General features: G+C 47.5%; 5 protein-coding genes and 1 long non-coding RNA gene across 14 annotated transcripts; 3 read left to right on the forward strand and 3 right to left on the reverse strand.

Annotated features, from left to right (window-relative positions):
- The first annotated feature begins 17,108 nt into the window (after positions 1-17,108).
- Positions 17,109-102,148, forward strand: Notum (palmitoleoyl-protein carboxylesterase notum). Of its 4 annotated transcripts, none has more exons than XM_070538361.1 (14): positions 17,109-17,244; positions 30,657-30,916; positions 51,195-51,247; positions 54,505-54,600; positions 58,867-58,927; positions 59,406-59,464; positions 63,764-63,866; positions 67,523-67,711; positions 72,960-73,060; positions 81,633-81,771; positions 82,436-82,483; positions 83,477-83,623; positions 96,889-97,043; positions 97,608-102,148. In XM_070538361.1, the coding sequence occupies exons 2-14, from the start codon at positions 30,672-30,674 to the stop codon at positions 97,919-97,921; spliced, it is 1,710 nt and encodes a 569-aa protein (XP_070394462.1). In that variant the 5' UTR covers positions 17,109-17,244; positions 30,657-30,671; the 3' UTR covers positions 97,922-102,148. The 4 variants fall into 4 exon arrangements, with proteins under 4 accessions (XP_070394462.1, XP_070394463.1, XP_070394465.1 ...); XM_070538362.1 differs by lacking the exon at positions 17,109-17,244 and adding an exon at positions 30,288-30,335; XM_070538363.1 differs by lacking the exons at positions 17,109-17,244; positions 30,657-30,916 and adding exons at positions 35,713-35,762; positions 39,017-39,099.
- Positions 71,502-72,621, reverse strand: LOC139059874 (uncharacterized). Its single transcript, XM_070538365.1, has one exon. It carries the CDS (start codon positions 72,535-72,537, stop codon positions 71,539-71,541), a length of 999 nt encoding a protein of 332 aa, XP_070394466.1. The 5' UTR covers positions 72,538-72,621; the 3' UTR covers positions 71,502-71,538.
- Positions 102,149-137,226: 35,078 nt separating the features above from the next.
- On the reverse strand, positions 137,227-225,834 carry LOC135900480 (uncharacterized). 4 transcript variants are annotated; one of them, XM_065429964.1, is made up of 13 exons: positions 225,706-225,834; positions 225,207-225,264; positions 222,304-222,395; positions 216,763-216,867; positions 215,022-215,069; positions 213,199-213,252; positions 172,563-172,620; positions 171,327-171,418; positions 167,745-167,774; positions 160,392-160,496; positions 156,627-156,674; positions 141,739-141,792; positions 137,227-137,871 (listed from the first exon to the last, which is right to left on the reverse strand). In XM_065429964.1, exons 1-13 carry the CDS (start codon positions 225,751-225,753, stop codon positions 137,389-137,391), a joined length of 1,275 nt encoding a protein of 424 aa, XP_065286036.1. In that variant the 5' UTR covers positions 225,754-225,834; the 3' UTR covers positions 137,227-137,388. The 4 variants fall into 4 exon arrangements, with proteins under 4 accessions (XP_065286036.1, XP_070394469.1, XP_065286037.1 ...); XM_065429967.2 differs by having other exon boundaries at positions 137,599-137,804; XM_070538368.1 differs by lacking the exon at positions 213,199-213,252.
- Positions 180,922-235,088, forward strand: LOC135900482 (uncharacterized). The gene is made up of 3 exons (XR_010563876.1): positions 180,922-181,311; positions 185,978-186,098; positions 234,956-235,088. It is a non-coding gene; the product is annotated as an uncharacterized lncRNA (long non-coding RNA).
- Positions 235,089-236,353: 1,265 nt separating this feature from the next.
- Positions 236,354-379,577, reverse strand: LOC135900479 (fatty-acid amide hydrolase 2-A-like). 3 transcript variants are annotated; one of them, XM_070538366.1, is made up of 8 exons: positions 378,837-379,577; positions 377,182-377,480; positions 343,362-343,596; positions 328,576-328,785; positions 312,200-312,480; positions 258,974-259,060; positions 238,894-238,992; positions 236,354-237,115 (listed from the first exon to the last, which is right to left on the reverse strand). In XM_070538366.1, exons 2-8 carry the CDS (start codon positions 377,443-377,445, stop codon positions 236,477-236,479), a joined length of 1,815 nt encoding a protein of 604 aa, XP_070394467.1. In that variant the 5' UTR covers positions 377,446-377,480; positions 378,837-379,577; the 3' UTR covers positions 236,354-236,476. The 3 variants fall into 3 exon arrangements, with proteins under 3 accessions (XP_070394467.1, XP_070394468.1, XP_065286035.1); XM_070538367.1 differs by lacking the exon at positions 378,837-379,577 and adding an exon at positions 378,187-378,204; XM_065429963.1 differs by lacking the exon at positions 258,974-259,060 and having other exon boundaries at positions 378,837-379,575.
- Positions 260,574-312,315, forward strand: LOC135900481 (BEN domain-containing protein 5-like). Its single transcript, XM_065429968.2, has 10 exons — positions 260,574-260,867; positions 272,919-273,022; positions 274,641-274,914; positions 294,461-294,498; positions 306,363-306,452; positions 306,556-306,612; positions 307,543-307,590; positions 310,004-310,223; positions 310,307-310,412; positions 312,174-312,315. Exons 1-10 carry the CDS (start codon positions 260,660-260,662, stop codon positions 312,244-312,246), a joined length of 1,218 nt encoding a protein of 405 aa, XP_065286040.1. The 5' UTR covers positions 260,574-260,659; the 3' UTR covers positions 312,247-312,315.
- Positions 379,578-473,994: the final 94,417 nt, after the last annotated feature.

A 473,994-nucleotide genomic window follows, 5' to 3' on the forward strand; every position in this document is an offset into this window, starting at 1 on the left:
TCGACGAGTCCCGCCTGGCAGTATCTTTGATTCAAGCTGTCACACGCAAAGAACTGCGAATGCAGGCATCCTACTAATCTGTGCTGTAACTACCCCTACCGTCAGCAATTACTTTCGACCTCCCCGCCCAGAATCGACCTATCTTGTATACCGCTACCCAAACCAATGACGCTCACATGACGGCAAGCCAATATGCTTTAACTGCAATGGGATAAATCATATTTGCCGCCACTGTTGCTATGGTCGGCTTCCATCTCCTCGTCCCACGTACACTTACCGCCAGGAAGAGAGCCGGTCCTCGCACTTTCACGCCCGCAATAACCCGTCGCACTAGAATGTTGCTGCTCTGCTCACCCACCACGACCACCGCTCGCCGCCCGCACAGAACCGATGTTCTCGCTCAACGATGGCCCGCTGCTCGCCGTTACTGCATTGGCCAACCGACCCCAAAATCCTTGGTAGACCCTGGCCACCCGTCAAAATCATTTAGAGGTACAAGTGGACGGCGGGCCTTTTTCGGCGCTCATAGACCCGGGGTGCAAATATCGGTCATGTGTGCTCGCCTTTCTGGTCGTCCCCGCAAGGCCCTGACGCCCGCGGCATCGCCTGTCGTTCTTGTTGCCGACTGCGGTACACCATGCGTCGTTAGCAATTGTACTGCGCATGTGAGCTTCGCTAGCCACCAGACCTCAGTTCTATTTGCCGTTCTGCACCAGTGGCCGCACGAAGTCATCCTCAGCCATGACTTCCTGAGTACCCGTTCTGCCCTCATACACTGCTCTTCTGGCTTTCTACAGTTGGAACTCCCTTCTCTGCCCGATCTGACCACCGAGTCACCACTACGTTCATGTGTCGCCGAGCTTGTTCGCCTACCACGAAGTATGCCACACTGAACTCAGATCTAGCGGTTTTTGACGACGACTACGTGATCTCTCCTTCCCTACACGCTCTTTTGACAAGGCATGGAGCCCTCCTGCACGCTGTTGCGACTGCGTTTGCGAAGAGGGCATGTATCCCTATTCTTAATTTTGGGCACACACCGCAATTTCTTCCCGAAGATATCACGCTGGGCAGCATGGCGCCTTTGATACGTACGACCTCATAGCCTTTACTATTCATGTCCCGCAGACTTCTGGAAACCCTGATACGAGCGCTTCATGTGAAACCCGTTTTAACGCAATGATTTCCCCAGAAATTTCGGCTACTCACTCTGATGACCTACGTCGCTTGCTAGCCGCTTACGGCGACGTTTTCGAATTTGCTTCGCCCCATCTGAGCAAGACCAAAGTCGCAACTCATCGCACTGACACTGGGAATGCCAGTCCCATCCACAGGCGTCTTTACCGAGTGTCTGCGACTGAACGCCACTAAATCGAAACAGACGTCGAGAAAATGCTTACCAAGGGCATCATCGAACCATCTAGAGTCCTTGGGCGTCCACTGTGGGGCTTGTCAGAAAAAAGGGCACCACATCCTGGTTCTGCGTCGACTATCGAAATCTAAACAACAATACTAAAGAGGACGTGCACCCTTTGCCGCGAATTGACGACGCCCTCGATTCTTTGCGTGGCGCACAGTACTGTTATTCTATAGAACTCCGGTCCGGCTACTGGCAAATAGCCATTGACGAATAGGACCCGATGGGCACTACCAGTTCGAAGTTGTGCCATTTGGCTTGTGCAATACCACAGCAACATTGGAACGAATGATGGACTTCCTCCTTCGCGGTTTCAAGTGGTCCACTTCACTGAACTATCTCAATGACGTCGTCATTTTTTCCCCTACATTCTCCAGTCATCTACATAGATTCTCGGCTATTCTGCGTGTCCTTCGCAACGCAGGTCTTCAACTTAACTCTGCCAAATGCCGCTTCAACCGCCGAGAGATCACTGTACTTGGTCACCTTGTAGATGCTACAAGTACAAGGTCTGACCCTGCCAAAGTAAGCGCCGTTACCAACTTTGAGACGCCTAGTTGAACGAAGGACATCCTTTTCTTTCTTAGTCCCTGTTCTTATTTTCTATGGTTTCTGAAAGAGTTTGCAGAAGTAGCACCATCCATAACCTGCCTTCCTAAGAAAGACGTAACTTTTTCCTGGCGTCTTGAACGAGTGGCCGCCTTCTCAGAGCTGATCGGGCCTCACCACCAGCGTTGGCTCAAGTCGACGAATTTACGGCTACAAAAATACGTACCGACGCGAGTGGCCTCGGCATCGGCGCAGTTCTAGCGCAATGCCAGCATAGTCAAGACTGCGTTATTGCTTATGCCAGTCGTCTTCTTTCCTCTACTGAACGAAACTGTTCGATCACACAGAGTGGGTATCTCACTCTTGTTTGGACCATCGTCGAAATTCGCCCTTACCACTACGGCCAACCCTTCACCGTCATTACTAGCCACCATGCTCTCTGCTGGTGCTGTCCTCTCTCAATGATCCCATTGGTCGCCTTGGTCGCTGGCCACTGCGACATCAAGAATATTCATACACCATCGTTAACAAATCTGGCCGCTTGCACCGACCTGTCGCTTGTCATCCCGGTTCACCTCCGTTACACTGTCCTGGCACAGCTGGATGACGCACCAACGGCGGGCCATCTCGGCGTGTCACGTACATACGACCGTGCACGTCGCCATTTTTGTTGGCCTTGGATGTCCCGCTCAGTGCGCCGTTACGTGGGCTCGTGCGACCTTTGCCAGCACGGGAAAATGTCGGCACTGCCATCTGCAGGCCAGCTTCAGCCTATGGACGTTCCGTACGAGCCATTTCACAGCGTCGGCCTCGATTTACTTGGTCCGTTTTCTTTATCTGCCACCGGCAACAAGTGGGTCACCGTTGCGACTGATTATGCGAGGCGATTTGCTATTACGCGTTCACTTCCCACTAGCTGTGCCACCGACGTTGCAGATTTCTTGCTGCATAACGTCATACTCCTACATAGGCTCCTCGACAACTGCTAACTGACCGGGACACACAGTTCCTTTCAGTGGTGTTGGATGACATTATCAAATTCTGCGCAACGCAACATAAATTGACTATGGCCTACCATCCACAGACGAATGGCTTAACAGAACGCCTGAACTGAACACTACCGACATGTTCGCCTTAAATGTGTCTGACGACCACCAGGAATGGGATGCTGCATCACCCTTTGTGACATATGCGTACAACAATTCCAAGCATGAGACCGCTGGTCATTCGCCGTTTTTTCTCTTATACGGTCGCAATCGTACATTACCCATGGACACCCTCGCGCCTTCTTCTAGGTGCCAACCCACTGAATATGCTCGAGAGACTATAGGCCTGGCCAACCATGGACGTCATGTTGTTCGCAGTCAATTTTCTGAGTCCCAAATCCACCAGCAGTCTCGCTACAACAGCCACCACAGGACCACCAGCTTTGTCCATGAATCACTCGTGCTCCTGTGGTCATCAGCATGACCTTTGCACTATCCTAAATGCTGCTTTTCCAGTACAGCGGTCCATATCGCGCGTGCCGCCAAGCGACTGATGTCACTTATGAAATCGCTCCACTGATACCTTCGTCACCATCGGCTCTATCCCGCACGGACATTGTCCACGTTGTCGGTATCAAGCCCTATCATGCCCCGGACACTCCTTGCTACCTTGTGTGCTTGTTCTTTCATGTAGCTTTGTTCACCTGCACCGAGTCGGTGCTTTCGGCGCAGGAGGGTAGTGTCATGAGCCAATTGTCCTGCGGAGGTAGATAAAGATGCTCAAGTATAGAGTGGACAAGAGGGAGGACGAAGTGAGGTCTATCGTCGTGCATCTTTGTTGTTGCCGCCCCATTTTTAGTCTCCTTGTACATAGTGCAAGTAAACGCCATTTCCTGTGGATCGCCTCGTAACAATATTATTCTGAACTGAATTCGTTCTTTAATATCTTTTGCTGCGTACGAATGAAATTCCTACGTCGAAAAACACTTAAACCGGCCTTGCCGCCAGCGTCTATCTACCTTTGCGGGCCCTGCATGCTTCACTTTTAAGTAAGTGTTGCGGCTGCTTTCTTCCGCTCCAACTCACGAATACTCAAATGTTCCTAAGGCCTTAGTTTTGTACGTTTCGAAGAGAGTCAATAAGAAAATTTCAGATTGCGAAAGCTGCAGCGGGAAGGACAGTTCGCCGATGTATGCACCGGAATTGCATCGTCGGTATACCGTATTATCATATAGCGTATCGTCGATGTTATGTATCATGACGATGCAATGATCATTAAACTACGGCTTATAAGAAACTTGGCACATTTCCTGGCGTTTTTACCTTGACACATTTTTCATACACATTCTTTAGAATACATATCAAGACATTTTATGCTCTGTCAGAGTTAGCGCACACAAGCACACGTCAAATCTTTGTTTTCAATTTGATTACTGAACATGACTATAGTGTTGTACATTTGATTCCATGGACAACAAATATTTCGGAGTGACTAGCTCCCTTAGAAGCGCCGCAGGGACATAAGCCAACATATTCATAGGCAAACGAAAATCTATCTGACCTGATATGTGGTCTATGTCTGTGCTGTTTGTTATAAACAAGTAAGGCAGGCTTTCAAATTTGTGGTTAATCCGTGTAGGTATTGCTATGACATATCTACAATGAAATGACTAGAGAACGAGTTGCAACTCACACGCACATCTGGTATTTGGCAAAAGATTTAGCTCGAATCACTAGCTACACGATATAAGTCATTAAAACACGCGAAACGGCGCAGTATGTAGAAGAAAAAAAAAGGCAAATGTTTGCATTTTGATCTAGTGTGTGGGACATCATGACGATACCATAATATTTGCAATGCACACTTAAAACTTCATAGTCTGATGTTATAAGTGAAAACTGCAAGGATCCTGCTGGATCATACATTCGTGACTATAACTGCAACACGCGCCCAACGCGACGTAGAGATGTATTTGAAGAGAAAGTTTGGTAACCGAGAATACCAAGTACGTCATCATCATATTTGTATCAGGTTTCTGATATCATTATCACGTGAAAGTTAAAAGGAAACCAATTAAAAGAACAGTCAGCACATCATACTGACAGGTGTACTTGTTTATCGTCCTGTAATGAGCGATTTTCACCGGCTAAAAATATTAAACTTCATCGCTCGGTGAAGCACGCGCCTGCATGTATGTATCGGAAGTCTCGCGAAAGGTACCGACAATCCTATCCGTTGTCTGTTGTCAGCGACCCTAGTGTAATCTGACTGCATGCGCTACGCCATTTGTGCAGCACTTTCTCGAGGGCACGCGGCTACGAGCGGTTACGCTCGAGCCTCCGTCCAGTTATGTGCAAAAGCAGACGCGCTCGACCCGCAGATCAAATTTTCGTCGATTGCTCGCCTCTGTCGTGGCGCTTTCAGTGTCAATTGTTTTTGTGCGCACATGCTCACCCACTAAAGAGTTAGTGTCCTGATTCACAGTTTTACCACTGTGTTTTTCACCGTCACTACAACGTGACAATATTCTTGCCTCGTAGACTGAGCATTGCAATGTAAAAATCACCGCCCATGCACTCCGCACAGATGATTAACCAGCGAAACTGAAACGTACGGCCCTGATGTTTATCATTGGGTTAACCCCGACAATAGCAGTGCTATTGGAGGAATTAGAGGGCTGTAAATGGGATATAATAGGGCTCAGTGGAGCTAGGAGGACAAAAGAAGAATATACAGTCCTAAAAAGCAGGCACGTTCTGTGCTACCGGGGCTTAGCGGAGAGAGGAGAACTAGGAGTCGGATTCCTGATTAATAAGGATATGGCTGGTAAGATACACGGACTCTATAGCATTAACGAGAGGGCATCAGGTCTTGCTGTGAAACTTTATAAGAGGTACAAATGGAAGGTCGTACAGCTCTACGCCCCTACATCCAGCCATGATGACCATGAAGTCGAAAGCTTCTATGCAGACGTGGGATCGGCGATGGGTAAAATCAAAACAAAATACCAATTACTGATGGGCGACCTCAATGTCAGGGTAGTCAAGAAGCTGGCTGGAGACAATTCAGTGGGGGAATATGGCATAGGCTCTAGTAATAGCAGGAGAGAGTTATTACTAAAGTTTCCAGAACAGAATAATGTGCGGATAATGAAAACCTCCTTCCGCAAGCAGGATAGCCGAAAGTGAACGTGGAGGAGCCCGAATGGCGAGACTAGATATGAAATAGACTTTATACTCTGCGCTTACCCTGACATCATACAAGATATGGACGTGCTCGGCAAGGTACGCTGCAGTGACCACAGGATTGTAGGAACTCGAATTAGACTAGACTTATGGCTAGACTTAATTAGCCTAGAATCAATGAGTTAGCGGTGAAAGGGAAAAAAGAGGTATTCCGGATCAAGCTACAGAACAGGTATTCGGCTTTAACTCAGGAAGAGGACCTCAAAGTTGAAACAATGAACGACAATCTTATGGGCATCATTAAGGAGTGTGCAATAGAAGTCGGTGCTAACTCCGTTAGACAGGGTACTAGGACGCTATCGCAGGAGACGAAAAATCTGATCAAGAAACACCAATGTATGAAAGCATCTAATGCTACAGCTATAATGGAACTGTCAGAACTTTCCAAATTGAAATTAAAAATTAAATCATGGGGTTTAACGTGCCAAGACTACTTTCTGATTATGAGGCACGCCGTAGTGGAGGACTCCGGCAATTTCAACCACCAAGGTTTTTTAACGTGCACCTAAATCTAAGTACACGGGTGTTTTCGCATTTCGCCCCCATCGAAATGCGGCCACCGCGCACGGGATTCAATACCGCTACCTCATGCTCCGCAGCCCAACACCATGGCCACTGAGCAACTTCGGCGGGTAAACTTTCCAAGTTAATCAACAAGCGTAAGACAGCTTACATAAGGAAGTATAATACGGAATAGAATTTACCATGCTCTCAGTAACGGAGGAAGCCTAAAAGCAGTGAAGAAGAAACTAGGAATAGGCAAGGTTCAGATGTCTGCGTTAAGAGACAAAGCTGACAATATTATTGCTAATATGGATGAGGTAGTTCAAGTGGCTGAGGAGTTCTATAGAGATTTATACAGTACCAGTGGCACCCACGACGATATTGGAAGAGAGGGTAGTCTAGAGGAACTTGAAATCCCACAAATAACACCGCAAGAAGTAAAGAAAGCCTTGGGAGCTATGCAAAGGGGGAAGGCTGCTGGGGAGGATCAGGTAACAGCAGATTTGTTGAAGGATGGTGGGCAGACTGTTCTAGAAAAACTGGCCACCCTGTATACGCAATGCCTCATGACCTCGTGGGTACCTGAATCTTGGCAGAACGCTAACATAAACTTAATCGATAAGAAAGGGGACGCCAAAGACTTTAAAAATTAAAGACCGATCAGCTTACTGTCCATTGCCTACAAAGTATATACTAAGGTAATCGCAAATATAATCAGCAGCACCTTAGACTTCTGTCCAACAAAGGACAAGGCAGGATTCCGTAAGGGCTACTCAACGATAGATCATATTCACACTATCAATCAGGTGATAGAGAAATGTGTGGAATATAACCAACCCTTGTTACAGCTTTAATTGATTACAAGAAAGCGTTTGATTAAGTCGAAACCTCAGCAGTCACATACGAATTACGGAATCAGGGTGTGGACAAGCAGTATGTAAAAATACCGAAAGATGTCTGTAGCAGCTCCACAGCCACCGTATTCCTCCATAAAGAAAGAAACAAAATCCCAATGAAGGAAGGTGCCTGGCAGGGAGATACTATCTCTTCAATGCTATTCACAGCGTGTTTACAGGAGGTATTCAGAGACCTGGATTGGGAAGAAATGGAGATAAGAGTTTATGGAGAATACCTTAGTAACTTGCGATAAGCGGATGTTATTGCTTTGCTTAGTAACTCAGGGGACCAATTGCAATGCACGCTCACTGACCTGGAGAGGCACAACAGAAAGGTGGGTCTAAAAATTAATCTGCAGAAAACTAAAGTAATGTTAACAGTCTCGGAAGAGAACAGCAGTTTACGATAGGTAGCGAAGCACTGGAATTAGTAAGGGAATACATCTACTTAGGGTAGGCAGTGACCGCAGATACGGATCATGATACTGAAATAATTAGAAGAATAAGAATGGGCTGGGGTGCGTTTGGCAGGCATTCTCAGATCATGAACAGCAGGTTGCCATTATCCCTCAAGAGAAAAGTGCATAACAAGTATGTCTTACCATAACTCACGTACGGGGCAGAAACCTGTAGGCTTAAGAAAAGTATTCGACTTAATTTGAGGACGACGCAACGAGCTCCGGAAAGAATAATGATGGGTGCAACGATAACGGAAAAGAGCAGATTGGGTGAGGGAACAAACACGAGTTCGTGACATGTTAGTTGAAATCAGGAAAAAGAAATGGCCATGGGCAGCACATGTTGTGAGGAGGGAAGATAATCGATGGTCATTAAGGGTCAAGGACTGGACTGCAAGGGAAGGGAAGCTTAGCAGGGGGAGGCAGAAAGTTAGGTGGGTGGATTAGAATAAAAAGTTTGCAGGGACAAGATGGCCACAATTAGTACATGACCGGGGTAGTTGGAGAAGTATGGGAGAGGCCATTGCCCTGCGGTGGGCGTAAGCAGGCTGATGATGACGAATCCCGACGGTTCATGAAACGACGGCTTAGTAGGCTGCCGGATCGCAGGTACGCAGTTGCTGCTTGCGCTCGACTGCACGAACCTGTTCTTGTGCCCGGGCTGCAGCATCGGCACATCATAGACGAGCTCTTTCACAGTTACGTTCGCGCCTTTGCTGATTGAATGCTGCCCGCTCCTCTGGAGTAGGTATGACGCCTGGCCTGGCCCATTCGGAGCTAGAGATAACTGCTGCGCGCGCGCTCTGCTTCGACGGAGACAACGACGTCACTTCTGGCGCGGCGAGTCGCGCGGCCCTCTTTGTCTTTTTCTTCATGCATGCACATGGGGTTTCACCGGAGGAGTATGCGGCACTCGGCTTCGACGGAGAGCAACGACGTCAGTACTGGCGCGGCCAGTCGCGCACCCCTCCTTCTCACTTTTTCCAAGCATGCGCATGGGGTTTAACGCAGTATTAGGCGCTCGGCTTCGATGAAGAACAACGACGTCACTACTGGCGCGGCCAGTCGCGCGCCCCTCTTTCTCTCTTTTTTTCTCATGCATGCGCATGGCGTTATGCCGGAGGAATATTCGGCGCTCGGCTTCGACGGAGAGCAACGACGTTACTACTGGCGTGCCCAGTCGCGCACCCCTCTTTCTTTCTTTTTCTCTCATGCATGCGCATGGGGTTGCACCGGAGTATAAGGCGCTCGGCTTCGACGGAGAGCAACGACATCACTACTGGCGCGGCCAGTCGCGCGCCCCTCTTTCTCTCTTTTATGCGAAGCATATTAACGTAGGTTTCGGGCCTTCGCGCGACGCCCGGTGGTGGCCACCATTGACCCTGAAGTGAGGTCACATGACATGACGTCACGCGATGACGTCACACAGGCTGCAGATGGGGCCTCATATCGCGCCGTCGGTCGCCTCCCGGCGGTGGCCACCATTGACCTTCAAGTGACCTTCAAGTAGGTCACGTGACATGACGTCACGTGATGACGTCACACCGGCTGCAGATGGGGCCTCATATCGCGCCGTCGGACGTCGCCCGGCAGAGGCCTCCACGCTTCGGTTCGCGCCGTCGCGCGCGACGCGGCGGCGGCGCCACCATCGCTGCATCACGTGATATGTGACGTCGCGCCAGGGATGAAGCGGCGCGCGCCCGCCGTCGCGTCAGTCTCTGTGCCCGCAACCACGCCAGTGTCTTTGCGCCGGGCGTGTATGCGTTCAAGATGCCTCCAAATGCTAAGAATACGCTAAGGTTAAGCCCAGTGGATGCTTCGCATCCACTGGGCTTAACCTTGATAAGCTTCCAACTTTTTTTCTTATGCATGCGCATGGGGTTGTGCCGGAGGAGTATTCGGCGCTCGACTTCGACGGCGAGCAACGACGTCACTACTGGCGCGGCCAGTCGCGCGCCCCTCTTTGTCTCTTTTATGCGGAGCATATAAACGTAGGTTTCAGGTCTTCGCGCGACGCCCGGCGGTGGCCACCATTGACCCTGAAATGTGGTCACGTGACATGATGTCACGTGATGACGTCACACAGGCTGCAGATGGGGCCTCATATCGCGCCGTCGGTCGCCTCCCGGCGGTGGCCACCATTGACCTTCAAGTGATCTTCAAGTAGGTCACGTGACATGACGTCACGTGATGACGTCACACCGGCTGCAGATGGGGCCTCATATCGCGCCGTCGGACGTCGCCCGGCAGAGGCCTCCACGCTTCGGTACGCGCCGTCGCGCGCGACGCGGCGGCGGCGCCACCATCGCTGCATCACGTGATATGTGACGTCGCGCCAGGGATGAAGCGGCGCGCGCCCGCCGTCGCGTCAGTCTCTGTGCCCGCAACCGCGCCAGCGTCATTGCGCCGGGCGTGTATGCGGTCAAGATGCCTCCAAACGCTAAGGATACGCTAAGGTTAAGCCCAGTGGATGCTTCGCACCCACTGGGCTTAACCTTGAGAAGCCTCCAATTTTTTTTCTTATGCATACGCATGGGTTTGTGCCGCAGGAGTATTCGGCGCTCGACTTCGACGGAGAGCAATGACGTCACTACTGGCGCGGCCAGTCGCGCGCCCCTGTTTCTCTCTTTTTTTCTCATGCATGCGCATGGGGTTGTGCCGGAGGAGTATTCGGCGCTCGGCTTCGACGGAGAGCAATGACGTCACTACTGGCACGGCCAGTCGCGCGCCCCTCGTTCTCGCTTTTTTTCTCATGCATGCGCATGGGTTTGTGCCGCAGGAGTGTTCGGCGCTCGACTTCGACGGAGATCAACGACGTCACTTCTGGCGCGGCCAGTCGCGCAGCCCTCTTTCTCTCTTTTTTCTAGTGCATGCGCATGGGTTTGTGCCGCAGGAGTTTTCGGCGCTCGACTTCGACGGAGAGCAACGACGTCACTTCTGGCGCGGCGAGTCGCGCGGCCCTCTTTCTCTCTTTTTTCTAGTGCATGCGCATGGGTTTGTGCCGCAGGAGATTTCGGCGCTCGACTTCGACGGAGAGCAACGACGTCACTTCTGGCGCGGCCAGTCGCGCAGCCCTCTTTCTCTCTTTTTTCTAGTGCATGCGCATGGGTTTGTGCCGCAGGAGTTTTCGGCGCTCGACTTCGACGGAGAGCAACGACGTCACTTCTGGCCCGGCCAGTCGCGCAGCCCTCTTTCTCTCTTTTTTCTAGTGCATGCGCATGGGTTTGTGCCGCAGGAGTTTTCGGCGCTCGACTTCGACGGAGATCAACGACATCACTTCTGGCGCGGCCAGTCGCGCAGCCCTCTTTCTCTCTTTTTCTAGTGCATGCGCATGGGTTTGTGCCGCAGGAGTTTTCGGCGCTCGACTTCGACGGAGAGCAACGACGTCACTTCTGGCGCGGCGAGTCGCGCGGCCCTCTTTCTCTCTTTTTTCTAGTGCATGCGCATGGGTTTGTGCCGCAGGAGTTTTCGGCGCTCGACTTCGACGGAGATCAACGACGTCACTTCTGGCGCGGCCAGTCGCGCAGCCCTCTTTCTCTCTTTTTCTAGTGCATGCGCATGGGTTTGTGCCGCAGGAGTGTTCGGCGCTCGACTTCGACGGAGATCAACGACGTCACTTCTGGCGCGGCCAGTCGCGCAGCCCTCTTTCTCTCTTTTTTCTAGTGCATGCGCATGGGTTTGTGCCGCAGGAGTGTTCGGCGCTCGACTTCGACGGAGATCAACGACGTCACTTCTGGCGCGGCCAGTCGCGCAGCCCTCTTTCTCTCTTTTTTCTAGTGCATGCGCATGGGTTTGTGCCGCAGGAGTTTTCGGCGCTCGACTTCGACGGAGAGCAACGACGTCACTTCTGGCGTGGCCAGTCGCGCAGCCCTCTTTCTCTCTTTTTTCTAGTGCATGCGCATGGGTTTGTGCCGCAGGAGTTTTCGGCGCTCGACTTCGACGGAGAGCAACGACGTCACTTCTGGCGCGGCCAGTCGCGCAGCCCTCTTTTTCTCTTTTTTCTAGTGCATGCGCATGGGTTTGTGCCGCAGGAGTGTTCGGCGCTCGACTTCGACGGAGATCAACGACGTCACTTCTGGCGTGGCCAGTCGCGCAGCCCTCTTTTTCTCTTTTTTCTAGTGCATGCGCATGGGTTTGTGCCGCAGGAGTTTTCGGCGCTCGACTTCGACGGAGAGCAACGACGTCACTTCTGGCGCGGCCAGTCGCGCAGCCCTCTTTTTCTCTTTTTTCTAGTGCATGCGCATGGGTTTGTGCCGCAGGAGTGTTCGGCGCTCGACTTCGACGGAGAGCAACGACGTCACTTCTGGCGTGGCCAGTCGCGCAGCCCTCTTTTTCTCTTTTTTCTAGTGCATGCGCATGGGTTTGTGCCGCAGGAGTTTTCGGCGCTCGACTTCGACGGAGAGCAACGACGTCACTTCTGGCGTGGCCAGTCGCGCAGCCCTCTTTCTCTCTTTTTTCTAGTGCATGCGCATGGGTTTGTGCCGCAGGAGTTTTCGGCGCTCGACTTCGACGGAGATCAACGACGTCACTTCTGGCGCGGCCAGTCGCGCAGCCCTCTTTCTCTCTTTTTTCTAGTGCATGCGCATGGGTTTGTGCCGCAGGAGTTTTCGGCGCTCGACTTCGACGGAGATCAACGACGTCACTTCTGGCGCGGCCAGTCGCGCAGCCCTCTTTCTCTCTTTTTTCTAGTGCATGCGCATGGGTTTGTGCCGCAGGAGTGTTCGGCGCTCGACTTCGACGGAGATCAACGACGTCACTTCTGGCGCGGCCAGTCGCGCGGCCCTCTTTCTCTCTTTTTTCTAGTGCATGCGCATGGGTTTGTGCCGCAGGAGTCTTCGGCGCTCGACTTCGACGGAGATCAACGACGTCACTTCTGGCGCGGCCAGTCGCGCAGCCCTCTTTCTCTCTTTTTTCTAGTGCATGCGCATGGGTTTGTGCCGCAGGAGTTTTCGGCGCTCGACTTCGACGGAGAGCAACGACGTCACTTCTGGCGTGGCCAGTCGCGCAGCCCTCTTTCTCTCTTTTTCTAGTGCATGCGCATGGGTTTGTGCCGCAGGAGTTTTCGGCGCTCGACTTCGACGGAGATCAACGACGTCACTTCTGGCGCGGCCAGTCGCGCAGCCCTCTTTCTCTCTTTTTTCTAGTGCATGCGCATGGGTTTGTGCCGCAGGAGTTTTCGGCGCTCGACTTCGACGGAGAGCAACGACGTCACTTCTGGCGCGGCGAGTCGCGCGGCCCTCTTTGTCTTTTTCTTCATGCGTGCACATGGGGTTGCACCGGAGGAGTATGCGGCACTCGGCTTCGACGGAGAGCAACGACGTCAGTACTGGCGCGGCCAGTCGCGCACCCCTCCTTCTCTCTTTTTCCATGCATGCGCATGGGGTTGCACGCAGTATTAGGCGCTCCGCTTCGATGAAGAGCAACGACGTCACTACTGGTGCGGCCAGTCGTGCGCCCCTCTTTCTCTCCTTTATTTCTCATGCATGTGCATGGGGTTGCACCGGAGTATTCGGCGTTAGGCTTCGACAGAGAACGACGTCAGTACTGGCGCGGCCAGTCTTGCGCCCCTCTCTCTCTTTTTTCAAGCATGCGCATGGGGTTGCACCGGAGTATTCGGCGCTCGGCTTCGACGGAGAGCAACGACGTCACTACTGGTGCGGCCAGTCGTGCGCCCCTCTTTCTCTCCTTTATTTCTCATGCATGCGCATGGGGTTGCACCGGAGTATTCGGCGTTAGGCTTCGACAGAGAACGACGTCAGTACTGGCGCGGCCAGTCTTGCGCCCCTCTCTCTCTTTTTTCAAGCATGCGCATGGGGATGCACCGGAGTATAAGGCGCTCGGCTTCGACGGAGAGCAACGACGTCACTACTGGCGCGGCCAGTCGCGCGCCCCTCTTTCTCTCTTTTTTTTCTCATGCATGCGCATGGGGTTGTGCCGGAGGAGTATTCGGCGTACAGGGGACAGAGCGATGGACGGATGCACGAATCGGCTAGCCATATAAGCTTCGCTGTAAATTATGAGATAGTCTCCGTGGCCTGTTATTTCAGTTCTGTCTGGCATAGTAAGGACAAGGGAAAAACAACGAGAGCGAGGCGCTGGCAAGGGCACGATTAGTAAGCCGACGTTTGGTCGATAATTTTTTTCCAAGTCCGATTCACATCGGGATGATGGAATGTTCCCGTCTGACGAGCGAGAACTTTGCCACATTTCACCCAAGTGAAGCGCTATACTACTGTTCTCCTTCTTTGTTATAGTCATTCCGAGAGCTTTTTCGGTCTCGGAAGCAGGTGCTCATTAACAAAAGCAGGCTACTTTTTGATATAACCAATGTCAGACTTAGTAAACCCTTTGATGATGAAATTGTATCCATTTCAAGGATATCATCTGGCTTAGCGTGGCTGTTACAAACGACTACAACGCTTGGGAGAGATTCAGCACTCCGCTCAGGAAGCCACTGGAAAACATATATTTCGTATTTGTTTATGGACTCACCAATTGCACCTGCCCGCTGTGGTTGCTTAGTGGCTTTGGCGTAGAACTGCTAAGCCCGAGGTCTCGGGATTAGAACTCGGCCGTGCCGGCCACATTTCGATGGGAGCGAAATACAGAAACGCTCGTGTACCGTGCATTGGGTGTACTTTAAAGAACCTCAGGGGGTCTAAATGAATCCGGAGTCCCCCACTACTGTGTGCCTCATAGTCACATCGTTGGTTTGGCATGTAATACCCAAGAATGCAAAAAAAAATGCACCACCCACCCTACCACGTGTCCCTTCAAGGCTTTTGTTTTTCTTCTGCATAATTTCCTTGTGGTCAATGTTCTGACTTCTAGAGTACTTGAACTGTAACAGTCAGTGCATTTTCATCAACATTTTCATGAACGGCTCAAGTTCCTGCAGAAGCATTTCCTGTGTTGCTCTGAGTTTGGCGCTTTCCTTCGTGACTTCATTGCAGTCATTTTTCACAAATTCAAACATTTTCTTCATGAGGTCCATGCTGTTTTTCATTGAATTGCTATACGGAGATCGCACTTCAAAACAACCATTTCACCACTCATCATCAGAGCTGGTTTGGGAACACTTAGCAGCAGGTAAAATTGGCAGCAGAGGCAGCAGGATACGATTGAAACAGTGGACTAGGAATCCGGAAAGTTCAAACCTGAACAGAGAAGATGAATCTTTTAGCATCTGTCTTGCACGCGGCCCTGGCTGCCAAACGACCGCCGCAGAGGCCTGACGTTCTTTTATGTTTTTTTTTAGTTGATCGAGGTCGTGGTAAGATGAATTTGCTTAAATTATATGATAAGACTACGCCTGTTCCCTATTGTAATTTGGTTTGAAGGACAAAATGAACTAGAACTACGGGGCATGTGAGGCTGAATGTTCACCACCGCGCCTTTTGCGCGAGAACCAAGCACAGAACAAGAAGCTTACGCTCAATCCCAGTAGCCAAAAAAGTCAGTGCCCACATGCAACAACATTTTTAGCTTTTCCGTGTTCCTGTGTTCAGACGTTAGTACTTTATTCGCAGGAAAGGTGACACCTGCATCAGTGACACCGACATTTTGCTTAGAAGAATTAAATTCGATGCGATGCATAATTCTCTTTTGTTGCATTTGGTGGATTCTTGTCTCCACTGTGCGCATGAATGACAACCTCGAAGAATTTAATTTGACGCGCTGGTTCCGATCGACAATAGTTGTCAGTGAGAACCTGTCCTGTGTCCTTTCTCATTCATCCCAAATTTTCAGGAAAGTTCCCCTTCCGCGATGGCTTAGCCGCTGTGGGGCTGCGCTATAAGCACGAGGTCATGTACCCCTTTTCTGTATCCCATTATTTGAGGTGTTTGGTAAAGTATTTGTTCGTACCAACAAGCCCGGCTAGCCACTATTCTGAAGTTCATCAAATCCCGGCGGCAGCGGCCCCACTTTGATGGGGCAAGAAACATCCGTGTCCTGAGCATTTGGAGCACGTTAAAGACCCCCGTTGGTCAAAATTAATCCGGAATGCCCCACTACGGTGTGCTTCATGGTCGGCACGTAAAACGTGAGAATGTAATTGAAAATTTGAGGAAGTGCTGCGAAAACTGAGGGTACGTCGAAATTACCCGTCTTTATTTGTGTCCACCGCGACCCGCATTGCCCCCCCCCCCCTCTTTCTTTTTTGGCCTGCCAAAACCTTTTCTTTGATAGTAGTGGCCGTTCCGCTTATTGCGGAAGCATAGTTTAGTACTACAAGTTAACTGCACCTCCATTTTTAGCGACCTTTTAAAGGGCATTGAAGGGAAAAATCATCTGACCCATCCTCCTTACATTAGGTAATTACTCATTCAGAGTCCTCAAAAGAGCCCTCTTACCGTGAGAAGACGCTTGCCAAGCGAGAACTGACGGGAGAACGGCAAGAGGTGGCGACACCGCCATGAAATATTCGCACGAGCCCACCGTGATGTCTGTGAGTTTGACTGTAACTTTTCTGGCCTAGTTCGCTTATTGGTTATCGTAAGGGATGGACTACACTGTATTCCAAAGCCTAGAAAGACTGAATTCAGCAAGTGTCAAGAACTTTTTTTTATTGAGACACAGAGCTCCAAATGCGAAATGGAAAAGAACACTGAAATCAGTGACGTCACACTGAACAACTGGTGCTGCTATTCGGGCGCAAAATTCAGGAAAACGAAAGATTTGCGTTCGCTTCTTCTAATAATAAACCTATTCTTGTGAGATAACAAAGCATAGTTCGGAAGGAATCCTTTGTCGCACTAGATTGATTCACTCTTTCTTCTTGTGTCAGTTTAGAGGGAGGGGTGCTTACCGCGACTTCGGACACCTTACACGTGTACGAAGTTCCAAGCATAACTTCTATCGCTGTTATCAAACGCTGTGACCGCGTCGGCGTAAAAGAGAGCGTGCTCCGGTTTAACCTGCGGATGGCGACGCCGGTAGGGCGCGCTAGCTGCCTGGGCGGCGCGGCGGCGGCGGCGTCGCGTAGCCGGCTTAGCTCGCTCGGGACACGAACGAACCGGCATTCGTTGGAGCGCCGCTGTCAGGGCGCTCGGGAGAGAGGTGGACGCCGTCGTGTTGCGTGTGCCGAGAAGTGGTTGCCGCTTCCAAGGCGGATTCGCGCCCGTCCCAGCTGGAAGCGTTCGACACCGGGCGTCCATCGGATCGCGCGTCGAACTCTCGCCGCACAGGTGAGCGCCTCGGCGGTGCGCTTTCGCGCGCTGATGTTAAGCGTCATCGGCGTGAACTGCTTCCCGCTCTACTTTGCAAGGCTCTGAAGCGATGTACTGCGGGTGGTAGCATAGCCATCGTACAGTGCCGTGAAACGAGTGAAGTAAGCTAAATGAAGGTAAGGAGTGACTACTGGCACAGCGAAACGGGCAAGAAAAAAGTAACATCAGCAACAAGGCCGACAATGAAAACTGAATACATTATTATTATTGTTATTATTATTCACTTTCCCTGGTGGCAAACTGCAAACACACTCGTGCGCTTAGATTTAGGTGACTTTATTAAAGCCTACGTGGTCAAAATTAATCCCAAGGCCGCTCCATTACAACGTCCCTCCTAACCAACTCTTCATTTGCGGGAAGCTAAATTACATAATAAAATTTAATAATGATATTATTCCATAATTGCGTAAAAGAAATATACAGTGTGACCTGTCACAACAAAAGCTAGAGCCACTGCATGCCTTTATTGGTTGTCACGAGAAGTCCAGTGCACTTGTCCAGTGTAAGTTAATATACTCGCGAGAGAAGTTTCATATAATCTAAAAAATGGCAAACACTTCGTCGAAGTTATAATTCCGCATAGTCTTTTTTTAACGTTATCTCTCTTGAAAAATAGTTGAAGAAGTGTGTCATGACGAAGTGCTTCACCGTCAATAAAAGAAATGGGCCGTTCTCTTGATGTGATGTTTTCTGCTCTGCTGGAATTCGTGTTCTGCTCGACCCTGCCTCAACTACCGCGCACAACGTCCCACAAGCATAATTCCTATCTGGGGTGTGACATTTTTCCGTAAGGGACGTTGAATTTCCGTTCGCGCATTTGGACCCTTCTTTTGGCCGGCTTCCAACGCACTGACAGTTTCAGAGATCTCAACTCCACTCACAAATGGCGCCCAGCATAAAACGGCTAGAAGAAAAGTTACAATAACTTTCATGTTTAAGTTACGCTCTAAGTACCCGAAATAATAGTCGTTAGACATGCAAGTTCAGTTTATTCTTCGCAGAGGAGCGTTTAACACGATGTTATTTGGTGGCCATTGGTTGTTCGAACGAGTCTTTTGGGGCGTTCATTACCTCCAGTCATTCGGGAGGTTGGTTCATTGCCTCCAATCTAAGTAGTAATGAGCAGCTCACAGAGGCCCCTTCTATAACTAGAGATGAAGTTAGAAGGGCACTGCAAGACATGAAACGGGGAAAAGCGGCAGGAGAAGATGGAATAACAGTCGAGTTAAACCAGGGATGGAGGAGACAATGCTTGAAAAACTGGCGGCTCTTTATACGACCTGTCTGACGACTTCAAGGGTAGCAGAGAACTGGAAGAATGCAAACATCATACTAATCCACAAAAAGAATTGAAAATTTATAGGCTCATTAGCTTACTTCCAGTATTACATAAAATATTCACCAAGATAATTTCCGATAGAATAAAGGCAACACTGGACTTCAATCAACCAAGGCAACTGGCTGGCTTCAGGAAGGGATACTCTACAATGGATCACATCCATGTCATCAATCACGTAATCGAGAAATCCGCACAGTACAATGAGCCTCTCTATATGGCTTCCATAGATTACGAAAAGGCATTTGATTCAGTAGAGATACCAGCAGTCATGAGGCATTACGTAATCAAGGAGTACAGGAGGCCTACGTAACTATCTTGGAAAATATCTACAGGGATTCTACAGCCACCTTAATCCTCCACGAGAAAAGTAGGAAGATACCTATAAAGAAAGGGGTCAGACAAGGAGATATAATCTATCGAACGGTATTCACTGCGTGCTTGGAAGAAGTATTCAGACTATTAAACTGGGAATGCTTAGGAGTAAGGATCAACGGCAAGTATCTCAGCAACCTTCGGTTTGCATGTGACATTGACCTGTTCAGCAACACTGGAGACGAGTTACACCGAATGATTAACGACCTTAACAGAGAATGTGTAAGAGTGGGGTTTAAGATTAATATGCAAAAGACAAAGATAATGATCAATAGCCAGCAAGGGAACAAGAGTTTAGGATCGTTAGTTAGCTTCTAGAGTCGGTGAAGGAGTACGTTTACCTAGGTCAATTACTCACAGGCGACCCTGATCATGAGAAGGAAATTTACAGAAGAATAAAAATGGGTTGAAGCGCATACAGCAGACATTATCAGATCCTGACTGGACGCTTGCCATTATCGTTGAAGTGTACACTCAGTACATTTTACCGGTGCTTAGGTATGGGGTAGAAACTTGGAGGCTGACAAAGGCAGAAAACAAGTTAAGGACTGCGCAAAGAGACATGGAACGAATAATGTTAGGGGTAACGTTAAAAAAAAGGATGAGAGCGGTGTGGATCATAGATCAAACGGGTATAGCGGATATTCTAATTGATATTAAGAGAAAAAAAATGGTGCTGGGCAGATCATGTAATGCGTAGGTTAAATACCCGCGGACCATTACGGTTACAGAATGGGTGCCAAGAGAAGAAAAGTGGAGTCGAGGATGGCAGAAGAGTAGGTTGGGCGATAAAATTGCGAAATTTGCGGGTGTTAGTTGGAGTCGGTTGGCGCAGGACAGGGGTAAATGGCGATCGCACGGAGAAGCCTTCGTCATGCAGTGGACATGAAAAAGGCTGATGATGATGATTTGATAGCCGTTTCCGGAACGTTTTTTTATAGTCGCAAGAGCACAGTAGGCTACAAGAGGACCAGAACGAGTGCGGTTTGGGTTTAACGAGACTGCCGACAGCCCTTATCCCGGTTCATCGAAGACTAAACAAGTGCAACGTTGCAGGGGACCATGAAAAGCCGAGCGGTACATGGCCAAAGCTTAGGTGTTTCCTTTGCCTTCGGCAGCAAGTGATCTCGCGTAGCTAACCAATCCATCTAAATAACCATCAGCTGTGCTCGCGCTTGCACCAACCTCTGCGTAAAATCCTGCTTAATAATTGGCGGATTATATGTATGTCACAAAGTTAGCTTAGTTTCTTGCAACCGAGTAATACATAACGATATCTGTATCTTCAACCCTTCCGTTAGCGTTAGCCTTGTAATCAGTTGAATTAAGTAGCTTTTGTGTACCGTGGACCGCGACCAGCCACCGCGTGAAGCCATGCACCTACGCGAGCGCGAGCTCTGTCGCTGCTGTGACTGCTACGGGCCGTAGTAGTGGTTTAATGACGCTTATTGCGGTGAGCCAAATGTGCGTACTCATTAAGCTCTACCGAGGCGCCCTCTTATGTCAGGGAACTCGGCCACGTGTGGGCCTGACCGAAAAGCAGGAAAGGCTGGTGGACCGTAATGCGATGAAATGAGCTGAAGCGACTACTCTAGACACGGCTTGAAGCTATACATTAAAGTTCAGCAGTAGGATCGGCTCAACATCACGCGGTTTAGTTTGAACGCACCATTCAATTACATTTATTTTGACCAAGAGACGTCTATGTCCTAGATCGGGAAACTCCACATAGTGTGCGCTTCAGAATTGTGGTCGGTGTTACATCGCGGATTATAAAGTGCAGCTATTGGGTACTTGGGCCTCGTCCGTGCGAGGAAAGTTCTCGAGGGACCCGACCTTTTCTTACTTTTTAACCCGACGTAACCCGTCCTTATCGACATGATATCCAGAAATTTCAAGTGGATTCTGTGTAAATCCATGACATCTCACGGTCCAGATGACGTCTCACGGTCCGGAACAGCAAATATCTGCAAATGTTCGCTATTCGCTTTGCTCTCTATTTAGCCACATACACAACCAGTACTTGAACACGACTCATATATGACAATTGTGGAGTGCAGCCAACATCAAAGAACAAAACAACTATGGAAGTGAAACTCAAATATCATATCCGTTCTTCCACATATCTGATGAAAGTCGGACACGCATATCTGAAAATTAAGCGAAAAAAAAACCTAGTAAGTTCGCCTACCGTCGTAAATACGACTGGCCCCATACTTACTATACAGTGGAAGTATTTTTTTTATTCTGAAATATAACTTTTATAAGAAGTGCCACGTCGTTAATTGTCTACTGTCAATGCTACCATACCATGTGCCATATTCGGCGCCAGCTACAGATAAGGTTTGTGTCATGATATAATGCGTGAACACGTGACGGCTTGAAGATAGCGAGGTGAATGCTAGCCCTATCTCGACAGATTAGCCTAGCCATATATTTGACGCGCTACTACAGGTGTAGCAAATAAGAGATGAAAAAGCGTGAGAGAAAGACACACGCATCTACAAACACACACGGCAAATGCAATAACATGCGAATTGGTGGTAGTTTGCCCTCTATTTCAAGGCTTGTATCCTTGAGTAAAAGTGTGCAGTTCATAGAAAGGAATTGAGGGGCTCCAGCGAAGGCGAACCATGAGTGATGAGATTAGGCAATTTTGTTTTCAGGCAGGGTTCGGCTTATGCGGCACAGCATGAATTAGACGTCTATACTAAAGCGGTCCGTCCTACGGTGAGCACCATTCGGTCGGTGAGGACAATCGAGGCAGACCTCTCGATGACATGTCAAGCTAAAGCAAATTAAATTTCACAATGCATGTTGCGATAAGCCGAAAAACTTTATCATAGCAATAAGTTGAAGTCAACCAGCAGAGGCGCTATAGTTTCGCTTTCGCGAAAGTGTTTTTTATGTATGTTTTATTGACCATTTGGGTTCGTTACACATGCATTTCAGAGCTGCAGAAGCGTAGTTTAAACAATTGATGCGTCATAGAAGACGATGGTAGAAAGTGCGGAGAAAAGAAGCGCCGCACAAGAGAGGGCGGTGAGCTGCACAGGAGCGGAACGCAGCTATGACCTCACTCGCGCATGAGACCTCAATACGCGCGCGTCAAGTAGACGGCAACTCACGCTGCTCCCCCCACGTGCGTTCATTAATATTATTTGTGATAACTTGCCAGCGCTGGTACGGGAGCCGCGTTTTGTTGTGCGCGTGTTGTAGAGCGCATCGGTCGTCTGTCGGCCGTCCACTAGGTTAAGTAAGCAGACGACACGCAGTGCTCTGAAAATTGAAGTTTTGTACTTGGATGCTTTTTGCATATGTATAGCGCCCCGAGTTCGTGCTTGGATCAGCAAAAAATGTCCGTGAGAGCGACACTGAGCTCTCGGTATTCTACTCATTAATCAGACCGCTCAGACCACGGCAGTTGGTGCAGCAGCGAAGCAACTTCGCTGTCTAGTAAAGAGAACATAGCTAAGCGTCCATAGTCTGCAGAAATACAATCTATACGCTCCCAACAACGGCATATTTCGGTATGTCTTCGCTGACGGTTGATTACCCGCTGCGGTACGTGTCTCACTAGCTATGCGTTGAGCTGCTGAACACCAGGTCGTGGGTTAGATTACCGAATGCGGCAGTCGCATATCGATCCGGGTCAAATGGGGAAGCGCTCGTTTACTTATAGATATTAGTGCATCTTAAAAAACTCGACATGGGTCAAAGTTAACCCGCTGCTTTCCACTACGTCATGTCTCATAATCGCACTGTGCATCTTGCGGACGTTAAAATCTCCGATTCAGTTTTTAACAATTAAAGTTGAGGATGATATGCTCGATGAGGGTTAATGAGATTCTATCAATGCAAGTTGACGCCGCTGCGCCGTGCGCTAGGCCTGCTTGACACAAGCCGTTATCCGTCCCTTAACGGCACTTTCCCGTCAGGAGGAGAGAGCGCTTCCTTGCCGGTTTGCCCTCAAAAACGGGACCCCGGCTAAGCTCACCGAGGCCCTTAAATTAGCCGGTGTTCGGTTTTTGAGGAGTAATCGGCGAAAAGGCACGCGCTCCTAGCGGATGCAAGTGCCGTAACGGTGACGGGATGGATAACGCCTGCGTGAGGCATACCTTGGGCACGTTCATAACGGAAGAAGGGTGTACAGCGGATAGAGGGATGGCCGTAGAAAGAAGAGTGACTGTCGTGATAATAAACAAGGTGCTGAGAATAAATCCCGAAGAGATTCCTCACGAAGACTTCCTCGGATATGAGAACATGTTTTTTTTTTTTATGCTGCATGGGTTGTGCTTCATTATTGGCCGTGTGGCACATGCATTGTTTGTCATCAGGCGGGCAGGCCTCGTCAGGCAGTTAGCCTTCAGCCTACTCCATGTAGCGGCGACGTGTGCTGTATTCGATGAGTCTTGTAGAGGTGAAATTCAATATCTTCAGTAATTTGAAAGCGCAGGTAGTGAATGTTTCTTCATAAGGGATATCCGAGAGGCATTCAATGAAATGCCACGGAAGCGCATGTCACCTCCGGATGTTTTGATTCTCAGTTTAAAGGGAACCTAGAGGGAAAAGGAAGTTTAGCTGAATCACTAAATAAGGCTTGCGCAATCTCGGAATGCCACACTCAGCGGGTGAGGAATCCTGGTAACCCAGAAAAGACCGGCCGCCTTCAACTTCGAGCACCAGCCCGGCGTGACGTCATGAATTTTGCCGGCGTCCCCTCGTGCCTATTTAAATTTTTTAGCGGTAAATATTGGCGATATTATAAACTGAAAGAGCCAAATACACAATTTAGTAAGTTTCGATAAACTTTAGTCAGGCACAATGACCTGAACAAGAGAACATACTTTGAAATCTGTGACGTGACAGTGTAGTATCAGCACTGAAGTTTCTTCGCAAAATTCGAAACATCAATCAGCTTTGTTAATCGTTTTATCTTCTACCAGTAAAGCTATCACGCGGAAAAGTATGTACGCATCATTTTGAAGCAGTATTTTATCCGTTTAAACTGACTCCCTATTTACTTGTAGTACTCTTTTAAGGGTTGTCATCGATGATGTATTTCCGCCTTTGCCTCCTGTGGCCTTCATCCATGACATTTTCTCTTTTCTCATTATATACCAGCTGCCTTTTCTATGGAATCCACTTGGCAATCTTAACCATCCTGAACGATATCTAGCGCAACTATTATGGAACACAGTATTCCTTGTCACTCCGCGATTTCGTGTTAGTTAGTCGAGCAAGTCTAATCTGCGAATGCTTCGCAAGATGCGTTTTTGCATTTCAAACTCCCTCGCCAATTTAGCCCCGTTCCTGTGCATTCAGCTTGCGCGACACTGATTTAGCCTTCATTTTGGAAACTTGGCATTCAGTTGGTGATGATATGCTTCGTACATAACCTCCAACCGAAAATATCCTTCTCGGTCTGCCGGCCTGTCTGAAGTGTGCCGATGACTTCCCTTCCGGATGAGGCCTTCTACTAATGCTCACATTCAGGTTTTTCTTCTTTTTTTTTGAGGTCCTTGCACATCGAACTGTTGTGATTAGGCCATGTGCAGTTGCTCGTAAAACGAAACAATATTAGCACGAGTGGTCGGCATCCGGGGCGACAATAACGCAACTCATATTAGCGTAGCTCACAAACACGCCGCACTAGTAGACGGCTATTGCCACTGTTCAATCCAGAGGTTTCTGGCCACACAGCTTTATGAGTTTACATGATTCCCACGGAATCACGCCAGTCGTTAAAAGAACGAGCCCTTGCCAGTCGTAACTGTCCGACTACAAGAACCCGAGAGCGACGGACGGCTCGACACCTCTATGGCTGGCTTGTCGAAAACCTGCAGCGTCACGTGTTTCCCTAGCAACGCTATGTTGTTGCAAAAGTATGTTTGGTGATTATTGGGAGCCCATTCTACCAAAACCTGTATGCATAAGCGTTTGGCTTTATTAGAATCACCTGTGTTTTTGCCACTGTTCTCTGCGCTGCTGATGATTCGGTGGTCATCAAGAACACTTCGTATTAATGCGAAGACGGAGGAGCACCATACAACTGCTACGCAACACAAGCAGGCGTGTCGTAATATAACTAGTCCTCAATATAACAATAACAGCGAAAATACACCGAACTGACCATAGAAGCTGTCGTAAAATTACATGATGCCGTATGATTTTAAATGGCCGAATAGAATGGCTGAACATAACTTAAATGACAATAACGCGAAACGAAAGTAAACGACATTGCTGAAGCCACATCTCTTATCGTCAAGTATGTTCAAACCACCCATCGGATCGCCTTATGCAGCAAGCGCGCTTTTCTGTACGACACCCGTGCATCCGCCTTGCCTGCTTTCCTCCCCTCTGAGATGCGTCACGGAAAAGTAAACGGGATGTGCAACCTTTCGTTACTTTACGGTCTGCCCACGGTGTCCACCTAACGGAACTTTCTGCAGAACGCGAGGGCCACCCACGGCCGTGCAAGCACTGATTTGTAATTGTGCTCACGCCGTGGAGACGGGCGTCGCACTTACGCTTTCTTCCTGCGGCGTGCGAGCACCTGCCAGCAATGATATATGACGCAAAATCGGCCAAGTAACTTGTGTCACCGCCTCAACCAAACGAAAAATTCTTCTCTGCCTATGGTAGCGGTGGTCGCTCGCGTCTTTGCGATTCACATGCGTCTATTTTTTACGCTCGCCACTGTGGTCGGGCTAGCTAGGCTGAGAACTCCCTTGATCGATTTAGTCCACACGACACAGAAAACTGCTGAATGCTAGGCGGTGGAGAAATTTGACCGTGCACGACAGCTAAAATTACGCATAATAAGCATGGCAGCGCAATGCACAGATTTATTACCCTGAAGGTTACAATCTGCACGTTGCTAGGCGTGTGAGGCGAGGAAGATAAAGTGGACAAGGCATTCTGTTAGGACTAAAAAAACTTATACGATATAGGAGCACAGACACTAGACGTATGGAAAGCTCAGTCAAACACGAGGGGTTCTAAAATAAAGCTAGTCAGTCTCTCAAGTTCGCAGGCTAAGACCGAAGACTTACCTTGTTGGCGGTGCCTTTCGCGGTACCACTGTGTCCTGTGAGGCTATGGCCACCGTGGGAGGAACGAACGGCAGAACGGGAAGGAAGGGTAGGTGACACCGGACTTGGCAGAAGGCAGCCAACTCCAATGGAAGGTAGCAGCAATTTGGAACGGCCGAACGCAACAACCTCGAGAGCAAGGCGGCAGCAAGCTCGCACTGCTCCGACGTCGCGCTTCTGGCGACGATTCGAAGCTCTCTCCGTCCTGTAGACGGGCCCTCGTTCTTGCAAACCTCATGCGTAGGTGCGAGTTCTGCTGTCCGCGTGGTAACGCACACCCGTTCCAGCGGTGTTCGAACTATGTCGCCTGACAGGTGTGCACTCGCGCTGCCACCGAGGGATTCTTTAATTTGATTGCCATTCTTTGACTACTTCACGTGTTTTGAGCCTATCTATCCCGTGTGTCTATCGAGCGTCTTACTTCTGGACTCTAGACCATTTTCCGTAAGGAAGATCCTTAGGCCCTGGCCGTTCACGTCGATGGCACAGAAGGCCGCGAAAGCGCTCTTGAAATGCCTCAAGTCGACAGGTCTTGGGAACCGTGTGTAGACTCGGTCCGAACCTTCCACTGTGCGCGAAACCGTGCTCTCTCTCTCCTCTCTCTCTGTTCATCCCCATACCCCCTTCCCCCAGTGCATTGTAGCAAACCGGATGCGCGTCTGGTTAACCTCCCTGCCTTTCCTGTCTTCCATTTCTCTCTCTCTCTTACTTAGTGACCCAAGTTGCATAACACCTGGGCCACTTGGTATGTGCTCATGATCGTGATGCCGTCATGGTCGTTCCATTGCTGTCGTTTCAGCTTTGTCACCTGACTTTCATGATGCCGTTGTCGACAAGTCTTCTACGCCGACCCAGCGGGCCAAGTTGTCTAATAGCCTGGGGCACTAGATATATGTCCGTGGTGGAGAAGCCTTGGTGGTCGTCGCGATATTATAATTCTAGCTTTGCCAGTTGCCTCTCTTCATGGCGTCTTCGTCACTCCATTGTCGTCAGGCCATCGTCGTCAAAGGTTGCCTGATAAGATTGTCGTTACGAGTCGTCATACACTCGTCGTCATCCGAGTGTCCTCAAACCGTTGCCATGACGTCGTCGTCACACTGTTCGTTTACCTTTGTCATCCCTTCAGTATCATCATCCCATCGTCACCCAGTCGTCGTCATCATACTGCATTCGTCGTTCTATCGACGTCATTCCTTCTTCGTCATTATGTCGTAATCATGCTGTGGTCTTTCAATGATGATTATGCAACCGTTGTCGTGCCATCGTAGTCATGATAGCGGCTCTCTGAAGACGGCGCGTCTTCAGAGAGTCGTCTGTGACGGCTCTCTAATGTAACCGTCTAGTGACGGTTATATTTTTACGCCCTGTTTCAAAGCTTACAAATTTTCTTGCTACTGGGCTGTGCGCCAAAGATGAATCGAATAAAACTTTGTGGAGTACCGATGTTTGTAACGCGCAAGCGTACCGCCGTTTTCCTACAAACGCTCGTACAAACGCGCGCACAAAAGCACGGTTGGCGAACACTGCTTATCAGTGACACACGTTGTCAAGTTGCAAAACTCAAAAGCACACGTGTTACATACTAATCTGAACACATGTAACCTTAATGCCGCCGTACGATTCCCGGTACGTCAAGGCCGCGCGCAAAATCTACCCGCAGACAAAAGAACTAAATGCGACACTCTGACATTTCGTTCCTTGATGATGGCTCGCAGAAACCACCCACAGATCACACACAACCACGCACTGACCACTGCGACAAAAACGTGCTGGGCGCCATTCGCAATATCCGGCCCGTATAATAAGGATGTTTATTGTCAACCCCTTATAAACAGGGCGGTGGCAAATCGTCACCTAACCTGCTTGATTCAGTCAGGTAACACATCTACATCTATTGCCACTTAGCGTTTTACCTATCTGATCTCGATCTTGACTTTCGTGTTGAAAACCTCTATCATTATATCGTACCTTTACCTCCGCTTGCAATGACTCCGGTTTCTATGAATTTCTTCTCTGCTTTTCTTCCACCAATTGTCTGATTGTCTCTTATGTAGCTCGACTGCTGACTGTAGTTGATTCTTCCATCATTTTTTAATCTCAATGCTTCCGGAAGGCGGACACTCCCTACTAGTCTCGCTGGATGAATATCTTGGCATTGCATCACAATGTGCCGATAGTCATTTCCGGGCTTCGTCTCCAGCACACACGTGCCTCACTTGTGGCGCATATTTGCTCCGGTATGTTTTTGTTCTCGGGCCTCAAATAGCAGGGCACTGCCGTATCTTGCCGCCTCTGAAAATCTCCATTCTCTTTTATGTTTCCATCGTTTGCATCCAGTTTATCGTCTCCCTTTCTGTCCCTTTCTATTTATGACTCCTGGTTTTCCGGTTACACTTTCAGTCACCCTGTACTTCGTCGCCAACTTTCTTGTCCTCTTTCTCTATTCCGTGCCCACGTATTCGAGGCAAATTTGTTCGCGCATTTTAGCCGGCCACTTCGTTTCATGCATCTCCCTTGGTCTTTTTTGAAAAGTCAGCTCTCTTTGCGCTTATGTTGATTTCAGCGCAGCGTCTCCTTCCGGCCGGGTATTCTGATTGGCTGCCGCAAGGCGGCTAGCTTTTCCAGCACTAAAGTTGCATCCACACTAGCGGCAACAAGCCACGCGGATGGCCGCAGGCGGCGCGAAAGCGGCAACATTTCCCTCCCGCGGTGCGAATGATTCTCGGAGGATCGCAGCTGTCGCACCAATGAGGAGCGGCTGTGTTACACGCGCGGGCGAATGCCGCGAGAAACTACCACCCTCCCTCTCTATCTCTAACCACGCAGCAGTGATTCCATGCAACCTAGAATCTACCATGTGCTTGCCACAGCGGTAGAGCCGCCCACAAGTGTGGTCATGCCAGTCTCGGATCGGGTTTTGCCATGAGCGGCTTTCCGCACGCGTTTGACAGCGAAGCTGCTAGCCTCCAGTTGGTCGGGATTTTTCTTGAGCGCGTGCTCATCCAGTAACAGTACCGCCACCCTGCTGCCGCGGCCACGCAGCTAGATCTTAAGGGGCAGCTGAAAAACGGCTTTGTCTTTGAGTTTCCGCGTAGCAGAAGTACGTTTCCTTGTATATTCGAATTACAATGCGAAGCTACGATGTCTGCAGCTTGTGTGTAAGCCGCACTTAATGAATTAACTGACACAATTTGCTTTCAAGAATTTACTTAATTCAATGAGGCACTTGAAGAAGACGAAAGGGACATTTTCACGGAAAGTCTGCCGGAGAAGGCTGGCGGAGTGACGTCACGCTACCTCATAGTTTCCTTCCTGAACCAGTCAATACAGTCGGTGTTATATTATGGTTTTCGTTAAGACTTTTGTAAAACACACATGCGACAAACACATGCGACAACCCCGCTGAAATGGCACCACTGGTTAAACACAGGCGCAAAGGCGCGTTCACATTTGGAAGCGTTATATCGCGCACGTAGGATAAATTCCATCGGCGACAAAATGTGCGCGTGCCTACTGAAGGTGTCGTTCCGCTCGGCTATATGTCCGTCGCCGCCTGCCAACTGTATCGAGAATAGTGCTCGCCTGAGCTCGTTTGTTGAACGCAGCAAGAAAGATTTCCAGCTAAAGATTACTGTTGTGGCCAGCGAGGGATACAACACGCAGCCTAGACTGTCAGCTCAACGCACTCAGCGTTTAGTATTCATTTGGAAACTTTTCGTAGCACAAGACAACCAATGCATTGCCTTTCTGTGTTTGTGACGCCGAGAATCTGTTTCTCACATTGATAGACCGGTTTTCCGCAGATAACTTTTTTTCTTTTTCTGTCCGTAGCTTTACCAATAGTTTGCACAGAGCTTAAAGACAGATTAAGAGAGTATATGCAGTAGTCGCAACAATATCGCGACGATCGTCTATCGGTACACTGTGATGATTGTGGCTGGGAGCCACTGTTTAAACGATGCTGTGTCTTGTACAGAAATGGGGACAAAGATGCGCAGGAAATCATGGGAGCGATCTTTATCGCAAAAGTCGCGGTATATCGGCGCCCATCTGTAGACCCAAAATGGCGCATCTGGTCTGCTTATCTGTACGTGCGGTGATATGCTGTGTCCGCTTCCTTGGGTTCCTATTTGTTGTTGAATCGGGCATAAATGCGCCGCTTTTCTAAACAAAACTGTGTTGAAAGCATTGCACCGTCCTACCACGGTGCATTAACTTCCGGTCCACAGCCCTTCCGTTTTCTGGTAATCCCGCATTTTGACTTGCTTTTGACGAGGAAGACTTTTTATTTATTTATTTATTTATTTATTTATTTATTTATTTATTTATTTATTAGTCCCCCCCCCTTACTGCCCCTCCGGTTTGACCAAAGTTGGTTTGGGACCGATCGGTGCGACGAAGGCTTATTTCTGTCGCGTGACGTAGATTTTCTGGTTTCTGATCTTGTCGCCGGCAGGAAATCTTTCTGTGTTAACAGAGTAGCGATAAGTAAGGTTGGAGATGAGTCCTACAGCTCACAGACCTTGCTCTTTTCCAAGAAACTCACCTCGTTATTCACATCGCAGGATTTCTCCGCCGAAATGAACGTGTGCCTGCGCCCGTCCCTGCTTTTGCTGCTGCTGGTCTGGTTGAGCGTGACGGGCCATGGGACGGCGCGGCCTCCATGGCCTTCCGGCTCAGGAAGCGGCAACGCCGACCGGTCTCAACGGCCCCATGGTCGGAACCAGCCCTGCCACGATGGACATGGACGCGAACAACGTGCCAGACTGCGCCGGGTCCTACTCGCTAATGGAACGGCCGTCTGCAATGACGGGTCGCCTGCAGGGTGAGTTATAAGGTTCCGATTTGAAGGCAGAGCAGTCGGTGTACTGAGCAAACAAAGTACACTTTTCGTATTATTTCCTTACAGCGAATCCCCGATCAGTAGTGGCGACTTTTCAATGTGGTTTATTGTATACCATTGATGGCCTTAGCCAAGAGAGAGAGAGAGAGATAAATGAGATGCAGAAGGCGGAGAGGTTAGCCGGAAGCGAAATATCGAGCTTGCTACCCTGTCTGGGGAAGGGGTAATAGGAGACATAAAGATAAAGAAGGAAACACAAGGAGAGACAGACAAAACATCACACACATGTTGACATGAAAGAACGCGGGAGTGGCACAGTTGTTGAACTAGATAGCTTGACCAGGGGAACTTGACTAGCGCCTTCATCGCCTGCTGTTGTGACGACCACATGCATCAGCCAGCTCTCCAAGATTGCAGTAGCACTTCATTTGGGCCTAGTTGGTACATAATTCTGAAGCAAACGTAACAGCGCAAACACCTAAGACGAGCCACAAAAAGAAAGACATGACACACCCTGGCGCTGACTGACAACTTCCTTGTTTCTTTTCGTCGTCGATGCATATATGTACCTAGGCCACACAACCGCGCAGGCGCAGAGTATACATTACTGACATCTGCCAACTTATCGTATACGCAAACGTAGGAAATCAATTTCTGATGGGTGCAGGGACAAAGATGTGTCACTAATGTAATTATTTCCTTGTCTTTTTATGTGATAGGCCTCTAAGGCAAGCCGCGTATGTTCATTCTTGCTTTTTCCAAGAATTATCGTCCGATCAAGTCGCGCCTCACAATTGCTGCAAGAGTTCATATGCGCGACCAGGTGCGCTCCTTTATCTACACTTTTGTTTACTTTTTAGCAATGTTCCCTGAGTCGCTCATTGACGCAATGCCCTGTCTGGCCAACGTATGTCTTACCACATGAGAGTAGAATGCCATAAACCACGCCGACAGCGCACGACACGTATGAGGCATCATGCCGAATTTGGCATCCTCCTCTGCTTTCTCCGCAGGTGCGGGAACATAGCTTTGAAAGCTTGTTTGGCGCAGAAATTGACAAAGGAACACCATGCCTGCAAGCAACTTTCTTGAGTTGATGGGTCACCTCATGTATATAAGGGACCACCGCAGGCCTTCGCGTTTCACGTTCGGCGGCCGGCCTTTTTGTGGTTTTACTTCTCTGGATCAGAGCTTCAACCACGGCAGTCAAAAGCGACATAGCGAACCCAGCTGCCAAAAGTCGCCTGATCTAATTGTCAAACTTTCTTGCATCTTGTGCACACACGCTCTTTTAAGTGCCAATTCTATACATGACGACGCAATACCTCTTTTCACAATCTTTCATTTCATTTCATTTCATTTCATTTCATTTATTCATTTATTTAAGACACTCCTTACAGAAATGCCTTGGGGGACGCGACAAAAGGCACTGAACGTGCCTGACTGGGCCTCGCCACCCTTGGCAGCAGCAGTCACACAAGAACAATAATAACAAAATTATTCACTACAATACGATCAATTTGGAACACGGTAGAACTTAAACATCAATAAGTGTTCCTCATCAATAACATAAATCAGTAACATAATAACATAAATACACATACACATCAATAACATAAATACACATATAATTAGATACATTGTATAGGTGTGTCGCAACTATCGTCCTAGTACAGAAAATATATCGGACTTTAACAATAAAAAGCCAAGACACAGAGTAAGAGGAAACCAACTGGGATCAGACCTGCAGGATTTTTAGTCTGTGTTAAGGAAAAAATTTTTGAGCATTTTTCTGAAAATGTGCACTGAGGTAGCTGTAACGAGCGCTTCAGCAATTTCCGGATATTCGTTGAGAAGGTCTGGTATCGTAAAGCTTAGTTTTTGATCGCCATATTTTGTACGAGAACGTGGCCTGGGTATTAAATTCTTTCGTAGGCTGTACGGACCAGGTTTCACTTGATATTTGGTTTGAATAGGTGTTGTTTGGTGCTGATGCAATATTTCCAGGGCCAAGTTGTATTTATACAATTTATGAATAGGCAGTATTTTATAAGATTTAAAAAAGGGTGTAGTGTCTTCAGAAAGTTCTAAATTTCCGATTGCACGCACCGCTCGCTTTTGCAAACAAAAAAGACTGTCTAGGTTGGTCTTAGTCGTTGTTGACCATACTAAGAAACAGTAACATAACCGGGAATGAAATAGCGCGTAGTATATCTGCCTTTTCACCGCAGATGGGATATAATATCTCACTTTATTTAGGATTCCAACAGCTCGCCCTAGCTCACTTCGGAGCTTGTCAACGTGAGGCGTCCATGAGAGGTTTTCTTGAAATGTCACCCCCAAAAATCTAACTGACAAAGATTGTTCGATGGTAACGTTTTGAAATTTTAAATCCAAGTTTATAGTCGGGTGGTGTCCTCGCGGCCGGAAGAGTAAGTATTTCGTTTTGCTGATGTTTAATTGAAGTCTGTTAGATTGAAGCCACAAATCCAGACCTGTTAGCCATTCGTTAGCTCGATGAAATACCTCTCTTTCATGAGCACCTGAAGAAGTGCGCAGAAGTGCAAGTGCGCAGAAGTGCGAGTGCGCAGACCTGAAGAACAACAGTTCTTTTTTCGAGCGGAAAGTTTTAAAAGTTTTTAGATATGTTGATGATTTTTTGGTATTTTTATCGCTTGACTCGTCCTACCAGGATACGATCAATAAGGTTTTAGAGGATTTTAAGGTGCATGGACAAGATCTTACGTTTACCCACGAGGCTCCACAAAACAATGTACTGCAGTTCTTGGAACTGAAGCGTGAATTCTGTGAACGCCATGTGTGTTGGGCCTATCAACCCCGTGCGAAAAAGGAACTGTTGTCCTTCAGGTCTGCGCACTCGAAGATTGTGAAAAGAGGTATTGCGTCGTCAAGTATAGAATTGGCACTTAAGAGATCGTGTGTGCACAAGATGCAAGAAAGTTTGACAATTAGATCAGGCGACTTTTGGCAGCTGGGTTCCCTATGTCGCTTTTGACTGCCGTGGTTGAAGCTCTGATCCAGAGAAGTGAAACCACAAAAAGGCCGGCCGTCGAACGTGAAACGCGAAGGCCTGCGGTGGTCCCTTATATACATGAGGTGACCCATCAACTTAAGAAAGTTGCTTGCAGGCATGGTGTTCCTTTGGCAATTCCTGCGCCAAACTAGCTTTCAAAGCTATGTTCCCGCACCTGCGGAGAGAGCAGAGGAGGATGCCAAATTTGGCATGGTGCCTCATATGTGTCGTGCGCTGTCGGCGTGGTTTATGGCATTCCACTCTCATGTGGTAAGACATACGTTGGCCAGACAGGGCGTTGCGTCAATGAGCGACTCAGGGAACATGCACAAAAAGTAAACAAAAGTGTAGATAAAGGAGCGCACCTGGTTGCGCATATAAACTCTTGCAGCAATTGTGAGGCGCGACTTGATCGGACAATAATTCTTCGAAAAAGCAAGAATGAACATGCGCGGCTTGCCTTAGGGGCCTATCACATAAAATGACAAGGAAATAATTGCATTAGTGACACATCTTTGTCCCTGCACCCATCAGAAATTGATTTCCTACGTTTGCGTATACGATAAGTTGGCAGATGTCAGTAATGTATTCTCTGCGCCTGCGCGGTTGTGCGGCCTAGGTATATATATGCATCGACGACAAAAAGAAAAAAATGAAGTTGTTAGTCAGTGCCAGTGTGTGTCGTGTCTTTCTTTTTGTGGCTCGTCTTAGGTGTTAGCGCTGTTACGTTTACTTCTCCAAGATTGTCTGCTCTTAAAGCGGCAGGTCATTGCGGCGTGCCAAAGCCGTCATGAGCGACTGCTTTTGTTGAGCTGTAGCGAGTACAATAACAGAGAACATGTTCGGTGCTTTGCTCATTGCCGCAACTGCCAGAGGCAGCACTGTCAGCCATGCAGATGCGGTGAGATAATGCATTCTTGATAGATACTCGAAGCTGCCGTCGGCACAGATGGGTCCAGGTGGTGCAGACGAGTGTGCTCCTGAAGGATAGAATCACGTTGACAGTCTATAAGCTGCACAGCGACTGCGACGTCGTGAATAATCGTAAACAGCCGGCCTACACAAAGCTTAAACAAAGCCGAAAATACTGTATACGAGAGAAGAAAATCTCCGTCGGGAATCTGTCTTATATCTCACCCTCACAGCCTGTGTTCAAATAGTAACTGCCAAATCATGCAAGCCTCCAGCGTTAATTCTGAGTTTAGGCAGGTAATGTCATGGGTCATGTTGGAAAGCAGATTCCCCACAGGCGTATACTGGCGAATGGGCGTCATCGAGAATAGCCGACTGGGTCGGGTGTGGCAAGCTCTTGGCGAAGAGGCCATGCGCGTCGCGCTGTGCATCGGCTCGCACATGCTGCTGAATGCTCGGCGAAACCGCTGACTACTGCGTGCCGTTGACCGAGACCCTTTTTCGCCCTGCAAGTCACGCACCTGATGCAGTTGGTGCTCCTCGAAGAAGAGGTGCAGAGGCACTGCTGCAGCGTGATCTTCCCTTCCGCGACATGCGCGAACCTGCTCGATTTCTATGATGACGTATTCCTGCGTGCTTGGCACTGTGTGTATCAAGATGGAACCGTCCGGACTGAGCACAAACGGCCGACTTAACACAATATGGCCGCGCAGTTGGTTCTGCTTGTGTGTGTGGCGTTTTATGCTTCACCACCGGGAATCGCTCCCACAGGATGGGGTGGACAGTATATAGTGACAAGTGTGGCTGGCTTGACCGCATGGGATATCGCAAGTTATGTCGCTTTTCCATATGCCAACTGTTATTCCCGTTCAGCGTTCACTGGTGAGTGTCTCTGCATGTGTACAAATTAAGACATCATGCATGGCGCTGCGGGGTAGGTGACCGAGGCACTGAGAGACGCGTTCGGCGCAGCCAATGACAGAAATGTTGTTATTCAACGCGCCTTTTTCCTGTAGCTTGCACCACTGTAAGCATACTACAGGTGAATGCACTCTAACAAAAGGGTGGAGGTTTTCCACGTGGGATTAATGTTTGAGAAAATCCTGGTCAGGTATCGCTGTCAAGTTATTTAAGACTAGAGTATGCCTCTGGCAAGCTTGCTTTGTCAAGCAACATGCAGACAAGTGGAAAAGTTCGGAGCTGGTGTAAACTTCATGGGAGTAATTAGACTAGTATTTTCGTGGGTGACTGGTGGGCTACGAAACTGATGTCTGTGAATAGGTAACAATGTCCTAATGTCGGTTAACGGAGCTAACATGTACCGACGGGGCCACACCGTCATGCACAGAACCTGTAGAATTCGATCCCCGTGCAATATTCAGCGGTAGTGCGCTTGCAGTCGGCGTACCTTCGGCGAATGCAAAGGTGTCGCGTCCGAAGTGCCTAGCTCGCCGGAACCATATTCGCAGTCGGCAATAACCTCCTATATAATGCCTAGTGCCGGTGGAGATCTCGACAGCCATGGCATAAATAAGTGTGAAATTGACTCTGCTCCTGCTGTAATGTGAAACCCCAAATTAAGCGTGACACGCGGACAGTATTGCTACACGTGTGTGGTATTGGATTGTTCGAACGAAGCGCGTGAGCGCCATCACTCGAGAAAAGAGCAGGAAGAACGAACTGGGCTCCCGCTGTGAATCTAACTGGTCAGCGCTGCAACCGCTGTTGTAAATATAACCAGTAAATAGTTGCTCTTCTTACTGACTCGTCCTTTACGTAACACTGTGGTGGAGGTGCGTCAACGAAAACGCGCTCACAGACGCTTTCGCTGTAGCCCTCTTTGTACTGTAGAAGCCGCCCACCTGTGAAGCGGGGCGACATTTTGTGCGCAGTCATGGGAATGTGAAAGGTAGAAAACTCGATATGACACATGGTTGCCTTCAGGACAACCGGAAAGAAAAAGGCAGGCTTGTCGCAAATGTAAATGCTTCGTGTGCACATATCAGCGTATGCCGTGAATTCCTTGAACTTTCTGAAGCTTTGCTGCCACATATTTCTGACATGGCGCTGCAGTTCGAGAACAAAGAACGCGTGTTGGTGAACGTTTTTGACTCAATTCTCTTAAGAAAGTTTCACACCCTAATGCGTCCGAATGAGATACAGACAGGGATCATTTGATGAGCATAACTGAAGAACATCTGCAATTTACGTTAGACAATACTTTTTTGCGATGTTTATAGCATGCAGCCTTGACATAATCAAGCCAGACGAAAGCGGAACCTATGGCCCTGTCCAGTTTCGTCATTATGTGCAGCCAAGTTTCTTGTAGACCAACCGTGACAAATTTTCGTTTGACTTTGACGTTCACGGTAAATCGCTTTTGTCTTTCTTTTTCGAAGTCACTCAGACTACATTTTAAAGACCCTGATAAGACTACCAGCTATTCGCTTTAAGCGTGCTATCGGGTCACTTGCCGTGGTGAAGCGCCCGCTATAGATGGTTGAAATTCTTGCTAAATGCGATGGTTTACCGAACCTAATGTTTATTCAATCCGTTTTGCTTAAGGTAAATCTTTTTACCGCTGAGAACTTGTAACATTCTGTCCAGGCCGCAAGTGCATTTACGCTGACTGTTACACAAGAGCGCCATATATGCGCATTTTTTATTCGCTTCCTGTACACCATAAATGAAGCACACGCTCTCTCCCACCATGGCACCCTGCATGATCGACTCAGAGATTGTGCGGAATCAAGTTTATGCAGTATGTCGCAATGACTGACTCATGGCAATACTGGAGTCCCTGCACACTGTTCTTTAACCAATTGCGTGTGGTTAACGCCATGTGATATAGCACTAACTGTACCAACTTAAGTTGACTTTAAAATGAATTTCTAGCACCTGATCAGTAGTGCTGACGTATACCCGCATACACGCCGTGGTTTATCAGTGGCTATGGCGTTGGGCTGCTGAGTGCGAGGTCGCTGGATCGAATCCCGGCCACGGCGGCCGCATTTCGATTAAGGCGAAACGCGAAAACATCCGTGCACTTATATTTAGGTGGTCGTTAAAGAACCCCAGGCGGTCGAAATTTCCGCAGTCCTCCACTACGGCGTGCCTCATAATCTGAAACTGGTTTTGGCACGTAAAACCCCATAACTTAATTTTCAATACCCGCAAGCTTCGACAAGTGGTGATAACTTCTGCCGCTTCTGAAGCTACACGAAAGGACGTAGGTTTCGCATGTCGAGGAAAAAAAAAAATACAAGGACCATCCGCTGACATGCGTATATTACGTTGCTGCAAAAAATCGCATTCATCAGGCATTTGTTAGTGAACAGGAGAAGGCGCGAACTTCCGATAGCTTCCCGAACGTCGGCAGGTTTCGCCTTGTCTATTTACCACAGAGGCGCGAGGACCCCGTCTGCCCAGCCACCTTTCGTCCTTTTGTTACTAATAATGGAATTGAGGACTTCATCCTGGCTTTGGCCAAATTTACTAATAATTAAGTCGGGAAGTTAATCCTGGCTATAGTAATCAGCGTGTTTCAGTGGCAAGTTACTGAATGGGAAAAACAAACTTACATTCTACTATACTGGCTCTCATTTTCGCTCAGGCACTCCACTGGTTGATAATCACTTTGTAGTCCTCCAATGTTGTCATCGCCTATCGTATCGCTTGCCTTACAAAACACCACCGTAATTAGCTGTCAAATGCAAAAGTTATTTTTCCAGCATCGACAAGTGCAAGCGAAAGAGAAAAGGAGCAGGCAGGTGTCATAACTATTGACTTGTGACCCACCGTGGTTGCTTAGCGGGTTTGGTGTTGCGCTGCTAAGCACGCGGTCGCGGGCTAAAATCCCGGGCCCCGCGACCGCATTTCGATTTAGGCGAAATGCAAAAACACCCGTGTACTTAGATTTAGGTGCGCGGTAAAGAACCCCCTGCAGGTGGTCAAAATCAATCCAGAGTCCGCCACTACGGTGTGCCCCACAATCATATCGCAGTTGTGGCATGTTAAGCCCCATAATTTAGTTTTAATTTTAATCCTTGACTTGTGTAGCACAATGAACCAGCCACTCGTTCGGTGTGCTTCATTCAACTTGTGCATTCGCCTTTCTTTCGCTGGCTTTGGTGCAGTGTGTATCAGCTGTAGCGGTGCCTCTCTCGGCCTTCCTCCTCCGTATGCAACAGCGGTCTAGGCCGCGAGGAATGTTATCCAGGTGAGCATGTAAGTTTCGGGGAGCAGTTGGCTCCCAAGAATCAGACGGGCCTGAGGTCATCTTTCGAGGAAAAAAACGTATTGCCCTCTACGCCTCGATCACGTGGCCAGCGCCATCTACCGCGCGCGACGCTCGCCTTTTGGGTGCCGACCCACCCTCCGTGTTTACGGGGCGCACTCTGACGCTCCTTTAATAGCGGCGGCGTTCAAAGTGGCGGCCCGCTCGAGGGAAAGTAAACATGCGCCAAGGGGACACCGGCGGCATGATGCGACACAGGAGGAGCGCAACGCCATCCGAGTTGCTTTGGGCGGTCGGGCCGAACCAGAGAGGGGGGAGGAAGGAGGGACATGTCGTGTGACTGCGACTAGCGCCGCCCCCTCTTTCTCTATGGGTCTCTCGCCCTCTCGCGAAACTGCCAATTAGGCTGCGGTACGTGCGTGCCCTTTGTGCGGTTACCGGGTGCCGCAGTCAAAACAGGCTACGAGTGGCGGCGCGCAGTTCCCAGCGACGAAGCACGCGAGCGATAACAGAGAAGTGGAACAACGCCATTGCCTTTATCTGACTCGCTCGCAGCGCCAACTCATTTACGTTATTTGCTTAGCGCGTAATGGTGGGGAAGTTCTTTGACCTTCGTGCGTTCGTAGAGCGTAGCTTAGGACCGGCAGAAAGCGTTAAATTGGCAGCCCTTTCTGATGCGCTTTTGCGTAGTGCCCCTTCAACTGGTTCACGATGGTTCAACTGCTTGGAGAAGCCTGTGCTCCATCTTCGGGGTTGCGCACACTTTAAATGTCGGAAAATTGCATCGCCAGCTGTGCTTCGAACTTCTTTTCTTTTTTTTTAAATTGTTTCGGCTGCAAAATTTCGGTTTCGCGTGCTCGGAAGTTGTCAGGCCACATGGGTCTATCCATAGAAACGTTCATTCGAGGCATACTTTTCCTGTTAGGTATCTTGCGGCAGCTGATTTTAAAGGACACTTCGATATCATAGCGGGACAGAATAGGGATCTCGGTTTCTTTAGAAGGTATCACTCCGAGCTCATCTGTTTTTGTTCACAGCTCCTTGAGCATTAAGATTAACTTCAGGCCAGAACCTTTGTACGCAAATGTGTTTCCTGGCTTGGCAGGATGTACGAAAGAATATGCTTGCGAACCATCGGTCGACATTACTGTAATATGCTGAGTCTTACAAATCTATGGTTTCGACAAGTTGGACATAAGTTAAAACAACTGCGAAACAGAGCTATCTTCTTTCATATGCTCAAGCGTCATCAATTGCGACATTGGGACAAAGCTACTGAGACAAGGACGGAACTCGCTCAGTTTCCTAATATGACTTATCAATAGGACAAAAACTCCAAAGCTGTTCAGCCACCACGTCTAGCCAACGTATTACGCCTTTCAGTGGCCTACCGTTGCATCTAGAAGAGTGTTTGTGAAAATATGTGCCATGAAGCACGGAAAGTCATTGGGAAGTTGAAGGAGCCTGGGGCTATAGGACTTTTATTAGAGGCGCCGTGGGAGAGCATTTTACGTAGGTACCTCTCGGGAAGCGTTTGCTACGAGCAACATATGTCAATTTTTGCGTTCCCCTGGACTACACCCCAAATAAGAAACAGCATTGATGACACTCCGATTTTTGGACACCCAATGTTTTAAATTAAACGTGACACTGGCATCCTCCTGCTAGATTCATGCTCGCCTCTCTTTTCCATTCGTTTTTCTTGTTTGTAGAGTTAACTGTATAAAAATCAGCCATACTGTTAGCATTACAACAAGAACTTCTATGTGTATTTTTCCCTGGAGTGATGCATCGTAGATTGACGCCTCATTGCCCTATGACACGCAGTTGTGCCAAAGTAAGGGTGTTATATAAATAACTAAAAAGATCGAAAAACGTGAGAGGGTCAAGGAGCATCAAAGCGTTCGAGTGCAGCTTGCACGGTGCAAACTGTATATAACGTCTGGGCAAAGATTCACACTGGCATTGTACTCCGGAATGTTTGACGAAAGCAGCAGCCAGCAAATCCTAAATCTGGAGGCCACATCCTAAAGGCCAAAGTTGCGTTTCGAGTACCGGCCGTTCTCACCAACTACGAGCATGGTGCATCTCGCTCAGAGCTGTTGCAAACGAGTCCGCTGAAACGCGGCTTGAAGTGACGACGAAATTCATCGTTCGAATACGGCACAAAGCGATGCCGGGGCAGTAGACGCGCCATATACGTGCTCTAAATGATGTCGGAATTTAGGGAGATGTACTTGGCCGCGAACGTTCGAGCGTGTCCATTTTCGTCCTTTCTCTAGATACGATGCTACGTTGAAGCATGGCGTTAACTCGAGATGCCCCAAGCGCGTGGCGTTCTTGGAGGAGGCGCGTGAAGCGCTCTCGGCTGCTCATACGCGCCCGCGCTGCGGGCGTCTTCGCCGAGACGGCACCCACGGCACACGCGGCCAGAGCGGGCGAGCCGCGTAGCGGGACCTCGCGTGGCTGCCGAGGAAAGGCGGCCGGCCCGGGGAGCGGCGCGCTGGCGTCGCCGGGGTGTGCGGAGCACCCAAGGCCGGTGGCGGCGGCGCACTTCAAAGGCGGCGGCGCCGATCAAAGGGAGCCGCCGCTCGCGCTTCAAAGGGGACCGCCGGCGACCGCGTGCACTCATCTCTTTGCTCGGCCGCCCGACGAGACAATGGGCCTAATGGAGTGGCCGCCGCTGCTGCCTGCAGCCGCACCTGCCGCGAACACCCCCCTCCCTCCCCCTCGCGACTGAGGAAGGAGCGGGAGGCTCGTACTCCTCACAATCCTCGAGACTTCGATATGGGTGGGAGGGGCGCTGAGGGGTGCCGAAGACGAGAGTGGCCCTTGGGTCTCCCACCACCCTAGGTGGCGCGGCAGGGATTCCTTCGCGCGTCGCACTGAAAACCACGCTGCCCGAGCCACTGCCTCACTGCAAGGGGAGTGCGTACACACACACACACACACACACACACACACACACACACACACACACACACACACACACACACACACACACACACACACACACACACACACACGCGCGCGCGCGCGCGCACACACGCACACACACACACTGGCCTTGCATTCACACATTACGAATTAGAGGCGAGAAGGAGAGAGACGCTTGCGGCAAGTCCGTTCGCGAAGACTAGTCTTTGGTGCGCCGGTTTGTCCCGCGGTCAAATGCGTTTACCAGCGGGCAGGTAGGCTGGGCGTTATACGCAGTGAACACTGCAGCCTCGCTTTCACGGCGTGCGTTTGAATGACAGGACAGTGGCGCTGGCTCGAAAGCTGTTGCGGTATGAGTGGTCTTTTAGGTTCAGGAACGTTCCCTGCTCATGCAGGTTCAGAATGTTGAGCTCTGTGCATGGACTCGTGCACACTCGTGATCAGCTTAGACATTTTGGTTTTGCAGCCTAATTTTGACACAAACTATTCGCCATCTTGGAGAGCGCTTACCACATTGCCGCTCCAATGCCTCTTCTTCAAGGCAGGGTTCTGCCGTAAGATAAACGCCAAGTACGCACTCTAAGCGTGTTTCTGTAACATTTAGTATCGTGTAGCTTGAAATGAGTACCTGCTAAAGTATTCTCGGAACATCACCACCTTCTCATTTCCGTAGACACACGTAAGGCGGTGCCTTTCCTGCAATATTCGCGTTTTTAACGCAGTCCCGTTCCCTTCTTTTCACATTTTTTTCTTTAGTAGCATTAATCCACCCCCCTCCCCATTTGGTATTTTGATCTCTTCTTATTTTACTTGCCAAAAATTTTTTCTACAGACAGACAGACAAAGCAGATTTTTTTCTTTGCAGTCCCAGATTCTCTGCCATATATCGTCAGAGAAAACAGACAAAAGACACGGAATCATTTTTCTCTATCATTGATTTCTTTCAACGTCATTGTCTGCGTTTCCCCACTGCCGAAGCGTGCGATGAAAGGGACATCACGCGGAATGGGAGAAGGAGGTGTGGGGGAGGGGGCAGCGCGGCACCTTTATGCATTGTCTGTGTGGCACTCATTTCCACAGCGTGTCACTTTACCACTTGGCGTCATCTTTACGTTTCCTTTTGTCGCAACATCTACACAAACGCGCCCGCGCAAGCAGGCTTGCCCTGATACATTCAAAGGGTACACTGACGTTCTCCAATTCAGTTCCTATACTTCGTGCAACTCTCGCACGTGCTCTCGTTAAACGCGTTGAGCTTCGGCATTGCGGGACGACTGTACTGCCAAGCCATCCCTGTCCTTTGGACGCTTACAGTTGCAGGACAGTGTTCGGGTGCCATCCCTTCTAGTGCACCCTCACTGCACGAGATCTGCTCTGCTTTCATGCTCAGTTTGGCGAAAGTGCCGCCAGTGTATTCATTAGTGTCAGTTTGTTCAATGGAGTTCTAACAAACATTTTTAGCCTCTGGAGCGTGTGCTCCTCAGTTGTTCGGTATGGACAGGTGTATCTCTGACCGAGCATTAATGGAAGGAATCGCAGATAACGTACTTCAGTGCGGGTTTAAAGAGCGCGTGCGCGTTTTAAAGGACGCACGGGCGAACCGTTTCGAACCGCAGCACCTCGAGAGACTGACATCGACGTGATGCGTTGTGTGACTTTTAGGCTCATGCTCCTAAGGAACTTTTGGCGAAGTCCACAGAAGTCACCAATCGGAATGCTTATGTGGAGCACGATGGAAAAAAAAAGGCTACTCTTCGGCCGCAATGCCCGGCTGCTAATTTCGGAATCCATGATCTCTCGCGAATGCCGTCAGAAAGCGATTAGCTAGGGTTTGCGTCTTCAACGGACCACCATGACGGGGCGTCGGCGGGGAGTACAACTGCTTTCCCTGAAATCAAGGGAACGTCGCCGTAGCCACTGTAGCTTTTAATTCGTGTTCCCGTGTGGGGACTTCATATCGTACGCAACGGCGGGCCCAAGAACCGGGAGATGCACTCGCACCTGGTCGCCTGATTTTACAGTGGCTCTTTAGCTGCAAAAACTCAATGTAGTACTAAGGTGCATGGAATATGAAGGCTTCAGGGCATACAGCGTTTCGGAGATAGGCCCGTTCAACTTAAGCGTAGCGAATTCGCGACGCTTCACGAAATAACAAGGAAACCTAGTTACATATGGCTTTGTCGCTGCCAGCAGCACCGTCTCTTTCTATCTCGCTGGACTGCAGTGCACCAGTGTGGATGTGGTTGGCTGTATGCATGAAAGAATGCTTAGCTCCTTCAACCTTCGGCTGACAAATAAGACTCTCTGTTGTAAAACAAATGCTTTATTTTTCCCCCTCTTCACCATTGCCGCTATACTATACTATCCGCAATATAGCGGCGAATCCGATTCCCAGCAGACCACCAGTCTGACATCGCGAAGATGACGAAGACACTCACAATTCAGGCAGTGTCTATAAACAAAGTATAGGTTGTTTATACCATGTCCGTCGCTATCAGATGGTTTCAGCATTTTGCAGCTGAGCTAGTACAGTCATTCGCATCCTTATATATTTTTGTCTCTTGATGAGCGGCTTTGAGGCCACGTGACTATAGGTGGCTATCATCGCTGTCCTACGCACAGCTAGCTACGTCTTTCGACGCTCGTTTTGAGTCAAAGCTGAAACTGATGACGATTAGCAATGATATCACGAAAATTAACCGCCAAGTTGCAAATTTTCGGTCTCCTTCCGTGAGAGTACTGATCAAAGCAAAAAAAGACGAAAGAAGAAGAGAAACAAAATGCCTTTGCTTATAGAACATTAACAATGCGCTGATTAATTTTCAATGAGCTCAAAGTATGTGTTGAAATCGCCGATCCTTCAACGGCGACATCTTGTCGGCAAACAGAAGTAGCAACGTGTATCGACCGGTTCCAGAAGGTAGCACAATTGCACAATTGGGCAATGTCAAGATCTGTAACTAACCAGGTGCATGCCCATAAATTGCTTCAGCTAATTTTAATTGCAAATGGCTGGGTAAAAACTTTGCCCCACGCGTCGCTTTACCGTGCTCATCATCTTTTATGGGAGATTGATATGTAGCTCGACGAGTCTTGGAAATCTCGCTAATTTGTCTTAATCGGCCGCTGGCTGTCAAGCCACACGATTTCTTAACAGTGATGTTGAACCGAAGCTTCATGCGGGCTCTCTCTATTTCTGGTCCAGATATTCCTGTTGGAATCGTAATGCTTTGCAGCGAATAATTGGCAATCGGGAGAAACAGTGAAACTAACCTACATTGCGTTCTAGACAGATGTCTGCACCCCTGTACGACTGCGCGCTGTAGTCGAATGCATTTCACTAGCCAGCACTAGCTAGCACTAGCCATGGCTAGTGCTGTTTCATTTTTTTTTTGACAAATTTCAATTTTATCTGCCAACTGCGCGCGTCAAACGCGTCTAATTGGCTGAGAACATCACTGTGAACAGGCGCATCTTAAAGTAATGAAAGACAATAGTACTACTGCTTTCACATTCCACTATTCAAGCACAATGCATCGTTCTGACGGGGCTCAGTAGCTCAGCTGTACAGCATACTACTCGGCTTGCGGACGTCACGATGGGAAGGGAAAACACTCGGAAAGTGTCTGTGGGTCGTGCTCTTTTTCGCTTCTTTATCTTGTGCTGAAAGAAATGTTCATAGTGGTATGTTCTAAAAGCTGACCCTCTGGGACAGAACCCCATGCTTCTTGTATATTGCATCTGAGAACCCAGCCAACTCTCTTATACTTCGCCGGATACACATACACGGGATAATACACCAGATGGTGTAGTATCGTCTGTTGCTGAGTTTTCGATGAGTGAAGTTTTTGTAATCACTCGCTTGTCCGAATGCGGTTCGGTGACCGTGGAAAGCCCGCACGCTTCTGTGCAATAGTGTTTCGGACCAGCTGTAAAACCGTGCGCACACTAGCAACAAGATGCGCAGCATCCTTCATCAACACTGCAACGTGGCGGCACGCGAGTGCTACACTCCAGACAGTCCAAGTTTGATTGCGCTAGAAAACTCCAGTGCACTGCCGTCCATGCCAAGAGCCCATCGATTCTTGCCCCTGGCTCTTGCTTGGAGCTTTTGCCAACGCAAGCGCAAGCGAGTAGCGTGCGCAGCGTCCGGCATGTCACGTGCTGAGATCTCCCTCCGCGTATTCGGTGACGAGTAAAGATGCAAAAAGTAAAGCAGGCGCCTCGAGTGGTGAATGAAGAGCAAAAACTCGGTGGAATGCGGTGAGCCTTACGCGATCTCCTCCCATAGCTACTGCCGTTTTCGTGCGGCTCCTCAGTGCTGGCTTTCTTCACGGGCAGTAAATCACCCTAAATCGGCAATGATCTGACTCTGCGGGGCGCGGAAGGACGTGCTTCTTTTTTATTCTCTTTTTTTCCTCGCCCTCCTTGCCCACACCAACTTTGCCACCCCTCCACCGCGCAGCATATCCCGTTTCTGCCCACCTTCAACGAGCATTCCCCTTCCCCCGCCATCTCTCAAAACTGCTCCACAAGTAAGCGGGGATGTTGCGGGTGGGAGAGGGCGAAGGCGGTGAGCTGCTTCGAAGCCGCGCTGCGCTCGTGCCGTGCCTGGGCGGCACTTTTGCGAGCTGACGCGATGCGGCAGCGAGAGCGGAAGGGCGCGCGATTCCGATCTGGCGCTGCTTGGCCATCGGAGACGAGAACTGGGCGAACGCGGCAAAGCTTGAGAGAGGGCGGCGGACGGACAGTGCGCCCTGTTTGCGCGGCGGCTCGTTTGACTCAGGGCGCCGGCCGAAGGCCATAGATCTTGCGAGTCGCCTTAACGACAGGCCTCGCTACATCCAGGAATGCGAATCCCTTCTTGCGATGCCCCCCCCCCCTCCCCCTCTGTTCCTCCCCACCCCTCCGCCATCTTCACCTACCCGCCTCTTTCGGTCTGCCACGATGTGCGGCCTGCAACTCTTGTGTAATGCGTGTATGGCACAACAAGTGAATACATAAACAAGTAAAACAGAATGAGATGGACTGTTAGGGATGCTCTTCTTGCCGCTTCGGCAAATCAGGGGTCCTGCAGCTGGCGGCTTTTCTTATGCGCGTGGCTTTTAACGCGATAGCGTTAAGGAGCTCGTGTCGCAGAAAAGCCGGTGTCGTCGGCGTCGGCGGCGTTGACCGTGAGCGATAAATCACGGCAGGCGCTTCATAAATAAAAAGCAACTTCCAAGATTCGCCCGGTGGGAATCGAACCCAGGTCTCCGGAGTGTGAGACGGAGACGCTACCACTCAGCCACGAGTTCGATGCTTCCAAGCGGTGCAAACGCGCCTCTAGTGAATGCGGTGTTGCCTTCGAAACGAGCCGTGGAAAGTTATACTGCGGTGTATATCGGTAATTATGAACATGTAACGTACAGAAGTCACAATTACACGAGTTGCGAAGTGCGTTTCCGCTGCATTTCTTCTGCGCTTTCCGCACACGGAGAGCCATCTTGCGGCAAACACAGAAGACCCCCTCCTCTCAATGTACGGCGCTGCCCCGACAGGAGGCGCGCCGCGCGCGCATTGGGACCGCTGCCAGGCGCGTCGCGGGACTCCCTCTCCCCTGACGACGCTTCGCCGTGCTGCCGGTTTAGATTACTATCTATCTCTCTGCCCGTGCCGATCACGACGTTTGGCGGCTGGCGGCTGACGGCTGGCGTAGATCGTTTCCCCTCCGAGACACCGAGTTCTTTGGTTCGTTTCTTTCGCTCAGGCGCACGTTTCGTTGCCGCGGCGAACGCTGCGTTGCTCGACGCTCACCGCGTGATAGGTGGGCGCTAAGTCCGATGCGGGGCGCATCGTAAGTGATCGCTGTGCCGTAGCGCATTGTCTTATACCCCTTGGCGGGTCGACGGGAACGCTGTCGCGTCCCACTCTTGAAGGCGAAGCTTAAGCGTCCTCCAATTTTTTTTCTGCGGCTGTCTTCGAAGATCCTAATCCGTCACGATGGTATATACTGACCAGTGCGTCATGATCGCGCATATGTCAGGCTCTGCGGACTCGTGAAGCTCTGCACTGTGCCCCGTTCGCGAACCGCGCACGTGCGGGCAAGTGCTACATGTTGCCGCACCATCGAATGACTGCGCGCTATATAATGCCGTAGTGCAGCTTAGGGCGCCGAAAATTGTAACTTTATTTTAGTCCAGAGAAACAAGGGTCCGAGGGCACAAGCCCCCAGGCTAAGTCGGTGGTTCCGCCCACGTAGGCACCGGTAGGCCAAACAAAGGCTTTCCCGATGTCGTGAGCTCTCCGGACGGCCAGGAGTTGATCTTGGAGGACTTCGCTGGATTTGCGCTGACTCCAGTCCTCCTCACTGTTGAGATCCGAAGCCCTTTGGTTGGGGCACAGCCAGAACATAAGATCAGAGACACGGAGTGTGTCCACAACTTTTACATTCCGCGGGAAAATCCTGGTCAGTTTTGTTAAGCACAAAAGGTGTGGGATAAGATTTAGTTTGAATCATTCTTAATGTGACTGCCTGAGATCGGTTGAGCTTCTGATGGGGGGGGGGGGGGGGGAGGGGAGGAAAAAACCTCCTGCCGTCCCTATAGTGTAAGGTGATCTCGTGAAAAGTAGTAAGTGGCTCTTTGTAGGAGCCGCAGTCATCCTGGAGCAGTTCCTGATCTGATGCGCGGCTTGTGAGATCTCGCACAGAAGAGTGAGCTTGCTCGTTAGGATTGCAGCCATTGAGGCTGACCGAGTGGCCCTGATGAGCCGGAAACCAGACTAGGTGTGAGCTATCCAGTTGGTCGTAATTATGAGTATTAATACTGTTTATAAGTAACTTGTGTGCTTCCACTGAGACGAAGCCGGCTGAGTAATTCCTAATAGCTGTACGGGAATCGGAGAAAATCGTGGAGCCTCTCCTCGTTGTAATTGCAAGTGCTATGCTTGCTTCTTCGGCGGCATGAATGGAGCTCGTTCTTAGTGACGCCGCGCTTATTAATTTACCGCTCTCATCGACCACGGCAATAGCGTAGCGGTTTCCCGATCCATAATTAGTTGCATCGACAAAAAGAGCTGAGCTGTGTTGTTGGTGCAGTTTACCAAGAATGCATTTGGCCCTGGCGTCCCTTCTGCCCTTGTTGTGGACAAGATGAATATTTCTAGGTATGGGGTCTACAACTAATTGTGTCTCCACCTCCTTGGACATTTTGAACTTAGAGACGTCTCCTCCTCGAGGCAGTATTCCGACTTCATCTAGAATTTTACACCCTGGCTTAGTGTTGGAGAGTCTTGCAATTTGTGACATCGAATGTGCCTCAATGAGCTCATCTATAGTGTTATGAAGTCCTAACTTGTTGAGGAGTTCGGTACTCGTTCCGTGCGGGAGTCCCAGAGCCCTTTTGAGTCCGGAGCGTATAAGTGCGCTTAGCTTAGCCTTCTCTCCTTTCCCCCAGTTCAGGTATGATGCAGTGTACGTCACATGACTGATAAAAAATGGCTGTGGCTTAGGTAAGGTTAAGCCCAGGATGCGAAGCATACTAGCCTTTATTTTAGTTGTTGAACCACTGTTTAGCCTGGTGAACTGCTGTTGCTTGGCTATATTTGGTTCGGCTAGACGAAGAAACAACTCATGCATTACTTCTTCGCCTTCAAGAGTGGAACGCGACAGCGTTCCCGTCGACCCGCCAAGGGGTGTAAGACAATGGGCTACAGGGCAGCGACTACGCGCCCCGCATTGGACGCGGTGAGCGTCGAGCAAAGCAGCGTTCGGCGCGGCAACGAAATGTGCGCCTGAGCAAGAGACGCACGCCTTAGAAACAGCGCGTTTCTAAGGCAACACCGCATTCACTAGAGGCGCTTTTGTACCGCTTTGAAGCGTTGTACTCGTGGCTCAGTGGTAGCGTCTCCGTCCCACACTCCGGAGACCCTGGTTCGATTCCCACCCAGCCCGTCTTGCAAGAGTTGAGCCAAAGCCACTTCTCCTCTGTCGTGACGTCACGGTGTCACGTGATTTCATGGTCACCGCCGCGCCTGAGGAGCTGGGTTGAGCCCTCGTAATATGCTTCGCATAAAAATGCATGATATGCTCTGATGAAATTGTCCTCCTTGAGGCCTGCATATCGATTTGGGACCCTGCCTAGGAGCTTTAAAGTACTGTTGGCCTGACCTGTGAGACGGTTCAGGACCGTAGCGTTACAGCTCCTTGCGTCAATGAGAAGACCCAGAATTTTAATTTTCTTTACTCTGGGTATGACCCGTCCTGTGCTGTCTGTGATTTTAATTGGCAGAGTTTCTAAAGGCGCAAGGTTTCTAACACCTTGTCTTCCCTGTCTAAAGGGCAGCAGCTCGGATTTACTAGGTGATAGCCTGAGTCCGGTGCCCTTAAGGAAGGATTCTGTGGTGTCTACCGCTGCCTGTAGTGTCTGCTCTAGTGCTGCGAGTGACCCCCTTGGGACCCACACTGTGAAACGGCTGTGAGAATTTTTTCTTCCGCATATATAACAATTTGCTAAAGTTTCGCACTTGCACGGGTTGCTCGAAATTCGTGTTCTTTTGGTGCAATGAGCGTGCAAGCTCTCTAGCAAGACAAAATATTGAGATCACATGACCACTGAACGATGCTACAATTGTGTTCTGCCAGCGCGCGTGCTCAACGCGAGTGGGCCAGCCTTTGAAACTGCTGACTTTGCTTCCACGTTGACCTCGCCTCTGCAGTAAAACCGCATAGATAACTAATGACGTGTTTTCATTTTATTTCGATAGACTTCTGTCGAAATAAAGTGCTCGAAAAGTAATGTGACAGCCCGCCGGAACACCTTCGCAACAACGTTGCCTTCCTAGCTCAATAACTTGTCAAATTGCAGACGGACGCAGCTGGAACAGATCTCCTGTAGATGATGTGCTAAAGGCTTTTCTTTTTCTTTTTGGTGGACAAGCAGCAAAGTGATAATACAGCTATCAAAAAACTTCCTAGTAGTCTACGGGCGCCACTACCGTGGAATCTCAGAATCGAGAGCGCTACTGTTCCGACATGGTGCCTTGTAAAATTAGTTCCACGTTCGTCCTAAGTCGATTTTTTATATCTATAAATCTATGTATATAATGACGGTTTGATGCGCCTTGCTCACTCATATTCACTTGACCGCTTTCTTTCGCAGGTACTACATCCGGAAAAGGCCTGGAAATCGGCGTTGGATTCTCTTCCTCGAAGGTATTTTGAAAAGCTTGCTTTCTTTAACATTCGCATGGCATTGTGATCTACGCTTGTTACAGCAAGCTGAAACTGGGGATATCATGTCCTTTAATTATTTTCAGCATGCGGGCCATTACGGCTCACTTATAGTCACTGATCTTTTAACGAGAATAATCTTTTGCCTCGTACCAAATACTTTGCCTTTGGCCAGTACGTACTGTTGTGACAGGGGGTCTGAAGATGTCGAATCTAGTTTCATCGTGGAGGAGTATAAGTGAACGTGGGGATGGTCCCGATATCCAGCACGTTTTACGAACAAGTTTACATTTACAAATTTACCAGAAAATGCAATGTAGTGCAGAAAAAAATGGCTGTGGCTTAGGTAAGGTTAAGCCCAGGATGCGAAGCATACTAGCCTTTATTTTAGTTGTTGAACCACTTTTTAGCCTGGTGAACTGCTGTTGCTTGGCTATATTTGGTTCGGATAGACGAAGAAACAACTCATGCGTTACTCTGCTTCGCCTTCAAGAGTGGAATGCGACAGCGTTCCCGTCGACCCGCCAAGGGGTGTAAAACAATGAGCTACGGCGCAGCGACTACGCGCCCCGCATTGGACGCGGTGAGCGTCGAGCAACGCAGCGTTCGGCGCGGCAACGAAATGTGCGCCTGAGCAAGCGACGCACGCCTGAGCCTTAGAAACAGCTCGTTTCTAAGGCAACACCGCATTCACTAGAGGCGCTTTTGTACCGCTTTGAAACATCGTACTCGTGGCTCAGTGGTAGCGTCTCCGTCTCACACTCCGGAGACCCTGGTTCGATTCCCACCCAGCCCATCTTGCAAGAGTTGAGCCAAAGCCACTTCTCCTCTGTCGTGACGTCACGGTGTCACGTGGTATTGAAGGCGACACCGCCGCCCCTGAGGAGCTGGGTTGAGCTCTCGTAATATGCTTCGCATAAAAGTTTATGAAGAAGTTGTAGCAGCCGATCACTCCAGGTGTCCGTCGCTTTTTTTATGCCCTCGTGGTCATTGATCAGTCATTTCCACCAATCCGGCGTCAGGAGACTGATGACATCAGGCCCCACCAACCCGGAGGTCTGTTGCCCTTTCCCTCCCAAGGGCGCCTTTTCGGAAACGCACGCACATCACGAGGCACAAACGGGGAAAGTGGGATCGTACACTGACTCCGCTTGTCCGCTGACTCCGCTCGTGCACTGACGCCGTCGCCGCAGTGGACATGCCAATTTGGACGGCTGACAAGTGATCGCCGTATTCTTGCACTATTTGCCAAAGCCTCTCCTGACCGAGGTGCTCCCGTTCTGGCTATAAATAATCCGTTTTGAGAACCATTTTGACGAGGCCGTCGGCCCGTTCCCCACAATCACGCTAGCCGTGACCGGAGGTCGTCGCGGGGTGAACGGCCGATCACAACAGTACTGATACAGCAGTGTTGGTAGGGGCCTTCTGTGGCCGTGCAACAAGAACCCATGTTCGAATGAGAAATCAGGACGGCGCTGTCGAATCGCTTGACGGAAGCTTTTTAGCACGTCCCTGCGAGTTTTGGTTTATGTCCTTCAGCTGCCAAAAGCCTACAGTATAACAAAAATTCTACCAACATTTTCTTTGTTTATGATGGCGTTAGGTTCAATTGTTTGGAGGGAGGAGAACCAAGAAACCACCATTCAACTGTATATCACTTCGTTTAAAGTCATACGTAGTACCAAGCTTCGTCTTCATCAGAGATGCTTACTATAAATGTCGGAATACTTTTGGCACTTTCCAAAAGTTCAGCAGCAATTGTTTGTCTGGTTTATTTTTGTTCGTATGCCAGTGGGCGAGGGACGACTTTTGTATTCAGCTTTCGTTTCCCTAAATCGTTGCTTGAGATCTAGTGAGACTGTGAACTTTCAGATCTTCTGATATACGCACAGTAGCGCAGTGATTTTCGGGCAATAGCGGCCCTAAGTTCCACATTTGCAGTGGTATGTCAAGTTAGAAGCCGGCCAACTGCAGGATCGTCTTGTACCGAATCTCTGCCCTACCAAATCTTTTTTTGTCGTTCACATGCACAACTTCTAGATAGTGTTCAGTCACCATAAACCTCCAGAGCCATGTTCGATGTCTCACTAAAAGTTTTCCTACAGATTACGGCAGAACTTTTATTCTCTGCACGGGGTCTGTGTTTATGACGTCGCTCGTGTTGTCCAATGAAATGCGCCGACAGACCTAATAGTGGTTTGCTAAACAAGCCCTGTGATTTTACATAGTGACCCTTCCAAGGAAATGAGTCATTCGAAAGCATACGAAGCAATAGAACACCACCAATTCTTTCAGTTTAAATATCTTAGAAAAGGAATTAACAGTCGTCGGTCTCGGAACGTTTCTGACAAAATTTATACCTGCTCCACGAGATCAGCAGTGTCTAGCTATTGAGAGGGCGGTGATGGTGATACCCGCCGGCAACTATCGCGTCTACCGCTTCCCGCAGATCGTGGGATTTGTGTGGATATATATATATATATATATATATATATATATATATATATATATATATATATATATATATATATATATATATATATATATATATATATATATATATATATATATATATATATATATATATATATATATATATTTCATGTAATCTCTTGTCATGTCGCCGTATCATTGAATGCATTACAACTGCAAACTCCGTCCTTTCTTCTGGCACAGGCGCCGCACATTCACATTCAACTGCACAGAAGTGCTAAATGCTTCATAAATATATCTTGCATTTCAACGACGAGGGCCGTTATAACTTGTAAGTGCGCCTGTGCTTAATGTGTCATATGAGCTATCGCAAGTTCTAGGCAAATACCAAATCTTGGATACACGGTCCATACCGCGTTTGCTAGCGAAATGCTCAGCGTCATCCCCATGGGTCTATATTGTTTATTTGCCCGTCTTCTTTATTTGGTCCTGCCCCTGTGCCTAATTGGTCGATTGTGATCGTAAGCACGAGGTCGCCGCTTCGAGTGCCGGCCGTGGAGGCACCATTTTAACGAGGGTTGAATGCGAAACCGTTCGTGTTCCGTTGTTCTTGTGCTCAATTAAGAACATCACGGGGTCGAAATGAATGAACAACACTCTACTCTAGCGCCTCCATAGGTCAGGTATTTCTCTCAGACTTTAAACGGGAATGATTTAATTACTGACAAATTCATGTTAAAGAACAATCTAATATTGTTATTTTAGTCCATGGACACTTAGAGCGTCTTGGTTCAATGTTCGTGCAGGGGGCTGGCACTGCTACGACGATAAAAGCTGCGCGGGCCGCTGGATGCGCACCCGCCAACTCATGTCATCTCTACAGTGGCCAGATAGCCGCCAGGGTAAGCCGCAGTTCTTGACATCATGCGGAAATATGTTTGTTTTTTTTGCATTAGCTTCTAACCTAGTTCCTGCCTAGTTTTGAGAAGGAAGCAACCATTGGCGTCCACACGAATCTCATTAATCGAGGAACATGTCAATAAACTAGGCGCTCCGTGCTACGACCACATCCTGGATTCGTACTAATTAATTTAGGTCAGTATTGCGCTACAGCTATACCAGTTAAAGTATGGAAGATCCCGGCCACGGCTGCCGCATTTCGATGGGAGTGAAATGCGAAAACAACCGTGTACTTATGTCTAGGCGCACGTTAACGAACTCCGGGCGGTCCAAATTTCCGGAGTCCCCCACTACGGCATGCCCCATAATCAGATCCTGGTTATGGTGCGTAAAACTCTATAAGATAAAGTATGAAAGCGTCCAACTCAAGAGATCAGATAGAATTCGCTTGACTTTCAAAAGTGATCAACACGAATAAAGTGAGGGATATTAGAAATTATAACATGGGAAACATTGAGGAAGCCGTAAAAAAATGGACGCAGCATGACATCAGTGATATGAAAACTTGGCGTCCGCGCGATGGCTTAGCGGCTTTGGTGTTGCGCTGCCAAGCATGAGGTCGCGGGATCGAATCCCGGCCGCGGTGACCGCGTTTAGATCGGGGCGAGATGGAAGAAAGCCCGTGTCCTGTGCATTCGGGTTACGGTAAATATGATCGAAATGAATCTGGAGTCCCAGACTACGGCGTGCCTCATGATGAAATCGTGGTTATAGCACGCAGAACCCTAGAATTCAATTCAAGAAAACTTGGCACAGCACAAGGCAAGATATATGCACTGGAAGATAAGCAGGGTAATGTCATCAGCAATTTGGATGACATGGTAAAAGCAGCAGAATAATTCTATACTGACCTGTAAGCAGCAGGGAAAGATGGAATAGCGGTCGATTTAATCAAAGGTAGCGGAGGTATGCAGGAAAAAATTGCAGCCCTTTATACACGTTGCCTGATGACTTCAAGTGTACGACAGAGCTCGAAAAATGCCAAAATTATACTGATTCATCAAAAGAAAGACGTTAAAAAAATGATGAAATATAGGCCCATTAGCTTGCTTTCAGTATTGTGTGAAATATTCACCAATATAATTTCCAATAGAATCAGGGTGACACTTGACGTCAATCAACCAAGAGAACACGTTGGCTTCAGGAAGGGATGCTCTAAAATGAATTACATCCACGTTTTGAATCAGATTGTCGAGAAATCTGTGGAGTACAATCAACCTTCGTAAATGGCTTTTATAGATTATGAATTGGCATTTGATTTAGTTGAGATGCCAGCAGTCATAGAGGCATCAAAGAATCAAGGAGTACATGAGGCATTCGTGAATATCTTGGGGAATAGTATCTACGAAGATTCAACTGATATATTGGCTCCCCATAAGAATAGTAGAAAGTTTCCTATCAAGAAAGGGGACAGACAAGGAGACATAATCTCTCCAATGTTTTTCGCTGCATGCTTGGAAGAAATATTCAAGCTATTAGACTGGGAAGGTTTAGGACGAGGATCGACGGCTAATATCTCAGCAACCTTTGATTTGCTGATGAGATTAGCCTGTTCAGTAACGGTGGAGACGAATTCAAAAGATTAAGGACCTTAACCGAGAAAGTGTGAGTTGGGGTTAAAGATAAGGCACAATCGTCTGGCAAGCGAACAGGATCAGGATTCAAGATCGCCAGTCTGACTCTAGAGTTTGTACAGGAGTATGTGTATATAGGTCGTTTACTCACCGCGGACCCTGATCCATACGAAGCAAACATGCAGAAGAATAAAAATGAGTTGTAATGCATAAGGCCATCATTATCAAATCTTGACTGGTAGCTTACCACTGGCATTGAAAAGAAAAGTGTACAACCGTTGAATTATACCAGTTCTAACATATGGGGCAGAAACCATGAGGTTAACAATGGAGTTCGAGAACAAGTTAAGGGCCGTGCTAAGAGCCATGGGACGAAAATCGTTAGGCGTTGTGTTGAAAGACAAGAAGCGCATGCGGTGGATCAGAGAGCACACGAGGATAGTCAATATTCTAGTTCACATTAAGAGAAAAAATTGGAGCGGGGCAGGCCATGCAGTGCGTAGGGTGGATAACCGTTAGACCATTAGAGGTACAGAATGGGTGCCAAGAGAAGGGACGCGCAGTCTAGGACGGCAAAAAGCAAGGTGAGGTGATGAAATTGGGAAATTTGCATGCTCAAGTCGGAATCAACTAGCGCAAGATATGGGTAATTTGACATGGGAGGGAGATGTATTCGTCCTGCAGTGCACATAAATATAGGCTTAGGGTCACGACGATGATCCCAGTTAAAGAGAAGAGAAGGAACGTGCTTTTGTTGTTTAAACAGAGCTCAATGTTGATCTTGTCTTGGGTCGGAATTGTTACTGCGAGTCTTTGGCAACTACCTCCAAAGTACTAAAAACATGACAGCTGCAGGCATTAAGAGGTGAAATTATTGAACGTCAAAGCACCCAGAGAACCTACTAAAAATAAATAATAATATGATCAGCAATAATCATTATTGAAACGTGTACAGCTTACAAGCATCTCTAGCAGTAGTTGTCGATGTGTAATCGGTTACGTGCTTCTTATCCCTATAACGCAGAAACGCTTCTTATGTTAAGTAAATGATGGTGAGGGACACGTAAACGTTGGGCCGCCCATGGCTAGCTGTTAGAACGACTTCGGGACAAGAAAAAGAAACATTGACTAGTGAGACAGTACGAGAACACATCGTGACTATTGGATCACGGTTCTGCTTTCCGATTATCATTGGCGGTCCACTTGATGATAATTGTGTCTGAAACTTTCCTCGGGAGTAATGTTAACAGATCAAACTAGAAGCTATAACCATCAGTGTGACTGGCCACGATGCTCTAGGATTGGATGCGTGAGGTTATGTACGTGCCAAGGGGCTTTGTTGTCTAGTGGTTGAACTCTCGGATACCTAGGCAATGTCGTTGTCATTTGCCTTTTTTTTGTTATCGTGTAAAGCACTACCCTGAAACCGGAGTCGTTCGAATAGCACCGCTCAGTAGAACAATTGGCAAATAGAAGAAACCCAGCGGGAAACACATAAACAAGACGGAGAAGACGACGGAACAGGCACTAGAACAGTGCCCTTCCGTAACAGCAACCTTCTAAATTATGCGCGTGGTTACGAGAGTACAGCCGCTGCTCTACTCTTGATTTTGGAGCCTGGTCAAGAAGTGGCGTTGGCAATACATTTGACAGGAAGACAGAGTAAATTGACGGCAGAAGAACAGATTCCTTCGGTTTAAGCAACTCTAGTGATACCCTCATTTATCAGAACCACGGCCGCTGGATGAGGAAAAAGAAATTTGCTACCTTCCGCTTCAGACGAGCTGCAAAAGGGGTGAGCGCGACCATGGCCTCCGAGATTGTTGCGCACTCGCATCTTTGGCCCCGGCCGTCTTATGCAGTGCGCTCCCCAGCAAAAAACGCACTGCGGTGCGTGCCCTGTCACCCCTGGATGGCGCTGAGAGCTGAGGGCTTCGACGCATGCCGTGACGGCTGTAGAAAGTAGACCACAACTCGCCGTTTTCAGTAAACGCGGCAGACCATATTTTCTTTTTTTTTTAACCAGTGGCCATGATGAGGACAAAAGAAAAGTATGTCGTCCCAGGCACCGCGGACGTTTTGATGCCAATTGCGACGTTATAACTGATAAGGCAAGCTACTGTTTAACAACAGAAGCTTGCGTATCAGCTCAATAAATAGATCTACCTAGATCTTTAAGTAAACATTCTGTAAAATTCGACGTTCTTACATATTTGAGGGTAGAAAGGGGCCAGAGAACGGTGCTGAGAACTTCAATCTTTTCCAGCCGTCGAAGACTCGCTGTCGTTCTCACTAGACCACCTGCTGAAGCCCACAATCTTGGTTGCGTCTAAGCTTTGAAACAATAAATAACGCTACATCAGTGCAACAGAAATAGGCAGCGTCCTCAATATGGTTTGTTCTCCCGAATAGCGTTGGTAAACGAGCCGTAGCGCTTTCTCAAAATGATAAGGATGAGGCGTTTTAAAACAATGGAACTTGACATATTTGCCACAAAAATCCGTGCCCTCCGACCGGAAAGCGAGGTGAGTGAACATTACTTCCAGGCCCATTGAACGTTACGCACGAACGACTTGCTATGAAAAGAAAATTGCAACTATTAAATTATACGTTATCCTCGTTCTTATCTTTCAGTTGGTGGTATACTGTCAGCAAACAGAGAAGAAAACCAATACTGGTGGAATGCAAACCACGTGTGAGTTCTTATTTATGCTTACTTTGTGTCAATGACAGCTGCATTGTTCTGTGGAATTTTTACACATTGTATGTGCCGTGAATAAAGTCAGGAAGCGAAAGCAAGCATGAATGATATAGTAGTCCCAGCTCAGTTTCTCGTGTGATGCTTTACAGTTGAAGCGATAAATGAGGGTTTTTATGACAGAAGCACGACTCTGTTATCAATTAATCTGAGTGTGATTCAGAGTACTTTGTATATTTATTTCTTCTGTGCTAATTAGCAATAACCAATTAGCAAACTACTTGCTTACAATATTCTTCGGAGTTATCCAAGGTCATTAAAGAAAATATGCAGCAGGCCATATCCCTCTATAGTGTGCCACTTTAAAATTTCAATTCGGCAATAGAATGCAAAACAGTGTAGATGTGGGACACTGTACATATTCCTTGCGCTGAACCAGAAAGTGGGTATAAACATTTGCTTATTATTTTGACAGGTTGGTGCCTTACTGTTCCAGCGATGCATGGAGCGGCGCGACAAATGGAAAAACTGAGAGTAAGTTCTCTACTCCAGTGCCTGTGCTGGCATGGTTAGGGTTGAATACATTCGCATGCTGGTGCATTCTAGTATTTCATGGGTCCTACAACGTTAACGCTATTCCAATTTTTTTCTATCCCAATTCTGCAATCAGCTTTCCACAATTGGTCAAAAAAATTTTAAGACACCCCGCACTTCGCCTGTCTGTCACTCGACGTCACGAAAACCGCGATAGCCCTCCATCTGATATGACATGAACACAGTGATTGAGCATTATTAGACCGAACAAAAGACAAATAATTGTTTCTGACTTCCGAAATCCTTCTTGCGCCTTTTCGTCGTTTGCCCTCTGTTAGCGGGCAAAAGATTTCGGGCTACGCCCACTTCGACTGCCTGTCACGCCACGTCACAAAACCACGAAAACTAATCGCGTCAAAGTGACGTGTAGACATTAAAGATGCATCAATATGCCGAACAAAATTGCACTTTTTCTGAATAGCTGTATAACTGCCATGTTCCGAAAGGATAGAGGATGGCTGCCCGTTGATCGCTCAGCCGCTAGCTACTCGGAGCTGCCTGAGAGAATGGACTTATTTGCGTTTATTAAACATGTTTACGAGGCAGTACAACGTTATCGAGCCCTTTCAGCACGTATGCGACATTGCTCGGCGAACTTTTTTTCCTGAGAATTCCTTTCAGCGAAATTATTAACCTTCTGTGGCACGCCGCCGTGATTTTCGACCGGCCACAGCAAGTTAAGTAAGGGGAAGCGGACCAATCGCAGACGCCGGCACCACCCTATTCGTCCGGTTATCTGTCTTCACTGCGCTAGGGCTCGGCCCCATCGAAGCCCTTTCCACTTGAGCGAGGTCTTTGCCTCTGGTCAGCCAATTAGATAAGAAAACCTGATTATTTAGGCAATGTTGTTCGCTTTGAGAACACACAAAAGTGACCTCCTATAAACCATGAGAGTGTTTGATTGGGGGATTTCAAACAGCGCTGCGGATTACCACCCTATGTTTACGTCGGTGGTTACGTAACTTTGGCGTCAGGGCATTGGAATAAAAACATATTGGAATAGTTTTACGTCATAGGGCCCGTGACAGTAAAACAAACCACGTAAATCGCTTTTCTGTAAAGATAATCTGCTGTTGCCGCAGTGGCATTTTAAATACGAGTACGTTTCTAGCAGAAATAGGTAGGAGCCGGCTGCATGGCCTAGATGTAGAGCGTCCGCCCCGGCTGCGGAAAGTGTGGTTCCAGATTGAACCGCCGCCGGACCCTCACTCGTTCAAACGGGCACAGGCGTCCCATGGCCTCGCATTCGTCTTTCTTTTGGGGAGATACGCTTAGAAAAGGGGCTTGCGCCCTAAAGTCTCGCCAAAACCTTCGGGAGCACAAAGCAGGATTGGGCCGCTGCCTTGGCGGCAATTTTCGATATGGCTTCCCCAATGGCAATTATTGAAGCAGGGACACGTTAGGGTTGGCGATAAACGCACCTTTCCAAGCGTTCAGTAATGGCCGAGCACTAAAACGGAAGCACGCTTGCACCTATCTTACCAGTATGTACCTGGTAGCAGCACGTGACTCCCACAGTCGTAGCGGATGCTTTTCAACAGGGCCGTCTGTGGTTGGAGAAAAGGCGCCCAGAGATCACGTCTCTCACATTAAATCTCTAGTGGGCCCCCTTTCGACATGTGTACCGCGATAAGAAGCCGAGCATCACACCAGAAGACATCTCTACCCATAAAAAAGAACTGATGAGTTTCCTGCGGCACCCGGATTAGAACTGAGTACCTTCCGCAAACGAGGCGGATACTCTACCGCTAGGCCTTGTTGAAGAGCATCCGTCGAGGCTGTACTACTATACTATTATACTACTACTATTATACTACTATACTAGGGTACTATACCGGTAAAATAATTACTAGAGCGCTGCCGGCCTGGCGCTCGGTCTTTGTGGAACCTCAACGCTTGGAAAGGGATGTTTGTCCTCAATACGAAGGCCTCCTCACTTCAATTGCGGCATTTCGGGCACCACACGGAAAACTGCCTCCATGGTTCAAACATCCTTTTGCTCTGCTCACGAGGGTTTCTGCGGTAACTTAGGACACGGACTACCTTCTCTAGCGCATCACGCCTGAAGGTAGCAGAAGGTGAGGCCTGCGTACGGCTTGTGCTCATTTGAACCATTGGGCACTCGGTGACGTGCCCCTACTCTGCACCTCGCTTACCCATCGTAGGTTTGTTGCTGCAGTGATTCGGGAACGTGATAGGCAACTCCCATAGCACATTTTGCCCCGCGAAACAATGCGTATGCGCTCTCAAAGTGTAAAACATGACTTGCTTAAGTTGCGTAACGCGTGCGTGCTTTGCATATATTCTGGTGTCTTGGATGGTCAGTGTTTTCCTTGATTACAAACATAAAATAAATACCTAAATATTCCCATCTATCCAAAATGACGTGCTTTCTTGCGTGGCAATTGCTAAAAATTTATTAAAATTATTTACTTACCATCAAGTGAACAGCATAAGTTGCCATTTATGCTTCGTTGTTTTACACTGGGTTCCTACACCTGTTCCTACTCGAAATCATGCGATGAAATCAACGTACGAGCAAAGTAGGGGTCACATTGGCTGTTTTTTTTTAAATTAAAGTAATCGGCTTTAGGTTAGAGCTGTGGTGGCAAAATGAATTTTCGTGCTACGAATGAATCGAATCGCTGCAATATGTTACAAGTAAACTACTATGGTAGCTTCGGTTGTCTACTAGTACTTAAACGCCTTAGTATCAATGATCTATTGATGTTTTAAATACCTTGCCTGAAAAGCTGCGAGTTCAGGTATTCTGTGTATGCTCTGCATTCCTGCACCAGCACTCACGCGTACATAAAAAGGACCTGATATTGTCGATGATCGATATTGAACATGTTAAAGCTTACTTCACTTCTTTTTCATTCTTAATCCCGCGAAACTTCTCTCTGCTCTTATTAAATAGCCTATGTGTAATCAGTGAACACATCTTCAAACGTTTTGAGAAACTATGCCTAGCGAGTGTCATTTTTTGTATACTACCTGTATCAGTAATATTTTGAAGGCTGTGTTCTCAGAAACGCGTGACGGGTGCATGGCGTGCATCTCAGTAGGCCGAGTGTCAGCACTTCAAAAAAGGCAAACGAAACGAACCTAGAAAAATTGCTCGTGCGATGATTCAACGATGATTTCATTTATTCTGCACCATAAATCGACCCAGGATATCTATGATAATTGCCTTTTCTTGGGTTTTTAATGGTTTTCGTGTACCTGGGCCACGTAACATGCGAGCCATGTTCAGAGGTGCCACCAGCTTATTAATGTGTCTGCTTTTTTTGCATAGGGTTGGGAACGCTCCAACTAAGGTGATTCGGCGTATGTTTTTCAAGGTAGGATAAGCATTCTGTTTTGAATCCCTTTGCAGCTCTCACGATGCCGTACGGCAACCAGTTTTGTTTCGTTGTGTCATCATGCATATGAACAGTATGTTGCGGCGCTACGTAAAGATATGTTGTCGCCGTAGTTTACATACCTAGCTCACTCAAATGCTGCATAATGCAATTCGGGCTACTCAACAGGTGAAAAAGAGTGCCACTACGGCTATTACTGCAATTTCTGCATTCTGTAAGGTTATTCTGGTATTTGCCTCGGGTCATATGCCACTACATGCCCTACATTGCTATTACGTTGGTTTTGAAGGTCAGTGTACATGTGTTTCAAGCACGAAGTGCTACGCGGAATAGAATGCTATAGCAATCTGGAGGGCTTCTTACGGACAGTAGGTCACTAAAGCACCGCTACGTGTTATCGTCGCTACAACTTTGCGGCTGTCATAGAGAATCTGATGCTTTTGTTGAAAATTCTGAAATGACAGGCACCACCGTAAATCGCCTATTTTTTCCCATGTATTCGAATCAAAATGTCAATGTTTGATGGTGTGTAGAAAACGCTCGAAAATTATTCGTGCTTTACGTGCATCAAAGCACGAGCTATATATTAGGTTAGGTGTTCTAGAGATAGCACTACAATCTGTCATCGTAGAATGTTTTAAATGTCGTACTACTTCACATCATACGGTGTTGGTCAAGGCTGTTGATGAGGCAACAGTATTAGTCTAAATGACAGTAGTTTTTCACAAAAATGAAGTAATAGCGGACATTTTCAGGACTTGATAATTGTTTATACGAGCTTTTTGTGTACTTGACAAGGAGCTGAATGAGTGCTTTGGCAAATAACCAGCATTCAAATTGTCCATTTAATAATTACTTTGCCTTTTAATTACAGCCGGCTATGCCTTTATGGGGTCTCTCATTCTGCAGTCTGTCGTCCGCGAATTGCTTGGACGAGGACTTTATGAAGGCAAATTGCTGCTGCTCGCCGGAAGCAGGTAGGGATAGCAGCACATATATACGCCAAACGGAGGTGCTCCTCTCAATACTATTTCACAACATAACTTTTGATTTACTTGTACCATAATCCAATGATATTGTACCTACTTATGTCAATCACTTTCATAAGTTGATGAATCCACAATGACAGCATGTATGCTAAATTTTTGGACCTTATCAAGTGCTGCAAGCATTGACTAATTGTAACACAGTGGTGATTTGAGCGCGTCGGAACGGTCCAGTCAGGATGACAACCAGAGCTCTACACAAGACAACAGACAAAAAGCAAGCAGGCAACGAGGACACTGCGTCATTGTTACCATTTTGGTTTTTTGTCCCTTGTTTCGCATAGCACGCTGCATGCTCACCATTAGGAGCAATTCTAGATACTTCAAACGATGCAAGGCAAAACTAGCCGCATGAACTGTGGAATCCTGCATCCGTAAAGCACCGTTCCATTCTTGCACTGCTGTTACGTGTCAGTTTCATGACGAGTTTAGCTGTTTCTCTCGCAAGTCAAAGCAGCTGCCCTGATAAGCAGCTGCTTGACTTGCGCTACGTAAAGATATGTAGCGAAGTTGAACGATTGCGTGACTTTGTGTCACCTTTGTGACACAAAGTCACACAATCGTTCAACTTCGCATTCTCCGCAGTGCTCTCATGCAGTAGCTTTGTGGGAGGCGACGCGAAAAGCTAGCCGTCGCTGCCACGGTTTATTTAAGTCGGCCAACCATGGCGCCGCGGGATTCCAGGAGCGACCGACACCATGGCCGCTCAGGTCGATCGCACTAGCTTGTTCTATTGTCACGCTACGTGCACGCGAGCTCTCTTCTTTTCCGGCTTTGGAAGTGGTAGTCACGACGCTACAGGGCCTCTCTTCTATTGGGAAGTGCGATTGAAATAAAGACCAATGGTAAAGTCCAGGTAAAGTGTGCAGATGGTGTCATTGTTGGTAGTGTCGAGTTTGCGTAGTCCGGGAGAGATGTACCAGGCAGCACCGGCAGCATATGTTCTGAGCGAGGTGCAGCCACAGTGATACCGTAGTGCGAAATCGTGACCTGCCGCAGGTTCTCATCGATGCTCGAGCCTGTAGAAGTCAGATCTCTAAAGGTAGACGATCTGGCGACTCGGGACTTGCGTAGAGAGAGCGAAAGGATGAATAAAGGGAAAATCAGACATTCACCCGTTCGTAGCAATTGCTACAAAGGAAACCCATACGGGTTCCTCGAAAGAAAAGCCTCACAGTTGAAGAAAAATTCGTCCTGGTCATCCGGGTTCAAGTCCCGGACCAGGACGAATTTTTCTTCAACTATGAGGCTTTTCTTTCGAAGAACCAGTATGGGTTTCCTTTGTAGCAATTGCTACGAACGGGTGAATGTGTGATTTTCCCTTTATCCATTACTTCTCTCCACCTTGCGGGTTTCCGCAGAACTACTACGTCAGAGAGCGAAAGGGTTCGGCACTCACGATGTAGACTTAAAAGTGATTCTCGAGCTGAGGAAACCAGATGGTACAACTGCTCCTGCAAAATTTCTGTAGGCCATGCATCCGCGGAAGGTGTATGCACAGAAGATCAGAAAGCTCGCCTGCTGCCGCTTGCGGTGAAATCCCGAATGCCAATAGCATCAGGGTTGCGGTGGTCGCTGAAGGCATCATAAAGGTTGTGCTTGTGTTATCGCCATGCCTGCGAGGGTGAAATTTGCGCCTAGTCGAGCCGGTGGCAGAGCTTCTGAATGGGTGATGAGTGACGTGCTCCTGAAGGGAAAGCGGTCAGCTTGTGGAAACCTCGAAGGAAGGTGAGCGACGGGTCGTAGAGTAGCTGAGAGCAGTCGCGCTTGGCCCAGTGATCTCCTTAGAAAGAGTCGTCGCGCAGCTACCTTTCAGCTCGGGAGGAGGCTTAGGGACCGAATAGAGGTTTGATGCTGGGTCCGGCGCATGCTGATAATCGGCAAGGGTGGACGCAGGCGATGTGGGCAGACAAGACGCGGAACGACGCGGCAGTTCAAATGGCGAGGGCTGTTATGAGTGAGCGCTCGGGGTAACGTAGTGAGGAAGGACGACTGCCCACAAGTCCGCGTAGACGTTGGGGCCGGGAGGTGACAGCCGGAGCCTGAAACCTTGTTGAGAAGGAAATAGCAGTCCGCCTGGATGAACCAGATGTCCGGCATGTCACTGTAGAATTCCCGGACACCTTAAAATCGCGGCACGTCTGCCAGACCGCGTGAGGCTATAGTCACTACTCGCCTTGGTAGATTCGGTGCGGTGCGCTGACGCCGGAATGGCTGGGGTCGGTCGTACGCAGTCACCAAATTGCGGGAGGTGGCGCGAATAGGTAGCCGCCGTAGGCACCGTTTATTTAGGCCGGCCTGCCATGGCGGCGGGTTCTTGGGAGCGGCCGACGCCGTGGCCGCCCAGGACGAGCGCGCTAGTGTGTTCTATTCTCGCGCTATCTGCACGCGAGCCCTCTTCTTCTTCGCCGGCTTTGGAGGCGATAGTGGCGCAGCTAAACATTCAATATGTATGGACCTTCTTACAAATCCCTTGAGCAGAGAAATGATATACTATTTCCCAGCTCCCCTCTGTTCGCACTTTTCTGGGGAGTAATTAACAAGATAATAAAGTTAACAGGCAAAATAGAAAACCTTATATGAACGTGTATGAGCATTTTAAGGCACCAATTCGTCCACACCGGTGGTATTCTTGTAGAAAAAAATCACCTCTCTGTTTCAATCCAAACAAAATCTTCTCCTGCTCACATACCACTGATGGCCTAAACTCAATCTGCCTTGATGGGTATTCTGAATAAACATTCTATGCCACATAAACATCTGTAAATCCACAGGTAAACAGGTAGTAGAACAAGTAGTACAGCGTCAATATGATCTGGGGCAGAAGTTATCAGTAAAATTAAAACTGCTGGGTTTTCTCGATACATATTTAGTGCTTCCTTATAGTATTAGCTTAGCAAAACTTGATTGGCATGTGGTAAATTGCTAAATGGCGCTTGCTGGTTTTTATAGCGTGACTATTGTCTTCGGCCGACAAGATAATAGCTGTCTTACTATTCATTCAGCCATCGGATTTTGTTAAAATTGTTAAACTCGCAATGTTAAAATTGTGTTCTCAGTTTGAGTAGTTGGCTTCTCATAATAATTCACAATTCATTACGTACCAACCGGCTGGCTCTTTCCTGTCTGTTTTCTCACGTACATTGCTTAAATAAGTACATACATTAAGATGCTGTCCGCTGCACGTTTTTCTTAAATAAATGAAAGCGACATTGTGAGAGGTAAACGAGCTAGCTTTAGTTTTCACCCAACTATGTACTCTACCGTGTACATGCTTTTGTTGCTCGTTTAATTGCTATTTTAAGCAGCCGATTAGGTGATGGGATTTACGATTTCACTTAGTGCCTGTGCAGTGTTTTCTAAAGCGCATGTTTCTTTGAGTGAGCGATGTAACAGAACCGAGGAACCCGACATGTTCTCTTCCTGTGATTGAACACTGGACAAGCTATAAGCTCTGTAATGAAACTTGGATGATCTAGTGTTCACTTTCTCATCTGCTTCCACTGAAAACTGGTAGAGGAAACCGGCTTCGTATGTCTTGCGCAACACCACGCACGTGAATCCACCATTTTCGTTTGCCTCTGCAGTGCTGGCGGCGCAGGCGTTCTGCTGAACGTGGACAGGATCGCCGATCTGCTGGCGTCCCTCGGCTCAAAAGTCAAGGTCCGCGGTGTCGTAGACTCGGGATGGTTTCTCGATAACGATCCCTTCGAAGCAAGGGAATGCCTGGAACCTTACTCATGCGCACCTGTGGAAACTATCAAGCGTGGCATCAGGTGAGCACCCATGGCAGCGTCAAATTCCACTAGACTGCACTTTCCTCAGGCAGCTTGTATCTCTATTTAACAAGACGTAAATTTTCAGGAACAGTTTATGCCTTTGACTCTGTACAGTATTTACACGATGCGTGGGCGTCATTTAATGTAAAAGCAGGTGTGTGTTGCTTCGGCATGTTGCATAAGTCGATCCCGAAAAACAAAGTGCTATTCACTTGCAAATAATCGCTAGGTCGTAGGTTGAATTCTCGGCACAGCGACCTCACTTTCCCGCGGTGCAATGTAAAATCAAGAAATTACACAACGTGCCTTAAAGGGAATTTCAAGGTGTTGTCGTATCGGCGCCGCCGCTATCAGTGGGTGATCGACGAAAGACAGGAGACGACTGTAGTCCAAAACGCCAGCAAGGGGAAAGAGCCCCGTCTTTATTTCCACAGCCGTTTAAGTAGAACCAGCGTGACGTCAGTGACACGTGGTTCCATACATGCGTCAGGCGCAATTACTCGGCGCGCCCTGCGGGAGCGTGCTTTCAGCCGCATAGAAATACATTCCAGCACATCCCCCCTTTTGCAAAATGAAAGTGGTTTTCGTGCATGACATTTAGCACACCCGCACATGAACAAAGCAAGAACCCTCAGTGGTAATCTACCACGAACAAAACCTTATTCATCAATCCCGTATCGAACTGGTCGCTTAACCACTCTACCAGACTTGGTCACAGTCACTGAAGCAGAAGGTACTAAAGTTGAAGTCACAGCCACCGATGCTAAAGGTAACGAATGTGTTAAGGTATCGGGTGACTCCCTGTTCGTAAAAACCAATTCGGATGAATCACTTTCGTTTGGAAACTCGTAGCTGCCTTCTGCCTTCTTCTGTTCTGGCAAGTGGTTGAGCATTCGTCGGTTACGCCGCGGCCTACTCCCATCCTGGGTACGTATTATGTAGGACCGCGGTGTAGCGGCTGTGGCTAGCACCGTTGCTGTAGTCTTCATGTCCGTTACTCAAACGGAATCACCAGCTTTTAGTTTGTTCAATTCTCGGGTTCTGTGGCGCCTGTTGTAGTGCCGTGCTTGTAGCTTCTTGTTGGCACTGTCTTTGGCCACAAGATTACGCAGCGGTGGCTGCACTGGACCACGCAGCTGCGGCGCCATTGGAACTCTTGTCCTAAGACGCCGGCCCATGAGGATTTCAGCCGGACTAGGGCCAAGAATGCCTGGGGTTGCCCTGTAGGCAAGCAGAGCCAGGTACGGGTCCTTAGATTTAAGGATCAGGCGCTTAACTGTTTGAACCATACGTTCAATTTCCCCATTAGCCTGAGGGTACCTTGGGCTAGTAGTGACGTGACCAATGCCATAATCGTATGCAAACTTATCAAACTCTGTACAAGAAAATTGTGGTCCATTGTCTGTCACTACGGTCTCCGGGACGCCATGGCGTGCAAAAATGCTTTTTAGCCTATCACCACCCTAGCTTTTGTTGAGTGAAGGAGGGCTACTTCCGGATACCATGACAGGTAGTCGACCACGACAAGATAATGACAGTTGTTAATAAAGCAAAAGTCGACTCCAACTCGTTCCCACGCGAAACTTGGCGTTGGGGTTGAAATCAATGGCTCCGAGTTCTGGTTGACAAAGAGCGCACAAGTAACACATTCTTTCACTTGCCGCACAAGTTGTTCGCCGATGCCTGGCCACCAGACCAATTCCTTTGCCAAAGCTCTAGTTCTCGCGATTTCCTGATGTCCATCATGTAGTTTTTTTAGTACTTCCTTTCTTAGGCACTGAGGTACCACCAGTCTGGCCCCTTTTAGCAGCATGCCATTGCATTCGGCAATTAGTGCTCTTTCCTGCCAGTACGGAACGAAGTAGCAAGGAAGCTTTGGTTTTTTCGGCCAGCCTTCGCGACACAACTTAAGCAAGGCTTGACAAACGACGTCAGTCTTTTGCACATCGCGTATTCTGTTAACAAAATCGTCACCCATTTGAAGCCCTTGCACACGTTTTGACGAAAGACACTTCCGAGACGGTCAGTTCACCGGCTAGTTTATCTGCTTTCGTAGGTGCTCTTGAAAGAGCGTCCGCCGTTATCAAGCTTTTACCGGGAACGTACACAATGTTAAAGTGATACCGCATCAGCCGCATTCTGTAGCGCTCAACCATTGGCGGCAACACATCAATAGGCATTTTACCAAGCAACGAAACGAGAGGTTTGTGGTCCGTTTCAAGGATCACCTCAATACCTCTTATGTATTCGTCGAATCTTTCGGCAGCCCATGTTAACGCTAGTGCCTCCTTTTCCACTTGCGCATAGCACTGCTCAGTTTTGGTCAGTGACCTTGAAGCAAACGCTATCGGCCGGCGCTCGCCATTGCGTTGTTTCTGGAAAAGGGCGGCACCGAGACCGTAAGACGAGGCGTCCGCCGAAAGAATCGTGGGAAGGCGTGGATCGTACATAGCCATGCACTTTGCTGAGCAGATAAGAGATTTCAAGCTTTCAAAAGCAGTGTTCTGAGCAGGGCCCCATGCCCAGTCGGTCTCTTTCTGCAAAAGCTCCCGTAGCGGGGCAGTGGTTTGCGCCAAGTTCGGCAAAAAACGGCCTAGGTGGTTGGCCATGCCCAGAACACTGCGTAATTGCGATATATCAGAGGGTGCTTTCAGCTCTTTAATGGCTCTGAGTATGGCCGGATCCGGCTGTACGCCTTCCTCGCTGAGTAAGTGGCCCAGAAAGCTTATGCTTCGAACACCGAACACACACTTTGCTTTGTTTAAGGTAACGTCAGACTGGGCCAGCTTAGCTAAGACATTCGATAGTCTAGAGTCATGTTGCGCTTTGCTGTCGCCAAAAATGAGAACATCGTCCATCAGGTTGACGACGCCAGGAAGGCCTGCCAGGATTCTTTGAAAATACTCTGGAGCTGATGTAATCCCAAATGGCAACCTAGTGAAACAGTACCGCCCAAACGGTGTAATGAACGTGGTCAGCACTTCTGAGGCCTTGCTGAGTCGCACCTGATGGAAGCCGGAATTCGCGTCTAATTTGGGAAACCATTTTGCACCGGCAAAAGAGCCCAGTGCTTGGTCGACAGTAGGCAATGTGTATCTTTCTCTTAAGAGAAACTTGTTCAATTGCGTAAGGTCTACGCAGATCCTTACATCTCCCGAGTGCTTTTGTACAGGTACAATGCCGGCACACCACTCTGTTGGCTCTTCGACTTTACGAATGACCAGTGGCGTAGCTAGGTCGTCTGGCACACGGGGCCCATAGGTGTTCTGTCACCCCCCTCCTCGGGTGTAGCTGGCGGAAACAGGGGTGTCTTCAGACGCATATGACACTCCCCCCCCCTCACTGGCCCCTTGCACCCGGGGCCCACGGCCCCCCGGCCCCCCCTGTTGCTGCGCCCCTGCGAATGACGCCCATTTGTTCCATCTTCTCGAGTTCTCGTTTCACAGGTTCCTGAAGCGGTATAGGAATCCTGCGCGGTGCGCTTATTGCAAGTGGAACAGCATTTGGTTTAAGCCTTATTGTATACTCCCCCGACATAGTGCCCAAGTTGTTGAAAACCTGAGGGCACATAACTTCGTAGTTGGGTTCCTTGTGAGCCACAGAGTCAATGAACTTGATGACTCCCAACGCTTCGAGAGCCGGCAAACCCAGCAGTACATGGCGCAAAGGACTGACCACATAACACGTTTGGCGCGAAGTTTGGCCCCTCCAAAATATATCCGCCTGAAACTTGCCCAGAACATTTAAGCGGTCACCGCTAGCACCAGTCAAGACCTCGTCCGCCTTTTCCAAGCTCGTGGGAAGTCCCGGAAATGATGCTGGAATTACGGACACTTCTGCGCCTGAGTCGACCTTTGCAAAAACAGGCACGGAGTTAAGTAATACCTGAATGTAACGCGCTTTGGCGCGAGGCGCCTCGACCGCGCCCAAAAACCCTCCCCACTGTCCTTTTGTACAGACGACACTTGTACGTTTCGCTGGTAGCCTGGAGAAGTCCCTTTGAGGCACACCTTGCCGAAATGTCCCTTTAAGCCGCAGTTGAAGCACCTCTGGCCTCTCGCTGGGCAGGCTGTCCTTGGGTGCGAGTTGCCTCCGCAGAAGACGCACGGCCCCTCGGAACGAGCTGATGTCGGCCGGGTTTCCTTGCTGCGTTGCGGTTTCCTGCGGTAACCCACTGCGTCGACATTGACGTCCTCACATGGCTTGCACGGTGTGTATTCGTGGACTTCGTTGCAGTTTCGAAGTTCTTCTTGCTGCTGCTGAACGGTCTCTTTAAGGCGGGCCCTCTCCAGAGCTGTTGCGAGAGACAGCTTGGGATCCATTTGGAGCGACTCGGAAAGTTTTTCATCCCGCAGGCTCACGACGAACCGGTCCCTGATGAGGCGCTGCTTGAATTCTCCGAAGTCGCATTTGTCCGCCAAGACGTGTAGAGCAGTCATAAACTGGTCAATTGACTCGCCAGGCATCTGGTGCCGCTTGTGAAAGCAAGCGCTCTCGTAGACAACGTTGCTCTCCTTGATGAAGTAATCGTCGAACTTCTTTTTGACCAGCTCAAATTTCTTCGAATCTTCTGCAGAAAGAGTGAAGGTGGCGGAGATGTCCCTTGCTTGTCGACCCATGGTATAAAGCAGAGTGCGTACTTGTGCCTCTTCCGGGCGCTCATTCAGGCCCGACGCATAGCGATAGTCGTCGAAGTGCAGTATCCACGCCGGCCACTCTGAGGTAGTGTCGAAGTCCAGCGGTGGCGGCTGCTGAAGACCCGGCGGCGATGCAGTGGCCATTGCAGCCTTCCTTTCCGACGACGTCTCGACGCTCTTTTCCATTGCTTTTAAAAGTGGGTGGATCGCATAACTTCTGACACAATGTCGTATCGGCACCGCCGCTATCAGTGGGTGATCGACGAAAGACAGGAGATGACTGTAGTCCAAAACGCCAGCAAGGGGAGAGAGCCCCGTCTTGATTTCCACAGCCGTTTAAGTAGAACCAGCGTGACGTGAGTGACACGTGGTTCCATACATGCGTCAGGCGCAATGACTCGGCGCGCCCTGCGGGAGCGTGCTTTCAGCCGCATAGAAATACATTCCAGCACAGGTGTCTCGTGTTCTCAGAAGTAATTAGTGGCCCGCACTTACATTTTCTCTCATACCATACAATGATGATTAGGGGCCTCAAACCTCGTCATTCTGTGACTCAAGCGAATCGTGCCGCCAATGATCATATTATCTTTTTCTTTTCTCTTTTTCAGGTTGTGGAACGGCCAAGTTCCAGACCGCTGTAAGCCACTATACTCTGATTATGAACAATGGAGATGCTATTTTGGCTACAGGATATACCCTACTTTGAAAGGTTGGTATTTTTGTCTCCCAAGACGCTGATAACTTGCTGTTATATTGAACTTCGGAGGAACATGTGCGAAAATATTTACAACAAATTCGCCAAATATCTCATTACGCAAGCACATAGGTCCAACCTTGCATTTCAGGGTAAAACAATAAGCATCAACACGCAAGACTGCAGCACCCTACCTCATGACTACAGTTCTATTATTTATAGTATTATTATTCCCTATAAAGCAAAGTTACGTAAGAGACCGCTATCTTATGCTGAAGTGTTTAGCAGCCAGACACCAGAACACTATCCCGTGCTTAACACTCCAAGGTTATTACATTATTAAGGTACAGTTGTGACCAATTGTTTTGTCATATATTTCAACGCCATGAAAACAGCGTTTGATTGAAATATGGTGCAGTCAATCAAACATTAGCTTTCCTTTAGACTTGTGCATTCCTGATTGGTGCAGTCTATGTAACGTTTATAGAAAAAAACAGGTCGTACAAATTATTTTAGGTCTGTGAAAAGTTTTTTAATGTTGCCGACAGTAAGTTTAAGGCCATAAATTCAGAAGCTGTCTGTAAGGACTTTTTAGAATTCACAGGGAAGCATTCCTAGCCCATTGACACGCTGGCAAAATTTCATAGAAAACAGGAAACGGAACTACCTTTCGCTTGACGATGATTGTGGCGTTCTTGTTGGTTTTCCGCACTAATACTTGCAGAGTATTTTGGTTTCGCCAACGTAAATTTCGAAGAAGCTTGAAATCACCATCTCTGTACTAAATTTTTCGGCAGGCGTACCAGTATACTACAGATAAATATATTACGTTTGTGCGTGTCGCTAGTTGCCACGCCCCATATGGGTAGTTTTGGTTTGTTAAATTAAAGCACCAGCGAAAATTGTATGAGTTGCAACTGTATTGCGAATAGTATGCCAAGACTGTTCTCACATATGTGAACAGGACGAACGCAAAGCCATGTTGTCGGCTGCGCTGAAATAAACACAATTATGACGCGGAGGCTTTCGAGTTGGCTTCTCTGCTTAGCAATTGTGCTTTGAGTGGCAGTGCTACGTGGATAGCTGTGCGAGTGGTGTACAGACAATAGTTGCGAGAGCCGCATACAGGAAAACTAGTATATTTCCGGCTACATGCGCGTGATGCTCAGCGTCGACAGATATTCAGGACTTTGTTGCCATTTTAGTTCCGCTGCTGGAGAGCTATGGGGTAACAGAATTCGTTGCTAGGTTAGTTAGGGCCCTATAACGTAAAACTATTCCAACATGTTTTTATTGCAATCTTCTGACGTCAAATTTGCGTAACTGCGGGCGCAAGCATCGGGCGGTCACCTGCAGGGTTGTCAAGACCAATCAAACGTTCCCCTCGTTCATAAGAGGTCACTTTTGTTTGCTTGAAAAACGAATAGCATTGCCTAAACTGAGGGCCTTGTCGTATCTAATTGGCTGACAAGAGGCGAGGAGAACGCTCAAGTGGAGAGGGATTCACTGGGGCAGACCCAGTGCACTGAAAATCGATAACCGGATGAAGACAGGGGTGCCGGCGTCCGCGATTGGTCTGCTTTCCCTCACTCAGCTTGCGGTGGCTAGTCGAAAATCGTGGCGGCATGCAACGGATGCTTAAAAATGACGCTAAAAAGAATCCTCAGCAATGAAGAGTTGGCAGAACGAGGTCGTAAACGTGCCGAAAGTGCTCTAAAACGTTATTCAGCCATCCAGAAACATTTATTATAAACAAATAAACCCATGCTCTACGGCAGGCGCAAGTAGCCACTGTCTGGCGATCGGCGGAAGCTATATTTTATTCCTTTCGGAACGGGGCAGCCTGCGGCTATTCAGAAGAGAATTCAGTTTTGTTCGGCATATTACTGCATCTTTAACGTTGACACGTCACTTTGATGCGGTGAATCTTTGCGCTTTTGTAATGTCGCGTGACAAGCAGGTGAAGTGGGTGCAGCCCAAAATCTTTTGACCAATAGCCGACAGATAATGGAGAAAAGGCGTTGAATCAGAAATAAGTATTTTTATTTTGTTAGGTCAAGTCATGCATAATCAGTGTCGACACGTCATATCAGATGGAGAGCTATCGCGGTTTTCGTGACGTCGCGTGACAGACAGGTGAAGTGGGGGGGGGGGGGGGGTCGAAAAATGTGTTTGACCAATCGTGTAGGGCTCATTGCAGTATTGGAATAGAAAAGTTTGTTATAGCTTCACGTTATAGCGCCTTCGCTTCATGCTAACAAATGAATACTGGAAAGCGCAGTTTCAAAACGTGACAAGAGAACACATCGACGCATGCGACCTTTTTTTTATTTTAGCTGCGAGTAGCGTTTGTGCCGTGCGTCAATGTTGTCTCTTGTCCCGTCTTGAAACTACGCTTACAAATATTCATTTATTAGCTATCTGTTTGTCCGCCTATTTCATTATTCTTGCTGGTGATTAGACAGTTCTAGGTTTTGCGCACCCAGAATTAAGGAATGTGGACCGCCAGGCGCACGATGAACGCAAAACAGTAGTAGGGGCGATCTCCACCGCTGGAAAAGCTGGCGCCGCCGTCGGCGTGACGTGGCCTGAGGGATCACGTGGACACAGCGGCCACGTTGGCTGCTTCGGAAGCGCCGAAGCAAGCTGAAAACGAAAGTTTAAACACCCACCTGCGCTGCGGTTCTGATTAAGCAGTGAGGACTTCCCGCCTTGGGTCTCTCCTTGACAACATTTGAAAGCACTATAATAGGTAGTGGCCGCCTTTGGAGGCGTGCAACTTGGCAGGCTACTGCTCGGTGCTGCAGTGGCGGACATACGCAACGGAGCCGTAGGATGAGAAGCTGCGGGAAGCTAGGCTCGCGAAACTTAGAACCGGCAGGCAGCCATTGGCTACAACTCGAGTGTGCAGCAAGCACAGGCGCGAGGGAGATTTCTAATACGGCGTCGGGGCTGCGATGTTCAGAGAGCAGCAGAAAGCGCGCACTGAGACGCTGGGTCCACGCGCGCTGCCCGGCTAATGTCATTAAGTTTTGGCCTATGAACTCATTGATGCTAGATAGCAGCAAATTCACAGTAACGGAAAGGGAACCATAAAAAGCACATAAAAAGAGGCAGGACATATGATCACGCTTGTGTAGCACCAACGAAATGTACTGGAATAAATACATGAAGCAGCGGGTAATTGCTCGCTAAGAAGACCGATAAACACACAGTGCGAGGCAACTTGAGAAATAATGGTATTTAAACGACCAAGACCTTAGAAAAAACAAGAAGATTCAATCATGGTAGGGGACAGCTCAATTGCAAGTCGTCCTGGTAGGTGTCGAAGTCCGTAGTTATAACGAAATTATTTTTGAACAGCTCTGATAGTTTCCGCGCAACACTGGTTGCTTGTGTGCTGTGAAATGCTCATACACTGCTGCCTAAAGCTCGGGGCACGATGCGAAAACGCGCCCACATCGAGAGGGAAACATTGTGCGCGTACATGGATGCAGGCGCGCAGTCGGTCACCGTGAAGACGTGTGATCGCTGCGTTGTGGCATCATTCTGTTATACTCCATTTAGTTATACAGACAGCCCACTATGAGAACATAATTATATCACATAGTTTGCCCACAGCGTTTGCCTACCTTTCGAGCAAGAAGCCGGTTCGGGAAACTCCATCGCGGCGACCGCGCGCAGGGGCATTCACTGAACGCATTCGCTAAAGACGTAGCGTCTGTAAACCATTCTGTGCTTTCGGTGTGCCAAAGATTATTATTTCGACAGTAAAAAACTTCCCTCGTTTTGAGAGTACTTACAGATATGTACAGGAGGGCTGCCACGTGGTGTTTTTATTGAGCGCCGTAAGCAAAACCTATGAGATGCTCGCTGCGTGATCCCTCACATTACGCAAGGGAGGCGCTTCCGACAGATGGCGACTCCGTAAGTCCTCGCCCCCAATACCAAGTGAGGCGAATTGAGCACAAAAAATCTCAAGCAGGGCGTGAAGGTTTGGGTACGCAAAGAAGCGTGTGCGCGTTATTTCTTAAGCTCCCTTTATGTTAGTCTGGTCACACCATTCTGCTTTCCGACTGGCAAGCCCGGCGACTAGTGGTTGTGTTCTTCCGCAGCTCGCACTAGGCGTACGGCGGAAAGCGACGCAAAACATTAAGCGCGGCAGTGGATTTTCTGGGTTACAGCACTTCGACATTCAATTAGGGCTATGCAACAACGTGTTCGAATTGCTTGAAAAGTGTGACAAAAACGCTCACATCTGGCAAATATAGCCAAATTTTCATAGACTTGTTTTAACTATAGGGGCAGGGCACCGCGTTTCGACGCCTGCTAGGCGAGGACATAAAACAGACCGATATGTGCAGTGTCACGATAATCGTGAAGGGCGAAAGCTTCCAGTAAAATCCATCGACCGACTCCATCGCGGCGACCGCGCGCAGGGGCGTTCACTGAACGTATTCGCTAAAGACGTAGCGTCTGTAAACCATTCTGTGCTTTCGGTGTGCCAAAGATTATTATTTCGACAGTAAAAAACTTCCCTCGTTAACCCTTAATTAACCTTAGTCGTACTGATCCCTAAGTGCATTCAATGGCAGTGATTGATAAAATGGTGACACGAAGCATATTCTGACTGGAGAGAGCGGGGCGAAAAATGGCCGTGAATGCCCCTAAAGGAACAATCCAAGCGTCCCTAACCGTGTTAATGGCTAGCTGCTCTCCGACTTATACAGACCAACACATTTCCAAACCTACACAGATACAGTAAAATGTTCCCACATACATATCGCGGCATCTGCCCCTGGTGCGGCGACACACGCCCTACACTCTTTCACATCTCGTGGGGGTGCGAGGGCAAACCTCAACACTTAAAGACGCCTAGCACGTCATTTGAGCGGTGGGAGGTACAGCTGACCAGCGATACCCTGGCGGGACAAGAAGCTCTCGTCCAGCAAGTACGTCGAGCAGCCATGACCAGTGGAGTCCTGGAATGAGGACACCACCCACTCGACCTCAAGAGCAACCACCTCGGTGGTCCGAATAAATGTTTTTCTCTCTCTCTCTCTCCAGTAAAATAGCAGCTCGAAGAGTCGACAAGTCCAATTAATTCTTAATTAACATTAGTCGTACTGATCCCTAAGTGCATTCAATGGCAGGGATTGATAAAATGGTGACACGAAGCATATTCTGTGTGGAGAGAGCGGGGCGAAAAATGGCCGTGAATGCCGCTAAAGGAGCAATCCAAGCGTCCCTAACCGTGTTAATGGCTAGCCGTTCGTGAGGGTCTTGGACGCCGAAGCATGATAGGCGCAATCTACTTTTATAAGATATCAGGCAGATGAACAATTGGATCCAAATTCGAAACTTTCCTCGCAATTTGTGAAGCGGTTTCTTAGCAAGTTATGTTCTGCGTCATATTACCTGAAGTAGGAGTTGAAACGTTTTATATGCCTCTACAATTCTGTAGTTGCGTTGGAGAGATCACGTGCTGTTTAGCACGAAAAACAAATGTGCGACGATTACGACACTACCTAATGCGATATTTGAGAGCAGCTGTATACGTGTTTTCGTTTCGCGATATATTGAAGCAAAGAATTCGAGACCGAAGTCACCGCACCGACTTTACAGTGGGCTAGTGCCGTTAGCGCCTTGGAAGAGGGAGGGGCAGCATGGGAACGCTGACATGATGAGCAGCATCACAGCCAGCTGCGGGAGGCGATGGCGGTGAACGCACGAGCAGTGGCGCGAGTGCGCTCGCGTGGTTAAGCAGAGGGATGGCGACGCTCCACGCACAAACAGCCGCCTAAGAACTCCGCTCTAAAATAAACATTTAGGAGGTGAAACTGCATTCTGCAGCATCGCCACAGCTTCACTGTAGCAGTCGCCTACCATACAGGCATTTAGTATAAGTGCATTGAATTCTAGGCAAGTGCAAGAGCTGCAAGTGCAACTTGAAAGCTGCGGTCTATTACGCTCTACCTTAGGGATCAGTGAAAGCAATGCCGAAACTTTTAGTACGACTAATTGCAGAACAATGCACCAAAACAGGTTTTCCTACCTGCGCGTTAAAAGAAAAACTGTTTGATACATAACTATCTTGCTCTGCTGATCTACGAAACACATCCACACCTAATGTTTCTTTATGTGTAACGATAACTTTATTATTTATGATGTTCTATTTGAGTGATGGTTTTGAATGCACACGCAAGATGTGATTTGGAGCAAGCTGCGCACCGATGCCGTGGGGTTGTCGTAAAAACGAAATCTAAGGAAGGGTTATTGTCCATAAAAGAATGCAGTTCATTCTATGAATGCCAGTGCAACGCAAAGATACAAGAAAGTGCACAGGAAGAGCGCTGTCACGCGAAATATATGTGTTAATTATTTGCTACATGTGCACCAGAATAAAAAAATGGAGGACGCTTAAGCTTCGCCTTCAAGAGTGGAACGCGACAGCGTTCCCGTCGACCCGCAAAGGTGTGTAAGACAATGGGCTACGGCGCAGCGATCACTTACGAGGCGCCCCGCATCGGACGCGGTGAGCGTCGAGCAACGCAGCGTTCGGCGCGGCAACGATACGTGCGCCTGAGCAAGCGGAACGAACCTAAGAACTCGGTGTCTCGGAGGGGGAAACGATGCAGGCCAGGCAAACGTCGTGATCGGCACGGGCAGAGAGATAGACAGATAGTGATCTAAAGAAAGGAGGACGCTTGATTCTGCAACCCGTGAGGGAGCAAGGCGAAGCGTCATCAGGGGAGAGGGCGTCCGGGCCGCGACGCGCCTCGCACCGGTCCCCGCATAGCCCCAATGCGCTCGTGGCGAGCCACCTGTCGGGGCAGCGCCGCACATTAAGAGGAGGGGGTCTTCTGTGTTTGCCGCAAGATGGCTCTGCGTGTGTGGAAAGAGCAGATGAAATGCAGCGGAAACGCACTTCGCCACTCGTGTAACAGCGACTTCTGTAAGTTACATGTTCATAATTACCGATATACACCGCAGTATAACTTTCTACGGCTCGTTTCTAAGGCAACACCGCATTCACTAGAGGCACTTTTGTACCGCTTTGAAGCATCGAACTCGTGGCTGAGTCAATGAATAAAAAAAAAAACTCGTGGCTGAGTGGTACCGTCTCCGTCTCACACTCCGGAGACCCTGGTTCGATTCCCACCCAGCCCATCTTGCAAGTTGTTTTTTATTCATGAAGTGCCTGCCGGGATTTATCGCTCATGGTCAACGCCGCCGACAGCGACGCCGACGACACCGGCTTTTCTGCGACACGAGCTCCTTAACGCTGTCGCGTTAAAAGGTAATCGAGGACACCCAAGCACTTATGAGTTCTGAATGCGAAAGCATTAACGCCTACTTGAACTCCACTGAGTGGTCCTTCGAGTTTTTCTGTGGGGTATGTTATCGAGTTTCGCAGATCCGCTGACGTCTCACTGCATCGCATCGACGCATCTGCACTTTGCATTTCTGTGCTAACTGTTCAATACACGTTCCTCGGGGCTCATCACCGCCACTCGCCGCCGACTCCGCTCGATGTTTTCGAGCCAAGAGGCGCTGGCGTTCGTAGTCACACTTCACTGCATATCGAAGATGTTCTGCGTCGCGTTGCCCTAGCTGTACCGTCGAGGTGCGCAGGTGACGTGACGTCGCGGCGATGCCCTCTCCCTTCAAACTCCTGGTGTGCTAGGGCGGCAGCAGGTGCTCCGATTCTCCTGCTCTGCTCCGTGGAAGCGCGCTCATGGCACGACGCTCCAGCCAAAGGGAATTTTTAAGTGCCGTTTCGCTGCTGCAGACGATGTCGACTTTTTCGCTCAGGGAGTCATTTGATGCTTTCGCATCAAAACGAATGCTGATCTCACGTATTGTGCGAATCAAGGCTAAGCGAGGCATTTTTCAGGTACCCGATTCTCGAGTATGACTGAAGCTTTGCAAAATACCACCGAATGATGCAACGCGTCTGCTTAAGAAATCAAGACGTTACAGGCATAGCCAGCGCTACAAGGTACAATGGCAAGGGGATCACACGATGGCAAGACTCCGTTATCGCACAGCGCAAATGTAACGTTACAGCCTATTTCGATAACCTTTTGGCTTATCCCGAATTTTGTGCACTTAGCAAACTGCCTGGATTTTAAAGGTGGTGCACTGTCACTGGTGCCATGGATGCCTTTGGTGCCTAAAAGGTACGCTGGTTTGATTGCAACCTCGGACATGTAATGTTTTTGTTGAAAAAGCCACAAACGAGGCGAGGCAGGAACCTACCTACCTACTGCTAAAAGGCAAAAAATGTCAAGGAATGGTAAACAAATGGACTTAAATAAAAAAAAGAACGAACTTGGTCAGGAAGTATTGGTGGGTGAGTCGGTTGGCAATTATCATTGCAAAGGCAGCGAGCTGACTTGCTGAGAGAGTGACGAACACTAAATCACAAACACAGCGCTTGTGTTCCTGCGATTTACTGTTCGTCTATGTCTGTTAAAAACTTAGAACCTGTGGCGAGCCTACCTTAGTACAAACCTTACTTTTACAGAACTTTGACCAAAAGCCAGAAATGACACGTTTCTCTTTTCTCGTATTCCTTTTGCAGCACCAACATTTGTATTTCAGTGGGTGTTTGACGAAGCACAGATGGCTGTCAACAATGTCGCTGCCCCTTCAAGCAAAGCCCACTGGGACTACATTCATGCCTTGGGCAGCAAGCTTCGTAGCACTCTCATGAATGTGACGTAAGCTCAACTTTATTACATTCCACATAGCAACACCATGCTCTGAAACAATATACTGAGTGCTCAGCTGTAAGGCACCGAGCTTTAAAAAAACATGGGTGATTCTACATCAATAAGACCAAGTGCAGGTTGATCAGGGCCTTGTAGAGGAACCGCGAATAATTATTATTCCCTGGAATATAATTATTTATTGAGAACAAGTTATCTAAGTTTTTAATAGTTACGACAGGGAAAATTGTAGTTGACACGAATGTAGCATGAAGCTAGAAATGAAACTCATATGGGTTTCTCAGAAAGACTGTTGCTCTAATGGCCAAAATGTCAATTGCGTGGTGACAGAAATTCATAACATGCGTTAAAACGACGTGTTTCCAGCAACGTACACATCGCGTGTTTACTTTTTCCGGCAAACAGAAAGCCCACGAATAGCAGCGCACAGAATAGAAACGCCGTTAAACATTCTTAAGGGAAAGCATTGCTTGAAAATTCATTAAATAATAATGCTTAACACAGATGGCGTTTGAGAGTCATTCATTCTATATCTAGTAACAAACCGTAACTTACGATGTCTGTTCATTTGACTCGTATCTCAATGAACAATCATAGTTACCTACCACATTTTTCAACTGCTCATGAAAATGCAGCGATCCTACTCTCTTTTCAGGGCTTTATTCGCACCGTCTTGTATTTCACACGAGATTCTCACTAAAAGGTAAGTTTATTCCCCTCGTGAGGGTGCATTTGGTTCCGAAAACATACAGACACAACTTTAGCAGAACGCAAGCTAAATTTCTTTGAAAGCACCTGTTCATTACCCTCGCCCTCGTCACATTCTTCGCGTATTTCCCGAACACCAATGTTCACTTCTTTGCAACTGGAAATTAAAACGCAGCGCTGAGTTTATGCTGAAGGACCCATTTGAGGCCTTTAAAAGGAATTATCGTGTTTTACGTGCCAAAACCGCGATATAATTATGTGGCACGCCTTAGTGGGGACTCCGGAAATTTGGACCACCCTGGGTTCTTTAACGTGCACCTAAACCTAAGTACAACGGGTGTTTTCGCGTTTCGCCACCATCTAAATGCGAAAACACCCGTATACTTAGATTTAGTTGCACGTTTAAAGGCCATGATGGAATGGATGTAGGTGAACTGTATTGAAGTTGAAGTTGAAATTTGTTTGCATCATCACAATGCGGGAATGTTGGCGTGGTTATTGCAAAACTGTAAATGAAGAAGCAGTCACAAGCACAGCCTGCACAGATGTGGCTGTATGATCAGGGCGTCGGTGATGATGTGTCACTAGAAACTGCGAGCTGCGTAGAGCTACGAGGTTGTTGGAACGCACCGCCAAACGCCGGCGTAGGTAGAGCCGGCGCAGAATGAAGGATCACGTGACGGATATAACGCAGACTAAAGGCGCACCAAGCTCCGGCATAGCGAAGCATAGGAAAAGGCCCATGAATAGCGAGGGAATAGCAGCCGGCATATTGGAGCGTTTGCAAAGTAGGCTAGATTTCGGAAAGTTTCAAAACGGACCCCTAGTCTCACGAAAGCCCTTAACCCCGAGAAGTCGCTTATAAAGTTTCGCTATCTTAAATATATGAGTTGCTTAGATTGACACACATCAGCCAAGGATCTCTTTTTTATGACGATTCGCTCGTTGCCCATTTGACCATCGCATTTTCATTTGTTTTTTTTTTCAGAAACTGGCAGGCGATTGAAATCTGCGGAATATCTCTGCCCCAGGCCCTGCGCTGCTGGGAACTACAGAAACATGAACACAACCACCATGAGCACCACTCGAATCACAACCTTTATGACCAGCTCCCGGCTAGGGAGAATGAGACGAGGTAAGAGAGTGCCCTGTGTGTATGATCGCGCGGTTCAATATCTTGTAGTTCACAACGGCATATACGGCGAATCCAAAATTAGTTCTAACTTTAAGTTCAGTATCTCAAGGAATTATTCACCCTGCAAACACAACACCCTAGCTGGTAACCTTTTATTCCACCACCAATCATGTAAACTCTAATAAGGTTCATATACCATGTTCCCCATGTAACTTGTGACCGAATATAAAAATCTGCAAATGCCACTTAGCTGGACAGAACCAAGTTAACGTTGTCTGCGGTCGCTTGGATCTAGTCAGATTATTCTTGTGTTACGCCTAATTATATAATTAGATATCTTGAATTAACATCTCAAATATTCAGAGCAAAAGTGTCGCGCAGCACTTTATTGTGTTTCGCGGGCTTTCCTTCAGGCTTGGAAAAAACGTTTATGTAGCGCTTGCTGAGAAACAGAAAGTTCGAACGGGAATTTTTCATGTTGGCCTGCCATTTTCTCATTGACACTTGCTATGAATATACTAGGCACATACGAAAAGGGAGGGGCGTTTGGTCATAAAAAAAAAACATATTCGTTAGTAAGAGTATTGATGGTTTTAGCTTCACACCAACCTACTTCACCTTTCTACATAATTGCCGTTAAACTCTAAGGAATTTTCGTAACGCTGCACTAGCTTTATTAATCCCTCTGCACAGAAGTTCGCTACCTGGAATTCGAGCCAGTTGACAACGGCTGTCTTGAGTTCCTTGTCACCTTCAAACTGTTGTCCACCAAACCACTGGTTCAGCTGCAAAAATAGGAAATATTCGCTATGTGCAAGTTCAGGACTCTAGGGCGGGTTATCAAGAAGTCTTGTGCCAAAATTTTCAATATTCACTCCTGGTTCAGGTAGTGGTGTGAGGACACGCGTTGTCATGAAGGAGGCCTGTTCCGCACGAAAGTTTCCCGCTCCGTCGATTTTTCATCGCGCGTCTCAGTTTGATGTGCGTTTTGCAGTATACGTCTGCTTTAATTGTTCTGACACATTCCATGAAACCAACCAAAAGAACGACCTTTCCGTCCAAGAAAATGGTAGCCATCATTTACCGACAAGAGTAAGAAAAGTGTTCGACTTTTTATGTTTATGGCGAAGATTGATGGGACTACTGTATTGACTGTTACTTTGTTTATCATCATCATCATCTTATGATGATGATGATGACAACACGTATGCAGCTGCGCTCAAATTTCGCGCTAGGGAGTATCGTAATCGTCGGTGAATTTCTCAGAGCGCCGCTCTTAGGCGCCCGTTCCTGCGGCTAGCGCTGGCGTAACCCAGTGAAAGAGCACAACAGCGAAGGATCAAGGAGCAACGCAGAGCACAGCGGGGAATGAAAAACGGCGATAGCGAAGAGGGCGCGAGGAGGGGGGGGGTGTAAAGCGGGAGAACAAAAGCGTCATCATCATCATCAGCCTGGTTACGCCCACTGCAGGGCAAAGGCCTCTCCCATACTTCTCCAACAACCCCGGTCATGTACTAATTGTGGCCATGCCGTGCCTGCAAACTTCTTAATCTCATCCGCTCACCTAACTTTCTGCCGCCCCCTGCTACGCCTCCCTTCCCTTAGAATCCAGTCCGTAACCCTTAGTGACCATCGGTTATCTTCCCTCCTCATTACATGTCCTGCCCATGCATATTTCTTTTTTCTTGATTTCAACTAAGATGTCATTAAGTCGCGTTTGTTCCCTCACCCAATCTGCTTATTTCTTATCCCTTAACGTTACACCCATCATTCTTCTTTCCATAGCACCTTGCGTCGTCCTCAATTTAAGTAGAACCCTTTTCGTAAGCCTCCAGGATTCTGCCCCATGGGTGAGTACTGGTAAGACACAGCTGCTACACACTTTTCGCTTGAGGGATAATGGCAACCTGCTGTTAATGATCTGAGAATGCCTGCCAAACGCACCCCAGCCCATTCTTATTCTTCTGATTATTTCAGTCTCATCACCCAGATCCGCGGTCACTACCAGCCCTAAGTAGATGTATTACCTTACCACTTCCAGTGCCTCGCTACCTATTGTAACTTGCTCTTCTCTTCCGAGACTGTTAAACATTACTTTAGTTTCTGCAGATTAATTTTTATGCCCACTCTTCTTCTTTGTCTCTCCAGGTCAGTGAGCATGCATTGCAATTGGTACCCTGAGTTACTTACTAAGCAAGGCAATATCATCAGTGAATCGCATGTCATAAGGTATTCTCCCTTAACTTTAATCCCCAATTCTTCCCAATTCAGGTCTCTGAATACCTCCTGTAAACACGCCGTGAATAGCATAGGAGAGATCGCATCTCCCTGCCTGACGCCTTTCTTTACTGGGGATTTTGTTGCTTTCATTATGGAGGACTATGGCGGCTGTGGAGCCGCTATAGATATCTTTCAGTATTTTTACATACGGTTCGTCTACACCCTGATTCCGTAATGCCTCCATGACTGCTGAGGTTTCGACAGAATCAAGCGCTTTCTCGTAGTCAATGAAAGCTATATATAAGGGTTGGTTATATTCTGCACATTTCTCTATCACCTGATTGATAGTGTGAATATTGTCTATTGTTGAGTGGCCTTCACGGAATCCTGCCTGGTCCTTTGCTTGACAGAAGTCTAAGGTGTTCCTGATTCTATTTGCGATTACCTTAGTAAATAGTGTGTAGGCAACTGACAGTAAGCAGATCGGTCTATAATTTTTCAAGTCTTTGGCGTCCTCTTTCTCATGGATTAGGATTACGTTAGCGTTTTTCCAAGATTCCGGTACGCTCGAGGTCATGAGGCATTGCGTATACAGGGTGGCCTGCTTCTCCAGAAGAATCTGCCCACCATCCTTCAACAAATCTGCTGTTACCTGATCCTCCCCAGCTGCCTTCCCCCTTTGCATAGCTTCCAAGGCTTTCTTTACTTCTACCGGCGTTACCTGTGGAATTTAGAATTCCTCTAGATTATTTTCTCTTCCATGATCGTCGTGGGTGCCGCTGGTACTGTATAAATCTCTATAGAACTCCTCAGCCACTTGAACTATCTCATTCATATTAGTATTGGTATTGCCGGCTTCGTCTCTTAAAGCATACATCTCATTCTTCCCAATTCCTAGTTTCTTCTTCACTGCTTTTAGGCTTCCTCCATTCCTGAGAGAATGTTCAATTCTATCGATAATATACTTCCATATGTCAGCTGTCTTACGTATGTTGATTATCTTCGAAAGTTCTGCCAGTTCTATTCTAGCTGAAGGGTTAGAGGCTTTCATACATTGGCGTTTGTTGATCAGATCTTTCGTCTCCTGCGATAGCTTACTGGTATCCTGTCTAAGGGAGTTACCACCGACTTCTATTGCACACTCAATGATGCCCACAAGATTGTCGTTCATTGCTTCAACTCTAAGGTCCACCTCCTGAGTGAAAGCCGAATACCTGTTCTTTAGCTTGATCTGGAATTCGTCTATTTTCCCTCTTACTGCTAACTCATTGATCGGCGCCTTAGGTACCAGTTTCTTCCGTTCCCTCCTCAGGTCTAGGCTAATTCGAGTTCTTACCATCCTATGGTCACTGCAGCGCACCTTACTGGGCACGTCCACATCTTGTATGATGGCAGGGTTAGCACAGAGTATGAAGTCTATTTCATTTCTAGTCTCGCCGATCGGGATCCTCCACGTCCACTTTCGGCTATCCCGCTTGCGGAAGAAGGTATTCATTATCCTCATATTATTCTGTTCCGCAAACTCTACTAATAACTCTCCCCTGCTATTCCTAGTGCCTATGGCATATTCCCCCACTGCTTTGTCTCCAGCTTGCTTCTTGCCTACCTTGGCATTAAAGTCGCCCATTAGTATAGTGTATTTGGTTTTCACTCTACCCATCGCCGATTCCCCGTCTTCATAGAAGCTTTCGACTTCCAGGTCATCATGACTGGATGTAGGGGCGTAGACCTGTACAATCTTCATTTTGTACCTCTTATTAAGTTTCACAACAAGACCTGCCACCCTCTCGTTAATGCTATAGAATTCCTGTATGTTACCAGCTATATTCTTATTAATCAGGAATCCAACTCCTAGTTCTCTTCTCTCCGCTAAGCCCCGGTAGCACAGGACATGCCCGCTTTTTAACACTGTATGTGCTTCTTTTGGCCTCCTAACTTCACTGAGCCCTGTTATATCCCATTTACTGCCCTCTAATTCCTCCAATAGCACTGCTAGACTCGCCTCACTAGGTAACGTTCCAGTGTTAAACGTTGCCAGGTTCATATTCCAATGGCGGCCTGTGCGGAGCCAGTGATTCTTAGCACCCTCTGCAGCGTCACAGATCTGACCGCCGCCGTGGTCACTTGCTTCGCGGCTGCTGGGGACTGAGGGCCGGGGTTTGATTGTTGTATTCATATGGGAGGTTGTGGCCAAGTACTGCACCAGGGTGGCCAATCCTGCTCTGGTGAGCGAGTGCGTTACTGGTTCTGGTGACTGGGATCAGGCCATACTCCAGGCCTGTTTATGCAATGTTATCAACACGCGGATTATTTTTTTTAATCCGGTGGAAAATTGCGCGCCACCGGGATTCGAACCACGGACTTCTTGCACGCCAGGCGGGTGTTCTACCTCTACACTGCCGCTGCAGCTTTGTTAAGCGTTGGTGTAAGTCTCGTCACCCGTAGCAATGTAGTAACACAAGTCATGGCCGTCTTGTCGATAGCGGTGCAAGAACTATCATTCACATGACGTTCTTTGGTCTTTGTGTTGGTGAGTAAGCATTTTCGTTGCCCAATGTGCACAAAATTTGCGATATGCGAGCTTTTCTGTTAGTGTATATTGTGGGGCGACTGAAAGGAAGAAATTCATTAGCCATAGCACTAATCGTCAGTCGTTGATCAAACACGAGTTCTTTCGTTTCACGTGTTGAACGATTTCCTTGGTCTGGATACTGGGCTCACGACTCTGCTCTTCAGCATGCACATTTGTGCGGCCATTTCTGAGGTGTCGACACCACTGTCTAAGGTGCATTACCTATGCACAACACTCGATGAATTTGGGCAGCTGACGATCCCTCTGCGCACAAAAAATGGAATCACAGCACACACTGCGCAACTTACGGGATCAAAGATTTTCGCAGGCATTGTTTTCTGCTTTCGCCGACAAACAGATGACTACTCAATTAAAAAAATAACTTCAGTGCCTTCGGAAGCAAACAGATGGCGCTGCATGTGTACGACTTTGTTCTGATCCGCGAATACAATATATGCAAACGGCCCCCCGGGTGTTTCGAATACGCCTTGTAATATTTAAGAAGTTGAATAATTAATGATAATTAATAATATAACTACGTGAGAGAGAAAAAAAATATTCTGACTTGCCCCAGGCGACGGCAAACATCATTATATTGGGTATGTACAGCAATGTGATACTCGCATATTTTTTTTGTATTTTCGGAGCAAGTTACATAGAACATATGGCATTTGCACAAGGAGGTTACCACTCCCAGCTTCTTTTTGAAAGTCTACCTTATCTCATACCTCTGTTGCGTGATCCGCGTCAGCATAAAAAGAAATAATAAAAGCAAGCTCGTTAGCATTAGTACAGTTTTCACATTCCCATTGCAAAGGGCGGTTCGTTAAATGTTAGTACAAGTTTTTACACCGCCACTGGCATGTGGTTTCGTTTTGCTTGTTGAGAACGATTACTCTAAAAGGTGCACATATCTAGTGTGAAATTGAAAATGCGTAGACGTCTAATTACCGAAATGCTGCTAATGAACTTTTGAACGAATTACATCACTGCTCATATTGCTCCTTGCGATTTGTAGTCATTCTGTTCGCAAGTAATATAAGGAATTCAATGAAGCGCCAGTTTCGATGTTTGCGTTCCCGAAGTGCGCGATCAAGTGCATTGGTGTTGGATATACTTTTGAACTTGAATGAATGAACGGCGGTTTCCTTAAAAACTGTGCGGCCTAAAGAGTAAACATCATTTCTTTGTCATTTAGTGTATGATTTATTTTATTTATTTACATAATATTGCCAGCTGCCTTTTGGCAGCCAAAGCAGGGACGGGTCGCAAAACATTGAAGCAAGGCAAAATAAAGAACGAAGCAACTGACAATGCGTGTGAAAAAGAAACACGCAATTTATATATATATATATATATATATATATATATATATATATATATATATATATATATATATATATATATATATATATATATATATATGTTATGAACCGTTTAATCCAGCCGCGCTCCACCTACGACGAAGCAGACCAAGCTGTGCGGCTCATGATGATAATTGCAGAAGAGGAATTTGTGCAAGGGATGATAATCTGTAGTTACAAAGAAGTGTCAGGCAGGGGTCGCGCTCCCAATATACATACATATATATATATATATATATATATATATATATATATATATATATATGTATATGTATAAACGAGAAGAAAGGGGGTTAACCGAGGCACCCGATATTTATTAGTCATATAATGAGAAGCCAACAAACACTGACACCAAGTACAACATAGGGGAAATTGCGTGTGCTTAATAAATGAAATAAAGTAATGATAAATTAATGGAAATTAAAGTGGATGAAAAAACAACTTCCCGCAGGTGGGAACCGAACCCACAACCTTCGCATGTCGCGTGCGATGCTCTACCAATTGAGCTACCGCGGCGGCGTTTCCCCATCCACTTTCTTGGGTATTTATGTGTACTAGTAGAACCCTGGGAGTGTTAGCCAGCGCCCCCACTCACAGACCTTGGCGGCGGACGTGGAACGTCTTTTTTGCCGCAGGCGTCACGAGAACGTGATCTTTACGGGTGAAGGCAACTGGTCAATAAACCCACATATGCTACCTGAAGGCATCAATGTTGCCGGATTTGAGACCCTCGTTATGTAATAAACGAGAAGAAAGGGGGTTAACCGAGGGACCCGATATTTATTAGTCATATAATGAGAAGCCAACAAACACTGACACCAAGTACAACATAGGGGAAATTGCGTGTGCTTAATAAATGAAATAAAGTAATGATAAATTAATCGAAATTAAAGTGGATGAAAAAACAACTTGCCGCAGGTGGGAACCGAACTCACAACCTTCGCATGTCGCGTGCGATGCTCTACCAATTGAGCTACCGCGGCGGCGTTTCCCCATCCACTTTCTTGGGTATTTATGTGTACTAGTAGAGCCCTGGGAGTGTTAGCCAGCGCCCCCACTCACAGACCTTGGCGGCGGACGTGGAACCTCTTTTTTGCCGCAGGCGTCACGAGAACGTGATCTTTACGGGTGAAGGCAACTGGTCAATAAACCCACATATGCTACCTGAAGGCATCAATGTAGCCGGATTCGAGACCCTCGTTATGTAATAAACGAGAAGAAAGGGGGTTAAACGAGGGACCCGATATTTATTAGTCATATAATGAGAAGCCAACAAACACTGACACCAAGTACAACATAGGGGAAATTGCGTGTGCTTAATAAATGAAATAAAGTAATGATAAATTAATGGAAATTAAAGTGGATGAAAAAACAACTTGCCGCAGGTGGGAACCGAACCCACAACCTTCGCATGTCGCGTGCGATGCTCTACCAATTGAGCTACCGCGGCGGCGTTTCCCCATCCACTTTCTTGGGTATTTATGTGTACTAGTAGAACCCTGGGAGTGTTAGCCAGCGCTCCCACTCACAGACCTTGGCGGCGGACGTGGAACGTCTTTTTTGCCGCAGGCGTCACGAGAACGTGATCTTTACGGGTGAAGGCAACTGGTCAATAAACCCACATATGCTACCTGAAGGCATCAATGTTGCCGGATTCGAGACCCTCGTTATGTAATAAACGAGAAGGAAGGGGATTAACCGAGGGACCCGATATTTATTAGTCATATAATGAGAAGCCAACAAACACTGACACCAAGTACAACATAGGGGAAATTGCGTGTGCCTAATAAATGAAATAAAGTAATGATAAATTAATGGAAATTAAAGTGGATGAAAAAACAACTTGCCGCAGGTGGGAACCGAACCCACAACCTTCGCATGTCGCGTGCGATGCTCTACCAATTGAGCTACCGCGGCGGCGTTTCCCCATCCACTTTCTTGGGTATTTATGTGTACTAGTAGAACCCTGGGAGTGTTAGCCAGCGCCCCCACTCACAGACCTTGGCGGCGGACGTGGAACGTCTTTTTTGCCGCAGGCGTCACGAGAACGTGATCTTTACGGGTGAAGGCAACTGGTCAATAAACCCACATATGCTACCTGAAGGCATCAATGTTGCCGGATTCGAGACCCTCGTTATGTAATAAACGATAAGGAAGGGGATTAACCGAGGGACCCGATATTTATTAGTCATATAATGAGAAGCCAACAAACACTGACACCAAGTACAACATAGGGGAAATTGCGTGTGCCTAATAAATGAAATAAAGTAATGATAAATAATGGAAATTAAAGTGGATGAAAAAACAACTTGCCGCAGGTGGGAACCGAACCCACAACCTTCGCATGTCGCGTGCGATGCTCTACCAATTGAGCTACCGCGGCGGCGTTTCCCCATCCACTTTCTTGGGTATTTATGTGTACTAGTAGAACCCTGGGAGTGTTCCCACATCCCAGTCGGTTCCCACCTGCGGCAAGTTGTTTTTTCATCCACTTTAATTTCCATTAATTTATCATTACTTTATTTCATTTATTAAGCACACGCAATTTCGCCTATGTTGTACTTGGTGTCAGTGTTTGTTGGCTTCTCATTATATGACTAATAAATATCGGGTCCCTCGGTTAACCCCCTTTCTTCTCGTTTATTACATAACGAGGGTCTCGAATCCGGCAACATTGATGCCTTCAGGTAGCATATGTGGGTTTATTGACCAGTTGCCTTCACCCGTAAAGATCACGTTCTCGTGACGCCTGCGGCAAAAAAGAGGTTCCACGTCCGCCGCCAAGGTCTGTGAGTGGGGGCGCTGGCTAACACTCCCAGGGTTCTACTAGTACACATAAATACCCAAGAAAGTGGATGGGGAAACGCCGCCGCGGTAGCTCAATTGGTAGAGCATCGCACGCGACATGCGAAGGTTGTGGGTTCGGTTCCCACCTTCGGAAAGTTGTTTTTTCATCCACTTTAATTTCCATTAATTTATCATTACTTTATTTCATTTATTAAGCACACGCAATTTCCCCTATGTTGTACTTGGTGTCATTGTTTGTTGGCTTCTCATTATATATATATATATATATATATATATATATATATATATATATATATATATATATATATATATATATATATATATATATATATATATATATAAGCTGTACTACGTCACATATACAATGAACCCTTCACCCTGGAAGAAATCAGGACCGCCCTTGAAAACTTGACTGGCACATCGGCCCCAGGTCCGGACGGTGTTAGTAACAAGGCCCTTCATAACTTGGACGAAGACTCCGTCCGGTTCCTAGCGGATCAAATCAATCAGGTCGGGCTTCCGGCAGGGTCCCACCGGAATGGAAGAACGCCACCACGGTTCTCATTCCAAAGCCCAACAAACCCTCGGGCGTCGAGAACCTCAGACCCATATCACTCACGTCGTGCGTGGGTAAGGCGGCGGAACACGCCATTCAGAACAGAATCTCCAGATTCCTTGAAACCAAGGGACTGTTACCACACACTCATCGGATTTAGACCCGTTCTATCAACTCAAGACACCATGATTTTATACAAGCACCAAATCATTGATGACCCCATTAGAAACGCCAAGGCCATTCTTGGTTGGATCTCGAGAAAGCGTTCGATAACCTCTCTCACGAATACATTGTGGACACCATTTCCCAACTCAACCTTGGAGCTATATTTCACACGTACGTCAAGTCATTCTTGGATAACAGGACGGCCACGCTCCGATTTGCCGACCTCTCCTTGGAGCCACTCTCACTGGAGAGCAGGGGCACTCCCCAAGGCTCGATCATCTCCCCTATGCTTTTCAACCTTGCCATGGCGGGACTTGCTAAGAAAGTAGGGCAGATCCACGGGCTCGAGCATACCATATACGCAGATGACATCACCATGTGGGTGTCCAAAGAAACCCCGGGCATGGTGCAGGACATCTTGCAAGAAGCAGTGAACGCCATAGAAGAATTTCTAATTGCCACAGGACACAGATGCTCGCCTACCAAGTCGGAGCTGCTCGTACGCAGACCCATGCAGAAGGGCCGCAGGCCATACTCGTCAGACTTCGATTATAATCAAGAAATTACCGTACGAACCACTTCGGGACACGCCATACCGTGCGTTGACAAATTCAGAGTCCTGGGTATGATCGTAGAGACTAAAGACGTCAATGCCTCTACGGTTCAGAAGCTCATCACCAAAACCAACAACGCTATTGGGCTCATCAGAAGAATTGCCAATAGACACAGGGGCCTCAAGGAACATAATCTCATCAAACTCATACACGCGTTCGTCACCCGTCACTTCGCATACGTTGCGGCAATGCTCAATTGGACACGATCTGACAGAGACAGACTGAATGCCCAAATCAGAAAGGTCACCAAGCAAGCCATCGGCATTCCAACCAGCACCAGCAACGAGAAGCTGGGGCACCTGGGCATGCATAACACCCTGGAAGAAATTGCCGAAGCCCAGCAGCGCGCCCAGCTTGCTAGACTTTCGACGACGCCTCCGGGGCGCACGATCCTAGAGAAGCTAGGCTTTGCACAAGGAGACATAGAAAAAGACTTTGCGGACCTCCCACGGGACATCCGCACCAAGATCATGGTCCGCCCTATACCCAGAAACGTACACCCCGAAAACAACAGGGGCAGACGACAAGCGAGAGGACAATTCCTTCTTAACCAAGCCTTGGCGAACCGTGAACGCTCAGCTTTTGTGGACGCGGCGGCACACGCGGGAAACAAAGCTTTCGCAGTGGCGGTTGTGGACGGCCGCGGATCCACAAGATATGCAGCCACGGTAATTGCAAGGAAGCCTGAACAGGCCGAACAGGTTACGATCGCTGTTGCGATCACCGACGACAATCTTTCCCATATCTACAGCGACTACATAGCCGCTATCAGAGGTTTCCAAAATGGCACGGTCTGCGCACAGGCTCTCAGAATTGTTTCGAAGAAAGAGATTAAGAACCACTTCATATACTGGTTCCCGGCACACTTAGGACGAAAGATCGGCGACGTCCCCAACCTTAACGAGGCGGTACACGAGGCTGCGAGCGCGCTTACAGACCGCGCGGCTTCACCCAACCACTCGGAGAATAAGGACGCGCCCACTACATACAATGAAATCACTAAACACTACTACCTACTGAAGTACTATAGCGCCAAACAGACGACACGGGAAGAAGAGACACAGACGAGCTCGTCTGTGTCTCTTCTTCCCGTGTCGTCTGTTTGGCGCTATAGTACTTCAGTAATGCACCAACTAGCCCAACAAAACGTTTTACTACTACCTACAACGCAGACAGTATAGCACGCCACATCGCACGCTCACTCGAGCTCAAGGGGTTACACTGAGAATGCTACAGACACACACCCCACTCAAAACAGATTACACCATTACATGCCTGAGCTCTACAAGTCTCATTGCACCAATTGCAATACATCCCTTAACGTATATCATTTACTCTGGCCGTGCTCGCAAGCTCACGTAAACTACGAACAGGACAAGCGCAAGTTTGAAGAAGCAATCCGGAGCGAAGAACTCGCTCCCCAACTCTGGGCCGTCCAGCAGGTCCACGACGCCATCAGGAAACTCAACCTCCCGGTTCCGTCGTGGGAGACGCCCACTCCATGAGAGCCCAAAGCTGTCGTGGCCTGCAGGACCTGAATAAAGTTGATTTCCTTCCTTCCTTCCAAAGAAAAATTTGCTTCAAGGAATTGACGGTCACTTTAGCATACGCAAAATAGGTTGAAGATGAAAGCCTGCGCGCTCAGGAGATATTCATGAAATTATTCTCCATTCTCATTCAAATGCGTTGTTACTTCTCATTACTTGTTTTTTCTCACCAGAGGTCGTAGGTTTGAGTGCCTTAACTTACGCTACCGTTGATTAAATTCGCCCTAATTAACACCAAGGGTCATGGGTTCGACTCCCACCAAATGTATTGGGTTCGAGTGCCTTAATTCACTCTATAATAATTAAATGTGCCTTAATTAACTTCACTTTAATGCGAAAAGTCGTGGGTTCGACTTCCTCATAAGCTCGGGGGTTCGACTCCCGCTAAAGGTCATGGGTTCCAGTGCCTGAATTAACTATTTCTTAATTACGTCTGCATTTTTTAAATTGTTTTGCATGATGAATGGCATTGGAGCCAGCTGTGACCTCGAGCAGTGGCACGAGCGCGGGTTTGTGTGAGGTAAAGTTGCGTGACTTTCTGTACCGCACGCCACGTTTTCCACACCATCGGGGGTCTGTGCTACTTAAGGCTTTTGCCTTAAAGTACATCGCTAAGGTAACGTTCACACTGTTGCGCTCAAGTTCTTTTGGCTGCTCACAAATAGGACATTCATATGTTATCACTATCTTTGTGAAGCATTCCGGATGCACGTTCTGGTTAAAGTTCATCTCGTATCCTTAACAGCTATCCAGGAATAATTGAAATGGTACGTGAGGCGGCAAGTGTCTAAAGAACGTTGCATAACGCCGGTTTCCTAAAGTCAGCTTTCCCGTTATAGACAATTGCTACGTGGTCAAACATACGCAATGTATTTTCTTGAAGCATACCAATCGTGGAAATGGGCTACTGTCACGGGACACAGTATGTATTCCTTAATAATATTGCGCGCACTCGCCAACTCCGGTCACAGTACCAGCACCGAGATACTTAATAACTGTACTGGAAGCAATTGAAGGCTGTTTCTGACATAGCTTTCGCGATTTAACCCCTTGTATTATGCGACCTTAGCATTAATAATGTTTTGTTTACCAACCCGTAGTTCATGCGGTTTAAGTTCTCTGGAATGTTGAAATACTTCTACAATAATAGCTACGTGTCCTCTCTGTATCCCGTCCAACTGATTTGGTCATAGACAAGTCCAAACAATCTTTTGCTCCACCACCTTACATTGCGGATGCTTCACCGCGTTACAATCTTGTATGACGGCGAAATCTACTATAGGAACCCAGCGTAATGAGATTTTTTAGACCCTTGTCCGTGCCGTGAGTCCTTACTACGCTCACTAAAACAGAGTATTTCCGCCTACATTGTCAATAATTTACCTGTGCTTATATCGGACGTGCATTCCTTCGTTACAGCTTTCTACACAGAAAACTTGGAGACGTATCTGCGACAATAATGACGAACGGCCATGCACAAAAAACTAAAGCACGACGTCGGAACATGAAGAGAAGACGAAAGAACTGCAGGCACAACAGAAAGGGCCTGAAGAAAGCAAGGAAAGGAGAATATTGTAAGTGAACAACGTATTCATTCTCTCTACTGAGTCAATCTTCCGGTAGTTCCTCGCTGGTTATTTCGCTTTCTTTGTCTTAAAACACCATCATTCACCTATATATCCCATCTTATTCTTCGTTTCAGAGCACCCACAACGAATTCATCAATCAGTCAACCAGTTCTTTACATTTAACTATGCAGGACGACCAAGGAACATTACGAAAGAAAAGAAAACGTGTGCGAGTGCTCGCGTTTACTTGTTTTCTTTATGTGAATATAAAATGGATACTCGCACCACCATCGCACTTCCACTGGTGCTCTTTGCATTGCCGCAGCTGTAGGTCCCAAACAACTTTCCCGCCGAGGTTAATTGCCTAGTTTTATTCATTCGCACACTCAGCAAACATTGCAAGAAGTAAAATGCTATCAGGCAGGACTATCTTTCGGTTTACAAGAAAACATGAGCGCCCGCTGTCTACGTATGCCATCCTGCTAGAAAAAATAACGCATGCTTCCACCCGTCGGAATCTGTAGCCCGCTCCAGCGCCACTTTGCTTAATGGCGTCTTCGTCTTTTGCAGCAGCCACGTCAGGACCTCTGAGGCCCGAGGAGCCAAGGCGTCGGTCTCGCGAGCGACCCGGCAGCCGGCACGCTCAGCACCGTTGGCGGCTGCACGAAGACCTCTGTCAACACTGGCTCATGGACAGCTGCGCTTGGCCACAGTGCAACCGCCGCTGCCCGCGCATGCTGGACCCGATGACCGGCCGTGAGCTACGGTTCTCCGACCTTTTGCGCTCGTTCGGCCTCGACGTGGCCGCAGTCGCCGCCGCGCTGGGGCTCGACCAGGCGGCTCTGGCAGCCATGGAGCCGGACGCCCTGCTGCACGCCGACTGATCGCGCGGGCCAATGGGAAGGGTCTGCGCTCTAGGAGCGTAGCTAGTGCTGCGCTCTTCCAAGAACACCGAAACGGCGCGCGCGATGAGAGCCATTTCGCAATCCGCTGACTGACGACTTGCTCTGGAGCATGCGCTGCGACACAGGTTTGCCAGTCGCTGTTCGCACGCTTCGTTGTGCAAGAATTGTGTGCCAACAGATTGGCACCGCCACTGCTCACGTGGCGTGCGTAGCCTTAAGGCCCTTCGTTTGGCATCGTTAAATCCACAGCGGAGAGCGGAGTCATCAGAATATGCTGTGCTGTATTGTCATATGCTGTGTTGGGCACTGAGATTGGCGCCAGCAGCGGCGACATGTTGATCTGTCAGCGCATGGTCGGAACAACCGATCTTGGCCAACCGGCATCCGGTAAACAGCGCAGCCTCTCTTGCGCTATGAACGACGGCAACAGAAGCTGGGGTGAGGGCTGGTCATTTACGATATGGCGGATTATTTCCCAGCTTCCGGTGTTAACTGTTACAGCGGTGCTAGATCGTCAAGAGGCCTTCCAGTTTGACCGTCGTTTGGAGTTTTGCTATTGGATTTGGTGCTGCGTCTCTTGTTTGATGGATTGGCGTGGGAGAAATGTGATGGTGCGTCTTTATACAAGCAATATCGGGCTCCTCGCGGTTTCTTAGCTGCGTCAAGAGAGTTCAGTGGCTGACGAGCGCCAAGTGAATTTAATTGACAGACGGACATGCTTTCAGGTTGGAAAGACGCAACAGGTATGGCGCCAACGGGCAGCCGACTTCCGCATACTTCTATGCACTGTCTTCCCCTCACCAATGTCAGAGTTGTGTGACAAGAGCTGCCATGTGTTGACAGATTTCATGACTAGGATGAAAGGTGATGCGCTTACATAGCGTAGTCAAGGGGCTTGTACGAAACTTGTAACTATAATTCTGTATGTATTTCTAACTGATTTAGACAACGTGAAAAACGACAAGCAAGAATCGAAGGATAGGTAAGCACTTAGCAATTGGGCATGTGTGGCGTCTTTATAAAATTTTTTCGTGGTCTTGTATTTATAACATGTCGTATGAGCACTGGCCTGCCCAAGTTGTCATTTTCGTATCCCAATGTCCAAGACTCCTGATCCATGTTCTCGTGGTACGTCTTTCAGATAAGTTTCGATACCACTGCGCTTGAGCATGGTGGACTCTAATGTCTGCATTAATGCTTGAGATCTTTCGCAAGGGTTTTTGGTGGTGACGAACATTCTTGTTCTCGCCTTCCACTACTCGGCAGGTAACAGCAGCAGTTTTCGTCAAAGCTGTCGGAACTTCATTTGCACATCTCATAGGTGGGGTCACAAAAGGTTGTGGTAAGACCGGTTATGTAAACCTCCGATGATGGTTCTAGACATCTCGTGTAAAAAAAAAAAGGCAACTAAGGCTGAATGTTTGCTCACTTGCGTTGCACCCATTAAGTAAACATGGGAGACCACGCTCTTATTATGGTGCCCTATTATTGAATGTCCCACATTCGAAGCTTCATATCCAATAATCCAATTAGTTTTGGCACTGACATACCAGTTTAAATTGCTCTTTCTGGCTTTTGCATTACTTTTTATTTATCCAGTGGGATCTGCTTGACGCATGGTAGCCAGCACTTCTACTGTCCGCTATTTGCTATCTTCCTGATCAATGCCAGAATTTATGCTGCCAACTTGTCCAAGGCCGTATTTCACAAAGTTATGATTGCCGACGCTGCACTGATGCTTTGAGTCACAGAGTGAACGTGGTCAATTAATGTTAAAAAAAAACAGCCTGCCTATAAAGTGCACCGCGAAGGCAAACTGCCGTTTTATGTGGCGAACTTCAAGGCGTTGTACTTGAAACCCTCGTCTTTTTTCGTTTTCGCTTAGGTGTAGTAAATTGTGAAGATGAAGCAACGCCAACCACGTTATGTACTTCCTGTTCAGGGTTGTCTTGACAGTGCTTGCAGCACGTGAAGGACAGTATGTCGATTCGTGGAGTGGTCGCTCGCTTCTATGATGCATGCCTGCGTATTCTAATGAAGTGAACGACTGCATTCGTACTGCCGCAAGTCTGACCATCAGGGCATTCGAAGAGGACAGTCCGCCATTCTAAAGGAAAATCCTCACCGCCAAAAGGTATGCACTTCGGCCGTTTCATCTATGTCAGCTGGCACTGCTACGCTTCTGCAAGCTCAACGTTGGAAGAAACCGAATCCGCGTATTGGGACACTGTTTCAGCTAGAACGCAGGCGTGCTACATGAAGGACGGCAGGAATCCATTCCGTCATTTATTTCTTTACGATTTCCTTACTATACGTGCGGAAAAGCCATAAATAAGTGTAAATGTTGACGCCTACGCTGACCGCATGGGTCTCGTTACACAGTAGCAATGCCTTTTCCAGCTGTTGTTTTTCCTGAACGCAAAGCTGGCGAAAGCTACTACCGTAGGTCGCGCTACCTATTTTTTTTTTTTGAAGTGGGCAATGCGCCATTTTCTCGCGACTTCGTTAAGTTGTAAACCTACGATGTTTATTAACATGTTTTTGCAAAGCCTTCGAGAACATTTTTACGCGACATTTTTCGGGAAGTTGGTGCGAAATTCGTTCATGAAAGGTCGTTAACATTCGTTCCATAGTATGCATGCCAGTCTCTGGCGTTTTATGAAGCACTCAGAAATGCATTTTATGTGCACGACACTTCAAAGATGCTCAAAGTAAAAGCGTCTGCTCTAAATCATGTCTGCGAAGCAACGGTATGTTTGTTTTGTATGTTATTCTAGTCGCTTCTTGAAAAATTTTCATATTTTTTTTATTTACAGTACACTGTTCGGCGTTAATTTCATTTTTCATCGCGCTCTGGCGTATACCTCTTTGTGGTATATTGTAGCCGATGACTCTAGGAAGCAGACTAAGGCTTCCAAATGGACTTCCTATGCTTTGGATGGCCCCTACAGTACTAAGTTCTGAAAAAAAAAGAGGGCACTGTTATGGACGCTCACTGACTTAATTCAATATTTCTGCAGTTCATTACCAGTGGAGTGTCATGAAACTTGTTTTTTTTTATGTTTTTCGCGTGGATATACTTTCTGATGCAAGAAATTATAATAAGCCCTCGCGCGAAGGTCGAGATGCAAACAAAAGTGTGATGAGTTTTTTTTTATTCGGAAGTAGATATTGTTTTGTTTGCTTTTCTTTTTTTCGCCTTTTACAATGGTCATACGGGTTCCATCGAGAGGGCAACTGAACGGTTCAAGGGCTACCCAATGCAGTGCTGCCAACAACTAAATTGTAGCCTCCGGTCGCGCTGCGTTTTTGTAACCTTCCATGAAACCTAGCAGCGAGTTATACACGTACATGCAAACAACCAGTCGCGCTTTCAGTAAATTTGGCCTCCATTTTGCCAGCGAATTCACTAACAGAACATGCTGCTTGACGTATAGCACACAACAAACATGGTGATCACTTTTTTGTTCGAAAAATTTGTCTGTCTACCCCAGCGATTGCGTTATATGCTGACGTTGTCTGATGTAATGTTGTTAAATGGTTATTTCTCTTGAAGCATGTAATTTCTTCCAACTGAAAGCATCGAAAATGCTCAAATAGTGCAATGGCCTTGTTGCGGTTTTCACCAGCACATCAAACAATATAATGTGAAGTGGAGCTGTCGCGAGATTTTTATTGCAGATAGGGTAAATTACTGCAAGAGGAGTGAAGTGATAACAATCTGACCATTCATTCAAGCGTGGCCGACTCAGCAAGGTCTCAGGGGCTGAACACGCAAGAACTTGAAATTCATTATGCCGTAGTTTCTTAGCGGCGGCACTTCCATTGTCCTGTTTCATTTATTGCAGCTCGAATGAAAACACAGGATGCAATACGCGTATATTTATCACGTCGACGCGCCCCTCTTGTAAAATTCGCTGCCGTTCAGAATGGAAATGGCGCCAGCCATAATTTATGCATGTAAAACATGGCAGCATGTAAACTATGTGCACCATTTACATATATGGCTGCCAGTTCATTTTCTTTTTTGTTGTCTGCATTGTCTTGTGCTGTGTTTTAGAATGTATGGAACAAAACGGGTATAAAGAACAGCTGTATGCATTTTATGCCCTTTTTACACCTTTACAACTCAGGGTTGCATTGTGGTCGTGTATAACTGCCTTGTAGATAAATTTGTACTAATAAAATAGCAGTATTGTAGATAAAGTGCACTGTTTCAAAGTATGTTGTCTTGTCATTATTATGGCTTAGCAAAGCAATCATTGAAATTTCAGATGCACACATTACAAGTTTTATCTCCGGGTTGCAATAGCCAAGCCCCTTTTATAATGTCATTCCAATTTAGCATTCTGACTTATCACTCACATATCATCGCCTAAAACTTGCGACGGACATCCCCTCTAAAGAAATGTAGCTTTTAGACATTTATACATACAATTATTTGTTACATAGTACCATCATGTTCATGACCCCATTATCAAAGATTTCTTCCCATCTTCCACAAAAAAATTGTCGCTCTTCGACCATGTCTAGCCTTTGCATCATAAAAAGTACCTATATGGTGATAATAATTCTGCGTGCCATGAAATATAGAGAATGGCTTCTTTTCCGATCAACAGTTTTTTTATAATATGCGAAGGGTAATTGAAGCCTACGAGCGTCCGATAAAATTTTCCGCCCTACGCATTTTCCGGCGCTTTACCACGATTTCATTCGATGTCCTGTTGAAGTGGCAAGTGGCACCTTTTTGTCAGGCCGTGAAACTAGGGGCCCTATATTTGGTAGATTGTTTCGCGGATACTATCACTTTCGCATGATTTTACGTGACTCAGCACCGCACACTCTAGCGTCCGGGGGCAACAGCGTTCCTTGCACAGCGCCAAGAACGCTTTGCCTGGCATTGTGCACACTTTCTGATTTCGCACGATACACACCGACCGGAGCTGTTAGTTTTGCTTGGGAAGCGTTTAAGTGCGACGGTTCCGGAAAATGCCCGGCTTTCCGAAATAAAATCCGAAACCATGCAATGCAAAAGGAGTTCCTACGAAATGGTATGCCTGTGCTGGACTTCTGTTTCGTGATATACGCGATAAAGAGTGGTATTTCTTATGGAGCCACCAGTTAGGTCCTGCTTTCTGCAATGCATGTAAACGGTGCGTGCAACCTTGTACTACATGAGCACAGTGGGACTTGAGTTGTGCATATCGCTCCGAGGCGGAAACGAAGCGTTAACCTATGTGAGTTACGCAGAGCGTATACCGTGTTTTGCGAAGCGAAAATGCTCAAACGCTGCTACAGCAACACCCAAAGAAGGCGCAAGCGACCTGTAATTGAATATCGAGCATTGAAAAAAAAAAGATATTCGTTATAACCATTTCAACGCCAAAGCGTTAAGGGCCCCGTGTCGCAGAAAATCCGGCGTCGGCGTCCATGCATCGGCCGTCGTTTTTGCAAAAATCATGTCGAACTACGTATACTCAACCACGCAGGCTCTCTAGGTAGCGCAAGAAAGTTACTGAACTAATTGAATTTCTCGCAGTAAAATACCCCAGGAAAATCGTAAAGTACAACTTACCCACAACCTACAGTCATGATAGTGTCGGATTGTAATTTGAATATACGAGAAAGCCTCATTCTTTCGCACGGAAACTCGAAACACAAACCCATTTTCCAGCATTTATGCCATTCATAGAGCCGCCGTGGCCTCTGAGATATGCGCCCGCTGGCGCGCGCAAATCTCAAAGGTAATAAGCGGCGCGCACGGTTCTTTGCAACACCTCAAGATGGCGCACACCACCTCCGCATCGCGGCCCACGCAAGAGGCCGCGTTTCTACCAGGAAGCTCGCCTTCGTTCGCCACCAGCGTTTCCCGGTAAACATTACAAGTACATAAGCTGGGCGGGCAGGCGTGGTCGCCTGGGCCGCTGTATCGGGAAAGCCACCTGCGACGGGCACAGAGTCCGAGCGCCTCTGTGTTTTCGCGTCATAGTGCGCGTTGATGCGACCGGCAGCATGAAAATCAATTCGCATTGCTGCTGCTGCTGCTGCCGCATTTCCTCACTGCAGCGTTTTGGCAGCGAGTTCTCGCGGTCATCAAGTGGGACATATTCATGTTTGCTTGTGTGCGCGTGACACCATGCTTCTTAATTTAGTTATTGTGTCTGTGTTTACAAGTTTATGCGGCCGATACAACTACTATCCTGCTATCCAAAAAGTGAGTGGTTAACACGTTTCGTGTTGGACAGATTTCGCCTGCGATGCCGCACCGATCCGGCCACACCGACCAGCCAGTGGCGTACGTGCATGGATTTACATTATCAAAGAATGTGTCGGCAGTGGCGAGTATGCCGGTCAGCGTATATGATAATGACCACAAAGCTATTGTGACCGTCGTTACCAAGTGGCAATGAGCGATGCAATAAAGCATTTACAACAAGTTTTCTTACCACGATGTCTATCGCCTATCGCAAGGCGATAGACATCTAGACAGATAGATAGACAGATAGCGATATCCACCTATCGCAGGGCAAAATGGCCCTGAATTTTTTCTCGGTTAATTTTTTCCTTGACACTTCTCATATAATTATAATGTTTCAGAAGTTGAATAATTAATTAAGCCCTGTTATGTAATTAGGCGCAAAGTCAAAAAAAATAATCTGAGTATCTCCAAGCGACGGCAAACAACATTACCCTGCTTTTGCGCAGCTACATGGCATTTGCATATTTTCAATGCTTGGCTCAGCTTAAGTTACGTGAGACACCCTATATACGTCACCCTTTTTGGGCGCAAATGAAAGCTGATCGTTTTATTTCGTTTTCATATCGTGCACCATCAAGATCCCTTGCCTGCCTCACCGTTGGCGGCAATCCTCACGACTCCAGCTTTCTGAGACGACTTCTGCGCGACCCAAAGCCTTCGTATCGCCTTGAGTGCTTTGTCTTCAGGTGAAACGACGATTTTTTTTTTATACTGCAAACCATAATTTTAGCGCGATAGCCTTCAGGGCTCCAAGGTGCAGAAAGTTCGGTTTCATCGTAGGCGTTAGCGGCGTTCTCTAAGAGAAAAGCAATCTCGCACCACGCATCCCGGACCACGCAGGCGCTCCGCGTGGCACATAAGGGCTTTCTGGGCTAATTGAATCTCCCAAGGTAAAATGCGTCAGAAAATTCGTTAAATACGACTTCCGTATACCCTACAGACATAATAGCATCGGGATGTAATTTGAATATACGAGAAAACATAATTCTGTTCTACCGACGCAGATGCAGATGCGCAGAGGAGATGCAACGGTGGCGTAGAGGTAGAACACCCGCCCCGCGTGCATGAGGTCCGTGGTTCGAATCCCGGTGCCGGCAATTTTCCACCGGATAAAAGAAAAATCCGCTTGTTGATCAAATTGCATAAACAGGCCTGGAGTGTGGCCTGATCCCGGTGACCAGAACCGGTAACGCACTCCATCACCAGAGCAGGATTGGCCACCTTGGTGCAGCACTTGGCCAGAACCTCCTACATGAATACAACTGTTAAACCCCGGCCCTCAGTCCCCAGCAGCTGAGAAGCAACTGACCACGGTGGCGGTCAGACCATCGACGCAGCAGAGGGTGCTAAGCATCCCTGGCTCCGGACAGGCCGCCATTGGAATATGAACCTCGCAACGTTTAACGTTAGAACGCTATCTAGTGAGGCGAGTCTAGCAGTGTTATTGGAGGAATTAGAGGGTAGTAAATGGGATATAATAGGGCTCAGTGAAGTTAGGAGGCCAAAAGAAGCATATACAGTGCTAAAAAGTGGGCACGTCCTATGCTACCGAGGCTTAGCGGAGAGACGAGAACTAGATGTCGGATTCCTGATTAATAAGAATATAGCTGGTAGCATACAGCAATTTTATAGCATTAACGAGAGGGTGGCAGGTCTTGTTGCGAAACTTAATAAGAGCCACAAAAATTGGAGGACGCTTAAGCTTCGCCTTCAAGAGTGGGACGCGACAGCGTTCCCGTCGACCCGCCAAGGGGTATAAGACAATGCGCTACGGCACAGCAATCACTTACGATGCGCCCCGCATCGGACTTAGCGCCCACCTATCACGCGGTGAGCGTCGAGCAACGCAGCGTTCGGCGCGGCAACGAAACGTGCGCCTGAGCGAACGAAACGAACCAAAGAACTCGGTGTCTCGGAGGGGAAACGATCTACGCCAGCCAAACGTCGTGATCGGCACGGGCAGAGAGATAGATAGTAATCTAAACCGGGAGCACGGCGAAGCGTCGTCAGGGGAGAGGGAGTCCCGCGACGCGCCTGGCAGCGGTCCCAATGCGCGCGCGGCGCGCCTCCTGTCGGGGCAGCGCCGTACATTGAGAGGAGGGGGTCTTCTGTGTTTGCCGCAAGATGGCTTTGCGTGTGCGGAAAGCGCAGAAGAAATGCAGCGGAAACGCACTTCGCAACTCGTGTAATTGTGACTTCTGTACGTTACATGTTCATAATTACCGATATACACCGCAGTATAACTTTCCATGGCTTGTTTCGAAGGCAACACCGCATTCACTAGAGGCGCGTTTGCACCGCTTGAAAGCATCGAACTCGTGGCTGAGTGGTAGCGTCTCCGTCTCACACTCCGGAGACCCGGGTTCGATTCCCACCGGGCCAATCTTGGAAGTTGCTTTTTATTTATGAAGCGCCTGCCGTGATTTATCGCTCACGGTCAACGCCGCCGACGCCGACACCCGACACCGACGCCGACGACACCGGCTTTTCTGCGACACGAGCTCCTTAACGCTATCGCGTTAAAATCAAGATTGTACAGGTCTACGCCCCTACATCCAGTCATGATGACCAGGAAGTCGAAAGCTTCTATGAAGACGTGGAATCGGCTATGGGTAGAGTGAAAATAAAATACACTATTGGCGACTACTTTGGCGACTTTAATTCTAAGGTAGGCAAGAAGCAGGCTGGAGACAAGGCAGTGGGGGAATATGGCATAGGCACTACGAATAGCAGGGGAGAGTTATTAGCAGAGTTTGTGGAACAGAATAATATGCGGATAATGAATACCTTCTTCCGCAAGCGGGATAGCCGAAAGTGGACGTGGTGGAGCCCGAACGGCGAGACTAGAAACGAAATAGACCTCATACTATGTGCTAACCCTGGCATCATACAAGATGTGGTCGTGCTCGGCAAGGTGCGCTGCAGTGACCACAGGATGGTAAGAACTCGAATTAGCCTAGACTTGAGGAGCGAGCGGAAGAAACTGGTACATAAGGAGCCGATCAATGAGTTAGCAGTAAGTGGAAAAATAGAGGAAATCCAGATCAAGCTACAGAACAGGTATTCGGCTTCAACTCAGGAAGAGGACCTTATTGTTGAAGCAATGAACGATAATCTTGTGGGCATCATTAAGTAGTGTGCAATGGAAGTCGGTGGTAACTACGTTAGGCAGGATACCAGTAAACTGTCGCAGGAGACGAATGATCTGATCAAGAAACGCCACTGTATGAAAGCCTCTAACCCTACAGCTAGAATAGAACTGGCAGAACTTTCGAAGTTCATCAACAAGCGTAAGACAGCTGACATCAGGAAGTATAATATGGATAGAATTGAACATGCTCTCAGGAACGGAGGAAGCCTAAAAACAGTGACGAAGAAACTAGGAATTGGCAAGAATCAGATGTAGCCGGCAATATCAATACTAATATGGATGAGATAGTTCAAGTTGCTGAAGAGTTCTATAGAGATTTATACAGTACCGGTGGCACCCACAACGATAATGGAACAGAAAATAGTCTAGAGGAATTCGAAATCCCACAGGTAACGTCGCAAGAAGTAAAGAAAGCATTGGGAGATATGCAAAGGGCGAAGGCAGCTGGGAGGATCAGGTAACAGCAGATTTCTTGAAGGATGGTGGACAGATTGTTCTTGAGACACTAGCCACCCTGTATACGCAATGCCTCATGACCTCGAGCGTACCGGAATCTTGGAAGAACGCTAACATAATCCTAATCCATAAGAAAGAGACGCCAAAGACTTGAAAAATTATAGACCGATCAGCTTATTGTGAGTTGCCTACAAACTATTTACTAAGGTAATCGCAAATAGAATCAGGAACACCTCAGACTTCTGTCAAGCAATGGATTAGGCAGGATTCCGTAAAGGCTACTCAACAATATACCATACTCACACTATCAATCAGGTGATAGAGAAATGCGTGCAATATAACCAACCCTTATATATAGCTTTCATTGATTACGAAAAAGCGTTTGATTAAGTCGAAACCTCAGCAGTCATGCAGGCATTATGGAACCAGGCTGTAGACGAGCCGTATGTAAAAATACTGAAAGATATATACAGCGGCTCCACAGCCACCTTAGTCCTCCATAAAGAAAGCAACAAAATCCCTATAATGAAAGGCGTCAGGCAGGGAGATACGATCTCTCCAATGCTATTCAGAGCGTGTTTACAGGAGGTGTTCAGAGACCTGGATTGGGAAGAATTGGGGATAAAAGGTTATGGAGAATACCTTAGTAACTTGCGATTCGCTGATGATATTGCCTTGCTTAGTAACTCAGGGGACCAATTGCAATGTATGCTCACTGACCTGGAGAGGGAAAGCAGAAGAGTGGGTCTAAAAATTAATCTGCAGAACACTAAAGTAATGTTTAACAGTCTTGGAACAGAACAGCAATTGACAGTAGGTAGCGAGGCACTGGAAGTGGTAAGGGAATACATCTACTTAGGGCAGGTAGTGACGACGGATCCGGATCATTAGACGGAAATAACCAGAAAAATAAGAATGGGCTGGGGTGCGTTTGGCAGGCATTCTCAGATCATGAACAGCAGGTTGCCATTATCCCTGAAGAGAAAAGTGTATAATAGCTGTGTCTTCAGTACCCACCTACGGGGCAGGAACCTGGAGGCTTACGAAAAGGGTTCTATTCAAATTCCCCTCCCCCTCCCCTCTATAATGCTTGTATGCCTTGAGGGTACAATAAATAAATAAATAAATAAATAAATAAATAAGCAGAAGAGGAAGAGTGGGCTGGGGTGCCTTTAGAAGGCATTCTCAAATCATGAACAGCAGGTCACCATTATCCCTCAAGAGAAAAGTTTCTAACAGCTGTGTCTTACCAGTACTAACGTACGGGGCAGAAACCTGGAGGGTAACGAAAAGGGTTCTACTTAAATTGAGGACGACGCAATGAGCTATGGAAAGAAGAATGATAGGTGTAACGTTAAGGGATAAGAAAAGAGCAGATTGGGTGAGGGAGCAAACGCGAGTTAATGACATCTTAGTTGAAATCAAGAAAAAGAAATGGGCGTGGGCCGGACATGTAATGAGGAGGCAAGATAACCGATGGTCATTAAGGGTTACGGATGGATTCCAAAGGAAGAGAAGCGTAGCAGGGGGCGGCAGAAAGTTAGGTGGGCGGATGAGATTAAGAAGTTTGCAGGGACGACATGGCCACAATTAGCACAAGACCAGGGTTGTTGTAGAAGTATGGGAGAGGCCTTTGCCCTGTAGTGGGCGTAACTAGGCTGATGATGATGATGATAATTCTGTTGCGTGGAAACTCTAATAAAAACCCCATTTTCCAGCTGCCGTTAGAAGTTTGGCGCAGCTGTGCACAGCCTCCGGGATTGGCCCATGCAAGAGACCGCACTTCGAGAGAGAGAGAGACAGAGAAAGGCAAAGGAAACACAGGGAGGTTAACCAGAGATTATCTCTGGTTGGCTACCCTATACTGGGGAAGGGGCGAGGGGATGCGATAGGTGAGAGAGAGAACGACTAGAAGAAAACTATACACACACGCACGTACACACAAACTGTTTCTGTGGGCACTGTCACGCAGCCCGCAGAGGCGTTCCTAGTGTTATGCAGTGTCACCGTACAATCCTGCGTCACACAGTGAAGTCACAATCTGTCAGAAAGTCTAGCGTCTTTTAAATACCGCAGCAACGCCTTCATAGCCGATCGCGCCGATGTTCGCGTAGGCCAGTTTCCAAGGATCTTGTTTTCTGTCATTCGGCGCTTGTCCAGTTTGTCTAGGGTGGCTGAGAGGAGTGCTCTTTGCGGGTTGAAACGAGAGCACTCACAAAGAAGGTGCGCGATTGTTTCATGCACCCTGGGAAGTCACAAAGTGGGCTGTTGGAAATTCCACTATGAAATGAGTATGCATTTGAAAATGCCACTCCAAGCCATGGACGAACTAGAAGGGCGCAGTCGCGTCGTGGAAGCTCGGGCGGAAAACGGAGTTGTAAATTAGGGTCCACGGTATGAAGGTGTGCACTTGTGAAATCGGATGAATTCCACTGAGTTAATGTCAGGTGGTGTACAAGTACGGCAAGCTTTTTCGCTGCGTCGGCTCTCGAAAGAGGAATGGCAACTCAGTTGACGCGGTCATGGGCAGATCGGGCAGCTGCGTCGTCTCGATTATTGCCATGTATGCCACAGTGACTAGGCAACCACTGATATATGATATCGTGTCCTTCGTCAACTATGTGACGGTGTACTTCTCTGATCTCTGCGACGAGCTGTTCATGTGATCCATGGCGCAGTGCTGAGAGTACACTCTATAGGGCTGCCTTGGAATCACAGAAGACTGACCATGCATGAGGTGGGTCCTCCAGCATGAAATGAACAGCTGCACTTAAGGCTACCAGTTCAGCAGCTGCCGTTGATGATACATGTGACACTTTTAGCTGTATTTTGACGGATCTTGTTGGTATCACCACAGCAGCAGCTGCACTGGTAGATGTGACTGAGCCATCGATTTAAACGTGTACGCGGCCACTGTGCACCTCATGTAAATGTTCTAATGTGGCCTGCTTCAGAGCAAACGATGGCATGTTAGACTTCTTCGTAATTCCTGGGATGGTGAGGCGTATTTCAGGTCTGTGCAGGCACCACAAAAGTGGGGATGGTCTTGCTCCAGGCATGTAGTTCGATGGCAATGACGTACGATTGGCAACAATTATACGACTGATAGTCGCGTGTGGCTTTTCTGTGACTAAAGCGGCAAGATGGGGAGAAGGTAGTCGGGCAACGTGGTGAATATGCGCTCTGAGAGCGTCGGTTACCAAGTACGTTGATATTGGATGATCTCGAGCTATGACTATCGTTGCCGCTTTGGACGCACACCTCGGAAGACCGAGACTCGTCCTTAGGGCTTGAGCTTGTAGTCCCTGGAGTACACGCAGGTTCATTTTGCAGGTGTTACCAAGCACAGCGAGGCTGTATCTTGCGAAACCGAGGAACAAGGCGTTATAAAGCTGCAGCATTGACCGCACCGATGTGCCCCATGACTTTCCGCCGAGAAATTTGAGAAGATGTATTATTGTCATCGACCTCTTCTTTGGGTATGAAACGTGCAGGCTCCATGATATGTCGCGGTCGATAATTACCCCTAAAAAGCGGTGTTTCCGTGTATTTGCAACTGCTTGTCCGTTGACACTTACAGAGTAACGCTTCATTGCCTTCCGAGTGAAAGTAACCTGGCAGCATTTCTCTAAGACAGCTGTAAGTTCTGTTTTCGCAAGTACAGCTGCCTTTTGTGGCCGTGCTCGTACATGCAGTCGTGTTACAGCAGACGGCCAAATGCAGAAAGTCGTCGGCATAAATTGATACTTGAACTGTGTTGGGCAAGCATCTGACTAGGCCAACGAGCACTAGGTTGAATAGCGTCGGGCTCAACACTCCGCCTTGCGGTACTCCACGGAACGCTTGGTGTTGAATCGTGGCGCAATCCTCGGTCATCATGAAGAAATGCCTGTCGGTCAAATAACTGCAAAGCCACTGAAAAGTGCTGCCACCGATTCCAGCTTCAATCAGAGGCTTTATAATGGCATAATGTGCTATATTATCCTAGGCACCTTTTATGTCAAAGAATAATGCCACAGTGAGTCGTTTCAGACGTTTTTGATGTTGAACAATCGTGACCAAATCGATGAAATTATCTATGGATGAGCGCCCACGCCGGAAGCCAGCCATAGCATCTGGGTGCATGTTGTAATTTTCCAGGTACCATTCCATGTGAGTCAAAATCATTCTTTCCATGATTTTTCCTATGCAACAGGCCAGAGCGATGGGGCGGTACGATAACAAATCTGACGGTGATTTACCAGGTTTGAGAAGTGGAACCAAGCGGCTGCATTTCCATTCACGTGGAACCAAAGCGTTGCGCCAAGACTGGTTGTAAAGGTTTAGCAGAATGAGCCGTGCTTTCCGCCCAAGATTGGCGAGCGCCGCATAGGTAACGCCGACCGGCCCAGGTGACGAAGAGCGCCTACAAGTCACCAGTGCCGCTTCAAGCTCTTACACAGAAAGCATTACATCCATGCGGGAACCCGTGGCACAGGAGTGGCACATGGTGTAAGTGCGCGTTGGAGCTCCAAGCTGGTAAGTATTGAGCAAAATTCTTCAGCAATGTCTATTTCGCTGCGACCTTGGCGCAAAGCGAGGGATTTGAAGCGAATACGCTGTTGCGGTGTTACGCGAAGTCCACGCACAGTTCTCCATATCTGAGATAATCGCTGACGTGGATGCAACGACTCACAGAGCCGTTTCCATCTTTGAGATTGTAGTGCATCAATGCAGTGTTGAATCTTCTTTTGCATCCGCCTTGCCTCTCTGAGATCATGGATGGATTTCGTTCTCCTGTATCTTTTTTTCAGCCCGCCGGCGAATTGCTCGTAGTCGTTGCAGTTCGGCTTCAATTTCTTCGTATTTCGGGAAAGGCTGAAAAGCACGCATAGCATCTTGCATGGCTTCTTGAATTTCGAGTTCCAGACATGAATGGTTCCCTTGCTGACATACATCCTCCATATGTGACCGAAACGCCGACCAGTCAATTCTCCGGAGTGTCGTGGAAGGGCATTTAGATAGTCCCTTGATCTTCCGGTACGTCGGAATATGGTCGCTTCCATGTGATTCGATGTCTGGAAACCATTGCACGTTTCTTTCAAGACGCCGAGAAACCAGGGTCAAGTCTAGGCAGCTGCTGTGTGTCATCATCATCATCATCAGCCTAGTTACGCCCACTGCAGGGCAAAGGCCTCTCCCATACTTCTCCAACTACCCCGATCATGTACTAATTGTGGCCATGTTGTCCCTGCAAACGTCTTAATGTCATCCGCCCACCTAACTTTCTGCCGCCCCCTGCTACGCTTCCCTTCCCTTGGAATCCAGTCCGTAACCCTTAATGACCATCGGTTATCTTCCCTCCTCATTACATGTCCGGCCCATGCCCATTTCTTTTTCTTGATTTCAACTAAGATGTCATTTACCCGCGTTTGTTGCCTCACCCAATCTGCTCTTTTCTTATCCCTTAACGTTACACCGATCATTCTTCTTTCCATAGCTCGTTGCGTCGTCCTCAATTTCAGCAGAACCCTTTTCGTAAGCCTCCAGGTTTCTGCCCCATATGTGAGTACTCGTAACACACAGCTGTTATACACTTTCCTTTTGAGGGATAGTGGCAACCTGCTGTTCATGATTTGAGAATGCCTGCCAAACGCACCCCAGCCCATTCTTATTCTTCTGGTTATTTCAGTCTCATGATCCGGATCCCTGGTCACTACCTGCCCTAAGTAGATGTATTCCCTTACCACTTCCAGTGCCTCGCTACCTATCCTAAACTGCTGTTCTCTTCCGAGACTGTTAAACATTACTTTAGTTTTCTGCAGATTAATTTTCAGACCCACCCTTCTGCTTTACCTCTCCAGGTCAGTGAGCATGCATTGCAATTGGTCTCCTGTTGGCGTAATATATGCCCGTGTAAATGAGGTCTTGCTGTGTGGCAAAGGATGCTAGTCTCCTTCCCCTGGAGCGCATCTTCAAGCTCCCCCAAAGCGGATGGTGAGCATTAAAATCTCTGGTAAGAATCGTAGGACCGGGTGTCGCTGATAGCTCGTCATGCAGTCGTTTAGAGTCGAAGCCAGTTGAAGGAGCAGTGTAAACAGCGACAAGTGTGAACGTAAGCTTATTCGTTTTCACAATTAAACAAAGGTACTGGTTGTCGTCGTGAGGCGGGACTGGGTGCAATACGCATGCCAGATCACATCTAATGTATACAATTACCTTGCTCACATCACCACAAGTAGAAGACATGAATGCTTCATAGCCAGAAGTGTGTATAGCATTCTGCACTATCGGTTCGCAAATTACGAGGATGGGAAATCGGTTTTCGAAGACATAGTGTCTAAAATAAGAAATTCTTGATTTGAGACCACGGGCATTCCACTCAATAGAGATGCTCTCTTGACTTTCTTGTGGAAGGGAAGCGAGGGGCGGGCCATGGTGCTATGCGAAGCTTTCAAGTACTGGAGCCAGCGCGCCCAGCACTTGCAGTGCGCTACGAGCAGCCGGAGTGTCCATGTTTGCCAGTAGTAGACGCATGACATTCGTGAGGGATTTTAGCATAGCAATCACTTCTGAATCCTTGTCTCGCATTTGGTCAACTGAAGTGACATTTGACGTTAAGTGACGAGTCATGTGCTGTGACTCTGGCGCGTGGCATGTCTTTGGCAGTGCTGGCCACACCTCACTTGATGAAGCAGGAATAGCAGGGCCGCTTTTATCATTGACATTCGTGCTCTTACTGGAGACAGATGAAACAGGAGGCGGCGTTGGCGGCCAAGGCTTTTCCCTTGAACCGAAAGAGGATTTCGTAGACTTTCGTTTCCGGGAGTGTTGTCCCCTTGTCGCTGCAGAAGCATCTCTGTGTGATGATCCGTCTCTAGCCATTTCTCACAAGATTTTCTGCTCTTTCTTTAGGCGTGGACAGTCTTTTGAGGATTTGGGCACTTGAGCTCTGTTGCTCAGCAAGTGTCAGTGTCGTGTTGTTCGGAAAATCATGGGCATGTCGCTGTATTTCGGCAGACAGCAATCACATGTCCAATTATTTGACACCTTCTGCACTGAAGTGGCTTGGGTATACGAAAGGTCGTACCACATGCCTAAAGTGGCCGACCTTTACATGTGATGTTAGGCAGCCACCTTTAAACACAAGCCTTACACAGGTTGACTTGCCAAGGCGCCGAGCTTGTAGTATGGCAACACCATCTGTAGCAGGTTTGATTAAAATTGGCAGGTCGCTGTCGCTAATCGATGTGTCAATATAATTAACGACACCAGCAGTGGTTTCGTCGTCCTGCGGAATGAGGTAGTGGACATTGATGTTGCCCAGGAGCTTTACTGCCATCAAAGCATTGATTGCGCTATGGTTGTGGACATCAATAGCCAGGACGTTCTTTCAAGTAATAATTCTCATATCTTTGATTTCTCCTGGGACAAGAGCCTCCAAAGAAACGGAAATCACTGGTCTATTAAGGCGGTTGAGGTCGTCGGCAGGTGTGTCCGGCACAAAACGAATTTTGAGCACCGATGGCCTTCGCTGTGGCATGACGGTAGACTTACTTGACGAAGACCGTCCGCTGATGTTTCTTCGCTTGGCCTTGCGATGTACCACTCTTTCGAAGCCTTCGTCATCTGAGGCGTCATCGCTTGAGCAGGAGTACAGCACAGTGTCCTCGCTGTGAGCTTGACTGGGAGGGCAATTTCTCTTCCTCGGGCGGGTACCTGCCGAAGCAGTGACGTCGTGTCGGCATTTTGCCGACTTGACTTCCATTGCCGTGGCAATGGGAGCGGCGTCTCCCAGTAAAACACGGGGAAAAGGCGAAAATACTGTAGCACGAAGGAACAGTTGTCTCTACAAGAATCACTTCGTCTTCTCAGAAAGCTCGCCTTCGTGAACAGCCTTCGCCGCCAGTGTTTCCCGGTAAACAGTACGGTTGCATAAGCTGCAGTTGCCGGGAGACGTGAGAAGCAGTCACGGATCTTTCAGTGCTATCGCTTTCCAGTCTTAAAGGCGAAGCTTAAGCGTCCTCCAGATTTTTGAGTAAAGAAATGACTTCAGCTTGCGGTGCCATTCACGGCGTCACAGCACGCCGTGCCGACAAAAGGTAAAGCGAAGCAAGGCTGACGACCCAGATTTAGGTTTACTACGCATTTCAAAGCGAGGAACTAACGTGTTTGTTAACCGGACACGCTCACGTAAGCACGTTCGAATGAACATTACTGTTCGGTAATTCAAAACTCTGTAATAGCCACATGATAAACTTTGTAATAGCTACAGGCACGTAGCCAGGGGGGGGGAGGCCCGGGCCCCTCGGAATTAAGCGATATACTCCCCCCCCCCCTGCCCCCACTCCGCCCATGCCACCACTCCTGACACACATTCCTAAAGCGCCGCCAAATCAATCTACTCGGCGGTCAACAATTTGCTGCCTTTTACAGCGAAAGCAGTATATGGCTAACTTCCGTAGTTTTTACGGCGTCCGTCACTAGAAAAATCATAATGTGGGCCAATCCTGGTGATAGTGCAGAAAAGGTCCAAGCTCAATGGCGCATACTTCCGTGGGCTCGGGAACATATAACGCGCCCTTCGTGATCTTCGGGATGGGCCCACGTATGGGGAGTGGTTAACACATGCTTCACCTCCGGCGTGGGTGGGCCCGGTATCGCACTACCTTCGGTATCGACCCACTTATGGGGAGTGCGTAAAGCCTGCTTCACCTCCATCGGGGGGTCGACCCGGCGTTGCAATATATCTTCGCGATTGGCCCACGTATGGGGAGTGCTTAACACCTGCTTCAGCTTTGCCGCGGGTCGGAAGGGCATTGCAGTACCGTCAGGATCAACCCACGTATGAAGAGTGCTTAACGCCTGCTTCACCTCCACCGCAGGTCGGGCCGATATTGCACTATCTTCGAGATCGGCCGGAATACTTAATGGCTGCTTTGCCACCGGTCGACCCGGCATTTCACTACCGTCGGGATTGGCCCACGTATGGGGAGTGCTTAACGCCTCCCTCACCTTTGCCACGGGTCGGCCCGGTGTTGCGCTATCTTCAGGCCTACCCGCGGCGGAAGTGAAACATTTTGCTTTTCGTTTGAGAGCTTTGACTGTCATCAGTTTTCGCTGCCATGCATTCTATCTTCACTGAGTGGAATGGTTGTCAATCCTCTCACTCGTTTTGGTTGGCGGTGTTTATCGACATCTCCTGTGTTGTGAAGACCAGTTTTCTCTTCGATTCGGTGCCCGCGCGATTAACTTAAGATGAGTTCAGTTGTCACCATCTATACAGGTTGAGGCATCTCGCCTTTATGCCTCTCTCACTTTCTGTGACCATCTATTGCAGTAGGCACGGCGTAGTTTATTGCTTTAGTTATATTATTTTATTTATAATGCCCAACACAATTTTTATGTCACCACATATTGAGCAATCACCCGCATCGCTGTTCCTTCGTTAGTTCAACCTTCTTTGTTTATATTGATCCAGGGGCAGGAAAGGGGTTCGGTTCGTAATCAGCTGGTCTGCATGCTCTCGGAACGATTTGTGGCCGTAGAAAACGCTAGTTGTGTTAAAATGTTTCTTTTGCTTCATTATTTCATCGAGTGACGGCTCGCCGCTACACTGGCAGATCCCTGGAACCATATAGCCGCGGTATCGGTTAGATAAGGTGGAAAATAAGCTAATGCGAAACTACGTCCATCATAAGACCCTGCAATAACCGTTAAATCCATAAGAAATATGACTGTCACCCGTTACCTCGCCTGGCTTTTCCCTAATTGTACAGCACTTTTCGTGCAATATTGGCAACTGGAAACAAAATTCGCAAGGAGCTGAGAAATTAAACGATCTACTAAAGGAGAGAGCCAAGGCAAACGCCAAAGAGGAAGGAAAAGCGACACGTAACAAATTTAACAGTTGTTTGTTAAAAATATTTATGGACACACATTTTTTTATTTAAAAAGGAAGTAGAGAAAATGCCGCCGGAAGTGGAGAATAATTCCTTTGAATGACGCTTCTACAGTTATCTGTCGAGCTTCCTGACGTAGCCACTTCTATGCTGTGCTAATCTGGGTGTTTTTCTAACCTTCCGCGGTGAGCGGAGTACGTCTAGAACCACTGCGGCCTGTGCTCTAAGCGGTTGTGAACGGGACTGCTGACCATGCATCGTTACGCAACCTCCCAAGTAACAAGAGTCGGTTTTGGCACCTAAATTGGTAGAATAGTAAAGGAGGGATCCAAAAGAACCTGCGATTTGATGTGTTTTTTTTTGTTTGCCAAGTAAAGGAGAGGTGTATTTCACAGGCGCAGCTGTGAGATATGATATATATGGATGCGAAAACACTCGTGAACTTAGAATTATGTGCACGTCGATAAAACCTCAGTGGTCAGCAACTAAAGCATACTTCCCCCCTACGACGTGCCTCATAATCAGATCCTAAGTTTTCCACCTAAAACCTCAGTAATTACATTTACAAAAGGCCACAAAAGCGCTGCTGCGATATTTGAAAGCGACCGGATTGAGTGAGCGCCTGTGATTTGGACTGAGTGACCGACTGATATCTCCAGTGGACTTTCTCTTCTTTTATCTTTCCGTCCCCCTTTTCCTTTCCCCAGTGTAGGGTAGCCAACCGGGCTCAGTCCTGGTTAACCTCCCTGCCTTTCTTTTATCATTTTCTCTCTCTCTCACCTCAGTAATTAATTTCGTTTTAAATAAAGTGTTTAAGGAACGCCTTAGTATTACGATCAGTCTTTAAAGGGGCATTATAGAAAACAATAAATTATTTTATACCGATAAGGCATGCTTTGAAAGTTTCTTTTTTGTTCATTTCGTGGGGCGAGGTTATTTTTTATAGGAAAGAAATAAACGCTGCTCTTCTGTTTCTTGAATTTCGCGCTGAAACCGCAGCAGTACGTCAGCGTGACCCCACATGCATCAATGTATTTTCATGTACTTTTGTGGCTGCGGACACAGTGACAGTACTCGAGGCTTGCTAACATTGGCTACTGGATCATCTTGAACACCGTGCGCATCACGTTTACCGATAAAAAAGTGTAATATGCCTGAACAGACACCATCAAGATGTGCAAGGCCATGGCGAGTTGGTTCGGGAACTTTAAGGCGGCACCCGTGTTTTGTTCGGGCGTATTTTATAGCTTAGAAGGCCTTCCGCTCATGGTAAGGATTACCTTTCTGGTAATGTTCACAGAAGAATAGAGTCTACGACCATGATGCAAGCATTCTGGCATGCAGAAGGCCACATAAGCCCTACCTACTACACTTTTGTGAATGCGACTGAACTGTTAGAACGCTTGAGACCGCTTAAGCTTGCGTGCCGATCTCGGAGGTCGCGCCAATGAGCCGCATGTTCCGAGCCGTGTGTCCCTTTCTGCGAGCGGTAAGGTTATCGTTTCTATAGCGATAGCATTCTTCGAGCACTTTGAACACTTTCCAGTGGCTAACTATGTATCTAACCTTTTTCCCGCTTACCTCAGTCACTTCGTAGTCCGTGGTCGAATGGGTAGCGCATCCGGTTGCTAGGCTGAGGGAACAAGGTTCGAAATCAACCGTCGGCCGACGGGGTGACTGAATATCTGGCAATTACATACGAGCCGCTCTTCAAGGAACATCTTGCCCTCCAACATAGGTCACTGTAAATGCGAGACTGGGTGGGTGCTGCTGTTCACTGAAACTCCTTGACGCCAACTTGTGTAGCTAGGCATGTTCCAGAGAGAGTGTGCCACTCTACAATGAGAAAAAAGGCTCCCTTGAATGTCTCTTATGGTAAGCTGAATCGAACCGATGTCACAAGTGTTTCTCAAGGGCAGCAGCACGACGCCCCTTTAGCAGGTTGCGCCACAAATGCACTGCATATTTGTCGCCCTTCAATCAACGCAAGGCAGGTCCAGGCGCAGCGGTGGCGTAGAGGTAGAACACCCGCCTCGCGTGCAAGAGGTCCGTGGTTCGAATCCCGGTGCCGGCAATTTTCCACCGGATAAAAAAAATATATATCCGCGTGTTGATAAAATTGCACAAACAGGCCTGTAGTGTGGCCTGATCCCGGTGACCAGAACCGGTAACGCACTCCCTCACCAGAGCAGGATTGGCCACCCTGGTGCAGTACTTGGCCACAACCTCCTATTTGAACACAACAATCAAACCCCGGCCCTCAGTCCCCAGCAGCTGCGCAGCAACTGACCACGGCGGCGGTCAGACCTGCGACGCAGCAGAGGCTGCTAAGAATCACTGGCTCCGGACAGGCCGCCATTGGAATATGAACCTGGCAACGTTTAACGCTAGAACTTTATCTAGTGAAGCGAATCTAGCAGTGCTATTGGAGGAATTAGAGGGCAGCAAATGGGATATAATAGGGCTCAGTGAAGTTAGGAGGCCAAAAGAAGCATATACAGCGCTAAAAAGCGGGCACGTCCTCTGTTACCAGGGCTTAGCGGAGAGAAGAGAACTAGGAGTCGGATTCCTGATTAATAGGAATATAGCTGGTAACATACAGGAATTCTATAGCATTAACGAGAGGGTGGCAGGTCTTGTTGTGAAACTTAATAAGAGGTACAAAATGAAGATTGTACAGGTCTACGCCCCTACATCCAGTCATGATGACCAGGAAGTCGAAAGCTTCTATGAAGACGTGGAATCGGCGATGGGGAGAGTGAAAACCAAATACACTATACTAATGGGCGACTTTAATGCCAAGGTAGGCAAGAAGCAGGCTGGAGACAAAGCAGTGGGGGAATATGGCATAGGCACTAGGAATAGCAGGGGAGAGTTATTAGTAGAGTTTGCGGAACAGAATAATGTGAGGATAATGAATACCTTCTTCCGCAACAAGCAGGATAGCCGAAAGTGGACGTGGAGGAGCCCGAACGGCGAGACCAGAAATGAAATAGACTTCATACTCTGTGCTAACCCTGGCATCATACAAGATGTGGCTGTGCTCGGCAAGGTGCGCTGCAGTGACCACAGGATGCTAAAAACTCGAATTAGCCTAGACCTGAGAAAGGAACGGAAGAAACTGGTACAGAAGAAGCCGATCAATGAGTTAGCGGTAAGAGGGAAAATAGAGGAATTCCAGATCAAGCTACAGAACAGGTACTCGGCTTTAACTCAGGAAGAGGACCTTAGTGTTGAAGCAATGAACGACACTCTTGTGGGCATCATTAAGGAGTGTGCAATGGAAGTCGGTGGCAACTCCGTTAGGCAGGATACCAGTAAACTATCACAGGAAACGAAAGATCTGATAAAGAAATGCCAATGTATGAAAGCCTCTAACCCTACAGCTAGAATAGTACTGGCAGAACTTTCGAAGTTAAATCAACAAGCGTAAGACAGCTGACATCAGGAAGTATAATATGGATAGAATTGAACATGCTCTCAGGAACGGAGGAAGCCTAAAAACAGTGACGAAGAAACTAGGAATTGGCAAGAATGAGATGTATGCGTTAAGAGACAAAGCCGGCAATATCATAACTAATATGGATGAGATAGTTCAAGTGGCTGAGGAGTTCTATAGAGATTTATACAGTACCAGTGGCACCAACGACGATAATGGAAGAGAAAATAGTCTAGAGGAATTCCAAATCCCAAAGGTAACGCCGGAAGAAGTAAAGAAAGCCTTAGGAGATATGCAAAGGGGGAAGGCAGCTGGGGAGGATCAGGTAACAGCAGATTTGTTGAAGGATGGTGGGCAGATTGTTCTAGAGAAACTGGCCACCCTGTATACGCAATGCCTCATGACCTCAAGCGTACCGGAATCTTGGAAGAACGCTAACATAATCCTAATCCATAATAAAGGGGACGCCAAAGATTTGAAAAATTATAGACCGATCAGCTTACTGTCCGTTGCCTACAAACTATTCACTAAGGTAATCGCAAATAGAATCAGGAACACCTTAGACTTCTGTCAAGCAAAGGACCAGGCAGGATTCCGTAAAGGCTACTCAACAATAGATCATATTCACACTATCAATCAGGTGATAGAGAAATGTGCGGAATATAACCAACCCTTATATATAGCTTTCATTGATTACGAGAAAGCGTTTGATTCTGTCGAAACCTCAGCAGTCATGGAGGCATTACGGAATCAGGGTGTAGACGAGCCGTATGTAAAAATACTGAAAGATATCTATAGCGGCTCCACAGCCACCGTAGTCCTCCATAAGGAAAGCAACAAAATCCCAATAAGGAAAGGCGTTAGACAGGGAGATACGATCTCTCCAATGCTATTCACGGCGTGTTTACAGGAGGTATTCAGAGACCTGGATTGGGAAGAATTGGGGATAAAAGTTAATGGAGAATACCTTAGTAACTTGCGATTCGCTGATGATATTGCCTTGCTTAGTAACTCAGGGGACCAATTGCAATGCATGCTCACTGACCTGGAGAGGCAAAGCAGAAGAGTGGGTTTAAAAATTAATCTGCAGAAAACTAAAGTAATGTTTAACTGTCTCGGAAGAGAACAGCACTTCACGATAGGTAGCGAGGCACTGGCAGTGGTAAGGGAATACATTTACCTATGACAGGTAGTGACTGCGGATCCGGATCATGAGATTGAAATAAGCAGAAGAAGAAGAGTGGGCTGGGGTGCCTTTAGAAGGCATTCTCAGATCATGAACAGCAGGTCACCATTATCCCTCAAGAGAAAAGTTTCTAACAGCTGTGTCTTACCAGTACTAACGTACGGGGCAGAAACCTGGAGGGTAACGAAAAGGGTTCTACTTAAATTGAGGACGACGCAATGAGCTATGGATAGAAGAGTGATAGGTGTAACGTTAAGGAATAAGAAAAGAGCAGATTGGGTGAGGAAACAAACGCGAGTTAATGACATCTTAGTTGAAATGAAGAAAGAGAAATGGGCATGGGCAGGAGATGTAATGAGGAGGGAAGGTAACCGATGGTCATTAAGGGTTACGGACTGGATTCCAAGGGAAGGGAAGCGTAGCATGGGGCGGCAGAAAGTTAGGTGGGCGGATGAGATTAAGAAGTTTGCAGGGATGGCATGGCCACAATTAGCACATGACCGGGGTTGTTGGAGAAGTATGGGAGAGGCCTTTGCCCTGCAGTGGGCGTAACCAGGCTGATGATGATGATGAATCAACGTCCTTCCCGCCAACGCTTTAGCGAGCTGCGCCATGAATGCACAGCGCATGGGCCGCTTTTAAATGAAGCAATGCCAACTTGGGTCGCTTATTATGTGTCACTGAGTGCGCCGCATGCGAACAAACAATTCTCAAAGTTCGCAGCATGGAGGAAGGAAAGAAATTCACCGAGCACTGCGGTACTCCCTAATGCGAATCTTGAGCACAGCTGTTTAAGTGCTTTGGATTCGCGATATATCGTGGCAAAGAATTAGATTCGGAACGATAAGTTTCTCTCGTCAGCGACGCTGAGCCTCTGCGGCAGACGAAGCGCTTTCACTGGTTGCGCCGCTCATTGCGCCAAAAGAATTCGTTTGTATTATGATTTATGTTGACACGTGGTGTTGACGGTGAAGAGCGACAGTGTCGAAACTGTGAGTCACAAATTTAACTTCACTGGAGCGACTTGTGGCCAGCAAGACAAGTAACACTCAAGCGCAACGATACCGGTGAGCAGAGTCAACGGTAATCTAAAATCTGGTCTGCGGGTCGAACGCCTTGGCTTTTATACGAGTACATGACTCGTCGAAGGTTCCGGTCTATGTGCTCGTGCCCGCGGGGCTTCGAGGATGTACTGCGCAACTCGCGTCGCGTGTACAATCGGCAAGGTAAATATACGTGGTAGCGAAGCTTCCATAGGAGCGCATACGTTCAAAACATGGCGGTCCATCGGCGGTTCATGGGGCTTAGCGCCATCTGTATGTGGTGGGAACCGTTCCGGAGGAAGACAAAATAATGTGACGCCAGGTCCGTTAAAAGCAGAAGTGACGTCATTTTGTTTTCGAAGGCGCGAAATTTGTTTTGTTGTCCTTCATTTGGAGCTATATGTTCAAATGCCCCGCCATTCGACTTGATGCGCGTTTCGAGCTTTCAGCGTGGAAAGCGTTGCAGGAAAAGGCCAGCCGTACGGTTGTCGAAATCGCATCCCTGCACAGAACATACTTTCTTTGGAGGCCGACGAAAACTGTAGGTGTAGAGTGCTGATCCTTTTGTCGGATGCCAAGCCCGTCGGCCAGCGCAGTCGCACAAAAACAACTACACCATTATCTGGCGGTCGTAACTCACTACTTTTGACTGAACAGATTAAGAAGCGATGAAGCTAGCCGCGTCACCAAATTCAGACAAACTTCGACAAGCAAGAAAGCACATACTGTGAGGGGGGCGTATTTCAACAGGTGAACTTTACGAGTGCGCCTTTCTGCCCATTTCAAGACGTGCATTGCATTGCGAGTGATAGTGGCGTCAACGCCCCCTGTAGCGATGGGCGCTGAAAAGAAATGCATTTATTAATAATCTTAAATTAAACTTGCATTTTCTTAACTCGTCACGAATACGTAAAATTGACTAGGAATTTTATTTTCCTTGACTGAATCTGTGTCTCGTTTGAATTAAAAAACGAGTTTTTCTTTCCCATTGTTTCTTCCCTCCAAACATAGTCGCGCTTCAATCACTGCTCCCATAACCCCCCCATGCTGATGTCGGTGACAATATGTACTGAACCGCTTTTCGCCCGAAGCTTCGCGACCTATTTGAGTCGACCTTGCAATCGGGTTACAAAAAGCTTCGTTGACAACAGCCAAAGGCTAGAACTAGATTGATAACATTGAAGAAACTTCTGATACATGCAGGCACGTCGTGCGTCGAGGGAGAACATATATAACGTTTAGCATTTGTTAGCCGGTGAAAAGCAGTGACCGAACCAAGACAAAGAATGAAGCAGACGACGCGCGGTACTCTGACGCCATCTCGGAGCGATTTCGCTTGATGCGCCTTTCGCGGCACTACCATAGGCACTACTTTTGCTTCTCACGCTTTCCTGCTCGCCCTCTCTTCCCTATCGCGCTCTTTCGTTCCCCCCTGCACTCCGCGTTCGTTGTCATCATCCGTTGTGTTCTTTCGCTCGGTTACGCGCGCCAACGCCGACGCTCGCCACAGAAACAACTGCCCAAACTATTCACAATTACGATACTCGCTTATGCGCAGTTTTAAGCGCAACTCTACACGCGTTTTCGTTTCGCGATATTTTGAGGCAGTGAATTTGAGATAAACGTGTAGCAGAGTCGGTGATCGTCCAAAATCTGATAAGCGGGTCAAGCGCGTCGGCTTTTATACATGACTCGTCGAAGGTTCTAGTGTGATCGCTGGTCTCGCGTGGCTTCCAGAAAGCACTGCATAATTCGCGTCCCGCATACAATCAGACGATAAAACAACCGTAAACAATGACAATCGAAACAAGCGAGAGCGAGACTAAACCAAGCAAACCAAACAAGCGCCAGAGAAAGCTGACGCGAGCAGACGATAGTACGAAAGGAGCGGTCCGGCTGAGATCTCTTATGAGTACGCATCAAGCGGTTGGTCGGGTCCACCTGATGCCAGTTTCCATCGCTCACGTCACTGAAGAGGCCGCTCTCATTGGTCTCTGCCGTTCGCGGCTCGCGTATTTCATGTACAGCTCCGCATTCGCCTTTTCATCAATGGCTGTATTCGTTCGCACGGTTACGCCGACAACGCCGACGCTCGCCGCAGGAACGGGCGCCTAAGGGATGCCCTTCAAAACTGAGGAGAGACCCTACCCAGTCCGCATGCTACGGGAAAAGTGTGGAGGAAGTCACGTGGTATTTTTCGCCAACGTAATGTTCTCCCGAGTCGATGGACGAACGTCAGAGAACTCCTCCGGCCGGTATTCTATCGGGGTAATATCCGAGTTCCTGCAAGATGGATCTTCCTGTCTTAGTTGTAGTGAGGCGAGATACCTGTGCGCACACCTGGGCTTCTGCAATCTCTTCCAGAGTATTGTGAATGACAAGCTGCATTAAGCACTCTGTGAAATGTATACGGGTAACCCGAGAACCCGCCTAGAATCTTCTTAAGCTGTGCATTCAATTTATCCCGCTCTGCCCGTTTGCAAAGATGCATGGCTGCCGCGTTTGTAAAGTAGCACAGAACGATGCATTAGTCTAATGAGGTTATGCTCCTTGAGTCCATGATGCCATGATGCTGATGTATCATGGCATCATGTCCATGATGCCATGATACCCTCCGAACCAAGCGAACGACACTTTCAGTTTTAGCGATTAGCTTACCTATAGTCTTGCCATTTGTAATCCCTGACTCTACGATCATGCCCAAGACCTTGGTTGAATCGACCTTAGGTATGCGGCAACCATTTCTAGTATATAGGTTGATGTCTCTGTCTTCTAACGATGTCCACCACTTGGGCCTTGGACTACGTTTTTTGGTACTATACAGTAGGAGTTCCGACTTCAAAGGGGCGCATCTGAGACCGGTTGGCTCGAGATAAGTTTCTATAGCGTCTATGGCTTCCTGTAAGGCTCCCTCAACCTGACCATCATTGCCTCCTGTGCGCCATATAGCAATATCATCAGCATACATGGTGTGTTTGACGCCTTCGATCTCGAGAAGCTCTCTGCTGAGGCCGACCATTATTATATTTAATAAAGAGGTGTAATTGACCGCCTCCTGTGCCGTGCACCTCTCGCCAAGTTCCAGCAGTTGTGATTCGAGATTGGCCATCCGGAGGGTAGCCTTCCCATCCGCAAGATGCGATCTGACGTAGTTGTAATCACCCTGATGGAGCCGAGATCTCGAGGCTAGGATATGCGAATGTAGAACGTTATCATAGGCCTTCTCAAGATGAAGTCCCGAAACAGCCCGAGTGTCGCTAGAGTCGTTGGCTATGATTTGGTTCTTTATCAATTTCACCAGTATCCTGTGTGGATAGACCCGCTCTGAATCCTATCATACTATGGGGGTAAATGCCGTTATTCTCTAAGAACCGGGGCAGTCGATTGAGGACAGCATGCTTCGCTACCTTACCCACACAGGACGTAGGCGAGATGGGCCTCAAGTTGGGGTCAACGCTAGGTGTTTTTCCAGGTTTGGGGATGAGTACTGCGGGAGTACTGCCATGAGTACCGGGAGAGTCGATTGAGGACCGCATGATCCGCTACCTTACCCACACAAGATGTAGTCGAGATGGGCCTTAAGTTGGGGTCAACGCTAGGTGTTTTTACAGGTTTGGGGATGAGTACTGCGATAGCAGTCTTCCAAGGCAATGGGACGGTTCCATTCCTCCAAATTTCATTAATTCCCTCTGTGAGGTATGCGCTTGATTAATCATCCCGGTTTCACAACGTCTTGTTGGAGATGCCATCCGGCCCTGTTGCGGATCTACCGCAACAGGGCCGCAATTTGCGCATGTAGAGCCCTACGAATGCGCAAATTTATTTTCACAAAAGCCGCGGGGACCTGCCTCGTGGCAAAATATGCGGAGTAACTTTCAATGCTACAGCCCAAAACTCAGGCGCCATGACTTTCGCAACAGTATCGCGATGGTACAACACGTTTGGATTCATTAATGGAATCGCTACGGTGCGAATGTGCGCACATTCTGGCGTGGTCGCAACTTGTTGCACGCCGGAGGCAAGAAATTGAAATAAGAGAGCAGTATATGCCCGACAAAATGGCGGAGTAAAGTCTGCTTTCGGTGTCACAGAGGCTTCCCAAACAGTGACATCAGGGCCACTCGTAAGTTTTTTTCGTTTCTTCATTGTTCTCATGCACCAGCATTGCACGTTTATCATCCCAGAGTGCACGCGCGGAGTTATCGGCAGCGCCACTAGAGCGCGCAGCATTTCCGGAAAGAACTGCGAGAGCGGACCCAGTTGCCCCGTGACGCGTTTCTCAGCGTTTGCACGCACCGGTGCGCTATGCATTTCTGAGACAACGCGAGGCTTCGCGGCGGCGCTGATAGATGGCGCCAAGTCTATTTAGATAAGTGCAAAAGAGGAATGCTGCTGCAGTACACGCCTCATACAAAACTTGTTTCGACGGTGGCGATACGTTGTGTCGCTATATTGATTCAGTGCTAAAAGTATTATCGTCGGCAGTAATCGTAAGATGGGTTCTGTCGATTTTTAAAGCGAAAGCTTTACTAACCTCGTCGAGCCGAGTTTCGCCGTCGTCATGAATTGGACCTTAATTTGACCCCAGCTGCGCCGCAGCCTTGGCAATGCATCAAGTGACTCACCGCGCCGAGCTTCGCCACCGGCTTGGCGCATGCGCTTTCTGCATCTGGGTCGCCGCCTGGCCACGTGACTTGACTGGCGCCTAGCTAAAGGCCCAACCACACGCAGCACGGGATACGCGTCTCGCTACGCGTCCGCGTAAGCGTACGCGTCTGCGAGCGCGTACGCGGGTGACGAAGGGAAGGGCGACCAGCCACACGATACGCGCACACGTGCGCGTCTCACTGCGCGCAGCACAGGGCTGACAGACCAGCTTCGGCGGAAACGTTTGTGTTTGGGTTTTAGAAAAGTTGATCTTCTATTTCGTTATGACTAACCTTTCTATTTAATTTATCGATGTTAGAGCTACTACATTGCTTTTAAGTTGAGAAAGCTACATCAATGATCAACATCACCACTGCCCATCCGCACGCGCGATAGCGCATAATAGCGTCTGCTCGCCCGCGACTGCAGTTGACAATCTGCGCGCTAGCCCGCACGACGTTGCTGTCGAGATTTTTCTTATGCGCCTGCTTCGCCAGCTTCAGGTTTCTCTGCCCACGGTGTACGACGTGAGACTGAAGCTTTTGCTTCTTGCACGGAAGCTTTTGCTGCTGCTGCTTTTGCAAAGGCGTCGGGAGCGCAGAAAGCGTCTGCAGCGACGTTGGTGGGTCCGGCCCGTCTTTCAAGGGCGTAAAGAAGAAGGACTTTACTACACGGCTGTGAGCAACCGCTTTCCTTTCGATTATCTACAGCGGTAGAACAAGGAGCCAACGTTAGGACACGGGGTCTTGTCTTCCTCAGGACAGCAGTTACTTTCCTTACCAGTGTTTTTGAATGCGCGCAAAGAAAACACAAGTGAAAAGGTTAAAGTAGGTATGCGGAGATCACACACACAGCGCGCGAACGCCACTATTTCGGGAATGGCACCGCGTCATCGGTACAAGGTTCGTCCAGGTTGACAGCACAGATGGAAGCGATAACATAACGTACGCGAACAGAGGGAACGACAAGAGCATGGCGTATCTCGGAGAGCGCGAAAGCATGGGCGAAGGTCGGGCTGATTAGCCGCCAGATGCACGCAGATCGTGTATTAGATACGCGGTGACGATACTTTATGCCGCTTCGACATTTCTCTAACCCTTGTAGGCGCATGCAGTAGCACATACCTTCACTAGTTCTTCAGCTTCATAGGGGGAGCACTTGATTCTATTTAACAGACAGTCTATTAATAAAAGTATTTTCCAGACGTATTTATACGTCTTTATAAAAAAGACGTATAAGACGTATTTATAAAAGTATTTTCCAGACAACTAAGGTGTAGCCAGTGCTGGAATCCTAATTTGGAGATCCCTTCATTAACAATAGACCATACTGTATGTAGAGAGCTTGTAATATAGCACCCTCCTTTCTTGCCCAAAATTTGTAAGGATTAAGTTTTGTAATAAATTTTCTGCTATTCGATATTTTATTCGATATCCACCCTCTTTTTTTTCTTCATTTGAATGGATATTCAGTTCTACAGCTACTATTCGGTATTTGCACACCCCTACAAAAATGTTAAGGACTGCTAGTAAGGTTTGTGCCATTTGTATAGCGCATGAATTCAAGAGCACCTTTTGAAACAATATACCTGTTGGTTAAATATTAAACTTGTGGATGAGATATGATTTCTTATATTTCCTGCCTCTTGGAAGTGTGACTGTAGAATATGAAGTGAAAATTGAATATGAATATTATTGAATTGGTTAAATATTAAACTTGTGGATGAGATATGATTTCTTATATTTCCTGCCTCTTGGAAGTGTGACTGTGAATATGAAGTAGTTAAATTGTGGCCTGGCAGGTTAAAGTGCTATGCCACTGCTTTCGGAAGTTTCTTGGCATGGGCCGCACAATTTTTGTTTAATCTAAGCTTCACTGGTTGTCCTGTTTGCTGCCGACACACTGTTTCTATTCGAGCATGTAAACAATGCAGGGGGTGAAGTTAATCATGGCTAGTGGCTATCCATGTGTGTCAGTTGAAAGTGTACAGCTCCTCATAGTTGCGCGTGTATGTGGGTAGGGCACGGGCCTTCTGTCAGGTAATAATGCACCTTTTTTTACAGTTGCAACGACTGCGTCAGGGTGACCATGGATTTTTCTGTAAGTTTTTCCGCATGACGCCACTGCTCTTCGACAAGCTCTTGACCTTTGTAGCAGAGCACCTCACACGGCAGTACCACATTCGAGAACCCCTGGAGCCTGGAGAACGACTTGCTATAGCATTGAGGTTTATAAAGGCTAGTTGCCCCTGCAAAAATAATATGCGATTGAAGGAATACAGAATGTGCGGCCTAAAGCGTAAACATCATTACTTCGTCATTTAATGTATGATTTATTTGATTTATTTACATAATATTGCCAGCTGCCTTTTGGCAGCCAAAGCAGGTACGGGTCGCACAACATTGAAGCAAGACAAAATAAAGAACGAAGCAACTGACAATTCGTGTGAGAAAGAAACACTTAAAATGTATGTATATATATATATATATATATATATATATATATATCACCGTGATTAAAAGTGCGCACTTAGTGCATCACCACTGTAGCAGTTATGAGCTAACTGAATTGTAAAACTTTAACCATCAAATGGCATCCCACAATAGCTACCTCAGTGCTTTTGACCTTGCACAACTTGTAAAACATGCAGGTGGAAGTTAACCTGCACAAATTAAATTTGATCGCATGTCACTCAAAGAGTTCCCCCATAACCATGAAAATCATTGTCAAGAAAAGTCATGTCATCATAATGTGCAAAGAATTGAGAAATTCGTACTAATTTCTTTCCAATTTGCATTCCAGCTACTTGGCATCCGGGCAAGACATAAAAGATGTTGCCCTGGCTTACCGTGTGGTGATTGAGCCGGCTAGACTCTGCATTCATGTGGCCTGTCGGGCAATCTGGGCAAGGTTGAAAGACCACTACATGAAGGTAATGTCATACAGCTATGAGGGACATTGCTGGCACACATGTTAGGGTACTGCTGTGCATCTCAACTTGGCGCTTATTTCATCAGTCTTCTACTTTGTTCCGATGACAACATAAAAAATGTAATCTTAACTCTTAATTATGCATATTACATGCACAAATTTTTAGAAGTACGTGAATATCAACTTTGTTGGATGCGAATCGAATTTTGATTAGGCAATTGGAGACTCATACATTTACAACAGCAATGTTTGTTTTGATATTACTAGGGGCCATACTCCTACTGACTAGTGAAAAAAAGACGGCTACCACGGTTAATTAGGATCAATTTCAAAAACGATTGTCGTTAAAAAAACTGCACAAACAACCTAAAAATTTTAAGGCCTGGTTGGAAACAAGATTTCTAAGAATGAATGGCTGCGGTATTACTGGCTTTAAATAAGCGCCGAATAAATTGTTGCCTAAAAAATATCGGAAGTTGTGGAAAAAAGAAGCTGCTGGAGGGCCTGTGTGCTGTAGACATGTGTAATAGGGCCCTTTCCAAAGAACATTGCTTATTGTAGTGTAAAAGATAGAACTGATGCATAACTATGCTGCCAAAAAAGACTAAATGACAGTCTACAAGCAAAAATCACAGGTTGTCACGTAGGCTTCAGCTGCAAAACTGAAAACAAAGCCTGCATTAACCAATTTGTTTCTGCATTGCTTCGAAAACTGTTGTTTCCAATTTTGAGAATTTGCGACACAACACTTTGTTTAGCAGACAAAGAACCGTAACGAAACTGTAACAGTTCATTTTTGCGAAAGTTTATTGAGTTTCGATACTTCAAAATACACACCGAATAGTTAATTTTCAAATACGAATAGCTACTGGGTAATTTCTATCATATCTGAAACTTCGAATGTTCTCCAGCCTCTACAAATTACTCATTATCTAGAGGCAGCCAGTCTTGACACTCCAATGATAGCAATTACTTCATTGTGAATTATACTGCTCTACTTTTTACAAACTTGGAGTTGCGAAAGGAGAAAAATTACACACATTGCACAATTGCACAATCACAACTGAGCCTGCTTGTGCTCGACTTCCAGGAACAACAGGCACCATTGCGCCTTTCACTTTCATTGGGGATGAGGCACTCCAGCTGCGCACCGATTTTATGCGCCCGTTACCGGCAAAGCATCTCAATGATGCACAAAGAGTGTTCAACTATCGGCTGAGCCGAGCACGGTATGATAAAACTGAGATGGTAAAGGATTTGCAGTCAGCGTTGTTCAATTCTAAAATGAAACATAAATGGATAAAAAAATATATGTGGAGTTCACCATGAATTAGCCACTTCCATCTGTGAACATTGGTACTGAAAACCTATACAAAGTACACATCTCCTATTACAATTGCTCAAGTCCTTATTGAACTGTGTGTCACGAGTTTGCACGATCAGATCATTTCACTATTAAGTGTCTTGTATAAAATGCAGTGGGTCCACAAATACAGCTGTGTATCCAGAAAATTACACATGGAAGCTGGTGTTGTCTCGGTACACAGCTGTAATGGACAGTGGCCGTATCCCCATAAGATAAATCCTTAATGAATAATTCATGGCTCATTAATAGCTGGTGCTCAGTGTGACGGCTTGTAGAATAACCATTCATTGTTAGTTTACCTTTCACACTTCATATCGATGACTTTTCTCGAATGCTTGGGAACAGGGAAAAAGAAAAAAATTGGAGATGACTACACAGGAACCAGCATTCGCGTTGTCTTATCTTTTTTTATCCTATCCCAAGGTATTATGCTGTCCCAAAGCATGCACCAGCAAGAGCTTCCAACCCTTCTGCACTTTTCTTGTTTAAAGGAAGGCATTGCATTGCATCACTCTAAACAAAAATCAATGATTTTCCTTTTTTTTTCAGGAGGTGCGTGGAAAATGCCTTCGGGATCACGGCAGCCCGGTGGCGCATACTTCTCCGAACCATCCCTTTGAAGCCTGAGAATGTTGACTTCGTCATCAAAGCAGCATGCATCCTGCACAACTTCCTGACCATCCTGAATGCTGATGTGCATCATTTCACAGACAGGGAGGACAGTTTTGGGGATGTTGGGCCTGGGCACTGGAGTCATGGCATGCAAGGGATGGCTCAGAGCAGAGCTACTTTCCACTTCGTACGACACGTGCCAGAAACTTTGAAACTAAGGCTGCAGATGCCAGGAATCTTCTAATGGCATACTTCTACAGCAGTGCTGGTGAGGTCCCCTAGCAGTGGCACCAACCTGGTGTGTCAAAGGAAGCAGCCGTGAAGCAGCTTCATGACCTACGGCTACTTCCGCTTCAGTGATGTAAGTCATGCAAGCAGCAATGGCGAGCATATATTCGTTTACTTCTTTCACTACTATACAATCAGCAGCATTCATACTTTTCCTATACGTATTGTTACTATGTGTTTTAATGCCGAAACATTGCTTCAGTATTTGGTGGAAAACAATAATTTATTTAGCTTATGAAAGACTAACATTCAAACAGGCAAATATAAACAATAAATGCACAATTACAATGTAAAATGGGATAAACTGTAGGAACAAAATTCAAACAAAAACATCAATTGCAGCATATGTCAAAATTGTACATTAACAAACTGGTACATGATATTATTTAAGTACTCCCACACCCACTTTCAGCATTGTAAACAGACTAGCGATGGTGTGTAAGTCGCATGTTTAAGATTGTGTCTTCAAAGTATTAAACTGCTGCACAGCACAACAGCAGCAGATATTTCTAACATTTTATTTAAGCTTAAAAAGTTTTACAGCCCGCATGCTGTTCACGGCTTCTCTCAGGTAGCCCTGCTTCCTGCCAGAGAAGGGTTATACATACAAACGCTTCATATGTGCACTGCCATCAATGTCACTGATTACCGTAAACAACTTTGTCGAAACATCCAGTGCAGAACATAGAAAACCAACTCTGGAAGTGAGTCATGTAACAAAAAAAAGAAAAAAAAGGATGCAGGGCTTGTGGATGCTAGTAGTGGCAGAATGGGAGGCAGTCTATGTTGGCAGTGAGCCTCGCTTGGCAGTGGAAAAACATTTCACTTTGTGCTATCTCCTTTAACAATAAAAGAAATTGAAAAAATGCTTGCGGTGTTAGAATTTCCTCGAGAGAACGCTTCACAACTTGACAGCCAAATAGCTGTCAAATCTGAAGTTTGATTTGGCGGCGCTTTAGGAATGTGTGTGAGAAGCGGTGGCGTTGGCGGGTACGTGGGGGAGGGTGTGTGCCGAATAATTTGAGGGGGGGGGAGGGATGTCAGGCCCCCCCGGGCTCCCCCATGTTTACGTGCCTCAACTAATAAGAAAAGCTTGGAAGTGGCACGTAACAGTTGCCTGAGTGTCTGTTTCGGTCTTCCGAAAGGGTTGTGTTCTGCAGGGACAGCAGTTGAGGTTCACTGCCTAATTCTTGACGTGCTTCGAATTTAGAACACCACTCTCATGTGCATAAGGCACGTGGTTCAATGTAAGAATGATTGTGTGACACCAAATCGCAATATAATTCAGGATTGAGGTAAGCTGCTGGCGAAATTGGTATTACTCTTCAGAAACAAGCACCACAAATCACGCCACTACCTTTCCCGCCGTGTATGCTGCCTGCTCTGCACATTCGAAAATACACCCCTGGAATAGAGTCGAAGAAGAACATGCCTCAAGGAGCTGTACCACACACGGTACTGGCCTACGTGAGGGTGAATTACTCCTCTACGACGCACATATTTACTGACCGCTCTTCTAGACAGCATAGCTCTTCGTGTAGTATTTTTGTTCCTTCCGAAGGCCAGACATTCTCATGGTGTTTAGACAGAGTAACGTAATCAACATTGTCTGAGCTGTATGCGATGAAACAGGCATTAAAATGCGCCCCACGGTAGCTTCGATAACGATGCACAATCTTCACAAGATCGAAAGCAGTATTTGAAAACTTTTGCATGAAAAACACTAAATGAAGCAATTACATTTTGGTTGAGGACATAGCGTACCGACACCCCTTGGCTTCTAACGGTGGTCATGTGGCAGCATTTCAGTGACTAAAGATGCAGCCCGCTAAGGTCATCACATAAAATTTATAAAAGTGGTTTTTATCAAAAGTAAGGCTTCATATTTCGCGAAACGATGTTTACTTAATGAATAGCATAAAAGGTGGTCTTAAAATTCAGACAATTACAAGTTTTTCTTCAACATATGTCTATAACCCCAATCAAGGCTACCACGTTGTCTACCCCGGCATCTGGAGACCCTCTACCACCGGCTTCGACTAAACAGTGCATACACGAACAGTCTTTTTTTTTCGCAATGGCCAGACTACAAGTCTATTGCATTTGGAAAGATGGAAAGCGCTTCGTAGACGATCACAAAGAAGAGGACAGACAGGCGCATCCAATCTTTCCAAATACAATGAACCAACTTGCCCAACAACGCATTCTGCTAATCTACAAGTCCATGTTGTGACAACTGCGCCACCGATATGAAATTAACAAGTAAAAGCTCGACGAAGGCCCCTTGACGTCGGCACGGATGCTGAGTCCCTGACCTTGCCCATCAAAACGGCGCGAAGCCCTGCACTTATTGTTTTCATATATTGAGTCAATTCGTTTGCTCTCTAAGCTATGATCCATGCACGTCGTCCAATCAAGGCTGTGAGCTTACATTAACCATTGAATTTTACCAAGATTATCTACCTTCATGCCTCTGAAACTTATTATACTGCCGATAACAATCAAAAGACCGGCATTTTATTTTTGTTTTTTCCTTACTACTCCTGCGCACCTCCGTCTAAGGCCTTTATACTCATTCGTCCCATTTTCTACAGAGTAGCATGTAGACGAAAATATGCTGGCTCAACACTCTGCTTTTTGAACAAAGAGCTTTCTCTCTCTTTCTTTGTCCGTCTTGGGCCACTGAGTATGGTCCATCTGGTATGTGCCACCTGGTACGGGCTATTTGGTATGAGCTGCTCTCAAGTGAAACTCTTTGATATAAATTTGCGTCGCTGGATATAGGCCACTTGGTATGTATGCACCGCTCGTCAATGAACCTCTTTGACGCCAACTGGTTTTACAGGGTACGCGTTACTGATTACGTGCCATTCTTCAGGGAACCCCTTCCCAACCTCTTGGACCACTGTGTATGCGTTACTGATTATGTGTCGTTCTTAAATGAACTTCTTTCGCTCTAATTTGGGTCGCATTGAACTAGAACCCGTGCAATTTATCGCTGCGTGTGGGTGAAGAACTCGCACCCATCATGCTTTCTAGCACTTTGTATAATGTGCCATTGACTATGTGCCACCGGCAATGATACATAATCAGTGCACCATTTACACCAATTAAACACTCACCATCGGACAGATTGCTAGCCACATTAACTTCACAAATTATCTTCAAAGGACGGATGCACCCTAATTCCTGTTGCAGTAACTGAAGACATTTTGCTTATCGTCTGGTCTAAGGCGTCGGCAGCGATGCAATCGACGACATGCAGTCCCTCTTGCTTTAGGCTGCTTCGACGAAAACACCCACGTAAAAAGAAAAAAAACATTTCACGTGCTGTTGGACGAAACGTCACAAGATGTAGCTACAAATGTTCTCACTGCCGCACACATTTACAGTGACCCGACATTTCCCTAAATAATTTACAAGGTAATGCTCTGAAAAGTTGTGTCTCAAAACTACTTTTGAGAAGATTCATGTGTCTCCTGTGAAGCGTCACCCTGTCGGTATAATCAATTCAGAGATAAAGTCAGCAGAGTATTTTTTTTTTGACGAGAGAAATGGGGAAAGAACGTTACGTATCCCTAGCATCGAGGTTATTAGGTTTCGGCAAAAAAAGTTCAATATCCCCCACTGTTCACCGACTAAACCGCATTTCTGGCGCACCGAAACTTTTTGTTAAAGTAGTGGGGGAGGTGGAATTCCACAAGGAGTTCATATCGCAAGTGCATTCACGTACATCTACTGCAATGTCCACTCCGAACATATTAACAGTTCTTCGCTGTAATATTGGTTGGTCATTAATGTTAGGCACTAATTTAAGTTAAAATCTGGTGTTTTAGGTCCCAGTTGCACAGAGGGCTACGATAGAGGCCGCGAGTGGAGCACTCCGTAATAGTTTTGACTCCATGGGATTCTTTAACGCGCGCTGCATAAGCACGCTAAACCAAGGTTCTAGCCTTCCCACGCTGTTAATTGTAATGAATGAGGGACGAATCGCAAAAATTGTTCGCCGTAACAGTTGCGTTTTGGGAAATCGACAGAATATATTTTATTGCTTCTAATTGTGTGGAGGAAGAAAAAAGCTAATCGCTGTAATGAAGTTCAGTTGCCATCGCATTCGCTTGGCGACGGTGCAGTCATTCCTAGATTCTAATGGCGCGATCACTGCGCGGCCGCGAACGATCCTATTTTTAACGTAACGAACCGCGCCGTGGCTTACTGGGTCCGGGAACTGCCCCGTCCTGCGGACGGAGTGCGGGAAACACCGCTTCCGGGACCTGGAAGGAGTGATGCGACTGGCTGCGGGTACTTCCGAATAAGGTCTCTTTGGACGACGCCTTGAGCGGTTTTTCTTCCGACGGCCCCTTCTTCCCTTCGGTCGGAAGTTGTGCCACCTCTGCGCCTTTCTTCAGCGCCGCCGAAGTCCCGGACAAAGGTGCACGCGAACCGGAGAGCTGGATGACCTCCTTATGAGGGGTCAACGACCTCCCACCGGTACCGGGGTCCACCGCCGTAGCCGACGATTGCCTGATTATGATGACGACGGGCTCCTGGCCTCCCGCTGTGCCTCCTCCGGGAGAGTTGACGAACATGGCCCCCTGCATGTCTGTGGGCACGATACCGGTTCGTTTGCACTCCCTGTAGAAGGTGTAGATGCCATACAGCACGTATGACTGCGTAGACAGCGAAAGAGAGGCGGGCAAAATTGTACTGTGAGCGTTTTGTATTTGCTCGCTGCCATAAATGCAGTAAGACTTTCACAGAAAAACAAAGACAACAGGAAATCAATAGCACCTACATTGACATCGGTAGACGAAAATACAGGGTGGAAAACTAAAGGCGTTATTAACGCCTTTTGAGAACCTGTTTTCTTGCATAAACCTATATCAAGAGTATTTGGCGCTTTCAAACAGATAAACCACAGTGAAAAATGCACTACCAGCACAGTCCCTGTAGAGGACAACTACAGCCTTCGAATTGCAACAGAAGAGAGCTGTGGCAGATTATCCTACCCTAATTTAAGCACTCTTATCATAGGCTGTGCTTCCCTTATGCATAATATATTTTGAGGTTTGTCCACTACAACCTGACGACGCCCTTATTAACAGGTTGCGGCGTTGTTATGGGAGATCACATGTTCGCCAAGCTTTAAGCGAATTATCTACACAGCTCCTCACCCAGTGCATGTAATGAACTGAAATTTATTCGTTAGCTAAGGCGTCAGCTACGCAGAAAGGACAACCAAAAGAAGGTTGCCTTCTATCACCTGAAGCCTTTCAAACCCGAACGTGCTCCTTTCGCCGAGCGACGCCGACTGCGTAAGCCTAACAAAATGTTTAGTAACTCGCAAAGGTCGAGTCCTGACTCCTCCTGGTGACACGCAGCCAGCTTTAGTTGTTTCTGATTGGCTGAGAAGAGTCCTAAAATTTTCTGCCCTGATCGGTGTTGGTGAGACAGCGACGATCATCCCACGTCGTTGAGAGCCAACATATATTAAATGCTCGGAGGAGCGCTGAAATAATGCTTTCGACTAGTTTGTACTTGTGTTAAATGAAGGTCCTAGATATTTATACGCTGGAGAAAGAATACTGACAAGCCTCAGAGAACCCTAAAATATTTAACACAATGGCTTTCGTACAGCAAGCTTTGGCTTCGCTTCTCGTGAGGAGACTATGTCATGCGTGACGTCATGATGCAGAAGGTGGCCACGTGGGAGCTGGACATCGTGACGTGAACACACTCGCTGTGGCTCGTTCGATGGTCTACTATCCTGCTACATTGGATATTTCAATGAGTAGAAGCATAGTAAACGACCAAGTGAGCCGAAGTGAGTGTGATAACACTTCGACTCCGACGTGGCAAACGTTTACTTTAGGACGTCGTGACACAGCTACATGCCGGGAAACGAAAATGAAACAGCGTCGCTGAAGAGCTATAACATTGATTTATTTAATGCTTTTTCATGCCTGCCATTATTCCGGGAGTCCGACTTCGCGGACCTTTATTACACGCAAGAAATGGAGACGAAAATACTGCCTTACAAGAAATTTATATTTGTTGCTATTTTCATTTCTTTATTGTAGAGCTGGCAGCCAACCCAGTAATCACGATAAGGTTCTCGATTTCTTCAAGGTGCTACAAATAGTCAATTGAATTACCTTTCGACGAGCACAGTTAAAAGCACGTTGAGCTGCGCGTGGCTTCAGACGCGAAATAGGAGGCTATTCACGTCAGAAAAACGTGATGTGGCTAGCTCCTCACACACACACACACACACACACACACACACACACACACACACACACACACACACACACACACACACACACACACACACACACACACACACACACGCACACGCACACGCACACACACACACACACACACACGCACACACACACACACACACACACACAAGCACGCACGCACGCACACGCACACACGCACGCACGCACGCACACGCACACACGCACGCACACACACACAGTGGAGATAACGTGCCCCCCTATACGTTTCCAAGAGAAAGGCCAGTTTGGCAGCTTTCGGTATTGTATGGCCTTCAATCACCGCACGGAGTCTGACTGCAGCGCTGCGCAGTTGTTTGTGATGCCACGTAAGCACCACCTCCGCCTTCGGAGTCATGAATTTTCTCCTTTCTTCAAGTGCGAAGCCCCGCAGCACTTGACGCGCATTTTGGAGTGGTCGCACAACCAAGGGGCTGTAATTTATTACATGCTGCGCATTCAGGCAGCTGAGACTTCGCACCGCAATTGTGTGGTTAGGGAAGGCGTAGTCCTGAGACCTTCAGTTATCCTTCGCGCGGCGGCCACTGCGATGAATGAACTGGGCTAGTTCATTGATTGTAAGGCGAGTACAGTATCTAATAAATGTTTCCTGCATTATTTGTTGGCACTCTGCATTCACGTAGCGCTATAAGTGCTTTTATTCCAAGCGGGTTGGAATCTCAAATGCACTCACTCGCAATTTCCCCAAGGGCCATATTGCCGAATAGCGTTGTTTCCTTTGCGAGGCAGTTTTCAGAAAACGTTGTCATTTTGTGCACTGTATCGACTGCAGCAGTACAACTACCTCGTTGAAGAGAAGGATGAGCTGTGTTAGCAAACTGAGCGAACCCGACATTCACCGAAAAAGAGGAACAGTAAGCCCCTACGAGAAAAATTTTACATCGAAAACCTAAGCCGATGAGAGTTCATACGAAAAAGTTGGAGGACGCGTCAGCTTCGCCTCATAAGAGTGGAACGTGGTAGCATTCAACGATCCCTGACTGCTTCTCACGATTCCCGGTAACTGCATATTATGCAATCGTTATGTTTACCAGGAAACGCTGGTGGCGAACGCTATGCACGAAGGAGAACTTTCTGTTAAAACGCGGCCTCTTGCGTGGGCCGATACTGGGGGTAGCGCACAGCCGCGCCAAGAAGATTACCTCATTTTCAGGTTTCAGTTACGGTTTCGTAGTGTTAATATTTCAGTCTGAGAAGATTTAATGTAAAAGGCACGCGCTGTCGGTGTTTTGTTTCGTGACATTGGTTTGTGAGCTGTCATGCTCAAAATTCTAAGGAAAAACTTTGTCAAGAATGTAAGACAAGGTGTGGGTAACTTGAATGGCAGAATGATGCGGCAGTATAACCCGCATATACCGCATGTCATATAGCAAGGCGTGGTATATACATATACCCATATATGTATGGGAGTTTTCGCTAACAGGGATTCCGGCACCGGACGCCGACACCGGATTTTCAGCGCCGCCGTGGTTGCTCAGTGGCTATGGTGTTGGGCTGCTGAGCACGAGGTCGCGAGATCGAATCCCGGTCATGGCGGCCGCATTTCGATGGGGGCGAAATGCGAAAACACCCGTGTGCTTAGATTTAGGTGCACGTTAAAGAACCCCAGGTGGTCAAAATTTCCGGAGTCCTCCACTACGGCGTGCCTCATAATCAGAAAGTGGTTTTGGCACGTAAAACCCCAAATATTATTATTATTATTTTCAGCGACACCAGGCCCTTCAGGCTGTCGCGGTGAAGGTATATGCACTAACAAAAAAATGTTTGATAATAAAAGCCGAAAGAAGTGTGCCAAAATTTGCCAAATAAGAACCGTAGATTCTGAACAACATCTTGTGCGTGCTATGACAGTCGCTCTAGTAGAAAACTCCGGATTACTTTCTACTGACTATGTTTTATACCTAAATATACCTAAATATCTAAATACCTAAACATATACCTAAATAGCTAAATATCAGTGCAAAAAAAATGCATTTCACCAAATATAAATGCGGTTTCCGCAGCCTTAAAAATAAAGACCGCAACAATGCACCTGGACAGCCGAACATTGCAGGACTTTAATCGCCGCGGTGGCTGAGGCTTACTTGTAATCTGCTTTGTGCGTATATCAGAGCTAGCTCACCCACATATCGTCAGTAATCGCATGAAAAGTTTTGTACCAAATCCAGGCGGATTCGCGCTTACGGTTAAGGTATCTGGGTCTTCTGCGTATTTGAGAACTTCAAGAATTCTTACCTTTATTATCGCAATCACTGTGTGCATAATGACGCCATTGATAAGCGTCGATGTCTGAAAGAAAGAACAAAATAGCAATTTTAGGTAGAATCGAAGCAACCTTGAAGATGACTAGCCAACTGCAGTTGAAACAATACACTAGTGTTCTCGATGCGCGATGCAAGCTCAGGATAAGAGTCGCATGTAGAACACCCTTCAGGCGTCATGTATAGCGTGTTAACTAGGGGAAAACCGACTGGTAAATAAACCCATGCATACCACCTGAGAGCATCCCACCTGCAGGAGTCGAGACCATCCCTGTGTAATGAACGAGAACAAGGGGAAGGGTGGTACGCAGTATATTTGTTCGAAATATATACGAGGCCAACCGAGAAATAAACCAGAGAATGTATGGCTTTGAATTACTTGCTGATTTTTTTTTGAATTGCAGCATTACAATGTCGCAATAGTATCAAGGAGATCCGCGTTGTATGAAATACATTGCTACGGCCATCTATGCGGAGTAGTGCGTCCGCAGCTTCTCAGCGCAGATTGCACACAACACCCACGAATACAAAACAGAAGTCCACGGGAAGATGAAGGTTTGGAGTTATTACCAGTGGTAGAACAAGCAATTGTCGCTGGATCCAACATCCCGATAAGGAGACTTGTCTTCAGCGGGACAGCGACTGCTTATCTGAGCAGCGTTTATAGCTCCGTTTCCATGAGCTCGATGCGAGCGGGTCGAGTGAGCAGACACGTTGACCTTGCCAGGCACATCCATCTTGCCAAGCAGGTTCGGCCAGTCAACTAGTGCTTTGCAGATGGGCTTACTGAACTCGGTTTGACGATTGTTCGGCCTGTTCACATGTAAGTGACGACCGGATTTAACTCTGGCCAGCCGACTAGACCCACAGTTCTGTTGATCTAAACTTAGCACATTCTTACAGGGATTTTCGGATTGTAGAAAATTATATTTCCAATATATATACAAAAGGAATCTGAGTAGTTAAGATGGCTGACCACCAACAACCCCCAGCAGCCAGCATCTCGCGATCTTGTTCTTCCTCTCTTCGTTCACCCGTCTGTAAGAAGACCCCCGGGTGCTGAAGCGCCGTCTCTGCGCATGGTACGCGAAGAATTGCGAGCGAAGTATGGCTTCAGCCGCGAAACGTGGACGATGTCAGCAGGCGTCGGACTTGCGGATGCATTAAACTGTAGTGGCGAAATCTCGTTATTTACGTCGTTAACTTGACGTAGGGCTTCTTAAGGCCCTGAGTAGCGAGAGAGAAGCTTCTGGGAGAGGCCCACCAAACGACATTGCGACCAAAGGAACACCCGAGCACTTGGCGTGAACTTAACATCGCGATGGCACCGGTCATAACGCTATTTTTGTATATGATGGGAGGCTAACAAATGAGTTCGGGCGACTTGACGTGCCACGTGAGCACAATCGATGACTCCACGAGCGTACTCAGTTGGAACACGTGGCACAGAAAGGAGGATGGTATCAAACGGCCAAGTGGGGTCGCGACCATACAAAATATATAAGGGTGAATATCCTGTGGTGTCATGTCGGGATGAGTTATACGCGAACGTCACGTAGGCCTTGTTAGATATGGCGCTGTTTCCTGACGCTACTTCGAGTTCCCCAAACCACTTCGAAACGCAGCACAGCTAATTGAGGAATGCAGAAGCAGGAAAGCACATTCCAGAGGAGCGGCCGAGCAAACAAGTTTAAGGCAACAAGCTCACGTGCCAACAAGTTCGTGCGCCGCCGGGATTAGCAGGTGGGCCTCCGACAATGGAGCATGAGTAGCCCTCCCCTTCTCCTCGTTAGAAGTGCATTGCCAGTCTGCGAGGCAAGACCACAGAGAGCCGCCAGGTGTGACACCGCGACACGGGCGCCTACCATTGGCTGAAAGTGGCGTCATCGGAGCGAACTCTCCCATTGGTCAAACATGACGTGACTTACAGTGCTAGAAGGGTTTATAAGAAGCCTTCCAGAGAGACCTGAGCATTCTGGGACATGCCCTGATTCCCTGATTCACCTCTCTCGAACTTCTTGCCGCGGGCCGCAGCGTCCGAGTTGCTGCCGGCCCGTAATGACTGTACGAATGTTACTTGTCGCTCACCTCTCTGTATATGATGTAAATTAAATCCTCCCAAGTTTGGGTTTTCATCCCGAAGTCCCGTCCCCTACAACCCCTACATCTGGTGGCAGCGGTGGGATCGCCTCCGAATGCATCAGCTGGTGGCAGCGCTACGGATAAACCTTCGTCGAGAGAGATCCTAAGGAACCGGGAAGAGCGAAGAAGAGAGAGCCTTCGTCGAAAGAGGTCCGAAGAAACTGGGAGTAGCGAAGAAGCAGCGAGCCTTCGACCCAGGGAGTCCGGAGGAACCGGAACAGCGGACGAACGAACCGGATGGCAGGGTGCTGCAACCGTAAGTGAGCGCGTGGTTTTTTTCCTTATGATTCGCCAGACTCAAAGGTTGTGTGTTCAATTTTGATAGTTCTGGGAATCGGGAGTTTGTTGCATTGTGTGTTTGCACAAATTAATTAAGGAAAACAGTTCTAACCACCTGTCGGGGCAGCTGCCATGGATCTTAGAAGGTTGACGAGGTTAGACTTGTTGTTGGTGTGCGACGATTTGGGAGTTGAGGCGGACGAACGGATGAAAACGCCAGCTATCATAAAGGCGATTCAAAATAGTGGCAATGATGAGAAAAGCATTGAGCTTGCTTGGGAAGTGATACAGGAGCCACGGGAGCGTGTGCGTCGTGTACGTTTGCGAGAGCGTCGTGAACATAGGAGTGAGCGTCAGCGTGAAGAACGCGAGAATGAACGGAAGCAGGAGCTTCAAGAATTTGCTCTTAGGTGTGAGCTTCACGACCGTGAGAATCAACGTAAGCTTGAGCGTGAGCAAAAGTATGAGAGAGAGAAGGCAGCACTGATCAAAGAGATAAAGTATTGTGATCAGTTATTGGCACAGAGACAACGGCTGTCTGAGAATTCTGTAGGAAGTACAGAGCAAGTGTCTAGCGGTTTTTCGTCAGAAGCCGACGAAAAGAGTAGTGCCTGTGAGATTGACTGCCGATTAATAAGTGAAGGGAAAAGGCTAGCTGCTAACGATGCCTTAGTGGCAACAGAGGCCGTTAAAGGCCGTAGTGAGAGCGACGAGGTGCTGTGCCAACAGATGACTGTGGAGACAGCTAGGCCAGCTGCGAACAAATTGGCACAGTTACCGAGCGTGTGCGTCGCTGGTAATGTTAGCGAGGTTGCTAGCGAAGAAAAGGGTACTGCTGACCCGACAGACGCGAGCACCCATGTAGAGCCAGATGTGCTTGCAGAAGTGAAGTGCGAACTGAGCGATGCAGTTGAGAGTAGTTCTCGGGATGGCGAGCTCCGTAGTCCACGAGAGAACAACTGCATTGTTCAGGGATCGGTGCGGCTCTCCGCCAGTCTAGGTAGCCTAGAGAGGGATGATTCAGTTATTAATCATTCAGACTGTGCGCGTGAGACAGCGATCGATACCGACGGGCTGTGTGCCGATGCACAGCGTGAGCTGGGCAATGTAGCAGAGGGCAGTTCGCAAGAGTGCGAGTTGTCTTACTCGAATAAAGCCTGCTGCATTGTGCCAGAGTCGGTTGAGCTGTCCGCCAGTCGAGGCAGAGCGAGTGTTGATTTAAGTGAGAATCACTCAGACTGTGCGGGTAAGAGACCGATCCGGGCCGACGAAATGTGTACCGGCCAGCACGAGGCACGAGAAGGCGACATGAAAGCGAGTGCAAAGAGAAAGCGCCTTAAAAAGAAGCGCGGTAAAGACCGAAAGTCGGTAATTAATGTAGCGCCGCCAAAGATGGCAAGAAACCCAAAAGGGCGGGGCGCGAGGAAGAAAGTGCGGTCGTCTAGGACGATGTTGACGCATCCAGAACGTTCGAGCCACCGATCAAAGGGGGACCGCGAAAAATGTTCTGCACGGACGCGGACAAAGGGCACGAGGCAGTTAAGCTCCTCGTCGTTCCGTAGTTCTTTTCACAGCTCAGCGTGCAGTTCGAAGAAACGCAAGGTGGCAGGACGAGACCAGGTGGGGAGTAGCGACGCGGTCAATCGAGTTTGTGTTGAAAGCGGGGCGCGAGGACGCAAATTGGCAGGAGACCGTGACGTCTTGGGGGAGCTGATAGTTAGTCAGCCCTTTTGTTGTCTCTCGGCAGCCAGAGTAGCTTTCAAGCCGCGACCACCGCGAGGACGGCTCAGAGTATGAGTCAGACATAAGCGTTTGAAAAGGGAGGCCCAGACAGCTTCAGTAGAAGTAAAACGTGTTATTTTGTTTTATTTTTGAGCATCGGAAAGTTTTCGCGATTTGAGACTAGGATTTCTTTCAAGGTGTAAGGTTTGAGCTTTGCTTATGTTTTGGTTTGAGAAAGCTCCGAGATTTGAAAGATGCCTTTTAAGTAAACATGTAGTTTCGCGAGATGCTCATTAATAAGTAAATAGGCTTTCTTTTTTTTGTGTGTGTGAGTAACCTGAAGTTCAAGGTTATCGTCGAAAGGCCTATGGTAAAGCGCGTGTTTTATTTAACCTTCTTTTTTTTTAAGTGTTGAATTTTCTAAGGTTAAGCGCGTAGATTTTCAGTGAGTGCATGATTTGCACGGAGAAGCGTTCTTAGTTCCATTAGCGCGTGTCCTGTGTGGACGGAAGGAAGCAGACTTTATGACTGGGTTGCTAGTGTGTGTGGAGGGCAGCCGTATTCTGACTTCTCTGATAAGTACGCGTGGAACGAGTTATTAAAAGACGCATTATTTTAAGAGTTCTGCGGAGTGTGTAAGTCCCGCGAGTTTAATTGTTCGTTTAAGTCATGTGTCCTAGAGGGACTAAAGGAAGAAACATGAGTAAGCATAATGAAGAGTTTGCCTACGACAAAAGTATGCGTTCTGGATAGTGACCACAAGGCTAGCGCGCTTGTGATTACGCACTTGTGAGGTTGACCAGATTGTTCAGTGGCACCAGTACGTGCGATAAGTACGCCACTGCGATAGATTGGAAACATGCTGTTCGTGTAGTTAGGCCACTTAAGTTATGTTCGGCTGTTTTCATTTGTTGTTTGCATCGTCAACGACCCTTTTGTTTTGCAACAACAATAGTACTCTGGTCTTGTCGGCATTCGAGGAGAAATGGATAGCTGTTTGGAAGGGTGGTTGGAGCTGCTTTGGTCAAAATTGGGGGAAATAAAAGATAAGAGTTCATTTTGACTCAGTAATAGCCTGGCGAGTCAGGGGTGAAGAGCCTGCGCTTACACGTGGGGCAGCGCTGTGTTGTTTTGTTTGTTTGACGTCTGTTCTCCAGGGCCAAGGATCCCGAAGTTCGTCAAACGAGGCTCGACCCCAGTACCCTGCAGCTTCTATCAGCGTTCCTCATGGCCAGCGAATTGAGTTCACCGGTCATTCAGAACTACCGGGGCGAGGACGAGCTGTTAGATATGGCGCCGTTTCCTGAGGCTACTTCGAGTTCCCCAAACCACTTCGAAACGCAGCACAGCTAATTGAGGAATGCAGAAGCAGGAAAGCACATTCCAGAGGAGCGGCCGAGCAAACAAGTTTAAGGCAACAAGTTCACGTGCCAACAAGTTCGTGCGCCGCCGGGATTAGCAGGTGGGCCTCCGACAATGGAGCATGAGTAGCCCTCCCCTTCTCCTCGTTAGAAGTGCATTGCCAGTCTGCGAGGCAAGACCACAGAGAGCCGCCAGGTGTGACACCGCGACACGGGCGCCTACCATTGGCTGAAAGTGGCGTCATCGGAGCGAACTCTCCCATTGGTCAAACATGACGTGACTTACAGTGCTCGAAGGGTTTATAAGAAGCCTTCCAGAGAGACCTGAGCATTCTGGGACATGCCCTGATTCCCTGATTCACCTCTCTCGAACTTCTTGCCGCGGGCCGCAGCGTCCGAGTTGCTGCCGGCCCGTAATGACTGTACGAATGTTACTTGTCGCTCACCTCTCTGTATATGATGTAAATTAAATCCTCCCAAGTTTGGGTTTTCATCCCGAAGTCCCGTCCCCTACAACCCCTACAGCCTGCGTGGCGTCTCAGTCGCGCTGACCGTTGGAGACTCACATCGCCAGCATCTCTGTGAGTGTTAGGTTGAGACGTTCCGTAGACCGTTCCTTGGTGGGTGGTAGGCGGTGGACTGCTTGTGCTCAGTGGCAAAAGAGCGGAGGAGGTCGTCGACAACACGAAACAAGAATGAACGGCCGTGGTCTGTAAGTAACCAGCGAGGTGCACGGTGGTGGAGAATGACATCATGGAGGAGAAAATCGGTGACGTCTGTTGCGTAACTAGTCGGCAACGCCTTTGTTATCACATAGCGTGTCGCGTAATCAGTTGCCACGGCGATCCACTTATTCCCTCTAGTCGTCGTCGGAAAAGGGCCGAGCAGGTGAAAGCCTACGGGAAAGAACGGTTCAGAGGGAACTTCAATTGGATGGAGTCGTCCGACAGGTGGCAGGGGAGGTTCCTTCCGGCGCAAACACAATTCGCAAGTTGCGACATAGCGACGCACGGAGCGGTAAAGACCCGGCCAGAAGAACCGGCGTCATACGCTGGCGTATGTACGCTAAACGCCGAGGTGTCCCGCCGTCGGTGCGTCGTGAAGTTGTTCGAGCGACGGATCGCAGATGACGAGGAAGGACAAGGAGCAACTCGGGGCCGTCAGGGTTGATGATGCGGTGGTAGAGGATGCCGTCGTGCAGAACGAACTTGCGGCACGTGGCGTCAGTGCTGCCATATAGCACTCCAGCGATAATAAACGGTAAGGATTGGTCGCGTTGTTGTTCAGCGCGCATGTCGGTCATGTCAGTAAAAGCGATCACGCAGGTCGCCGGATCATGCGCAGCAGGATCAGGGGGATCCACGGGGTGACGAGGGAGGCAGTCAGCGTCCTTGTGCAGACGTCCAGACTTATAGTTGACAACAAACGAAACTTCCTGGAACCGCAAAGCCCAGCGACCAAGTCGTCCTGTCGGATCCCGGAGGGAAGACAGCCAGCAGAGTGCGTGGAGGTCGGTAATGACCGAAAACGTGCGGCCGTACAAATATGGCCGGAACTTGGCGACAACCCAAACTAAGCCAAGCACTCCCGCTCGGTGATGGGGTAATTTCTCTCGGCGGGTGACAACAGGTGGCTGGCGCAAGCTATCACGCACTCGGTACCATTCTGTTGTTGGGCGAGAACAGCGCCGATGCCATGGCCGCTTGCGTCAGTGTGAACTTCGGTCGGTGCAGATGGATCAAAGTGGGCAAGTATGTGAGGGGTGGTCAGAAATTCGATGAGAGCGGCGAACGCGTAAGCCTGCTCTGGACCCCATGTCAATGGCGTGTTCTTCTTTAGATGATCTTTCAAGGGCCCAGCAACGTTGGTGAAGTTTTTGACGAAACGGCGAAAGTAAAAACACAGGTCGACGAAGCAGTGCACGTCAGATGGAGAACATGGCACACAGAAACTGCGTACGGCGCGAACTTTTTCCCGATCTGGTTGGACCCCGGATGCGTCAACCAGGTGTCACACGGTAATCTGACTGCGCCCGAATTGACACTTCTTGTTGTTCACTTGGAGGCCGGATTTTAGGAAGACCGCAATAGTGGCAGCGAGCCGGATAAAGTGGCTGCCGAACGTGGGAGAAAAAACAATAAGGTCGTCAGGGTAACAGAGACAGATGGTCCATTTGTAGGCTCGCAGAAGAGAGTACATCATACGTTCAAATATCGCAGGAGCATTGCATAGGCCAAAGGACATGAATTTGAACTGATATAAGCCATCCGGCGTGATGAAGGCCGTCTTCTCGTGGTCCATTTCATCAGCTGCAATCTCCCAGTGGCCGCATCGAAGATCGATGGACGAGAACTATTTAGCTCCGTGCAAGCAGTCCAAGGCGTCATCGATGCGTGGGTAGACGTCTTCTCGCGCGACCTTGTTTAGGCGGTGATAATCAACGGAGAAACGCGAGGTACTATCTTTATTTTTCACAAGGACGAAACGCGAAGCCCAGGGACTGGCTAATGGCTCGATGACCCCTTTGCGGAGCATTTTGTCCACTTCTTATTGGATGACTCGACGTTCAGCATGCGATACACAATGGTGACGCCGACGAATATGATTCGTCTCTCCAGTGTTTATACAGGGCTGAACAACAGATGCTTGGCCTAAAGGCCTGTCACCAACATTAAGATGTCACTGTACGATTCAAGCAGGAGACGTATGCTCATGGCTTGTGCAGAGTTGAGGTCAGGTGTAATCATTTTCGCGAAGTCGTCTGTTAAGAAACCAGAGCTGCCAGTTGCCATTGGTGCTAATAAGCCACTCTCGGCATTCAGATTCTCATTCTCAAATTCGCAACCACTAGAAACGCTGGCCAAGATTATGCCGGCCGGAAGCATTTGAGGGCAGAGGCTGAATTTAAGAAGTGGTAGAACGACGTCGTTATTAGTAAGCGTGACCAACGTATGCGGAACAGCAACGTTCCGCTTCAAAAGCACGTCGATGATGTGGTGAAGCAGATATTCACCGTCAGGAACCTGTGGCTGGGCGGTCAAAGTGACGTAAGTTTCGGGAGACAGACGCACATCTTAAAGCGAGCATAAGCGCAGTGGGGTGGTACTCAGAACATCGGTGAGTTGAGGCAGTTCCAACTGAAGAACGCCGGTCGCGCAGTCGACGAGAGCAGAATGAGTGGATAAAAAGTCCAATCCAAGGATAACGTCGTGAGGGCAGTTGTCAATCACAGCAAAGAGAACAGAAGTAGGGCGGCCGGCTATAATTAAACGCGCAGTGGACATTCCAAGAACAACCAGCACGCCGCCGTCAGCCCTACGAAACACTCGGACAGCTGCTGGGGCGGGGATCTTCTTTAAACGTCTACGTAGGCTAGGACTCAGCACAGAAACGTGGGCTCCAGTGTCGACGAGTGCTTGGCTAGGTACGCTGTCTATTTTGACGTCAATTACACTTCACTTTGTGGGCACAGACAGAGGATTTGCTGCAGTAGTCGGCAATGCTGCACCACCTCCGAGGGCTGCACTTCCTTGTTTTCCGAAAGAGTGCGGCCTAACGCCGCAGGGGATGACAGGCGACGTGGCTGCGGTGAACGGGAAGATGGGCGACTTTGCGGTGAACGAGACGGGTGTCCGCGCGGCGATGGTAAGCGGCTGTGCCATGTGTTCCGAGCAGAGCTGGCGGCGCTGTTAGACTCGGTGGTGAGCGAAACATTGCGGGTATTCCCGTCAAAACGGCTCATGCTGGTCGGCGTGCGAGGTGGTGAGGGCCACGAGTTGCGACAGTATCTGGCGACATGACCAATGCGGCGACAGGTGAAACATATCGGCTGGTCGTCCGCAGTTCTCCACTCAGTCGGGTTGCGATATCGTAGAGAGAAGCGTCGGGGCGAAGCGAAAATAGTAGAAAGGGGTTCGTTAGCTCTGGGATTGGCGACAGCGCACACAGACTGTAAAAGAATGTTTGCAAGTTCCTGACGAACGATGGCTTGTACGCGGGGAACTGAAAATGTGGTAGCATCAGGGCTACGCGAACAGAAAGCTGCGCGCGCCATCGCATCCAGTTCACGTCTAACGATTAGCACCACGTCCTCTGATGGCGACGCATGCTGCAGTGCGGGTTGATCTTCACACATCGACGTTGCGGCAGTATTGAGGAGTCTGGCGAATGGGTGCAAGGCACTTCGGCTTTTGACCTGCTCGAATTGTAGGCTCTCTGTAATGACTGCATCAACTGTATCGCAGCTTTTGCACATGAGCAGATTAAACGCGTCGCCATCAATGTCCTTAAGCACGTGCCAGACCTTCTCAGCTTCTGTCATGTCGTGATCGGCTTTACGGCAAAGTGCCAGCACGTCCTGGATGTGCGAGACATAGGACTCCTTGGGGGACTGGGCACGGCATGCCAGTTCCTGCTTTGCGGCAATCTTACGGCGGGCTGGTTTGCCAATGAAGCTCTGTCAATTTCTCTTTGCATTGGTCCCAGCTGGTTAGCTCCTCTTCGTGGTTTTCGTACCACACCTTTGCCGTGCCTCTAAGGTAGGACAACAGGTTAGCTAGCATAAGCGTAGGGTCCCACCTGTTGATTGCACTCACGCGTTCGCACATGGCCACCCACTCTTTAACGTCGGCGCCATCGGTCCCGCAGAAAGTTCCAGGATCCTTGTGTTGCACAAAGACAAACGAAGGTGACAGCAACGTAGCATGCGACGGGGACGTAGGAGGCGGCAACGACAGTGATCACGAGTGCTCACCGTCATTCATAGTGCGGACGGTGATGTGACGTCCACTGCGGAGCTCTGTTCGCAGCCGTGGTACCCCGCACCTCTCAACGATATGTTATGGGGATGTTGGTAGCATAGAAGATTATGTTTACGCTGTATATATATACAAAATTAATGTGATTATTTAACATGGTTGACCATCAACAACCCGCTGCAGCCAGTGTGTTGCGATCTTCTTCCTTTCTTCGTTCATCCTTCCGTAACAATATGTACGCTTGCACTTTTCACTTCAAGTGGGGCACGAAGAGGAAAATAATCTGGTGTGCTGCATAGGTTCCAGGAAGTTGGAGATTAAAAACAAAAATGGTTTGAGTGAAGCAGCTTCGCTTTACCAGGCTCTCCAATGTATAGGCAATGTTGATGTGATACATACGTTATAAGGCGGTCAGTAAAAGAAAAGTTCAGTCACTTTAGCACACGCTAAAGAGGACGAAGGCCTGCCCGCTCACGAGACATTACTTACATTACTTGGCATAGTCATTCCAATGACTTGTTACTTCGTATTACTTTTCTCCCACAAAAGCTCGTGGGTGCTAGTGCCTTAATTAACTTCGCCCTAATTAACACCAAAGGTTGAGCGCCTGGCCCACAATGGTCTTGGGTTAGAGTGTCGCAATGAACCCTATTTTATTCCACCGTACCTTTATTACTTCCTAATAATTAACACAAAAGATAGTGGGTTCGACTCTCGTCCTACACAATCTCCATTGGAATCCAACTTAGAAATATGGCCGGTTTGCCCATATCTCCATGCTGGGTCGTGGGATCGAGTGCCCTAATCAACTTCGCCCTAACACCAAATGTGTGTGTTTGACAGCCACGAGAAGTCGGGCGTCCAACTCCCACCAAAGGTCGTGGGTTCGAATGCCTTAATTAACGACATCTTAATTGACAGTATCCTAGTTACCTGTACCTTGATTGACATTGCCTTAATTAACACCACGGGTCGTGCTGACGCTCCTTTTTCGCCTCGCCTTCACACTTTCTAATAAAGAATTTGATGGTGTAAGTCGCCCTAATTAAAACCAAAGGCTCGAGTGCCACCAAAACCAAGAGTTTGACTCCCACCAAGAGTCATGGGTCCTAATTAAGTTAGCCTTAATTAACACCAAAGATACCGGGTTCGACTCCCACCGAAGGTGAACGGTTCGGGTTCCTGTGAATTATGGTGCCATAACACGGATGGCGCAACGCCTGATCTTGGAGACTTCGTCCCATGAGCCACCTTTTTAAATTATACCTTTAGTGCTGTAGTTTCTAAAATATGTGTGAGGGGGTTCTGTGGACGCTACTGAGGAAGTCAATCATCGCCATCCGGATTACCTTTAAGCTTTATCTGTAATAGCGCGCATGTGTTTCTAGTATGACGCAACAGTAAGATGGATTGGCGTAGTTGGTAATCTTATATATGGCACTAGATTTACCAGACGAAATGTAGGAAACAGAACGAGGTAACAGCCAACGACGACAAGCGCTTGTCCTCGTTCGTTGTCACGTTGTCCTGTGTCACGCTTTCGCTCTGTAACGCTAGTACCATGTTTAGGTCTCGAGTTGTCTCTCTGCTTGTTGCCCTCGCTGGCTTGGCTGTTTACGACAGCCCTTGCGATCACTGTGCCTTTGTCGCTGTAGAATCATGTAGTCACGTCTTGGTGATTGTGTCAACAATGAAGGGAACTATTTTCTGGGTATGTACAGATGAACTACACCATGCTTTTGAGGGAGAAGGCGTTTGTGACCTCTCTCCTACTGCCAGTGAGAGGTCAAGAACGTAGCGGCAAGTGCGCCCCGACTGGAACAAGCAATCAGATGCCGCCGAATCATCGCATCCCATTCCCAGCGTCCACATTGAAGGAAGTCACTGCCCTAAAATTGCGCAGCATGCTAAACCTCAAACGCTACGGTTGCTACCTTCCGCACAATATCCCCATTTTTTGGCAGTACTGGCAGAACCACTCCCTTCTGTTGAAACATAAGAGCCAAGAATACGAAAATACAATACTACAGCCTGCTGCCCTAGAGGGGTAGATGCCATGCTAGAGCTCATGTAGACATTTGTGCACCCAGACTGACTCCCTTCTGTATATCACAATGTCTTCTTACACCATTGACCGGGATGGAGGCGCTGAACCCAAAAGCGTTGTTTCTTTCTCCCCGCCTACTTTTTGTCACTAAATATCCACGCCTTTCCCTTGGCGTTGCTTAGCCGCTTCACATGGGGAGCGCATCGCGCTATCCGCATTGTGTCACACGTTGTCGACGCTTCCCTCCCTGCAATTCAGGCTGGGGGACTCTATCTTGAAAACGTATACAATTATTGCGCAGGAAGACGTAAAGCAATAGCCAAACACTTCTGAAAAATATGCTGATCCCAGGCACTGTGGAGAGTCGATGTAAGCGAAGCTTTGTATGCTGTTTGTTCTGATTGACGATAATTAGCGCTGAAGTTGGCAGCGAATGTGTATTTTCTTCAGCGTTTAGTCCAATAGGAAAGTGGTAAGCTGATGTTATACGTTACGTTGAGTGCACTACTGCTGCTTGTGTAGTCAACAGAACAAAAAGAAGGACGTGTTTGGTTGAGGCGTTGTAGTGCATGATTGTTCACAATCTCTGGGGGTTGCCATTATCATTGCCTCACATGGCACATCGCATCGTGGGAAAAGTGTTAAACTTTAATTGAATAATTGGGCTTTACGCAATTCAATTATTATAAAATTGCATGTATACATTGTACAGTACATTCGCGGTCTGCACCATCTTTCGCTGCGTAGCGAAGACACTCTCGTTCCGCGCGACTCTTCTTTCGGGCCTTGGTATCCTCGATGCTGAGGGCACGGCCATTTTCAAGCGAAGCTCGTATTAGGTCACAAAAGGCGTTGTCATTTATGACCCAATAATCCAACACCGTTACCTGTGAGTTACTTAATCGGGACGAAGGTCAGGTGCATGCAGGAAAAGCTTCGCTCACACCTATTTTCCAGCAGGGGAAGTGTTCATTTTTGTTTCTAGAGCGCCTTACGTGCTCCGTCTGCATACGTGACCAGCATGTTGTTGAGGAGCCAGCTCCAAGCGCTCTTTTCAGGATATAGACGATTGTAATGTTTATATTATCACAGCGCAGCACGCGACCTCCGCAGCCTAGCACTTGCATTCTTGTCGCATAGGAAAGAAAGCACAGCACGTGCCATATGCACAAACTACGCATCCCAGCCCGCGGCGGCGCCGGCCGGGATGCGCGGAGGCGAGCGCCATCTTGTAGTGTTGCAAGAAACCCAGTGGCACGCGGGGCAAGACAAGCACAGCGGCCGGAATGTCGGAAGAAGAGGCATAGAAAGCTTCGCCTTAAAATTATTCGCTTTGCAATGCAGAGGAAGCGCTTTATTTGGTGAACGACATCCCTGAAGGCGAATATTTGCTACAATGAGGATGTTCAGGTAAGGCTTCCTATTTCATTGTCTAATTTCCCAGGTAAAACAGCCGTTAACCAACGCATGTGCAGCGTTATTACGAATAGCTATAACATGCAAGAAGATTCATCATACGTGCGTTATTTCAAATGGTGCGAGTCCCGGCGCGGAAGACCACTGCTACCCAGCCCTACCCAAGCCGCAACGTGACGTGAGGGCAGCGATTGAAGAGAGCGCTCCTCCCACGTCGCTTATTGACGGTAGCATCTACACACCGCCCCGAAGCTCTCGCGCGATAACGCGTGCGTCTCAAGGGGCCTTAGAGTTGTCGTTTGGCGACGAATGCACGCCGCCACTTCGAGCTTGCGCGTAAGTAGGTGCTCTTTGCATCGGCGGGTTCCAATTGGCTGTGACCTTTCAATTCCAACCACCAGCCACCGTCAACATAGGAAATTGGTGGGGAAGAAAGCCAAAGAAAGATATTACTATTAAGAGACAACGTGACAGATGAGACATGTGTCCCCAGCCTACATGGCACGGCAGCGGCTTTCATCTTTGACGCTAGCACGACGACAGAACGATGGGTGGTGGCTGGCTGGTGAATAGTGCTGGACAAACCATCTCCGGAACTTCGCGGGCGTAGTCCTTCCTTTAACTACCTTTTGTAGCGTGTTATTTCTAAAAAAAAAAAAGAAAGACTTTACACCGGTTGGGGCTTATATCGTACACAAAATCGCGTATTCTGCGTTGCTATTCAATCTTTTTCTTAACACTCCTCACTCGCTGCTTTCTTGTCGAGAACGCCATGCCACGCTCATACGCGTATGCTGTACGTCACCTACAATTAAAGGAAGTGCACTGTAAAAGAAAGAAAAATACAGGCCGTACAGAAGATTATTCTTGTTGGGGGACAAAATGAACCCCCAAGAGCGGAAATGTTACTTTCAGTGCAGTGAACAGGGCATATCTTGCTGCGAACTACTACACTGTATTGCTCAATCTAGACAGCACAACTAAATCATGCTCGAAGGGAACCATCTGCAACCAGTCTTCGCAGGTGTTTTCGTTCTTATGTATAAGTATTTTCGTACTGTCTCGCCGCGCCCATTTGACAAGGGTGTGTGTGAGTGCGTGATTGCGTGTGTGCGTTAGTCTCTAGACATGTACTTACGCGATAAGAATCTTCATCGGTACCCGGGTCGAGCTTTTCAATGCGTTCCTGATGAGGTCAGAAATAGTGAGCACGTATAAACGTCGAAGCATTTGTATATTTATCGCGCTTGACATGCGCATAAATTGCGCACATACAGATTGAGGTGCCCGGATGTGCAACGGTACTACGCTGCGTGTCGCGACCTTCATACCACTCCTCGCGTTGCCAAATTGCAAATGCTTTCGATGCCACGAGAACTAACGTCGGTCACTGTGTTAGCCCGATTTACCAGCATATTTCAAGAGGGAGTCAAAGGAACAAAAGATCGTGTAAGGAATGGGACGAGCGTACTAACGATCGCCTAGTTAAAGAAAGGTAAATCGGTAGAAATTAACCGAAGCCGAGCCGCTGGCACTCCCATTGCTTTCTTTTAAAAGGACGCTATAACTCACTAAAGCATGGTTTGATTACTACGTCTTATGGCTGCGTTATTTTATCGAAAGGTATGTTAACTATTAATTCTGCTTATTAGCATAAAGTATTTCACTCTAGATTTATCACCGTCGCATTCATTTTCCTCGGTATGTGTTTTGGGTACTTCTGTGAACGTATTTAGTACGCGTTTCTTGGTAGCATCCATCTCACACTGTCGATGAACTTGTGGATTACCCCAGGGAGAATGCTGTACTAGTAAGAAAACATCACAGGGCATTTTCGCTATAGGGAGGATGGAAACCGCGTGCAGCGAACTGTAATGTCGAGTTCTGCGTCGTTCTCCGGTAAAAATTCTCAAGAATGGTGGCGTTATTACGAAGGTAAATATACATTTATTAGCCCTCCCCTACCTAAGTAGCATATCACATCTGTGCCCCAGGCCTGGTTACAATTTTCTTTTTCTAGAGCGGCTCATAAGCAATAAAGCTTTTGAGCATGAAATGCTTTTAGCTCCTTTTGTCGGCGACCTTGAAGAGGCTCTTTCAAGCGACTGCTTTGCCGGTTTCCATTTCATGCTTGCATCTACTTTCGATTACGAGAACGCCAGCAATATTTTTTTTTTTTGCGAATATTAACTGCACGCACGGCTACTTCTTGGCGAGAAAAGATTTATGTTGAAATCCGCTCTTCCTGTAAGGTGATGTGAATACGCATCTAAAACGGCGATTCAAAAAGTGCGGTTCACAAAAAGCTCTTATAGGATTTTTCGCAAGAGAATCTTAGCTAATCTTGATGCCAGCCAATGGCAAAGCGCACTTACGAATAAAAAGCTTTGTGAAATCAGCCTCAGAATCGAAGACATTTACAGCAAATGCGGCGTTCCTTCTTTAGGTGACGTAACCGAAAAATGTGCGAATAGCACGAGCATTTAGTTCCGCTCTTTTACCCCTGTCACACGGACGCGGCTAAAATCCTTTTTAACTCCCTTCAACCAAGGACGTCCTTATGTTGAGGGACATGCGCGCCTTGTCACATGGCAGTCCTTTAGCAAAGGAAGTGTAAGGAAGTTCCTAGCGAAAGGAGATGGAAGATCTCCCTTGCAGATTGAAGGGAGTACTCTTGTTCCCACCGTGCTTGAATTTCGAGTCAGGAAATCGCCCTCATTTTTATTATATTTCACTTTTAACAGCAATTATAACTGTTTTTATTGCATATAATACAGTATTTGAGCACTGACAAAGATATTTGTGTTGAGCAGCTACATCCGACTCTCGAGCCGGGCGTTCTCGGAGTTTTGTCTTTAAGATAGATGACATTCTTAAAATGCAATGCATAAATAATTGTATTTTGTAAGAAAAGACAAGTAACAAAAACTTTTTAGCATTATATAACGTGTTTCTTTCATGACTGCGTACGAGGTGAGCAGCGCCTAATGGGCCCCCAGCAGGAGCTTTCAAAAGCTCGCTTATAGGCCGTGTGACACGGAGCTAACTCCATTGAGGTGAAACTCCCTTGCGGTCCTTTAAGGGAAGGAAGTTTGAAGGAGATCCGAGTGGCCCGTGTGACACGGGTGTTAGCCGGCCTAGCAATTTTCGATACGTTTTCACATAGGAGGTGGCGATCGATGCAAATATATCATGTCACTAGTAGCACGCCGGCCTGTCAGCTTCGTAACATACATGCTAAATAAAAAGCCACGATTTCAAAATTTAGCTCAACATTGAAGTATGGTGAAATCAATCAGGCGCCTTGACTTCTGCGCCCCTGAGAGTTATATTTATGTCCCTGGAGGGACGTAAACTTCAATAGTCAACCACCGGGGCAAGCAATTAATCCAAAGTGAATGTCAAAATAAAGTGTGATTGGGAAGGCCTCGTCAACATAAACATAAGAACTCGCAAAAAATTGTCAAAACTTGGTTGAACTCGCAGTTCGCCAGACAAAAAGAAAATTGCGGCAGAACCCATCATACGATGACTGACGACGGTAATGCGTTAGTATTCAATTAACGTAGCAACACAACGTATTGTCATCGCCGAAACTAGTTGTGAGGCGTGTACTGCGGCGGGACTCTTCTTGCTGGCTTCCCTAAGAACCCTCGGCGTCGCCATCTAGCGCCGTCACCGCGAAGCCTGGGCGCGAAATCCGAAATGCATGGCGCGCCGATGCGCGTGAACGCTGAGAAGCGCGTCATGCTGCAACCAGGCTCCTCTCTCGCGCTTCTTTCTGGACGCGATAAGTCATCTATTGACACGGCTGAGAAGCCGCTCTGCTAGTGGCTCTGTTGGTGGCACTCCGTGACAAGAATCGTGGCGCACCGATGACCACGAACACTGAGAACTGTTCGCTCGCCTACCGCACACTCAGTGGCGCACACTCAGCGACCCGAGTTGACGAGGGATTCGTTGAGAAGTGACTCATACCGAGCGCATTTGTTGGCAAGCCTGCGAATGCATTGGGTTCCTGTCCTTGATGAACCCTTGTGACCTAGGTTAATTTCTGCTCAGCATTAGATAAACTTAAGGGACCTTTTTTCTTTCATCATCGTAGAGCGGCGCATATCCCTGAGGTACAGTTGCGCAAGTTGTCATCAAACACGTTCACTGAAGAGCGGCACACACTTATTGTCACATACCCATAGCCACCAAAGTTGGCATCAAATTGCTTCATTTCAAAACAGTACAGACCGATTGGCACATACCCAGTACTCCTATAGGCGGCGTCAAAGAGTTTGTTATAACAGCTGTGCTTATCAAGTCCCGAGTCCCATCTCGACTTGATGAAGGTTCGTCTAAGAGCGGTGCGCATGCACAGATTCAGTGGCCCAACTAGGGTCCGATGGCTCCTTTCGAACCCGGTTACCTCAGCTGAGTCAGCTCAGCTGCCCGATGCGCTACCCATGCCACCAATAACTAGCCGGTGGCCTAGCTAGGCGGGAAGACGGCTAAATACAAATAAACGTACAACCATGTATGGATAGATACAAAGATCGCCCCCGGAAAGTGCGTCAAGTACCCAAAGAATGCGAACGCATTAACAAACCGCGACATATACAGGGCAGTCCACGGCAATGTGTTTCTCTCACTTTGCTGACACTCCAGCGACAAGTGCGGCTGGAGTAGGTTAAATGCGTCCAACAGAGCTGTAGAAAATTTTTACCAACCACCAGTGGCCTGTGCAGGACGATTTCAACCTTACCGAAATGAACGATTGACAATTACTATGTATTTCACGCGTTGTTTCTAATAGTGGACGGCATTGTACGTCATATCTCTTTTTAAATTAAGCTGCTTGTTCTAGGTACATAGGTAAAGTGGCACACAATGGGAGTTGACTGAAGTGACTTACGTATCTCGACGAGAACTCGGATGCAGCTATGTGTCCCACGTAGCAGAACAGGGTCGACACTACGTTCCACATAAGGAAGCCGCTCATTGTTTCAAGCATGTCCGCCTGCGCAGACGGGATGATAAGATTACGTCGCCGTCATTGGTACCATTTCTTCTTAATGAAGTGCCTAATACAAGCAATAGAAGCGGGTAGTGTGCGAAGCATGTGAACTTTTATTCGGGATAAAAGAAAAAACTATAGGGTTTTACGCGCCCAAACCGCTTTCTGATTATGAGGCACTCTGTAGTGGAGGACTCCGGCAATTTCGACCACCTGGGGAACTTTTATTCGGGATACAAAAAAAATTATAGGGTTTTACGCGCCCAAACCGCTTTCTGATTATGAGGCACTCTGTAGTGGAGGACTCCGGAAATTTCGACCACCTGGGGTTCTTTAACGTGCACCTGAATCTAAGTACACGGGTGTTTTCGCATTTCGCCTCCAAATGCAGGATAATAGGAGCTCAGCGGTGGAATTTTTATTACAAAATGTATTTATAGTGCTATTATAGTGCTATTTATAGTCACGGCCTTGAATTTCAACTAGAGACAGGAGTTTCGGGAACACCTCCCAGCAGACAATATATATCTGCGTCGTTCGAGGCACACGCTTATAGTGGTACTGATTTATTTTCAACTATTAATTTCATTGCGCTAGATGAAGGTCGTAGGAGTATAAATTCTAGAAAACATAGTGCCAAACCTGGGAGCACCAAAAATAATCTAATATAAACGCTTTTCTGCAGCAAATTTCAGTACAGTTTTCCAGAAGAATACCGTTTCATTACCTCACGGCACAGTTGGGATTACGTGGAAGCAGGACATTGCGACGTTTTGACCTTAGTTTGGTCGCCTCATATGACGAAAAACTACTTTTTGCAAGCCTGTTGGTTCATACTGAATTCGGTAGCGTACTGCGTGAATTTGATAACTTTTCTTTCTATTCTGTAGAAACGGTTACTCCCCTTACTCAATGTCCTTCAATGAACCTGCAACATGTAAGATATGCTAATTAACTAACTAAGTAACTAACTAACTATAGAATAAGTAACTAGCTATAAAATAAATAAGTAACTATACCCTGAAAAATAAATAACTATAAAATAAATAAATAAATAAATTATCACCGCCTAAGCACTCCGTACAGAGGGTTAATCAGCGAAGCTTAACCACGCAGCCCCAGTGTTTATCGCTGGGTTAATTCTGACGGTTCATTAAACGACGGCTTGGCAGGCTGCCGGATCCTCGGTACGCAGTTGCTGTTTGCGCTCCGCTGCACGAGCCTGTTCCTGTGCCCAGGCTGCACCATCGGCACGGTATAGACGAGCTAGTTCCCGGTTCTGCTCGCGGCGTTGCTGATCGAAAGCTGCCTGCTGCTCAGCAGTACGTATGACGCGTGAACCACCCATTTCGGAGCCACAGAGAAGCTGCTGCTACGCGCGCTCGGCTGCGATGGAGAGTAACGACGTCACTACTGGCGCAGCCAATCGCGCGCCTCTGTTCATCGTTTCTTTCTTTCTCGCATGCGCATGGGGTTGTTCTAGAGGACTCTTCGGCGTACAGGCACCGGACGGACAAATCGGCTAGCTAAATACAGCTTCGCTGTAATAAGATGTGCTCCGCAAGTCGTGGGAAAGAAAGAAGACATGAGAGAAAAGTCTTTCCTTGCGCGTCTCCTGTTCGCTGTATATTTCGCGCAGTACGATGCAGAATTTATGTGATGCTACTCCTTGTGAGGGCCGATGCAGCAGCATAGTGGACAACCGACCAAACCGGTGCTAGTGTAGAAACGTCGCAGTGTCCTGCATTCACGTGAGCACATACGGTATCGTGACGTCGCGAGAGAGTGTTCTATTGGGAACCTAAACGAAAATTGGCTGCAGAAAGTCTATTATATCAACGTGGTCACGGCGTTCTTATGCTTGTTGTCGCGTGGTTAGTGCCGCGGGGCACGGGCGCGCAGGGACGGACCGACAGGTACCGACACTTGCTTAGACAAAAAGGGAATGACCCTCCTTTATTGGGCCCGAACATATATAGACACACACATGTCACAGGGGGCGCCACACTCTGGTGGCCGCCCAACAAACAGGGCTGAACTGTGGCGACCTCTACATCTCCCCCCTTGAAGCATTGAAGGTTAGATCGGAGGGACTCGGGAAGCCAAACGCGTCAAACGTTTCACAAGTTCAAACGGCGCGGCGGAACAACAGGCCGGCCGTAACGTGTTCGTGTTACACCGTCAACGCGGTTCCTGGCTGCAGGGGACTGTTGCACAGGCTGTCTGCAGGGGACCGTTGATTCCACGATGTTGGCAGGCTGAGCTTCCTGACAGCGAACTTGCTGCAGTGGTGGTGGTTCCTCTCCGGAGGCAGTAGCCCGAAAGGCACTAGGTGACGCCGGTTGCGCTGTAGGGTGCCATCTCGCTCCGTTTCGACCCCGTAGCTTCTTGGTCTTTACCCCGGACTGAGGACCGTAGCCTGCACTTGATCAGGTCGCACCCAGACACGCTGACCTGTTTTGAGTGGCGGTAAGTCTCGAGCTCCATAATGCCTGTTGTAGTTGTCGGTCTGCTTCTGCTTGTAAGCCATATTCTTGGCGACGACGTATTTCGTTGGTGGCCAGTTGGGACGTAGCTGGGAGTCTTGCTTTGGGACTCTGGTTCTGAGTTGACGTCCCATGAGCAGCTGGGCTGGAATAAAGCCGTTGGCTCCTGTATTATCCCGATAGCTGAGCAGAGCCAGATGAGGATCCTTTGACTAGCGAAACAGTTCCTTGATTGTACGCACCATCCTCTCTACCTCTCCGTTCGATTGAACATAGTGTGGACTGCTGGTCCTGTGGTTAAAGCCATATGACGCTGCAAACGCCGCGAACTCTTGCGACGAGAACGGTGGCCGTTGTCTTACCTGACTTCTTGCGGGATTCCATTGCGGGCAAAAATGGATTTGAGAGCGTCGATAACTGCCTGAGCTGTCGTGCACCTCAGGGTCACCACCTCAAGAAACCTTTAGTATTAGTCCACTACCAGGCTGAACGTCTGGCCGTTCAGGTGGAACAAGTCCATTCCAAGGAATTTCCAGGGATGTCCAGGTAGGGCCGTGGAGAGCAGGGGCTCGGCAAAGTTCACGCGGGTGGAAGCGCACTGTTCACAGTTGGCAACGAGAGAGGCGATGTCTGTCGAGATACCGGTCCACCAAACTGACTCCCGAGCTAGGACTTTGGTCCTGTTGGTGCCCTGATGACCTTCGTGCAACAGCGTCAAGACCACTGGTCGAAGGTACGGTGGGATGACTATCCGGGCGCCTTTCAGCAGAACACCGTCGCAGAACACCGTCACAGAGAGCTCGCCTGCCACCGAGGCGTACTTTGAGAGGTGAAATGGTATCTTGGTCTTTTGTGGCCAACCATGGTGGCAGTAGGAGGCGAGGGCCTTGCACTCGCCATCAGACTCTTGTGTATGTCGCACGTCATTAGGGCTGAGTGGCAGGACTGCCGACGTGCAGCCGGCTACCTGTGCTGCAAAATGTTCGGTAGTGTCTAGAGGAGTGGGTGGTTTGTAGGTGAAGCGCGACAACGCATCGGCTGTAGCTAGCAGCTTTCCTGGCACGTGCAGCATACGAAACTGGTATCGCATGGTCTTCAGCCGTAGTCTCTGAATACGAGGCGGCAACATGTCCAGTTCCATGTCGCCCAGAAGTGAAACGAGTGGCAGTTGGTCACTCTCGACGTCGAAGGGGATGCCACGGACGAACTCGTCGAACCTTTGGATAGCCCAAGTCGTTGTCAATGATTCTTTTTCACTCTGGCTGTAACGCTGCTAGGTCTCGGTCATTGACCTCGAAGCGAACGCGACTGGGCGGCGCTCTCCTGAGGGTTGCGTCTGTAGCAAAACTGTGACGAGTCCGAATGAGCTTGCGTCTGCAGACACCGTAGTGGCGTACGACGGGTGGTACTTGGCCATGCACCTGTCTGACGTCAAGAGTTCCTTGATTTTCTCGAATGCTGCCTTTTGCTCGTGCTGCCACACCCAACTCGCAAACTTGTTCAGCAAGGCTCTGATGGGCGCCGTGACGTCCAAGATGTGTGGCAAGAATCTCGCAAGATGATTCACCATTCCGAGCAGTCTTCTAACGCCGGCGACGTCCGTCGGAGCTTCCATGGCTTTTACTGCTTCGACCTAGCCCGGATCAGGCCTGATGCCCTGTGCTGGGACGCAACTCCGAGGAAGGAGACCTCGGGTACCCCAAAGTGACACTTGTCCTGGTTCAATGTGATACCTGCTTTTTCAAGGCGAGATAGCCCCTGGCTCAGTGTGGCGTCATGTTCCTGGCGAGTGCGTCCAAAAACCAAAATATTGTCTATCATATTGGCGACCCCATCTTGGCCCTTCAGGATTCTTGCCATCTGCTTTTGGAAGTACTCTGGTGCGGAGGTGATGCCAAAGGGGAGCCGGCAGAAGCAGTAGCGGCCACTTCGACCTAGCCCGGATCAGGCCTGATGCCCTGTGCTGGGACGCAACTCCGAGGAAGGAGACCTCGGGTACCCCAAAGTGACACTTGTCCTGGTTCAATGTGATACCTGCTTGTGCAAGGCGAGATAGCCCCTGGCTCAGTGTGGCGTCATGTTCCTGGCGAGTGCGTCCAAAAACCAAAATATCGTCTATCATAGTGGCGACCCCAACTTGGCCCTTCAGGATTCTTGCCATCTGCTTTTGGAAGTACTCTAATAATAATATTTGGGGTTTTACGTGCCAAAACCACTTTCTGATTATGAGGCACGCCGTAGTGGAGGACTCCGGAAATTTTGACCACCTGGGGTTCTTTAACGTGCACCTAAATCTAAGCACACGGGTGTTTTCGCATTTCGCCCCCATCGAAATGCGGCCGCCGTGGCCGGGATTCGATCCCGCGACCTCGTGCTCAGCAGCCCAACACCATAGCCACTGAGCAACCACGGCGGGTTGGAAGTACTCTGGTGCGGAGGTGATGCCAAAGGGGAGCCGGCAGAAGCAGTAGCGGCCATATGGGGTGATGAATGTCGTAAGCTGTTGGGAGACGTTAGAGAGCTTCACCTGGTGGAAGCTTGCGGTCGCGTCCAGCTTCAAAAAACTGTTGCATCGCTGAGGAGGCCAAGGACTTGCTCGACTGTTGGTAGAATATGGACCTTGTTCAGTTGTGTCAAGTTGACGCAGAGGCGGTAGGAACCATCGCCTTTCCTGACGACGACGAGACCCGAGCATCATGGTGTTGGCTTGTCGACCCTACGGATCACGCCTCACGATCATTTGTCCATCACGATCATTTGTCCAGCTCGCGGCGGACGATTTCGAGCAGCGGGATGGGGATCCTGCGAGGTACGCTTAGCGAGAAAGGTATGGCATCAGGTTTCAACCGGATGTTGTATTCGTTCTTGAGGGTGCCCAATCCATAGAAGAGTTCGGCGTGCAGCGTCGCTTTTGAAGTCTTGAGTCGATCAAGAAATCGAACTACTTGGAGGCCTTGGAGCGCTGCCAGTCCCACAAGAGGCACAGTGGGGGACTGGATCACGTAGAGGCGCTGACAGCTTGTTTTCCCTTGCCACCGATGTCGTTCCAGATACGAGCCCAGCACGCGCAGTGGCTGTCCTCCTAGGCCAGTGAGCAGAGTGTCCACTTGGTCGAGTTTGCCGGGCAACGTAGGAAAGTCGCTGGGAACGGCAGATACTTCGGCTCCGGAGTCAACCTTGAACTGCGTTGTGTAGTCGTGAACGGTGACGTCGACGATCTTTGCCGCGGCGGGCGTTGCAACGGCGTGCAGGTGAACGGAGCTGAGCTTGTTCTGCTTGAACTTCCGCGAGCGCCATATTACGGCAAAGTGGCCTTCCTTTTTGCAGAAGTTGCAGGCGGAGCGTCGGACCGGGCACTCTGAACGTCGATGAAGCGCGCGCCTGCAGAATTCACATGTGGATGACTCGCTTGAGCGCTCTGCTTGCGGCTGCGGCGAACGAGGCTTAGCGCATGAGCGACGAAGAGAGGGGAACTTGTTAGCTTTTGTGGCGTCGAAATTGAGCTCGCGGGAGTTCTCGGTGCGGTTCTGGGGCAACGCCTTTTCCCGGTCGGCGTCTTCGGATTGACGGGCTTGTGTCCAAGCGTCCTGGAGTGTCAACTTCGCGTTCCGGCACAGCTGGTCCGAGAGACGGGAGTCGCGGAGGCCGACGGCGAACCGGTCGCGTACGAGCGTTTCCTCGACAGCAGCAGGCGGATAGTTACAGCGCTTAACCATCCTGCTACAGCGCTTAGCCATCCTGCGCAGTTCTGCGTAGTACGTGTCGACGCTTTCGTCGAGTAGCTGAACACGTCTGTGGAACCATGACGACTCGTAAAGCTCGTTTGCCGGGTGCACAAAGTGCTCAGTGAAGCGGGTGGCAACGGCTTGGTATGAAGCGAGTGACTGGGCGTCGAGCGAGAAGGCCTCGAGAAGCGGGCGGGCCTCGGGGCCCATGCAGTACAGTAGCGAGCGTACCTGCATGTCTGCCGACGCTTGCGTCAGTCCTGAAACCGCTGTGTAGTCTTCGTAGCGGCTGAGCCATGTCACCCACGTTGGCGGGTTCGCGAAGTCGAACGGTGCCGGCGGCTGGAAGTTGACGCCGTACAATTTCGGCGGCTCGCCGGTCTCGAGGAACATCTTGGTGCCTTCCTATGAGGTGAGGGCTAAGGTAAGGGGGCGTTCTCCGGGCACTTCTGACCCCATGTCGCGTGGTTAGTGCCGCGGGGCACGCGCACGCAGGGACGGAGCGACACGTACCGACACTTGCTTACACGAAAAGGGAATGACTCTCCTTTATTGGGCCCGAACATATATAGAAACACACACAGTTCACAAGGGGCGCCACACTCTGGCGGCTGCCTAACAAACAGGGCTGAACTGTGGCGACTTCTACACTTGTCACTGTTTTTTTCTAACATTTAGAGGTCTATAACATTCATTGAACGCAAAAATAAACACCTCGGAAATATGTCACTAACAGTTTAAACTATTTCGCGTCGGAAGACTAGCCATGAGGAATCTGCACCCCAAAATAATTTGTTCTTTCCAAGTGCGCTTGAGAGTGGGAATCTTTCTTTCCTTATCGTACCACTAAGCTCTGAATGAAGCTTCCACAGGCGGTCAGCTTAAGCTGTGCTGAAAACGAGTACCAGCCGGTCTCCTTAGAAGAGGAACCGAGGATAGGCTGAAAGCCATTAAAAGGTCAGAAAGAAAAAGTGCTATAACACAGCACCCGTAAAACCTTTGCCTCGTGATAAGCTTATCACGCGCTTGCATGCACTTACGGTGGGTATCACTTTGCTCTCAGGTATGGCCTGCGTACAGCGAGGGAAGAGAAATGATATACACATACATATGCATTTGATCAAGACGACTGAATGAGATACACTGCGCTGTCTAAAACTGTATATATACAGCAGTACGCGTGGGGCAATTACAACAATTGCAAAATAGAAATAAACAACACAGTATTAAGAAATTGCTTCATAGCGTTGTACAGTGTATTCCACTTAAATTGAGGACTACTTTAAATATATGCAAAGCTACGTAGCTCGACAGAACCAAGGTCATTTGTTTCTCGTGTCTTGGAGATAGTCAGATTATTTTTTACGTTGCGCCTAATTAGAATTTTTGTCTGAATTAACCAACTTCTTAATTGTTATAATCAGACGAAAAGGATAAGTAATAAAATTGTAGAGAAGCATGAGAAACTCCCATACAGCTTTCTGTCGTTCAATACGTGCTGCAAAAGAGTTTTTCGCAGTGGGAAAGAAGCCGGTGTCTCGAGCGGCCACTCGCGCTGCAACTTTGCGCCTATTCGCTGGCTTCTTTGACGCTCGGAAAAGCACTTTTATCTAGCACGTGTCAAGGAACAGAAAGTTGTATCGGGGTTTCTTTAATGTTGCTCTACAATTTGATCTTTGAGACTTTTAATCTACTCTCAGCAATTCAGAAGTTGAATCATTAATTAAAGCTAAGTATCTAATTAGGTGGAATGCGAAACATAATCTTGGTATCTCCACGCGACGGCAAACAACACTACCTTGATTCGGTCCAGCTGCGCTGTATTTGCATATTTATAAAGTTTGGCTCAAGTTACGTGAAACACCCTGTACACGGGTGAGCTTTAAATACCAGCGGGTATTATGTGGGCAACGTCAGAAAATTGTGAGGTTAATTTCTGGTAACCGAAATTCTCAATGCAACTGCTCGAAAGAAATAGCCGGGGGCTGAATTATTTGGCATAGGTTCAATAGCTTGCTCAATTCCTTCCTGCGTAATCACAATGTCATTCATGACCGCGTTAATAGTACCAGCATTACCACCTGGAGGAATCGATGTTTCGTTAGTAAACACGCAGCTAAAAAATAAGTTCTATTCGGTGGCAACCGCAGATGTCTGAAGATATTCGCCGTCTTTTGCTACCCTTATGAGACAAAATGAAGGAGCCTTAGGTTTTATTACTCTCCGAAACTTTTAAATATTCATTCTCCGTAAGGTTGATAGACCATGATTAAAAAATTTATCTTCTTTGGCTCTCTCAAATTCTATTTGACACAGTTTTGACGGCGCGCGGTAGTTATTCAAATCACCTTCAGATGCTGATTGTTCTGCCTTAGTTTAAAGACGCTTCTTCTTGCCAATGCATCGTTTAACGTTGGAAGTGAACCACATACTGTTTGATGACGTCTTGATAGTGATCTTTGGTATGTGTCTTTGATTTAGTTCGGTCAGTTTAGCGCTTAGTAGACTCTAGTTGTCATTCGTGCTGCTGTCTTGCAGCAATTCCATGAGCTGGTTACACAACGTCATCGTCATCATCAGCCTGTTTTATGCCCACTGCAGGACGAAAGCCCCTCCCTGCGATCTCTAATTATCCCTATCCTGTGCGAACCGATTCCAACTAGCGCCCGCGAACTTCCTAATTTCACCGCTCCACCTATTCTTCTGCGCTCCTCGACTGCGTTTCCCTTCTCTTAGTACACATTCTGTAACCCTAATGGTCCAACGGTTACCTAACTGGCGCATTACATGATAAGAGAGAAAGAGTGATGGTGATATGTTATGACATCGTAAAAAAAAAATTACATCTCAGCTGTAGCAGATGTTGAATCAATCATCGTTACTGTCGGAGGCCGCCTGTCCACAGTTGGTTGCATATCGTCTTCGTTGCTGTGTACGACATTCGAGGTACCGCATTTCTTAATTCGCCTTGCGTACTGCTACTACGTATACTACTGTACTACGCTACTACACTACTTTAGCGTAACATTGCACTGCAATGAATAACATTGCACTCGTGCTACGCATATAGTACGACTATAGAGCACTTCAAATTTAGAACTACACGAAAAGAGAGAAATAGTTGAGCAATATTGTGTAACTTTAGATAATATTAAATACCACCGACGTCGTGGCGTGGCCATTGAAGTGTATTTAAACATACTATAAACTCATCCAAACATGAAGTCATCACTGATATCGAATGTTGATCCTTTCGTAATTCAGTAGCTAGGCAAACATTTTCGTGAAGTGTACACGCAACACTGCCTGTCTTACATGCTTGTAATTATTCTCCCACGTTTCTACCAACTATTAATATAGATGGCACGAGAAGTATTATTGAATCACTTAAACCATCAGCTCTCCAGGTTGCAACCTAATTATTAAATTCTTAAAAAGTACAGCTTCCCATTCTTCTCTCTACTATGATGTTTAAACAGTCACTTCATGGACTTTCATTACAACCTGATTGGAAGGACGGCAACGTGATTCAACATCATCAATCGTGTCACAAACATTATCTTGATTACCGGCCAATATCACTTGCGAGCCTGCCATTCGCACCTCGCTAAATTATAACCGCAAACATCAAACGAGTGAGCTCCACCTACCGCATCAGTTGCAACTGTATTTAGAACGCCCTGCATTCTTTAACGCCTTAACTAACATTGTATTGTCACGTGGTAGCGACAGTGAAGAACGACAGTGTTTAAAACGGTGAGTTCCAAATTTAACTCTCTAATGGGCGAACCTATGCCCACAAGACAGGTTACACTCAAAGCACAAGGACAGCGGCGAGCATGGTCGGCGATCATCGAAATCTGATCTGCTGGGCAAACGCGTCGGCTTTTATTCATGAATCATCGAATGTTACAGAATAATCGTTGGTGCCCGCGTGTATTGCACAGAGTACTACAGTTCCGTTCGCGCATGAAGTCAAATTACAAGAAGCGCTGGTAACAACAACCAACAGATAAAACTGCCGATAATATTGGAGAAGCGACCGATACACGCATCCTCCGTCTAGCAATAACGTCTAACATTTGTTAGTCGCTAAAAAGCAGTGACTGAAGAAAGATAAATTAGGCGTGTCAACATAGCACGGAAGTAATCGTTGTTCTATATTTATTATTGTACTTGTGGACCACCGTTCACTGATGAATATTTGTGTTTTCGGTACATTTGCGAACTTCATTGTACTATTAAATATATTTTTCTCTCGCACCTAATATTATGTTAGCAGGAACTACAAGATGTCTTTAGAAATTATATAGCATTAACACTCCCCTCTATTATGTCATTTGATATATCCCAAGGATGATTGAATTTAATTAGCGAATTATATATTTATATAAATAATTATTCAGCATGAAAGCATCGTGAACAGAAAGAAAAGGCATTGTGTAAATCGTCATGCCATTCTCAATGAAGGTAACTGATACCTCATTGCCCAACTTATTCACAATTACAGTGCTTATTCGCAGAGGAATTATACTATCTTCAAAGAAGGTCTAAATATTAGGTTTTCTTTTAACACTACAGTCGACAAAATACGCAGTATTTCAGTGATGGCCCAAACGTACGTCGTTTTCCAGAGCGCCGATCATCGCAAAGTCGGAGATCAGGTTCAGCGAAGTCTCGACGCCGAAGGCGACGTCGTAGTAGGCACCTTTGTCTGCGCGCGAGACAGCTTCGTTGTCACACTCGCACCTCTGCGTTGCAAAGGCTTGCGCAGCACAAAGTCCGAGGACAATAAAGGGGAGACAGCATATTTCAAATGCGCAAAGGGGAAAGGAGTCAAGGCTAAACCTCATGAGCGCCATTTTGTGCGCGACAGCGACGAGCGACGGCTTCGAGCGACAGATCGGGCCGTTGCAGATCGCTCGGTGTTGTCGCGCGATCGCTCGGTTCTGCAAATCTAGAATTCGTCGCTCGTCGCCCGGAAGTGCTATGAGCGACTAGCCAATAGCGCGAAGCCGGAACTGGATGTACATAACTCAAGTACTTCCGATTGTCGCACGGAACATGTAAACGATTGAATTTTTATACGTGCAAGGATAAGAACCTACTGCATGACTTTCTGAAATATTTTATGCTGCTTTTTACAGTAAAACACATCAACTTAAGTTATTAAAGCACGCGTCACGCTACTTTCGGCGCCTATATTGCTGCCCTCATACTGGCAACACTGGGGAGACGTCGATAGAAGTCATCGCTCGCATGGGGTACAACTTGTAGTGCGACGAGTGAACGCGCAGCCATCTCCATCGCGTCGCTTGTCGCTGTCACGTGCAAAATCGCTTGCACGCGACATGGGGTTTATACTTCAAGCGCCAGGGGAGATCACTTTAGAAAGCTCGGGGTGGCATGTCGCATGCATACATTTGTTGGCTGCGGTAAATGCATTGTGAGACCGGAACCGTGAAGTGACTTTTTTTATCGTTTTGCTTTAGATCTATCAACTGTATATGAATCCATTAGCAAAGACATGCCCTTCGCTAAAGGCCATATCTCTTGAGGCCTGAAGATAAATTAAATGAGGTGTTGGCCTACTAAGTGTAGTCTGTACGGCGTCATATGTCTAACAGATATGATAACGTAGACCTTCTCTCGAAGCGTTACTACTCATCGCAAAAAAAAAACATCTCGCAAACCAGCGTCCTGCCGTGCTACATGCTACATAAGACTTGCGATATAGTTAACCGCTCTTTTCTCGCACAATGGTTCGTTAAGTAAGTTTAAATCATCTTAGTTGATTTTATATTGCTAAGCGTTTCTATTCTGCCTGGACGTAACCGCTGTCAAGCAGGTGAACTTACTGTGTATTCTGCGGTAACTGCCGAAGACGTAGACGAAAACGCAGATCGTGTTGACTACCTGGAGAGAGAAAGTCACGTGTTAAATTTTCATTTCAGTAAGCATGCATCTGTCTCATGCTTCGGGCTGAATCTGTTAGTGGTACGATGTCCGGCAAGCAGATGGCACCACGTAACTTCACGTTGGTTTCACTCGTTTTCTCCTTTTGGCTTGTGTGCACAAAAAAAAGTAATACTGGCGCCTTGACGGCTGTGTCCTTTTTCGCATGGTTGCGCGACAATCTGGTTGTGGCCTGCAACTGTGACCGGCTTGTGCCATCTGCACACACGCACACCAACAGAACCAATGAGTGTTTATACAAAAGCATCATAGCCATAGGCGTAATGCGGACAGCCGTCTTCCATGTACGTGCTGCTCGGAGAAGAGCAATGATTTTGCCTGCTTAGTCAGCATCATCATAACTCTCAACCCATTATCACCACTGCAGAAGAGCTGGTTTGTTTAGGCATTGAACAATACTGGTGCAGAGTTGAGCTAACTGATCACCTGTACAGAGACCCGGTGTAGTGCTCGATGGAAATAGCAGACTGAGCTTCAAACAGAGTCACGCGGAGGGTTATTGATACTTAAATCTCTGTATCTTTCGATGATTGTCCGCCTACCGAATGGTAAAAAGAGATGCAAACGAAGCGCATACTGCAGTCGCTTAAGTGTAACAAGATTCTGAGAAGCTTTCTGAAAGACGTTTTCCTTTTCGAGTTACCACCACTTTTTCCATACGGGTCATATCTGTTCCTAGCCGTTTTAGTAGGCCGGTCCCGAAGATATCGCAGTCTACAAATGTGAGTCAATCCCGAATATAGGGCAGTTTGAGGTCCGACGCCCTTCCTACTGTCACGTGAGGGGTGACGCAAAAGACAGCCGTGCGCAGTGACTTGCCCCTTCAGCACGGGGAAGAGCCCTACATCGTTCTCGCCTTCAGGGAAATGTCAGTACATCGGCAGAGTTGCAGAGAGAGAAAGAGAGATCGGCACCCACTCGCCACACGACTTCGCACTTCCATGCCGTGCCCCAACAAATTGCCGAGCGAAGCGGACTTTGAAGAGCGCAAGGAGAAATGTAAAACGGGAAGGAGGGTTTTGGACGTCGCTGTGCATGGATAAAAAAAGTTGGAATGCCGTTGAGACTCTAGCTTACGTCTATCAAACGCTGTCGTTATAGCGCGGCTCTAGCTTTAAGAAAATACCCGGTTCACACAGCCGATTGTCACCGTCAATTTGGCCAGGAAGACGTTGTATTTCACCAACACCGTATAGACATCTAATCGCCTCGCAAATGTATTTTTTTTCTCTTTCGTTAGCAACGCACGAAACATTCATGCACGCGTACAGACTTACGCAGCAAAAGAATAAGATAGTGACGACCCCATCTTTGGACCACGCCATCTGCAGTCGTGCTGGACGGGACGCAGAGGGCTCGCTTGCGAGTTAGCAGGCAGCGGCAGCTTCTTCTTTCTTCCTAATGCATCGTGTGGATAAAGATGACGGCGGTGATGATCATAGCCGCGAAAGTAAGTATGTCTTCTAGACACGACTCTTCAGGCCCTATTGCTGACTTGATCGTGCTCAAAATGCACAATAAGTGCCGTTTCGAGGTGTGCTTGCGACATGAGACGTATGAGTCCATGACTTCTCTGTTTCAGACAGAATAATCCGGAAGTATACGCGTCTTGCGTACCGACGTCAGCAATGCTAAAGAGCACTGTGAAAAAAAAGAGATATTTATTTCCAACTCAAAGACGAACGCATTTCTTTTTACCATGACAGCTGCTAAGTGGTTGAAAATGGGTTTGTTTTTTCCCCGTCTCTCCATCCGTCATCACCATTGATGTTATTGTGTCGTCGTCCTCCCGTCTCTCCTGATGAGCTAATGACGACGAGGACGAAGACGACGACGACGACGACGACGATGATGATGATGATGATGATGATGATGATGATGATGATGGTGGTGGTGGTGGTGGTGGTGGTGGTGGTGGTGGTGGTGGTGGTGGTGGTGGTGGTGGTGGTGGTGGGGCATACCCACTCGAGTGAACTGGCCAAGAGTAAAGCATATTTCAGAGATATGGTAATGGAATGAATATAAACGATGTAATTTTGATGAATAAATTCAAGTGAGTAAAATATCAGACGATTCATTAAACAGTCATTCTAACGAGTAGAGAAAAAACAAGATAGTATTGTGACCAGTGGCGTAGCCATAAATTTTGCTCGGGGGGGGGGGGGGGGGCTACGCCACTGGCCCAATATATATATATATATATATATATATATATATATATATATATATATATATATATATATATATATATATATATATATATATATATATCTGCACGTTGCAGCTCAGCCTCCTCCTCAAGAGGAAGCTTTAGCTCGGGTGCTCCTATTTAAGTACATATAGAAGGCGAATTCGTTTTTCCCTGCAACCACTTCACCACCAAATTTGAGGAGGTTTGTTGCATTTAAAAGAAAAAGTTTAATTCTAGTGACTACTGGCTTCGAATTTTTCATTTAGGTGGTCAATTATTTATTAAAAATTGGCCAAAATTGAAAATTTTCAGAAAACGAAACTATCAAGTTTAAAACTCCGTGACTCAACAATGAAAAATGATATCACAATTCTGTGAATTGCACCTAATAGTACATCTACAGCGGACAAAATAGAAATGTTGCACATGAATCTCAAAAAAATTTAGTATTGTGAAAATACGGCTTTTGCAGAACCCTTGTACACAACGTAACCAATTCACGTAAGATACCAAGTGCCAGTACACTCTATGCTACAACTGTGCAGGGTCCTCTTTATTGGATTCCTGCGGTACAGCCTACCTGTCATGTCCAACACCTGCAGAACTAACCTGAACATAATCCAAAGCATCCAAGCCCAAGCACTCAAGATATGTCTCGGTCTACCACGGAGTGCGTCAACGACTGAAGTTATTGCAGTCGCTCAAGATTTCTCTATTAGAACGCACATTAGCATTGAAACAATGCGTGTGAACATAAGACACTTCGCCCGGACCCCTACCCACCACCTAGCAAGTCTCCCAGTAGATAGGCCCAACACGACATTCAGTGCGACTGTCTTGGCGCACCGTGCCTCTTTCAGGTCAGGTTACACACCTGCGGCAAGGCCTTCTATTCCTCCATGGTGTATGCGCCGTATTCAAGTGAACCTTACAGTCCCAGGACTTCAGAAAAAGTCGGACTTGCCATCATCAGCGCTCAAGCAACTAACTTTACTTCTCTTCTACGAGAAATGCAGCGACTGCACACACGTCTACACTGATGGATCAACTACATCAACCAGTTCCGGCGGCGCTGTAGTTATACCAGCAATGAGAATAACCAAGCGGTTCAGGACTTCCCATGTCACTACGTCTACAGCTGCAGAGCTCGCGGCTCTCCGCGACGCGCTTCAAGTGATAAATGCTGAAAGTCCTAGAAAATGGGCAGTCTTCTGCGATTCAAGGCCGGCCTTGCAATGTGTGCATTCGTTTCTCCGACATGGAACTCACGATCAGCTCACGTGCGAAATCGCGGAACTTGTCCATCACTTGAGAGAAAAAGGCCATGATATCTCTTTTCAGTGGATACCAGGTCATTGCGGTATCTTTGGTAATGATGCCGCCGATAAGGCAGCTCGGACGTCAAACCAAGAAGACCGCTGCGTCCCCATACCTCTCTCAAGGACCGACGCCGCGAGACAACTTGGCATTCTGGCAAGCACTATCCCCTTAGCAGAGTGGAATACAGTACATACAAGGCGCACAAGACTGCACCGACTAAACCTATCACTTCAACTCAGACCTCCAGCCGGTGTGCACCGCCGTGAAGTGTCTCTTCTGTGTCGGTTATGGCTTGGAGTGGCCTTCAGGAATGCCTACTCAGCACTAATTGGAATGGCTGATAGTCCTGCATGTGATGTTTGCGCATGCGAGGAGAACATTGACCACATATTATGCCATTGTCCTCAATTTCAAGCACAAAGACAGTATTTGTCCGACACATTGAGGAAACTAGACGATCGTCCTCTGAGTGAACAGACAATATTAGAGCACCGTCCCGACCGATCATCGGCTCAGAGGGCAGTGAAGGCACTTTTGTGTTTTCTCAGAAGTTCTGGTTTGCTCGAGTGACTTTAACTGAAGTGCTGTCCGTACACGTACCTACACCTTCTCTCTCCCTTCTTTCTCTTCCCCTTCTCCCTTCCCCCAGTGTAGGGTAGCCAACCAGACTATTGACTGGTTAACATCCCTGCCTTCCTGTATTCTTCTCTCTCCCTCTCTCTCTCTCTCTCTCTGACACAGCAAACTTGTCCGCTTTGACTGTTATAATAAATGCCGTTTACAGAGCCACAATATCTGTTCTTCATGCATAGCTATTAGTTTGTAAACGTCGTGCTTCTATTTTTTCAAACTTTCGAATTTTCCAAAATATTTAAAACAATATTCAGGCCCTAAATCGAAGTTCTGTTTCCAACAGACACTAGGATTTAAACTTTCTCTCTCAGATGCAACCAATTTCAAAAGTGATTAGCAGGATTATCTCAGAAAAGCGTTTCTGGGTTTTACAAGTATTTGAATAGGCCGCGTCGGATTGGGCCCGAGCTAAAGCTTCCTCTTAAACAATTTATCGAGGGATAAAATACATGAATAATAACTGCATTGTCATTGCCAAAGATGCTGCAAACGAATTCTTGAAAGCTACGCACTGTAAATACAAGTAAAATATGCATTTTTCTATAAAATATTACACTCGTATGTGCCAAAAATTGTGCCCAACATAACTGACGTCAATGCTTCCATGGTTTTTGTCCATTTATTAAGTAAAGAAAATATCACACGAACTTTAGAACTATATCAGTTCGAAACCAGGAAAGCAGTGCATGCCGCTGATATGAAAAATTAAAAGGCAATGAACTGAACAAGTTGAGGACAAATATGTTAATGAAACTTTGTCATTCAACAACCGTGCTTACATTCTTGTATATATGCAATGGCCAGTGAAAAATCTCAATGACGCTGTCGTTTGTTCCAATGTATTACGCAGGAGTAGCTGTCCCTTGTCGTGTGTCGTGAGTAATTGCACCGAAGTTACAGTCGCGACAGAGAGCACGTACAAAAAGCAGGAGTTCTGCAAGATATATGAGGGCAAGTCAAATGAATGAGCCAACAACGGGGTACTTTATTTAAAAGTAGTCTTAATGAGAATTTAGACATTTGTCCTATTGACTAACGAGTTGCGTGATTCCCGTCTTATAAAACTCCTTGGGTTGCTGCTTCAAAAAGTCTGTATCTGGTTCCCTTGAGCTGTTTTTTCGGTTGCCCCAAAATGTAGAAGTCGCAAGGTGACAGGTCTGAGCTGTATGGCGGATTTTGCAGCGTTTTCCACTTGAACTTTGCCAGTTTTGTATTAACCACATAAGCGACGTGGGCACAGGCATTGTCGTGGAAGAAGATGACCCCATTCGTCAATTTTCCACGTTGTTCGTTCTTGATTGCGACACGCTGCCGTTCTGGCGTTTCACAATATCGGAAACAATTGATAGCCTCTCAAGATTTAGCAAATTCTATCAGTAATGGCCCCTGTCGATCAAAAAAAAAGTCAACAACACCTTTCCAGCGGAAATGATGGCCTTTACGTTCTTTGGGCGTGGTAAATTCGAATGTTTCTACTATAAGCTTTGCCGTCGTGTTTCAGGCTCGTAGTAGTGGCACCAAGGTTCGTCCCGATCACAGTTGCAAACAAGAAGTCGTCATGCTCATTGTGATACCCGATCAGATGAGTCAAGGCAGCGCGAAACTGCTCCGTCTTCTCGCGATAGATAAAAATCTTGGGGATCCATTGCGCACCAAAGAGCCGATAACCGAGAAGCTCATCAATTTTGGCGTGAACCAAACCGTGACTGATGTTCAGACGGTCTGCCAGTTCATCGATGCTTATCCTCCGTTCTTGTTTCAGCAGCTCATGAACCTTTGAAATTGTGTGGGGGGTGATTGCACGATGGTTTTGGCCCGGTCTTGGAATGTCTTTGAAACGTCCTTTGAACCGTTTGCTCCAACGCTTCACAGTGGTCAATGAAATGCAGTGTTCAACGTACACGGCAGTCATATGGTGATTAATTTCTGTTTTGGAAACACCTTCAGCTGTCAAAAACTTCGCGGCACCGAGCTATTCAACTTTTGAAGTGTCCATTATGTGACGCAACCATATTAAACCCAGTGTATGAGAGCATTAAAGGACATTTATCTTCACACCTGCGTGTCACTTTTGTAAATGAGACATACCGTTCTCCTACGCGCATGCCTCGCAGATAATGAACCGAACCATTACTGCGCGTTTAGGGTAGGCTCACTTTCATTTGACTCGCCCTCGTACATTAGAAATGCAAAGATACAATGGTATATGCAAATGCGAAAATACGGCTTGATAAAGGACAAAAAAGTGTCACTGGAAACAAAGTTCACTGCATGTATACACAAAACCTCGCAACAAGATATTTAAGTATACGTATAAGTCTCCAATGAGTCTATGTATGTAAGAAGAAGTAACTGTATATAATGCGTCAAACAAGGCAAACAAACATGTTGCACAATCATAGATTCACAGAATCCTACATTCCGCCCCCATTCCATCCACTCCCCCCGATGTATTGCGCGCGACGGAAGGCGGCGCGCTTACTCCCCGCTTTTCTCCTTTGCGCACACAAGACTGAGCCATCATCGTCGGCTCACCCATTCCACCTCCCCTCCTACGCTTTCACTCGCACATACAGCATGCAGCGCGTGGTCACGATGTTATCACCCTTGGACTTTATACCAAACATGAAGGCGATGGCAGGAATGCGCCTGGAGTGTCCATATAATTGCTTTCACAATAATATAATAAGCGTATCCGGCAACTGAAGCGTCCCGTCGCCCATTACTTTCCGCAAAAGAAGTATCAAAATCGAACTTTCACCATGCGACAATTCGCTGCGCCGCAACAGTGTATTTTTCTTTTCTGTGAGGCGGAGGCACCGAAATGAAAAAAAAAACACATAGGAAAGTATGTTGGCCAGAATCTAATGCCTACTTCGGGCACCTAATGGGGCTACGGAAGGAATACCGAAGAAAACATGAGACGCTTGGTCCACTGAGAACCATACGCATACTGCTCAGTATCCTACACGGGCGAAACAAGACTTTCCGGAAAGGTTCCGCTCAAGGAATGCGGTGCAATCCTTCGAGTCCCCACAGTGATGGCGGCGAGCGACCATTGTTTTTTTTTCTCGTCTGCTAGCCAGAAAGCGTCCAAAACTCTGTCCGGTGAAAATCCACTCGGCCGGAGCAAACCGAACGCGCACCGAAGTGCACCGCATGGTGGTCGGGGCCATGCGAGAAAAACGTATGGGCTCTGGCTGGCTCTGGCAGCCCAAGGGTAGGGTAGCGAGAAGAAAAAAAAAGCATCGAAGAGGCTCAATGTGTCCTCGCGAATAAAAGTCAAAGTAGAAAAAATAAATAAGAACGTTGTTACTTTGGCTGGCTTTAGTGTTTTGACATGGATGTTCTGACGTAGGTTAAAAAAATGGTAATATTTTTTTTTATGTGACATGACAGCACAAGTGAACCACCCCAACGCTTCGTCTCATTGGACCTCGCTGCCTGCTTTGTCAACTCGTCTGCTAGTGTGTTGATTTGGCTTGTCTCGTTGTATGTTCCGGTGTAAGACATTAGAAAAGTCAAAGACTTTGGCGTCAAATCTTTATAACAACATTAAACCCACAAATTTCCGCAATTGAAAATCTAAAGCACACCTTTGGAAATGTCAATGCACCTTTCACATCAAGAGCTTATGAGATTTATACCCATAAAGTTTCGCAGTTGATATCCATGCACTCCATAGATTCCGTGGCCTCAGTGAGATGCCGCGGCGAGCCCGCTCACCATCAAAGCGCCCCTGAAACTTTGTGCTCGGGTGGGACTGCTTGGCGTTATGTGACTCCCGGTGTATGGGCGTTGCCATGAAATCCAGCCCGAGATTGCAATCTTCGCGGTTAAATGTGTTTTCGAGCGTCAAAAAGACATTCTAGACAAAATCCAGAGTGATTTCCGGCGCCGGGGGTCGCTTTGGTTGGCGGTGCATGGACAGCACGTAAACATTTCGGGGGGGGGGGGGGGCTGAAGCCCCATAAGCCCCCCCCCCTGGCTACGCTCCTGATTGTGACGTATTAGTGACGGGGAAAAACACAGCAGCAAAGCTGTCAACAGCTTAACTAACTTTTTATTTGGCGAATCTGTGCCGAGTTGGGCACAGAGTGGGCACGGACAGAGCGCCTGTGGCATCATGGCTCGTTTTCGCTTCGTGCGGCTTTTCTTCTTCCTGCAGGCTGCGGCCTGTCTCGCTACTTACCGATGCTGTCACGTATCACCCATCTATAAATGCCACACACGCAAAAACCTTGGAATCACCCCTTGCCGGAAAATAGCGACTGTGGGAATGAGTCACGCCAACCTGTGACTTTCAATGATTGCCTTCGAGACATATCGCTCCCATGGACCAGGACAGTCGCGTCGACAAAGCAAGCAGTCCCTGCGCAATTCTTAAACAGCACGGGAACCTCACCTCGCTTCAGCGGACACGAAAAGAGCACCTGTGTGGCATCATGGCTCATTTTCGCTTCGTGCGGCTTTTCTACTTCGTGCAGGTTAGTAAAACATGTTTCCTGTTTCCTAAGCGTTATAGCAACAGGTATATTTTGTTATTCCCCTGCCCCCACGCACTGTGTAGCGCATATGATGAATATGTTCATGTATTTTGCAAACCGCTGTGTTGTGGGGATGTCGAAAGCAACCCGGGTCCTGTTTTGTGGCAAAATGAAGTGCTAACGATGTTAAAGGAACTAAAGGCTCAGACGAGCAGGTTGTCCCATGGTCAAGCTGAAATTGCGGCCAATGTCGCAACAGCACAGAAATCGTTTGAAGAATATTTTTTTTTCGGTGAACGCGCCTATATTCAAAGTTGAAGCCCAATGTGAAGAAATTGGCGATATGAACAAAAGGCTCACTCTTGAACAAGAGGCAGTGAAAGGCATAGAACACAAAGGCGATGTTATCAGCTCACGCCTTGACGACATCGAAGACAGAGCTCGTCGTGATAACCTCATTTTTCGTGGTGTTCCGGACAGCAAGGAATCATGGGCACAAACTGAGAAAAAAATTGATGCAGCATATCGACCCGAATCTAACCGACGATAAAATTGAACGTGCGCACCCATTCTGCACCTACCAAGAAAATAGGTGCCGACCCGTTATACTCAAATTTAGTCGTTTTAACTCCCTGCAACAAGCCCTTTCCCAGCAGTCAAAGTTTAAATGTAGTAATGGTACCGTTACCGCAGATTTTTCACTATCGACAAGACATGCCCGGAACAAACTATTCGAATTTGCTAATTCATTGCCCGAGTCGCCAGCCTTCGCGGTTCGGCATGACAAGTTGTATGTAGGTAACACCTGTTGCATGTATGGCAGCCCAAGTCATAACACGCAGATGAAGCAAAGGCTTAAGAAGAAACCTCCCGCTTCAAATGATAGTATAGATCAAGATAAGCCGTCTGATAGTAGCAATCGGCCCGCTACTAGCACTCGCAGCCGCAAATATGATCCGCCTTCTGCTCATTCCAAACATTCTCACAAGTAACAATCAGCAGGGGGTAGGGGTAATCAAGTTTCTGTAGTTTTCAACCTTCCTGTTCTTTTTTTCTAACGTAAGGCGCGTTATGAAACACCGGAATCGGCTAAACTCTGTTGTTTTCTCGATGAATACAAATGTAATCATGATGACCGAGACATGGCTCAACTCAAGTGTGGAAAGCACAGAACTTTTTCAGACTGATAGCACTTACGGCGCGTATCGCTGCGATAGATAAGGTAGGCATGGTGGTGGCATGTTGACAGCCGTATCTCAAACAATTCCCTCCTTTCAAGTAAAAGTAGCGTCCGTTCTGCAAACGGTATTGGTAGCAATAGCAAGTAAGCACGCAATGATTATTCTAGGCGTATGCTATCGCCCTCCAAACTATGCGTCGTCATTCGTCGATGAATTGCATGACCTTCTCGGCCCTGCCGTAACCCGGTGCCCTTAATCATTTACATTATTTTTGGCGATTTGAACGTTCCTAGCATTAGCTGGCAGACTGGTGTACCTTTGCTCCACCCCTTTTCAACACAATCTCAACATTTCTTGGATTTGTGTGATTGTTTTACCTTCACGCAGGTTGTAGCCAAACCTACCAGAATAACTAATGAATCAGCTATTAGACTCGGTTTTGACAACCCAGCATGGCCTCATATCGCCAATTACCTATCTTCCTGGTCCGGCATTTGTTGCTACGTTTCGATATTAATATGTCATTTTCGCCTGGAACTAAGGAAGACAAATATATCCGGCACTATAGCGAGGCAGATTTTGTCGCTATTAACCAAGAAATGACTCGGTACTTTCTTTTTGTTCTAATTTTGATTCTTTTTGTTCTAATTTTGATTAGCCTACCGTAAAAGAAAACTGGTATTTTATTTTCAGAAACGCAGTCTCTGATCTCACTTATGAGGATGTGCCCCTTCGGCGTGTACGGAACAACAACAACAACAAAAAACGCCATGATATATTGCGAATCTGAAACGTTTGTGTGACAAGAAAAAAAAAGGGCCTTTTCTGCATGGACAAGTTGCAAAACACTTCAGATCGCTGGGAAGCGTAACACAATACAGAAGCAGAGTACACGGAAGCTGTATATACTGCTAAGAATCTTGTTCATAACCGCACATTACCTGAGCTTTCATCGAGGAACCCAAAGCAATTCTGGAACGTAATCAATCCTAACGAAAGTACCGAACTTTCAATCAACCATGAGTCTGGTGATCCCATAGCTGCATCTGAATGTGCACTTTTATTTAGCAATATTTTTCCCGCCAATTTCTCGGGAAACAGCGCCGTGCCTGTTGACACAGTCGGGTGTCGTGAATGTTATGCAATGTTTCCTACAATTTTTGAATCTGCTGGCATTGTGAATTTAATAAATTCCTTAAAAACGTCCTCGCCATGTGGTACTGCAAACATTAACCCGAAGTTTCTGAAACCGACATGCCCATATTCTTCTCTCTTTCTGCACAAGATCTTTCAGCAATCTCTTGATCAAAGAATCCTGCCGCTCGATTCGACAATCTGTAAGCTGATTCGAGTACTTAAGTCTGGCAATAAACGCTGCGCTCTCAGCTACCTGCCCATTTCATTAACAAGCATTCCATGTAAACTTATGGAACAAATATTTTACTCGCATGTAGCTAAATTTTTAGAATCTAATTCATTCTTTGCATCGGCCCAACATGGTTTTAGGCGTACATTTTCCTGTGAAACCCAGTTAGTTCTGTTCACTCAACACTTGCATGCTATACTAGACGAACTTCAAGATAGACGGTTTTTTTTTTACATTGCGAAGGCCTTTGAAAAAGTTAATCACACCTTACTGATGTTTGAAGTCTCCTCATTCAATGTCTACTCTAACACACTGTTTTAGCTCGAATGCTTCATGACAAACCGCCTCCAGTACGTCACACTTAATGGTCATAACTCACCTGAAATAAATGTAGCATCGGGAGTACCACAGGGTTCAGTTTTAGGGCCCAATTTTGTTTATAATATATACTACCGATTTGCCTACCGGCGTTTCTTCTTCGGTGCATTTGTATGCCGGTGACTGTGCACTTTACAAGGAAATGGCTAACGATGACGATAAAAATATCTTGCAGACAGACTTAAATAACATTGCAAGTTGGTGCGATAACTGGCTCATGAATTCAAATCCCAACAAGTTCTAACTAATGACTGTCTCTCGGCAGTACGAAAGCTCCTCAACGTACAAACTAGGCGGCATCGAACTCGACCATGTATCATCATACCGGTACTTCGGTGTTACTATTGCGTACAATATAACCGGGAATACTCATATTAATATAAGCAGTAACAGTACTAACCGCAGATTAGGATACTTACGAGGTAACTTCAATAAAGCCCCATCTCCCCTCAAAATGCTTCTCTACAACACTCATGTGCGGTCGAAGTTAAAATACGCCGCTGCGATCTGAAACCCTCATCATGCAAATTTAATTAGTTATCTAGAATTCAGAATAACGCCGCATTATTCATTCTTTCTAATTACCATCGTAAAACAAGTATAGCAGCAATGAAACACGCTCTATGAGTGAGTGCCATTTCTGTCACTGCGGCGTAAGTATTTCCGCCTTTGCCTCTTTCATGAGGTCTTCCATCATTCATCACTACGTACCGAGCTTATCACGCCACCCACTTAATGCTCATCACAGATTGACCATAAACACAAAGTTAAATGCATTTTTGCAACACAAACACATTTTATTTTTCCTCCATACCGCACACATTAAACTATTCGGACCACCTACCTGACGACAATGTTTCCATTTCTGATTATTCTTTTTTCATTCTTTATTTGCGTACCTACTTTGTGATAGCCCGGCTTAACCATATCGTGTATCTCTCCTCCCCACTCTTTTATTTTTCTTTATACATATGTCGCGATGCTTGCAATTTCGCTTTTTCACGGTTTCCTCTTTCTTTCTCCTGTTCTTTTTTCCCTTTCCCAAATTTACCTTACGCTAGTTTGGCACTAGTATTGTATAACATGCTGTATTTATTTCTCTTCAATTCAGTTATATTTGTTTTAGTGCCATTCTGTTATATTTAATTTCACTTTTACAATTTGTCGCTAATACTGTATAAAGCTGCACTTTTCATTCTGTTTTGTTTATACGTTGTCACCCACTCCCCTCTGCAATGCCTCGGCTATTCAGGGTATCGAAAATAAATAAATAAATAAAAGCAACTACACTCCAAGCACAACGAACCGCGGCTGACACAGCCGCCGATCGTCGCAATCTGATCAGCGGGTCAAGCGCTTCGGCTTTTATACGTCACTGGTCAAAGGTTCCAAGATGGAGAAAGAATTCAACAAGAGCGGACACTCCCATAGAGCCCAGCGGTCGAACTGACAGCTGTGCACCAAGCGACCGACGTTAACACCTGAACCTCCAGGTTTCGGTTTTGGGCGCGCGCATTTTGAACGGTAGCTGGAAGGTGTTACGCCGGCAGCGCTGGTCGCCGCGGCATTCTTTTTTTTCCTTCTAATGCTCACCCGCGCCCCGTCTTGGTGCGAAATTGCTTTATTATATATAAGTGCGAACGGTCTTCACAAGCCCCCATTGCTTATGCGCAACGTGCAATTTCATAAGGAAGACGCAAGACACCTTGTGATATGAGGAAATGTTTATATTTTACCCTAGATACAAATGCTCGTTCCGGACTTTTTGTGCATTCATCCAACATCGCATCCATCGTTGCGGCACCAGGCGAGCAGCAGTAGTTCCCGTACGAAGCTCCACCGGACGATGTCAGCGGAAAAAGGTAAATTACAAGCATGTGTCATTTTGGTAATAGCACCTTATAGGGATAATGTGTATAGAGGCGAAAGTGCGAAAGTGGTGAATCGGCGGTATTACGAACAAGAACAATTCGCTTTCACATATATGGCGTAGAGCATAAGCGACTCATCCCGAACAATGGCGTACATATCGCGAAAACATCCGATTTCCAAGCATACCCCCATTCCGGGGCCTTACTTAGTCCTGCGCTTTAAGAACACAAATAAACGGGCTACTGCGCCTTTCCAAAGGAACTTGGCTTCAACTGACGCGATAGTACGCTACGTATACACAGAGGCGGCCACAACACAGGCTCTCAAACAGACCATGCTAGACGCCCGCAGAATTCCCTCTACTCGGACTCACGACAAATGGTTGGGTGCTAAGCCCGTTTTCAGTCGCTGAGAAAGCAGAATTTTCGAACTAGGTTCCCGGTGTTTGAGCTCATTGGCGTTATCTTTTGCGCGTTCTGCCGGCGCAATCAACACACTCCCGTGTTTTCACTCTTAATTCCCAATCACTCATCGCGTTTTCGACAAGCTCGAGTACCGAAAGAATGTGTATGTTGTCACGGGGCCATAAAATGCGTCACAAACTTGTCCTACTACGATTCAGTAAACGCAAAACTAACTTTGTCACCACGGCCGAGCTGCCTTTCGCTGCGCCACGACAGGCTCGGCGAGTGCGCCTCAAAGTCATCCCAAGATGTAACAAAAGTAATTACAATCATGTTGGGGGTCAGATAAAGCGTCATAAAGTCGTCCCAGTACACGCGAAAAAAGAAATATGCTTCACACGGCCGAGCTGCTTTTCCCTAAATGCGTCACAACACCACGCGCGGCGAGTGCGCCCAAAAACTACCGAAATTAGGTACAGACATGTGGGACCCATAGAAAACGTGGCAAACATCTCCCATTACGATTCACTAACTCAAATTAACTGCTGCAGGACCACTGAGCTGTTTTTCGCTAACTGTGTCACAAGTCTGGGTTCCGTGCCGTAACCCTAATTGCTCGAAATGCATTGCAGACTGTCAGTTTCTCACCTTGCCATAGTTCAGTAGTGCAGTGGTGCCGTGTCGGAGTGCAGAAGGTACGCAAGAATATGCCGGGAACCCCCGCCTCCCCCCCCCCCAAAGAAAGCCAGACTAAATCCAAAAAAGAAAACCGTCAGACGGGTACCCAAACAGGACAACGCTTACATGCGCAGCCGGCCTCGCTCGCTTCAGCGGCGTGTCCGACGGATGACGCATGCACTGGCGCGTCATTGGCCTGTCGCTAGGTAACGCAAGAAAAGTAAGTCGCAAAGTATTACTTGATTTATGCGCAGATATCTTTAGTTTTTCCTGGAAATATTAAAAAAATAAAACAATGTCTGTAAGCTTCATTTCAAATTATCTTCTTTTTTTTTCATGCTCGCGGCAGCAAACGGTCAACATTAATACTAGCGTGAGGTATTTCCTGTTGCCAGTTTTCGCCGAGTGTCCCCTCTTGTTCAAATCCTTTTTCTGTGGTTTCCGCATGGTTTCAAGGAACTACAGCGCAATTCGACAATTCGTATCGCGCGTGCGATCGGCCAATAGACGGTTCGCCGTGGACATCCACAACCAGTAGAATGAACGATAACATTCGAGTTCCAAATCAAGCAGGTGCGTCTTGCGCTGTGCGATAACGTTTATATCAGCCGGTGAACAGCGGTCACCGGAGAAAGGCAAACAAGCACACGTATCAATATCTACATATATTTATAAATCAGACAGTGAGCTTGATCGTTACCAAAGGGGGCAGAATAAGAAAACTGTCTACAACCACCGGCACAATTCCAGCGTTTCTTTTTTTTTCATTTTAAGCATTCGCATATTTCGTAACTGGAATATTTTGTTATTGTTCACTTCATACTCATGTCATTTACGTTTTAATTGACAATTTTTAGATACCAATTTCCTTTCACTTCATTTTTCTCAATATTGTAGCTTTTTTTCTTATACCACCGAGCCTCCCGATTCATGGTCAATGCTCCGGAGTGGGTTTGCGTCACTTCACTAAAGAACAGCCAACCGGCAAATGTCGCCAGCGCTGCAGACAACATAATAACCAGCGTACCTGTTTAACATCTCGCCACCTCACAAGTCTCTCTCATAGGTCAACTTTTCGCAACGTACTACATTGACCAAGAAGCAGCTTACCATGATGAAATATTCGAAAACGTGATTCACCTGGAGTTGTCAAAACTAAACATCTTCAAGTACCAAGAAAATGCACTTTTCTGTGTTCAGTAAGCTAGCCCGCTGTGGAAAGTTCCACAGAAAATTAGGCTGTTCGTTTTTGTGCCACTGGTGCCCTCCACCGTTCACGGCCGGCTGGTCCCGTTGATAACGCAGACGGCATGTCCCTGCCGGGCGAAATGCGGGAAAAGGGAATTTTAGTGGAAAAGGGCTCCGCTACAAGACTGCGGCCCAGACACGCCACCTGCCTACTCCTGCGGGCGATCGCTATTTTTAATAAGTCTAAATGGTCCACGTCTCACTGCATGCCACCTTCAGTGCGTTGCTCGTTGTTCAGCTATAGAAAACCCGCCTGGTATTCACGAGGAGGAGGGTCTCTCGCGGACCTTTCCATGGGTATACAAGCCTAGTCAGCAGATCCAGTGATCTAGGGTATGCAACGCGGTGCCACGCAACAGCCTAAATACATAGGCGGACACCTTCCGTCACGTACTACCACTGCACAAAAAGTCGACTCACCGTACGAGGAACACCATATGTTGATCCTTAACGAAAACGGCTAGCAATGTTCTATATACATCGACCGCGGCAAACGCAGCAGGGGACATTTATTCACCCCCGCGTACGCATGAATACCACATGACTGCAGGCAAGACGTTAACAGCAGCAGTTATTCCCGACGCTGTACCTCTTTGGGCCTAGTTGATGTTTGCCTATATTGAAGAAACTTCGGCTAAGGGAGAATTAAGGTTCGGGCCAGGCATTCAGGGCAGGATAGAATGCATCTCCAGTGAATGAGCACTCGCCTGCTTCCTATGCCCGTGCCCCTTAACTCTACCATATCTCCCCATATATTTGCCAAGTTTCATGAGCAAAAGCGTCCCGCGACTCAGCCTGGCAGATTTCTAGCCGCACATCCAGCATCATAGTTTCGCACGCCCATGCATATTATATCTTCATTGCGATCCAAGGACCTGTACGGGGCCCGAGACGTTATGTTGTTTATTATTTTTTTTATTCTTGGCGTGTGCATCTTTATTTATTTATTTTCACCATAGTGTACCAAGAGTCACCCAAGTGAAAGAACAGAAACCTGTAAACGCCTCTTTGTTCCTTTATTTCAAAGCAAAATTCGAAGACGCCACTCACGGTGTTATTGTCAGCTCGCTGAGGCGGTCCTCCTTGGTGACCGATATCTCGTGATGTCAACAGCTAAGTGTACCATGTATGCTGCGTGCGGATTGAGGACAAGTCGAATAAAGCGCACCGCCCAGAACGCACTGCGATAGCCATTAATTTTGTCCTCCTAGGCGACCAACTAAATTTTACGCAGCTGATTGTCAGCCTCATTAGTCATGAGAGTGACCACGAAACACAGCTCAGCGTTCAGTGCTCGTCTAAAGATATGCATACATCCGGGCGCATGCAGAATATTTCCGCAAGTGCGTGTGCGGCTCTACAGACTGCGGCGACTCCCACTCCGTCGTGCCTGAGGTGTCGAGATTGCCTCGAAGTATTGTAAACCAAATGGCATTTTATATCCCATTTAAAGTCCAGCTGCATTGAAATTTCACTTAGGCTAAGTCGTTTAAATATGAGTGGCGCTTATGCTTTTGTCTGATTTTTTTTATCACAGCCCACAAGTACGTATCACCTAACGACACGGCGCGTGCACACCGTAGTTAGCAGATATGACGCAAGCTCCAGAGGTGTTAATGTTTTGAGCTAGCTAATTCTCAGTTTCTTTAATTCAGCCTTATTTCAGGGAGCTAGTGGCCTTCTTGCCAGTTTCAGCGTCCATAACGTGTTTTTTCTAACTTATCCTAAAGCACGCCCTGTGCTTTAAGCACAATATTTTGCACTTACATTGTTCTCGTCTACGCAGTCTGTAACTAGGCCACTTTTGCTGCCTCTAATTTTGATGCCACTGCTCTTTAATGAAATGGAAAATATTTTAAGCGGTAAGGCACAATAACGCTTCTTTTTATCGTCTATAAGACAGCGATCTCTCTTTGAACTCCATTCAGTCTTGTAGAGAAAGGAAAGCGTAGCACTAATTTGTCATTTCTGCACGTTGCTTCCCTTCGCCCTATTGCCCCTTTCCTGCTCAAAAGATCTCAGTTTTATTTCATTTCTCAGCCACAATTGCAGAGGCCTCTATAAGCAGGATTAGATCATTATATATTGCTTGCTTTCGGGGACCTGTCAGAACTGTGGACTTTAGGTGTATTCCATGCTAGAAGGCACGAAAGATTTATTTTACCTAACACAGACTTGCGCTTGCTTGTAGATATGTCATCGAAAGAATAAAATATTGCTTTAAAAGCAAAGATTTCACAAATGAGCAGCACATCGCTCCTTTTAGGAAGCAAAAATAGAAAATCTGGTATGTTAGCACACCACTGAACAACAGAAACCGAAATTAATTTTTGAGTTTTCTGTTTCTGCCCTGTGGTGGGAGACTGTGGAACTAACTCTTATAGGGCTTTAAAAAATATCACGGAGAACGGTATTAAACCGATGCCAGAATGACGCGGGACTATATGTGCGCGAGATTTACCAACCCGCCCATGGCTCCGACAATTCATAATTGATACGCCTGGGTTTATCAAGATTCCACATGAATCTGCACGACTTGTTTTCAAAATCTTTCTTTCTTTTTTTTTCGGGGGGGGGGGGGTGAAGCGGAGAACAGCACTACTCCATGCGTGCAATATCGAAGTAGGCATCAATCGAAAGCCGAGTCTCTGGGCTTCATAAACTGGAGCGCCTACTTTGTCAGCCATTCTAATTTCATCGCAGTGACCAGTTTTCTCTAAAAAATTCAGTGTAAATTATCGTTTTCTGTAGCCTTCCATTGATGAATCTTCAACTGCTCTAGAAACAAAATTCTAGGTTTCCAAAGCATATTCACTGAATTTGACTCGTATGCCTTGCCTTGTAGAACATATCTGTCACCTGCCTTCTTGAATTTTCGACCTGTACTTTTAATGATTCGCGAAAGAAACCTGCTTGTTTCATTGAAAACGCCTACCTTTGTGCCACGGCCGCTTGGGCCGCTAGTTGGCACGTGTTTAGGAAAGCTGGATCTGATACAAAATTGTAATCGCTTGAATTAAGTTTGCTTTTAATCACATTGGCGTAGCGATGGCGCAGTCATTTCACGCTCCTGTAATGCGCGGTCACAGCGCCGCCGCATACGACTCTAGCTAGCGCCGCCACGCCATAACTTGCTGGGACCCGCAGCTGCCCGTCCTTGCGGACGGATTGCGGGGAACACCACTTCCGGAAGTTCCAACGAGTGCTGCGACTGACGATTGGAGGCTCCGAATGCGCTTCCTTCGGACGACCAATCCCACAGTTTTTCTTCGGCCGGCTCGCGCTTCCCTTCGGCCGGATGGTGTGGCGCCTCCTCCTTCGACGCCGTCGAAGTCCCGGGCAAAGTCGTGTGCGCTTCGGCGACATGGACGACCTCCCCGACCGCGGTCAACGACCTCCCGGCGGTACCGGGGTCCACCGACGTTGCCGACAACTGCCCGATTACGATGATGACGGGCTCCTGGCCTTCGGCTCTTCCTACACCGTCTGTGTTCAGGAACGTGGCCCGATCCACGACCGTGGGCATGGCGCGGGCTTGCTTGCACTCCACGTAGAAGGTGTAGATGCCGTACAGCACGCACGCCTATGTAGACAGCACAAGAGGCAAGGGCAACGAGATGCTGTTATCGTTTCATATGGGTGCGCGCTGTGATGTATGAAGTGAGAATGAGTTTTGAAGGACCGGAAAATAAGAGGAGCGGATGGCAACCAATATAGTTCGGTGTCGGCAGATACAGAGAGAGAGAGAGCATGCTAAAGGCGTTGTTAACCTATTGAGAACCTGTGTTCTTATAGTAAGCTGTATAACATATAGCACTAGAGCCAATGGCTGTTTAATTAACACATATAAGCATGGAACTAAAGAATGGCCAGGCTTAGCTTGGTTAAGCCAAGAATGCGTTGCATATTGCGCGAGTTGGGGCCCAGCTTTTCCTCCGGCTGTCGTGACGTCACGTCACGTGGTTGCGCTAAAGGTCAATGGTGGCTGCCCGGCCGCGCCCAAGGGCTGAACTGAGTGATTGCAATATGCAACGCATAAAAATAGAAGCAACCTAATAACAAACATAGCAAACTTAAAAGAGAATAGACCAACATATGAGACGCGCTGCAATGAACAATGGCTCATTGTGATAGGAGTTTGGACTGTTTGAATGTCGCGGCCGAATGCGCGTGATTGCTGTGCGGCGGCGACGGACGAAGAAGAAGAGAGAGAGAAGGACCGGTGTCTGGGCGGAGACGGCAGCCATGCGATCTGCCTGAGCTGCCTGGGCTGGCCTTCCGTACGAGCCGAGCAGTCATCTACCCAAGGCCGGTGTTCCTGGGTGTGCTGGCAGAACAGGCCGGGCTGTCCTTGGTCTTCAACCGGCCTGCTCCACTGCTGGGCGAGCATCCGACAGCGGCATGTTCCGGTGCAGCTAAGCCTCCCGAACGGTCTACCCTGTGGCGGGCCGACGTCCCGACCCTGCTGTCGCGCGAGTGGCTCGTCGTGTGCCGGGCGCCCGCCCCGGCCTCCAGCACCTGCGCCGCTCGCCGCTCGAGATTCATCTCTGCGCCTCTTCGTGCCGTGAGTGTGTGAGACCGACGCGCTATCGGACGCCTTCCAACATTGACGCTGAGCGCGACGATACTTACGCGACAGACATTTATGAAAGGAACTCTGTGTGTTATCGTGTACGTTATCCTAGTCCCGTCCCCGTGTCATTAAAGCCTCTCTGTGTTCATTGTGCCATCCCTGTGTGCTTGAGGCCTGGGCCCACATCCTCCTATCACAAATTTTGGCGATCTTGCCAGGATATTCAAACGCACAGGAGGAGCGATGGAGATCGAGAGGTTGTACGCCATAGGGAAAGAGCTAGAAATGACAGGAGCGGAGTTAAAGCGTTGGATTGATACAGAAATCGTGAGGGAACGCGACCAGCGCGCCCAACATCGGGAAGACGCGAAAGCGCAGGCGCTAGAGGTCGAAGCGCAGGCAGAACAAGAGCGTCTACGACTAGAAGCGGAAGAACGAGTGCTAAAGCTCAAGATCGAGCTCCAGGAAAATACTGGCGTACAAAGCGCACAGAGAGACAGCACTACGGAACAGTCGGTTACCAGGGCGGCTCCTGAGCTATTCAGTCCTCATAAGTTGATCCCGCCCTTTAACGAAGCCCGGGATGATTTAGACGCTTACTTGCAACGTTTTGAGCGAGTGGCAACAAGTCAGGAATGGCCCCGCGCAAAATGGGCGCTCTCCCTCAGCCTCTGCCTGACAGGAGAAGCGTTGACGGTCATAGGACGGCTTGATTCTAATGCAGCCCTAGACTACGACCAGCTGAAGGCTACTCTCCTTCAGCGCTTTCGGTGCACTGCTGAGGGATACCGAGAAAAGTTTCGAAACGCAAGGCCCGAAGACAATGAGACTGGCCTACAATATGCAGGTAGAATATCGGGCTACTTTGACCACTGGCTTGAAATGTCCCATATTGAGAGGACCTTCGACTCCCTCAGGGACACCATGATTGCTGAACAGTTCTTGAGAAGATGTTCTGCGTCACTGCGAGTGTTCCTGAAAGAAAGGAACTGTAAGACCCTCGCTATGTTGTCAAAGAATGCCGATTGTTTTATAGAGGCACAAAACCTGACCAATCTAGGTAGAGAAAAGTTATCCAAGGAGGTCGTGTTAGACTCTGCTCGCAAGACTGAACCTCCAACAGCGATGCCACGTGCAACTAATCGGTGCTTCCTTTGTGATAAAGCGGGACATCGAGCTTCGGAGTGCTGGTCCCGGACTAAAGAGAACGCTACTGGTCGCGGATGGTCCGGCAGAAAGGGACAAGGAGATGAAACCTCAAGAAGGAAAAATCAAGGACAAGCTTCGTGTATTCTGGCTCCATCGCAAGCCAAAAAGCCGACAGAAGAGAGTGGCGGATACGTAGTGCTTCAAGGTGGCGAAACGGTCCCAATAGTCAACATGACGTTAATGCGACAAGGTCCCAGATATGACAGTGGAAATCTGCCAGTGAGAAGAGGCTTTCTCGAATCACAACCGGTGTCTGTCTTACGAGACACTGGCTGCAATACCGTGGTCGTGCGACTCTCTTTGGTACCTGAGGACAAAATGACAGGAACAAAAAGTCCAGTGTTCTTGCTAGACCGTACAATCCACTACTTACCGGAAGCCATAGTATACTTAGACAGTCCGTTCTTTACCGGCGTCGCACGAGTTAAATGTATGCAAGATCCCCTGTATGATGTGGTACTGGGAAACATTGAAGGTGCCCGTGCACCTGATGACCCGACCAATTCATGGTCTCCGCTGAAACATAACAGCGACAACATGAGTTACCCAGCCAACAGGATGTCATCCACCGCTCAAGCAGAGCTACCAGACGTAGAGGGCCAAACGTTGTCCACAGCTAAAAACGCAGCCGCATCCTCGAAACATAAAGAAGACTCTGAATTTGGTACCGAGCTCGTTGCTGTGACAAAGGAAACGAAGATACGGTCCCTGCCTACTCTGCCTGTCCCGCAACCCGCAGTCGTTGGAATAGAGCAAGAGAAATTAAAAGCTTTACAGAGGGACGATGGGTCTCTGAGGAGATGTTTCGAAAAGGTCGGCAAGAGGATGACCGCGGATGGCCGCGTAAGCGAATATTACTTAAAGGATGGCATTTTATACAGGAAGCATACAGTGCCAGGTGGAAAAGTACTAGATCAGCTAGTGGTGCCAAAAGACCTCAGGGAGATGGTCATGAAGTTGGCTCATGAAGGGATCCTCGCCGGTCACCAGGGTATGACGAGAACGGTGGACCGAATTGTTGCTGAATTTTACTGGCCAGGGGTCCAGTCGGAGACGAAACGGTTTGTTAAGTCGTGCGACGTCTGTCAACGAACGGTGCCGCGCCATTTAGTCGGACGCGCTCCACTGGGTACGATGCCTGTAATTGAGACTCCCTTTGCTCGCGTAGGCATCCATATTATTGGTCCTTTATCCCCAACTTCAGATAAAGGCAACCGTTACATCCTCACTATGGTTGACTTCGCCACCAGATACCCTGACGCTGTCGCCCTGCCGTCTACCGAGTCGAGAACTGTTGCGGAAGGACTCGTCGAAATGTTTTCCCGAGTGGGCTTACCGCGGGAGATTGTCAGCGACCGCGGATCCTATTTCATGTCAGCTGTGATGAAGGAGTTCAGTCGTCTCTTGTCAATTAAGCAATTGCCTACCACGCCGTACCACCCCATGGCAAATGGATTAGTGGAACGATTTAACGGCACGCTAAAGCGCGCGCTCGGACGGATGTGCCAAGAGCGACCTAAATGTTGGGACCGCTATCTCGGCCCGCTACTCTTCGCGTACCGAGAAGTGCCACAGAGCAGCATCGGTTACTCGCCATTTGAACTGTTGTATGGGCGGTATGTCCGTGGTCCGATGGCTGTGCTAAAGGAATTGTGGACAAATCCCCGTTTGGATAACGACACGAAATCTTCTTACGAATACATCATGGAACTGCGTCACCGGCTAGAGCGTACGTGCGCCATCGCCATGCAAGAGCTCACGAAAGCGAAAGAGCAACAGAAAACGTATTATGACAGGAAAGCCAAGATGCGAGAGCTCAATCCGGGAGACAAAGTACTTGTTCTCCTGCCTGGTGAAAGGAATAAATTGATACTTATGTGGAAGGGACCTTTCAACGTTGTAGAAAGGAAAAGTCCGTTGGACTATGCTGTTGACCTTGGGAGCAGAACAACGGTTTTTCATATAAATATGCTAAAAAAATACGAAGAGCGACCCAACAGCGAATTGCTTCAGGTAACAGCGACAACGGTGGGTACAGATGACGCAACAGGGCTAGAGCTTGAAGAGACAACGCCGCCTTACCCGTCACTTATCCGAACACAGACATCAAAAGACGTCGTGATTTCAAACCAACTGACTATGGACCAGCGACTCCAAGTTGAAGCTGTCCTTACAACCTACGACGATATATTCTCCGATCTACCTGGAAAGACTGATGTCCTGCAATGTCATTTGGAATTGACTACTACTGCACCCATACAAGTCCGGCAGTACCCCATGCCATTTGCTGTCAGAAATGCCGTGGAAAAAGAAGTCCAGGACATGCTGAAGTTAGGTATAATAGAAAAATCAAAGTCAGCATATCAGGCACCCATTGTGGTGGTCAAAAAGAAAGACGGCACAGTGCGCCTCTGCATAGACTTTCGAAAACTTAATCAAATTCTAGTTCCCGACTGTGAGCCCATTCCTAGAGCAGAGATGATGTTTGCCAGGCTCACTGGAAGTCATTATTTTTCTAAATTTGATTTCACAAAAGGGTACTGGCAAGTACCCATGGCCCCTGAGTCCAAAGAAGCCACTGCATTTTCATGCGACTCTGGACTATACCAATTTAAGTACATGCCTTTTGGCATTAAGACAGCACCTGCTGTCTTCAACCGATTGATGAGGGAGGTTGTCGGAGACATACCTCGCGTCTACCATTACTTCGACGACGTTCTTGTGGCAACAAAAACATGGCAAGAGCATTTAGAGACTTTAAATTGCTTGTTGTTCAGCCATTACAGTGCGAAACTGCTCAGGACTTGTAGACTTGCGGTGATATCTTCTGGTTTGTGAGACGTCAGTGACGACGCGCTTTGTAAGCTTTGTGAGAAACTCTCGCGCACGAATGCGACGCAGTGACTTTTTCGAACCCGTGGAAGAACCACGTAACACGAACCACCTTTGCAGGCTGAGGTTTTGTTCGAAACAGGGTTTTTGCCGATCCAACCCCGAGGGGAGGAGGGGCGCATTTATGCGATTAAAGGAGCTGTTGTCACAGCAGCCTATATTAAAGGCTCCCGACTTGAGCCGACACTTTGTGCTACGCACAGACGCCTCTTCGAGAAGTCTCGGAGCAGTTCTTTTGCAAGAACACGACGGCCGTTTGCATCCCGTGTCCTACGCTAGCCGGAAGCTTTTGCCACATGAAGCTGCCTACTCCACAATTGAGAGGGAGTGCCTGGCCATAGTGTGGGCTGTACAGAAATTTCATGTGTACCTTTATGGTAAACCGTTCCTCCTGCAGTCCGACCACCAACCACTGCGATACCTCAATTCGGCGAAGCACGTGAACAGTCGCGTGCTACGTTGGAGTTTACTCCTCATGGATTATGACTTTCATGTGGAGTATATTCGTGGATGTGATAACGTTGGTGCAGACTATCTAAGTAGAATAGCTACGGACACGGACTAATCTCTCATGAGAGTAATAATTTGAACAGTGTCACTTGTGATACTCCGTAGTGCTACCCTCCTCGACTTCTTGAACTTGGGGGGAAATGTGATAGGAGTTTGGACTGTTTGAATGTCGCGGCCGAATGCGCGTGATTGCTGTGCGGCGGCGACGGACGAAGAGGAAGAGAAGGACCGGTGTCTGGGCGGAGACGGCAGCCATGCGATCTGCCTGAGCTGCCTGGGCTGGCCTTCCGTACGAGCCGAGCAGTCATCTACCCAAGGCCGGTGTTCCTGGGTGTGCTGGCAGAACAGGCCGGGCTGTCCTTGGTCTTCAACCGGCCTGCTTCACTGCTGGGCGAGCATCCGACAGCGGCATGTTCCGGTGCAGCTAAGCCTCACGAACGGTCTACCCTGTGGCGGGCCGACGTCCCGACCCTGCTGTCGCGCGAGTGGCTCGTCGTGTGCCGGGCACCCGCCCCGGCCTCCAACACCTGCGCCACTCGCCGCTCGAGATTCATCTCTGCGCCTCTTCGTGCCGTGAGTGTGTGAGACCGACGCGCTATCGGACGCCTTCCGACATTGACGCTGAGTGCGACGATACTTACGCGACAGACATTTATGAAAGGAACTCTGTGTGTGTTATCGTGTACGTTATCCTAGTCCCGTCCCCGTGTCATTAAAGCCTCTCTGTGTTCATTGTGCCATCCCTGTGTGCTTGAGGCCTGGGCCCACATCCTCCTATCACACTCATACCCTCAATGGTGGCTGCCCGGCCGCGCCCAAGGGCTGAACTGAGTGATTGCAATATGCAACGCATAAAAACAGTACTAGTACAATGCCTACAGGAAACAACTACAGAACTTTGATAACTTCAACAGCAACAGCTGTAGCACTTTATCCGATTCTACTTTACGCGTCACTATTATGCGCAGTGCTTAAATTAAGAAGTCAACGGCAGCGAGTTTCGCAATTGAAGACAATTATTATCTACTCATGATAACGGGATGACCACATTTCACATCTGTGACAGGTGCTAGATGCATTGCGTAAAGCTCAGTTGAAGATAAACATAAATAAAAGTGAATGTTCAAGAACGTGGTTGTGTTCCTAGGGAGACGGTTCGATAAACAGAGAGAGCAACACCCGTGTGCTTAAATTTAGGTACACGTGAAAGAACCCCAGGTGATCGAAATTTTCGGACTCCTCTACTACGGCGTGCCTCATAATCAGCAAGTGATTTTGGCACGTAAAACCCCATAATTTAAAAGAAAGAACAGACAGAGCATAAAGGCAGAATTGGTCAACAACATTTCCTACTTAAACGAGCCATATCGTGCACACTCAGCTTGTTTTCCTAAGGCTGCCTGGACACTTTTGAGCATTTTTCAGACTACGCTCTGAAGAGTAAATGCCTAACGTGACACACTCAATAGAATGTGCAATTTACGTGGACCAAGGAGTGTGAGCAAGGCTGCCAAGTCTTAGTCAAAAAACACCACTCGATCAAGTTTTGGCTATCCTAAACATCATGAAACTCTTTGAAATCAATAGTGATGCTTAGCACTACGAAGGGGCCGCGATTCTGTACCAGAGGGACGATAATGAGCATCTGAAAATATTGACTCCTTAAGTATTATTCATATACGTTCATGAAAGCAGAAATAAATTCTGCTGCTGCGGCAAAAAAAAAGCATTAGTGGTTGTCATGGTCCTCCGTTACTTCCACACATACCTGACAGATAGGCATTTCAAGTTATTCACGCACGACCAAACGTTCACCCACATCCTCAACCTTATCCAATCAGAAGGATGATAGCTGGATGGCCGAGTGAAATACGTCAGCTCACATTCGAAGACCCACCAAGACTGGTGTAAAACTACCAGATGCTGACGCAGTATCTAGTTTATACCTACCTAGTGGAAACTGATCAACAAGTCACGCACCTATTATGAGGTCGAATGGAAAACAAAATACGTAAAGATTGAAGATTGCAAGAACAAAAAACAAATGTTTTTCGTATTCTCGACGAGATAACTTTCCTGATTATAGAGGAGAGGACTGTTTCTGGAGAACGTATCTTTGAAAATTAAACAAAGCTTCTACTGGGACATGAAGAGCAACAATTTGGCGTACGTTTGCATGCGCCGCATTTGTCAACTCCGCAACTCAACGTTTTCACCTCGTGATAGCCCATTTGTAATAATGCAACACTCGGAAAAACTGTTTTTTGTAGTTCATCTCCATTTTGCAGATCCCCCTCCAAGAAAAGCGGGGTGGGAATGCGGACCACTGAAGCCTTCCTCATAGTTATTGAGTGATGCCTAGACCGCGAAGGGAAGATGCGGAGAACGTAATTGTAGTCTTGAGCCGAGAGATATTAAGTGATGCCGAAGTCATAGTTGCAGATAACAGTCCCGCGTTGGCGAGCATCTGAGACGGGAGGCTGTCTAAATGAATATCGGGCAACAATTGGCCGCACCATACCATGCAGGAGCAAACGGGGGCACTGAAAGGGTTATACGTGACATGACGAAGTTCATCGCCCTCAACCTAAGGTTTCCGGGTGACTGAAAGTGTGCGTTGGAGGCTGCGGTTAATCACCGCTGCCGTTCTTCCACCGTCGGAATGCGCCTCATTCGACTCATTTATTTTCGCGTTAAACAAAGGTCCGACGCGAGTACACCTTATCAAATATACTGGCAACCTGCAGAGTGACCTAACTATTCTGTTATTATAACTTTTATACAGCCGGCTATAGTTTCGTTTTCCAGTAGGCGACAGTGCGGTGATGTCATGACGCAGATGTTGGCCACGCTGAATCAGGATATCGCGACGTGAAGGCACTCGCTACTTCTTGCTCGGCGGTCTCCTGTGCTTGCTACATGGAGCGTCCCCCCGAGCAGCAGCAAAGCCGACGACGTAGTCAGCTGAAGCAAGTGCGAAAACAATCCTGCTCCCACGTGACCGCATTCCGCTTTGTGACGTCACAACAGGTACCTCTTCGTTAGCAAGAATGAAAGTGGTGGTAGAAACATATAATAAATTATTGAGGGTGCCCTGAGGCTTGTCAGCATTTCTTTTTTCAAGAGTTTTGGCAACGCCGACAATCATTGCACGCCAGAAATGAAGAGTCGAAAATTTCATCTCTGAAATTAAATGTTTGTTTCGTTTTCATTTCTTTACTGTTTCTCTTTTAGTATTTACGCTAGAAACCTCAATTCCTTTATAGCGCTGCAAAGAGTTAAGCTACGTTACCGCGTAGTGGCGAAGAGTTATCAACGTGCGCCAAGAGCTGGTGCGGTTTTGGAGGTAAAAAGGAGGTTATTGTCACGTTGTATTAGTGACGGTGAACAACCACAGCCGCACAACGCAAGTCACGAAATTACTGCTTGTTTGGTAAACCCGTGCCAAGCAATACAAGTTACATAAATCCCAATGATATAGATGAGCACACTTGTCGATCGTGAAAAATCTGGGGTACAGATCAGACGCGTGGGCTATTTATACATCGCTCATTGAGCCTTCCAGCGTAATCATTGGTGCTGGCGTGAGTTCTATAATATACACGCACTACTATTCTCATCATACACGCATTCCAATATAACAAGGCTCGACGACAGCCTAGGCGACATGTAGACGCTGCGATGACATTCGCGATACTTCCGACACAGAAAGGCGCGTCTTGCGCTGGGCGACAAGTTTGAAGATTTCTCAGCCGGTGAACGACGCCACCAGGAGAGGTAAATAAGTACACGTGACTATGCCCCCGCTTATAAAGCACCGTACCGATGCTGTACACGGAACACGAACGCGAATAACAAAAGCACACGTATTAAAGGAAACATAGAAATTCAACACACAAATGCGGGATACCGGAGTTCGTTAGCGTGCGTACACAATCGCACGCTTAAGTCGCACTACGTGGACGATATAAGGTCGTGCGTGGGCGTGGAGGGAGAACTCGACGGCGGCCTACAGCGAGGTAGCTTATTACGTCCGGCTAAGACTGCGGTGGTGCAGGCACTCACATTTACTGCCTGCTCTCTTCGCGGATGATGTCTGAAGTCGAGGTCAGGTACGGGTGGGTCAGTGGCAGCAACTTTTGCAGCTCTCTCCGCCCGACTGCTCCTAGAGCTTGAGCGTAGGCGTAGTTTATCGTCAGCGTATGGGGAGTGTATTTCACATTCTGCATTTCCGGTGTCTTTTCCATGTTAGTGGCCTCGGAAAGAAACTATTCAATTGTCTTTGGCGCGTTTCTCATCATTCCGGCGTAAATGTTTTGCTTCACGCCAAGCATCAGGAAGCGAATTTTCTTCTCTTCAGAAACGTCCGGCTCAGCGTAACGGAACAAGCGAGTCATCTCTTCCGTGAAGACCCCTATGTTCTCGTTCGATAGCTGTATCCGGGTTTCCAGTAGAATGTCCACCCGTCTGTACTCCTCGAACGACGCTACTGAAATTCTTCAAGAAGATGCTGCGAAAGCGGTCCCACATTGTGAGAGAGGACTCCCCGCTCTCGAATCATGTATTCGCAGAGTCTTCGAATGAAACATACATATGTCGAAGCTCGTCTTCAGAGTGCCTGTTGTTGTTGGATGACACTCTGCCGAACATCTCCAGCAAGGTTTGGGGTCAGCTAACGGAGCTCCACGGAAAGTAGGTGGCTCCCTGGCTTTTGAAAGTACGGTGGCTGCTAACGATGTTGGGTCCATTATTGTGAATGGCGACTTCATCATGATCTTTCTGGTCGTATCAGCTAGAAGTCCCTGCTCCGGGGGTAGGTTTTGTAACCTGCAGCTAGCTCGATGATTCGGGGCGGCGTTGGCGTTGCCTTTAGGGTTTCGGCTTGACCGGGGCGTTCCGTACATGAACGCAAAACCACCTCCGCCAGATGCTAAACCTATGCCGAGTAAAACAGGTAACACTCAGCACATTGGTAGCCGAGAACACACTCGTCGATTGTCGGAAATCTGATGTATTGTCGAAAATCTGATGTACTCCATATCAAACGCATCGGCTATGTATACGTGACTCAGTGAACCTTCCAGCGTAAGCGCTGGCGTTCGCGCAAGTTCTACAATGCACACCACTATTTGCGACGTGCACAGAAGTGGATTACACAAGTCCCGGCGACTACATAGGCAACCGATATAAACAAATCGATAACACTCGAGGAACTTCCGATACAGAAGGGCACGTTTCGCGCTGGGCGGTAACATTAAACATTTGTTAGCCTGCGAAAGTCGGTTGCCAGGAAAGATAAGTGAGTACACGTGGCCTTAATCACATCGCAGTAACCGGATGTGGCTGTCTCCTGGTGCCCCATCGGATTACCGTACGATGGGGCACTATGGTCATGCTAGCACACTGTTGCCGTGAGCCAATTCAGCAATCAACCGGACAACAACGGAAAGCGTGATTGATTGATTGATTAGTAGTGTTTATTGGCGCAAGGGCCAGATGTGGCCAAAGAGTGCCAAGTCGATGATCGGTGCTTCTCAATGATATGTGAGTGTTAATTGCGAGGAGTAATAAAACACGGCTGTATAGTGGCCTAAAATATTCACTAAAAAAGTGCAAAATATGCATGTGGCGCAATGAAGACGTAAAAAGACCTAAAATTTATTCGCTCTAAAGTGCATAAAATAAGAATATATACACATTAAAATGACAGTGATTGATAGTTTCTCCGATGACAATAGATGTTTCATGAGATAGGGATGGTCAGTAAAATATGCAGAATCTCTAGCACTAGTGCCTCAGCAAGGCCTTGAAAGCAAGGACTGGGAGACACGTGCTCTAGAAAATGGTTTCGTTGCAGCTACGACCTCCAGGTGGAGGCCGTGCTACAAGTAGCCTGGCCAAATCACTTGTAAGGTGTCCGTTTCAGTTAGAAAGTTTAATGCTGATTAAAAAGTAAAAAGGGGTTCATTGCTGAGAAAGAATGCTGGGTGTAATGGTGTGTGTTGGAGATAAGCAGAGGGAAAGTACTTTTTTCTTTCTGCCGCTATTTCTGTTCATTGGATAAGAACATGGATAACTGTAAGCCTCTTGCCACATTTGGTATATGTCGGAGGTTCGCTTCCCGTCAAAAGGTAGGAGTGAGTGGCGTAAGTATGTCCTATTCTTAACCTACAAGGAAGCACTTCCTTATGTCTTGCTGTTCTTTCAGATATCCAGTTCCCTAATTTTCGTTTGATAACGTGTAGCTTATTCTCTACTGCATTATCCCATTGGTCCTGCCAGTGCTTCCTCAGTTTGTCGCGTAAGAATGGCTTAAGTTCTGTTGCTGCTATGGGTTTATTCACATCTGTTTCATTAAAGACGACTGACGTTGCACTTTCGTCAGCAGCTACATTACCTTTTATGCCCCTGTGGCCAGGTACCCAACATAGGACTATGTTTTGGTTGTATGTTAAGGCTAAGCATAGTTCGGTGTATAGCTTATTAAAAATAGGGTTCTTATGTTTTCGAAAACTCATTAAGGCCCTTACTACGCTTAATGAATCTGTGAAAATTATGGCCTTATTGAGATTTCTTTGTCTGATTTGTTTTACAGCTGAGAGTATCGCGTATGCCTCAGCCGTGAAAATACTTGTGTTGGGATTTAGAGAACCCGAGGTGGAAAAAAATGGTCCAAGAGCTGCATACGCGACACCAGCAGATGATCTGGAAGCATCTCTATAAAATTCGGCGCAGCAGTACTTCGCTTGGGGTTCGACGAAGTGTGATCGTATGCGTGCCTCAGGTGCATGTTTTGTTATTTCGACAAACGAGATATCGCACTCCATGGTCTGCCATTCCCAAGGCGGTTGAAGGCGAGTGGGAGGCATTAGGATATTGTCTGGGAGGTGGATGTCTGTTTCTTCTGCCATTGCTTCCAAGCGTAGGCTCAAAGGGGTTCTAATGCGTGGGCGATTACTGTAAAGTGTGGCAGCGCGCAGGTCGCTAACGATGCAGTGGCATGGATGTTCGGTGTCTGATTTTGCCTTTGTGTAGTATGAAAAACTTAGGAATATCCTGCGTAGATGTAAGGACCATTCATGGGACTCGACGTACAGACTTTCATTAGGGCTCGTTCTAAAGGCGCCTGTTGCCAGTCGTATACCGAGGTTGTGAACTGGGTCTAGAATCTTTAGCGCACTGTCAGTTGCGCAGTGGTACACCACGGCTCCGTAGTCGAGGCGTGATTGTACGAGACTCTTGTATAAGCTAAGCAGACACTTCCTATCACTGCCCCAGGTTGTTCGAGAAAGCAGCTTGAGGAGGCGCATGGTCTTCAGGCACTTTTCTTTAAGATATTTTAAGTGGGGAATGAAGTTGAGTTTTGTGTCGAGGATAACACCTAAGAATTTGTATTCAAGGCTGACAGTTAGTCTTTCTCCCTTAAGGTTAATATCTGGTTTTGGCAGTACACCTCTCTTGTTTGAGAACAGGACACATGTGCTTTTTTGGGGGGTTCAATCTAAAACCATTCTCATCCGCCCACTTTGAGAATCTATTCAAACCAAGCTGTAGCTGTCTCTCGCAAATGCTAAGGTTACACGAACTGAACCCTATCTGTACATCGTCCACACAGACGGAGTAGAAGAGCGTGCGAGGTAATATGGTGTGTAGGGAGTTCATTTTAACAATAAATAGCGTACAGCTCAGTACTCCACCCTGCGGTACACCTGTCTCCTGTAGGAATGGTAGAGATGGCACGTTGTCAACTCTAACACGAAATGTCCTGTCAGAGAGATAGCTTTCAGTTATTCTCAGCAAGTTGCCGCGAATACCCATTGCAGAAAGATCACGAAGGATCCCGAAGCGCCACGTAGTATCATACGCCTTCTCCATCTCAAGAAATACTGATAATACAAGCTGTTTGTGGACAAAGGCATCCCTCATGTACATTTCCATGCGCACAAGCTGATCTGTCGTCGATCTGCCTTCTCTGAAACCACATTGATATGGGTCTAATTTCTTGTTTATTTCTAGATAGTGGACCAGGCGACTGGTTACCATCTTTTCAAAAACTTTGCATAAGCAGCTCGTCAATGCTATAGACCTATAACTATTTGCCAAAGAAGGGTCCTTACCTTGTTTCAAAATAGGAATTATGATGGCCTCTTTCCAAGCAGAGGGAATGTGGCCGGAAGACCATATAGAATTGTAGAGACAAAGAAGGGTTATTTGTGATTCAGACGGCAGGTGTTTTAGCATTTCATATAGGATGCGGTCAGAACCTGGGGCAGATTTGTTGCAGCTATTTAGTGCTGCCTGAAGTTCCACCATGGAAAAACGTCTATTGAATGCCTCGCATTTTGTGCTTTTCCGTTCTAATGGTTGTCTTTCTATTTGCCTTTTGTATCTTTGGAATGTTTCAGAGTAGTGCGACGAGCTGGATATGTGTTCGAAATGTGCGCCAAGAAAGTTCGCCTGATCGTCCATGCTGTCGCCTTGAGTATTTACCAGAGGCAGCGAGTAAGGCTGTCGACCATTTATTCTCTTCACTCTATTCCAAACCTTTGTTTCATCAGTATAAGTGTTAGTGCCCGATATATACTTTCTCCAACTCTCTCTTCTAGCTTGTCGTCGTGTTCTCCGACCCTGGGATTTGACCTGTTTGAAATTGACTAGTTTTTCTGCCGTCGGAGAATCCCGAAGTAAAGCCCATGCCTTGTTCTGCTTTTTACGTGCTATTCGACAGTCATCGTTCCACCACGGAAGACGGCGTTTTGTGGACAATCCACTTGTTACAGGGATACATTTGGAGGAGGTGTCAAGGAGAAAACCCGTAAAATATTTAACCGCAGCGTCTATGCTTAAAGCACACATGTCGTCCCAGGATAAAGAAGCAAGCTTTTTGAATTTTTCCCAGTCAGCTGAGTCAGTTCTCCAGCGAGGTAATTGTGGAAGGCATTCATGAGCCATTGGTGTGCTTAGAAATACAGGGAAATGATCACTCCCGTATGGGTTTTTAATAACTTTCCATTTAAAGTAAGGTAGAAGGGTAGGGGATGCAATGCTAAGATCTATTGAGGAGTATGCTATGCGAAGCATACTAGCCGCACAACCACGCTCTTCCTTGCTGCGCCGCGCGCGGCCGCGTAGCTACCATATGACGTCATAACAGCGGCAAAAGCGGAGGCTCAACTCGTGCGCTCGCTTGCGGCCGCGTAGCTACATAGCCGGGTCTCAGCTCGTGCGCTCGCCTGCGGTCGCACAGGTGGTACTGCGGCCTAACTCCCGCTCCTCCCGCTAGGGCACTGACGTCACAACAGCTGCAAGCCGGGCTCAACTCTTGCAAGATGGGCTGGGTGGGAATCGAACCAGGGTCTCCGGAGTGTGAGACGGAGACGCTACCACTGAGCCACGAGTACGATGCTTCAAAGCGGTACAAAAGCGTCTCTAGTGAATGCGGTGTTGCCTTAGAAACGAGCTGTTTCTAAGGCTCAGGCGTGCGTCGCTTGCTCAGGCGCACATTTCGTTGCCGCGCCGAACGCTGCGTTGCTCGACGCTCACCGCGTCCAATGCGGGGCGCGTAGTCGCTGCGCCGTAGCCCATTGTCTTGCACCCCTTGGCGGGTCGACGGGAACGCTGTCGCGTTCCACTCTTGAAGGCGAAGCAGAGTAACGCATGAGTTGTTTCTTCGTCTAGCCGAACCAAATATAGCCAAGCAACAGCAGTTCACCAGGCTAAACAGTGGTTCAACAACTAAAATAAAGGCTAGTATGCTTCGCATCCTGGGAATAACCTTAGCTAAGCTACAGCCATTTTTTTGTTTGTTATGTTATAATACGTGGGCTCCTTCTCATTCAAAAGGCATGCACCCGAAGAAAAAAGGGAACTCTTCAATCAAGCGACCTCTCGCGTCACAGCGCGAGTCGCCCCACAGGTTGCTGTGCGCGTTTAAATCTCCAAGCACAAGATATGGCTCAGGCAACTGATCTATTATTGTTTGGAATTCTTGTTTGTGAAGCTGAAAATGCGGCGGTATATACAGGGAACAGATGGTTATCAGTTTATTTAAAAGTACAGCTCGAATGGCCACTGCCTCAAGGGGCGTTTGTAGCTGCAAGTGTTGACAGGCTATAGATTTGTCAGCTATGACGGCTACACCGCCTGATGATGCGAGAGCATCATCGCGGTCCTTCCGAAAAATAACATAGTGACGAAGGAAGTGTTTATGTTTAGATTTCAAGTGAGTCTCTTGGACACACAGCACTTTTGGAGTTAGTTCATTAAGGATTTCTTGGACATCATCGAGGTTGCAAAGCAGGCCTCTGATATTCCACTGAATAATTAGTGTATCTATATTAAAATTAATTTTGTGCTATGTGTCGAAGAGAATGTACATCGTTTAGCTTACAGTGCCCTTTTGAGGTCCTGTAATTGGAATTTTGTCTTTCCTGGAGCGGTCGAGAAAATCGAGCCGCTCCTTAGGCGCCCACTGCGCCTTCTGACTGGGTGTTGTGTCCATAGCCTCTTGAGAGGCACTGGACACGTGCTCTTGCGAGCGGTGTGTTTTCCGTGGAGGCCTTGTCTCGGAAGACAAGGCCTTGGAGCTCCCCGTGCTGGTGGTTGTTGGGCTTGTGTTGACCTCTGAGCTGTGCTGACTGGTGCCAGCACTAGCAGGGGCCTCCGCTGGGGTCAAATTCGGGAGGGGTAGGGCAGCCTTCGCTGCTGCCACCGTGGGGGCCGGTGGCGTTGCCACACGCTCGCTATGCGTGGCGCTGGCGTCCGCCAAGTGCCGTTGTGATACTGCCCCCGACGTACCACTTCGGCGAAAGATGTGCTATGTGCAAATGTTGGTGAGATGCGTTGTCGTGCTTCTCTGAAAGTTATGTTTTCTTTTACCATTATCGTAATTATTTCATTTTCTTTTTTCCAGACCGCGCATGATCGAGAATATGCAGGGTGGCCACCGTTGCAATTGCTACAACGGGGCTCAGCCTTACAGTCATCTGCAGAATGGTCATTGTTGCCGCATTTTGCACATGTTAGCCGCCCTTGGCAGCTTTGAAGCGTGGCCAAACCTCTGGCATTTAAAACAGCGTCGCGGGTTGGGGATGTACGGTCGTACTCGGATTTTCATATATCCAGTTTCTATTGTCTCTGGTAACGTGCTAGAGCCAAAGGTAACTATCAGGTGTTTAGTTGGCAGCTCCTTATTGTCCCGTCTGATCTTTATTCTTTGTACGTTTATTACATTTTCATCCTTCCATCTTTCCAGGAGTTCTTCGGTCAAATGCATCAAGTCAATGTCAGAAATTACGCCTTTGGCCGTATTCATGGTTCGGTATGCTGTTACACTGACGGGGATGTCTCCAAGTTGTACAAGGTTCGTTAGCTTGTCGTGTTGTGCTTTGTCTTTCAATTCGAGTAACAAGTCGCCACTGGCCAGCTTGGTGATTTTATAGCCGCCTCCAATGGTCTCTGTGAGATAGTTCGCCACAATGAATGGTGAAATCGTTCTTGCCTTCTTGTCAGGTTTTTCACTGTGTACAACGTGAAATTTCGGGAAAGTCTGACTGGGTTTGAGAGAAAACTGAAATGTTGCATCGGTGCGCCCCCTTTTAGAGGGACGATCGGTTGAAAAAGGGTTGGAAGTTCCCATGAAATATGTTGAGTATTGAGCGACGATGCCAGTCACCCACCACCGAGCCCAACAAGGGGACAAGGCAAGGTATGTGATGATACAAGCCCTGCCATGACAACTGTACGTCATCGCTATAACCACATATGTTATAACCAAGGTAGGTCATACCATACCAGGTTAACCCTCGCCGCCAGAAATGTTGGAAGTTATCAGAAGAAAAAGAAGACAGGAAAGACTAAAAGGGAGAGGGACAGACGAAGATGTGCGAAGAGAGAGACAGGAAAAGGCGACTGCCGATTTCCCCCAGGTGGGTCAGCCTGGAGGTGCCGTCTATGTGAAGCCGAGGCGTAAGAGGTGTGTTGCCTCCGCCGGGGGGCCTTAAAGGTCCAAACACCCAGCATCAGCTCAACCTCCAGGATCCCCCTTTCCCCAGACACGGCTAAGCCGCGCACGTCTACACGCGGGAGGGTCCAAACCTCGTGTGCTCGGGTACGTGGTGTCGCAACACACCAAACGCGGGGAAAAGCGCGAGCCCCTACGCTTCCAACAGGAGCGAACAATCGGAAGGGCCAATTTGGAACATTCCCGCAACATTCGGGGGTATTCTGGGCATTGTCAAGTTCCGCCATAGTATGGTGTACTGGAATGGGGCAGTGCGTCGTCCGGAGTCGAAAATGTCTCTTTTTGCGATGACAGTCTGGAGCATTCCGGTCTACTGCACGGTCATCTGCCTCTGCAGCCTGAAGTCATTGCTCTCCAGCGGAACTCCAATGGTGGAACATAGGGCCTCCTGGAATGGTACTTATGGTTGTCGCGGAAGTCATGCATGTCCGTCCGGCACTCGCCGATCGCTTGCACATTTTTTTTTCATGTGCACGGCAAGCGCCGAGATTGTAAAAGCGTTTTTTTTTTCGCATTTAGAAAAGCTCCAGGCTTTTCTAGATCGGGCACAATGGGAATACCGACTGTATTATTGCCCTTTTACACCTTTTTGTGGAACGAAATGTCCAAACGACGGTGGCTGCATTTGCCACAGAGCATTATTTCTCTTCTTAAATGAAATCTGGCAAACACTTTTGTGGCTGATGCAACATGAAAGTAATCCAATGCGACCCGCCAGGCGCAGGGCTTTACGTGCTCCTTCCGAGCTTCTCATCCTCGTGTGTCTCGAAATAATTTCACAACAAAAACATACGCGTGCTTACCGAATAGAACAAGCATACGAGTGTTTGGTTGTTTTCTGCAACCAAAACGCTGAGCCGACGATCAGGGACACTACATGATCTATAATTGGAAACATGCCGGCTTAAATGTCGTTACTGATGTATCCTAACAGTTTGTATTGCTTATTTTTTGCAAATTATAATAAACTCAATGGTGTTTAAGGGCGTTTTATTTTCCAAATGCCAGAAAGTTTTGCAGAACATATTAAAAAGTCATGGGCTAGGCACACCATTCGATCGTAGCGCGCGCCCAATGGCGTCATCGCAAAGCATCCCCGGTACTCCCATTATTTTGCTAAACGGACGACACACGGTTCAATTCCAGTAAAATATAGCCATAGTGTTGAATCTGCCATCTAGTCAGCTCTGATTGCCTCAAAATGTCACCAACACAAAATTTGACGATATGACAGAATTTGCCAATAAAAAAGAATAGCACCCACGATAATTGAATGGGCTTTAACCACGGCGCCAGGACTTAATGTTGTGTTCCTACGTTCCATGTGATGCCACATGACCACCACCACCTCTTTTGCTCAGGAGGACATCTCCTTTTTCTTTTCGAAGCCACGCTGTACTTGGCGCTTGTATTGAACGGGTTGCATAAAAGGTGATGTATTTAGGTATATGTGGCGCTTTCGAGGAATGGAGGCTTTGTACCGTATGTTGGCAGCCGCCTAATATAAAAAAAGCAATAATGAAAATTTTTATCTCTGAAGTACTCAAACAGTGACTCGTTATAGAACACGCTGGTTGCACCAAATAAAAAAAACGCAGAGTGCTACTCCCTTATCGGGCTATGTACCCTAATGCTATATCTGTCAACAAGCGGTGCATGAGTAATTACCCGAATTTTATCGCAGCAAGAGACGAGGCACAACTGAAGTCCTCGTCCTCGTTTTGTCCTGCGCCACAGATCGGGTAATTACTTGTGCAGCAAGTAGTGTAACAACGTGTTTTATCACTATATGATGGCAAAGAAGAAACAGGTATAGTGAAAGAACATACGACTGGGTTGAATTTTTTATTTTCTTTTCTCTTTAACAATTTTGACAATGATATTCGCCATGTAAATATCCTTAAATTTTCCACACTGTTCTTTCGTTTTTAGAACGCACAGGAAAACAAAAATTAATTTGCGAGGTTACTTTCGCTTTTGTCCTCTTCCAGGGATCACCACTACCTATCACGTCTCACGATTTAATCATGACGCAGACGTACGGTTCCGCCAATGAAAAACATGGAGGACGCTTAAGCTTCGCCTTCAAGAGTGGAACGCGATAGCGTTATCGCACCCCGTTCGCACCGCCCACTCATTCGCTGGGATCTCTTGAGTCACACAAAGACGAAACGTGCGCCTGAGCAAGCGGAACGAACCAAAGAACTCGGTGTCTCAGGGGGAGAAAGGATCTGCGCGAGCCAAACGTCGTGATCGGCACGGACAGCCCGGCCGCGACACGTTATGAAGGTGGACGCGATCATGGGGCTGGCGCCTCGATGGGATCGTCCTCTGTCTCGCTTGGGAGCACTACGCAGACGCATGACTCCTCACCAGCCGCACGGCACACATTGCAGAGGATGCTTTCCCACCAGACGCGTCACGGCGCAGCGATGACGTCAGAGCCGTCCCGCATCGGACGCTGCACTTAGGAATCGCGCTGTGAGCGGATAGAGGAGCCGTGTCGCCTAAACACAAGGGTTCGAGTGACGCACGCTGGAATTTAGAAGGGTAGAGAGCGAGAAAACTTATTAAACGCAAGGGTATTGGGGCATCCTCGCACCGGTCCCCGCATGGCCCCAATGCGCTCAAACAAAACGCGGCGGACACGCAGGTGAGTGGCGTGCCACTTGTCGCAGCAGCGCCGTACATTGCGAGGAGGGTGTCTTCTGTGTTTGCCACAAGATGGCTCTTCGTGTGCGCCAAGCGCAGGAGAAATGTTGCGAAAACGTACTTCGCTACTCGTTTAACTGCGACTTCTGTAATTTACATGCTCATGATTACCAATATACACCGCAGCATAATTTTCTACAAGTTTGTAAGGCAACACTGCATTCACCTGACGCGCTTTTGTCCCGCTTTCGACCATCGAACTCATGGCTGAGTGGTAGCGTCTCCACCTCACACTCCGGAGACCCTGGTTCGATTCCAACCCAGCCCATCTTGCAAGTTGTTTTTTTAGAAACTGCCTTCCACCACTTTTCGCTCACTGCCAACGCCACCGACGCCGAGGACACCGGCTTTTCTGGACACGAGCTCCTTAACGCTGTCGCGGTAAAACTGACATTTATGCAGATGATGTGGGGAATCTAGATATAAACAAATAAAATGGACGCCACGTCTACTAAGTGCAACGGTGAGCTTAGCCAACGTCTGGATGGTCTTCACCGTGACAATTATTGCGTTTAAGTAAGCTACGCCTGGATGGCCTTCACCATGGCAATTATTGGGTTTAAGGAAGCTTCGCCTGGATCACCTTCACCATGGGAATTATTGCGTTCCAGTAAGCTCGCTCAGGCCTAGTATGTTTAAGGATATGACGATCGATATGCGCAGCAAGCCGGCTATAACACGGAGCACGATTTTGTACGTGGTTTTGCCACTGCTTCAATCTGTCGTGCTCGGCGCATGAGAAAGCGCATACAAATTTCTATACAACTCTTTGTGCGGCCGCACTTAATGTTGAGGTTACTGGGACCTCTGGAGTAATATTTAAGAGGTTCTGAAAGTCTCACCTTTACCAATGCAATCACTGTGTACATAATGATGTCATGAATAAACGACGCTATCTGAAAGAAATAACAAAACATTTTAGGTAGAAGTTCAAAGCAACCATAAAGAAGACCAGTCCACTGCATTCGAAGCAATGGACTAGCAAATATGAACGCTGGATCGAAGCATAGGGTTAGGACTCTTGTGTAGAACATCATTTCTACTGAAGGCATCGTATACTACGCCGACTTCAGAGACTGACACCGGCAAATAAACCCTCGTTTGCTACCCGAAGGCATCGAAGCTGTCGGAGTGGAGACCCTCGCTATGTGGTGGATGACAAGAAAGAATTTTTGATAGTAATAATTGCATCACCCAAAAGAGAATGAAACCAATGAAGAAGTAGGATCAATCACTTGCTTATCTTTTTTTAAATGCGACATTACAACGTAACATTAACATCAACGCTTAGTGTGAAATAAGTCGCTCAGGCTGTTGCTGAGTTGGCGGCTTCACAGCGCAGACTTCGCGCTCCACATCCACACACACAAGACCTAAGTTCACAGAATGGCGTAGGCTTGAAGTGACTAACAGTGCTAGAGCATGGAGTGTCGCTGCAACCAACGTTTCGAGACAACAGAACTTGTCTTCAGCCGGACAGCAACTGTTTTTCTTAGCCGCACTTATACCTTTGTTTACACGCACTCGATGCCTGCACGAACACCCTGCATAGCTTCATCTGTAGTCTTCCCTTGAGTGCCAATGCGAGGCGTCCCACTGACATTTGGTTCCCATCGAGTCCTGATTGTACCCCTGATTTAAAGCAAACAACTGCACTTCCAAAAGTAAGTCCTGGACCCATTACACCTTTCTACATACCCTACAGCACCTTGTACCTATAGTATCTTCGTAGTATTCTGTGTTTCGTTATCGCCGCATTTCTCTTCTCCTTTGCTGTTATCTTTTTCCCTATGTTTCCCTATGTCTATCGCACTCGCTTATCCATACAACAAGGTATCCATGTTCTTTTACTCGAGGTATTCACTGGCCGTGTATTGATACCGTCTGTTCACTGTTCCCTGTTTGTTCACTGTTCGTTCAACTATGGCGCTCTATGCCATCTGGTGGAGAGCGCTGAATTAAAGTTAGACGACACTTGGCGGCTGCGCCGCAGAGGGCGACAGTGACTTGGAACTCGCACTACACCTCGTTTACTACTGCTCACATACGTCTTTCATTATATCCGTACTTGTCTACTGTTGCTGCGCATTCTCAGCATGACGACCGATTAGTTCACACTATCGGCATGTTCATAGGATATCTACAAGTCCAACCAACCAACGCTTTGTTTCTTGAAGTGGTTACATGATACCCAGATTCCAGATACGCCAAATCCGTCTGACGTCGGCTAAGAAGCCCTTGTCGTCAAAATGTTGCACCTTCTACAATTTATATTGTTCCCAAACAACAACGTTCATGTATCTTACATGAATGTTTTAAACACTCTGCACTCACTACTTTTTTGTCAGGAACGCTATGTCGCGCTTAATCGCACATGTCATTCGTTACCTGCCTAATGGCAGGTAACGAATGGCATACAAGATAGGTGATTGTTATTAGGGGACAAGATGAGCCCCAAACGGTGCACTTTTTTTTGCAGTATCGGAAGCAAGATACAGTTTGCTGCAGACAAACTTACGGCATTGCTTTTTAAAGAGAAGCCAACTAAATCAAGACAGAAGGGCGCCATCTACAATAGGGGTTTGCAGGTTTGCAGGTGCACGCGTGTGTACTTGTGCGTCCATCGTTGCGTGCGTGCTTGAAGTATACTCAAACATGTACTTACGCGATAAGAATCTTCATCGATATCCGCGTCCAGCTTTTCAATGCGTTCCTGCAAAGACCACAAATAGCGAGCATATACAAACGCTAAAACACATGTATTCTTATCGTGCTGCAGACATACACATAAATAGGCACATCCAGGTTTAAATGCCGGCAGCGTCACCACGTTGCACATGGCGACCTTAATACCACTCTTCAGTCCATGAAACACAATATTCCTTAGATGACACAAAAACTAACGTCCACGACTCTTTTACGTTGATCGTTAAACAGGTATCGACAGGGAGAAAAGAAATACCTGATTGAGGGAGGAATCGGACGATTCCTCTCCTTAGCTGAATTAGCTGAAGGAGACAGCCTCGGCCTCTCATTATTTTTTATTACGTGCGCTGGCTCATTACAGTGAATAGTTTCATGAACAGATGTCACTGCCGCATTACTTGACGCAAAACTATGCAGACTCTATATTCTCCTCAGTAAGATTCACTATATCACTCTATCGCCATCAGTTTTGCTTCTTTGAAACATACATACATCCCGCAAATTCAATCTTTTTCAACAAAGTACTCCTTCCGTGAGTGAGCACCACTGTCTGTGTGCTAGTACAGTACGCTAAACAGTATGCAGTACCAGCACGAAGAAAGCATCGGAAAGCTTCCTCGCTTATCGAGGTACGGAAACCACGTGCACCGAGGAGCGCACTCCAGTCCGAGTTATTAAACATGCCCTTATGGCGAAATATGAAGCTATGTTCAATACCTTTCCTCTGCTTAAGTGACATATGTCATTGGTACTCCTACACACAAAATATTTACTGCCAGAGCCATTCATAAATGTCAAAATTATTTTTCGACAACAGTCGACCTCACGCGCGGCTAGTTCATCTCGCGAAAATGTTTATGCTTAGATCTGCAATTTTACTAATATGATGTGAACATGCGTCAAAGAATGCCATCCAAGAATTGCGATAGCTTAATCTAGAAACGCCCCATGTGAAAAAAGTGTACTTTAATTAAAGATCTAAAACGTGGTTATCGAGGAACTTGATAATTGATGTTTCAACTTTAGAAAGCTTAAGACAGAACACGGATTCACAAAAAGCTCTTACGCTAGGATTGTTCGTAAGAAAATCCTAACCGGTCCTGATGCTGGGCGTATTAGCGTAGGTGGCCGTACAAGCATATGCCACATAGGAAGCTAGGATTTCAAGATATAAGTTCCCGTCGAACGAGTGATCAAATTATTCGGGAGGCTATCCGTGCGTCGTTCCTGGAAGTCACATTGTTGCCTTGGAATGTAAACTCTTAAGTCTACAGGTGAAATGAATAATTCAAAGGCAACATTCTAAATTGCCATGACTGAAAAAAGTGTCGTCAAATTCAACCTGAAATCTCGTAGAAATTGAGAGCCAACGCACAGTTACGCATCAAAAAGAACACCAAGAAATACAGTGTGGTCCACGTCATTTTACTGCTCATACTTTGCTGACACTGCTGCGGCAAGTGCTCGCTGCAGTTGTGTGAATGCATTGCGCAGAAATGTAGAAAGTTGCCTCCAACCACAAGTCATCTGAGCCGGGTGATCTCACCCTTCCCGTAGGGAACGATTCGCACGTACTCTGTGTTCACATGTTTCTTTTACCAGCGGACCATACTGTACTATACACTTTCATATAATGAAGCTGCGTGTTCTAGGTAACTAAACAAAGCGCCATACAAGCTAGGCCGACTGGAGTGACTTACGTATTTCGACGAGAACTTGGAAGCAGCTATGTGTCCCACGTAGCAAAACAGGGTCGACCCTGTGTTCCAAATAAGGAAGACGCTGAGCATTCTCAGCACATCCGCCTACGCAGAAGAGGTGAGATGACGTCACTGACATCATTTGTTCACAGTGAACAGTCTAGCAAGTTGAGTTCAGCACTTGAACATTACATCTGGACTGCCGAAAAAGGTAAACGGTGGCTTTTCTTTTCAAAACGTGGTTAGTGGCATACGCCTTGGTCACGGCCTTGAATTCCGAGAATATAGAGGAGTTCTTGCAAAGGTTCTGGGATATCCCCACTTCAGACAACGTAAAGCTGTATCGCTCTATGCGGACACAAACTTTTTCGCTTCAGGAGGTCAGCCATCAACAATCCTCATTCTAAATCTGCCGTGCTCTAATTGTACATGGGCGTTTCAGAGTGGTAGCCTGAATCTTCTTACCTTGTCGTGCCCCGAATCTCCCAATAGACTTTTAGCGGTAGTTGGCTTAAGTAAAGCTCGAAAGTAGTGCCAGCTTGTTTCCTTGAAAGGCACGTCCCCACAGAATGCCAGAAAGAAATTACTGCAGAAACTCCATTGATGTGCTTGTCAGATAATGCGTAAGCATCATTTCCAGTCGCTCACCTCACTCTCATGCAACGAATGATCGATTAAGTGGCCGTGTTGCGCACACCGCGGCTCACTGTATCGAGGATGACGCAATGTGCTGCAAGTATTGCAATGACCTGTTGCAATTACCCAGTTGGTGAGAATGTTATTGGGTGAAATCTATGTATTCGTAATCTGAATTAGGTTTAAGCAATGTAATATGAAGTAATCATCATTATCCTTATTTATCTTGGTTGGGCTTAAGTAATGTAATCGTACTCAATCTTAATCGGGCTGATCATATTTAAATACTCATAATTATTCCTGATTAGTCTTGCGCAATTTAGTGTTATTCAAGCGAATCTACGTTCAATTATTCTTATGTACCCCTAATTATTCATGACTAGGCTTGATAAATTGCACCTGGATTACTCTTGATTCAACTAAGTAATATAACGTCACTTCATTATACTTAGTCGCACTATCATTATTTACCCTGAATTATCCGTCTTGACACTTAATTCCATCGTAATTAATCGCATTTAGGCTCCATTACTTTTATTAGTCATAAAAACTTTTATTTAGGCTTAAATAATTTAATCGTAATTCATCTTCATTAGGTTCAAATAGTGATAGGTACCCGTATATATTCTTGATTACGTTTAATTTTTACAGCGAAGCTGTCTATGGGTATACCCTCCGAAAAAATCGTGGCGGCGAACAGAAAATGCCTTGCGGCAAAGTCAAATTTGTCCCGACTGCTCTGCAGCTCTCAATCTAATGTAGGTATCTTGGAAAAAATCATACTGAAATTGGCCACTAAGATGACTCTGCCATTACGCCGAGTTTAATTTATTTGTAGCAATTAGTTAGTTCACAGTGAAATTCTAAACGTTACAGAATTCCCGTCTGCTGTCAATACATGAGCATCTACGGATGTAGTATGCTTACAGAAAACGGCTGTAACTCTTGTTTTATCTTAACTATCGCGAAACAAATTATATAACAATTATCCGCTAAGATAACTCTAATATTACGCCGAGTTTCATTTACTTTCCCAATTTCGTAGTTCACAGTGAAGTTTCATTCAGCTAATTAACTAGGAAGCGTGCTCAAACGCAAATTACAAACAAACGTGTTTTGTTTCGTGCACTCCTTTGGACTGGGCCCAGCATATCGTCGCTCGCATCAATGCTCGGTTTAACGGCCACCTGCGTCTAAACGGCGCTCTATCGCAGCTGCGTCTGTAGAGCGGCGTCCTACAAGCCTTTCGACGGTACCTCCGTGTATGTATGACGTAATGCGTGAAGTAGTGCGCGACGTAGTGTGCTCCTGATATTTCTTTGTATTTCGCATAAATGACATACACATAATTATATGCATAGTTACATACCAACAAAACTCCTTACCAGCTTAACGTATATTACCATAGCACCTTCGCTGGTCAACCACCTTCACAGGGCGGAATGGCTCCACAACTTCTTTTACTCTAATTACGTTTGATTACGCTAGCTATTTCAAACTACATTTATTTCAATAAGTCTTGTAGGTAATTATTCGATAAACAATAGTAATCAGTAATTAACTATACTCCATTAGTAGCAAGGAGTCTTATCTAGGCTAACTTAATTTTCTCGTTATTCATCTTTGTCTTTTGCTAACCTTAATTGCTCTTAAACCTCTTTAGCACATGGTACATAGCCACGACTTTCTATCTCGGCAGTCACACGTCATCATAAGGCCTTCTCTTCATACCCTACTAGTGCCCCATGTGACCTTTGGAGCGCATCGCGTCACGCCTTACAAACAGACGGATGGACGGATGGACGGACAGATTTCCGAAGAAAATAGCCCTACAATGCTTACGTTTTGAAGAAAACATTTCTAACGAAGCAACCATAAAACGTACGCTTAGCTACTGTCGCCTTATCGCGCCATTTCATGCACCCACGTGCATATAATTGAAGAATTATAGGCCCATTATCTTGCTTTCAGCATTGTGCAAACTATTCACCAATTTTCAAAAGAACAAGCGCAATACTTCACTTCAATCAACCAAGAGAACAGGCTGGCTCCAGGAAGAGATATCCTAAAATGGATCACCTCCATGCGGTCAATCAGGCAATCGAGAAATCTGCGGAGTGCAATCAACCTCTCTAAATAGATTTCATAGATTATGAGGATGCATTTGATTCAGTTGATATACCAGTTCTCACAGAGGGATTGCGTAATGAAGCAGTACAGGAGGCATACGTGAATATCTTGGAAAATATCTACAGATTCCACAGATACCTTCTTTGTTCTCCACAAGAAAAGTAGAAAGTTACCCATCAAGAACGGGATCAGGCAAGGAGACACAATCTCTCTAATGCTATTCACTGCGCGCTTGGAAGAAGTATTTGAGCTATTAAACTGTGAATGATAAGGAGTGAGGATCAATAGCGAATATCTCAAAAACCTTTTGGTTTTCAGGTGACATTGTCCTGTTCAGCAACACTGGGGACAAATTACAACAAATTATTCAGGACATTAACGGAGAAAGCGTAAGAGTGGGGTTGAAGATTATTATGCAGCAGGCAAGGATAATGTCCAATATCCTGGCAAGAGAACACAAATTCAGGATCACCAATCAACCTCTAGAGACTGCGCAGCAGTACGTTTAACTGAGTCGATAACTCACAGGGGACCCTGATCACGACAAGGAAATTTACGGAACAAGAAAAATGTGTTGGAGTGCATACGACAGACATTAATAAATCATTACTGGGAGTTTACCACTGTCGTTGAAAAGAACATTGCACAATCATTGTATTTCACCGGTGTCAGCATAAGGACCAGATATTACATGTTAAAAAAAGCGCTCGTAAACAAGTTAATGACCGCGCAGAGAGCGATCGAACAAAAAAATGTTAGGCGTGACGTTAAAAGGCAAGAAGAAAACGGTGTAGATCAGAGAGCAAACAGGGATAGCCGATATTCCAGTGTACATTAAGACGAAAAAATTGAACTGGGTAGGCCACACTCTTGAAAAAGTTTACGCCGTTCGGGGCTTATCTTGTCCGACAACAACAATCGTCATCTCCCTTGCTTGCGTTTCTGTGCTCCCTACTTTACTCTCCAGAATGCAATACCGCGTTGATAGAGCGAGAGTGGTTCGTGACCGTCCACGCCATTCGCGGTCAAGAAAAGATATGCGAGCAAAGCAGGCAATTAGGCAATTTACAAGCGCATGTTGAAATCAGCTAGTAGTGCAGTAGACCTAAACATAGGCTGATGATGAGGAAATAACTGCATTACCATGACGGCGCACCTTTTTGGCGCCCCGCATCCATGATTTAAACAGCGCTTACCACATTGCAAAGTGTTTTTTAGGAGCTCATTTGATACATGTCCTGCTTCTTCGAGAAGCGAAGCGCAACTGACGGTGGTCTGGTACAGATCACTGTTAGTTGCACGTTATACAGGTACTTAAGTACCCTACACAAAGATGTAAAAATATGCAAATTCCACGTAGCTGAAACATAAATAACAGAACCAAGGTAACGTTTGCCGTCGTTTGAAGATACTCGTGTTAATTTTTGCACTCAGCCTAAATACATAATTAGTCTGAATGAATTATTCAGCTATTCAAATATTGTGATTAGATGAAAATTTTGAATGGGAAAATTGTGGAGCAACATGAACTCTCGGCACAGCTTTCTGTTGCAACATAACAATGTTTTTCCCAGCATGGAAGAAACCCGCGAATACACGCAAAGTGACTCGAGTGGCCAGTCGCGTGCGAAGGCGCTCGTTCCTGCGTTGAACGTCGGAGAGCCTCGGTGACGTAGCGGAGCAAACGAGCACAGCGAAAGGTGAAAGAGCGATCGCGGAGCGGGGGATGAAATCCGGCTAGAGAGAATACAAGGCGAGAAGGAAAGCGGAGGAAGCCACCTTGAAGCAGCACCAGATGGCGCTCACGTCCGTGCATCCGCGGCGACACCGGCACCGGCCGTGCGGGGGAAAGAAAACAAAAGAACCAGAACGCTCGCCTTCGCGCGTAGTGTTCGCCGCAATCGTTTCATTACGGTTGTGTAAGCTGGAGTTGCCGGGAACCGGCAACGGTGTGGCCGGTCTGTAAACAGCGCCGCGCGTCGACTCTGTGCCACTCGTTGAACTGATCGGTGCGATGCCCTAGTATATCATGAAATCAAAACAAGTATACAGCTGCGCTCAAATTTCGCATTGGGGAGTATCGCAATCCTCCGTGATTTTTTTTTATAAGCTATACTTTGAACCCTATTTGCTTAAGCAGCTAATCCTTCCCCCGAGTAACATTTCACATAGTCTAGATCAGTGTTATAAAATCGGTGTTCCACAGTGTCAGACTACTTCATTTTCTAACTCTCACCTATCACGCACATCCAACGAGTGTAATCACCTCACAGTATCAGTTGCAACTATTCTAGACCACCACGCATTCTTGAATGGATAATGTAACGTCGTATTGCAAGTAAATGATCGTTGTTTTATATTTTCTGCTGTATTAGTGTATTCTGTGAAATAACAAATGTTAAGTAGATTTTCTCCCTCATTGCTAATATTCTGTAAGCAGGACAAATCTGTTTCATGCATCTGGTATTAACACTCCCCTGTGTAATGTCGTTAAACCTCGAAAGTAGTTGAAATAAATAGATATATAAATACAAACATTAAAAATACTTATTTATTTATTTATTTATTTATTTATTTATTTATTTATTTATTTATTTATTTATTATGCGAGACATAAGGTATTGTAGAATCATAATGCTGTGTTGAAGGTAGTTACAAAATCAAACGCTTATTTCCACACAGCGTGATTACCAGCATCAAAGAATGCATGCACATTAATTTATCATCGGCACATTTGAAGAAATGCGAGTTATTTTGGCGACGGTCGCAACGTACGTTGTTTTGGAGAGTGCCGATCATCGTGAAGTCGGAGAGCAGGTTCAGCGAGGTCTCGATGCCAAAGGCTACATCGTAGTAAACACCTTTCCCTGCACACGAGACAGTTTTGTAAGCAGAAGTACGACTGTCATAACCAGAGTTTTTAGAACACAAATTCTCCCCAAAAAGAAAAGTGAGGAAGGACATTTCAAATGTACAAATAGGAAAGGGGGCGAGCGCTGGAAGGAATCCCAACAGGAAGCTCACTATTGCACGTCGCAAGCAGACTTGCACGTAAAGAATTGCATTTCTGAGAAACCCGCATAGGTTTCCTGTGTGTCTTGGTGGTGAATTCGGGTGGATGAGGCTTGTTCTTTTCATGAACCTTCCTTCGCCTTGCGGAATTCCACAGAACTGATTTGCCATCGTTAATTAATTGTTTTATTTTTTATATAAATGTCTAATTAGCTTTATTGCTCGATAGCACTGATTGTAAGTCAACCTTTTTCGATAACGAGCTACTTGTATGTTTAGTTAATTGACAAGACAAGCTGTAGCAGGTGAAGCAGTTTTGGGAAGTTGAATTTGGCGGGGACTGCAGCAGAACGCCGAAGATAGTGCATACAGCAGCCAATTCATACAGTAAGCCCTGGAGCTCAATATTCCTGTCCCCATGTTAACGCTCCGCCAGATGTTGGCCCAAGAATTAAACCGGTGCTGGTATCTCTTGACAGCGACGGTCATCCAGGGCGTTAATGGCAGGATGCCACCTGCTCATGATTTTTACAGGTTTTCCTTGGCCCAGCCGGTAGCGTGTTCAAGTCGCAACAATAGCGAAGCACCGCGATTCACGGAGCACCCACATGCCGAATAGCCAGAATCTTGTGCGAAAGAGGTCCGTACTATAATGCACTACCCCGCTCCCGAGAGCGCACATGGGGTGAGTTTTCAGTGTCGCTGCTCATGCATTCAGGACAAAAACAAGGAAAGTTGTCCGGTGAAATTCTTGAAAAACAACAGGGCACACGCTCACTCCTGCAAGTGCGCTTCTCCACACACCTTCTACGAGCTAACCAAGATGGCAGGCCCCGGACTTGAATACTAAACAAGGTGTCGACGTGTTGGCCGGTGACGTCATTCCCGCCGCCTAGTGTGCCCGCACCATCGAAGCTTTCAAAAGCGCGTCCCGCCTATTATTATGCAACCATCTTTTTAAGGAAAAGTTAGACTTGCAGGAAAGGCTGATTGCACAATTTCGCATACGTTCTGACGTTAGTAAACATAAACAATGTTTGAAGTACTATAGAAGAGGTGCTGAATATGCCAGAGAAGTTCGTTCTGTTTACGTTATCTGCTCAATATTTTTAAAATTCGGTGGAAAGTACGTGTATTTAGAAGTAATGGACAAATTTTGAGTAACTCTTCAATTTTTTTCTTGGGGCAGTAATTGGCAACAGTAATCATAAAATTTCTGAGTGAGGTAACTGTACTTAGCAACATTTTTTTCTGTAATATATAGAAGTCTGCTGGCTATAGGATAGTTGTTGGAGGTGCTAAACAAATTACGAAATGGGCTATAGTACTTGCTTCGGTAGTGACCTCTATGGTGTCGGCCAGTGCCGGGTCCTTGTGTCCTGTGACATCACATATCAGTTTGAGGAGCTAGGGCATCCTCTTCCCCCAACGTAAAAGCATGATTTGCAACATAGCTGAAAGGCGAAGATATTTTTGCCGTATTGCTTTAAATCCAAGCAAGAGTTGTCGTTCAGACTGGGATACATAGCGCAAAAAATGACACAGGGACAAGCAGAACGTTCAGCAGAACGTAAGAAAGGTCGGGCAACGTTCTGGTGTAAACGTTGCGTTTACAGCACCTAACAAACTCTTGAGGTTGAGTGTGATGAGCTGTCCCATGAGGAAACCAAAGCCTCGTTGCGCTACCGCGCACAAAGATCCTTTTGTTGCATGCACTCGCAATGTTGTGTATAAGATCCCATTCTCGTGTGGGAAGCACTACGTGGGCCAGACGGGCAGATGTTTAAACGTGCGTCTGGCGGAGCATAGTAACAAAGTGTAGAGCATCGCAATAGATGGGCATCTGGCTGCCCATTGTAGAAAATGTGACGCGAAGGCACCATGCTTCCCGCTATTAAAACGAACTGTTGTTGTCTATCGCCACAGGAATAAGATTACGTGGGAAATTGTGGAAGCAGCTGAGATAGCCAGAGCAGGTGACGAGTGCGTTAGCACGCCGTCTATATTTTTATCAAGGAAAGAGCTTGAATTTTTGGGCATATTAGTCACTAGACTGTCTTTTCCTCCTTCCCTTCAGTGTGTTCTATTGTAGTGCCGTCCCAGTGAGTATATATATACTGACCAGCTGCAATAAATCAATTGTTGAAAGTTAGCGCTCGTCCTGTGTTCTGCTTGTCCCTGTGTCATTTTTTGCGCTATGTATCCCAGTCTGAATGTATCCCACCAACACGCCCAAACTTCTTCCCTGCTAAAGAGTTGTCGGCCTGTGCTTCAGGCCATGATATCTCCTTTAACGTGCTGACTTTATAAATGAGGTGTTGGCCAACTAAATGAAATAGTAAAAACGTGATAAGCGTGACCTACATATCACCACACATTTTCTGGCAGAGTGCAAGTGCATCTAGCGCTAAAAAAAAGGGGGGGAGGGGGGAAAGCTCGCGAAGCCTCCTACTGTCTTATATATCTCACGTTGCGCGCATCATTTAACGTCCAGCGAGAAGGCATACTACATAAGACTTGCACAATCTTTAGCGCCCTATTTCTAGCACTGTGTTTCGCTAAAGAGATTTGCTTTGTTGATTTAATTTACAGCATGTTGCATTATGCATATTGCCAAGTTTCTGTATTTCGCCGCGACATGTCCGCTTCGACGTAGGTGAACTTACTGTGTATTTTTCGGTAGCTGCCGAAGACGTAGACAAGAACACTGATTGTGTTCACCACCTGAAGAGAAATATTCACGTGAAATGTTTACACTTCTGCAAGCTAGCATCTGTACCATGCTATGAAATGATCCAATGAGTCTCACCACAAAAGCCTCACAGCTATGGTCAGAATGTGGACAGACACCCACGATCGCCGCACTGTTCGAATAAGGGTGCTGACTTTGACTGGTTGGTCATCATCATTCTCGTCGCCATCAGAATCAGCCCATTTTATCTCCACTGCTGGTTGCTCCAGCTGATCAAATTAGCATGGATCGAGGTAGCGCAACAGAATATTCGTAGATGGCACCAAGAGTACTTTCATAAAGAGGTCGAATGATGTAGAGAGCTGCCAACGAACGTATTGCAGTCGCTCAAGTTTAACACGAGCATCCAAGAGGTTTTTCTTGTGTATAAGAATCCGTTAAGACTCAAGCAGTGTACGTCCGGGCAAACTTACGCAGCAGCAGCCTATGACAGTAACGACCCCTTCCTTGGACCACGCCATCTGCGGTCGGAACCCGACGCAGAGCGCTGACGGCGAGGTGGGAGGCAGCGGCAACTTCTGCTTCTTTCTTCTTAATGCAGCTCGTTGACAAACATGACGGCGATGATGAGGATCGCACTCGGGTGACTAAGTTCATCAGGTGACCACGGCTGTCGTGCATTAATCCCTCAACCAATCGCGCTCGAATTTCGCAGAGGTGTCATATCGTGGTGCATGTAATTAACCTTTTAAAGACGAGACATAAAAATACCCTGAAAAAAATGTTTATTTCCCATCTGAATTTGCAAAACGCATCAAGAATAAGCGCAATCAGCAATGTGAAAAAAAAAACATTCTGCTGAATTGTTTTCAGCAATACGGGGAAAGCCCGAGCCAGCAAACTGGCTTATATGGCTTGAGGCGAATGCTTCACCTGGAATTAGCACGGCAGCTCCATATGTGAACCGTAGTTGTACATTATTTTTCCTTTCAATCACGTGTATGACACCACTTCAGCCGGAGGTCTGATATTGGCCTGTCTGCTTTTACAGTGCTTTCAAAAGAAAGCGAGTCTTATGTCAAACTTCTTTTTCATTCCGCGTTTCTGCTCCATTTTATTGATTGATTGAAAACTTTATTATTCCACCGAGCTGGGGTGCCCGCCTCTTATCCTACACGTAGGTAGGGGGTGAGGACAAAGCAGTCCCAGCGCGTTGAGGACAGTGAGTCCTCAACGCCTCCTCTGAAACAACCAATCACGCTTGCTGCTTGTCATTCAGTGTTGTACGAAGACAGCCAGAAACTTCGTACCAAGTACTGAAACTCGGCAGGGAAAGCGATTTTCTGCTGTGTTGCTTGTAGGCAACACTCGTTATTGAAGGGTTAATAACAGGTCCGTGTACCACGCTCAGCGAGTGAAACGCGATACTCGAAAAACATGGCGGCCGGTAATGCTAGCTTTTACTGTCACCGTCCCATTCGGCATCTCCCTAGGAAAAGAAAGCGTAACGCGGCCCGCGCTTCTGGCTGCCCCGAGGTGACGATGTTAGCCGACGGCTCTGGCACCCGTGGAGGTGGCCGAGAAAAGCAGACCACGCGAAATCTCTCCGGGCACATTGCCTCTATTTCAACGTATTGCTGGATATTCTCACAGGATATATCCCGGGCATTTTTTTTTTTCAGCTCTCGTGCTCTACCACGAACGCGTTGCCGCCTCGACAGTTGAGCCCTCTTGTGCCTTTATTTTTAGAGCGCAGCTCTTTGGCGTCCGTTCCTGGGTTTCGCGTCGTCGTCGGCGTTGTCGTCGGCCTCGTAACCAGCTCCGCCCCCCTTTCATCCCCCCAGCGCTAGCAGCGACCGACTGATACCGCTGGATGCCGCTGACGCCGCTAGAGAGTCAAGATAACGTGACTGCATAGAACACCGTCGCCGCCATGCAGAAAGAGGAGGAAAGGGTCCCTCCCCCCTGTTCTTGTGTGGCGGATAGGGTGCTCTTCAGTTGCCGACGCGCCGGTTATTTCGCGTAGGCCCCGGCACGTCGACGAATACGTGACCACCTTCCCACAACTAGACCTGGTTCTTAGCTCTGCGGAAGCGAGGGTATCATATTGTTTGTGTCGGCATCGGCGGCGTTGTCCCTGAAACCAACTCCGCAGCTGGGGTTGACTCACTATCGGCGTCAGCGGCATCAGTCAGTCGCTGCTATCTCTTCCCTCCTCCCTTTATCGTGTTGTCCGCTTGCTGCGCGCGCTTCTGCCCCCATCGTTTGCCGCTGGGTGTACACGCCGCCCCCCTCCCCCCTCTTCCTGCGAGTCTCCGGTTGTCAAAGCGCCGGCTCGAACTTAATTCCTTTCTTCGCTCCTCCTCCAATGCAACCCCTGTGCGGTGGCAATCAGAGAGCCAGATCGGTGGCGGCGGATATGTATATGTGCACCGCCCGAGCCGAAATTGCCGCTGCCGTTCGCCCTGTGCGGTGGCAATCAGAGAGCCAGATCGGTGGCGGCGGATCTGTATATGTGCACCGCCCGAGCCGAAATTGCCGCTGCCGTTCGCCACTGCGAAATTATCTGCCAGTTCTTTCTGAGCCATGAGCGAGACGACCGATGGAAGTCCTCCGTCTGCTGCTGCTGCTGCTGCTGCTGCTGCTAAACGAGCTGCCAGAGCAGAGGCCCAGCGCCGTCGCCGTCAGAATCCAGAGGTGCGTGCCGCCGAAGCAGAAGCTTACAGTCGCCGCCGTCGAGATGATCCAGGAGTACGCGTCGCCGAAGCAGAGCTCTTTGGCGTCCGTTGAGAATCAAGCATTGGTGTACCAAGTCGAACATATATCAGTCTATTTCTCCGACCACAAAGCTTCCTTGATGACTGTCAAGAACTGTTAGTGGAGTCTTTGTTAAAGGAATACGTGTGAAAAATAAAAAAAGATATTCTGTGATAGCGCATACATGTGTTGCTCGATTTCTTTGCCTCAATCTATCGAAAAGGTGAAACAGCTTATTTGCTGCGCTCAAATTTCGCATTAGGAAGTAACGTAATCGTCGGTAATTTTTTTCTTTTTTTCCTTTACCTTTTTATATGGTTAGCCAATAATTTTGTGATATCTAGGGTCTGCATTTATGTTACGCTAAATGATTTATCGTTCTAAACAAACTATTTTTGTTTTCCCACACAATTCATTGTCTGAACTGGTAGTTTATCTTAGATGGCAGAGTTTAATTGTAGCCTGCACAGTCCTTTCTCTTTGCACTGCGATGATTCAGCAATTGATTTGTCGACTTTCGAGTTTGTACGCGTAATCTGTAGCGCATTTGCGTTGATGTAATATTTACTAGTATTCTTGTCCTGGTACATTGCTCCTCTTTTAATTTCATGTTGCGTGCAATTTCATTGCGCGAATAAATGCTTTTGCTACGTGGTCCTTTTTTTTACCTTGTTGGATAACGCTTGTTTGACATTGATGTAATCGTAACCACCCCCCCTTATCATATGCCATCTTTAAGGCCATGTCAGATATTTAGAAATAAATATAATAAAAAATAAACATGTCATAAGTACTCACGTGGGAAAGCAACTAACACTTTTGTGTTCGATGCATTCAAAATTTTTAATAAGTTCCCATTTTAGTTATGATAATGCTAGCTTGGCTGGCAACTAAATACACTAATAAAATAGCAGATAAAATCATACTTATTCATTTCACACTTGACGCACTATTTCTTGCTCCATCCATTCTTAATTGGCACGCAAACAAGCAGGTAATGGCACGCAAACCAGCACAGCAGAATATACGAATTTTTCAATGAAAAAAAAAACCTTTCCTAAAGCTTGCTGCGCTTAGCTGAAACATTCTTGGTGCGTTTGCACATTTCTATGATAATTCAAAATGAATATTTGCCTTTTTGCTAACACACCTAATCTAAATAAATACATATTTCAAAAAATAAATTTAGAGAAAAGTTGACAGTCACTTTAGCAAACGCTAAAGAGGACGAAGGCAAGAGCTTGCGTGCTTGCGAGACATTGATTAGATTACTTGACATTTTCATTCTAATGCGTCATTACTTATTATTACTTGTTTTCTCCCATCAACGGTCGTGGGTTCGAGTGCCTTAATTAACTCCATCTTAATTAACTGTGCCTTAATTCACTTGGGCTTAATTAACACCAAAGGTAGTGGGTTTGACTCTCAGTCTTCACGATGTCAATCGGTATTCAACTTGTTGATATGGCGCCGATATCTGCAAGTTCGTTCGACTCTCACCAGAGGTCGAGGGTTCCACTGCTTTGATTAGCTATACATAAAAAAACTATATCTTAATTATATGACCTAATTACCTGTACCTTAATTAACACCATCAATTTCGCAGGCCACGCTGCAGAGTAGCGCAGATACCGGGCTGCCGCCGGATGCCATGACGAGCTCGCTCGCTGAGCTCGCTGCGGTTCGCTGAGGACAACCACGTGCTATCTTGGTATCTTTGGGTGCCGTGACGCAAGGCCCGAAAACCCAGATCTGACGAGCCCAGTCGCCTTCCTGATGTGCACGCCCTCGAGGTGTGTCCCCGTCATGGTTGAAGCTCGTTACGTTAGGAATCCTTTCAACGCGAGTCCGGAGTGCGACATCCATCGTATAGCCAATGTGGGAGCTGCAGACGTACTCGCACGAGCGAACACGAAGGTCAAGTTTGCTCGGCCCTCCGAAAGTGTGTCATTGCCGTATATATAAGTGCGAAGGAAAACTGCTACTCATGTCATTGGTGCGAGAGTTGCCGAGCGCAGTGATGTAGTACAGTGTGCGTATCCATGTGCATAGCACATGGATGAGATACCGTGAACTCAACCACAAGCCGAGGTATAGCCTCCGAGTTCGCCGGGACGTAGACGCCAAAACCGGAAGTAGTGGTATCTATGTGAACCTTCAAAATCAAATCTGAACAGCCCGCCACGGTGAAGTCCAGTAAGTAGAGAAGGCACCACCCCGCTTCGCCGTAGCCTTCGCAGTGCAACGCATTGAAGAAGGACCAGAAGCACCACGATGGGGACCAAAGGCGACCTTTGATTGGTGATATCTCCGCTTCTGCTGGACACATAGCAGTACTGTCTGTTGCAAAGTATTTCTGAACTAGTCTATTTTAACGTCCAATGCCTTTCTCGAGTGGTTCAGACACCCTTCAGTTCCATTTTGAAAACGTAGCGTAGCTTTAAAACGTAGCGGAATACACGTCGCCGGGCCCTCTATCTCTATTGCAGACATATTCACTTTCTCCCTGCTATCCCGCACCCAAGGGATTCAAGGAGGAGGAGACTAAACCCACAGCTGGGTAGGTATCTTCACAATCTAATGAAACATGCTCCATCGTTTCACTAGTTTTAGCGCAGCAAGCGCGTGCTTCTGCTTGTCGCCTACGCGGATGCACGCACGCGTGTGCCATCTGGTTGTGGTGCGAGGAATCAAGCGGATCACGCAGCGTGCGTCCTCCGCTGGAATTGGTTGGCCTATTCGGCAAGAGAATAGCCACGCCGCAGGTGTCACGAAAAGCTGGCGAAGATCACAATGAAAAGCTTCGCTTTTAAAAACCGTGTTGTCGCCCGTGGCCGCTGAGAAACTGCTGAATCGCACCACTGATTGAGCCTCCCGATGCATCTACCGTCACGCTCGTGGAGGCGTCGTGCTGCGGACGCACCGGGAGAGGTGCTGATAAGAGGGCCTCTTTGATAGCAATGAATGCGTCGTTGTTGATGGCGGCAAACAAAGCAAGGGAAGGTGGAGTTGGCTGTGACAGTGGTGGCTGTGACTTTGGAGGGAAGGGTACGTATGCCGCTGGCGTCAACCAAATGACCCAAAAACTTTAAGGATAGAACGCCAAATTCATATTTGGCCACGTTGGTGAACAGGCAATGCTTTGTGAGACGCTCGAAAAGGCGAGGCACTGGCGATCGACACGAGCGGCAGGCCTCGAAGGATGACATCAATGAAGGGTTGAACATTTTGCACGGTGTTTCTAAGGCCATAGCGCATACGGGTAACTTCGAGCAGCGGGAATGGGCTGGCAATGGCAGTCACATGAACGTCCTGGAGCGACGGGAATTGGGTGGTATTGCTTCTCCAGGTCAAGCTTAGTGAATAGCGTGCATCCAAGCAACTCCATTGTGAAGCCTTGGATTCTGCGTAAGGGCTACCGGTCTGGAACAGTCGCCAAGTTTAAGTCGCCGTAATACCCACAAGGCCACCAGTACCCACTTTTGTTTCGGAACCATGTGCAAAGGCACCGACCGGCTGCTTGACGACCGGCGCGAAATTCCTATCTAAACCATGTACTCGAATTCCTGACGTGCAATTCGGTACTGCTCAGGAGGGACGCGGCGTTGTGTGGTAAGGGTCGGCTGGCCGGTGGGGACGATACGATGGACGACGTCATGCTTTACAGGCTTAGTCCAGTCTTGTGCAGCGGTGATGGAGGGAAACTTCCGGAGCAAATCCCCGTACGGTGCACATGAAGATTAAAAACGAACGGGCAGAGGTGAGAAGACCCGTGAGTGAGAGACCTGTGCTGGAGTCGAACATTTTGTTTCGGGCCATGTCAACCAGAAGAGAGAAGTGGAAAATGAAATCTGTTAAGAGTGTAGCATGGTTGACGTTGGCGACGAGGAAAATCCAGTGGAACGATCGGCGCAGGCCGAAGATTAGAAGCAGTGATCTGCGTCGGTACACAAGAACACTCGTAGCATTCACAGCTTGAAACTGAGAGATGGGGGAAACGGTACAATCGACAGAATTAGTCGGCAGGATACTGATCTCGGCGCTTGTATCGGTAAGAAACTTGATTCCGCTGGTGGTGTCGGCGACGTAAAACCAGCGACTTGGAGTGTCGAGAGAACCACTCGTCGCTATTAGTGGTACCTGTTGTCGTTTTCCGCCCAGGTATGCAGGCGCGTCAACGCTCCTCGGCATCACCGAGCCGCTGATGTACTGAAAAAATCGGGTACCGTGTTGCAGTCTGAGTGAAAGGCTTGGGAACGGGAACGGGTGCGCCAGTAGCTGTGGGGAGGGTAGGATTGCCTCGAGAATCCCCAGCGCGAACTGCTGCCGCTATTTGATTGGGTTTGCGGAAGCATGTGTAGGCTACTAAGCGCAATAAAAACTTCGCAACTTTATTTCAGTGGTGGCGAGAGAGCCAACGGCGCATCCGATCGCCAGTGAAGCCTTGTCAGAGGGAACCACCCAGGAATAAACCGCGCAACGGTTACTGCAATAATTATGTTCCTCCTCCCGTCATCCATTCCGCTTCTCTTTCCTTCTAGCATATCTTCGGACCAGTTGCCGTGGCTGACCAGGGCCTCACTCGAAGAAGCAGAAAGACGAGCACAGGTGCCCACCCCTCCCCCCTCCTGCAGACAACTGGTCGTTTCATTCTCTCGAGAGCGATTGCGTCCTTACGTCTAATGCCCAGTGTAGTAAAGGGGCCTTCTGAACTCCTTGGCGACTGGGAAGAGGTCGTCATAGCTAGGCTGAAGAAGACAACAAGGCTTGTCAATATGGACGAAAACTTGAGCGGACGTTTGCAGGCATAAGGGTAGGAAAACATTACGTGGACTCGTGTGCGCCGAAGTTGGCGAAAGAGGCAACGATTGCAAAAAAAATCCGCAGACGCTGAACGAAATAACCTACATGAGGAACAGACGGCGTGGAAGAGGCGGAGACCGGGCCACCCGCCAAGCGTAAGGCGCACGTGCAAATCATTTGGGCTACTTAGCAGGAGAGCTCTCTTCGGAGGGTAGATCGAAGGCCAAGCAGAACTATTGGTAGGTGTGAAGCCCAATAGGCAGCGCAAGGCTGAGCAGCTTTCAACTGCCGGTGCAGTCTCTCGATGGTGCCATAGGATGCTAGGCGATAACCTGTTGTGCCAGTGTGCACGCAACCCAGGAGAGATGTTAGGGATGTAAAAATGGCGGACTCGGACTGCCTGCCGTGGTCGATAGTCACCTTCGATGGTACACCAACATGGCTGATGCAGGTAAGCAGGAAAGTATGGACAACTGTGTCTGCCGTGATGTCAGGCATAGGAGCCACCTCAGGCCACCGGGTGTACCAATCAATCAGTCCAAGCAGGCAAGTGCGTATAACCATGGGATGATGGTAAAAGTCACACGATGTCCATAGACGAGAAGCGGGGCGCGCCGGTAAGTGCAAACGCTGAGAATTGTTCCGTGACCCAAGTTGGCGAAAGCCTTATTGAAGATGTACAGTGCTCACGGAACGAAACGCGTCAATTTAGGGCTAACTAATGCCCAGACTTTCTTTTGTACCGGCTGCAGTTTGTGTCGCATAGACGTAACTTTGGTGTGTACACTTAGAGCGGATTCAGAGTCACCTTTAGTGACCAGATTCATAGCGACATGACACGGTACTCTCGAGTTCTGTGCACATATGCTGGATTCTACCAAATACTCGCTGTCGCGTTTCATTCCGTGAGCACTGTACATACCTAGTGCATTCATCGCACAGCTCGCTAAAGCATTGGCCTGAAATACGCTCACTGAAAACCCATACATTTCTACCCCATTTGTGGCGCAGCCTGCTAAAGCACAGAGTTGCTCTCCTTGAGGAATCCATGTGACATGGGTTCAATTCTGCTTGGCATCCCGGAAATTTAAGGGATCTTTTCGTTATTGTGAAGTGGCACATTCCTAGTCACACATACCTAGTTGCCCAAGTTAGCGTCAAGGAGTTTCAATGAAGAGCGGTACCTAACTAGTCCCGAATACACCCTTGTCGGGAGAAAATAGGTTCGTTGAAGAGTGGCACATATGAACACATTACAAAATGCTCAGTGAACCAAGTAGACCCGGCGGTTGTTTTTGAATCCTGTTCCCTCGGCAGAGCAGCCAAATGCACTACCCATTCGGCCATGGACTTCCCAGTAAACCAGATAAGCGGGAAAATGGCTAGAGACGAACGTAGTCCCAGGAAAGCGCGTGATTTACCCTATGAATGCCAATGCATTCGAAAATTTTTGTATCTATGTGAAATGTTAGAAATAGTATACATCAAAAACGCCTGAGCTGGAAGCAAACCCCATTTTATTTAGTAATGATTTTGAACCGAACGCTTGGACTAACACCATTTCTTTCTCGAGGTAGCGCGAGAGGAAGAAATGTAGCTTGACAGGCCATGTAATGCGTAGAGCAAATAACTATTATCTATTATCTATTATCTATGAACTATTATCTATTAAGTTGCAGAAAGGGTGCCGAGGAGCGCAGTTGAAGAACGCAAAAAACTATAGTTGATATTATGAAATTAGGAAATTCGCAGGCACAATGTTCGATTAGCTGGTACAGGGCAGGAGTAATTGGAGATCACCGAAAGAAACGTTCGCCCTGCAGTGGACACAGCTATTATCATTATCATGATGATGATGATGATGATGTGGCTGATAACTCGGCTAAACTCTTCACAGGGATGACTCAAGTCTAGATACATTTAAACAAAGACCGTTTTATGTTTCACAAAGACTCTTTGCCAGCGGCTGTCACACCCACCTCCCTTACGAAGATTCATTGCGAGCAGTACACCGACGAACCCCAGAATACATGCGTTTCGGCATGTAAGAACTCCAGGAGGCAAAAGTAATTACGAGTCTCTTTCTGAATGGCATTCCTTTAAAGCAAGTTGTGGCTTTGGCACCTGAAACTCCAAAATCTAATTATTTATTTGCGAACGCAGGGCACCACAAGGACTCTCTCCATGCGCTCAATGAGATTACAAAGCACCATCAGCTCGGCAGGAGGGTCTATCCCCAGCCCCACGCCAAGCTCTCCAGGCCTCACTCTTCCACCCTTCGCATGCTGCAGACCGGATCCTATCCCAGCCTAGCCCGGGTCAGCAGGTACGCGGACTCGTTAGAGCCCAATTGTCCGGATTGCGGAGATCTGCACTTTAGAACACATGCTCTGGCGATGTCCCTCGTTACGAAACCACGAACATCTCACCACGGAAGGAGAGTGGGAGGAGGCACTCAAGAACTCCAACCTCGCCGCTCAGCTACGGGCCGTCCAGAGGGCCCGCGGCGCGGCGGTCAAGCACGGCCTGCCCGTCCCGACGTGGCAGCGGCCCGCAGCTGCTCCTCCCTCGTAAGGGGGTTTCTGAGTCGCTCCTCAGGACCTAAATAAAGTCCATTGCCTGCCTGTCTGCCCTAGATAGCGCCGCGGCAATTAGGAGTGGCCTGCCGCATCCCTTTTTGTTGTTTCTCAGTCCTCCGTTTTACCATATGCTGCGCATGGCTAACACACTGGGTTTGTACGATATGACGTTTGTAGTACGAAAGGCACCATGGGTGAGCTTGTGCGGAGGTTTAAATGAAGCACGTTAGCTATCCTATGGTAAACAACAAAGGCAAAGCACGGTCGATCATGAGTGGTCGAGTATCGCGAGCGGCTGCACTAGGTCCATATCAAGCTTCTTATACCTTCACACATGCAGGAACTTCGGCGCAAGGAAACGAAAAGAGAAAGGAAATAGCTAACCCGGCGACAGGCTTCCTTTAAGGTCAGCGAAACTGTAAGCGAAATTCTATCGCTTTACTATTAAGGCGAAAGCCTTAGACGGCTAATGGGGTGAAAAATCCTTTGTCCTGCGTTGCGCCGTCCGGCTTATGGCACCAAATTCATAAAGAGTTGAACCCACTTGGAGATATGCGCGAACTGGCGATATCTCCAAATTGAATTACAATTCACATATTGAAGTACGAGAGTCGAACCCACTACCTTCGGTGTGAGTCGAACCCTCGAACTTTAGGTGTTAATTAAGACGAAGCTGACTATGGCACTCGAACTCGTGATCCAACCAGAGATATGGGCGAACCGGCCTTATCTCCAAGTTGGATTCAAATTGACTGTCAAGGTCGAGAGTCGAAAGCCCTACCTTTGGTGTTAATTAAGGCAGCCAAGCTCATTGAGACACGGTTAATTAAGATAGAGGCCATTAAGGCACTCGAGCCCGCAACCTTTGGTGGGAGTCGAAGCCGCGATCTTTGCTGTTAATTAGGGTGAAGTTAATTAGGCGCCGTTAATTAAGGCAGAGTTAAGTAAGGCATTCGAACCCACAACGTTTGTTTGCGCAAAACAATAGGAAGTAATGAGGCAATAAAATGAAAATGTCATGTAATGAATGTCTCGTGAGCGGGAAGGCTTTCGCCTTCAACCACTCAGGCGTATGCTGAAGTGGCTGTCAGCTTTATTCTTTTATTCACACATGACGAACGTGACCGTTCGCTCGGGCTCCGGTCGCGGCGGCTGCAGGGTCCCTCCAACCTCCGAACGCCTTCTCGATCTCGAGCGCCAGCTCGAGTGTCAGCCGGTCATTGTCACTGGCCGCCACCAGCTGCACGCCGACGGGCAGACGGGATCGGGCGCCCAGGCCCACGGGACACGCCGTGGCGGGAAGACCCAAGACGTTGAACACACCCGCGTACGCGAAGTTGAAAGGCCTCAGGGTGGGCACGCCGTGATACGGCGCGGGTTCCGGGTGCGTCGGAAGCAGCAGGACGCCGTCGCTGCCCAGCAGAGACTCCAGGTCGAGTCGCAGTTGCTGAACCCGAGCGCAGAGTGAGCGCGTCGTGGCCGATTCTTTCTTGCTGCTCGGACCGATGCCTTCGGCGAGCGCGAGCGTGATGGCGTTGATGGTGTGCTCCGACTGGCCGACCATCCAGCGCAGTAACTCCAGGCCCGGAGACATGGGGCTGCCGCTCTCGCGCAGCACCTGCCGAAAGGCGGGCCCGTCGCCCGAAGCCATCATGGCGGCCCACATCTCGAAAGCGAGCCGCAGAGAGGGAAGCCGCACGGGAGACACCCGGAGGCCCGCGTTGTCCCGCAGGTGAGACGCCACCTACGATCGCGCGAGAAATGGGAACTGTGCTTGGTGCTGGCGCCAGGAGAACGCTTTGAGTGCCGGAGATCTGTCAGACCTGCTTTAGAGTAGCTCCTTTTTTTAGGGCACTGTACTTGATGTTCTAACATTTGGTCAGTGTAATAAATCGACACCCCTCGCTTCACTCTATTTTGTGATCGTTGAACGAATAGATCATGGTGAAAACGCAGCAGGAGCGCCCTAACTGGCACCCAAGCAGCACGAGACGAAAATACAATTGATTTACAATTAATGATTGGAATAGAATCATTACACAGTGCGACATTTTCTTTCGCGCATTCAACGCGCAGTGAGATTTGTAGAAACCTGCGCTACATATGCGCCACGGACTTCTTCAGGCGTGATATGCTCGTACTCGTGCAATATCCCGAGCACCAGGTGACAAGTCCAGTGGATGTCCTTCTTGGCCCTAATACGATCTGCCTAAGATCTTTTTAAAGGTGGCTGATCATTCAAGGATGACATACAGCACCACGCTGTATAAAATGGGGGAGTGCTTTCCGTTCCGCTGAAATGTCTTCCGTTCCACTGTTCAGAGAAACGTACTTCACGAATGGTCAGCAAGCAAACTTATCAGACCACTGTTAGGCTGCGAAACTAAACTTGAGAGTATGCGTGTTCGCAAAAACATCTTACGCAACAATTGTTCGCAAGTTAAAATGTCGTCCAATTTTGATGCTGGTGACATATCGTTAGGGAAGGAGGCAACCAAAGAGCACCTACGAACGAAACACTTTGCGAATTGGGCCCCAGATGCATTCTTGGGCTAGAATTGTTGACTCGGAGTTTGCACTCCAAATATTTGAAATGTGCTTTCGTTCCTCGATAGCCAGGGCCTTGGATCACCGAGACTACAACGCTGCATATCTCGAAGGCATCTGCGATGCCGCAATTCGTGGCATGTGCACGAATCATTAACTCGTGAGATGTTATTGGACAGACTGTGCATACACGGTCGTCGTGGTACACCACTAACCTTGGTGATATCTTATTTATGCAAGCGATTACAACACGTTAATTTAGGTAATTACAAGTCTTATGTTTTCCCTGTTTTAAGTGGCGTCACACAAGGGATCGTATTAGGCGCATTATTGTTTGACATCTATATTAACTACATTATTGTTATTATCATATTATCGCATGTATACTAGAAACAGTGATATCTGGTATATTCCAAAATTTGGAAATAATTAGAAACACCTAGCACTGCACTACAGCTTTCCAAGAATACTTAACCAGTACAAGCACGCCATAAATTTCTCGTTGCAAGAACTACCAATTTCATTGCAAACACAGGGTATTAGTATTGCTGTGTTCATATTCTATGATAAGTTTTCTTCGCCATGTTCTAACTTATGTTTTTTTGTTACTTTACTTTATTTGTACATTAACCTTAAACTGAAAATTTCATGTCGTATAGAAGTGGGGTTTTTCTAATGTGTAAACACAATGCGGACCAATGTACGTACCGGTTAGTGCATTCGTTGTTTGTGTTTTTAAGTTTGGGTACAATACTGTCTGTGGTTCTTGCCACTTGCACTGTAAGGGTTTTCCGGCCTTGTCAAGCTGCTGACACCAGCATTTGGCCGGCTAACCTCTCCAAAAAGCTTTTTCTCTTTTGTTTTTTCTCCGCACTCTCTGGTGATTAAAGCGAATTGAATTGAATTCCAATGGGATCGTATTATCTTGCTCGTATACCTTATGACATTCACATGTAGAAATGGTGAAATACTCACGTCTGTCACTGCTGCCTTTACGTCTGGGTGGACAGCAGACAACGTGAAGCACCTATCGACTTCTGTCAGGTAGTGCACGCGAATAGCGCGGATGTTGACCTGCATGGCCGGAAGAACAATAAAGGTCAGCGGTGCACTTAAGGATTGCATTTCAATGTCACAGCACTTCGAACGAAGGTCTGCTTTTTAACGCTAAAGTAAACATGGTGTATGTCATACTGAGAAAAGAAAAAAACAAAAAGAACAGTTGCATAGACCAAGAATTTAAAATAAAAAAAGAACTGCCAAAAATTTACACACACAGGGTAGCATAATAAATCCAGCAGCTTTCGGAAAACGCAAAAATGCAAGTCATGCTGGTCGTTCCCGATGGAGGAATCAACAGCGGTTGAACCAGAGATGTTACTATAGTCAATGTTTGTTTTTGACAAAGGGGAGAATAGTCTAAGCCAGGGCAGCAACTGCTTAGGACAAGTCATTTTGCCAATACGTTGGCGCCAGCAACAACTCTTGTTCGACCCCTGTTCACCACTTCAAACCTCTATCTTCCCATAAATCACTGTCCTGATACGACCTAGGTGTAGTTTCATATGGTACTTTAGCCCGACGTATCATCTAAGTATCAAACAATGAGATTAAAGTTATTGAACCTTATAATGTGCTTCAATAAGTCTTTCGTTTAAAAGACTCAATGGACGTATATTTTTTTGCATTATGTTTTTATACTGTCTGCATTGGTACTTGGGCGTCAAGCGATGTCATGATACCAAGATGATGCCTGCATGGCCCTAGTGCTCAGATGCTCCCGATTTCAATCGCTAAAAAGGAACGAAAATCACATTGCCGCAACCTGTTGGCGCTTAAGGTACTGAAAATCTTCACTCTAGCGTTTATCTTTCCTGTCGTGTTAAATTAAGCGTGGTACACGCTGCCGGCAGTTCATCAGAATCATAAACAATTGTCAAGTAAAAGCAATGCATAGCCGTACGCTACACACATTTAATGGAACACTGGCGATGATGGTGAAATTGAGTAAGCGCCATTTTTGGTAGTTGTCAGCGTAACTTGGCCCCACGCCTGCGTCCCACGCATGTTATTACGATCAACGGGATCATTCCAAACAATCGCAATGCTGACGTATTCGGCACCTTCAAGTTTGGCTCCCTTTTTTAACACTTCGCCGTAACATCACCATTGCCCGATATCAAGCCCTCGTCGATGCCTGTCACTAGGCAGGGAATCAATGCCTTATCACTTCTGATGTGACGTATGCGATCGAATTTATCCGGCACAACAAGCATGGGTTGTTCAAAAAGCTCTTTTTGTAGCGCACATATATGGCTGAATCGAGAAACGATAAAATTGTACATAATTCCCGTAGCGCCACGTACATGCTGGACCAAGAAAAAGCAGATCATGGAGCGCCCAGCGTCAGCGCGAGTGCGCTTAGTTGTATTTCGTGGAATTGGCCCAAATAAATGTGGTCTAGTTGTGAAGCATACGTACTGTAGAGAGTGACCTAGCCGAATCAGCTTCGAATCTGAGTTTTTCATTTCGTACGCCCGTGTCCACTTGGAGAACCGCGTCCACCTTGACCAGCGCAGACGGCAGTTCAGTGCTCTCATAACACTTGACAAATGGATAGCGAACGCCTGCGTAGATTATTAGATCTTGATCGCTGAAATATTACGAGTGTCTGACAGCTTGCCCATAGCAGCATTATTACGTGGCTATTTTAGTTTATAAGAGCCAGAGAAGTTCGAAGTGACTTTTCAATTGTCCTAATGCAAACAGAGTACTTCAGAATGGGAGTCATCTTGTCCTGTTAAATATTTAACCGCTTATGCTTCTTTGCGGCTGGACATGCATCTGTATATGTACGTGTAGATCAGAAATTCCTTATCGTATGTGGGTGACATACACTGTCTATGAAGGTTTGCTAGATTACCTTCGTGCTCTTGAAGGCCTTAATCTCTTTTAATGTAAGCAACTCTACCCTCACCATTTTTAGTGGTGGTTCATTTGTTTATTGTAATAAAAAAGTCATTTCTCAGGTCAAATCCATTAGGCGTCTGGCGATAATATGTGAGGAGTACCTCATATAGAGTACCTTTCGTCAAAATGGACGCGTGCTGCAGGTACATAGAGTCAGTAGTCGACGTTCTGGTCTGCCAACATACTCTGCTCACATCGACCACATGCGCTTCCACTTGGGACTTAGTCTGTAAATGTAGAATCCTTTTATTGCACCATCATTCCTAGGCTACTTCGCGCAATTTCCGGGGGCTATGTATCTATGTTTCTATGTGCGTATGCTTGTCTCTAACCGTTTTGCCGCCTACCTGTGTCTCTAGGTAGTCCGTAGTAGAGTGGGTTGCGCATCGGGCTACTATGCTGAGGTAACAAACAGGGCACCAACCATCGGACCAACTTGGGTCACTGAGCCTGTCTGTGGTAATGTTTAGATACGTGGCGCTCATAAGCGAACCTCTTTCACACCGACATGGGTCACTGTAAGATGGGTCGCAGAGAACGCTGCATGCGAGCAGCGTAGGTGGCAGTGTGGCGTGTCGGCCTCGCCAATCGGGAGATCGCGAGAGTCAGTGCGTGGGTGACGCGTGGGCATGATTGACAGCAGCCGTCCTGCAGCTCATGCTGGGCTTTATTTCCATACAGACGACGCGCGCTAGTCTGGCGCTATATTGTAGCCATTGTCGCTGCACAGTCCATCTTGCGCGGCCCCACGCTCTTCTTCTCACGCTTTCGTTCCGCCAACGAAGAAAAATTGAAATTATGGGGTTTTACGTGCCAAAACCACGATCTTATTATGAGGCACGCCGTAGTGGGGCACTCCGGGAATTTGGACCACCTGAGATTCTTTAACGTGCACCTGAATCTAAGTACACGGGTGTTTTCGCATTTCGCCCCCGTCGAAATGCGGTCGCCGTGGCCGGGATTCGATCCGGCGACCTCGTGTTTAGCAGCCCAACACCATAGCCACTAAGCAACCGCGACGGGTACCAACGACGAGAGCGGGCCCTTCGTCGCGGGGAAATCGTGCCATCAGTGTCAGCGACGACAACACCCAAGGGAGCGTCACATCGAGCCTTATGCCTGTTTCACATGCTGCGACTGGAACGACGAAAATCGGTGCTGTCGCACGCGTCGCAGAGCGATTTTTAGAGGGCCCATTTCACATGATTGCGATTTTAACAATGCGACTGGTGCGATTCCCAGGGTTGCTTACTGCCAGGTTTCATGGCACACGTTGCACAATTATTTTATTGTAATGAATAAAACGTTTAACTTATAATATTGTTGACTTTTCTTTATTAGGAGCAAATAATATGCTTGTTTTGTAATTTAAAAACGTGTTGAAGTTAACATTTGTTTCGGAGTGCGCGACGGCGGTTTCTGTAGTTCAGTGCGACATCGCGCACGTAAACAATGGTAAACAGCTGTTCGCAGGTGGTTCAGCGATTCTTTATTCTATGGTTCAGCGCTGTGTGTTATTTTATCTACCTTCTATGACCGTTTCGTTCTGCCTGCGCTACAACAATATACAAGATGACCTATCGACAAGTTCATATAGCTACCCTCACCGTATATGCAGTATTCGGAATTCGGCTGCCACGAAGTTGTCGTGTCAGCCCAACAAGATCCTTGCGCTACCCGTGCTCGGCGTCAGCTTCTGGAGAAATGATGCGTGTATATTGCCCGTCATTGCGCATATGTGGTGCCTGCTCCTAGCCATATTCTTACGCCAAACGCAACAAGAAGCACCAACCCGAACGCCCGCGTGTGCCCCTGAACGAAGCCTCAAACGATCTGTGTGATTACGACGTGGAATGAAAATTGTGTTGTGAAATTCAACCTTAGCGCTAGCCTGGTTCGTCCATCGCCGCGCTCGCGCTGCGAATGTATATATGGGAGCCCTCTCTAAATATTTCTAAAGGCGCAAAAGCCGACGCATCAAATGTTTCGAGCAGTTACCGTCACTTTTGTAAAAACCTGTACGTTGTAACATAGCATTCTAAAAGACACGCTTCTCGTCCACTTTGTTGTCCCGTGTCTCGCGCTGGTAGTATACTAGGAACTTCTAACAAGAAGACCATATCAATACGCGCTATTCATAACGCAGGATCGTAGGCCCACGGCAGGCGGACTTGCCGTAGAATTTTTCAGCTTTCTGCTCAGCCTCGCACGCCTCTCAAGGTTAGCCTGTTTTGTGGAAATAAATATTATTATTATATTATTAATGTTATTAGATATTATAGCTTCTTCACTGTAATTTATAGCAATCATCCGGATTTCTTAAGCTAGTCATGCATTTAACCTGTATTAGATCAACATTGTTACGACGTGTTTACGGGAGTCATTTAAAACTAGATTGCTCAGCCAGAGAAAGAACAAATGCAAGCCTCAGTGTTTATTCCAATTTGGTATTCCTAAACAGATTGTATTGGCAGAATTTTATGCCTGCTTGCATTTCCTGCAATTCAATGTTCAGAGCTGGAGAAACTTATTCCTTTTCTTGCTGTCGAAAGGCTGCTTCAATGTCGATAGCAAGCTATAATTATTCATTTCGAAAGTGTTAAGCAATGACTATATGTCTAAGCTTATCAATGCATTTTTGTTCTACGAACACAATTAAGTTTTCTCTCTCCCTCTCATTGACAGCCATGGAGTGAAACTGTTCACTTTCATAAGTATCCGGATGCAAACATTCTGGAGTTTGTCCTGAGCATTTATCTGCATCCTATAGTGTGCATGTATGTATCAAGTTTTTGTGTTACAATCGCAGTGATCTACACATATTGTTATATTGCAACAAACAAATTTATTTCACTTTGTTTTCAAATCTACAATGTGGCCATGCAGTAACGACTGCATTAATAAGCAAAGAAGAAAACTGCAGATTCAGTGTACGTGTTGGAATCTATGCGAAGTGAAGTTTTTGTCAAGTGGTCAAAAAAATACTGTTAAAGTAACTGCGATATATACAATTTGTCTTATTTTCAACAATCCAACATGTCATCTTTTGCAAGGTTTGCTTATGCACCGCATAGGTCACAACCTTAATGTAATGTAATTTTTATGCATTACACTGTTCACAAACCATATCGAAACGCAAATGGCAGTTAATGTAGATGCACGCTGCGAGACATCAATGCAGTGACGTTTGTTGAGCAAGAAATGATGCGAGGTATATGCAGATAAATGAATGACATGTGCTTATATACATATTTATTTATATACCTCGCAGGCTGCAAGGTTGGAGTATTATGCGAGGGGGAATAGAAAAGTAGCTACAGAAGGAAGAAGGGCACAACATAAAAAAAAACATCAAAAAAAGCAGTGCCAATACATTGCACCAACTAGTCCGTGTTTTACTGGCACAACATTATACAATACTTAACAAACAATAACAGAAAAAGTTACTGCCCGTGCACCCTGTACAGACAGTAAACCAGCAAAGCTGAAATGTGCAGCCCCGGTGTTTATCACTGGGTTAATTTCAATGGTTTATTCAAGTCTTTCTATATTATTGGTTATGTCTGTGTTTCTTAATGAGGTTATGCACATGTTTGGCTTGGGTTTATCACATTGTTTATTTGGAATGCCACACATTGCACTTTGCAAGATCACTATCATGGAAAGTGCAATGAGTGGTTCATTGTGGTATTCCAGCGGGTCCATCAAAGTCTTTCTGAATTATGTTACACACTTGTGTTTTTTAATGCATTAATCATAATGTTTATGACTCAGTTATGCACTGCAGTTACGAAGTGACACACCGGGGCTGCACATTTCATTTAATTAAATACAGGGACACATTTTCGAACCTATTGGGAAGTCGGAGAGAGACTGCTGCACGCGTGCTCTGCTGCTAGAGAGAAACGACGTCACTATCGGTCTAGCCAATGGCCCACCACACCTTTGCTGTGAGATAATAATGACATCATGATCTTGTCTTAACCCCGTCCCCCTCTGTGTCCCTTCCCTGCAATAATACGCAGATAAATGTATGTTTGAAATGCATAAGCATTTCTGTCTACCCAAAAAGAAATGTCGCCGTCCATCATGCAAGACGAATGCAATGGCTCACACCCCCTTAAACAATGGCTCATACCCCTACACTAGGGTTTTTGGGATCGGACCATGAGTGTTTCGCCTAGGCATATACAGCTTCACTGTAAAAAGAATGAACACCTTTCTGCTAGAAACCAAGGCAATCATGAGGTGTATTAATATATGAAAGTTTATTGAACATGCCGAGTAAATGCTGTTCGACAAGCAATAAACCGAATTTACACAAAAAGCAGAAGCAAGATCTGATGTGTGTCCATACAGATTCCAACAGGAAACGCATCCATCTCTGAAAGTGTAACAGTGGCCATGCTGACACAAGATTCTCCCAGTGTGTTTGCATCTACAACATCCATAATTTCTCTAGGCAGCCGATCTCCACAGAATGCTAGCTTCTTCCTCTACAATGCACTCTCCACATCTGAGCGTGCATTGTAGAGGAAGAAGCTAGCATTCTGTGCAGATCAGCTGCCTAGAGAAATTACGCAAGCTGTAGATCTAAAAATGCTGGGTTAATCCTGTCAGCACGGCCTCCGTTAGAAATGGATGCATTTCCTCTCGGGAAACACACATGAATTTTTGATTCTCCTTTTTGTGCATGTTCAGTCTATTGCTTGTCAGCGAGCATTTACTCGGTGTGTACATTAAACTTTTGGTTGTTAGATCATCTCGGTTTTCTTGTTTGTCCTATGTGTTCTCTGGTGCCATCTGCAGCCAGGCTATTCGTTTTTTTTTTTTTTTAGACTGCAACAAGTCACTTTAATGGCCCTCATGATACCTTATAAAATCTTTTATTTGGCCAATGTAGCAAGAATGTACAGTGTGAAGCAGTAAGAACAGGGTATGCTAACTTCTGATTAAAAGGTTTATTGTGAAAATGCAGTGATCTATAAAGGTTACCACAAAGTAGTACAGCAATAAAACCTGATAAAGACTAGTGCTTGATGAAACCAAACATAAAAGCAGGAAAGGGAGAAAATACATATAGATATACAAGTCCAGGGAAAAAAAAACATTGTGATCATCAAGTGTGCATGTGGCTACCTTCCAGGAAACTCATTTTTTTCCCAGTGGCATGGAACTGGAAGTATGTGCTTGCATAAACAAGCTGTCAGTCCGTCTATTGGAATAACAACAAAGTTTCTTGAAAGGTGCTGGCATGCAGGATTGGCAATTGTAATGATTTTTTTTTTCTTGCACTTGGAATTTTTCTATATTTTCTTTCTGTAGCATCTTTATTTATGTTTGCCTGTATCAAGCACCAATTTTTATCTATCCTTCAAAGATGTCTTTCTTTTTCTGGGGAAAACTCGGGGAAGGCAGGAGATGGAAATTCAAGACGATGAGCAACATGAGAACAAGGTGAAAGTAGGAGCCAACGTTTTCACACGTGGACCTTGAAGAAGACAAGTCCACTTGTCGAAACGTTGGCTCCTGCTTTCACCTTGTTCTCGTTTTGCTCATCGTCCTTTTTTTTTGTGCTAATTTATATAACTCGCCACATTTTTACAAATGAACCTCAGTTGAAAGTTCGTCCTCATCCATATCTAGTGTCATCCTGTTGATACTGCTTCATGCTATCCACTCTTGCAACATTTGTGTGTGTGTGTGCACACGCGTGGATTTGGATGTGAGATCGGGCCCTTGGGCAGAGGTATCATTCTTCTCCTGTGCAGCCTTATGAATTCATTAACTATACTGCAACAGAAATTCGATGGACAGGAACGAAGTGAACACACCGAGTACTTCTTTCTTGTCTGTTGTCTATCTGTAGCACTTTAGTTAATAATGAATATACACAAACTCATCTAGTTCTCAGTTATTATGTCAGGCTTATAAGCCCGCTTGTTTCCTGAAATATCTGCATGGCTATGTATTCTGTAATTTAATTTCTGGCTATGTGCTTGCAAGTCGCGTGTCAATCTCCTGATTTTCCTGACAATCTTGTGTGATGTGCAGGCCCAGACAGTTTCTGGTGAATCCATGCAGGGTGTAATCTGCACTACAAGTGCTGCTTTGATTGCCTTCAGTTCAGCTTTTCTAGGTGTAGGATGACCTGGAATGGTACTCACTTATATGGCGTTTAGTTTTATGTAGTGTCATACTACTGTTACACTGGTATTGCCAGATGAGTGTACTATATGTGCCTTATGTTTGCTTGCATTTTCATGATTAGCAACCTCCTCTGTGTGTTTGGCAGTTGCATATAGTCTCCTGCCCTAATTGTTTGCCCCCATATTCCACGGTATGGGCCTGTTGTGTTTCAAGTTCAGGTACTCCCGAGGTTGTGTTTCTGAAGGGAGGGGTAGTCATCTTTGCATCTCGTATGCTAGCTGGCATAGTATCTTGGGACGAGGTTCTGAGCTCTTGAGACAAAGAATTTGTGCTGCAGGCTGCAACTCTACTCCGTCTAGGAGCTTGTTCGTCAGCTCTTTTTCATAGAGGTCATCAAGCATGGTACAGTTGGAAAGACCTGTTATTACTACCCGATGCCTGTATTCGATGAGTTGTCTTTTTTGTGTGCTGCTGGTAATTCATACCGTGCCATACCTTGGACACAAGCACAGCATCTGCGATTTTCTATAGTATGCACTAGTCCACCCCCATTATTTCGAGATTATTCTGTTCACCAGGTGTGGAAGTTGCGTCCAGGCATTGCATAATTGTTTCACCCACGTGCTGGCTCTGCCGTCACGGGCTTACACTAGCTGAGGATTTGTGGATGTTGACTTGCGGGCATATTTGTCCAGCTATGTGGATCACAATGTGCAATCTTGGGTAGTTCTTGATTCTAGTCTTTCTTTTTTTTTCCGACGTCCATATGAGCTGACTTATCAGAAAGCGAGAGGCCAGACTGGCCAAGAAAGTCTGCAGTGTTGTCGAGGGCTTGTTGCATCATTCTTGATTTCTGTATAAGATAGCTTTCCCATGGACTGTAATACACCATAGGCTGTAGTGTTTCTTGTAGTATGCCCGTGTTGTTGGTGTGTGTGCGCCAAATGTACCTCCAACTCTCACCTGAAATTTTCTGTCTTTCAGAAAGTTGCTGTTTAAGTGCTATACCAGAAATGTTTTTGCTTATCGTTCCTCTTATTAGAGCAGCATGAGGTACTGCTGTTAAAAGCCTTTTCACTCTCTTCACTCTTTCATAAGCAGTATTACACAATGTCCTGCAATAAAGTTTCTGCTGCTTATGTCCCACTCATATCTGCCAGAAGGGACAACTCTCGAAAAAGGTTTTCTTTGTGCTATGTGTGCGACGTAGTATGAGCATTCATGCCTTTTATACATCTGTAGAACCAGCTTCCTGACAGAGTACTTGCTACACCTGCTCATGCTTATTTGTGCAGTGCTGTTGAACAATACATATCGATGCAATGAATATTTACACACTCGAATTATCACGAAAGATGGTTGGTTTACAATTCTGCCCTTTGCTTTCTATTGGTGTTAGATTTTGCATAAGCATGCCCCCCTATGCAATAGTATTTTGAAGTGTAAGGGTTCAATAAAAGGTGATGAACTAAATCTAAGTGCAAGAGCTTTTTTTCTCACCTACAACTCCCATCGAAATGCGACTTCCATGGCTGGCAAATCAACCCCTCGCCTTGTGTTGGCAGCAGAATGCTATAGCCACAGTGGCAGGTGAACAAATTGAAGAACAATATTTCTGTCTATAATTTTTTTTCTTGCCTGTATGTAAGTAAAGTTTGGAATAAATTTGTCATGGCAAAAAAGCCCAGTTTATGGTCTTTTATTGAATAAGCCACATATTGTGTATAGTTGAAATGCAGAAATTTGTTCTGAAATCCTTGGGTGATATATGTTCTTGCAAGTAGCATGGTATTTCATTACTTATAAAAATAATAATCGCAGCGGATATCGTTATATGGATTTACACACTAATATATGTGATCACAAACTTATTAGAAACTTACTAGAAACATGGAAGGCATGTTTCTGCACACTTGATCCGCTGTGAATGTGCAAGAACTGCTTGTACTGGCTGACTTCACTGCACAGTTTTGATTTACTTTTCTTCAGCGTGTCGTTTTATACTGTTTTATCCCCACAAGAACAGGCCGTTTGCCTGCTTTTCGCATTGTTGCACGAGTTCTACATAATTGTGCTGGAGGGTACGTTGTCACTTTGCCTCTATAGCAAGCAATTTAATTAATCTGCTAGCTGTACAGTTGATTACCTTGCAGAGCAAGTGTTCATACAGATGCAGTAAGGATACAAAGTCCGCAACATAGCCTATGTTTATTGGTTTCTGTGCAAGAAAAAAAAAAATCTCCAGAGAAGAGGTGCAACTTAGCGTGCATGTAATATTTTATTCAAGCCACGGATTTAATACTACCGTAGCAAATTCATTACGATAGCCTACACTTTTGCTCTGTCAAATTTAATAAGAGGCAAGATAAGCTTTCAAGATGAATCGGGAAATTCATGCTTGAAAACCGACAAGAAAATGCAACTGAACGGTACCGCGTTCAGCGCAACGTAGAAACTTCGGGTACTTTGCTGTCTTGTCATTTGCCCTTGCCGAGGTTGAAATAATTCAAGCTGCTCCGTAAGCGCGATTTTTGCATGCTACTCAACAAAAGAAAATTGTGACGACCTCGTCGTCTGCTGGGGATCGAACACCTCCTAGGACTGACAACTCGCAAAGGCGCACGAAGCAAAGGTGAAAATGCACTTCATTTGCTGTGTAGCGTGTCAACAAACGCATAGCAATAGGAGAATGCAATCTGTACAAGTTTTTTATTCTCCCTTAATTCGCGCACGTACCTAATTCGACGATCCACGTCTCCGCGATTGCACTGCTCGTGCGAGACGCCATCAAAACAAACCGGCGAAATAGCTCCGTTGACAGCTCTCCGCGCAATTTCGACGGAAAATCGCAGCGATCGGTGCGACGGTGCGACTGTGCGACCAACCGGTTGGTCGCAGCCGAAAATCGGGGGGTCGGCACTGCGACTGCGATTTTCATCGCAAACGACGGAAATCGCACTTCCGGTGCGACGAAAATCGCATCATGTGAAACAGGCTTTACTCGTAGCCGCTCCCCTCGCCTCGTGCATGAGCAGTGATCCCCGTCACACACGCAGGTATCTATGCTGGTACCATAGAGAAAGAAATTGCTCGTGCCGTGGACCAGATATGCCAGGTCTTCAGAAGAAAATTTAATCCAAAAGTAGCCTTTTGAATTTGTGAACGAGAACGCTTACCTAGGCCGAGCAACCACGCGGGAATAAAAATCATGAGAATGAAGCCTTCATGAAAATAAAGCTGAGTTTGAGCGCATATGGCAGTCAATCTTAGCCATGATCAAGCGACAGGGTAACGACAATTTCATAGAGAAAAATACACTGTGACGGCTCGTTAGGTGAATGAAAAGCAAAGCACGATATATAAACCGACTATTTACAGGGACGGCCAAAATGGCTGAACTCGCGCAACGTCCGACGACGATCCCGGTGATCGTCGTCTTCTACCTTTGTGCGGAAGGTGGTTCATAACATCTAACCTCCACGAGGGGTGGAGCGCTGTCTCGACGAAGACTAATTACACGAGGAGGTGGCGGAAAAGTGCGATTTGAACCGGCACATGGGTGCGACGCCTCGAGGTGACAGTGTAGATGGTGTTACGGCTGGCATCTAGCACGCCATGCATAAAGGATTTTCGCCCACCATGCCTCGTCGAAACGAAGTGTGACTTGCTAATTCGCCATGGTCATCTCGAGTGTCTGCCGATCTGGCGGAAGCCCCGCAGTGTTTACATGCCTCTTTTGTGTGTGTGTGCGACTTTGGAAGGACCTTTTCCTCGAACTGTCAAACTCTACAGGATAACTTCCACGAACCAGCTACGCGCAAAAGAGAAGGACAAGCGTCTACAATTCCCGGAGGCTTCGTATAACCGGAGGCGGGGCCCTTTTTCCACGAATCAGACTCTGTGCCTGTCACGTGACGTCGACGGAAGCAAGATCCCTCCCACGATTGTAGAGAGCCTATTTAATGGGCGCCGAAATGTACCTTTTGTACACTTCATTCTCTTCTCTTCATCTTTCACCAACCTTTGAATAAACCGTGCATGTTTCGTACTAGAAATCTTCTCGTCTTTGCTTGGTTGTCATGGTCTACCGGATGACTGCAGCCCGCCGGCAACGCCGCGCTACCCAATAGTAACGTCGGTCGAGTCGAGCTTCGATAGGCAGTAGTCGCTACAACTCGGCAGCTGTACGATACGCTACCCTGGAGTACGCAACAATGGTGAAGAATTGTCCAGTAGAACTCACAGAGTGACAACCAATCTTCACGGTACCTATTTTTTTAATGCAATGCAAAGCTCATCGGTCAGAGTGTCTAATCACGAAGTGATAACGCAGAACGCGCAATGCAAGATTTTTAATTAGAATTTCTCGATCTGCAATGAGGATGTATTTGTTTACTGAAGGTGATAGATGAGCGCGATATAGCGATGATACGCCGGCATTAGTGGGAAGTAGACAACTGCGACCGCAACTTTGAGAAAGCATATTTATTTATTTATTTATTTATTTATTTATTTATTTATTTATTTATTTATTTAAAGATACCTTCCAGGCCCCTAGAAGAATTGTGGAAGGGACGAGGGTACGATCAAAGATTATAACATATAATAATTAGAATACATATGTTGATACATATACAAAAAATACAGGGTAAGAAATGCGCTAATATACAGTAATGTAGCGTTACACTATGTACAAGGAACAAAATAAATGCTTTTGAACTCGACAGCACATTCAACAATAAAATTTCACACAGTAAACTATAATCAATAGAATTACTGAATGATCAGGACATAATTAGGTTATAACAACAACGCATTTAACGCATAGCTGCACATTAATAACGGGAAAGGCAATGACAAAAATTATACGTTAGGTTATGCAGAGTTTGAAAAATGCGTTGTTAGAAGCCGGAAGTTTTCTTCGTCACTCTCATAACCTATGGTGTTAGGAAGGTCGTTCCAACGGCGAATGGCTCTTGTAAGAGTGGACTAGTTAAATGAATTGGTCCTTTTGTATATGCGCATGAAATTCGACTGATTCTACAACCGTTGTGACCTGTAATGAGGAGATTCTAGAGGCAGAACTGGATGGCGCTGAATTATGGACGTATTATGGACGCTGAATTATGGACGTTGCAGCTCGGCCTCCTCCTTATAGAATTTTGTCCAGGGATGAAATACATGAATAATAACTGCAGTGCCATTGCCAAAGATTCTGCAAACAAATTCTTGAACGCTGTGCACTGTCAAGACAAGAAAGATATGTATTTTTTATTAAAAAATATACTGGTACGTCTCCAAAACTGTGCCCGAAATAAGTTATATCAATGCTTCCATATTTTCTGTCAATTTAATAAATAAATAAAATATCACGAGAACTTAAGAACTATAGCAGTTTCAAATCAGCAAAGCACTGCATGCCGCTGATATGAAAAATGTAAAGGCTATGAAATGAACAAGTTGGGGACAAATATTTTAATGAAACTTTGTCATTCAAGAACTTTGTTTACAATTTTGTACATATGCAACGGCCAGGGAAAAATCTAAATGTCGCTGTCCCTTGTTCCAATGTATTGCACAGGAGCAGCTGTCAGCGGTCGTGTATTGCGAGTAATTGCACCGGAATTATAGTCGCAACAGAGAGCATATATAAAAAGCAGGAGTTCTGCAAAATATGCGAGGGCGAGTCAAGCGAAACTGAGCCAATGCGAATATATGACAAACGGGGTACTTTATTAAAAAGTGGTCTCTATGAGCATTTTGACATTTGTCCCCCTGACTAACGAGTCGCGTGATTGCCATCTCATAAAACTCCTTGGGTTGCTGCTTCAAAAATTCTGTAACTCACTGTTTCACGTCATCGTCCGACGCAAATCGGGTTCCCCTTGAGCTGGTCTTTCAAATGCCCCAACATGTGGAAGTCCCAGGGTAACAGGTCTCAGCTGTATGGCGGATGTTGCAGCGTTTCCCTCTTGAATTTTGCCAGGTTATGTTAACCACATCAGCGACGTGGAGTAGGGCACTGCGTGGAGCAAGATGACCCCATTCCTGAATTTTCCACGTCGTTTGTTCTCGATTGCGACACGCAACCGATCCGGCGTTTCAAAATATCGGAAACGATTGATAGTATCTCCAGGTTTAGCAGATTCGAGCAGTAATGGCCCCAGACCACCGAAAAAAAAGTCAACGACACCTTTCCGGCTGAAATGACGGCTTTTACTTTCTTTGGGGGCGGTGAATTGGAACGTTTCCACTGTAATCTTTGCTGTTGTGCTTCAGGTCAGAAGTAGTGGCATCATGATTCGCACCCGGTCACAATTGCAGACAAGAAGTCGTCACCCTCATTGTGATACCGGATTAGATGAGTCAAGGCAGCGCCGAACCTCTCCGTCTTCTGGCGGTGGCTCAGAATCTTGGGCACCCATTACGCACACAAGAGCCGATAACCGAGATGTTCATGAATTATGGTGTGACCTGAACGATGACTGGTGTTCGCACAACCTGCAAATTCATCGATGCTTATCCTCCGTTCTTGTCTAATTAGCTCATGAACCTTTGCAACAGCATTGGGAGCGATTTCATGGTGGCTTTGGCCCGGTCTTGGACCGTCTTTGCAACATTCACGTCCTTCTTTGAACTGTTTGCTCCAACGCTTCACAGTGGCCGATGAAATACAGTGTTCAACGTACACGGCAGCCATACGGCGACTAATTTATTTTTCGAAAACACCTTCAGTTGTCAAAAGCCTCACGACACCACGGTGTTCAACTTTTGGAGTGTCCGTTATGTCACGGAACCGTATTCAACCCAGTGTATGGGAGCATTAAAAGCCTTTATCCTCACTCCTGCGTGTCACTTTTGTAAATGAGAGATGCCTGTGTGCTACGTGCATGCTTTGCACATAATAAACCGAACCATTATTGCGCGGGGTGGGTTAGCTAATTTTCATTTTACTCCCCTTCGTACATTAGAAGATAGAGTGGATTATACAAATACAAAGATACAGCTTTATAAAGCGCTAAAGAGCGTCACTGGAAACAAAGTTCACTGCACGTATTCACAAAACCTCACAGCAAGATATTTAAATACACGTAGAAGTCTCCAATAAATCTGCGTATCTAAGCAAAAGCCACTGTATATTATGCGTACAACAAGGCAAATAAACATGTTGCGGAACCACAGATTCAAAGATCACAGCACCCCCTCCCTCCACTCCCCTTGATGTATCGCGCGCGACAGGAGGAGGCGCGCTTCCTCCCCGATTTTCTCCCTTGCGCACAGAAGACTGAGCCACCATCGTCGGCTCACCGATGCCACCCCACCCCCAAGCTTTCCCTCGCACATATAGCACGCGGCGCGCTGTCATGATGTTATAGGCCTTGGACTCTATCCGGAACAAGGGGGCGATGGCGATGGCAGGAATGCGCCTGGAGTGTCCATATAATTGCTACCGCAATAATATAATAAGAATATCTGGCAACTGAAGCGCCCCGAGGGCCATTACTTTCCACAAAAGAAGAAGTAACAAAATCGAACTTTTACCATGCGACAATTTGCGGCACCACAACATTGTTTTTTTTTATTTTGTGGGGCGAGGGCGCGGAAATAAAAAGCACAAAGGAAAGCATGTTGGCCACAATCGAATGCCTACTTTGGGCACCTAATGTGGCTACCGAAGCAATATCGAAGAAAACGTGAGATGCTTGGTCCACAGATAACCATACGCATACTGCTCGTTATTCTACACCGCCGAGACAGTAATTTCCGGAGAGGTTGCGCTCAAGCGAACGCATTGAAAGCTGTCGAGTCCCCGCAATGATGGCGGCGAGCGACCATTGTTTCTTTCTTTCGTCTGCTAGCCAGAAAGCTTTCAAAACTCTGCCAGGAAAAAATTCACTCGGCCAGAGAAAAACTTACGCGCATCGAAGTGTTCCGCATGGTGGTCGGAGCGACACGACAAAAGCGCATACGCTCTGGATGGCTCTGGCTGACAGCGGATAGCGAGAACGAAAAAATTGAACAGGCTCCATGTGTATATAGACGCGAATAAAAGTCAAAGTAGAAAAATAAAAAAGAACGTAGTTACCTTTCCTGGCTTTAGTGTCTTCACACAGATGCTCTGGCGCAGTTGAAAAATAAATGACGATATTCTTTTCTGCGGTATATGACGGCAAAAATGAACCACCACGATGCTTCATCTCATCGGAACTCGCTGCGTGCTTTGTCAACTTGTATGATAGTGTGTTCATATGGCTTCTCTAGTTGTATGGTCCGATGGAGGACTTTAAAAAAGTCAATGCACCTTTCGCGTCAAATATTTATAACATTAAACCCACAAAGATCCGGAATTCAAAATCTAAATAAAGCGCAACTTTATAAATGTCTAGAACTGAGGTTAAACAGCGTGAAAAAAACAAGGATACAGGGAAACAAATACCACAGACCAGCGTATTTGTTTTCTTGTGTCCTTGTTTTATTCGCACTGTTTAACCTCAGTTCTAAATATGAACCAACTAGCCCTCATCAAGATCTTACTAATGGAAATGTCAATGCACCTTTCGCATCAAAAGGTTACGAGAACTTTAGACCTATAATGTTTCGGAATTGAAATTATGCTCTCCGTAGATTCCGCGGCCTCCGCTCGCCATCAAAACGCCCTTGAAATTTTGCTCGGATGGGGCTCCTTGCGTTATGTGACTCCCGGTGCATGAGCGTTACCCTGAAATCCAGCCCGATTTCGCAATGTTCGCGCTGAAATGTCTTTTCGAGCGTGAAAAAGACATTCAAGACAAAATACAGCATGGTTTCCGGCGACGGGGGTTGTTTTGGTCGGCGGTGAATGACAGCACGGACAAATTTCGAGGGAGCGAAGGGGGGCTCCAGCCCCATAAGCCGCCCCCACCCCTCCGTTGATACGCCCCTGAAAAGTAGGTAAAATAGCGAAAAACTGGAAGTGTCGCTACCGGATGAATTGTGTGTGAACGTGACGTATGTCAAAGCGCTGTCCCAGTCCGGATGATCGTCAGGAACTCACATCGCCCGCACTTCGGTTAAGGTGCAGTTCAGCCTCTCGGTGGGCCCATTGGTATGCAGTAGCGAGCTGGTGCTCCACAGAACAGAAACGCAGGAGGCCATCAACGATTTTGATTAAGAAGCAGCGACCTTGGTCCGTGAGCAATTTTCTAAGGCCGCCACGATGGAGGATAACGTCATGAAGCAGGAAATGAGCGACGTTAGTGGCGCAATTTGTCGGCAAATCTCGCGTGATGGCATAACTGCGTAGCAGATATAGTCGGTCGCAACTGCGACCCACTTGTTCCCTGAGTTAGACGTACGGAATGGGCCTTGAAGGTCAAGACCGGTGCAGTAGAATGGTTCCGTGGGTATACCCTTGAGCAACATAAGGCCTGCATGTAACAGCCAGGGCCGTTTACGTCACTGACAAAGGTCACATCTGATTGGATCACAGATCTCCAGTGAAAGTCCCTACAATGGGTAATTTGGCGTCCGTCGGATATCCACAGAAGTCCCAATGATGCACTACGGATGTTCGTAGGATCGTCCGACGCAAAAGAAAAGCACATCCAAAAGCATTCATCGTACATCAAAATCGGACATTCGGACGTCCACAGGACGTCTGAAGCAGCAACGCAGCATCGAACAGATCGGTACAGACTAAGCCAGAAAAACTGGCGCCGCACGCGGTCGCATGTGCGAGATACTCCAACATGGGCAGGGGTTGCGGCATCGTGATGTTCTTTGAGAACACTAGCACGAAGTTGCTCGAGGAGGACAAGCAGAACTCCGCGCCGTCGGGAGAGCTAGTACGAGGGTAAAGAATATCGTCGGCAAGCTCAAACAGTCTGAGCGATGGGTTGGGCTGACGAGAACGGAGGCGGCCGATGATAGACCGTAGCGTGTCGTCGATTTTCTGTTCAGTGCGGATGTCGGCCAGATGTGAAATAGCCATGGCGAAGTCATCGGTATCACGCTCGGCGGTGTGGAGCGGGGTACTGATGATATATCGCGATACCTGTCGAGAGTTCGACAGGCTAGCATGATAAACAGTCAGCATCATGGTGCATCCGGCCAGATTTGTAGAGAACGTCAAAGGTATGCTCCTGTAGCGGTAACGCCAAGCGATTAAGCATTGCCATAGAATCCTTCAGTGACGAGAGCCAGTAAAGAGCGTGGTGGTCCGTTATAGAAAACGTGCGGCCGTATAAGCAGGGGCGGTATTTTGCCACAGACCAGACTAAAGCGAGGCATTTGCGCTCAGTTATCGAAAAAAGTTTGCTCCCAGAACGAGAGAAGGCGGCTGGCGTAGGCAATGACACGTTCCTGGTAGTGCTGGCGTCGGACGAGAACTGCAGCTATGTAGTGACCAGAAGCATCGGTTCGAACTTCTGTGGGGGCCGACTGGTCAAAGTGCGCCAAAATGGGAGGCGATGTGATTAATGTGACCAGGGTGGTGAAAGCGGTAGCTTGCTCATGGCCTCAAGAAAAGGAGACGTCCTTCTTGAGTCGGTCAATAAGCGGCTGGACAATGTCGCTGAAATTCCTGACAAAGTGGCGCAAGTAATAGCATAACCTGACAAAGCTCTGGACATCTCTGACTGAGCGATGAACAGGAAAGTCTTGGACGGCACGCGCCTTGTAGGGGTTAGGTTGAATACTGCTACCACTAACAAGACTGAGAACAGTGATGAGATGGCGAGCGAAACTGCACTTAGAGAATTTACAAGCCAACGCGGAGAACCACATAGATAATGGCTCACAGGCGGGTCAGATGGTTCTAAAAAGTAGGCGAAAATACAATCACGTCATGTAGATAGCTAGGAAAATTACACTACTTATAGCCCCTAGGGTGAGAATCGAGTGGCTGCGCGGGCATTACGCAATCCAAAAGGCATAACTTTTAGCTGATAAAGTATGTACATCTGCTGAGACGAATATAGTATTCTCGTGTTTCACGGTAATCTACCAGTATCCTGAGGGCACGTCCACCATTGCGTGACGGGGCGTCAAATAGATGAAAAGCGAAGCACGATGTATAAACTGCCTATTTGCAGAGATGGCCAAGACAGCTGAACACGCGCAACGTCCTGGTGGTCACCACCTTCTACGTTAGTTCAAAGAGATGGCTCGTAACCATATATATTTATTTCACTCTGCAAGCACGATACTGTGGGCTGACGCTTGTAGGACAACAGAAGTATCTGACATGAACCAAATGGCCACTGAATCTATAATAGACCGAAGGATGGAAAGCATAACTTTAAGGAGGCAGGAAGAAAGCGACGTCGTTTAGAGAGAAAACTGAATTAACCAGATATTCCAGCGGCGATTAAGAGGAAAAAATGGAGTTCGGCAAGAGATGTAATGTGTAGCGCAAATATTCTGTATTTTATTAGAGCAATACATCACGTGGCAACCCTATCGAAAAATCTCGCGAATGATATTATTTGTGCCACGTATATACATTCTTACATACCACGTATCCATTCTTACAAACAACGTATACGTTCACACGTACTCGCCGTGGTTGCTCAGTGGCTATGGTGTTGGGCTGCTGAGCACGAGGTTGCAGGATCGAATCCCGGCCACGGCGGCCGCATTTCGATGGGGGCGAAATGCGAAAACACCCGTGTGCTTAGATTTAGGTGCACGTTAAAGAACCCCAGGTGGTCAAAATTTCCGGAGTCCTCCACTACGGCGTGCCTCATAATCAGAAAGTGGTTTTGGCACGTAAAACCCCAAATATTATTATTATTCACACGTGCCACGTACCTATTCAATATATGCCTCTTATGGAACCATACGTGCCCCCTATCCATTTATACGCGCCTCGTACGGAACAATGCGTGCCACATATAAAACCAGATATGCCACGTGTAGAACCAAATGTACCTCGTATCGACTCTTTGTACCTTACCTGCAGATTCATGTGTACATCGTATGTGCTTCTGCGCGGCCATGTCTGGCCCCATGGGGATGACATGCAAACTTGTTCGCCGGCAGCCTGCGTCGGAGCGTAAACAAACTCAATCCCACTCCGCAATGCCGGCACGCCTAGGGACAAACGCCTACAACACGCTCTAAGAAACCCCCTCAGTAGTGCCTTGACAGTCATATATTCAAGGAGCAAAAGTATGGTGAGAAATTCTATGAGAAAAAGCCCTCACGAAACGTTCATTTGAGGGATCGCCAGCTGTTTGTGCGCAGGCGTGAGCAAATAAGAGTGTGCGTGAGACAGAAAATCTGGGGCCTTTTGCTCCTTGAGTATATGACTCTGCCTAGGCATTACGGAGGAAGTTTCTCAGCGCGTGTGTAGGCATTTGTCCCCTAGACATGCCGGCATTGCGGAGTGCGGTCGAGTTGTTTACGCTCCGCCGCTGGCTGCACGCGCGGTGAGGCAGTGGGCACGGACGCCCTATTTGGTGATCGCTGTGTGTGAAGGGGCAAGGTTCTGAGTGGTGCTGTATAAGTCGCGGGTTGTTTTTTTCGTCGCGATGATAGATTAGATGTTTTACAAGCACTTTTCCAGCTGACCGGCAAACGGAGGTTTCAGGAGAGCACATGAGGCTATAATAAAGCAGACGGCGCAGGATCTCGAAGGCACCCAAGGTGTAGCGGAGGGTTCAAAGGTGGAAGCAGGGCGGACAGTGGGTTGGAGTTGTGGAGGCCGAAGCGTGCCTGGGGGTGTTCGCATAAAAAATTGGCTGTCCGCGATAGCTGACAGCCGATCTTATACAACACTGGCACGCGCAGGCCTCGGCGAGCCCGAACCCGCAGACCAGTCGGCGTTCTAGCTTTGGTGTCCTGGAGGCGCCGCCAACAATGCGAAATAATGACACGATGTTTCAATTAGTAAAAAACACGATTGCATAAATATAATTACGTGCAGCCGCCAACTTGTGAAGCTAAGTTCAGCACTACCGCGCCCCGCAAGTTCTGCAACATAACTTTGCCTCGACTGAAGGTAGGTCGCACAGACTTTACCGCGCCTGCGACGCTGGTGCTGAGTCAGTCATTGTCACCGGCGGTCTACAGCCACTTGTGTTGAAGCGCGGTTGCTAAGGCACTCTGCCTTCTAGATATTCAATTTATGCGGCCCGGCCTCTACTACGGTCGCTCCTGCTCCCACAGAAACATCTGTGATGTTATTTACGTACAAGGTACATCACCGTAAGGCGCGAGAAAGCTATGATCCGCCACAACTGTCTTAGCACGAGTGCCGCAGGTGCGAGAGAGTCTGTCCGACACAGCGGTCGCCAAATCGGGCGTCAGCGCCCGTAAAAAAACTCGACCCCACTCCGCAACGCCGGCATGCTTAGAGACAAACGCCTACAAGAAACCTCCTCCGTAGTGCCAACGCACAGTCATCTATTCAAGGAGCAAAAACCCCCAGATTTTCTCGCGCGTTCGCACAAACAGCTGGTGATCCCTCATTCACGCTTCGTCGCGCCACCGCCGCTTTTCTTGGTCGGCGGAAACGTGTATGGAGAGCACATGGAGAGGCTTTACTAGTAAAGGAGGTAATCCGCGGTCAATCCAAGGTCGATAGCGGCCAAGTCAGGCCAAGTAAAGTCTATGTAAATATCGTGGCGTTACACAGCAAATGGCCAGGACGGGTACGCCGAGCTTTGCTTTCGTGATATACCACGATGGTGCCAAGGCAATAGTTCACATTTCACTAATAAAGCAGTATGCCCCTACGTCGGTGAATGAACTGTGCAACAGAAAGTTGGTGTACTGGGGTGGCACAGGACTAATGTCGGAGCTCAGCGATGAACACTACTACTTGGCCGACGTTGTGGAACTTGGTGGTGAGTGATTTTTATTTGGTGGTGTAGTGGTTCACCTGGTGTAACTTCGACGCCGTACCCACGTTTAAATTGTGCCCGCTTGCATACGGGTAGCTGTCGCGCACCGCAAGTTAGGGGACGTAAACCGCCGGGCATGCAAAACTACGATAAAAGGGATACAAAATAGGGTGATGCCATCCGCTCTACGGAGAGCGATGTAATGCGGCTTCGTCTTTTGCAACAGGCAGGCATGCCCTAGCCATGAAAAATAAAAGGAAATAAAGGACAAAAGAACCTAAATAAACAGGATAGTAAACATAAACGAGTAAGAAAGGGACACAACCCACAAGTACATGGGGGGAAGGGGAAACAAAGGGTCACAGTGGAGTACACAACTATCAACACTTGAGCGTTGCTCCTCTGCGCACGACGATGCAGCGCAGCGCCATCTAGGGAGTGGCAATTCTCGCATTTGTGAAACTTACTGTCATGATTTTTTTTTATTTCGGTAATAATGCATTATTAAAATATTGGGTCTGTTTTCACCTGCTAAAGGAGTTGTAATCTACGGAACCGTGGTGTAACTACATCTTTGTCAGTGTCCGTGTCTCACGTATTTATTCTCGTGTTAACTTGGAGAATAAGGTTGGTGCAAGGTTTGCATTGTATAAAGACTTGATAGGGCTATGCCGGCTCAGTTGTTTCTACCACTTGACCATGCAAAGCAAGGTTCTAGGCAGCGCCGTTCAAGAGCCGGTGCTGACCAAGCAAAATAGTCTTCAAACATTGCCTGGCGAAAACGGCATTGCTACAGTCTAAAGCATCGTAACGCTCGATATATTCAACAGTTGATCTAGGGTTTGTGCCCAATATTGATTTCTGGGTTTGCGTTCGTTTTGCTCTGTGCCGCACAGCAGTGTTGCCACACCACGTGTAAGGCTTTTCATTTCAACATACAGTAGTTAGCCAATCGAAACGCACACACGCTGGACATTCCGAGTCTGGTTTAGACCTTCATGATTCATGCACCAGATCCGGGAGCTCCAGTAATATTTACTTCTAACCGAATTAACCCTGACTTGTTTTTGGCATAGCGACCTTGGTATGCAGAAAATCCAGAATGAAGCCCATTCGACTTTTCCTTGCGAACATTTTTTTGAGATGGCATAACATTTACCACGCTAAATAATTAGATGTGTTTGTTTGGATTGCACTTGAAACTAACAACCTTGTGGGAAAGTTTCGACAAACTTTTTCAGGGCGCACTCCAAACCTTGTATTTCTCTCGACTACATTCTTTGAATTAAATCCGATGTGTCAGTGTTGCTTATCTGCAGTGCAGCCACTAAAGTAAGACACACTGCTTCACAACAAGTAGCTGCTGAAATTTGGTGCCTTTCAGCATCACAAATTTTATTATGCCTTTGCACTAAATGCTGCCGTTTTCTCTGCAGGGCCTTTTACAAAACCATAACGTCTTTCCGGCAGCTTGCTTCACTGCAGCACAAGTCCTGCACAGAAGGAGTATAGAAACACTAAATACATGCCATTTGGACATCTGCATACGTAATTCACACCAGTGAAACCATTGCAGGCAGTGGTCAGAGCAAATCATTTTAATCACTCCACTGTCTTGTTCTTTGCAGGCATGGCACAACCAGAGTTCATTTTTCTTGGTGGAAACTAAAATTACAATCAGACACATTTTAGCTGAGCCGTGAGAGAAAGAGTATTACAATATGTTTGGTAGAAGAGGCAGCACACTACTTGCATTCTCAAAATTGCCTGCAGATGTAAGTAGCTGCCATGCATCGTCCAAAAAGTAAGGCAGAAGTTGCTGCATCTGAACTTGATAATCCAAAAGTCCACTGGGCAGGAACTCTGGCCATACTTCAAGATCAGCCTCATCAATGATGTAGCCATGGTCCAGCACCTTGCTGGTTGTAGCCTCCCCCACAATTCCAGTCAGGAGAACTGAAAGAAGCATCTCATACATGTGCACAAGGAACCATTTTATGCTGAGTATTTACTCACGTTTATGTTGAGCCATCTCGGTCAGATGCACAGACGGTGTTTCAGCCATTTCAGACTGTTTCCTTGGCATTTTACTTTGCACAGACTTGCACTTTGGGTGCCCTCTCGACTTCACAAGCGGAAGTCTGAGCTGCAGTGGTCTTTGATTTGAATGGGAGGGGCTGGAAGGTGCTTGTGGCAGAATGGAAGGGACTTGCGGCAGCATGGAAGGTCCCTGTGGCAGCATGCAAGGGGCTTGTGGCAGCATAGAAGGCACTTGTGGCAGCATGCATGGGGCTTGTGGCAGCGTGGAATGTCCTTGTGGCAGCAAGCCAAGTACTTGTGGTAATGGAGAAGGGGCTTGTGGTAGCGCGGAAAGTGGTTGTGGCAGCATGGAAGGCACTTGTGGCAGCATGCATAGGGTTTGTGATAGCAGTGTTTGGGCTTGTGGCAGTGTGGAATGACCTTGTGGCAGTAAGCAGAGTATTTGCAGCATCGAAGGTGCTTGCGGCAGCATGCACGAGCCTTATGGTAACATGTAATGGGCTTGTGGCAACAGAGAGGGTCAGTTCAGCTGCTTTGCTGGTTAGCTTTAGGTTGTTCAACGTGTCTAGCAGAACCTGAGGATGTTTCCGTAAGCCATTTTACATAAACATTCTCAAGAACTTCCAAGTCGGATAGCAAACACCTCATGTGGAGAGTCAGCAAAGAAATCTGCTATTGTCTTCAGTATCCTCAATGCATAATTGAATAGCCAGTTTCTGTTCATCTTATGAAATGCTGGCCGTGGCATGGTTAGTGGTTCCATGCTTTCCTGTGATTTATCACAACTCTCTTCGGCATTGTTGTCAGCAGTCATGACTGAGGTGATAACACTTGAACCACCATAGTTTGATAAATTTAGACAGATCAGGCACAGCACCAGTTCTTTCACAAACAGCCAGAATATGATGACAAAGAAGCCCCATCCTGGAAAAAGTGGTGCATGTGCACATGCATGTGCAAGTTTTCTTTGAAACTGCATGCCACAGGCCACAGGAACTTGAGACAGTATAAACAGCTGGCTCTAGTTGCTGTATTTCTGGAGGTGCTTTTTTAGCTTTGGCTGCTTCTTAGTAGATTGCAGAGCAAGCATAAGGAATTAACTCCTTGGCACATATGGCCTGAATATTGCTTGATGCTTCATACGAGTAAAACTTGGATGTTTTCATGACACATGCATGGTGTATAGTTTCTTCCACGAGTGCACTTGACAGCTTCACAATGCCCCTCGTACTGCCTCGTGCACTTTGTCAAAGGATGACAAAATGTGCTTGGTTTGGCATTGTGAGATTAGACTGTTGGTGGTGTTGCGTCCTGCAGTGAAGTGCTTGTCAGAGAGGTGTCTTGCCCACACGTTAGTGATGTTTCTCCAATTTTTTTTATTAAAGTAGGTACATGCTTGACCATTAGCATGTCGTAAAAAGTCAGTATGCACCTCTTCAAATTTCTCTGGAGTTGGGGCATTCGCCATTTCACTGAAGCTTGTGACTAGTATCTCCCTTTCTTCTGCCGAATGTGCCAATTGTCCGGCAGCTGCCTGGAAATCCTTCATGACATGAAATTGACAGAGCTGCATGGCAGCTCTTGAATGAAGCAATTCTTGTATTGCAGCTATTTCTGTAAAGTCTTTGTCCACTATGACAACATTAGTGCGAGCTGCATCTGAATTTTCGTGAACAAAAGTTTCAAGCAGCTTAGTGACAATGTGTTGAACAGATGCAATGAAGGCATATGCGACTACATGACTGGTACCTGCTCCATCTTCAACCATGAACTCAAACAAAAGCATTCTGTGCTTGTTAGTTCAGTGCATGGCATCCAAGATTAATACCTCGGGATATCCCTCAAACATCCTGCTCATTTGTCTCATTTGCACGTAGAGTATCTGGAGCTCTTTGTTTTCATCTGTAATTCAAATAATTGTTGCCTTTTCCATTTCACGGAGGTCGCAGGTCACTTGCATGAGCTTTTCTACATCATTTCCTCTGCTCTTGCTAGTTTTCATATTTTGTATGTCCTTCACAATTATTATTTTTCCTGTAAAACAATTGAGACAAAAAGGTATGAGGCTTACTCATCATTACAGCAATGATGTGAGAATAGTGTTACCTGTGTTTTCTTTGAGCTGTACAATGAGGCTGGGTCTCACGTTCATCTGAAGGAGTGGACGCACAAGCTTGGCCTCGTTGTTCAGCTTCCTACGCTCCGGATAGGAGGCAAACATGCCAGATGTGGTGTCATGATTGTGTTCTTGCATAACACAGGTGAGTTCCAGCTGTTGGCGTGCATGCTTGGCAGCAATCACAATTCCAGCCGGGCAATTGTTCTTCATTGTTCTAGAAGAAACAAGCATGGTTTCATTTTCCCGTGAACACGCTGCCAGAAGCTACAGTATATGAGATATCTTTGATTAAGGGCCTGACTTACCTCTGGTTTGGGCATATCCCCGTGCCACTTGCTCTGCGGTTACCACTGTGCTTGCATGTGAATGTTGTGTTGGCGAACTTCAATTTTCTGTCCAACTTGACAGCTCTGGATGCCAGGTGTGCGTTGACAACCTTTACAGATTTTGTAGTCTTCCTGACGTACAATGTGTTCATCTTCAGCCGCAACTTGCACAAATCCCTATCAAAGTCACTATACTATGCAAACCTCGCACCAACCTTAATCTCCATGTTTACATGTGCGTTAATGCCCAACCCATAGAGCGCATGTTAGACACTGTGATGGTTCATGGGCCGAGGGACTGAGATACAGGTAGCAAAGTCATAGACAAGACAAACATTCATCAACAACAGACGGCAACAATTACACTTATGATGAGCTAGAAAGACACTGAAATATTTTGATAGCGGTCCATGCAGTCCACGGCTCATGTGAATTTTTACAACACGTGTCCTTACTGACGATACGATGAGTCTTCATAAGACGGTCACTCACAGTACTTGGTGGCAAGGTCGGAGGCATTGGTGCTTGCAGATTTGCAGTGCAGTTTTTACGACGAAATCGTACAGGTGGCCAGTGCACGAGCAGACCCTTAACTGCTCGCACAACAGCATGGCAGGTCCACGCTGACAGCAACACAGCACTGCGGCCACGACCATTTGCTGTGGCCAGGTTGTGCCAGACCCTTTCACGTGGCTCGCCCGAACATCACACTCTCGACCATGCTCACTTGCTACTGCCAGGCTCAAACACTTGTTCACTGCAGGAACAGCTCTGACCCATTCTGTCGGGTCTGCACCTTAGCTCTGGCCTGGCTCACTGGTTCACTGAAGGACATGTCAGTCTTGTCCTGGCTAGTCTGGTAGCACCGACTTGGTCCGTGTTATGCCTCAGGTTGAACCCATACACACGATTGATAGCCTGGCAGCGCTAGCTGAGCCGTGTTCTGTTCCGAGAGCTGCGAGCTTCCATTCACGTTCATCTCAAGCACACACATTTACTTCTTCGTGGCTTCTGTTGGCTTCTTCAATGTTGCCATACTAGTTTCTTACTACACTCCTGCCAACATCACTACGTTGTACACACATATCTAGCAGTTCCTGAATACGGGACACAAGTTCAAACACAAAATAAGAACACATTACAAGGGACAAATCAGTGCACGACGAATATATATCAAGAATAATACGTTGTGTGTACGACAATAGTACGTCACAACTGTTCAGTGAAATCCACGCGACTCATATAGTCAGCGCTGACAGTGTACACACCGTCATACCGTCATGAAAGTCATACTCCATAAAAGATTACTCCAACGTTTACTACGTTGGAGTAAACTCCAACGTGGGACCCTGTTATTAAGGTGTTTCACTGATTGAATGTATGTCAGTGGTTGATGATTGCACTGCAATGTGAATGGTAGGCCATACAGAAAAACATGGGATTTCTGAATTGTCCAAACTACAGCAAGGCCTTCTCTTTGGTTTGTAGGGTAAGCTGATTCACGTGGTAGTAATATCTGGCTTGCGTAAGATACTGGGTGCAGACGACCTTCTTGTTCCTGTAGTGGCACTTCTCCTGAGCTTTGTGAAGACACATCTGTGTGTAAAACAAATGGCTTGTGCAAGTTTGGGGATTTCAGCACATGCTGCTTGGCCAATAGTCTCTTCACAGCTTGAAATGCTTTTTCATGTTCTCCACACCAAACTAATTTATTTTGGAAGCCTTTCTTTGTAAGTTCTGTCAATCCATATGTCAGCTCAGCGTAATTGCGCAGAGAGTCACAATAGTAACCCGCAAAGCCTAGGAAGGCATTCAGTTCCTTTTTGGTTTGCGGTTGTATGGCCACTCGGATCTTCTCAGCAGTGCTTTTCATCATCTGTGGCAGACCTTGCCGAATGATGTGACCCAAAAAGCTGGTCGTAGGGCAGCCGACTTCGCATTTTTCTGGCTTAATAGTTCAAAAACTAGCTGTTCTGATGCACTCAAAAAATCTCTTCAATGTTTCCAGGTGGTTTTCCCAAGTCTCGGTGGTGACAAGAATGTCATCAAAGTAGTAGAACACATTGGAAATGCCTTCCGTGATGACTCAAATTAGCCTATTAAACACTGCCGGTGCAGTCTTGATGCCAAAGGGCATGAACTTGAAATGGTAGAGTCCGGATTCACATGAAAATGACGTGCACTCTCTACAGTATCCTTTAGTAAAATTGAAGCATCAGAAAAAGTTGATCCCGTGAGCTTAGCAGCCATCATATCTGTGCGAGGGATCAGCTCACAATCTGGGAGAATAACCTTATTGAGTTGATGAAAGTAAGTCAATAGACAACCTCATTGTACCATCTTTCTTTTTAACGACCACTACAGATGAGTGGTAGGCCGACTTTCATGTTTCAATGATGCCCAGCTGCAACATGTCATTCACTTCTTTTTCCACGGCTTCTTTGACAGCAAAAGGCAATGAGTATTGTCACACCTGTATTGGAGCCTCTGAAGGTAGCTTTAATTCACATTGAACAATGTCCGTCTTCCCTGGTAAATTGGAGAAAATGTCTCTAAAGTTGTTCAGTACCTCCTTGACTTGGTGTCGCTTGTCTGTGGTGAGCTCTGGGGCTATATATACTGATGTCTGTCCAGTCCTGCGTCTGTCCTAGTGTTACATGTGGGACATCACTGGGAGAATCCTGGTTCGTCACAAGCTCAGTCGGCTGAGCGGTGGTAGTGCCTGCAACCATTTGTTGGCTTAGTGGTTTGCGCTCTTCATATTTCTTTAACATGTTTATATGAAAGAGTGTGACCGTATTGCCAAGTCTGACAAGGTAATCGAGTTCGCCGCGTTTTCGGATAACTGGAAACTGACCTTGCCAAGATATCACGTTTGTTTTTATCGGCTAGTAATAATACTAGCACCTAGTCACTTAGAAAAAGTTCTTGCTTTCTTGTCATAATATTCATTCTTCATGTGCAAGTGCACGTGTCCATTCCAGATGTTGCCGAAGCTCCATTATATATGTATATATGTCGTCTTTGTATCATCGTCTAGGTGAGCATTTATGCATACCTCCTTGAGAACAGCCATAGGCCCTCGAACATGACGCCCATATACCAACTCAAACGGAGAGAACCCAGTCTGTGGAAGCTCTCTATAGGCGAACTATAATGGTCCAAGGTAGCAATCCCAGCTATTTGGACGCTCTTAACACATGTTCCCTGTCATGCGTTTTAAGGTGCCATTAAAGCGCTCGACTAGACCATTATCCATCGAATAGTAGGGCATAGTAGGCAGTTGTTTCAAGGACAGTAGTCAACTAAACTCCTGCATGACTGTTGACATGAAAGAAGAACCACGATCACTGATGATCTCCCTTGGTATTCAAATGCGAGAGAACCTTTCCAGGAGGTGCTCTACAACCTGCCACGATTTAATTGAGGGTAGTGCAACTGCATTGGCGTATCGCATTGGAAAATCTGCCATAGTCGGTAAATAACGATTCCCCTTTTCAGAGGTTGGGGACAATGGATTGATGATGTCGATACCAACTCTCATGAATGGTATCTCAATGATAGGCATGGTGTCCAGGGAAGCGCATCCCACCAGGTGACAAGGAACCGTTCGTTGACATATGTCACAAGACTTCACAAACACCTTTGTGTTGCGCTGGACACCAGGTCAGTAGAAGTCTCCGGTAAGCTTGCTTACTGTTTTGGGATGCGCTGATGGCCGGCTAAGATGCCTTCATGTGCTAATTTCAGCAATATTTCTCGCAGTGGTCGTGGCACCATGAGTTGCTCCAGTTCCTTCTGAAAAAGTAATTTGTGCTTGCAGAACAGTGTCCCATCTCAAAGGAAGAATACTGTTTCCTGATGGTTCGACACGATTTTCTTGCCAGCAGCCTCGAAGCTATTTCGTAGCGTTTTGTCGTCATTATGGTATTTCTTAAGCGCCTAGATTCCTACACGCAAAGCAGGAAGTCACATCACAGGTAGGGTTGTACCTTCCACCACCTTTGTTCCTGCTGCTCCTCCATATGTTATCTCTAGTTCAGATATCATTTCTAACTTTCCATCCTGTAGCGAACCCTTGGATTCTGCTTGGGATGCCGTGAGATCACCGGATACTCTGTGTGCGCTGTTATCACGATTTTTGCTGCCGCATGTCTTCCCCTGCCTTTTCTCGATCTTCATGGAAGTATTGAAGTGAAGTTGTGACTCATTTGGAGGTAACGTATCCGGTAATACTGTGCCTTTGATGTTTCCCAAAATCACATCATAGAATGGGTCCACCATGCATTTCACGAGCATCTCATCTACAAAAAACAGACTGTGCAAAAAGACTTTGGCTTCTAAGAAGTACAACACACTATGATCCAGTAAATACACTGGGCTTGTTGTTCCAGTAAGTTTCTCCTTAGGAACTAAGGCTTGTCGCACGACAACCATGTTGCAGCCGGTGCCCTGCAGCACTCCAATTGGCTCTTTTCCAGGAACCCTTTGGCAATAGGCAAGTCCCCGTTTCTACCAGCCGTCACACCTCGGTTCACTGTAGTGTTCAAGATGGGAATCTTTTTTCCATTTTTAGAATAATGTAACCTTCATTCTGTCTTGAGCTTGCATCGGTCTTGTTTACAGAGACCATACACGAAGCCTCTCCCTTGTACACCCTCGCAGCAGAAAGCTGCGAGGGTGGACAAGGGAGAGGCTCACTGCTATGATGCAACTTGTCGCCATTTTGGTCATGCGCTTGAAAACCTCTTCCGGTCTGCGACCAGCAGTCAGCTGCTCTATGACGTTTCTTGTCACAAAAGAAACAGTGGTTTACGGTCTTCCCTGTTTTCCTTGCAGGCTCCAACTTCGATGCTGCCAGCCCTGCTTCCTTGGGGACACATTCTTTACTTAGATTCGACAGCACCTGCGCTTCCATAAAAGCTGTCAGCGGTCTCACACAGAAAACTCAGTGTCTTGCAATTTCTTTCCTTGTGAAAGATTCTGAGTGCTGGGAAACAGCCTTTCATAAATTGCTCACTTACAATTAATTCTCTTAAGCTAGAATAGCTTCTCTCCGTCTTGCCCATTTCTAGCCAATGGTCAAAGTAGCCAGAAAGTCTTGCAGCATACTGCAGACCACACTTGTCTTGTGGCTTGGCTCAGCGAAATCTCTCCTGATAGCCTTCTGCGGTGTACCGGAATTGCTGCAGTTATGCCGCTCTTAGCTTATCATAATTCAGCGCAGCTGTCGATCTAACTTGCCTATCACGGTTAGCGCCTCTCCAGTCAGTCACACATAGGCTCAGTGAAAGAGTTCACTTCTCATGGGGCCACCCTTGACACGTCACGACCCATTCAAGCCACTACAGGTATGCATTGAGGTTGTCACGTGCTTAATTAAAGGGCAGTATCAGCTTATGAGGACTGCAGACATCCCATGCACCTGTGGCATTGATGCGAGATCCGCCTGGTTCATGAGCCTCAGTTGACTGCGATCTGGTCGTACTTTCCTGAAGTTGAAGCTTGAGCTCTAGTATCTTCAGCTCTTGTTCTTCAGCTTTCTGTTGCTGCTCTAAATGTCTCTGTTGCCACTCTGCATTTTCTTTCACGATCTTATGTTCCTTAGTGTGCTCATCGCAAGCTTGGGCGCGCTTTCTCTCTACCTGTTCTTTGAGCTCAACACACTCTCAAGCCCTAGATCTCGCCAAGTGCAAAAACATTTTCCTTTTCCATGGCTCAGCTCCATATCTGAGTAATGGCTTTGGATGTTACTATTCTTTAACGATTCATGCAGTCCATGGCTCATGTGAGCTGTTACAATGCGTGTCCTTACTGACGATACGATGAGTCTTAGTAAGATGGTCACTCACAGTACTTGGTGGCGAGGTTGGAGGTGTCGGCACTTGTAGACTTACAGTGCAGTTTCTAGACGAAATCATACGGGCGGCCAGCACACGAGCAGACCCTGAACTGCTCGTGCGACAGCATGGCAAGCCCACGCTGACAGCAACACGGCACTGCGGCCACGACCCTTTGTTGTGGCCAGGTTGTGCCAGACCCTTTCATATGGCTTGCCCGAACATCACACTCTTGACCAGGGTCACCTGCTGCCACTAGGCTCGAACGCTCGTTCACTGCAGGAACAGCACCGACCTGTTCTGTCTGGTCTGCACCTTAGCTCTGGCCTGGAACACTGGTTCACTGCAGGACGTGCCAGTTTCATCCAGGCTCATATGGTAGCACCGGCTCAGTCTGTGTTGTGCCTCAGGTTGAACTCGTACACACGATTGCTAGCCTGGCAGCGCTAGCTCAGCCATGTTCCGTTCCAAGAGCCGCGATTTTCCATCCATGTTTGTCTTGAGCACACGCATTCACTGCTTCTTCGTGACTTCTGTTGGCTTCTTCCACGTTGGTATACTAGTTTGTTGCTACAAAGACATGCCAACATGTGCGTGAGCACTCAAGCCACAGATTTAGTTGTGTTTTTGATGCACCACACACTTGTCTGCAGCTTCAACTTGCGGATTGCCCTATCAAAGTCATTATACGATGCAACCCTTGTGCCAACTTTATTCTTCATGCTAACACAAGTGCAGAGAGCCAAGCCACGGAGCACATATGACAGTCTGAGAAAGACATGCCTTAATCGCGGTTTCGTAGGTGGTGCTAGCTGAAACCTGCGCCTTATAAAACAACATTATGTCTCTTTCGGCTAGTGAAAACACACCCAATATTTTGATGATGCATTATTATTAAAATAAAAAAATTGCAAAAATAAGTTACACCAATGCGAGAATTGCCATTCCCTAGATAGCATTGCATCGTCGTGCGCATAGCCATTTCCATTAGGGCACACTCCGTAATGTGGATAGCATCATCTTACAAAATATCGCAAGTAAGGTGCGTAACTTTTAGTACATAAATGCGCAGCTGTAGCATGTTGCATCAAGTTAGAGCTTCCTTGTTGCTGAAACAAACTCCAGGATTGGTGCGATTACAAACTCCATGGTTGACTTGACTCGCAAAGTTGGCAGTGTTGTCAAAGAAGCAGTTAACACCAGTTGTGGATGCCTGCTCAATATCACTTTAAATACTTTGAACATACCTATGTTCAGTTTCTGCAAACACACCCTGTCGCATCTGCCATAGAAGAAAGAGGAAGAAAAACAAAAAGTAAATTGACTCCTGTACTTGGTGGGGAAGGTTGCGGTGTCTAGAGAAATGATGCAGGTTGTTCGGAGGTGCAGACTGAAAAATTTGCTCAAAGTGCAGTTTATTTTGATGACTGTCGGCCCTAGAATGATTGAACTTGACTGTACTTGTTCTTGTATTGATCTTGTTCCCAATACTCCTATCAACTATGCATTGAACCCATCTTTTGAACAGTATGTCTAAATGCCTATAGTATGTAGATGCCAAATCTTTTATGCCATAGTATGCAACAAGTAAAAATAAATTGTTTTGCTAATCATATCACAACTTGTTCATGTAAGAGCTATGCCAGCATGTATTTGAGTAGCATGTTTAATTTTGGTATGCTTTCATTCTTGATCTTCTTTTTATTTTGTTCTCTTTACTGTGCTGTAGTAACGATGGCAGACCTTATACAAAGGTTAACCAGGAGGAACATGGCCATTCCAGAACTCATTTTTGATGTTGACTCATCTGCACCAAGTGGTTTGGCGGCGAACGTATGTACCATAAAAAATATCCAGCCTTTTGTATAGATCATTGTAGTAATGGTATGTACAACATTGGGCAAACTAACAAGAAAGACATTTTAAACCAGCCCGCCAACAATGCTTATCAAAATATTTTGCAAACTGATACGTGCAGCTATAAAAATTCTTTATCAACATAGTTTATTATTGCACATCATTCTTCTGTTTACTTCACTTGGGCAGTTGCAGCTACAAAGTAAATTTTCCAAATAAACATTGTTGGTAGTATGTTGTTGCTGTTTCACACTGCTCGTTCGCAGCATGAGAAACCATCTTGCTGAAGCAGAAACAAAAATTATAAAATGTGTGCCCCCATTTAAGTTCTCATTACCACTCTACCAACACTAGAATGTTTGGTACTGTGTTATACCTGCTGAGATGATACTGAGTATTGATTGAATGGTGTTGAACCTGCAAATTGCCATATTTGTTGAGAGTCCACAGGACTGGCACCTGTACATGAATTTTTAATACAATTCTTCAGAGGCAACCCAGCAACCATTTTCATCTGTGGTGGCTTTCTATAAGTAAACGAGCTGAACAAGTCCAGTAGTGATACATTCTAAGAGCACATAGTTCAGTGAATCTGGGCCTAAATGAATGGGACATCTTTATGAACTATCAAGCTAGCAATTCAGAATTTGCGTAGGTGACATCACAATAACTAGTGATAACATAACAATAACAATAACTGCTAGTGTTACTCACAGATGAGATCAAGCGCATACATCCTTATAGCTGCAAGTCCTGCCTGTAAACTGGGTTTAGAGCTATATGTCTGGAATTATATTCTGCTACGACAGGATATGACTTGATTTCTTGAGTATGCTTTTAGCCTCGGAAGCACTGCAATTCATTTGTGGGGTGTAGAGGTCGCCACAGTTCAGCCCTGCTTGTTAGGCTGCCACCAGAGTGTGGCGTCCCCTGTGACCTGTGTGTGTGTGTGTACATGTTTGGGCCCAATAAAGGAGGGGCATTTCCTTTTCGTCTACGCAAGTGGCCGTACGTGTCAGTCTGTCCCTGCGTGCCCATGCCCCACGGCACTAACCACGCGACATGGGGTAGAGTATTTTTGTTCAGTTTAATGGACTCCTTGCTAGGCTTAAGCATTGCAAATGCACAAGCGCGCCATGATATACATGATGTACAGCGCAAGGTGAATGAAGGCCAACTACCTAGCCATATTTCTCACATTATTCAAATAAGGATGTTTCAGGCCCCTTAAATTTCTCTACGTGGTTTACTCAAATGGACAGTAAACCTGGCCTAACGAGCATCTAGGAAAATAGTAATGTATGTGTCTTAATATAGTTAAACAGCAACAGGCATGCCTGTGTTGTCCTTTATGTTAGCTGCCAACTACACTTGCTTGTACTCCATATTGCAGGTTGTGTCTTCATTGGCACTGTTCATGTCAGAGTGGCGCAGTAAGCAAAAACTATCTAAATGTGCTTTATGGCACTCTTTTACAAAGGATATTTATGTTTGAAACTTGCTGAGGAGAAATGTGTAAAGGGCTTCTATTTTTTTTTAAATTTCAGCATATTTTACAATTCTGAAGGGCCTTTCTTTTTTTTTTTAATCACAGGTTCGTTCAGCAGGAAAGGCAGCACGTAATGCTCGGGTGGCAAAGCGCCGCAGACTGGCGGGGATAATATCTGATGAGGGCACAAGTTCTGATGAAGGAGATGATGATGATGACAGTGATGATGACGATGACGATGTTGTTCCAAAAAAGTTACTGTTGGAAGAGAAGCAAAAAAATGCAGCGCTGTGTAGGAAACTGGCGGCACTACGAAAGGAGAAAGATCACCTGCAAGCACGTCATGACCGCCTTGAGGATCACTTTCTCAACAAACTTGGTGAGCATTAGCTTACAATTTTTAAAAATGTGTTGGGCTGCATGCAGTCAAATTACCATGCATTCATCTAAGCAGAGTGCAAATTATTGAAAGGGACCTTAAGGTGCCCGAAATTTCTGTCATACTTATACATTAAATTTACTGTACTACACTGCTCATAACACTACATATAATATAAAGATAGTGTATAGGTATGCAATTATGGGTAGTGCAATGTGCTTTCTATCTTTTTGATTTTAAAGAAGAAAAAAAGTTTACAACTTCTCTTAATCTTAAAAAAGTAACACATGGCACACTTCTCCGTGAAGGAAAGCAAAGCGTGCGAGCACTGGCATAAGAGAAGACTACCAGACAAAACAAACGTGTCTTTTTCTCTTCTTTTATGTCCTTGCCTTACTTTCATTAACAATGAATCTCTACCAACTATCTCAGCTTTCTGTGGTTAGACAGCACAAGATACAAGGTTAGAGGGTAGAAAGAAATAATGAACTAGTCCACAACAGAGTACTTCTATTTCATATATTACTTAATCGACTTGTGCATCTGAAAAAGTAAACAAGGGAATTAATATTGACATACATCAGAACTGCCATAGTTGCATCTGTTGACACAATTGCTTGTTTTAGGTCACATTGTATTCAATCATATAGTACCATTTTATTCACCTGTTTGACAGTGTGTGCCTTAATTTGCAGAATCAGGAGGTGTAAGTTTATTGATTGAGAAGACAGGGAGCATGATGCTTATATTTTATACCAAGGTGTCTCCTGCCTCGCATTCAATGCTACGAGTCGAATGGCACTACTTGTAAAACAGTTTTTCTTTGATGAGATGTAATTTGACCCTGCTTTCAATATTTGCTTCACACTGTGGCTTCTCTATAAATACAGGAATATATAGACTGTGACTGGCATTCGGGGAATAACATAAGAGCCAGTCAAATGAGCTGTTCTTCAGAGGTCGTAGTCTTCAAATTTGGCTGTGCTATCTTGAGTGTTCTGCAGCAGGGGCTGTTACATACTAAGTGTATTGTTACTATCTCAAAGGGCCCCTAAACTACCTAGAGGTCAAAATTTAGTTGCAGTGTTGTCGTTGTACACAAGTCTGCAACGAACACATAGCCACAATAATTTTTCGAAATTGTGCTGTCATAGGCGGAGAGTTCTCATTTTTCCAATAGGGGAGGGGGGGCGATTAGCTTTCTGAACCCCATATATATATATATACATATATTCTCAAAGTGTTTATTGACAGGGTACGCAAGGAGTTAGAGGTTGAACTCGCTGTGGTAGTCAAAACTCTGTGAGCAGTCAGAACCGCCCCGTGCATAAAGCGCTGGTGATGCGCTTGACTGCATGGAACTCCTTCGTTACATTTCATATGCTGGAGGTGCGCTGGGCTAACCGGCACTTCTTCTTCATTACATTTGTCCCCCGGAGAAATAGGCGCCATCCTGGCGATCTAAGCATAAGGTAGCATAGAGGGATTGTAGAAGGGCTTGAGCTGATCTACATGAAGTTTCGCGACCGCGACGGCGCTGATCAGAAGACGGTAACACAGGCTCGACGACATAGTTCACGGGAGAAGTTTGTGCGCTAACACAGTAAGCTCCATGATATGGTGGGAGCAGTTTAGAAGAAAGGCCGACAGCTAAAGGTGGAACCTACAGCCAAACCAATGAATCAGAAGGGAAGCTTGGGGGGTCAGAGCCACCACGACGAAGCTTCTATTGTGTCTGATCTGCGCTGGTAAGACAGTGAGCCAGTTGTCCGCATTCTTCAGCATACTGCGCATCTTAAGAGACAGGAACAGATTCTGATGAATCAGGCTGGTAGGGTAGAATGGTATCGATGATGCAGGAAGGTTCGCGGCCGTACAGTAAGAAAAACAGAAAAGCCAGTGGTGGCTTGAGTGGCAGTATTACAGGCGAACATGACGAACGGAAGCACAGCGTCCCAGTTGGAATGGTCGAACGCGACGTACATGGCAAGCGTGTCGCTAAGAGTACGGTTGAAACGCTCCGTCAACCCGTCCGTTTCTGGATGGTATGCGCTAGTGGTCCTGTGGATGATGTGACACTCCTTCAGAAGCGACGTCGCGACTTCAGATAGAAAAGCACGGCTTCGATCACTAAGAAGTTTCCGGGGCGCTCCGTGACGAAGAACAAACAGCCGCAGTATGAATGATCCAATGCCTTGGGCAGTGGCAGATAGAAGGGCAGCAGTTTCTGCATAGCGTGTGAGATGATCTACTGCAACGATAATCTAGCGGTTGCCAGCTCTGGTACAAGGACGTGGACTGCAAAGGTCGATTCCAACACCATCAAAAGGATGGGACGGACAAGGAAGTGGCTGCAAAAGTGCAGCAGTGGAAGTAGGGATCGACTTTCGACGCTGGCAGTCGAGAAGCAGCGGACGTACTTGCGAACGAACTTGTACATGCCAGGCCAGTAATACCGGACCCTAAGGCGGATGTAGGTCCTTAACACGCCATCGTACGCACATTGGGTGTTAGTGTGAAACGATGCGCATAAATCAGCCCGGAGATGATGCAGTATTACGAGGAGCCATTGCCGACCCTCGGGGAGATAGTTGCGACGGTAGAGGAGTTGGTCGCAAACAACAAAGCGATGCGCCTGCCGCCGTAGCATCCTAGATGCTGTAACAGTGTCAGGCTCAGCGAGAAACTCCAAAAGCGAAAAAATTCACGGGTCTATGCTCTGCTCAGGGCACATGTCATCGATGGCAAGTGCTGACAGGACAAAGTTGAGTAGGCAAAGACTGTGCGTGAGGTGAAATGGGTGAGTGGGAGAGAGCGTTGGCATCAGTATGCTTGTGTCGAGAGCAGTACACAACCCGGATGTCGTACTCTTGCAAACAGAGCACCCAGCGTGCGAGGCAGCCAGATGGGTCTTTCAATGAGGAGAGCCCGCACAGCGCATGGTAATCCGTTACTACATCAAATTGGTGGCTGTATAAGTAAGGCAGAAATTTCGTAAGGGCCCAGAGTATGGCTAAACACTCCTTTTCTGTAACAGAGTAATCTAGCTCCGGCTTTGTAAGCGTGCAGCTAGCATAAGCAACGACGCATTCCTCAAGACCACATTTGCGTTGGGTAAGAACCGCCGCAAGGCCAACCCCACTAGCATCTGTATAGACCTCAGTTGGGGCAGCGGGGTCAAAATGTCGCAAAATAGGGGTAACATCGCAAATAGAGGTGAAGGGTCATGAACGCATCATCGCATGCTTTTGACCAGATGGATAGGGCGTTTTCTCCAGCCAGCAGTTGATTCAAAGGAGCAATGATCATAGTGAAGTTCTTCACAAAGCAGCGAAAACAGGAGCAGAGGCTGAAGAAACTGCGTAGTGTCTTCAGGTTGGTGGGTTTGGGAAACTCCAGAACTGTACGAAGTTTTGCAGGATCCGGAAGCATGCCTTCTTTGAATATGACGTGGCCTAAGATGGTAAGCTTATGGGCAGCAGAGAAGCATTTTATTATGTTAAGCTACAGGCCAGCCTTTGTAAAGCAGCTTAATACCTCTCTTAGTCGTTGGAGGTGAGCTGGGAAATCAGATGAGAAGACAACGACATCATCTAGGTAGCACAAATACGTGTGCCACTTGAGACCACGGAAGATGCTGTCCATCATATGCTCAAAAGTAGTGGGCACATTACATAGGCCGAATGGCATGACATTAAATTCGTATAATCTGTCCGGTGTGACAAAGGCGGTTTCGAAGCGGTCAACCTCTGTCATGGGGAATTGCCAATATCCAGACCGCAAATCCAAAGGGGAAAAGAACTCGGCACCTTGCAAACAGTCAAGAGCATCATATATGCACGGTAGTATACGTCTTTGTGCGTAATTTTGTTAAGGCATCTGTAATCTATGCAGAAGCGAATAGAACCATTTTTCTTTTCTATGAGGACGATAGGTCACGCCCATGGGCTATGGGACGGCTGAATCACGTCACGCCGAAGCATATCGCTCACTTGTTCGTCGATGACATGGCATTCAGAAGCTGAGACACGGTAAGGACGCTGCCGGAGTTGGGTGTGCGAACCAGCATCGATGCTGTGCAATACTGTGGTGGTGCTGCCGAGATAATGTTGATGGCAGTCGAAGGAGGCGGTAAATTCGCGTAGCAAGCTGAGAAGTTGTGCGCGTTGTGTGGTTGCCAAATCGTCGGAGATTGACGGATGGAAGCACTCCAACAGCGGTCGATTGGCACTGTCGAGGGCGGCGAGGGATGTCAAATGTGCATCATCGGGAGCATCGAAGAGCATTGAAGAATCCACAGTTTGCATGTAACCGAGGCACTCTCCGTGATGCAATGTAATCGGCAGAAAAGACGCATTGCACACACACATGACACCATGGCCAGCACTGAGGGCGATGACAGCAAAGGGCAATGAAAGGGAATAGCAACAGACGAAGAAGTCACATGGCATGAATAGCATGGTTGCATCACATGCTGATGCGCAAGAGACAGAGACAACGGCGGCTGACTGAGGAGGGATGTCAGTAACTTCGGCCACAACCATTTTTGTATACGTCGCAGGATCTTGGTCCATGGCTGCATCGGCAAGAAAAGACAACTCCATCTCAGCACGGGCACAGTCAATGATGGCATTGTTTGAGAAAAGGAAATCCCAGCCTAGGATGACATCATGGGAGCAGGATGGCAGCACAAGGAATTCAATGACATGAAGCGTCTCCTTGTTGACAACACGTGCAGTGCAGGCTCCCAATGGTTCGACAGCCTGTGCGCTTGCGGTGCTCAAATACACTCCGGAAAGTGACGTCGTTACGTTTCCTATTCGTTGGCAAAGTCCTGTGCATAACACCGAAATTGCTGAGCCCGTATCGACCAGTGCGAATGTTCGAATCCCTTCGTCGTATACCTCAATGACGTTGCAGGGGTTATTTCGAGGCCTTTGGCAAATCGAAGGGGACACAGTTCTCACCTCGGGAACTGCGACACTTAGTTTCCTTGACGTAGAGGGCTTGGCCGGCGTCTCATCGGTGAGATGAAGCAGCGGCGTGAGGATGGGGAACGATGAGCATGGTTGAAAACAGGGGTTTCATCCGGCGGCACAGGAGATTGTAACTGTCGAGGGGCGTAAGTGCTCACGGGTCGATTGTCATCATAAATATGCAGCATATGGCATCGACAAAAGCGAGCAATGTGTCCCGGAATACCACAATGGTAACAAATTGGGCGGTTGTCCGCGTTGCGCCAAGGATTTGGCTGACATGGTAGCTGTAGTGCAGGCGGTGAGAAGGGAATCGGGGGCGGTCAAACAACAGCTTGGAGAGGTGGACGTGAAGCGAAGGGCGGCCTTGCAGTGACGTCAGTGTATGACAGGGGCGCCACGATGGCAGGCGGTTGAGTAACGGCTGGCAGGAACTCGGCAACTTGCTCCTTGATGGCGCTCTGTAACCCGTGTCAATAGAGAGTATGGTTGCACATTCGTAAAGGGCACCAGGGAAAGCTGCCCAGCAACTTCTTGTCGTACAAATTTCTTTATCTGGTGCATTAGAGGCAACTCGTCGACATCTAGCATCATACCTGAGACAGCAGCGAATTCTGAGGATGGATGTCGTGTGACTACTCGCTGCCTTTGAAGTTCATCGTAACTCTGACACAGTTCATTGACGACAGACACTGTGGTTGGGTTTCGAGCGACCGACATATGAAAGGTGTCGTCCTCAATTCCCTTGAGGATATATCTGATCTTGTCAGCTTCCGGCATTGTTGTGTCGACTCTATTGCACAGATTAACGACGTCTTCGATATAGCTGCTGAAATTCTCACCTGGTTGCTGGGTGCGTCCGCGCAGGCGTTGTTTGGCCTGGAGTTTGCGAGCAGCAGGACGACCAAAGACTTCCATGAAGTTGATCTTGAACACCAACCATGGTGGGATGTCGGATGTCGGACCACAAATGTGCAATGTTGCTCAAGTAGAAAATTACGTTATTGAGCTTTGCCGTATCCTCCCAGTGGTTGCGCGCATTGTCTCTGTCGTACAAGGCGAGCCAGTCCTCGACGTCCTGATCACCAGTACCCGCAAAAATAGCAGGATCCTGCTGACGCTGCATGCCAGGAGAGATGACAGTTGGTGCCGTGACTGCAGCTTGTTGAGCTGAATCGTCAGGCATGGGCCGAGATGGTTGAAGGGTTTGGCTTCAAAGTCTAAGTGTTGATGGAGTCTTACCCCGCACTCTCCACCAAATGTCGAGGTGTTTATTGATAGGGTATACAAGGAGTGAGAGGTCAAACTCGGTGCGGTTGTCAAAACCCTGCGAACAGCCAGAAATGGCCCCATGCATACCAGCTGCTGGTGATGTGCCTGACTGCATGGCACTTCTTCATTACATTTCATACACTGGAGACGCACCGGGCTAACTGGTGCTTCTTCGTTACAATATATATATATTTTAATACCAAGACCAACCAAGTTGTCCAGCGCTGTTTATTCCCCAAAAAGGCAACATCCCAGCTCATGCGCAAAGAAGTCGAAGAACAGGGAAGATGATGATGGCTATGTACAAATGAAAACGACGAAGTACGTTAATAGTGCTTACACTAACTTCCCCCCGTTATGGAAGTGGCCAGCCTGGCCGCAGATTAGAGGTTATCTAAACAGGGAGTGAAGGGCTTTATCCACGAGACATGAACAATTTCGGCATTCCGGCGGCACTGGTCAGTGACGAATATGATGGAAGGAGATCATGCATATACAAGGAAGAAAGGCCTGTAGCCGGTAGTTCGTTGAATAGCAGTATTATATGGGAATGTCACAAAAGGAAGAATTTTGTCTCAGTCAGTGTGGTCAGGACAGATCTACATGGAAATCATGTCAGACAGCATACGGTGGAAGCGCTCAGTAAGGCCGTTGGTTTACGGATGATAGGTTGAAGTAGATTTGTGGATGGTATTAGCGGCCCGAAGAACTTCCTCGAGAACTTCGGAAATGAACGCCTTGCCACGGTCACTGAGAAAAACACGAGGAGCCCCATGGCACAAGACGATGGAGCAAAAGAAAAAGTCGGCGACCTCAGAAGTGGTACCAGATCGCAGATGGGCAGTCTCGGCATATCTTGTTAAATGGTCGACCAAGGTCACAATCCAACGGTGACCGGAGGGTGTCAACAGCCAGGGGCCATACAAATCAACACCATCAAATTCAAAAGGTGCGTCCGGGCAAGGGAGAGGTTGTAATAAACCGGCAGCAGGGGATGTCGAGCGTTTGCGGTGCTGACATGACGCACAAGAGGCAGTGTACTTGGCCACCGTTGTGGATAGGCCTGGCCAGAAGCAGCGGGTCTTGATGCGGTCGTAAGTCTTGTGGAAGCCTAAGTGGCCAGCCGATACATCGTCGTGAAGTGCCTCTAATACTCGCAGGCGAAGGCAGCGAGGCAGAACTGGGACCCACCGATGACCTGTTGGGTGGTAGACGTAGCGCAGCATGCCATCTTGAAGGCAGAATTGTCGAAGTTGGCATCGCAAGTGGCTGTTGGGTGGTTTGGCGAATCCACTAAGGCAATCCATGAGAGCTCAACAATAGGAGTCAGCCCGCTGAAGTGACACAATATCAGACCGTGATGAAAGTGTAACTTGGTCCAGGGGTGTTATCGAGAGCTGGTGTGAGGCAGGCGTAGCATTGGAAAGACGTGGTGTGGAAGACGACGGCGCGTTACCGGGAGAGAGCGAGAGTGAGCAGCGAGACAATGCGTCTGCATCATGATGACTTTGTCCAGACTTGTACGTTATTGTAAAGTCATATTCCTGCAAGCGGAGTATCCAGCGTCCTAAGCATCCTGACATGTTTTTCATTGATGACAGCCAACACAGAGCATGATGGTCGGTGACGATGGTGAAGTGGCGGCCGTAAAGGTATGGGCGAAATTTCTGAATCGACCAAACGATAGCAAGGCACTCTTGCTCTGTAATGGTGTAGTTCTGCTCAGCTGGAGAAAGTGTTCGGCTGGCATCTGCTATGACTTGCTCTTTAGAGGCTGCATTACGTTGCAGAAGTACTACGCGAATACCTTGTGCGCTTGCGTCAGTATGGAGTATGGTGGGGGCTCAATTATCGAAGTGGCGAAGCACTGGTCCGGAAGTAAGATGTCGCTTAAGAGCTTGAAAAGCTGACTCGCAGTCGCTAGTCCATGTGAAAGAGGCACCGGTGACCAGTAGCTTGTGTAGAGGAGCTGCTATTGCAGTGAAGTTGCATATAAATCGACGAAAATATGACGCCAAGCCGAGGAAGCTGCGTAGGTCTTTCTGTTGCTGGGGGCGAGGAAACTGAAGAACAGCACTAATCTTTTCGGGGTCTGGCTGGATGGCTGGATGCCATCTTTTGAGACAACATGGCCCAATACTTCTATGCTCTTGCTTGCAAATTTGCATTTTTTTTTTATTGATCTGGAGACCAGCATTTGCAAGGCACTTGACAACTTCGTCTAATCGATGAAGATGTTGGCTGAAGTCAGATGAAAAGATGACAATATCGTCCAGATAACAGAGGCAGGTCTTCCATTTTAGACCACGAAGTACGTTGTGTTTTGTGCGCTCAAATGTGGCAGGAGCGTTACAAAGGCCAAAAGGCATCACATTAAATTCATAAAGTCCGTCTGGTGTAGCGAATGTGGTATTTTCTTTGTCAGTCTTATTCATCGGAATTTGCCAATATCCTGATCGAACATCAATGCTGGAGAGATACTCCGCCCCTTGTAGTGTGTCCAAAGCGTCATCAATTTGAGGTATTGGATATGCGTACTTGCGTGTGATCTTATTGAGCGCTTGATAATTGAAGCAAAAGCGAACGGAGCCATCTTTTTTTCTTTACCAGAACCACAGAAGAAGCCCATGGGCTAGATGAAGGCCGTATTATCTTCCGCGCAAGCATGTCAGCAATCTGTTGTTCAGTGATCTTGTGTTCGGACGGCAACACACGATAGGGGCGTCGTCATATTATAGCGGAACCATCTGTTTCAATGCGGTGTGTAGCCGCTGAAGTTCGGCTCAACACAGGGGAACAGCTATCGAAACAGGCTTTGTGCTTTGCCAAGACCGCCAGTAAGGCTTCAGTCTCTGCGGCTGTTAGGTCAGAACCAAGAACGGCTGGAGGAGGGAAAGAAGAATCCAAACCTGAGGTTGGTGCTGGCGATGAGGAAGAGCAGAGCATAACTATAGAGATAGGTTGAGTGTCAGCGAGGGTTGCCACAGTCATCCCTTTGGGCAGCATCACTGAATCTGGGGTCGGGTTGCAAGCAGACAGAAGGGCGCGGCCACGTGAAAACTGGACGAGACAGGTGGCTATGAGAATCCTGTGAAAGGTACAGCAGGAAAAAGGGGCGACTAGCGCGTCTCCGTCGGCGATCTGATTGGATGTAACGGCTACGTCTTCGTGATCAGGACGCAGGACGTAGTCTGCAGCGATGGCCAAGTTCACGCATGGAAGTGAAGAGTCTGTAACAGGTGCAAGCGCTGTATCGGTGATATGGACAACTTCCTCTCCACATGAAATGACGGCTGAAGCAGAATGTAGGAAGTCCCAACCCAGTATAAGTTCATGGATACATGTTGGAAGGATGAGAAACTCAATATGATGGCGTTTGCCATCGATTGAGCCATATGGCATATACACTGACCTTCGGGGTGAATGATGCATTATTATCACCATGCAAAATAGGTCTAAGGTAAGGCGTTTTGAGTTTCCGGAGCCGGGAACAGAGATCACTACAAAGAACAGAAATGGCGGCACCGGTATCGATGAGAGCTGACGCGGGAACACCTTCGACAGTTACAGAAAGCATATTGGCCAGGCGAACAGGTGAAATTTTTGAAGACCGATAAGAAGCACTTTCCCCTCCAAAGACTGCAACAGTTAGTTTTGCGAGTGCTGGTCGACAAGATGGGAAGTGGGGTGAAGCAGTGATGTAAAGCGCCGGTAAGGCGAAGGAGAACAACGTCTAGCCAACGGCAACTATGAGGCAGATTGGGAGCAGCTGGAGGAGATGGAGAACGCTGTTGCAGGAACGAGTAGGATTTGGGATAGTAGGCGTCTGGACGGCGAGTGCGGTCTCTTTCGTGCTCAGCATAGCCTCGTCATTCATCCTGCTGGCGACGGCGGCAGAAGCGAGATATATGGCCACGTATACCACAGTAAAAACAAACCGGACGAGATGGACGCCACTAAGGGTAGGATGGCGCAGCAAGTGCTCTGGTTCCTATGGAAGCCAAATGGTCATAGGAAACGTCAATAGGCACGGAGGTCACAGTAGGGGTGGGTAGCGAAGCAACATCTGCGTAGGTAGGTGTGGGGCGCGCTACCGGAGCAAGAGGCATCGTGGGTGTACTCATCGCTGTCAACTCTTGCTTGACAACCTGGTGCAAGTTAAAGGTGGGGGTTGGGGCGCAGGAAGCAAGTGGACGGCTTAGGTCTTTTATTTGAAGCTCTTCGTGGATGATGGTGCGGATAAGAGCACGCAGATCTCGAGAATGGGGAACCTGAGGATCGCTGCTGTCATGTTGAAGACGAATAGACTGCAGCTCATCTAGGCGTTGAGACTTGGCAATGATGTCTTGAACAGAAGCCGGATTTTTCACGATTAAGGTGTTGAACACGACAGACCCAATGCCTTTTAATATGTGGCAAATGCGTTCGGCTTCCGTCATGCTAGGGTTCGCACCTCGGCACAGAGCCAGGACATCCTCTTGTATGAGGTGTAAGTGAGGTATAAAACTCCTGTGGAAGTTGGAGTCTCCAGCTTCTGTTTGGCGACTTCTGCAAGGCCAGACGAGGAAGTGAAGATTTGCCGCAGCTTGGAGGTAAACGTGAACCAATCCGCGATGTCGGGTTCGTGGTTGAAATACCACGTCTTTGCAACACCGGTCAAGTAGAATGCGATGTGCCTCAATTTCTGGGTGTTGTTCCATTTGTTGCAAGAAGTCACACGGTCGTAGTGGTCGTTCCAATCGTCAAAGTCATCACCGCGGAGTCCCGCAAAGACAGAGGGATCGCGCTGAAGGCTCGTCACAGTCCATGAGGGCGCCGCAGGCGGGGTGGTCTGTGTGGTAGGGTTAGAGGCGCTGGAAGAGCCGGGGTTGGAAGTGTCCATCGTTGTAGGCTTAGCTGGGCGCTGGCGGCGACCGGAATGTAGCTCCAGAGAGGACAGGAACGCGAGACGTACTGGGATCGATACCCAGCACCTCCACCACTTTATAATACCGAGACCGACCAAGTTGTCGAGCGCTGTTTATTCCAAAAAAAGGCAACGTCCCAGCTCATGCGCGAAGAAGTCGAGCAGGGAAGATGATGATGGCTATGTACAAATGAAAACGACGAAGTACGTTAATAGTGCTTGCAATATATATGTGTTATATTGTGAGCGTGACCCATGACTGACTCTTCTTCATCTCTACACATCATCATCACTTGTACAAATTCCTCATCTGTAATTGTCATCATCAGCCGCACAGCTTGTTCTTAGTCGTAGCTCGAGCTCGGTTGGAAAATGGTTCCTTATAAGTGGTGGACGGTGCTTTCCGTTCCCCACGACCTCTCAGCCTTTTCACTGGAGCTCCGGTCAGGTCGCCACATACCACCTATTGCCATGCTTTCTCAAGACAATCTTGCACGTCCGATACTACCACCCCGGCACAGCCTTCGCCATCCGTCATGACCATCCACAACTGCCACCGTGACCCGCCAGTCTTGGCTGGCATGTGGGGAGATGACGACGGGGAATGGCTCCAAAACTACAACTTGGCAGGCGACTTCAATAAGTGGGATAACTCACAGAAGTTGCACAATGTCCCCTTCTACCTCACTGATGCTGCGACAACCTGGTTTTGCAACCATCAGCCTGATCTCCCCAACTGGGACAAGTTCACGCGGCAACTTCGTCAGATCTTCGGCGTTTCCGCTGTCCGCACTGAGGTCACAAAGAAGAAGCTTGGTGAGTGCGTCCAGTTCCCCGGGGAATCGTATACATCCTACATTGAGGACGTGCTAGCTTTGTGCAATATATATATATATATATATATATATATATATATATATATATATATATATATATATATATATATATATATATATATATATATATATATATATATATATATATATATTTCTTGCACTTGAAGAAACATCGTGTGACCTTGAAGAATTGAACGCTGAAGTGACGGCATTATATGAGTATATACAAGAGCTCATAGTAGGTCACAGCTCAGTTTCACAGCCCGAGGCCTCTCGGTGGTGTATGCTTCCTTCGTGTAATTGTCGCGTACTTGGCTACCACTAATACTGCTTCGCCTTTCCAGAGTAACTGCAGCCTCTCTCTCTCTCTGTGCTTTTTTTGTGAGTCCAAGTATAAGCACTGCTGCACATGACTGCTCTTGATTCTGATTTCTAGTGAATCTGGCTTGACCTCATTTTGGTTACTGAGTGATTTATATAGTGTTCCCCAATTATCATGCACCAAGACTTAAAAAAGAGCAGTTACGTTACTCGAAGAAAACCTAGGGCACATTGTTTCCAGTACAGTGGAATAGCCGCCAGTAATTCTTTCATTATTGAGATTTATTTCAGTAATTGCAATAAAGTATCTAACTCGAGAAGTACTGTTATAATTTTCAAAGTGCCAATAAGGCATTTGTAGGCACCCCAATATGACTTCTAAAGCGGTGTTTTGAGCGACGTACTAATTGCGTACAATAAAGAAACCTCACAAAATATGAAAAATACCACGTGAGTGCTCTTCCACCCGCATCATAAAGCAGCGCCCTCAAATAAGCTGCTTGAAAACAACCGCATTGCCTGTCGCAAACCCGAAGAGAGAGCGCATCACCTTGATAGTGGCACGGAAGGCACACCAAAAGCAGGTTTCATGGCTTCGCAGCTATTCCTTCCTCTCATTTCTATGTTGCACTTAATATCCGTCTCTCAAGGCCGACTGATCACATTGATAACAAAAGCCTCTTGATAATGCAGCCAATGTGCTGCTCTGACCACTCATGAAATGCGGAACGCAATGGAATAGGAAGAGAATGTTTCAAAATCTGGGCATTGCTCGCACCACATCAAAAGGGTGCACGTGAAGCTATATTTCGTGCCAGAAACTTTGTTTGAACCAAAACCAAATAAAGGGAACGTTTTATTTTTCATGATAGTGTTTACGTGCTGCAAAAACAGGCTCGTGTCAAAAAATAAATGCGAAATAAACAGACCAGGAAGCAACTAACGTATAGAGAAAAGACAAAACCGATGCGTTCAAGAAAGTAAATATACCACTTCTAAGTGAGCTGAACTGGCAATCAACATGTCTGCACAAAAAGTGAAAAAGGAAATGGACCAAAAAAACATCAGATTTCAGTGTGCCCTTATTATCGATGAATTCGTAAGCTCTGTTGAACATCAGCTGAGAGGACGTGTTCAAATAGGTCTCCTTCTGCAGCTACGCAGTACTGTGTCCATTTTATCACATCTTCAGGGACTTTCTTGATGACCGACGGCAGAATTTTACATCAGACATCCATTATCCTTGCCTTGAACAAATCTGACGTCCATCTCGATCATCTAAGCAAGATCTTTTGCCTAACCCTAAAGAAAGAAATTGCATGGAGAGGGGTCAGGTGACCTAGCCGGCCAATTTACAGGCCCGTGCCTTGCAATCTATTGCACATAAAAAGTTGCATCCAGCTAGTTTCGTGCTTGGCTGCTGCTGTGTGCTGATACCACAGAAGTAGAAGACATGACAGCGGGACTTCGCTGGGAAACTCATCCACCACTCCTTCAAGGATTTCGTTCATGTAAAGCTGGCCAGTCAATGTGTGATCAAAGAAGATGGGACCGATTATAGCACCGGCATAAATTCCAAACCACACATATGAGCGGCCACTAGTACTGTGCCGATTGCGCTTTACCCAGTGTTGATTAGAGTCCCTTCAATAGTGTGTATTATGCATTATGCTAATTTACCTAGGCGTTTCTGTGAAAATTGGCTTTGTGTACATGATGTTGCTCAAAAACTCCAGTGACTCATCAGCTTTTGTGAGGACCCAATTAGAGAAATCTGAGATGATTCTACAGGTCCCTATCTTCTAAGCGTTGGTGCTGATTAGGTAGCACAGGTGAAAGGCTGTCATTTAGAAATTTTTCGAACTGATGACTTGGAAATTGGTACATGGGCAGTCACATCCTGCACGCTTGCATGAGGATTTGACGCTGTAAATGTTAGAACATCCGTGCGTAGACTAGGACTTAAAGACAGAGTCTTCCACCGCTGTTTCTTGAAGATGCTGGTTTGTCTTAAGTTTTCATGATTTCTGATGATGGTCGATGCATTTGGTCTATCACCACACTTCGTAGACTGATACATTTATTTGCGGTGTTCCTCTTGTTGCTATTTGCAGATCCCAAGACAAGGATCATGTTTACCTTCTGCTCGTTAGAGAAACGCATGGCAACTGGGACGAAACAAAACGCACCTTTAATCATTTGCACTGACGTTGTCAATTCGCTTTTGTGGTGATAGATTTTGTGAAGGGAAAAAAATAAGGGCCACTTTATGTATGGTAAGACAACAGCTATCACAGCTTGTTTCCAACTGACACCAAATGCGACATGTTGCTTCGGCCAGGGTGCGGCAGATAAGGCACCAGCTCGATCACAGTGTTTTCCTTTATTTTGTTCTGGATAACTCAGAGAGAGCCTGTTCAAGGGCGCTGCTTTATGATCCAGGTGGGAGCACAGTCAGGTGGTATTCTCTATATTTCGCCGAGTTTTTTTACCAGTTGGGAAAAAAATAAGTATACAATTAGTATGTCGCTGAAAATACCGCAGTTAGATGTCCCTTGGCTATCCCTTCAAATGCCTCATCCCTTCAAATGGGCTCATTGACATATTGATAATGAGGATAGTACGTCTCAAGTTAGGTAATTAGTTACGATTACCTAATTAAATCTCAGTAACAAGAAAATTAATGGCAGCTACTCCACTGTACTGTAAACAATATGCACTAGGTTATCATTGAGTAATGCATTGTTCTTTTTAAATCTTGGTGTGTGATAATTAATTGGGACACCCTGTATATATTTATGATCTTTGCATGCTGCTGATGATGTTTTTCATCCCTAATAAATGTTGTAAATTATTAGAAATGTTATTTTTTCTTGAGTCGTTAGCATTGCTTACTGGAAAGAGAAGCAAATACTGAGAAACACAACATTTACGGGCATTTCACGCACCGTTAATAAAAGACTGCTGAAGGGGTCACTGAAGTCCTTGGGTGTTTTTTTTTTTTTTCATGGTAAAAAAAAGCACCCAAAGCAATTTGAAACATGGTGAACATTCAGCAACCTGTTCATTCTCTAGGCATAGGCTATCCATATTTTTAGAAATAACTCTTAATTGGCTACTTCCATCTCGTTCAAAAATATAATGAACTTTGTCCTGCATGTATATTTAAATATATTGTGTGTGTGCATGCTGTTTACAGTGGAAACTTAAAAAAAATGTTGAAGTGAAAAAATCCAAATGACACAGCCGCTGCTAATGTTTCTAAGACTTTTCAGCATTGCCATTTGTTGGGCGGGTTGGTAAACTGAAAGCATGTTTAGCGCCAGCAAGCAAGGACGGGAGGGAGACCGCACCACAATGCGCGTTGTGGTGTTGTCTCCCTCCCGTCCTTGCTTGCTGGTGCTAAATATGCTTTCAGCTTCTAATACGCATGTCCTCCTATTGTCAGGATTTGCAGAAATAAAGTGAAACAATGAATTAAAAGCCGTGCACGTCTGCGCCAACAATGATGTAGTAAGCTATTAGCCCCAGTAAAATTTCGAGTGGAAAGGTAGAGGAAAAAGTGCTTTAGGTGTGTGTGTGGGGGGGGCTTTGGCATCTCCCAGGGGGGTCAGCCACCCCCTCACCCCCCCAAAGTCAGCTGCTGTAAACACGGAGTCAAATCCGTTTAGTGATCAAGAGGCAGCCCTCAGTCATTTCACTGTTTCCTTTGCTGCTCTCTGTTGGCTGGTCTCCTCCTTGCCGAGTGCTTCCAAATGTCACATATGTCATCACCAACACACTTTCAAAATTCTGTACACTTCCGGTTGTCACGGCTCCGAACTTCTTGGCTACCCGCTCTTGCTTTCATGCTAGCCCACATCCTGCGAAGCGTGCTGCTATAGACCCTGCATTGCGCTCACATTTAGAAAAGCTCGCCAATATAATTGATTCGTATGGTGACACCTCGTGCTGAAGCACCTCCACTGGAAATGAACAGCTGCCATCGCCGCCTTCCCCAGATCGTGGTGATGATATAGGTTGCTATGTTCTGCTGTTTTCGCCCACTGGCTGTTAAGCTCGTTCTGCGCCAATGGCATCATCAGTGCAGGTGTGTGTGCAGTCTGTATGTGGCATGTACAAACGCTGAGCTGAATGTTTGCTGCAGAGAGGTGATGGAAGTCGTTGCAAAGGAAACGACGAGTGTAATATACGGCAGCAATATTTCCTGAGCATATATCCGAATCCTTATGTCCTCGAGGTGGTGTACTATGCATTCCTGTAGCTCGGCAAGCAAATTTATTTATTTATTTATTTATTTATTTATTTATTTACATATACTGCCATCTTGCATAGCAAGATATTGCAGGAGTGAGTGCATACATATGTCAATCAGTTGAAGAATACATTTGAGTGGCAAAAAGAAAACAAGCAATTGAAAAAAAAACAATATCAGGAATAGCTAGTTGATTAATGAACATGATTAGGTAATAGGTTGGCAAATACATCACTTGGTAACTCGCGCAAGGACCCCTCAAGGCCATTCCAAATCACAATTGTATGCGGAAAGAAGGAAGACCTAAAACGATCAATCGTTGCATTCAAAGGAACAATGTTAAGATGATGACTTCTTCTGGTGGGCCGAGAAGAAGGGTTAGTGAAAACAATAGGTGCATTGACATAAGTTTTCCCATGAGCAATTTTATGTAGCAGAACAACACGGTCACAAGTACGTCTATGGGCCAGTGGCTTTAGCAGTAGCTTGCTCGCATGTGATGTCGGTGAGAAATGGCGGTCATAACGATTATATATAAACCTTATGGCCTTTTTCTGAATAGACTCAAGCATGTCTATGTCTTTGGAATGATGTGGCGACCACACTACCGACGCGTATTCAAGTAGAGGCCTTATTAGTGATCTGTATGCTGTTAATTTACATTCTTTAGTTGCATCTCGTAAGGTTCTTTTAAGAAAACCCAGTTTTCTCAACGCCTTGTTGGTTATACAGTTAATGTGAGCATGCCATTTTAGATCAGGGGAGAAAGTAACACCAAGGTATTTAAACGTGTGGACGCTTGCAAGCTTGTGCGCTTCATTAAAATATGTAAATTGTAATGGTTGTTTTTTATTCGAAAAAGTCATTGATACGGTTTTCTTAAAATTAAGTGACATTTGCCAAATAGGAGAGTTGCATAGGTGAGCAAAATGTGCATTCATTACAGTGTTACTTGGTTAACTCACTGAAGCAGCTCCAAAGCACTCAAGCCAAGCATTGCACAAGGTGTAATCATGAGGCAGCCGGTGTCGTGTCATTTCGTTTTTCCAGTCGGCGCTCTTGCAGCCAGGCACTGCAGACGGTTTCCTTCTAGCCATCGCAAAACACTGTCAGACTCTCGTTAGTGCAGCTAGTCAGACCGCTAAGCACAAATGTGTTGGAACACGAGCAATTTGGCACAAGCGTCGTGGGCTGTAGATACAAATTTGCATGTGTGCGCAAGCGAGTGAAAGAAGGAGCAAGAGCAGGGAGTGCGCATACCTGCTAGCAGACTAACTGGAAGTTGTAGGTTCTTGCTTGACGAGTTTACAGTGTCCTCCTGGTGACATCACCAGATGCACCCTGTTGACATCATGACAAACGCTGGGGATACCGGAAAGGCGTCAAAGAGGAGCACAGGATCGTGTTTTTATTTTGTGGCTTGTAGTGCTGCTGCGTTTGGCACCATTGATCATGACAGCATTCTGAACTCAATGCGCGTGTTTACTTGAAATGTTTAAAAAAGTTTGGAGGTTGTTTAGGGGCCATTTTAAATTATGTGCAAGCTTTTGACATTCAGCTAGAGCATTGGTTACATAGCGTGGCGGCTTTTCGTCTTGCATATACGATAGGCTATAGCCTGTCGTTTCACCATTGAGATCTTCTACTCCGCATTCTGCACAGTAACCTGTTAGTATTCATCGCATAACATTCAGAGGTGGGCTGCACAGACTTATATTTCTCTTTTGCGGTTTGCCTTGGTAGGGCAAAATGCTAAATTTTCATTGTTGCCTGGTGGCTTGCAAAGTAGCGATTGAGAGAAACTCGGCTTGTTGATGTAGGTGATGAAAATTGCTCGCACTCTTCTGCAAACTAGAGGAATAATTTATCTGACATTTTCTGATGTTGACCATACGTCCAGTCCACTTTCGAGACCACTCCGAACTTGGATTCTCTGAATGCATTTTAATGAAATTTCTCTACCTGTGTCAAAGGTAGAAAGAAGCTGCAAAATATTGACACTGTACACAGTCTTGGCAACGATTTAGCGAAGACTGCCCATGATATTGTAATGAAACAGCTATAGCAATATCCGTAAAAATTGGTGTGGTTGCATGCGGGCAGGTGTATATCTCTTGCGGGAGAAAAAGGTGCATCACTGCTTGCACTTGTGCTGCTCTTTCGCTTGCAAAAATGTGTATATTGTCAGGTAGTAGTGACGGTGAATAGTACTGCGGCAAATTTGTGAATGATGAAACTGACTTTTATTGGGTGAACTTGGGGCCACAAAAGCAATTTACGCTCAAAGCACAGCGATAGCGGTAAGCACCGTCGGCGATCGCCAAAATCTGCTCTGCCGGTCAAGCGTGTCGGCTTTTATACATAAGCCATCGAAGGTTCCAGAGTAATCACTGGTGCCCGCGTGTCTTCCAGAAAGTTGTACACAATTCGCGTCGCACATGCAGTCAGATCACACAAGCTTTGGTAACAAGAGACAGCAGAAAGAACCATCGATAACATTCGAGAAACTTTTGATACATGCGAGCACGTCCTGCGCTGAGCGATAACATTAGTTAGACGGTGAAAAGCACACAAGTACACATGTCAATTTAATTTAGGATGGACTTGCCATGGTGGCTTAGTAGCTAAGGCATTCCACTGCTGGGCAGGAGGGCACAGGTGCAGTTGCTGGTCATGTTGGGTGTACTTCGAATGGGGCGAAATGCAGAGATGCCTGCGTAATTAGATTTAGGTTCACGTTAAAAAAAAAAGCAGCAGTAAAGATTAATCTGGAGTTCCCCACTATAGCGTGCCTAATAATCTTGTCGTGGTGGTATCGGCACGTGAAACCCAACAATTTGTGCAATTTTTAGCTTCTTTCTGAACACATGACTGGCAACTGTCATATTTATTTGTTTAACCAGTTCTTTTTGTGAATGGTCTAGGGGAACAAGCAAAACATATATGTGGTGGTAATAATGTTACTTGTATTTCTCCTTAGAATCCTTGCTCACAGCACGTTGCCATCATTGTTGCAAGGTATGTACAGTCTCTTTCTGCATGTATAAGAGTAACTAAAGTGGCCCAGTCATTTTAATGATTAAAATTGTGATCTTTTTGCTTGTGTGCAAGCTGGCCTTTGTAGCTAAGGTGTTGAGCTGGTAAGCTCGAAGACATTGTGCGATACCAGGCCACTACAGTTGCATTTCGAGGAGGGTGAAATGCAAAAGCTCCTGTGTACTCAAATTTAGGTGCACAGTAAGAACCCCATTTAGTGAACGTTAATCGTGAGTCCCTCACTACAGCGTGCCTCTAACCATATTGTGGTTTTCGCATAACTTTAATACCTCATAATTTTAATAGCTGGCAGGAGTGACTCAGTTCATCTCGACTTTACAAGCCAAAGATTTACAACAGTAGGCTTCGGGGAACTCTAATAACTTTATTGAAAAAAAAACTGCTGCTAAGAAAAGTAAGTGCAGTTTGTTGGTATGCTATAGAGCATAGGCTTTTTCTCTTGCCAGCAGAGAGCCATACATTTTGCTGCATTTCCAAAAAGGCAGTTTTTAGCTCTTCAAAACTAGGCCCATGCAGAACACTGTGGGATATTTCTTGAGATAAATCTAGTAGTGGACCTTTAGCACTCGAGATGTTCTTAAGAGGAATGTGATGAAATCTTGAAAATGTGTTTGGCTTAGCTGTTCAGTTCACAAGAATGACCAAATGCTGAACTATGCATGAATAAATAGGAATCTTAAAGCTAGAATGTTGTTAGTGTAGCTGCAGAACAAATTATTCTTAGTAAACTACCAAGCATCTCATTTTTCTTTATGCACAAGGCCTTTGCTTTTTGGCCTGTGGCAAGTACAATTTTTACCTGCTCCCTGTACCTTGTTCTGCCATGTACAGAAGGCAGCGCCATGGTGCACTTTTAATTTTTGTGTCATATGTCACTACATTCAAAAGTGAAAGGTGCCTAAACCTCATGGACACCCATAGAGGTCATAAGGTGCAAATAGGGACCATTTGCATGCAATGATTCTGCAGGTGGTCTGATCTCTTTTGGCCACAAGGGTGCTAGTGTCAACATTTGCAGAAACTTGCAACTTTTGTGCTACGGAAAATGTGTGTCATGTTTAGGGATTGAAATGTGCCTCGTAAGTTGCATTGAGAAATCTGCACTTTAGCCTGCTCTCCTTTATGGTGGATGAATGTCTACATGTACAGATTCATGTACAAAATTATGTTGACTTCCTTTTTTGTACCTCTGTTGCACTCTCATACCTCAAGCTAAGCACCGACATACATAGCTAGTTATTTCTATGTAATGCAAAATTCTCCACCATAAAACAGTTTTGACAAGCTGTGGTGTTCCGAGCTTTCTGGTTTTCTATGCTGTGTTGCACCTACTTCTTTCTGTCAGCACACACAACATCTCAAAGAAAAAGTGTCGAAAGCTGCGCTGTTTGTAATGGCTGATGTATGAGACATGTCTCTGTTTTCTAGGGAAAGAACAAAGAAGAAATATGCAAACTGGTAGATAAACTTTACTGCATAAGTAGGAGTCTGCCACTTTTGTCAACCAGTGCTTTAAACGTGCACTATCATTGCAGTGAACTACAAACTAATTGAAGACCGGTGCCTTTATTCTCCTAATGTCCTTTCTCTGTTCTACTGGGTTTCGTGTCCCTTTGAATGCCTTAGATCTTTCAAAAAATGGTGACAGGAAATCTGGTGCCTAAATGTAGTGCATTGCATAATAAATTTAGTCTTTGCACTTATAGCTAATGCACGGGGACCTTCTGTCTGCTATAGGAAATCTTCATTCATTTTCATAATGTGTACAAGATCTCTGCCCAGCTTGCTCCTGCAACAATTTTTTAACATAGTTAGAAAACGCTGCTGCCTTGTAGGCTGCTGTTAGCGTGTGAGTCAGATATTGCACTTTATACATGCAGCAGGCAATTAGCAATTTTGTGTCAAAAATGGGCAAAAATTGCTTGGCATGTCATCACCAACTGCAAAGCAAAGGGCAGCAAGCAGGCCAAACAGGTATTGGCTGATTTCTTAATCATGAGAGCGTACTCAGTAATAGTATTATTGTTGCTTTAGTGAAATAAAAGTATGCATAACTACGATATCAAAAAGCAAAAAAAAAGTTATATTTATTATTCTAGTCTGGATCTATGATCATCTGCCTAATGTTCTGTTTTTTACTGCATTCATGCAAGGCAGCATCTGGCTGTCTATAGGCGTGCTCCAAACTGATGACTGACTCGGGCACACTATGTGCCCGAGTCAGTCACTAGTCTCTTACCGAGCTCGCTGTGACAGTGCTTCCCGATGCATATCATCTCCAAAATTAACGGTATGCTTGCTGACACACTCAGCTTTTCTTAAGCACCTCACAAGCTAAATGCTTTGGCAGAGATTGCCTTGTATTTAGCTAATTTATATCTGAAATACACAAGCTGATGCACAGCAAAATTTCCACAGAAAATACTCGCATAGCTCGGCCAGATTGGAGTGCGTAAGCACATCCTCCTGCACAACAGTTGTGCATTAGATCTGCTGCATTGTGTAGGTACCGCAGACGCCACAGGGTGCTACCATGTGCCATGGCTGCACACGTCTTAACCAGTTCAAAGAAAAAAATGAAACAAAGGCTGTGGCGTGCGGCATTATGACTTTTGGGCATTGCCTTGCCCCCTTTTCATAACCCCTTTACAGCTTCCAGAGTGCTTGTGGTGATGCAAGGATAGAGAAAATGCTTCTATACCAGTGCTCCTCTTTTAGAGGAGCACTGGTAACTCCTCTTTTACTTGAAGGATGCGATAAATTTCTGAGGCAGGAGATTTGTGAAGCTATAGAGCCTAATAGTGAAATCATTCTCTGATTTACTTAGATAGGTACTTCAGGGCCCTCTTTAAGCACAGATTGCTGTTAGCATTTCTTTTAAGTGAGCTTCTCATGCTCTAACAGGGCAAATAGTTTTGTGATGTTTCAGTGATAGACCATTCGGTTAGCACGTTACATATGAACATGTTCAGTATTTCACCAGAAGTAAGGTGATATCAGTAGAATTCCTTTGTTGAATGCTTCAAAATCATTTGTTATACAGAACACTTTGTTAATTGCAAGCTTTACAGGTTACAAAAGAGCAGGCTAAGCATATTTAGCAAAAGAAAATATTTAACATGGATTCAACGGATACTTAAAGGAACACTAAAGGAAACTATTCAGTCAAGCTAAACTGATAGAATAATGATGAGAATTTTAAGGTGTCAATATTATCATGAACAGAGAGTTAGTAATAGAGCAATTGAGGTAAATGCAGGGCACGATTAGAGACTTCCCCAGGACATTCAAGTACTTGTATGATGACGATGGCACTCCTCATTTAAATTCAGTCACTAGTAATCAACCATTCATTATAAAAACATCATTGTGTTGCGCTATAAGAAGAAAGTGCTGCTTGTCAAGTTCTATATTATTATTAGAAAAAAAGAACTGATTGAAACCCTTGACAACGATGCGGGTGGTTGAAAGGTTTCGTTTTCGCTCAACTCTGTGCTGGCCGCGCTTGCGTGTTTCGGTAGTTTAATTATCATGTAGTGCTGCGCTGGTTTTCCTGGCTATCGAAACTTGCACAATCTGCAAGTAGTGATGCCACGGGACGCCCACAATGTCCACGCCACTTCACCACAAGTAGCTTCAGCGGCGAATCTACTGCTCTGCTGTGGCTCAGTTTCTCCATGACCGAGCATTTGCATTTTCTGCTAAACACCGTACTACCCTCTGTCAGGCGCTATTTTACTCACCGGAAGTAGAGTGGACTATACAATGGTCGCGTGGGCTGAACAGTGCTCTCCAGCTGAGGTGCCGCATGTGGCAACATAGTGTGAGGGCGCTGTGAGCGAACTGGGTTGGGGTGGAGACGTGCTTCATAGCACATTCAATGTAATTTCACTGCAGGCACTGAGACTGTTTATGCTGGTACGCTCTTATAACGGTGCTTTATTTCAACCGCAAATTTATATTAACACATTTTTGCTATGTTGACATATTTGAGCCATGGGTCATACAACATGACACCTTCAATTTTGCTGTCGGTGTCCAGTACGTCGACTGCTAGCGAGCGAGCGTTTGTTGCGCGGATGCTGGCACACAACAAGCTTTTCTTCAAAAAGTCTCTGCAGCAAAATATTTTATGATTGTACTTTGGGGTGCTTGCAACTCTTGTCAGCCGGTGCTGATTGTAGTTTTAACCAGGTGAACTGCTATTTGTAACTGTTTTCTAAAAGCAACACAATTTTTGCCACAGAAGTCACCTATCTGCAACATGAAGCTACATGGGAGAATTTTATTGATACGGTGTCGTTTTACATGCTTCTTGTTGGTGGAATATTGATCAGGTACAATGATCAAAGATAACATTATAGTGAAATAAACTATGTTAACTATGTGGCAAGAAAAGGTGAACACCAATGCACTTCTAGGTAAATCTAAGGATATATAGACATATATATGCACGACATACGTGTAAGAGAAAAATTTTCAAATATTCAAAGTGCACTGATTGAAAAAGTGAGAACTCCCGACCGGAATAAGCTTGTTTCTTTTAAAAGCTGCAACAGCCCGAGGTGAACAAATCGACTTTCCGAGAAAAAAAAATCAAGGCACTTATCCTACATTAACATGAACAACAGTGTTAGGGAAAGAATATTGCCTATGTGCTCACGTTGAATCGAGGAGATCGGGAAGCCTTTATCAATGCAACTTCTGTGGCTTGTCTAGTGATCTCCTTCAACGTGCCAGCAGGTGAAATGAAGTAGAAACATATAGTTTAATCGAATGGTATTTGCTGTTCAGATCATATTCGACTTCAAAATTCACTATTACAGAATATTAAATAGCCGGTTCCGTTTCAATTTAATGCGTAACAGCAGTTTTGGAGTCTCGAAGGTGAGGGTTAGATTCAAGTGTGGACTCTTGTTCTGAATGATTTTGTTGCTGGAAAGTCATGGCTGTTGCACAGAGGCACACCACTTTCTGGGACAATTAACGCACAGGTGCTAATCGGTTCTGCTGAACAAGTTCCCAGCTGTCATTCAATATATACACCCCATTTTCGGGCAGCTTGTAAATCTGCTAACTTGATTCAGGCAAGGAAAACATATTTTTTTACAGTAATGCCTGCAACTCATTACGATTGGGTGCCCAATGTGGTACTACACATTTCTTCAACGAACACAACAGATCTGCAAATATCTTGACGCGTATGTGAGGCATGCAGTTATTTTAGTTGCTTCATTATCGTCTTTATGATAGTGCACCGAATAACTGAAAGCAGCCGTTTATAATACAGAAGCTGCTTTATTGAGCGGGCATACAGTCCGGAACATCATTACATTTAGGCATCAAATATAAGACCCTAGAAAAAACTCAGTGCCTTTCCACTCTTTGAAGAAAAATGACCGGCAAAGCTGTGTATGTGGGCCCCTTAATGGCAAACTGCACCTCCGCTGCAGATCGGCCCTGCATTGCACTATCTTTGGGCTCGGCTCACGTATGGGAAGTGCTTAACGCCTTCTTCACCTCCATCGCGCGTTGGCCTGGTATTGCGCTATCTTTGTGATCGACTCGCATATGGGAAGTGCTTAACTAAGCCTGCGTCACCTCCCCCACGGGTCGGCCCGGCATTGCAGTATCTTTGAAATTTTTTGCTACACAAGGACACGATATTGGGGAAAGTAGCCCCTAACAGCTTCGCTGTAAAAGCCAAAGGATGCAGCTAACTTTTCTTTGTTCTTTTTTTAAAACAAATTCTGGCTTTTACTTCTGGCAATAAAATTATGAAGCACCCTGTTCAGTTCTCACAACCTGGGGTCCTCTAGCGTGCATGTCAAAAGAAGTGCACAAGTATTTTTCCATATCGTTCCCATCAAATTCCATGACCTGGTTTCAACCCATGAGCTTGAATTTAGCAGCGCAACGCCATATCCACTATGTAGCCACTAATTATAGGCTACCGCGATGATTTTATTCTTCTTTTTTGTTGTTGTTGTTAAGCATGGACTGGACAGAATATGTCACATGGTTTTCGGGCCAAAGATTAGCATATATAATCGCTGCTTACAACTGTTTTTGGCACCTGACGTCCAACCACAACAAAAGAACCCATAGTGATTACTCCGCATTCTGTTGCACGAGGAAGAGGGAAACATAAATAGAATGTTGCACTACAGCTTTCTTTTTTTCTTTTTCTATAAGAATACTTCCCATAAATTTGAGTACAGGGTGCTGGATGGGGCAGATAAGTTTTATTTGCTTGATGCAGCAAGTAGGAAGTTTACATATGTTTTTTTTTTCTTTTTGTGTTTTACAACACCTATTGATCAAAAACTATATACGAATAAAGGGAAAATCAGACATCCACCCGTTCGTAGCAATTGCTACAAAGGAAACCCATACGGATTCCTCAAAAGAAAAGCCTCAGAGTTGAAGAAAAGTTCGTCCTGGTCCTCCTGGTCCGGGACTCGAACCTGGGACCATCGCCTTTCCGGGGCAGCCGCTCTACCATCTGAGCTAACCAGGCGGCTAGCAGATGGCAGGGCGAAGTCGAATTTGTCGACAACACGAAGCAAAGGCAAGTGTTTGACGTAGTAATTATGCGGAAACCCGCAAGGTGGAGAGGTAATGAATAAAGGGAAAATCAGACATCCACCCGTTCATAGCAATTAGTTTGTAGTTCATAGCATTACCAGGTGGTAGCTCAGATGGTAGAGCGGCTGCCCCGGAAAGGCGGTGGTCCCGGGTTTGAGTCCCAGACCAGGACGAATTTTTCTTCAACTCTGAGGCTTTTCTTTCGAGGAATCCGTATGGGTTTCCTTTGTAGCAATTGCTACGAATGGGTGGATGTCTGATTTTCCCTTTATTCATTACTTCTCTCCACCTTGCGGGTTTCCGCAGAATTACTACGTCAAACACTTGCCTTTGCTTCGTGTTGTCGGCAAATTCGACTTCGCCCTGCCATCTGCTAGCCGCCTGGTTAGCTCAGATGGTAGAGCGGCTGCCCCGGAAAGGCGGTGGTCCCAGGTTCGAGTCCCGGACTAGGACAAATTTTTCTTCAACTCTGAGGCTTTTCTTTCGAGGAATCCGTATGGGTTTCCTTTGTAGCAATTGCTAAGAACGGGTGGATGTCTAATTTTACCTTTATTCATTACTTCTCTCCAGCTTGCGGGTTTCCGCAGAATTACTACGTCAAAAACTATGTACGCAAGAATATACGAGAGACACATGCTGCTTCAAAAACAAGAAAATATATGTTCTCCAAGGAGAACCGTACAATAACATAGTAGAATAAAAGCAGACACTGCGGCCGGAATGCATGCGCAATCACCGCGCGGCATTAAAAAAAATGAAGTGATGTAAAGAAGAGAAAGAAAGGCATCTATTCCTAAGACATATATGCATGTCGTATCGATTTATAAATACCGTTTGAGCAGTCTGAACGCATATAACAGCACACGACGTAGTACTAATGAACCTTTCAAGTAGTATCGTCAGCAGTTTCCAATGGTGCAACCTTGATGCGGCCCAATCCACATCGATCGCAGCGCCACCACAGTATTTTCCGTCATCGCTCGCCTCACTGCAAAGCATACGTTGCCCCAGCCACTCAACCACTCAACCATATTCTAGTATGTACACTCTACCGGTGGCCACAAAGGCCGGTGATGGTGGATGCTACATCACCACTCCCTGTTTGGCAGCAGGAGATTTAAATTGCAATAAAGGTATTCGTACCCTCCAGATGCAATTTTTTCGTAAACTAAGTCTTTCCTTGGCATGAAATAAGTATTGCGAGGTTTCTGAAATGGTACTGAAACAGTCCACATCGAGTTTGTATTTTCCTTTCATCATCATCATCAGCCTGGCTACACCCACTGCAGGGCAAAGGCCTCTCCCATACTTCTCCAACTACACCGGTCATGTCCTAATTGTGGCCATGTTGTCCCTGCAAACTTCTGAATCTCATCTGCCCACCTAACTTTCTGCCGCCCCCTGCTAGGCTTCCCTTCCCTTGGAATCCAGTCTGTAACCCTTGATGACCATCAGTTATCTTCCCTCCTCATTACATGTCCTGCCCATGCCCATTTCTTTTTCTTGATTTCAACTAAGATGTCATTAACTCGTGTTTGTTCCCTCACCCGATCTGCTCTTTTCTTATCCCTTAATGTTACACCCATCGGTTTTCCTTCCATAGCTCTTTGCGTCGTCCTCAATTTAAGTAGAACCCTTTTCGTAAGTCTCCAGGTTTCTGCCCCGTACGTCAGTACTGGTAAGACACAGCTGTTATACACTTTTCTCTTGAGGGATAATGGCAACCTGCTGTTCATGATCTGAGAATGCCTGACAAATGCACCCCAGCCCGTTCTTGTTCTTCTGATTATTTCAGTCTCACGATCCGGACCCGCAGTCACTACCTGTCCTAAGTAGATGTATTCCCTTACCCCTTCCAATGCCTCACTACCTATCGTAAACTGCTGTTCTCTTCCGAGACTGTTAAACATTACTTTAGTTTTCTGCAGAATAATTTTTAGACCCACCCTTCTGCTTTGCCTCTACAGTTCATTGAGCATGCATTGCAATTGGTCCCCTGAGTTACTAAGCAAGGCAATATCATCAGCGAATCGCAAGTTACTCTTATCCCCAATTCTTCTCAATCCAGGTCTCTGAATACCTCCTGTAAATACCCAGTGAATAGCATTCGAGAGATCCTATCTCCCTGTCTGATGCCTTTCTTTATTGGATTTTGTTGCTTTCTTTATTGAGCCGCTATAGATATCTTTCAGTATTTTTACATATGGCTCGTCTACATCCTGATTCCGTAATGCCTCCATGACTGCTGAGGTTTCTACTTAATGAAACACTTTCTCGTAATCAATGAAAGCCATATGTAAGTGTTGGTTATATTCTGAACATTTCTCTATCACCTGATTTATGATAGTGTGAATATGGTCTATTGTTGAGTAGCCTTTACGAAACCCTGCCTGGTCCTTTGGTTGACAGAAGTCTAAGGTGTTTCTGATTCTATTTGCGATTACTTTAGTAAATACTATGTAGGCAACAGCCAGTAAGCTGATCGGTCTGTAATTTTTCAAGTCTTCGGCATCCCCTTTCTTATGGATTAGGATTATGCTAGCGTTCTTCCAAGATTCTGGTACGCTCGAGGTCGTGAGGCATTGCGTATACAGGGTGGCCAAGTTTTCTAGAACAATCTGCCCACCATCCTTCAACAAATCTGCTGTTACCTGATCCTCCCCAGTAGCCTTCCCCCTTTGCATAGCTCCCAAGGCTTTCTTTACTTCTTCCGGTGTTACTTGTGGGATTTTAAATTCCTCTAGACTATTCTCACTTCCATTAGAGAGTTTTAGAATAGGGGCCCCAAACGTTCTGGGGCCCCAAAGAAACAGCGTTGAAGCCACTGCTCATGCGCGAAACGCAAACTCCGTTTGGGTTTTGCGTTGGGAACACTATTTCACCGATTTAGCGGGAGCCCAAATAGCGGCCCCAAAAGCTTTGCATCAGCAAACATGATGGCACCCATCGAAGCGACAGCTCTAACCTAGCACCAAACTGGGTTCGATTCGTGGTAACGCGTGAAGTTCGCAAGCTAGAAGAAGTGGCTGCAGTTATCGCTTTCTCATAACTAGGGTGTGTTATGAAGATTGATTCATTAGACGCCGCAGTTTCCGAATTCGATTGTGGATATTATGGCTCGTAGGCCTAACACGGCTAAGCTTGGCTGGTGAAGGCATGTAAAGTTGGTTTGCTCAAAACTAAGCGCAACTAATTGTTTGCTGCTTACATAATAACCCCTAAATTGTAATTAAATGAAAATACACGCAAGTCAAAATTACCACTCCTGTCATAAAATGGTATAGTTTATTTAATTACTTCTAATAACTTGTTGACGGCATAGTGGCGCTGTCAGCGCAAGATGCTCTACGCAAACGCAAAGCCCTATTCTAAAACTCTTCACTCCTGTATGCCCCAATGCTAACTCCTGCAAAGCTTTTTGGGGCCCCAAACTATTGTGGCCCCTATTCTAAAACTCTCTATTATCGTCGTGGGTGCCACTGGTACTGTATAAATCTCTATAGAACTCCTCTGCGACTTGAACTATCTCATCCATATTAGTAATGATATTGCCGGCTTTGTCTCTTAACGCATACATATGATTCTTGCCTATTCCTAGTTTCTTTTTCACAGCTTTTAGGCTTTCTCCATTCCTGTGAGCATGTTCAATTCTATCCATATTATACTTCCTTATGTCAGCTGTCTTACGCTTGTTGATTAACTTGGAAAGTTCTGTCACTTCTATTCTAGCCGTAGGGTTAGAGGCTTACATTGGCGTTTCTTAATTGGATCTTTTGTCTCCTGCGATAGCTTACTTGTATCCTGTCTAACGGAGTTACCACCAACTTCTATTGCACGCTCCTTAATGATGCCCATAAGATTGTCATTCATTGCTTCAACACTTAAGGTCCTCTTCTTGAGTGAAAGCCAAATACCTCTTCTATAGCTTGATCTGGAATTCCTCTATTTTTCCTCTTACCGCTAACTCTTTGATCGGCTTCTTATGTACCAGTTTCTCCCGTTCCCTCCTCAAGTCTAGGCTAATTCGTGTTCTTACCATCCTATGGTCACTGCAGCACACCTTGCCGAGCATGTCCACATCTTGTATGATGCCAGGGTTAGCGCAGAGTATAAAGTCTATTTAATTTCTAGTCTCGCCATTTGGGCTCCTCCACATCCACTTTCGGCTATCCCGTTTGCGGAAGAAGGTATTCATCATCTGCATATTATTCTGTTCTGCAAACTCTACTAATAACTCTCCCCTGCCCATCCTAGAGCCTATGCCATAATCCCCCACTCTCTTGTCTCCAGCCTGCTTTGTGCCTACCCTGGCATTGAAGTCGCCCATCAGTATAGCGTATTTTGTTTTGACTTTACCAATCGCCAATTCCATGTCTTCATAGAAGCTTTCGACTTCCTGGTCATCATGACTGGATGTAGGGGTGTAGACTTGTACCGCCTTCACTTTGTACCTCTTATTAAATTCGACAAGACCTGCCACCCTCTTGTTAAAGAATTTTTCTTTAGTGTCTCTTTAATCAAGAAAATCGCGAATGTATGCTTTTGTCTGACTGAATAAGTGGCCTCAAGGTCAGCCTGGCCAGCTGGCAGAATATTGTACGCCCATAATCGACACGAAGGCCTGCTAACTGTGAGGTGAAAGAATTAAAATGCTTATTGTATCTCGTGACATTGTCACTTCCTGATTGAACTGGTATCAGACGAACCACTGCAAGCACCGTCTTTTTCTTGGCTGTTGTGCTTTCACAGATTTTACCGGCACAGGTTCTAAAACTTGCCATTTTCATCAGTTTCATTGTGTTCATGACTGCTACAGAGTCCCGTCACACCAGCATGGCATTTGTTGTGATGTCAGCCAGCAATTCCTGTGAATACCACAGCTTCATGGCTGCAACTGCTGATGACAGTGACAACGGTGATATGTGTATTTATTGTAAAAGAATGAATCAGTCGCAGATACCTAAATTCTTCCATTTAGGTAAATTCATTACAATAGTCGTCACTGCAAACATGTTCACAGTATGTGTTAAAAGGCCCGCGACACAGAGTTTTTCATTATATGCATAATTTTGTTGTTCTAGAGGCGTTATATTGAGGCATTCCACTGTATACAGGTGAAATATTGACACTCTTAGTCACATGATATAGACAAGATGAATCAGTAGTTTGCTGCATGAATGTCGATTGTAAGGCCATTTATTATGTTTATGTTGTGTTAATGCTGCCTTTCTTTTCAGGAAAACGGTGTGCCTTTGAAGGCCACACCTATAACTATTGATGATGTGGATGACTCTGAAACAGAGGAACCCGCTTCCCAAAGCCCAGAGGTATAATGATGTGACTTCGACTGAGCTTTATTTATTTTTTTTATTTATTGCATGCCTTCTTTCAATGTAGCCAATAGTTTCCCATGGGATTATTCTCTTTCAGAGTGCCTCCATCGTGCACCAATCTGCAGATGAAACATGCCGGGCCATGTGCAATCAGGTAAGGTCCACAATCTTTCCTAACTTTAATTTGCCTGGCATTATAATATACATGCAAGGAAAATAACAGGTGACTTAAATGTACTGAGGATAAGGTCAATATACCTAGGACGTTGTCAGATAATGATCAACTTTATTGCTACTACCATATTCACTCAAAAATAGGTCAACTACAAGTTGACCCCTATATATTGACCTCACCGAAAAAAAAAATTAAATATAGGTGACTAATCTTCTGAAAACTAACCATAACACATGGCGTAGCGTGAATTGCCAAAAATAACTCGAGTACGATGCAGCTTTTCAGCCATCTCTCGCATGCTTAAGCAATGTGCTGCCAATTTTTTTTTCTTGCCCTCGCAGAGGTGGCCACAGCAGCCATATAGAAATGACAACTATGAACATGACAGACTTTTCTTTATCACAAGCTCAGCTACTAGATGTGGCAGTTGATGCCAAAGCTGTGTCCTTTTGGGAACTGCTGGAGAAGTCGTCCTCATCAGATGTATCACGGATGTACTTGGCATCCCAAATGACGTACTCAGTGCCATTGAGTGCAATCGATGTGCAGCATTTCTTAAATCCAGTCTAGACTATTGCCGCTGGTAGGCCTTCCGACAAATCCTTTACCCACGTCACAACTTCACTGAGACAAGAGCCTTCTTGTGGCGTCATCATTGCTTGCTGTTTGGTCACTGCAATGGCAGAGAACCCGTGTCTTGAAAAACCAGAACACATGCAGCCACACTTTGCGGAGTTGGTGGACAAATTGCTCCCACATTTTGTGTTCGAGTTGTTTGTGTGCTCATTTTTCTGGTATATGCTTAACCTGTAGGGCTGAATAACTAATTAGCTTATACCTGAAACACATATTATTCAGCTAGAATGTGTTGGCTGCAGAACTTGATAATGACAGTATTGTCATTTGCAGGAGCCTGACATTGCAGGGTCAGAAATTCTTGCTGAACTTAACGGCAAGGTGAGTTGCTTTTGCCTTATTCTGATAGCAATTATAAGGACAGTCCCAGCTTAAATTTGCATTGATGTGGTGCCCCGTATATTAAGATCATATAAAAAAAAGCATGTGAGAGAGAGAGCACTGTCTGTGTGTGTGGGGATTGGACGACAGGGTGAGTCTGCTCAGACTGGGGAGGGCATGAGTTGCAGGTGAAGCATGTCTATCCTCTAGTCAGCCCGGCCTGGAGTGATCACGTTATCACTCCATGCTGCAGATGTAAAAAGGGGGTGCATGTGCCCTATCCTTCAAGTAATCTGCAGTATTTCTAAAGTTTGAGGGACCCGAGATGGCTGTTCTCTCCATGTCCCCGTTACTCCACCGGTATTCCTGGGTTTCTGCATGCCTAATGTTGCAGCTCACATTATCTCAAGGAAGTGAGAACTTACTCAATATGTCTCCGGACTGCTGTTTGCACTGTTCATCACGCCAGTGTTGTGAAAGCAAGCGTTCGCGGTCATTGAGTGAGACCTTTTCTTATTTTGCGTGTGCTGAGACTGTGCTCATTAATTTAATTAGTATGAGAATGTTTGCCGCAGTATATAGGGCCATTGAAACTATAGACAATTAATAGCTTTTATATGCTTTGTCTTTCGGTCAGAACTGACTCGTTTCGTTAAAAGAAAAAACATATACTATTCTGCTTGCTTCAGTACAAGTATATGCGATAATAGCATGGATAGTTGGGCTAGTTGGTACTGTATTCCATGGAAAACAGCACAGGAACATTGAGACGCGAAAAGTGACACATGCATATACAACTTAAAGGGCTCCTCACCAGGGCCAATAGCAAATTTTGGTTATACGCTAGAAGTTGTTACGTGTCCTCTAGGGAGCGTTCTGCCACAAAGAGTTTTCAAATCGGCTCATTAATAGCCGAGACAAAAATATCTCAGTGGCGCAAACCCATGATTTCAGCAGGTGGGCTCCACTGCCAAGCAAGACACTCTCTCCACTCGCCCCGTCTAACCTCTGCAAGTGAAATTCGTTCCCTGCGTTGCCCCACACCGAACCTTGAGGATAGCATGACACATACGTCGCAGGCCCCTCCTTCGTTTTTTTTTTTTCTCACTTTTTTTTTTTGGCACTACGCATTTCCGTAGACGGCGTCGCGCGCGAGCTGTTGTCTCGTTCGCACAGCTCACGATTTTGCATGCCATGCACAAGGAAACATGACTAGCGGTATAATTTAGTGCTACACGAATACTGAGGCAGAACAAGCGGATCACAGAGCATGATCATGTGCTGGAACACAGTAAAAAATGGCATAGTTTCGGCACCCACGCACGTGGCCGCACGACCGCGGGAACAAGCAGACGAAGCAGAAGTACATCTCCCTTGCTTCAGTGCGAAGTGAAACAAAAAACCCGCAGACATTCCGTTTGTGTCTTTTATTATTTCTCTAAACTTCAATTCGTCAATTCAAGCAACAGATCGCAGAGAAAACAGATGTTGTCTTGAATAATTCTCGAAGTCAGCTGTCACCACATGTGACGTTACACTGCAGACACCAGTATGTGGGCGCAGGCACACGAGTACGTCTTCCTCCGGCTTGGAGTGCGGTGGCCACGAGGAGAAGGAAAAATGGCGTTCGGTTTGAAATGTCAGATATTTCCGCAGCGCGTAGCGATGTAATACTTTGCAGACACAATCGTTATCGCGCCGTGTATGCTCAAAATGGCCAGACTTGGTGAGGGGCCCTCTAAGTATAAGATTTATCTTTTTTTCCGAGGATACATGGTGCAACAGGCTTCAAAAGCTTTTTGGAAGTAAACTGAATAATTATTCTTTACTTATTTGATTATAGCTCATATAACTGGAGCATGCTCGGGGCAAAACCATTTGTGGCATGTGTGCAGTGATAACCCCAACAGCTTTTTTGCCAGCCTTACGTAAAGCATGAATGCCCTAATTCTTGTACAGCTGGCCTGCTGTGCCCCGTGTTATGTACAGCTTGATAGTTAGCATGGCTTCTTTTAAAGCGAGAGAATTATATGTCCCATTACACAAAAATCCGTTGTTGTCTAGCGTGACTGAAAGATGGTATCAAAAATGGCCAATTGCACAAACAATAAGAACATGGAAATGCTTGGATAGATGTCAGATTGCTCAGGTAGGTTTCTGTAAACAAAGCAAGTTAATTGCTTTGGTGAGAAAGTTCGCCGGACAGCACGATATAGAACCTGGGCCCCTGGGGTGCGAAATGAGCACGAATCCCTGATGCCACAGCGGCTCTTTGGTTCTCTCAGTCTTAAGGTATGCCTAGTGCGTGTGCCATGTGGCACACGTCACATTGCAGCCATCTGGTTGACTAAAGGTGCTTTCGCGTTCCCACATGTAAGCAGTCTTGATGTGTATCTCCCTTCTTATATTGCAGGTGCACCTAGGAAATGATGTGTACATTGAGAAGAAGGAGTGGGAACAGCTCCAGGGCCTCAGCCGGGACTCCCTGTTTTGCAAACACCTGGCGAAACTAGTGTGGGGACCAGCACTCAGGGGTAGGAGCGTCACAGGGGCTCTTTGTCAGCGCTTCCGGAAGAATAGCAATGCTGTTGCAAAGCCGGCATTGAGCCCCCATAAATTGCAAGCTGTGGGTAGTAAGTATCAGTCCCATTCTTGCACGTTTGTTTTTGTAGTGTTTAACAATACATGTATTACAGCAAAATAATTAATTTTCCAGATGCATTTGATGCATATCTTACAAAATGTGGTGCCCCTAGGAAGGAAAAGAAATCACGACGTTCAAAAATGAACTGCTACCTCGCGGAGCTGCTGCGAGACACTAAGTGAGTGTAAGAAGCCAACAAATAAAAAAAAGATCAGGCCCTCGGTATCCTTTATTCTCATGCATTAAGTGTGTAATTGTAAACATGTTTACATGCAGTAAACCTCGTTAATTTGAAGCCATAGGAGCCATGGAAATCTCAAAATTAATCAAACAATAACTCAATCCGGGCAAAAAATATCATTGCTATTATTTGTTGCTACTATTATTTGGCGAATTTTGGATTGCTGAATGTAATCAGTGGTGCTGGTTGGTCGCATTCAGTAGTTTGTGGCTCCAAGGGTAATGTTTTCTAGCAGGCCAACTACTGTATTTACTCGCATAATGACTGCACCCCCAAACAGTGTTCCCTGAAAAAATATAAGGTAATTTTTTTAAATAGGTCCCTCTGAAGAATTGCGCAATAAAGAATTTACCCTTGGGGGTACCATTCGGCAAAAAAAAAATAAACCTTCAAAGTGTTTATCTTGCTTTGTGCTGTGCCATGCATCAGTATATGCAAGTTACACATCTGCCCTTATAAAAGCTTTTGAGTGTGTGCATGAGCGCAGCAACCATGCTTCTGACTTGCAAGCATGAACGGAACACTCTCCGGCATCATTTCTCTTAATGGTGACAATAGATGCGCCATACCTTGAAACAGCTATGGCATAAACACGAACCCGTCTCCACAGTGGAAGGTTGGAATTATCGAGGTTTTATTGCATGTAGTTGTTTAAATAAAGTGTATACCGGCCATTCAACATGTGTATATAGATTTGTAAATAAAGTGTTTTGAGTGCATGATGATTCATTCCTTTAAATGCAGGCACACATTCCCCAAGGTACTTCGCATCTCTAAAGGAATTAAGTTTATAAAGCATGGAAGGTGTGTGCCTGGCCCAAGTCAAATGCAGAGAATAATTACTAGATGACCTTCCGGAATGCATGTATACTCTTTGCTGAGCAAATATACGTTAACCAGTTAATGCATGTCTGCACAATAAAGAGCTCCATATATGCAAAATTAGTGCATAGCTGGGCCGTCACAACAGGGCCTCATGGGTCAGGTGTGCTGCATAAGATATCAAGCCTATAGTTGATAAATATTTGTTGTGCAGCACAGAAAGCCCAATAGTAGCGTAAGGCAGTGCACATAAGAGATACAAGGGTCGAGCATCGTACTGTAGAGCATGAGGACACATTTCCAGTAATATTGTATGTACGAGTCACATATGAAACCTACATATATGAGATTTTTCAGTAGGGATGGGTTTATGTAAATGCAGTCAAGGATGGTAGAAAGTTCAGTAACCTGATGAGAATATCAAGTAAGCAGCGATAGACTAGAGTGGGCTGGCACAAGACAGTAGTAATTGGAGACCGCTAGGAGATGCATTATTCCTGCATGAAATATGAAATAAGATGGTGATAATAATTCAGGTGGCAATAACGACTTGCAAGAAAACAATGTAATCGCAAATAACGCTTTAGCATGTGAGCAATAGGCAGGCGTTGAATGTTCTCTCCCTTTCTTAGAGTGAACTCATTCATCTGCTCTCAATAGAGTTCAATCATCATCATCATATATTTCTTTTCAAGCACAACTCCTGCTTTTGCCCACAGTGGTCTCGCTCATTTACTCTGGCCTGTTGTCAATACAAGTAGCTCAATTAAGCTAAATCATTGCTATCTGCGTGCTAAAAGCCTCAACAGCTTCGCTTCTGTTGTGCCACAGTGATGTCAGTGACCAATCTATCCAAACCACTCTTCTTTTCCTTAGTGCATCCCTCCAACGACGAAGCTCACCGGTTCATGTAGCCTTAGCCTGTGACGCGCCTGCTGGGATCCAATGAGCGCAGTCAGCGTGGGCGCCAAATCCTGGGCGTAGCGGCAGAGCGGCCCAGCGGACAGGAAGGCCAGATGGTGGCCGCGAACCTGAGGGAACTGGCCCCCGAGCCCCATCAGGCCTGGAGACGCCTTGTGGCCGAACAGGCCATTGAAGAAGGCCGGCATGCGGATGGAGCCGCCGATGTCGGTGCCCAGACCGAGGGCCGAGCCTGCCGCCGACACCAGGCTGCCTTCGCCCCCTGTGGAACGCAAGAGTGCTCATCCGCGAGTCTAGTACAGACATATTGGATAATACTTAAGTGGAGGACAAAAGATACCGCGGGAAAACTTGCAAAAAAAACAAAGGGAAACAAGTGGAAGGGAAGTCTCAATCTGGGGTCAGCGTTTTGGCAGCAATACTTTCCAAAATATATAAGCAACACGGACTAAACACTGGCACTAGCTGATGGCTTAGCTAGTTAGAGCAGATGCCCATTAAAATCAGTACACATAACTGCGGCCACGCAGAAAGAGCGCTGAGTGACAGTGCCGTGTCTTTTGTGCCTTCTCTCTTGCGGCCGTTGTAGTTTAGCTCGCATTTTGAGTACACAGAATAAGGCTTCATAAGCGTTGTACAACAAGGGCAAAAATTGAGAGATGGAGACACATAATATATGTGCATGTTTGTGTGTTTGTGTACAAAAGAGGGGGAAGCCAGGGCCCTGATTTTTGTTAATGACAACCATGAAAAACCAACAGCTAATGAAGCGAAAGGAAGCATAGGGATAGTATTTGTAGTCTTTAATTCAAATGTGGAAATGATAAAGGGAAGTGAAAGTGGACGAAAAAAACAGCTTGTATTTCTTTATATCGATTCGGCCACGCATGTTCACCACATTCATATAGTCTACGACAGCATGTTCCTGTCTGTCCCTTTTTTGTTCTTGTTTATCATGCACAACATTTATGAAGTCAAGATGTACGAACTTGCTGAAACCGTTGCACTTGCATGCTTAAAAGGCACTCACAATCCTTGTCGTTCATATTTATTGAATATTTTATTCTGGGCTCAATATATATGACACAAAAGCAACCATCTTTTTTTAAATAAATATAGGTATCTGTCCAATCAGGTGCAGTAAATCACAATGCAACAGTACTGCCAGCTCTAGAGAGACTTTTCTAAATGTGGAAATTTAAGCCTAATTAAGGCAAAGGGGGAGATTTGTCCCAATATAGGGAAATTGCGTGCTCAGACATTTATACTCAGGAACAGCTGACATAGCAGTCAATTTTGATTTCAGTCGCCTCAAATTACCTTCGCAATCACGTGAAGTAAGACTTTTTATCGCACTGCAGTGCAGTGAACACATGTAGCCAAGTAAACCACAGCGTGTGGGTGTCCTGGGATCTTTAAGGAAGTGCTGCTACTGCTAGTTTGCCATTCATATCTCCAGCTGTGCTGTCAGTGACTGTGCGCTCTGAATGAAATGTTTGTCAGGTAGCTGGCGAAACAAGCTTATGCTGCAGCACTAAACGAAGCAGGCTAATCTGGGCATAAGTGGACACGCATGCCAAGCAACAAATGCAACAATGCGTTCGTAGCGCCAAACAGCCTACCAGCACGTGTACACTAAAATTTATCGGGAATCACCCATAGGCAGAGCAGCCTTAGACAGAGCCCCAGTGGTCATCTTCAGGCGAGCTTTATTTTAGAGGAAAGATAAAATTAGCTCCGTATCTGCATGCTTTCCTGCAAATGACATGTAAGTGTGTAAATGTAGCGCAAATTCTGCACACGGCATGCAAAAAAAAAATATTCACATCTTTTACATTGATGTCGTTAAGTGTCACAATGTTTTGTGATTGTTACATTCTGTGAGGGAGCTTCGATGAACATGTTTATTACAGTTCGAATAAAGTTCTGTGTAATCTTGGCACGTTGCTCTACATGCAATACAAGCTTGGATTACAAAGTATAAATGTGCTGACGTCTTCTGTGAATATGGGGGGCTTAAGCAGGGGGCATTCTTGTAGCATAGGAACTTGCATTGTGACATCATTTCAGCTCAAGTGAAGGGTCATACAATTCGAATATTCTAATAAAAGCTTAGATATAAATTTAAACTATAACATTTGCAGAACATTCCTAGAATGAAAAAAAAAATGCCTGCAGAAATAATAAAAAAATTTATTACCAATTTAATATTACAAAAGTCTACGAAATTCTAAAAACACATTTTATCTCAGTCAGGGGAAAACTCAATTAGGAGGCCTGGAACACTACATTGCAAAGAATAAGCGAAATTGCTGAATTGCCCTCTTTTCACAGCGATAGCTCTTTAGAATACTTAAGGCATTTTTTAAAATTTTCTGTCCCGGGTATGATCACCATGTTTATTGCAATGTTACCATTTTTGCAAGTCACCAGAAATCTATACTCCATCTCAAAGTCGTTAGCAACACTGTGGAAGGTGCAGAACTCCTCAGCCAATAGGAAGGCCGAATCCCCTTCAAGATGTATTCATCTGCACCGCGTTGTCTGCTCACCGTCGAAGTAATTCAGTTATGATGTACATAGGCAAAGGTCTTAATATGCATCTAGCGCTGTGACATATGATGTACCAAGGGAAAATAAAACCCTCCAATCCTGCCAATAATAAGACACTTATGGCAGGAACTATATACGACTGCACAAGGGCATTACCTGTGTATGCCTCTTAGCTTTGGCAGAGCTGCGAACAGCTTGGGAAATAGAGTGGAAATTTGGGTCCAGCCAAAGATTCCAACCCCAGGCTTGCAACATTGCAGCTTCCCTTTATATATAACAGTCGTCGAATGTTCCAGAGTAATCGCTGGGACCCGCATGCCTTCCGCAAAGTTCTACGCCATTCGCGTCGCGCATACATGCAATCAGATTGCACAAGGCTCGGCAACAACAGACAGTGGATGGAACCATCGATAACATTCTAGAAACTTCCGACACATGCAAGCATGTCCTACGCTGTGCAATAACATTTGTTGGGTGGTGAAATGTGTCGTCCGATAAAGACAACTATACGTGTCCATATAAATATCCTATAGCATATCAAGCCACCTCCTCTCAGCAGGAGTTGCCACCTTTCTATTGCAGAAGTATAATTTCCTAATAATGCTTATATTTCTTTTTCTTCATGCAGCTTGCCCTGCAGCAGATATATTCAGTTAAATAAATGTTTAGAGGCCCACCTCATGTAGAAAGTATTGTAGTATTATATAGCTTTATCCAAAATGTCGCTTTTTTTTCTAAGTGTTCCTACGCCCAACTGCAGTACATGCATTTTAGAACGTGTTATTGTGATTATCATGTTGAGTGCAATTGCACCAAAGTACTCGTATTATGAAGTGCGAAGCACTAGATCCCCACAGAAGCGCTCTGTGCAGCATATACAGTTGCCCCTTGCCCTTTTGTTCGTATAAACTTGGGGAAGCAAAAAATGCTGTGAAGGTCACTTCACCACGTGGTGACAGCTCCCCACAAAACAAGCTGTATCATTTGATTAACACTTAGAGGTGAGAGAATTTCACTGTTTTATTGCAAAGATCGAGTACTCCTATGTTTCAATGCAGGTTTTACGACCTCCCGCACTATTAGTGTGGGTGTCCTACATTACTATTCTAGAACCTCTCCGCTTTAAATAAATGCCGCTTATAATGAAGTGTACTTGCTTTTACCATGAATGGATTGCAACGAGGGTTTCGGGCATTCATTTTACATACATCAACAAAACATGGCTGGTTTCATTGTTACCTATTTCTTGTGAATTTTCGTGGATTTAATCTTGCTCGCACAGCTAAAAGTGAGAATGTAGATTGCTTGCTTTTTCGTTATGACGTCATTTGTCTGGGATGCAGAATGTAACAAAGTGTTATATCTTTGCTTTGAGTCTATATTGTTTTCATATATTGATGACTGCTGCCTATGTAATGCGGGCCAATGGGCTTGTAAAGCTGCTTAAGAAGCTTTTTTTTCCTTGGTCCTCGCCATGCAATCAATGGCAAAACAAGCTTCAAACTTCATAAGTAGCACAGGCATGCATCATCACATTTGCACTATACTGTTACATCGGGGTTTCGGTCTCGAGACCGAAACTTACTCGCCCTCAGGGGATGCTGTGATAGAGATGCTGAGCCTGTTTAAGGTGCCGCACTTTCAGTAAAGTCTCTCTCAGGCTCGGTCCTGGTCTTTATCTGCGTCTCTCTTCAGGCCGCCTTCCCGGCGTGCCCAGCGTGGCGATCATGGCGTCCATGCCGGCATAACATTGGTGACGAGGATGAACTTTTTGTGCGGGCTGCACATCGTGAAGTGCTGCCATAAGGCCCACAAGAATTGCCGATTCTGCCATTCTGCTGCCATAGATGTGGGTCCAACTTTGCTAGCGTAACGCGTTCTGTCGCCATTCATGACATCACATTGGCGACGAGGTTAATTCGTGTGCATTGCACCTATATGCAAGTTACGACTCCTAGTTTGCTTCTTCACCACACCTGCCACTTCTGCTGCCCTCCTTTCAAGCAGCATTTCGGCACTTTCTGCTTTTTGGCCCGACTGTGACGTCATCTGGTTGACCTTCGATGCTACTGCAGCATCTTCTTTGCGGCTGTGCACACCTCTCGTACTGCCTGCTACTGCTTCTGCATGAACGCAGCAAAGCCCCTCCCACCATTCCTGTCGTGTCCCAGCGTACCGGCTATTCTTTGGCTCAAATGGCGATGTGTTTTGCAAGCATACGTCCACGACGCCAAGACTACTACGCCGAACCACAAGAAAGCACTCCTCAACACGCTGGGGTGGAAAGCATCAGTATTTACTACAACCTCATCGAGAATGAGGCGCAGGCCAGAGCCGATGAAGGGAAAGGGGACTCCAAAGCAATTGACGTATACGAAGCGGCGCTTCAAGTGCTCGACAAGCACTTTCGTGAAAAAGAGGACGAATTTTGCGCTCGCGTTCATTTCAAACGCAGAGTACAAAGTCCTGCGGAGCCGACTACGGAATTCATTCAAGATGTTCAATGGCTCACCAAATTGTGCAAGTTTGGCACCGCTACTGACCTCATGCTTCAAGACTAGATCCTTTGCGGCTGGCAGTAGCATCAACTTCACCGCCGGTTCATCCAACTCGGTGAGAGTTTTACATTCAAGAAAGCATTAGAAATTCCTCAGGAAGAGGAACGAACCGATAAAATAATGCAGCAGCTCGGTGCTCTACAAGTAGACGCCATTTCACAGCGCCGCCAGCCACAAGATGGCGTATGCAAACACCCACGCACCCCGTGCAGGCCGCGCATTTACATTCGCTCACCTGTGCAGCTGGTCGACTGCAGCGCCGCCCCCGCGGCGCCAACGGGAACTATATATCTAGGTAACTTTTTGCCCTAGGGGAGCCTAGTCCCTGCGCCATCTAAAGCGCTTAGTGCAATCCTTCCCCTAACGCCGCCGCCTACCCAGCTTTTGCAGCCTCCGGGGAGCGACGTGAGCGCTGCAAGCTAATGGCCAGAGGGCCGCTGTCCATCAAAATGCTGCAAAAAACCGGTAAGTTTCCCTTTGTCTGCTATATTGCTTCAGCAGCAGTTAACACAGTGGGGGTGCCGCAAATGTTAGTTTTGTATTCACTTTTGTTCTTGAATGAAACTATATGCGCGTCCATGGCAGATGCAAAAAAGAAAATGGGTACCTGCGCGACCATGCCGACACAACACCCTCTAGAGAACTTTCCGAGATGGCAGACGCCGGGAGTGAAGAGGTGCACGTCCCGATCAGTGAAGGAGGCAACCAGGTGCCTCTGCGCTGTCGGCTCGGCACGACGTCTGCTTCCACTGTGGCTCGCCGCATTGTAGGGCAAATTTTCCTGGTGGTCCTGGTTGTGCTGTTCGCCACAAATTCTGCCAGACGTATGGCAAGAAGGGAAATTTCTTCCAACTGTGCCGTTCATCGGTAAGTACATTGGGGCCAGTCAACAAGCTGTAAATGGAAGACAATATTGCTATAAAGACGGCCACCATTCTACACATTGAAGACGCTGTCAGTGCCCTATTGCTTATGCACGTTCCCGTACAGGTGAACAACGTGACTCTACAGTTGATGGTTGACACCGAAGTGGTTGCGTCGCTGAGGAATTTTCAGGACTACAAGAGGCACTCCTCACATGTCCGCCTACTTCAATCACATCTAGTGATCCAGAACTGCTCGGAACAAGTGGTGAATAATTTGGGCTTATTCTCCACAACCGTCAAGTTCCAAGATCAGTCGGCTGCGGTGAACTTCTATGTCACTGAACGCGGTTCATTACTTCTGGGACTCTTCCCTATTAAGGCATTAAAGGTAGTGATTGATGGAGCGACTTTGTCGTGTGTCCAAGCCTCGTCTTCACCACCGGACTTCGACATTGGTTCCCGCTGGACGGAATATCATCAGACTTCACTGAACTTATACGGTGCAGCGAACTTTGGCAGTATATCGCAGGTCAGCTCCTGTTCAACTTCACCACCAGCGAGAGTGTACTAGCGTAGAGTGTTGGAACAGTCTACCTTAAGGGACTCGCACACAGCATCGGACAATTTGGAACAGTGCCACTTCTGAACTTCCGTCCAACTTCAATGCCAGCGAGCATCGTGACAGCAAGCTCCATGGAAAACCCAGGTGGACCGCACATCACGAGTCAATTTGCATGCTGAGCGCATTACTACCAGGTTTTTCTATAGTCGCACGGATGCTGAGCCATATACCCATCTTGCAAATTCTTTTCCAAAACAGTCCGATGCAGTTACTTCAGATATGCCTTCAGTGAATTCCGCATTTCAGTGCAGTTCTCATTCCCAAGTGCATACTTACACAGCTCGTAAAGTAGCGCCAATGAGTATTTCATGTTTGGCTGTAAGAAAAAAGAGTCGGGTACAGTTACTTATGTTGACTGACACGCCCAGTCATAATTCTGCGCTAGAAGCGTCGACTGCTGAGCGTTTCATAGGATCTGAGGATTTTGCTCGGCCACCAGTTCAACGTCCGGCTGTAGTAGCCAGCCAAAATGGACTCCTTGCTTTGCCTGATAGGCGTGTAACTGAACCCAGTGGTTCAGTGCAGACACCTTCACAACGAATGAATGATGTGCCCCGTCCCCATGCTTTCTCTGAGACACCTAACGCTCGTGCTTCCGAGCCTTCGTGCTCCCATGCAGTTCTCTATTAGTATTCGCTCCCAGCTGTGCCTGAGGAGCGCGTCAGTGAATCTTTGGATTCTTTTGGATCTTGTTCTTCGCCTTCGAAGTTGTCTGACAGGCACTTCTATAGCTAGGAAGCTCAAATGTTGTCTTCATCTCCGCCCCCAGTTTCGCCTGGTGGGTGCTTAGCTGAGCAGAAAAGTTCAGCAGCAACTTCGGAAACGCAACTTCATGTACCGCAATTGCCTCGGTGGTCAAAAAGGCGGCGCCAGAAACCGCGCCATCTGCAATATTTTATTTCATGGTCATTTCATGTGTTCATACTTCATTATTACTTGCATTTCTGTGACATGGAGAGGTGTTCAGATGTTTTGTTGGCTGCTGTGCAGTCCATTGTGTTCCTACATGTTCATTTTTGTTGTGTGTTATACTACTAGCCTCTATAATTATACCCCTGTCAAGCGGGCAAGTTAAGTACATACGGCAAAACAGAGTGCACTTGCACTAAAAAATGGCGACAGATTAAAACCATGTTTTTTGAAGATGAAGATTAAAATTTAAAATAAAGCTTCTAAAAAGCGATTGCTTTGGTTGTATTAAAATTAAAAACAATAGTAATCTCTATTTACTCAAGAAAAAAACGGAAGTATTCTTATAAGAGTTGCAAGTCAAGGCCGGCCAAGACGAATGCCTAGTCAATCCAGAACAAGATGGTGGCATGCGACGAGGCGGCATTTGATCCTGCTAGAGCAGAATATTGGCGAGTTATGCTCTGATTATTTAGTTAAAAGCTCCTCAACAGCTAGAATTAATTTCTGTGTCCTTTTTCTACGCATTACATTTTGTGCCGTTGAAACCGCTGGCGGCAAGGCTACGTACTCGACCAATAAAGTGCTTTCTGTGAGCGCACTCTTCGAGTACAATCAGCTTGCGACGTTAAGATTTGGGAAAGTGCACTTAAAACCGAGTGCACACTCCATAAGTGCACTTAACTTGCCCGCTTGACAGGAGTGTTATTTGCATTGGAAAAAAGAATCGGAGTGCTCTATTTTGCTGGTTTTGTATAAATAATGTATATCATTTACAGATGCATAATGATGCTTCCCCTCCCTTCTGTTAAATACGTCGGCTGATAATTACTAGATAGTTTTAGAATAGGGGCCCCCCAAAAATAGCGTCGAAGCCACTGCGCATGCGCGAGACGCAAACTGCGTTTGGGTTTTGCGTCGGGCGCACTATTTCCCTGATCTAGCTAGAGCCACAAATGTTGCCCCAAAAGATTTGCGTAAACAAGCATGGCGGCACCCATCGAAGCGATGGCTCTAACCAATGCCTCCTTTACCAAATGCCTGCCACATCGCTAGTTTTTTCCGTTGGAGCGGAGGTTCCTGTAGTTGAGGGTAGTCGCGGAGAGATGGCGCTCGCTGCCGAACCTACTTCCTCTTGTGAAGGACGTGACAGTTACTATGCCGGCGAGCACTCGACCAATGGCTTGATTAGAGACCGCGAGTCCTACCTCCGGGATTGCAAAGATGCTGCTAAAATCTCGGAGGCAAAGGAACGTGATTCCAGTTTGGAGCAGCTGCCGCAACTAGCGCTAGCAGCCGACCTTGGTGGAGAGGAGGAAAGAGGAGAGGGGCCGGAACCAGCCATAGAGTTTCCTACAAAAATTGGAGGGAACTCTGGCGCTAATGTGCACGAGAGCTGCAATGGGAGCGGTTGTCCCAGCAAGGGAATTATGGGAAGTACATGGATTTGCCTAAACTTCGTTCTTTTGGCTTCAAACGGTTTTGTGACTTTGTAAACTCGTCATTTTCAACAATGTATTCCGTAATAATTAATTAAATAAACATCATTAAAATTGCCCGACGGCAGGGTTCGTACATAGGGACTGTAGCACAGAAGCCTGATATTGAAACCATTAAGCTACGCACGCATGTATCGATAAGCGAATGAAACGCCCTTATGAATTTATCGCGGGCATGCCAGTGCCTTGAGACGCTTGGCGCGTTTCGATTTGGCCACTGTCAGGATTGGGGGCTCAATCCCATCGCTCGTGGTCCTTTGCCAAGATTGGAGTACGGCATGAATTCGAAGGTAGCTGGCCCATGCCGTCGTCCAACTTATTTACGCTGAGATCGTTGATGAAGTGAAGAACTGTTTCTCATCGAGAACGAGGAAAAGGGTTTATTTACAGAAATTAAATCAGTCTAACATGGCTGCTTGAGAAAAAGAGTATCAGTCCAACATGACTGCATGAGAGAAGTGAATCAGTCTAACATAACTGCTCAAGAGAAGTGTCTCAGCATTCGCACAACCACAGTTTTTATACACTCGATCCGCCGGCCATACGAGGCGGCGACTGTTCGTTTACTCATCACTAACTCGCCGCTGCTCTGCAGATCAGTTTACAGACACAAAGACACACACATTCCGAAGCCCAAACGACGGCGTTGAAGGGGTGCCGTTCCGGAAACTATCGGTGCCGATCGAGGGTCGCTCGTTGTTTTGCGTCATGCCGAAGCGTGAGAAGCCCCAAAATACGTCGTTCCCGCGGCAGCTTGTCCATGCGTGTCAAATCAGCTCCGCGTTGGGGAACTCCGGAACCATTGTTCAAACACCGAACTCGTTCCGTCACAATGTCGATGGGGCGGGTGGAAGGAAGCGGGTTTTCAGCACAAAGGCCGCTTCTTCGAACGCCTCCTAGCTGCAGTGACGGAGAGGGTGCGGAATGCGCGTCTTGCACCCCTTGTCGTAATCGGGTGGCAAGGTGGCAATCTTGCTTAGCGGCTCGCCATTCTTAACAGCGCCTCCATGGCCCGAAAAATCTCGACTGTCTAGCGCTGACAACCGCTAGGCAGGAAGAGAACGGCTGCTGGTCAGGGGGGGATTGATGTCTTGGCTCGCAGCGACCACTTGTGCATTGATGTCACCGCCCCAAAACATCCAACAAGGACAGGCAACTGCAAAATGAACCCCACAACACGGCTCTGCGCCGAGATGACGCGCATTGGCTCTCACTTTAGACTCGCTAGGCTTCAAAAAACAAAACAACAACAACAACATAAGTGCAGAAACAAAAAAAATGCTGCATTTCGCTATGCCAATTTCTGAAGAAAATTCCTGCTGACAAATTCAGCAATCATGGAGGGAATCCTGCTAAATGAGAGGGGATCTTCTTCGCTTAAAGAAAAGTTAACACTAGTAACCCTAAAATTTAGGCGGGACCCTCAAACGCAGAATTCAAATTAGCCTGCTCAAACCATCTGCATTGCTATGCAACTTTCCCTTCTTATATCTAACGGAGAAGTTGTACTCTTGGAGAGTGAGGCTCCATCGGAGCAAGCGGCCGTTTTTGTGTGACATTTGATTGAGCCACGTCAGAGGACAGTGGTCGGTCTCGAAGATGAACTTCGCTCCGTACAAGTAACACGACAACTTCTGGGCGGCCCAAACCAAACAAGCGCATTCCTTCTCTGAAGCGCTGTAGGCTTCCTCTCTTACATTTAGTTTACGGCTGGCGTAGAGGATAGGATGCTCCTCGTTATCGTCGCCGACCTGACTAAGTACCACGCCCATACCTCTGTCGCTTGCGTCGCATTGAACTATGAATTCCTTTGTGTAGTCTGGCGCGCGAAGCACAGGGCGAGAAACCAATAGCGTTTTCAAACTTTGGAAAGCGTTCTCTTTGTCCTTATCCCAGTGTACGTTACTCGGTGCTCCCTTTCGGAGGGCGTCTGTTAATGGACTGGCCAATTGCGAGTAATTCGGAATGTACCGTTGATAGTACCCCACAAGTCCCAAAAATGAACGAAGGTCCGTTTTCGTGCGCGGCTGAGAAAATTCTCCAATCGTAGCTATTTTCAGCTCAGCCGGCCGTCTCATGTCCTGACCGACAACATGGCCCAGATAAGTAACCTGCGAACAACCAAACCTACACTTTTCCGCTTTCATCGTTAAGTCGACTTTAAACGTACGAAGCCTCGCATTCTTGTCGTAATAGACTTTGGCGTTCTTTTGAGCTATTGCCATGTTCTTTCCGACTAGTTCTTGGGTTGCGCTTAGCCGTTCCAATAAATTTAGCACGTATTCAACCACTGTTGGACTCTCCCCTCTATCCTCCCACATCTCTCTTAACATTCTCAGTGGAGACCGGAGTGTCCTCCCATACACTAGTTCTGCTGGTGAGAACCCTGTCGCCTCATGGGGAACCGTTCGCAAAGCAAACAAAGTTGCCGGCAGACAGTTCTCCCAGTCCTCCTTGTGCTCGTAACAGAGCGCACGCAAAACTCGCTTAAGCACCGAATGCCACCTCTCTACACTGTTTGACTGAGGGTGATAGACAGAACTGTGTATTAACTTTACCCCGCACTTTTGCAAGAATGTGGAAGTCAGTGCGCTCGTGAATACTGACCCTTGATCTGCCTGAATTTCGGCTGGAAACCCACCTCGTGCAAACACTGTCAAAAGCGCGTCTACTACTTCGGTGGAGCTGAGCTCTTTCAAAGGGATTGCTTCTGGAAACTTGGTAGCCGGACACAGCATGGTAAACAAGTACCTGTAGCCTGATTTTGTTTTTGGAAGAGGCCCTACCGTGTCTATTACAAGTCGTCTGAAAGGCTCTGTTATTAAGGGCACTACCTTCAGTGGAGCTTTCCAAGTCTCTCCTGGTTTACCAGAACGCTGGCAGGCGTCGCATGATCTTACAAAGTTTTCTACATCTTTGAAACAGTCAGGCCAGTAGTATTCCATAAGCAATCTTTCCTTTGATTTGTTTATGCCTAGGTGGCCGGACCACCCATTTCCATGACAAAGACTCAAAAGGTCCTCCCTATACTTAGTAGGTATGACTAACTGATCTAAAATCCTACCCTTTCGATCTCTGTAATGCCGATACAACAATCCTCCTCTCTCATGTATCGTTACGTTGCGCCTAGCAATGCCTTCTTTAGCTGTGTCACGTAATCTAGCTAAGCTCTCATCATTCTTTTGCTCAGCTGCCAGTGACTCTCTATCCACGCGTAAGAGTTGATCAAAGTTCTTTGAGGCCGGTGATAATAACGACCCTGTCTCGCTTGTGAGCGCGTCTACTTGCTCTTCCTGCAGGCTAGAACTCTGACACTCTAGTCACTCTAGTGCTACGCTCTCATTGAGCTGGTCAGCTGGCAGGCTCTCCTCAACTGTTCTTTTGTCCCTCGGGCCTAGCTCGGATTCGGGTATTGGAAGCTATCCCCTTTTCTGCTTCCGCTGGAGGAGCTTGAGCATTTTCAGCCGAAAGCGCCGCGATCTTACGAGCTTGGCCTCGGGTCAATGCCTGTACTATGCCCTCTCCCAGTTTGAGCCCTCTGTCACGCAGTAACTGATTCGAACGATTCGAAAAGATGTAGGGATACTGCAGTCACAAAAATTTGGAAACTGCAGCCTCAGTCTCTAGCTCCCCGAATGGTCCACTGATTTTGACTTTGGCCATGGGCAGACACACGCTGTGTTCTTCTACAACCTGTTTTATCCATGCTACTTCTCCGGTGAAGTCATCTACCATCACGTAAGACGGATGGACAATGTCCAGCGTGGCGGCACTGTCTCTTAGCACTCGGCATGGTTTTCCATTAACTTGCAGGTCGTGGAGATATGGACTTAAAAGTTCCATATTCTCATCTTTTTCCTCCACGTAGGAAAAAACTACGCTAGACTTCTCGCAGTTTACAGCTATATGTCCCAGTTTGTGGCATTTGTAACAGCGAATTGGTCTAACAGATTCGAATTTTCTTTTCTATTCTTTATGTGCGGTTTCTCCGTTAAGTTTCTCCTCGCTCTTTTCTGCGGGCTTTTCCGCCATGTCTACAGGCTCGGATCGTCTAGTTTGCGCACCCTTTTTGAACGGAAATGGTTTCCGCGGTCCATTTCGACCGTCCCAGTTTCCCTCCTCGGCGTTCAACTTTCTACGGGTTGCGTACTCTTCGGCTAATTCAGCTACCCTTTCCACAGTGTTTACATTACCTCTGTCTTGCACCCACAGTTTCACAGCTTGGGGGATGGTTTTGTAAAACTGCTCTAGACACATGCATTCAATGATCATGTCTCTGCTGTCGTACGCTTCCGCGCTTTTAAGCCACTCGACTAGGTTGGCCTTTAAGCTATATGCAAACTCCGGATAGCCCTCGCTATCTTTCTTGCCTGTGCTCCTAAACCTTTGCCGAAAAGCTTCGGCTGAAAGGCGGTATTTCTTCAGGAGACTAGCCTTAACTTTTGCATAAACATATGCATCCTGCACACTCAATCTGGCGATTACTTCCGCCGCCTCACACGGCAACATAGACAGCAACCGCTGTGGCCATGTACTCGGGCCGAAGTTCATCTTTTCGCAAGTCCTTTCAAAATTGCTTAGGAACAAGCCTATGTCGGTCCCGACCTCAAATGGCTTTAATAGCCTGTCCATGCGGTACGATTCTGCCTCACTTGATCGTCCCAGAGCGCCTTCACTTCCTTGAGACAACTCCAAACGTTTGCTTTCAAGTTCCAGTTGCATTTTTCTTAACTCGCGATCTTTATCGCGTTCCTTTCTCTGTTGTTCTTTTCTCTCTCGTTCTTCTCTCTTTTTCAGAAGTTCAAACCCCATTTCAATTTCTTCCTCACTGGCCTTTTCGGAAATTAGCTCTAATAATTCCGATTTGAGCATTTCCTTGCGTACATCTAGGCCCAGTTCCTCACCAACAATCAACAACTCGTCTCTCAGCAGTGTCCTTAACTCCATGACTGCTGCTTTACTGCCTTGATTCTGCTCTCTAAATCTAGCTAGGAAAACACAACCTAGCTAACACACAACAATCTAGCTTCCCTACTGTTCTAAACAGAACAACCACAAAATGAAGCCTAGAGAGTCAAAGCAAAAACCAAGCACTCACCGCAGATACAGCACCATGTCGCAAAGTCCATCTCACCGCTGTCAGCCAGTTGTCAGGATTGGGGGCTCAATCCCATCGCTCGTGGTCCTTTGCCAAGATTGGAGTACGGCATGAATTCGAAGGTAGCTGGCCCATGCCGTCGTCCAACTTATTTACGCTGAGATCGTTGATGAAGTGAAGAACTGTTTCTCATCGAGAACGAGGAAAAGGGTTTATTTACAGAAATTAAATCAGTCTAACATGACTGCTTGAGAAAAAGAGTATCAGTCCAACATGACTGCATGAGAGAAGTGACTCAGCCTAACATGACTGCTCAAGAGAAGTGTCTCAGCATTCGCACAACCACAGTTTTTATACACTCGATCCGCCGGCCATACGAGGCGGCGACTGTTCGTTTACTCATCACCCACTCGCCGCTGCTCTGCAGATCAGTTTACAGACACAAAGACACACACATTCCGAAGCCCAAACGACGGCGTTGAAGGGGTGCCGTTCCGGAAACTATCGGTGCCGATCGAGGATCGCTCGTTGTTTTGCGTCATGCCGAAGCGTGAGAAGCCCCAAAATACGTCGTTCCCGCGGCAGCTTGTCCATGCGTGTCAAATCAGCTCCGCGTTGGGGAACTCCGAAACCATTGTTCAAACACCGAACTCGTTCCGTCACAATGTCGATGGGGCGGGTGGAAGGAAGCGGGTTTTCAGCACAAAGGCCGCTTCTTCGAACGCCTCCTAGCTGCAGTGACGGAGAGGGTGCGGAATGTGCGTCTTGCACCCCTTGTCGTAATCGGGTGGCAAGGTGGCAATCTTGCTTAGCGGCTCGCCATTCTTAACACCACCTGGACAAGCTCAATCGTTGCAATTAATAGCAATTGTACGCGTTCCCGGCGTCTTCTGCACTTCGAAGAATATAGATTGCGCTGAAATATACGACAATAACATTTATATAGCGTAGTATACAAAGCCACAAGAACGTCTGAATCCACAAGCCCGAAGATCAGACAAATCCATGTACTTCCCATCATTCCCATGGTAGGACAACGACTGCAGTGCTAGAGTTCCCTCTAGCAATTTTTGTAGGAAACTCTATGGAACCAGCTTCTCAGCTCACGCGGCAAGCATCTTCTAAAGGAGGCTTTGCTCTAACCTAGCACCAAACTGAGTACAATTCGTGGTAACGCGTCAAGTTCGCAAGCTAGAAGTGACTGCGGTTATCGCTTTCTCTGAACCAGCGTGTGTTAGGAAGGTTGATTAATTAGACGCCGCTGATTCCGAATTTGATTGTGGATTTTATGGCTCGTAGGCCTAATACGGTTTAGCTTAACTGGTGAAGGCACGTAAAGTTGGTTACTCAAAACTAAGGGTGACTAATTGATTGCTGTTTACAGAATAACCTCTAAATTGTAAATGTGAATACACGAAATTCAAAATTGCTATTATCATAAAATGGTATATTTGATTTAATTATTTCCAATAGCTTTTCTTTCACGCCGTTGTGGCGCTGTGAGCGCAAGACGCTATCCGCAAACGCAAAGCCCTATTCTAAACTACTTTTGCGTGCTCCAACGCTAACACCCGCAAAGCTCTTTGGGACCCCTATTCTAAAACTCTATATTATTGCATAAGGTATACCCTTATTAAGTGTATGACGTTACTTCCCAAAATTTTCAGAAAAGAGGGGGATGGTGTTACATCAAGGTTTCGGTTTCGAGACCGAAACTTACTCGCCCTCAGGGGGCGCTGTGATAGCGACGCTGAGTAATAGGGGATCAGAGAATTTGGGCGTGGTAGTTCATGGTGTTTTTTTTCTTTTTGCATTGTTTAACCTAGGTAGAATATTAGGCAGTATAGTAGGCAGTATAGCAAGAGCTTGGTGGCGCAACCCACCGCCCCGTTCCAAAGGGGACGCTCATAACATCCATCCATCCATGAGCCTATTTAAGGCGCCGCGCGTCCAATTAACTCTCAGCCTCGGTCCCCGTATGCGTATTCATGCCGCCATCCCGGCGTGCCCAACGTACCAGGCGTGGCGGTCACGCCAGCATAACATATCCGTTTTACGACGCTGTCATAAAATCGGCAGTTGATAGTAGCGCTTGAGCTTCGTCATTTTTTTCCTTGCGGTGAGTTCGTCCTCGCATTTCGCAGTGTTAGCAATATGCCAACTAGGTTCCGTGAAGTCCCTTTATATTTGCTTAACCAGGTGTGCTATTGGCCGCCTGCAATATATTACTATGGCGTGCGCGCATTTCGTACCGCTGGATCCTCCCGGTGTCCTGCGCAGGTCGTAGGGGTTGCGCGTCCTGCCGTAGAGCCTGTTGTTGGATTCCCACCACATGGCCAACTCGGAGACGTTCGTCACCGCCAGGGGGATGGCGCCCGCCGAGCGCAGCGCCGCCACGGCGTCCGCGTCACACTCGGCCAGCGACCCCCGGCGGCTGCACAGTCCGGCGTCCAACGCAAGCCCTGTCGCCGTGACGAGACAGTAAAAGGAAGCCAGCACTCGGTTGGACTGCAGCAACAACTATCGACCGCATGCTCAGTCAGCAGACGTTGCGCAAGCGTTTGCTCTGATTCGTGCTGAAGCTAGGCGATGATAGCAAACCGCGCACCACCTCTTTTCCACCGCCACTGTTATCGGCGCTTAATCTCATGGGCTAGGTTGCTTCACCGACTGAAATGGTACCGGTGCTTTAGGGCCAAAGAATTAACTGTAGAGCTCTTATGTAAGGCAGGCAGAGAAAGAAGCGCAATAAAGATGGGCGGTAGATAACCAATATCAACATGGTTTGCTACTCTCCTAGGAGGGCAAAAATAGCGGAGGAGAGAAGGAAAAGTGAAAAACTACACGGGGTCCATATTTCAAAGGGCGCGCAACTCTCTCTCTAAAGGAGTAGCACTTTTATACCCTTCAGCATTAATACCAGTTGCCGAATCTATATAAGCGCCTGAAGTTATCTCATTCTACAGCTTGTCGAGTGTGATGGTGACCGCATGACTCTGCGTTGGAGTGAGCAAATGATACGAACACATGCGCGACTCTGTGTTGTATTGGCGTATTGCAAAAGCTGCGAATGCAGCGCCCACTTTGGAAGCACTAAAGTTCACGCATGTGTACAACATCAACAGAAAAATGGTGAGAAAAGCCACACTTTGCATAAGCATCCTATCGCTTGCTTTATGTCAAAGAAAAATCGTGCTTTCGCTTGAAAGGCCAAGTATCGATAGGTACAGCAAAACATTAAACTACACGAAATAATGTTCGTAGCCTTATCGGCCGTATAAGTTGATCTGTATATATTTTCTATAATAAATAGGCATGGTGTGACGCGCGCACGGGCAGACGTGAACAGACCTCAATCGATGACCACGAAATCTCGCTGTGACAACGCGCTGGCGTGATGAGCGCAAACGGAGGGAAGCCAATGTTTTTGCTGCCACAGGCTTCAACGCGTCTCTGAGACTTGAAATTACGCGACCTCCGGGATCAGTTGCAGGGGAACACGGAGCACATGCAGCCACCAGCCATGCACCCGCCGGAGCTTACTTCCAACATAGGGTGCGGGAGGTGTACGTCCTCTGCAGCGCGAATAGTCATGCGCAGCCACGGCCGGGTTAGCTAAAGAGCCGCGTTCACTTGCCCCCCCCCCCCCCCCCCCCCGCCTATCTGCCCGGGAGCACGCACTTGCCCCACCACGCCGCGCGTACTTTATCATGTGACCTCCAACACAGGGCGTGCATCAAGTCACCGTACTTTTCGGCTCACCTAATCACGCTTCCCCTCGCACTTATAGCATGGCGCAGTGGGCGAGATAGAATCTTATCGCGCTTGGAGTTTATACGGAACCTCAAGGCGACGAAGAAGGCCGGAATTCGCCTGGAGTACGTGTCGTACAGATAAAAAGTAGTCTAACTCAAAGAAGGTGTTTATATCACTTGTCACTTAAATGTGCAGAAGCGCAACAACGAAAAAAATTGGAGGACGATTGAGCTTCGCCTACAAGAGGAACGCGATAGCGTTATCGCATCCCGTTCGCACCGCCTACTCAAACGCGCTACGCCAGCCAAACGTCGCGATCGGCAGAGATAGCCGGGCCCCGACGCCCCATGAAGGCGGTCATGGGGCGAGGGGCGCGCCACGTGTCGGGGCAGCGCCGTACATTGCGAGGAGGGGGTCTTCTGTGTTTGCCGCAAGATGGCTCTGCGTGTGCGCAGAGCGGAGAAGAAATTTAGCGGAAACGGACTCCGATACTCGTGAAACTGCGACTTCTGTAAGTTACATGGCCATGGTTACCGACATACACCGCGATATAACTTTCTACGGCACGTTTCTAAGACAACACCGCATTCACTAGAGGCGATTTTGTCCCGTTTTGAAAGACCGAACTTGTGGCTGAGTGGTAGCGTCTCCGTCTCACACTCCGGAGACCCTGGTTCCATTTCCATCAGCCCATCTTGCAAGATGTTTTTTTTATTTATGAAGTGCCTCCTGGGATTTATCGCTCACGGCCAACGCCGTGGACGCCGACGACACCGGCTTTTCTGCGACACGAGCTCCTTAACGCTGTCGCGTTAAAAATAAAACATGCACACGCACTGGGCATACCTTTAGTCGCCACTATCATAGAGCCGCCGTGACGTCGGGAAAGCGTGCGCGTCTCGCATCCCGGAGGCCCGGGTTCGATTCCCACCCAGAGCGAATTTGACCCGATTTTGTTTTCAAGGCCATTTATTGAGTTTATTTGCATGAACCTCCATGAGAAGGTTAATATCAAAACGACCATCATACGATGGGTTCTGACTTCTTGCGGCGTCGGCCATTTCTGGGGGCATCGTTTGGTCACGCCGACGGATTTTCGCATAATGGGATCTAAAATGCTATCGCACTAGTTAATAAATACCAACCCTTTTCTCTTCGGTCTATAATTCGACACGTGCACTTCTCTATCTATGCTTGGCTATCACCATCGCGCCGAAAAAGCAGAACTTACCCGAATGCGCATCAAGAGCCAGCAAAGGAAGGGCAGCCGACACGACAACCTTCGACGACGCCACGTGGGAAACCAGCCCGGCGACTATTTGGCTATGGACTCCGATACGCCGACGAAGGCTTAGTTGACCGGCGGATGTCCGGCGAAGCTGTGAATGTAGGCCGCTTACTGGTGAACTGCATCTCCGCCGCGGGTCGGCCCGGTGTTCCACTGACTTCGGGATGGGCCACCATATCAGGAGGGCTTAACGCCTGCTTCATCCCCGCCGCGGGTTGGTCCGGCATTTCACTATGTTTGGGATCGGCCCACGTATGGGAATACTTAACGCCTGTTTCACCACCACTGCGGGTCGGCCCATTATTCACTGTCTTCGGTATCTGTCCACGTGTGACGGCTTAACGCCCGCTTCACCTTCGCCGCGGGTCGGCCTGGCATTGCACTATCTTCGATATTGGCCCACATATGGGGAATAGTTAACGCCTGCGTCACCTCCGCCGCGGATCGGCCCGGCATTTCACTATGTTTGGGATCGGCCCACGTATGGGAATACTCAACGCCTGATTCACCTCCGCTGCGGGTCGGCCCGTTATTCACTATCTTCGGGTTCTGTCCACGTGTTGGGGCTTAACGCCTGCTTCACCTCCGCTGCGGGTCGGCCCGTTATTCACTATCTTCGGGATCTGTCCACGTGTGGGGGCTTAACGCCTGCTTCACCTCTACCGCGGGTCAGCCTGGCATTTCACTATCTTCGGGATTGGCCCACGTATGGGGAATACTCAACGCCTGCTTCACCTCCGCTGCGGGTCGGCCCGTTATACACTATCTTCGGGATCTGTCCACGTGTGGCGGCTTACCGCCTGCTTCACCTCCGCCGAGGGTCGGCCTAGCATTGCATTATCTTCGAGATCTGTCCACGTGTGGGGGCTTAACGCCTGCTTCACCTTCGCCGCGAGTCGGCCAGGCATTGCACTATCTTCGAGATGGGCCCAGGTATGAGGAATGCCTAACGCCTGCTTCACCTCCGCTGCGGGTCGGCCCGTTATTCACTATCTTCGGGTTCTGTCCACGTGTTGGGGCTTAACGACTGCTTCACCTCCGCCGCGGGTCGGCCTCGCATTGCAGTACCTTCGAGATTGGCCCACGTATGAGGAATACTCAACGCCTGCTTCACCTCCGCTGCGGGTCGGCCCGTTATGCACTATCTTCGGGATCTGTCCACTTGTTGGGGCTTAACGCCTGCTTCACCTCCGCCGCGGGTCGGTCCGTTATATTCACCATCTTCGGGATCTGTCCACGTGTGGGGGCTTAACGCCTGCTTCACCTTCGCCGCGAGTCGGCCTCGCATTGCACTATCTTCATGACTGGCTCACGTATGGGGAACACTCAACGCCTGCTTCACCTCCGCCGCGGGTCGGCCCGTTATTCACTATCTTCGGGATCTGTCCACGTGTTGGGGCTTAACGCCTGCTTCACCTCCGCCGCAAATCGGCCTGGCATTGCACTATCTTCATGACTGGCTCACGTATGGGGAACACTCAACGCCTGCTTCACCTCCGCTGAGAGTCGGCCCGTTATTCACTATCTTCGGGATCTGTCCACTTGTTGGGGCTTAACGCCTGCTGCCCCTCCGCCGCGGGTCGGCCTGGCATTGCGCTATCTTCGAGATTAGCCCAAGCATGGGGAATGCTTAACGCCTGCTTCACTCCTGCCACGGGTCTGCCCGTTATTCACTAGCTTTGGGATTAAGCTTAATCACTCGACGCTGCATACGCCTGTATGTACCGGAAGTTTCTCGAATGTTATTAATAGCTCTGTTCGCTGTCTGTTGTCATCGAACCTTGTGTATTCTGATTGTATGCGTCACGTGAATTGTGTAGTACTGTCTTGAAGACACGAGGGGGCCAGCGGTTACGCTAGAACCTTGGACAAGTCGTGTAAAAGCCGAGGCGCTTGACCCGCAGATGAGATTTCGCCGATCGCCGATTGTGCTCGTCTCTATTGTTGGGCTTTCAGTGGAACTTGTTTTTCTAGGCACAGGACCGCCCAATAAAGAATTAGTTTCGTGATTCAGTTCTTACTACTGCGTTCTTCAACGTCACTGCAACGTAACAACAGACACAAACACAGACAGGCCTAGGAGGAAGAAAGGCCTTGTATTTGCAGCAGAGCAAGAAAGTTAGTGTGAGAAAAGATAGCTTTACAGAAGGAACTTGATACACGACTGTACATTAGTCGCCGTCCATACTCAACAATGCGCACATTGTATCCGACACGCGCGTTTTACAAGTTGCGTCATCTGTGTGAATTGCCAAAACAGGACAAGCGATCAGGTATACTTGTTCTTTGCCGTCCAAAATGCGTGTGAACAACCAGGCATTATTGCCCATACATCCTTAAGGGACAAACCAATATCAGCAAGGTCAGCGTGCATTCGGACCTGGCCTGGGGGCACCGTGAAGCGGTTTTATGGTCTACTCAGGTCGTGAACATAAGCTCCAGTTCTAGGCAGAAAATAAGCGCACAATATTCAATGCCAACTCATTAGCGTACGTTTTGATGCGAGAGCAATTATATGGATACTGCCGTCGCCGTCATGTCCCATGAAATGTCCAAGGGCGATAACGTCACTGCGCGCCGTACGCTGCATGTACGAGTGAAAGCGTATGAGAGGGTGAGCCGACAATGGCGGCTCAATCGCGCGCGCGCAAGGCGGGAAGCGGGGCGGAAGAGCGCCGTCTTCCGTCGTGCGCAAGGCACCGGGGGGAGGGGAGGGAGGAGAGGTTCGGCTCCAGCGACTGCTGCGTATGGTGCGTCCGCGTGGGCCCTATCTGGAAAGCGATCTGCGATGGGGATAGAGTGCGCCGAGTGCTGATAGCTTCGTGCGTGCTGTGTTTGTACCGCTTAGTTCGAGTTGAACCGAGAGGCAGCACGAAGGTCAATTCGCTCGCTGCTGCTGCCATGCTTTCTCACTCCAGGGCTTGACAGAGTTTCCGCGCTCATCAAGGGAGATGTGTTCACGTTTGCTTGTACGCGGTTGATACCATGCTCGTTAATTTAGTAAGCCAATGTTTAAAAGCTCACACGGCCGATAAAACTACCATGCTTACTTCGTATAGCTGCCTACTAATTTGATGTCGCAATCGATACCTGGCCTTTCGGGCGATGCGCATTTTGAGCTTGCAGAGAAGCTGTCTTTGCGAACGCTCCTGCACTTTCCTCACCGTGGCTGCTAGGTGCTGCTCGGTGCTGCTACCGTCCTGCCGAATAGCTCATATAAAAATGAAACAGATCTCACGCACTGTGGGAATCGATGTCAGGCGAAGTAGTTTGCTGGTAGCTGGCTATCCAGCATTGTTTTGGATTGCACACTGTCTTACAAGGTGGACCAACATGTTTTTCTAAGACGAACAGCTATGTTTCTGATGGGAGCGCGTGCGTGACGACAGCAGCAAGAGGATGGTGACGAGGGGGACAATCATTGTGCGACGCCGACTTTTGGCGTTCAATGCGAGCTTACGACGTGCTGAGTGTTGGGTTCTACATGTATAATGCACGAGCGTAGGCATTAAAGTGCGGATTGTGCCGTCATCTGACACTACATGTTCTACGATGTTATGTATTTATGGATATCTGATGTACTGTATATTAAAGCGACGATGAAATTTGCACTCCGCCGATGAAACATCAAAACCTGTTCGACCTCTTCGATGAAGACAGTACAGCGTCGTACAGATTCTACGTTGCGTTTGTTGCTACGAGTAATGTGATGGGCAATGTAGGCCGATCCCATAGATAAGCACGACATGCCACGCAGAAAGAACATGAGAAACTGACACGGGACGCATGGGTCGTACATCTCAAGGAGCCAGTCGGCTAAATTTCGCGCGAGGATATGCATGCTATAGTGGTGCAGACCGGTCGATCACTAAGAAAGCTTGCCATTTGACGTGATACGGCTTCTGGGCCTACTTAACATCTGGTTGGCTAGGATGGCCGATCGTCAAGCAGTTAGGACACGAGGCCAATGAGGAGTTATTTCCGTGAATCTGCAAGTAGAATGGTTCAATAGTTACCTCCAAGAACCAGAACCGGATTGGCTTCCTAAGTGTGAAGGATTGATGCACATGCTAAAGTTTTGATTGCTTCCATTCAGCCCGTAGTGGCCTGCTATGTCTTTATACCGTATATCTGTGTAATCCGAATAAAAAAGAACAGTCTTCGCCTAGTGTTCAGAGCATTTGGCGGCTTTGCCCGAAGGCAAAAGTTCGATCCTGCTGTCAGTCACGCATTTCTGTTTATTACATAGGTCCGAAGTGAAGCGGCCCAGGAAATACCTACCGACCTGCCGCGATGCGCCTGGAATGGAGCAAATAATGCGTCACAATCAAATTTGATTGCGTTCCCGATGGTGGCATCCCCATGCTCGGACCGCAAGACCAGAATCGCATGTGTACTTCTAGCGTGCCAACGCGGACCAGCTCGTTAAGATGATCGCCGCATGTGTTACTATGGGTAGCACGAGTGCGCGAGTCATGCGCACGCGCTAGTTATTCATTGAAAAGACGCAGGAATGATATAGGCAAATTTATAGCGTTTCATTAACCGGTTCACATAAGCCTCGCTTCACATCGATTCGAAAATGTGCGTTGGATCTGCATGATTATTTTTGTTTTCCGCCAGTTCTCTCTTACCGGGTTCACACTCATCATGAGATCAGAGCGTGCCTCGCGCAATGGGAATTACGCAAGCGCTCTTTACGTTAAGACTGCAACACTTGGATGGAAACACGCACAAACGCTCGCCAGGCATTCTCCGGGGACCTCACGATGTCCTCCTCATGCACTATAAAGAACTTTTACATCATTAAGTGTGCTGTTCTGTACCATGGCCACAAAAGTAAAAAAAGAATTAATGTAGATGAAAGTGAGCTCGAAGTGATCCTGCGATAAAGGAAGCCGTAGTCGAAAACCGGGTATTAATTATAACCAAAGTGCGCACAAAAAAAAACCTGACCCAACAATTTTACAGCGTAGGTAATAAAATTTACGTTCTCCGGGGTAGCCCAGTGGCAATGGCCTTGCAGCTTGAGGTCCCGGGCTCAATCCCCATTGCGGCAGTCGAATCTTGATGGGGTGATATGCAAAAGGGCTCGTGGTTTAGATGTGCGCAAAGAACCCCAGTATTCAACATTAATCCTGAATCCCCCATTGCGGCTTTCCTCATAATGAGATCGTGGTTTCGCCATCTAACTGAGAATTAAATTTTTTTAGCTACTTCGGACCAGTTTTCGTGGATATTGGAGCAGCTAGCACAATGAACACCGGGAATGCAGTAGGAGCGGAGAGAGAAAGTGCGGTGGAGAGGAAGAGAGACGCGCCTCATTGTTTGGCGCACGCATAGATAGGCAGGAAGGAGAATGCCAGGAGGGCGCACGAGCTGCGAGCGCCCCATCTGCAGCAGTCGCGTGCGAGACCGCTTGACTGATAGCCTTTGCAAAGACGTTGCAGCCAGACTACTAGCGATAGTGGGGGTTACTGCGAAGTTTCAACCCTGCTGCTGTAATTACAGAAAAAACGCTATACTGTGTAGCCGTATGATTGGGCTTTGTGTTTGGCAGCAAGCTAGCCACTTCATGTGTCTACTGACACGCCCAGAAGATTTTTGTGATATTGTCACGTGCTCGTGACGTCAAAGAACACAGTAGCAATACTGTGAACAAGAAAACTAACCTTTATTTGGCGAACCTGTGCCCACAAAACAGGCTACACTTATAGCGCAACGATGGCGGCGAACGCGCTCGGCGATCGTCGAAAATCTGCTCAGCGGGTCAAGCGCGTCTGCTTTTATAGAGCAGTCGTCGAATGTTCGAGACTAATCGTTCGGACCCGCGTGCCTTCCACAAAGTTCTACACCATTCGCGTTATGCGATGAAATCAGATAACACAAGGTTCGGCGACAACAGACAGCCAGGTAGAAGCATGGATAACTTTCCAGAAACATCGGATACATTCAGGCGCGTCCCTCGCTGTGCGATTACAGTTGTTAAGCGGCGAAACGTGGTCGCCCGATAAAGATAAGTACACGTGTCAATACCCCCCCTCTTAAAAAGCATCGACCCGATGCTGCAAACAAACGAAGGTAATAAACAAAAGCACTCGTAGCAAAGAAAAGAACAAAAATGACGAAGTTCGTCAGCGTCCGTAAAAGGGTTTAAGGCGCACCACGTGGACCACTTCAGATCGTGCGCGGCGCCGCTGTGAATGCGAAATGCCGCCTGGCACGACCTCATAGTCCAGAGCGCCAATACGTCGGATGACCTTGTAGGGTCCGAAATAGCGTCGCAGTAGTTTCTCACTCAGTCCTCGTCGGCGTATCGGGGTCCATACCCAAACACGGTCGCCGGGCTGGTACTCGACGAAGCGTCGTCGGAGGTTGTAGTGTCGGCAGTCGGTACGCTGCTTGTTTTTGATCCGTAGGCGGGCGAGTTGTCGGGCTTCTTCGGCGCGCTGGAGATAGCTAGCGACGTCAACATTCTCTTCGTCAGTTACGTGCGGCAGCATGGCGTCGAGCGTCGTCGTCGGGTTCCTGCCGTAAACCAGCTTAAACGGCGTTATCTGTGTTGTTTCTTGCACCGCCGTGTTGTATGCAAAGGTTACGTACGGCAGGACCGCATCCCACGTCTTGTGCTCGACGTCGACGTACATTGCTAGCATGTCGACGAGAGTCTTGTTGAGGCGCTCTGCGAGACCATTCGTCTGCGGGTGGTAGGCAGTTGTCTTCCTGTGGCTTGCCTGGCTGTATTGCAGAATGGCTTGGGTGAGCTCTGCTGTAAAAGCCGTTCCTCTGTCGGTGATGAGGACTTCTGGAGCACCATGTCGCAACAGGATGTTCTCGACGAAAAATTTCGCCACTTCGGCTGCGCTGCCTTTCGGTAGAGCTTTAGTTTCAGCGAAGCGGGTGAGATAGTCCGTCGCCACGACAATCCACTTATTTCCGGAAGCTGATGTCGGAAACGGTCCCAACAAGTCCATCCCGATCTGCTGAAAAGGTCGGTAAGGAGGTTGGATCGGCTGTAGTAATCCCGCTGGTCTTGTCGGTGGTGTCTTGCGTCGCTGACAGTCGCGGCATGTCTTGACATAACGGGCGACATCGGCGGTTAGGCGCGGCCAATAATACTTTTGTTGTATCCTCGATAGCGTCCGGGAGAAACCGAGGTGCCCAGCGGTCGGATCGTCATGTAGGGCGTGCAGTACTTCTGGACGTAGCGCCGAAGGAACAACAAGAAGATAGTTGGCGCGGACTGGTGAGAAGTTCTTCTTCACGAGTAGGTTGTTTTGAAGCGTGAACGAAGATAGTCCACGCTTAAACGCCCTTGGGACAACGTCGGTGTGCCCTTCCAAATACTCGACTAGGGCTTTTAGCTCCGGGTCTGCTCGTTGCTGTTCGGCGAAGTCTTCCGTGCTTATTATACCAAGGAAGGCGTCGTCATCCTCGTTATCTTGGGGCGGCGGGTCAATGGGGGCGCGGAATAGGCAATCGGCATCTGAGTGCTTTCGTCCGGACTTGTAGGTTACAGTGATGTCGTATTCTTGTAGCCTGAGGCTCCACCGTGCCAGCCGTCCTGAAGGGTCTTTTAAGTTAGCTAGCCAACACAACGCGTGATGATCGCTGACCACCTTGAATGGCCTGCCATATAGGTAAGGGCGAAATTTCGCTGTGTCCCAAACGATGGCGAGGCATTCCTTTTCGGTTGTAGAATAATTGCCTTCCGCTTTTGACAACGATCGGCTAGCGTAAGCTATCACGTGTTCATGTCCATCTTTTCTCTGGACTAGGACGGCACCGAGGCCTAGGCTACTGGCGTCAGTGTGTATTTCGGTATCGGCGTGCTCGTCGAAGTGCGCAAGTACGGGCGGCGACTGCATGCGTCGTTTGAGTTCTTGAAATGCGTCGGCCTGCGGCGTTTCCCACTTGAACTCGACGTCACATTTAGTTAGCTGTGTCAGCGGCTCTGCGATGCGTGAAAAGTCCTTGACAAATCGCCTGTAGTAGGCACACATGCCAAGGAATCTACGCACTGCCTTCTTGTCGGTGGGCTGCGGGAACTTTGCGATGGGAGCTGTTTTCTGCGGGTCGGGGCGTACTCCGGATTTGCTGATGACGTGGCCTAGGAACAGAAGCTCATCGTAAGCGAAGCGGCACTTTTCTGGCTTCAGAGTGAGCCCTGATGACTTGATGGCCTCTAGTACTGTGGCAAGCCGCCTAAGGTGATCGTCAAAACTTCCGGCGAATACAACGACGTCATCCAAGTAAACGAGACAGGTCTGCCACTTCAATCCTGCTAAAACCGTGTCCATCACGCGCTGGAATGTTGCAGGCGCCGAGCACAGTCCAAATGGCATAACCTTGAACTCGTAGAGGCCGTCTGGGGTGATGAAGGCGGTCTTTTCACGATCTCTTTCGTCGACTTCTATTTGCCAATAGCCAGACTTGAGGTCCATCGAGGAGAAGTATTTAGCGTTGCAGAGCCGATTCAATGCGTCGTCTATCCGTGGGAGAGGGTATACGTCCTTCTTCGTGATCTTGTTCAGACGGCGATAATCGACGCAGAAACGTAGGGTTCCGTCCTTTTTCTCATCAGGACAACAGGGGATGCCCACGGGCTTTTCGACGGCTGGATGATGTCGTCGCGTAGCATTTCGTCGACTTGTTCTCTTACAGCTTCACGTTCTCGCGGCGAAACTCGGTAAGGGCTCTGGCGAAGTGGTCGAGCGTACTCCTCGGTGATTATGCGATGCTTGGCGACTGGTGTTTGTCGAATCCTCGATGACGTCGAAAAGCAGCCTTTGTATCGTCGGAGCAGACTTCTGAGCTGCTGTTGCTTAATCACGGGGAGACTTGGATTAATGTAGCCTGGTTCGGCAACCATGGTCGTCGGGGTAGATGCGGCGGAATCCGAGAGGGCAAACGCATTGCTGTTTTCCAGAATTTCCTCGATGTATGCGATCGTCGTGCCCTTGTTGATGTGCTTGAACTCCTGGCTGAAGTTTGTCAGCAACACTTTCGTGTTTCCTCCGTGCAGCCGAGCGATCCCTCTTGCGACGCAAATTTCACGGTCTAGCAATAGACGTTGGTCGCCTTCGATGACACCTTCTACGTCAGCGGGTGTTTCGGTGCCGACCGCAATAACAATGCTGGAGCGAGGCGGGATGCTCACTTGATCTTCGAGCACACTCAAGGCGTGGCGATTACGAGGGCTCTCCGACGGTATCGCATGGTCTTCCGACAGAGTTATTGACTTCGACTTCAGGTCGATGACTGCGCCGTGTTGGTTGAGGAAGTCCATGCCGAGAATGACGTCTCGTGAACACTGTTGGAGGATAACGAAGGTGACAGGGTAAGTCCGGTCGTGAATGGTAATTCTTGCCGTGCACATTCCAGTCGGCGTTATGAGGTGTCCTCCGGCGGTCCGAATTTGAGGGCCTTCCCACGTAGTCTTTACTTTCTTCAACTGGGCGGCGATGTGTCCATTCATGACGGAGTAATCAGCCCCTGTGTCGACTAAGGCGGTGACTGCGTGGCCGTCGAGAAGTACGTCGAGGTCGGTGGTTCTTTGTTTGGCGTTGCAGTTGGGTCTTGGCGTCGGATCACGGCTGCGTCGCGTTGAACTGAAGCTGGAACGTCGCGTCGTCAAGCCGTTTTTCGTCGGTGTAGTCTTGGCTTCCTGACTTCGTCGGAACGGCGGCGTGTCGTCATTAGATCGTCGAAATGGTTTCTTCATCGTCTTCGTCGGCGGCGGAGGATCTTCGTCAGTTCGACGGACAGCAACCGCACCTCCATCGGTTGCTGCTTTTAGTTTTCCGGATATGGGCTCGCTGACCGGCCCCGGGCTGGGCCAGTGTATGGTCGGCGCTGCGGCGACAGGTAGCGGCCTGGTGATGGTGAACGCGACGGTCGTCGAGAGCTCCACTGAGTACCCGCGAGGTAGTCAGCGATATCGCGAGGGCGTTCACCTTGCTGCGGGCGCGGAGCGTTGACGGCGAAACCTCGTAGTCCCATTTTCCGGTATGGACATCGTCGGTAGACGTGACCCGCTTCCCCGCAGTGGTAGCAGAGCGGGCGGTGGTCAGGAGCGCGCCAAACGTCGGTCTTCCTCGGGTAGCTCCGCTGGGCGACGGGTGGGCGTGCTGTCGGTGGTGGCGGCGGTGGTCGACGGAACTGCGGCGTTACAGGGCCCTGGCGCGGTCGCGGAGGGGGGCCTTGACGGCGTGCGACGGCGGCGTAGGTCATCGCTTCCGGCTGGGGCTGTGGCAATTCTGGTTGCACCTCAGGAACTCCAAGCGGTCGGTGCACCTCTTCTTTCACGATGTCGGCGACCGAGGCCACTTGAGGCTGTGACGAAGGCAAGACCTTGCGCAGTTCTTCGCGCACTATGGCCCTGATGGTCTCGCGCAGATCGTCCGTGGCCACTGATTGAATTCCGGCATAGTTTGTAGAGTTGGTGCGGCGGTCGAATTGCCGGTTTCGCATCTCGAGTGTCTTCTCGATGCTAGTGGCCTCGCGAAGAAACTCGTCGACGGTCTTCGGTGGGTTTCGTACCATACCGGCGAAAATTTCCTCCTTTACACCACGCATTAGTAGCCGGACTTTCTTTTCCTCGGACATTTCCGGGTCGGCGTGGCGGAATAGGCGGCTCATTTCTTCGGTAAAAATCGCGGTGGTCTCGTTGGGCAGCTGCACTCGGGTTTCTGGTAGAGCTTGGGCTCGTTCTCGGCGTACGACGCTTGTGAATGTCTGCAGGAAGCCGCTTCGGAAAAGGTCCCAGGTCGTTAAGGCGGCTTCTCTGTTCTCGAACAACGTCCTGGCAGCGTCTTCCAATGCGAAGAAGACATAGCGCAGTTTGTCGTCGCTGTTCCAGCTGTTAAATGCAGCGACCCTCTCGTACGTCTCGAGCCAGGTTTCCGGGTCCTCGAATGCTGAACCGCGGAACGTGGGGGGCTCCCTGGGCTGCTGCAGCACGACGGGGGATGCTGGGGCTGCCATTGGGGAGGACTTGGTGGCAATCTTCCTGCTCGTCTCAGGTAGGAGTCCGTGCTCTTGGGGCAGTCCTTGCAGTCGGCGGCTAGCACGCTGGTCTTGGGCGACGTTAGTTTTGTCCTCGGGCTTCGGGCTTGGATCGCGGCTTTGCGGGGGCGTTCGGTACATGAACGAACAAGCACCTCCACCAAATGTCACGCGGTCGTGACGTCAAAGAACACAGTAGCAATACTGTGAACAAGAAAACTAACCTTTATTGGGCGAACCTGTGCCCACAAAACAGGCTACACTTATAGCGCAACGACCCGCCGTGGTTGCTCAGTGGCTATGGTGTTAGGCTGCTGAGCACGAGGTCGCGGGATCGAATCCCGGCCACGGCGGCCGCATTTCGATGGGGGCGAAATGCGAAAACACCCGTGTGCTTAGATTTAGGTGCACGTTAAAGAACCCCAGGTGGTCGAAATTTCCGGAGTCCTCCACTACGGCGTGCCTCATAATCAGAAAGTGGTTTTGGCACGAAAAACCCCATAATTCAATTCAACACTTATAGCGCAACGATAGCGGCGAACACGCTCAGCGATCGTCGAAAATCTGCTCAGCGGGTCAAGCGCGTCTGCTTTTATAGAGCAGTCGTCGAATGTTCCAGACTAATCGTTCGGACCCGCGTGCCTTCCACAAAGTTCTACACCATTCGCGTTATGCGATGAAATCAGATAACACAAGGTTCGGCGACAACAGACAGCCAGGTAGAAGCATGGATAACTTTCCAGAAACATCGGATACATTCAGGCGCGTCCCTCGCTGTGCGATTACAGTTGTTAAGCGGCGAAACGTGGTCGCCCGATAAAGATAAGTACACGTGTCAATATGATGCGGGGACATGCAGGGAGGCGGGTGACTCAAGAAAGCTGTCGCTTACTTTGGCAGTCATCGTTGTACGCTTCGGACGCACTTTATTAAACGTTCTTTTGTGTTAACTGCGACACTCTGCATAAATATAGGAGAGCGGGTTGCCTTTGACGCCCAGCAGGTTCTTGGCGGTGAAGGGGACGCCCAGAAGTGGCTTGCTTGCCAGCAGGACCTCGGATCCCTTGCTGCCGCGCTGGGCGACGGTGTCGCGCACCAACTTATCCACACGGCGTGCCTCGTCCAGGGCCTCGCTCATGCGCTCGTCTACTACGGCGCCCAGCTGCGGCTCGATGGCACCGATGCGCGCGCAGAAGGCGCCGACGACTGCCTCGCTGCTCACCTGCACCACCAGAGCGCGAGGGACAAGGAACGGTGAACACGTGGTGGGAAGGGGGGGGGGGAGGTAGCAGAGAAACACTTCAAATATGTTCTACAGAACAGGACAGACAGACAGATAGATGGACAGATAAGTGTGAGGGAGCGACTGAGTTACTGGTTTTGCACTTAACGTATGGTGCTATCGCGGACGCTTCTCTTAATCTTCCGCTCACCTTTTTTTTCTTGCCCCAGTGCAGGGTAGCCAAACGGGCGCTGTCCTGGTTCCTGCCTTTCATTTATTTATTTAGTTCTCACTCTCTCTCTCTGGAAGTAGCTGTTAAAGGGCGTCTAAGGGCAAGCAGCGGGCAATGATGTAATGGCAAAATTGCTTTAGCGTTTGCATTGTCGAGGGAAAAATTATGACTTCACTAGAGTTGTCTAGGTGTACGTAAGCATTGTGCGACTTGCTCATTTCGACGTCATTACCGATATTATCGCACTTGAACCGACCAGTATAAACCCTTAGAAACCATTTTCGGTCTTTATCACTTCCCTCTCTTCAAAATTGTCCAGCCCATATTAACCCGGCACAGCTTTATTTTTAGTCTTTCCGTAATCACCCAATGCGAGGCGTCCCACTGACCTTTAGTCGCCATCGAGTCCTGATTGTACCCCTAATTTGAAGCAAACAACCGCATTTCCAAACGTAATTCCTAGAGCAATTACACCTTTCCACATACCCCGAAGCACCTCGTACCTATTGTGACCCCACAGTGCGCTGTGTTTCATTAGGGCGGCATTTCTGTTCCCCTTTTCTGTTATAGTTTATTCCTGTCTTTCCATATATCTATTGCATTCGTTTATCCATATACCAAGGTATTTATATTCTTTTACCCGAGGTATTTCCTGGCCCTGAATTGACACTGTCTGTGCATTGTTTTCATTGAATACCATACCTCCTGATTTCTAACGCTAAATTTCAGACCTCAGTTCTCGCCTTCTTCTCCACAGATAATAGCTAGACGTTGCATATCACTTTGCTTGTTAGCTAGCAACACTATGTCGTCCGCATAAAACAAACCTGGAAGTTTACTGCTCTACTACTGTACCTGCCCGTTTGTATGAGAAATTAAACCCGATATAACTCCCCTCTAGCGCCCTTTCCATCCTCACCATGTACATCATAAACAGCAGTGGGGATAAAGGGCGCCCTTGCCTCAGTCCCTTGTTGATATCAACTTTCTCTTCGCTCCTCATCCCTTTCCATTCAACGCAAACGGTATTTTCAAGGTAAATCTCTCTCAAAAGCTGTAGACAATCGTTACCTACGCATTCCTCTTCGAGAATATCCCACAAAATGTTGCAGTCTACGTTGTCATACGCTCATGTAATATCTAAAAAGTCCACATATAACGGTCTGCTTTCTACTCTTGATATTTCAATACACTGAGTAAGAACAAATAAGCTATCATCCAAACGCCTACCTATTCTGAAGCCATTCTGAAATTCTCCCAAATTCCATTATTCTCTGCCTATGCTTGGAGCTTTAATTTGATTGCCTGTACTGCTAGCCTGAGTATTACCGATGTAATGGTCAGCGGTATACGAGTGAATTCTCTCTTTCTCCCGCTTACCTTTAAAAATTAAATTCATTCTACTTTGTCGCCAACTGTCTGGTACTCGTCTATCTTTTGAAGCTTTTTCCACTGTTTTCGCCAGAGCTTCCTTACTTTTTGGTACTTTTGGTCGAAGCGTGTGCGAGTGAGAAAATCTTGGGGCTGTTGCTCCGTATGTCTGACTTTGCCTAGGTGCTCGGAGAAGTTTCTTTGTTCGTTTTGTATGCGTTTGTCCCTAGGCATGCCGGAATGGCGCTGTGGGGCCATTGCCCGTGCGCGAGTGTGTCTACGCTCCGACGCTGGCTGCCGGCGCGGTGAACCAGGTGAAGCAGTGGGCATTGCCGCCCTAATTTGTGATACGAACACGCAACAGTTGCATTGCGGCGTATACGAGGCAGGTGAAGCAACTTGAAATACTTCAGGAAACGCTGTGCAAAGCTGTGGAAGGATTGCGACCACGACTTTGAAAACGCTACCCTCGCTCTCGAAAGCTGCGTCGCTCCCTTTGCAACGAGGCTGAAAGAAGAATTCATGCGGATAACGGACACGACGCCACAGCGAAAAGGAGGAAGCCGGCAAGATGATGGAGCCACGTGTTAGGCCACAACAATAACGACGACACGGTAAGTGTTTGTTGCAATTCAAACTGCATATTTCCGACCAGGTAAGACTTACGCTGCAAACGTACGTTATGCTGTGCGCGCACTTTTCTAAAATAATTCGGTTCATGCAGAGTGACTGAGCACATGCGATACGGAATGAGAAACACGCATATATTTGCAAATGTGCGTCCATAAGCCTTCACACCATACTTAAAACTATAACACTTGCTGCTGCCATTCACAAATCTTTGCATTCGCGTGAAGAGCAAGGCGGTACGCTATCGTAAAAGGAAAAGCGCGTGGCCAACAGGTAATTGTCTCGTCACTTATTGGAATAAACTCAGACCAAGGGCTCTACTAAAACACGGGGCTTGCTGAAGACTTAACGGTTCTTGTTCTAGCTACGATTCCTAAATTGCATCTGAGCAATGCGGTGAAACATACGTGTATAGCAGTGAGGCGAAGTGAGCATTTGCGCGCGTACGAAATGTAAGTAACATATAATTATCTGGGATGCCCACCTGAGGCTCCGCGGTGAAGCATACATTGTATTGCAGTTAAGAGAAGTGAGAATTGGCGCCCGTACTAAGTGTAAGCAACATTATTATCTCAGGTGCCCAACCGAGGCCTCCGCGGAGAAGCATACGGCGTATTACAGTGAAGCGAAGTGAGAATTTGCGCGGAGGCCTCGGGTGAGTACCTGAGATAATAAAGGCGAGAACCGCGGCCCAGTATGGTTTCCATCCTTTATACCAACATGTCCCTCCCACTTTGTACGCGCGCAAAGTCTCACTTCGCTTCACTGCAATGCACCATGTTTCACCATGGAGACCTCGGGTGAGCACCTGGGATAATATCAGTAATAGGTTGGTTACACTTAGAGTGCAAGCAAATTCTATCTTCACTGCAATGCACTGTATGCTTCACTGTGGAGGCCTTATGTGGGCACCTGAGATAAAATAAAATCACCGCCCGAGCACTCCGTACAAATGGTTAACCAGCGAAGCTGAAACGTGCGGCCCCGGTGTTTATCACGGGTCTTATCCCGACGGTTCATTAAACAATGGCTTGATAGGCTGCCGCATCCTTGATACGCAGTTGCTGCTTGGGCTGTGCTGCACGCACCTGGTCATGTGCCCGAGCTACAGCATCGGAACGGCGTAGACGAGCTCGTTCCCGGTTCTGCACGCGGCGTTGCTGATCGAAAGCTTCCTGCTCCTCAGGAGTACGTATGACGCGTGGTCTACCCCTTTGGGAACTGGAGAGAAACTGCTGCGCGCGCGCTCAGCTGCCATGGAGAGCAAGGACGTCACTACTGGGGCAGCCAATCGCGCACCTCTCTTCTTTTTTCACACGTGTGTGGGGCTGCGCCGCAGCAGTTTTCCGCGTACAGGCGATGGATGCACGAATCGGCTAACCATATACAGCTTCGATGTAATAATAACATGTTGCCTACACTTAGTGCGCACGCGCATTCTCACTTGTTTCACTGTAATAAACTGTACGCTTCAGTGCGGAGTCTTCAAGTGGGCATTTCAGGTAATAGTAATAATATGTTGCTTACACAGTACGCACGCAAATTCTCACTTCGCCTCACTGCAATACACTATGCTTCACCCCATGACACAAGTTGAAGCATAGTGACACAAGCGTTGAAGCCATCAGAAATAACCGTTTTGCTTTTTCCACAACTATTAGGAATCACCGCAAGCCCTGTGTTTTAGTAGAGGTTCCCCCTTGGTCTGCGTTTATTCCAATAAGTGACGAGACAATTACCTGTTGGCCACGCGTTTTCCTTTAATGATAGCGTACCGTCTTGCCCTTCACCCGAATGCAAAGCCTTGCGAATGACAGCAGGAAGTGTTTATGGTTTGAAGCACGGTTTGAAAGATTATGGACCCACATTCGCAAAAATATGCGTGCTTCTCATTCCGTATCACATGTGCTCAGTCGCTCTGTATGCACCTAATTATTTTACAAAAGTGCGCGCAACGCATAACGTTTGCAGCGTAAGTCTTACGTGGTCGTAAATATGCACTTTGAACTGCAAGAAACACTTACCGTGTCATCGTTATTGTTGTAGCCTCAACCATGGCTCCATCATTCTGCCGTCCTCTTCCTTTTCGCTGGGGCGTCGTGTCCGTTATCCGCATGAATGGTTTCAGCCACGTTGCAAAGGGAGCGACGCAGCTTTCGGGAGTGAGGGTAGCTTCAAGGGGAGTATGGTAGCGCGATTCAAAGACGGGACAAGAGAAGACACAAAGGGACACACACAGCGCTATTCGTAGGTGCAGCGCAGTTGTGCGCCGAGGTGGGCCCTCAGAAGTCGCGCTTGCCGCAGCCATTCTGTACGCATAATCTTCAGGATCCTCGTCCCGTGCCCTGCTGAAGGAGCGCATCCTCCGAAGAGGGTTCTGACGTCTTCAGGCAGGAATTTCTCGCGCATACAAAACCCCAGAGACCGGGCTTTGCACACCACTTTGGCTATGAGTGCAACTGTTTCTTCAGGTTTTCGAAGCACATGCATAAAAGAGCCTGATGTACTAGAAATAAAGTTCACGAGGGTTGCAATGTGGGCTTGTTGGTAGTGCATCTTCAAGGGGAGTATGGTAGCGCGATTCAAAGACGGGACAAGAGAAGACACAAAGGGACACACATAGCGCTGTGTGTGTCCCTTTGTGTCTGCTCTTGTCCCGTCTTTTAATCGCGCTACCATACTCCCCTTGAAGATGCACTACCAACAAGCCCACATTGCAACCCTCGTGAGGGTAGCATTTTCAAAGTCATGCTCACAACCCTTGCTCAGCGTTGCACAGCGTTCCTTGTAGTATTTCAAGTTTCTTCACCTGCCTCGGATACGCCGCAATGCAAGTGTTGCATGTTCCTACCACCAAATGGGGCTTCATCTGGTTCACCGCGCCGGCTGCCAGCGCGGCCGGAAGCGACAAACTCGCGCGTGGGCAAGGCCAGCGCGCGCAATCTCGCCAACGATCATCCACGCCATCGCAGTGCTCCAGCAACATACAAGGAGACGAACTAGAAAAACTTGTGGATGACGCACGGCATCAACATACCGATACACGACCTCACACCGCAATGCCGGCACGCCTAGGGACAAACGCATGAAAAACGAGCAAAGAAACTTCTCCGTAGTACCTAGGCAAATTCAGACATTCAAAGAGCAAATGCATCCAGATTTTATTTCTCGCACCCACTCTTACTCTAATAATTAATTATGGAGTTTTACGTGCCAAAACCACTTTCTGATTATGAGGCACGCCGTAGTGGAGGACTCCGGAAATTTAGACCACCTCGGGATCTTTAACGTGCACCTAAATCTAAGCACACGGGCGTTTTCGCATTTCGCCCCCATCGAAATGCGGCCGCCGTGGCCGGGATTCGATCCCGCGACCTCGTGCTCAGCAGCCCAACACCATAGCCACTGAGCAACCACGGCGGGTGTACACTCTTACTATCGCCTGCATATAAACGGCAAGCGACCCCTGAAATGAGCGACTCATGGAGGCGCCTTGCGTTGACCTCCTCTGCCAGTTGCTACAGGTTCTGTGTGCGGAATGGAGGTACCGGGTTCGTCTCGTGATAACATCAGCCCTGCGCGTCGTATGCTGTATGTGGGAGTGAAAGCGTGCGACGGCGAACCGATGATGGCGGCTCAATCTCGCGCGCTCAAGGCAGAAAAGCAGGGGGGGGAGCGCGCCGTCTTCCGTCGCACTCAAAGCACCGGGATCATGGGAGGGAGGGTGTTCTACTTCGGCGGATGCTGCGCGTACGGCGCGGCCGCGCGATCCCTATCTTGAAAGTGATCTGCGGTGCGGACAGAGTGTAGGTGCCTAGGTGCACCGATGGGCGATAACTTCGTGTGCGCTATAGCACACCGCCTGTGGGATCATTCCCCACCTGCGGCAAGTTATTTTCTCACCCACTTTCATTTCAATTAAACCCGCCGTGGTTGCTCAGTGGCTATGGTGTTGGGCTGCTGAGCACGAGGTCGCGGGATCGAATCCCGGCCACGGCGGCCGCATTTCGATGGGGGCGAAATGCGAAAACACCCGTGTGCTTAGATTTAGGTGCACGTTAAAGAACCCCAAGTGGTCAAAATTTCCGGAGTCCTCCACTACGGCGTGCCTCATAATCAGAAAGTGGTTTTGGCACGTAAAACCCCAAATATTATTATATTATTATTCATTTCAATTAATCTATAATTTCTTATTTATATCATTTAATAAGCACAAGTAATTCCCCCTATGTTGTCCTTGGTCTGAGTGTTTGTTGGCTTCTTATAATAATGACTGAAATGACTTGACAATTGATGACTATGATATGACCGACATGTCTAACGACGGCTTATAATGACCACAATTGATTACAAATGACTAAAAATGCTTAGTAGAGAGCAGTAATGACTAATAATGACTGAAATGACTTTTAATGACCAGTAATGACTACGGAATGGCCAATATGTCTAGTGACAACGTGTAACGACTACAATTCATTAGAAATGATTAAATATGGTAGTAATCACCAGTAATGACGAATAATGACTGAAATGACTTGTAATGACTACTAATGACTATGATATGACCAACATGTCTAACGACAGCTTGTAGTAACCACAACTGATTACAAATGACTAAAGGTGCTTAATAGTGAGCAGTAATGACTAAAACAAACAAGAGCAAGAGGCGAATGATAAGAGGAGGAAGGGTAGGCTTTTGCCGTTCACGTCTTAAGAGAGATCTTAACAGACCCTGTAATTTTTCGCTCAAAAAGGGACCACTCAAAAATGCTTCTGAATATACACGGACAGCAGCATACGAATAGCGTGACACGAGTGAAGATACGAGTAGAGGCTCGGTCTCTACTACGGCCCGTACTAGCTACTCCCCCGGGAGAATCAGTGATGACATTTTCAAGGTAGAGCGCCGCAAGGCGCGAGAGAGGTATGATCTGACATGAGTGACTCATTACGAGCGCCGCAGGCGCGAGGAAGTCTGTTCGACGTACCTTTAGCTTCTGGAATTCGGGCACATCCGACGTGTGTTTAGACACAGCGATAACCATAAGAGGCATCAGTACCTGCTGTTCCACATGATTCAGTGCACCGGCAGCCAATGTCGGAGCGTGAACAAACTCAACCCCACTTCGCTATGCCAGTACGTCTAGGGACAAACGCATCCAAAACGAGCAAAGAAACTTCTCCTTCGTAGTACCTATGCAAAGTCACATATTCAAGGAGTAAAAGCCCCCAGATTTTCTCGTTCACATCCGCTCTTACTCGTGCCTGCGCATAGAACGTCCGATGACTCCTGAAATGCCACGCCCAGCTGTGCTGCCTAGCAATCGTGAAGTGCCCACCGGTATCGGCCTGGGGAAACGGCGCCAAAAAGTGGCTGCAGTCGGATAAATGGGAACACGACATATGGGTTGCAACGGCACCGTAAATTTTTTGCACCAATTACCTGTGATGTCATGAATTTAGACAGTGTCTGCTTGGTTATAGTTAAATGGTTATCTCATAAACACGGACGACATTGGATTCTTAAAGAACCGAAGACTTGACCTAGCGAATTTGTACAACTTTCCTTGCATCAAAACGCCTCAAATTCGAGGACATACTTTTCTATCGTTCACGTCACATTAATGTAAAGGCGCGGGCATCTCGGCGCGTCCCAGCTAAACATAACCAAGGTTTCAAAAATGACGAAGTTTGCTAATGAGCTCAAACGAACTCGGTGTTGAGGATCGCGGACCTGGTCAGCGGTATTGTTGCTTTCTTTTTGCAGAGTCAAATAATTAGTATAAACGGATTGCCTTAGCTTTTAAATATTGGTTTCAGCAAGAAACAGCTTTTATGAAAGTTGTAGGTCATATTTAAAAGTGGCCGACTGAAGTGTTTGAAACTAAGTACCGTTGATGGAGCTTTCTTATACTTGCCCTTAAAAAAAGCCCGCGAAATAGAAAAACAACCGCGTGATAGCGCCACTATTTCAGCGCTCCCAGACGGCCGATCAGGAAAGGACAAGTTCTTGTCTCTGCAGCGCTGTCTGTGACAGGCTTGGCGTTTGCAGTGGCCACAAGGAAAGCGCCGCTGCTTGCGTGACATGGAAAGCAAGCGGGCGCTGCTTCTATAGGAAGCAAAGTCTGGCCCACATCGAACCTTTTTGCACGCGAGAACGCACGTCGCTTGACAGGCGCGCGGCTGTGCCACCAAATTGCGCCGTCCTGGGCGCAAGAAGCGGGCGCGGAAAGTGTCTATGACAGCACCACTTGGACGGCATGGCCGCGCGCGTGGCTCGTGCAAAAAAAAAAAAAATCTACATCCGGGACAGGTTTAACTTTTGAGGGCGAAGAATGGAACATGGCTTTATTTCCCGATTCCAAAGATAGCCGCGAGGACAAGAGGCCACAAACTGAACATGAAATAACACATTATGGCATTTAGAGGAAAACAAAATACGAAAGAGCAACGGCATCCAGTTCTTTAGGTACGCTGCTGTCTTGGGGCAGCAACTTCACGACAGAAGCGGTATCACGCGTCATGATGCTCATGCGCTGTGTATATACGTATACTCTCTTTGAAATAAGTCCTGACGAGCGCCTCACTTCAGTCTTTCCACATTAGAAAATGTGCTCAAACGAATATCCATCTAAAGTGATGCAGCATTGACACTGCTTCAAAACATTTGCCGCTGCGCTCCAGACAGCATCTTCTGGAACTTCGCTGCAAACTTATGCAATTCTATTTTTTAGTGCGTCTGGTGTGGTGGTCTCGGTTGGATATGCGCAGTATTTGACGTACCCCCACCAGAAGAAGTCGACCGGGGTAATGTCCGGTGACCTTGCAGGGCCATGACATTGGTCCGTGCCGCCCGATCCACTGTCTTTGGGAGGCCATGTCAAGTCAGCCTCGAGCTTGACTATAGCTGTTTGGAGGGGGAGAGGGCGCACCATCATGCTGGAACCACGCCTTCTGAAGACCCGTCAGGGAAAGGTTATTGCGGAAACTCTCCACTGGACCATTCAAAATTCGGTCGAGCTGGTGCCATCCATTGAGTGAGTGGTCGTGCAAGACGTGACCAATAATCCTGCCGTCGAATATTCCGCGCCAGATTTTAAATGGCCACTGGTACTGGTGGTGGGATTTTGCCAACAAGTGCGGGTTCTTCTCGCTGCAATAATGGGCGTTACTCAGAGTGACCTGTGTGTTTCTGGAAAAGTTAGCTTCGTTCGTCCACAGGACGTTGTAGAGCAAGCCTGGCTCATCGTCGCACTTGGTCAAAATCCAGCTGCTGAAGTCCCGTCGACTTTGGAAATCATTCTTCTCTGACTTCTGGTGAAGTTGAAGAGGATACGGATGAAGCTTCGCCTTCTTCATGATCCTGCAGACAGTTGATTTTGACATCTGTACGTCAGCATTTACGTTACGAACGCTAACGTGAGGGTCCTCTGCAATGAACGCCAATATGTCTCCACGTCTTCGCTTATAGTCGAAGTCGTGTGCCTTGTCGTCTTGAACGTGCCCGTCTTCCTTAGCGTCTGGTAAGTCTTCATTATAGTGGATGCAGTTGTCATTTCTCCACAACGCCAAGACTGGTATAAATTTGAGGCCTTTCTCGTATTGCCGCCCGCTGCACCCAAGACAAGCACCATTTGCTTTTTCCTCATTTGTAAAGCGCATTCTTATCGTAAAAGACAAAATGAACCGATGCCGTTGTTTCAATAGGTCACTTTGTTTTCTGCATGCCACGTCGTGATCGGATGCACAGAGCAAGTGGCGGCGACGGAGGTGCGTCGCGCTTCGACGTGACGTGGAATAAACATATCACTCGCTTCACTTGTGGAGTGAAGTCCGAACACACAAGGCAAGAAAAAAGGATCTCGTGATTGAGTACATGTTGACCGCAGAATTGTTTAGTCGGAAATAAAATGCAATTGTCATGTTCTTCTATTCGTTCGCGATCACATCTTAGTAGCGAGAGTTGCTGGTGCGTATCTTGCAGAAACACCAAGGCCCGTCCCGGACAGCACTGCAGAGACAAGCGGATTTCGGTTCTTGATCAGTTGTCCGGGGTCGCTGAAATAGTGGCGCTATCACGCGCTTTTTTGTATTTCGAGGGCTTTCTTTAAAGGCAAGTACAAGAAGTTCCATCAATGCTACTTAGTTGCAAACACTTCACTCGCCAATTTTTAAACATGATCTACAGCTTTCGTATTGGCACTTTCTTGGTGAAGCCAATAATAAAAAGTTAGGTAATTACCTATACTAATTATCTGACACCCCCCTCCCCCTCCCCACTCAAAGAACACCGTAGACTAAGCGGCGCGCTTCTCAACACCGCTGCGTTGGTTTCAGCCCCCTAGCCTACTCGGTCGTTCTTGAATACTTTGATATATATATATATATATATATATATATATATATATATATATATATATATATATATATATATATATATATATATATATATATATATATATATATATATATATATAACAATTATAAGCATTAAGGGCAAAGAAAACTGCTTTTAAATTTCCGGTTTGGTCGCGTAAATTCGAGTTCACCCAGTTTTCACTTCGTGATGTGAGAAAATAAGATGCAGGAAGCAACGACACTGTGCTGTCCCAACATTGGTGCGTCACCGTTCCCGAAGGCTACCAGTCGCTCTTGCCGCCGCTTCCCTGAGCAGAATATATGATTGCGTAGATTGATCGATCTCTACGTATCGTTATGATCACGCTTATTAACACTTGAACTTCACTGTTTTCACCTTATTTCAAATAGGCAGAAAGTGATGGCGCACTCGATACAGCAGTGTAAGCAGCAGCCTCCCTCAGGTGCCAAGGGCGCTTGTACTGGCATCGTCGTTTCGGCAAGAAAACTCCACAGGACACGCTAACCGTACGCATGAGAAAAAGTACCAAAAGCGAGAATTTGGCATCAAAGTTATGCAGCCGAACTAAACAGCCTCAGGTCGTGGTGGCTAAACAGCCAGGTTGTGTTACCACCTGTTCTCAGAGTACACGACGAATGGTCCAGTGGTCGTGGTGTCACTGAGGTTCTGCTCCATACCTCACTTCTCAATGCCTCTGCTCCTGTTCGCCCAATCAAATGCGCCATTAGTGTCGCTGTTTAATGTACTTGTAAGTTTTTTTACGAGCATGCACTGGAGATTGGTAAAGCCCACGTGACCGATCATGACTGGCGACGGAGGAGCTGCTCGCTATAAGGGTGTTCAAAGCGGACCCAGATATGTACTCGGGAGTTCGGTGGAATCCCGACTGGTCGGGACGAAACATCAAAAAGAAAGACCTACACCGACTAAATACAGCTTTTTTTTTTTAACAAGACGTTTCGGCTTCCATGCGGAAGCCTTGTGCGCAATGGGGAAGCTCGTCGTCGCGCACAACTATGCATATACACCTACCTGTTTGTCGGATATCCATTGTATATGTATTCATATCTAGCACTTCGTGATTCTTGTGGAATCACAGTGCATTGTAAACGCGTCTTCCAGGAGGGCCATGTAGTTAGTATAGAGGGCGTTGAAATGTTGCTGCATTTTAATCGTCTGTGAAATGACAACTCTTTTTTTTTTAATCCCACGGAGAACTGCCAGCGCGGTCCATGACAGGAAATGAAGAGAGAGAGAGAGAGAGCAATGTAGCAGCAATGCCGGTGGGCCATTGAATCGCTCGGTACGTATGCCACGTAAACATAACCGTCAGCGTGTTCCGACGCCCTGCTTCGGCACTGCACTGATCGGTTCAGTGATTCGGCGGCCCTGTTGGAAGAGCTATGAAATCGGGCAGTGAGGGAATGAGTCGCAATGGTCGCTTTTTCAACCAAAGCAAGCATTTGCGGTCGTCGATTTGTGAAAAAAGCTAGTCGCCGGGCTCGCCAGTACGAATGCGTCTTTGCTTTTCGAGTCATGTAGTATAGCTTCCGTTTTAAACGATACGGGCAGAGCTTTGACGACGTTAAGGCTGCCTCATGAGGCTTCAGTTATGACGAGGAACCAGCCGAACGCCTTTTCAAGACAACTGGTGCGTGCCAGTCTGAGTATGAAATTATAATAAAGGACGAGATGACCCAGGAAGCGTAGTGTACATTAAAGAGCAGCGGGAAAGCTATAGGCTGGGCGTTCATTGAATAAAGCTCTGCGACTGCTGGCAGAGAACGTAGCTATAGATGTGCGAACCTGTTTGCTAGCAAGGTGACGACAGTCCAGCGAAAACCTTTACTTTCCATTCAGCTGTCTATCGATGAATGCCCACATTCCAGGCAGCTGCCGAAAAAAGTAGAAGCACACGCATTTGCCTCATTTTTCCTGCTAGTGGCAAGCGACGACTTTCATTCTCCGGCACGATTCAGCATACGACGGAGGCCCGAGTATGAGGATGCCGATGAAACAACAGCCTCCCGAAGGCAAGAAGTGGCGCATTGCGTGAGCGCATGCTTGAGCGGCAGCCTTCCGATTAGCTCTTCTCGCGACATTGGTCGCCATCACGCCGACGATGTCGCAAAGTCACGACGACGTAGCGCCGCGCGCGTGTCGGTGTGCATGTGTGTGCGCGCGAGAGGGCAACACAACGGTTACTTAAGGCCGACCACACGAAAGACCAAGTCCGCGGGCTGATCGGTCACGTGATGCGACGTTACGGCCCGCCGCGGTCCGGTCCGGCGCAAAACACATCCACATGGCGGACCGCCATAGCAGACGTCACAGCAGACCAACCAGCTGCACTCTCGGCCAGAGTGTTATCATTGTTAGCATTCCGGCTCGAGTACCACAAAGCCGGGAACTGCTCAACAAGGGATACAAAATAAAAAACCTCCTCGTCACTCCAAGAGGACAGGGTGTTTAAAAATACATATGCTGCACGCACGTGTAGGCGGAACGGCGGACATGAAACGACTGGCTTTTGCTGAGCCGAAAACTAGATTGGATTTGGCTGAAGACACTCTGTGGCCGGACAACATTCGTTGGCTACGCCAAAATCGCTGCGGTTTGCATGCGGTCCGCCGCCAAAACTGAAGCGGGAAAAGCCTCGGCGATTTGTTGGACCGCGAGGGCCGCGGTCCTGCGCGGGCCAACGGCAGTACGCACGAACTGGTGACGTCCTATCATGTGATGCGCGGATCGCGGTCCAAAAGAGCAATTTGGTCCGTCGTGTGGATCGGCCTTTACCGTTTTTTTTTTCAGTACGATGCCGGTACCGCAGTTTCAGAATTGCCCACATGAACAAACCCATTATCGAAGCGAAGTCTGCTTTGCACCCTTACTAAAAAAAATCGGCAGACGCTTTAGGCGACATTGACTCAATTGCTGAGTAAAGTACATAACTGCACAACGCTTTGTTGATTTTATTCGAGCGTCGATGAGTCACACCGGCTCCCTGCCGATCGCAGTCACTGTGCTTCGCTTGGTCGACCGTAGAGGGCACAGACAGCACGGCTATAGCTTGGAGATACACCGTTTGAGGTGCAATCAACGACACGCGAAGACCTAAGCAAGATAAGGGTTCACTGAAACTTTTTTTTTTTCCGAAGCAGGGGACATTATAGCAATCGACGAGCGAAGTAGGCAGAAAGAAAGTCTAGCAAGGAAAACATAACAAGGCTTGAAATAACAGCCATCAATGCAATAAATTGGCAGTCTAATAATGCTATTAGAGGACTGCTCGTGCCAATGACATGGTTCTTAATAATAATAATAAATAAACGCTTCAGCGATTTCCCTGGTTCTCGTAGTGTTACTGGTGTAATGAATTCCGTTCAAATGCTGGAGCGCGACCGTACTTTGAGCAATGCGCTGACAATTGTAACCCGGGAATTCCAAATATGACGCGCACCTGATCTTAAGAGAAGATAAATACGTAGCGTGCCTCCAATTATGGCAATCGGGAGTAGGATGATAACATCACGGAATGGAAGTTTATACGCTTAAAGGGACCCTGAAAAGACTTTGATGGTTGCGTACAAATCTACAAAGCATCGTGATGCCCGCACAAGTTCAGGCAGCAGGCACTGTACCCAATGTGTTCCTCGTTGGAGTACGGCCGAATACAATAAGCTACATTGTATGTACAAGTGACGCCGCCGTTTCTACGTTTTACAGCGCGACCCCAGCACAACTCACCAGTCTTCATTTTTTTATTTTCTTTAGAGCTCCCGAACATAGCTGCAGCAACTTGTTACGGAATGAAAATACATCAACACCAAATTTGCTGCAGGTATTTATTTTTATCGCACATGAAAGCACTCCGAAATATGAATTAAAAGCGAGATTAGGCGGATATTAATTCGCATCAAAAGCAGTACACATATACTTAATCTTTGTGAGCACCTTTGAAGTGAGAAAAGCAAATACCTCACTAGGAAATACAATCTATTCCGTCCCAGAGATCCATTACGCAAAATCTCAGTGGGGATATAGAGGTAAATGCGAGAGAAATGCGTTAGCATTACGTCGCACCTCTTCGAAGTCCCGGATCCATGATTTAAACCGCGTTCACCACATTGCAAAGTCTTGTTCAGGAGTTCTTTAGATACATATGTCTTGCCTTTAGGGGAATGGAAGTGCAAGTGATGGTGGTCCGGAGCAGAGCTCCGTTGGTAGCAATATATATATATATATATATATATATATATATATGTGTGTGTGTGTGTGTGTGTGTGTGTGTGTGCATGTGTGTGTGTGTGGACACATAGACATATATGCACGATCTTCTAATCTCTCCCATCCCCATCTATCTCGACCACGTGAGCGGCTTCCCACACTTGACACACACATTTTTTCCTCACTTTTACACTCCTAATGCTAACGCAATAAAACGTTTACGACGACTTATAACGTCTGGCTGCAGAATTCTGATGAACATAACAGATTTTACTATGAGTGGCAGCTCAAGAAACTATGACATTATATCGCAAATATTTGTCCGGAAAATTCAACCCTCGTTCTTTTTGTCAAACAAATTAACAGTTCATTTTATGTACGTAACGTGCGTGCATGCGTAGTTTTCGTTTGTTTCTTTTGGCCACAATTCTACCTAAATAAATTTTTGTTGAGGTTGTGCGCTTATAGCTTATCTCCATATATGTATGTGCCCCTGTTTTATGCAGCTTGAGGAACCGCCGCATGTGTCTTCTGTATTTCGCTTTGTGCCGCTAGCTTCGAATAAAAGGACCTAAGAAAGTCGCAGTTTCACCAGAAAGGCGAAGCATAGATTGCGATAGCAAATTAGCAGACAGCCATACGAAGTAAGGATAGCAGTTTTATGGGCCATATGAACTTGTAAACATTCGCTTGCTAACTAAATTAACAAGCACGGTGTCAGCGCGCACAGGCAAACCTGAACACATCACACTCGATGGCCGCAGACACTCGCTGTCGAAACGATTGCGTGAGCAGGCCCGGCGGTAGCAGCGAGTTACGTGACCTTCGTGCTGTCTGTCGCTTCAACGCAAACTCAGCGCCAAGAACACACAGTACGCGCAAAGCTGCGAGCCGTCGACGCAGCTAGACTCTGGCCTCAACGCAGGCCTTTAGATATGGCCGCGCGACCACGCGAAGCACATGCGCAGTTGCAGCCGGAGTAGCACAGAAACCCCCCCTTCCCTCCTCTCCCCCCGGCTCCTCGCAACGTTGGGTGCCTCGCGCGCGACAGAAGACGGCGCGCTTGCTGCCCGCTTTCCTCCTTTTCGCGCGGGCGAGATTGACGCGCGATCGTCGGCTGCCTTCATATGCTTTCACTCGCGCGGCGGCGGTGTTATCGCCCTTGGACTTTATACCGTTTATGCCGAACCTCACGGTGACAGCGACGACGATGGAGACAGCAGAGATGCTCCTTAAGTGTCCATATAATCGCTATCGCAATAAAAAGTTGGAAGTACCACCTCGAGGTCGAGATTACAGCGGTATCAAGATTAAGCGTTGCGTTTTAATTCCTTGGACGGTGCGCTCACTATACGCGGGTGACAAATGCTGGCGCGACGCAGTATGTAAACTCCTGCTGGGCATGCCGAAGGAACAGTGCCCCGGTAGCAACCAGGCATCTCACGACGCTGGCCTGATTAGGAGCGCCGCCAGTTGAGGTGCAGGCGCCACAGCTCGATGGTGCACGAGATGAGGCCGACGGGACGCCGTGGGCGTTATTCAGGGCCCAGTTAAATATTGGATAAGTTGAATTCAGAGCCCAGTTAAATACTGGATATCGTTAGCTTGACGTGTACTGCCTATTTCGTTGACACGAGTGACACAGGAGCTGCACAGGAGCGCTTGCGTGCGTGCGCAAAGCGTTCATGGCAGCTACGGAAGGCAGGACCAGAGTCCTTCGAGGACTCTCATAGAACCGTGGCACGGCCACGGTGCTCGCGTTCAAGCGCGGCGATAGTAGAATGCCGCCCAGGCTCCGCCACCGAGGTGGCCGAGCGCGTATGCCGTTGACGGTTCGTCCACGGCGATTCATCGTTTTTTGCAGCCAAACGCACTCCGCGTCTTTCGAGACTAACCTACCGCGTGCGTCGTCGTGCGGGAACGCAAAACAAAGGCTCTGTGAATGCACCTCGGTTGTCCGTATAATTTCTACCACAATAAAAATTAAAATCAAAGCGTACAGGCTGCACGCCTCGGTGGCTTAGTGACAATGCGTTGCGCTGTTTAAACAGGTAGCCGCACTCTCGACTGCCGGCCGCATACCTATTGGTGGTGGAAGGGCAACAACGTTCACGTACGGCGTTTGCTAATTGCTCGTCAAGAAACGCAAGTTGAACAGAATTATTATTGAAGTAGGTACCGTCACTACAGCGTCCCACAGACTCCACAATGCATGTTTGACGCGTTAATGCCTATATGTTACCATTTTCTGATGAATCCGTAAACTACACCTTAAAGAAAGCGAAGATGTCAGCCTTTCCATGCACTGATACTTATGCCAAGTACGGTTGGTTGTTTCAGAGCTCTCCGGCCACGCATTGAAGCGGACGAAAAACGTGTATAAAGCTATATTCGGAGAATAAGCGCGTACGGAAGTGATGATCTCGCTCCCTTATCATCATGTAGCCCGGCCGTACATGCTAGCAGCAAAGATATTAGTTGCTCTTTTAAAAGATCCTTGGGGCGCTGCTATAGCGCGCTCTCAAACGACCAACCGAATGTGCCATTACTAAAAAAAAACAAAAACAGATACGAAAGACTGCTGGCGCCGCCATCTTCAATATCCCGCGCTAGATTCACTGGACGTCATAAATTTCGACAGCGTCTTTTCGATAAGCGAGAATTACGCTGCCTTCTAAAGCAACGAAAGACTCAACACCGCATGTTTCGAGACGTGTAGTCCGGCGCGTGGTCACCGCTTTCGAAAATGGTGTGTGTGTGTGTGAAAACTTATGCAGCCGACCAATGTCTTCCGACCGTCACTGCATGGCTGGTACGTGCACTTTCCGTCCGCGATGTCATGGAAACATACATGCCACCTTGTTAACAATTTTTCTACCCCGTTTGCAATTGTATTGAAAGCAATAATTTGACATTTTTATACTGTGCCTACTTCGAAACAAAACCAATTTAGGAAGAATACAAATACAGTCGCTGGCCCAACTTTCAGAGCCCAATTTTTCGGACCCGTTCATTATTACGACCTACCCGGCGCAGCAAAGTAAACTTGTGCAATCAATGTATAACGGCAACATAAATTTCAGCCACCGTTGCATGAATATTTCCTGAATAAACTGCATAAACATTTCTGTTTGTCCGTGCAGTAGATCATTCTTGCTGCGACTATAGAGCAGGGACAGAACAAAGTCATGGAATGTTTGTTAAATTATTGACGTTTTAAGTAAGCGATCAATTTTTAGCATATTTACTCAAGGTTTCGTATTTTCTGGCTTCGACTGAAGTATTTTCCATATGCTATCATTGGTAGGTATCCAAATATTAGGAGCGCCACCTAGTACAGTAGCAGCCTCACTCCTAAGGCCAGCTTGCACGAAACCTTTGGACCGACACACTGGAGAACCAGAGTAGCCCAGTAAACAGCTGGGCCTGATAATTTTGCCTATATGCTTACTACACACCTGGCACGTATACGTGGAAGCCGCCCCTACCAATTCAATATGGCAGCAGCAACGTTTCCCGCAAGTTTTCTATACGACGGGCCTTCGAATACTCTCAAATTCATAGCTGCAATTTTTATTCCTGTTTCTATTGCTTAAATGTCACAATTCCTTAAAATTACACTTCGTGTTCGTTTTTCCAGGAGTGAAGCTGCTGTAAACTTGTATATTTCGTGAACGTTGAATAATGTCACCTACCCCTCCCCCCCCCCCCCCACCCCCCACCTGTGATGCCGAATGACGCTATAGGTAAATAAATAAATATGTGCTGAGAATGACGGGCGCCAACGAAAAAAATTAAGAAAGACAAAGAAAATGTTTTTTTAACGCTCGCGCTCGATCTGCTTGACCATAGACCAATAAGTCGCTCTCGTGACCCCTTCTTCGCGACATAAATCACACATAGCGCTACACTTGTGCTAATACTTCGTGGAGCTGCTGGGTGCTATCAACAAATAAATAAATAGACAAATAAATAAATAAATAAATAGTAAGTGTCAATATGTCGTTACGACGCGGTTCTGTTTTCGAGCCCCCGCGTTCTCAGAATGCGCCAAACTAACAGGGCAACCAGGAAAGCGAAGCGCGAAATACCGTCTAGCGATTCTTCGTCCTTGACATGGCACACCAGTTGCCTCGCTGGTCGTCAATGTCTGATCGTATGCGGCAAGGCAACAACAAGCTTAACGCGACGCATCAGCATAACACAGACAAGGAAGCGCGGGCACCACGGCGTTGTTCTTTGCGAGCCGCTTTCCGCTTCGCTTTCGGTTACACGCGTCCACCGCCGCCGTAGCGCTAATGGACAGACGCGCGTGGAGGAAAGGCTGGCAATGACCCCCGGCTACACCTGGCCACGCGTGGTCTATTCCTGGCGCCGACCTTTCAACTTTCCGCTTTAGAAGCGCTACACCGCACGGCTCGTTCAAAGGTGACAACGGCTGAGGCGCAGGTGTCGCCTGAAGCGCAGTGTTGGGTCCCTGGCACTCTCAATCGTCGCCACGTCAAACCCTCGATTTCTTGTTTGTCTGTTTTGAATCAGTTAGCGGCATTTTCATTCTCTAGCTGTCATTTGGGCTCCAATGAACGTGACGCTAAAAGCAAGCAGTGGTGTGAGAAGTCGGGCTCAAATATTCGAACGAGCGCGACTTACAAGTGAAATCAACACATTGAGTTGTGCAACTGCCGTTTGTTATCAAGGCGAAAGCCTTAAGTGGCTCGTGAGGTCGAAAAATTCGTTGTCCGGCGTTATCGAAAAATTGACCGTCCGTCGTCAAAATTCAGTGTCACCCAAATTGATGTGCAACGTACCATTGGTGGTCTAACCCACAACCTTTGGTGTGACCTCCTAAGGCAAGGTAATTAAGGCACAGCTAATTACCATATAGTTAACCTAAACACCTGAGCCCACGTCGTTTGACGTTAAATAATACAAGATAATTAAGGCAACGTTCATTAAAATGAAATTAAGGCACTCGAACCCTCGACCATTCGTGGGCTTGCTGGCTACATTTTGTTTCGCCAGTTTGAATTGTGCTGATATTATTCCCCCTTTTTTTTGTATAAAAATGGGAAAGCAAGAGATTATGTGAAAAGCATAGCAGGCTCTTTAGTAACCTAAGCAAACTTCAATTCAATAAACAACCGCCATTATGTAGCCTATAATGTTGATTTCGCATTTCTAAAAAAATAATTCCCTTATTCCAAAATTAAGGTCTTTATTTGTGTAGACAACAGCAATATTTGTTTTTAAAAAATTTCTCGTGAGGCCACGAAAATACAGGCTAGGGTTGTGGCTTAGGCTATAGTTGGTTCGGGGTGCGAAAGTATGGGGACAGCGCAAAATTGACGGAATACAAGGCGAAGAAAGGACGAACACAACACTGACTTACAACTGATTTCATTTTCGACACGTGGGCATATATGATACCTTGACAGTCAAAAAAGTATACGAAGTAAAACAAGACTAACGAAAGATGACGCACTTATCTCTATCTTGCATCATCGACTTGCGTCACAAGCACGTGCTGTATTATCTTCTTTTTTCGAGAGGGTCAGGGTAAGCATACTAACACAATTTTCTACTAGGCCTACTATTTCCATGGCTTCAATTATTTCTCTAGTTGTTTTTTTTATTTGCTGTCTTTTTTTTCTTATAACGTGTTTCTGAAAATATTGGAATGCTACAACAATACCTGCAGTAGAGACCTAGGTCGCCACTAATCCCTTTGTGTACGTTGTAGCTGTGCTATTTTAATCTTTCATTTATGCGCGTACCTGTCTGTCCTACATATTTCTTGCCCCAAGAGAGCGGGACCGAACAGACAGCACCCTCAATACAGTTTTTTACAAAGCTGTTTTCATGCCCTATAGAGCAGCAGTGTGGCTTCCTTGCTGTTTTGTTTACTTTCGAACACAGTGCGGGAAGCTCTTATGCACCCGCGGTGGTTGCTTAATGGCGTTGGTGTTGCGCTGCTAAGCACGATGTCGCGGGATCAAATCCCGGCCACGGCGGCCGCATTCTGACGGGGGAGAGATGCGAGAACACCCGTGTACTTAGATTTAGGTGCACGTTAAGGAATCCCTGGTGGTGCAAATTGTTGCGGATACCCCCACTATACGGCGTGCCTCATAACCAGATCGCGGTTTTGTCACGTAAAACCCCTTAATTAAATTTTTAATGTTCTTTACGAGCCGAAAATGCAACGTTTGCATTTCGCGTTTTCCTATTACTATTTTTTTTTTCAGTTATGCGCTAACCGATGCATGTGGGGTATCACAGTTTTTCTTTCTTTCTTTTCTGTTGCGTTCTAATGCTGCTTGGCTGCTATCCTGTCGCTTCCGTCTAACTTACCTTTAGAACCGATTCCGCTACGTATATTAGAAGCTGCTTGGGGTACCTCGTTATCTGAAGACCGTTTATCTGCTTGCTAAAGCTATCTGTCTGAGTGAAAACATGATTTGTTTAGAGCATTCGTGAAACACGTTTTTGCCATACACCTCTTTACGAGTGTTGAATGAGGCGACTGAAATGGAAGAAGCACATGTCAAAAAATAAGATCACTTGCACGTCACTTGTAAATAACTTGCATTCGTCCTTTCTTCGCCTTTTGTTGCGTCAATTTTGCGCTGACCCCCTACTTTCGCACCACCAAAATAGTAGTGCCAACAATGCCTAACCTGCTCGTGCAATGGTCTTTCATTGTCCGTGAAAGTTAATAAATGTGATTCCTTGTCAAAAGGGGGGACAAGGAAGCAGGTCTGAATCTTGCTAGAATATTGATCCCCCTCCTTTGAGAAAAGTGACCAAACATAGCACAAGTATTTCTCACGAGATCAGAATTAAGGCAGACGCACAGGTGTATTCAGCGCCCACAAAGCTTTTTTCCATCAAAAGTATCCTTCAACGCACTTCGCAAATTAAACTTCAACGCCATCAAGTGATTGTGACGACTGCAAAAAGAAAGAAATGCAACAACGTCTCTTTTTTTTCTGGGGGAAGGGCGGGTACAGCTTAAGTATGAAAATGCCAGATATTGAGGTCTACTATTAGAGGCAGATTTTGCCACCATTCGAACTAGAGGTAAGTCGGTGTCCCTATGCTAAAGAAACTGAAGCTCAGCCGGCACAACCTGTTACTTTATACCGTGGCCAAAATCTACGCATGAGAGCTTATTATTCACAAGACCGAAAACGCCTTGAGCATCTTAATATTCTCAAACTAAATCAGCAAAATATTTGCCCAACACGGGTTGTTTCAACGATTAGTTTCTTGCGCCCAACAATACAAGACTATCGTAACAGACTCGTAGTGAAGGGCTATAATAAAGTTTATTGCCCAATTCGGAAGTGATCAGCTATATTTTTGCACGTGGTGGAAGTGTTGACCAATAAAGTGCATTTAGTCTTACACGTATTTTGCTTCTCTACGAGCTTCCACAGTTTGCAAGAATCTACTTCTGCAATTCATATGCTGCAGCCTCTTACGTAATTAGGAGAACCTATAAAGCGATAACGCTAATAGGCAAGGGTTCAAGCTTGAATAAACGAATTGCATCTCTGAGCCACCACTGGCAAACACCATGATTTGATGGTTCTAGGCGGGGATAATGCAACGACTTCATTGCAATTCTATTCCTTTTCGCGTTTTTTTTACAGGTCTGAGCCGCACACCGCCTCCATTTCAACCAGCATGCGCTGGTCGCGAGTGGCGGATGACAGGAAAGGTAGAGTCTACATAACGAAAGAAACCTCTGCGTTACATCGGACATATAGTTTCACGCATACCTCCTGCTTCATTCGAGAGGAAACATATTATGGCCGATGTACATGGCGTCTCGGCAACACAGCCTTATGGTAGATTCGACTGATAGCTTTCGAGCGCTCCAGAAGCCTCTCACGGTGCGCTTTCCACTCGGGTCGTCGAAATAGTGCTCTTGGAACACATTCGCCTGGTTCGTTCAGAACAACGTGCTTCGACACAGGCCTATATGTGCCGCTCTCGCGGTCGAAATGCGAGCGTGACCGAGAGCCGACCGAAATTCTATCACGTGGATACTCCAGTTGCTCTGGGAGAACCTAGCACGTTTGGATGGGCCATACTTTCTGTGATTCCAGCCTCTAGAGGACTCCGCATCGCTGCAAACGTCAGCTGAAGCGCAGTTGGCAGCAGTGTAATGTACCATTAGTAGCTGTAGACATGAGCTACAACAGCAAGTGCGTTTTACGTGTAATTATTAGCCTAATTAACTAACAGCCTTTTTACATAGGAACTAAAAGAAAAAAATGCAGTGTTCTTTATGAGTGCGTATCTGCCCGCAAGTTGTACTTCGCATTTTTGGGGCACTTCCGGAGACATAAAAGCACGCGTTCAGAATGGTTACGTCTTGGTATGGTTTATTTTTTTATATCGATGCATAGTGTCCCCTGTGTAAGTTCATGAGGCATTTTTGTTAGTGCGCGGCGTGGGGTATACTTTGTAAAAGGAGTCCAGACAAGCTGTCACCAAACTACCGTCTCAGATTAAAACATCCTGTTCAAATTCTTCGCGACCATTACGCCAAACAACGCGCTTAGCGCATACCTTCAGGTTTTATTCTACAGGTGGAATTTGATACTACTTCATATAACAGTGTCGTCCTAATGCTACACTTAGATAATGCACCAGTTGTTGCTATTTGTATTCGTCTGAGGCTAACTTTCGTCGGCCTGCATTTGGTGTCAAACCTGCGCATGTTGTTCCTTTCCCTCCTCCCACTTCCCTACCCTTTGCTCCTGGTGATGTTAATGACAATCGGGTCTGGAGGTAGGAAAATTTGGAGAGAAAAAAACACGTGTCACGTGCCGCACAGTGTTCTTTCCGGGGTGAAAAGGCCACGCAATGACCAAGAAGGACACGCAGCTGACCGAGTCGAAAGACAATATCCTCTCGATACCCGAACGGCCGAACCATCCCAGGGGCGAAGCCGAATCGTCTTCGGCGCACATTTAGGACGCGGTATATTGTTTTCTGCGTGTGACCCACTGGCGAAGGCACGAGCCAGTCGAGTGGCCGCACACGCGGAGGAGGGGGCCTGCGGTAAGCGATACACGGCTTCGTGCAACAAGCACGCCTCGCTGGCACGGGCTGCAGACTTGCAACCTCCTCGCTCGCAATTATACAGCGTCCGCCGCAACGCAGGAGGGCGCGCGGAGAGCGATGACCGCGTAGGCTGGACGGCGCGTTCTGTAGCGCTGGTCGCATACCGCCGCTGGCTGTGGCGCAACAGTTGGAGGAAGGAGGAAGCAGGAAAGGCGGCTTCCGCGGAAGAGGGACGCCGAAAAAGCGACGCCCGCCGAGGTCCTGCCTTCGCGACTGAAAGAAAAAAGAACCCCCACGCACAAGGGGAGGAAAGGTCCTCGTATCGCTATACAGACTCGCACCATTGTTTGGGCGTGTGACCACGTAACACCCGCCTTTTACTCCGTTCACCGCACCCGGAGTGCGCGGCCGTTGAGAGGCGGCGGTGGCGCTGCGTACGCTTTGTGAGCACGCCCGAGAGGAGCCGAGAGACTACGCGACGTAAACAGCGTAGAACTGACAGCGATTTAGCCTCCTGTGGTTCCGAAGTGCTAATTTCATTCATTTGGCGGAAAAGGGTCGTTGATTACTGGACAGAATGAAGACGAAACTTTCCTTTCTTGAAAGAACGTAAGCTTGGGCTTGCTGGTACTGGGAATTAACGTGCCACCGCACAAAAAGAAAAAAAAAAACACGAGGACACTGCGGTAGGCGCCAACAAAGCGCGCCACCGCAGCGCACTTCAAACACTCGTTAATTTACGCAAGGGTCACGTATACAGGCTGTCCCAGCGATCATGCACGGAGAAGGCAGATTATCATGAAACGCGAATCAGACCAATTGCATGTTGCTCGGAGTCCCGTTCAGAAGCCACCACCAATTTTCTTTTATTTCATGACATCAAATTCATCATCATCATCATCAGCCTGGTTACGCCCACTGCAGGGCAGAGGCCTCTCCAATACTTCTCCAACCACCCCGGTCGTGTACTAATTGTGGCCATGCCGTCCCTGCAAACTTCTTAATCTCATCCGCCCACCGAAATCTCCGCCGCCCCCTGCTACGCTTCCCTTCCCTTGGGATCCAGTCCGTAACCCTTAATGACCATCGGTTATCTTTCCTCCTCATTACATGTCCTGCCCATGCCCATTTTTTTTTCTTGATTTCAACTAAGATGTCATTAACTCGCGTTTGTTCCCTCACCCAATCTGCTCTTTTCTTATCCCTTAACGTTATACCTATCATTCTTCTTTCCATAGCTCGTTGCGTCGTCCCCAATTTGAGTAGAACCCTTTTCGTAAGCCTCCAGGTTTCTGCCCCGTAGGTGAGTACTGGTAAGACACAGCTATTATATACTTTTCTCTTGAGGGATAATGGCAACCTGCTGCTCATAATCTGAGAATGCCTGCCGAACGCACCCCAGCCCATTCTTATTCTTCTGATGATTTCCGTCTCATGATCCGGATCCGCCGTCACTACCTGCCCTAAGTAGATATATTCCCTTACGACTTCCAGTGCCTCGCTGCCTATTGTAAATTGCTGTTCTCTTCCGAGGCTGTTAAACATTACTTTAGTTTTCTGCAGATTACTTTTTAGACCAACTCTTCTGCTTTGCCTCTCCAGGTCAGTGAGCATGCATTGCAATTGGTCCCCTGAGTTCCTAAGCAAGGCAATATCATCAGCGAATCGCAAGTTACTAAGCTATTCTCCATTAACTTTTATACCCAATTCTTCCCAATCCAGGTCTCTGATTACCTCCTGTAAACACGCTGTGAATAGCATTGGAGAAATCGTATCTCCCTGCCTGACGCCTTTCTTTCTTGGGATTTTGTTGCTTGCTTTATGGAAGACTACGGTGGCTGTGGAGCCGCTATAGATATCTTTCAGTATTTTTACATACGGCTCGTCTACACCCTGATTCCGTAATGCCTCCATGACTGCTGAGGTTTCCACAGAATCAAACGCTTTCTCGTAATCAGTGAAAGATATATATATAAGGGTTATCTATAAACATCCAATTAGATAACTAAAATTATTATAATTATTTAACTGTTTAAATCGTTAACAGGTAAATTGAGGAGTTGTAGATAATCGTTCAATATTTTCTTTTTCTTTTAATATTTCGCTGGCATTCTCTCTTCGGCCCCCCCCCCTCCCCCCATAAAATAAGCACCTGACGTGTACCTCCTGAGAAACATCTCAGGATTACCTACAACTCAGTAACGAATGTCTTGACGATCAGAGCAGCAATTAAACAGTTCAATAATTACTTTATATTAACTAATTGAATGTCATGAAACAGATTACTGTCGATTTCTCAGCCGGACTCTACGAACAACACGCACTTGGTCATCCACGCGTTGGATGGTCCATCATTTCTTTTTTTTTAAGCTCAGTGCATGATAGCTGGGACTCCTTGTACACATAGCACACAGAGTAACCGCTTGCTCAGGAACGTCTACCTTACGGTCCTTGTGTTTTTGTGCGCAAGTGCAGGCTAGCTCGTTCTGTGTACGCGCTGTCGAAAGGCGCCTCGTCAGACGAGCTGGTGCGAAAACTCCACGGCAGCGTCGCCACCGGTATTTCGTTTTGGCGCATTTTCTGCATTCTGACTCACGGTGGCGATTGTCGTCTTGCTAATTCCAGAATTTATTTCCTCTGAAGCTCTCAGAGTAATCGGTAAATGAGTTTCACGACTGTTGATTGACTTTCTTCAAGAGATCAACATCTGGCGACATAACCTTGCTAACAGCGCTTGAGACGCTCAGCGGTGCTACCTGCGCGTAAAGCATACCAGGCTAATCCCACCTGTACTAACGTACTACGTCAGAAGCTTAACGTAATAAAGCTTGACTTAATGCGCTTATTCAGTGCCCTTTTCACAAAAAAAGTATGTTGTATTGATGGTGACATGCGCTCGATCCCAGAGTGTTTCGAGTGCGGAAACTGTGATGACAGCTTAACGTATCCTCGGAAGGCAATGTTTTCGCTTGAACCAGACAGATTGGTTGATTAGAATTCTCCTTTGTTTGCTCATGGCCTGTGCGTGGCCTATTACCATTCGTTATCAGGGGAAAAGAAGGAAAACAAAAGAAACAAAATACGCTTGGCTAAGATAAAAAAAAATTACCGCTTTGAATTTACGCGTGCGTAACGACCTCGAACAGCTTCCTAATCCGGATAAGCCTTATACTCGTGGAAAACGAGTCCAGATTCCATGTCCAGAATAAACATGTCCAGATTCTTGTCCAGATGATACTGTTCCAACAGAACTGATGCAGAACTGAACATGAACATAAAAGAACATGAACGTTCTCTCGGTAAAGAGAACTATTCGCACTTGTCGAACCACTGTAATCTATGTCATTGTGATCCGATACTTTTTGACACTGACATTTTGTTTTTAGATAAAAATAAACTAACGCGTGAAATCGCAGAATCGTTTCATATAAAAAAGTGTGCTGAAAAATGCATAAACCAATCATCGGTCGCAATCACTGAAAATGAATTTGCTTTTTTAAATACTGGTTGAACCTTTTTAATCTGTTTTTAATCTGTTTCTGTTTTACTGACGACTCTTGTTGCAGATGCTCAGTGCTGATAGCTGAGATATTTATGTTTTGTATCTCTCCGAAAATAAAACAGTTGTGAGTAAGCGCTCGTGTGTCCCCCTTCGCTGTGTCCTTGTCAATTGTGCGCGCTAAATATTTCCCTATGGGTATACTATTCCAGCCAATGTACATGGTTACCTGTGCGGGAACTCTCTAGCTTCTACTGTTGTTCAACCGTATATTAATTAATCTCTAACAATTCTAGACAACATCAATGACAGCAGCGCTGAGCACATATCGAGGCTGACGCTGTGCCACGGCCCCCAACGTTCCTCTAACCATTACGACCACCTGTCCTGACCCGAATAAGAAAGCTTTAAAAACGTAGAAGTCGCAAGAACAACAACAAAAGCTCTCGTAGCGTTTACGCGAGTGCGTGAATTGAGGGCAGTTGTACGCGTTTACGTATGCCGCGTATGTGGTGCACACCCCTGCGTTCCAGTCTGCGCGCACGGTCTAATTCGTGGCGACGGGTGGCGCAACTCGCACATCGCACGTCGAGTGCGTAGCGCGCGGTCTTCGCCACTCGGGGGGACCTTCGGTGCTCGCTTGTTCAGTACGAGCAATGCGAAGGCGTTTCGGACATATTTCCCTTCAGGCGACGCACATGCCGATCAATACCCGTGGTTATAATTGCAAATGAGAATAGCATGAGGCGTCAGACGATGACGATGACTGCAATCGATAAGCAGCGACTGAACGAGGGAAGTCTCGACCTGTAGCCTTCATCGCGGAACGACGTTCCTACAGGGAGTGGGGACATGTTTTCGTCAGGGGGCCAAGAAGAACACAAATTCCTTTGTCGACACGTTGGTTCCCGCCATTGGTTACCGTTGTTAAATCGGTACTGATTTATGAGAATAATTACATTTAGGACGTCCATCACATATATTAATGCACACCTATAGTTTGAATTTTGCTAGGGAAATTACTTTATACCCGTTGACTGCGCTAAGAAGTGTTGGAATATTGGTGGACAGTAGGACATGGACAGGAACACGAAAAAAGACACACCGAACGCTATACACACCTATACGAATAACTACCAACTAGCCCAGCTTTCTGCCTTAATTGCTTAAGATCGTTGGTCGGGTTGCCTGCACCTAAGTGTTTCTCGTATAGTATAGCGCTGGATTTTGTGATGAGCAAATCACATGACTTCCCTGTCTTATGCGTGTCACACCTGTGTAGTGTCAAGGAAAGTTTCGTAATGGCTATTCTCGCGCACGTTTTTTTTTTTTTGCCTGCGGTGAAAGGACTGTTTCGAAAATGGCCTTACCGCAAATAAAACACACGAAAACACGCCCTACTGCCGCAGCGACCATAAATCTTACGAAAACGATTAACCATACGCATCATTTGGAAATGTCTTTGGGCAACAGCAACTGCACTGAATGTATCGTGAAGTCAAGCTCTGCCTCGAAGGCAGCCCCGGCGACGTTTCTCCTCGCCCACTGCTCACCCCATGGTTTCAGTGGCTTCTTTGTGCGAGCACAAAAGACTCGTTAGGCGTCCTTGAGGATATCAAAGCCTTCGTCACACGCGGAGCAGCAGGAAGTTAAAACATGCAATAAAAAACGTGTATCGAAGATGTCAAAGAAGGGCGGCACCTTTAATACAGTGTCAGTAATTTGCCAAATGCGCAACCTCAAATATAAACTTTGCGCAAAAGCGAATGAAGTGTTTCTGAGTGAAATGTACTGAGGACAACAGAAATGAAAGAAATGTTCCTTAAGGAATGGTTCATTCGTTTCGGGGAAGCGAGCCGGCCTCTGCCCGCCGCGAACATATATAGCGTCTTCCCAGGGCTGCCTTCCACGTTGTACCCGAGAGCTCTCGGCGCGTTTATGTCACGAAACGCGTTCATTAAGAAAACGGTTGATTAAAACTGTGTTCTCGTTACGTTTTTATTTCCTTTGGCTGATCAGAGTTACAAGAATACGATGAAAATTCGCACCAGTGGTATATAGCCTCACATCCGGAATAAATACCCCATCTAGTTCGAGAACCGAAGGTCTTATTTTTTTCTCCTTGTTCTTAATTTGTTCTCCTTGTTTAATTTGTTCTTAACAAATGCACGCCTAACGAACGGTCAGATCTCAACACGCGTACACCCCACGCAGACCGAGCAAATCATCTTTCTGCATACGGTGCGGATTGCAATGAGCTAGTGTGACAGTGGGGCCTCCAAATCTACCGTTGAAAAGATATAGCCACAAGATAAAGGGAACACTACCGAACCCCTCTGAACCATGGCTGAAGCAACGATCAGTAACAAGTACATCATCTCAGTTCCTTGAGACGTCGCTGTTGCGGAAACGTCGCAGATGGCGCTGTGGACTCTCGCTACGCGCGTCACGCGTGACGGCTGCGGCCAAGTGGGTGATCCCGATGGTTGGTCTTCCTAACCGCGGAAACGTTTAGGGGACCACCCCATGCGTGTCGACGCACACGGGGCCTTGTCCATTGTCATCGGTGGCGTCGATCTCGCTTCCAACTTGCGAATTTCCCGGCACTCGGGCTGAACCTGACTGCGAATCTTTGACTCGGGGACCAACTACGATGCCGGCTGCTCAAACAAATATCAAACGCAGAAATGATTTCGTGAGATAGCCTCGGAACTCTGTTTAGTAAAATTTGTTGCATTATAAAGACAAAGTTTAGCTGCATTGACAGAAAAAAGTTGAATTTTTATTGATGACCTCAATTTTTCTTTTCAGATTCCCAAATATTAGGAAAGTAAAAAAAATAGAGGCACAAAATTTACATATTCGTAACCGTGTCAAAAATAAACACCGCGGTTCTGTAAACTCCATCTGTTAGAGCTTTTAAAGCGGACACGTTCGGCATAACAATTTGGGGTTCGGTTGAATTGGTTACAATGGTTACAAGGGTTCAGCAGGAGTGCTACTCACAGATGACTGGTAAATTTTAGCGTTGTGTATAATCGATCAATATTGCCCTTTTTAGTCGTATTAAAAGATGTGGTTAACATAACTGGGATACCATCTTAATTGCCGAGTTAAAGCGCAGCAAACATAGTATCATTTTTTTTATTTGTGTCTTCAGCAGTTTTTATAAAAGATTAACGCCCTAAATCAAAACTGCGCTTCATACAGTCACCAGATGCTAGATTTTCATTACAAATGCAACAAACTTTATCGAATTCAGTCCAGCGGTTGCCCCCCCCCCCCCCCCAAAAAAAAAAAATTCCTCCATCACCGAGTATTTAGATAGCAGCCCACGAGCTAACGCTTCCTCTTAATGAAGTCATCCTCAGTAGAAGTACTACGTCAACACCTCAGAACGTGCCTAGCAAGTAGCACGCGAAGTTCCTGAATTCTAATATTAGGGACACCAATTTTCACTCTGGGGTCAAAATCACGTAAGTATCCACGGCTTATACCCTATACAGACGATGGGGAAACTGCTATGTCACCACAGCACCACAGACGCTTCTAACGTTTAACGCTACAAAGGCAGTTCGTTAGAAAGATCGAGCCATGGGAAACGAACAAATTCTTGTGTCGTTTTATAGCACGACGTCTGGGGCACGTTTAGTAAGCGTCACGTCCGAAGCTGCATGCCATGCAGTCACGTGCTCAGAGCACAAGCGAAATGCCGGCGCCTCTCGACAGACGAGCAGTACGTGCCTGTGGCTTGGACAAGAATGAAACGCTACCATGCTAGTGTGACAACTAGCAGGGCTTACTGAATCAGTCTGAAGGTAAACAGAGAACGCCACGAAAACAGCTCAGTCGCGCATACATATATATATATATATATATATATATATATATATATATATATATATATATATATATATATATATATATATATATATATATATATATATATATGTATTCCCGCCAGCTTGAGTCACTGGCTGTGTCACTGTGTACGTGCCGTTTTTCAATAAACCTCTTTCGCAATGAAGTTTAAAATATATGAAAATATTTATTTATTTATTTATTTATTTATTTATTTATTTATTTATTTATTTATTTATTTATTGTGTGAGTGAACGGTTGCTTGACAACGTGTCAATGGGCAACGTGTGAGGCGACATCACAGCGCGCCGCGAACATGGCGAAGCGTATAGCGGGAATCGAAGCAAGTTCAAAGTCCTTCCTCTCATTCAGAAACTGAGGGTGGTTGAACAAGTCGGCTGCATTATCCTGATTGGCTCATTATTGAATCAACGACGAACGCCACAAAAGAGGGGACGAACATCAATAAACACATACACTGCGTGATACACACACATCGTTCAAGTTATCGTCCCATAGGCGTTTACGCTGTTACATCGTAAGTAAGATTGATTGAGGAGTATTGAAGGCAGCCTTATAAATCCGGATACTTGAAGGGTGAGACTTCGAGGTAGTTGTTTTTCCATTTTAGACTGTCTGGTACAGCGCAAAGCGAGACAGGGGACAGGGGAAGAAACGAGGAGAAGCGCTTACTGCCAACTGAAATTTTATTGCCTTATACAAGGTCTTATATAGAAAAGGCAGAAGGAAAACCACATAAATAAGAAAATAAATAAGTGTGTGTGTGTGTGCGTGCGTGTAAAAACAAACAATAAAAATGAAAAAAAATCAAGAAGAAAAACATTATAAAGATGCCACCCCCGTTCAGTGTTCGCGCTGCCATTGTCTAAAAATGCCATCTCCCTTCGTGATAAGACCTGGGATGGCTTACTTATTCCCAGGTATTCTTCACGGGCCGGCAGTAAGCGCTTGTCCTCGTTTTTTCCTGTGCCCCATGTCCCGCTTCGAGCTGTACCGCACAGTCTAAAATTGATACTTGAGCGTGGATCACGTTCTGTACGTCCCATTCTAGTGACGGCAAAAAAGCAAGAACTACCAAAAGTGCGAGTTAAAAATCTAACTCTTGTTTGGCCGAACTTACGTCCACAGAGGCAGGCTACCCTACAATCCCATTGATAGTGGCGAGAACGCTGGTCGATCTTCGAATATAATCACACGGGTTAAATGCGTACGCCATTTATACACGCACCACCGTACCTTCTATAGCAATCGCTGGTGCTAACGTACATTCTGGAATGTTGAGCAAAACGAGGACAAGGTAAAAGCGGGAGCCAACGTTTTGACAAGTGGACTTGTCTTTTTCAAGACTTTTCGAAACATTGGCACCCGCTTTTACGTTGCTCTCGTTTCGCTCATCGTCTTGAATTTCCATTTTCCGCCTTCCGGGTGTTTTCCCTGGAATTCTAGAATGTTGAATTATTGGCGACCCCTGAGCAGTCCAATCAGACCCGCATACTTTACTGTATAGGCTTTCATGTACAGAATTTTTAAATGTTGCCCACTGCAATATGTAGCGCACTTGAACTTCTCGATCTTGATGACTCAAGAACACGGACATTATCATTACGAGAAATCATAATAGATAATCACTACACCAACGGTAATTTTGCTTATGAACGTTCTAACTAAACACTTTATGGCACATATTGCAGCTTACGAATTGTGGCCAGTGGATTCACAAACCATATCCACTTCGAACTAATTCAGAGGATAACACCAGTTTCGATATATACATTCTAGCGTGTGGGACGATATGCATTAGTGTTCGAGTCATTTCAGAGCTTCTACGCATAAAAAGATATTTTGGTAAAGAAGCGAGTGAAACAATTAACTGTTCATTTTTACCGCAAGTATCGCAGCACCTTTCTCTAACTGATGCTAGCATTCAAATTCTTTCAAAGTGGATGTGCCTTGTGAAATACCTGGCTTCATTTACTAAATTGCATTATGTGCCCTAAGGTAATTAGCTGAACAGCTGACTCCTTACCTTTTTTTTTTTATAAGCCCAAAATGCACCTTCATTTTTTTTTCTTGTAATGTCCAACCGTTTAAGTGATGAATCTCAGTGCGCACATTTTCGCTCCATGCTACGGGCAATCGTAAAATATTTCTTCAACCATTAAAGGAAAGCACACACTCTGCAGGCACGTCCCGCGTCTAGCGACAATTCAATAACGGTGACGTAATCCACCGAGCGCCGGCGGAAAGCAAAACACGCGAGAGCCGCTTTTCGGCGAGCCCACCCACCTTCCCGGTGCCGATGAGACGCGCCAGTTCCGAGGCGGGCTTCAGGAGGAGCGGCTCGGTGACGGGGGGCAGCGCGCCGCGGCCCGGCTCGCGGCGGCAGGCGTGCACGGCGCCGCACGTCGCGTCCACCACCGCGTCCACCAGGCGCCGCATCAGCCCGCCCAGCCAGGCGCGCCAGGCGCAGCCCAGCGCGGGACCCACCACGTCGACGGTCGTCCTCGCCGGCACCGGCGGCGAAGCCGTCGCGGAGACCTCGTCGGCCATCTCACCGGTTCTGCCGATTCAGTTCGGGACAGGCGCTGCGGGGCAACGAGCCACCGCTGGTCTCGACGTCAAACGTATTGTACAGGGAGAGAATCCCGTACAGTTAAAACTCGATATAGCGAAACCCGATTTTACAAAGTTCCCGATCTAACGAAGAAATTCCCATTCCCCGCAAGTACCCATCAGGTTCAATGTTGTCGTCAAGCCGAATTACCGAAACTAGCTTGCATTAAACCAGATTTAACGAAGACTTTCCATTAATGAATCAGCGAAAAAAGATGTGATTTCTTTCTAATTATCGCGTTAAAACATCTCGGCACCCTAGTCGCGGCCCTACGTTTATTTTGACGATGCTGCTCACCGCGCCCATGCACGGGACAACGGAATCGGCAGTCGCTAGCGTTCTTACGTACCAGATGGCGCTAAGGGCGGCGGTATTTCGCCCCCCTCGCGCACTTTTTAGACGCGCAGGCATGGGTTAGCGGCAAACACAATGCCGCTGTACCTTTTATATGTCGCTGCATTAAATTTATAGATTTCGAAGGACTGAAGAAGCCCTTACTCGATTTTCCGAACTTCCCGATTTAACGAAATTTTTCGAGCGTGGTCATAACTTCATTAAATCTAGTTTCAACTGTATATTTATATGATGTTTCCGAGGCTTATTTAGCGAAGCGTGTAAACGGAAAGGAGATAGATCTAAGCGTGGCTCACTATGGAAGCTTTACAGGCGAAACTCACAGCGAGTCAAGTGTCTCTATGACGTTGTTAGCACGTGGCCGGAGACAGTAATCGAAAGACGTCACCTCTTTAGGCCAGTGCTTGTCCCGGAGTGTCTTCAGCCCTTAATGCGGTCGGCGTTGCCTGAACGGATGTGAACCAGCGTATCAGAAGAAGATCTAAGAATGACCGGAAGCGCAAAGGACAATCCTGTCTCGGGGGAGAGACACTGCGACCCCGCTGTCGCATTGGCCAAGTGGCTAAAATGTTCCTTCCATTTTCATCTGCGCAGCATGTGCACTAATTCTCTACCATATCATGAAAGCTTTTTGCGTTACTAGCACTCGCCGTACTCTCGCGTTCGTGTTACTAAATCGAGCCAAACAGCCATTGGAAGCGTTTTCCTTTCCATCTGTGTCTATTGTTCCCGGTTGAGGGATCTCTGGTATGCCGCTTCGAAAACGAACGCGTAGGCACCAACAAAAGAACAGCTAGTATATATTCACCACAGGAATAATCGGCACTATAATTTTCCCGTTTGGAAGACTAGAGTTCGTTATAAATGTCAGGCCGTTATATCTGACGGACAGTCAAACTGAAACAGGCACAGAACTGCTGAAAACAGCAATATAGAAAGTGAATTCAGTTTATTAAGGCTCGATGCGACTCACCGCAGTTGCTGGAGCATCGGCGACTGGTCGCGGAATCTGTGTTGACAAGTAGGGCAAGCAGGCCGCGTCACTACACCGAAGTCACGCACAAAAAACCGTCCACTCGAGCCCGATTCCAGCGCACCGCACAAATAAATATCCGCGACACGGTACAGCCCTTCGGTCCACTTGAGCATTACCAAGGCGAGAGGCAACGCAGGCGAGACGTGAGGCGTTCAAGTAGGCCGTGTCACGTCGCCACGGATGCGAAGTACAATGGACCCCAGCCACAGCGCGCTAATTGTCCGGTAGAGGTTGCCGGAAGCGACGGCGGACGCTCTGCTTCCAAGGGCGCAGGTCGTCACGCTTTGTCCGGTGCCTTCGCACCCGAAGATCGTGCCAAGCAGACCACGCGTGCCGTCAAAACCACGCGAGCGCTTTTCCGACGAAGCTGATCGCACACGAGTCCCGAGGTCTTCGGCAACAAGTACGTCACAAAACGCAAGTCCGAAGCACAGACGTCGTCCTCCCACAGCGTCCGTTACGTTACGTGCCGAGCAGTACTCCGTCTGGATAGCGCGTACCCGGCGTGCACTCGACGAACGAAGCGAACGTTACTTCGCGGGAGTCCCTCGGAGACTCGGCCCCGCAACGTCCGCGTCCTCGGAACCAGGCGAGCAGAGCGGGCGCCGATCTTATCCGCGGTCGTCTCGGTTTGCCGTGCCGAGTCGCGCCGCGGCCGACGCCTTGTGGCGGCGAGGGTCACGCGCGCCCCGTGGGCCGCGCCAGCAGGAAGGAGGAGAAAGCGTGAACGGGAGCAGCGCGGGCTTCCTTCAAGTTGCGCGCGGCGCGGGCCGGTCAGCACGAGGAAGCATCGCCTCCTCGGCTGGCGCCACCGAGTGGGACTCGCGCAAAGCTGGTGTGCCTGTTTACTGAGGCTCCACAGTGATGGGGGAGAAGGGGGGGAGGGGGGGCACGCGTGGTGTGTGGTGGTCATTACGCCACCTGTGCGTCCGACTATTGGACTTGTCCTGCGCGTAACGAAATTCGGGGCAACGATGCATTACGAAATATGCGAACCCACGGAGCTTACCGAGTGCCTCAGTTGCTCCTGTAAGTCGAGAAAAACTGTAAATAAAGCAAAGGGGGAGGAGGAGGTGGATTTCTGCGTGTTGCCTGAAGTTCTGGATCTGTTTCACAAAGTTTTTTACGTCTTGAGTTCTCTTTGCCACTGGCCGACCGCTATACCGCTACTATATGTCCTACATAAATGTTGGATGTAACTTCCTCTTACGATCGAATACAGCGTACGAACTCTTTTTTTTTTTTGCAAATACAGGCCCCGTTGTCTGAAGTCGAAACGAAACCATTCACCGAGGATTACGACACTCACTAACGCGAAATGTGAGCGCAGGTCCATTGACCCTTTTCGCAAAGCAGTTTGCTCTGGAGAAACGAAATGGCACTTTCGGCTGCACGCCGCCGAAAACGCCATCTCGGTTGCACGGGTGTACGTCGTGCATATTTGGTTTTGCAGGATGGTCAGAGCGACCTTTCGTGCCACGTGTTTCAACACGTGCAAACCTGTGGGACGTTAAGTCTTCATAGCCTTTAAATAATAGTTTGAAAGTGGCATGACTATTAACCAACAGTGGTTTTAGTGTGCGTGCATTGGTATGGCGAATATTGCTTTGGTAATGCAGTAAGAGCATGGTCGCGTGTTTGAACACGTGCGAACACGTGTCATACCTTAAGTCTGTGCGGCATTCATTGCTTTTAAAACATCGATGGGAATTATTTTGCGGCCGTTTGAGGATTTACGTTCTAACAGCATCGGCCTTTGCTGAAGGCACGTGCTCTGAAAGCTTCGGTATTTGCATTAGAAAAAGCTAAGTTCCACACATGGCAAGAAAGACTGTAACGCGTGCAGTGTGCGGGGGGGGGGGGGGAGGTAGGTCCCTGAAGGAAGGCAAGAGGAAGGATACGAATGGAGAGGAAACACAGTCCATCAGCAGACCCTGTCATGTCGATGCTAGACTAAATAAAATGGAAGATTTCCGGGATGAGCTGGTGAAGCAGGTGGAAAAGGTAAGACATTAGGTGAATATCAATCCATAAACCTTTAACAGCGCGAACTTGGACAAAGGACGGCGAAAGAGAGAGACGAAGGCAAGCGCTTGTCTACGTGTGTCTCTTTCGCCCGGTCGAATACCTTACTAAATATGGAGCGTGATGCACCGAAGGCGGGGAAGTAGCCGAGGAAAAGTTGAACAGATCGCCATCATGAACGAGAGTGGTCGTGACGATGGAACGCCGTCTCCGGATGTGACAGGGCAGGGATCGAGTGTCATGAAAGCGCAGGCAATGCGTGCAACGTGGGGTTGGGGTAGCTGGAAAGAGCTTCACCTACCTCGAATCGGCCACAAAGCAAAGCGATAATGGAGGGGTAATGCCCCTTGAAAAGTCCGAATGACGCGGAAAAGGATGACAAAGGGAAGCAGGGAGAGGCCTCGCCAGTAGGACAGAGTGAAAGGGTGATAATCGCTGAGACCCAAACCTGGTTAGGTGCTCAGAGGCAATTGTGGAGAGGGTGAAAGGCGACAGGAGTGTGGAGGTAGGGACTTTTCCAGGGCGGGCATTGAGCGCTGTCATGAGGCATGCAAAGCAAACCTCGCGGAGAAATGCCCACCGACACAACCTAGTCGTAGTCGAAGGTAGGCTAAACGACGTGCTCAGCAGAAAAGGGGCAGGACTATAGCCCAGCGCTTGGCGAAGGGGGTAGACTACTTTCACGAGCTGTCCCCTCAGGAGCAGATCTTGGTGTGCGCGGGGCCAGAGATCCCTGTACGTGACAATCACGTACAAAAGCGCGGTTGTGGCTTCTAATGAGGCTACATGGACAATGAACCGAGAGAAAGGTTTCGAGGTTGTCGAAGTAAACAGGGAAGTGAGAAGTTATGGTGGTTTTCAACGAGACGGGATGCACTTCAATCACCGGCTTCAACGAGAAGTGGGCTGGCGACTTGCTGGTCTCGCGCTTGCTTTTTTGGGGTGCCCACTGGAGCTCAGCAGCCCAGGCTAGGTAATAATGAAGAAAAAGGTGCCCTAGGGAAACCTCAGAATAGCATCGGCGTCAATAAGAGAAAAAGTAGGAAAACAAGACAGAGAGCTCACCTTGCAATAGGCTACATAAACATGCAGCGCGGCAGAAGTGAGGAAACGTGGGTAAAGATTGAGGAGCACTTAAATAGAGAACCAATAGGGGTGTATACAGTTACAGAAACGAACCTTAGAGACTCGGAAGAGCCGCCAGTTATTGAGAATACATTCGGGAAAGGTGCAACAGAAATAAACCAGAAAGAAAGGAAAAGTGAGTCGGAGTGCTCATCCATCAGGGATCCAAATGAAAATGTGTAAGTTCGAAATGTCAAAAGCATCTTTGGTTATCATGCACAATGAGTAGGCAGAAAGCTTGGCTGGGCGTAACGTATTTCTGGACCGGAAATAATTGCAGAGAGAAGAATCAAGAGTTAGTGGAATGCCAAAGTGCTCGTATTAAGGGTCTTTGGAATGATGCCGGAATTGTCCTATTAGCTGACAGAATGCCCACATACAGGATCTAGATGGCTATGCCGAGAACAACGGGAAGTCAATGCTAAATATTTGTGAGCAACATAACGTCGTTATCGTGACTACCGGGCCTAAGTGTGATGGGCAGATCACGTGGGAAGTGAGAAACCGGCAATCAACCATTCATTACTGTTTGATGACAGAAGGAAGTTATGATAAGTTGAGAGAAATGGTCATTGACGAGGAAGGGTATGACAGCGTAGGGAGCTACCATAAACGCATCATTTTGAATATGGGATATGTAATTTGAAAAAAGAGCAAGGAGCGCAGAATGACCAGTCCAAATTTGAACGCTGAACAAATAACAAATATAGTCACAAGAGTCGAGGAAGAACTTGGCAAATGGCCAAGCGAAGAGTGGGAATATAGTGAGCTCCTAAGTGTAATAAGTACAGAAATACGGAAAGAGAACCAACATGTTCGTAGGAAAAAAAAGAAACCGAAAAGCGACAGAGAACATCACTAGAGCACAGGCAGGCAAAAAAAGGCAGTTGCCGGAGGGTGGAGTAGCCAGAAAATGATAAATAAGTATCTACAGAGATTCCACAGCTACCCTAATTCTCCACAAGAAAAGTAGGAAGATACCTATAATGAAACGGGTCAGACAAGGAGGCCCAATCTCTCCAATGCTATTCAAGTATTCAAGCTATTAATTGGGAAGGCTTAGGAGAAAGGATTAACGGCGAATACCTCAGCAACCTTACAGTTGCAGATGACATTGTCCTGTTCAGCAACACCGGGCACGAGTTGCAACAAGTGATAGAGGACCTGAACAGCGAGAGTATAAGAGTGGGGTTGAATATTAATATGCAGAACACAAAGATAATGATCAATGGCCGGGCAACGGAACAAGAGTTCTGGATCGCCAGACAGCCCTTAGAGCACATTCACACCGGTGACTTGAGGAGGTCGCGCGACCATTTGCGACTCGCAATCAAAAAGCGACCGAAGGTGACTGATGTTCACACCGGCAAGCCCGGCTGAGCGCGACCCGCAAGTCGCAATCCCGGAGATTATCGTTCTCAGCGAGAACTCTCGGAATCTACGCGGAATTTGAATGCGACGCCGGAGGAGGCCGGAGGTAGACACACGAAAGATCACTTCCGGTGCGCCGCTGATTGGTTTATCAGTTTTGCGACCAGTTTTGCGATCAGTCGCGCGACCATGGTCGCGCGACTGAAAAATCGCGCTGAGAGCGACTCGCCCAAAATGGTCGCTTTTCGAGAAAGGCGACCGTTTGCGACCGTTTGCGACCATTTGCGACTGGTCGCAAAGCGACCAACTTGGTCGCGCGACCTGCTCAAGTCGCCGGTGTGAATGTGCCCTTAGAATCTGTGAAGGAGTATGTTTACCAAGGTAAATTACTCACAGGGGACCTTGATCATGAGAAGGAAATTCACAGAAAAATAAAAATGGGTTGGAGCGCATTCGGCAGACATTGTCAGATCCTGACTGGAAGCTTACCATCATCATTAAAAAGAAAGGTGTACAATCAATGTATTCTACCAGCGCTGACATATGGGTCAGAAACTTGGAGACTAACAAAGAAGCTCGAAAACAAGTTAAGGACCGCGCAAGGAGTGATGGAACGAAGAATGTTAGGCGTAACATTAAGATACAGGAACAGAGCGATGTGGATCAGAAAGCAAGCAGGGACAGCCGATATTCTAATTGACATTAGGAGAGAGAAATGAAGCTGAGAAGGTCATGTAATGCGTAGGTTAGATAACCGGAGGACCGTTGGGGCTACAGAATGGGTGCCAAGAGAAGGGAAGCGCAGTCGAGGACGGCAGAAGACAGGTGGCATGATGAAATTAAAAAATTCGTAGGTGCCAGTTGGAATCGGTTGGCGCAGGACAGGGGTGATTTGAGATCGCAGGGAGAGGCTTTCGTCCTGCAGTGGACATAAAATAGGCTGATGATGATACCCCGAGAAAAAAATCTATGGTTCAATTACTGGTTCAAGCAAAGATGAAATGTGAAACGAAAGTTGGTCAGAAACACGCGAGAAAAATAAGGTCGCACCTAGAATATTTTGGAGCCGCATAAACTTATTAGGCAGGAAGTCTGGAACAATACAACATATGCTAGACGAAGACGAACTAGAAGAGGACGCGGTATTAAACTACATCCGAAACGTGATAGCCGAATCTTGCCAAGGCAATGACGGGGTTGTATTTGAGGGGAAAACAAAGAGCATAAAAGGGAACCAGATAGAAAAGGAGCTGGTGCTGACAAATTTTAACTGGAAGAATGCCGAAATGAAAATCCCGAGGCATACAGCACAGGGCTAGGCGAGGTTCCCGTAAGGTTGATTAATGAACTAGGACCGAAAAGCAAGGGGGCTCTGTTGAAAGCAGTAGAAAAGCTTAAGAGACAGATGAATACGAAGCAGTTGACGACAAAGTAGAAGTATTTTAATTTAAAGAGGTATGGGGAAAAAACTGAATTCACTCATATAGACCGTTGACCATTACATCGGTAATATACAGGTTAGCAATGCAGGCGAATAAATTAAAGCCACAAGCATGGGCAGAGAATAATAGAATTTTGGGTGAACTTCAGAATGGCTTCAGAATCGGTAGGAGTCTGGATGATAACTTATTTGTCCTTACTCAGTGTATTGGAATGTCCAGAGTAGAAAGGAGACCGTTATATGTTGCTTTTTTAGAAAATTACAGGAGCATATGACAGCGAGGACCGCGACATTTTGTGGGACATTCTGGAAGGGGAATGCTTAGGCGACCATTGTAGACAGCGTTTGAGCGAGAGTTACCAACAAAATAGCCACACGCTCGCGTGTTCCCCTAACAGAGGACCGACCTGTACGTGGCAAGGATGTGGCAAAGGGCGCTAGTGTGAACTAATATCGAGTTTATTATTAACCCTTAAACAAACAGGTGGCGGTTACAGTAGTGGAGTAGTAAGCTTGAAAGTTTGTTTTATGCGGACGACATTATGTTGCTTGTTAACAAGCAAAGTGATGCGTAATCTCTGGCTAATATCTGTGGACAGATAGACAAGTATTTAGGTCTGAAATTTAGCGGTATAGAATCAGTTGTTATGATATTCAATGCAAACAGTGAACATACATCGTCAATACAGGGCTAGTAAATACCTCAGAAAAAAAAAATATAAGTACCTTGCTATATGGACAAACAAAAGTAATAGATATACTGAAAACAGGAAGAACCATAACAGCAAAACTGGAAGAGAAATGCGGCCATAATGAAACAGAGCGCTATGAGGTTGCTATAGGTACGAGGTGCTCCGGGGTATGTAGAAAGGTGTGATGGTTCCAGTACTTACATTTGGAAATACGGTTGTCTGCTTGAAGTAAGGTTACAATCAATACTTGGTCGCAACCAAAGGTCAGTGGGACGCTTCGCGTTGGGCGCTCACGTGAAGGCTACAAATGGAGCTGTGCAGGGTGACACCAGCTGGACAAGTTTTGAAGTGAGGGAAACTCAGAGTAAAATTGATTATGAATAACGGCTGAGGAATATGGAAGAAAGTAAATGGGCTGAGAAAGTGTTCAGGTATTTGTACAGGAAATACATTGATTCACAGTGGAGGAAGATAACTAGGAAGCTTACCAGCAAGTATGCGACCGGTATAGTGAACAACATGGCAACAAAGAACGTCAAACGGAAAGTCGAAGAGGCTGGCGCAATCTCATGGGTGGCGGCAACGGAAGAAATACCTGCTACGACAACCAGCTTATGAGGAAAAAAACTAAATCAGCAAAGAAACCATTTATGAAAACTCAACGGAAAACTCATTACTTTTCGAAGCGACATCAGGACGACTTTGAACACGCACTTATAAAGTGAGATACAACAAGGAAGAAGAAACACGTGCTTGCGGTGGTAAACCTAGGTATCTGCCCAGGCGTCGATTTAGGCACTTCTGGCCTCCTTGAAATCCTTGGTTTAAGCGAGAGCAGGGGAAAAGTAAACACGTCCGCAGTAGAGATTAGTAAGAGGCGACTAGAAGATTGGTGGAAGAAAAGTAGGCTAACTACTAACGACAAACAACGGAGGCGTACAAAGTTCCCAATAGGGGTTCAGAAGTTTGGTGTTGGGAATTCTTCGTCGTTTTTTTTGTCTTTTTTACATAGTTAAGACATTAGGCAATATAATGACAAGAGCTTGGTGGCGCAACTCACCACCCCGTTCTAAAGAAGACGTTCAAAGCATGCATGCGTGCATGCATGCATCCATCCATCCATCCATCCGTCCGGTCGTCCGTCCGTCCGTCCGTCCGTCCATCCATCCATCCATCCATCCATCAGCGAAAGTGCACGTATACCTCAGCGAAAGCCTCAGCGAAAGTGCACGTATACAAAACCACAGTCTCTTTTACCTTGCTTCTGTGCAATCAGCTGTCGAAAATGCAAGTGGGCTTTCGCTAACGCACGGTGCTCCAGTCACGCTGCAAAATATGGAGCGGTGGAGGGAAGACGTGTGTAGTAGTTGGCTGCAAAACTTTTTTCTGGCATATTATGGAATGGAATGAATGTGTGTGTCCATTGCAAAAGTTTTATCTCATAGACACATTCTACCTTTACATCTGCTGATTCCGACGACCCAACGGAACTTGAACTCTCCGTAATAGTCTGGACATTAGATAGAGTTTCAAGCACCACGTAAGCAAAACACGTCAATATATACACCGACATTCAGTAGGCGCTGCATGCCTGCAAGTCGCGCCACACAGCCTCATCGGGAGTACTCCTAGTCAAGCAGGCCTTCAGGCGCGCGGAGGCCCACGGGGTGACTGCAACACTTCATTGGATCCCTGGTCACCAGGGCATTGAGGAAAATGAAAGAGCCCACGAGGTGGTGCGCGCCCTTCTTTCCAACTACGTCGTCTCCCTGGATTCTTCGGAAACCCTCACAATCAGCACAAGCAGCACGAAAAATGGAGCCCCGTATGACCCAGACAGAGCTCTGAGAGCAGCAGCCAACCGATTCAAGAGGGAACTTCGTGCGAGTGTGCCCTCAGAACCAGATCCAGTTCCCACAGGTCTTCCTAGGTCGGGGCAGGTGCTGCTGCACAGGCTCCGTTCCGGCTTCGTCCTCACAACGGATGTGCTGGAGCGGTGGCGGCAGTACCGGCCACGCCGGGAAAGACACCCTCCATCCCCGTCTCCCCACTCCCTCTTATCGCAGGAACCCGGCCCTCCCCCAGACTCCACGGACGAAGAAGCACCCCAGGCGCCACACAGATGCCCTGACTGTGACATGGCCACGCGGCCTTCCACAGCCCATCTATTTTGTGAGTGCCAGCGACACGCTCAGCAGTGGGACCACCACCTGAGGGTGGTGCGAGTGTCGTCCTACGAGGAGTGGATTAGACCGGCAACTCGCTCGATTGATTCCGACAGGGTCATTCTGGCCTCGTTCTTGACTTTCGCCAAGGACACACAGTTCCTAGGACGGCTCTGAGTACGCCTCCCCCCTCCTCTTCCTATTCCCCATTATAGGCCTTCGAGCCATCGCTCAATAAATACATCTTGTCATCATCATCACCTCACAGATTGCAATTTGGATTCTCATTGGTTCCCGTCAGACGTGTGGAATTAGGGGCTGATCCATTCAAATCACTATACATATCGCCCGTGCACATCGTCAATACTGTTACGATTCCAGTGAGCAGCTTGCAACGCTCCAGGTAGACCCTGCTAAAGCTTTTGATCGTGTCAGTCACTCCTATTTATTTTCTGTTCTGGAGTATGCTAATGTTGGCTCCACTGTGCTTAAAGGCGTTAGGCTTTGCTATACTAGTTGTTCTACTCGTTGAGTTATTAATGGCCAACTCTCTGAACCTGTTTCCATTTGCTCTTCAGTAAAACAAGGATGCCCAAAGTCTCCTCTACTATTCGCCCTTTACCTGGAACCGCTATGCTTAAGCATAATTCAGTCGAGATACACCCATGGCTTCAATATACTGGGCTATGAAGTACAGGTATTAGCTTATGCAGATGCTCTAGCGTTGTTCTGCACTCATAAGTCCAGTGTTGAAAAGGAGTATCGACAATAGAGGAATTCGGCAGCGTATCAGGAGCACGAATGAACTCCTCGAGAAGTTTAGGCTTATGGTTTGGCTCATCGTGCTATACACCAGAACAGTTTGCAGGCGTTAAGTGGACTGATGTCCTGTCAAAGTGTTTTGGCGTGCCGATAGACGCATATAAATTAGGCGCACACTAATGGAAAGAACGGGTTTCGGCCCTGCAAAGTTACGCCCAGATATTTGTTTCACACCGGCTTTCTATTTTTGGGAAAGAATAATTTCTGCAATAAGTTCTCGGCAACAGAATTCTGCAATAATTCTGCAAGAAGTTCTTGGCAACATAAATTTACTATGTATAGCAAGTTATTCATTGTGCCAGGTTCCACATCCAACGCTTTCACCGAATCTTTGTAACCTTCGTATGGTCTATAACTGCGAGTCGGCCTAGTTGGAACAGATTCATTTTTTTAAAACTTTTTGTGCGCAAACAAACAGGGACGAAGAAGATGAGCAACACAAGGACGTGGAAAGCGCTCGTCCTTGTGTTGCTCGTCTTCTTCGTCCCTGTTTGTTTGCGCACAAAACGTTTTTAAACTATGCTTCGTATGGTCTTCAACTTTTGAGCCCATGAGGCGATACAATACCTTTAGGCCTGTTAGTGAAGGTGGGCTGGGCTTAGTACATCTTTATGTGCAGCAAATAGTGTGTCGTTTCTTTCTTTTTTCTCGATGCTTCGCATCTTATAATTCGTTCATTCATGTAAGTCTCACTTGTTAATGCGTTACCTGTTCCAATTTTTTTCGCATTTATGCTTGTAGGATTCATGCAAGAAGTTTACTTGGCGGTTCGTTTCCTGACAGTTCGGTTTTCCACTGAATACTACTGCTAAGCACGAGGTCGCGGGATTGAATCCCGGCCACGGCGGCCGCATTTCGATGGGGGCGAAATGAGAAAACACCCGTGTACTCACGAAATTAGGTGTAGGCTAAAGCACCCCAGCTGGTCGAAATTTCCGGCGTCCCCCACTACGGCGGGGCTCATAATAAGAAAGTGGTTTTGGCACGTAAAGCACAGTCATTGTTTGAATGCTTGTACTCTGTGTCACGTAAAATGTTATGTAAGAATTTACTGTCCCATTTCCGCCTCCATTTTACCGATCACTATATATTAAATGGCCAGGCCATGATGTACTAAAGCGAATTCGTACAATGTATATATCCGCATGCTACAAAACATCATTTTATAAACTTCATAGTGAAACCATACCGGTAAAAACATGGCTACAGAAAAAGGGTATCTTCGTCTCTTCTGTTAACTGTCGCCTTTGTGATGTGCCAGAGCATTTGAACATTGTTTCATTAGGAGCACCGACGCCATCCTACTTTGGTATGTCCTCCAACGGACTTTAAAGAAAGACTTTGATCTTAACGCTCATACTATGCGATACCTGCTGCCGGCCTCCGATAATATTGCACCTTTCGATATGCTTTTTTTTTTTTGTCATGGGAATGCAGCTTGCGGAAAACGCGAATTATGGATCGAAACACCGAAGCGTTGTACGTACAAGTGTAAATTTCATCCAGATGACTCTACAGCTAAAACATGTTTATGATGGACTCGATATACAACCGGACTGGTACCTCATTTTGGTGAGGTGCGTATCCTTACGACCCTTCTAAAGTAAAACCAACGTTTCCACCTACAGTATGAACGCTGCCTTTTCTGTGTTTGACTTTCATTGTGCCCTCCAGTCTCTGACTATGCACAACTGGTGAATGTCGGGTTTAATGCTACTGCAATAAATACCAGGGAAGAAAACGCGTTGGTGTTTTCTGGGACATCTTACACAGAATCTTGAAAAAAGAGTTGTCATTAAGTCCGCATGAAATCCGTTATCTCACGGTCGAAAACGCCGATGGTGTGCCTTTTGATCTCATTGTGCTTCTGGGCCTGCACAGTATATGGCGAACTCGAACTGCTGCACACAATGCGGATATCGACGCTAGACCAGTTCGCAAATATGTTTGCGAATCAGTGTCCCATTTTGTCCAAGTGCAGAAGGTGCAGACGTATGTGCCAGAGTGGGTTCCAAGATTGGAAATGTTGTTGCACATGCCGAAGTACTGATCACTTGGAGTCAGCAAACAGCTGACAGTTCTCGGTACTATGATCTTGTCATTCTGTTCTTGTTCTTCTGAGCTCGTGAACTCTGTGTCAAGCGAGACAATCAAGAAAAAGAAAGTTGCCGTCGCTCAGTGGTAGAGTAGCTGACTCACATGCAGCGCGCCCGGGTTCAATCCCGGCAAGCACAAGGCCCCCTTTTTTTTTCACCTTCCCTGTGATAGCTGGTGCGGACGCCGGACACCGGTGGCGGCAGCGTACCCCATCGCCACCCGAAACGGCTGTTGGAATGAGCCGATAGCAGCTTACGCTGTAAAATTCTCGGTGTTCGCGCATTCGTCGTCGTCTTCTTCCACAGCTGTCGCCGTTGTGCAAGAAAGCTACCATCATCAGCAATGGCTCGAGTGTCGTCGTCCTCCATAGCTGGCTCCGTTGCTGCTCAGCATTCTAACGTTTTCATTCTTCCCTTATTTAATTATTTATTTAATTCATACTGTCAAGCCTCTGCCGAGGGTTCTTACAGGGAGGCTTTAATACACAAACAAACCAATATATGCAGGTGCTTCAAGCGGCAGCGGAGTCACAGAAAGACGTGTTTAACGATTTTTCAAATTCACAAACATCACTGGCATTTGCCACAAAGCTTGTTATTGCGTTTCAAAGTTCAATCACAGCAGGAAAAAGGGAATAGCAGAACACATCACTGTGAGCAAAGTATGGTCGTAAAACACATTTATTTATTTATTTATTTATTTATTTATTTATTTATTTATTTATTTATTTATTTATTTATTTATTTATTTATTTACCTTCAGGGCCTTTAAGCATTAGAGAGGGGAGTGGGTTATAGAAGAAATAAGAAGGAAATAAATCATGAGCTTATCACAATATTTGCTAATTGTACGATGTTAGCTGATAAATGCAGTAATAGAACATGACATATAAAAGTAACATTAAACAAGAAAAAGGAAAACACCAAGAGCAGTTGGTACAAATGTTTGCTATTGTACATTGTTAGCTAGTGCTTTTCGAAAATGATCATTGTTATTAATGGAAACAATGTCAGAAGAAAGTTCATTTCAATCTTTCGACGTACGTGGCAAAAATGAGTGTCAAAAATTGTGTCGTGTTACATGCACCAATTGTAACTTTATGATGATGACCAGTACGGTGAGATAAGTAATATGGTAGCGAGATGAATTTTGGATGAAGTGTAGAGTGGTGATACAGCTTATGAAAAAATGAAAGGCGGGAAATTTTTCGACGGGTTCCTAGTGGATGAAGACCCATATTCGATTTCATTGAAGAAACGCTCGCACCACGGTAGTAATACCGAAGAATAAAACGAGTTGCATTGTTTTGGATTAGTTCAAGGGAATGTATTAGGTTTTCGTGGAAAGGGTCCCATATAGCTGCAGCGTATTCTAATTTTGGCCGTAACAGGGTTTTATAAAGTAGTAATTTTAAATGAGAGGGAGCATGAGAAAAGTTACGGCTTAAGTATCCTAGCAAGCGGTTGGCTTGATTAATTATGTATTCGACGTGATGATTCCATGTTAATTTAGATGTTATATGTAGGCCTAAGTACTTATATGAGTTAGTCGATTCTAAAGAAACACTGTTCAAGTAGTACACAGGCAGATTACCATTAAATCGGGATACTCACAGAAATTTGCATTTGTTAATGTTGAGTTCCATTCGTCACAATCGGCACAATTTTCTGACGTTATTGAGATAGGCCTGAGCACGGTGATGTCGTGTTCATTAGTTATTTCTCTGAGGATTACACAGCCGTCTGCAAATAAATGCACGTCAGAGGTTATTGCTGAAGGTAAGTCATTAATATAGATAAGGAATAATAGAGGTCCCAGGACGGAACCTTGGGGCACACCGGACGGAACGTCGCTATGAGGTGAGTCATGGCCATTAGCTGTTACGATTTGAGAACGGTTAGCGAGAAATGACTCAATCCATTTGAGAACGTTATGGTCGAGGTTTAATTTGCTTACTTTATAAAGTAAAAGTTTATGACACACTTTGTCAAAGGCTTTTGAAAAATCTAAAATGATGCAATCGGCAAGAGAAGAACAGTCAAGTATTTGGTGTAGTTTGTAAGTAAATGTTAATAGTGTAATTCACATGAGAATGATTTTCGAAAACCATGTTGCGATGACGAAAAAAAATGAATTAGATGAAAAAATCCGCAATTTTAGTAAAAATAATATTTTCTAGCAGTTTGAAGCCGGTACAGGTTAATGATATCGGGCGATAATTTGTAGGTGGCGTTTTGCTGCCAGATTTATGCAAAGGAATTATTTTTCCTATTTTCCATTCTGATGGAACAGTAGATGTGTTGCGTGATCGTTGAAATATTTTGGTTAGTATAATGGAACTATAAGAGCAGGTGTTTTTCAGAAATTTTGCACTGATGTTATCAAAGCCGGGTGACGAATTCATCTTCAATGAATCTATCAGTCGAATAACTCCGGGAACTTCAACAGTCACTGGAGGTATAGTTAAGGAGTTATAGTCATTCAAGACAGGAAGTTCAATATCAACTGTGCACGAGAAATTTTTAACAAAATTATTATTCAGGAGAGTTGCGCATAGGTTTTTCGGAACAGGGTTACCAGAGCAAGTGGTAAGAGTGGTATTATCATCGGAAGGTGGATGGATGACGCGCCAAAATTTTTTTACCTTAGTTATCAGCATAGATGGTAATGTGGTTGATAAGAATGTTTCTTTAGCGCATTTGAGTGCGGCTACGTAGGTGTTAGGTGCTAATGCGTAGGCTTTCCAACGTGAGTCAGTGGGTGAATGCTTCGCGGAACGATATAGTCGTCTTTTTTTTTGTTGGATAGTCGCTTTATATGATTATTGTACCAAGGCGCGCCCGGGTTGCATTTTATAGTACGGGTTGGGATGTGTTTATTGATTAAGCGATTTACCTCTGCCGGAAACATATTCCAGTTTGACTGCACACTACGATTTTCAACATCGCTCATGAATATGTTAAGAAATAGACTGAGTTCATTATTTATTTATTCGAAGTTAGCTCTCTTATAGTCTCTAATTATTTTGTTAGTCTTCGGAGGTTTCACAAACGGAGTATTAAAGTGAATATTTAGCAATAAGTGGTCACTGATACCCGGTAAGTAATGGGTGGCAGAGACATAATCGGGACGATTGGTTAGGATCAAATCAAGAATGTTTGCGCAAGTGGATGTAAATGTCGTGGCTTGTGTGACTAATTGAGTTAAGGAAAATGTAGTACAAATACCGGAGAAATCTTTTGAATCAGAAGAAAAAGAGGTGTAGGAGGAAACTTTCTCGTAATGGTACTAATTATATCATGCAATTCATTGGTAATTGCGGGTGACAAGGAAGGTGGATGACAGCAAACGCCTAAAATTACCTTTTGATAGTTCAGAGTTGCTGTAGCCCACACTGATTCTAGATTGGTGCTGATGTGAATGGGTGACGATGGAATGCGTTTCGAAAGGGCAAGAAGTACGCCGCCACCACGGCGCTCGGTTCGGTCACAGCGGTATATCGTGAATCGTTTGCTATCATCAAACAGTTCTGAGTCTTCAATGTCATTCGAGAACCACGTTTCAGTTAAAACTATTATATGGGCTGAACACGTGCCGATTGCGAATGATAATGAGTCACGGTTTTTTAGAACACTTCTTATGTTAGTATAAAGGATGCTGACTTGATTATTTTGCGCATGCCCACTGCCCCTCACGTGTCCCTAAGTATATAGGAACGTGTTGCGAGGCAGCTGAAACATGGTTTAGGCCGACGTTGCGTCTTGGCATCTCCTGAATACTATACGAGTTAGAATGGTACATGTAGCATTTGTTGTTTAGTAGCAGTTTCTTGTGACTGAGTTTAAACGGTGGCGAGTCTGGTGATTTAGCAAACTCAATTAGTTTTTTGCAAGCAAGTCGAGTTGCGGGTGAAAAGTCCTCATTAACTGCAATGTTGCTAGGTCTTAATTGCGCGCGTGATAAAAAATTACCGACGATTACGTTACTTCCTAATGCGAAATTCGAGCGCAGCAAATGCGAGCCTTTGTTTGCGTTTGGCCTCGGCCTCGGCCGCGCGAACGGTAGAGTCTTCTCTGCGACGGCGATGAGCTTCTGCTTCAGCCTCGCTTACTGCTGGTTGCTCTCGACGGCGGCGATGAGCCTCCGCTTCGGCGGTGCGAACGGCAGGGTCTTCTCGGCGGCGGCGATGAGCTTCTGCTTCAGCCTCGCTTACTGCTGGTTGCTCTCGACGGCGGCGATGAGCCTCCGCTCCGGCGGCGCGAACGGCAGGGTCTTCTCGGCGGCGGCGCTTAGCCTCTGCTTCGGCGACGCGTACTCCTGGATCATCTCGACGGCGGCGACGGTAAGCTTCTGCTTCGGCGGCACGCACCTCTGGATTCTGAGGGCGACGGCGCTGTGCCTCTGCTCTGGCAGCTCGTTTAGCAGCAGCAGCAGCAGCAGCAGCAGACGGAGGACTTCCATCGGTCGTCTCGCTCATGGCTCAGAAAGAACTGGCAGATAATTTCGCAGTGGCGAACGGCAGCGGCAATTTCGGCTCGGGCGGTGCACATATACAGATCCGCCGCCACCGATCTGGCTCTCTGATTGCCACCGCACAGGGCGAACGGCAGCGGCAATTTCGGCTCGGGCGGTGCACATATACAGATCCGCCGCCACCGATCTGGCTCTCTGATTGCCACCGCACAGGGGTTGCATTGGAGGAGGAGCGAAGAAAGGAATTAAGTTCGAGCCGGCGCTTTGACAACCGGAGACTCGCAGGAAGAGGGGGAGGGGGGCGGCGTGTACACCCAGCGGCAAACGATGGGGACAGAAGCGCGCGCAGCAAGCGGACAACACGATAAAGGGAGGAGGGAAGAGATAGCAGCGACTGACTGATGCCGCTGACGCCGATAGTGAGTGAACCCCAGCTGCGGAGTTGGTTTCAGGGACAACGCCGCCGATGCCGACACAAACAATATGATACCCTCGCTTCCGCAGCGCTAAGAACCAGGTCTAGCCGTGGGAAGGTGGTCACGTATTCGTCGACGTGCCGGGGCCTACGTGAAATAACCGGCGCGTCGGCAACTGAAGAGCACCCTATCCGCCACACAAGAACGGGGGGGGGGGGACCCTTTCCTCCTCTTTCTGCATGGCGGCGACGGTGTTCTATGCAGTCACGTTATCTTGACTCTCTAGCGGCGTCAGCGGCATCCAGCGGTATCAGTCGGTCGCTGCTAGCGCTGGGGGGATGAAAGGGGGGCGGAGCTGGTTATGAGGCCGACGACAACGCCGACGACGACGCGAAACCCAGGAACGGACGCCAAAGAGCTGCGCTCTAAAATACTATTCTTTCGCTTTGTAATTAGTAAATTTAGCAATTCTCGGGCAACATTTGTTAGCTTGGTAAGTGCCGAGCCTGTGGGCTCGCTGAATTGAATTGCTGGGAAAAGAGCCAAATGCGGCGTTAAGTACTGAGGTTAGTTTTTCTTCTGTCTGTTGCCAGGTTTCTTTCGAGTCGGGTAGGCCATGAAATATTAAATTATTGTGACGAGACCTGTCCTCCGGATCATCCAGACGTGATAATAAGGAGCTGTTCTGAGCAGCGAGGCTATCTACGTTGTCTTGCATGCGTGTTAGGTTAGTGTCGAAACGGTCAAGGGATTTTGATTTTTCCTTCTAAATCGTCAAGCCTTTTCTTGATACCTGCTAGCTCAGTTTGTATGTTTTTTCTCACCGTTTTTAATGGCTTTGGCATCTGATACAAGTTCGGTTTGACACTTCGAAGACTGCAGTGAACGAGAGTGTACGTCCTTAAGCAGTTTAAACATGATCTTCATTTGGTCTGGGGGATCATCAGGTAAATCATCCAGTTTAGATAAGGCGACAGTACGTGTGTTAGGTCCAGGGTTAGATTCAATGTCGCCAGCGCATAACAATAAAATCGCCATTGCGTAGCACTGGAGCAACGACTCGCACAACACCCGTGGGCACGGGAAGACAATCAGGCAGAGTTAATCAAACAAGGATAAAGACTCCGCCAGGCTACAAGAAGCGTTACGCAGCACGGACCTGGCGGAGCAGCTCTGGGCTGTCCAGCGAGCCCACGATGCGGCCAGGGAGTTACAACTCCCGGTCCCAACGTGGGAGTAGCCCGCTCTATGGGACCTTGCGCCCCGTAGCTCGCAGGACCTTTCTATAAAGTTACTCCATCCATCCATCCATCCATCAGTTTTTTTAGTGTATAGCAAGAACCATGTACGCACCTGCATCGAAAAAACGTGCCGATTAAGCACAACGCCGCCAACGCTGGTTTCCCTGGAAGTTGCACGCAGTGGCGTAGCTAGGTCGTCTGGCACCCGGGGCTGATAGGTCTTCTGTCACCGCCCCCCGGGTGTAGTCGAGGAAGGCAAGGACATCGACAATTTCCGGGTTTCAGCACCAGTACAGCCGCCTTGGACACCGCGCACGTCCCCCGGGTCCCCCTATCCTTCGCTTTCTGTCCCAGTGGTCGCGAATGCAGCAGGTATTGGCGGCGGTTAAGGCGGAACCGCATGGCGCGATTTCAGGCGCGATTGACGCGCGGATGGTGGGACGCGCGCGTCATTTTAACGCGTGCCCAGCAAGATCCACCACGAAATCGCGCCGTCGCGTGCTGCTGCTCGGAGTAGAAATAAACGCGTCGCGCGGCGCGTTGGAGTCGCTATCGATATCGGAAGCTCCTCGCTGGCGTAGTATGAGGGATCACGCGGCGCGCTCCTTATAGGTTTTGCTGTCAGCGCTCACTGAACACACCAGCCGGGTGCTCTCCCAAAAATTTCTGTAAGTACTTTCGAAACGAGAGAAATTTTTTACTGTCTGAATAATAATTTTGGGCAAACTGAAAGCACAGAATCGTTTACAGACGCTATCTCTTTACCGAATACGTACAGTGGACGCCACTGTGTGCGGTCGCCGCGATTTAGTCTCCCGACCTGGCTTCTTGCGTGAAAGGTAGGCAAACGCCGAGACCAAACTATGTGAAATATGTTCTTATAGTGTTTGTATATCTAAATGGAGCGTAATAAAATGAAGCCTCAATGCAGCGATCGCACAGCTTCGCAGCGACCGACTCCGCGTCTGCATGCTTGTCCGCGCACTGTTTCGCTTTCGCCGCGTGCGCGTTTTCACACCATGCCATGAGCTTTAGGCTGCAGAGTATGAGCATTTGACGGTATACAAGCAACCAATGTTGCGTGGGCGCTATCAGAGCTGTTCAAAAAGAATTTCATTGTAGACACTTCGATGCCTACGAGGACTGATGTGCCGGACGTCGCGACTATTCAATCGTCTTTTTTTTTCTAAATTCTTGGACGTTTCAATATTATTTCTCCAGTTGAGTCGCACTATATGTTTATCGGTGTTCTCAGCGTGCGATTTCCCGCTGCTTCTTTTTTTGCAATCCAGTGCATTAATTCATAACACAAACATGACCATATGCCATGCGTTCTTTTTTTGTGCTTCCGCTCCCTATCCACTCCAGTGAACTTGCCAGTACCTCTAGCATCGACAAGTTCATAGACCAAACCGTCATGAAGTTAGTCGGGCAGCGGACTCGGGCGAGCATCTCAGTGCGCGTTTTTCAAACATTGCAGACCCGGCGCCGAAGCAGAAATCTTCCTCGCGTCTGTGCTTGCTGCATACCCGAGTTGTAGCCGATGACTGTTTGCCGGTTTTATGTTTCGCGAGCCAAGCTTCACGCAGCTTCTTGTCCTGCGGCTACGTATGAATAAGGCTGACACCGGGCTCCGTTGCATACGTCCGGCAGTGCGGCACCGAGCAGTAGCCTACCCTGTTGCGCACCTTCAAAGGTAGCCACTACCTATTGTAGTGCTTTCAATCATTGTAAAGGAGACACTGGAAGCGAGAAAATCCCGCCAATAAATGAGGACCACAGCGTACGAAGGAACCTAAACTTTCCTTTTCAGCTCGCTTCGGCGCTCCCGAAGCAGCCGATGCGGCCGCTATGTCCACGTGATCCCTAATAGCACGTCACGCCGACGGTGGCGCCAGCTTTTCCAGTGGTGAAGCTCGAGGCCAATACACGCTGTTTTTTTCTGCGCCAAATAACACAGTGTGCTGCACTGATAACTTGTGATAAGCGCATGTGCACATCTTCTGTCAGACTGTAAGGCTTTGCAACCAAAACAAATGCGGCATCGTGGCAACTAGGGCTCACGTCACAAGTAAAAAAAAATTATAAAGTTTTAATCACCAATTTTAGCGGCAACATTGCATTTGCAAAATTGAAGGCCGACATTCATATCTTGCCAAACAACAACTTCGCAGAAATCGTCGTAGGTACTACGGCCCGCAGTATTTTGGCTGTGGGCAGCCCTGAACGAAAACGAAAATTAAATTGTGTTTCAGTGACGCTGATCTCCCTACCATATTAGAAAAACGGAAAACGCCACCTGCCTCCCTGCTGCACGGGCGCCAATGTTATGACAATTACGACTTCTCTTTATTGTGATCAATAAAGCCTTGTTTTTGTTTGCGGCTATACGGACGAACGTGATTATCCTAGCCTCGGTACCACCAAAAGATTGGGAACAGAATAGAGCACGCTTCGCGTCGATTCTTGGCGTCACCATAAAAAAAAAGAACCTCGATGAAGCCCGTGCCAGCGAAACCTGTTGGTCTGCACTCGCAATGGAGAGGGTTGAGGGATCAACCTCACTGGTTCCCTATTTCATATTTCTTTCGCGACTGCCATACTAGGCGCCGCCCGCAGTGCCAAAGTACTGTAGGTTGTAGCACCCAAAACGATTTTGTTTAAGAAGTTTTTGTTGAGGTAATAATATGACTTTGAATCCTCAATTCTGGAATTGAAGTGCTTCCTCTATAAGTACTAATTAGGGGATTATTAAAGATATGGTTATTACTTACCTGCCATATTTTTCACGCTACCGAGTTCCTAGTATCACAGACACATAACTTCATAGAATATGTGGAAATATCCTTACAAAATTCACGCTTTTTTTAAATTCTGTGCAGCTGACACAGACACTGTACTTATGACATGAAGTCACACAATAACAACAGTTTTCTGAAACTTTCGAGGGTAAGACGGAAAGCGTGAAACATAACGGCAGGTTTCCCAGCGGCTTCTCGGAGCGAGCGGGAGAGGGGAAGTAAAAGCGAGCTGAACATCGCGGCGCCCGCGACTATATACAGCCTGTCGAGTCATACGCCGCCAAACTCTTCGGCCGCACCCAGTCTGAAGACGATCCAGAGAATCCCATTAGCGACTTTGACGGCCGCACTTATGCAACGTCGCTCTCAACGAACGCTTCACCGTAAACGAGAGCGCCGGGCGCGCTCGTTGAACGCCCTCTTAGTGCTGTCTTTGTTCGTCTTCGCGGCGCGTTCTGAATGGAAGAGGGACCCAAGAGCCTCAACGCCTTACTGTATGTTTAGCGACTCCTGCTCCCAGCATGAACGCACGGTACACCCCACATGAAACATTCCGCTAAGGCGAATAGTTTAGCGACCATTTTGGGAATGAAATTTTTTTAGCCCCCGCACATTCGTGCAATTGTTTCATGGGGTGTTGATAGAGCTGCAGCCAAAAATTCTGCGGCGCAATGCATCGGGTACATGAGCTCGGGCTACTGGCTACTGGAGCATTCTTTGCCATTTGCGCCCAGTCAAGCCGGCGGAAAAAGGGGTGTCTTCAGGCGTATGACACCCCCCCCCCCTCTCCCGCTGGCCCTTTGCACCCGGGGCCCACGGCCCCCCGGCCCCCCCTGTTGCTACGCCACTGGTTGCACGTACTCATCTTTGTTAATTTTTAAATGTCCATTTAGTATCCTAAAAACGCTTGCCTCGTTGTAAGTATAAAGACTCTTTTTTATTAAATGACTGTCTACTGAATCTTCATGAACTTTACTCGCTTTAATTTATTCATCAACATTATAGATTTATAAATTTAAAACTTTAACACATATGTAAAATCTGCCCGGCTCTTGGCCAACTGCTGTGAGTGGGTGTATGCCAAAGACATTAAGGTCATGATCATCATCATTCCAGTGTAAAATTTTACTTCTGTCGTCGTAATGGGCAGGCATCGAGCTTCTCACTATATTACCTAGAAGGAAATCTGGCGCTGCTGCGCTGTGGTATGCATGGGAATGCCGGTATATTGTGGATTCGGATTGGCATCGTTCTCGTACAGACAGGACACCTTGAAGACGCGCTTGGCAAGTACCGTTCTGTCTGTCACAATGATTCATTTTCTACTAAAACAGCACGTAAAAAAAGATGTTGTAGCTTTATTTTTACACATAACATGTTTTGTTTAACTATGAAAACTTGCTATTGCATGTACAGTTATATGAAACGTAAAAACGTATCAGCGGGCCGCTAGAATTGGAGGACAGACAAAATTTACGCTCGCTGTGGAACAGTTTGACGCCTGTTCTTGCTTTTCTTCGCTTGGTTATGCATTGTAGGTGAGCAAGCTTCACCGGAAGATGTAATATGCGTGAATGGGGAATGGAGATATTTTACGAAGATTTTACTTTAGGAACGCGTTATTTGCGTAGCCCTATCCACGTTTTAGACGAAGCTTCTTACAACACCAGCCAACGCAATCCTCGCAGACACATATGCCGTCATTCCCATGACGGCACAGCGCCCCTTAGGAAACTCTCATTGACGGTGGCGCCAGATTTCCCTCTAAATGTTATAGTGAGAAACTCTAAGCTTGAACCGTCGGTAGCGGGGCCAAACTTGCACGATTTGGCGAGCCATTTAGCATCTTGAATGAATTCCGTAGTCGGCTCCTCAGGACTTTGTACTCTGCATTTGAAATGGACGCGACAACAAAATTCGTCCCTCTCCATCAAGAAAGTGCATGTCGAGCACTTGAAGCGCCGCTTCGTATACGTCGTCTTGTAGTCCCCTGTCCCTTCGTCGGCTCCGGCCTGCGTCTCACCGTCGATGAGCTTGTAGTAAATACTTACGCCTTCCACCCCCCGCGCATTGAGAAGGAGCGATTTCTTTTGCTCCGGCGTAGCAGTCTTGGCGACAGCGTCGCCGTATGCCTGCAAAACACGGCGCCATTTCAGCCAAGGAATAACCAGTATGCTGGAACATGACAAGAAGGGGAGGGGGTGGTATTGCCGCATTGATGCTGAAGCAGTAGCAGGCAGTATCGAGGGGTGTGGACAGCCGCAAAGAAGACGACGCAGTAGCGTCGAAGGTCATCAGATGACGTCGCAGTCGCGTCAAAAACAGAAAGTGCCGAAATGCTGCTTGACAGGAGGGCAGCAGAAATGGAAGATGCGGCGAGCTGGAGGTCGTAACTCACATGTAGGTGCGATGCACATGGATTAACCTCGTCGCCAATTTGGTGTTACGAACGCGTTTACGGGGGTATGAGCCATTCATTGTCTGACATGACGGACGCATTCAATAACAGAGGGGATGCGCGAACGTGTGTGCGTACCTATGCACCACGATGACCACAGATTAGGACACTAAATACGCTCGCACCGGTGTTCAATATTCTGCGTCACCTCTGTGTCGTGCGCTAAGCAGCTTCGCTGGTCATCCGCCTTCACAAAGTGGAATCGCTCATGAATTTTTAAAATAAATACTACGTCGAAAGCTATCGCCCATATAGGATTAAACAAGAATACAAAATTGCCCATTTTCGCCTGTTGAAATCGCTACAGGGTTGTGCGAGATCACGAGGCCCGTGCCAGGAAATAAATGGGCAAACCAATTAGCTCGAGTAAAACTTCTTCGGGGACACTCGGGTAGGTCCCACAACGGTACCTTTCCTCGAGCCTTAAGGTGAGCCCTACCCGTCTTTCACGTCTTGTACCCTCACACCACTCTCTGCCAATGCACTATCATCTGCAAAACACAAACAACCTCCCAGCCCACATCGAACTGCAAATGAGGTATATCGAGATTTTTCCCATTTCCGTACTGCCTGAGAAACTTCTTAGTGTCGACGTGTAAAGAAACCAGTCCCATTGCCGTCACATGTATCGGTGTGTCACGATAAACCCAATATGTAGCCACAATATTAGAGAACCAGAGGGAAGAAAGTTTACCGAGCAAACTGTCATAGTAGGTGATTTTAATTCCTCGCATGTCGAGTAGACATACAGGGCTTGCATCATCAAAAGAAGCCAACTCTACAACTTCATCGAGCAGCACAGACTATCCCTAGCAACGGATATCATGCAAGCTACCCGCACAGGAAATAACGTTACCAGGGCCAATAACGTAACGGCCGAAGTAGAGGCGCCACACGCCGCGAAGACGTCATGGCCGCGTCACGGTAACGCCTCCCTAACAGGGGAAGGCTAACCGTTCTGCAGGCGTTCAGAACAAAGTTTCTTCACTCACTCACTCACCAGGGCCACACGCCCGCACTTAACACTCGTTAAAAGCTCCAGTCGGCTACGCTCGCAGAACACTGGCACTACCATAGGCAGTGATCATTATATAACTGACATCGCCCTTCAGGCAGTTAATCTCAGACCGCGGTGCCATCTCAAGCCTATTGTAGACTAGGATAGATTTAGAAAAATTCGAAAGCAGAAGCAGGCCACCTCCATTTCAGACTACGAGGAATGGGTCACCCAGCTACACAAACAAACGATATCGGCGACTAAACACGCCTCCGCTGGGCAGGAAAACGAGCCGGTCGACAACCGTTTGCGGCACCCAAGGTGAGCTTATCGACGTGTGGAAAGACGCTGGCTCAGACAAAAGCACGACCGGGCAGTCCTCGACGTGATCGCAGAACATGCCACTAATCTTTCAAGAATGGGTGCAGATCTGCAACAGGCTCGCTGGAAGCCTTCAGTTTAAAAAAACGTGGTCCTTCCTACGTCGCCTGTTAGATCCATCTAAAGCCAAGGCGGAATCTAGCAAATTAATCGCCCGAATGCTCCGCCTAACCAAGCAGCGGGGTCAGGATATAGTGCAAACCCTGATTCAAACCTACTTTCCGCAGCACGCGACCGAGTCCGTGTCAAACTAACCTAACCGAGAATTAGTCCCGCAGCGGATGCAGAGGTGCATGCAGCGTTACATCAGCTACGCCCCACCTCAACACCTGGCCCTCATCGCGGATACAACAAATTCCTACACAACCCGGATGCTGGCTCGATTAAGGTGCTGGCCGAATATCTTAACCAACAGTGGGAACAAGCTACACTGCCTCCCCAATTGAAACATCCAAAGGTTACTTTCGTCACAAAGCCAGGTAAACCGCTTTACCTAGTTAATGTGAGCCCAATCTCTCACTTCAAGTGCAGGCAAACAATGGAACCTGTAATACTCGATCGCCTAAACAGATTCCTGGAGAAAGATCACCTCTTCCCTCCTACTATGTTCGTATTCAGGACAGGGCTCTCCACCCAATATGTAATGCCCCAACTCAAAGAGGGTGTACTGAATCACGAATTCGCACACCTAATCAAAGCAATATCTGCATTTGATCCGACTAAGCCCTTGATAATGTGCGACACGCGGCTATACTCTCCAAAAACTCAGTGAGCACAACGTGATTTCCGGCGCTTATCAATACGTTACTGCTCTTTCACCAATGAAACCATGCATATACACTTCCGATCAGTTGAATCTCCGACTTTAATGCTAGGCAGTAGGCGCACTGTGCAAGAGGCCGTCCAATCTCATTGCTCTTTTAATACAATTTTAATCCCCCTCGAGCAAAAATTATCCTCCATACCGGTCCTACAGCACTCCCGGTACGCCGATGACGTTACTGTCTGGACCACCACGGGTAACAGTGGCACAACCGAATACACCCTTCAAAAATCTGGAAAAACGGTCCAAGAACGTGCGCGGAGCATCGGCCTCAGCCACTGAGCTCCTAAATAAGACCTTCGTCTCATTCGCTCCAAAGACCTTCCCATCCGCAATTTTTATATATCTGGTATATAAATTCATCCCAGAGGTAAACAAGACAGGAACTCTAGGCATCCACATTTCCAATAACGGTTCCAATTCCATCGCTATATAGGTGCCATACGGAGTTTGGTATAGAATACCTCCGCCCTTATAAAGGGGATTTCTAATCGCCAAAGGGGAATGCGCGAAGCAGACACGCGCCGCCTGGTCCAAGTGTTCTGCATGTGTAAAATGACTTACTCCCTACCCTACCTGCACCTCTCGTCTGCCGAGAGTGATCGGGCAGATCGCCTCATCCGCAAATGGATGGAACAACTTTATTTTGAATCCGGCAAATTCGGCGACCCGGGCTCAGGTCTCTCATGAGGAGACTTGGAGGCCTTGCCTCGTCGCCGGCTCTCGGGCTTGCTGGACAGCCCACTCTTGTGTCTTGAGGTTGGAGCTGCGCAGAGCGGCGGCCCATTTCGACGTAAGAGCCTCAGGAGCTACTGCCATTGTAGCTGATGTAACACGACACTCCCATAACATGTTGATAGCGTCGCTCTAGTTTCCTGACATAATTTGCAAAGAATATGAAACTGCCATGCACCTTCCTAAGAAAACCTCTACGCGTAAGCTTCTCCAGCTGGTGGTGCACAATATGATTGGTGAATTAGTGGAATCACACCTCCTTAGCCGCTGTACTCGTCTTTCCCAGTCTGAAACAGGCAGACAGCTCCTTCAGTGCCTCGAAATCAACCTCGTAGCATGGAACAATCCCACGACTTCCCCTCCCGAATGCAATAATGGCTCTCTACATTCCACCATTACCGAAAAATACCCATTCCACCCATAGTTACGGCCGGAGAATATCCAGAGCCAGGGCGCGTCACAAGCGCTACCCAACATCGACCCCACCCGCTTATGTAGGTGATTCAGAGTACTCTCATCCTCCGGCCTTTGCAGTGGCAGTCTCAGATAATGCCCATAAATCACTTTGTTGCGCCGCCGTCGGCCGAGCGGCTCAACCAATCGAGTCGGAAGAAGTCGCCACTGCTCTAGCAGTTGCTCACACTCAATCGGAACATATCTTCTCAGACTCAGAAAACGGCGATTCGTAACTTTGCTGTGCGTCGAATTCACGCTCCCGCCTACCGTATCCGACAATTCATCCCTTCTCCCAAACGCATAATAACCATCCTGTGAGTTCCAGCGCACTGTGGACATCCCGGGGACATAGCCGGCCACGAACAAGCCACAGCAATTGTCAACCAGGCAGCGGACGGTGGACCATACTTTCGCAGCGTGAAGGAATGTCTACTCATCTATCATGAAATTACTTTACGCTACCGCAATTCCCGCATGAGCTACCCTTCACCTCACAAATATCTCTTCCACGCTGAGCAAGTCGTTTGGCGTCGACTCCAAACGAGCACTTAGATTTCTCATTTCGATCATTCTCTAATTCATCAGGGTGACGCCTTACCCCATTGTCGTCTCAACACGAGTCCGCGAGCCGACTTTGTTCGTATATATCCTCATTGCCCAAACCAACATACTCCCCCCTTTGAGGGGGCTGAGCGACAGGAACGTTGGGAGGCTGCTCTGCGCAGCTCCCGGCCGAAAGACAAACTCTGGATCATATGCTAAATCAAATCATATTTTATTCTCCAGCAAGTATCTGGATGGTCACCTGGGCTAAAAGCTGTACGAACAGCTTGACGAAGACCCAGGAAACCATTACATGGCAGCAGCAGACAGAACGAAATAACAATAGCAATACAGAAGTAGCCATCAAATCAAATCAAGTACAGCAATAACACAGAAGTTTTCTTAAACGACATATGAAGAAATACGGATTACAAGTGCACAAAGTATGTTCGCAGTTGTTTTCGACTAAAACTAGCAGTATCTTTATGTTTATTGAGAAAAAATGGCAGATTGTGGGCAAAGGATTGCAGCTTGTAATCAGTTCTAAACTGTGGTAAGGACCAAGTGTCAGTACAACGAGTGTTAACTATTGTTGTACGACATTCAAGGGAAGCAAGCTGTGTCAGGAAATTACTCATACCTGTGGAAGAAAAGTATATCATTTGTAACAAACGAAATTCATATACATTATTTACACGGATCAAATTGAAAGATGCTATTGTGGGATTAACACTCGACGTTGGTTCAGTGTTAACGATCAGCAAAAATGCCGAGGGCGACTGGGGCTGTACTTATCCAGGTAAAACCAAATTAGGAAGGCCCACAAAGCTTCAACAAGACACTCCCTCACCAGATCAGGAATTGGCCTCCCTGGTGCAGTATTCGGCCACCCCCTCCCAAATCGCTAACTCAGTTACTCGATGGCCTTCAGTGCCTATGCGCTGCAGAGCACTTGATCAAGGCGGTGGTCAGACCTGTAACGCAGCAGAGGGTGCTAAGAGTCTCTGGATACGGAGAGGCCGCCAATGGAAACTGACCCTTGCAACGTTTAACACTCGAACCCTCTCGAGTCAGGCTAGCTTAGCAGGACCCTTTGAAGAATTATCAGACATTATTTGGGATGTCGTCGGCCTTAGCGAGATTAGAAGGACTGGTGAGGCTTATACATTGCTGAATAACGGACCTGTCCTCTGCTATAGAGGTCTCCTAGATAAGAAGCAATACGGGGTAGGATTCCTAATCCATAAGAACATAGCGGGCAACATTGACCAATTCTACAGAATTAATGAGAGGGTAGCTGTAGTCGTAATCAAATTTCACAAGATGTATAGAGAAAAGGTAGTACAAACCCACGCTCCAACATTCAGTCACGATGATGAGGAACTAGATCAGTTTTACGAAGATGTTGAAATAGCGATGACAAAAGTGCAAACTCAATATACTGAAGTAATGGGTGACTTCAACGCAAAAGTGGGGAAAAAGCAGGCTGGTGAACAAGCAAGCGATTGGCCACTACAGCGCCGATTCTACGAACGCTAGAGGAGAGATGCTGGTAGAATTTGCAGAAAGGAATAAGCTTCGAATAATGAACACCTTTTTCAGGAAGCGTAGCACCAGGAAGTGGACCTGGAAAAGCCCTAATGGTGAAACAAGAAATGAAATTGACTTCATATTTTCTGCTGATCCCAGCATAGGGCAGGGTGTAGATGTGATAGGTAAGGTAAAGTGCAGTGATCATAGGTTAGTGAGTGCTAGGATTCACCTCAATTTGAAGAGAGAAAGGGCTAAATTGGCCAAGAAGAACCAGGTCACCATAGAGGCAGTAAGGGTAAAAGCAGACAAATTCAAGCTGGTACTTGCAAACAACTATGCTGCCTTTGAACACAGAGATGATGATGACATAGAGCTAATGAATGAAAACGTAACTAGACTGGCTTCAGAAGCAGCAAAGTGGGAGGCAAGGCATCAAGACAACCAGTACGCAAGCTCTCCCAAGTAACAAAGGGCCTAATAAAGAAACGACAAAAAATGAAAGTGTGCAACTCAAGAGATCGGATATATATATATATATATATATATATATATATATATATATATATATATATATATATATATATATATATATATATATATATATATATATATATTGTCGCGTATACCCTGCTGAAGTATACACGCTGAATGGGGATCCAGACGTTTGTACTTCACGAAACGTAACCGTTGACGCGCGATGCCGAGCCGAACCTCGGTCTCCTCCTCTTCAGTCCCCTTGTTGTGCCACACCATGTGGCACTACCCCCTCTTCAAAAAAATAAATAAAAGAATGAAAACTTACGTAGGCTTGATGTGAGAGCGTCGAAATGGCCTAGGACGAACACATAAGCTATAGTAACAATCACTGTGGTGTGCGATATAGTCACAAGGCCCTGAGCGACGAGCAACGACAAAAACGAACCTAAGCGGCTGAAAACGTCGACTTTTAGGGGCTATGGTACGGTTTCAACCGCACAACGTGCGCGATCTCAGATTGCGGTTGTCGACGTCGTGGAGGCTGGCTTCCGTCAGGAAGGATTTCGTAATTCACGTCACTAATTCGCTGCAACACTTTGTACGGTCCGAAGTGGCGACTCAAAAGCTTCTCGGATAGTCCTTTTCAGCGCACGGGAGTCCACACCAAAACTTGATCGCCATGTTGGAACTCGACTTGTCGATGGCGGAGATTGTAACGTTGCGCATCGACGCTCTGTTGTTTCTTTATGTGCACTCGGGCAAGCTGAGGGGCTTCTTCCGCGCGCTGCACGAAGAGTTCGGCGTCTTGGGCGAGATCGAGGTGATCGACGTTGTCGCACGGCAGCATTGCTTCTAACACAGTCCGCACTTCACGGCCGTAAACGAGGTAAAACGGCGCGAAGCGTGTTGTTTCTTGCGTAGCGGTATTATAGGCAAACGTTACGTATGGGAGTATCTCGTCCCACGTCTTGTGCTGTACGTCTACGTACATAGACAGCATGTCAGTCATCGTTTTGTTCAGTCGTTCGGTCAAGCCGTTTGTCTGCGGATGATAGGCAGTTGTCCTTCGATGGGTTGTGCAGCTGAGTTTAAAAACGTCTTCAATGAACTGCTCTGTAAAGGCTTTGCTTTGATCTGTGATGACGTGCGATGGGGCGCCATGCCGTAGGACGATGCTCTGTATGAAAAACTGGGCAACCTCGGAAGCTGTGCCTCGAGGCAACGCCTTTGTCTCAGCACGTCGCGTTAAATAGTCTGTGCCGACGATTATCCACCTCTTGCCAGAAGATGACAGTGGAAACGGGCCCAGAAGATCCATGCCGACCTGGTCGAAAGGTTTTCTAGGTGGGTCAATTGGATTCAGCAATCCCGCAGGCTTCACAGCTGGCGCCTTTCGGCGCTGGCATTCACGGCAGGATTGGACGTACCGCTTAACACACTCGGCAAGTTTCGGCCAGTAGTAAGATTTGCGCACTCTATCAAGCGTTCGCGTAAAACCCAAATGGCCAGACGGAGGCTCGCCATGACAGGCGAATAAAACTTCGGCACGGAGGTCTGCTGGAACGACCAAAAGGTATGTCTTGGTGGTGGCAGCGGAGTTCTTCTTATACAAGACGCCATGTCGTAAACAAAAAGACGACAATCCTCGAGCGATGTGCCGGGGTATTGGTGGGTTTCGTCCTTCCAAATATTCGAATATAGGTCGTAGTGAGTCGTCTGCGCGCTGCCGTGTGGTCAAATCAGTAACGCTTACGGCCCCAAGGAAAACGCCGTCGTCCTCAATGTATTGGTCGGTAGTGTCGATAGGGACGCGCGAGAGTGCGTCAGCGTCTTCGTGTATGCGACCCGACTTGTACAGACGGTCACGTCGTACTCCTGCAAACGTAGACTCCACCGTGCCAGTCGTCCAGAAGGGTCCCGCAAATTTGCAAGCCAACGTAACGAGTGGTGATCGGTTGCAACTTTGAATGGGCGGCCGTAGAGGTAAGGTCGAAATTTGGCCAGCGCCCATACGACGGCAAGACACTCTTTCTCAGTAGTGGTGTAGTTGGTCTCTGCACGCGATAGTGTGCGACTTGCGTAGGCAATCACTCTTTCAATACCTTCCTGCCGTAGTACAATGACCGCACCCAAGACCAACGTTACTGGCGTCTGTATAAACTTCCGTGTCCGCCTCCTCGTCGAAGTGGGCCAGAACTGGTGCTGACACTAGACGCTGTCGACGCTCAGTGAAAGCAGTGTCTTGCTCTGAGGACCAGACGATCGACACATCGTCCCTCGTGAGTCGAGTCAGCGGCTCTGCCATCTTCAAAAAATTTTCGATGAAACGCCGGTAGTATGCGCAAAGGCCCAGAAAGCGTCGGACACCTTTCTAGTCGGTCGGTGCTGGAAACGTGGCTAGAGCGGCAGTTACCGCGGAATCGGGGCTAACGCCTTCCGCGCTGACCACATGTCCCAGAAACATAAGCTCCTTGTAGCCGAAGTGACACTTCTGAGGCTTAAGGGTGAGGTTAGCCGATCGAATAGCTTCGAGAACTTGCCGCAGTCGTTTCAGGTGGTCGTCAAATGTCGCCAAAAAAAATGGCTGTGGCTTAGGTAAGGTTAAGCCCAGGATGCGAAGCATACTAGCCTTTATTTTAGTTGTTGAACCACTGTTTAGCCTGGTGAACTGCTGTTGCTTGGCTATATTTGGTTCGGCTAGACGAAGAAACAACTCATGCATTACTTCTTCGCCTTCAAGAGTGGAACGCGACAGCGTTCCCGTCGACCCGCCAAGGGGTGTAAGACAATGGGCTACAGGGCAGCGACTACGCGCCCCGCATTGGACGCGGTGAGCGTCGAGCAAAGCAGCGTTCGGCGCGGCAACGAAATGTGCGCCTGAGCAAGAGACGCACGCCTTAGAAACAGCGCGTTTCTAAGGCAACACCGCATTCACTAGAGGCGCTTTTGTACCGCTTTGAAGCGTTGTACTCGTGGCTCAGTGGTAGCGTCTCCATCCCACACTCCGGAGACCCTGGTTCGATTCCCACCCAGCCCGTCTTGCAAGAGTTGAGCCAAAGCCACTTCTCCTCTGTCGTGACGTCACGGTGTCACGTGATTTCATGGTCACCGCCGCGCCTGAGGAGCTGGGTTGAGCCCTCGTAATATGCTTCGCATAAAACAACCACATCGTGGAGGTAGACGAGGCAGGTTTGCCACTTCAGACCAGTGTGAACGGTGTCCATCATTCGCTGGAAGGTTGCTGGTGCGGAACAGAGTCCGAAAGGAAGTACCCTGAATTCGTAAAGGCCATCTGGAGTGACGAAAGCAGTTTTTTCGCGGTCTTGTTCATCTACCTCAATTTGCCAGTAACCACTCTTTCGATCGAGAGACGAAAAAACTGGAGGACGCTTAGAGTGGAACGCGACAGCGTTCCACTCTAAGCGTCCGCCCATAAACGGCCGCCCATTCAAAGTTCCACTCTTCGTCCTGGAGGACGAAGAGTGGATCGCGACAGCGTTCCCGTCGACCCGCCATGGGCTTCGGCGCAGCGACTACGCGCCCCGCAGCGGACGCGGTGAGCGTCGAGCAACGCAGCGTTCGGCGCGGCAACGAAATGTGCGCCTGAGCAAGCGACGCACTCCTGAGCCTTAGAAGAGCTCGTTTCTAAGGCAACACCGTATTCACTAGAGGCGCGTTTGTACCGCTTTGAAGCATCGAACTCGTGGCTCAGTTTCAAGGTGCGAGCCATGCTAGACTTGACAGAGTGTACGTGTCGGCTGAACTAATTCAGTCGTGTCGAGATTATCGAGTCATACCTGTTGCATTTAGTGATCATTGTTTGGTTTCTTTCCGTGTTGGAAAGGAAAAAACAAATAGCAAGGAATTTTCCTGGGATCTTTGGAAATTTAATGCAAACTTGCTGAAAGACGACGAGTTTTGTGATCAGTTTCTCAAGGCTATAGATAAAACAACAACACAAAACTTAGATAGTTGGGCACATAAATGGGAGGTTTGTAAGCAAACAATTAAATTGAAAGCACTTGAAAGGGCCAGTGTTTTAAGTCACGCGAAAAAAGAACTCGAGTCCCGGCTTAGATTGAATCTGAAGCAATTATTGGAAGCTGAAAGTATACAACCCGGTTATTTCTTAGAAGACATAAAAAGCATAAAGCAAAAACTTGAGCTGATAGACCAAGAGCGATACAATGGAGCACTGATTCGAGCCAGAGCTGAAAAATGGTGCACAGGAGAAATGCCGACAAAACGTGCCTTGGGAGTCGAAAAGAAATATGCTTCCCAAAATGCAATAACAGAAATAAAACATAACGGGTTACTGTCTACCAACAAAGAAACAATAGCAAGTTGTTTTTTGGAATATTACAAAGTATTGTTTACTCGTAGCCAAGTTGACACTGATAGATTTAAAAAAGACTTCATGTCATTGATGCCAACATTAGATGATGAAACTAAGGAAGTATTAGAAGTGCCCATAACAGTAGAGGAAGTTAAGAATGCGATTGACCATTTAAATAATGGCAAATCACCGGGACCGGATGGCTTAAGCGCTGCATTGTACAAGGCGTTTAAGGGTGTTGTCGCGCCTGTTTTGACTGAAGTATACAACGAGGCTTACGCGAACAAACATCTACCGCCGTTCTTTTTGTCAGCACACACGGTCCTAATACCAAAAACTGAAGACCCAATTAAATTACGTAACGTCACATCGTATACGCCGATTAGCCTGACAAATATAGACTATAAAATATTAATGAAAGTATTGGCTAACAGGTTGCAGACCGTAATGAAAGATTTAGTCGGTCCACATCAAACGTGCGGAATAAAAGGAAGGACAATTATGACAAATATACACATAGCGCGATCAATCCTTGAATGCTGTGACGCAATGCAACTAAGTGTCGCTATGCTCCAGGTTGACCTTGAGAAGGCATTCGACCGCGTGCCGCACGATATGCTTCTATGTATGGTTGAATATGTGAATGTAGGCAATGTGATCAGTGAAGGTGTGCGGATGGCTTACGCCGGATGTACGACGAGATTGATAATAAACAAATCAGTAGGTGAATACATACCAGTATAGCGCTCGGTCAGACAGGGGTGCCCATTATCACCGCTTCTTTTTTGCATATATATTGAGCCCTTTTGTTTAAGCGTAATTAGGAACAACGCGATACGTGGATTTATGTTACATCAGGCCGAGGTAAGCCTTCTTGCTTACGCTGATGACATTGCAGTTTTCTGTGTTGATCATGAAAGTATAATGCATACTGTCAATGCTGTTAAAAGTTTCTGTCAAGCAAGTGGTAGTACAGTAAACTGGGACAAGTGCGTTGGGTTCTGGCATGGGGAATGGGACGTCGCGCCAGGGATGTTTTTGAACATTAAATGGCAAGAAACACCGACAAAATACCTAGGAGTACCCCTACAGTACTACTCTGACAATGAGCCTTATTGGAAAAAACAAACAGAGGTGTTACGTGAAAATACACAAAAGTGGAAAGGATGGGATAAGTCGATTTTCGCACGGGCCACGACGTGCAACCTATTTCTTGTAAGCAAGCTATGGTACGTAAAGCAAGTTTTGCATTGCAGTAGGTTAAATGTACAAAAAGTGCACAGAGTGTTCGCGGTCTTTATCTGGAGCTCTCTATGGGAAAAAACGAGCCGAACAAATCTGTTTAAAAGAGGGAGTGATGGGGGGCTTGGTCTAGTGCATCTGTATGTGAGACAACTCGTCAGTCGATTTGTTTTTCTCAGAGATGTAGATCATACCTTTCTTAGAACTATGATTCAACTGAGGCTGGGTAAAGTGCTACCAGAGTTTGTGGTGTCTTCGGTGTGTCAGCAAGGACCAGTACGTGGATATCTAAAAGAAGTGGTGTCATCTTTCCGCTTCTTATCGGTACGTTTTTCTTTGCAATATTTGACAGATGTGTCACGCAAAAAACTGTACAAGGACCTTGTGGATGTGTTATTTCCTGTGCCATTGTACCGTGAATTATACTGTGCAGGCAAAGGAAAAGATGTCTTGAAACGCATTAAAAAAATGCTAGTTGCGCCAGGGGTTAAAGCCTTTTTTTTTTTTAAGCTACACACAGGAACTTTACCTGTTAAAACATGGTTAGAAGAAAAGGGTTTATTTGTTCCGTGCGGTACGCATTGTTTGTTATGCAAAAAACCAGAGACAATTGAGCATATGTTTTTAGATTGCTGGGGTGGAGTGTTCTTCTGGGACATCTTACAGAGAACCTTGAAAAAAGAGTTGCCATTAAGTCCTGTTGTGCCATTACCACAAGCCCGGATTCCGAATCTGCAAGATGCAGAATCTATCCTGCGAGCGCCCTAATTCTCCCTTCACAAGTCAAGGTGCTGAGCCGTCAGGCAGCGGTGTCCTGCGGGAGAAGCATCGGCAGGCGACGTGTTTAGACGTGTCAACGTGTGCCAGACAGCCCGGCGCCGCACCTCCTTTTGCATGGAGGTCTCCGCGCGCGCGAACTTTGAACCGGGTGGCCAGCGCGGTCGCTGGTTGGACCCCTCGGACGACCGTCGTGTGCTGACTTTGTATTGGGCCGTTTGAGTGACAATGGTTCCTCGGGGATTATAAAAGCAGCGACGCGCTGCCTGAAAAACAGGATCCGCCGACCCACCGGGAGACAGTGTCGCTCCCGACTGGGGTGAGATGTGTCACGCATTTTCGCCGGACGTCGCCGTGCGGGAACAGTCGCGTTTGTGTGAGCTCTCGGCCCCAGTGCCGATCCGATCTTGTCCTGTACAATGACCTGTATATAATGTATAAAATCCCTTTCGTTATTCTCATCGACGCCTGGCTCGGAGTCTTCGCTACCAACGCTCGGTCACAAAACGGGTGACGAGCGCTACGGGACCACAAAGTCGTAATCGTGGTGCAGCGGTACAAGTTCGTAACAGTCCGCACGGAATCCGTTATCTCACGGTCGAAAACGACGATGGTGTGCCTTTCGATCTGGTCATGCTCCTGGGCCTGCACAGTATATGGCGAACTCGGACTGCTGTACACAATGCGGATATTGACGCCAGACCGGTTCGCGAATATTTTTGCGAATCGGTATCCCATTTTGTCGAAGTGCAGAAGGTGCAGCCGTATGTACCAGAGTGGGTTCCAAGATTAGAAATGTTGTTGCAGATGCCGAAATACTGATGGCTTGTAGTCAGCAAACAGCTGACGGTTCTCGGTACCATTATCTTGTTAATCTGTTCTTCTGATCTCGTAAACTCTGTGAAAAGCGAGGCAATAAAAAAAAACTCGTGGCTCAGTGGTAGTGCCTCCGTCTCCCACTCCGGAGACCCTGGTTCGATTCCCACCCAGCCCATCTTGCAAGTTGTTTTTTATTCATGAAGGGCCTGCTGGGATTTATCGCTCACGGCCAACGCCGCCGACACCGACACCGACGCCGACGACACCGGCTTTTCTGCGACACGAGCTCCTTAACGCTGTCGCGTTAAAAATGGCTGTGGCTTAGCTAAGGTTAAGCCCAGGATGCGAAGCATACTAGCCTTTATTTTAGTTGTTGAACCACTGTTTAGCCTGGTGAACTGCTGTTGCTTGGCTCTATTTGGTTCGGCTAGACGAAGAAATAACTCATGCGTTACTCTGCTTCGCCTTCAAGAGTGGAACGCGACAGCGTTTCCGTCGACCCGCCAAGGGGTGTAAGACAGTGGGCTACGGCGCAGCGACTACGCGCCCCGCATCGGACGCGGTGAGCGTCGAGCAGCGCCGCGTTCGGCGCGGCACGAAATGTGCGCCTGAGCAAGCGACGCACGCCCGAGCCTTAGAAACAGCTCGTTTCTAAGGCAACACCGCATTCACTAGAGACGCTTTTGTACCGCTTTGAAGCATCGAACTCGTGGCTGAGTCACCTGGGCCAGATGGACTGGGTGCAGCTGTATACAAATTTTTTAAGGCAGAAATGGCAGTGGCTTTACACCGAGTGATCGCTGAATGCTATGAAAAAAAGCAAGCGCCTCTCTCGTTCAGGACAGCGCACGTAGTAATGATCCCCAAAACTGACGATCCTGCAAAATTACTTTCAGTTGAGTCCTACCGTCCCATTAGTTTGACCAATACAGATTATAAAATATACATGAAAGTGTTAGCTAGAAGGCTCCAAAACGTTATTAAGTCCCTCGTTGGCCCGCATCAAACCTGCGGCATTAAAGGTAGAACAATTTTCACAAACATACACATAGCAAGAAGTATTCTGGAATGTTGTGACGCAATGCATGACCGCGTAGCTATGATTCAGCTAGATTTACATAAAGCGTTCGACAAAGTTGTACATGAAGTTCTGTTTTTATTGCTGGAGCACGTAAATGTTGGATCTGTAATTACTGAAGGTGTTAAAATGGTGTATCGTGATTGCACAGCCAAATTAGTGATCAACAAAGAATTAAGTATGTCAATTCCTGTGCGGTCGAGTGTGAAACAAGGATGTGCATTGTCCCCTCTACTTTTTGCGATATACTTGGAGCCGTTTTGTTTACGTTTGCTTGCAACACCATGTATTCGAGGCTTCACTTTTTTCAGCAGTGAAGTTAAGGTCTTAGCGTACGCGGACGACATAGCTGTGTTTTGCACTGATGCTAGAAGCGTGCAGGAAGTTGTCGGTGTTGCTAAGGCGTTCTGCACAGCAACTGGCAGCGTGATCAGTTGGCCGAAATGCCTGGGATTTTGGCATGGCAACTGGCAGAGCACACCCGAGGTGTACTGTAATATGAATTGGACCGTCTCCCCCGGAAAGTACCTCGCTGTCCCGCTAAATAACTGCCTCAATGCTGATGAATATTGGTCTGAGGAAAATAAACGCGTCAAAAATGCTACCGATAAATGGGGTGGCCATAACTTTTCAATGTTCGCAAGAGCTTCCGTTTGTAATATGTTTTTAATTGCAAAAGTGTTCTACGTGTTGCAAGTGATGGCCATGGCAAGAACTTCGGTTCAAAAAATCCACCGAGTGTTTGCGACCTTTATTTGGGGATCGCAATGGGAGCGCACAAGCCGGTGCAATTTGTTTCACAAGGTGAAAAATGGTGGGCTAGGGCTCTCACACCTGTTTTTCAAGCAGCTGGTAAGCAGATTCTTCTTTGTTCGGGACCAGACTGATGTATTTTTGAGAACTGTGATCCAAGCACGATTGCAGGATTATCTATCTGACTTTGTCGTGTCATCTGCTTCTTTCGGAGCTGGACCGCTCAGTCCTTATTTGCGTGAAGTGGTTACTTCTGTACGCCTGCTCAAGGCAAGGTTCTCATATGAATACTTGTGTGATGTCACGAAAAAGCGTTTGTATTCTGATATTCTCGATGTATTTTTACCATTACCGGTTTACCGAGCTGCCTACAGGCTAGGTCCTGAGCGCGATGTGCTAAAGCGCGTTAAAAAAATGCCAGTGAGACCCTCTGCTAAAACGTTCTTTTTTCAATTACATACCGACACTCTCCCTGTAAAGCCATGGTTACAAAGCAAAGGTCTTTTTGTACCTTGGCCGGTAAACTGCTTAATCTGTAATAAGACAGAATCAATTGAGCATATTTTTATTGACTGCCATGACGCCGTATTTCTGTGGGACGTCCTACAAAGAACACTTAAAAAAGAATTGCCGATAAGCCCTTTTGGAATCCGGTTTCTTCCACGTGCAGAAACAGGGGGAGCGCCGAGTGCTATGCTAATGCTGCTTTGCATGCACAGCGTATGGAAGACGAGAATGGACATCAGGCATTGTCATATACAGGCTCACTCAGCAAGACACTATTTTGTTGAGAGCATTATATACACACGCGACTTGTTCAGAACACTATGTGAACCCCCGGAATGGCTTCCTGTACTAGACCAATTGGCTTCTGTGAAACCCTTTTAAACACCTTACACTGGCCGAGCTGTGGCTGGTGTTTTTAGAATATGTACATGTCGTGTATTTGATCTTTTTGTTTGCGTTTGTAAAAAGGCAATAAAGAAAAAAAAAAACTCGTGGCTGAGTGGTAGAGTCTCCGTCTCACACTCCGGAGACCCTGGTTCGATTCACACCCAGCCCATGTTGCAAGTTGTTTTTTATTCATGATGTGCCTGCTGGGATTTATCGCTCACGGCCAACGCTGACGACGCCGACACCGACGCCGACGACACCGGCTTTTCTGCGACACGAGCTCCTTAACGCTGTCGCGTTAAAAAATTGGAGGACGCTTAAGCTTCGCCTTCAAGAGTGGAACGCGACAGCGTTCCCGTCGACCCGCCAAGAGGTGTAAGACAGTGGGCTACGGCGCAGCGACTACGCGCCCCGCATCGGACGCGGTGAGCGTCGAGCAGCGCCGCGTTCGGCGCGGCAACGAAATGTGCGCCTGAGCAAGCGACGCACGCCTGAGCCTTAGAAACAGCTCGTCTCTAAGGCAACACCGCATTCACTAGAGACGCTTTTGCACCGCTTAGAAGCATCGAACTCGATGCTGAGGGCATTCTATGCTCCGGCTTTCAAGCGAAACGGACGCGGAATGGCTTGCTCCCATGGAGCGGTTTCGGCGGCCCAGGCGGGCCGCGGTAACAGGTTTTATGCGAAGCATATTACGAGAGCTCAACCCAGCTCCTCAGGCGCGGCGGTGTCGCCTTGAAACCACGTGACACCTTGACGTCACGACAGAGGAGAAGTGGCTTTGGCTCAACTCTTGCAAGACGGGCTGGGTGGGAATCGAACCAGGGTCTCCGGAGTGTGGGACGGATACGCTACCACTGAGCCACGAGTACGATGCTTCAAAGCGGTACAAAAGCGCCTCTAGTGAATGCGGTGTTGCCTTAGAAACGAGCTGTTTCTAAGGCGTGCGTCTCTTGCTCAGGCACACATTTTGTTGCCGCGCCGAACGCTGCTTTGCTCGACGCTCACCGCGTCCAATGCGGGGCGCGTAGTCGCTGCCCTGTAGCCCATTGTCTTACACCCCTTGGCGGGTCGACGGGAACGCTGTCGCGTTCCACTCTTGAAGGCGAAGCAGTAATGCATGAGTTGTTTCTTCGTCTAGCCGAACCAAATATAGCCAAGCAACAGCAGTTCACCAGGCTAAACAGTGGTTCAACAACTAAAATAAAGGCTAGTATGCTTCGCATCCTGGGCTTAACCTTACCTAAGCCACAGCCATTTTTTTGCTTCTACTGCCGAAGATTATCAGGTTATTCTGCCCAATCTGCCATCCAGACGCATCGTCGCGAACACCGTTTTAATGCACGGCGACCCAAGAGCTCGGCCCTACCGTATCGAAGACTACCGGGACACTTTGGCCAATCTAGGTGCGCTCCCCGACGTTTTGGCGTTGGGGGCGTATCAGATGAACCACTTGTGGGCTGTAACAATGACGAGTGCTGACGCCGCTCAGAAATTGCTCACCGCTGTCAACGTGAAGGTAAAAGATCGCCCATATTTGCTCATCGATCCAAACAACCGAGAGGTTCGCTTAAACCTACACTGGTTGCTGCACGGCGTGACCGACGAAGACATTCGTGTGGTCCTGACACCCTACGGGAAAGTGTTGGAGGTGACGCGGGAGAAGTGGCGTGTGCAAGGCGTCACTGAAAAGGGCTCGACGACTCGCTCAGTTGGACCGCAATTGCATGGCGACGTCAAAGTCGACGACATTCCACACCAGCTCAAGATAGCCGGAGAGCTGACTCTCGTCGTTGTTCCAGGCCGCACTCCGCTCTGTCTGCGCTGCAAGAGCACCGGGCACATACGTCGGGACTGCAAAGTACCTCGCTGCAGTCGTTGTCGCCGCTTCGGCCATGAGGACGCGGATTGCCCAAAGACGTACGCCAGCGTGACCGGACCAGTCCAGGCAAACGATGCATTGGACCACCTTATGGATGAGGCAGACTCCGAGGAAACAGCAGGAGTGTGCCAAAACCCGACTACTCAAGAGGGTACCCCGAACACTCCACAGGACGCCCTCCTTGAAGCTCCAGGGAAGCCCGAAGCCGGGCTTCTGCATGAAGCCGTGGAGGACCGGAGCAGGAAAGCTGCTCCAAGTAGTACCGGCCACACTTTTTCCGGCGGAGCTGTAGAGTCTACTCCCGAGGCAGTGCCGATGACAGGCATCGATAGCGACAGTGCAAGTGCGACCGCAAAGCGGCCCCATGAAGCAGGCGAAAAGGAGAAGGGGCCCAGCGCCCTCGCAACGGACGAGCCGCCTGCGAAAACGACTCCCGTGCGGCGTCTTTCCCATCGGTTTCGGCCGAACACTTCGACGGAGCGCAAGACGGCGGAAACGCCGCCTTTGCCTCCCTGAGGACTGCACCATGACAAGGCACCCAGGAAAAAAGTGCAGTAGTGAGGTGAGCGTCATGCCCCCGGGTTCTCACCGCCTCGCAATGATGTCTATGGATAGGTCATTTCGTGTGGCCACTTTAAACGTACGTGGGCTTGCCTCACGGAGGAAGCAAAGTCACTCTATAGACTAGTTACCGAACATGACCTGGACATTCTAGCAGTACAGGAGACGGAAGTTGAGGGCGACGACGAAACCGGGGGCATGGTGCGTCAATTCTTAGCTCGATACTGTGTTATAGTGAGCCATGCTGTGGGAACTTCTTCCGGGTGCGCTTTGTTCATCCGACATAGTCTTGGAGCAAAAGTAGAAGCTGTGACGTCATGCCCGTCAGGTCGGCTTATTGTCTGCGATTTTTTATTATCGTCATTGGAATGGCGTGTTATTTGTTTGTACGCGCCGACTGTCGCTGAGGAAAGACGCAGATTTTTCGATCAGCTAAAACAGTATACCCAGTGTAATAGGCTCCTCATTATTGCCAGTGATTTTAACTGTGTTCTTTCAACCCGTGATAAAACTAGCGCCCGACCGTACAAGGATGCAAGCACCATTGCCCTAAGCAATATGATAAGGGACGATGGTTTGGAAGACGTGGCTGAGTGTCTCGCTGGTGGGAGGGCTACGCAGTACACCCTGTTAAGAATGGCGAGTTACAAGACAAAATTGCCACCCAATTACGACAAAGGGGCAAGACGCGCATCTCCGCACTCCCCGTCGCTACAGCTAGGAGGCGTTCGAAGAAGCGGCTTTGCGCTGTTAAGAATGGCGAGCTGCAAAACAAGATTGCCACACAGTTACGACAGGGCGACACGACGCGCATCTCCCCCTCACCGTCGCTGCAGCTAGGAGGCGTTCGAAGAAGCGGCCTTTGTGCTGGAATCCGCCGCCTTCCACCCGCCCCATCGACATTGTGACGGGACGAGTTCGGTGTGTGAACAATGGTTTCGGAGTTCCCCAACGTGGACCTGATTTGACACGCATGGACAAGCTGCCGTGGGGAAGCCGTATTTTGGGGCTTCTCACGCTTCGGCATGACGCAAAACAACGAGCGACCCTCGATCGGCGTCGATAGTTCCCGGAACGGCACCCCTCCAACGCCGTCGTTTGGGCTTCGGAATGTGTGTGTCTTTGTGTCTGTAAACTGATCTGCAGAGCAGCGGCGAGTTGGTGATGAGAAAACGAACAGTCGCCGCCTCGTATGGGCGGCGGATCGAGTGTATAAAAACTGTGGTTGTGCGAATGCTGAGGACACTTCTCTTGAGCAGTCATGTTAGACTGAGTCACTTCTCTCATGCAGTCATGTTGGACTGATACTCTTTTTCTCAAGCAGTCATGTTAGACTGATTTAATTTCTGTAAATAAACCCATTTTCCTCGTTCTCGATGAGAAACAGTTCTTCATTTCATCAACGATCTCAGCGTAAATAAGTTGGACGACGGCATGGGCCAGCTACCTTCGAATTCATGCCGTACTCCAATCTTGGCAAAGGACCACGGACGATGGGATTGAGCCCCCAATCCTGACAACTGGCTGACAGCGGTGAGATGGACTTTGCGACATGGTGCTGTATCTGCGGTGAGTGCTTGGTTTTTGCTTTGACTCTCTAGGCTTCATTTTGTGGTTGTTCTGTTTAGAACAGTAGGGAAGCTAGATTGTTGTGTGTTAGCTAGGTTGTGTTTTCCTAGCTAGATTTAGAGAGCAGAATCAAGGCAGTAAAGCAGCAGTCATGGAGTTAAGGACACTGCTGAGAGACGAGTTGTTGATTGTTGGTGAGGAACTGGGCCTAGATGTACGCAAGGAAATGCTAAAATCAGAATTATTGCATATCATTTCCGAACAGGCCAGTGAGGAAGAAGTTGAACTGGGGTTTGAACTTCTGAAAAAGAGAGAAGAACGAGAGAGAAAAGAAAGGGAGGAACGCGATAAAGATCGCGAGTTAAGAAAAATGCAACTTGAACTTGAAAGCAAACGTTTGGAGTTGTCTCAAGGAAGTGAAGGCGCTCTGGGACGATCAAGTGAGGCAGAATCATACCGCATGGACAGGCTATTAAAGCCATTTGAGGTCGGGACCGACATAGGCTTGTTCCTAAGCAATTTTGAAAGGACTTGCGAAACGATGAACTTCGGCCCGAGTACATGGCCACAGCGGTTGCTGTCTATGTTGCCGTGTGAGGTGGCGGAAGTAATCGCCAGACTGAGTGTGCAGGATGCATATGATTATGAAAAAGTTAAGGCTAGTCTCCTGAAGAAATACCGCCTTTCAGCCGAAGCTTTTCGGCAAAGATTTAGGAGCACAGGCAAGAAAGATAGCGAGGGCTATCCGGAGTTTGCATATAGCTTAAAGGCCAACCTAGTCGAGTGGCTTAAAAGCGCGGAAGCGTACGACAGCAGAGACATGATCATTGAATGCATGTGTCTAGAGCAGTTTTACAAAACCATCCCCCAAGCTGTGAAACTGTGGGTGCAAGACAGAGGTAATGTAAAAACTGTGGAAAGGGCGGCTGAATTAGCCGAAGAGTACGCAACCCGTAGAAAGTTGAACGCCGAGGAGGGAAACTGGGACGGTCGAAATGGACCGCGGAAACCATTTCCGTTCAAAAAGGGTGCGCAAACTTGACGATCCGAGCCTGTAGACATGGCGGAAAAGCCCGCAGAAAAGAGCGAGGAGAAACTTAAAGGAGAAACCGCACAAAAAGAACAGAAAAGAAAATTCGAAGCTGTTAGACCAATTCGCTGTTACAAATGCCACAAACTGGGACATATAGCTGTAAACTGCGAGAAGTCTAGCGTAGTTTTTTCCTACGTGGAGGAAAAAGATGAGAATATGGAACTTTTAAGTCCATATCTCCACGACCTGCAAGTTAATGGAAAACCATGCCGAGTGCTAAGAGACAGTGCCGCCACGCTGGACATTGTCCATCCGTCTTACGTGATGGTAGATGACTTCACCGGAGAAGTAGCATGGATAAAACAGGTTGTAGAAGAACACAGCGTGTGTCTGCCCATGGCCAAAGTCAAAATCAGTGGACCATTCGGGGAGCTAGAGACTGAGGCTGCAGTTTCCAAATTTTTGTCACTGCAGTATCCCTACATCTTTTCGAATCGTTCGAATCAGTTACTGCGTGACAGAGGGCTCAAACTGGGAGAGGGCATAGTACAGGCATTGACCCGAGGCCAAGCTCGTAAGATCGCGGCGCTTTCGGCTGAAAATGCTCAAGCTCCTCCAGCGGAAGCAGAAAAGGGAATAACTTCAATACCCGAATCCGAGCTAGGCCCGAGGGACAAAAGAACAGTTGAGGAGAGCCTGCCAGCTGACCAGCTCAATGAGAGCGTAGCACTAGAGTGTCAGAGTTCTAGCCTGCAGGAAGAGCAAGCAGACGCGCTCACAAGCGAGACAGGGTCGTTATTATCACCGGCCTCAAAGAACTTTGATCAACTCTTACGCGTGGATAGAGAGTCACTGGCAGCTGAGCAAAAGAATGATGAGAGCTTAGCTAAATTACGTGACACAGCTAAAGAAGGCATTGCTAGGCGCAACGTAACGATACATGAGAGAGGAGGATTGTTGTATCGGCATTACAGGGATCGAAAGGGTAGGATTTTAGATCAGTTAGTCATACCTACTAAGTATAGGGAGGACCTTTTGAGTCTTTGTCATGGAAATGGGTGGTCCAGCCACCTAGGCATAAACAAATCAAAGGAAAGATTGCTTATGGAATGCTACTGGCCTGGCTGTTTCAAAGATGTAGAAAACTTTGTAAGATCATGCGACGCCTGCCAGCGTTCTGGTAAACCAGGAGAGACTTGGAAAGCTCCACTGAAGGTAGTGCCCTTAATAACAGAGCCTTTCAGACGACTTGTAATAGACACGGTGGGGCCTCTTCCAAAAACAAAATCAGGCTACAGGTACTTGTTTACCATGCTGTGTCCGGCTACCAAGTTTCCAAAAGCAATCCATTTGAAAGAGCTCAGCTCCACCGAAGTAGTAGACGCGCTTTTGACAGTGTTTGCACGAGGTGGGTTTCCAGCCGAAATTCAGGCAGATCAAGGGTCAGTATTCACGAGCGCACTGACTTCCACATTCTTGCAAAAGTGCGGGGTAAAGTTAATACACAGTTCTGTCTATCACCCTCAGTCAAACAGTGTAGAGAGGTGGCATTCGGTGCTTAAGCGAGTTTTGCGGGCGCTATGTTACGAGCACAAGGAGGACTGGGAGAACTGTCTGCCGGCAACATTGTTTGCTTTGCGAACGGTTCCACATGAGGCGACAGGGTTCTCACCAGCAGAACTAGTGTATGGGAGGACACTCCGGTCTCCACTGAGAATGTTAAGAGAGATGTGGGAGGAAAAAGGGGAGAGTCCAACCGTGGTTGAATACGTGCTAAATTTACTCGAACGGCTAAGCGCAACCCAAGAACTAGGCGGAAAGAACATGGCAATAGCTCAAAAGAACGCCAAAGTCTATTACGACAAGGATGCGAGGCTTCGTACGTTTAAAGTCGACTTAACGATGAAAGCGGAAAAGTGTAGGTTTGGTTGTTCACAGGTTACTTATCTGGGCCATGTTGTCGGTCAGGACATGAGACGGCCGGCTGAGCTGAAAATAGCTACGATTGGAGAATTTTCTCAGCCGCGCACGAAAACGGACCTTCATTCATTTTTGGGACTTGTGGGGTACTATCAACGGTACATTCCGAATTACTCGCAATTGGCAAGTCCATTAACAGACGCCCTCCGAAAGGGAGCACCGAGTAACGTACACTGGGATAAGGACAAAGAGAACGCTTTCCAAAGTTTGAAAACGCTATTGGTTTCTCGCCCTGTGCTTCGCGCGCCAGACTACACAAAGGAATTCATAGTTCAATGCGACGCAAGCGACAGAGGTATGGGCGTGGTACTTAGTCAGGTCGGCGACGATAACGAGGAGCATCCTATCCTCTACGCCAGCCGTAAACTAAATGTAAGAGAGGAGGCCTGTGGCGCTTCAGAGAAGGAATGCGCTTGTTTGGTTTGGGCCGCCCAGAAGTTGTCGTGTTACTTGTACGGAGCGAAGTTCATCTTCGAGACCGACCACTGTCCTCTGACGTGGCTCAATCAAATGTCACACAAAAACGGCCGCTTGCTCCGATGGAGCCTCACTCTCCAAGAGTACAACTTCTCCGTTATATATAAGAAGGGAAAGTTGCATAGCAATGCGGATGGTTTGAGCAGGCTAATTTGAATTCTGCGTTTGAGGGTCCCGCCTAAGTTTTAGGGTTACTAGTGTTAGCTTTTCTTTAGGCGAAGAAAATCCCCTCTCATTTAGCAGAATTCCCTCCAATAATTGCTGAATTTGTCAGCAGGAATTTGCTTCAGAAATTGGCATAGTGAAATGTAGCATTTTTTTTGCTTCTGCACTTATGTTGTTGTTTTTTTGAAGCCTAGCGAGTCTAAAGTGAGAGCAAATGCACGTCATCTCGGCGCAGAGCCGTGTTGTGGGGTTCATTTTGCAGTTGCCTGTCCTTGTTGGATGTTTTGGGGCGGTGACATCAATGCACAAGTGGTCGCTGCGAGCCAAGACATCAATCCCCCCCTGACCAGCAGCCGTTCTCTTCCTGCCTAGCGGTTGTCAACGCTAGACAGTCGAGACTTTCCGGGCCATGGAGGCGCTGTTAAGAATGGCGAGTTACAAGACAAAATTGCCACCCAATTACGACAAAGGGACAAGACGCGCATCTCCGCACTCCCCATCGCTACAGCTAGGAGGCGTTCGAAGAAGCGGCCTTTGCGCTGTTAAGAATGGCGAGCTGCAAAACAAGATTGCCACACAGTTACGACAGGGCGACACGACGCGCATCTCCCCCTCACCGTCGCTGCAGCTAGGAGGCGTTCGAAGAAGCGGCCTTTGTGCTGGAATCCGCCGCCTTCCACCCGCCCCATCGACATTGTGACGGGACGAGTTCGGTGTGTGAACAATGGTTTCGGAGTTCCCCAACGTGGACCTGATTTGACACGCATGGACAAGCTGCCGTGGGGAAGCCGTATTTTGGGGCTTCTCACGCTTCGGCATGACGCAAAACAACGAGCGACCCTCGATCGGCGTCGATAGTTCCCGGAACGGCACCCCTCCAACGCCGTCGTTTGGGCTTCGGAATGTGTGTGTCTTTGTGTCTGTAAACTGATCTGCAGAGCAGCGGCGAGTTGGTGATGAGAAAACGAACAGTCGCCGCCTCGTATGGGCGGCGGATCGAGTGTATAAAAACTGTGGTTGTGCGAATGCTGAGGACACTTCTCTTGAGCAGTCATGTTAGACTGAGTCACTTCTCTCATGCAGTCATGTTGGACTGATACTCTTTTTCTCAAGCAGTCATGTTAGACTGATTTAATTTCTGTAAATAAACCCATTTTCCTCGTTCTCGATGAGAAACAGTTCTTCATTTCATCAACGATCTCAGCGTAAATAAGTTGGACGACGGCATGGGCCAGCTACCTTCGAATTCATGCCGTACTCCAATCTTGGCAAAGGACCACGGACGATGGGATTGAGCCCCCAATCCTGACAACCCACTTTCAGGCAGCCAGCCACGCCCGTCTTGACAGAGTGTATGTGAGCCTTGATTTGATACCCCTTTGTAAGGAGTACCACGTGAGCGCACTTTCATTCAGTGATCACTGTTTGGTCAGCTTTTTAGTAGCAAGCACGAAAGAAAAGAAAAAGGGCTTCGAGTGGCAACTATGGAAATTTAATTCGAAATTACTAAGCGACGAAATGTTTACAGCGGATGTAACGAAGCAAGTTGAAGAAGTGAATGCTGTTGATAACACGACATCTGGTGACAAATGGGAGAACTTCAAGCAGGCGGTTAAAATCAAGGCTTTAGAGCGTGCGAGCGCTATATGCAGAGAAAAGTGAGCAGAAGAAAAACAGATGCGCAGGAATTTAGAAAAATTGATCAGTGAGGTATGTAGGATGCCCGGCATGTTCATGGACAATATTCGAACACTGAAACATAAAATAGAACAGTTCGATATCGAAAGATACCGCGGTGCTGTGGTGCGGGCAAGGGCTGAAAGGCTGATAATGGGAGAAGTACCGCCGAAAAGAGCGTTAGGCTCAGAAAAGTGGCATGCGCGCCGCAATCAGATAGCGGAAGTCGAATATTGCGGAAAAGTTAGCGACGCAGCAGAAGATATCGAGCGTGCTTTTTTTCGAGCACTACTGTGGTTTATTCACTTACTGCGCAGTCGACATTGATCGTTTTAAAAAGGACTTTTTGTCGTTGATGCCAAGGCTAGATGAAAGTACGAAAGAAACATTGGAGGAACCAATTTCGGAAGAGGAAGTGAAAAGTGCTATTGAAAGTATGCATTCGGGGAAGTCCCCTGGCCCTGGTGGTCTAACCTCAGCCTTTTATAAATATTTCAAAGGTGCGATCTCACCAGCCTTAGCGGATGTATATAACGAAGCATTCGAGCTCAAAGTACTACCCCCGTCCTTATCATCTTCCCACACTATCATTATACCCAAGTCAGAAGATCCCGTTGCATTGCGAAGAGTAACTTCTTACCGCCAAATTTGTCTCGCTAACGGAGACTATAAGATGATGATGAAAATCTTAGCAAAGAGGTTGCAGATTGTCATTGCGAAGCTTGTGGGGCCGCATCAAACGTGTGGCATTAAAGGCCGAACTATCTTCTCAAACATACACGTAGCACGCAGTATCCTCGAATGTTGCGATGCCATGGGTGCACGAGTGGCAATGCTCCAAATTGATCTCGAGAAAGCGTTTGACCGGGTGCCTCATGACATACTTTTGTGCATTCTAGATTATGTGAATTTGGGTAGAATAATTAGAGAGGGGGTTGCCATGTCGTACCGGGACTGCTCGACGCGGCTCATTGTCAACAAGGTGGTGGGAGCGCGAATCCAAGTTAAGCGGCCGGTGCGTCAGGGCTGCCCTCTCTCGCCGCTGTTGTTTTGCTTGTATATAGAGTCGTTTTGTTTGAGTGTCATGGAAAATGACTGTGTCCGCGGGTTTAAACTGCACGAGGTTGAAGTCCGCCTGTTGGCTTATGCAGACGATATTGCTGTGTTCTGCACTGATTTGGACAGTATAACACAGGCTGTCAAATGTGTTAAAAGTTTTTGTGCTGTGAGCGGCAGCGCGGTAAACTGGGGTAAGTGCCTGGGATTCTGGCACGGGGATTGGCGGGCGACCCCAGACACTTTGCCAACATGAGTTTCGTTACGACTCCGGTGAAATACTTGGGTGTTCCCCTTCAGTGCTACAAAGACAGTGAGTCGCACTGGAGGAGTGAAGTGGATAAGCTGCGGGACACAGTAAACAAATGGAATGGCTGGAATTGGTCTATGTTTTCCAGAGCCACAATTTGCAACATATTTTTAGTGAGCAAACTTTGGTAGATCTACCAAGTCTTGCATTGCTCAAGGGTAAACATCCAAGAAATTCACCGGGTGTTCGCAGTGTTTGTGTGGGCATCGTCTTGGGAGAGATCAAGTCGCACCAATTTGTTTCTTCGAGTTCGAAATGGAGGACTTGGAATGTCACATTTGTTTTTGAGACAGGTAGTCAATCGTTTTTTTTTTCTTCGGGGACGCAAAAAACCCGTTTTTATACACTGTCTGCCAACTTCGCCTGGGCAAGCACTTGCCCGAAATGGTTGTCTCCGCGGGCAGTTTGCCAGGGGGTGTTTATGGTTTTCTACGTGAAGTTGTGGCTTCATGCAGGTTTTTGTCAACGCGTTTTTCACTTCGATATTTGAGTGACGTGAACCGGAAAAAACTGTACAGGGACCTGTGTGATGTTGTTCTTCCCGTGCCTTTATGTCGGTCTCTCTACAGAGCTAGCCATGGGCACAATGTTCTGAAGCGCGTTAAGGCGATGCTAGTACCGTCAGGCGCTAAGACGTTCTTTTTTGAATTGCACTCCGGAACGCTGACTGTCAAACCGTGGCTGGCTGAAAGAGGTTTCTTTGTTCCTTGGGGCACTCATTGTACAATTTGCAGGCAGGAGGAGACAATTGAACATGTTTTTCTGCATTGTTGGAATGCCGTTTTCCTCTGGGATGTGCTCCAGCGCACAATCAAAAAGGATTTCCCCTTAGATGCGTATGGGATTCGCTACTTGCCAATAGAAAGTGATGATGGTACCCCATTCGATGTGATCATGCTTATGGCCCTGCATAGCATTTGGAAATGTAGAATTGCGGTAAGGCATGCCGATGTCGATGCAAGAGCGGCTCTCCAGTATTTCAAAGAAAGCATACGGAACTTTGTAGAGGAACAAAAGTTGCTCGAGTGCATCCCAGAGTGGTTGCCACGAGTGGAATTATTATTGGCGATAAGGGAATTTTAGCACAAGCGCAGCCGCACAAGTTCTGCGGTTGTTCTCAACATATTGTGAGTGTGCCTTTTGATTATTAGTGAATGTGTAATTTTTATCCGGGCCAACGACCGGCAATAAAGAAAAAAAACTCGTGGCTGAGTGGTAGCGCCTCGGTCTCACACTCCGGAGACCCTGGTTCGATTCCCACCCAGCCCATCTTGCAAGTTGTTTTTCATTCATGAAGTGCCTGCTGGGATTTATCGCTCACGGCCAACGCCGACGACGCCGACGCTGACACCGACGACACCGGCTTTTCTGCGACACGAGCTCCTTAACGCTGTCGCGTTAAAAGGACTGGGCAGGCCATGTAATACGCAGATAAGATAACCGTTGGACCATTAGGGTGACAGAATGGGTACGAAGAGAAGGGAAGCGCAGTAGAGGATGGCAGAAGTCTAGGTGGAGCGATGAAACTAGGAATTTCGCGGGCGCTAGTTGGAATCGGTTTGCGCAGGACAGGGGTAGTTCGAGTACCGTATTATATTATTATTATTACAGTAAACTCTCCGTTGCACCAACATCGGTTTAACCAATATCTCAGAATAACCAATAACTTCTACAAAATTCCCGGCAGTTTTCTTAAGCATTCAATGCAAAAATATTTCAGTTAAACAAATTTCTCAAAAGCGACTATTTCAGTTGAACGAACTTTACCAGCGGACCCGGGCTCATTTTTGAAATCAGCTCAACGAAGTTTTGCGCTCTGCAGCGCTGGCCTAGCCGACGCCCGCCGCCTGCAAATCACCCCTCCAGCGGCAGCTATGTGCAAAGTGACAGCGCTAATTACCTGTGCTGAGCTATCAGCTCTGGAAACTCATTCCAGTGTTATAGACCCGAAGAAGAAGAGTGTGACGAGGAGGATGCACTGGCAGAGGCAGATTCAAATCGTGTAATTCTAGCCTAGACTGTAGGCTAGCTTACAAAGTTGCGAGACTTCAGGTCTCAGCAACAGACTATGCCAGAGGAAGTGCACAAATACATCGACTCTCCGGGCAGTTTTGTTACCTCTTGCGCTAAGAGCACCAGTGCAAATGAAACTTGTTTTTTCGAAATGAGATATGCAGCAACGTAACTGTTACGCACTTCCTATATATATATATATATATATATATATATATATATATATATATATATATATATATATATATATATATATATATATATATATATATATATATATATATATTGTAGCGAGATATAAGCTATTCATTGTCATCTGTGCATGATCATCATCATGTGGGGCTCATATGGGGTTCTTCTTCATCATCGCTTGTGGGGCTGGCTCTTGAGTGTGCTCCTTGCTGTGGGCGTGGTCGGTTCGCCTAACCTTTTGACGCGGAATAAAAGCCGTGATTACTGCTGCGTCACAAGTGGTGGAGTGTGCTCTTCGGTCCCCCGTCCTCTGACTCCCCGCTCAACCTCCTGGAGCTTCGATCGGGTCGCCGATTGTGCCAGCTGTCCGCCAACATGTCGCAGGACGAGCCCACAGGCACTTCTACTTCTACCATCTCGGCCTCGACTACCCCAGCCGCTCCATATTGGGTTGTCAGTGGGCACCAGCGTGATCCCCATCTGTTTGCTGGACTTCGCGGTGAAGACGTCGAGGATTGGCTGGACGACTATGACCGAGTGAGTTCGGCTAACCGTTGGGACGATGCGTCCAAGCTGCGTCACGTCGCCTTTTATCTGACAGGCGTAGCGAAGACTTGGTTTTTCAACCATGAGGTTGATTTTACGAACTGGGGTGCTTTCACACAGCAGCTCCGCCAAATCTTCGGCACACCGGCTGTTCGTTCTGCCCTCGCAAAAAAGACGCTCGACACTCGCAAGCAACAACCCGGTGAATCTTATACGTCGTACATCGAGGATGTGCTTGCTCTTTGTCGACGCGTGCACACGGCCATGACCGAATCCGACAGGGTTCGCCACATCCTCAAAGGCATCGGCGCTATTGCTTTCAATGCTTTAGCCATCCAGAACCCCACTACCGTCGCTGATATCGTCGCTACTTGCCAGCGCCTTGACGAACTGGAATCAGTACGGTTGCAGCCGGACACCACTGCAAACACTAGCGCCAACGACCCTACGTTACGAGCAATGATACGCGCAATAATTCGAGAAGAGCTCCAGTATCTTGGCTTAGCAGCAGGACCTATGCCTTCTCATGCCTCCGATACCAATCTGCGAGATGTCATCAAGGAGGAATTGGCATCCATGGCTGGTGCAGCGTACACGGACCCTCTAACACCTAGGGCCCCATCGACGTACGCACAAGTAGCCGCAGCTACTCCAGTCATCGTCCCACCGATGCCTCCAAAACCGACACCTGCTCACATCGCTTCCATGACTACCAGCGCACCTACCCAAACCAGCTATCCGCAGTGGCGTCCTCCTCGTCCCATCTGCTACTACTGCGGCTATCGCGGCCACATAGCGCGTTTTTGCCGCAAGCGCCAGCAAGACGAGCGTCGCGGCTATGACCTATACGAACGGGATGACTTTTCGCCCGGAGCTACTTTCCAACGTCTAGGGAGCTTCCATGACCAACGCCGTCCTTATGGTCCACCGCGCGGACGCTCTCCATCGCCTACTGTAGCATCCGAGACTGCTTACCGTCCTGCGAGACGCCGCTCGCCGTCACCCCTTCGCCGCTCGACGTCCCCACTGAGACCTGCTTCTCAATTCGCCGAGCGTCGTCCGGAAAACTAAATTATGCAGCTTTTGGAGGAAAAGCTGCATCGAACGACAGGACAGAAATTCCTCCATCGCGTCCGTGCAATGTGATATTGGTTGTAGTAGAAGGTGTACAAGTAGAAGCTTTAATAGACACTGGTGCTAGTGTTTCAGTCATTCACCGTGATTTGTGTTCGCGACTTCGGAAAGTTACGACCCCCTATGAAGGACCTACGCTACTCGCTGCTCAAGGGGCCTCCATTCGACCTATCGCCATGTGCACAGCTCGTATCTCCATCGATGGACTTCTACATCACGTACAATTTGCAGTGCTAAGTTCGTGTGCCCAGCAGCTCATATTGGGATGGGATTTTCTTTCTATGGCCTCCGCCTCCATCTGCTGTGGACAACGCGTTCTCCATATGACCGACACGACCTATTCACTTCATGCAGATGACACACCCCTTCACTTCCGTGCTGCAGAAGATACCGCGTTACCTCCTCGCCATCAAAGCATCGTTACTATCACGTCTGATGTGATTGACTGCGGCGACGTGCTCGTCTTACCATCTGCACGCTGTCTTGCAAGAGGGATAGCCTTTGCATCAGGGCTCGTTAGGTTTGATGATGGCTCTGCACTTCTCTACGCTACAAACCCGACATCCGAAAAGATTCTCATCCCTAAAGGCACTACATTGGCTTGCGCCACTGCATCAGAGTCTATATCTGTTATTTCCTTTAAACCAGCTTCCTCTGAAGGTCCTTGTACCGGACGGGCCGCATCTCCTTCAGCTCTTGCAGCTGCCATCAGTTCTGACCTGACACCTTCGCAGTCACAACGATTGCTTGCTTTGCTCCAAAAACATGAAGCTTCCTTTGACGCGCATTCATCTTCGTTGGGAAAGACTTCGATTACGACGCATCGAATAGAGACAGATGGTACATCCATCGTGCGCCGTAGACCATATCGCGTATCGCTAGCCGAGAGGCAAGTCATTGACGAGAACGTCACCGACATGCTCCAACGCAACATAATACGCCCCTCTGCTAGCCCTTGGTCTTCCCCCGTTGTTTTGGTTCGCAAAAAAGACGGCTCTGTTCGATTTTGTGTCGACTACCGAGCACTTAACAAGATCACACGCAAGGATGTATACCCTATGCCGCGAATAGACGATGCCTTGGATTCCCTGCAGGGTGCCGAGTACTTCTCCAGCATCGATCTGCGTTCAGGCTACTGGCAGATACCTATGCATGAGGACGATAAGGAGAAAACAGCGTTTTCAACACCAGATGGGCTCTACGAGTTTAATGTCATGCCATTCGGCCTTTGCAATGCGCCCGCAACGTTCGAGCGCATGATTGACACCGTTCTTCGTGGCCTAAAGTGGAAGACTTGCCTGTGCTATCTCGACGATATTGTTGTTTTCTCGTCAACCTTCTCTCAGCACCTGCAACGTCTGGATGAAGTTCTCACGTGCCTTGCCAACGCTGGACTTCAGCTAAACACCAAGAAATGCCATTTTGCGAGCAAGACGATCAAAGTTCTAGGTCACATTGTGAGCAAAGATGGCATTCGTCCCGATCCTGACAAGGTTTCCGCAGTTCAGCACTTCCCTCGTCCCGAAAAGACCAAAGATTTGCGTAGTTTCTTAGGCCTCGCTTCCTATTTTCGGCGATTCATACGGGGCTTCGCCTCAATAGCGTCACCTCTGCACAAATTACTGGGTTCTAATGTTCCCTTTGTGTGGTCTCCCGAATGTGAATCTGCGTTCACCCATCTGAAGCAAGCTCTTACATCTGAACCAGTACTACGCCATTTTGATGAAGCTGCTCCTACCCTCCTGCATACGGATGCTAGTGGTCACGGAATTGGTGGCATTCTCCTACAGCGAGACGACACTTTAGGTGAGAGGGTCGTCGCATACGCAAGTCGCGTTCTGACAAACGCCGAAAAGAATTACACCATCACGGAGCAGGAATGTCTAGCTATCATTTGGTCTGTGCAGAAGTTTCGACCTTATCTTCACGGCCGCCACTTTACGGTCGTTACAGACCATCATGCATTATGCTGGCTTTCGACGCTGAAAACCTTGTCTGGACGACTTGGTCGGTGGATTCTTCGTTTGCAAGAATACGACTTTACCATTACCTACAAGTGCGGGAAAAAACACCAAGATGCAGACGCGCTTTCTCGCTGTCCGCTTCCTACGACACCATGCAATGGAGCTCCAACTACCATCCGTGACAAGCTTTCGCTCAATCCCTCCTCAGATGCTTTCTTGTTGGCCACTGTCGACGAGATGCCTCCACACGACAACAAATCCTTCCAATTTCATCAACTTGCCGACTCTTACTGTCGGCGCATCATTGACCACCTTCAAGGAGCTTCGCGCCCGCCTAACGCCCGCCTTCGTCGGCAGCTGACGCAATTTAAGATTGACAACCGCGTCCTATACCGTCATGTCTATCACCCTGACGGTCAACGCTGGGTTCCTGTTCTGCCACGCTCTCTACGTGCTCATGTCCTGCGGGCTTCTCACGACGACATGTCTGCTGGTCACCTTGGTTTCCAGAAAACCTATGACCGCATCAAAGGGCGCTTCTACTGGCCTGGATTGTCCGCCAGTGTAGCGCGGTATGTCGCTTCCTGCGCTCTATGTCAGCGTCGAAAGCTCCCTACATCAGCTCCAAGCGGACAACTGCAACCGGTTCCATGTCCGTCGCAACCATTTGAGGTCGTTGGAGTTGACCTATATGGCCCTCTTCCTGTGACTCTCACCGGTAAACGATGGATTGTGACAGCCGTTGATCACTTGACACGCTACGCCGAAACAACTTGTGTGAGTTCTGCCTCAGCCCCTGAAGTTGCTGCATTCGTACTTCAATCCTTAATACTACGTCACGGTGCACCTCGCGTCCTCCTGAGTGACCGTGGAAAAGCATTCCTTTCGCAACTACTAGACGAAGTACTCAGAGCCTCCGGAACCACCCACAAGACTACCTCCAGTTACCATCCGCAATGCAACGGCCTCACAGAGCGATTTCATCGCACGCTGTCAGACATGTTAGCCATGTACATTGACCCGGATCACAGAAACTGGGACGCAATTTTACCATTCGTGACCTTTGCATATAATACCGCCGTTCAACGCACGACCGGTTACTCGCCATTCTACCTTGTCTATGGTCGTTCGCCCTCTTCCTGTCTTGACGTCTCTTTCTTCGCGCCAACTGTCCATCAATGTCCTTCCTCCTGCGAAGAATATGTGTCCCGCATTCTGCGTTGTCGCCAGCTCGCCCGCATCAACACCGAAGCACGGCAACAGGACCGCAAGCAGCATTACGACGCCTCTCATCGCGTCGTGTGCTTCCGCCCTGGCGAGGAAGTGCTACTCCGGACACCAGTTCGTACTCCTGGCTTGTGTGACAAGTTTCAGCTTCGGTTCATCGGCCCCTACAAAGTCATGGAGCAGACTTCTCCAGTGAACTATCGCGTGGAACCAGTTATTGTTCCAAATGACCGCCGCTGCCGCGCCGCTGAGATTGTCCACGTTTCCCGTATGAAACCTTTCACGAGACGTTCACCGCCCCTTTGAGTTGCGGCCAGGATGGCCGCTCTCGCGCGAGGGGACATTAGTGTAGCGAGATATAAGCTATTCATTGTCATCTGTGCATGATCATCATCATGTGGGGCTCATATGGGGTTCTTCTTCATCATCGCTTGTGGGGCTGGCTCTTGAGTGTGCTCCTTGCTGTGGGCGTGGTCGGTTCGCCTAACCTTTTGACGCGGAATAAAAGCCGTGATTACTGCTGCGTCACAATATATATATATATTGATGTGCATAACTAGATAAATTTCATTTCACACTTTTGACTCGATGTCTGCTGTGACCTATGCTGTTCCATTTTCTAGTGAATATTCACTTGAGCGAACTTCAGTTAAGTGAACTATTTTCTTGGGTCCATTGAAGTTCACTGTATCATTATTATTATTATTATTATTATTATTATTATTATTATTATTATTATTATTATTATTATTATTATTATTATTAAGGCGGATTACCAGCGAAGGTGTTAGCACACGACATAGACGTCACACAGAAATTAGATCAAAGGCATGAGCAATATTTCTTTCTCTCGAGCGTTCTAAGTCAACAGCAATGGACAGAGCTCCGTCACTATCTAGACGGGCAACTCCCTCACCACCGCCCGTGGAAAATCTTCAAACGTTTGATTGATAGCACCACCACCCGCTCATATCAACAAGGTCGCTTCACCAAGCTTTTAGCACAGAAAGCAAGACGCATGGCCAGGACAACGTTAAGAATAGCTTATGTCAAAAGTACGTCCCATCTGGGCCCACTCAACCTCACGGGCCATACACAGGGACCTCCAACCCTGCCCTTGATGAAGGTTTCAGCGTGGCAGAGATTCCTGCTGCCCTGCAGAAGCTGAACAGCCGTTCGGCGCCACGCCCAGATGGTGTTACGAATAAAGCACAAAGAAATGTAGATGACCCCTCGGTGCAACAACTCACAGAATACATCAACAACTGCTGGCGCCAGGGGTCCATTCCTCCGACAGGGAAAACGGCCAAAGTAATTCTCATCCCCAAACCCGGTAAGCCATCTAGCCTCGCCAATCTCCGGCCCATATCACTAACTTCATGTGTAGGCAAGGTCATGGAGCACGCACTCCTAACCCGTGTAAACACTCACCTCGAAGACACATGTGCTTATCCCCACTCGATAATTGGCTTTCGACAGCATCTTTCCACCCAAGACGCTATGCTCCAACTTCAGCATCAGATCCTAGATGGCAAATCCCGTCACACGAAGGCGATCTTGGGCCTCGACCTCGAGCGCGCCTTCGATAACATAAGGCACTCCACCATCCTCGAACGCACCTCCTTGCTCAACCTTGGAGAACGCACTTACAACTACGTAAGAGACTTTCTATCCAATCGGAAGGCCTTCCTGTCGGTCGGAGACATTCGATCGGAAGAACTCTCCCTCGGCAGCACGGGCACACCACAAGGCTCTGTCATTTCCCCAATACTGTTTAATCTGGTTATGATTGGATTAGCCCAAGAACTACAAAAACTCGATGGCATTGAACACACCATATACGCCGATGACATTAGAATCTGGGCTGCAAAGGGCAGTGACGGCCAAATCGAAACTGCCCTACAAGACGCCATTGACGTCGTAGAAAATTATCTTGAAGGCACGGGACTCCGCTGTTCCCCTGAAAAGTCGGAGCTTCTCCTATACCGCCCCACACTCCGTGGACGCCCCCCACGGGGCTCCCCGAATAAACGCCAATACGAAGAAATAGGGCTCAACCTGAGGGATGACAGACCGATACCCATGGTCATTAGCATCCGCGTTCTTGGAATGACCATAGAAGTCAACGGAGATAACTCTACGGCTATCTCCAAGATCCTTCGACAGACCGCTAATACATACAGACTGCTGAAACGAGTGACCAACCGACAAGGGGGTAGAAGGAAGAAAGCCTTATCCACCTTGTAAAATCTTTTATCATCTGTCACATTACTTACGTTGCACCCTTTCTCAACTGGTACAAAGCTGAAAAGACTAAACTAGACATCATCATCAGAGGAGCCTATAAGCAGGCCTTAGGACTACCCAACCACACCAGCATGGAACTTCTACTACAATTAAGTATCCACAACACGCTAGACTAGTTAACCGAAGCCCAACGTCGATCTCAACTAGAGCGGCTTACCCTCACGGAAACGGGCCGCAGCATTCTAACCAAGCTTGATATCACCTACCACCGTCAACATGGAGACAAACACCCAATACCATGCGACATTCAGCAATGGATACATGCCGACCCTATTCCGAAAAACATGCACCCAGACCACAACAAAGAACGCAGGAAGGCACGAGCTACCTCCCTCATCAAAGCTTATGCCAACACCACGGGCGTCACCTTCGTCGACGCAGCTGAGTACCAAGATGGACGGCGCTTTGCGGCGATTACCACGGCAGGCGGCTTGCTCCGACATCGTTACCCGAAATGCCGAGACGGCTGAGGAAGTGGCCATCGCCCTGGTCACTCTTGACCCAGCCTGTCACACCATACTGAGCGATTCTCGCGCAGCAATCAACAAGTACACCGAGGGTCGTATTTTTCAGCAATCACTCCGTATCTTACAACAAGCCCCTCATTCGTCTGAAAATCAAATCCCCCTCGTCTGGATCCCAGCACACGCCGGCGTTGACCACCCGCACCTCACCAACCTCAACGAGGTTACACACTCCGTAGCACGAGGAATAGTCAACCGTGCCGGAGACGGAGCAGGTGCACCCGCAGGACGCGACCACCTTACAAGATACAACGACCTTGTGAAGCCATTTTACCTCGCAAGAAGAACCTTCCCCACCCCTCACCGAGAGTAAAACATAGCACAGGTAACCACCCTTCGCCTGTTACAGACAAATACATACCCCTCCCTCACACGCTATCACACCATATACCCCGACATCTACCCGAGCCAGACTCTGTCATACTGAATCAGCAACACTCCGCCACATGCTATGGGAGTGCAAACATCAATACCCAGAAATAATCCCGTGACCCTCTCGTCGAGATGGCACGCCGCCCTGCGCAGCTCCCATCTCGACGACCAACTCTGGGTGACCCAGCAGGCCTACGAAGTGGTGAAGAGGCAAGACCTCCATGTCCCATCGTGGGAGGCCAAGGCCCAGCCGACTCCACTGCTGGTGCTCATTAAAGTTCACTCTCTCTCTCTCTCGAGCGGTGAAGGCGGTCATCCCCAAAAAAGAAACGCACGCACGCACACACTTATTCAAGATCGGCGGCCGAGAAACGCACATACACACATTTTATTGATCACTGTGCCTTTCTCGGTGGTCTTAGTAGGACCACGTTCGTATCATCGGCTTCATTCTATGCAAAACCTTATACGTCTCATCCCTTCGATAGGCATTTATTGCGGGACGATAGGTATGCACACACATTCTAGTATAACCTCGGTTCCTAAATGCATAAGCATTTTTATACCTAGCTAACAAGAAACTTTTCTGTCACGTAAGACAAGCGATCGCTCATACCCCCGTAAGCAAGCAAAAAAAAGTATCTTCCTGAGAGTCTACTAATCTTTAGTGTGGTGGCTATTGAAAACTAATCTAATGGAAATGCACATGCAAGTGATGAGACGTATAAGATTTTGTCTAGAATGAAGCGATATTGTATCAAATTCGGGGGCTGAGTTTTTGCGCACGCAGACTTGTTGATGCACACGAAAAAAATCCATAGGACCCTAGCCACAAACAGCTTCGCTGCGACTATTAGCTCCCGTTACGCTTCGGTTCAGTTCAGTTCAGTTCAGTTCAGTTTATTACCTTTAAAGTCCCCCGCAGGGGCATTAAATAACCGGTGGGTTTTTATGAAATAAGAAAAATATTGTGAGAAGTAATCATTTAACAAAATTGTCGATTACAAGTTCTGTGAACGAAGATGCACGAATGCTAGCAGCGATGTTGGTGGGAAGGCCGTTCCAGTCTGTGGTGGTACGGGAAAAAAAGGAGGCTGTGAAGGTGGTTGTCCGAGCACGTTGGCGCGCTACTTGAAGTGGATGGCTGGTGCGACGAGACATGCGTGCTGCTGCTGTGATGTAAGGCTCTTGATTAAGGTAAAAAAGAAGAAGGACTTGTGGTACAGGGAAAGAATGGAAATGCGACGTCGACATGAAAGCATTCACAAGCCGGATTCTGATTTCATAGATGAAACGATGACGTCGTATGAGTATGAGGTATGGATGCATCTAACAGCACGATTTTGAACTGATTCTAATGCGTCGGTGAGATATGCTTGATGCGGGTTCCAGATGGCTGACGCGCATTCCAGTTTCGGCCTCACAAGTGACTTATATGCTAGTAATTTTACATCTGATGGGACGTGCCGTCGATTCCGTTTTAGAAGACCTAAGGTTTTGTTAGCTGCGGAGATAATGCTAGTGACATGTGCGCGCCAAGGGGGGGAGGGGGGAGAAATCGTGAGATAGGGTTACACCTAGATATTTGTAGGATTGTACTGGTTCTAAATGCGTGTTATTATATGTATATGGGAAGACGAAAGGGTTGCGACGCCAGAAGAAGAACACGAATTTACATTTGCTGGCGTTAATGGTCACGAGCGAATTGCTCCACCATTCTAATACACTATTAAGATCAACTTGGAGAGCAGTATGGTCAGCTCTTGGTCCTTCTAAGGCAGAATACGCTTTCATTACATGGAATCTGCATCCAACTTATTCGGTCGATCGACTAAACAGATACAGAAAAAGAAAGTCGCAGTTTCACCCGAAATGCGAAGCACCAATTGTGATAGCTAATTAGTAAGTATATATTACGAAGTCAGGATAGTAGTTTTATCGGCTGTATAAACTGGCAGCTATTCATTTACTAACTAAATTAACAATGACATAACGTGTAAGCGCGACAGAACGAGGACGTAGAAAGAAACGGACAGAGAGAAAGCGCTCTCTCTGTGGAGTGATTGGAGTCGTCTCTCTATGGAGTACTTAACGCCATAAATGGGCCTGAAGTGTCCATGTAATTACTATCACAATAATAAAACACCAAGCTTTATCACGAAAAACCACTCGCGACACTACAGCGTGACACGCATCGACGAATCACTTTCATTGTCCTCGCTCCAAAATCGCAGAATATTAAAGCTGTTTCCATATTTTTAACAGCGGAGCTGTTTAAGCTTTCGTTCCACCATGGAGCGTTACCAGCAAACTCAGCCCTGCTGTGCGCCACCTCGCGTTGCCTAGCAACCACCTGCGGAAGAACCGAGCCACGTAACCTTCTCGCACCCCATGCACGTAGGGCGGAGTCGTGACGTCACAGGCGACTAAAAGCTCGGGCTGGCGTGGCGGCACACCTCTCGCCTCTACTCGGTGCGTGAGTACGTGCTGCGGCCATGGGAAGACCGGAGAAAAGCCGGACGGCCGAATTCCGGCGGCTTACCAGGAATAGCGCCGTACTGCCAAGCGAGAAGCAATGCGTCTCCACCGAGCTGATCCGGAACACCACGCCGTAGCGGCGGCAGAGAAGAGGCTACGAAGAGTCGACGATCACGAGTTTCAGTCCAGGGAACGCGAGAGTCAGCGCCTGAACGCTCGTAGTCGCCGAGAAAGCAATCCCGGCCTGCGACTGCTCGAGAACTCCCAGCGTCAAGCCCACCGAGACACACGGGGTGCTAACGGCCGATTCCTGCGCGACTTTCTGAGCACAGAGTTTGGGCACATCTGTCGCGTCTGTGACCCACAAGGAAGCTCGGCGCGCGACTCAGCGGGGCTATAATCGACGAAGGAGAGCCAATCCTGCCAATCGCGCCGAGGCCGACGCCGACAAATGCCGTCGCCTAGCCGAGGATACCGAGTGTCGGGCCAGAGGCAACGATAGCTGCCGGCTGAATGTTCGGCGCCGCCTGGAATCGGTTCCGGGCGTGCGCGTCAGCGACAACTTCCAACGCCAAGCCCACAAATCCATGACTGGTGCGAACAGCCGCGTGCAGCGCGAATTCCTCGGTATAGAATTGTGGCACAGCTGCCGCGTCTGTGACCGGCTCTGTTTCGACGAGAATCTATCCACGGTGAGCTCGGGGCAGAACCTTCGAAGAAGAGCTCTGCCTTGCAAGTGCTTCGCGAAGCCGTCCCCGACGCCACCGACCACGACGACGAACACGACGATGGTCGGACGCCGCGGACGAGGATCGGGTGGACGATTATGACGACTGGTACTGAAGCACTGTACATAATAAATTGCCATGCACGTAATATGCGTGATTGTCGCTATGACGGTCCCGTCTTCCATCTGCACAGCAGACACGTCTGCACAATCGGCCTGCTCTGCGATCGGTAACGCGTACGGCGAGACGCCCACGTAGCCATTATTTGCGTAAATCGCAACGCCGCCGGGTCGGGTTTCCACGCTCTTGGTGTACACCACTCCGGCGTATCTGGCCACTTTCAGGAGCACGTCCTTCCAGGTCTCCGACAGACAGAGGATGGGAATGTCTCGAAGACGGCGTCGTGCCTTACGTCGGCGAACTGGAGGCGCAACGAACGCAAGTTGAAATCGGCAAGTGCGAACGAATGCGGTTGGCTCGCTTGGTTGGCGCAGACTTTGTTGAGCAAACTGCACGCGTCCTGCCCGCAGCAAGTCCAAAGTGAAACTGCTGATAAGTTTGCTAGGGCGATGACTACGTCAGAAAAAAGCGAGAATACATAGACTACTATATATTCGTACGGGGAAGATTTCTCACTCGATGCGACTCGACAGACGGACGCAAAAATTTCCAGAACCTAGACATATACGGCTTCGCTGTAACAAAAAATAAAAATAAAACGCCACCATTACCACTAACCGGAAGTAAGCGATGACGCCCAACGATTGCTTACTCGCCATAAAACTGTCACCGCCCACTGCTGCCCGTGGCGCGCTGAAATATCCAAAGGTTTCAGCAAAGTGAAATTTCCTTGCAGCTGGCCTTCAATGCAAACATGGAGTGAAGAACTCGTGGACCGAAAGCGGCTGACGCCCTCTGGCTTTCTGTCTAAACAGTGTTAGTCGGCCGTTCGATGCATGTTATACGGACGAGAAGAATAAAAAAACTGCTTGTAGTACTAGCAGTGGTTTCATATATATATATATATATATATATATATATATATATATATATATATATATATATATATATATATATATATATATATATATATATATATACGGAGGGTCGTAGATGGTGGGGTGAAGGGGCCCCGGACACGGCTAAGCCGGGCACGGCTACAAAACAAGCGTTAATTTGACATGGCCATCCAGATCACACGCCACGCTGCCGTGCGCACATTACCAGCATTCTCATCGTGAGGGAGCCTCATCGACCTCCGGGCTGGTGGGCGCATATATATATATATATATATATATATATATATATCAATGCAATTAATCAAGCTTTATTAGGCAACTTAAGAAATGCGCCGTCGGCAGAAAATGTTCGCTGCAGCACATGTAATGGTGTTTACCATTGTGATTCATCATCATCATCACCATCATCATCAGCCTGGTTACGCCCACTGCAGGGCAAAGCATGTACTAATTGTGGCCATGTTGTCTCTGCAAACTTCTTTATCTCATCCGCCCACCTAACTTTCTGCCGCCCTCTGCTACGCTTCCCTTCCCTTGGAATCCATTCCGTAACTCACAATGACAATCGGTTATCTTCCCTCCTCATTACGTGTCCTGCCCATGCCCATTTCTTTTTCTTGATTGAAACTAAGATATCATTAGCTCGCGTTTGTTCCCTTACCCAATCTGCTCTTTTCTTATCCCTTATGATTCATGACCTATGATTCATTTTTCCATAGCTCGTTGCGTCGTCCTCAATTTAAGTAGAACCCTTTTTGTGAGCCTCCAGGTTTCTACCCCGTACCTGAGTACTGGCAAGACACAGCTGTTATAAACTTTTCTCTTGAGGGACAATGGCAACCTGCTGTTCATGATCTGAGAATGACTGCCAAACGCACCCCAGCCCATTCTTATTCTTCTGATTATTTCAGTCTCATGATCCGCATCCGCAGCCACTACCTGTCCTAAGTAGATGTATTCCCTTACAACTTCCAATGCCTCACTACCTATCGTAAACTGCTGTTCTCTTCCGAGCCAGTTAAACATCACTTTAGTTTTCTGTAGATAAATTTTTAGACCCACCCTTCGGCTTTGCCTCTCCAGGTCAGTGAGCATGCATTGCAGTTGGTCCCCTGAGTTACTAAGCAAGGCAATATCATCAGCGAATCGCAAGTTACTAAGGTATTTTCCATTAACATTTATCCCCAATTTTTCCCAATCCAGGTCTCTGAATACCTCCTGTAAACACGCTGTGAAGAGCATTGCAGAGATCGTATCTCCCTGCCCGACGCCTTTCTTTATTGGGATTTTGTTGCTTTCTTTATGGAGGACTACGGTGGCTGTGGAGCCGCTATAGATAGCTTTCAGTATTTTTACATATGGTTCATCGACATCCTGATTCCGTAACGCATCCACGACTGCTGAGGTTTCGACTGAACCAAACGCTTTTTCGTAGTCAATGAAAGCTATATACAAGGGTTGGTTATATTCCGCACATTTTTCTATGACCTGATCGATAAAGCGTATATGGTCTATTGTTGAGTAGCCTTTACGGAATCCTGCCTGGTCATTTGGTTGACAGAAGTCTAAGGCGTTCCTGATTCTATTTGCATTTACCTTAGTAAATACTTTGTAGGCAACGGACAGTAAGCTGATCGGTCTATAATTTTTCAAGTCTTTGGCGTCCCCTTTCTTATGGATTAGGATGATGTTAGCGTTTTTCCAATATTGCGGTACGCTCGAAGTCATGAGGCATTGCGTATACAGGGTGGCCAGTTTCTCCAGAACAATCTGCCCACCATCCTTCAACAAATCTGCTGTTACCTGATCCTCCCCAGCTGCCTTCCCCCTTTGCATAGCTCCCAAGGCTTTCTTTACTTCTTCCGGCGTTACCTGTGGGATTTCGAATTTTTCTATAGACTACTCTCTCTTCCATTATCGTCGTGGGTGCCACTGGTACTGTATAAATCTCTATAGAACTCCTCAGCCACTTGAACTACCTTATCCATATTAGTAATATTTCCGGCTTTGTCTCTTACCGCATACATCTGACTCTTGCCAATTCCTAATTTGTTCTTCACTGCTTTTAGGCGTCCTCCGTTCCTGAGAGCATGTTCAATTCTATCCATATTATACTTCCTTATGTCAGCTGTCTTATGCTTGTTGATTAACTTGGAAAGTTCTGCCAGTTCTATTATGTGATTAATCACAAGAAATCAAACATGCGCGTCCTTGGGCAACTCATGTGATTCATATTAAGTAGAGCTCGCCATTGCAACTTCGTTCCTTACTTTATTTCCGATCGAGCAGACGATTGTGCGAAGGCATTCGGAAGCAGCGCCAAGGCACTGTCGTATTACTGTCGTACTGGCACTGTCGTACACGAAATTCTTGGCGCACGAACGCACCAAACGAACTTCCAAATGCGCCTGCGCATTTGCAAGTAGGTTGCCAAGTTAAGGCCGTTCCATGTTGTCATTGAAAAACTATCTTTCACGGAAGGGTGGTATGGCACGTAGGACGAAAAACTTTCCAGACAAGTGAACCCCATTTGCGTCACAACGGCTTTAGCGGCTCGGTCAGGGGAGTCGTAGAATCAAGCGAGGACAATCTTTCTTGTCCTTCCCCATCAATCGAGGGGAATCCTGCTTCTCCTGTGTCCTCCGTCCTTTCCCGACCGGCCCTGCGAATCCCACTTCCTTCGGCGGTCACACGCAGGGTCGGGATCATCGCCGGCGTCGTAAGCTGCTTGTCCGGTTGTTCGTTCGTCGGGGGCGCTTTGAAGTCTGTGAGTGGCGTCAACTTTGCACCCTCGTCGTCAGCGTTCGTCTCCATCTGCAGCGTGCCGGTGAAGAGCATGAAGAAGGCGAGCAGACCCATCGTTGCGAATGCCAGAGCCAGGGTCAACGTCGCTCCCACGGTAACGCCCGCGGGACAGCAATTATTCATCGTACCATCGACTCCCTGCGCTTTTGGAATGGACTGCACCGGAACGGGGTCGGCGGCGTTATCGGGTGCCGGTATGACGTCGTAGTAGAGCGGCACCGCAGCAATGGCGACCGCCGCAGGCGATGCAGCGGGAGCCGGCGGCACAGGCTTCCTCACCGCGGGCTCGGCGTGAGGGCGATCGACGTTGATGACGGCACCGTGAGGCGCGACGGACTGCGCCTGTTGCGGCCCCGAAGCAGCCGACACCGCAGGAACTGAAGGCGGAACTGGTGATCGCACAGTAGCCGGCGTCCATTGGGGCGCAGCTGACACACTTGCTCCTGTCGGTATGGCCGACGCTGACGGCGTCCCGGAGGCCACAAGAATTTGACCCGCAACGGGTGTTGCCTGCGCTGGCGCTGCCGCATGCGGAGGTTCGGCGAACCTTTCGGGCGGTCCCTGTTGCTCTGACGGGTTCGCAGCTGCTGCAGGGACGGCCGGGGCATGGCGTTCGGCTGCAGCGGCGTTCTGCTGCTGGTTGCTCTCTTTCAACTCTATGCCCCACCGGATTGATCCGTGGCGATGCTTTTTGTGTCGCCGGCGTCTCTTCCCAGATTTTAGGATGCCGATAAGGGCTTTGCCGTCTGAAGCCGGAGTCTTCAGCACCGGAAGCATCCTTGGGGGAGCTCTGCGACGTGTTGCCCTCTGCAATGAGTTTCAGTCTTCTCCTTCTTCTTCCTTTCGGAACAGGTTATGCTCAAGGTTGGTTGATTATGCTACGTCCTGAGGCCGTACGCTACATGAATGAACGAACAAATACATACGTTCACATGACAAATACGTAGGTAAACATTTTGAAAGATAATTATAGCGCATTTCGTGTTTATTGTTGCCGTCGCGGTTATATTAGGGTCGCTTTTATTTTATCTACGCGCACAAACACATGTAGTTCTAGTTGGTTGCCACGGAGAAGTGTCGAGTGAGTTCTCCAATAATTACGCTTCGCAACTGTCGGTTCCCATTCCTCATCTAATGAAATTAATGGTGAATTGATGTGCTGTTTCCGAATCTAGAGAGAGAGAGAGATAGAATAAACTTTATACAAAAAAGCTCACAAGCGTAAGTTATAGCTCCTCCGCACCGCAATGGGTAGTCACCTCAGTGCTGGCATCCAACGCCTTAGCAGCCCTTCCCGCTTCCTCCACCGCCCGATTCATGGCCGATAACCCGGAGTGGGTGGCGCCTTTTCACTATATGGAACAAGAACGTTCCATCACTGTTGTCGCCAGTGTAGTCCAGCGTGCGCAGCTCACGCGTTCTAAACAAGCGTCTCGACTCCATGAAAGTTCGACATCTTTGACTTGAATGTTGTCTCGGAACTACCAGCCAAATCCACGTGCATAGCATCTTCAATATCCGCTGCAGAACAGTAGCTTTAAGTAGACGGGCTAAGGGAGTGAGTAGAGCATCGCTGGTCTTTGTAAACACAAGCTGCCCTGGTTTTATGTACGAGTGGTGTGCACACATAGTGCATTCTCTTCTCTGAACTTGCCCTTGGCGATATCTGTGACCCTTCAAGAAGGCGACCCTTCAAGAAGCCGCGACGGCCGTGGAGAGATTTGCGGCGGCGAGCGGGATGCGTTGTGCGCCCGAAAAGTCCGAGGTGATCCGGGTGCACGGAGGAGGAATCTACAAGTCCCCCGGCCCTATCGACCTCTATCTTGAGGGCCAGAAGATAACGGAAGGCAGTAAGACTAGGATTCTGGGTTTTTGGATCCAGAGGAACCTGAAATGCTCCCACACCATCCAAACCCTAAGGTCGGCCACCAACCAGATCTCGCGGATTATAAAACGAATTACCAGAAGCCGCAAGGGCATGCGAGAAGAGGACACGATTCGCCTCGTCCAGGCTCTGGTGATCAGCAGAATAACGTATAGCATGCCGTATCACTATCACTCGCTAAACAAACGCGACCAAGAACAAGTCGATGCCATCATCAGAGGCGCTTACAAAACGGCCCTGGGTCTCCCTGTCACCACCTCAAACGAGAAGTTAGCGGCCCTCGGGATCCACAACACTTTCGCTGAGCTGTCGGACGCGGTTATGGCTTCGCAAAAGGCCAGACTGCAGAACACGGCGGCGGGCAGAGCCATCCTCCACCGGACCGGAACGGCAACGGAGCTCCGTGCCCTCGATGGGCAACGATCACTCCCGCCTGAGGTCAGAGGCAAGATCAAGGCGAATCCGGTACCGAAGCACATGAGTCATGAACTCCATAAAGGACGACGCAAGGCTCGCGTCGACAGACAGCGCCGACAATTCAAGGGTGACCCGTACGTGACGTACGTGGATGTGGCGGCGTACCCTGTGGGGGGCCTCTTCGCGGTAGCCGCCGTGAACGGGAGCGACAACTCCTTGACTCTCGCGGCCTCCGTGAGGGCAGAGACCCCAGCTGCGGCTGAGACCATAGCCGCGGCGCTGGTAATAAAGCAAGAAGACAGGGTAGGCAGGGAAGTCCATGTCGTTACCGACTCGCAACAGGCCTGCCGTAACTTTACGAACGGACGAACACCGCTGCTGGCAGCTCAGATTCTAGGCCCGAGGCTGCAAGAATACCATCAAATCACGTGGACGCCGGGTCACGCGGGTCTGGAGGGGAATGAAAGGGCGAACGCCCTAGCTCGAGCGCTAATCAACCGAGCGGGGCAAGACCAATCGTCTCATCAATCCCCACCCTTTACCTTCATGCCCCTGCCATCCAATTATTGCGACCGACTGGAGATCCAGCGACTCAACCGCAGGATTTATCCCCCGCCTCACAAAAATCTCAGCACTGAAGATGCCGTAGCTCTCCGACTTATACAGACCAACACATTTCCAAACCTACACAGATACAGTAAAATGTTCCCACATACATATCGCGACATCTGCCCCTGGTGCGGCGACACACGCCCTACACTTTTTCACATCTCTTGGGGGTGCGAGGGCAAACCTCAACACTTAAAGACGCCTAGCACGTCATTTGAGCGGTGGGAGGTACAGCTGACCGGCGATACCCTGGCGGGACAAGAAGCTCTCGTCCAGCAAGTACGTCGAGCAGCCACGGCCAGTGGAGTCCTGGAATGAGGACCCCACCCACTCGACCTCAAGAGCAACCACCTCGGTGGTCCAAATAAATGTTTTTTCTCTCTCTCTCTCTCTCTGTGCTTTTCCTGGGACGCACAACTTCCACTCCGTTTTCCTTGGAAAAAAAGAACATTTTCATGTTTCTTGCTTATGTACTCCTTGAAGAGATATTTAAGCTGATATTGCTAGAGTGCGCGACACTTCGTATAACTGCGACAGGTAAAATATATGAACATCGTTGTTCTTACGTAGAAAATATCCAGGGACAAGAACCTAGTCAGGTGCATACAAGCGCCTTCTATAGTCTCTAGTTCCCTCGTTTCTCCTTTCCACTTGACTGCTTTGTGTCTTAGTGTGTGAGAAACGCGTACGGTAGATGACCTGGAAAGTGAACGTAATATTGAAGGAAACTAAACCTGTGAAAGTGGAACTGCGCAAACCCCTTTAACATCTTTATTCGCCCGCCCGAAAGCAACCGGAAGATGAAATAGGCTATTTCATGCCTTGCCCACTATATAGGGTTAGAGCCGAGAATCGAGATCACTGGTTGTCTTTGGAAAAAATTCATGTTTGTTGCTTATGTACTCCTTGAAGAGATATTTAAGCTGATATTGCTAGAGTGGAAGAAGAAGAAACGAGAGCTTGCGTCAATATTTGCTTCTCCCGCTTCTTTAAATGATTCAGGTCAAGAGCTTGCTTCAATCTTGAAAATGTCGGCACCAATCGACGGCTAAAGTTACAAGGATTACGCCGATACCAAGTTTTCAACGGTGGGTGGACATTTTACCAATCGTTCGAGGACTTTTTGTGTGACCTCTGCCCGGCAGAGGCTCGGCGGGCGAGCTCAGCGCGTTTCCGCGCGCTCAAGCCACGATGTCTACGGCTATGCCAATCACCGTTGAGAGTGAGTATATCTCTCCCGACGAAGTCAGTCAAAGCGCTGGGTCGACCACGGCATCACACAAGCGAAAACCCATCATCCAGGACCAGCTCGGGCAAGGCGGACGAGTTACCGACATCCAACGTGGCGGGGATAAAAGCCAGGCTACGGCGAGTGTCAAGACATGGCTAACGACTGCTTCGAGATTGCCTCGACTGCCGAAAGAGCATGTTCGAATCATAATCCACCCCGTGAAGGACTGGACATCAAGAAGATGGGCCACTTCAGAGTTTCCCAAGCCCTCACTGCCGCTGCTAGACTTACGGAGGCGGATACGGTGGAGGATATCATATGTCCGAACATGGTGCAAAACATATTGCTGGCAAGCACACCATCAAAGCGCAACGCCGTGGCCTACGCCGATGTGAATGCTATACTTATTGGACATAATAATAATAATAATAATATATGGGGTTTTACGTGCCAAAACCACTTTCTGATTATGAGGCACGCCGTAGTGAGGGACTCCGGAAATTTTGACCACCCGGCGTTCTTTAACGTGCACCTAAATCTAAGTACACGGGTGTTTTCGCATTTCGCCCCCATCGAAATGCGGCCGCCGTGGCCGGGATTCGATCCCGCGACCTCGTGCTCAGCAGCCTAACACCATAGCCACTGAGCAACCACGGCGGGTATATTGGACAAGCAAGCTACGAAGTTAGTGCATATATCGCATCCCCCGAAAACTCATGCAAGGGAGCTATTCGTGACGTTGATCCCACCATCAATCGAGAGGAGCTCAAATGCCTCATCATTCACCCGAAGAATCCAAGCACCCTCGAGGTGAGACGAATCGAGAACACAAGCACGGTAGTCATCCTGTTTGATGGACTCAAAGTGCCGGACTACGCAAAATGCGGTCCCAGTTTGGTCAAGTACTCACTCTATCGCAAACAAACTGATGTTTGCTATGCATGTGGAAAGCTTGGCCACAGAGCTGACGTTTGCCCAGCCCCTGAAAATGCAATCTGCCGCGGCTGTGGTGCGAGCAACCCAGACGATAAGCCCGAATGTACACCGAAGTGCACCCTCTGCGGAGGCCCTCATCTCACGGTTGACAGAACCTGCAAGCAAAGGTTACAAACTCCGTTTGTAGTTAGACAACGGAGAAGATAACGCGCAACCGCGAACAATCCAAACAACCAACTGGGTAGACAACCCCTCTCAAGCCGGCCCTCAGCAGCTCGCACAGATCCAGGAGCCGATCCCGAGACCCCGGCGGCGAGGATGGCGGCTACCAGGACCGTGCCCCTTCTAGGGGTCGCTCGACGGAGCGCCCGTCTTCCAGGGGCCGCAAGGCCCCCAGGACCCGCGCCCGCTCACGGCCCATTCTCGTTCCAGGGGGCGTGCAGTTCAGATCCAGGAGCCTGCTCATAGTGGTACCACACGGGCTGACCGGGTCAAGGAATGACCGAAAAAGTAGATCGTCAGAGCGCAACAGGATCGCACGATTGGAAAGAGAACACACTTCGTTAAAATACGCAATGGAGCAGCTCGCAGCAGAAATTGCAGAACTCAAAAAAGCCTGCAAGCGAGAGACAGTTCAACCCACTCAGGCCCCTGCAGTAGAAACGCCCACGGAGATCCCCGTAGCGGCACCGACTGCCAATGGTCTACCCAAAAAGAGGGCGCTGGCAGTTCATGCCTCAGACAAGAGCGCCAGTGTTCGTAAATTGGAAAAAAACGATCGATAAAATTGAAGAATCCCTCGAAAAAGTTCAAATTGTTATTGACAAACTCGCGGAGGCGGTCAGGGCACTAGGAATCAGATGCGATAATCTGGAGCGCCACGTTTCTACTATGGCTACAATTACATCGTTGGAAAAGTAAATAACGCCGACACTGAAAGGTCGGTTCCGCAGCATTTTATAATACAAGCTAACTGCTACGTCCGACCATGGCGGCAAATCACAGGGTAATTAATATCTGGCAGTGGAACTGCAGGGGATTCTATCGTAAAAGTAATGTCCTCCAACAGGTCATTCGCACCCACCCGGAAAAGCCACATGCAATCCTATTAGAAGAAACGCTCACGCGCATGGTCACCCTACGAGGCTATAAATCGCATACCCAATATGGTGATGGGAAAAGGGGAATCAGCACATTAGTCACCAACAAATGTGCGTTTATAGCCCACGATCTGAATCTTGAATCCAATAAGGTTGAACACTCGCTCGTTGAAATCATCCCCAGCGGACAGTTCAAGACAAGTATATTTATACTTTACACATACAGTACACCGAAAGACCTCAGGCAAAGATTTGCGGCAATCATCAAAAGGGCTACAAGCAAGGCCTAGACATTCCCGCTCCTGGCGGCCGGAGACATCAATGCTCCGCATCAAGCATGGGGGTACCAACAAGCTAACCGCAAGGGCGTTGACCTATGGCAAACTACAGTCAATAATAACCTCACGCTTATAACAGATCCGGCTTTTCCGACCAGGATTGGCATCTCCTGCTCTATGGATACCACACCTGATCTCGTTTTCATACGGAATGTGGAATCCGCATCTTCGTCCAACCTCCAAGTGGACCTTGACAGTGATCACAACATCCTGGCCACCTCCGTCATCGCGAGAAGCGGGGACCTCAATGAGTTCACTATTACAGATTGGGATTACTTTCGCAAGATTAAGGAAGAGCGAGCACAAACACATGACTCAGCACTTAGCCTAGAGCAGTAGGCTGAACAGTTAAAGGAGGATATCAGCGCGGCGACAAAGAAAATTCAGACTGAATTGGAGGTGGACAGGATGGATAGCCGCCTCGATCATCTTTTAGAAGCTTAACGTCACTGTTGAACAGATGGAAAGGGCAGAAACTCAACCGAAGGCTCCGAAAAAAGATTGCGGAGCTCAGCAAAACTATAGACGATAACTGCCAAACCTTGAGCAGACAACAGTGGGATGAGGTCTACCATTCCGTGGATGGCCAGATGAGAGTTGGAGCTAAATGGAACCTACACAAGCATCTGCTCGATGATAGCAATACCAAGACAAACCAAAGACAAGTGATAGCGAAGAATCTACACCAGGCATCACAATCAGAGACATTACAGACTGTACTAGAACGACTGGCTCGCAAGTATCTACCACTGGGCAACTCGAGTAACGAAGACTACCCCCCTACAAAGGCTCATCTTGCCCCGAGCTGGATAACCCCTTCAAGGCACGCGAAGTAAGGGAAGCTCGCCAGAATCTAAATGGCACGTCGGCCCCTGGTCCTGATAGAATCCCCAACCGGGCCCTCATGAACATGGACGACTGCTTTATAGAATGGTTTACAAAAGAGAATAATGGAATATGGGAACGACGGGTTGTCCCGGAGTCCTGGAAAATGGCCTCGGTCATCCTCATTCCAAAGCCTGGAAGGCCCCGAGTCTCTTAAACCTCAGATGCATTTCTCTCACGTGCTGCGTGGGGAAAGTAGCGGAACATGTCATACACAATCGAATTTCTAAGCACATCGAGAAACAAGGATTGTTTCCGTACAACATGATCGGCTTTCGTCCGGCCTTGTCAACGCAAGACGTGATGAAGCTCATCAAGTGTCAAATCATTGACAACACCACAAGAGATATAATAAGCACCCTGGAGAAGGCCTCAGACAATTTATCCCATACTCACATTCTGAGCTCCATCTCGGAGCTCAATTTGGCAGATGCCTTCAACAGATACGTAAGCTCGCCCTTGCGGGATCGCAAGGCCACGCTCAGAATCGGTGACCTCAAGTCCGACAACCTCACTTTGGGCCCCAGAGGCACGCCACAAGGAGTGGTAGTCTCACCACTGCTTTTTAACATCGCCATGAAGAAACTATTGCAAAGGCTCTCCAAAATAGAAGAGATCAACCATACGCTCTACGCTGATGACATCACAATCTGCTGCACCGGAGGAAGCGAAGGAGCTGTTGAATTAGGCTTATGGGAGGCCGCAGACCAAACAGAGATGTACCTGAAGAATACGGGGCATAGATGCTCCCCGAGCAAGTCTGACCTCCTCCTCTACAGGCCAGTCAGGAGAGGCCCTAACTCTAGAGGCTGGAAACCGTTGTCAGAAATAAACATCAAACTCCACGCTAAAAGCTGCTGTACCATCCCCAGAGTAGACACCATTCGGGTCCTTGGCATGTTCATCGAATCCAATGGCAGTAACAGTACGACGCTCAACAAGCTCACAGCCAAGGCTGAGAACATGATCAGACTCATCAACAGAGTCTCGAATAGGCGTGGAGGCTTAAAGGAAGACAACTTCCTCAGGTTGTTCCACGCCTTCCTCATGAGTCATATAGTTTATGTGGCAGCCATGCACAACTGGTATAACTCCGAGAAGAAACTATTAAACACGCTCATCAGAAAAAGTTTAAAAGAAGTACTAGGCATTCCGTTACGAGCGAGCACGGACCTCCTTATGCAACTAGGAGCGCACAACACATTGGACGAGATAATCTCGGCACAGGAGTCAGCCCAACTATCGCGTTTATCCTGTACCCCGGCCGGAAAGAAGATCTTGGTGGTTCTCAGGATCAACCCTAACCTCATGGAAGAGCGGAAATATGAAATTTCAGAAGATCAAAGCAACAGCATACAAGTTGCACCATTTCCCCGTAATGTTCATCCTCAACACAACGTAGGCAGGCGCAGGGCAAGAGCCCTCGCCCTCCTCAAGCGTACCAAGGACGATCCCTACTCAGCACGCTTTGTCGACGCAGCCCAATATGGACAGTAGTCTAACTTCGCCATTGCCCTCGTTGATCACAACGGACAGATAGTGAATGCGGCTTCCCTGAAGTGCTCAACACCAACCAGAGCGCAGCAGGTCACAGTTGCTATAGCACTCCTAGAGAACAGCAGATCACAAATCTTCACTGATTCGAGATCGGTGGTCAGGACTATCGCTTCAGGATCCATCGCTGAGGAGGCTCACAAGATTCTCAAGAACAAGGTAATGTCCCCGCGCACCATCACGTGGTTTCCGGCTCACCTCGACCCCCAGCTTGACTGCTTTCCCAATCTCAATGACATTGCTCACTCCCAAGCGTGCGCACTAACCCACCGCGCGGGGGCAGGATCGAGCTCAGACTCTGGGGTTCTCGAGTTTCGTGACACTCTCACTACTTTCAGCGAAATTACTATGCATTATCACCTGGGTAGGAGCACTTATCCTCCCCCTCACAGCAAACTGGCTAGACCTATGGCGTCCACTTTATGCATGCTTCAGAATAAGTGCTATCCAAACCTGGCCGTTTTCCACACGATCACTCCAGAGCCTTTTAGCTCTACTTATCCCGACTGTGGGGCTGGTAGCAATCTCGCACACATGCTCTAGCGATGCCCCTCGCTACAGGGACCCAATCGCATCACAGAAGAAGAATGGAGCTCTGCCATCCAGAGCTCATAACTTTCACGTCAAACTTGGGCGGTCCAGAGAGCCCACGATGCAACGGTTAGACTCGGCCTATCAGTCCCCACGTGGGAGCGGCCCGCAGCCCTGCCCTAGGGCAAAGCTTCTCAGGACCTTGTAATTAAAGTCCTTTGTCTGCCTGTCTGTTGCTAGAGTGAGCGATAATTCGTATAACTGCGACAGCTAAAAGATACGAACATCGTTGCTCGTACATAGAAAATATCCAGGGACAATAACCTAGTCAGGTGCATAGAAGCACCTTCTATAGTCTCTAGTTCACTCATTTGTCTTTTCTACTTGACTACACTCTATTTTCTTAGCGAGTTTGAAACGCGTACCGTAGATGACCTGGAAAGTGAAAGTAAAATTCATGGAAACTAAACTTGGGAAACCTGTGAACCTTGAGCAGCACAAACCCCGTTAACATGTTTATTTCCCTCCCCCCCCCCCCCCCCCCCGAAAGCAACCGGAAGTTGAAATCGGCTACTTGATGCTATGGCCGCTATATAGGGTTACAGCCGAGAATCGAGACAGCTGGTTGTCTTTGGATGCGGGTTATTGATCGTCCTCGTGAGCGCTTCTCGAATCTAAAGACAAGCAAGCTGGCACTAGCCATCGACCTGAGAAGAGGCCGGCCTTAGAGAAATCCCCAAGGTGGAAGGACTTCGTAACCTCGGCTTACACTTGCAAAAAAGTGAGCGCAGGATACGCCATACAGTAGATACAAAACACGACCACGCAGATCTTCTGCATGATGCAACCAGTCACAGCAGGAACAGGGGTCTCAAGGAACAAGTCCTGCTCAGACTTATGCCAACTCAGATTGTGAGCCGCATTACGTGCACAGCACCATATCTAAATTTCGGTAAACCGGAAGTAAAGACTTTCAACCGGCTCATAACCAAAGCCTATAAGCAGGCGCTCAGACTCCCACCCTTAACGGCCACTTTTCGCCTCGAGAGACAGAGGTGTATAACAAAGTACAGGAAATAATGGAGGCCCACCTGGTAGGCCAGACGGATAAGCTTCAACACGCTATAGCGGAATGCTGCGTTTTGAAACGTCTGGGATATGCAGTACGGAAGACAAGCACGCCGATAACGATCCCCACACGAATACAGGAAATTATCCACGTCTCGCCAATACCCAGAAAATGGACCCGACCATCCACATCGGACGGCTACACGCCCGTGCGCAGGCGCTCGCGAAGAAGTATGAGAACCACCCCAATAACTCGTACGTAGGTAGACGCGGCCAGCGCCGCAACAGGCACCGTGTTCGTTGCCAGCGTAGTCGACAATGAGGTGACCGAAATAAATGCGCCGTCGATTTCCAGCGCGAGAGCTGCGGAGGCAGAGTAACTAGCGATAGCGCGATCCATCACGGAGAGGCTGCGCGGGGAATGCGTCATAGTTCTGACAGCCACTGAGACGACACGCAGAAATTTTTCCAGGGCCAAAATTTCCAGGGCCACACACCGCATTTTGTGCGGAGCGCACGACCTCCCACGATACATACAAATCATGCATCGTGCGAATCAGTCCTTTCGCGGCAATCAGAACGCACACGCCTACGTCTGAGCGCATGCGCACCGGGAGCCGCGAGAGGTACGCGCCGAGCATCCGAGCACACTACGATCAATGTGCAACTCTTTACCACATGGTATGGCCTTGCGAATGCACACCAGAGCTTACACCCATAACATGCCCCACCCCACGGCAATGGGAGGCCGCGCTGTCCAGCTCTGACTCAACGGACAAGCTAAACCTTGTCCATCGAGCGAGAAGGGCTGCTGATGCCGCTGGACTCTTGGGGACCACCCACTGCAGTGCGGAGGACCTATAACTTACACTCGTGTGCCCTTTTGTATAAAGTTTATTTGCTCTTACTCTCTCTCTCTCCCGTTCTATGTATTGGATTCGGAAGCAGCACCCCAAGTCATGCTTAATTTGATTATATGAGGAATGGGAACCGACAGCTGCGAAGCGTAATTTTTGGAGAACTCATTTGACGCCTCTCTGAGGCGATCAACAAGAACTACATGTGTTTGTGCGCGCAGATAAAATAAAAGCGAGCCTAATATAACCACGATGGAATTTTGAATCGGCATCAAAGAACATTTAACAGGAAATGCGCTATAAGTATCTTTCAAAATGTTTACCTACGTATTTGCCATGTGAACGTAGAGGCCTTCTCTCATGTATTGTACGGAAGCACGAGAGCGTATGGTCTAAGGACGTATAGCACAGTCAACCAACCTTGTGCGTAACCCGTTTTGAAAGGAAGAAGAAGAAGAAGAAGAATGCAACCCATTGCAGAGGGCAACACGTCGCAGAGCTCCCCGAACGATGCTTCCGGCGCTGAAGACTCGCGCCTCGGTTCCGTCATCGAAGATGGCAAAGCCCTCAACGGCATCCTGAAGTCTCGCAAGGGACGCCGGCGACACAAAAAACATCGCCGCCGATCAATCCGGTGGGGCATGGACCCGGAAGGCAGCAACCAGCAGCAGAACGCCGCTGCAGCAGAAAGCCATGCCCCGGTCGTCCCTGCAGCAGTTGCGAACCCGTCATTGCAACAGGGATCGCCCCAAACGCCCGCCGAACCTCCGCACGCGGCAGCGCCAGCGCAGGCAACACCCGCTGCGGGTCAAGTTCTTGCGGCCTCCGGTACGCCGTCAGCGTCGCCAATCCCGACAGGAGCAAGTGTGTCAGCTGCGCCCCAATGGACGCCGGCTACTGTGCGATCACCAGTTCCGCCTTCAGTTCCTGCGGTGCCGGCTGCTTCGGGGCCGCAACAGGCAGAGTCCGTCGCGCCTCACGGTGCCGTCATCAACGTCGATCGCCCTCACGCCGAGCCCTCGGTGAGCAATACGTTCCCGCCTGTTCAAGCGGCATCGCCTGTGGCGCTCGCCATTACTGTGGTGCCGCTCTACTACGACGTCATACCGGCACCCGATAACGCCGCCGACCCCGTTCCGGTGCAGTCCATTCCAAAAGCGCAGGGAGTCGATGGTACGACGAATAATTGCTGTCCCGCGGGCGTTACCGTGGGAGCGACGTTGACCCTGGCTCTGGCATTCGCAACGATGGGTCTGCTCGCCTTCTTCGTGCTCTTCACCGGCAGGCTGCAGATGGAGACGAATGCTGACGACGAGGGTGCAAGGTTGACGCCACTCACAGACTTCAAAGCGCTCCCGACGAACGAACAACCGGACAAGCAGCTTACGACGCCGGCGATGATCCCGACCCTGCGTGTGACCGCCAAAGGAAGTGGGATTCCTAGGGCCGGTCGGGAAAGGACTGAGGACACAGGAGAAGCAGGATTCCCCTCGATTGATGGGGAAGGACAAGAAAGGTTGTCCTCGCTTGATCCTACGACTCCCGTGACCGAGCCACTCACGCCGTTGTGACGCAAATGGCGTCCGCTTGGCTGGAAAGTTATTCGTCCGCGCTTCTTTGAAAGATATTTTTTCATTGACAACATGCAACGGCCTTAACTCGTCAACGTGTCTGCAAGTGCGTAGGCTCGTTTGGAAGTTCGTTTGGAACGTTCATGCACCAGAAATTTCGGGTGATACGACAGTGCCTTGGTGCTGCTTCCGAATGCCTTGGCACGTTTGTCTGCTCGATCGGAAATAAAGTAACGAACCAAGTTGAATGGCGAGCTCTACTTAAGATTAGTCACATGAGTTGCCCAAGGACGCGCATGTTGGATTCCTTGTGATTAATCACCATGGCAAACTCCATTACATGTGCTCCAGCGAAACCTTTTCCCCGGAGGGCGCATTTCTTCTGTTAGCTAATAAAGCCAGAATAATTTGATTGGTATATATACAGGGTGTTTCAGCGAACACTTTCAAAAATCTTTAAACGTTGCTTGTGGCAGATGTCACAATTCTAGTTAATGAGCTGCTCTACTCGAAGCAGCGGACAATATTTGCAACAAAAAAATTGAGATGCAAAATCGAATAATCAATAAAAAATTCGCAAATAAACATTTTACCTATTGGATTATGGCCCATATTGCAATTTACAAATTCTAGCCGTGGAGTTCGCAAAGCGGACCCACTTGGAATGAATTTTCAAGAGGACACCAGTGTCGAGATATAAATTCCCGAACTTTGCGGAGAAATGCATTGGCGTTCCATTTAATTTCGTAAAAAAACGTCGTTTCATGCACTGACGATTTTATGGCAAACAAGCAGGCGTTGGGCGTCATGACTTACTTCCGGTTAGTGGTAATGGTGGCGTTTTCTTTTTCTTTTCTTACAGCGAAGCCGTATATGTCTAGGTTATTTTTTGCGTCCGTCTGTCGAGTCGCATCGGCAGAGAAATCTTCCCCGTAGGAATATATTGTAGTCCATGCATTCTCCCTTTGTTATGACGTGCTCATCGCCCTAGCGACCTTATCAGCAGTTGCACTTTGGAATCGTAATGGGAAGGACGCGCGCAGTTTACTCAACAATGTCTGCGCCAACCAAGTGAGCCAAGTGCATTCATTCGCACTTGCCGCCTTAAACTCGCGTTCGTCGCGCGTTGCGACGCCGTGCTTCGACAAATTTCCATCCTCTGTCTGTCGGAGACATGGACGGACGTGCTCCTACAAGTGGACAGACAGACCGGAGTAGTGTGATGCGATTTACGCAAGGAATGGCTATACGTAGGCGTCTCGCCCTACGCGTTACCCATCGTAGAGCAGGCCGAGGGTGCAGACGGGTTCGCAGTGCAGACGGAAGACGATACCGTGATTGCGACAGTCTACACCTACCCCAACCCCCACCTCTACGTGCAAAGGAGACGTTGCGACCTTCCTGATAGGCGCATTTAGTTGAATCTCATCCGTCGGAGACAAGTAGATCATCGTAGTTGCGGACTAACGTCGACACAGCGCGCCTTGACGGCAAGTGGATCGTGTCCTTCCCGTTGGAACGGTTTGGAATTGAGTGCTACACGGACTTCAATGTGCCAACCACGCGTCACCGGTCGTGTAAAGATTTAACCTGCGGCGTGAAGGTGTCTAGCGTGGCAGTAAGCGATCACAGTGTACCACAACGACCATAAAGCTTTGGTTATTTGGTGAGTTGAGTTACTGAAGTGTAGGGAACAATTACAGATAATTAGAAATCACTGATTACCACACACTAAGGCACTGAATCGTAGACCTTAGTGACCCGGCGCGTGAACCCGACTAGGGTTAGATTCCTGGAAACCCAGAAAGAGAAAGCGGTGGTAATGACGTCACCAATGACACACGAGAAAGTGGAACTATATTTAGCCGTCTAGTTAATGGGAAACTGATGCCTGGCACAGGCTGAAAATCTGCATAGCAGGGCGGATGTGACGTCAATCCCTCATCTCCCGGTGCTCACCTACTCCTGCGCTCGCTTGCTCGCAACAGCTGCGCGCGCGCGCTCGTTACATAATCTGACGTCAGCATCGAAGAGGGTGCGTAAGCTGCGCATATAGCGTCGCTCGCTAGAGGACTACGCCCCGCCAGGTGGAGCGCGCTGTGCTTCCTCCTCGCCCTCCATCTCTCCTCGCTCGCCATTCATGTCAGGGGAAAAACGTTGACCCGCTTAATCTAGCGAACACCAGCTCTGAGGCGCGAGTGCCACTAAGAGACATAGAAGTCTAAAATTAGGGTCACCTACTATTTTATTTATATAAGCTCCTCTAGATCTACATTATATAAATCTAGGCTTGTTACGCGTTTCAAATTTTCATTACAGCGGGTCTTTAACGGTTGCAGAGAGTACTCACATTTTTATTATAAAGAAAACAATAAAAGAGGAAGACAAATACGCAAGAACTCGCAATCGGCCATCGAACTGGTTTCACTGATCAATTACGCACTGCTTTTTTATTCGCAGCTTTACATTTACTGGCTCATTATAAATGTGTAAGCATTCTATGCCTACTTAATGATGAAACCCGTAGGTCCGTCCGTTGGTTTGTCACGTAAGACGAATCGCTATAAAGAAACTAGCGTAAAAAATAAATAAATTCATGAGGCAGAACCTTGCAGGTGGTGATTTTCGAAATGATCAGCCCACGCTCGGTAGCTGAGAGCTTTACTCACTAAAAAAAAGCTGAGCTAAACATCCATGGCTGCAGAAGGTGAATATATCTGAACCACATGAATGTGTTGTACCGCCGTACAAAATAAACGTCAAGAGATAGCAGTTTCTGTGAAGGCTCTGTAGAAAGATGTGGCGATGGTGGAATGAAAGCCATCTCTACGACCGCATGTCGCCTTGTAAACGTCAGAAAAATTCCTGTTTTGCCAAAAATTTAATGCCAAACAACCACATCCCTGATGCCTTTCGGTGGCCCCGGTATGCGGCTTCCGTTGGGGCGTTCCTTCACCGACCGAAGTGCCACCGATCTCTGAGGGCTCGTGCGCTTCACTTCTCACAACGCAGACAGATAAGCAGTCAGTGAGCTAAGAAGTATGATAAAGAGTGATGAAGGGTTATTGGGTGTCATCGTGGTTGATAATAGTTTTTTCGGGTGGATACGGTGCTTTAACTTTAATAATCCATAATATACACCCACTAACTTTAGCTAATAATAACTTTAATACATCCAGAGAAGGCGCACCCGGATAGCCTCACTTTGGACGGCCAGGGTTCGGTCGTTGAGCTCGGGCCTGCTCAAGAGCGCAGCCCACCTATCCTAGCTGCAGGAGGAGCCCATGGATTCGCACTCCCACATCACATGGTCCAATGTTGCCGTTAGTCCACAGGCAGGGCAGCCCACACTGGGAAACCTTTCAGGGTGTATTACATGAAGAACCGCAAGGCTAGGATACGCAAAGGCTTGTAAAAGTCGAGGGGTCAGCGCCCGCGCCCTGCGTAAGGCAATGTGTGGGATGGGAAATGCCCGTCTTGACAAATAGTAGTGTGATGTAACCTCATGCAACGTGAGCAAGGGTTCCTTGGAGGGCAGGGGGACTGTGGAGGCGGCGCGGTCAGTGAGTCCTCGCGCGGCCTCGTGCGCACCCTCGTTAGAGTTAGAAAGAGCCCCTTCAGTCGACCCAAGTGAGCGGGAAACCAAGTGAAAGAATGCGGAGAGATACTTTTGGCGGTTTGGAGAAAGCGGAGGGCCTGAAGTGAGACCATGCCAGTTAGGTAGGCCTTAATGGCTCCCTTGGAATCGCTATATATTACCTCTCTGCGACCATTGAGCATAGCCAGCGCGATCGCAACCTGTTCGGCTACCACGGGCCTCAAGATGCGCATCGTAGTGCAGCAAGTGAGCCTGCAATCGGAGTCAACGATGGAGACGGCGAATGCCTCTTGATGGACTTATGCCGTGGCATCCACGAAGCTTGCCTCAATGTGGTTGTTGCGGACATGCTCGAGTACAGCTGTACCACTGGCCCGACGTCTGCAGACGTTCTTTGCGGGGTACATATTGCGGGGAATGGGTGCGATGTGCAGTTGACACCAGATGTCGCTGGAAATCCGCATGACGTCGGGGCACTGGTTGACAGGGTTGAGTCCCATCTTGTCGAGTATCTTGCGGCCCGCCGGAGTGCCAGATAGCCTGAGCGGATGTGAGCACTCCTGTGCCTCGATCATTTCTTCCAGCGTGATGTGGACTCCGAGCTTGATCAGGTTTTCGATGTGGCGGCTGACAGGTAAGCCGAGGGCAAGCTTAAAGACCTTTCTGATGAGGGAATTGAGCTTGTTCCTCTCTGCAACATGCCAATTATACATGGCCGCCAAGTATGAAAGGCGGCAGAGAACAAAAGCATGTATAATGCGGATCAGATTCTCTTCCTTCATTCCCGGGTGCCTATTGGCGATCCTCCTGATGATGCCGAGGGCACTCTCCGTCTTGGCGGTGATCTTTCTGAGTGCGGACCCCTCCGCTCCGTTAGACTCGATATACGTCCCCAATATTCGGACCGAGTCCGCTCTGGGCACCGGGGACCCGTCACCAGTGAAAAGCCGTATTTCGCTTCCGGACGCCGATTTCCAATCCCGATGGCCACCACCTCTTGGTCTTTTCTTGTAGAGAAGTGGTTCAGATTTGGATGGACATCATCTGAGCCCAACAGGGCGGAGGAAGCCCTCGGTTGCACCGATGGTGCTCTGCATGGCGGCCTCTACTTGACCGTCGCTCCCGCCAACGCACCAGATGGTGATGTCATCTGCGCAGATGGTGTGGTTGATTCCTTGAATCTTCGCGACCTCTTTGGAAAGCCCGATCATTGCGATGATGAATAATGTTCGCGCGATGACTGAGCCCTGAGGCATGCCGCGTGAACCGAGGGTGATCTCTTAGGAGAAGTATCCGTCGGACTTGATCTTGGCAGTTCTCTGGCTAAGGAAGGATCGGACGAAGTCGTAGGCCCTCTTCCCGAGCCCGAGGCCGGCAATAGACTGGCGAATGAATTCGTGTGAGATATTGTCGAAAGCCATCTGCAGGTCTAATCCATGGATGTTCTCTGGTATCTCCCGTGCTCCGGTCGTTGATCTGATGCTTTATCAGCTTCATGGCGTCCTGCGTTCAGAGGCCGGCTGACACCAATCGTATTGCAAGTGTAAGTGTCATTGGTCTCGATGTGCACCTTGAGCCGGTTGAGAAGGGCATGCTCTGCGACGTTACCGACACAGGACGTCAGGGAAATTGGTCGTAGATTGTCGATGCCTGGTGCTTTACCGGCTCTGGGGATGTGTACCGTGCAGGCCATCTTACACTGTGTGATGACCTGTCCACTGCATCAGACTTCATTAACCTTTTCAGTGAGGAAGTCGATCGACTCATCATCGAGATTCCTGAGCATCCTGTTAGTGACGCCATCTGGGCCAGGGGCAGATTTGACGTTGAGGGAGAAGAGGACATCTCGGATCTCGGCCGCAGTAAAGTCCTGGTCCAATTCCGGCACCGCACACCCTCCGCAGTCCGGGAACTGGGTAGGGTCAGAGCTATCCACGGCGGGGAGACACTTGTTTACGAGCCTGTAAACAAGAGTCCATGGTAGAGTCAGTAGCGAGGTGGATGGCTGGCACGAGGGATCGTCTCTGGCTGCATCTGGTGCTGCCCACATCGAGAAGGGGTTTGAGCAGACCCCGGCTCTTGCCTGATCAGAGCTGACCCTCGACGGACTCTCAGAGCTTCTCCCATTGTTGTTTGCACAGGTTCTTGCAGTGCTGCTTGATCTCCCTGTTACACTCGGAAACCTTCTTGCGGAGTCTCCTGCTATGCTTCTGCCCCTTCTATCTCGTGAGGAGGGCTTGCTTGGCTTCCAGCAAGTGCGCCAACCTGCTATCCATCTTTTCAACGTCGAGGTCAGTGATAACCTCCTTGAAACTGGCAAGCTCTCCAGAGGTCACTGATGACCTCTGGCCAATCAGCCACCAGAACGCGTGTCAACGCTTAGCCGCGTCAGCACGGGCGGCACAGATAAACATAATTATGTTCGTAAGATTGGTGCCCCCCTGTAGTAAAAATGTTTTCTTCGGGCAGCCACGAGGGCTATTTTGGGTTTCTGAATCGATTTACGCTTACTATTCGCGCAAATACTGAAGTTCGCACCTGTGCTACTATTACATACACAGTCTGTTTTCGACTACAGCACTCGTCTTTGCAACAGCGGAAGGAATCGCAAGCTTGTTGATCTTACGAACAGTTCTAGTTTTGTGAAAGCACTTTTTGCGTAAGAATTTTATTCCACCAAAAGTTGTTAGCAAGTTTGTTTAGTGAATTCCACCCCTATTTTCTTTGTCACACAAGGCAACCGAGGTGAACTGGTGCACAATTCCTGCCGCTTTAAAATCTCAGCTGCTTCTTTAATTTCACGTGTCATGTCGTTTCTTTTCCTGCATACCAATTTTGTATCTTTCAGTTGCGGCTCGCAGCCGAAAGCTCTACTATGGACGGAATGGTGACCGGTGTCTTTTCTAGTGCACTGGTAGTTGTGCTCTGTGAGCCTTGTGTTCAGAAGACGTCTACCTGTCTGGCCAACGTACACTTTATCACAAGTCAACAGAATAGAGCAATTCGGAGGACGCTTAAGCTTCTCCTTTAAGAGTGGAACGCGATAGCATTCAACGACACCTCATGCTTCCAGGTAATTGCAGCTTATGTAACCGTGACGTTTACCGGGAAACGCTGTCGGCGAACGCTGTGCGTGTGTCGATCTCTTTTTATTGTTTCGCGCTTTTATTATTTCAGTCTGAGATAACCTAATATAAAAGATACGCACTGTCGGTGTCTTTCGCTGTTACATTTTTTCGTGGGATGCCATTCTCGAAATTCCAAAGAATAACTTTGTAATGAATGTAGCCACCGTATGGGCAACTTTGGTGGTAGAAGTGTTTGCATGAGCGTCTAGTACTGGCACGAATTGCAAGCGTAAGTCCATTGGCAATACCTTAATAGGCATAAAGCTGCAGCTGGCTTGCCCGGCCTTTGCATCTTTGTGGAAGCCAGAGAAACAGTCTTCAAGCCTGCAGCCGGACCTGGACGTGCCTGAAACGAAGCTGCACTGTCTCCAGGACCTGGCCGTCGACCTAGACTGCACGGCCTTTATGGAGGATCAGCCCTCTCGGAGGGTCTTTTGGCTCCGGCTGTCCTGAGGCTCTCCTCCCCGGGTTGCTACTGGGCACCCACCAGTAGCCCGCCGGGCCGCTGATGAACCTGGCGCCGCCAAAGACCCCATCGCGGTCCTCTTCAAGATCACAAGACTGCCGAGGCACCAGCACCTTCTGCTCAACCTCGGCTGCACCAGCTTGTAGCAGTGCTTCGCGCTGCCCCGTACGAGTCTACCAGTCTAACAACCCGTGGAGGGGCTGCAACCAACGGTTCCTGGAGGATGGCATCCGAAACAGACTCCCTACGTGAGACCCCGTTAAGGGAAAAGTGCTTTCTGTTCAACGTCCCTGATGGCGATGTCTTTATAGACGGCTTGATTGATGCAGTTGAGATAACGGTAAGAGAGCATAGTGTCTTAGCCCTGTACACATGGGCGGCTCAAGATTCCTGGTATGCACCAGGAATGCGGAACAAGCCAGCAGGCTCATTGTAGCTGAAGGCTTTCACGTAAAGCACGTTAAAGTACCAGTAGAGGCTGTGCGCCTCCCCTTAACTTTTGTCAATGTTTACAGATTTGCACTGTACTTACCGGACGACACATTGTTAGCTGCCCTACAGCCATATGGCAAAGTGAAGGGCGTCTCCCATTCTTCTGTGTCAACCGGGCAAAACAAACTAAACGGTGTGCGGGTTGTCCACGTAGAAATGAGTAGGCCTGTGCCTAACTTTATGACCATCCAAGGACATAGAGTTATGATGGAATACCGCGGCATGAGACGGGTTTGTGCAAGATGCGGTGACGATGGTCACATGGCCAAAGCTTGCACATCGCCCTACGGCAAACGCTGCGGCACTTTGGCCATGACACCGAAGGGTGCGAGGAGGAATGCAAACGGTGTGGCGGGAGTCACGGTAAGCGCGAGTGCTTCAGGAAGAAATCGTATGTAGTGGCTGTCCGTGGCTCCCTATCAGTCAGCTCTGATCCCATGAGGACATTGCCCTCGCAGAAACCAGCGTGTACTAAACCTAACCTGCAAGTGCTAAAACCGAACGTAAAACGTCCACCTCCGCTTATATCCTCCTCGGACAGTGAGGCCTGCCATTCTGCAAACGTTGGTCGCATCTCTAATGAAGTAACAACCTCGGTCTTAGACTCCACGGAGACTGAACCCTCCATGAGCTCTATCCCTAAAGCCATAGCAACCTCTGACTCAGTCTCCACGGAAACTGAGCCTCACAGGAGTTCCGTGCCGGACGAGGTTACGACAGATCCGAAGTCGTAACCACCGCTGCCTCAACCTGGACAAAATGGGGAAAAGGTGCAAAAACACAACATTAGCTCGATTAAGCATACTCAACAAAACATTGACTCAAGGAACAATTTTGGCTTGTGGGTGCTATGTCATCCCTTGCAAGCAGTGGAAGAGCCTTCTACGAGTTCGGATAACAAATCTGAGACTCCTAACATAAAGGAACCCTCGAAACCAGTTTCAAATGTGGCACTCGAAGATCGCAGTAGGATTAACAAAGCAAGGCACCAATCATGGTCAGACAGGAGGAACAAAGGAGGAAGGCACAGCCCAAAAATAGATTGCTCAGCGCCAAATGACCAGGATAACTCCAACTAGCCACGACGAATAAAATGTGATAATAGTAGTGACAGGGATGTAGTTCGTCGCATGAAGTCTAAGAAGGCCAGAAAAGACTAACCTAAACTTAATGAGCTATCATCCCTTAGTGATGGCGACATGCAAGAGTGATTTTCATAAAAGCACTCCCCCATTCTTTATGGAAGGAAAATTCACATCGTTAACATATACGCACCACTCACCGGGACGCTCACTGATCAATCCTATAAGTATCGTCACCCAACCCTGCATGAACCAATCCCCCATGTTTTACTGGGCATTTTTAACTGCGTAGTGGACTCAAGAGAGATATGAGGGGCCCAGGACAACGTAGCTTCACCTACCATGCAAGAGAACTCAATATATTGCATCATCTGCTTCTATCAGACGCCTGGATTTATCTTTATAATGACCGTTTCGAAGCAACCAGACACGCGTACGACTAGTAGACTTCACTGAGTTTATCTACCCGATCCCCTTTTACCCACATTACCGGAATGTGAGGTCGCATCTCTTCCTGACTTACTCATGTGTAGAACCGGCCACTGCCCAGCGATGGTATCGTTAAAAGGACAAGCTGGCCGCACACTCAGACAAAAGATGGACATTAGATCCCTCACTTCTCCATGACAAAGAAAGTATGGACAGCATAAACGTTGCACGCACTTTCAAAACCGTTGAAAATCTTACAACAATGTCCCCAGCTAAAGGGGCTGAATCAAACGAATCTTGGAAGCAGATTTTTCAGGAAAGAAAAGCCAGACATAGGAGGATTTCCATACAGCTTAACGAGTTCCTTCGTTAAGCCGGCCGGCTTAACGGCCGGTACCCAAGAATACCTCGAAGTATTAGAAACAAAATATGACCGAGTAGTACCGAGAAAATTCTATAAAAAGACAGGTGACTCTCAACTTCTCAGCGCAAAGCAAGACTGTGCCTCCTTTGTAGGTAATGATAAAATGAGAATTACGGAGATCGTGCATGCAGATGGAAGCTTAACGATTCATCCTCGTCAAATTGCGACAGACATTGACGAGCACTTCAAGCAGCTTTTTGGATCGAATGAACATAAGTGAACCCTTTACAACAAGAGTCCACGAGCTGTGTAGGGACACCACACTGCTCGAGGAAGAAGGTCTTATGCGTCGTAACGAAGAACTATTTCTAGACAGCGCAAAAGAAGCCTTGAGCGATATATGAGTGTAAGAACGGCCCCAGGCTGCGATGGGCTTACGACAAATTTCTGCAGAACTTTCTTCCACACAATCGCTGACGCCTTCCTTCTAATGATTCAAATGGTGTTAGAGGAAGGAAGGAAACCCGCCTGCCAATCAACCCCTGCCAATTCTCTGCAGTTCTTGGTAGGTCTATACATGCAAACCTAATGCTAATCCGTGATGTTATTAAATATGCTCAGATAAAAAAAACTTGTGGTGCCTTCGTATCGGTCGATCAGGGGAAGGCTTTTAACAGAGTTAGCCAAAAGTACCTATTTCAAATCCTCGAAATTGTTAAGTTTCCGCCATACTTCATGCGTTCCATACAACTTATTCATTCGAACATAACAAGTGAAGTAATAGTGAATGTAGAAGTCACGTCTTGTTGTCCCATCCACAGAGGTGTCCGCCAAGGCTGTCCGCTAAGCCCAGCCCTCATCATTTTGTCAGTAGATCCCCTACTGAGAAATATAACAAGGAAGGAACAGATGCGAGGTTTTCAAATGACCGGTCATGGCGAAATACAAGTTAGCGCATACGCTGATGACATCCCATTATTTCTCATAGATGTCCGAAGCCTAGAGACCTTTAAAGGTATCTTTGCAGAATACTCAGCAGTCTCTGGTTCACGCATAAATGGACATTGAAGTAAAGCTCTCCTTTTTGGTTCCTCTCCTTGTAGCGCCTTCAAAAACATTCCTATAGTCAATTGTGTTAAACTACTAGGCGTCTTCTTTACTAGCAACGGCGTATCAGATACCACTTGGCAAGTGGCGGTTCAGAGATCCGACTCAGCAATCAACCCTCTAATACACAAAGACATCTCACTTAGACAGAAATCACTCGCAATCAAAACTACAGTTTCTGCATATGCTAACTATGCATCTAGAATTGTAATTATGCCTAGAAAAACTGGTATCCAGCTCAACAAGCTAATGTCAGCCATTCTGTATAACAACAAGCCCCCGCTTGTAAAGAGACACCTGTTACAACTTCCGCCAAAACGCAAAGGCCTCAGTTTACGGCACATATTTAATGCAGGCACAGTACCAGCCTTAAATACTGTCGTTTCACTCTCCAAGATTCCAGAGTACATTGGCAAGCATCCATTATCGTATCTCGCTAGTACCCGTTATATATCATTTACAAGCAAAAGAAGCACTGGCCCGCTTGCTGAAAATCCGTCATAATGTCATCAAGCTGTTCACATTTCTGAAAAAATGATACTCACAGAATGCCCTGACACAGATATTGGAAAAGTTCATGTATCCAGTGTTATTGTAGACATAACACACAGACAGTTAAGCCTTGAGGAAATATTGAAGACCTCACAGGAAACTTGGAAGGACTGGCACCGTTTTTAGTTACTCCAAATAATTCAGGATTTTGACTGAAAGCATAGATGGTAACTACTGCCAACAAGAAAGCGCCTTTACAAATTTGGAATAGTTCCAAACGCACTTTGTCCTAACTGTATTGCAATCGAGACAACCCAGCACACCCTAGTCGAGTGTCCGCCTGCAAAAATAATTTGGAACCGCGTCCGCTGCGGGTGCGCCGACTCACTAAAAGTCGCCAGATTCAAATCTTGTTGACTTGAAAATAAGTTTACGCTCTCTCTCTCCAAATGCACTTTGTCCTAACTGTAGTGGAATCGAGACAACGCGGCACACCTTAGTCGAGTGTCCGCCTCCAAAAATAATGTGGAGACTAGTGAAAGACACCTTTAAAATAGATGGGCATCAAAGGCCGAGAAAAAGATGCGAATCATTTGATCACGTGATTATAATTTGCACTATGTTCGTACTTTGGAAGAGAAGAAGCCTCGCAGAGGCCCGTAAACGGCCGGCAAAGGTGGCCTATCCCGCCATACAAAGAATCAAACTTTTAGTCTGGAAATCCCTTTCGGAGGATCTAGAGGCCAACGGAGAAGAGGCCTTTCTCTGGAGATGGCACACCAGATTCTTTTACTTGCAAAACGGCACGCTTCATTACCCTATTGTGCCTTATTAAGGACACACATAATAGAAAATGTTATAGTGCTACAGTGATCTGCTATAACCTCCATTTTATATTATGTGCCACTTAACCATTATATATACTACTGCTTCATTGTGACACCCGCCGTGGTTGCTCAGTGGCTATGGTGTTGGGCTCCTGAGCACGAGGTCGCGGGATAGAATCCCGGCCAGGGCGGCCGCATTTCGAGGGGGGCGAAATGCGAAAACGCCCGTGTACTTAGATTTAGCGGCAGGTTAAAGAACCCCAGGTGGTCGAAATTTCCGTAGTCCTCCACTACGGTGTGCCTCATAATCAGAAAGTGGTTTTGGCACGTTAAACCCCATAATTTCTTTTGCTTCATTGTTATGTGATGACACATGTTGGATACCTCGTTTTGTATAACTTATAGTTTTTCGTGCTGTCCTTAGACTAGTGTAGGTTCAAACATGTCGCTTGTATGAAACCTTCATTATGTTGACTGCTAGAACTCACTTGCCTGTGTGCAAGGTGTCAGGTACCATCTGCATGATTATTGTGTACACTGTACATTTGTGTGCAAACTACCAATTGTTTAAGTTTTGCGCACACTTAGTCGGTATGTAATTATGTTCACCATCGAGATTTTATTCAATAAAATTCTCTTTTGTGCAGCTAAGAAATTTCCTGCAGTCTTTACGAACATAATTAATTAATTAATTTATTTATTTATTTATTTATTTATTTATTTATTTATTTATTTATTTATTTATTTATTGTACCCTCAAGGTCCGAAGGCGTTACAGAAGGGAGTTGAATGACATACAGAACATGTACAGACGACATGTTATAATAATAAAATAATTAAGAATGCAGATTAACAAAAGCATAATTCAATAGTAGTACTAAAAGCAGATGTATCGGTTATGTTAACAATTACGGCTGGCAGATGATTCCATTGATTGGTAGTTTAACGAATAAATTAATTAAAAATAGGTTCGTGTGACAATGTGGAACGGTCAATTTATGTTGATGGTCAGTACGATATTATATGTACGCAGGTTCGGAGAAACGTTCACTTTTTAATTTCGGATTGTAGTAACAAATTTTGTGCAGCAGCGATAAGCGAGCTAAACTCCTACGGAATGAGAGGAGAGGGAGATTTAAAGTAGCCTTCATATATGTTACGCTTGATGTCAGAGAATAGTTAGTAAGAATGAAACGTGCGCTACGAGTTTGTGTAGATTCTGTTGCATTTGTCAAGTAATCTAGGCCAGGGTCCGAGATAGAAGAGGCATATTCAAGATTAGGACATATTAGTGTTTTGCAGAGAAGTAGCTTTTAGTCCGCCGGGGCCATAGAGAAGTTGCGATGGAGGTAACCAAGCGTGCTGTTAGCATCTTTAGCGATATGCTTTATGTGTGTTTGCAAGAAAAAAAATTAGATGGTATGTGAACGCCTAAGTATTTATAGCAAGTGACTCCTTCTAGCACAGAGTTCATCAAGTGATGATTTGATAGGTTGGACGAAGCAGCATTGCGGGAAATCCTCATTAGTTTGCACGTTTACCTGTTAAGTCGCATTTTCCAAAAGTGGCACCAGTCAGATACCTTGTCTAGATCAGATTGTAATTTTAGAGTGTCAGAGTTTGATGATATTAGCCTGTAAGTGACACAATTGTCTGTAAATAACGTTATAGAGGACGCTGCACAGTTAAACAAATCATTAATGTAAATGAAAAAAAGCAAGGGTCCGAGAACAAAACCTTTCGGAACCCCGGAACTGACAGGACAAAGCGAAGACTCAAAATTGTTAGCAGAGACAAATTGCGTTCTATCGAATAAGAAGAGTCATGTCTATCTGAACAGCTCGAGCTAACGCGTGTAAGCGCTGGAACCCACTCTTGTGGCCCATTGGCAAGACGCCACAATTGAGGATGGCGCGTGAACGGTTATGGCGCGCTCTGATTTGTCACCTCAAAGTGCATTCAGCAGCTGTAGTGCGTAATTGTATTGGGCGTGCACTACTGTGGAAGGCAGCAACGTTAATGCTGCGCTGCGAACTACTGTTTCGTGTCTGAGAGGCTGTGTTTCTTTATGCGCGCAATTAACAACCTGACTTTTCATTCTCGTTCTGACACTTGGTATTTGGTAGTAGCAAATAAAAGTGTACTGCCCGTACCAGACAACCAGCAAGTTGTCGCTGACGTGTTTCTTGTTTTTTCTTTGCTTTTTGTAATTTGATGTTTCTCTCTCTCTCTCATAGGGCTGTAAATAATTATATTTCCCCACGCTTTTGAAGCTATCATTCTCCACGCAAGCAGATGGAATAAGAAAGGAAGAACGCCTAAACGGTTATAATTATCAAAACGATTCCCGGTTTTGGAATTCGCTGCCGTCTTCCGTGCTGTTAGCTTCAGTCTTCTATTATACTGCTCGTAGTTTCAATTGACCACTAAGTCGAAGTGACGTGGTACCTGTGCCCACGGTTTTTCTCATCCTGTGGCATACGGTGCGAGCTAACGTATGCACGACGTACGGTAATCAAGTCTACATGAAACAAGACGTGAATACCACGACATGCGTAAAAATTTATGCGATGACTCCTCTGGGAGTTGTCTAAGCGTGCGAATGCATTGCGCGACTGGCTCATCTATGCGCAGGCTGGTGTCATTGTCAATCTCATCACACCTGATCACTTGACCCGACCAGTATAAGGGCCAGCGCTGCGGCGACACGAACTGCTGCGGATGGCGGCGCAAAGTGAATTGAAAATGAAAGCAAGCTACTGCAGAAGGCGTAGCCAGGCGCGCTGATAACGTTCCGATCATTATAAGCCGTTATCGCTCCTTAGCATCTTCGTCGAGCCATTATCAACCGTGGTCAATGGTACCCCGGCGGCGGCTGCGTGTCGCGCGGCCGCGCAAGGGAGGAAAGTGGCAGCGTGCTGTCCTCCTCCATCACGTGCGGGGCTCCGGGTGGTGGGAGGTTGCCGGTTACTTCCGTGCTTCAATGAATAAAACGGTGTTTTCTTTGGAAAAGCAAAGGTAACTGGAACGCCAGTGCATTTCGTCAGACACTTTGAAAATTAAAATATCGCGACTGGTGCATTCCTGAGGATTAGTTCCAAGTGAATGCGCCTTGCGAACTCAGCGGCTATAATTCGC

This window comes from Dermacentor albipictus, chromosome 5 (assembly GCF_038994185.2).
Source record: "Dermacentor albipictus isolate Rhodes 1998 colony chromosome 5, USDA_Dalb.pri_finalv2, whole genome shotgun sequence".
Lineage (NCBI taxonomy): Eukaryota > Metazoa > Arthropoda > Arachnida > Ixodida > Ixodidae > Dermacentor > Dermacentor albipictus.

What these genes read in the sequence shown, in the direction of transcription:
- Notum (XM_070538361.1), top strand. Translation starts at nt 30,672, where the DNA reads ATGAACGTGTGCCTGCGCCCGTCCCTGCTTTTGCTGCTGCTGGTCTGG. An exon ending in TGGTGGAATGCAAACCACGT is followed by an intron (nt 58,928 to 59,405) that starts GTGAGTTCTTAT and finishes TTATTTTGACAG; the next exon opens with GTTGGTGCCTTACTGTTCCA. An exon ending in GATATACCCTACTTTGAAAG is followed by an intron (nt 73,061 to 81,632) that starts GTTGGTATTTTT and finishes TTCCTTTTGCAG; the next exon opens with CACCAACATTTGTATTTCAG.
- LOC139059874 (XM_070538365.1), bottom strand. Translation starts at nt 72,537, where the DNA reads ATGGAAAAGAGCGTCGAGACGTCGTCGGAAAGGAAGGCTGCAATGGCC.
- LOC135900481 (XM_065429968.2), top strand. Translation starts at nt 260,660, where the DNA reads ATGGCCAGGACGGGTACGCCGAGCTTTGCTTTCGTGATATACCACGAT. An exon ending in TCACTTTCTCAACAAACTTG is followed by an intron (nt 274,915 to 294,460) that starts GTGAGCATTAGC and finishes ATTTCTCCTTAG; the next exon opens with AATCCTTGCTCACAGCACGT. An exon ending in TTGCTGAACTTAACGGCAAG is followed by an intron (nt 307,591 to 310,003) that starts GTGAGTTGCTTT and finishes CTTATATTGCAG; the next exon opens with GTGCACCTAGGAAATGATGT.
- LOC135900479 (XM_070538366.1), bottom strand. Translation starts at nt 377,445, where the DNA reads ATGGCCGACGAGGTCTCCGCGACGGCTTCGCCGCCGGTGCCGGCGAGG. An exon ending in GAACCTGCTGGGCGTCAAAG is followed by an intron (nt 328,786 to 343,361) that starts GCAACCCGCTCT and finishes TCACGGCGACAG; the next exon opens with GGCTTGCGTTGGACGCCGGA. An exon ending in GACACCGGGAGGATCCAGCG is followed by an intron (nt 312,481 to 328,575) that starts GTACGAAATGCG and finishes TGCGTTCCACAG; the next exon opens with GGGGCGAAGGCAGCCTGGTG.
- LOC135900480 (XM_065429964.1), bottom strand. Translation starts at nt 225,753, where the DNA reads ATGGCGTGGTCCAAGGAAGGGGTCGTTACTGTCATAGGCTGCTGCTGC. An exon ending in CCAAGTTCTCGTCGAAATAC is followed by an intron (nt 215,070 to 216,762) that starts GTAAGTCACTCC and finishes TGGTCTTTGCAG; the next exon opens with GAACGCATTGAAAAGCTGGA. An exon ending in CCGATGAAGATTCTTATCGC is followed by an intron (nt 141,793 to 156,626) that starts GTAAGTACATGT and finishes TCTTTCTTTCAG; the next exon opens with ACATCGACGCTTATCAATGG.